General features: G+C 42.0%; 2 protein-coding genes and 2 long non-coding RNA genes across 7 annotated transcripts in view; 3 read left to right on the top strand and 1 right to left on the bottom strand.

The window, feature by feature from the left end:
- DNAJC1 (DnaJ heat shock protein family (Hsp40) member C1) overlaps positions 1-200751 on the top strand; it is a 207926-nt gene extending 7175 nt beyond the window's left edge. Inside the window, exons 2-12 of the mRNA XM_089693746.1 lie at positions 69052-69153; positions 69567-69613; positions 88079-88244; positions 96065-96162; positions 106626-106719; positions 109310-109400; positions 114822-114988; positions 163976-164095; positions 192728-192776; positions 194615-195054; positions 200532-200751. Of these exons, the coding sequence (XP_089549872.1) occupies positions 69052-69153; positions 69567-69613; positions 88079-88244; positions 96065-96162; positions 106626-106719; positions 109310-109400; positions 114822-114988; positions 163976-164095; positions 192728-192776; positions 194615-195054; positions 200532-200600 (1443 nt within the window). The 3' untranslated portion in view covers positions 200601-200751. The remainder of the gene's footprint in view (positions 1-69051; positions 69154-69566; positions 69614-88078; positions 88245-96064; positions 96163-106625; positions 106720-109309; positions 109401-114821; positions 114989-163975; positions 164096-192727; positions 192777-194614; positions 195055-200531) is intronic.
- Positions 200752-254846: 54095 nt separating this feature from the next.
- On the bottom strand, positions 254847-527149 carry MLLT10 (MLLT10 histone lysine methyltransferase DOT1L cofactor). Of its 3 annotated transcripts, none has more exons than XM_089693742.1 (19): positions 526812-527149; positions 495499-495578; positions 491069-491123; positions 457077-457186; positions 434451-434554; positions 432824-432917; positions 398409-398504; positions 386197-386461; positions 378019-378588; positions 349622-349800; positions 314464-314581; positions 296634-296706; positions 277872-278026; positions 267234-267422; positions 266081-266166; positions 264824-265173; positions 260904-261006; positions 260179-260394; positions 254847-259142 (listed from the first exon to the last, which is right to left on the bottom strand). In XM_089693742.1, exons 1-19 carry the CDS (start codon positions 526963-526965, stop codon positions 259098-259100), a joined length of 3042 nt encoding a protein of 1013 aa, XP_089549868.1. In that variant the 5' UTR covers positions 526966-527149; the 3' UTR covers positions 254847-259097. The 3 variants fall into 3 exon arrangements, with proteins under 3 accessions (XP_089549868.1, XP_089549869.1, XP_089549870.1); XM_089693743.1 differs by having other exon boundaries at positions 398409-398501; XM_089693744.1 differs by lacking the exon at positions 495499-495578 and having other exon boundaries at positions 526812-526968.
- LOC149449109 (uncharacterized) lies at positions 329272-330660 on the top strand. The gene is made up of 2 exons (XR_016315455.1): positions 329272-329547; positions 329699-330660. It is a non-coding gene; the product is annotated as an uncharacterized LOC149449109 (long non-coding RNA).
- Positions 527150-548423: 21274 nt separating the features above from the next.
- On the top strand, positions 548424-572591 carry LOC149449107 (uncharacterized). 2 transcript variants are annotated; one of them, XR_016315450.1, is made up of 3 exons: positions 548424-548590; positions 550006-550145; positions 572310-572591. It is a non-coding gene; the product is annotated as an uncharacterized LOC149449107 (long non-coding RNA). The 2 variants fall into 2 exon arrangements; XR_016315451.1 differs by lacking the exon at positions 550006-550145.
- The last annotated feature ends 4125 nt before the right edge of the window (positions 572592-576716 follow it).

Raw genomic sequence — 576716 nt, 5'->3', positions numbered from 1 at the left:
GCAATGGAACGAAAAATAAGTGGAGCTTTGTTCCTTCTGTGATAGGTCGCCGGTCAGTCGATATTCCCTCCAATTGCTCATACATAGTCAGATAATTGCATCGGAAGCAAGTAATTGGGGCATTGATTACATCTGGACACTTTCTAGGTCGTGATGTGTTTAGAGGAATGTGGTTATGAGCCATTCCGGTGTTCTAAGTACTTCTTATTAGATTTTCTCCTGTTTCCGTGCAGCCAGTCTCCAATAATGACATGTTCTATGTAGAACAGGAAAGGAGTCTTTCACAACATAGACACATCCTTGTGCTCAGGCGGGAGAGAGGAGCTTGGTGCTCCATCAGTGCCACTGATGGTGGTTTCTGCTCATTAGCTGGCCACACGTGCTATGGACTGCACAGAAATTGTACAACCAATCCCCAATACCAATTAGATTTACCAAGAACTATGTAGACCACCGGCCTCTGTAAATAATACTGTATATCAATTAAAGTGTTACTAAACCCACAACAGTACAATCAGCCTGTAGATGCAGTAAAGCATGCTTGTTATACTCACTGTGGAACCTAAGGGGTTAATCCTCCGCATTGTGTAAAAAGAATGTTTGATCCTGTCTTCTCTGATTCTCTCCTATCTGCTGATAGAACAGAGCCTTGGGAGCAAGCTGCACATGCTCAGTTTAGTGTGTATTGCTAGAGAGTTTTTTTTTTTCTTGGTAGAGTGCATGTGATTAGCACAGGGTCAATCGGCGCTATCCAGACAGAGGGGCAGGGGTCATGCAGTCTCAAAGGACAGTGACAGGAAAGTCAAAACTCCTCCTACAAGCTTTAAGCAGTGCTCTGCCAGACACTGATAGAAGTCAATGTATAAGTAGGTAATAGAGCGCTGGGAACATATAAGTGAAGCAGCTAGCATAAAAGGTAACCTTGGGACCCAGATAGAAACATAGAAATAAAATATGCAGCGCTTTTAAAATTAAAACATGAACAAGCAGAAAATCAGAACATGAACAGCATAACTGCATGACAAACTCAGTCCATATTGCATGGTGCGATAAAGTGATAGGTGCAATTATCCCAATAATCCATGTTCAGAGAAATTCGTGACTCTTGTGATCTCGTGATTTGTACAAAAAATGCACTAACCAGATAGTGCAATAAATGCGCATGGAGCAATTAAGACCCGCTCCTGGTGCTCTGGACTTGTAATATTAGGAGGATGTCATCTGCAGGTTTGGCCACCAGATGTCATCAATCCAGGTATATTGGTAAGTCATCCACCAGAGAGATCATCAGCGGGGGAGGGGGTGATCATACATCATTCCCAAACAGGCGTAACCTTCAAAAACGGGCTCCCATACAATAGATGAGACCCAGAGAAGCCTCTGATAGTGTAGTATGTCTTTAATAGGTAAAACTTACACCAAGTACAATTGAAGGAAAAAACTTACATCAAAGCAAAGTCTGGCCACCAGGGCGTCAGTCAGGATGGCCTTGTGGTATGGATACAAAGGTCAGGGGCTATAAACTGCTGATGAGAAAAGGTTTTTAGAAGTTTATATTTACTAAAATAATTGCATTTCCATATTGTGTGTACTGTGGGAGACCAGATACAGTGAATGCAGGGTCCGGGGAGACCAGATATAGTGAATGCAGGGTCCGGGGTTTAGTAACACTTTAATATCTGTCCAGGCAGGTTGTTGGTAAATGTAAGGCCCAGTGCACACAATGCTTTTGCCCAGCTCTCCTAAATGCCTTTCCTCCTGGCAGCAGCATTTTGGCAGACATAAATGCTTGACGCGTTTGGGCGCGTTTTCACGTGTCAGGTGGTTTTTCTGTGAAAACGCTGTTGCTCCTGCACATGCTGGCAGTGGGTGTTTGTTTCTGCCTCTAAACTCCTCTACATGCCTATGTGTGCACGGACACATAGGCTAACATAGAGGGACATTTAGGGGCAGGAAAAAAAAACAAGATGCCTCTAAAAGCAGGGTTTTTACTACTCTACACAATTAATGTATGATTAGAATGTAATTTAGGTGGGGCTGGATCATAAATGGCACCAGAAAATAGTCAATGGCTCATAAATGGCACCTCAACATAGCCAGCATCACATCCCTGATGAAGGGGTCCTGCGTGGTTCCGAAACATTGCCTTTCTATCTATGATGTGATTGCTGAATAAAGCTTTGTATTCATTCTGGAGATCCTTGGTGTTCTGGTTTCATGCTGGTGGTAGTTGCAGCACCCACTTACATTTACAGCAGTTTTTTCAGGAACATGTCCCCGAGCTATGAACCTCTGAGTTAAGAACGACTCCTACTTACAAACAGAGGGAGAAACAAGGAGTGAGAGGAAATCTACCCCTAGGAAGGGAAATTCTCTCCTGTAAGAGTTATTATGGGAAAAAGCTGTCTCTACTGAAGGTTTATCACCAATCCTTGTTTCCACAACAATCCAAGATTTTTTAAATCCAATTGTCACAAAGACAGAATATCAAGTGAAATCTTCTGAATGGAAGCACAGACTGCAAAAAACAAAAACATTACAGGGGTGTTAACCCTCCCCTATGCTATCCAAAAAACGTAAAATATTTTTTTTGCCTCGAGCTACACTTAGAGAATGTACCTGTTTCAAGTTACATACAAATTCAACTGAAAGCGGAGTTCCAGTCACACTGTAAATAAAGTAAGTCAGCAGCTACAAAAACTGTAGCTGCTGACTTTTTAAAAAGCAGCCGCTCAACTGTTCCTTGATCCTGAAGTGTCCCCCGCAGCCTGTTTCAACGGCCATCCGGTGTTCACGGCGCCGGCATCTTCAGTGTGGACACCCGGCTGTGACAGCTTGTAGCTTCACATCCATTTGCCCAATGCGCATGTGTGAGTAGCGCTGCTCTTTCTGAATGGTTCCATAGTCTTCTAGAACCTGTCACGAGTCCCACAACACTACGGAGACGGATGGGGGGAGGACAACTTCCGATTTCGATCCGCTAGGCGATCGCAGCAGAAGTGGGAGCGGTTACCTATCAATTTCGGGTACCCAGCCCCTCCCACGCTCCCCAAAGGTGCCTATCCTTAATGGGGAGCAGGGGAACAGTCCTTAATGGGGCGCAGGGGACCAGTCTTTAAAGCGGAACTTCCCATTTTGGGTGGAGCCAGGGGCGGACTGACCATTTGGAAACTCGGGCACTACCCGAGGGCCTGGGGTCAGTAGGGGGCCCCATGAGATGCCCCTGGTACCTTTTTCATAGGCTTTTTTGAGTTTGTGCAAGGACACAGGGGCCCCATGATCCCCTATTGCCCGGGGGCCCCATGAGTTGTCAGTCCGCCCCTGGGTGGAGCTCCACTTTAGGAAACCCCATCATGCTCGTAGCCCGGGGACTGCCTGTAGTCAAATCATGCAATAAAGTGTTTAAAATGATTGCATTGCGAAGACAATCTGATCCCCAAGATTTTCTAGCAAGAAGTCAGCTACCCTTAATCTATTCAGGAGGTCTGCCCAGCACACTTCTGGAAGAACTAATAAATTGCCCTTCTGAATGAGCCCTAAAGAACTATTTTTACTGGAGAACATGTCCTTTTAGAGTTGGTTTATAATCGATGTATTGCACGATCTAGAATTTTTAGCTTGGTTGTAGGACACCAATGGGAGTACGCTTAGACTTCAGGCATGCTTTATAGAGAAGTATTTCTAGATGCATACCTTGGCAGTCCATATATCTTAAAGAGGAGATGTTGACTTTTAATATAAGGACACCTACCTGTCCAGGGATCCAGTGATGTCCTCGTATCTTCTTCATTTGACTTTGGGTCTTCCAGACGGTTTCCTTCTGCTCATGCACAGGACACGATGTGCTTTGTGAATGGTCTGCTGGGGGGAGGAGAAGGGGCCAAACACTGCCGCCGCAATCTGACTCAAGTGGGAGCAGGTACCTGTCAAACCAGGTACCTCCTTCCCCCTTCTCCCCAGAAATGTGGCATTGGAGGGGTGCAAACAAGCGGAACTTCCCCGTATGGGTGAAGTTCTGCTTTAACAGAGGTTTCTAGGATGCGTTTTAACCAGCTGCAGGAGCAGGGGAATGAATATGATGTGATTCCTGCCTAAGTACTGCTGTTGTGGTTGCTAGAAATAGCTAGCTGCTGTTTGCAATTGTATGTATTCATAGCTCTTTATGATCAGATTACTTGTGATTTTTATAAGGTTCTATAAATGAAACGGATACTTTCACATGATAGTCATGCACTGTACAGTTTTTTGCAGGTGCCAGAGTTTGGAATAGAAAAATGGTTATGAAAACATGTTGGTGTGATTAAAAAGTGCCTGATTCATTTTGAGGAGCACCAGTTTATAGTGATTAGAATGTGTGGGTTCCTGCAATGTTCCCTATTCTATTCATCCTTGAGAATGGCGCTCTACAGATTACTCTGCAGAAACTATCCTTTCTGCCTTTGACACAGTGGACCGCCCCCTCCTCAAAATACTTCACTCCTTTGGTCTTCGTGACTGTACTCTTCGATGGTTCTCATCCTCCTTATCCCACCGCACCTTCAGTGCTACTTACAATTCTGCTTCCTCCTATCTTCTTCCTTTCCCTGTCAGGGTTCCCCAAGGTTCTGTTCTTGGACCTCTCCTATTCTCAGTCTACACCTCCTCCCTGGGTTGGTTGATAGCCTCCTATGGCTTCCAATACCATTTCTATGCTGAGGACAGCCAAATCTATCTTTCCACCCCTCAGCTCACTCCATCAGTCTCCTTACATCACTAATCTACTGACTGGATGTCGCACCACTTCCTCAAACTCAATCTATCCAAAACTGAGCTCATAATATTTCCTCCACTACGTGCCCCTTCCCCTGACTTCTCTGTCAAGGTCAGTGGCACAACTATCAATCTGTCCCTGCCTGCCAGGATTCTAGGTGTTATCCTGGACTCTTAACTATCCATTTGACCCTACATCCATTTACTGTCCAAAGCTTGTGGCCTCAACCTGTGCAGCATCTCCAAAATACACCTCTTCCTAACCAGTGACACCACAAAGCTTCTAGTTCACTCCCTGGTTATCTCTCACCTCAACTACTGCAACTCCCTCCTCATTGGCTTATATCAGTTATCCCCCCTTCAGTCCATCATGAATGCTGCTGCCAGACTCATCCACCTTACCATCCGTTCAGTGTCTGCTGCTCCTCTCTGCCAATCCCTCCATTGGCTGCCATTCACACAATGAATTCAATTGAAAATACTAACAATATCTCACAAAGTCATCCACAACTCAGCCCCCTGCTACATCACTAACCTGGTTTCAAAATACCAACCAAATAGTTCTCTTCGTTCTTCCCAAGACCTCCTCCTAGTCTCTAGCTCCCTTGTCACCTCCTCCCATGCTTTCCTCCAGGACTTTTCTCAAGCCACTCCCATCCTATGGAACTCCCTACCGCAATCTGTCCGACTATCTCCTACTTTGTCCATTTTTAGACGTTCCCTGAAAACCCTTCTCTTCAGAGAGGGCTGTCCTGCCCCTACCTAATAACTGTACTTATATTTTCTCCCATCAGCTCATCCCCCACAGTGATTACCTTTTGTATCACTTGACCCTCCTTTTTAGATTGTAAGCTCTAATGAAGAGGGCGCTCTGCTTCCTCCTGTATTGAATTGTTTTGTAACTACTGTATACTGTCTGCCCTCATGTTGTGAAGTGCTGCGTAAACGGTTGGTGCTATATAAATCCTTAATAATAATAACTTTCATTAAGTCTTATGGGTTGTCATGGAGTAGAGGTAGGGCCACAGCACTGGCATTATTCATTGAGCATATTTAACCCCTTCTAGGACACTACCCTCCCATGACGGCACTAGAGGGTTCAAGGACTCCTTGGATTCCAGGAGACTGTAGGGTGCTAATGGAACCAGGTTATTGATGAGCTTGTTTCACAAATTTTTTATTACTTTATTATGTTCTGCACAATCCGTTGTGTTCTTTTGTCTTCTAGTTTTCAACAATATTGCCTATGGACACTTAAGAACAGTGGCGGGCAAGTAATTTCACCAAGAGACCACATGAGAAACTGGGACTGTTATGGAGGGCTGAACTTATCGTATTTTTCACTCCATAAGACGCACCTGACCATAAGACGCGCCTAGGTTTTAGAGGAGAGAAAACTGAAAAAAAATATTCTGAACCAATAGACTGCAGACATAGTACAGGAGATGACCAGAGACTGCGGACACAGTACAGGAGATGACCAAAGACTGCGGACACAGTACAGGAGATGACCAGGGACTGCGGACACAGTACAGGAGATGACCAGAGACTGCGGACACAGTACAGGAGATGACCAGAGACTGCGGACACAGTACAGGAGATGACCAGAGACTGCGGACACAGTACAGGAGATGACCAGAGACTGCGGACACAGTACAGGAGATGACCAGAGACTGCGGACACAGTACAGGAGATGACCAGAGACTGCGGACACAGTACAGGAGATGACCAGAGACTGCGGACACAGTACAGGAGATGACCAGAGACTGCGGACACAGTACAGGAGATGACCAGAGACTGCGGACACAGTACAGGAGATGACCAGAGACTGCGGACACAGTACAGGAGATGACCAGAGACTGCGGACACAGTACAGGAGATGACCAAAGACTGCGGACACAGTACAGGAGATGACCAGAGACTGCGGACACAGTACAGGAGATGACCAGAGACTGCGGACACAGTACAGGAGATGACCAGAGACTGCGGACACAGTACAAGAGATGACCAGAGACTGCGGACACAGTACAGGAGATGACCAGAGACTGCGGACACAGTACAGGAGATGACCAGAGACTGCGGGCACAGTACAGGAGATGACCAGAGACTGCGGGCACAGTACAGGAGATGACCAGAGACTGCGGGCACAGTACAGGAGATGACCAGAGACTGCGGGCACAGTACAGGAGATGACCAGAGACTGCGGGCACAGTACCGGAGATGACAAGAGACTGCGGGCACAGTACCGGAGATGACCAGAGACTGCGGACGTAGTACCGGAGATGACCAGAGACTGCGGACGTAGTACCGGAGATGACCAGAGACTGCGGACGTAGTACAGGAGATGACCAGAGACTGCGGACACAGTACAGGAGATGACCAGAGACTGCGGACACAGTTCAGGGGATGACCAGAGACTGCGGACACAGTACAGGAGATGACCAGAGACTGCGGACACAGTTCAGGGGATGACCAGAGACTGCGAACACAGTTCGGGGGATGACCAGAGACTGCGGACACAGTACAGGAGATGACCAGAGACTGCGGACAAGTACAGGAGATGACCAGAGACTGCGGACACAGTACAGGAGATGACCAGAGACTGCGGACACAGTACAGGAGATGACCAGAGACTGCGGACACAGTACAGGAGATGACCAGAGACTGCGGACACAGTACAGGAGATGACCAGAGACTGCGGACACAGTACAGGAGATGACCAGAGACTGCGGACACAGTACAGGAGATGACCAGAGACTGCGGACACAGTACAGGAGATGACCAGAGACTGCGGACACAGTACAGGAGATGACCAGAGACTGCGGACACAGTACAGGAGATGACCAGAGACTGCGGACACAGTACAGGAGATGACCAGAGACTGCGGACACAGTACAGGAGATGACCAGAGACTGCGGACACAGTACAGGAGATGACCAGAGACTGCGGACACAGTACAGGAGATGACCAGAGACTGCGCATACAGTATAGGGGATGACCAGAGACTGCAGACAGTACAGGAGATGACCAGAGACTGTGGACCTTTGGGGATGGAGGGGGTACCTGAATTTGACAGGTACCCGCTCCCACTTCCGCAGAGTTGTCCTCCCTTTAGTGTGGGCACCCGGCTGTGTCCATCTGTGCCGGGTGCCCACTGCGCATGCGCAAGAAGCGCTGCTCTTTGTGAATGGCCCAGCGTCTTCTGGGACCTGTCATGTGTCCCAGAAGATGCCAGACAATACTCAAACCGCAGTGCTTCTCGCGCATGTGCAGTGGACACCCGGCTGTCACAGCCGGATGCCCACACTAACGATGCCGGTGCGGAAAGACTGCACAGCGCTGGACCGAGGGATAGGTAAGGTCCTGCTGCAGAGAACAGCTGAGCGGCCGGCCCTGTATTCTGACACAGTGGCGGCGGAAATACCGGACCAGCCGCTCCATATTCGCTCTATAAGACGCACTGACATTTTCCCCACTTTTTTTGGGGGAAAAAAGTGCGTCTTATGGAGCGAAAAATACGGTAATTCTGCTCAATATTAATTTTGCATCTGGGAAGGTCCATAAGTAAACATATATAAAACATATACCCGGTGCTAGGAATAATAGGTTCAAAATAGGTAATGAAATATATCCTTTTCAGACGGGCAGTCATGTGGTGATAAAAATGGGTGGCTGAGCAATGGTTTTACCACCGCCCACCCAAACTGTTATATTATAGCTGGAAGGGGCTGTTCACATGCCGCAGCATTTTTATCACGGGTTACAGAATTTGCTGACAGGCTGGATAGGGGCAGCCAAAGGGCCGGACATGGCCCTGGGGCCGCAGATTACTTCAGTTATTAGCAGGCCTATCAACTAGATTATTGGTGAGCGCGTTCCACTTACATTGTCCTGCTAGAGAAGTCAACTGTTTTGCTTTTCCCATGGACTGTAGGGAAGACGGGAATGTTTATTTGTATTCCTGCAAGTGAAAAGCTGTCTGCTTTCCTGGTCTGATGATATATCTGATGACTGGGACCAATGTTCTGGAGGCATTAGCTGGGAGCAACTAATGTGTAGCAGGTGAATGAGGGTTATAGGAGGAACCAACAAAACAACCAGATAATGTAAAGCTATCTGTGGCAGCACTGATAGAGCTCAGATATTTCATCATAGCTGACAAAGACCCAACCACAAAAGGCTAGATTTACATTTAATTTTCTTTGTTCTGTTACTTTTTTTTTTCGGTGGGGGGGTGTTTAACCACTTCAGCGCTTTGACTAAACATAATTTATATAATTTTTGAAACACAAATAGAACTTTCTTTTGGTGGTATTTGAGCACCACTAGTCCAAAATATTTTGAAAAAAAAATATTTTTTTCTTTCTGCTATAAAACATATCTGATAAGAAAAAATTAACAATCAAATTTCATAAATTTTGTCCAAAATGTATTCTGCTACATGTCTTTGGTAAAAAAAAAAAATCCCAATAAGTGTATATTGATTGGTTTGCATGAAAGTTATAGCATCTACAAACTATGGGATATAAAGTGGATTTTTAATACTACTAATGGCGGTGATCAGCGACTTATAATGAGACTGTGATAGTGCAGTGGGCAATCTGACACTGGGGGGGGGGGGAGGAGGACTAACTGACTGCCACTGACATCACCAGCGACACTAATACAGTGATCAGTGATGTCACTGTACTAATCACACTGGCTGGGAAGGGGCTAACATCTAGGGTGATCAAGGGGTTAAATGTATGTCTAACAATGTGTAATGTGTGTTGCTTTTACTAACAGATCTTTTGTTTCTTATTCCTGTTTTGCAGGAATAAGAAACGGTGAGACTGTTTCCTCTGTACAGAGCCATGTGTTGATTGTTAACACAGAGCTCTGGGCTGTGATTAGACACAGCCGATCGGCAGGTCCCAGCCATGAATCATTGGGCGGGACTTGTTGAGAGACATATGCACTATTCCCGAAAGTAGGTTGCGATGTTCCAGTAATGTTACAAAAATAGTGATAAGTAGACTTAATTGAAACAAACCCATATACAGTATCAATACACCTAAAATCAAATTAAAGTCAATTTAAGTCCAAAGAAAAATTCTTGCAGGTGAATTCACAATTATTGATATCCCCGAATAAGATTGATGGTATACTCCAGAAAATCTTCATATACCTCAAAAACAAAAAATTCTCGACATAGTGTATTATCCAAGGTATTATGATATAGTGCCACACGTGTCACATGCAACAAACTAAAGTGCCACAGCAATCGTGAAATGTCAAAACTCCAACAACTCGATTAATGAATCCACTGCACACAATATAAGAAGCACTATATCATAATACCTTGGATAATACACTATGTCGAGAATTTTTTGTTTTTGATGTATATGAAGATTTTCTGGAGTATACCATCAATCTTATTCGGGGATATCAATGATTGTGAAATCACCTGCAAGAATTTTTCTTTGGACTTAAATTGACTTTAATTTGATTGTAGGTGTATTGATACTGTATATGGGTTTGTTTCAATTAAGTCTACTTATCACTATTTTTGTAGCATTTTTGTGTACTTCAGGGGAAGGACTGTTAAGTGATTTGTTTGGGTTGTTGGGAAAGGTAGGTGAGTGCTATTTTGTTTATTGTTTGATGTTCCAGTAAGTCGCTGTGCCTGCATGGGCCACCCATCCGCAGTACATTGTGGGCTGGCAATCCTTAAGCAGTTAAAGCCCATCTTGAGCCAAAGCATCTTTTTTTGTTTTGTTTTAGTTTTAGGGCTCTTTCAAACTTGCTTTGGTCTCTGAAGGGTGATCCTTATTCGGTATAGTATTGCTTCCTCTCTGCCTGCTTTAACCCCTTGAACCTCTCACTGGTTTACTGCAATCACCTTCACTTGAATGGGTTGCACTTGACGGGTGCAAGAAATGGGGGTATAATTCCTGCTGTGGCCGCAAAGCATCACAGCCGTGTCATGTGTACACCCTGAACCCCTGTCTGCAGAGTTTTACCGCCCCTCAACTGCTAGTATGAATGAGTCCTTAGGCTCACTTGGGAAGGGCATAACTACAGACTCAAAATGCAAGCTATGGATTAACAAACAAGCACATGTATGGTGGGCAAACACGAAGGGGTTGGAGAAGAAGAAGGGTGTGAAGAGGAAGTGTGGTTCCCAATAGTATACACAGGTACAGGCAAAAAGGTAAGTCAGCAGTCCTTGGGTGCATGGACATGAAGGGATAGGGCTCGGTAACATTGATCGAGTAGGTAGGATTAGATATGGGGCTACACTCATGGACTACCTACCACTATATGATTCCCTTACTATTGTTGGTCAGGTATGGAGAGATTCTCGTAATCCTCTCTTACCAGAATTTTCGATGATTCAGAGTAGGAGGGCCATGGAGCCCTTTTGCAGAGATCTCATTTCTCTTCCTCTTCCTATGAAACCAGGACAGGAAATGCAGGGGGAGATTGTCAGTGGGGCAGGAAGACATAGGCGGTAATAATAACCTGACAGAAGTTCTACCCCATCCCCAATTTACTGAAAAGCGATGAAGCCCACATGGGTGAAATGCATTAGAGGGGGAGTTCTCCCATAGGTGGAGATTAGGCTGGCTATCCCCGCTTCAGTCGATCCTGAATACGGCTGCCAGACTCATTCACCTTTCCAACCGCTCCACCTCCGCCACCCCCCTCTGCCAATCCCTCCACTGGCTTCCGATTGCGCAACGGATCAAATTCAAAATCCTAACACTGACGTACAAAGCCGTCCACCATACTGCCCCAAACTACATCACCGACCTAATATCCAAGTACCACCCAGCACACACACTCCGCTCCTCACAAGACCTCCTTCTCTCTAGTTCCCTGGTCTCCTCCTCCCATGCCCGCCTCCAGGACTTCTCCAGGGTGTCACCCATCCTCTGGAACTCCTTGCCCCAACCCATCAGATTATCACCTACTCTCCTCTCCTTTAGGCGCATCCTGAAAACCCATCTCTTCAGGGAAGCCTACCCCACCCCCTGCTAACTTGCCGACCTCCTCCACTCTTCCTACCACTCCAACCCCCACAGCCATCTCCTCCTGTACCACTATCCCCTCCCTCCTAGATTGTAAGCTCGAAAGAGCAGGGCCCTCGATCCCCTCATGTTTTGCATTGTATTGGTATTGTTCTGTCACATGTTCTGTCTCCCTTTGTAATGTACAGCGCTGAGCGAACTATTGGCGCTTTATCAATACTGTATAATAATAATAATAATAATAATTAGGCTGCAGCCATTTGATTGAATGCTATCTCAGTATTGTACATCAATAGTGTGCAGAGCTTCGCCATTCTGCGTTGGACCTTCCTGCAAATTTGTTTGGCTTGGCAAGTAGGCAACTCCGGTATTTTTCTAATGGCACATTTTACTTTTATTTTCATTTAATAAACTTTTATTCGTTTTTCAAAAGAGATTTTGTTCCCAGAAAAAAATCAAACACATACTTTGTATGCTCAATCATAGTAGGAAGCACGAAGAACTTAATTTGTACAATGTGAGAAGTTTACTTTTTTACTGAATGTTTGCTTATTTAGGTTTTTTAAATAAAAGACGGAGAATAAAAAGAGAAGTCCACATAGAGTGAGAACAACCTCTCCATCATATACATGAAAGCATATGGAATAATAATCATAGTTTTCTATTGTATAACAAGTCATTTAAAACCGCAGTCCATGACATATGCATTTAGGCCCCGTTCACATATTGCGTATTGGGAACAAGCATTCCCACTTGCGATTTTGTTGTGCGATTTTTCACAACATTCTACATGTGAAGAGGGCAGCCAATTCACTTCAGTGGGCTGCCGTATGTGCGTTTGTCATCCAAAACAAGCTTCTCCTTTTTCGGCCACAAGTTTAGTGCGATATATATATATATATTTAAACTTGCGTTTTGCCTCGATTGCTGTGGGAGTATCTAAAATAAATAAATAATAAAAATAAAGGGCCAGTAGCTTTTCACTCCAGAAACACTCTTTTCTGCCGCTTCTGGATCATCGCAGATTATTTCATCTTCAAGGATGGAAGTGTTACAAACCATGGCCTCCCAAAATACACAATCCTATCATTTTATAGATCAAATGACACCTGAAAATCAGGAGAACATTCACCAAACTCTTCAAAGAGCAATATATAGATCAGCATTGTCAATAACTGAAAATGTATATTGGCAGGAAGCTTCTCTGACATTATTAAAGGGGGTGGGAGGGTTAGCAGTTCTCATGTATAGTTGAAATGTCCCTAACATACACAGTCCTTGTTATGACATTTGTAATGAAAAATCCAATTTTAAAAAGCAAGTTTAGTTTATTTTCTGAATAATCTGTACTTTTATTTCAAGCACAAGTATTTTAGTCACACCAAATCCAACTTTGAAATCGTGCGACTTCACTTGAAATTTCAAAGTCGGATATCAGTGCAACTTGGAAGACATCTGTGCAACTTCATACACAGATGTCTATGCAAGTCGCACCTAAGTAGTGCATGAAGTATTTTCAATGACGGTATGACAGAGTTGGAATCTCATCAATGTGACCTCTTCCATTGCAGACAATAGGGTGCGACTTGTCATGCGATTTGAAAGGATCAAATCACATGACAAGTCGCACCGGTGTGACCGGGGACTAATACTTTTATATGCACTGCATGTCACCTTCACCTATTGTAACAAAATGACTTTCAATTTCTAAAACTACTCCACAATGAATTTTCTTTTCAATTCTTTCCCCAAACTTTCCATTTTTCTATAAAAAAAAAATCACAGAAAAAAAAGTTTTTTTTAATCATGATTTTCAATATTTTCAGTAATTTCACATCTCTATGCGCAACATTTGAAAATTGCACAGCAGAAATTGCGAGCAGGAGCTCTTGTTCCTATTATGCAATATATGCATGGGACCTAAGCCTCCAAACACCCAAAACAGTTAGGAATGCAGAGGATATCAGTCACATCGTGACACTGATCCTGTCACCTACGGAGGATGGGAGGACGGTTCACGCTGTCATAGTTCTGATGTAATGTAGACAAGTTTACTTTTAGCTCACAGTAGATCCCTGTCTGTCTCATGACACCAGCTATATATTTAAAGGGCTCGTTCACACCATGGTGCAGAGATGTCAGTTTTTCTGCACGCATTCTGCAAGGAAACAACAAAATCAATTGTTCTCTATGTGCCCTGTTCACACCACAACACTAGTAGATTTTTTTCTGCGCGCAAATCAATGTGTATAAAACTCATTGAAGCACGCATGAAAACTCTTGTGAATTGATATCTCTGCAAGTGAACGATGCCAAAAAGGTAAAGGCCTGATCATACTGTAGATTCGGTTGCTTCATTTGATCCTCTGGCTCAGTGGCCTTCAAACTGCAGTTCAAGTGCTGGTTGCCTGGGGCACCATTTCTCCCACTGATTTAAGACACTATTCCTCCCACTGACACCAACAATGGGGCATAATTCCTGTTATTTTTATTATTATACAGGATTTATATAGCGCCAACAGTTTATATTATACAATATAAGGGAGACAATACAATTACAATACATTTCAGTACAGAAGGAATGTGAGGGCCCGGCTCCTGGAGCTTACAATCTAAAGGAAGGGGGAAGTGATACAAAAGGTGATAGCTGCGGGGGATGATCTGGTGGAGGTGATTCAAGTACAGTTCTTAGGTGGAGGTGGGGTAGGCTTCCCTGAAGAAGTGAGTTTTCAAAGATTGCCTAAAGGCAGACAGGGTGGAGGCTGACCAGACATGCTATGGTAGGGAGTTCCAGAGGATGGGAGAGGCTCTGGAGAAGTCCTGGAGGCGAGCGTGGGAGGAGGTGATGAGTGAGCTAGAGAGGAGGATATCATGGGAGGAGTGGACTGGGCGATTTGGGCGGTATCTGTGGATGAGGTTGGTGATGTAGCTAGGGGCAATGTTGTGGATGGCTTTGTAAGCTGTGGTTAGTATTTTCAATTTTATACGTTGGGTTAGTGGAAGCCAATGAAGGGATTGGCAGAGAGGGGCAGCAGTCGCTGATCGGTTGGTAAGGTGACAACAACGTGGCACTATTCCTCCCTCTGACACCGATGATGGGGCACTATTCCTCCCACTGACACCTATGATGGGGCACTCTTTCTCCCTCTGACACCTATGATGGGGCACTCTTCTTCCCACTGACACCTATGATGGGGCACTCTTCCTCCCACTGACACCTATGATGGAGCACTCTTCCTCCCACTGACACCTATGATGGAGCACTCTTCCTCCCACTGACACCTATGATGGGGCACTCTTCCTCCCACTGACATCTATGATGGGGCACTCTTCCTCCCACTGACACCTATGATGGGGCACTCTTCCTCCCACTGACATCTATGATGGGGCACTCTTCCTCCCACTGACACCTATGATGGGGCACTCTTCCTCCCACTGACACCTATGATGGGGCACTCTTCCTCCCACTGACACCTATGATGGGGCACTCTTCCTCCCACTGACACCTATGATGGGGCACTCTTCCTCCCACTGACACCTATGATGGGGCACTCTTCCTCCCACTGACACCTATGATGGGGCACTATTCCTCCCACTGACACCTATGATGGGGCACTATTCTTCCCACTGACACCTATGATGGGGCACTATTCCTCCCACTGACACCAATGATGGGGCACTATTCCTCCCACTGACATCAACGATGGGGCACTTTTATTCCCACTGAGACGAATGATGTGGCACTCTTCCTCCCACTTACAGGATCATTTCTACTCCCAAAGGCTACAGCCTGGCCCCCCTAAAGTTTGAAGGATAGTAAACTGGCCCTTTGTTTTGAAAATTGGAGACCTCTGCTCTGGCTGGTGTGAATGGGACCGTAAAGGAAAAATACTATTTAAAAAAAATTCTAAATGTATCGTGTTAAGCAAAAATGTTGGGTAGAATTCAAATTTAAGTTTTCCATTTCAGCGGGGTAATATTTACACTTGTGTGGGCATGTTCACATGGGTATATGTACTGTGTTGGACATCTCTATTCATTTCAATAAACCACTTGCCCTCCAGAGGATTTCCCCCCTTCCTGACCGGGACATTTTTTGCGATATGGCGCTGCATTACTTTAAACTGACAATTGCGTGGTCATGCAACGCTGCACCCAAATGATATTTACGTCCTTTTTTTCCCCACAAATAGAGCTTTCTTTCTGTGGTATTTGATCTCCTCTGTGTTTATTATTTTTTGCGCTGTAAATAAAGAAAAAACAACAATTTTGAAAAAAAAACACAATATTTTTGACTTTTTACTATTAAACATATCCAGTAAAAAAATTTAAAAAATCACATTTCGTCACAAATTTACACCAAAATGTATTCTGCTACGTCTTTGCTAAAAAAAAAAAAAAAAATCCCAATACGTGTCAATTCATTGGTTTATGTGAAAGTTATAACATTTACAAGTGGCGGTATATGTACTGGAATTTATTTATTTTTTGTACTAGTAATCGGGCAATCAGCGACTTATAGTTGGACTGCGGCTGGCATTCTGGCACTGGGGGGAACTGACTTGGTGTCACTGACATCCCCAGTGACACTAACACAGTGATCAGTGCTAATAAAAGCACTGACACTGTACTAATGGCACTAGGCAGGAAGGGGTTAACATATGGGACGATCAAAGGGTTACCTGTGTGCTGTTTCTCTATGGGGGCTGTGTGTGTGCTTTCTACTGTAAGCACACTGCTTTGCATGGCTCTGCTATGCAGAGCCATACAAAGCAGTGAGCAGGAGCTGGCAAAGGATTGATCTGTATTGTTTACGCGTTGGAGATACTTGGCAATCACCAGGTGCTGGCAAGTAATCACCGGCTGGGTCCCGGTGATTGACAGCCAAGGCTGCGAACGGCTGTGCAGGTAGGAAATGCAATATACGTAATTTTGCGCACCCCTGCCACGCTGTAGCAGCATTTCTGCTATAGGGCATAGGGGAAGCGGTTAAACCACCTTCTGACTTGCGTACAAACTCACCTGATCTTCAATGAACGGTAATAACTTTATTAAAAAAATGACAGGTGTGTATTGTGGTCTGTGGACATGCATTCCGAGCATACTTGAAATGAAGGGGCTAGTTTAAAGTGGTACTAAACCCAAAGCCAAAAATGTAATATTTTGCATCTTGTCAATCATTAGATGTGGTGGCGGCATTCATTTTTTTTTTTTAGGTTTTTCCCCCATGTTTTCACGTGGTGATCTGGCCAGTAACGCACCTCCTGTATTAGAGTGCCCCCACTCTGGATGAACGAGCACAGGGGCCACAGCAGACAGCAGCATTGTCACAGGCTAACATGGAGGGGAGTTAACAGGAAGAGAAAATTAAAAGCTCAAAACAGCTCAAATGCCTGTGGAGCAGCTTCTTTGAGCTGCAGTGTGCATGAAGCCGAGTGGGAAATATGTAAATCTGTGTTTCCCAGATTAAAGCAACTTGAAAATACTTTTTTTTTTTTTTTTTTAAATAACAAACATATCTATACTTACCTGCTGTGTGCAATGGCTTTGCATAGAGCTACCTGGATCCTCCTCCTCTCGGGTCACTCGTCGACGCTCCTGGCCCCTCCCTCCTGTCGGGTGACCCCCTCAGCGAGCAGTTTGCTATTCACAGTGTCAGTGTCCATTCACACACAGAGCCGTGGCTCGGCCCCACCCCCTTTCTCTTCTCATTGACTCACTGACTGTGATTGACAGCAGTGGGAACCAATGGCTCCCACTTCTGTTTCAGCCTATGAGGAGAGGGAGTCCCGGGATAGCCGAGACTTCAGTGCACATCGCTGGTTCAAGAGGGGGCTTAGGTGAGTATTAGAGAAGCTGGGGGAGCTGCTGCACAGAGAAGGTTTTTTACCTTCATGCACACAAAACTTGAACCTTTACAACCACTTTAGGTTTTATTGTGTTTACATGCCTTCACGCTAGTATAGCTGCATATGTTTAGGCTCCATGCACACTAGTGTTTGTCAAGTCCAGACACTTTCACCGCCTTCCTGTCCAGGCCAATTTTCAGCTTTCAGCTCTATCACACTTTGACAATTGCACGGTCATGCAACACTGTATCTATATGAATTTTTTAGCATTTTTTTGAGACAGATGAAGCTTTATTTTGGTGGTATTTTTTTTTTTTTTTTTTTGCTATGTAAATGAAAAAGTCCAAAACTTTAGAAAAAAAGTATTTTTCTTATACAATTTTGCAAATAAATAATCTTTCTTCATAAATCTTGGCCAAAATGTACTCCGTTATCTTTTTAGTAAAAAAAAAAAATAACTCAAATTAGTTTATAACCAAACATTATAATTTTTAAACTTTTTTTTTACTTTTTTTTTAATTTTTTTATATTATTATTTGTTTTTGTTTTTGTTTTTTTACATACTGTCACCCTAGCAGTACCATGGTGACACTGTACTACTTGTGGGGGGTGATGAAGATCTTTTTTTTTTTTTTTTACACTTATTGCTTTAACACCCATAAAGCTTGTGTAAGCTTCTAGAAGCTGTTATCAGCAATTTTTTTCTGCTCCTAGAAGTGTCATCCTATATGGCTAGTAGTGTTTTTCAAGCTTCAGTGTTTAGGGACAGAAAGAATATTGATTTTGTAGAGTTTTTGGGAACATTTCTCCAATAGAAAAAATGCTAAACGCTGCTAACATTTTTTTCTTGTTTTTTTTTTTCCTACATGTACTGTAAAAATGCTAACACTCTGCTATTACCAGCATTTTTTTCCAGCGTTTTTGACCTTAAAAAGAATGCTAGTTTGCATGGAGCCTTAGTCCTCATGCACACTGAACATTTTTACAGCGGCTGTATTTGGCTTTTGGCGTTTTGTTCTACAGCCAGTAAACTCCCCAGCATGTTATCCTATGTGTCCATGCACACATACGCATTAATCAGTGTTTTTTTGGCAGGGGCTTGTTTTGGCTGAGATGCACCAAAATTTTGGTGGGCGAAACATTTCGGCCAAAAACACCCCTTTTGGCCGTCGGCCAAAATGAAAAAAAGCATGGATACAGGTGCCGAAAAAACCCTGCCCCTCGTCGCCTGCCGCTGCCGCCACTGGGCGCCGCTCGGTAGTTCTCAGCCTTACCTGAGAAACCATCAAACGATCCCGGCACTGGGCATAGAGATGAGTGCAGGAAAGATGGCCTCCACTCATCTCTATGCCTTTGGAGGACCGGAGAGATGTCACTTCCAGTTCCGGCCATTTTTTTTGTTTAACGTACTAGATCAATGCTTTTTCTTGATCCAATGCTTTACATTGCAGAGGAGAGATATGGGGTCTTATTGACCCCATATCGCTCCATAAAGAGGACCTGTCATTAATTATTTCTATCACAAGGGATGCATGCATTTCTTGTGATAAAAATAAAAGTGATTAAAATTTTTTTTAAAGGGACAGTGCAAAAAAAAGAAAAAAAATTAAATACATTTTTACAAAAAAGGTTTAAAGTGCCCCCATCCCCCTGTTCTCTCACACATAGTGGTGAACGCATACATAGGCCATGCCCACATATGTAAATGGTGTTCAAACCACACATGTGAGGTATCGCCACAAACGTCAGAGCAACCACTAGACCTCCTCTGTAACTTTACACTGCTAACCTGTGGAAATTTTTAAAGCATCACCCATGGAGATCCTTTAAGTACCGCCGTTTCACGCCATTCCACGAACGTGTGCAATTTTAAAGCGTGACATGTTGGGTATCTCTTTACTCACTGTAACATCCTTTTTCATATGTTATAAAACTGTTGGGGTATAAATATTTTTTTTTTTTTTTTTAATCAAAGTGTATTTTTTCCAAAAAATATATATTCATTTTAAAAAACTGCGTATTTCGGTTTTGGTTTTCGGCCAAGTGCATTTAGAATTTTCAGTTTCGGCACCAGAATTTTCATTTCGGTGCACCACTAGTTTCTAGAGCAGTTTTTTAGCAATAAAAATGCTCTAATGCTGTAAAACGCGGCAAACCAGCGTTTTTGGACTTTTTTTTAGCAAAAAAAATTTTTATGGTAAAAAAATCTGTTAAATGTGGCTAAACACTAATGCAAAAACGCTGAAGAACTTGTGTTTTTAACGTGACTTTACACAGCTAATGGTACCAGCGATATTAAAATACCCCGTGTGCATGGAGCCTTAGAGTTACTAGATACACTTTCTGTTTTCTCTAAATGCTTAGCGCAACTGGCTGCAATTAAATGCTGGTAAACGCATTGAGTTGATGAATGATGCCATTATATGCACTCTATACACTGTCATTTAGTAGATTTATTTTTTATTTTTTTTTTAGACATTGTAAACATGGACTTTATTGGCCTATATTCTGTATTGTGTGCTGTAAGTGCTGAACCTATGTTTTGTACTCAAAACTCAAAAACTTTACCTGTCATACACACAATGAGAATATTGGACAAATGATTGCATGCTAGCCTCATATTGAAAATGAATAGGTTACTAAAATTACAAAAATTCTCGTATGACAGACTACAACCTGGGAGGTAATGAATTTTAATGTATTCTTTCATTTTCATGCATGCACCGTACATGGTCACACGACTTTTTACAGATGAATACCTTACTGATTACACAAAAATCGTTCATTCTGTGAAAAAACATTTGTGCTTGTCCCTTTGGATAATTTCGCATGAACTGTTGTGATCGTCTCTTGAAAGCTATGTACTAAGGATCTGATTATCAGACAGTCGCTCTGAAAGCGGTGATTTTTGTCTGATTTTTCTCATCATGTGTACTAGGCATTAGGCCTCGTTCATATGAGCGTACTGTGGTGCCATGCATTTTGGCGGGTGAGAATATGTTCACATTTTCTAGGTGCATTAAGAATGAATGGGAACAGCATGCAACTGCAAGGGGCAGCACATTTTTGTGCGTTGCAGGAAAACATGCGATTTTGCACACGTTGAACCCTCACTTGGTGTGAAAAACAGTAAAAACAGTAATAAGTTGGTTCATGGTTATTTTAATGACAATCACAAAAAACTCGGGCAGGGGGTGAGATGTCTTTAAAAATAGGTAGCTGAGCCACAGTTTTATTGCCCTCCGGCAAGCCACCCAAATTGTAACAATACAGCTGGGAAAAGGTTGCGCACACGCTGTGGTCACATTGCGTTGCTTTGTGGCTGTGGCATTTTTAATTAGGAGCTCAGAGTCTGACATTCTGCAACACCTGTCAGTCTTCCATTGAGTTTCCTGGGGCCGCACCACAACCATGAGCTGCATGCTCGACTCACAGTTGTGGTACAGTCCTGCAATGTAAAGTTTAAAAATAAAAGTTAAAAAAAAAAAAAAACAGGCGTTCAGGAGGCAGCAGTAGCGCCTTCTGAACGCTTGTCTGCTGCGGCTATACTGCCCTCTGAGGATAGTAAGCAGTACTGCAATTCTAAAGGAAACCGAATACAAATGTAAAATTGGCTGACGTCTCTACATTTAAATGTATGATGGGGTAGTGGGGAGCAATATTTGCCCAAACACATCTGACTTCCTGTCTTGTATCCAATCAGAGGAACTTTTTTTTTTTTTTTGCCTAAAATGGCAGTTAACATAAAACACCTGGATGTCCTACAAAGTGATAAATATCTCGTAGATTTTCTGTCCTCGGTACAGGTGCATGCATTTCATACATCGTCTGTTTTAGATTGCTAATCCTTTAAAAATGCCTTTTTTCCCAGAATACTGGCATTTTAAATCCCTTTCCATCTCTCTTCCAAATGACTCCATTAATTCTTCCTCTATAGTGTTTTCTCTTCTCTGTGATCTATCGTTTGCTGATTTCCTCATTCACTCTTATCTAAAGCTTCTCAATCCTTTCAACTGTCCAGATTTCCGCTCCTTTCCAACGGGGCACAGGGGGAGCAGACAGAAGCACATGTGTCCGCTGGCTGCTGCTTTCTATCACCTTGAAGTACATCATGTCAGGGAGATGACTGTACGGGTTGTTTAACCTCCCTAGCGGTCTGATTATGTCAGTATTTCTGTGCTCAAAGGTGTACATTTTTTTTTGCATGGAAATTTTTTTTATTGTAGGCCTGTAATTTTTAGGAATAACTCACTGAAATCTGTCCGAACAAGAGTCTAATAAACATTCCGGGTATGTTAAAATTTGAAACACGAAATCATAAATGATCATATAATAAATAATCATAAAAAATAATAATATAATAAAAATAAATTTAATTCAATAATATAATCAAACCAAAAACACTAAAATTTGAAATATAGCGCCAAGTTCGCACATCACTGAGCAAAGTCGCAAAATCGTTTTCAGTGTCTGATGACGAATTTCCCCACAAATCATTATCACTCAATTCTGCAAGTAGTTCTGATTTACTATCGCTGTTCTCTAGCCGGTCTAAAACCGATTTTGACCTAAAGGGACGCCATGGACATTTCTCAGTTTCCAGGCAGAAAGAACAGTAAAAATGCAGGCAGGGTACAGGACAAAGCACTCGGGACAACATGTATGTGAAATGGTTTGATACAGTAATGTTATATTATGTGATTTTAGTGTATTTAGTGAATGGCACTTTTTAACATTTTTAAATTTCCCGCCGGTTCCGTTCCCCGTGAGTCCCGACGCTCGCAGGGAACGGAACCCGGAAGACGGATGCTGGCATTGGCTGGAGGAGATGTCCGGGGACGCTGCAGGGGAGACATCACGGGAGCGCAGGACAAGGTAAGTGGTCGAGGGATCCCGGAGCAGCGCTGCAAGGTATTCCTGAGTGTAGCTCGGGGTTACCACTTTTGGTACTGAAAGTTTACCCCGAGCTACACTCGGGAATACGACCAGGGATGTTAAAGAATACCTTTCACTAAAGATTATCAAAAATATTTTGAAAATTAAAAAAAAAAACAGTAGCCAGTTCAACGATAAAGTGATGACAAAGGCAACACTTGTTTTACCTTAATACATTCACAGCATTAAAGGGTTAGTCCACATTAGTGTCCTTAGTACATTACTATGCTGCGATATTTTTTTAACCTCTTGACCTCCAGAAGATTTCTCCCTTTATGACCAGGGCAGTTTTTGCTATTTAGCACTGTGCTACTTTAACTGGCAATTGCTCGGTTATGCAACAATGTACACAAATTAAATTTATGTAATTTGTTTCACACAAACAGAGCTTTTTTTTGGTGGTATTTGATCAGCATTGGGTTTCATTTTTTTTTATTATAAAAACTAAAAGAAGACCGAAATTGTTGATAAAAAAAATTTCTACTTTCTGTTCTAAAACATATCCAATAAAAAAAATTTAATTTTTTTTCATAAATTTAGGACAAAATTTCTTCTGCTACATGTCTTTGGGAAGAAAAAAAAATCCCATTAAGTGTATATGAATTTGGCTTGTGTAAAAGTTATAGCGTTTACAAATTATGGTATATATACTGCAATTTACGTAGCTATATATGCTATACTTGGAATAGTGGTGATGAGTGACTTATAGTGTGATTGTGATAGTGTGGTGGGCAATCTGGCACTAACAGACACTGCCTGGGAGGGACACTAACTGACATTGACATTGAGAGTGACACGAATACAGCAATCAGATATAATACTACACACTGTACTAAGGGCACTGGCCATTAAGGGGTTAACATCAAAGGGCAATCAAGAAGTTAACTGTGTGCCTTAACAAGTGTAATGTGTGCTGCTTTTACTTACAGATCTGGCTTTTTTTCTCCCTGCTTTTCAGGGAGGGCTTTTTGAGTATATATGAGGGGTAGCAATAGGACCCAGCAAGGAGAGGTACTTCAATGGTAGCAATATGGCACTGCAAGCGGAAGTAGCCCTCAGGGCAGTAATATGGTAAGGTAAGGAGAAACCATCCACAGAGTAGCCCTCTGGTGCAGCAAGGGGGTATAGTCCACAGAGCAGCAACACGGCACAGCAAAGAGAACAAATCCTCAGGGCAGCAATATGGCACAGCAAGGAGAGAGATTCCAAAGAGTAGCACTCTGGCACAGGAAAGGGAAATAGTCCACAGGGCAGCAATATGGAATGGCAAGGATAAACAGTCCACAGGGCAGCAATATGGAATGGCAAGGATAAACAGTCCATAGGGCAGCAGTATGGCATACCAAGGATAAACAGTCCACAGGGCAGCAAGATGGCATACCAAGGATAAAGAGTCCATAGGGCAGCAAGATGGCATGGCAAGGATAAACAGTCCACAGGGCAGAAAGATGGCATGGCAAGGATAAACAGTCCACAGGGCAGCAATATGACATGGCAAGGATAAACAGTCCACAGGGCAGCAATATGGCATGGCAAGGATAAACAGTCCACAGGGCAACAATATGGCATGGCAAGGATAAACAGTCCACAGGGCTGCAATATGGCATGGCAAGGATAAACAGTCCACAGGGCAGCAATATGGCATACCAAGGATAAACAGTCCACAGGGCAGCAAGATGGCATGGCAAGGATAAACAGTCCACAGGGCAGCAATATGACATGGCAAGGATAAACAGTCCACAGGGCAGCAACATGGCATGGCAAGGATAAACAGTCCACAGGGCAGCAATATGGCATGGCAAGGATAAACAGTCCACAGGGCTGCAATATGGCATGGCAAGGATAAACAGTCCACAGGGCAACAATATGGCATGGCAAGGATAAACAGTCCACAGGGCTGCAATATGGCATACCAAGGATAAACAGTCCACAGGGCAGCAGTATGGCATACCAAGGATAAACAGTCCACAGGGCAGCAGTATGGCATGCCAAGGATAAACAGTCCACAGGGCAGCAGTATGGCATGGCAAGGATAAACAGTCCACAGGGCAGCAGTATGGCATACCAAGGATAAACAGTCCACAGGGCAGCAGTATGGCATGGCAAGGATAAACAGTCCACAGGGCAGCAATATGGCATGGCAAGGATAAACAGTCCACAGGGCAGCAATATGGCATGCCAAGGATAAACAGTCCACAGGGCAGCAGTATGACATGGCAAGGATAAACAGTCCACAGGGCTGCAATATGGCAAAGCAAAGAAGAAAATTTCTCAGGGCAGTAACATGGCACAGCAAGCGGAACTAGTCCACAGGGCAGCAATATGGCACAGCAAGGGGAAATACAGTAAGGTTCAAGGACTCGTGCTGAGGATGTCTAATGGTCCTGGGTAGCTGGTGCAGTCGTCTTAGTGATGGAAGGCTTGTCTAGGATGGTCTGTGGAGGTAGGTCCCTGGGCAGGCACAGGCATACACTGAGTCCAGAGAGAGAGAGGGAGGAGTACTGGGCACCCTGGCCACAAATTCAGAGCAGAAGACACAGATGGAGAGGCGGCAGGACAGTGGGAGGTAGAGAGCAGCTACTGGGGGCCTGACCTTGGTCTTGGGTCTTCATAAGCATTTCCATGCAGCTACATCAGATGCATGGCCGGAGGCGAGCTCTTTGTCTCCAGCGGTGCACAGCGTGGGAAAAATTGGACTTTGTGCCCACCAGACCCTGAAAGGAAAGGAAGTCTGTAGCCGGTATGAGGGAATCCACAGACCAGCGTCAGCAGGATTTATAGTGCCCACACAGGAGGTGCAGAGAGGTGGGAACTGTGTGAGAGGTGCAAGGAGTTGGCTGTTTGTCTCTCCCATATGTATGTGGTATGAGGTGATGCGAGAGCGGATGGGGGCTCTGTGACAACCACCCTAAAAATAAAAAAGTATAAAACTTTTTTAAAAAGTATATTTTGTAGATGGACAAATAATTCTGTATCTCTTTCATTGCAGTAATCTAGTATAACGATAATGTCAGGATTTCATTCTTTTTTTCACTTCACATTTCAGGCCTTGCACTACAAAGCAAAGACCACTTTTTACCACCTTTATACAAAAATATGTAGAATATTTGAAAAAACAGCCTGTGAGCAAAAAAGGTTAATAGAAATAATTCCCTTAGCATCTGAACTGCAGGGGGAGAAATGTCACCACCCTTTCTGGCGCAATCCCCGGTATTGCTGAGTATTTGAAATGTTTAACTTTTAATGTGCTTTAATATTTACCTGTCATGCCGTTGATTTTGATTGTTTATACTCAGCACATTTTCCATCCCTCAACCAAACTGTGTTATTACCATGATTCATCAACCAAAAATAACTCCAAACACATGTAAAAAGAATATATATTTTTTTTCAACCAAAAGTCCCATCCAGTGTTCCTTCCTTTTATAAGTGCTCCTGATCTAATTACTGGTGAGGGAATATACAAGAGCAGAGATATGCACAAGGCCAATCCACAGAATAAGTAAACTAGATGCAGGGAGATCTTTGCACTGTCAATCCTGTTGTACAGCTTCCTCTCCAGCCAGGAGAACTGTACAGTAGTAACACCAAATCTCATTCTAAGTCTGGTGGGATGAGAGGAAGCAGTGCCTTAGATGATCTAACACAGCAGATACACTTCTGTTAGGTCCAAGGCACTGAGAGGAAGCAGTGCCTTAGCAATGAGAGGAAGCAGTGCCTTAGATGATCTAACATAGCAGATACACTTCTGTTAGGTCCAAGGCACAGGAAGCACACTGCTATTTTTATTTATTTATTACAGGTACTTGTACGCAGCACTTTACATACGTATTGTACATTCATATCAGTCCCTGCCCTCAAGGAGTTTACAATCTGAGGTCCCTAATTCACATACTAGGGTCAATTTAGACAGGAGACAATTACCCTACCAGCATATCTTTGGAGTGTGGGAGGAAACCAAAGTAACTGGAGGAAACCTACATAGGCGCTCGGGGAAGGTAGTGCTGTGGTTGGGATTCGAACTGACAACCTTAGTGCTGCCAGGCGGAAGTGCTAACCATTTGGCCACTGGCCAGGTAAATGGTACATTTTATTAGGGCACTGTTTAAGCACAGTTAACATTTCTAACCGTTCCCTATAAGATAGGAAATCTTCACATTTCGAGTTCAGGTTGACTTTCCTTCCATTTCCAGGGAAACATTTCATTCAATTTAGTACCTTGCCCAGCACAATAAATTATAATTGATCTTTTGCTCGAAAATTGATATTAAATGAAGTGTAGAAAGGTGTTTTCATCATGCATGCTGACATCTCTGTTTGTGAAGATGTCTAAATTGAACAGCTATTAAGGACTGTAATATGCATACACTGGTAAGTGCTGACCTTTCTGTTTACTTAAGTAAATGTTAACAAGTGGCGTAATGGTGTAACACTGAAAGATGGATGTGGCCTGATTGGCGTGTGTTATACGCTTTTAGAATTAAAACGTTTACATTTGCATGTCAGGTTTATTTTGCATAATACATCCAACGCTTTGTACAATTTAATGATGACAAGCCTTTGTCCTGTTTTTTTTTAACATGCTGGTTATTTTAGGCACATTCCAGGGTTAATGGCTCTTGAGAATTAGTGTTAATGCACTTCTGGAGGAGATGAGGGGCACTGTCAGTGGCTTCTGGTTATGCTGCAAGGAAATTACAGCTATATATTACACGTGGACTGATATATTTATTTTGTATTAGACAGTTTATGACTGTGACAATTGCAATGCAGATCCCATTCAAAGCAATATTTTATAAGTACAGCAGTATATGGTGCATTTAAAGAGGGCCTCACAGCTAAAACACACATTTTCAAGTGGACTCCCATCCCTCTGTTGAAATGCAGTATAAACCTAAAAAACATCTGTAACGGGGTAAAAATTCGGATTGTATACTTTTATTGCTCCTGGCAGGGATGACATCATTGTCCTTTCGGCAAGATCTAGGGAATGTACAATAGTTCAATTTTTGCTTCTAGCACCGTTCAGCAGCCTCTTATGAAATCTGGAGTGCTCACTGTTACCTGGGATCTCATCGGCACTATTTAAACTAAAGGAAAGTAAAAGCGGTACTAAACTCTGCTTTGTCACTTTTACCTTTACTATAATCTTACCTGTAGGTCAAATGAATATCTTGTAAATGTGCACCGTTTAGGAGATATTCACATGTTGTGCAGGTGGTGATATTACTGGCGCATGCGCACTGTGCTCTGAATTGAGGGCACACTGAGCGTGCTGTCAGTCCAGAGCTCTGTGGCACAGGAGTGACGTCATCGCGGCTTGGCCATTAAAGTGTTGCTAACCCCAGAATCCTGCATTCACTATAGCTGGTCTCCCAGGACCCTGCATTCACTATATCTGGTCTCCCCGGACCCTGCATCCACTATATCTGGTCTCCCCGGACCGTGCATCCACTATATCTGGTCTCCCCGGACCCTGCATCCACTATATCTGGTCTCCCCGGACCCTGCATTCACTATATCTGGTCTCCCCGAACCCTGCATTCACTATATCTGGTCTCCCCGGACCCTGCATCCACTATATCTGGTCTCCCCGGACCCTGCATTCACTATATCTGGTCTCCCCGGACCCTGCATTCACTATATCTGATCTCCCACAGTACACACAATATGGAAATACAATTGTTTTACTAAATATGAACTACTAAATACCTTTTCACATCAGCAGTTAGAGCAGTCTTGTGACTTCTATCAGTGTCCAGCTGAGCACTGGCTAAAGTGTGTAGGAGGAGTTTTCATTTTGCTCTAGGAGAATGCAGAACCCCCAACCTCTGTCTGGACAGGGCTGATTGGACCTGTGCTGATCACATGCGCTCTCCCAAGAAAAAAAAAAACCCTCTCTAGCAATACACACCAAACTGAGCATGTGCAGAGTGACTCCACATGATATGTCTTATCAGGAGATAAGAGGGGGACACTGGAAAAAGGGGTGGATCAGAGAAGTCAGGATCAAACATCTTTTTTACACAATGCAGAGGATTAACCCCTTAGGTGCCACAGTGAGTATAACAAGCATGCTTTACTGCATATACAGACTGATTTTACTGTTGTGGGTTTAGTAACACTTTAAAACAGCTGGAACCTGCGAACCCGGAAGCAATGAAGATGCAAGCCCTAGCAGCACTGATCTGGATCTGTTTTACAGGTAAGTCTGCCATAATGTGCCAGTATGTGATACTAGAACATTATACCATTAAAGTGACAATAAACCTTCTTTTTTATTATTAAAATAATAAACATGTTCTACTTACCTGCTCTGTGTAATGGTTTTGCACCGAGCAGCCCCGATCCTCCTCCTCTTGGTTCTCCCGGCTGGCGCTCCTGGCTCTTCTTCTTCAGCAAATGCCCCCATAGCAAGCCGTTTGCTATGGGGGCACTCGGGCATACCTGAGCCACCCTGTCTATGTCTATTGACACAGACCAGGCCAATGGCACCTGCTGCTTTCAATCTGCCGAGTGCCTTTGTGCACATTGCTGGATTGGATTTGGGCTTATATAAGGGGTGGCTGGGGGGATCCTGAAGTTTTTTTTTTGTTTTTTTTTACCTTAATGCAGAGAATGCATTACGGTATAAATAAATTAAGTCTTTAGAACCACTCTAACTTGCAGGGGAACTGGATTAATATTTTTTTTTTTTTTATTTCAGGATTTAACTACCGCTTTAATTTTATATTATATTTCTTTTTCCATTACAGGTGTTTTTTTATTGTTTATGCTGCATTTCAGCAAGGAAGGGGGGGGGGGAGGTAAGGCACTTAAAAAGCCTACCTTGCATGGAATTTGCTTTAAAGTGGAACTAAGGCCCCACTTTCAAAAGCTGCGAGCAGGCAGGCTCTCTGTTTGCTGCCAGTCTTCTTTAGAATGTACACTAAGCTGCACAAGAGCATTTCAGTTTACAATCCAGCACAGCACTTGTGTACTGGGATGACTGCACTCCTGCGCATGCATAGTAACATCATTCCGCCCCAGTCAGTGAAGATAGAAGCTGCCCGGCACCCAGAAGAATCCAGATAGAAGATCCTGGCAAGAGGCCTTGAAGGAAAGGTAAGTATCCTGAGTATAGCCCGATTCTGGCAGGAGTTACCTCCTACCCCCCCCCCCCCAGCTAATTATTGAGCCATTTTCTCACTTCAATTCCCAAATAATTACCTACATTTGTGGTCTCATAACATGCCTGCGCCCAAGTTTTCTATCTTCCTGAGTGCAGAATAGGATGGTCCTTCTTTGGGTGTCTATGTCCCGGTCTGGTCTTCCTATTAGTCTTGGTTCACACTACTGTGACTTGAAAGTGCGACTTTTCCAGATGACTTCCTGGACTTGAGTACTACTTTGATGCGACTTTGAAGCAACATTCAGGTAATCTTCCTGTAATGGATCCAAATCACATCAATATAGATGAGGATCTGACTTGGAGGCAACTTCCATTAAAGTCTGTGGGCACAAGTCGGATAGAAGTCTCCATGAAGTAGTAGAGGAACCTTTTGGTTGGAGCGACTTCAGTAGTTCTAATTAAGACAGCACTGCATCATTAACTAACTTGGGATTTCACATGTCAGGTGACTTGGAGTCTCACAAGTCGGATCCTAAGTCGCGGCAGCATGAACCGAGCCTTAGAAAAAAGGGAGGCAATTTGGAAAAAGTAATAGTGATCAGGTGGAATGGAAGTACAGGACCACATTTGCCCAGAGATTGGCTTTAAAAAGTCATTATTTTCAAGTGGAGCATGTAAGCCTCAGTACTTTAACTGACTAATTCAGAACAAATATGCAGATATGGTCTTCTGACTTTACTCGACTTTCCTTATCTGCATATTTGTTCTGGGTTAGTGAAAGTATTGAAGACAAAAGTTCATGTGAGACAGCCATCCTTTCTTTTAGGAAACGTTTACTTAACCACTTAGACTAGAGCTATGGAGGATTTAATTCTCTTTCTACTGAGAGATTTAATCACTGGCTGGCTGCACAGGAAAGCTAAAGAAAAGCTACATAGAACATTTTTAGTAGCTCAATCCTGCAAACAATTGCTAGAAGTAGTTTTGAGTGAAGAAGAGAAGAGTTAAAACATATCAGGTTATTTTTTATTTCTGCCTGGGTTCTATTGGGGAGGTTTCCCTTCATTTCCTGTCCAGAGACACACCAGGAACTGAAAGGAAATCTCTACAAAATGAGGGGAAACCTTTCTTAGACAATTGTATTTTTTTTCCCTTCTACATAACCAAAGAAACGTCTGGCTTTGGCTTTTCAAAAAGATAATAAAACATTCTAACTAAGCTGATTTTGAATGATCATTTATAAAAGAAAGATTGTTCAGATGACAATGGCTAGAAAAATGCATCTATAGAGGCTGAATTTTTAGCAGCATTTTATTAGATGAATGTTCTTTTTTTTATGCCTATGCGATATTCAAACAATCTAAAAAAAGGCACACAAGCTACCTCTACCCAGAGGTGTCATTTCATTCCTATCTATGGCAGGTCATCCACTCTTAGCTGAGAGGTTTTAAGGATGCGTTCACCTTTTAGTAACATGTTACCCATATTAACCACTTGCCCTCCAGAGGATTTACATCCCCTTCCTGACCAGACCATACGGCGTTACGTTACGTTAACTGACAACTGCGCGGTCATGCAACACTGTACATAAATGAAATTTATGTAATTTTTTCCCCACAAATAAAGCTTTCTTTCAGTGGTATTTGATTACCTCTTGCGCTAGAAACAAAAAAAGATCGACAATTTTGAAAAAAATATAAATATTTTTGACTTTTTGCTATATAACATATCCAATAAAAAAATGAAAAAAATCTTATTTCCTCATACATGTAGGCCAAAGTGTATTCTGCTACTTGTATTTGTAAATTAATTGGTTTTACATGAAAGTTATAGTGTGTACAAATGGCGGTATATATACTGGAATTTTTATTTTTATTTCTTTTTATACTAGTAATGGCGGCAATCAGTGACTTATAGCGGGACTGCGGCGGGTATTCTGACACTGGGTGGGAACTGACTAACTGCCACTGACATCCCCAGTGACACTAACCCTAGGTTCACATCTGTGGTGCCGCTGCGGATCCAGACAAAAATCCGTGTAGCTGCACCACCCGCAGTTCTAATGGCACGTCACCCGCACTGGAAAACTCAACCGTACTGGGAACTGAGGTTCCTGTGTGGGCTGCGTTTTCCAAAGAAGTGCAGGGACTTCTTCCCTGCGTGTCACGAACACAGGAGTCCATTCAAATGAATGGGCTCTCGTGCCCTTGCAAAACGCGGCCCGCACGGCTGCATAGGTGTGAACCCGGGGTTATACAGTGATCAGTTCTAATAAAAGGCACTGACACTGTATTAATGACACTGGGCAGGCAGAAGTTAACATCTGTGGCAATCATAGGGTTAACTGTGTGCTGTGCATGTTTTACTAAGGAGACATGCTGTTTTGTATCTTTCTGCTGTGCAGAGACATAGAAACAGCATGTCCTTGCTGACATCAGAGAGACCTGTAATGTTTACACACAGGTCTCTCCCTTGTCAGCTTTCCTCGACGATCGCCATGTGCCAGTCTGGAATTGCCGGTTGGGATCCGATGATTGACATCTCTAGCCACCAATAGTGGTGCGGGCAGGACGTGTATATATGATTTTGCGCAGCCTTGTAGCAGTACTTCTGCTATAGGGCGGAGAGCAACTGGATAAGGGTGTAACAGGTAACATGTTACTAAAGAGCACCTGCCCACAACCCCTAACCCCCCATGACTGTGGGATGGGACCCTCTCTCCATACCCTTCTGTCACAACTTAAAAACAGTGTAGCTGTGCAGGGTTCTGCCCACACAGGCATGTCATTCATTAACAGAGTTCTGTGTGAATGAAGAAAACTGCAAATCTCATCTGCCACCATGGCAGACGGCTTGTAGTTCTCAATGAACTGCAAGGGTGCTGGTGGGATCCCTCATAGTTCAATGATTCTTCCTGCTCATCATTAGGGCTAGGATCACACCTGTGCAGTCCTATGGGGCTTGATTTGCACAGGCACAAGAACCCATTCATTTGAATGAGCTGCCATGCCCGGAGACACACAGGAAAGAAGTCCCTGCACTATTTTGGAAATTGCAGCCCGCACTGGAACTGAGGTTTCCGGTACAGTTGCGAATTCCAGTGCGAGCGGCGTGCCATTAGGATTAATGGCACCCACCCGTGGATCCCGCATTTTTTTCTTTGCGGGTGGTTGCGACTGCCAGTATTTGTACGGGTCCCGCACAGATGTGGACCTGACCTAACTGTCTGCCTGTACAGGAGTACTGAGAGTCTGCAAGAAGCTAGACATTGCACCCGTGATCTGCTGATTACAGGTGTAATGCTTTGCAGGCTCCTAAGAAAAAAAAAAATGCACATTTTTTTACCTACAAAAATATGTGCATTTAATATTTTTTTTAAAGTTGAACTTATCCTTTAAAGTATAACTAAAGGCAATTGTTTTAATGTTTGGACAGAGTGGTGAGGAGTTAGAACCCCTTTTTAGGTTTTTATTGCTTACTGTGTCCCAATTAAAGTGGAACTAAACCCTACTATATACCTACACATATATACACACCTCTTAGATTGTAAGCTCCAAGGATCAGGCCCTCTTAACCCTCTTGTATTGAACTGTATTGTTGCTGTATTGTCTCCCGTTATATTGTAAAGCGCTGAGCAAACTGTTGGCGCTATATAAATCCTGTATTATAATAATAATACTATCATTTTCAACCAAGGAAGCTGCCATCTTAACCTCTGTTTGATCTTCAGCTGCCATGATGCTGCACATGTGATCAGTTATGCCACAAGACATTTGATGGTTTGGTTGAAAGCAGAGGAAAATGTCAGTTACATTCCCAGAACATGCTGGGAATGTAACTGTTTTTGGAAACTGTTAAATTGATGGGTTTAGTTCCACTTTAAAGACATTTACTCTCTCTAATAGGTCTGATCACTGCTGCCGTTTGATACCACCAAAGAAAGTAAAGGTAAATCCAAAATTTCCAGTTGCCACCAGACCAGGAATAGAAAGCAATTCTTTCAATGGAAGCACTTATTCCCCTGACAGCTGTCAAAAGGGAATTTCTCTCACATTGGAAAGATATCCCCCACATCCTATTGAGTCCACAGAACAAGAAGTCACGAGAACTCTACCTTAACCGCAAGGCAAACGCTCAGGTTATGGTTGCCGTGCGATTTTTGTTTTTTTTTTTTTGTTTTTTGTTTTTTTTTTATGTTAACTAGTTGCTCCTCTGGGTGGATGCCATATGGCGTCCTTTCAGGAACGAACATTGCGCCTGCCTGCAGGGCTGCACTGCAGCGAGATCTGTCACCGGCCGTTTACCTCGGACACGGCCGATGACAGATCTGTGTACCAGCCCCATTGCCAGTACCATGTGACCTGCTGTGACCAATCACAGCAGGTCACATGACAGTTGTATACAATGAATGGCTTCCTTTCATGCCATCCATTGTATACAAGTGTGTCTAGCTGTGAATGGTCACAGCGATCACATGCGCAAGCTGGGCCAATCACAGCCAAGCTGTGTCATGTGATTAGCCGTGGCCAAATCACAGCTAATCACAAAAAAAAGCCCTGAATGAATTGATTTCATCCAGGTAAATGCTTGCTTATAGCAAAGTAATTCTTTGATATAAGCAAATTGTGTAAAAAAAAAAAAAAAAATACTGATCACTTCCCCAAAGTGGTACAATGTTCCTATGGTAACATTATACTACTTTGGTCATAGTGCAATATAAAAAAAAAAAATCTTAAAAAGAGAGAAAAAAAAATGTATCAAAAATTTTTTTTTTGTACTGTCACCAGTCAGTGTCCCTGATCACCGCCATGCCAGTTATATGATGACGCTGTACTGCACTGGTGACCGTATGTAAAAAGAGAAAATTTGTGAAAATATTTTTTTTAATTTCTTCATTTTCTTAAAAATTATGACAAAAAAATTACAACTTCAAAAAACTCGCCATGCCTCTTATGAAATACGTCGGACTGTTACTTTGCAAAAAGGGGTCATTTGGGGGGTATCTGTATTGTTCTGACATTCTTGGGCCTCAAGAAATTAGATTGGCCGTCAGTACTTCAGGATTGATCAATTTTCAGATATATCCCATAGTTTGTGAACTGTATAAGTTTCTTACAGACTAAATAATAAATACTGATTTGGGTTATTTTCACCAAAGAAATGTAGCAGAATACATCTTGGCCTAAATTTATGAAGAACAATTATTTATTTCCAAACTTTTATAACAGAAAAAAAGAAAACTGTGGGTTTTTTTTCAAAGTTTTTGGTCTTTTATTGTTAATTTGGCAAAAAATAAAAACCCCAGTGGTGAGTAAATACCTCCAAAAGAAAGCTCTAGTTGTGTGAAGAAAATGATAAGATTTTAGATTGGGTACAGTGTTGTATGACCGCGCAGTTGTCATTCAAATTGTGAGAGCGCTGAAACCTGAAAATTGGCCTGGGCAGGAAGGGGGTAAAAGTGCCCGGTATGGAAGTGTTTAAACTACAAAATCCCCCTTGGGATTGGTGGGCTGGGGGGGATCAGATGTTCAGGAGACACCAGGATTGCCTACTGAACACCTACCAACCGAGCTTTTGGCATTTTTTGCCAAAGCTCCTAAACTCCACTCCATAAAAGTCTGTGTGTCCATGTACACAAAGGCTTTTAGCAGAGTTTAAGAGCTGCCGCGTTTAGGTGATTTTAAACCTCCCTCTCTTGAACGCAAAACAATTGCTTTCAGGATTGGAACGTTTTGGGAAAACGCAAAACATGGCAACCGTGGTACCGCATTTTTGCCGCGATTTGCGTTTCGCCGGGGGCTGGCGGTCGGAGTAGGCTCGTGTACATGAAGCTTTAGACTATCTCTGAAACCTCATGTCTTCCGAGAGGCCTATCCTGCCCCCACCCAATAACTGTACATGTATTTTCTCCATCAACCCATCCCCCACAGTTATTACCTTTTGTATCTCTTGACCATCCTTCTTAGATCGTAAGCACTAACGAGCAGGGCCCTCTAATCCCTCGTTTTATTAAATTGTATTGTAATTGTACTGTCTGCTCTCATGTTGTAAAACGCTGCTGCATAAACTGTTGGCGCTATATAAATCCTGTCTAATAATAATGAGGTACTCTATCCCACAAAGTGACATGTGTATTATGCATGCTGATGTTTTTTCTGCTGGTTATGGATCAATCATCCATAGGAAAAGTTATCTGTGCGCCGAATCAACCTCCGGTGCTGTTTGCTGTCCGATGGTAGCCTTCCAGTAGAAGGGGCTGTCACGGATCGCAAGATCGCCGCCACCAACATGTGACGATCCCACGATCGCGACGTCTATTATGTCACGATCACGGCGTCAGATCCCAGACCTTCTCACGAAAACCCGTGACCGAGGGCTAGCCGACCTAAAACCGCGATGTGACGTGCGTAACAATGCCACACCCAGCTGCACCCTGCACACCGATCTTCCAGCTAATGGATACAGATCAACGTGCCAGCAGCCTGGATCGATTGTTACTGGGTCAGGTTACTTAGGCAATTAACCATTCACACTGCCACCACCTCCTTTTTATTCAGACAAAGAGGAAACTCGACGTTCAGCTATAACACTATAATGGTTGATATAATCGACTGCATAACCCGGTCATAATACAGGCCTGTTATACAGAGGGTTAAAACAAACAGTAGCGTCTCTTTAAAGGCAGGGATTCGTAAATTGCAATTAAGAGCTATAGAAACAGTTCAACACTTTCAGAAAGAGGGATTTATTACTAAAAGGGTCAAACAGGTGCAATAAAAATATTTACAGAGAAGATGTAACTAAGATCTATATATATACATATACAGAAAACAGCACATCACAGCACAGCAAAGAGATAACAGGGAGAAGTTAAAGGGTTAAGTTACTTGCCATTAAGCCTTGGATGTAAGCAGATCACGTTTCAGAGAGAAAGGCACAGGTCTCCCCAGGTGGTATATTGATGTTAAAATGGGAGATGTCTTCAACTACTACTCTTAGGCTTGACAGCCTGTTTTAAGGTTTCCCAGCAGGGGGTGGTTCTGAAGTAAAAGACCAATCCCATGTTTAGGGAGGGATCGTCAGGCGGAACCCTAAACTGCAGCCAACATCTTTTATAACTCATATTCTGGTCCATAACCTTCCATCTGCACCAGGGACCTCCCACCCGTGGGTAGATTATTATGCAGACAATTCTGAGGATTGACCAGATATGAATTATGAAGTTGTATGCGACATGGTTAGCGAGATCTATATCTCTGCTTTCCCGTGCGCCCGAGACAAGGCGAGTGACCCATCAAACTGTTCACCTGCTCATCGTCCATCCGATGATATGTCCGGCTTTTATGTATGTCTCTCATATTCCAAGATATGAGACATAGGGGAAAAATGGATCTTTTAAAAATGTTATCTGGTGTGGGCTTCTTGGGAATGCCTTGAACCCCTGGGAAGGCTCCCTTATCTTTTTACAAGGTGTAAAATTACACAGGTTCTTTGGGCAGTGGGGCACCACGTGGCTCCCTGCTGGGTTCTGGCCTGTGACACTTTTAACACACACACATCTGTCACTGTGCCTCTCAGGAAGGGAGGGGGAAGGAGAATGAGGGAATTACATGGCTACTCTTAACAAAATGGCAGACTGAGTCAGTCTCGGGCGTGCATGTTTGCGACAGGGGCGTAGTGCCTACTGATTGCCCTGGAACTCGTCCTGTCCATCCATAACCAGATGTAGAAATGTTTATGGCGCGGGCTACATTCTTACCTTCCTGTCTGATATATTAGCAGCTCTCCTGCTCTTTCTCTCTTCAGAAAACAACAAGTTATTATTATTATACAGGATTTATATAGTGCCAACAGTTTTCTCAGCGCTTTACACTATAACGGGAGACAATACAGCAACAACACAGTTCAATTCAAGAGGGTTAGGAGGGCCTGATCCTGGCAGCTTACAATCTAGGAAATCCTGTAAACATGAATATAATAATTCTTTGTGAACTATATGATCCTGACATTTTCATATATTTCTGGAGTGTATAGTTTTTTTATTTCTTTTTCTTTTTTTTGTTATTGACAGATTAATCTACAATTTATTTAACTCAAAGAAAGGGCAAATCATTCAACCTCGGTGTGTATTTTAGCCGTGTCTCCATTAAATGTAAACAGTGGTGCTGCAGTATTTAGGTAGTTGTGTAATTTATTGGTTCATCTTAACAGCCTGATGCATTAAAGTTCCGGCCTAGCGACGCCCACAGCCTTTTAAATAAGTGCATCATCCCCCCCACCCACCCCCACCTTTTGAATTGGTAGAAGGGCATTTCCTGCCATGTCCTCAAATGAGTGCATCATTCACTTCTGTGGAACACTTGAGAACCATTTCTGACAAATTACTGCAGGCAGAATCCATCAAAGCTAATGTATCCTCCATCTCCAACAATTTTACTGCACAGGCTTCTGTAATTACTATATAGACCCACCTTTGTCACGCTTAACGCCTATCATCTTCCAAATACCAGCTGTTTTTACTTTCGGTCTGGGGAGTCGGGCTTCTGTGTGAGGTGGCTTCTGACTGAAAAATCTCAGATCGTTTATTCAATAAAGCAAAGTACAGCAATGATGGTCAGAGCGCCTACAGAAGAAAATTACATTTCAGCTTAGGAAGGTTTTGTGAGTGAAAGATGAATTCTTGTTCGTTGCTGTAGACTACTGCGCTTTTCTTGCACCGCATGGGGCCTTGGGGCCGGTTCCCGAGGATTCCTGTGCAATTTGAGTGCAGTGGATTTTCAGGCCATTCATTTGAATGGGTTGAAACATACTCCACTGCACCAAAAGTAGTGAATGCACTACTTTAACCGCCTCTCACCCGCCATATAAGGAAATGACGGGCGCAAGGTGGTTCTCTCGTTCCGGGAGGACGCCATATGACGTCCTCCCGCTCTAACCGTGCGCGCGCGCCCCGGGGAGGGGACACAGCGGATCAGCGATCAACGGAAAGAGCCTGCATGGAGGTGCACTGAGCACCTGTGCACTTCCATGTGGGTAAACGCGGCTCTCCATGGGCGTACTCTATAATACAACCTGTGTAAACTAAGTCCTAGAAATTCGTTCAAAAATGATTTCCACCTTGCTCCTTCGAATGTTCTGCAAACGATTTTCGATGTGATCGCACTAATGATTTGAAAATCGAATAAACATTCCTAAAACAAAACTTTGGAATTAAATTCTACTAGTGTGTAGCCAGCTTTAGGCACTGATAGTTGCGTACTATAAAGTGTATGGTAGAGTAAGGTTAGGGATGGGATGGCAACACACATGTACAACTCTTACCACACTTACATTGCACTATGGACGATTCGCTAACGCATTTGCAAAACCTTTCTGGTTTTATGACTATATCAGAAAGTTCAGCATCAAATTCATGAAAGCCGTGAGACCATTTTTTTTCTGTTACCTCCGATGCATGCAATAAATTCTGGTAGTTCTTACATGTAACAGGTTTTTTTTAATTCTGGTGCTACGGCTGCGAGAAAATCATTAGGAAATGCCACCATATTGGTAGTAAGAAAAGTGGATGTAAATAAGACCTCTTTCATGTTGGAGTAACTTGTGTTGCATTTGTAAGAATTGTGTCACTGGTAAATTTTGTCTGAAGCAATGCTGTAATAGATTGATGAATTCACCAGCAGTTACATGAATCTGTCACAAATTATGCCATTTGTTGCATGAATGGGAGACAGATTTCTAATGAGTGTCTATGAATTGTAGGGACTGAATCTAGAGGGAAGAGGTATGAACAGAACTTTGGGTTAGTAGCTGGCATACATGGACCTTTAGGCCCAATTCACATCTATCGACGCTCCCACAGAACGTTTTTTGTGGTTTTTTTTCCTCTTTTTTTGCAGTGTGTTTTGGGAGTGATACCATTCATTTGAATGGGCCGCCTTTCGTTCCAAAAAGCTCCTGTACCTTTTTTATGGAGCTGATTCTAGTTTTGGACTGCATGATTTTGGGAATTTTTCACACAGCAAAATGCCCACTTTTATATAGAATTTGGGGTACCATTAAGAATTAATGGCACCCAAATGCACATTGCTTGTTTTGCCATGATTTTATTGCGATTCCAGTGCGCTGAAATGTGAATGGGGTCTCATGTTTTACTTCTTACACATATTGGATAAGCATTTTGAAGGGTCTAGAATATAATTTTTAATCCTAAAACACCCCATATGGAGCAAAATTAAAGTAGAAATATAGGCAAAACTTTTTTTTTCATTTTGGATAGAGTAAGGGAGAGTTATAACCCCTGCAAGATTTTTTTTCCGCCTTGTGTCCCATTGTGGAGATTTGTCCTCACTTTCTGTTCCATAGCCAAACAGGAAATCCCTGCAAAATAAGGGATTTCCTTGGGACCCCCAGATCACCAGAACTGGTCTCCCCATTGGAAGATTTCCCCTCTAATACTTCTCTGCAGAATAGCCAAAATAGAGGAGAATCTCCCTAACGGGGACAGAGATAGCAATAAAAACTGAAGGGGGTTCTAATTCCTCTCCACTCTATCCAAAACTAAAAAAACGTTTTGCCTTTAGTTATAGTTTCACTTTTATTTTAGACAATTGTTTCATATATTGCATTTGGGTTGCTGTGTACAAGTGTTTCTCAGCTTTACTTTAATACAGGTGTACCTCGGTTTATGTAATTTTCGGTTTACGAATAAAAATCCATTGAAAATAATGGCTCAGTTTACAAATTTTTTCCGCAATACGAACAGATTAATTGGTTTTCAATGCATTTCATGATTTGTGTTTAACTAATTCGCGCCGGCGCCTCCTGGACCTGTAAGAGTTTCAGAAGATGGGAGGCGGGTGGGGTTTTAGGGTCACGTGACCGCCGTGATTCGCCGTCACAGCGGTCACATGATCGGAAAAGGTCCCGATTGAAAGGGGAGATCGGGACCTTTCTGTGAGTCACGGACTTATATACTGGGAGCGCGCAGAGCGCGTGCTCTCAGCACATATGTATTTTCTAATTGCACGCAAATATGCGGCCGCTCAGCGTCAAGGCCCAGACGCAGAGAGGCCGCATATTTGCGTGCGCTCGGCATCAAGGGGTCAGTCATGTCCCTGAACAGTACTATGCCTTTAAAGTGCACTTTACATAGAGTTTTGAACAGATAAGACTTTTTTTTTTTTTTTTACTTTTTTTCTGACCTCCGGAACGGATTAATTGGTTTTCAGTGCATTCCTATGGGAAACCGCGTTTCGGTTTAAGAATTTTTCGCAATACGAAAAGTCCCACAGAACGAATTAAATTCGTAAACCAAGGTACACCTGTTTTTATATTTTACAACAGGGGTACCTACAGACCAGTAGATTGTCTGATATGTAACTATACCATCTTCATCAGACTATTGAAATCATCAACGCCAGTTCTATTAGGTACCATTATGACTTCAAACATGTCAAAAGCCTGATTTTTTTTTTTTGCACACGGATAGCAAAGAACAGCTATCATATTTTTGCTATAAGAGAGGCAAATCACAAATACACAGGCTAGCCACAACTACTTAAAGAAGATCTATGTTCACAGCATGCACTTTAATTATAAAACATCAGCGTTGCAATAACAATACAAACAATAATTATTATTGACAATCTAGTATAAGCTTGAAAAATCTTGTTTCATGTTGAGAGTTTTGCCTGTCTGCTGATCATCTTATTCCACAACTTCCTGGATTCCCTGCATGCTTTGCAGCGTCTCCTCTGCTGTTTACTTTTAATTAATAAGGACTACATATCCCATGGTACCTTGCTGCCTGCAAGCAGTGATTCTGTACTGACTCCGCCTCCTAAAACTCCTCCTCTCAGCACCTCTGTAGATCAGAAGGCGGGCTCTGTGAAATGTGTGACACAGCAATGCCTGTTCACGGGGCATAGTGACTACGTGTCACAGAATTCAAGAAGTAAATGTGTGGGGATCTTCACAAAGTAAGTTTACAAACTTCAAGATCATTCCGAGTAATAGGAGTAGGCAGGAAATATTTGAAATGCAATCTGGAACTGAAGCTTTGAGTTTACATTTTGACCATAGATACTCTTTTTTGCTATTGGTGTGATAAAAAACAAGAAATTAAGGTACAACGTTACGTCATCTGACGCATGAGGTTGGATTTACTAAAACTGGAGAGTGCAAAATGTGGTGCAGCTGTGCATGGGAGCCAATCAGCTTCTAGAGCCAATAAGCTTCTAACTTCAGCTTGTTCAATTAAGGTTTGCCAAAAAAAGCTGGAAGCTGATTGGCTCCCATGCACAGCTGCAGCAGATTTTGCACCATGCAGGTTTAGTAAATCAGCCTCATCAAGGCTGGTTCTGAACTTTGATTTCAGGTTCAATAATGCAAAACCTCCTGTTTCATTATTTTTAATAATACATTTTGTCCCATACCGTCATTTGGTTCCCACACCCCTGTTTAGGAACCCTTGTTTTATAACATCAAATATTTATTGTGTGTGTTAGTGTGTTAAAGGGGTAGCACATTGCAAAAAAAAAAATTTCGAAAAAATCTCCCTGCAAGTTAGGAGCATAATGTGCTAGTATGCATTGCATACTAACACATTATGAAAACAAAGCCCTCCAGCGGATCGCTGTCACAGTCCCCCGAGGCTTCCATTTTCACCCGGTCTTCCATCTAGGTATGGGAGCTGTGGCCATCTGATTGACCGAACAACACAATTCCTGTGATGTCATCGTTTCTGCCGCGGCCTGGCTCTCGCAATGGCGGCATGCGGTCACCGGCACTTCTACAGTAAATATCTCCTAAACTGCGCCTGTTTAGGAGATATTTACAGTACCTACAAGTAAGCCTTATTAAAGGCTTACCTGTAGGTGAAAGGTACAAAATGCAGTTTACTTCCACTTTATTAGAAAATGATAAGAAAAGCACCAAATAAAACCAACCCAAGCTGCAAACCTAACCCAAAAAAGGTGCGTAATGTGAATAAATATAGGAATGTGCTAAATATCTTACAAATAATCACAAAAAAAAGCAAAAAAATTGTATAAGTGAAAAATAAAATTATAGCCACATAATAAAGCATAGTGTCCACATAATCTGTGTAAAGTTCAAACACCGTGCAATAAAAATAAATTCCGAAGTGCGGTATTCAAACAGTAACACCGTGATTCAATCCACCACCAGATGAAATGAATAAACTCACCAGAGCTATATGCTGATCAAATTATAAATCAGCATAAGCGCTCTTGCTCTGGGAGCGATGATCTGTAGAAAATTTCTAAAGTCTGGGAGCAATATTCTGCAGCAAGCCAATCAGCACAGATGAAAACCCTTAAATCATATGGTCATCGTCTCTCCATAGAATGTGGCAAAACCCTTGCTGCACTTCTTTTATGCCTCTGGCCTGTGTTTGAGACAAACTGATTTATAATTGGATCAGCATATAGCTCTGGTGAGTTTATTCATTTTCAACCTTAGTAACATTGTACTACTCTGGGGAGGTGATTTTTTTTTCACACTTTGCAATGCAGGAGCTATGAAGACTATTGCTCTATAATGCTTACTTTGAACTGTCATGAATGGGTTAAGTTCATGACAGTTCAAAATACAGTGATCTGTGATTGGCTCCAGCTGGTCACAGGGTGCTGTGATTGGCCCCATATGCCATGTGAGAGCTGTGGACCAATCATAGCTTTCCAGGAACAGAAGCAAAGCTCAAATCAATTTGATTCATAAAAACTTTGTTGTCATTGTGATACTGTGAAATCACAGCGATCACATGATCACCGGGTTCCGACTACCACCGGACACAGCGGACGTGGGGGGCGCGCACATTTACTTCCTTGAATTCTGTGACCCATAGTCACTATGTCCTGTGAGTAGGCACTGCTGTGTCACACATTTCACAGAACCCGCCTTCTAAACTACAAAGGTGCTGAGAGGAGGAGTTTAAGGAGGCGGAGTCAGTACAGGAATCACTGCTTGAAGGCAGCAAGGTACCATTGGATATGTAGTGCTTAGAAATTGAAAGTGAACAGCAAAGGCGAAGCTGCAAAGCATGCAGGGAATCCTGGAAGTTGTGGAAAGAGAGACGGGAAGAACTCACAACATGAAAGGAGATTTTTCACTTTTAATAAATTGTCATTAATAACTATTGTTTGTATTGTTATTACAATGGTGATATTATGAAAGTGCATGCTGTGAACATAGAATTCCTTTACGTATCACAACTTGATTGAAGTATCTTTTTTTAATGCAGAACTCAAATTCCCAGGTGATGTGTTATAAAAATGTTGCCTTTATTCTGGTTACCCACAGTTTTGTCCTTTATACATTTGGATCCCTTCATTGTTTGTTACGCATAAGCTCACAGCTTGGTTGCCCAGCATCCTTGTGGTATTGAAAGGAGAACTGGTGTGCTGCAGCAAGTCACTCAGCTGACATTCACGGACCCCTCAAGCGGTGTGTGCCAGGGCTCCTGGTTACATGACTTGCATTGACCCTCAATGCAATATTCCTTGGGCTCATGGATATTGCACAGGCTGCACTTCTGCAGTAAATCACACCTCCCAACTTTCTGAGATGACCAAGTGGGACACCTTTTAGTAAAAAATACGTAGGCAAAGGACCAGGGGTGGACTGACAACTCATGGAGCCCCCAGGCTATAGGGGATCATGGGGCCCCTGTGTCCTTGCCCACACTCAAAGCACACCCAAAAAAGCCTATAAAAAGGTACCAGGGGCATTTCATGGGGCCCCCTACTGACCCTGGGCCCTCGGGCAGTGCCCGAGTGCTCCAATGGTCAGTCCGCCCCTGCAAAGGACACACTGCTGCCTGTCCCTCAATTTCAAGGACCACATAGAAAAATTATTTAAATTATTGGTTAAACCCTCAAGTGCTTTCGCTTTATACTTTCCAAAATAACAAATCCAGTAATTTAGTGGTTGGATGAAGGACTAGAGTAGTAGAACACTTTCAGCTGTAAAATAGTATGTATTTTATAGAGGTCCCAACGTCGGACCAAAAAGAGGGACTATTAAGGAGAAAGAAGATAGGGGGATTCAGTCTCGAAAGAGAGAAAGCAGTTCCTAAACAAGAACAGTTAAAGTAGAATTATAGGCAAAACTTTTTTTTCTCATTTTGGATAGAGCAAGAGAGGATTATAACTCATGTAAAGGTTTGGGGGTTTTTTTTGTTTTGTGTTTTTTTCACCATTCATGTCCCATTGTTGAGATTTCCCTTCACTTTCTGTCCCATAGCCAAACAGGAAGTGAAAGGAAAATTTTTGCAAATTAAGGGAATTCCTTGGGGACCCCACAACTAGTGTTCCCATTGGAAGATTTCTCCTCTATTACTTTTATGGGTCAACCCAAAATATGGGATTTTCATTACTTTCACTTTCGATGATAACAGTAAACAGGATAAATAGAGAGTGTGAATCTCCTTAAGACCCCGATTGCACTGGGTGTGACTTGGTATGCGATTTGCATGCCATGCGACTTGCAAATTGCATACCAAGTTGCACCTTATTGTCTGCAATTTTCGGGTATTTACCAAAACATATTCAAGCTATAGTTATATAGTGGATATGGGCTGAAAGTGCACACTCTCAGGTTTAATTTGAGGGTATGTACATCCAAATTGGAGGAAGGGTTTAGGAATTGCAGCTCTTAAGAGTAGCCACCCGCCTTTTTCAAGGGACCAAAAGTAATTGGATAATTGAATATAATGATAAATAAAATGTTATTTTTTAATATTTTGTTGAGAATCCTTTACTGGCAATGACTGCCTGAAGTCTGGAACCCATGGACATTACCAAAGACTGGGCTTCCTCCTTTCTGATGCTTTGCCAGGCTCTAACTGCTGTCTTGAGTTGTTCTTTGTTTGTGGGTCTTTCTGCCTTTAGTTCTGCCTTCAGCAAGTGAAATGCATGCTCAATGGAGTTTATACCAGTGATTGACTTGGCCATTGCAGAATATTCCACTTCTTATCCTTCAAAAGTTCCTGGGTTGCTTTTGCAGTGTGTTTTGGATGATTGTCCATCTGTACTTTGAAGTGCCGTTCAGTCAACTTTGCTGCATTTGGCTGAATCTGGGCTGACAGTATTTCTCTAAACACTGCAGAATTAATCCGGCTGCTTCTGTCTTCTGTCACATCATCAATAAACACCAATGACCCAGTGCCACTGAAAGCCATGCATGCCCATGCCATCACACTGCCTCCACCATGTTTTACAGATGATGTTGTGTTTTTTGGAACATGAGCTGCTCCAAGCCTTCTCCATACTTTCTCCATCCAAAGAATGCTTTTCCAGAACTAGTCTGGCTTTTTTAGATTTAGTTTTGGCAAAGTCTAATATGGATTTTCTATTATTTAGGCTTATGAATGGTTTGCACCTTGTGGTGAACCCCCTGTATTTGCTCTTGTGAAGTCTGCTCTTGATTGTAGACTTTGACAATGATACGCCCACCTCCTGGAGAGTGTCCTTCACTTGTCTGGATGTTGCAAAAAAGTTTTTCTTCACCATAGAGAGGATCCTAAAATCATCCACCACTGCTGTCTTCCGTGGACGTCCATATCTTTTTATGTTGCTGAGCTCACCAGTGCGTTGTTCTTTCCTCAGAATGTACCAAACTGTTGATTTGGCCACTCCTAATGTTGCTGCTATCTCTCTGATGGATTTGTTTAATTTTTGAAGCCTTACAATGGACTGTTTCACTTGCATGGACAGCTCCTTTGAATGCATGATGTAGGTTCACAGCAATAAATTCCAAATGAAAATACCACACTTAGAATCAACTCCAGACCTTTTACCTGCTTAACTGATGAAGAAATAGTGAAGGAGTAGCCCACACCTGGCCATGAAACAGCTTTTGATTCAATTGTTTAATTACTTTTGGTCCCTTGAAAAAGGGGGGTGGCTACACTTTAAGAGCTGTAATTCCTAAACCCTTCTTCCAATTTGGATGTACATACCCTCAAATTAAACCTGAGAGTGCGCACTTTCAGCCCATATCCATTATATAACTTTAGCTTGAATATGTTTTGGTGAATACCCAAAAATTCCGGACAATAAGGTGCGACTTGGTATGCAATTTGCAAGTCGCGTGGCATGCAAATTGCATACTAAGTCGCACCCAGTGCAACCGGGGTCTTTAGGAGCCCGTATCCATTGTAGAACTATAGCTTGAATATGTTTTGGTAAATACCTGAAAAAACTAAAATTGTTCCTATATCCAAATATATATATAGACCTAACAGTGTGTGTGTGTGTGTGTGTATATATATATATATATATATATATATAAAATGTATATATATAATGTATGTATGTTAATTTTCATTGCAAGAAATGTTTGTGCAAATGTTACCCTTTGGTTTCAGAAAGCTGGCAAAAATCCATTTTAAAACATTGTGTGAAGCTGTTCCTGGCCACGTTTTCCAAGTGTTTCTCTTTTACATTTCTCTGGTGGTAATATTATCAGAGCCTCTAGATGGAGCTTCAGCACTTCCAAATCTTGCCTGGGTCCCTGTCTTTTCCATCCAGGGCAGACCATACCCATATCACATTCAAGGCTGCTCGCCTAGTGGTTTTATCGTGTTTTAAAATGTTTACATTTTTTTATTCTTATTTTCCCATCTTGGTAGAGCGAAGATTTTGAAAAACTAAAATACCTTTGAAAAGCAAAACCTTAACAAAGGGAGAATATGAAATACAGTATATTGTAGCTTGGGATGGCTATTTTTTAGAAGTGTAATGTACATGAGATTGAGACAGATCATCCCCCCTTTTTTTTTTTATTATATTTTAAAAACATACTAATGAATATATGTTTAGTAGTTACATGTGTTAATATATCTGAATATTGTAATGGCAAATGTTATTTAGCATTTTTTAGTTTTGAATAATATTATCAGAAAAATGTACCGTACTTTTGTACTCTTGGCACATATTTACAAATACTGAATATATATTTTTTTAATAATGTTAGAATATCTAGTACGGTGTTTTTAACCTGGCAATTATATTATCTTCTGATAAATAATATAAAGATTTCTTGTTCAAATCAAAAATACAATTTATTGATCGGGTGAAAAATGTTTCTTCATTTTGCGCATATTTGCACATTTTCATACAAGTGAGAGAATGCCCAAGAGGTAGGTACTGCTGACCAGTTCTGCCGTAATTCAGAGAGAATCCGTTGCATCGTTCCCTGGCCCCAAAGGAACTTACATTCTAATGTGGCTAACACAGTCAAGCATACAAACAAAGTTTTGGATTATTTGAAGGATCCTGAGCACCTGTTGGAGACATAGACTTGATTGGAATCAAACCCAAACCCAGCTCTGCAAGGCAAGTGTTCCTATCATTGTTCCATCATGTTGCCTCAAGCACCTTTATACGTCCTTCTCTTATTAGGCAAAGCCAGGCAACTACAGATGACTGTTTTGGTGGTAGATTAAAAAGATGGTATTTTTTATAGAGGAGGGGGGGCACAGTTGTTTCTCACAAAATGGAGAAAATTACAGACTGAAGATTGTGAGGTTGATTTACTAAGGGCAAATAGGCTGTTTACTTTGCAAGGGAGGTTGCACTTTGCATGGAAATTTTCCCCAGAGCTTAGTGAATGTGGTGAAATTTCACTTTGCAAAGAATACCCAGACATGTTCAAGGAAAATTAAAAAAGAAAAACATTTTTGCTTGAATATAATTGAATGATAACAACAGAGCTTCACTTTGTACGCTAACTTTGCAGAAAATTCCCATGCAAAGTGCAACTTCCCTGCAAAGTGAATTTCTAATGTCTTTTAGTAAATCAATCCCAGTATTTCTAGCGGGAATTTGGCAGGTGCAATACACACAATCATTTTTAAATATTACTTTGAGCCAATGTCCAGATCTATTTTGTAATGCTAAACTCAGTGTTGACTCCATTTTCTAGACACAAAAAGGGGAGATTTACTAAAACTGGTGCAGATGTGCACAGTAACCAATCAGCTTCCAGGTATTATTGTCAAAGCGTAATTGAAAAAGCTGAAGTTAGAAGCTGATTGGTTGTTATGCATAGCTGCACCAGATTCTGTGTGCACCTTCTTTAGTAAATATCCCCCAGAGCGTTCAGCTTGACCCTAGGTTCACATCTGTGCGGGTGGTGCCCCTGCGGATCCGCACGAAAATCCGTGCAGCTGCACCACCCGCACAGAGAAATGCAGACCCGTGGGTGGGTGCCATTAGTTCTAATGGCACGCTGCCCGCACTGGAAAACGCAACCATACTGGGAACCGAGGTTCCCATGTGGGCTGCGTTTTCCAAAGAAGTGCTGGGACTTCTTCCCTGCGTGTCACGGGGCACAGGAGTCCATTCAAATTAATGGACTCTCGTGTCCGTGAAAAGCGCAGCCGCATATATGTGAACCTGGGGTTATACAAGTTACTGTCTTGGGCAAGAAATTCAAGTCTCCAGGATTTCATCCTCATTCATTGGCTTCACTTCCTAATGAGCTGCTGATCCAAAATGTATATATGGAGCGTATCACGTTGAAACTCTCATCTTTGGGCTCCATGCACACTGGCTTAAAAAAAAAAAACTCTGCTCCCAGCATTTTGCCTGTCGAACCAGCTAATGTTATCCTAGGTGTCCATGCACATTAGGTAGTCTAGAGGCGTTTTGTAAGCTCAGCGTTTAGAGGCAGAAAAAAAGATCCCTTCTGTTTTGTGTTTTTGAGAGCTTTTTTCTGTCAGAAAAAAAAAGCTAAATTATTATTATTATACAGTATTCATAAAGTGCCAATAGTTCACTCAGCGCTGTACATTACAAATGCTGCAAAATGCTTCCTATCGCTAGTACGAAAAAATTTTAAAAGTAGCATTTTTTTTTTCCTGCCAAGAGAACTGGCATTTTTTCAGCCCAGTGTGTATGGAGCCTTATACTTTGGGTCAAGCTAGAGGATGATGGCCTATGAAACTGGAGATTTTACAAAGCACTGTCCATGTATGTCAGTTATAGAATACCAACTAGATGCCAACATTTCTGTTTTTGTTTTTCCCACTGCTGAATTATTATTATTATACAGGATTTATATAGCGCCAACAGTTTGCTCAGCGCTTTACAATATAAAGGGAGACAATACAGCAACAATACAGTTCAATACAAGAGGGATAGGAGGGCCTGACCCTGGGAGCTTACAATCTAAGAGAATTCATAGTAGAAGCAACATGAAATAAAGTAGAAATGAGTTCTTTATGACTTCAGGGTGTTGTACAACAAACTACTATCTTGTTCATAGAACCATTTTCTAATATATGTTTGCTTTATACAGTAGTGTGCTTCTTGTGTTGGCTTGTTAGTTAAACTATTTTTTATTGGTGTCAGTAGGTCACATTTTTTCTTCTATGCCTTGCATTAAAGTATTACTGCATGCTACAGTTTGCATTAACATGAAAATGTGCATAGCATACAAAAGCATGCAGAACAGTGCCTGATAAAGCGTATTTGTGCGATTTTGAAAGAAGGCGCTATATATAAAACATTCTTGGATGTGAACTTATGGCCTATGGTATCCTTGAAAAAGGAAAAGCCGCGATTCAACATATCTCAGAGCATCCACAATGCTTTCAGGCATAGCAAAAAAAACACATGCTGAAAACATAAAAAACATACATATGGAACTGTGTATGTTTTCCTTTCTTGTCTAGTGCATATGTGTTTATGAAGCCATTACAGAAATTGCACCCTTGCTTTGCCGTGTATCTGTTAAACCGCATTAGACAGTGAGGACTATCAATCTCGCCAAAACATATTTGTTTCTGCTGTCATGCGGCTGAAATCTGGGAGCCACTAATAGAGCAGTCTGCATTTTAAGCTATGACTCTGGCCTGACATCGGGGCCTGGAATCAGTCTTTAGAGCCTGCTGGCTGGCAGGCTCAGCATACTGTCTTTCTGCTTCGCTAGTTTTGTTAATATGTTGTTATCATAATTAAGATATGATGTGGAGAAGAGTTATCGGCTATAATCCATAATGTCTTCCTCTTGGAACTGTGCAGAGAGCACACCTCAGTGTCATCACATTATTTATTATACCAATAACAACACATAATAACAGTTGATAACTTAAAAAAAATGCCATCTTTATGAAGTTTATGGTGGTTTATACCAATGAATGTACATATATTATGTTTATGTGGAACACATGTTGGCCTTCACATTAAAAAGTGGTTGGGCATGTGAGGATGATTCAAGCACCAAATGATTGTAGCATCAAAGCTGACCTATACTTACGCCTAACTCCAGCCATTTTTGTTCATTTTGGATATGTGGAGTTCACATTTTGTCAGTTTTTTATTTTTGTCTATGACCCCATTTGGGAGGTTTTCCTTCACTTCCTCTCCCTGTGAGATCCATACAATATATAAGGGTTGAAGGTGTCACTGGGACAAGAAGGTGTAGGCTACAGTAAAACCATTATCAGATGTTCTGACCTTTCCTCCTTGTACCATAAATGCGATTTTTGTTTCATGTGTGTATCCATATTGGAGAATTCCCATCACTGCCTTTCCTGGGACAGGGACACAGATGACAACAAAAGTCTGACCCAAAAGTTTTTACCAGAGTTGGGCTTTAAAAAATATATTTCATGAGGATTAAAAGCTTACCTAATGATCTATTGAGTCATGTATCTCTACTTGCCAAAAGAAACACTGCTCAGTTCTCAAGAACATCAGATCCTTTGCTCTGTTAATATTGCTTGTTTGCTGAATCTCTCCGTGAAGCGCAAATTGTGGGCATACCTGTTGTGCCGCTCATTTGCTTCCACCCCTTTCTCTGTATGTGTTCAATGTATAGAGGAGACCCGATGACATGACACCTCCAATGGTGCTGGATACAGGATAGCACTGTCATTCAGTGCTAATTAATTGTCTCCCACAGAACAACATGGTCAGACAACAGTAGGGGAAGGGGAATGGCAAGCTGTTGACTACTAGCACTGAAACTACCAAACCTATTAAAATGGAACTACAGAAGTTCTACAGTACATCTACTTTGTCCCCTGGTGTATGGTGGGATTTCTTCTTTAAGTTAAGTGCACAGTTGACAGTGTGTTGAGCACAGTCCAGTTTGAATGGAACCCCAAAACATATGCTTTCTGGTGTAGTACATTAAAAGAGAAGTTGTACTTACCTAGGTGGATGCAGCATTGGTTTGATGATGGATCCTGTCCAATGCTGCACCTGTCCCCCACCTCCTTTGTGACTGAGAACTGAGCAATCAAACACTCAGTCTGCAGAGAGACGGTGACCATCAGTTACCAGCTCTCTGCTCTGCCCCTTCAGTGCTAACTGGAGCTCTGGGCTTTGGAGGGGGCAGGAGTGGCTTACTCAGGCTCTCAGTGGCATACTGTGAGGCTGAGCCAGTTGCCGGTCAGGTGTCTTGGTTGGGGTCATTGCAATGCCTGGACTGCCTCTGTGATGTCAGCTGCCGCTGTTGGCTGAAAATGGGTCACAGGAGTGCACAACTAAATGCACTCCTGTAATCCATGGAAGTAGGACCCAAAAAATGTTCTTTTCTTTTCTGCCTTGTGGTGCATTGGCAGCGCATTCAAAATGAATGGGCATTCTTAATGTAATGTAGTAAAACTTGGATCCACTACAGCTGGAAACTAACCTGGCTTCTGGAGTATTGTGAGAATAGATAACATGTTGCCCTTTGCTCAGGTTAGTGGTCAGTGCTTGAGTGAGCCCAATCACCAACACATTGAGGCTGATTTACTAAAGGATGTAAGAGTTTTTACACAATAAAAATTGTAAATATTCACTTTACTTATCCAGTAGTGCATATGAAATAAGTCATTATGTGTTTGCAGGTTTAACTTTCAAGACCTTTCTGACATGGCCAAAGCTTAGCAAAGTTCCAACACAAGTGGACCCTTATCTTTTTTCATGCTACACCCTAAATAGGAGTGTAACTTAAAACATGGTCAGAAGGGTGGAGTTAGTCTAATATATGGCTGCTTGCATGGTTGTCACCCAGGCTTGACTTCAAAGATGTCTCCATTACGTGGGTGGTGGGGGATAAGTAGTTTACAGAAGGAATACTGGATTTTTGTTCTTTCAATTCATCCCTCAGGAAGCGACAAGGACATGGCATTTCTAGCAAGGTCAACAGGCATTTTCTGTACTTGCTGAAAATGTTCTTAGCCTTAAAAATTTAAAAAACTAATACAGGCACCACATTTAGGGACTGGTGGGCTGCAATATATTCCATTTTTGTTCTTGGGTTTAGATATAAATTCATTCTTAGTTATCTGTGTCTGCCTGGGATGTTGGTAATAAGATGTACACACTTTAGCTCCCAGATTTGCCCACCTGCTGCAGCAATTTCAAGGTTGTCCAACTCTCACCTCTGAATTCCCCACATGATATGAAAAGCCAGTAGATGAGTGAGCTCACTAAATTGTGTCTGTAACCTTTATATTTCCCCCTATAAGATGTATACTCCTATTGACTTACCAGGCTTCTGGAGGAAATGGATCGGACACCCCTGGCATCTGAGTGGGCAATAGTTGTGCCATAGTTGAAGGGTTCTTTATAGTTTAGGAATACTGATCTCAGTTGGACTTGGGCCTAGTGCTCCACAACGCTCCCATCAACCCCCCCCCCCGGTTAAAAATTGAGGCCACCCATTATGGCTTTGAACTAATAGTGAGTAGCAGGAGTGGTTGGATCCTATTTTAAATACAGCAATTGAAGTAATTGTTTGCATAACAAGGCTCATTGGCTTTCAGGTCCCTGTTATGCACTACAGTCTGTTTCCTATGTCCTATAAGAGGAACTTTTTTGTGATTTAAAACGAGCCTTACATTATAAATGAAAGATTACAGCTTTTGGCCTGTTTACCTAGGTGCTGGTGATGTTGGCCTTCCAAGAGCAAAAGGTGAAATCGCAGAGGGGTTGATATCCTAACAGCTAATAGGCTGTTCAAATTGCAAGGGAATTTTCCCTTACCTTGGTGAATGTGGTGAGAATTATACGGTGAAAGAATACTCAGTCACATGCAAGGAAAAGAAAAAAAAATATGTATTTTTGCTTGCATATAATTGGTTGACGGATTTCAGCTCACTAAGCCAAGGGAAAATTCCCTTGCAAAAGTGAGCAGGTTATTTGCCTTTATTAAATCAACCCCAGTATATCAAACAATTGCATTGTTTTTTCATAATATAGTATTTTTCTTTAAAAAAAGCTTTCAATTGTAATGGATTAAAAACAACTTTTTGAATTACATTAACATATTAAAACTTGTATAACATTTTGGTAATTTGGTTTAGATCTGCTTTAGTTTTTTTTTTTTTTTTCAACCTTTCAAAAAAATTAAATTTTCTGAACTAAAAATCTATGAAGCAGGCTTCTCGGTAACATTACATAAATATGTAGACTTTGATGTATTTCTTAATATGCGTAACACATTTGCTTTGTGCCAGTATATTAATACCAAGCCGGTTATTAAGGCTAGGCCCACACTTTGCTACCGGTGTGTGTTGCATTTTTTGTGCATTAAGCAGCCCATTGAGTTCCTAAAAACGGACCTACACCTTTTTTGGCTGGGCGCTGTAATGCACATCAGTATGTTTCCACATGTTGTTCTGCAATGCCCATCCGCTGGCAAGGTGCCCATTCTGAATAAATGGCACCACATCATACAAAAGACAAGTAGCGTGGGCTGTAATGTGTAGTGGTAACAACAATAGTGAGCACATTCTTGCAACACAATAGTCTGAACCAGGCCATAAGAGTATGCAAAACATAGAAATGATGGCTCTGAAATAACAGCTCAGCTTTGTAAGGACTCTGAATTGTGTCAATAAAATGATACTAAAGGCAAAATCAAAAATGGTATATTTGATGCAGTCTGTCACTAGCATCACCAAAGCAGTCCCCCAGGTTACTTATTTTCATTTTAACTGTCAGTCCTGTTATTTTTCAGCTTCCGTTAAGGGACCAAGCTCTCCAGCAAAGGTGGACGTTAGAGGGTTGAGGCAAACCATTTAACACTGAAATAGGTGCCTGCTTAAATAAATGCTTTTTCATTTAGTTAAAACGTTTATCCCAAAATAAAAAGAACTGGTTCTGTAATTTCTTGAAAAGTGTTACCTGGAGTTAGGCTTTAATTTGTTAGTTACTTTGTAAAGTCCATCTAAATTCATTAGTGCATCTAAAACTAACCCTCTCCAGACAGTGCTACCATCCAAGGGTGACTACAATGCTCCTCCATAGATAGAGTAGCCACCCAAAGACAGGAAGTGTTACTGGCTGGATCACTCAGTGAAAATAAATGAAAAACTGCCTAAATAAAGAAAACAAATGCAGCCACTATATCCAAGAATTAAAGATCAAAAGCGTAATAGTAAAATGTTACAGTGAGCGCTCTCAGGAAGCAGCTGAACATTCAAGGAAACCAAATAAAACCTTGTGAAATAGTAAAAGAAGTAAAATGCAGCGCTGCCAAATAAAAGGTACCAATAATGCAAGTATACAAACTAATGATGCGAGTATGCAAACAATGTGGTAAAATAAAGATCAATGCTAATATATATAAAAAATGGCACTAAAGTGCAATAAAGTTCTATGAAGGTGCTCTCTGCGTTTCCAGTGCATATGGTAGGAATGCGCACTAACCAGAAGCGTATTTAAAATACGTGGTGTGTAAATAATCCTGAAGATCCCCTTCTTTCTGGTCAGAAAATGGACTGGAGCTGAAGAGAATGAAGAAATACGCTTCTGGTTAGTGCGCATTCCTACCATATGCACTGGAAACGCAGAGAGCACCTTCATAGAACTTTATTGCACTTTAGTGCCATTTTTTATATATATTAGCATTGATCTTTATTTTACCACATTGTTTGCATACTCTCATCATTGGTTTGTATACTTGCATTATTGGTACCTTTTATTTGGCAGCGCTGCGTTTTACTTCTTTTACTATATCCAAGAATTGGTGAGCTGCAATCTATTCAGTGTTTTTTTTTAGATATTTGTTAGACTTTTTTTCTCTCTGTGTCATTAATCAACTTCAAGGGTCTACATGGCATTTGCTTTTTACTATTTCTTCATTAAATACACAGACTGTGCTACATGAGATGGCTATTGGATACAAGCGAAAATTGTGACCACCAAACTGTTAATAGAACTACAGTATTTACATACACATCCTGCTCAAACATAAACGTTCATGTACCGAGTGGATAGATTCAAACCTTCGGTGCTGATCTTGTGTTGGGAAACTACGGATATTAGCCAGCTCAGTTGGCACTTTTATATCTGTAGGAACTCAGCAACATAACCCTAGAAATTTTCTTCTGGAGGCATTGAATCTGGTCAGATTGGTTGATGAATGTATTATATTTATGGGTATCTTTTTTTAAAAGTGCTCCTATTGAAGCCATCATCCTTATTGAAGCCAATGAAGTATTGGGACACCTGATAATAACCTGCTTGATCAAAGTCAGTGACTTATCAAGTAGTGAAAAACAATAAGTATGGTGGTTCTGAAGCTTTTTACCTGTAAAAACAAGTCCGAAAATGTGCTCTACTAAAAATTCTGACTTTGTTTTTTTTTATTTTTTAATTTCTAAACAGTCATCTCTGAGCAAAAGATTTGAGGAAAGGTGATTACAGAATCTTATTGGCTGGTTTTCTGTTAAAACTGATTTGTCAATTCCAGTAACTTCCTACTTCAATATCTTGTCCCAAATTGCTCAGCATACTAACATATAAATATATAGGGCATGCATCACTAAATGGTGGACCACGGTCTGCACCCGGACTGAATGGCAGTCCTATCCGGACCGCGGCTCCGCCACCCTTCAGCCTGGGTGTCCTCTCCTGGCTGATAACCTTGTTCCCTCCCCACCGCCTCAACTTTCATCCCTACATCAGCTGGCAGGCAGAAGGCACGGAATGTCCAGACAGACTGCCAAAGCTCACAAGCCCGGTGACTTGCCGTCAGGATACGGGGCAGTCCCATCAACCAGTCTCCTGCATGCCAACTGGAAAAGCTGGGCAGTCTTGCCCCCCCCCCTCCATCCAGACACATAATGCCCCCCACCCACAGTGTAAGATAGGATTGAAAAGCTTGTAGAAAGGCTATGACTAGAAGGGGAAAATGGGATGGAAGGGAGGGGGCTTCCATGTAAAGGAGACTGGATGTAAAGAAGGTTGTACTGTAAAAGAAACTGGGAAACAAGAAAGGGAAGCCATGAAGGGACTGGTATACAAGAAAGGGGTCCTGTAAAGGGACTAGTATACATTACAAGGGGGGCGTGAAGAGGACTGGGGTGCAAGAAAAGAGGGGTGGCTGTGAAGGGGACTGGAGTGCAAAGATAGGGAGGGAGGCTGTGAAAGGGAACTGGAGTGCGAAGATAGGGAGGGAGGCTGTGAAGGGGACTGGGATACAAGAAAGGGGGGAGGGCTGTGAAGGGGACTGGGGTGCAAAGAAAAGGGGGGCCGTGAAGGAGACTGGGATGCAAATGAAGAGGGGGTCTGTGAAGGTTACTGGGATGCAAGAAAGGAGGGCTGTGAAAGGGACTTGGATGCAAAGGAAAGGGGGGTGGGGCTGTAAAGGGGACTGGTATACCAGAAAGGGGGGGCTGTGAAGGGGACTAGGATACAAAAGGGGGGGCTGTGAAGGACTCTGGGATGCAAGTAAAGGAGAGGGGCTGTGAAGGGGATTAGGATGCAAGAGGGGCTGTAAAGGGGACTGGGATACAAGAAAGGGGGGGCTGTGATGTGAAGGGAGACTGGGGAAACTGAAGAAAAGGAGACATTGTGATCTAAAAGAGGTCTGTATTGTAAATAGGGGCTGTGATGTAAAAGGAGCATTGTAATGGAAAATGGGGTACTGTAATGTAAAGGAGGTCTGTACTGTAAAGAGGGTGCTGTAATTTAAAGGGGGGGCTGTATTGTAAAGGGGAGTGCTGTAAGGGGCTGTATTGTAAAGGGGAGTGCTGTTCTGTAAAGAAGGCACTGTGTTGTAAAAGGGGGGGGGGGGGGTTCTGCAATGTAAAAAGTGGGTGCTGAGATATAAAGGGGAAACTGCAATGTATGGGTGGGGAGGGTCTGTGATATGAAAGATCTGGGTTATAGCACAAATATTAAACTCGGACCCCTGCTGGAAAAAGATTTTACTGACCGGACCTCTGCGAATTTTAATTCCATATTCCTGATATATGGTCTTCAAAGAGAACTTAAATGTCTACATACAAGAGAGTCAACCATGGTAAAGCAAATATAAACTCAAATCACCTAAAAAGTTACTTTACGTTTAAAAGCCAACACCTTTCGGACTATGTTTCATGTTACATCTACTATAACATTTCGGCTCTACCATAAGTCTACAGCCTCCCCCCACTTCTCCCTGCCGGTTCCTGTCTAATTTGAATTCGGTATGGCTGCACATGGCTCCACCCCCTCAGCTGCATCATTAATTTACAGAAAACGGTGAATGAAAAAAAAGGACCCATCTTCCACTGTGGCAAAGGGACTGTATTCCTCCATTGAACACACATCACCACACTTGTAGTCCACTGATAATGTTTTCAGGCTCCATAACTGAAGGTCCATACCTCTGTACAGTCCTGGGCTGGAGGAAGAGTCTGCAGGAGCCAGAGCATTGTACCGCAATCCACTTACTGGGATTGCAATGCTGTTCAGGCTGAAATGCAATTTAAAAAAAAGAAAACATCAATGCGCATCTCTGCCTTTTGCAATACGGGCGCATTTTTATTTTTTTTGCAGAAGGTAACATTCTCCTTTTTAATTAAACCCAGTTCTAAAATACATTTATATGATAGTTTCCTTCTCCATTGTTGGGGCCATAGTCATGTGAGCAGCACATACCTACATAATGCATTGTTCTCACGAGTGCCAAAAGAAGACGCTTGGCAGGAGATTTTTCACATGCCAAGTGCCCTCCAACTACCAGACTTTAAAAGATCTGTACACACTTCCATGTTCACCAGGTATTGATTTCCAGGTTGTTGTGTGCTGACCGAACTGCACTTAGCCATTCGTTTCTGAGAGCAATTGACGTTTGACCCAGCAGAAGCTGAAGAAGGTGTTTTGGATGCTGTTCTCCATCCATTGTCTCGTGTACGAACCCTTAATGTTCAGAGTACCAAGATAAATGTAACGTTCAAGCTGGCCATAGATGGATCAAAGTGTGGCTAGTTCAGAAGGGACCAGACGAATTTCGATCCATCTGTGGGCAGGCTGATTGTACAGATTGTGATCTCTCGATTGACTTCAGTATACCCGGCCTGTTGGATTTTTTTCACCTGATTAGTGCCGCCGGCTATAGCTAGCAACACTGATCATTGTATTCTGATGCTGGGGAACTCTCATGGGAGGTATAGCTCTGCTGGAGGGATTCACCCATCAACACTAAATGTGTTGATTAGGGAATTTAATTGTTTTTTGCCAACCTGCTGGTTGATTGAGAAAAAAACACACCATCTATGGTTTTTTAAATGTGAACCAACGCTTTGGATGTGACCCCCTAATTCACCACAGCTTCTCTACCAAGGGCTATACTAATCGTATCAGCCCTTATATAGCCCTTATGTTGGGGCGTCATCCTACACAGTGATACCTGAAGTGGTTAACCTCCCTGGCGGTATTCCCGAGTGTAGCTCGGGGTAAAGTTTCAGTACCACAAGTGGTAACCCCGAGCTACACTCGGGCTTACTATGCGGCTCTGCTCCGGGATCCTCGATCACTTACCTTGTCCTGCGCTCCCGCGATGTCCCTCCTGCAGTGTCCCCTGCAATGTAATCCGGCAGATGCCGGCATCTGTCATCTGTGTTCCGTCCCCTGAGAGCGTCAGGACATACGGGGGACGGAACGGCGGGAAATTTGAAAATGACAAAAAGTGACATTCACTAAAATCACATAGTAAAACATTGCTGTATCAAACCATTTCACATACATTTTGTCTCGAGTGCTTTGTCCTGTGATCTAGATCAGCTAGAGAACAGCGATAGTAAATCAGAACCACTTGCAGAATTGAGTGATAATGATTTGTGGGGGAAATTCGTCATCAGACACTGAAACTTTGCTCAGTGATGTGCGAACTTGGCGCTATATTTAAAATTTTCAGTGTTTTTGGTTTGATTATATTATTGAATTAAATTTATTATTATATTATTATTTTTTATGATTATTTATTAAATTATAATTTCTGATTTCGTGTTTCAAGTTTTATCATACCCGGGATGTTTACTAGACTCTTGTTCGGACAGATTTCAGTGAGTTATTCCTAAAAATTACAGGCCTACAATAAAAAAAATACATATTTCCATGCAAAAAAAGTACCGCTTTGAGCACAGAAATATGGACATAATCAGACCGCTAGGGAGGTTAATACAGGAGAAGGTGGTGGTGAGAGAGCCTAGAGCCAGATCCGTGTCATCCCTATGCTTGTGATGTGACATGCATTTTTATCCTGGTGCAAGGATAGGCACCTAACAATGTGAGCGGGCATTGTGGAAGTGGTTTTTAATAAATAAAAGGTTTTAAAGATTTCATACTATGGTAGTCTCCCTCCATCTCTCCCTACATGTTGTGTGAGATTTAAAAGGAAAGAGTTCAGCTGGCCCATGAAGGAGAAGGATGATGGTGGTTATCCATGATACTAAGTGTTGTATGACTTACCTCTGATAGGTAGTCATATAAATCTGGTGATTGTTCTGTATTTACGGTGGAGGATTTCAGGAACACTATGGCACTGATTGTTGGAAATGGAGCACTTTTTTGAGCATGGACACTTTAATAAGTTTGAAGGCATTTTGCATTATACTGTGAATAATTGGAAGTACGTGGACACTTTATATGCATAGGGAGACTTTATTGAAGCACAAAGGACACTTTATTCAATCATGTTTAATTTTTATTTGAGTATATGAGCATTGCAGAGAAAATGCTTGCACATGTTTAAACAAAACGCAATAGCACCATATAAAAGAGTATCATCTAGAGGTGAACCGCAATGAAAATTCTGGTTCCGAAACCGAAAATTCAGTATGCACTTGGCTGAAAACCAAAACTGAAATGGACACAGACACTGGAAGTGGGCCGGTGTAGTGATCTGTCATTGGCCGTGTCCTGTGGAGACAACCAGTGACAGATCATGCCAAAGGGTTTTCGCTCGGCCATCATTGTTCAATAGGCCGGGTTGGAAGACGTTAAAAGGTGTCAGGTGCGCAGGCTGTGCATGGGATGTGTGTCAGGTGCGCAGGTGACACCCATCCCATGCATAGTCTGCGCACCTGACATCCATCCCATGCGCAGCCTGCGTACCTGACACCCATCCCATGTGCGGCTTGCGCACCTGACACAGCCTGTGCAACTGAAACCCATCCCATGCACAGCCTGCGCACCTGACACCCATCCCATGCACAGCCTGCGCACTTGACACCCTAACAGTGTCAGGTGCACAGGCTGTGCATTAGATGGGTGTCAGGTGCACAGGCTATGCATGGGATGGGTGTCAGGTGTGCAGGCTGTGCATGGGACAGGTGTCAGGTGCACAGGCTGTGTATGAGATGGGTGTCACGACCCCCTTGACACCCATTTTATGTATAGCCTGCGGCCCCTGAAACCAGTTTCATGCATAGCCTGCTCCCCTCGCCATTCAGCAAACTTAACCTCCCTGGCGGTATTCCCGAGTGTAGCTCGGGGTAAAGTTTCAGCACCACAAGCAGTAACCCCGAGCTACACTCAGGAATACCCTGCAACGCTGCTCCGGGAGCTCTTTTCACTTACCTTGTCCTGGGCTCCCGCGATGTCCCCCCCCCCCCGCAGTGTCCCCAGCAATGTCCTCCGGCCAATGCCAGCATCTGTCTTCCGGGTTCCGTTCCGTTCGATGTCAGGACGTATGGGGATGGAACTGGCGGGAAATTTGAAAATTGTAGAAGTGACATTCACTAAATTCACTAAAATCACATAGTAAAACATTACTGAATCAAACCATTTCACATACATTTTGTCCCGAGTGCTTTGTCCTGTGCCCTGCCTGCTTTTTACTGTTCTTTCTGCCTGGAAACTGAGAAACGTCCATGGAGTCCAAAAAGCGTCCCTTTAGGTCAAAATCCATTTTAGAGAGAACAGCGATTAGTAAATTAGAACTACTGACAGAATTGAGTTATAATGATTCGTGGGGGAAATTGGTCATCAGACACTGAAAACGATTTTGCGACTTTGCTCAGTGATGTGTGAACTTGGCGCTTTATTTTAAATTTCATTGTTTTTGGTTTGATTATATTATTGAATTAAATTTATTATTATTATATTATTTTTAGTGATTATTTATTAAATTATAATTTATGATTTCGTGTTTCAAATTTTAACATACCCGGGATGTTTACTAGACCCTTGTTCGGACAGATTTCAGTGAGTTATTCCTAAGAATTACAGGCCTACGATAAAAAAAAAACCTAAATGTACCGCTTTGAGCACAGAAATATGGACATCAGACCGCTAGGGAGGTTAAAAGCAGCCCAGCTCGGTCCATCAAGCGGCACAGCCACTAACACTGCGCATGCACCCAGGCATCACTGCCCAGCCGTGCCTCCCTCCTATAGGAGGAGGGGTCAGCGCAAACCCACATCTCTCCCCGGTCAGAACGGAGCAGGGTGGATGTAGCGGCGCTCTCTTAATCTCCTCTCCTTTACAGCATTGGCCAAACGACATTTTCGGCACCTTTATTGGTTCATTTTTTTATACCGGCAAAATGCCGATAGGGCTTATTTCGGCTGAAACAATTTTGCAACCGGAATTTCGGTGCATCCCTAGTATCAGCTATGGCCTGCCTAAGTCAGAGCTCAGAGTAAGCAGCAAAATACTCAAACGACATACTGCATATACCAATTGTACAAAATCTTTATTTTACAATTATTATACATTCATGGTTGTGGAGCATGCTGGGCTTTGTAAGAAGAAAGCCCAACACCACCTCTGCACTTGTTGCCTTTTGCAACAAAAAACAGATTGCTTGTCTCTTCTAGCATTGAAGGATCATGCGGACCTTCTCTCCTTTGACCAATTCCACTGATATCCTGTTTTTCACAAGGCTATACAGGTCTAGTCGGATTAAATCTGTAAACCAATTTTCTGAAACCCGCATTCGCCAGCAGCAGCAGATTTGAAATATGAATTTGTAGTATTTCTTATTTGACTGAAAACAAGACTTTAAATAACCTGAAGAGAACACATACATGGATAATGCAAACAAAAACACTAAACTAGTGCACACAGAATCTGGTGCAGCTGTGCATAGTAACCAATCCGCTTCTAAGGCCGGCCATGCATGAGTCGAAATTCGACTGATTTTTCATCCGAAAATCGGACCTAAGAATAATTGGCCGATTTTCGCTCTGTTAGTGGGTCAATGGCATCGGACGATTTTCATGGTTCCTCCCCTTTTTGGTGATTGGGCATGTGGGAAAATTTGTGGCAAACGACCAATTTTCGACTTGATGGTCAAATCATACGATCATTTTTCCGAAAAAAATATGTGCATGAGCCGTGACCTGGAAGGAACAGAAGTTTTGCCTGTTATATGGGGTGAACTTTATGACTTGGTTGGCCGATTTTGGAAATAAATGATGGTACCATCGGATTACCAATTTTCAGACAAAAAATCATTTGGAATTTGAACCATGTATGGCCTGCATTACTTCAGCTTGTTCAATGAAGCTTTGACACTCACACCCTGGTCACATCAAAGCTGATTTTGAAATCGTGCAACTTACAGTGAAGTCGCATGATTTCAAAATCTGGTGACCCGCCGATTTCCTTGTGATTTGCAAGACATCTGACACAGGTAATAGGGTGCGACTTGGCATACGATTTGCAAGTCACCCGACATGCCAAGTCGCACCCGATGTGAACAGGGACTAAAACCTGGATGCAGATTGGTTGCTGTGTAGAGCTCCACAAGATTCTGTGTGCATCTGTTTTAGTAAATCGCCCCTTTTATATCCATGCATGCTCATGCAAACTGAAGTTGAAAACACTTTTTCTCCAGTGTGTGTGTGTTGAGAAGGGGTGGGGGAGGGGGTTAGGTGGATGGCAGTTAGGTGGATGGCAGATGTCAATAGTTGTCATCGTTATTCAGAATCTGTCATTTTGCACAATGTGTTTACATTGGACAAAGTTTTTTTTTTCTTTGTTCGAAAGAGAATTTGAAAAACATTACAAGCCATAAGCACATGTAGCACCGTAATTGTGAGTCGTCGGCGTGCATCTTATAACACACAGTGAAGCAGAGTACTTTCAGCGTAAACGTCCTTGGAAATCACATTCGTATCTTCCTTACCAGTATCCGCCACATTTATATAGATTGCAAAAGGTTTTCATATGTTTGAAAACACTGTGCTTCAAAGAGCAATTGTTGCTCCTATTGTGAATATAATATACAAAAGAGGCGCTGACCTTCTTAAGGCTTCCTGCAAAAAAGAATTTCGGCATGAAATGCATCTTTACAGAAGCTGTTGTTCCTGTTAGTATTTTTTGTTGCCTATGTATATTATATTACTTTTGTTGCTTTGTAACATTTTTAGAAAGTAGCGGAACATCTGTATATCTTTATGTCCTTCCCCATGGTGTTCGCTCCGTAATCCTTTTAACCCCTTCAAAGTCAGAGCTGTCCTGACCTTTCAGAGTTGGATTGTTTTAAGCCATTGATTAAAATGTTATCCTATGAGGAACCGTTATTGTTAAGATTTTTTTTTCAAGAATTTTATTGGTTGTAATCAGGGGCAGACTGACAACTCATGGGGCCCCCTGGGCAATAGGGAATCATGGGGCCCCTGTGTCCTTGCCCAAACTCAAAAAAGCCTATGAAAAAGGTACCAGGGGCATCTCATGGGGCCCCCTACTGACCCCGGGCCCTCGAGCAGTGCCCGAGTTTCCAAATGGTCAGTCCGCCCCTGGTTGTAATGGTGTTTAATTACCTGCTTGCTGTCATATTTAATGGAAAATGGGAAAATAAATCCTCCGTTGACCTCCACTTCCATAATACACCTTATATTGTAGAATTATGTGCTTAATGTTTTTTTTTTTGTACTGCAGTTTTAAACACATTAAAAAAAATTTTTTACTATCTTATATTCTAGTCTTGGCTTATTGTATGCCAAAAATGAAAGACCTATTGTAGCCCTACGTTATGTAAACAATTTTGTAAAGCAAATTTAAAATGGATTAGGGTTGTTTGTGGAGATGAACCGAAAAGTAAATTGTTTTCAATGTATCTTTATTATTATTATTTTGGTATTTTATTTCTTTATTTTTACTTTTTTTGCCAAAGAGCAAAGGAAAGTATTATTATTGTTAATATTATTATTGGCCTTTGTATAGTGCTGACAGTTTACACATCAGTCCCTGCCCTCAAGGAGCTTACAATCTAAGGAAGTAAAGACTACAACAGTTGTGATTGTCATTGTATGTCAGGCTTTGTATCACGTCACGTCATAACAGAAGGGTGTGCCTGGCTTTCAGATGGACAAATCATGTTGTAAATTTTTAGAATGTCATCAGGAAGGGGTTAAACTCCCTTTCTTTGTATGTCATTTGAATTCTTTGCAGCTAGTTGAGTTTTGGAAGTGAGTGTTAGATCTTGGAATATTTTGAGTATTTTGCAGTTGTCTTATGTTCCTTTTTAAACGCTGGTAATTATATTAAATAAAATCAAAGTAAAATACATTGCTGCATGTTGGTGAAATAGTATTGTAGTGACTATGTGCTGGTCAGATCACTATAGCAGGTACCATTGCATGATATGTGGCATGTCTATAGCTGTCCACCTAACAGTGATTGAATATTGAAACTCTAACACCCCTCGAGGGTTAGGGACTGATGTGAATGTACAATATATATATATGTAAAAGCGCTGCGCAAATTGATGGCGCTATATAAGTACCTGTAATAAATACAATAAATAAAGAAGACAGAAATTGGTCACCTGACCAGCACCTCTGTCTGTGTGCATGGTCATCATGCAACTGCATATTTATTTTTTGGAATATTTGTGGTCTAAAAATCAATGAGTCCAGTTTGGGAATGATCCTTTGTCTAGCGTTGTAGTCCGGTGCGAATTTTAGGTATTGTATTGTTTGTGGTCGCAATGGATAGCGAGGCTTGTGTGTCCAATTTAAGTATGTCCATGACATACCTTTCAACATTTGTACGTATATTTATTATAGTCAGAACAAAAAAAAATACTCTTTTTAAAAAAATATTACATATTATTATTGTGTGTTCTGATTTTAAATAAGCAGGTTGAACTGTAAAGATAAACTCGGGCTAAGCAAGTATTGTCTAAAAGCCATGTTTGTGTTCTTACTCGGATCTTGGTGTGTTTTGTGTGTTTCTCCCAGATCTGTGGAGTACTCCAGTAGAAATCTACTCCTGTAATGAAAACGGTTACTGGCCTTGTCTCCACCCCTGCTGTAGTTTTTCTGCAGGCAGCCTGTAGTGGGTGGGGCCTGCTGAGTCTCCCTCCGCCTTCCTTTAGCTCCACCCTCTATAGGCTGTGTGCAGAACAGTGATGATGTCACCACTATTTTAACCATGTAATATCTGGTTTGAAAAGCTATTTAGTACACAGAAAAGTATTATTATTTCAGGTACTTTTATAGCGCTGTCAATTTTACGCAGTGCTTTACATATATATTGTACATTCACATCAGTCCCTAACCTTCAAGGGGTGTACAATCTAAGGTCCCATACATACAAGGGGTGTACAATCTAAGGTCCCATACATACACATACTAGGGCCAGTTTAGACAGAAGCCAATTCACCTAACAGCATGTCTTTGGAGTGTGGGAGGAAACCGGAGTACCCGGAGGAAACCCACACAGGCACAGGGAGAACATGCAAATTCAGGCAGGTGGTGCCGTGGTTGGGATTCGAACCCATGACCCTAGTACTGCCAGGCAGAAGTGCTAACCAGAAAATGGATTTATATGCTTTTAGGCTACGGAGGAGTACATTTAAATGTAATTTTTTGTGCCTGGAGTTCACTTAAAAGTAAGGTTGATTTTCACTTTTACAACCAAATAGGGACAACACCCCTTTTAATGTGCCCATTCATAAAATAACTAGCAAAAAAAAAATCATTGCTGCTTACCTTTTTTGGTTGTTTATAATCCTCCCTAGCGTTCCCTTTTTATGTTACGTTAGGGAGGGAGCTGTGGGGTTTTGTTTACCTTGTGGTTAACCCTACCTGTACTGCGCTCAGAGCTCTAAGCAGTAGTAAACTGACAAAGGGTAAGTCCTCATGCACACTGGATGTTTTTTTTTTACTGACTTTTTTTGTTTTTGGCATTTTTTTCTACAGCCAGTAAACACCCCAGCATGTTATCCTATGTGTCCATGCACACATAGACTGGAATCAACGTTTTTTGGCTGGAAAAAAACAGAACTAGTGGGTTTCTAGAGGAGTTGTTTCAGCTGTAAAAATGCTCTGACACTGTAAAACGCCGCAAACCGAAGTTTTTTTATGTTTTTTTGACCAAAAATTTTTTTTATTTTTTAGTAAAAACCGCAAAATTGGAAAAACGCAGCTAAACGCTAATACAAAAAAGCTGAAAAACTCCTGTTTTTAACGTGACTTTACACAGCTAGCGTTACCAGCGTTTTCAAAATGCCCCGTGTACATGGAGCCTTAAAGAGCTCAAGCCTTGGGTCCATTGTATGTAATGCATTAAAAAGAAAAAAGTCTGTCCCCTCATTGCACTTTGAAATTGTTCAGAATATCTTCCAAGCTGCCTATGCCCTATGTATAACCTTGTTCCAAAGAAACAACCAGAAAGGGGAGAAACATTTTTCAAAATTATTTTAGGGATGCGGTGTGAAAGGGGAACACATAACAACACATAACAAACACATAGTGGGGATTTTCCCAGATTTGACTGCAAAATTGCAATTTAAGCTCCTTTTCGCATTTGAAATGCTCTTGGTTGTATTTGATGAAAGAAGCCCCTTGTTTAAACAGCTCAAAGCCCATCAACAAAGATTCATCCTGGAAATTTCAGTTAGTCAGTGCAGACTTTTGTCAGACAGGGGTTAATTTAATAAAACTGGAGGGTGCAAAACCTGGTGCAGATCTGCATAGAAACCAATCCGCTTCCAGCTTCTTTTTTATCGCAGCTTTATTGAACAAGCTGAAATTAGAAGCTGATTGGCTACCATGCACAGATGCACCAGATTCTGCACTCTCTAGTATTAGTAAATCAGCCCCACAAATAATGCCTCAAAGTAAGCAGATCATTTTGTACTGTGCTCCTTAGCTAACCCACAGTGCTCTGGGAAACCTTTGTCATATATTTATTGTTTATTTGTTAAAAGAATGATATTATTCATAAATAAATATACATAGCACAACAGTTAAAAAAAAAACTTTTATAAACTAGAAAATATAAAATAAAATAGAAAAGTCATTGACTATATAACTTCCTGTAAATGATGTTAATATGTTAACTACTTGAGTGATTATAGAGTTTTAAAAAATGGCTTTTGAATGTTTGTTTTGTTTTTCATTTTTTTTTTTCTTTTGCCTTAATTGTGGAAATTAAAATCTGTGTAATTATGCCTATTATAATAATTTATCTTAATTTGTGGGTTTGTGACTGTAGCTTGTTTTTTGTTTTGTTTTTTATGGTAAACAAACAGTCACAGAAAAGATAGATCACACTCACATTTTAATAAGCATCTCAATTACTCCGTATTTTATTCAACATATTCCATCCTAATATTGCTGCTTAAAAAATATGGTATATAGTAAAGTTTGATTTTTCAAACGATTAGATGCTTCTGTGCTTCTTTGGAAAATTAATGTCATAAATCCTACCTAAAACGTTCCTACACTTCTAGCATCACTGAGACCGATTGAGCTATTAGTCCACAATATTTGGTTGATTTTGCGAGATACAAGAATAGGATATAAATTCTGAATACAATCCTATATTTTAATCCCCTTCTTACCTTGGTGTGGATGTTTCTTGGGCTAAAACACCATGAAGTCCTAGGATGTTTCTAAATCTCATGAAGCTTTTTTAGTTAATATTTCTGAGCGCAAAAGAAAACAAGATCTGCTTTGCAAGGGTCAGGTCCAATATTTGTGGAGAAGTTGGAAAAAAAAAGTGAAATTAGGCTGAATAATTGTTCATTCATGTGGGTCACTCTAGCTTGTTCGCTGGCGTCTCGAATTTCATTGCCTAAGGTTCTGTGCTTGGTTGGCTATCTCTACATCTTAACGAGGCTCTGGGAATTTCAGAGTCTCTACAAAAGTTTGCTTTGTGTTTCCCTCATCCCCCTCCCACTTCTTCTTGTTTTTCAGGATGCTTCATCTGCTGACATCAGGAAAGCCTATCGCAGGCTCTCCTTAATACTTCATCCAGACAAGAACAAGGAGGAAAACGCAGAAACTCAGTTCAGACAAGTAAGTCCTCAATGTATTGTGAAAATTGTGATTGCATTTTTTGATGTTATTTTTATTATTTTTTAATTCTGTCTTTTGATTTTAATTTGTATGTTTTTGGTTTTGGTTTTAATTTTGTACTTGTCCTCTTTTTTTTCTGTTTTGGTTTTCGTCTTTTTTTTTTCTTAAAGTGATATGCTTGTAAATCGTGATTTCAGCTGGCAACCATTGGTTTAGTTAAAGTTGTATCACTATTATCTATTTCTCACTCTGTAGCAGTAATTAGATGGTTGGGACAAGTGATTTAAATTAGAATAAAATAGTACTGTTCTCTTTACATTAGAGATAGCATGAATTGCTGCAATTTCTTTGCATAATTCCACCTTATTTATTTTTAGACTGATCTCTTTTTTTTTTTTTTACCTTTTTTTCAGTTGGTAGCAATATATGAGGTATTAAAAGATGAAGAAAGGAGAGCAAGGTAAGGATGCTCATGTTTCAGAAAAAAAATACATTTCTCTGCTGGTAAATTTTACAATATTTGCTCTTTAAGGGTCCATGTGCGCTTGCTTAAAAAAATGCTGCTCCCAGAGGAGTTTTGCTTGTAGAAGCAACGAATGTTATCCTGTGTCTATATACATTAGAACTTTTAGAGGCATATTTTAAGCTCAGCGTTTAGAGGCAAAAAAACCCCCTTGTGTTTTTTATTTTTGAGAGTGGTTTTCTAGCAGAAAAAAAAACGCTCCTAAATTCTAGTACAAAAAATGCTCAAAATTGAGCATTTTCTTGTGCTAAGAGCACTGGTGTTTTTTCAAGCCATCGTGCATTGACCCTTATCAACCTTATTGAATGCTGGTTTTCAGTTTGAGCTCAATTTTCTCAGTTTAATATATAATTCTATGTATCCTTTTTTTAACTGTTGCTGTGTTTAGGAATTTGCAACAATGTTGCATTTTATAAATACATTTGTATTTCAAAATTTTCATACCTCATCCCCCCTCAAAAAAAAAACTTTGATGCTTATTGTGATCATATATAGATATTGCTTAGAAGTTGAGACTACTTTTTTTTTAAGTTTTAACACATTTTAAAGTTTTTCTTTTTTTACCATATTTAATGTTTTCATTATAAGTGTGATAGGAGATAAAGACAAAAAAATACTATATTTGCCTGCTTGCTTTCAAAATCAGAGCGCGTTGCTTGAAAGATACTGATGCACATTTAGAGGGTGACATGCCTTGCACATGAGCTTTGTGATACGCCACTGCAAATATATCTCTGCATCTGGGGCCGCCACTACTGCAGCAGTCATGTACACCTGCATGGTATAGCCATGGTAATACATACAAGGCTTAGGTCAGCGCACAGAACGCACACACCTGCGTTTTTATTCCTGATGTGATCCTGCTGACCTTGGCTCCCAGTGCCTGCAAATAACCTGAAGATATTTCAGGTTTATACATACATGAATTTGGGTGGTATTGTAGACACCCCCCTCCCCCCCCCCGTAGCGAGAAGGTGTGTCTTTATATAATATGCTGACCATATGCAGGGGGCCCAATAACAATATGTACATATGTTTGGGGTTATTTGAGATAACACGGCAGATATTTTATGGAATTTGGCCAACACTTGATTAAAAAGGCCACATACTATAATAAGTTTGAGAAACACTAGCATTCTGTACACCAAATCATTATTGCCAGAGCTTGCTGTATGGTCAGAGAATGCCTTTATTTGGAGTATTTGCTTCCACACAACACAAGCACAAAGGATGTTGCAGTCCTATTATAATGGGAAACCACGGGGTAGCTGTGGGGGGGGGGTGGGGGCAAGGCTGCTTTATGAATACTGAAGTAAAAGTAGACCTTTTGGCCATAGCAACCAATCATATATTAGCTTTCATTTTTTTAACCTGCACTGAGAAATTTAAACACGGAATCTAGTTGCTAAGGGGATTTATGCTCCAATGCCGCATAATATTAGGCTGCAATGGATAATACATTATTTAAAAATTGCTATAGGCAGAATTAGGTGCATTGCATTACTAGGGGTGCACATGGATGGGCAACAAATCAAATCCTTCATAGACTCTCAGCACTGCATTGAAATCAGCTGTTTGCTAACATTAATTTCTTATTTACTCATCTCAGACACTTCATTAGACACACTTTTTGGCCATGGCTCCTGGCACAAGACCGCTGTACAACCCAAAAGGGAGAACAAGTTGAAGTGTGTGTTTTAAAGGCTGCCAGGCAGCTGATCTTTATCTCCGAGCCGGACCAGTCGGTTACAATGCAGTACAAAGGCAGGTTTCAAACCGGGGCCTCCGTACATTTTTCATTGCTGTAAAGTGCAATTCATCATGCTGCAGGACTGCAGAGCTTACAGAACCCCTTATGCGACTTAACGTCTTTCAAATGTGTTTGCGGTAGATCCATGACTTAAACGGTGAAAAAAAGAAAACTGCTTCCCCTATTCCCATTAGTTTAAGGTATTGTGTAAGTTGGCCCCTATTCATCATTTTGTTTGTCTTTAAGGAAAGGCTTAAATCTTCTGCTAAGTAGTCAGCAGGCATTTCACGGAAGGTTCCTCCTTGGCTGGATATCCGTGAACCGCCATTGGGGAGCTAAAAGTCTCAAGTATACCTTTCCAGTTAGGCATGCTGGAACTTGTAGTCCACAAACAGCCAAAGGTCTGCAAGCAGACTTGTCAATCTTAGGTGAACGCTGAATTAATTTGGGTATCGTTATAAGGTACTACCATTGGTTTTGCTGATGGCTACAGCACTCTTGGGATTTACATATACAGAATGAAATAAATTTATGGTAGGTTAAATGTTTAGCATTCACTTTTAGATGGTAAAATGTTGCACTGTACCGTTAACTGTCAGAAAACGTTTTTAACGCATGTAACATTAGGAGGCAAGCTCTTAACGAACTGTTTGGATCCCATTCATTTTAAGTTTTTAAACTGACACAGCTGTATGCAAGTTGTAGTTAATGGCTCTATAATTGAAGGCTGTATTTGTGCTGTCTGATCAGGATGCACAGTTGGCCAGTGGGGCATAAAGAAATGATATGGCATGACTGCCTATCCTTAAATAAACCTCCTTGTTTTTTAGGGTTGTCTAGGACATGTAGACATCTTCTGTTTTTGAGGGGGTGTGCTAGAAACTACATATTCTTTGTAGTCTGGCACATTTATAGGGCATTTTCAGGATTTTTTTTTAAACTTTGGCAGCTGATTAGGGGGTCCCTTCTTATGGCAACAATGGGGGACCTTCTCCACCACCCAGCTGAGACTGCAATCACACTGCTGGTGTTGGGTTAACTGTTCATTTTATATCTACAGTGCTGCAGGCTTATGGCTATGTTTATAAATCTACCTTCACCAAACATTCACTGCAGGTGTCTTCCTGGGGCATGTTTCTGAAATTAGTGTTTGATTTAACTGCAGTGAATGTCATATTCACTGCTTTAAAAAAAATGCTCCTTGATTTGCAGCATAGTTTCTTAGTGGTTTCACTTATGCCTTGCAGCACTGGTGTCCTTGGTTTGAAATCTGATGAGGACCTTGCATGGAGTTTGCATGTTCTCCCTATGTCCGTGTGGTTTTCCTGGTGTCCTTAGTTTGAAATCTGATGAGGACCTTGCATGGAGTTTGCATGTTCTCCCTATGTCCGTGTGGTTTTCCTCCAGGCACTCTGTTTTTCTCCTACACTCCAAAGACATGCTGATCATTTGACCCTATGATGATATTCTGAGCATGCCCAAGATGGCTGCCTCGCCATCTTCCCCAAGAGAAGATTAAGCATGGTCCCCAGAGAGAAAAGTGCTACAGAAATATAAATGAATTTAAGAAAAATATCACTACAACATGATGGGTCAGATAAAAAGCAATTTCAATTCAAGCATTTTATACACAACAGTATCTTTATACAAATAGCTTTTTTCAAAGTTTAGGTCTGGTCTGCTAGGCTTGTCTAGTTGATGCGTTTTTCTCTGTTTTGAACTTGTTTCTACAGTCCTGTTGTAGCGAAACGCGTTAGAGAGGCGACTGATGGGGCTGGAGCAGAAGCTGAATAAATGTGTGGGCGGAGGGATACTAGAGTGCAGCATTGTTCATATGACATATCTGATTTTCCATTTATGATGGACTGCTATAGCTAGCACCACCAAAGAGGACCTGTACCATTAGAACGTGGAGCAATTCAGTTTACTTCTTGTTTTAGTGGCTGCAGGCTGTTTTCTGGAATCACCCACTGGTTTTTGAATATCCTTGGTGTTGGCTCTGCTCTATTCTTTCTGTCTTACCTTTTCTTCATTGTCTTTAGTAGAATAATTTGAGTTTATTCAAACAATATGTTTCCTGCTGAACAATCAACCCAAAAATACACAGAATTTGTTGTGGTTATGATGCTGCTTCTTGGCATTGCACTTTTTTTAATACACTGTACAATAGAGCAGACAGTACAAAATGTTAACCTGTCTGAATGAACCCTAAGCTCCGGTTCACATCTATGCGGCCGTGTGGGCCGCATTTTACGCAGACACGATAGCCCATTCTTTTGAATGGACCCCCATGACACGCAGAGAAGAAGTCCCTGCACTTCTTCCGAAAACGCAGCCCGCACGGAAACCTCGGTTCCCAGTACGGTTGCATTTTCAAGTGCGGGCGGCGTGTCATTAGAAGTAATGGCACCCGCCCACGGGTCCACATTTCTCTTTGCGGGTGGTGCTGCTGCACGGATTTTTGCGCGGATCCGCAGCAGCAGCACCCGCACAGATGTGAACCTAGCCTTAAGGTTGCCACATGTATCGATCTAATCATACACTTGGTCAATTCAATGCTCCAAAATGATCAAGTTACATAAAGATAGCAAACCAAAGATTCTCCAGTTGATCATTTTAGTAAACTCTTAGTCATTTACGACTGCCTATAAGATGGGCCATGGCAGAACTTTGTCCATCAATTCTGATTGATGAAACAAATATCTGTGGGTTTAAGGGAACCAATCATAATTTAGATCTATTAAATGATGGATTAGTTTACAATTATAACTGATTAACTTTTCATTCAATAGTTTCAGATGATTGCAAAATGTGAAACGATATTGCATGTCTTGCATCACTCAATATTTTATACGATGATAGATTGCTTGTTTGTGATCACAAATTGCCACGTGTATGACAATCTTAGTCAGCTCCCTGTGATGGTTGCAGCAGTGGCAGGGAACTTGTATAACCATTTGGCAGGGTTTTCTATAAGAACAGTGAAAGTCTTTAATTCTCATTCGTGAAAAGGTCATTAAACACCTGTGATGGCCTTACATTCGTCCTTGTGGCTCTAGCTTTTTCATTTTTGCACAGTGAAAGGGATTATGCTTTTCTAAGCCGCTGATATTTCCTTTTTCTACACTTTGTTCTAATATTATGTTTTAGTGCCACAAATTCTGCAACATTCTAAAACTAAAATTGTATAAAAAGCCATAAACTGATGATAAATCTAGTAGCTCATAGCTGTGGATTTGGGTTCTGCACAAATAAAGTCTTTATCCTCTCCAGTATTTAATGTTTTGGCCACTTGATTTTGTAACATCATTTTTATGTTATTCTGGTGGGGGTTTTTTTTTTCTTCCAACGGGCTACTTCATCTACCCGTTCTTGGCTCATTGTACAGCATTTTAAGTTTTTGGCCTTGTGCCTTGATTTTGCTGGAGGCAAGCAGTAATCCCCCATAAACACTTAATCTTTTGGGCCTTTTTGGTAATTGAGATAAAATAAATATATAAATATCGAAGCGCATTCTGCTAGGACTTGGCTAGTTAACCTTTTGTGCAGAGCAGGGATAGATTTATTTGAGACACGATTTCAGGTGAATTTCTGTATGTATCTTGGGTAGGTGGCTTAGCATATCGGGGAATAAACACATCTTCATGTATCATCAGTGGACATTGTTGTCACTATAATATTTTTAATATAGTGTACATAGTATGACAAGACGTATACTTTAAGAAAAGGAGACCATTTATTGTACCTTCATTTAGAAGATCACAAATCATAAATTTAATGAAACCCTTTCAGTGTAATAATTAACATTTTTCATTATTTATTACAGGTACTTATATGGTGCTGTCAATTTACGCAGCACTTTACATATATATTGTACATTCACATCAGTCCCTAACCCTCAAGGGGTGTACAATCTAAGGTCCCTAACTCACATTCATACATACACATATTAGGGCCAATTTAGACAGGAGCCAATTAACCTACCAGTATGTCTTTGGAGTGTTGGAGGAAACCGGAGTACCCGGAGGAAATCCACGCAGGCACAGGGAGAACATGCAAACTCCAGGCAGGTGGTGCCGTGGCTGGTATTCGAACCAATGACCCTAGTACTGCCAGGCAGCAGTACTAACCATTTAGCCACTGTGCTATATAATTGTTTGTATAGTTTTTGTACCTTGACCTTTAGAGCATCAAAGGAATCTAGAAATGGTTGCCTATGATAAGCAAGCAAGGTACAGTTCTTTTGGTGTCTGCCACCAATCCTATTTATTTCCACTTGCAATGAGGCAATGTTCATTACCAAACTTATAGTAACTAATAAAATCTTAAGGTGTATGTAAACGCTCGTCTTGTAAAACAATCCATTCAGTTTAAGCCAATACATTTGTGTATAGATATAATAAAACATCATAAATATCTTTTTTACCCTTTTTTTTGTAAGTGATCACATTCCCTCTGTTCTCAGCTGCATTGATAGTGAAGGAGAACTAGTAGTACACTGAGCTTCCTAGTGATAGGCTGTGCATATCAGAACACATCTGATTATTGGAGGAGAGCACAGAGTTCCCAACACAGCTAGAGAACTGACCACGCTGTGCTCTCATGCCTAGTGTGGTCAGTTTTTAACAGGAAAGCTGGGGAACTGACAGGAACACCAGGGAGTTCACACAAAGGAAACAATACAAAGAGAATAGGATACTTTTTCATACAGGTACATATCAGCACTATAAAATGGTTAGTTTACATTTTCCTTAAGATAGATGTAAACCCTAACTGAATGACATTTGGGATTCTAAAGCGTTCTGTATTACAAAAGATACAATTCCATATTTTGGAATTGCAAACAATTGCCATATTTTTGGATTTAAATAAAGTTCTCACCTTTTTTTTTTCATCCTTTATTGCATCTCGGGACTACCTGATCTCCCGTACCCTCTTTATGGGCACTTTCTATCTACATGTTCTCCAGTGATGGCTGCATGGTATTTTTTAGGGAAGGTTTCCTGAAGGACCATCTGCACACTTTACAGTAGTTGAAATATCTTCCAAACTGGAAACCTGTAGCATAGGATGGCAACACCAGAGAACAAATGAGATACATGGATGAAGAGCTGTCACCTTTTAACAGGAAGGAGGGGCCTGGACATGTGCCTCAGGGCAGGATCACTAAATATTATTTTCCTGAAAACTGCAAATGTATTAATATTGGCTTTTAAACGATATTAACATATTACAGTTTAAATGAGTTTCTAGTAATTGTGTTTGCTTATTTTGTAAGTGAGCTGATGGCTCTCTGGATAGAAGGCTATTAGTGTGCCAATTTCCTATGGATAGAGTTGAGCAACTTAAGATGCAGACTTTTAAAAATAGAACCTTTCATTGTGTTCTCTGACTGGATTAGTTGGGGAGCGTGATGTCTTTGCCCTGCCTCTCCACCTCCTCCAATCAGAGAACACTTTGCAGTCATTCAGAATATAGAAAGGAATAAAAAAGGAGAATGAGATTTTATCAGTGCTCAAGGTCTCAGGAATGACACTAGAAACATCAATATTATTAAAAAAATCACATTTTATTGAGTACAAAATATTCAAAGAAGAAAAACAAAATATGCAATTGTAAATCCTTAAGATTGGGTTTCAGAACTTATCAGACAAGTACCCTTATATGTTACTATATTATCTCCATGCATTATTTACATCCAGTGCAAATATTTGGACTGGTCTCAACGCGTTTCGCAGTTTTTTGCTTCGTCAGGGGAAATATTAAAAATAGTGAGGATATAACATAAGTTGTGGTAGAAACCCCACTGCATATTACACTGGGTCTGGGATAGACACTCTTGAGATCACAGTCCAAACAGACAAGAGTAGTAGGGTGGGTAGCAAAAAGAACCATGGGTTCTACACTAGGTGTACTTCATAAATTATTGGCAATGGGAAAACACTGCAACAAGTTTCTTTCTATGGATATAGTTGTTTACGTTGGTGATGAAGTGCACATTACACCAAACTGCATCTGTGTGAAAATATATTAATTCGAAGATGCAAAGCGTTCTCTGAATGGACCCTGTGCCAACCTCCTGTGTTCACAATGCAGCAGACCAGCCGCTCACTATGGGACCCAGAATCAAGTAGCGATCACTGGAGTAGTGGTGTTTGCTTCATTGATTGCCAGCTAACAGGGGCATTGGCCAGGTGTAGCTATGCAAAATGTACCATGCCTGGAATTCTTCCTTAATATTTAGCAGCGATTTTTATAAACCTTGGCAAAGGAAAGGGTTGCTTTAAAGGGACTATCACTACAGGGTCACTTTTACCCAACAGGGCTTCTTTAAAAATTGAATAACACACCCCTACCAGACAGCACAGCCAGACTGGGGACTCTACTTTTCTCTGCTGTAAATATGCAATACAGCTTGTTTACTTCCTTGCCCTCGGCCCATGATTGGACTGTGAATGAGCAGCAGCACACTTATGAGATCATCTTTCTGTTCTCTCATACAGTCAGCATATTTACTGCCAGACAGGACTGTGGATAAGGGTGTACCACCAGTCCTCCTGTATGGGGCCCAGGCAGCTGGGTGAGTCGGATGTGAGCAGGGAGGGTGGTCAGTATGACAGGGGGGTAATTACTGGAACTGATCCCCTGTACGGCTCTCTCTGCAGCAGCTGAAAGCTGGCTTCTCCTCTCATCCCGCTGGCTTTCAGCTGCTGCAGGGAGAGCCATACAGGGGATCTGTTCCAGTAATTGCCCTGCACTTATAACCCTCCCTGTGCACCATATGTTTCCCCCTGCTGCCCAGTCCCACCTGTGTGCCCCCAACCCCACAGTGCTGCCAGCTTCCCTCCTCTGCTTCCCACCGACAGCTGCAAGTACACAATATGGTCCTTCAGGATGGAGAGTGGGGGGAAGAGTGCAGTAAATATGTCACATTTACCAGCCCCCTCCTTTCCTGAATAAACACAACGAGTGATCTGTACCGATCACCCACTGTGTTCATAACTGAAGCATAGTAGATTGTTTTTTCGGGGGGGGCCCTGTCAGGTTGGCTGTATGGGGCCCCATGGTTTCTAACAGCAGCCCTGCTGCCAGAAAATGTACTCTGCAGAATACCTGTTTAAAGCCTGGTACATGCGGGCCGAATATTGGTCCATTTGTACAGAAGCTGCACAAACATCTGGCTTCTGTATAACTGGCATCATGCGCTCGCAGCCAATGTGTTCTGGCCTGGGGGGGGGCAGTCCCCCTGTCAGAGCACAATAGCTCAGTGGGGAGTTCGCTGTACCGACATCACAAAGTTACTACAGAGACCTCCTCCTAAGAAAAAAAAAATAGCGTAACTCTTATTTTCCTCCATCTCCCAGTCTGGGCGCCTATGCTAAGTGCGTTTGAAAATACATATTAATTTTTAATGAATGCATTACTGTATTAAAGAATGTTACCCCAACATTTCATATTCCATATACTTGTGTGAAAGAGTATCCTGTTCTCTTTGTATTGCTTCCTTTGCGTGAAATACATGGGGATCCTGCCAGTCCCTCTGCATTCCTATTTCAAGCTTACCACGCTAGGCATGAGAGCACATCCATCCCAGTGTGGTCAGTTTTATGGCTGTCCTGGGAGAACAGCCTGTCTATCCTTTAATGGACACACTTCTGCTGACAGCCCTCTCCCCCTCTCCGCACAGCTTGGGATGGTCAGTATGCTGCTGTTTCTCCTTCCCCACCTCTAAGGGTATGTGATCATTTATTTAAAAAATAAAAAAAAAGGGGGTGGGGGGTTATTTTTTATACTATATACACAGAAATGTTTTTTCATTAATTTATATTTTACACTGAATGGCTTGTTTTACTAGGTGAGAGTTCACATATACTTTAATCATTGTTTGTTATTTCAACTTGGAGTAAAATGGTAAAATAGTGCGGCCCATATTTGCAAAGATGCACCCAGCAAGTTCCATTATATCCTATGGGGGATTTCTTTTTCAGGAATTCTGTGCATTCAACTATTTTCTTGCCGGGAAGCCCGATGAACAGCTGGATTAGCATCTTGTTATCATGGAAATAATGGGTTCCTTTCTCCCGCTCTTAGTATTCTGTTAACATTCTTTTAACCTTCTGCATTGCTGTGTATCAAACTGAGCCGTAGATGGGAGACAACTTCCCTACTAAGCTAAATGTACTGTATGGGGTTATAAAGAGAGATTTATAGCAACTTGGTGGCTAAGTGGTTAACACTCCATGCTTTGCAGCACATGGCCCTGGATTAAATTCTCACCAGGGACACTTAATGCATAGAGATATAGTTAGTTAAGTTAAAACAAAAAGGGGGGGGGGGGACAAAACTGACCGGTAACCAAAAAATACAAACATTTGTGTTTTTATTTGTGTATTTCTGCCTGTCTGATACAACACTTTCTTACATCCTCCTATTTATATATCTATTTAGCAGATATTTCTTACCTATTAGCATTTCAAATAAAATATTTAACTCTGTTAACAGAGTTTATAGCAGATCCTTCTCTCTTCCTAGATACATTGTAAAGAAGTCTTTAATATCAACTATTATTATATTTTAGTTTTTGTTACTTTTGGTGTATACTTTTATATATATTTTTACTAAACCTTCCAATAAAACAAGATTCTAAATGCAAGCAAAAAAAGAGAAAAAAATGTTCTAGCATCTTTAATGAAAGCTGTCAGGAATAATTGGGAGGGAAATTGAGCGTGTATTTCATTGATACAGCTCATAGCACATAGGTATACAGTGTGTTTTCTGGTCAATTTGACCCTTTATGTGTTAACACTATCTCTGAAATACTCAACAGCACCGCCTTATTATGACCTAGTTGGCAAACATTGCCTGTCATTTTAAAGTGTACCTGTCACTAACAGACAGTGGCAATGCCTGGACCTATTGGTAGACTGTACCATGATTTAATATATAGGCCATGGCACAGCATATATCAAGAATGACCTTTTTTGGTATCAAATCCTGATTTTCTCATGATTCCATTGCAATGATAGCTGAAGAAAAGGGCAGCACTCCAGTATTCCTTGTTTAGGTTTATTGATTTTGTGCTGAACTGGTCACCTTGTCACTGATTTCATAAAGAACTTTAAAATGTTGCCATTGTACGGTAAAATCTGCACATGACCAATGAAAACAGAATAGGAAATTGTGGTCGTTTCCATCATTTATTACATATACAGTATTTACCTTGTCTATACAGCAGGAACTTGTCACCGCAGAGGTGTGAGATATTCAAGGGCCTCCTGCCATTGTACTAGGTGAATCAATTGATTGTGTTCTTAAAGTGACTGTAAACTCTCACCTTTTAAAACAACCCATTCAGTTTAAAATAGAAATGAAAGGCAAAACATTTGTGTATTGATATAAAAAAAAGAGCTAGGAGAGGAGAAACCGCAAGACACTGATCTTCCCAGTGAGTGGTTGGGGGGGCGGGGGGTCAGGACAAGTCTTTGCATTGGTGGAGAGCACACAGAGTTCCCAGTACAGCTAAATAACTGACCATGCTGTGTTCTTCTGCCTTAGTATGGTTCGTTTTTTAATAGGAAAGCAGAGGGACTGGCCAGAACACCAGGGATTTCACACAAAGGAAGCAATACAAAGAGAACAGGATACTTTTCCATACAAGTACATGGTACAGCAGGAACATATCAGGAATATGAAATGTTGGTTTTACATATTCTTTAAAGTGGAACTTCACTCTCTCAATCAACATGGACTATTTGTAATCCTTATCCTGCTAGCATTCATAAATAGATAGGAAAGTATATCACAGTTCCTTGTTTTAAACATTTTTTTTTTACATATCTTTAATTACCTTCTGGTTTCCATGTCTAGGAAAATTATGTCATCCATCCATGCAGTCTTCAGGAGGGGAGGGAGGGCTCTTAGCTCAGCTTATGCCTGAGCTAAGGGTAGATAGATTCCAGGAAGTAAATGATACATGAATCATCTTCCCCTACTCAAGATGGCCACTGCCAAAAATGCCAGGGGGTGCTTTTCAAAATTATTTCTCAGCAAAATAAAGTATTATTGTTATTATTATACAGGATTTATATTGCGCCAACAGTTTGCTCAGCGCTTTACAAAGTGAAGGTAGCCATTACTGTTACAATACAATTTGGTACAAGAGGAAACAGAGGGCCCTGCTCGTTAGAGCTTACAAGTATGGAGACATGGAGGGATGGGCGAGTTTGCTTTGAATAATAAAAATGAATTAAATAGCATTTTTGGTTTGTGGTTTTCAGGTGCAGTGTAGTTCAGTTGTAACATATTGTTCTAGTTCACACCTGCAACTCAGACGTTCTCCTTTCAAATTTATCATGGAGGAGGCAGCAACATTATTATTATTATTACACAGTATTTATAAAGCGCCAATAGTTCGCTCAGCGCTGTACATTACAGAGGGGGACAGAACATGTGACAGAACAATACCAATACAATGGAAAACATGAGGGGATTGAGGGCCCTGCTCTTTCGAGCTTACAATCTAAAAGCTGTTTTTCTTTTAAACTTTATATATTCAATGTAGCAGCTTCTAAAATTCCATCAAGACAAAGGCTACCAGTAAACTTAATGTCAACTCACAGCTCTCTCTATTATTTTGTTTTAGATTGGAACACTGGATATCTCTCTATTTTTTTTTTTTTTCTTTAAATAAGCCAAAATATTTGGCTTTTTAAAAATGTTTATACTACATTTTGCTCCCATTTTGATTCATAAGATCTTTTTAATATTTTTGTTTTAACTTTATAATTATTAAACAAAAACAGCAAAAATATACAATTCACCCAGAAGCACAATGCAATTTTAAAATCTGACTTGATAGGATAAATGCAATGCATTTTTAAATTCTCCCCCCTTTTTGTGGATTTGTATTGATTTTGTGGACACCAAATAAGATCTCTAAATTGCATTTCTAATTCTAATTGTTATTTTAATAGATATACAGGCAGACAGATAGCTTTATATCGTTGTGTATTAATTTTTAGTGAATTGTCTTTAAGCCATTCTATTATTTTTTGCCGTTTCGTGTGTTTTCTGGATTACTTTCCCTACCTCTGTGCCAAAAGTGGGTTTTAATGGAAGCTATCTTTTTTTTTTAAAAAATGGACAGTTGTATGAGCCATGATGTTCATTGATAGTAAAATCAATGAGGAATTGATTGTAAGGATTAATCTTTGGAGGCTTTTGCTCATTCTTAAGTGTTCTCTTAAAGCATCTAATGCATTAAATGCATACCAAAATAATCCCTGTGCTGCTGGAAAAGAAATAATGATAAAAAGAAAGAAACCCATTTTCTCATATAAAGAGGGCCCTCTTTTAGACAGAACATTTGTTTTTCTTTTCAGTAGCAGTTAATTTTTTTTTTTTTTTTTTACATAAATACATTTACAATTTAAATATATAAATATCAACCTTTTCCCTCTTCTCTCTCTCGTTTTCTCTCCAAATAACACTAGGTATCAATTTAATAATAAGTATGGAAGTAGCAACTGCATTTGTTGGTTTTAAATTGATTTACATGTCAAGACTGGCAGTTTAGCAGCTGTGCTATTATTTCTGGATTGGTCAATTTACTGCAGAAAAACCTACTATGGAGTTGCAGTGACCTGCATTACAATGTAGGCCCTATTTCTGTTACTGTAATTAGGCTTGCCACTAACTCAGAATATTTTTAATTAAAATATTTTGGTCAATGTGTTCCTCCAAATTAGGCCTTTCAGTGCTGATTTTAATTCTTGGCAGAGCGTGACCAGAATCCCCAATGACTGTGGCTCAGTTTAAGGTTAACAGGTTGTATGTGTCTTTAAAAAAATGTTGGTTACCCGCTGTGCCAGGCTAAGTGTGCCCACTTTATTCTCCTTCTGTGTTCTGGGTCTCATTTATATTTCGTTTTTAAAGCACCAGCGTATTCCAGAGATCTTTACAAAGAATATTGATACCTTTTTAATCAAGAACTCCAAGCAACAGGTTTATCAATCAATAAATTGTAAATACATTCTAGGAAATGTTTCAGTTGTGAGGTCTTCTTGATTTAACTTAAACCAAGATTCCTTAAATCCAATGCAAATGCATTTCGAATACTTCTTTTCTAGATTGGACTGTAGCCTCCTGTCACATGAGTCTTTGCTGTCCAGTCCTTCTCTTGTGCTCAGATGTGTCTGGGTGTGCAGCGGGGAACACATTTTAGCGTTTTGTAGGGAAAGTAGTAGATTCAACACTTTCATGTAGCTTCACATAACATCTACAGAAGATGATGGTTACCACCTGGCAGTGTTGGCCGCTTTTTAGTGGTTTAGATATGGTTTAAGTTTAGGCATGGTAACTGGAGCAGATGAGATGCATTCCCTCCATCCTTTCAATATGAGAATGTTCTGTTTGGCTGGAGTGTTTCTTTGATCTCTGAACCTGAGCAAAATTATAGTCTATTGTCCGTGCCTCTGTCATACAACCCAGCAATCTGTAGACAGGTAGAAGCCAGGTGATGTATCAGGTTGTGATTAGACTGTGAGAGGAGACCGGAACAACGGGAGAAAACCCATGTAAACACAGAGAGGCCATACAGATTTATTGCAAATCGTACTAATAATGGATGCAATGCAGAACCCCAGGGTAGAAAGATGGCCATGCTAACTGCTATGACTTCTTGGTTTCCCATTGGAGTTTATTCCTTCACACATACTGTATATTTTCCATTTCGTACACCTGCATTTCTCTATGAGCTTGTGTTTGGAATCAAAATAAACTTGAGTTTTTTCAGTGAAAACTACCTTGTTTACATAAAATAGATAAGTAATTATTTGCTGGCTGCTTCCATCAGATAAGATGGTGGAAGTCTAAAGCCGGTCGTAGATGCTGCGATTTTCTTTCCTGTAACCACTGGTCAGTGTTGATGGGGGGATACCTCCTGCGGAGCTATTGTGTTGTCCCAGCAGGGGTGGGGGGATGAGCCCTCCCCTCCAGAAGAACACAGTGATTATTGCTAGCAGCTATAGCCGTTGGCAATATGAAAAATCTGAAAGGCTGGTTGTGCCCAAGACGTACAACAACTGATCTGGGTACAATCAGCCTGCCCGTGGATGGTTCGATGGTCCCTGTTAAACAGGTCAAGATCCAAACCATCTATGGCTGGCTTTAGGGCCTGTTCACACTATAGAAACGCAGTCCAGATACGTTTCCACATGTGCGGTTTTGATGCAGTGTGTTTTTGATGCATTCCGGTTCATTTTTCCGCCTTCTTTTTTTCTTCAATTTAACTAGGGACATGTCTGTTCCAGTGCATTTTGGTGCGGTCTAGTGCATTCGAGTGCGTTTTTGATGTGCTTTACCGGGTTCCAGTACAGTTGTGTGCAGGAAAAATGCAGCCTGTTGTACTTTTTTTTTCTGCAACTGGAATGCACTGGAACTGCAAGCACTGATGTGAACTATGACACTATAACATTGACAACCATAAAACCTACTTTCTTTGCGTTTTGGGTGCAGAAAAAAGCACACTGAGCTCATGTAGTGTGAACTGGCCCTTAATCTCTGTCTCTGTGGCCTTATTGAACTGAATGTATGGTTGGCATTGCAGATTGAAGTCATGCCACCCACCATGTGTAACCACTGATGCATTGAATTAAATTATGTTCTCGTGTTAAGGCTTTTTCTTTTTTTTTTTGTTTCAACTATAATAGCAACCTGGCAAGCCAAAGAATATAGCCTACTACAGACACTTAAACAGCCCATAGATTACTCGATTTTCTTTCCTTCCGCCACAGCTGTAAGAAAAGAAAATTGCTCGAATTCCCCATCAACACAGTCAGTGTTGATGGGAGAATTCCTCCCGCAGTGTTATTGTTTTGTTGGTGGGGTGCAGGTTCCTGACAGGCAGAACACAATGGTTACTGCTAGTGGCTAGAACCTCTGGCAGTAATCAATTGTCAAATAATCTGACAAGCTGGTTGTACCCAAGTTGATCAATGGATCGACTTGGGAGCAATCAGCCTGCCCATACATGGTTGGAATCTCGGCCAGTCACTGCTGAACCAGCCGAATTTCAATCCTTTTTTGGCCGGCTTTAGTATAAGCAGCTGGTAATGCTGATGGTACTATAGGCTGATGGAAGCAGACTACAGCCTAAAACTGGAAGAACAAGAACTTTTCCTATTAGCCTAAGGGTGCAGGATAACCTTCTTAGTATTTACATCTGGCCAGACATGAGGATGTTGGCCAATTGATACTGCCTGTGATGCTTTTTTTTTTATTTGTGCTAACATCCAAATTTACAGGGCAAGCTTTCGGTGTGTACCCCCTTCTTCAAGGTTCTGCTTGGACCTTGAAGAAGGGGGTACACCAAAAAGCGTATCCTGAAAAATGTTGCTATTAATGCAAATTAAAAAAAAAAGGGAAAATACTCAATTTTTTAAAAAATATTATTCCAAACTGCTAATTTTTTTATTTATTTTTTTTTATGCAGCACTGCTTTTAGGTTTAGTTCTTTTTTTGTTTCTCAAATTTTTGTACCCTATATACTTTGAACATTTTTCATGATTAGATTACAAATGTTTGTCCAATGCTGTCTTTCTGTATACACCAAGGGCAACATATATGCAAATTTACAAGACATACATTTAACAAGATTGAACACATACCCAGTTGTTTTAATGGTGCACTGTGTTCCAAATATGATCTGCTTTGTAAGTTAATAATAGACCATTAGACCGGTGATACTCATTCTGCAATTATTAAAATTTTGCGTAACCTATAAAATTTTGAAGGCATTATTACTCTGTATTGTTTGTAATTTTTTATGTATATGCGGACAGCCAAGTGTAGAAAGATTGTAAATTAATGCTATTTTCAGAAGTGTCATTGTGTTTGTATATGGGAGTGGGCTTATTTTTTCATTAAATAGGGAGCTTCTTTCTCCTTCTCAGTAGGACTGTAAATTGACTGCACTTTATTGTATATGCATAACCGGTATATCTCGACTAGTTTAAAAATCTTAAATGAAATAAATCACAGCCTGTTTCAAATATCATATATATTTAATTTCATTACATAATTAGAAATATGTTTTCTGTCTTCTTTTTGGTGAATAAAATATTTGGGTTTTTTTCAGCCAAGGTCAGTAGATCCAGGGTGGCCGCTTTTGGAGAAAATCAGCTCATAAACTTTTAGGCTGCGTTCACAATGATGCGGTGCAAAATGCGCAGCGATTTCTGTGCAAATTCCGCACCGCATCAGAATCGCACCCCGTTCATGCGAACCGATGCGGGTGTGTATATTAAGTTAACAACACCCCAAAATCGGTCCGCAAAAACGCGGTGTGATGTGCAGAATCGGATCGCATAGGTGTGAATACCCTTGCGATCCGATTCTAGTGCGGACCCAAAAAGGGTCCTGCACCTTTTTGGTTCGGGTGCGGTGCGATTTGAGCCATACATAATGTATGGCTGCAATTGCACCGTACACAAATTGCATGTGATTTGCACAGGAATGCGGTGCGGTTTGGTTCCTGTGCAAATCACATGTGATGTACCGCACCGCATTAGTGTGAACCTAGCCTGAGAGTTTTCAAAGAACACTTTATAAGCTGAATATTTTAATTTCCTATTTGTCTTAAACCTTAATTTTGCAAATATGGTTTACACCAATGATGCTGATTTTGCAGAGCAAGGTGGGATACCACTATCACCATTCACAAAGCCACCCTGACTACTGAGTGGTGGCACATCACTGCCGGATCACATGTTGGCTTCCTTTCAACCATCACTGAGAAGGAGACAGAAGAAGCTTGCGGGGTCATGTGACCGTTAGTTCATTGTCTTGATTTTTTTTTAAATACCCAAACACCATTTTATCCTAAAACAAATGCATAAAGCAGGTGGGCGGGGGAACAAAATACATAGCAATACTGGTTTCTAAATCTGAGGTTTCAGCTTTAAGGCTGCTTTCACACTGCTCCATTGAAAAAAACACATTAAAAAAACGCATGTGTTTTCTGCTGCATTTTTTGGTTGGCATACACCTGTGAAACCTGGACATGTGTCTCAACAAATGCAACCATGGTACGTTTTTGGCTTGTTTGTGACGCTTTTTTTTTAAATTCATTTTAATGGGGATCTGAGTTTTTGCATGCTGCACCAAAGATGTAGCATGCAGGACTTCTCCTATAGCACAGTTGTGTGAAGAGACCCATAGGATTTAAAGGGGAATATTTTTCTTGCTTTTTTCTTGCAAGGTAAAACACAATAAAAATACATCAGCATGAAAAGGACCTACATTCACATGTATATTGTAAACAAAGAAAAATCCTAAAAGGGCATACATTCAGTTTAGACAAAAGAAGCAATATGCCCAAATGCCAAATCTGTTATGCTCTTAACTGTCATTTGTAGTGGCTGTGTGATAACGTCCATCCACATAGAACGGTGTACAATACGCTGCAGCCTTTTTGTATTAGAATTCCTTAATTGGAGGATCTCAATCCCACTGTCATGTTCTGTTAACATTCATAACAACTGACACTTGTTTTTCCTTGTATTTGCCGTTGATTAATCCTCTCCTCTCACCGTGTTATTGATGTTTATTTCCTGGCTGTACACTGAAAGCTGCCAATCGTCTTGCTGTTGTAGGTACGATGATATCCTGGTTAATGGCCTCCCGGATTGGCGACAGCCTGTGTTCTATTACAGGCGGGTGAGGAAGATGAGCAATGCCGAGCTAGCATTGCTCCTGTTCATTATTTTCACAGTGGGCCATTATGCCGTGCTCTGGTCCATCTACCTGGAGAAGCAGCTGGTGAGTATTCATAAGAAATTGGAATTAAAAGAAATCATTATTTCTGGCTGTCACTTGGCATTATTGCATTAAGGTTTTTTTTTTTTTTTCAGAGATGTTTTGCTATGTGCCATTCATTCATTCTAGAAAGCCGTAGTTGGTGACCATGGTAGACGTGTATATTTATGATTTTATACTTTTTACGTTTTAAACCAAGCATCACAGAATGTCATTCAGAGCGACCACTAAAGCACATTAATTCTAAAAAAGATGGCCATAGATGGATAGAATTTTGAACGAAAATTCTTTGAAAAAGTCTTAGGAAAATTTGTACGAAAATTCTTAGAACATTCTCAGAACATACATTTGTTGACTTAAAGATTTTTTTTTTTGCTTTTAACAATTGATTTTGAAATGAATGGACTTTACTGAATGAAAATCACATATACTGGTAAAAAGTCATTCCTTCAAGAAAAATGTTCCATCCTGCTCCTCCAAATTTTCTTGTTACTGTAGTTGAAAACGAACATCAATTTGACCCCACGATTGATTAGAAAACAGACCCTTCTTTTCACAAGAATTTCCGTTCAAAATCCTAACCATCTATGGCAAGTGTTAGAAATAAAGTGTATCTTAAGCCAAAGATTGTTTTGTTTTGGATAGAGTGGGAAATGGTTAGACCCTTCGCAGTTTGTTTTTTTAATTTGTTGTTTTCTGGAGATTCAAGGCCTCTTTGTCCTGTTGACCTGATGTCTTTGGGATTTAAAGTGATATGAAATGTAGGATTTTGCATTTTCACCAGGGGAATAAAAGGGAATCTTCTAACAGGGACTTGTTCCAGTGAAAATTAAGAGACTATTCTCCCTGTTTTGGAAAAATTTCTTTTCTCTTCTCATTGTACCCACAGGACAGGAAGTGGAAGAGAAGTCTTCCCAATGGGACATGGATCGCAAAAGAATTCTGACGTTAACCCTTTCCTACTGTATCCAAAACCAAAAAAAAAAAGTTTTGACTCTAGATATAATTTAGATCACATTCACACATTAGGGGAGATTTACTAAAACTATAGCGCACAGAATCTGATGCAGCTGTGCCTAGTAACCAGTCAGCTTCCAGGTTTTATTGTCAAAGCTTAATTGAACAAACTGAAGTTTGAAGATGATTAGTTACCATGCACAGCTGCACCAGATTCTGTATGCACCACTTTTACTAAATCTCTCCCTTAGCGTGAGCATAGCCAGAAGATTTAGAGGTGTTTATTTTTATATTTAATACAGATTGTGTCAACCATTAATTTTATACTATGTATACTTTTATCCTTGTAAAAATAAAGATTTATATTATATGTGTTGAAGTATATAGATGTGCCTGCAAATTCACATGCATAGTGCCCCCTCCCCCCTTCAATAAAAGATTGTTGCTAAACTATAGAAGAATCGGAGAATCGGTGTATTACAGCTTTTCTATATATCACATGGGAAAACAATATATTCAAACAAGAGCATAGAGCACAGAGACAAAGGGGACACAGTGAGGGAAGTTATCTCTGTTTCAGATACTCGGGTCACCAGTTGTTCAGTGGCCCTTGCAGGGTGGGAGATATATATATATATATATATATATATATAATTTCAGTGAATATACAGTGTGATTTACATTAATAGAAAAAAAACCTTAGCGCAGTCACCCTAAATCCGTGCAATTAAAGACAGAAAAAGTATATACACAAAGATATTTGTAGTTATTATTATTATTATACAGGATTTATATAGCGCCGACAGTTTGCTCAGCGCTTTACATTATGGTGGGAGACAGTACACAAGACAGTACAGTAACAATACAATTCAATAAACGAGGGGTTCGAGGGACCTGCTCCTTGGAGCTTACAATCTAGGAGGGAGGGGATAGTAGTACAGGAGGAAATAGCTGTTGGGGATGGAGTGGTGGGAAGAGCGGAGGAGTTCAGTAATTAGTTGAGGGCGGGGTAGGCTTACCTGAAGAGATGGGTTTTCAGGGTGAGCAGAGTAGGTGATAGTCTGATGGATTGGGGTAGGGAGTTCAAGAGGATGGGGAAGCCCTGGAGAAGTCCTGGAGACGAGCATTGGAGGAGGAGACCAAGGAGCTAGAGTGTAGGAGGTCTTGTGAGGAGCGGAGAGTACATTTTGGGTGGTATTTGGAGACAAGATCAGTGATGTAGTTTGGGTCAGTATTATGAACAGCTTTATAATTATGTATGACTAGTGTGAGTACTGCTCACAGTTTGTGTTCCCACAAAAAAACCACCAGTTGTATAAGTAACTCAGTAACGCGCAGTACAAATACTCCTAGTGATAATCATATGCCGTCCAATGTCACATAAAAACTCAAACAAAATCATAATAAAATGTGTTTGGTGGACATACGTGTAACATATTTGTTTATGTCAAAATATAAAACCTGTGTAGAACATATATGTTTATGTCAGCACAATATATCTGGAACAATCCACGCCAATAACTGATTAAACCATGACAAATTCCAAGTGTCCATATACTTGCATATACTTTCATAAGAAACCTCTATGTCCAATAATCCATCCGTGTGATCAGTTGTATATATACTGCGTGTTATGTTCTTCTTTTATATAGTCACCTTGTGTAGGTAACCATCCACCGACAGTGATATGTTCTCACCTTTTTAATAGACCTCACAACAAGGTCTAATGCGCCTGCCCCTTGTAGTGGGGTCCCCTATACCATAAGAGTGATGGCTTTCTCCAGACCACTGGGGCTTCTCAATCAATCTCCATCCTCTGCAATCCTTTGTGGATTGTTTTCAATATACTTGGTATACAGAAGGAAATATAGTGCTCTCTGCATAAAAAACGCCATGTATTAATTAAAAATAAAATACACTCAACTTTTTAGGTGCACATAGAATACAGGCTTGTGTAGCTGAAACCAACCAACAAAATGGCCGACCGTATACTTCCAGTTTGTGCAGCGTGACGTCACCAGCTTCTCACTATGTGTTACATCATTGTCATGTGACTTCATCATTGGGCAGGCGCATTAGACGACCTTGTGAGGTCTATTAAAAAGGTAAGAACATATCACTGTCGGTGGATGGGTTTTTATGTGACATTGGACGGCACATGATTATTTATCACTAGGAGTATTCATACTGCGTGGCACTGAGTCACTTATACTACTAGTGTGATTTACATGTTTTACTGTAAAAAAAGGAATTGAGGGCTTCACCAGTGGTGATTTACAGCAATCTGAGTTTTAAAATGTAGCAGCTGCCAGGGTTCTGTAGTAGGTTTCAAAATCTGCATTTATTTAAGATAGTAATATCTTTGATTCCTGAAGCCGGTATTAATGCCCCATTATTTCATTTAAGGACATTTCATTTAATGAAAGGCTTGTGATGGTTGCCTGTGTCAGCATTACTCAATATTCCCCACTTACTGCATGCAGTCCCCGAGTTACAAGCATCCAACCTACATACGACTAATATGGAGGCAGCGTGATGTCATGATGGTCCTGGGAGCCGCTGGGTGGCCATCTTGCTGTTCACTTCATGCTGCCATCTACTGTCTGGTGGACCTGTCAGCAATCCCACATCACTGCATATCCATTTAACCCTTCCCTTTGCTATCCAAAACCTAAAAATAAAATTTTAGCTGGAGTTTCATTTAAAAAAATGTACCTGTTCCTACTTGCATACAAATTCAACTTCAGAACAAACCTACAGAACCAATCTTGTTCATAGCCCGGGGACTGCCTGTACTTCATCTAAATTTATTTTGGATACCTTTTCAAATCATACTTTTTATTAGACTCAACATTTTTACACTTGCTCATGTTTCTGGGTAACTTTCCAAAATATGTTGGTTTGGGAAGTTTTTGTATTAATGATAACATAATCTGACGGCCTCGGTAATTTTTTTAATAGGGATGTCACTATTCAAATCTTTTTAGCAGAAGGACAAGCTATAATGGTTTTTGGTTATTTTTTGTTTTCTTTTAATATAAACTGTTTTAATATGTGGATAAACATACGCTTGTGAAAAAATTGTAACATTTTCACAAATTGCAGCTGACCCCTGAGTTCATTTATTTTTTGGGGGAAACTTCAGTGGGTTGTGTCCAGCTGAGGCTAGGTTCACACTATTGGGGCTAGGTGGACCATGTTTGCTTGGGAATGACACCCCATTCATTTGAATGGGCTGCTGTGCCTTTGTTTTGCACAGGAAAAAGGTTCCTGCAGCATTTTGAAAATGCAGCACCTGGGAAATTTCAAGGTGCATTTGCACCATGCGATTTCTCTGTGGTTCCAGAACTTGCAAAGTTTTTAGAGGCGCAGGGCTGCAATTAAGAATGAATGAAAGCCCCGCATGTTTTTAAAGAGCAGCACTTTTTGGCTGTGGGTAGTTGCGGGTGTGGGAACAGCTGCTGTTCCCACAACCACCCACAATAGTGTGAACCAAGTCTTACCCCCGGTTCACATATATGTGGCTGTGCAGGCCGCGTTTTGCACGGGCATGAGAGCCCATTCATTTGAATGGATTCCCGTGCCCGTGACACGCAGGGAAGAAGTCCCTGCACTTCTTTTGAAAACGCAGCCTGCTTGGGAACCTCAGTTCCCAGTATGGTTGTGTGTTCCAGTGTGGGCAGCATGCCATTAGAACTAATGGCATGGATTTTTGTGCGGATCTGCAGCGGCATCACCCACACAGATGTGAACCTAGGGTGAGAATGCCTGCTGTTTGTTTGCATTAAAAGGCTGGCAAGCTGCCGAGTCTCTGCTGGCAGCAAAATAAATGAGGAATAAGCTGAAGTTTCTGTGCCTCTGTTCTGAACTTTGAGGATGAATTTCTCCATAATGTATGCAGCTGCAGAGCTCTTAGGGCTTGTTTTAAAGCTCATTTACTATGTGTAAAAATATGTAAATATTTGAATATCCCTAGCCTGGTCATAGGTTTGTACTAAATCTATCCTTAAAATTTTTAAATTGTTTGTGGAATCCTCCAATGTTTGTGGTAGGTTTATGGATTGGTTTAAGAAGTTACTAAGTTAGAGAGAAACATGAAGAGGAAGGCAAGAAAAAGTGGAAATAAAAGAGAAACAATGACGTGGCAAATTGTATTTGGGTTTAGCTAAGACGCTCTTCCACAAACAATGCCTCAGAGTCACAGGGGCGAATGGCAAAATAAAAAGAAATGAGCTTGATGTTTGTGGATAAAGGAACAAGAAAGCTAGCAGAGGTATCTTCTAATAAGGTATTTTATCACTTGTTTCTCCAGCTGATTGTATTTTTGACTTGACTCTGGCTTCTATGTGTTGTTTGATATTTTTTTCAGTCATTTTTTTAAAAGGGGATCCTATTGTTCTTTGTGACTTTTAGATTAGGTAAGAATCAGCTGAGCCTACAGAATTTCTTCTCAACTCTTTGAATTTTAGGGAGGAGTATCAGGTAGAACACCCCCTTACCCTATATCTAACAGCTTTCCTTCACTTTACAACCATTAACAATTTTTGATTGGAAAATGGTTTTGCTTGGCAAACTAAGCATGGTTTGTTTAAATAGGAAACAAGGTTTTATGGATTGAGGGTGTGAGTTTAAGTCACGTTCCCATGTTCTGAATGCAGAGCACAAGGTCTGACACACTTACCTCTTCTCGTTACAGTGATCTTCACTGTGTGGCTCTTCCTGGAGCCATATGTAGATTGTCTTCAGAAAGTGTCCTCACCGGGTCCTATGTAATTCTGTGCATGTGCACCATGGTCCTGTTTATTTCTTATGGGGTCTTAAGCTGGTCATACACAAAAAGCTTTTTAACCACTTCCAGACCGGACACTTTTACCCCCTTCCTGACCAGGGCAATTTTCAGCTTTTAGCGCTATCACACTTTGAATGACAATTGCGCGGTCATGCAACACTGTACCCAAATGAATTTTTTACCATTTTTTTGAGATAGATAAAGCTTTATTTTGGTGGTATTTATTCACCACTGGGATTTGTATTTTTTTTGCTATGTAAATGAAATGTCCAAAAATTTTGAAAAAAAGTGTTTTTTTTATAAAATTTTGCAAATAAATAATATTTCATCATAAATCTTAGCCAAAATTTATTCCGTTATCTTTTTAGTAAAAAAAAAAAAATCTAAATTAGTTTATAAGCAAAAATTATAATTTTTAAACATTTTTTTTTACATTTTTATTTTATTTTTTTATATTATTTTTTTTTTTTACATACTGTCACCCTAGCAGTACAGTGTCACCATGGTGACACTGTACTACTTGTGAGGGGTGATGAAGATTTTTTTTTTTTTTTTTACACTGATTGCTTTTACACCCATATAGGATGTAAAAGCAATCATTTCTCTTTCTCTCTGTCTGCATTCTTGCACTCATTGAGAAGAACTGAGTGAGCTGTGATTGGTCACAGCTTGTCACATGGTACAAGGCTTTTGTGAATAGCCTTGTACCATGTGACCTCTGTGATCATTCACAGATTTCACACATAGTAAGCAATGATGTCAGAAGTGACATCTTGCTTACTACTTTGCATGTGATCATTGATTGGCCAATCAGTGATCACATGATCGGGAACTCTTACAGAGGTCCCGTCCGACGATCGGAGGACACCAGGGAGCGCGCACAAGCAGGGTGCGGGGAGGCCGTTTATAGACGGCCACCCGACCCTGCAGTGCCACCGTCCGGCCGTTTATATACAACGGCCGGTCGGGAAGTGGTTAAGCAAACATTCATACAAACATACATACCACATACACTGTTAAGCACTCATTTGTTCAAGAAAAAATTTCCATCCTGCTCCTTCAGATTTTCTAGTCACTGCAGTTGTAAATGAACATCAATTTGATCCCACTGAAAATTAGGAAATAAAACAAATGTTCCTAAAACATAAAAATTCAAAAGAAAATGTACTAGTGTATCGCTGTCTTTATTCTCCAATACTGTAAGAAGCTTCCATACGTACAGCTTCTGCATAATTTTTAATTTATTTTTAATTGTTGCTATTACTCAGACCCCCCACTGGCAGTGTTATAGTACCGCCCAACTCATGTCATCGTTAGCATGTGATGTTATGCAAAATGTAAAAATAGGCACGTGGGCAACACAGTGGCTAAGCAGTTAGCACTTCCGCCTGGCAGTACTAGGGTCGTTGGTTCGAATCCGAACCACGATACTACCTGCTTGGAGTTTGCATGTTCTCCCTGTGCCTGAGTAGGTTTCCTCTGGGTACTCTGGTTTCCTTCCACACCCAAAGACATACTGGTAGATTAATTGGCTCCTGTCTAAATTGTCCCTACTATGTGTATGTATGAATGTGAGTTAGGGACCTTAGATTGTAAGCTCCTTGAGAGCAGGGACTAAATGGTTAGCACTTTGGCCTGGCAGTACTAGGGTCCTTGGTTTGAATCCCAACCATGGCACAACCTGCCTGGAGTTTGCATGTTGTGCCTGTGTGGGTTTCCTCCTGGTACTCCAGTTTCCTCCAACACTCCAAAGACATGCTGGTAGGTTAATTGGATCCTGTCTAAATTGTCCCTAGTATGTGTATGTATGAATGTGAGTTAGAGACCTTAGATTGTAAGCTCCTTGAGAGCAGGGACTGATGTGAATGTACAATATATACAGTATGTAAAGTGCTGTGTACATTGACAACACTATACCTGTAATAAATAAAAATAAACGTGGAATTAAAAAGGCAATAATATACTGAATGCTATTATTGCATATTTCAACTGCATACAGTGATTGGAATACAATGTTTTTTGGGATAGTGGTCCTTTAACTCCTGAAGAGATCTTAATTTTATCACTGCTCCTTTAGGATGAGCTTCTTAGCAAAAAGAAGAAGGAGAAGAAAAAGAAAGCAGGGGGCAAAGTTGCAGAAGAAGTGAAATCAAGTCTGTTAGAGAAAAATGAAAGGTAAGATCTGTTGTGACATTTGTTGCACGTGTGGGAAGCAGCACAGAATAGATCATATCATGAGTATTGAAAAAAGGTGGGCTATATCTGCACTATTATCAAGGAATAATCGGAGATCCATCTCTTGGGGTCTGGATTAATGGGGCATTCTAGTTCTTACCTGGCTGTTTTCAAACAATAGAAAAGTGCCAAAATGGCACTATGCATTGTAAGTGATATTAGGAGACATAAAGCTCTAAGGAGATGGGAAAGAAAATTAAATAGTAGTGACCTATTTGTTACATGCAGTTACAATCCACTCACTTCTGTTCCACTGCATGAGCATTTTCAGAGCTAGAACAGTCACGTAGTCACACAGGCTTAGGAAACAGCAGTCCTGATTTATTGTTGGTGTGTGAGAGAGAACACTAATATGTTTCTGCTCTTGAGAATAGAGGCAGAGAGCATTTCTCCTGTCTGTTAGTCTGCCACTATCAGTGCAGTATGCAGAAAACGTGGCTTGTATTGAGAAGGGCTTATGGACCGGTTGTCTGATTGTACCATCTTGTGGCTTCTTAAGCCCTATTCCATAGAATGTATCTTTCTTATAAACCAGTGTTTCTGTATGTAGAGTTGTCCCCAGGAGCAAATGAGGATGTTCTACCCACTCTCCTAAATAAGGGATAAATTAAAACTCCCTCCATATTTAGATCTATGCTAGAAGTTATACACTCCAATACTTTCTGGTTTAAGAAATGATTAAGATATAAGCAGCAAAGTAACAAAAATAATCTTAAAATGACTTTCCATTAAATACTGTAAGAACTCAAAATGTGAGCTGGCTGAAAACAGATTATTAATTCCCTTTGAAGCCGGTATTAAAGTCAACGTTTTAACTTTGCCCTCTATTAGGTTATAATAGGACTTACTTGTAGGTCCCTCCCAAACCAAGTAAAGCCTCTCCATTTAGAAGTTTGACGTTGGCTCTAGCTGATGACGTCACTTGCGTACGCGTATTTCACTCTGCAGTTACGACACACTGTGCCATGATTGCAGAGTGCCTTACCACAATGGTGGCTGCTGTGCAGACTGGCCATTTAAGCTGTTGGAGAGCCCAAACCCAGAAGGAAGACTGGGCGCAGGTGGAAGCACCAGGCGTGGGGACAGCTCAGCGCTGAAGGGCACTGTTTCACAAGTAAATCTGTCATAGCGCTCTAATATGCAGTGCATACTAGCACATTATTGAATCAACCACTTGGGGCTCATTTAAAAAAAAAAAAAGCTGAGTTTTCCACTTTAAAGCAGATCCACCTTCTACTGTAAGCCAGTGTTTATCAACCTTTTTTCAGTCAAGGTACCCTTTAAAATTATGGACAGTTTTGAGGCACCCAATTCTAAAATGTGAAAAACTATTCTAATCGTTTTAAATAACGCAGCAACATCCACACATGTAGGACACCCAACATTAGAGGGAATTTATTCTCCCAAAGCAAATAGATTTTTGCACACTGGTACTGACTAGTATTCCAATGTTTCTCTTCTCCCTCAGTTTTTCTCCATCACTGCGCTAATGTGACTCCAGAACTGATGGAGAAGGGCGGGGGAGGGTGAAACTAGGATGCTGTGCAGGCGGCTGACATCCTCCTTATCAACTGATGATGTCATTGGTTGTCAGGACGCAGGCGGCTAGAAGGTCGTAATGGTGTGCAATGAAAACCTGTGCCTTTGTGTAACTAAAAGGCAGGTTTGTTCCATCCGCTGGCTTGTATGCAAGTATTGGGCAATTTTTAGACATTTTGTCAAGGCACCCCTGAAGAAACCTTAAGGCACCCCAGTTGAGAAAGGCTGCTGTAAACAACATGAGGCAGATCAGTTGTGAATTGTATAGTAGACATTCTACAGTTGTTCCAGGTCAACTTTTCCATCAGTTCCCCAGTATTTCTGTTGAACAGCTTTTCTTAAGCCTGCCATAGACGATGCGATTGTCTTTCCTTCAACCACGGGTTGCAGGAAAGAGAATCGCTCAATTCCCCCATCAACACAGTCAGTGTTGAAGGGGGAATCCCTACCTCCCGCAGAGCCATTGTTCTTCCCGCTGGGAAAAAACAGTGATTACTTTTAGTGGCTAAAATTGTTGCTAGCAATATTTGTATGTAAAACCCGGCAGGCTGGTTGTACCCAAGTCGATCAATTTGGGTACATTCAGCCTTCCCATATATGGCTCTAAGATTAGCTGGTCCCTGCTGAACTGGTCGAGATTTGAACCATCTGTTGCTGGCTTTAGACACCGGACCCTAATGACACTGTCAGAGTAATCCAGTAGTCAGGGGGTGAACGGGATATGCTCCTGAAAAAAGAATAATCTAGAATAATGGAGTGACCTAGGTGTTATCATGTAAGCAGAAGCACCCTTCTGCTTGCATTAAGAAATTAGGTAATACTTGTACATTTGTTTACTGTCTACTTTGTTGCATAAAATTGCACTAATGATTCCCTGTTAGACAGCCACACTTTAGATTCTAAGCATAGGTCCACTTTAACATAACTGTCTGTCTCAGAGTCAAACCTGATCAGGTCAAATTTTTGTTGTGTTCTTTAACCCCCTTATCATCAGCAATGTGTAGAGGAATGTTCCCTTGCACAATGCCCCATCAAGGGAGAATGTCAGTTCCATTTTCACCAATGACAGCAGCTCAGGCACACTAACGATCAGTAGCCAATTAGCGTGATTCCTGGTCATGTGATCACCATATCTGCTACGACATGGTGATCACTTGACTTTGTTTTTATACAGCTTACAGTGTATTACTGTGTACCCGTGTATTTCTTTTTCAGTGAACTAACTGATATTATTAGATATTATTTTCATTAAAAAAAAAGTACACTGTAAAAAACAAAAACAATTTTTTCTTTAAAACATTATGGCCATGTTCACACCATACGAACAGAAAAACGTGGAAAAAACGCACAGATTTCCCATTGCAGAGATATCAGATTTCATGCACATTTTAGTGAGTAGGGCACATAGAGAACAATTGTTTTCTTTGTGCCGTTGAAGTACACGTGCAGAAAAATTTATGTCTGGTGTGAAAAGAGACCCTACAAAAATAAAATATCTTTTTTTGGTTTCTTTACCCTCGAATAAGTTTTTTTTATTTACAAAACAAAAAAATTATTATGGTAGAACAGAGTTTTTGTCATGTTAGCTGCTAACTAAGGCTCCTATACTTTGTCTGGTTATCAATGATCTTTGTTTATGAATGGTTTAATGTCCGAAATTTCTAAGGAATGTTGGCTTTTTTTTTTTTTAAATCTTGAAAAACTATTTTAAGGACTCACTCGTCCTAACAGCTTTCACACAAACCTATGCTGCTGACCAGCTGTAGTATCAAAATCAAAAAACATATTAGGAAAGCTGAGCAAACATGCAGACAGTGTCAAAAAAGAAAAAAAAAGCATGTCATGACCGGTTCAGTGCAGCATTATTCACTGACGTCACCAGAATAGAAAACAGGCAGAAACGCTTCTGATCTCCTCTTTCCATTGATCCAGTTCCTGCCCCTGCTGGGTAAACTATTTAGAAATGCTTTAATTCTCTCTAAAAGTCAATAGGAAAAGTGGTTTTATCTTTCAGGATGTGGAATGCCATTACCCACCATGCTTTACATCTGCCAAAATCCAGGCTGTATGTCTGTTGCATTATATGGTGGAGAGGAATTAAACACAAAAAGCCATCTTAAAGGGAATTGGTCACCAAGGAGAGAACACTCGGTCAGGCAGCAGTTCACTTTACAGACCAAGTAACCAAATCCATTAATGTGCCGCATAATGTAACAGTGTAGTAAAAAAAAAAACATTGTGCAGAATACAAATCCCCCCCAAAGCCCCATACTTCTGATGACTGTATAATCTGTGAAACGTTGCTTGGGCTTCATGCACACGGGGTGTTTTAATAACACTGGTAACGTTAGCTGATAAAGTCACGGCAAAAACGTGAGTTTTTCAGCGTTTTTGCATTATTGTTTAGCTGCATTTTTCGCGTTTGCATTATTTCGAATTTTTTTTTTACTAAAAAAAGTCCAAAACCGCTGGTTTGACACATTTTGCCACGTTTTTCAGCGTTAGAGCATTTTTACAGCTAAAAGCTCCTCTATAAACCCACTAGTTCTATAGGGTTTTTTTCCAGCCAAAAAACGCCCCTGTCAAAAAATGCTAATAACAGTCTGTGTGCATGGACACATATGATATTATGCTGGGGAGTTTACTGGCTGTACAAAAAAACACCAAAAGTCAAAAACAGCCGCTGTAAAAACATCCCGTGTGCATGAATACTAAAGGTTGCTAATTGATTGTTTCTATTGTACCAGTTTTCTGCTTTTATTTGTTTACTGGGATTGTGTACCCTAAACCCATTATTCCTGTGATCCACTCTTTTGAACAAGTCTAATATAGAGGTGCTACTAAAGAATTGTTTCTCCTGTATTATTATTCTCAGGAGGCTTACATGTCTAGGGCAACCACTATATATATACAGTTGTGTTCAAAATAATAGCAGTGTGTTGAAAAAAGTGAATAAAGCTCAAAATCCTTCTAATAGCTTTTATTTCCATACACACAAATGCATTGGGAACACTACACATTCTATTCCAAATCAAAACATGAAGAAAAATATATCAAATTTGTGTTGTTCCTCTACAAAAATTGAAGAAAAGTGAATATTAGACTGTTCAAAAAAATAGCAGTGTTTGTATTCTTCTTTACAAACTCAAACATTCACTATATAAACTGAAAAATGTTTTGAAGATTTTGCTTTCCTTTGAATCACTTAATTAATATTTAGTTGTAGTCGCACTGTTTCTGAGAACTGCTGTACATCTGTGTTGCATGGAGTCACCCAACTTCTGGCACCTGTGAACAGGTATTCCATCCCAGGATGATTGGACTACATTCCACAGTTCTTCTCTATTTCTTGGTTTTGCCTCAGAAACTGCATTTTTGATGTCACCCCACAAGTTTTCTATTGGATTAAGATCCGTGGATTGGGCTGGCCACTCCATGACGTCAATCTTGTTGGTCTGGAACCAAGATGTTGCACGTTTACTGGTGTGTTTGGGGTCGTTGTTTTGTTGGAACACCCATTTCAAGGGCATTTCCTCTTCAGCATAAGGCAGCATGACCTCTTCAGGTATTCTGATGTATTCAAACTGATCCATGATCCCTGGTATGCGATAAATAGGCCCAACACCGTAGTATGAGAAACATCCCCATATCATGATGCTTGCACCACCATGCTTCACTGTCTTCACAGTGTACTGTGGCTTGAATTCAGTGTTTGGGGGTCGTCTGACAAACTGTCTCCGGCCACTAGACCCAAAAAGAACAATCTTACTTTCATCAGTCCACAAAATGTTGCGCCATTTCTCTTTAGGCCAATCAATGTGCTCTTTGGCAAATTGTAACCTCTTCAGCACATGTCTTTTTTTCAACAGTGGGACTTTGCGGGGGCTTCTTGCAGATAGCTTGGCTTCACATAGGCGTCTTCTAATTGTAACAGTACTCACAGGTAACTTTACAGTTTTTTTCATCTTCCTGGAGCTGATTGTTGGCTGAGTCCTTGCCACTTTGGCTATTCTTCTATTCATTTGAATGGTACTTTTTCGCTTTCTTCCACGTCTTTCAGGTTTTGGTTGCCATTTTAAAGCATTTGCGATCATTTTAGCTGAGCAGCCTATCATTTTCTGCACTTCTTTATATGTTTTCACCTCTCCAATCAACTTTTTAATCAAGGTACGCTGTTCTTCTGAACAATGTCTGGAACGACCCATTTTCTTCAGAATTTCAGAGAGAAATGCACTGTAACCAGCATGTACAACATTTGCTGCCTTCCTTCCTTAAATAAGGGCAATAATTGCCACCTGTTTTTCAAAGAATGAATGACCTCACTAATAGAACTCCACACTGCTATTATTTTGAACATGCCCCTTTCAATTAGTGATTCAATGACACAGAATCAGCAGCATGCATGTCATGACTGTTGGGTCTGTTGGATTTCTATTACTCTACTACACCTGCTAGTAAATTATTTGCCATGTAGAAATATAATTTCTACCAAATACAGTGATTGATCAGGTTAGTGATGTCTGACTGCTATTATTTTGAACACAACTGTGTGTGTGTGTGTATATATATATATATATATATATATATATATATATACACGCGCACACACACACAGTGGATATAAAAAGTCTACACACCCCTGTTAAAATGTTTGGTTTCTGTGATGTAAAAAAATGAGACAAAGATAAATCATTTCAGAGCTTTTTCCACCTTTACTGTGGAACCTATAAACAGTGCAACTCAATTGAAAAGCAAACTAAAATATTTTAGGGGGGGAAGTAAACATAAAAAAACTAAAAAACTAAAATAATGTGGTTGCATAGGTGTGCACACCCTCTTATAACTGGGGATGTAGCTGTGTTCAGAAGTAAGCAATCACATTCAAAATCATGTTAAATAGGAGTCAGTACACACCTGCCTTTATTTATAGTGCCTCTGATTAACCCCAAATAAAGTTCAGCTATTCTAGTAGGTCTTTCCTGACATTTCTTAGTCGCATCCTTCAGCAAAAGCCATGGTCCACAGAGAGCTTCCAAAGCATCAGAGGGATCTCATTGTTAAAAGGTTTCAGTCAGGAATGTCCAAGGCATTAGATATACCATGGAACACAGTGAATTCAGTCATCATCAAGTGGAGAAAATATGGCGCAACAGTGACATTACCAAGAACTGGATGTCCCTCCAAAATTGATGAGAAGCCGAAAAGAAAACTGGTCTGTGAGGCTGCCAAGAGGCCTACAGCAACATTAAAGGAGCTGCAGGAATATCTGGCAAGTACTGGCTGTGTGATACATGTAACAACAATCTCCCGTATTCCTCATATGTCTGGGCTATGGGGTAGAGTGGCAAGACGGAAGCCTTGTCTTACAAAGAAAAACATCCAAGCTCAGCTAAAGTTTACAAAAACACATCTAAAGTCTCCCAAAAGCATGTGGGAAAATGTGTTATGGTCTGGTGAAACCAAGGTTGAACTTTTTGGCCATAATTCCAAAAGATATGTTTGGCTCAAAAACAATACTGCACATCACCAAAAGAACACCATACCCACAGTGAAGCATGGTGGTGGCAGCATCATACTTTGGGGCTGTTTTTCTTCAGCTGGAACTGGAGCCTTAGTCAAGGTAGAGGGAATTATGAACAGTTCCAAATACCAGTCAATATTGGCACAAAACCTTCAGGCTTCTGCTAGAAAGCTGAACATGAAGAGGAACTTCATCTTTCAGCATGACAACAACCCACAGCATATATCCAAATCAAGAAAGGAATGACTTCACCAGAAGAAGAATAACGTTTTGGAATGGCGCATCCAGAGCCCAGACCTGAATCTGATTTAAAATCTGTGGGGAGATCTGAAGAGGGCTGTGCACAGCAGATGCCCTCACCACCTGACAGATGTGGAATGTTTTTGCAAGGAAGAGTGGGCAAATATTGCCAAGCCAAGATGTGCTGATAGACTCATATCCAAAAAGACTTTGAGTGCTATAATCAAATCAAAAGGTGCTTCAACAAAGTATTATTATAAGGGTGTGCACACTTATGCAACCATATTATTTTAGTTTTTTATTTTTACTTTCCTGCACCTAAAAGATTTCAGTTTGTTGTTCAACTGAGTTGTACAGTTTATAGGTTACATTAAAGGTGGAAAAAGTTCTGAAATTATTTATCTTTGACTCTTTTTTTTACATCACAGGAACTGACATTTTACCAGGGGTGTGTAGACTTTTTATATCCACTGTATGTATGTATGTGTATATATATATATATATATATATATATATACAGTGGGGATCGAAAGTTTGGGCACCCCAGCTAAAAATTTGTATTAATGTACATAAAGAAGCCAAGGAAAGATGGAAAAATCTCCAAAAGGCATCAAATTACAGATTAGACATTCTTATAATATGTCAACAAAAGTTAGATTTTATTTCCATCATTTACACTTTCAAAATAACAGAAAACAAAAAAATGGCGTCTGCAAAAGTTTGGGCACCCTGCAGAATTTATAGCATGTACTACCCCCTTTGCAAAGCTGAGACCTGCCAGTGTCATGGATTGTTCTCAATCATCGTCTGGGAAGACAGGTGATGTCAATCTCAAAGGTTTTAAATGCCCAGACTCATCTGACCTTGCCCCAACAATCAGCACCATGGGTATTTCTAAGCAGTTGTCTAGAAAACTGAAACTGAAAATAGTTGACGCTCACAAAGCTGGAGAAGGCTATAAGAAGATAGCAAAGCATTTTCAGATGTCAATATCCTCTGTTCGGAATGTAATTAAGAAATGGCAGTCATCAGGAACAGTGGAAGTTAAAGCAAGATCTGGAAGACCAAGAAAAATATCAGACAGAACAGCTCGCAGGATTGTGAGAAAAACAATTCAAAACCCACATTTGACTGCACGATCCCTCCAAAAAGATCTGGCAGACACTGGAGTTGTGGTACACTATTCCACTATAAAGAGATACTTGTACAAATATGGTCTTCATGGAAGAGTCATCAGAAGAAAACCTCTTCTACGTCCTCACTACAAAAATCATCGTTTGAACTTTGCAAATGAACATATAGACAAGCCTGATGCATTTTGGAAACAAGTTCTGTGGACCGATGAGGTTAAAATTGAACTTTTTGGCCGGAATGAGCAAAGGTACGTTTGGAGAAGAAGGGGCACAGAATTTAATGAAAAGAACCTCTGTCCAACTGTTAAGCATGGGGTTGGATCAATCATGCTTTGGGGTTGTGTTGCAGCCAGTGGCACAGGGAACATCTCACAAGTAGAAGGAAAAATGGATTCAATAAAATTTCAGCAAATTTTGGATGGTAACTTGATGCCATCTGTGAAAAAGCTGAAGTTAAAGAGAGGATGGCTTCTACAAATGGATAATGATCCTAAACACACCTCGAAATCCACGGGGGATTACATCAAGAGGCGTAAACTGAAGGTTTTGCCATGGCCTTCACAATCTCCTGACCTCAACATAATTGAAAATCTATGGATAGACCTTAAAAGAGCAGTGCGTGACAGACTGCCCATTCTTCCTTACAAAAGTCTTCCAGTTCTTTGAGATTTCTGGGCTAAGATACCTCAAACAAGAATTGAAAGACTCTTGGCTGGCTACAAGAAGCGTTTACAAGCTGTGATATTTGCCAAAGGGGGCAGTACAAGATATTAACTCTGCAGGGTGCCCAAACTTTTGCAGACGCCATTTTTTTGTTTTCTGTTATTTTGAAAGTGTAAATGATGGAAATAAAATCTAACTTTTGTTGACATATTATAAGAATGTCTAATCTGTAATTTGATGCCTTTTGGAGATTCTTCCATCTTTCCTTGGCTTCTTTATGCACATTAATACAAATTTTTAGCTGGGGTGCCCAAACATTCGATCCCCACTGTGTATATATATATATATATAGTCACTGTTCAATTGCTTGGTAACACAATCTGCTAATTAGCCAATCACATGGCAGCAACTCAATGTGTTTAGGCATCTAGACGTGGTGAAGATGGCTTGCTGAAATTCAAACCGAGCATCGGAATGGGGAAGAAAGGGGATTTAGCTGACTTTGAATGTAGCATGGTTGTTGGTGCCAGACGGGCTGATCTGAGTATTTCAAAAACTGCTGATCTACTGGGATTTTCAAGCGCAACTTTCTCTAGGGTTTACAGAGAATGACCAAAAAAGAGAAAATACCTAGTGAGTGGCAGTTGTGTGGAGGAAAATGCCTTGTTGATGTCAGAGGTCAGAGGAGAATGGGCACATTGGTTGCTGTGACATTCAGATGGTAGGGTCAGAATTTGGCATAAACAACATGAAAACATGGATCCATCCTGCCTTGTATCAATGGTTCAGGCTGGTGGTGGTGTAATGGTGTGGGGGATATTTTCTTGGCACTAGCAAGGTGTACCTAATAAAGTGGCCGGTGAGTGTATGTATACAGTATATACATGCCTAATATACATTATAAGACAAGGTTTGTTCAGCATTCATGCTATCCATGGAACATTCAATATACCCTTTCTTTTTACTGAATAAAGCCATGAGAATGAAAACCCTTGCGGCAGGATATTGTTTGACACATGTACAGAGCTCTAAAGGTCCACCATTCTACAGTCTGTATTTCATTTGTACTACAAAGATACTTGTGATTCCTCTAAGCCAATCTTGGGCCCCTCATTATAAGCTCTAATAATGGATTTACCTAGGAAAAAAATTAAATATTGTGCTTTGGACCTGCTTGCTTTTGTCCAACTGCCTGGTTGTACGTTATTGTATATCTGACCCCAAAAATGGAGTATGTGTATTCTAACATTTCCTTTGCACTACTCTCTGCACTTTGCTGTTTGATGAGCTTGTCACTTCCATTACAGGGTCCTTGAGAAGCCTCAGTGGCGTGATTTACTTCCTTTCAAGCTGGGAATTGGGTTTTATCTGGCGGTCAGATCACTGCCACAGTGCATCCAGGTAAGTACTACATTTCATTTAAAGGAAAATATTTGCTTTGAACCCTATTGAGCTCTATTCAGCATCACTTTTTTTGTTGTCCGAAGGTGACCACACACTGCTAATATTAGACCTTTCTGCTTTTATTAAATAAAGAGTAACTCTACTTTTGAGGAGAAAAAACATTCCCCTCTGGGTGATCTATGTACATTGCAGGGATTTTAAGAAACATTGTTGCAGATTTCTACTTTTTGTTATTCTGAAGAAATAGTGGTTTTTGTCTGTGTCCATGTGCAAAATGAATCCGCATGGGAGTGGTTTTATAATTATCAGTCAGATGCTGCACCTGCAGGGCTGTAATAAGGAAAGCGGAAGGGTCTGCATCCCTTTAGACGTGATTTCCCTTTGGGAGTATCTCACCAAAATTGAGATTTTGTTGAATGGAAAGCCAAAAAATCTGACTTGTTTTTCAGTGCAGACTTCTGAGCCAATCACACAAGCAGGAAATTACATTTCTGGGGGAAGAGGGGCGTTATGTACACCATCCATGTACAGGAGGCCTCCAGGTAGCCATATTGAACTGCATTTTACAGAAAATTACAGCACTGCAGGTTGAATAGTAAAGGTCATCTTTTGTAAACAGTAACTTCACGAAAGTGGAATTACCGTTTAATCTTTTTTTTTACCTTAATGCATTGTCTGCATTAAGGTAAAAAACTTTCTGTGTTCAGGATCCCCCACTTATACTTACCAGGCCCAATCTCAGTCCAGCACTGTGCCTTCACAGGTTAGACTTATAGCAGCGGGAAGCATTGGCTCCCACTGCTGTTAATCAAATCCTTTGACTGGGGGTGGGGCAAAGCCACACTGTCTGTGTCTATGGACACAGGCACCGAGGCTTGGGAGCAAGCTTGCAGGAGTACCCTCCTGGTGGTCGGCTTGAAAAGGCAGCTGGAGCCAGTGCTAGTGAGGGACCAGTAGAGGAGGATTGGGCTGCTCTGTGCAAAACCATTACACAGAGTAGGTAAGTATAACATGTTTGTTATTAAAAAAAAAATAATAATAAAGGTTTAGAATCACTTAAGATTTATCTTTGTTTAATGTAGTTTCAACACTGCGGACAAGAGGGTACTATGTTCCACATATGGTGGAGATGTCATGTGGTGAATAGATTTTGGATCCGTTTATTTAACTTCATTTACTCGGTAACAGGAATTAATCTATGAAGATCCCCTGAAATTGCCTTATTTCATCTATTGCCCACTGATATTCCTAAGAATTCAGTTAAATGAATTCTTTATATTCTGTTGGTGGCAAGAATTACTATAGCTAGATGTTGGAAACAGTCAACAATTCTGCTGGACTGGGTCAAACAGAAACTTAATTGGATTATGATTAATGATAAACTTACTAGTATAATTAACAATAATGCCTCTAAATTTGAGAACACATGGGAACCATGGATTAGGTATCTCTCTGTTATTTAATGGACTTTTGGCTGGCCCTCCTTTCTTTTTTTCTTTCTTTTTTCTTTCTTTTCTTTCTTTCTTTCTTTTCTTTTTCTTTCTTTCTTTCTTTCCTTTCTTTCTTTCTTTTTTTCTTTTTTTCTTTTTCTTTCTTTCTTTCCTTCTTTCCTTCTCTCTTTCTCTCTTTCTCTCTTTCTTTCTTTCTCTCTCTCTCTCTCTCTCTCTCTCTTTTTCATCTTTTCAGATTTATTCTTTACCTTCTTTTTCATTTCTTTCTTTAATTTCCGGTCTCTCTAGCTTTAACTGTTTATATGATAATACCCACACCTTTTGATTGATGGAATAGTTGCTTAAACTCGACCAAACCCTATTGGGGTTTCCAGTTTATTGTTCACTACATTATTGGTCGATATATTATTATGTAACTACACATTCCATGACGTTGATTGGTTTACTACAACTCATCATGTGGGTGGGTTATATTTTCTATATTTCTGTATATTGTTTCTACAGATTTTCAATAAAAATATTGAAATATAATGTAGCTTCAAAAGTTTTTTTTTCAGTATTCTGAAATCTTTTTTACAATAATACCTGGTGGTCCTGCCATGACGGTTCTTGTTCAGGCACTTCTTTTATAGGGTTGGGTCAAACACTCTGTCCCTGTCTTCCATCCATGCCTCTGCATTGTCATATGGGCTTCTGATGGGGACTACAAGTGACTATTTTAACACCCATTCCCAGGCGTAGTCCACTGCTGTCACCCACAGGAAACTCGCCCTGAGAAATGTCATGCAGCCATCACTAGAGTGCTTGTAGACAGGAAGTAGCTGCAGGGAGCCTGCAGGAGGTCAGCAGCACTAAGATGTGGCAAAGGATGAAAAGAGGTGAAAATAAGTATTTTTTATTTTTTTTAATGACAATTATTTGTTACACAGTGATTTAACAATCGAATTACCATTCAGGTAGGGCATATATGTACTTTCAGAGTTACCTGTGGCTGTAAATATAGAGGTGTGTTTCCAGCCCTTATTAGAATGGAGAGCTAAACAAATCCTCCTGACTGCCTAATTACTGCTAACTTCTTTTCAAGGAATTTCTTTTTTATTACTGATTCCTGTATTTTGTTTTATTGGATTGAACAGGATGCCAAACGGTTTTATGCAGAGTACAATGAGAAGAAAATGAAAGAAAAGGAAGAAGCTGAAGCCAAGGCAGAGCTAGAGTCTCAATTAAGTAAGATGAGTCATTTCATGGCTGTGTAGTCCTCTACTCCCATCTGTGCCATTTTCCACATTTTGGTGTTGCATTTTTCACAGTAAATTTAGTTATATGGTCTGGCAAGGCAAATTCCTGTAGAAAATAAGAAAAGAAAAAGGGGCGCACAAGCCTTGTGCATTACCTCAATAAAAATTTTAATCGTACAAAATAGTATATTCAAGTTTTTATTGAGGTAATGCACAAGGCTTGTGCGTTCCTTTTTCTTTTCTTACTTTCTAGTGTCATATTGGGCTAGCCAATTGCCGTATTGGTTCGAATGCTAAGGTTTATGAAGATTTTTCCACATATGCCATATCCGGTCCTTGAGCGCAGGAGATTTTCATTCTTTTCGTAAGGCAAATTTCTATGCAGTTCCTATTGAAAACTATAACAGTTACAATATCTTCAAGCTGCATTCATTGCATTAGAGTGATAGTGTTCAGCTGAAATGCACCACTGAAATAAAATGAATTTACTCTAGAATATGGATGATGTGGCAGGGTGATTTTTTGTCACTTACAGCAAAATTGTTAAAAAAAAAGGTGGGGCATTGCAAAAAGGGGTGGGACTTAATGACCATTCAATGTTTGCAATTTTGCAACAGCTCTCCCAAGATTTCAAATGTGATATTTAAAGCGCCAGTTCACCTTTACATAAAAAAATGTGAAGGTGAACAAATGGCAGACATCCCCCCAAATCCCCCGGCCCCTGCTGCACTTACCTCCAGGGTTGCCAGGCTGTCAGAACCTCTGCAGCTGCTCCAGCGGCTAGGGGATTTGAAATCCTCGCTCTTTCCGTTCAGTGCTTCTGAGATGGACCTGATCAATTCTGATTTGCCAGTGCTGTCACAGTGATAGGTTCCATCCTAAAAGCGCTGCACAGAGAAGGAGAAGAGCAGAGATTTTTAAATCCCCTGAGTGCTGACAGCTTGAAAACCCCAGAGGTAAGTACCGCAGGGACTGCAGGTGGGGTGGGGAGGGGAGGGTGTCCGTTGTTCATCTTTACATTTTTTTCTGTAAAGCTGAACTAACCCTTTCAAGGTAACCCGTGGCAGTCTGATTGGAGCAGTGCTAGGACACTAGTGAACATGAAATGTTATGTGACACTTCTCACTTGTCTATATGTTGGATTGGGCCTTCTATAGTCCAGGTCCTAAAGCTGACTATACACTAGTTGATGTAATAAATGTTTGTACGAATACTTGGTTATACATTTAATAGTTATACATTTAATAATTGCACTACAGTCACTCAAAAATAATTGAAAATTTTATTTGCTTTTAAGACTCGATTTTGGAATGAATGTAATTTCCTGAACCAAAACCACATACGCTGTTAGAAATTCATTTAGTCAAGAAAAACTTTGCATCCTGCTCTTTTGAATTTTCTTGTCACTGTGGTCAAAAACAACAAACATCAATTTAATCCCAGTATAGCCATCTGAAAGAGATATTAAAAGTATTTTTGTTAATGCTTTTCTCAGGTACCCCACCGGAACTCCTGGCCCCTCCCTCCTACCAAGTGCCCCCGAAGCAAGCAGCTTGCTATAGGGGCACCCAAGCAGGCTCGCTCCTGAACCACTGCTCTTGCATGTCCATTCACACACAGAGCCACGGCTCGGCCCTGCCTCCTCTCTCTCCTCATGGCTCCCACTGCTGTCTCAGCCAAATGAGGGGGGAGAGCCAAAGCTCTCATGCAAATTGCTGGACCGTGATGGGGCTCAGATAAGTATTGAGGGGCTGGGAGGAAGGCTGCTGCACACAGAAGGTTTTCTACTTTCATGCATAGAATACATAAAGGTAAAAAACTTTAAGCCTTTACAACCACTGTAAGTCTTGACGCTTTCATACTCTTGCCCTATAGTAAGGTACATTTATCTTGAGCTACTTCTAGAACCCTGTTGTTTCTTATTGCTGGAAAAAATTAGAATATGTCCCAGTTATCAAAATCTAGTACATGTTAAAAGGCTAAAGCAAATATCTGGTATTTTGCTATGAGATGTGCTCTGGAGATGCAGTTTTGGCCATATGTTCCAAAAATGTTCCATACCTTCATAGCAGAACAAAATAAGGAAAGTGGGCACTGATCCAGAATTCAGTTCCACTTTAAAATGTCAATGATATGCAACTGAAATTTCAGGGTTCCAGCTTCCAATGTTTTCCTATTTCAATATTCTTTCACCAGATTTAGGATTTGTGATCAAAGTCTTAACTTGCACTCCTACTTTACAAAATGTGAGTCTGTTGTCCTATTGTATAGATCATTTTTGTGTATGAGTGGCACTATTTACCCGTGTAGACTGTGTCCATATTGGATCTAATGATTTATTTATTTATTTCAGGTACTTATATACTTATATAGTGCCATTAATTTACGCAGCACTTTACATATATATTGTACATTCACATCAGTCCCTAACCCTCAAGGGGCGTACAATCTAAGGTCCTTAACTTTCATTCATACATACTAGGGCCAATTTAGACAGGAGCCAATTTACCTACCAGCATGTCTTTGGAGTGTGGTAGGAAACCGGAGTACCCGGAGGAAACCCACGCAGGCACAGGGAGAACATGCAAACTCCAGGCAGGTGGTTCCATGGTTGGGATTTGAACCAACGATCCTAATACTGCCAGGCGGAAGTGCTAACCATTTAGCCACTGTGCTGCCCCATGATTAAATAAGTCAACTAAGAGGCAAGATAAAATTAAAAATGATGTATCACACCACACAACATTACCATGAATGTAATATATATGAACTAATTTAACCACTTCAATACTGGGCACTTTCACCCCCTTCCTGCCCAGGCCAATTTTCAGCTTTCAGTGCTGTCACAGTTTGAATGGCAATTGTACAGTCATGCAACATTGTACCCAAATTAAATTTTTATCATTATTTTGAGACAGATAGAACTTTCTTTTGGTGGCATTTATTCACCACCTGTGTTTTTTTTATTTTTTGCAAAATAAATGAAAACAGCCTAAAAATTTTCAAAAACATTTTCTGTTATAAAATTTTGCAAATAAGTTATTTTTCTTGTTTATTTATTTTGGGTACTTATATAGTGCCGCCAATTTACGCAGCGCTTTACATATATATTGTACATTCACATCAGTCCCTAACCCTCAAGGGGTGTACAGTCTAAGATCCCTAACTCACATTCATACATATTAGGGTAAATTTAGACAGAAGCCAATAAACCTACCAGCATGTCTTTGGAGTGTGGAAGGAAACCGGAGTACCCGGAGGAAGCCCACGCAGGCACAGGGAGAACATGCAAACTCCAGGCAGGTGGTGCCATGGTTGGGATTCGAACCGATGACCCTAGTACTGCCAGGCGGAAGTGCTAACCATTTAGCCACTGCGCTGCCCGCACAGATGGCTCAGTGGTTAACACTGGTGACTTACAGTGCCAGAATCCTAGCTGATGTGCTCTGATGAGGCTGCACTGATGGGCACTGAGAGGCTGCACTGATGGCCACTGATGAGGCAGCACTGATGGACACTGTGTAATGTGTAATAGAATTGCCAAATACATTGTCTTGCTTTATGAGACAATTTGTTCTTTTGTCCAGAAATTACGTAGTACCCACTGATATAGGAAGATGAGATTTGCACTTTGTAATTAGCTTGTCTTGATGCATTATCCTGTCAACAGTAAAATAGCTGCATATATATTGACTCCACCCAACAAACCAAGCTATCCAAATGCATTTCTCCCCACTATTCTATCTAGTGAGCAAGCCTATTGGGGTGAAACATGTTTAGGGAGTGTTTTGTTGGGTGGAGACTACATGTATGCAGTTGTGTTACTGTTAATAGAATAAAGCACAAAGACAAGCAAATTATAGAGAGCGGCTCTCATTTTCTTACATCTTTTTAAAAACAGATTAAAGTACCAACACAAGTAATTTGATGTGGCAATCTCCCCTGCTGTTCTTTTGAATTCAGCAGGGGGGCTCTCTCGCCACTAGGGTGCTGGAGCGCCTGGCTCAGCCTCTCAGCGTCACGCTGGGAGGCTTAGCCTGATCGCGGTCAGGAATCTAAGTGGATCCCGACATTAAAGTTTCCTGGGCTTGGACCGGCTGTCAGCTGAGAACAGGTCACAGGAGTGCAGAACGAAGTGCACTCCTGTGATCCATAGGGGAAGTATTAGCCATTCTTCTCCTTATTAATGGGGTCATCTCTCCCATGGAGCTATTATGTTCTCCTGGCAGGGGGGCGCAGGGAGCCAAGGATCCAGGCCAGGAGATTGCCACTGGCAATAATTGCATCCTAAAATTCCAACATGTTGGCTAAACCCAAGTGGATTAATGGATCAACTTGGGTACAATCAGTCTGCCCATACATGGTTCAAATCTTGGCCGGTAGCTGATGAACCAGCAAAGATTCGACCCATCTGTGGCCTGCTTAACCCCCTGAAGGTATTCCCAAGTGTAGCTCGGGGTAAAGTTTCAGCACCACAAGCGGTAACCCCCGAGCTACACTCGGGAATACCCTGTAGCGTTGCTCCGGGATCTCTTATTCACTTACCTTGTCCTGCGCTCCCGCGATGTCCCTCCTGCAGTGTCCCCTGCAATGTCCTCCGGCGGATGCCATCATCTGTATTCCGGGTTCCGTTCCCTGCAACGTCAGGAGATACGGGGATGGAACGGCAGGAAATTCAAAAATGTGAAAAAGTGACATTCATTAAATACACTAAAATCACATAGTATAACATTACTGTATCAAAGCATTTCACATACATTTTGTCCCGAATGCTTTGTCCTGTGCCCTGCCTGCATTTTTACCGTTCTTTCTGCCTTGAAACTGATAAAAGTCCATGGCGTCCAAAAAGCGTCCCTTTATGTCAAAATCGGTTTTAGACCGGCTAGAGAACAGCGATAGTAAATCAGAACCACTTGCAGAATTGAGTGATAATGATTTGTGGGGGAAATTCGTCATCAGACACTGAAAACGATTTTGCGACTTTACTCAATGATGTGCGAACTTGGCGCTCTATTTCAAATTTCAGTGTTTTCGGTTTGATTATATTATTGAATTAAATTTATTATTATTATATTATTATTTTGTATGATTATTTATTATATTATAATTTATGATTTTGTGTTTTCAAATTTTAACATACCCGGGATGTTTACTAGACTCTTGTTCGGACAGATTTCAGTGAGTTATTCCTAAAAATTACAGGCCTACAATAAAAAAAATACACATTTCCATGCAAAAAAGTGTACCGCTTTGAGCACAGAAATACTGATAATAATCAGACCACTAGGGAGGCTACGTACTTTAAATATGGGATATTTTTTCATGATATGTTGCTGACTGTTGCATAATTATTTGAGTATAGAAGATTGCACTAAGATTAAAGTATCTGTAACTGACTTTAAATTTCCAGAAGAAAAGAAGCCAAAAGTGAAAAAACCAAAGGCTGAATTTCCTGTCTATTCTGCTTCCGAGTCCAATTTTGTGGCTCACGTGCCCTCCTATGACCAAGGTGTGAGCATTGAAGATATCGAAGATCAAATGGATGACTGGCTGGAAAATCGGAGCCAAAAAAAGAAGGTATGCAACAGTTTTTCAGTACTGTAGTTTTAGTACTAGCTGAAAAGAAAAGACGTGCTTGAGTTAAAAAAAAAACATCCCTTAAAGTTGAAGTCCAGTCCAGCCACCATATACACAGATAATATACATGATTGGGAGCTGTTTAACTGTCAGACTTTTATGTAGAAGCCCTCAGCCTCCAAGAGGTCAAACACTGAATGACCTTAATGCTTAAATGTTTGGATCGTTAATGACACTCAAGCCAAATTCCATGAAAACATGGGACACATGGCTCAATTATGCCTTACCCTCTTCTATCCAACAAGCCTAACACTCCTTTAGCCACCTATTCAGTCTGAACCTGAGCTGGTGGGAGTTTTTCCCCCATTCTCACAGGCTCCCCCTGACCCCCCCTAATTTTATACCCCCCTCATCTGTTGAGCTGCATTGTTCACTAATTACTGACACCTTCCAGTTGTTGCTACCTTTTGTTAGTATTGCTGAGTTTGCACAATTTGGTTAAGTCCGCTGCTTTGGTTTTGGATTTATTGTTTTCTGATGGCTAAGCCCATGTGTGGGCGTAACAGTTGTTATGATTTCCTCTTTTTATAAAATTCTGTAAAAAAGTTTGAATAAGAAAGTGGAGTTTTCCTTCAGGTTGTTCATATACCGTGTTGTCTATACACTGAATAACCCGCACCCTTGCCAAGCGTTTTCTGCTCGAATTTTCTCCTACTGCCTATATTCAGCTTGTGATCTTCAGAGTAGCTGTGACCAGATGACACAAAGTAGGACATGTTTTCTTTCATTCTCAGAGTTTTGCCGGCAGTTGTGATTTTGTGTTTTCAGTTGTGATGTTTGGCTGTAGAATTTAATGAGGCTGAGAGCTGAAATGTGAGATTGTATTTAGGCCTCGCTATCTATCATCAGGACTCGCATTGAACTCATGCAGTTGCTTGCGTTTGACTTCACAGGATGTAAATATTACAGTCTGTTTCCTGCTCGCCATCCCTTTATGCAGGACTGTCCTATCACATTACTCTGTGTGCGTTTAATCTCCTACCTCCGACGTCTTCCTGTTGCCAAACATTTCTCTCAAATACTTAAAACATTAACTGTCGTTTACTGGCTGAAAGGAACTGTAATTGTTTTAGGCAGTTCTCCCTGAATGTAACACCCATTACAGCAGGCAAATTGCTGTCCTCTGATATCCACATGTGTCCTCCATCAGCTGGGGATCTGCAGCGGTTTTTAAAGTGTCAAGCCAAAACTTTTTAACTTTGTAATTTTTTTTTTTTTTTTTTTCGTTTTTGGATAGGGAAGAGGAAGAGTAGAATCCCTTTCAAGTTTTTATTGCTGTCTACCCCGATCAGTCATAACATTATGACCACTGACAGGTAAAGTGAATAACATTGATTATCTCATTACATCTGAAAGTGGGTGGGATATATTAGGCAGCAAGCGAACATATTGTCCCTGAACTTGATGTGTTGAAAGCAATAAAAATGAGCGACTTTATCAAGGGCCAAACTGTAATGGCTAGATGACTTTTCAGAGCAACTGCAAAACTGCAGCTCTTGTGGGATGTTACTGATCTACAGAGGTCAGGACAGACCAAAAGTGGTTGAAGGAATGAAAACAGGTGAACCAGCAACAGGGTCATGGGTGGCCAAGGCTCATTGATGCACATGGGTAATGAAGACTGGCCCATGTAGTCCAATCCATGAAAAAGTTCATGCTGGTTCCAGTAGAAAGGCGTCAGAACACACAGTGCTTCAGTTTGTTGTGCATTGGGCTGCTTAGCTGCAGACCAGTCAGGGTGTCCATGTTGACCTGTGTCCACAGCCAAAAGCACCTGCAATGGGCACATGATCATCAGAAGGTAACTAAGGAGCAATGGAAAAAGTTGACCTGGTCTGATGAACCACATGTTTTCTTTTACATCATGTGGATGGCTGTGTGTGTGTCATTTACAGTGAGTCCATGCCTTGATGGGTCAGGGCTGTTTTGGCAGCAAAAAGAGGACCTACTCCATATTAGGTGGGTGGTTATAATGTTATGGCCGATCGGTGTATAGGTTCCATGTTCCATAGGTGACCATTAATATTATAGTGATTGTAAACCCTCACATACACCCAGTGAAGTGACTGGTCTCAGGTGGTACACAGAAATGAAACAAATCCTCCTACATAGGGTGGACCTGCTTATCCGCAGTCTTTTCTTCTCTACATCTCTAGAAATTGCATGATTTAAACAAGATCCCCCTGATCTGAAATTCAGGGGGAGGAGAGGGGAGATGAAGTTACACTTTGTGAGAGTGCTTTGAGCCCTGATTGGAGGGAAGGGACCCCCCCCCCCCCCCCCCTCACACAGCACATGGGAACAGAACAGAGGCTGTCAACTGCAGGCTGTGTGCTGGAGCTAGCTCCCTCCCCTATCACCTTTTTTCTCATGGTGTCAGGAAAACTTTTCAGATGTGACTCATGCTGAGAGCAGAGAAACTAGGCAGCAGAGAAAAATGACAGTTAGTGCTCTGTATTCAGACAAGTACACACTATTGAAGGATATGCTTTGTTCATATTTCATGTCTAAGGTTTACAACCACTTTAAGTCAGAAAGTGATGGAAAATTCACATTTTAAGGTGAACTTGGCCTTTAAAAAATATGTAGCCTGCCAATACCAACATGTCTTTCTGAAAATACTAGTCATTGGTCTGTAGTGCTGATACAGTGCCTTCAATACTTTTTGAGACACTGACCCAGGACAAGTTCCTACTTTCCATTCTGCATATGTGTTCCATATCACTGATTCAGAACATAGGCTGGGGAATTTTGAACTTTAGTTCTGACATTTACAGACTTTCCTTGCTGCATGTTTGTTCCAGGTTTCGGACTTGCCAAGTAGCCAAGCAAGGATTAGTATGACTGCCCTGGATCATGTACTTTTTGAAGTAAGCATGCATTGACAGCTTCCTCTACACATGCTCACTTTAATAAGTAACTACTAATAAAATAGTCACTCTAATATTTTAGTTACAGTTTAGTATACTATATAAAAACTACAAAAATAATAGCGTTCCTTTAAAGCGTTGCTCAGTGTTTAGTTTATCGTTCAGAGGTATCCTATGAACCCAACAGAAGTAGGTGACGTTCATATACCACACGCTGGGAATCTGTCGTCTGTTTATCAGAATGGTTGTGTCTGATGTAGGAAATACTCTTTAATGATGAAGACTAATTGCCTGTTTAAAAAGGAATGTTTTCTTTTTCTCAAGCAGACATAACAGATTTCCACACCTTCCTATAAACATTGTTTTTCTGCGTGACCTGGTTAAATCTTCAATTAAGATATATACTGAGTATTCTGTAATTATCTGTCATTAGAAGGATTGAGTCTTAAGGCAACTGTAATAAAATAATTGTTTCTTGTTGAAGCCACCACTTCCAAGGAAGAACGTACCTTAGAACATAGATAAATCTGTTAATGCATTTCTGAAATAGTCCTTACTGTACATCTGTGCTCGGTGGTTTTAAGGAGGAACTGAACTCTGGAAGCTGTGCCCCCAAAAAAGACCAACAGAGCTCAAAGCTCTTTACTGATTTTTTACTGACTTACCATGCTTTGATTTGCTATGTGTCTCTATGTGGAGGTGGTTATCTTGGTAGAGAAAGAGCTTTGCTTCCTCATGTCAGAGCCTCCAGCAAGGAGAACAGTGAGCAGCAGAGTAGTGACATCACCAAATCTCCTTCCAAATCTGCAGAGACTTGTTGAGGCTGCATGCACTGGAGTGCCTAGGCACACTCGCATACCAGGAAATACACTGCTATTTTCAGGAGGTATTCCAGACAAAAGTTACATATTTGCAGGGTGTTGCTTAGACCCAATTATATCAAGACGGCAAATCTGCTTTTTAACATTATCTTCTCTTAGAAAATATTTTAATTTGTGTGCAGCTGATGCAAATCTCAACATATCATTTGTGAGGACAGAATTAAAGAATGAGCTCACCATTCATACCATGCTACACCCATATTCACTCGTACTTCATTATTTCTTTTGATTTTAACCTTCAGCTTTGAAATGAATGGACTTTATCAAATGAAAACAACAGACTGCTAGAAATTTGTTTGTAAAATTTTTTTTATCCTGCTCCTTCAGATTTTCTCATCATTATGTTTGAAAACAAACTCCCAATTTTACCCCATGAACAGTTAGGCCTTATTTAGACTAGCGGTTAGGGGGCATTAAAAATGTATGGTTAAGCTGCATTTTTAGCACCCGCCAACCGTTCCCCTGCTTACCCTTAAATTTGAATGACAGTGAACGGGAGTGTTCACATGCTGCGGCCATGGTATGTCACTTCATGCCCACTGCAAATATTTTCTGATATGTGGTGACACCAACTGAACACAACCCATTCAAGATAATGGGGAAAGCCCTGCAACTGCACACAATGGACACAGTTGCGGCACGTTTGTTTGGCAATAATGGGGTTAAAACAAGAGAAGGCGCCATCACATTGCCTCCTCACCATCTGTCAATCAGCAGTTTAGTCTTAGGACTAAATCTAGCCTAAAGCCGGCATAGATGGATAAAATCTCAGCTGGTGCAGCAGGGACTTGCCGAGATTTGATCCATCTATGGGCAGGCTGGTTGTACTGAAGTCAATCCATTGGTCAACTTCAGTACAATCATCCTGTTGGATTTTTTTTTTCATGCAATCATGCTATAGCTGCCAGCAGTGATTGTGTTCTGGAGGCAGAGAAGGTTCCCTGCTGGCAGAACACAATGGTGATGCTCCAGGGATTCCTCCATCAACACTGACTGTGTTAATGGGGAAATCAAGCAATATTCTTTCCTTCCACACGTGGTGGAAGGAAAGAAAATTGCATAATCTATGGGCTGCTTTAGAATTTTCTTTAAAAACCTGAACCAGATTCTGCTAGTGTATGGCCTGCTGTACAGTAAGGTCTATTTCAGAACTGCATTAACAGATTTATCTATGTTCTAAGGTACGTTCTTCTGTTTTATCTTCTCTTTTGTTCCTTCTTGAGACATGTGGTAATAAATGATATAGACTGATCTAAAGTGACGATTAAGGAACAATGTATTTATTGATGTCTGTTAATAGTACAGTTACCTCTGCTGCCTGTAGGCGACAGGTACACTTGTATCTTGATAGTTGGCATTTCCGTAATCAAGGAGAGTTGAGGGACACTTCTGCACTGACATTCACGGTGAGGCTTATGCTAAAACAGTTCTATTATTCCCTTAGGAAAGAGCTTAGTTCCTTAATTGCTTGGATCACTTTAACCATGAGCTCATCTCATTTTGTGGTAGGACAGGTTACCATGCCAATTGCATTTTTTTTTCTTTTCTATTTTCTTATGGCTGATGTCTACTTAATCTTTGTTTGTTGGCTGAAATTTGAGACTCCTTTCACTGTGCATTTGCAGCAGCTGTGCAGAGCAGGGGTAGGTAAGATTGCATGGGCTTCTTCTGACAGCTAAGGACCGTAGACTTAAAATAATTTCCAGGTGCTATGTACTGCTGAGTAGACATATCCAGAACTAGGAATACTGTAGAATGTAGTAGTAACAAAGTCTGCATGTTTCCAGACGAAGTAAAGTAGGCTAGTGTTTTATTTCTGGAAACGTGCTCCGTCATGCTCAACGTCTAGTGTACTCTTGTTATCTACTGCCGATCTGCAGCAGCTGGAAAGCTTTCAAATGCTAGGGATGGAACGAATTATTAGATCACTCATCAACTGTCATAATCAACTGTCACCTTGTGCGGGTTTTTTCTTTTTTTTTCTTTTTTTTTTAAAGCCAAAATTCTTTGAACATGTTTACACCTTTTGTGGATATTGTGTAGAATGGTTAGAACCTGTGTCTGGTTTATAATGTTGTCTGTAAATCCACTAGGGGAATTTCACCTTACTTCCTTTTCAGTGGCAATCTGACAGAGGGATTGATATTAGTAGGACATTTCTTCAATGGAAACATAAAAAGCAACAAAAACATTTTTTTTTTTAATAGAAAATCTTTTCAATGGGGACACAGCAACAAAATCTGGGGTTTTCTGTCTGCATGGAATATTCCCTGATGTAACAATATACAGCTGTGGTTCAAACCTCCCAGAGCTGTAGCACTGCTCAAGATCTGCGCCTCACTGACTGTCTGTGAATGCCCAGGGTGCCGGCTCATAAAGCTTGTCTCTACCTGTATCTCTACAGCACAGTGGCTGAATGATTAGCACTTCTGCCTGGCAGTACTGGGGTCGGTGGTGTGAATCCCAGCCATGGCACCACCTGCCTGGAGTTTGCTTGTTCACCCTGTGCCTGCATGGGTTTCCTCTGGGTTCTCCAGTCTCCTCTCACACTCCAAAGGCATGCTGGTAGGTTAATTGGATCCTGTCTAAATTGGCCCTAATATGTGTATGTATGAATGTAAGTTAGGGACCTTAGATTGTACCCCTCTTGAGGGTTAGGGACTGATGTGAATGTACAATATATATGTAAAGCACTGCGTAAATTGATGGCACTATATAAGTACCTGTAATAAATAATAATCTTTCCTCCAAAGCCCTTTAATCAGCTGTCAATAGTGTAAACGCATCCATAAATTCCCCACCCAGGGACCACCCCCTCCTTAACATGTTTAACCAAAGATACATCCTTGTGATCAATCCTTCTTTGGTAAAACACATTAAAGAGGGGCAGTCCCTGGGTGGGGAAATTATGGTTGACTATTGACAGCAAATAAAGAGCGTTGGAGGGAAGATATCCTGGTGTGCAGCTTCCATTCATTAATATGTCGAATATACAGCCATAGTTTTTTTCTTCATATCTATTATCCTTAAAAAGCCATTCATAAATGCCAGTCAAGGGAACTTTGCCAAGCAGCAATGATATCAGCAATTAGCAGCAGGCAGGTTACATTTTATAAAAAATTTTAAAAAGAGTGCAACAAATTGAAACATAGTATAGCAAGCCAGCACACTTTATGAATCACTCATGGAACCAAAACTGCAAAAATGAAAAAAAAATTCTGTGCAGTGCTAATTAATAAATTTTTCAATAAATAGAGTGAAAGTTCATTTACAGTTTGTGTACACCTCCAATATAAGTATGTGATAAAACTATAAATTCATCCTTTTGATGACATCACTCCCTTGGCTCCACTCTTACACATTTCAACTCTCTTAAGAAATCCCCAGCCAGGGATGCAATTCTTAAAAGTGGAGCGAAGAGAGTGACTTCATCATGTCCACTGGCTTGGCTATGATGAGCGAGCGGCAGCTCTTATACTTCACTAAGGCCATTCTCGAAATCCATGGATACAGGTATTTTTAAAGTTATATGCTGCTACTATTGTTAATAATATGAGTAGACTGGATTCTTGCTTTCTATTAATAAAACATTGTTTTTAAACAAAAAACACTATATCTTGGCTTTATTGTTTTGAGGGACAATTGGAGGAGTTTGGTCTGTTAAAGTAGAACTATAGGCAAAACTTTTTCTTAATTTTAGATCGAGAAAGGGAGGGTTATAACCTCTGTAAAGTTTTTTTTGTCCCATTGGAGAGATTTACCTTCACTTCCTGCTGTCCCATAGCCAAACAGGAAGTGATAGGAAATCCCTATAAATTAAGGTAATCTCTTGGGAACTCCCAGGTCACCAGAACTTGTGTCCCCATTGGAAGATTCCCCCTCTATTACTGGGGACAACCCAAAATTTGGGATTTTCTTTTACTTTCAATGATAATGGTAAACAGGACAAGTATAGAGGGTGCATTTCCCTAACAAGGACACAGACAGCAATAAAAACTGACAGGTGTTCTAATCCACCCCCTCCTTTCTTTAAAACACAAAGAAAAAGTTTAGCCTTTAGTTATACATTAACCTGTGAATGACCTTGGAGTAGGATCTTCCGGGCAAGATCCCAGTTTTCCATTTTGGATGCAGACATGGAGCACTTCCCTATCCTCATCAGAAACTGCTTGTTTTCATCTCTTTTTCTTATCAGAGGTCAGTTCCAAGAGAAGACACAAAATTAGTGCACAAGTGATCAAGAGTGGTCAATCACGCTTTTTTTAAAAGACCTCCAGGGAAATGGAGGGAGGGAATCTTCCTCTGGACACCCAAAAAAGAGAGATTGGTAATCCTCCCAAGCCGATCGCTATATGTGGTGACTCCAGCCAGTCCAGGAAAGTTGTGTAAGACCAGAACTCGTGGCATTAAACCTGTAATAAAAGATTTCTCCACATAGTGTAAAACCCTCAAATAATACAATTTATTGTAGTAAAAGTACACTCACATGATGAAAGACATATATCAGCATGAGTGGGTGGTTTATTAGCTCGCAGGTGTGTTATCACCTTCCCCTGCAGCTTGGAACCAGTGGTGTGGATCCTCTGGGGCTCCGGTTCCTATTTAAAGAACTTGGTGGGGTGTGTGTGCGTGCCCCTGATGATGTCATTTATGATGAAACGCGTAGGGAGGAGCCATGCACATGCTACCACGCATGTGCGACCGGCCGGCTGCCATCCTGGATGCTGGAAGATCGGAACCAGTGGTGTGGATCCTCTGGGGCTCCGGTTCCTATTTAAAGAGCTTGGTGGGGTGTGTGTGCATGCCCCTGATGACGTCATTTATGATGAAATGCATAGGGAGGAGCCATGCACACGCTACCACGCATGTGCGACCGGCCGGCTGCCATCTTGGATGCTGGAAGATCTGATCTTAGTGCTGTTACATGCTGATATATTTGTCTTTCATCATGTGAGTGTACTTTTACTACAATAAATTGTGTTATTTGAGTGTTTTACACTATGTGGAGAAATAGTTTATTACATGTTTAACACCACAAGTTCTGGTCTTATAAAATTTGCTTTGAGTGGCTGGAGTCACCACATATAGGGATCGGCTTGGGAGGATTACCAATCTCTCTTTTGGGTGTCCAGAGGAAGATTCCCTCCATCCTTTTCCCTGGAGGTCTTTTAAAAAAAGTGTGATTGATCACTCTTAATAAGGGGTCACACACTTTCTGGTAAGCCTTGCATGCAAGTGGTTAGTGTCACATTGGCAATCCTCGGAAGTCTTCCTATCTCATCACGGCATTTGGGGACTGTTCTGCTTTGATTTCATCATTTGATATTTCACATGTGAACATTTTGAATCACTTTTGAATTTTATTTTGTTTATAATGTTTAAGCGCTACACTTTGTACACTGTTAAAATATTAATACTATCATATACAGTTGCAAGAAAATGTATGTGAACCCCTTGGGATTACGTGGAGTTTTGCATGAATTGGGCATAAAATGTGCTCAGAACGTCATCTAAGTCATAACAATAGAAGAATACAGTCTGCTGAACATAATACTACACAAACATTAGATGTTGCCATGGTTTATTTGCACATAACATGTAAACATTCACAGTGCAGGGAGGAAAAATTATGTGAACCTTTGGACTTAATACCTGGTTGACCCTCCTTTGGCAGCAATAACCTCAAACAAACGTTTCCTGTAGTTGCAGATCAGACCTGCACAACGATATGGAGTAATTTTGGACCACTCCTCTTCACAAAACTGTTTCAGTGTAGCAATATTCTTGGGATGTCTAGTGTGAATCGCTCTCTTAAGGTCATTCCACAGCATTTCAATCGGGTTGAGGTCAGGACTCTGACTGGGCCACTCCAGAAGGCATATTCTGTGCTGTTGCAGCCATTGTTTTGTTGAATTACTTGTATGCTTTGGGTCATTGTCCTGTTGCATCACCCATCCTCTGCGGAACTTCAGTTGGCGGACAGATGGTCGTACAATTTCCTGCAAAATGTCTTGATAAACTCTGGAATTCATTTTCCCATCAATGACAACAATCCGTCCAGGCCCTGAGGCAGCAAAGCAGCCCCAAATCATGATGTTCCCTCTGCCATGTTTTACAGTGGGGATGAGGTTTTGATGTTGGTGTGCTGTGCCTTTTTTTCTCCACACAGTGTTGTGTGTTCTTCCCAAACAACTCAATCTTGGTTTCATCTGTCCACAGTATATTTTGCCAGTAGTGCTGTGGAACATCCAGGTGCTCTTTTGCAAACTTCAAACGTGCTGCAATATTCTTTTTGGACAGCAATGGCTTCCTCCGTGGTGTCCTCCAATGTACTCCATTCTTGTTTAATGTTTTCCTTATTGTAGATGTGTCAACAAAAATGTTAGCATGTGCCAGCGATTTCTGTAGGTCTTTAGCTGACACTCTGGGATTCTTCTTTATCTCATGCAGCATTCTGTGCTGTGCTCTTGCAGTCATTTTTACAGGACGACCACGCCTAGGGAGAGTAGCAACAGTGCTAAACTTTCTCCATTTGTAGACAGTCTGTCTTACCATGGACACATGAACATCAAGGCTTTTGGAGATACTTTTGTAACCCTTTCCAGCTTCATGCAAGTCAACAATTCTTGATCGTAGGTCTTCTTAGAGCTCTTTTCTGCGAGGCATGGTTCACATCAGACAGTGCTTCTTGAAACCAGTAAACCCAAAACAGGTGTGTTTTTTAAGGGCAGGACAGCTGTCAGCAACACATCCAATATCATCACACTGATTGGAGTCAAGGTTGGCTCACTCCTGACTCCAATTAGCTCTGGGAGAAGTCATTAAGCTAGGGCCTCACATACTTTTTCCTCCCTGCACTGTGAATGTTTACATGTTATGTGCAATTAAACCATGGCAACATCTAATGTTTGTGTAGTATTATGTTCAGCAGACTGTGTTCTTCTATTGTTGTGACTTAGATGACGTTCAGAGCACATTTTATGCCCAATTCATGCAAAACTCCACGTAATCCCAAGGGGTTCACATACTTTTTCTTGCAACTGTAATAGTAATTTCAAAAATCAATTTCAGCATTTTTAAATCTGCAGTCTTCCTTAGAATGATATCTGGTGACCTTAATCAGGGACTCCCTGTTATAGGATAACAATGCTCTGTCTATATCTTGTAATTATTTTCATGCACTCTCATTATACCATGCTGAAACACATTGCACAGACATAGCCCATTGTTGTCACTATCAGGTAACTCACAATGTGAAATAATATGCAACGATTGCATGAACGTAATCAGGAAGTGACTGCAGAGATGCTGCAAGGGGATCCATAGTGCTGATCATGGACAAGGAATGAAAAAAGGTGAAAGTATTTATTAAAAAAACAATTACATGTTTAAAGCACAGCACTTTTACAGACCAAATATCATTCAGTTAATCTGGCCATACACTGTAAGAATTTCATTAAAAAATGATTGTTTTTAAAATGTTCATTCAGTGTTTTAATGATTGATGGGGACAATTCGATTGTTTTTGACCGTAGTGATGAGAAAAATCAAAGGCAAAGAATAGAAAATATTTCTCATTTCTTATCTGAACAAGCGAAGTTCTAACTGTGACATTGGTTTCCATTCAGGAAAAATCACATTTATTATAAAGCGCACATGCTAGTTAAAGTTTAATCGCAAGTAGAAATTTTGTTGTCTGCCACAAACATTTGATCATTTTGCATATGATATGTGGTAGGGTCACAGCATTACACAACTTCTGTGCTTCCCAAAATTGATGGTTAAAATGTGAATCATTGGTGTGCTCATGGACCAGAATTATTAGGGCTTTCTAATGAACTTTGTTATGTCACATGCTCTGATGAACAACAGAACTTTTTTTTTTTTAGAATTTCCATATGAACATTCACATGAAAGGTGTTGAAGGAAGGCTACCTGTGTATGAGTAGCCTAAGGCCCATTTCACATGGGTGGATTCCATTCCAATCAGCAGGTCATCAGTTCATAGATCCCCTGCCGATCGGAGCATCCAGGAGTAAACACACTCATCTGTCTTTTTACACCCGACTATTTCCAATCTGATCTTTCTAAGGAGAAGATGCCGGATCCATTTACTTTTTTTTTTTTTACCAGACCAGATCTGACCCAGAGGTGGGCAGGTGTAAATGCACACAAGTCCATTTACACACGCATGTCTATAGGAATGAATGGACCTTCCGATCTGACTTAAAAACTGACAGGCGGATCTGATTGCAAGTGTGAAAGGGGCCTTAGGGTTTACATCTACTTGAATCACTTTGAAATGCATCTCCAGGTTGGGCACAATCTGACACTTGGGGTAGATATACACTCCATTCACACTTGTGCGAATTGTCATGCAACTTTGGACATCAAAGTCGCATGACAAGTTGTACCACATGTTTTCCAATGATAAGTCCAAGAGGAGAAAACATCGGTCCAGGTCTGTGCAGCAGAATCAGCCCAACACTCCAGACACAGATCTGCTCGCCTCTGGAAACAGCAAAAATGAAAGGAAGTGGCTGCACACTCTGCTAGGATGGGTTGATTTTTTTGGAAATACTCCTAGACAGTTGTCAAAACATTTGGGCACACGGATAAACATACAGTCAGGAGAAAAGTTTACCCATTTCATGCTCCATAGTGCTTATTCATAACCAATTTTCCAATGAAAACCATTCATATATGCGCAGCTTCAAAGCAGTTCATGCACTACTTTTGGTCCGACTTTCATACAACGTAAGGGCCATAGACTTCAATGTTAACCATCAATAGTTGCATGAAAGTCAAACCTGAATGTTTTACATGCAACAGTGGGTCCGACTTGGGACAATAAGTCACATCCAAGTAACGCCCATCCAAAGTTTCATGTTGCACTCCAAAGTCATGCGACTCTGGAGACATACAAGTGTGAATGGAGATTTACTAAAACTAGAGCGCTCAGAATATGGTGCAGCTGTGCATGGTAGCCAATCAGCTTCTAACTTCAGCTTGCTTTGGTAAATAAACCTGAAAGCTGATTTGTTTCTATGCAGACTTGCACCAGATTTTTCAGATGCACCAGACTCTTTATGTTTAGTAAATCAACTCCATGGCATCTGTCCAAGCTGAAGAGCAGTAGCAGGACAGAGCAGAGTGGAGGTGAGTATTGCACAGAGTGTCTTTGAGGGACAGCACCAGAGTGGAGGTGCGCATTGCAGAAAAAACTGCAATTGTTTTGTAGCAATTGGTTGGCTATTCGGGCAGCACAGCGGCTAAATGGTTAACTCTTCCGCCTGGCAGTACTAGGGTCGTCGGTTCAAATCAAAGCCACGGCACCACCTGCTTGGAGTTTGCATGTTCTCCCTGTGCCTGCGTGGGTTTTCTCCGGGTACTCCAGTTTCCTCTCACACTCCAAAGACATGCTGGTAGGTTAATTGGATCCTGTCTAAATTGTCCCTAGTATATGTATATGAATGTGAGTTAGGGACCTTAGGTTGTACCCCCCTTGAGGGTTAGGGACTGATGTGAATGTACAGTATATATGTGTAAAGAGCTGCATAAATTGACAGCGCTATATAAGTACCTGAAATAAATAAATACATTTATTATTTTACTTTTTTATTTATTTATTTAAGTGGAGTTGTTGTTTAAATAATTAGACGGTTGCAGTATTTTTTATATCTCTTTCTGAAATTGAGCATTAAATGACCCCATAGATGCTGCGATCCACAATCACAACATGCCTATGTTTTACAGAGAATACCTTTACCCATTTTTACCTATGGTCCTATAAGCGGTTCTTTACTGCCTCTCATAGCCTTTCATCTGTTTTCTATGCCTTGCAGTGATTTGTAATGTCTAACTTAATTATTTTCATTCCTATAAGATATTTTAAACAAAGGGCCTTTTGCATATCAATCATCTTACTTTAATTTCACGTTGTAGTGACCCCCTCTTGCCTACTTTTCTTTTTCACCATTTCCAAAAGATTAGGTCTTTTGTCAGGCTCACATTACCAAATGTCCCCTTGATCTTCTAGCATTGTCATTACCGTATACAAGCTCTCCTCTGTCTTCCATCAATCATGGTCTGATCATGTCACATTCCTCTATGTCCTTTCTACGCAGCTGCATTTTTTACATTACAGGCTTGCATTTTATTTTCTGTCCGTTGTTTATACAACACATTTGTAGTTTTAAATACACATGGGGCGCTGAAAGAATGGATATTTACATGGAGGACCCGCGGCTCCCAGCCCAAGCTGATGTTTAGGACGAGTTCTGTCATCGGGTCTGCTGATAAAAATGAGCACAGTTCAGACGTCAAGGGGCAATCTTGATGATCTCTTTGAAGCATCTACTGTCGTTATTATGAACATTCTTTGAAATGGAAAACTGCAATCTAGTGTCAGTGTTGGTTCTTATTTTTGGTGATTGCAATAAAGCAGAATTTTTCTTTGCTTGTCCACAGCAGTTTGGTAGTTCTCAATCAGAGCCGTAGGCTACAAAAAGAAAATGCATTTTCCTCCACCAGCAGTGGACAGTTGCAAACAACTGATAAAGAATAGAAGAAATAATGATTATATATAAACAAAACTTTTTTTTTTTTAAGGAATACAAGCAGTAGAGGACACACAAGTATACATAAAAAAGAAAAACTGTAGACATAAACTCAACCATTATTATCCAATTAAAGCTGTAACATGTTCAAGTACATTTATTATTATTATTGTACAGTATTAATATAGTGGCAAAAAGTTTGCTCAGCGCTGTACAATATAGTGGGGGACAGTACATGAGACAATACAGTAACAAAACAATACACAAGGGGTTCGAGGGCCCTGCTCTTTTGAGCTTACAATCTAGGAAATTTAAAAGTAATTTCTTAATATTCTTAAATCTGCAGCTTTCAGTACAAAAAAATTAACCAATTTATAAGATGAAACTAACGTTATATATACTGCCGCAACCCCCCCCCCCCCCCCTTCGCCACTAAGGCACATGGTCGGGGGTGGTAAGCATAGGTTTTTGAACCTTGTTTTTACTGCCCAACCACAGGCAGACATTGTTGCCGAAAGGATCTGTACATATGCCACATCCGCCATAAATTTAATGTGGCTTGCTAAATTTGACAGGCGGCGCTATTACAGTCAGTGCTGATTTCAACATTGTATTTCAATACAAAATCTCCTTTGGGATAAAAAAAAAAGAACACATGTTCAGGACATGGTGAGATTCTCTTTTTAAAGCCTTAGGACTTAGAGGAACACTCCCTCTAAGTCCTAAGGCTCTCTGAAAAGTGTTCCACCACTGATTGCATTCACAGGACAACTATTAGTCGTGCACTCCACAAATCTGGCCTTTATGGAAGAGTGGCAAAAAGAAAGCCATTGTTGAAAGCCATAAAAAGTCTCGTTTGCAGTTTGTGAGAAGCCATGTGGGGGACACAGCAAACGTGGAAGAAGGTGCTGTGGTCAGATGAGACTAAAATTGAACTTTTTGGCCTAAAAGCAAAATGCTTTGTGTGGCGGAAAACTAACACTGCACATCACCCTGAACACACCATCCCCACTGTGAAACATGGTGGCAGCAGCATCATGTTGTGGGGATGCTTTTTTCAGCAGGGACAAGGAAGCTGGTCAGAGTTGATGAGAAGATGGATGGAACCAAATACAGAGCAATCTTAGAAGAAAACCTGTTAGAGTCTGCAAAAGACTTGAGACTGGGGTGGAGGTTCACCTTCCAGCAGGACAACGATCCAAAACATACAGGCAGAGCTACAATGGAATGGTTTAGAGCATATTCATGTGTTAGAATGGCCCAGTCAAAGTCCAGACATAAATCCAATTGAGAATCTGTGGCAAGACTTGAAAATTTGCTGTTCACGGACGCTCTCCATCCAATCTGACAGAGCTTGAGCTATGTTTCAAAAATTTCACTCTCTAGATGTGCAAAGCTGGTAGAGACATCCACAAAAAGACTGTAATTGCAGCGGCGAAAGGTGGTTCTACAAAGTATTGACTCGGGGGGGCTGAATACAAAAAGCACACCACACTTATCACATATTTATTTGTAAAAAAATGTGAAAACCATTTATCATACATGATACAGTAAATGGCCAATCACAGCGGCCTTTTACCACATGATCAGCTGTGTCCAATGACACAGCAGATCACTGGGTAAATAGAGTTGCTGGTTTTTGTCACAGCGTGAGAAAAGTACTGCCGATAACCAGCAATTGTCAGAAGAAGAATTGTCGATAAGCGGCAATTGTCAGAGAAGTGATGGGCACTGATCATCAGTGCCCATCAGTGTCACCTACCTGTACCAATCAGTGCCACCCACCTGTGACCTGCAGTGCTGCCCATCAGTGCCTCCTATCAGTGCTGCCTGTTCATGCCACCGCATCAGTGCCTATCAGTGCTGCCTATCAGTGCAGCCTCATCAACGCACATCAGTGAAAGAGAAAGAGAAAAATTTCCTGTTTGCAAAATTTTATAATAGAAACACAAATTTCTTAATTTGTTTATAGAGCAAAAAATAAAACACCCAGCAGCGATTAAATTCCACCAAAAGAAAGCTCTATTTGTGTGAAAAACAATGATAAAAATGTTATATAGGTACAATGTTGCATGACTGTGAATATCGGCCGATTTTTCGTGCGGACAAACATTTGGCCGATAAACGACCCGTCTGTGGCCTGCATTAGTCATTAGCTCTGCTCGTTCAGATGCCTCCTCAAGTCAGCATGTTCCCTGTCAGCACATGCGCATGCAGTGGAGCCTTGATTGGCAATAAAAGTGCAGGGAATAACTGGCTGATACCAAGACAGATTCAGGTACTTACATTCGTTGTATGTAAAATGGAATGGAATTTTTTCTAACTTACCTAAATAATTGATGTAAATAACAGTCAGCATAATTCTCATGTTATCAACTATTAAGAGTACAATTCAAATTTTATTCAACAAACCTCCTAATGATAACAGTATTTTTGTTAAACATAAAAACTTCCAATGCACTGTTCCAAATTATTACGCACAGTAAGTTTCAAAACACTTTAGAGGTTGTAAATTGAAAATTGTCATTTGTTGTGTTTGCAGCATATTTACTGAAATCAAAAGCTATTTCAATCAAACTTTTAACAACATTTTAACTCTTTAAACATTTTAACAGGTCACGTTACATTGTAACATAGGACCCCTTATTTGATAGCAGCTTCACAAGTCTTGCATCCATTGAACTTGTGAGTTTTTGGACAGTTTCTGCTTGGATTTGTTTGCAAGATGTCAGAATAGCCTCCCAGAGCTTCTGTTTGTATGTAAACTTCCTCCCACCCTCATAGATCTTTTGCTTGAAAGGTTCTCAATAGGATTGAGGTCAGGGGAGGATGGAGGCCACACCATGACTTTCTCTCCTTTTATCCCCATAACAGCCATTGATGCAGAGGTATTCTTTGCAGCATGAGATGATGCATTGTCATGCATGAAGATGATTTTATTACAGAAAGAATAGTTCTTCCTTCTGTACCAGGGAAGAAAGTGGTCAGTCATAAACTCCACATACTTTGCAGAGGTCATCTTTACACCTTTGGGGACCCTAAAGAGGCTGACCAGCTCTGTTCCCATGATTCCGGCCCAAAACATGACTCCACCACCGCCTTGCTGACATCGCAGCCTTGCTGGAACAGGGTGGCCGTCCACCAACCATCCACTACTCCATCCATCTGGACAATCCAGGGTTGCACGGCACTCATCAGTGAACAGGACTGTTTGAAAATTAGTCTTCATGTATTTTTCTGCCCAAAGCAGCCGTTTCTGCTTGTGAGCATTGGTTATTGGTGGTCGAATCAAAGGTTTATGCACAGTTGCAAGACTCTGGAGGACTCTACACCTTGATGTCCGTGGGACTCCAGAGGCACCAGCAGCTTCAAATATCTGTTTGCTGCTATGGAATGGTATTTTAGCAGCTGCTCTCTTGATCCGATGCATGGATCTGGCAGAAATCTTCCTCAATGTGCCTTTATCTGCACGAACCCGTCTGTGCTCTGAATCAGCCACAAATCTCTTAATAGTGCGATGATCACACTTAGGTTTTCGTGAAATATCTAATGTTTTCATACCTCGTCCAAGGCATTGAACTATTTCACTCTTTTCGGCAGCAGAGAGATCCTTTTTCGTCCCCATATTGCTTGAAAATGGCGCTCTGCTTAATAATGTGGAACACCCTCCTTTAGTAGTTTTTCCTTAAATTGGGCTCACCGGCCAATCTAATTATCACAGGTGTCCGAGATTGTTTTCAGTGATCAAAAGAGCCCTGACACACAATGCCATCCATGAGTTACACTGAAAAACAAAATATTTCATCTTTGTGACACTTAAATAGAATTTGCAGAATAATTTGGAACGCGGTGTATATAACTGCAATATGTTTCTTATTTCTCTCTGAAGGGCTAACATTTTAGTCCTGACATTTAACACCCCACATCCATACCTCCAAAAGATTGGTCTGGACAGCTGTGACAACCGGGGCTTGCAGGGTGGAGGGCTGAATGGGGTGGTTATTTATTGTGGCGTTTACCATATTACTATTTAAAATGTATACATTAGCTTTTTTATACGGTCAGGTTGTAACTCTAAGGCTCCAAGCACACTAGCGCAAGGGTTAAAATTTCGAGTCCAGACCTACTAGCCAGTCACAAAACTTATTCTCCACCAGTTGCCCCACCCAACCTTGCCCAGGCCCGCCCCCAACCCCACCCCCGGTCCGCCCCAAACCCCACCCCTGGCCCGTCCCACTTAAAGCTTATGAAATAAAATTTTTCTTTAGAATAAATAGTCCAAAATATAAAATTGTACAAAGTAATGTATATCCCAGCTCCCCTGTACTCCATTATAGTGATATGACATGTTGTATACAGTACTTACTGTCCATCCGAGTCCCCCGCGGCGGTGGAGAGGGTGTCTCCTCTCAGCGGAGGAGAGCGGACCTCTCCTGCACCTGCCCCCTCGGCGGCGGTGCCGCAGAAGCCGGAAACCGGAGGTTGTAAACCGGAACTCAGCTTCACAATAAGGCTTGGAACGCAGGTGCAGTCACTCCATGCTTCATCTGTGTTCGCCACAGAGGAATTTCTCCTCGCATTTGGCGAGTGGGCGAGCGGCTTTTTCAAACCCTGCACTAGAGCTTTTTTAAGCTCCTAGAAGCTGTTAACAGCATTCTTTTTTTCTGCCCCTAGAAGCTAAATAATGTTATCCTATGTGTCCATGCACACTATTTAGGCTATTAGCATTTTTTGAGCTTTTAAAAGCAGAAACAGTTGATTTGTAGATTTTTTGGAGTGTTTTTCCAGCAGAAAAAAACCGCTTAACGCTCCTAAACTCTGCTAAATGCTACTAAAACGCTCCTAACAGCTTTTCTGCTAGTTTTTTTGGGGGGGGGTTTACATGTACTGTAAAAATGCTAATAAAATGCTAACACTCAAACGCTACTAAAAACTTTATTACCAGCATGGTTTTTTCCAGCTTTTTTTTTAGTTTAAAACCCTGCTACTGTGCATAAATCCTTTTTCCTTATTTTCAATGACCGAATTTGCCCAAAGATTGGCCTGAGACATTTTGATGGAAGGTAACCTGATACACAACAGATTAGGTCACTCTGAGTTGATAATTTGACATTATGGGTGGTCTGGTTGGGTGAGTGCCCATATTGTATGTGGAACAAGAGGAACCATTGTACAAAAACTGAAGATGTAGGCAAATACAGCCCTGGTAAGATTACATATTCCATTTCACCCAAGCAAGGAAATCTAAGGATGCTGTCCATAGATTGTAAAGGAAGTGCCAAAACAACGGGCATTTGTAAACAATGTTAACATGCAGCTAAATACGTTAACTTGAGAAATTTAAAATATAACACCAGCATATTTTTCTTAGTTTAGGGAAGAGTTGAGAAGGCTTTGAACTGGGTGGCCAACCAACATCACTGAAGGGCTGCACATAAAATTAAAGTGCTTCTAAACGCTGCACATTTTTACCATAATCCAGCGCTGTACTCATTTGTAGAGGCTCTTTTCTTTCCCCCCCTCTCTTTGCTGACAGAGGCAGCAGTGGGAGCCATTGGCTCCTGCTGCTGTGAATTAACTCCTGTGAACAGAGAGTGGGGGCAGGGCTGAGCAATGCTGTGTGGATCAATAGACACACACAGCCTTGGTTAGTAGTGAGCCTGCAGGTGCACCACCATTCAGGAGCCCAGAGCACTGGCAGGGGACCCAAGAAATGGAGGTTTGGGGCCATTGCCCAGAGCAGGTAAGTATAACATGTTTGTTATTTAAATAAAAAAAGAAATAAGCTTTACAATCACTTTTAAGTAAATATTCATTCGCAGAAACAGCAGGCACACAACAGGATATAGTCAGGGCATGAAACAAGAGCAGTTCAAAGACTGTGGTTATGATACAAGAAATGGTCAGAGACTGTTGATATGATGTAACAGGTGGTCAAAAACTGGGCTGAATACAAATGCACACCACACTTTGCAGATATTTATTTGTAAAAAAAATTGAAAACCATTTATCATTTCCCTTCCACTTCACAATTATGTGCACTTTGTGGTGGTCTGTCACATAAAATCCCAATAAAATACATTTATGTTTTTGGTTGTAACATGACAAAATGTGGAAGATTTCAAGGGGGATGAATACTTTTTCAAGGCACTGTATTTTTTCTCTTTACCATTATCATTGAAAGTAAATGAAAATCCCAAATTTTGGGTAAATCTTCCAATATGGATACTAGTTCTGGTGACCTGGGGGGGCCAAAAAATGTGGACATGATACAGGAGATGATCAGAGACTATGAACGTGATACAAGAGATGTTTAGAGACTACGGGCATGGTACAAGAGACAGCCAGAGACTGCAGATATGATTCAAGAGACAGCCAGAGACTGCAGACATGATTCAAGAGGTAGCCGGAGACTGCAGACATGATTCAAGAGGTAGTTGGAGACTGCAGATATGATTCAAGAGGTAGTCGGAGACTGCAGACATGATTCAAGAGGTAGCCGGAGACTGCAGACATGATTCAAGAGGTAGTCGGAGACTGCAGACATGATTCAAGAGGTAGTCGGAGACTGCAGACATGATTCAAGAGGTAGTCGGAGACTGCAGACATGATTCAAGAGGTAGTCGGAGACTGCAAACATGATTCAAGAGGTAGTCGGAGACTGCAGACATGATTCAAGAGGTAGCCGGAGACTGCAGACATGATTCAAGAGGTAGCCGGAGAGTGCAGACATGATTCAAGAGGTAGCCGGAGACTGCAGACATGTTGCAGAGAATTGTCAGAAACGGAAGACATGATTTAAGAGGTAGCCAGAGAGTGCAGACATGATTCAAGAGGTAGTCGGAGACTGCAGACATGATTCAAGAGGTAGTCGGAGACTGCAGACATGATTCAAGAGGTAGTCGGAGACTGCAGACATGATTCAAGAGGTAGTCGGAGACTGCAGACATGTTGCAGAGAATTGTCAGAAACGGAAGACATGATTTAAGAGGTAGCCAGAGAGTGCAGACATGATTCAAGAGGTAGTCGGAGACTGCAGACATGATTCAAGAGGTAGTCGGAGACTGCAGACATGATTCAAGAGGTAGTCGGAGACTGCAGACATGATTCAAGAGGTAGTTAGAGACTGCAGACATGTTGCAGAGAATTGTCAGAAACGGAAGACATGATACAAGAGATGGTCATAGATTACAGACATGCTGCAGGAGACTGTCAGAGACTGTGAACATGCTATAGGAGTTGTTGGAGAAAGGGAACATGCTTCAAGAGAAAGTAATATATTGGAGACACAATATTTGAGACCTCTAGATATCACTGCTATAACAGGGCAATAGGGAAACACACATTAGTGTCTGCAGGGGCCCTGTGAGCCACATAAAAAATGCCAGAGGACTGAAGGTTGGGCATAGTGAATGTTGGAACAAACCATTTACTTCTGAGGAGTGCCTACAATGGTCAGTGTTTATTTATGTAAATCCTTTATCCCAAAAGAAAAAAAATGTTTGCTGTAGCTGGTTCAAAAGTGTTAACTGAAGTTGGGCGTAAATTTGTGTATCTAAATCTGCTAGTACATCAAACACTCTTCTCTCCCCATATTAACAATGCTGCTTTAGAAGGGTGTCTCTGTTGCTCCTTTATTCAAAGTGTTGGCACTCCTAATACAGGTGTGCTGTAGGCTGAATAACCAGGTGAAAACGGAGGATAAAAAGCCAAAAAAACTAATGCAGCCACCACACTGAAGGATTGGTAAGCTGCAATATATTATATTTTTGGTTTTTGATTTAATACCACTTTAAGTGAACCATCTCTACCAAAGATATTAACTAGCATCACAAGTGAATTGTTGGAGAGTTCCTGTCCTTGTCTTCAGATCAGTTCCTTTGTGTCCCCCACATCATTCATCTGTCAAGTGCCAGATCCTCTACTAGTAACAGAGACACTAATTTGAGTGTGACAGAGAAAGGACTTAAAATTATTTTGAGGCCAGGTTATGAGCATTCCAGTATTTACATAGTCTTCACTACCAGAAAATGAGCTTTCAAACAAACCCTCACAGACCTATGTAGCTGTAGGCACTGCAAAGCAACCCTTATCCCTAGTTCACACTGAATGCGGCTTTGAAATTGCGCTACTTCACTGACACTGGTCAATGCGATTTCACGTGCGGCTTACTTGATATCTGTGCACAGATGTCTATGCACGACGCACATGAAATCGGCAAAACCTTTTTTCAAAATCGGTGTCACACTGCAAAGTTAGAGTCTCACCAATCTGAACTCTTCCATAGGCACAAATAGGGTGCAACTTGTCATGTGATTTGGAACTGTAAACCAGGTGTGAACCAGGGCTTGAAGTTCCTGAAGCGTTGAAGTTGTGCTATTAGCAGTGGCTTAACCTGTTTTCTCTTTCTGGGGGCACCATTTCTGCATTTACATTGGAGACTGGAAGACTGCTAAGTCACTGCTTGGAGGAGGGGCATACTGACCTGCAGGGAGAACAACTTCAGCACTTTTGCTGTAGTCTTGGAGATTGAAATGCTGCACAGTGCCTGCAGCTACTGAGCTCAGTGAGGACTTGTTTTAATAATATGTAAATACATATTTGTCCATAGCCTGGCCATAGATTCATTTTAATTTTGACTTGGAGAGCCATGGAGGTCCTGTATATAGCACTGATATAGATCTGCAATTATTTTCAAGACTATCCTACCCCAAAGTATAACAGATAGTCTAAGAACCATGACAGTGATACTGCCTGTCCTTGTGTCTGATACTTGTATGGTTATTAAGTGTGAGCTGCTAAACAATTCAGATCAAACAAGCTTTGAACAAATCCTTCAAAGTGTGTCCTAAGAATTAAGTGTTGAAATCTGAAGGATTTAGTGGCCTTGAAACTCCTTAAAGGAAACTTTTTGGTTGATGCACACTGTGTGCAGATGTTGCCGGCGTCTCTTGTCTTCACCAGCTGTTGGGCACTGTGGCCTTCAACTACGCAGTTTACTGCTATAAAATGTCAATGTATGTTAATTTGCAACAAGACACACACAAAATAGATCATGTGAAGGTTTGTCAATAATCTTTTTACTATCTATTTTTTTCTTTTCTGTTGCATATTGTGATCAGCTTATTTTAAGTATTTTGATCAATAGGTTGTTTTGCAGCTTTGTTTCTGTTTAGGGTCTGTGCACACTGGCTTAAAAAAGTGCCGGTGCTCTTGGCAGGAAAAAAAATTGAGTGGTTTTTGTAGTAGTGTTTAGTATTGTTTTACTGTTTTTTTTTTTTTGGGGGGGGGGGGGGGGTTTACCAGTTTGCCTCTCAAAAACGGAAAAAAAAGAGGATTTTTTTTTTCAGCCTCTAAATCCTGAGCTTAAAATATGCCTCTAAATGACCTAATGTGCATGGACACATAGGATAACATTAGTCGCTTCTACAAATGCTAAACTAGGAGCAGGGTTTTTTTAAGTCCGTGTAGTTGGACCCTTAGAGTTTTAAATTGTGTGTGTGCATTCATTTATGTGTATTTGTTTCATCCACGGGCTTGGCTGTAGAAATCATAGGAACAGCGTAGTTAATATGCTGGAAAAAAATGCCAGTTAGCTCTGTTAAACCTCCAGACAGTATTTTAGGTAACAATCAAATATACTGACCAAGGTTGACCACAATGCAAAATTCTCTTGGTCAAAAAGTGTAACAATACAATGTGGTTGCATGAGAAAATTGGTAGGCAAAGTAAGAACCATAATATCTTCTAAACATTGTCTATTATCCCTTTACAAGATGCTGGCAGTTCAGTTTTAGTCATCGGTCCTCAGGAAAGATGTTGAAATAGAGCTCAGTGAAGGGCAGCAAGACTATTGAGGGGATGGAGGACTTTAGCAAAGATTGGGGATTGATTACATATATTAGTTATTCACTATGGAGAAGAGGCACTTAAAAGAGAAGTTCAGGATTACAAAAAATAAACATTTATACTCACCTAGATGAATGTAGTATCGGTCCGATGCTGCATCATTCCCCCACCGCCTCTAAGAACAAGAACTGAATGATCAAAGACTACTGATCGCTCAGTCCTCGGTCTTCAGTGAGCAGAGAGTGGTGACTGTCAGTCACCATCTCTCTGCTCTGTCCCTCCAGCGCTCACTGGAGCTCCAGGCTGTGGAAGGGAAGGGAGCAGCTAGTTCAGGCTCTCAGCGGTGCACTGAGTCAGATGCATGTCAAGGCATCTAGGTGAATCCCGACTCAGTAACATCAGCTGAGGGCGGGCTAACTTAAGTGCCCCCAGGAAAAGTAGGGCAAAAAGAGCTTTGGGCATACTTCTTCTTTAAGGGTCCATGCACACTGGGCTTAAAAAAACACCAGTTCCCTTGGCAGAAAAAAAAAAGCTCATATAGAGCGTTTTTGTACATGAGTTTAGGTGTATTTAGGAACTCTCAGTGTTATCAGCCAGGAAAGAAAATAGTTTGATTTCCCCATTAACACTGCTATCATGTTCTACAGGCAGGGACCCTTCCCTGCTGGCAGAACACAATGATCACTGCTAGCGGCTATAGCTGCCAGCAGTAATCACATGCTAAAATTCTGACAGCCTGCCCATAGATGGATCGAATATCGGTCAGTCCGAGATTTGATCCATCTATATCAGGCTTAGGTTGGGGGAAGGGAATCTATTAGTGGGTTTAGAGGGGAGGTGGGGACCAACAGGGAGGTGAGATAGGTGGCAGGTTTTTATTACTGTGTCCCTGTTTGAGAAATTTTCCCTCACTAGGAAAGGGAAGGGAACTTCCTAGGAAAGTAAAGAGCAGTCTCTCCATGGAGGACAGAGATAGTGATGGACACGAATAAGGAAACTGTATAAAACAATACTAAAGCGCTGCATCCCTATTCTACCTTCATTGTTTAATGCTGAGGTGCAACTCTTAAGAATACAAAATAGTTAAATAACAAAAAAAAAAGCATGAGAGAGAAACCGCACAGCCATCTAAGGCAGCTATTAACCTGCATAAACACTACACATACATTAACAAACACCAAGTATCTATTCCTGCACTTTCTTGTATTTCTGTATGTTATAATATTTTGTGACCTTTATATCTTGTAAGATGTTGGCTTTATATAAATGCAGATAATATGTGCGGCAGATGGTTGAAATGCGTTGACACACTATGACGTAATTAAACTTAGGAAGCTTGTGTTTGCAGCTAGGCACACACCTGTGAGTGCAATATTCACTGAAATGGGATTGTGTATATATAGATTTAAAAAAATGATATATACTGTGTATGTGTCTATATATATATATATATATATATATATATATATATATATATATATATATATATATATTACATACGCACACATAAATATAAATAAACATGCTTGTATACAAAAGAAATGATGAATATTTTTAGTTGTCAAGAATGCAAAGGCAATAAATCCAACAGATGGCAATTAAAGTTTGCTGATTTTGAATTTGCTGTTCCAGCCATGTCCCTGCCTTTCACCATGTCCACTCTGTGTGTGTGTTTTTCCTTATAATTGTTGCAGAGACATGATGTGAATTTTTATGCTCTCTGTGCCTGGGCCACGCTGAACTTTTATTTAGTATTCAGCATGGATATTCAGTCTTGGGGTCGAACTTTTTTTTTTTTTTTTTTTTATGATGCAAAATTTGAATGCTGGCAAAGCTACGACAGCTGTCCACTCCCCATGTGGTGTCCTCCATCACGCTGCTCTACAGACGGATCCATTGCCCAATGTTTCAGTAATATTGGACGCACATGTTTCTAAGTGACAAAGCAGTATGCTTATGCATTCATTTGAATTCCAGCTACAGTTGGCTCCCTATTAAAACATTCACAACAGGGCCACCCTAGTGGTCGCAGGGGTAGTCGGATCACAGTGGGCTCTGTTCTGTCTTAAGATAAGAAGTCATCCACTGCTGAGGAAGGGCACCGCCACTAAACCCTTTTCTGTGCACTGGAGGAGATGGGCATATGTTTCAGGACAATGTATGTAACATCAGGGACTCTATTGTGAAATGGTTGGATACAAACTTTTAGCTTACTTGTAGCACTTCTGAGGTTTCTGGTGTTTTATTTAATAAGGTTACTTTTAAAATAACAGAACAAAGTATCTCTTTTTACATCTATTCTGAAATAATCTTACACACATACTGTGTGTTCCTGTGTTGCTATTGCCCCACTGTGGCCCCCATCCTCACTTTAGTGTTTTCCCCCCGCAGTAGTGTCCTCTGTTCCCCCCCCGCACACACACGCATACACACACGGTAGTTTCCTTTGCCCCCAGCCCACAGTAGTGACCTGTGCCCCCCCCCCCCACACTAAAAGCATTGTCCTCTGCCCGTCTACCCCACTGTAGTGCCCTCTGCATCCCCCCTCCACACACACAGCAGTGCCCTCTTTCAGATCTCCCCCCGCCCCACTCCCCCCAATAACATACTGTTCATTCCCACTGTAGTGTTCTCTGCCTCCCCCTCAAAGTAGCGTCCTCTGCACCCCCCCCCCCCATGCACACACAGTAGTTTCCTCTGCCCCCCCCCCACCCAAAACACACACACGGTAGTGTTCTCTGCCCTCCCCCACAGTAGTGCCCTGAGCCCCTCCCCCCAAAGCAGTGTACTCTGCCCCTCTACCCCCACAGTAGTGCCCTCTGTCCTCTGCATTCTGCATCCCCCCCCACACACACACACTAGTGTCCTTTGCCACACGCACACGCAGTAGTTTCATCTGCCCCCCCACCCCAAACACACACACTGTAGTGTTCTCTGCCCCCCTACCCTCACTGTAGTGCCCTCTGTCCCCCCTGCATAGCACTGTCCTCTGCATCCCCCCCCCCCACACACACACACAGTAGTGTCCTCTGCCCTTCTATAGCTGTTTCTTCTGCCTTTCCAGAAGTATTCACAACACACAGCTGTGTGAAGGAAGATCTCTCCTACCTTAGAGCGGAAGGCCGACAGGTAGATCACAATCAGGGCAGTGCTGATGCTCTCCCCCAGCCTCCACCACAAAAACAGTGCAAAACTGTGCTGGATGGAGGGCGGGAGCTGCGAAAGTTAACTTTTCATGTCAAGCTGATTGGTTGCTAGGACCGCCTAGCAGCCAATCACGTGCTGGTTAACTTAAAAAGTTAACTAAAGCAGCTGTTGTGCTCCCTCCCTCCATCCAGCACTGTTTTGCCCCTCGCTATGCTCAAAAAAAGAGAGTGGTGGAGACTGTGGGAGAGCATCGGCACTGCCCTGATCATGATCTACCTGTCGGCTTTCCACTATCAACAGGTAGATCGCGATTGACAGGCTGCTGACCCCAGCTTTATGTAAAGTGCTGTGTAAATTGTCAGTGTTATATAAATACCTGTGATATGTAAATAACATCCATACTTGGTTCTGTCCCTGGGAGCTCTTTCTGAGATTCAGATCAGTTTTTGGCATCACTTGTGGGGTTAGCTTGGCTGTCCTGTTACTTATTAGTTGTTAGGTTTTTGTGGAATCCGCTAATCTCATTACCATGCCTCACCAAACTATAAAGGTACTGGCTCTCAGTCTATGAAAAATTGGGTTATGTATTAACATGGCATTAAGACGGCCAGGCTGGTTGTACTGAAGTTGATACATCAACTTACTTCAGTACAACCAGCCTGATGGGTTTTTTTTTTCGTTCGATCACTGCCAGCAGCCATAGCCACAAGCAGTGATCATTGTATTCTGATGGCTGAGAAACCATCCGCTGTCAGAATACAATAGCCTCACGGGAGGGATTCCCCCATCAACACTAAATATGTTGATGGGTGGTTGAAGTAAAGAAAATTGGTTATTATATGATCTGTCTTACACTTCCAGTCTTGGTGGGATGAATAAATGTTAGTAGAAGGGTCATATGAACTCTACTAACCCTTTGCTGGCCCATGTATATGTATGGGGGACATTTAGCTTCTTGAAACACTGACACTGATTTCAGATACAAATTTTGTGGCCAGTGCAATCATCTGAATAGAAAATAATTCTTGGTCACTGTGATGATCCTATCATATGCAGATGCTCTTCACATGATGATTCCCAACTTCTTTAGTATATAAGCCTAACAATATCAGCTCAATTCACAAAGCTTGAGTGCAAGGATAAGGATTGAGCTTTGTGAATTGAGCCTTGTATGTCCAACTGTCTACCTGTTTGGATAATCTCTCTAATTAATTGGACAATATACTTGCCTTACCTTATAGTGCAGAAGTTGATGTCATCATCCTGTTGATAAGATCCTAGGGCAGGGGTGGGCAAACTGCAGCTCTCCAGGACTACAAGTTCCATCCTGCCTCTGCAAGTCATAGCTGCAACTGTCAGTTTTGTAATGTTGCAATGCCTCATGGGAAATGTAGTTCCACAACAGCTGGAGAGCCGCAGTTTGCCCACCCCTGTCCTAGGGAATGCTGAGTACTCCAAATATCCATTATATAGATCATTTGATGTATTCGATTGTTTTTTTTATGCTCTTGCTGGAATGATTTGAGGGAGACTTACTAAAACTGGTGAACTCAGAATCTGACTCAGCTTCTAACTTCAGCTTGTTTAATTGAAGGATAAGTTCACCTTTTGGACAAAAATAATAAATGCACATTTTTTTGCAGGTAAAAAATGTGCATTTATTATTTTTGACCAAAGGAGCCTGTAAAGCATTGAACTAGCGATCAGTAGATCGCTGATGCCATGCAGACATGTCAGAATATCTGCTTGCCGTACGGGATGTATGAGCAAGTAGATATACTAAGAGGAAGCATCAATAAACTACCATGGCACGCCACAGCGCCGTGGTAGTTCATTGAAAACTACATGCCCACAGCTGCTAAGGCTGCCGGGACTTGTAGGCACTTGGAGCCCCGCACGTCCGCGCTGTTTTAAAATCTGACAGTATGGGGAAACTTAGGGGCAGCACAGTGGCTAAATGGTTAGCACTTTCACCTGGCAGTACTAGGGTCGTTGGTTTGAATCCCAGCCACGGCACCACCTGCCTGGAGTTTGCATGTTCTCCCTGTGCCTGCGTGGGTTTCCTCCGGGTACTCCGGTTTCCTCCCACACTCCAAAGACATGCTGGTAGGTTAATTGGCTCCTGTCTAAATTGGCCCTAGTATGTGTATGTATGAATGTGAGTTAGGGACCTTAGATTGTACACCCCTTGAGGGTTAGGGACTGATGGAAATGTACAATATATATGTAACAGTGCTGCGTAAATTGATGGCGCTATATAAGTACCTGAAATAAATAAACTTCTCCATGTACTTTCTGTCAGAGGGAGCGGGGGGCGCATGTTCCAAAGGTAAACTTATCCTTTACGCTTTGGCAATAAAACCTGGAAGCTGATTGGTTTCTATGTAGAGCTGCACCAGATTTTGCTCTCTTCAATTTGAGTAAATCTCCTCCGTTGAATCCCAAGAAGAAACGGTTCCTTGTGCTGCCAGCTTAACCCACCTTGGTTTAATTACGAAAGGTCTTCAAAAAGTTTCCGAACTGTTATATATATATATATATATATATATATATATATATATAATAGAGTTTTAAAAAGTGCAATAATTTTTTGAAGAACCCTCGTAGTTTGATAGCTTTTGTTGCCCTGTTTTTCAGATAAACCAAGCGGCATTTTAATTGCAGTTATTGCAGCTGTAGATGACAAAAGCAGCTATTAGGTGTAACGAACATTTGAACACAGTACCATTTGGTGTTGGTTAACTTTATTTGTTATTTATTAGATTATTTAGTGTTATTTATTCATGACGTCCCAAATCGACTATTAGTTTTTGGTTGAAGACCTGAAAATCTGTGTCAAAAATTTGCAATATAGGAAATCAGGAAATGGGCAAACACTATTTTAAATCTAAGGTCTTGGAATACAGCCTAAACATTTAGGCCTCGTTCACACAGATGTACCCGAGCGTACACCCACGTGAGGGCCATGTTTTGCTATACATTGAGTATACATGCATGCTGCTACTTTTCACAGTATCCATATTTCATATTAACCATATGCTATGTTGTAGAATCTGTTCATCAGCACTTGTGGGAGGTGTGGAAGGTCATACTAACATCTGAGAGAAGCGATGTAATCGTGTTCTCCCAGGGAGTTTTCTGTAGGAATTACTTTAATTCTTTATAACAAAAATTAAAATGTAAACAGTACAAATTGTGTAAATTTCACTAAAACTACAAAAAGCAGCAAAACACCAAAGAGGATATCCTTTCCAAAGAATGAATCAAGATAATATGTGTTGCGCTAATACATATGTGCAAAATAATTACTAAGTTAAAAATAATGTGAATGCATTACATAACAATATCAATAATACATTCCCAATAAGGTGCAAAAGTATAAGAAAAATTACTAATAAAATGCAAAGATATGAAACAAAGTAACGTTAAAGTGCACTAAATATGAAACTAATAATCCAGTGTATAACCAAGAATAAATAATCCCAGAAAAGTGAATTATATAATAGTCTTTTTGAAAATGTGCAGTCCAAACTCGGTGATCTTCTAATATCACTGGTCTCACCCGATCGGGCTGACCACTCTGTATTAGGGGGTCAGGACATCTGGAAAGCCCGCGTCTTGCCTAGAAGATCACTGAGTTTGGACTGCACATTTTCAAGACTTTTCTGGGATTATTTATTCTTGGTTATACACTGGACTATTAGTTTCCTATTTAGTGCACTTTAATGTTACTCTGTTTCATATCTTTGCGTTTTATTAGTAATTTTTCTTATACTTTTGCACGTAATTGGGAATATATTATTGATATTGTTGAGTTATGTAATGCATTCACATTATTTTTAACTTGGCTATTATTTTGCACATATGTATTAGCGCAACACATATTATCTTGATTATTATGACTTTATTAGTAAGGTTTCTTATACTTTTGCACTTTATTGGGAAGTTATTATTGAAACCTAGAAACAAAAAAAGTGGCCGCAGAGAAAGACCAAGTGGTCCACCGAGTATGCCCCTTTTTTTTTGGGGGGGGGGGTTGTTGATAGATAATAAATTATGTAATGCATTCAGGTTATTTTTAACTTTATTATTAAATTCACTTATGTATCAGCGCAACACATATTATCTTTCTTTAATTATTTGCAAGGAATCAGTTGTGTAATTTGGTAGTTATATTATTATTATACAGGATTTATATAGCGCCAACAGTTTGCTCAGCGCTTTACAATATAACGGGAGACAATACAGCAACAATACAGTTCAATACAAGAGGGTTAGGAGGGCCCTGATCCTGGGAGCTTACAATCTAAGAGGGAGGGGCTAGTGGTACAAAAGGTAATAACTGTGGGGGATGGACTAGTAGGAGGAATAGAAGATTCCGTTATTAGGTGAAGGCGGGATAGGCTTCACTGAATGTCACATTTATTGCTTTACTTTGCAAGTGATCATGCATGCACTATTTTTAATGTGCATTTGCAGAGTGTTTGTGTCAACAAAAAACCTTAGTGCTACTTTAAAGCGGAGTTCCACCTAAAAGTGGAAACTCTGCTTGTTTACCTCCTACCCCCATCCACTGCCATATTTGGCACTTTTTTGGGGGAACGAATACCTGGTTTTGACAGGTACCTGCTCCTACTTCTGGCTCAGTTCACCGCGGTGAAGTGAGCCAGAAGTTTGCCCCACCCCCTTCCTCCAGCAGTCTTCTGGAACACTTCACAGGTCCCAAAAGACTTCCAGGCCAATCAGGCTGCGCAGTGGGTACCCGGCTGTGAAGCCGCAAGCTGTCAGTCTGGTGCCCACAGTTGAGATGCCGGGGAGAGGAGAGGGAGAGAAGGGACGGAGCGGATGAGCACATCGTTAGACCCTGGGACAGGTGAGTGTGTTTGTTAAAAGTCAGCAGCTACAGTTTTTAAAGAAAGTATGGGTTTCTTAAAAAAAAAAAAAAAACTCACCTAGGTGGATGCAGCATCGGTCTGATACAGCATCCATCCCCCGTCAAAGACCACTGATCGCTCAGTTCTCAGTCTTTAGAGAGCCAGTGACTGTCAGTGATCGACTCTCTACTCTGCCCCTCCAGTGCTCACAGGAGTGCTGGACTGTGGAGGAGGCAGGAGCAGTTGGTTCAGGCTGTCAGCGGCTCGCTAAGAGGCTGATCCAGCTGCTAGTCCAGGCATCTGGGAGGATCCCAACTGTAAAGTCAGGATCGAACCAGAGTCTGGACCGGCTGTGTGTCAGCTGACAGCGAGCATTAGGACTTTAGCCCATTGTGAGCTGAAAACAAGTCAGAAGAGCACAGAATGAAGTACGCACCAGTAGAGCAGTACACAGCAACCAACAAACAGGCGACTACAATACCCAGAATGTTGTTCAAATTACACGCATGCGTGGTGACGTCACAAGTTCCAGTTACGCTCTACATGTTTCATCAGATATGACGTCATCAGGAGCACCAAAAAAAGGTTTTGGTGCTGGTGGAAGCTCACTAAAGCTGTAGTTTTGATAGTACAGTTGGAAATGTTTTCATTTGTGTGGAGACAAAGACAACCTCATCAAGAGACTTTCTTCACTCAAAACTTCACTCAAATTCAAAGCTAGAAGTAAAAAATTTTGGCTGGAGATCAACTTTAAGGTGGCCATAGATTCAGTTAGTAGCTTAATGTACATGCAGCATCTCATCATCTATGCGGGGCACTCCTAAACATGAACATTTGCATTAGCTGAAACATCATATCAATCAATGAGAAGGGGAGCAGGGTAGGCAAAGGCTATGAGCATTCTCTTATCACAGGGAGCACAATAGTGAACTGGGCAGGCTTTTCCTCCTGGGAGCGGTTGGCTGGTGGTCTTGTGGGGGATCTCATGAATACGAGGACATCGCCCAATCAACTGCTTTCCATCTCATATTCAAGGCTAGCCTTATGTCCTCTGTTGGCCGTGTATTTGGCAGATTTCCTTAGCAATTTCAGCTTGATTTACCAAAATTGTTGAGATTGCAGGAAAATTTGTATTAGACTTTTTTTTCTTTTGAAGCACAGATCTTGCTATTTTAAATTTTTTTTAGAAAGAAATGTAAAAATTGCAGTATTTTTTTTATTTCTGACTTTAAAGATGTTCAGTATCCCTAGTTTTCAGCATGAGCTTGTTGAACGTGAACCCCGTGGACGTAGTCACGGTATATTTTGGCGGCTGCATGAATTTACATACTTGTAGTGCGAGCAGCCTAACCACCGTGAATACATTTGAGGCTTTTTTTCTCCTTTTTTCAAAATTAAACGAACAAAGCGTCACGTGGGCCACAAAACCGAATGATTGATACAATCCTTCCTGCGATTGGCCATTATTTACTGACTCTTAAGTGGCAGGTTGTATTTATGCTAATTTATCTGCTTCGGGGAGCATTGCTGATAGCAGAACAAAGTGAATAAAAGTAGTTTGCTTTGCAAATGAATGCAAATGGTGCAGCCTTTCGGGAACAGGGGCAGTGCTCTTTGATTATGAGTGAAGCTGCCATTTGGACATGGTGAAAAGAGCACGCTTGAACCATTGATTAGGGGAGATGGTGAGAGAAGTCAGGAAGGGCTGCGTTAAGCTTTGCAGTACGGCGGGCGGGTGTCAGCGTAGTTAGAGCACAGTGGGAGAGTGACAGGGAGGATTAGTGTCAGGGAGCAGCTTTGCTGCAGCTCAGGGGGATGGATGGTCCCTGGGGTCGGTCACCTCTCACTGCTGTTCTCTGCTGATGGCTTGGTAATGAAAGTGTGTGATGCATGTCTGTTCATTATCGGAAAAGGTGATTAGATGAGCTATTTATCCGTAAAGGTTATCTTTTTTTTTTTAATATATAGATTTGCATACCTTTTTTATTTCTTTTTTTTTTTATCTCCCACATGTGAAGCAAAATCGTGCAGTTTGACACCATGTAGAAATCACTTTTACTTTTAATATCTTTGCTGCTGTTGCCAAGGAAATTGGAAAGGAAAAATAAATGGTTTTGGTGTATTCTTGCATATTGAAGTCTCATTCAGACTTATGCAGGCCATAGACGGGTCGAAAACCGCCTTTTTTTTTTTAAATTAAAAAAAAACGAAAAATCGGTCGTTCAATCGGCCGCCGTTACCACCAACGGTAAAAAAATCGGCCGATTTTCGTCCCATCGACGGCCAGCATTTAATTTCTTATGTCCCTTGCAGAGAGCTCCGCTATTATATTTGACATGAACAAGTATTGCAGTTGCAACAATGTATCCATTTCGGATACAGATGTTTTTATTCTGATACAAATAGATACATTGTTTCAACCGCAAGACTTTTCATATACAATATAATAGCAGACTGGAATTCTTCTTTTTCTTCTTCTTCTACTTTTTCTTCTTCTTCTTCTTGTTGCAGGTCACAGCTCATGCGCAGATTTTTTATCGGTAAAACGATCGGCCGATTTGCCCATCATTGCCGGGAAAATCGGCCAATCATCAAAATCAGCTGCAAATTTTCAAACTTGACCAATAAAAAAATGTGCCAAAACCCCGAAAAACGTTCGACCAATTAACCCACTAATGGTGCAATTTTTTTTTTTTTTCGGCCGATTTTTGACCCTTCTATGGCCTGCATTAGTTATACATTTACACTGTCTGCATTCAACATGGTATAAAAGGTAAAATTGTGCAGAGCACCGTCTAAATTTGTGATGAGCAAACCGATACAACCAATCAAACAGAAAGCAAACAAATTATTATTATTATACAGGATTTATATAGCGCTAACAGTTTTCTCAGCGCTTTACAATATAACGGGAGACAATACAGCAACAATACAGTTCAATACAAGAGGGAAAGGAGGGCCCTGCTCCTTGGAGCTTACAATCTAATATGAATTCCATATGTATTTTCTTTTGTTGCATCTAAATGTACTCCATGGAGATTTGTGCAATTTGTGAATTGTGATCGCCTGAATCCTGAATTGCGTGATTCTCCAAATATTAAACGGATTTGAATGGATATGTTAAAGCAGTATTAAACTCAAAACAAATTTTATGCAGCTTACAAACTCTTAGATGTGATGGCTGCATTAGTTTTCTTTTTTTTTTTTTAGCTTTCATTCATCAATTTTCATCTGATGATCCCACTAGTACGTCAGTGGTTTTTCAAAAGAACAAGCTCTCCAGGAGAATGTATCTATTGCAGAGATGAGACAAGCCACCTACCACTGACACAGCGGTCAGCTTTTATTTATTTAAAACCTTTATTCCAAAAGGAAACACATGGTTTGCTGTAACTGTTTATAAAGTGTTGGCTTGAGTTTGGTTAGTGTGTCTAAATCTGCTAGCACGTTAAACACCCCCCTCCTCACAGACTGACAATCCTGCTGTACAAAGGTGCCCCCTGTGCTCCTTCATCCAGAGCTGCAATAAATTACCGTATTTGCCGGCGTATAAGACGACCCCCCTACTTTTCCTGCTAAAATGTAGTGTTTGGGCTATACTCGCCGTATAAGACTACCCCTCTTCCAATGCACACCAGTGGGAGGAATAGTGCCCCATCATTGATGTCAGTGGGAGGAATAGTGCCCCATCATTGGTATCAGTGGGAGGAATAGTGCCCCATCATTGGTATCAGTGGGGGGAATAGGTGCCCCATCATTGGTATCAGTGGCAGGAATAGTGCCCCATCATTGGTATCAGTGGCAGGAATAGTGCCCCATCATTGGTGTCAGTGGGAGGAATGGTGTCCCATCATTGGTGTCAGTGAGGGGTGGAATAGTGCCCCATCATTGGTGTCAGTGGGGGGAGGAATAGTGCCCCATCGTTGGTGTCAGTGGGGGGGGGAATAGTGCCCCATCGTTGGTGTCAGTGGGGGGGAGGAATAGTGCCCCATCGTTGGTGTCAGTGGGAGGAATAGTGCCCCATCGTTGGTATCAGTGGGAGGAATAGTGCCCCATCATTGGTATCAGTGACACCAATGATGGGGCACTATTCCTCCCACTGAGACTTGCTGACCCTGTTCTCGTATGGTGCTGCTGCAGCCAGCATATGTGGTTGCAGCAGCACCTCTACACAGAGCACTTACCTGCTGCTCCGGCACTCAATTTTCGCGGGGCCGCTCGGCTCCGCCCCCTCGCCGGTGATTGGCCGCCTGTGTGCCTTTCCTGAGCTACAGTTCTGGCGGCCAATCACCGGTGAGGAGGCGGAGCCGCGCAGCCGCACGAACATCCAGTGGCCGAACTGAAGGAGACGCCGCGCTTCCTGGACCGGATCGTCGTGGGACTGGATCCAGGTAAGAGACGTCAGCCCCTGCAAACCCCTGTACTTAATGCCGCAGCCCCCCTAACATGTGTACCGGCGTATAAGACGACCCCCGACTTTTGAGAAGATTTTCAAGGGTCAAAAAGTCGTCTTATACGCCGGCAAATACGGTACATTTTTTGGTGTTGGGTTTAAAGTGCTAGAAACTTTTTTTTTTAATTATTTTTGCCTATAGTCAAGCTTATAACAAATCTTACCTGCAGGTAAAATGAATATCTCCTGAACATGCACTGTTTAGGAGATATTCTAGTGAGCGGCAGCCTGTGATGTCACTACATACATGTGCCGTTCCTTCAGAGCTGTGTGCCGTGGCCGAGACTCCCACGCACATGTGCGGGAGTGACATCATCGCGGTTCGGCAAGTCAAGAGACCCGTGATCCTGGAAGGAAGACCGGGTACAAATGTAAACCTCAGCGGTGACAGCGTGCCACTGGAGGGCTTGATTTTCAGGTAAGTCTTTCATAATGCGCTAGTAGCTGATGCATACTAGCACATTATAACATTGCCTTGCAGGGAGATTTTTTTTTTTTTTTTCTGAAGTTTACCACCGCTTTAAGGCAAATCAGAAATGTATCCATCAAATTCATTACAGATGCATGAAAATGCACTAGCAAAAAAAAAAAAAGAAATACACCTTATTTTTCTATTTCCTTCAATGGGCTTGTACTGTACGTGTGTGCAGTCCTAAAACCTGACTCTGCGGCAGAAATCTGTGTGGAGCCGTGATATCTTCACACTGCACCTGATCATTGCCAAGAATTATTTATAATGATTGCGCCCATTTTGACATTAATCCTGCCACTGACAAACTTGTTGAAGATATATTTCATTACATGGTGTACTGTTGCATGCACTCTTTTATTGGGGGGGGGGGGGTTGGTTTAGGCTTTGTAGCTTTTGCAGGGTTTTAAAGTGAATTTATAAAAACATTACAATAAATGTAGGAAGCACCATTGGAAATTAGTGCCGGCTTTTATTCTGGAAATACTAAGATAGGTCCCTGCAGGCATTTCCTCAGACAGAAGGAAGTGAGAGTGATACGTTGGGTGTGACTGCTATAACCACACGATCCGTGCTAGAGTTGGGTTAATAAGGGAATGACTGCTGGGAAAAGCTGTGAGCCAATCGCATGAATGAGAATTAGGCTAGGTTCACACTCATGCAGTGCGGTAAATCGCATGTGATTCGCACTGGAACCGCACCGCATTCCTGTGCAAGTCACATACGAATTGTGTGCGGTGCGATTGGAGTCGTACATTATGTATGGCTCCAATCGCACCACATCCACACCAAACAGGCGCAGGACACTTTTTGGGTCCGCACTAGAATTGGATCGCATGGGTATTCACACATATGCAATCCGATTCTGCACATCGCACCACATTTTGTGGACTGATTTCGGGGTGTTGTTAACTTAACATACACACCTACAGAAATTCGGATGAATAGGGTGCAATTGTGATGCGGTGTGGAATTCGCACAGAAAACGTCAGTGTGAACCCAGGCTGAAAGTGGAAGTTTAGGCAAAGTTTAACCTCTTCACGCAGGCCGCACACAAATGTGTGGCCTCCCGGGGTCTGGGCCTAGATGCCAAGCAGCCACACATTTGCGTTCAATTATAAAAAAAAACGCGCTGAGAGCGCGCGCCCTGCGCACTCCCAGCACGCATGTCCGGTACTCACGGAAAGGTCCCGGTCTTCTCTTTCGATCGGGACCTTTCCTGATCATGTCGTCACAGCGGTCACATGATCCCTAAACCCCGCCGTCCCGCCTCCCGGCTTCTGAAACTCTTAAAGGGCCAGGAGGCGCCGGCGTTAAGGGGTTAACTAAGGCGAAACCTACTCCCAGCCCCATTCTAAGCCTATTCTCTCTAATCCTGTAAACAAAAGATCTGTAAACGTACCTATTCTGAAGCCGCTCCGGCCCAGTCCCGTGATCAGTTGTCAGGGGCAGTTTCTGTGTAGAGGAGTTGCAGCCAACAACAGATGCCCCATAGTAAGTCTATGGGTGACCTCATCTCCCAGACACCTCCAGTCGGCGGCGGCGGCAGCAATCTCTCCTGCAATATCTCTCTCCTAGAAGCTGCCGCTCGGAGAGACCATGTGACTGGAGCGGAGCGGCTGCCATGCAAAGTTAAAGTGTATGTAAACCCAAAACAAAAAATGGTATATATTGTAGCTTACCAGTCCTTGGTCTGGTGGCTGAATTTGAGTTCTTTTCTTTAAGCTACATTTGCTTTATTTTCACTTGGTAATCCTTGAAATAACACTTTTCCTGTCCCTGGGTGGCATTATCACTCCTCCACTGTATCTTTGGAGGGAGCCATGGTTGTCACCCTAGGCTGTGCCCTTAATATGGACTACAAACATGTCAGTATCTCTTTATCTTCATTATGTAGGGGCAGGGCAAACAGTTGTTTACAGAAGACAGCTTGAAAGGTTCTTTGGTGCAGCTCACAGGAAGTGACAAGAACATGGCTTTTCTGGCAAGACCAATCTGTATTGCTAGAAATGTTATTCGCTTGAAAAAAACCCAGAAAACTAATGCAGCCAACACATCTTAAATGACATTTTTGTTCTTGGGTTTATTTATCCTTGAGGCTAGGTTCACGCTGCTACGATCCGATTTTGATCCCACTTTCAGTGCAATTATGTAGTGCAACTTGGATGCTACTTTGAAGTGGTTTGCATATTCTGTGAGGCCAAAATTGTGCTGGAATTGCACCATAGTACATGAACCTTTTCCAAAATTGAGCTGTGCTGAGTTGCTTGATGTGAACAGGCACCATTGAAAACAATTTCCATTGTTATGCAGTTCAGTGCGACATGCAATATGGAGGAGTCTCACAAACCTCAGAGAGTGGATGTCAATTAATTTATTATATATATATTCACACTAATATAGTACATTATTAATGAATTACTGTGCACACAACCTTGGAACAAGTCCACACAAATAACATCAGCATGGAGGACATCTTCCCATACTCTACTTTTCTTAGATATGGAGGTATACCTTAGCAATTCTGATGCAGCAATACTGACAATTAAATTAAAGCTACTATGAACTAATTGAATTTAGCACATGTATTGGTATTTTTAATGAAAACGTCTCTTGGCTTTAATGAATTTGACTCTTGGCTTCCGGCAGCATCCACACCACCATCAATGTATTGAAAATGCCTTATTGAATCACGCCCAAAATATGTTTATAAAATGATGTAAAAAGTAAAAAAAAAAAAAAAGAAGAGCTAGTTGTAGTAAAATTAATTAAAAAGAATTTTACTAAAATTCCTTGACAGCTGCCCTTGGGGCTAAGACTGCTTTACCTCCTGCATGGACCACACAAACCTCAATAGGTATATACTCCAGGCAACTTACAAGACAAAATATTTTCTTTGATTACTCCCCCTCGACCCTGGTTATTAGAGACTACGATTTTCAATGTAGATAAAGAACAACTTCTTCAAGGCCTGGTACAGATCCAAAAGATTTGGAACCTAGCAACTCCTCTTAGCTACTCTTTCATTTCTGCACATCCCCTCTGATAGCACTGTTCAACAAATTTTTATTTTTTGCCAGTTTTGGAAACAAAAGGATCCATTTCTTAATGAATTTCACATTCTGAGTTCAAATATAACAATGAAATTTGTCAATTGGCTCTAGTTTTTCTGTAAACGGAAAGTTTTCTACTATAGGCGTAATGACTACATAATGCACAATAATTATATAGATAGATGTCTTTCCACAAATATAAAGCAAGTGATATTGACTACATAACAAAGCCTAAATGGCATAATATATTGCATAGGATTACCAAGAAAAATTATAGCCATAAGCTAAGTTGAATCATTTTAATACTTAGGATTCTCACTAGTTTTGTCTTCAGTTTGTGTCGGTTTTGCTTCTCTTGGCTTTTCTCTTGTATTCGAGGAAAGGGCTATCTCTTACAACTGCACGTGACTACACGCTTCAGGTTCTTCCTTACTTGACTCAACCACGAAGGATTCTGGTTCTTTAGGAATTGGTAGCCCCTCTCCATGAGGAACTGGACGTATTGCCGATGGAATATTTGGATAGTGCACAGATAACTTTTTCTTCTTATTTAGCCCTTTTACAATTGGAGGCACCATACAAAAGTAACAATTACTAACATGATCTGTTGGCTCTCTCCAAATCATTGGCACAGCGAAAGGCATAGATGCCTTTTTTCCATTCAACCATTGCTCCAGTGCCATCCCACAAGAATTGCAGCATATATGTGGTGCCCAGCTCTTGTCCTGGTCTCCTATCTTGCAGCCAAAATACAAGTTGTAGGCTTTCTTAATCATTCCTGTTATCCTCCTTTTTTGTGAGATAAAAGTTATTTCACCGCAGATATAGCAGAAATTATCTGCTTTATTCACACAAGTTCGAGGCATTACTGAGTAGCCTATATAAGCATAAAACGAAATGTAAAGACGCTGTCGAACTACAATCAGCTACAGATAGTGCAGCTTTTATGCAGTGAAGTGATGGAATTAAAGGCTAATATTGCATCATCTCAGTATACATGCAATTTTCTATTGGTCACCAGTATCAATTGCGCAATATGCAGCTGAAGTTGCATCATAATTTTGAATGGCTTATGTCATTAGATGGTTGAATATATCATGGAAACTAGAGCCAATCAACATTTTTTAGGGTCATTTTCGTTTTCAGCAACCCAAAATTATGTAAGATTAGCTAATTTTATGCCCAAAACTTTTTACCTGTTGAACAGTGTAGTCATTGATTTGCTGGGGTAAATGATGCAGTTGGAAAATTCCACTCTGCTAATGAATGGCTATGTAGCATTCTGGAATGTCTTACTTCCACTTATGCCTTCTATATATAACATTCAATTCCCCAAAATGGTATGTACACTTACAAACAACAAAGAACGAGGGTGCGTATACCTATGGTCCAAAATTCCAAAAGGAGGACTAGTTACCTAAACTTGTTAGGATTTTTTTATTATAGTAAGAATATTGAGTATGTTTGTGCACCCCTGAAATGAAGATGAAGTAACACCACCTTCATATTTCTAAAAAAAAATTGCCAGTAATATATACAAAGAACATTACAAAGAATATAACAGAATATGCAAAAAGGGAATTAAAATTGAAAATGAACGTCAGATTGCAAAAGATAGCAGGACAAACCCCCAAAAAGTATTTAAATATATTAATAGTAAAAAGGTCCGGTCCCAGGATGTAGGCCCTTTACAAAATAATCTAGAGTGGGTGACTGGGGACAAAGAGAAGTCAAATTTATTAAATACCTTTTTCAGCTCTGTGTATACAAAGGAGCATGGGGGAGCTCTTGTCCATAATGGGTATGGTATTGACACAGCTCCAGATGATCCACATTGGCTTACAAAAATATTTAGACAGTATAAAGGTGAATAAAGCACCTGGACCAGATGGCATACACCCACGGGTCCTTAAAGAATTGAGCTCTGTCATTTCAAAGCCATTGTTTCTAATTTTTAGGGACTCTTTAATGACTGGCATAGTACCACTGGATTAGCATAATGCCAATGTGGTGTCAATATTTAAACAGGGGTCAAATGCTTTACCAAGTAATTACAGACCTATTAGTTTAACTTCTATAGTTGGGAAGATACTGGAGAGTTTAATAAAAGACAACATAGATGTGTTCTTGCTGGAAAAAAATATTTTAAGCAACAGACTGCATGGATTAATGAAAGACAGAAGTTGTCAAACAAATCTGATTTCTTTTTATGAGGAGGTGAGCAAAACCTTGGCCAGCAGGGTGGCGGTGGACGTGGTAGACTTGGACAGAGGGGTGGCGGTGGACGTGGTATACTTGGATTTTGCAAAAGCGCTTAACACAGTTCCCCACACATGGCTAATGTGTAAGGTAAAGTCTACAGGCTGGGAAAAATCTGTATGTAAATGGATAGAAAACTGGCTAAAAGATCGTATTCAGAGAGTAGTGGTTAATGATTCATACTCTGAGTGGTCTAGGGTTGTCAGTGGTGTACCCCAAGGTTCAGTGTTGGGACCCTTACTTTTTAATATATTTATAAACGATATAGGGTCTGGGATTATAAATCTCATTTCAGTGTTTGCAGATGACACCAAGCTGTGCAGTGGAATAACGTTCTTACAGGATGTCTCCAACTTACAAGCCGACCTCAATGCACTGTTTAATTGTACAACTATGTGGCAAATGAGGTTTAATGTTGATAAATGTAAGGTTCTGCACTTGGGGGCTAAGAATATGCATGCATCATACATACTAGGGGGAGTACAACTGGGGGAATCAATGGTGGAGAAGGATCTGGGGGTTTTGGTAGATCACAAGCTTAATAATGGCATGCAATGCCAAGCTGCGGTTTATAAAGCAAAATCCTCTCTTGTATTAAAAGAGGTATAGACTCCAGAGAGAGAGATATCATTTCCCCCGGTACAAATCATTAGTAAGACCTCATCTGGAATATGCAGTTCAGTTTTGGGCACCAATTCACAAAAAGAACATTGGGGAACTGGAGAAAGTACAGAGAAAGGCAACCAAACTGATAAGAGGCATGGAGGAGCTCAGCTATGAGGAAAGATTAGAGGAACTGAATGTATTCTCTCTCTCTCTTTTTTTTTTTTTTTTTTTTATTTATTATTGTAAATTTTTATTAAAGGCCAAAGCCCACTTTTCAGAACAAAATTACAATACTTTAGGTGTGAACGTTGCAGTGAAAGAAATCCACAAAACAAATATGAACATAATTAGACAGCATGGTAAACTGTACAATACAAAAACACAAAACGACATAAACTTGCACATTGTTGGGTTACAGGAATTTCTCTTGAATTATCTCTTGAGAAGAGGCGATTAAGGGGGGATATGATCAACATGTATAAATACATCAGTGGTTCATATAGTGAACTCGGTGTAGAGCTATTCACCCTGAGGTCATCAAAAAGGAAAAGGGGGCACACCTTACGAATGGAGGAAAAGAAATGTAATTTTCAAACATGGAAAGGTTTCTTCACAGTAAGAGCTGTGAAAATGTGGAATAGACTCCCTCAAGAGTTGGTTCTGTCCAGCTCAGTAGATTGCTTTAAAAAAGGCCTGGATTCTTTCTTGGATACACAGAATATAACTGGATACTAACATTTATAGGTAAAGTTGATCCAGGGAATATCCGATTGCCTCTTGGGGGATCAAGAAGGAATTTTTTTCCCATGCAGGAGCAAATTGGATCATATTTTGCTGGGTTTTTTGCCTTCCTCTGGATCAACTGTGGGTATAGGATTATAACTTTTTTTTTTTCTTTTTATGGTTGAACTGGATGGACTTTTGTCTTTTTTCAGCCAGACTAACTATGTTACAATGTATACATATTAAGGGGAGCTTGCCATATAGTACCATTCTTTCATATGAATGTACAGTCAAAATGATGTCTCCACAAAGATGTTATACCGAAAGGATGAAGAAAAGTAATAATAAGTCAAATATCCCAGTCTTACCCTTTTAAGGATTATGCAGGCCTAGCAAAACATATAAACCTTTACCACATTGTATGGTGTGTGGCGTGGTTATCGTTTAATAGGGGTAATTTTAGCAACCATTTGCAGTGTTTCCTCTGACTCAAAATTCCCTTTCTAGATATCTAGCAATGTGTGCTGCAGCTAAAAGTGAAGGGTGAAATGGTCTTCTATCATAATGTGGTAAAAAACTACAACCATTTACTAAAGGCTTACATTAACCCAATAAATTACCTATTCAGCAGTTGGCTATTTTCTGGAATGTCTGTTGGAGTTTCAAATTCTTAGGGCTTCATTGAGGCAGTTGATCAGTGACCCTTGCTGACCTACTGCCCACCTGGCATATACGCATTCAGTTTCCACAATATAAATAATGTGAGTTGAAACCCACTCTTTCTACCTCTCCTATTCTTACAATGGGATATTAGGTGTGAACCCGGGACCTGGTAACTAGAGCAGACATTGTCACTTGGTTCAGTCTTCCCCGTTCCCTTGTTCTCCTTTTTTCTTCCTCCTCTTTCTCACCCAGTGCTTTTTCTCTTTGCACTGTTCACTAACCCCTCATTGAACTCCCACACCGAGCTCTTCCCTTCTTACTCCTTTCTTTCTGCTAATTAACAATAGTAAAAAAAAGTCTTTTGGCAGGGAAACTACTCTAAAATAACATTTATTCTACTCAATGGGTCAGCAGGTGACTTCACACTCCGTTCTCCTTATCAGTCTCTCAGTATGATTTTTTTAGTTAATTGTTTGTAATGACCAATGATTGTCTTCATTTCTCGTTTTACTGTATGCTGTGATTATCAGCCTCTGTAATTTTAGTGCCTTAGTCATTTTTCTTTTACATGAAAAATCAATATAAAGAATATAAAAACTGAAATTGTCTTATAATGTTAACAAGTACAAGTGTAATCAGGAATCTGTTGGCCACTACAGAGTTTTCTTAGATATGGTAGTTTAATAATCTAAAGATGGTAATAGACTATACAATCCAATGTTTCCTTTACATAGTTACATAATTACATAGTTGGTAAGGTTGAATAAAGAAACTAGTCTATCCAGTTCAACGTGTGTGTGTAGATATATGTTTTTAAGTCACAAGCATTGCCCATATCCACGAATATTGCGTTCGCTAGGATACCCATCTAAAACTTGTTTAAAAAAAATCTACACTTCCTGCTGATACCACCAACTGTAGGAGGGAGTGCCACATCTTTAGCACTCTAACCGTAAAGAACCCCCCATGCAGTTTACCGCTGCTCGTCCAACCTCATTGAATGGCCGCGTGTCCTCCTAAGCAGCCTGAAACTGAACAGTTTTGTCCATATTCTAGAATCACCATTTAGATATTTGTATATTGCAATCATATCTCCTCTATCATCTCTCCTCTCCAGGGAGAATAAGTTTAATGATTGTAGTTGCCCCTAATAACTGAGGTTCTCTAGCCCCCTTATTAGCTTAGTTGCACTTCTCTGAACTCTCTCCAGCACATCCCTCCTGAGGACTGGTGACCAGAACTGGATGACATACTCAAGGTTTGGATGACCCAGAGTTTTGTAAAGTGGTAGAATATAGTCTTATCTCTTGAGTAAATCCCCCTTTTAATGCATGTTAATAGCTTGCTGGCCTTGTTTGCTGCTGCTTGGCATTGCATGCTGTTGCTGAGTCTGCCATCTAATAAGACCCCAGATTCTTTTCCATCCTCAATACCCCCAGAGGTTCTCCCCCTAGCGAGTAACTTGTATTCAGATTTACCAAATCCTTTAATTTAGACAAGCCCATACCCTGCATAGTTTATGATCGATCTAAAAGGGATCATACATTCAGATTGCATAGCACATGCTCAGTGGTCAGCTTAACATTATAAGTTAGAACAATGACCATGTTCCCTGCACTGTGTGGCCTTGCAGTTCCAACCAAGTCCTATATGCATGGCGTTTATGGATTGTCCCCATGTTTTCTTGGGGTGTCTTAGTGCATTGGTTCTTCTCTCAGGTAAAAAATGGAAGCAATGGATTGTAAGCAGTCACCACTGAATGTAACATTTATATGATTCCCATCTTTCTGGAGGCTGTTTAGCAGCATATTGCTTGCAGAGGCAAGCGCTCATTGGTCCACGGTGGCTATGTAACTACGCTGACCAATGAGAACTTCTTCTTTGTTTTGGACCGTTTTGGAAGAAAGTAGCCTCAAAATCATTTTCATTGTTTGCAGGTAGTAATATTTAAAATTTCTGGACCAGATCTAGATCTACTGGCTGATGTGGGGGTGCAGTAAAAAATGTCAAGGGGGCAGAGGATGGGAGGTCATCAGGGTAGTGTATAGGGGGTAAGAAGGGCAGAGGATAGCATCAGCAGTTTGTAGGGTAGTATATAGGGGTCAGCACGACAGAGGACAGGGGTCAGTGAGGCAGAGGAAAGGGGTGAGTAGTAGATGAGGCACAGTTTAGAGATCAGTAGCAAGTGACACAGATGACAGAATTTGCCTAACAGTAAAGAGGGCTTAAAGGGGGATGATTAAACCGAATCTTTGCCTAGTGGCGGTATACATCGCACACATATACCACATCCTTGTACCCACACAATACTCCTACATACTATGTCCCAAGTGACAATCTCACAGATACACATAAACTACAGAATGAAGCATCATTTTTAAATATTTAAATGTTTCTATCACATATGCTTTTCTGCACACCAAAGGTGATCACTTTGTCTGAGCTTACCTTAAAGAAGAAATTCATTAAAACCAGCAACTGTCGGGACAATGAACACTTTGGTTAGGACTATGTAATGTACAACATAATGTATAGAGTGCAGGGGTCAGGAGTAAGTAGCACACAATACAACATCTAAAGTACAGCATCAGGACGAGACAACCTGTTCACATCAGATTCCCCTTTTACATCAAGAATCCCCATTAGAGTTCCTCCTGAGTCCCTCCTCTACATCAGAGTCCTTCCCCTTTACATCAGGGTATCAAGAGCCCCCCCCCCCCCCCCCAACATCAGTGTCTCCAGAGTCAACCCCCTTACATCAAAGTGCCAAGAGTCACCCCCACGTACACCTCTCTTACATTGGGGTCCCCAGAGTCCCCCCATTATATCAGGGTCTGCTTCTTCCTTACATCAGGGTCCCAAGAGCCCCCCTAGTTACATCAGGGTCCTCAGAGTCACCCCCCTTGCATTAGGATCCCCAGAGTCATCAGAGTCCCTAGAGTCCCCCTTATATTAAGGTCCCCGGGGTTTCTCCCTCTTACCTCTGGGTCCCAAGAGCCCCGTTACATCATTCAGAGAGATGGTCAGGGGGTGATGAAAACGGATGGCTGAGCTACAGTTTCACCATCACCTGGCGTCCAACCTGAAGTCTAAAATCCAACTGGAGGAGGCCATTCACAAGCTGCAGCAAATTTAACGCAGCATGTTGAGTTGACAGGCAGCATTGCTTGTCAAACTTGGCCATTCAAGTCATTAGGGCCACACCGTAACTGTGAGCCAAAACACTTGGCTTGCAGTTGCAGCATATTATCTCCAGTATAAACTGCAGTTTGAAAAAAAAAAAAAAACAAAACAAACAGGATTTAGGAAGGCAAGTTTGCCTCTTGAATTCCTGAACTTGGCTGCTTAGCCACACTCCAAAAAAAACCATCCACCACGGATTGCTTTTCAGAGGACTAGCTAATGTGATCCTAGCCTAATACCAGTCATTGTAACGCCACCCATTTTTCTGTCTTTTTTAACATGGTGGCAATAAGCTGACCTCTATGCTGCACAGGAGTAAGGTTACTTTTACCCTGTTAAATATGGGTGGCATTTACAATGACTGGTATCAAAGGGGGGCACAAGCTATGCCCTACACAGGCAGTTCAAGCAGGTCTAGCAGCTCCCTATCAATTACTGCTGGGACAAAACACCTCGATCCTCCCTCACCTCAGTCATTGGCAGGATCTTCTTTACAGAGCCGATCCATCCTGCAGCAACACAGGAAGCCCGTGGGATGAAGGCTTGATTTTGGTGATGGACAGTGCACCCTGTGTACCCATTGGCTGTGGAGGCAGTGAGAGACAATTCAGCCCGCCTCCTGCTGCCTCCTCAGCCAATGGGTAGCTGAATTCCTCCCATAAGCCCCCTCCCTCTTGACATCACTTGGGATCTCCTGAGTCCCAGCTGGCTAACTTACTATGCAGGCAGCTGGGAGGACATTTATTTTAATATGGGAGATCCGAAATGATGGTAAGTGACAACATTATGTACAGCTCTGCTGTCCCCCACCCCCATCCCCCTGCAGACCTTATGGTATCCCCTTAACAGCAGCCTTGGAGGTAGGAGTGAGGGAGCTGATTGCTTTGGATGAAGGGGGGGGGGGCTCAGCCCACCCCAGCACCCCTCATCCGGCCATGTCCTGGACCATTATACTGGCTAGCGAGGGCAACGAAAGGTGGGAAACATACAAGGTATATGCACCAGGGACAGGAGAGGTGGGGGAAGGTGTTCTCAGTTACTCTCCTTGTTTTTTTTTTCTGTGAAAGATCAAACCAACACTTTTAGTATTTGTTTTTCAAAAAAACACTGTCCTGATAGAGAAAAAAGAAAATGAATGAGAAGTTCAGATATTATAACCAGCCCTCTTTCAGTTAACATTGCGGTAGAATGTGACAACAACACCACTGTTCTTCCTTTGCTCCAGATTCATTAATGAGCCCCATTTGTGCGCTGTGATTATTATTACTACTTTCCTTTTTTTTTTTTTATGCTTGCTACTGTTACTTTTCTTCTAACAATATATTTTTTTTCTTTCAGTCACCTGAATGGACGGAGGAGGACCTCAGCCAGTTGGCGAGAAGTATGGTCAAGTTCCCAGGAGGAACTCCAGGTCGATGGGAAAAGATTGCTCATGAACTGGGTCGATCGGTGACAGATGTGAGTTTGCAGAGATATGAGTTGTACCACAAGTGACAAAACTAAGAGCAGGACCGGGCAGTGTGAGAGGTAGCCAGTGAATGGAACCCGACTCTGTATTTCTTTTCAGAATCCACAATCCTTTTACAGGTCCTGGAAGTGAACCATTAACTAAGTAAGCAAGGAGCAGATGTGGGCAGGTCCCCTGCTCTGCAATTAACAGTTGTAACTGATCAGCTGTACTGGGGATTTGGGCGTTTAGAGGTTTAGACTACTGTAACCTGATCGCAGAAAAACAATGCCATTTATATTGTTGGTTGAAACCCGTTCCAGTCACTTGGGTAGAACTCTCATGTCAGTGCGTTCACTTTCTTGCACAGACATGTTAATTTCTTGCTGTGTGTGTATTTTTTTCTTTTTGATGATCTGAATTCTGCATTGTGTATACACCATAGTGATTAGCTTAGCTGGTTATTTTGATGTAGGTAGAAGCTGTACTTTGAATTCCTCACTCATGCTCCCTTATGGCCAGTTGCTGACTGAGTGGTTCCATGTGCTTTGAAACATTCGATGAGTTGTTCACACGAGGATAGGCTGCCTGTTCATTTATTACTAGGGCACAGCAACAATTTATATAGCCGGTTACATATGTTGCACATTCTGTACATTGGCCACTGTCATTGTATCTGATTATGCTGAAGTTAGGTATGGAAATGTTTAAATCACTAGTATTGGCTAGCTTCTTAGACCTGTGCTGAACAGCTGCCCTCTGCATTTTGAACATAGGAAGTCACCCACTTGGCGCGGACGCCATTCAGAGAACACTTTACATTTTCTCAATGACCGCAAAGCATTCTCTGATTGAACAAGGTGGAGAAGCAGGCTGGTGGCATCAGAATCTCAACCTTGTCCAATCAAATAACAGTTTTCTTTCATTGTGAAATGTTCAGTAAGCAGCAGGGCATACTATCAGCACAGGATTCAGAAGCTAATGGCGATCACTGTAGTAGTGCTAAAAAAACTCCCCATCACTCAAAAAGGCAAACAAGAATCCTTTTGCACTAAACCAAGTATATGAACACATATTAATTAATAAATTAACAATTAATAACTATAAACTAGTGTGATGCATGAAGGTAAAAAAACATGTGCCCAGCAGCTCCCCCAGCCCCCCTAATACTTTCCTGAACCTGATCCAATGATGTGCTTGAGAGCCTCGGCTCTCTGGGGACTCTCTCTTCTCATTGGCTGAGACAGAAGTGGGAGCCAGTGAGCCAATGAGAAGGGGGGGGGGGTGAGGCTGAGCCATGACTGTGTGTGTGAATGGACACGCAAAGCAGAAGTTCCGGAGCGAGCCTACTTGGATGCCCTCATAGAAAGCTGCTTGCTCTGGGGGCATCTGGAAGGAGGAAGGGGCCAGGGGTGATGGTGGGGACCCGAGAAGAGGAGGTCTGGGGCTGCTCTGTGCAAAACCATTGCACAGAGCTGGTAAGTATACCATGTTTTGTTATTTTATTGTCTTTAATATCACTTTAAAATAAGAAGTTTAAAAAATGCTCGACCAAAACTCGGTGTACAACTAAAAATCTTAGTGTACAGCTAACCTAGAAAGAGTACCAGAAACTTAAAAAAATTATACATATAACTAGAATTCTTGACACCAAATTTTCTAAAAGTGTAAATACCAAACAGATTAATTTATATATAAAAAGTGTGAAACTCGTACAAATAATGTACCGAGATAAATTAATTTTCACAAGTGAACAGTCCATCCACCTCAATGTGTAGACGTGTTCCTACTACAGCGATCCCACAGGTATGGCACATACATACTTACATTGGTCCAAGTTGGAACTATGTAAAAACTGCCATAGCTAAACTTCAGCTTAAGACATTTGGGCCTTCTTCCTAAAGACATAGCTTTCACCATCCCACTTTTGGAGTTGAACAGCCCCTGTTTTTAACTTAAAGCCCTTTTCTGGGCAAATATTAACTGTTTGGTTTTGGATAAAGTAGTGGAAGGATTCAAACACGTCCTCAGATTATTTTTGCTATCTAAGTACCATTGGGGAAATTTCCCTTCACTTTACTGTAAGATGCTCCAGTAAGCTGTAGGAAATCTCCCAAAGTATATAGAATTTCCCTTCTTAGACAGTTTTCCTCTGGCGCCTCCATTGAAAGACTTCCTCTCACCATTTGTTTTGGAGACACTTTCCCCAATGGGGACACAGATTGCAATACAAACTTGAGGGTCTGACCTTTCTCCACACTATCCAAAACTAAAAAAAAAATGTTTTACCTGGAGATACACTTTAGTGGGCCTCAGCGCTTCTTACTTGTCAACATATGTGAGGCAAAAAAGTGTCTCTGTTCATGCCGCAGTGATTAGGTTCTCTTTCTTATTGTGGCAGAATTCAATGGAAGATTTTGATTGGTTCCTGTGGTGTGCACAGACTATCATACATTTCTGTTCAGACATGGTTTTTAATATACAGTATGAATGTTTATTGAACCTATCATAAGAGGCTCTATGGAAAGCTGCTGTGTCTGTGCACTCAATATTTTTAAACATATTGTTATAATTCTGTAGATTAAATTGTAGAATTATTGCCATGAAAAGTAAAGAATGCAATCCCTTCTATACGTTGCCATGAACGTTTCAATCTGACTATACATTCAGTGGTGTCACTAAGGTCGGTGTCACTTGGCTCAGTAAAACATGGGGTCACCCCCCTCCACCAATAAGGGTGAGAGGGAGGGGGGGTGAGAACGAAAGAGGGGTGAGAGGTGGTGTGGGGGGGTGAGAGAGGGGGAATCGGGGGGGTAAGAGAGGAGGATGAGAGAGAAAAAGGGGGTGAGGGAGAGAGGTGAGAGAGAGGGAAGGGGGTGGAAAGAGACCTCTCTCACAATCTGTGATCATTCTCTATAAATGCATACTGTCCAGCCTGAACATTCTCCTTTTCTTCTTACCTATGCCTTGCCACTCTCCTTTCAGATTAATTTTCCTTCACTTCTGCCCTCCGTTTTCTTCACTGGCCATTATAGGGAGGAGCCTAGGGGATGCTTCCTTGGCTGTTTAACCTGTGTAAGAGATGGGAAGAGATGATGTGGGTGCTGGAGATCACAACGAGGCAGTACCCGGATGCTGGGCGCTAGCAATGTCTACTGGCACCCCGTTCCCTCCACATTATGATGTCTCTCGGTCCTGGGAGAAGGAGTATGACGGCTGGGCATGGCGAGTGGGGTAGAGGCGGAAGGGAGAGGCACCACTGAAATCTGCAGCACCCCCCTAGATCCAGCAATGAGTCTCTCCTGGGGCCCCCTACTGGCCATATCACTATGGGGGTGCAGATTGCCCCTGATGTCACCCCTTTGACGGGTGTCACCCCTCCTAGATCCAGCAACGAGTCTCTCCTGGGGCCCCCTACTGGCCATATCACTATGGGGGTGCAGATTGCCCCTGATGTCACCCCTCCTAGATCCAGCAACGAGTCTCTCCTGGGGCCCCCTACTGGCCATATCACTATGGGGGTGCAGATTGCCCCTGATGTCACCCCTTTGACGGGTGTCACCCCTCCTAGATCCAGCAACGAGTCTCTCCTGGGGCCCCCTACTGGCCATGTCACTATGGGGGTGCAGATTGCCCCTGATGTCACCCCTTTGACGGGTGCCACCCCTCCTAGATCCAGCAATGAGTCTCTCCTGGGGCCCCCTACTGGCCATATCACTATGGGGGTGCAGACCGCCCCTGGTGTCACCCCTCCTAGATCCAGCAACGAGTCTCTCCTGGGGCCCCCTACTGGCCATATCACTGTGGGGGTGCAGATTGCCCCTGATGTCACCCCTTTGACGGGTGTCACCCCTCCTAGATCCAGCAACGAGTCTCTCCTGGGGCCCCCTACTGGCCATGTCACTATGGGGGTGCAGACCGCCCCTGATGTTACCCCTTTGGCGGGTGTCACCCATGTACGGTCCGCACCCCCATAACGACGCCACTGTATGTAGTCTTTGAACACTCTAATTTAGATTTACCAAAACTGGCTATACACCAGTAGATGTTCAAATGAACGTTCGTATGAATATTCTCTTTGATGACATGACAAACATGGAGTAATACTTCATTTAACATTTGTATTTAACATTCGATTTTGGAAAGAATGAACTTTCCCAAACATAAACCACATACACTGTTAGAAATTATTTTGTTCATGAAGAACATTGCATTCTGCACCTTCAAATTTTATCTTCACTGTGGTAGAAAATGAATGTTGCTTTTGACCCTACTAACCATTATATTTTCAAATTCAATTCTACTAGTCAATAGCCAACATTACTGGATAACTGCTGAGATATCAGGATAAGCCCCCCTGTATTTGGAGCAGTGAAGAACAACTATTGAGCACGAGCGCTCAGGAAGCACAAGCCCTATGAGCAATGAACAAAACTTTTGTTCCAGATACATATACCATAGGCAATAAGGCAATAAACATGTTTTTTATTTTTATTTTAAATTGTACAAAGGCACTTATTTAAAAAAAAACAAAAAAACTACAGACTTTTTATTTTTCCTGGGCAGTTAGTGAATTGAACATCTGACAGGCCGGGGTTAATTAGGTTGTTTCCCTTATTATGAAAGGGAAAAGCAGATTGTCTGTGCTGTAATCACGGCTCCTGCCTGCTGACCTGGTTACCTGTAGCCCCTTCTTCCCATCAGCTAACTCACATCTGTTGCTTGACCCACTTTCTGAGCACGGCCCCTAGCCTCGGGCTTACAGCTTATTCCTGGTCTTCAAGAACAATCCACCTATTTTCCCCCATCTGACTTATGTTTACTAAAAAGAAAAAAGTGGAGACATTGTACCCAATGTACTAACAAGAGAAGTTGTTGTCTAGTCATAACTATTCAGGTCAGGATACTTCCCAGTTGTGCTTATGTGTTCTGCAGATTAGGGGGCTGTTCTAAAAAGCCAAACTTGGTACTACACATGCAGTACAATTCAATAATATTCCTTCTATGAAAAAATGTATTATTATTATCAGAAATTTGACCAATTGTGAAATAATGTATAGATTGACGGATATAGGCTGATAGATATATGTAGATAGATGGAAGTGTATGTATGTGTCTGTGTGTATATATATATATATATATATATATATATATATACATATACAGTTGTGCTCAAAAGTTTGCATACCCTGGCAGAAATCGTGAAATGTTGGCATTTATATTGAAAACATGACTGATCATGCCAAAAACTGTCTTTTATTTAAGGACAGTGATCATATGAAGCCATTTATTATCACATACTGTATTTGTTTGGTTCCCTTTTAGATCATAATGATAACAGAAATCACCCAAATGGCCCCGATCAAAAGTTTACATACCCTGGAATGTTTGGCTTTTTAAATTGCAATTAGTGTTGTGCATACATAGGCAAGGAGTTTGTTAGCTCTCAGGTGGATGCACTGACTAGGCTAGATACTGAGCCATGGGGAGCAGAAAAGAACTATCAAAAGACCAGCATTACAAGGTAATGGAGTTTTATAAAGATGGAAAAAAGCATAAAAAGATATCCAAAGCCTTGAATATTCCAGTCTACTGTTCAATCACTTTTTAAGAAGTGGAAAGTTCTGGGATCTCTTGATACCAAGGCAAGGTCAGGTGGACCAAGAAAGATTGCAGCCACAACTGCCATAAGAATTGCAGGAGACAAAGAAAAACTGACAGATAACCTGAGGATTAAAACAGGCTGCTCTGGAAAAAGATGGTGTGGTTGTTTCAAGGAGCACAATACGATGATACTTGAACAAACATGAGCTGCATGGTCGAGTTGCCAGAAAGAAGCCTTTACTGTGCCAGTGCCACAAAAAAGCCAAGTTACAATATGCCCAACACATTGACATGCCTCGCAGCTTCTGGCACACTGTAATCTGCAGTGACAAGACCCAGATAGAGCTTTATGGTCACAACCATAAGCACTATGGTTGGAGAGGGGTCAACAAGGCCTATAGTGACAAGTATGCCATCCCCACTGTGAAGCATGGTGGTGGCTCACTGATGTTTTTGAGGTGTGTGAGCTCTAAAGGCACAGGGAATCTGGTGAGAATTGATGGCAAGATGGATACAGCATGTTCTCAGAAAATACTGAGCATAACTGTATACTGTATTTATGTATGTATAAATATACAGTTTCATTACTTTCTTTGCGTGGAATTACATTACATTATGTATAAGAAACCATTTGTCTGTGTAAGAAATCACAGTTAAGTCTATTGACATGTACAGTATATTCAGTGTTAATTGATTTAAAATGATTTAATTTTATTACATATTTCAGGACATAAACAGCATTTTAAATATTTAAATATAGTCTCCATTTATTCTGAATATCTAGAAAAATACATTTGATTGTAAAGCTCCTAGCAAAAATTAAAATGAATAGCCCATAAAAGAAAAAATAAGCAATATTCACCTGGAATTTAGAGATTTCTCCAATGATAATATTTTCTGCTGCAAGGCCTGATGACCAAAATCATTCAACCCACTTACTCTGAGCCCAGGTCATCTTGGGTCCACCCAGCCTGTGTCTGGACTGTGCGAGGGAAAATAATATTTTGAAAATAAAAATGTTTTCTTAACCATCTGTTAAAAAAAAAAATCAATGAAACATTCCAGAACTGTGCAAACCACTCTTTCCACCGCCACCTAAAACACACTTTTTAATAAAGTAGATGTTCAGAAGTGATCTAATTGTTGGCCACGTGTTCTTTGGAAATGAAGAAATATGCTGGTATTATTAATATTATTATTGTTATACAGGATTTATATAGCGCCAACAGTTTGCTCATCGCTTTACAATATAACGGGAGACAATACAGCAACAATACAGTTCAATACAAGAGGGACAGGAGGGCCCTGATCCTTGGAGCTTACAATCTAAGAGGTATTAAGGGGTTAACATAGAGTTTGGTAATGGTGTACTAAATACATCACTGATGTACAAGGAGGAGGTAGTGAAGGTGAATCTGCATCTGCTGCCGCCCTTCTGATGATGTTTGATTCATTGCAGCAATCACAAGGTACAGAGATGCTCAGATCTGCTCTGTACATTGTAGCTCTGATGTGAACCGTCTTCTTGCTATTGGACCTCAAATTTGATGGACACCTCACTAAGCAATCGGGAAGGTACAGAAAAATGGAGCAGATTGTCAAGGTTCCATCTTTCTATAATAGAGCACCTTGGGTTTCGGGGCTCCCGGGGTTCCGCAAGCTGCCTGACAGCACAGACAGACATGCATCTTTTACTATCGATTGTTACTGACTGGTTTACTTTAAAGTCTCCCGTTTTCACTGAGTGCTGTTGCTCAAGGGACAGTGATGTACAGAGCAAGATGATTATAATTACATGATCTTACAGTGGCCACACACACTTCACACAGTTACAATGTTTACAGTGCTAATTTATAGCTTTCACCAGATGATTTTTGTAACCACAAAGGTTACTTAAATTGTAAAAATAACAGGAAACACAAACTGTCTGGCATGCAAAACAGGCCATAATGTGATTATTAGCTGCAGGTTTTTTAAATTAAAGGCCACAAATTCTCGGATTTCATACTTGTGAAGCGGTACGGCTCTCTGGCCCGGGAGGATGTAAACCAACTCGGCGTCTCTCTGTGGTTACTAATCTCCTGCATTCAGGTTGCGATAACAGACTGATAGGGGATTTGCTGGCTGCCTGGAAAAGGGCTCAGGTAGGCAGCAAAACAACAGACAGGTGGATAGATTTAAAGCAACTTTCTTAATTACTGCGCTGCCTCGCCATACGAGCAGTGGTGCCCGACTCAGATAAACTGTCCCTCCTGCCGCCAGAGAGAAATAGTAGAAGTTAATTTAAGGGAAAAATAAGCCCTTCTCAGGTTGAACCTTTTAGCGCAAAGAAATAGGATTCTTGCCTCAGGCTCCTTCCAGAAGCTTCAAGCTATGCCATCCATGTTGGGGCTTTAAAGTGACACTAAACTCTGGTTTAAAAAGTATTTTATTCAAGTATGTACTCTTAACTCTAAAAAGTACCTTGTTTTGTTCTTTCTATTGCTCTCAGCCGTGTCCGAATCCCTTTTTTTTTTTCTTTGCTGCTATTATCTGATTTCCTGTTAGAGGGTGGCTACATTCCTTCTCCATGGTACCATTGTATGTAGCCACAGTCTCCTGCTTGCTCCCAAGATGGACTATGGGATGGGTAGTTCAGATAGAGCAATGCACGGGACCACAACTAACATGGACTTCTCAGAGGTTGGGGAGATCATGGAGTGCATTATGAGGAAGCAGAAAGACACAGTAAGGGCTCGTTTTACAATTTTTTAAAAGCACTCTGAATGCCAATCAAAGCCCTTGTCACTAAATAAAATGTTTAGCTTACAGTCCTGTTCACACGTTGTGTTTGCTTTGCTTCACAAATTATACCCCATGTTGCTTTCATGGTGCTGCAAATCCTCTTCAAAGCCTCCATAAAGGTCTATGACAAAGCTCGCTTGCAGCACCTGCAGCTTTCGAGAGGCTTTTATTCAGCTTTAGCGTTGCTTTGTTTTAATGGTATTGCAGGTATGAGATATCCCAGGATGCACTGGGAGACCAACAAGCGAACCAGAAAGACATCATCAGCAGTCACTTCTGGTTCATGTGTGTATATTCTGGAAGTGCCTGGGGAAGACGTTGCATCTGGTGTGCAGTATGGAGCAGCAGGAAGGTCAGCAGGGCCCGGACTGGAGCAGAGCAACTAGTAGATTGCACACATGGGGGTTTATTTACTAAAGCTGGAGAGTCCAAAATCAGACTCCCTTCTGCATAGAAACCAATCAGCTTCTAACCTCAGCTTGTTCAATGAAGCTTTGGCAATGAAACCTGGAAGCTGATTGGTTTCTATGCAGAAGGGAGTCTGATTTTGGACTCTCCAGCTTTAGTAAATAAACCCCCTGGTGTCCAACATGGCAATGCTATAATAGAAGGTGAGCAGGGACTGAAGAAAGAGGACTGAGTGGTGAAGGATCAGCAAAGCTGGCAGACCAGAGCAGAAGAAACTAGCAATGTCAGCTGTGGTGCAAAACATAAGCGCAATATAGCAGGAGGTGAGCAGGGACCAGAGACAGGAGGATCAGCAGAGCTGGGGATTATTGCTGAGTGGGGGATCAGCAGAACTGGGGATTATTGCTGAGTGGGGGATCAGCAGAGCTTGGGGTACTACTGAGGGGGGAATCAGCAGAGCTGGGGGTTACTACTGAGCGAGGGTGCAACAGAGCTGAGGGTTACTACTGAGCAGTCTTTCTGCAAAACGGGGTTACTACTGAGCTGAGCTCAACAGAGCTGGGGGTACTACTAAGAAGGGCATCAGCTGAACAGGGAGTTACTACTGAGCAGGGGATCAGCAAAGCTGGGGGTACTACTGAGTGGGGCATCAACAGAACAGGGGGTACTACTAAGCAGGGGATCTGCTGAACAAGGGTCCTAATAAGGCGGGGATCTGCCGAACAAGGGTAACAATGCTGAACTGGGTACTAAGGAGCTGAGGATCTGCTGAGTGGGGGTACTACTGAGCCTCTTTAAAACAAATAGAAAATCAACACACAGGGCATCTGCCAAGGTTCATTAAAGCTTCAAAAAAGCGAACCATCACAGAAGCATCAAAAACACATTAAAAAAAGTATGTTGAAGCGGTAGGTGCTTTAATTTGTGTTGAACTCAAAGCAAGATTAAATGAGTCCTTAAAATGAATTTCATAGAAAGTAGATTACATGGTCACTAAGTAGTGGATGTGTATGGTTTATTTTTGGAGAATAAAGATAACGTTTAGTGTCAGCCATGTTGGGTTTTATTCATGAAAACCGTTTCTTGCCTGTAGCAACCACTTGCACTCTTCCTTTCAATATCCTGCTTTTTACTGGAATAGGAGAAGCTTGACTGATCACTGACCTTATTTTTCTGTATAAGGCTCCTTCCATTGGGACTGGGGGCTTGTTTTTATCTTACTGTACTGTATCAGTTGGTCTGCGCTATGTGTAACAAATCAGTGCTTTTTATGTATGGAACAAATATTTTTGGCAGCATGGTGGTTCAGTGGTACTTCAGCCTAGTAACATTCCAGGGTTTGGACCTGCAAGTGTGAGATCTGCATGTTCTTTATATCATTGAATAGTTTCCATCAGGTTGTGTGGTATCTTCCTCAGCCATATACTGGCGAATTAATCTACATCACCCCCCCAAACCTCCCCAACACCATTTTAAAAGTGTTTCCAATGATCACTCGTGTCTGCATTGTTTAGTCCTGGTTTATGATGGTTTAAATGGTTCAAGGCCTTCAGAAAACCATTTTTTTTAGCATGGACTGAGATAGGACGAGTGTTGAGTAAGAACATCCTTTCTCATCCAAGGTTCTGTGAAACCCCACGGTTCCTCTAGAAGTCATTATGGGTTCTTTGAGCACTGGGTTGTTTCTGCTCCTAGATAATTAACCATTCGCACCATTGATTACCAATTTAAGGGGGAATTTCTCCACTGACCACCAATGTGAGCAGTTTTCATTGTTGGTGTTTCTTTTCTCGCCATTATTTATATTTGTTTAATTTCATTATTATTATTGAAAATAGTTTTGTTGCCCTGGGTAGCAAATATATGAACTGCGGTGCTTTCCTTATCCTTTTATTAATTCTTATATCTCAACTTACTCTTTGCTAGAGCTGGGCTTGAGCTTATTCGGATGCTTTTATGAACCCACATGACTGACCCCCGCCAGGGAGCTGTCACCTGTAATGCAGTGGCAAAGCCCCCCAAACATTTGAATAACAGTTTAAAATTAAGTTCTCCCAGTGTATTACCAGCTTTAGAGCTGCTTTTTATTGCTGGTTTTTTTGTTGGGGAGAATTTCCCACACTTCCTGCCTCAGAGGCTTGTCCGTAATTAGGAGAAAACCTTCCCAAATTGGGGGAAATCCCTTTTTTGATAGTTGTCACTAGAGATGAGCGAATCGAAGTATCCGAAGTGGAATTCGAGTCGAATATCGGAAAAATTTCGATTCGTGCCGAATCCGAAAAACAGCCTAATTCGGACGCGCGAATCGAAATTTTTCCGAAAATGGCGGCTGACATGTGCGGCGACGGAGCGGGGATGTCGGGGAAGGCGCGCAGACAAGGCGCGCTGCCCCATAATGCATTCCTCAACGACATGTGATCGCATCAGCCAATCAGCAGCCAGCCAGCCAGCACTGTGTAATGGTCGAGGTATATATAGCGGCCATTTTGGAAATCTTCATTTGCCTGCAGTCATTGAACAGAGGCAGACCGCTCTGTACTAGGGACAGGGACAGAGTTAGGGCCACAGAAACGAGAATTGGGGACAGAGAGAAGTTACTTAGGGACAGAGAACCATTACTCAGGGACACAGACTTGTTAATGAGGGCCACAGAATCGTTATTTAGGGACAAAGAAACGCTAGTTAGGGCCACAGAATTCATACTCAGGGACAGACAGAATTTTCACTCAGTGCCAGAGAATTGTTACTTAGGGCCACAGAAACGTTATTAGGGCCACAGAATTTTTACTCAGGGACAGACAGAATTGTTACTGAGTGCCAGAGAATTGTTACTCAGGGACAGACAGAATTGTTACTGAGTGCCAGAGAATTCTTACTCAGGGCCACAGAATTCATTCTCAGGGACAGACAGAATTGTTACTCAGGGACAGACAGAATTGTTACTGAGTGCCAGAGAATTGTTACTCAGGGACAGACAGAATTGTTACTGAGTGCCAGAGAATTGTTACTCAGGGACAGACAGAATTGTTACTGAGTGCCAGAGAATTGTTACTCGCACAGACACAAAATTGTTACTTGCACAGACACAGAATTGTTACTCGCACAGACACAGAATTGTTACTGAGTGCCAGAGAATTGTTACTCAGGGACAGACAGAATTGTTACTGAGTGCCAGAGAATTGTTACTCAGGGACAGACAGAATTGTTACTGAGTGCCAGAGAATTGTTACTCAGGGACAGACAGAATTGTTACTGAGTGCCAGAGAATTGTTACTCAGGGACAGACAGAATTGTTACTGAGTGCCAGAGAATTGTTACTCGCACAGACACAAAATTGTTACTTGCACAGACACAGAATTGTTACTCGCACAGACACAGAATTGTTACTCAGGGCCACAGAATTCATACTCAGGGACAGACAGAATTGTTACTGAGTGCCAGAGAATTGTTACTCAGGGACAGACAGAATTGTTACTGAGTGCCAGAGAATTGTTACTCAGGGACAGACAGAATTGTTACTGAGTGCCAGAGAATTGTTACTCGCACAGACACAAAATTGTTACTTGCACAGACACAGAATTGTTACTCGCACAGACACAGAATTGTTACTCAGGGCCACAGAATTCATACTCAGGGACAGACAGAATTGTTACTGAGTGCCAGAGAATTGTTACTCAGGGACAGACAGAATTGTTACTGAGTGCCAGAGAATTGTTACTCAGGGACAGACAGAATTGTTACTGAGTGCCAGAGAATTGTTACTCGCACAGACACAAAATTGTTACTTGCACAGACACAGAATTGTTACTCGCACAGACACAGAATTGTTACTCAGGGCCACAGAATTCATACTCAGGGACAGACAGAATTGTTACTGAGTGCCAGAGAATTGTTACTCGCACAGACACAAAATTGTTACTTGCACAGACACAGAATTGTTACTCGCACAGACACAGAATTGTTACTGAGTGCCAGAGAATTGTTACTCAGGGACAGACAGAATTGTTACTGAGTGCCAGAGAATTGTTACTCAGGGACAGACAGAATTGTTACTGAGTGCCAGAGAATTGTTACTCAGGGACAGACAGAATTGTTACTGAGTGCCAGAGAATTGTTACTCAGGGACAGACAGAATTGTTACTGAGTGCCAGAGAATTGTTACTCGCACAGACACAAAATTGTTACTTGCACAGACACAGAATTGTTACTCGCACAGACACAGAATTGTTACTCAGGGCCACAGAATTCATACTCAGGGACAGACAGAATTGTTACTGAGTGCCAGAGAATTGTTACTCAGGGACAGACAGAATTGTTACTGAGTGCCAGAGAATTGTTACTCAGGGACAGACAGAATTGTTACTGAGTGCCAGAGAATTGTTACTCGCACAGACACAAAATTGTTACTTGCACAGACACAGAATTGTTACTGAGTGCCAGAGAATTGTTACTCAGGGACAGACAGAATTGTTACTGAGTGCCAGAGAATTGTTACTCAGGGACAGACAGAATTGTTACTGAGTGCCAGAGAATTGTTACTCAGGGACAGACAGAATTGTTACTGAGTGCCAGAGAATTGTTACTCGCACAGACACAAAATTGTTACTTGCACAGACACAGAATTGTTACTCGCACAGACACAGAATTGTTACTCAGGGCCACAGAATTCATACTCAGGGACAGACAGAATTGTTACTGAGTGCCAGAGAATTGTTACTCGCACAGACACAAAATTGTTACTTGCACAGACACAGAATTGTTACTCGCACAGACACAGAATTGTTACTGAGTGCCAGAGAATTGTTACTCAGGGACAGACAGAATTGTTACTGAGTGCCAGAGAATTGTTACTCAGGGACAGACAGAATTGTTACTGAGTGCCAGAGAATTGTTACTCAGGGACAGACAGAATTGTTACTGAGTGCCAGAGAATTGTTACTCAGGGACAGACAGAATTGTTACTGAGTGCCAGAGAATTGTTACTCGCACAGACACAAAATTGTTACTTGCACAGACACAGAATTGTTACTCGCACAGACACAGAATTGTTACTCAGGGCCACAGAATTCATACTCAGGGACAGACAGAATTGTTACTGAGTGCCAGAGAATTGTTACTCAGGGACAGACAGAATTGTTACTGAGTGCCAGAGAATTGTTACTCAGGGACAGACAGAATTGTTACTGAGTGCCAGAGAATTGTTACTCGCACAGACACAAAATTGTTACTTGCACAGACACAGAATTGTTACTGAGTGCCAGAGAATTGTTACTCAGGGACAGACAGAATTGTTACTGAGTGCCAGAGAATTGTTACTCAGGGACAGACAGAATTGTTACTGAGTGCCAGAGAATTGTTACTCAGGGACAGACAGAATTGTTACTGAGTGCCAGAGAATTGTTACTCGCACAGACACAAAATTGTTACTTGCACAGACACAGAATTGTTACTCGCACAGACACAGAATTGTTACTCAGGGCCACAGAATTCATACTCAGGGACAGACAGAATTGTTACTGAGTGCCAGAGAATTGTTACTCAGGGACAGACAGAATTGTTACTGAGTGCCAGAGAATTGTTACTCAGGGACAGACAGAATTGTTACTGAGTGCCAGAGAATTGTTACTCGCACAGACACAAAATTGTTACTTGCACAGACACAGAATTGTTACTCGCACAGACACAGAATTGTTACTGAGTGCCAGAGAATTGTTACTCAGGGACAGACAGAATTGTTACTGAGTGCCAGAGAATTGTTACTCAGGGACAGACAGAATTGTTACTGAGTGCCAGAGAATTGTTACTCAGGGACAGACAGAATTGTTACTGAGTGCCAGAGAATTGTTACTCAGGGACAGACAGAATTGTTACTGAGTGCCAGAGAATTGTTACTCGCACAGACACAAAATTGTTACTTGCACAGACACAGAATTGTTACTCGCACAGACACAGAATTGTTACTCAGGGCCACAGAATTCATACTCAGGGACAGACAGAATTGTTACTGAGTGCCAGAGAATTGTTACTCAGGGACAGACAGAATTGTTACTGAGTGCCAGAGAATTGTTACTCAGGGACAGACAGAATTGTTACTGAGTGCCAGAGAATTGTTACTCGCACAGACACAAAATTGTTACTTGCACAGACACAGAATTGTTACTGAGTGCCAGAGAATTGTTACTCAGGGACAGACAGAATTGTTACTGAGTGCCAGAGAATTGTTACTCAGGGACAGACAGAATTGTTACTGAGTGCCAGAGAATTGTTACTCAGGGACAGACAGAATTGTTACTGAGTGCCAGAGAATTGTTACTCGCACAGACACAAAATTGTTACTTGCACAGACACAGAATTGTTACTCGCACAGACACAGAATTGTTACTCAGGGCCACAGAATTCATACTCAGGGACAGACAGAATTGTTACTGAGTGCCAGAGAATTGTTACTCGCACAGACACAAAATTGTTACTTGCACAGACACAGAATTGTTACTCGCACAGACACAGAATTGTTACTGAGTGCCAGAGAATTGTTACTCAGGGACAGACAGAATTGTTACTGAGTGCCAGAGAATTGTTACTCAGGGACAGACAGAATTGTTACTGAGTGCCAGAGAATTGTTACTCAGGGACAGACAGAATTGTTACTGAGTGCCAGAGAATTGTTACTCAGGGACAGACAGAATTGTTACTGAGTGCCAGAGAATTGTTACTCGCACAGACACAAAATTGTTACTTGCACAGACACAGAATTGTTACTCGCACAGACACAGAATTGTTACTCAGGGCCACAGAATTCATACTCAGGGACAGACAGAATTGTTACTGAGTGCCAGAGAATTGTTACTCAGGGACAGACAGAATTGTTACTGAGTGCCAGAGAATTGTTACTCAGGGACAGACAGAATTGTTACTGAGTGCCAGAGAATTGTTACTCGCACAGACACAAAATTGTTACTTGCACAGACACAGAATTGTTACTGAGTGCCAGAGAATTGTTACTCAGGGACAGACAGAATTGTTACTGAGTGCCAGAGAATTGTTACTCAGGGACAGACAGAATTGTTACTGAGTGCCAGAGAATTGTTACTCAGGGACAGACAGAATTGTTACTGAGTGCCAGAGAATTGTTACTCGCACAGACACAAAATTGTTACTTGCACAGACACAGAATTGTTACTCGCACAGACACAGAATTGTTACTCAGGGCCACAGAATTCATACTCAGGGACAGACAGAATTGTTACTGAGTGCCAGAGAATTGTTACTCAGGGACAGACAGAATTGTTACTGAGTGCCAGAGAATTGTTACTCAGGGACAGACAGAATTGTTACTGAGTGCCAGAGAATTGTTACTCGCACAGACACAAAATTGTTACTTGCACAGACACAGAATTGTTACTCGCACAGACACAGAATTGTTACTCAGGGCCACAGAATTCATACTCAGGGACAGACAGAATTGTTACTGAGTGCCAGAGAATTGTTACTCAGGGACAGACAGAATTGTTACTGAGTGCCAGAGAATTGTTACTCAGGGACAGACAGAATTGTTACTGAGTGCCAGAGAATTGTTACTCGCACAGACACAAAATTGTTACTTGCACAGACACAGAATTGTTACTCGCACAGACACAGAATTGTTACTCGCACAGACACAGAATTGTTACTCAGGGCCACAGAATTCATACTCAGGGACAGACAGAATTGTTACTGAGTGCCAGAGAATTGTTACTCAGGGACACCTAATCGTTGAATTAAATAGTATGTCAGACAACATGCAGAGGAGTGGCAGAGGAGGCAATGTTTTAGGAGCGAGCAGACGTGGCAGCAGAGGAAGGGGTCGAGGCAGCAGTATTCGCAGCCAGAGGCCAGTGCTCCCGGTGTCATCCAGCGGTCGTGTCTCCACCGACAACCCTGCCGTCATTGATTGGTTGGCTCGGTCGTCTTCCTCTTCCCAGGTCACCTCTGACACCTACAGCCAACGGTCGGTGGGTACGTCAGACACAACCGTTAGTTGGCATGGCCCGGGAGCAAGCCCACTGAAATCACGTGTCCTCTACCTGCCCCTGTCCTTTGCTGTTCCCTCACCAAGCGAAGTATCGCATGCTGTGGGCTCAGCCCCACTGTACAGTGAGGAAGAGCTAACAGAGGGCGGTCAGGAACGGGGGGAGACATCGGCCTTTTCAGCAGCCAAGCGAACAAGTACTGGCGAGGAGAGTGGCTCGGTAGCCGGTCTAGAGACAGGTCTGTCTCCTGACCCAGACGCAGCCGAGGGGGCTAGTAGTGAGGCGGAGTCCCTACATGATGATGAGGAGGTTGATCGCACTTGGCAGCCTCGTCGTCATCAGGCAATTTCTTCCGCATCATCAGGAGAAGAGGGTGGCAGCTTGGCAGCGAGCAAAACAGTCGGTGGGTTGCCCAGGAGACAGCAGCAGGGTCGCATCAGTGTCAGTGGAGCCAAACGTCCACGGAGTAGAGCACCAGCTCCACTGCAGCCTACCACCACGGCCAGTAGTGGTGCCGGTGCGCACGGAGGAAGTAGCAGTCAGCCAGTGAAGAGTAGCGGGGGCAAAGTTTCCTACTCGGTGGTGTGGCAATTTTTCCTCAAGCCGCCCGAGGAAGTAAACGTAGCCGTATGTCGACTATGTGGCCAGAAATGCAAGCGTGGCCAGGGGGCCCATGTTGGGACTACAGCGTTGCGTCAGCATATGCAGCGTCACCATTCGGTGGCCTGGGAAAACCGTGATAAACATACGGCGGTTCTGCCTGCCCCAGCCCCCGCTCCATCACCCGCTCCGTTACTTGCTCCGTCACCCGACGTCGTCAATCGCCCTCTATCAGCCAGTCAAGGCTCCAACACCTCTGCTGAGGGGAGTTGTCGCTCGTTGGCATCTTCCGCTCGTTCAGATGCTCCTTCTCCTGCTACTCCTCTTCTCGGATTCCGTCAACAGTCTTTCTTGGAATCCGTATCCAAGAGACAACAGTTTGCGAGCACGCACCCGACGGTGCAAAAGCTGAACGTCCTCCTGTCCAAGTTGCTGGTGCTGCAGTCCCTCCCTTTCCAACTGGTGGACTCAGCACCTTTCCGAGAAATGATGGCTTGTGCCGCGCCGCGGTGGAGAGTGCCAAGCCGTCATTTCTTTGCCCAAAAGGCAGTGCCAGCCCTGCATTCACATGTAGAAGAGATGGTGGGCCAGTCTTTGAGCATGTCGGTCTCTGCCAAAGTGCACGGCAGCGCCGACGTGTGGAGCTGTAACTACGGTCAGGGACAGTACATGTCATTTACGGCCCACTGGGTGAACGTGGTGCCGGCACAGCCGCACCAGCAACTTGGACAGGTCACGACGCTTTTGCCTCCACGTTTGCACGTCCTTGGTCCAGCAAGCATGTCCGCCTCTACCACCTCTTTTTCCGCCGTGTCCTCAGCCGCCACCCCCGTGCCAAGTCCCATTACCCGACCGGCATATCACATGTGCAGGGCGCAACGGTGTCACGCTGTGCTGCACCTGGTATGCCTTGGCGAACGTAGTCACACAGGGGAGGAACTGCTGAGTGTAATGAACAGAGAAATCGACAGATGGCTGTCTCCGCGCAAACTAAAAATCGGAACCATGTTGACTGACAACGGAAAGAACATGGTGTCTGCTCTGCGTCAAGGAAGGTTGTGCCATGCGCCATGCATGGCTCACGTGTTCAATCTGGTTGTCAAGCGGTTCCTAAAATCCACCATCCCACTGCAAGACATCCTTAAAATGTCACGTAAACTGTGCATGCATTTCAGCCATTCCTACACCGCAAAGAACACCCTCATTGAGCTGCAGCGGCAGAACGGAATTCCACAGCATCGCCTGATCTGCGACGTTGCAACAAGGTGGAATTCAACCCTACACATGTTAGACCGCCTTTACGAGCAGCGAAAGGCCATCACCGATTTCCTGATGTTACAAGCGGATAAAGGTACTCCCCTGTGTAACTTAGATGTCAGCCATTGGCAGCTCATGCGTGACACCTGCCGCTTGCTCAGGCCCTTTGAGGAGGCCACGCTATTCGTGAGTCGGCAGGACTATGGGATGAACGACGTCATTCCTCTGTTGCACGTCCTGGAACAAATGCTGTTAACAATGGCTGGTCAGGGTGCGGTAGACGTGGCGCACAGATCTCAACGCCACATGACCCCTGTGGGGGCAGGACAGGAAGAAGAGGAGGAGGTAGAGGAGGACATTTGTGCTCAGGAATTATTGAGTGAAATGGGTGGTTTTTCCACTCAGCGGACAGGAGTGGAGGAGCAGGAGCATCTGGTAGAGGAGGAGGAGGAGGAGACAGAGGACCCAGACGCACCGTGGCAGTATGCTGTGGAGATGGAGGCAGGGAGTCCCTCGCATTCCTTGGCACAAATGGCCCATAGCATGCTCGGTTGCTTGCGTAGCGACAGCCGAATAATAACCATCAGACAGAGGGATGACTTTTGGCTGTCCACCTTGTTGGACCCTCGCTACCGGTCCAAAATGGTGGCCTTTTTCACACCTGCTGAGAGGGAGGCCAAAATTACGTACTATAAAAACCACCTATGTAGTCAGTTGGTCTCTGCCTTTGTGCGCCAACGTCCATCCTCAGACACTGTGGGCCCTGTGCGCTCGCGTTCCGCTGGCATGGCAGCAGGGGAGGGGTGGGGTGGTAGGAGCAGTGGCAGCTCCACCAGCAGTGGCTGCCTCAGTCTGCAGTCGATGATGAGTAGCTTTCTTCACCAGCGCAGTGAGGAAACTACTAACCAGCCGCAGCAGCAGCAGCAGCATCAGGTGGACCTGGAGCAGGAGCTCAAACAACAGGCTTGGGCCTACTTGGACAGCACCCTGCCAACCGAGGTAGACAATCCCCTTGACTACTGGGCAACGAAACTTGACCTTTGGCCCCAACTAGCTGAATTTGCCCTTGAAAGGCTGTCATGCCCGGCCAGTAGCGTGGCATCGGAGCGCGTGTTTAGTGCGGCAGGAGGTATTGTAACTCCGCGGAGGACACGACTGTCCACCCAAAGTGTGGAGAGACTCACGTTTGTGAAAATGAATCAGGCGTGGATTAGTCTGGATTTCAAACCACCAGTTCCTGACACAACTGACTAAATCCGCCATGAATCATGCCTCAAACATGTGCCACTTTCAGGTCTCCTCACACTGCTGGTGTGTTTAATTTTTTGACATAGGGTGCTGGCAGATTACGGGCCTCCTATAGCTGCTGCCAGGCCCCTAATCTGCCATAGGCCCCTATATACCGCCTCCTCATGCTGCTGCTAGGTCCAGAGTCTCTCATGGGTCCCTGTACGGCCTCCCATTGCTGCTGTCTCCATCGCCACACTCTGCTGCCATGTGCCACTTTCAGGTCTCTTCACACTGCTGGTGTGTTTAATTTTTTGACATAGGGTGCTGCAAGATAACGGGCCTCACATAGCTGCTGCCAGGCCCCTAATCTGCCATGGGCCCCTATATACCGCCTCCTCATGCTGCTGCCAAGTCCAGAGTCTCTCATGGGTCCCTGTACGGCCTCCCATTGCTGCTGTCTCCATCGCCACACTCTGCTGCCATGTGCCACTTTCAGGTCTCTTCACACTGCTGGTGTGTTTAATTTTTTGACATAGGGTGCTGCAAGATAACGGGCCTCACATAGCTGCTGCCAGGCCCCTAATCTGCCATGGGCCCCTATATACCGCCTCCTCATGCTGCTGCCAAGTCCAGAGTCTCTCATGGGTCCCTGTACGGCCTCCCATTGCTGCTGTCTCCATCGCCACACTCTGCTGCCATGTGCCACTTTCAGGTCTCTTCACACTGCTGGTGTGTTAAATTTTTTGACATAGGGTGCAGGCAGATTACGGGCCTCACATAGCTGCTGCCAGGCCCCTAATCTGCCATGGGCCCCTATATACCGCCTCCTCATGCTGCTGCCAAGTCTAGAGTCTCTCATGGGTCCCTGTACGGCCTCCCATTGCTGCTGTCTCCATCGCCACACTCTGCTGCCATGTGCCACTTTCAGGTCTCTTCACACTGCTGGTGTGTTAAATTTTTTGACATAGGGTGCAGGCAGATTACGGGCCTCACATAGCTGCTGCCAGGCCCCTAATCTGCCATGGGCCCCTATAAACCGCCTCCTCATGCTGCTGCCAAGTCTAGAGTCTCTCATGGGTCCCTGTACGGCCTCCCATTGCTGCTGTCTCCATCGCCACACTCTGCTGCCATGTGCCACTTTCAGGTCTCTTCACACTGCTGGTGTGTTTAATTTTTTGACATAGGGTGCTGCAAGATAACGGGCCTCACATAGCTGCTGCCAGGCCCCTAATCTGCCATGGGCCCCTATATACCGCCTCCTCATGCTGCTGCCAAGTCCAGAGTCTCTCATGGGTCCCTGTACGGCCTCCCATTGCTGCTGTCTCCATCGCCACACTCTGCTGCCATGTGCCACTTTCAGGTCTCTTCACACTGCTGGTGTGTTAAATTTTTTGACATAGGGTGCAGGCAGATTACGGGCCTCACATAGCTGCTGCCAGGCCCCTAATCTGCCATGGGCCCCTATATACCGCCTCCTCATGCTGCTGCCAAGTCTAGAGTCTCTCATGGGTCCCTGTACGGCCTCCCATTGCTGCTGTCTCCATCGCCACACTCTGCTGCCATGTGCCACTTTCAGGTCTCTTCACACTGCTGGTGTGTTAAATTTTTTGACATAGGGTGCAGGCAGATTACGGGCCTCACATAGCTGCTGCCAGGCCCCTAATCTGCCATGGGCCCCTATATACCGCCTCCTCATGCTGCTGCCAAGTCTAGAGTCTCTCATGGGTCCCTGTACGGCCTCCCATTGCTGCTGTCTCCATCGCCACACTCTGCTGCCATGTGCCACTTTCAGGTCTCTTCACACTGCTGGTGTGTTAAATTTTTTGACATAGGGTGCAGGCAGATTACGGGCCTCACATAGCTGCTGCCAGGCCCCTAATCTGCCATGGGCCCCTATAAACCGCCTCCTCATGCTGCTGCCAAGTCTAGAGTCTCTCATGGGTCCCTGTACGGCCTCCCATTGCTGCTGTCTCCATCGCCACACTCTGCTGCCATGTGCCACTTTCAGGTCTCTTCACACTGCTGGTGTGTTAAATTTTTTGACATAGGGTGCAGGCAGATTACGGGCCTCACATAGCTGCTGCCAGGCCCCTAATCTGCCATGGGCCCCTATAAACCGCCTCCTCATGCTGCTGCCAAGTCTAGAGTCTCTCATGGGTCCCTGTACGGCCTCCCATTGCTGCTGTCTCCATCGCCACACTCTGCTGCCATGTGCCACTTTCAGGTCTCTTCACACTGCTGGTGTGTTTAATTTTTTGACATAGGGTGCTGCAAGATAACGGGCCTCACATAGCTGCTGCCAGGCCCCTAATCTGCCATGGGCCCCTATATACCACCTCCTCATGCTGCTGCCAAGTCCAGAGTCTCTCATGGGTCCCTGTACGGCCTCCCATTGCTGCTGTCTCCATCGCCACACTCTGCTGCCATGTGCCACTTTCAGGTCTCTTCACACTGCTGGTGTGTTAAATTTTTTGACATAGGGTGCAGGCAGATTACGGGCCTCACATAGCTGCTGCCAGGCCCCTAATCTGCCATGGGCCCCTATATACCGCCTCCTCATGCTGCTGCCAAGTCTAGAGTCTGTCATGGGTCCCTGTACGGCCTCCCATTGCTGCTGTCTCCATCGCCACACTCTGCCATGTGCCACTTTCAGGTCTCTTCACACTGCTGGTGTGTTTAATTTTTTGACATAGGGTGCAGGCAGATTACGGGCCTCACATAGCTGCTGCCAGGCCCCTAATCTGCCATGGGCCCCTATACACCGCCTCCTCATGCTGCTGCCAAGTCCAGAGTCTCTCATGGGTCCCTGTACGGCCTCCCATTGCTGCTGTCTCCATCGCCACACTCTGCTGCCATGTGCCACTTTCAGGTCTCTTCACACTGCTGGTGTGTTAAATTTTTTGACATAGGGTGCAGGCAGATTACGGGCCTCACATAGCTGCTGCCAGGCCCCTAATCTGCCATGGGCCCCTATAAACCGCCTCCTCATGCTGCTGCCAAGTCTAGAGTCTCTCATGGGTCCCTGTACGGCCTCCCATTGCTGCTGTCTCCATCGCCACACTCTGCTGCCATGTGCCACTTTCAGGTCTCTTCACACTGCTGGTGTGTTTAATTTTTTGACATAGGGTGCTGCAAGATAACGGGCCTCACATAGCTGCTGCCAGGCCCCTAATCTGCCATGGGCCCCTATATACCACCTCCTCATGCTGCTGCCAAGTCCAGAGTCTCTCATGGGTCCCTGTACGGCCTCCCATTGCTGCTGTCTCCATCGCCACACTCTGCTGCCATGTGCCACTTTCAGGTCTCTTCACACTGCTGGTGTGTTAAATTTTTTGACATAGGGTGCAGGCAGATTACGGGCCTCACATAGCTGCTGCCAGGCCCCTAATCTGCCATGGGCCCCTATATACCGCCTCCTCATGCTGCTGCCAAGTCTAGAGTCTGTCATGGGTCCCTGTACGGCCTCCCATTGCTGCTGTCTCCATCGCCACACTCTGCCATGTGCCACTTTCAGGTCTCTTCACACTGCTGGTGTGTTTAATTTTTTGACATAGGGTGCAGGCAGATTACGGGCCTCACATAGCTGCTGCCAGGCCCCTAATCTGCCATGGGCCCCTATATACCGCCTCCTCATGCTGCTGCCAAGTCCAGAGTCTCTCATGGGTCCCTGTACGGCCTCCCATTGCTGCTGTCTCCATCGCCACACTCTGCTGCCATGTGCCACTTTCAGGTCTCTTCACACTGCTGGTGTGTTAAATTTTTTGACATAGGGTGCAGGCAGATTACGGGCCTCACATAGCTGCTGCCAGGCCCCTAATCTGCCATGGGCCCCTATATACCGCCTCCTCATGCTGCTGCCAAGTCCAGAGTTTCTCATGGGTCCCTGTACGGCCTCCCATTGCTGCTGTCTCCATCGCCACACTCTGCTGCCATGTGCCACTTTCAGGTCTCCTTCACACTGCTGGTGTGTTAAATTTTTTGACATAGGGTGCAGGCAGATTACGGGCCTCACATAGCTGCTGCCAGGCCCCTAATCTGCCATGGGCCCCTATAAACCGCCTCCTCATGCTGCTGCCAAGTCTAGAGTCTCTCATGGGTCCCTGTACGGCCTCCCATTGCTGCTGTCTCCATCGCCACACTCTGCTGCCATGTGCCACTTTCAGGTCTCTTCACACTGCTGGTGTGTTAAATTTTTTGACATAGGGTGCAGGCAGATTACGGGCCTCACATAGCTGCTGCCAGGCCCCTAATCTGCCACGGGCCCCTATATACCGCCTCCTCATGCTGCTGCCAAGTCTAGAGTCTCTCATGGGTCCCTGTACGGCCTCCCATTGCTGCTGTCTCCATCGCCACACTCTGCTGCCATGTGCCACTTTCAGGTCTCTTCACACTGCTGGTGTGTTAAATTTTTTGACATAGGGTGCTGGCAGATTACGGGCCTCCCATTGCTGCTGCCAGACATGTAATCTGCCATGGGCCCCCGTACCGACTCCTCATGCTGTGACGTTGCAACAAGGTGTAATTCAACCCTACATATGTTAGACCGCCTTTACGAACAGCTAAAGGCCATCACAGATTTCCTGATGTTAAAAGCGGATAAAGGTACTCCCTGTGTAACTTAGATGTCAGCCATTGTCAGCTCATGTGTGACACCTGCGCTTGCTCAGGCCCTTTGAGGAGGCCACGCTATTCGTGAGTCGGCAGGACTATGGGATGAATGAGGTCAAATCGGCCATGGGCCCCCGTACCGCCTGTTCACGCTGATGCTGGTCCCACAGTGTGACCTGGGTCCCTGTACGGCCTCCCATTGCTTCCACTCTGCCATGTACCTCTTTGAAATCTCCTCACACTCCTGCGGTTGTCCATTTTGTCATAGGTTGCTGGCAGATTAGCGGCCTTCCATAGGTGCCGCCAGGCCCCATATCGACCATGGGCCCCCGTACCTCCTGGTCACGCTGCTGCTGAGCCCACAGTGTGACCTGGGTCCCTGTACGGCCTCCCATTGCTTCCACTCTGCCATGTGCCACTTTGAAATCTCCTCACACTCCTGCGGTTGTCCATTTTGTCATAGGTTGCTGGCAGATTACAGGCCTTCCATAGGTGCCACCAAGCCCCATATCGGCCATGGGCCCCCGTACCGCCTGGTCACGCTGCTGCTGGGCCCACAGTGTGACCTGGGTCCCTGTACCGCCTCCCATTGCTCCCACTCTGCCATGTGCCACTTTCAGGTCTCCTCACGCTCCTGCTGGTTTCCATTTTGTCATAGGTTGCTGTATGGCCTCCCATTGCTGCTGCCTCCACCGCCACACTGTGGCTCCAAACACTGGTTTTGGCCCCGTGACTGGCCAAAGGAGTGAAGTGTGCAGTGATTCTAAGATCGACGGCACTCATCTGCATGTCATACTGACAGACAGTATTATTTCTCTTCCCCAGCAGACTCCAAGGGCATTTAAATTAAAGGTACAGTGTTCTGCACTAATATTAAGTCTCTCTGAAGCCTAGAAACACCCTTTTTTAAGTTAAATTCACAGCGAATTTATTCGACTCGAATCGAATATTGTCCACGAATTCGCCGAATCAGTCGAATCGAATTTTTCATTTCTTCGCTCATCTCTAGTTGTCACCAGTACAGGTGCCCACCTTGGTTAATGGGACTGAAATTGAGGAGGAATACAGCAATAAAATCTTAATGAAGTCTTTAACCCTTCCCCAAGTAATTTAAAAAAATAACCTTTTGGCTGGAGTTTTACTTTAAAGCTGAACTCCCAGATATGATCTTTATCACATTACTACATTGGTCCAGTGCAGTGTAAGCATGCATATATCACTACTGAGGGGCCGCTGTGGGAGCTTCCAATCACTGTAGTAGTCCTCCAGGTCCTGTGCCGTATGGCTTCCCCTCTTCACACTGACAACAGTGGGTTACTGGCTTGGCAGTGCTGTCATGAATATAAGGTGTTCTCTGAATGGATGGGGTGGAGATTGTGAGATTGTGATTTTACCACCCCTCCTTTCTACCTTGTACAATCAGAGAATGCCTTATTTTCATTGAGAAAAATACAAGGCATTATTTGAACAGCAGCAGTGTTGAGCAAGCAACCCCCTATAGTTAGTGTGCACAGGGGAAGCTGCAAAGGATTAGGAAGCTTGCAGCAATCACTGTAGTAGTATTGACAACTACAGTGATTGTCTGCTTCCCCAGCAGCCCTCCAGGTACTGAACATGTACACTTACATTGGTCCAAGATGGGCCAATGTAAGTATACTATTAGGATCATAATCTTGAGTTCAGCTTTAGGACGTTATTTAGCTAGTGATCCTCCTGAGCCAGGAATTTGTCTGTCCATCTGTGGTCAGGGCATCAGATTATCAGTAACTGGCTCTGATAGGAACAATTCATTTTCTCTTAGAAGGTCTATACAAGTAAATAAAATAATTATGTTGCAGTATATTATGGCCGGGCTCATATGGACAAACAGGCAGAAAACGGACATTTTTCTTCTTTTTATTACAAGGGCAATTACACTAAACCCAGACGTAGTAGACGGGGTATTTATAAAGCAGTGAATGCAATTGTCACCAAACATTCACAAGTAGTGAATTATTGCCAATAAACACATGCACCTGAAAGATTCACCTGCAGATTTGTTAGGTGAATCTCCATTTAAATAAATATTCTTCTCAGCGTTAAAGCAATCAGTACAATTTTCCTGCAATGGGCTGTAAAAAAAAAAAAAAAAAAGAAACTTTCACCCCAAATTCGCACGCTAAAGCACATGCGCGCTGGTGTGCACTGTGAAGGGGCAGTGTGATACATTGTTAGAATGCAGATACATTGTCAGAATGCATCCCACTACTTTTTTTTTTCACTTTATTGAAGTGCAACAAACTGTCACTTCATTCAACTCAATGTAGTGAGGTGCATTGTGCTGTGTATAAATGCAGACATGCTGCAGTTTTCTCAGTGCGACCGGATGGCGTTTTCTATGATTGCGTTGTGTTTGCTCATGTATGTAGATCAACACAGCACATGGTGTGAAGGAGCCCTTGGTTTTATTATAGCCCCTAGTTAATGATATGATTTACTGTTATTCCTTATTACACACACACACGGCGAGGCGTTTGCTACTAACTGTTTTTAACACATCTATTTGTCTTGTGTAGAATCCGGCTGACCCTTGAGCCATCACATCTGCCCACCCTCATTCAGCACCAGCTTGGCGGGCGGCCAGCACCTGTGCTGTTATTGAGATGCAGTTGATTCTAGGACACAGTTAACCGTAAGGGTACATCCGGATGGGCTTGCTGCCCGCGTGTAGGAACACATTGGGGGGGGGGTGTAAGTAGCCTGCTCCCAAGTCTACGAAGCACAAAAAAGGTGTTGGAATATTTCAGCAACTGTTTTTTTTTCTTTTTTTTTTTTGTTAAATAAACGGGACAAGTTGGAGTACTTTTCAAATCACTTCAGGGCCCATTTTAGGCACTACAGTTTAAACGGAAACCTTTATAACTTTATAATGACAGAACTGCGTAGAAATCTGAATAGAGCCTATTAATTTGGTTTCAGTTCCTGAAGCTGGGACAGCTGATGTGATGCAAATGAGCCAATTTAAAGCAGACTCCCCGAATAATTTCTTGTCTGTGCCTGGCCTGCTATAAGATCGTTGGGACTCGGTGGGAGGTCTGGCGTGCATGTGCCCTCATCTCCCAAATGCATCACAATTGGCACAATACATTTTTTTTACTTTTGTTTTCCCATACACAAGTCCTTTTTTCCCCATTTGGGCCTTACTGTTGGCTGATGTTTTTGTAAAATACATTGCTTTCTTATTACGTGGTCCATTCTTAGAGGAATCGCCTGAAAGATAGTTGTATACATACTGCTTTTTCCTGTAGATCTGCTTCTTACTATAGAAATGGAAACAGTGACTGATGAGATTTAAGCTGGCCATAGATGGTTCAAATATTGGCCGGTTTAGCTGGGAGCAGCTGGGATTCAATCCATCTATGAGCAGGCTGATTGCACCCAAGTTGATCCATCGATTGACTTGGGTAAAACCAGCCTGTCAGATTTTTAGCATGCAATTACTGCTGGCTGCTATAGCCACTAGCAGTAATCATTGTGTTCTCCTGGCAGGGATGGCTCTCCACCAGGAAAACACAATAGCTCCTTAGCAGAGATTCCCCCATCAACACTGACTGTGTTGATGGGGGAATCAAGTAATTTTCTTTACTGCAACCCATGGTTACAGAAAATAAAACTGTATAGTCTATGGCCTGCCTTAAGCTGGGCATACATAGCTTGACATTTGGCCTGTTGAATCAACCAAAATTGCAGCCATGGGTGGCACTGTTGATGCCATGTGGCTTGACACACCTTTGAAAAATCAAAGGATCCAGGTGGCAAATTGTTGTCCAAACAGTGACTGCATCCCGCTGTGTGAGTCTACGGAGTGCGGCTCCATAGACACACAGGTTAGGAGCGAGCACTCAGCGTTTGTCCCCATAGCAAATGGCTGGCTATGGGGACACACAAAGAAGAGGAGACAGGGTTGCCGGCGGTAGGCCCGAGAAGAGGAGGATCAGGGCCACTTTATGCAATACTACTGAACAGAGCAGGTGAGTATAACATGTTTGTTATTTTAATAAAAAAAAAAATTCTGCCTTTAGTAACACTTTAAATATTATTTAGACATTGTATTGAGTAAAATTATTGTATGCTAATTGTTTTATTTTATTTTTTTCTATGCAGGTAACAACAAAAGCAAAACAAGCTAAGGATTTTGTTTCTTACAACTCAGGTATATATATTTTATATTGGTAAAAGATTACAGATTAAATCCAGATGTGATAAGGAATATCCTACTGGTAAAATGTGAAGTGCTGGATTATTGTGGAAGTACCATGCTGTGATACTCAGGTACAGATAGAAATTTATAGCAATGACAAACTGTCTACCAAGCCAATGCATTTCTGGGGCTCTAACTTCCCCCCTGTTATCAGGGCTTAGGAGAAAGAAACAATGTTTGCAGACTAAGTTATCAGTGTATCGTATTGTGTTGTAAAAATGTTATGGGTTTGCATAGCATCCATCATCAACTGCTTCTAGCAGGCGGAGAAGGCAGCAGAGTTACTGCCCTCGAAACGCGTTGTCTTTGTGAATAGTTTGTCATTGATAAAAACTTGTATTTAGACTTGAAGATCATAATGTGTTGCTTCATTTCTAAGTTCTCTCATCCCTATCATAACCTAGGCTGATTGCGGTTTGCATAGCATCCATCATCAGCTACTTCTGTTAGCCGAAGCGAAGTTACAGTCCTTGAAACACAGAGTCTTTTTAAATATTTTTGTCGTTGGAATAAACATGTATTTGGACTTGAATATCACAACATGGTGCTTCAATTATAAATTCACTCATGCCTATCACAAACTAAAATGACCGTGGAAATCATTCAGTGGGGACACTTGTTCAACTAACAACTAAGATTCGTTTTTCCCTCACTTCCTGTTGTGTCTCCGAGACTGGAAGTAATTTCTCCCTAATGGGACTTAGTAAATAATGACCTGACAGAGCTTATGATCTTCCTAACAAAAGGTTTTGACTAGAGATATTTATTATGTTTATTTCAGGTACTTGTATAGCGCCGTAAATTTTACACATCACTGTACATATACTGTACATTCACATCAGTCCTTAACCCTCAAGGGGCGAACAATCTAAGGTCCCTAACTTACATTCATACATACACATACTAGGGCCAATTTAGACAAGATACAATTAACCTACCAGCATGTCTTTGCAGTGTAGGTGAAACCGGAGTACCCCGAGGAAACCCATGCAGGCACAGGGAGAACATGCAAACTCCAGGCAGGTAGTGCTGTGGTTGGGATTTGAACCAATGGCCCTAGTACTGCCAGTTGGAAGTGCTAACCATTTAGCCATTGTGCTGTAGAGATACAATTCAGGTGATTTACGTCCATGCAGCTCTATAGTAATTTGATCATTAAAAGAAGACTCCAGTATTACCGAAAAAGATGATTGTGGTTAGGTGAAGGGACAGGTTTTTAGGTACACACCTGCATGGTCCCAGACTTTTCATCCACTTGGGCCTACAGCAATCCAGACAGTTCAGTGGAGCCAGACTTTAGCTGCCCATACACAGCTCGAAATTCGGACAATTCCTGTGATTTGGCACAAATTCAAGCCATGGGTGGCCCTGCTAATATCACCCAGCTGGAAAAATATCAGTTGAGAAATTAAAGGATCCAGGCCAAACAGTCACTCTAGTCCTTGTTCGGGTATTCTATCTCTGCACTAAAATGTTCCCTCCACAGTCCTGTGATCCTCCATTTTTTTCTAAAACTGGTCAAATGTAAAAGGAAGAAATATAAAACAGTTGACATTTACCTCCTTTTCTTGCAATGGGAGAACATCTATTTCTTCTTCTATACATCGCTCCTTTATTAATGAGCTGCTCACCCTAACCTGGACCTAGATGGCAATGAAACACAGGATCTAACCTTTCTTCTCTCTATGTAAGAAGAAGCCCTGTGCAGAATTCAATTTTAAAGGCTATGCTATTGATTATGGAAATCTGTTGTGTTTTTGTACAGTTAATAATGGTGTTATTTTTTACAGGTGCAGTTCGATTAGCTGATCTAAAATGCACGCCGAAGATGAATGTGACATTACCAGACAGCATAATCACACAGCGGGAGGAAGAGGAGCCTGTCGATGAGGAACGGGAATTGTCAGCTGCACACAGTGAAGGCCTTGTGACAGCGACACGAGCTCGCAGGAGGAAGACCACAAAAGCTACAGAGACAGCGATGTCTCCAAAAGAGGAGATGGAGGAAAGGGTCAGGGGCAGGCGGCAGAGAGACTTTGACGTGGAACAGGAGACCGACATGCTGGAGGACAGTGATGAGGAGAGCAGGAAAAAAGAGCGGAGCCGAGTATTAGAAGAGCTATGGACTCAAAACCAGCAGAAGCTTCTGGAGCTGGCACTGCAGCAGTATCCGAAGGGAACAGCAGAGCGCTGGGATAAAATAGCCAAATGTGTGCCTGGTAAATCCAAGGTGAGAACAACAATTATTTCTACTTTTTGGTAGTGGTAGAAAAGATTATTTTTGTCACCGTCGTCCCCCTGCAGATCTCATAGGGAACCAGGTTGGCTCAGATTTTCTTTAGACAACTTGTGGACTCTCTTAGACTATCAGTGGTGTTCCTTGATCACCTGAGAAAAAAGATATTACTTGTATGCTCTGGGACTACTGCCATCTGGAGAAGCCTGGTACAGCTCCTGGGGTGTATACTTGTAAAATGCTTAAAGTACAGTATATCTTATTATTTTTTTAGTTTTGGATAGATTAGGGAAGGGTTAAACCCCTTTCATTTCTTTTTGTCCTCACTGGGAAGAATTTACTTTTCTTTTTGTCCTGAGGACACAAGAAGTGAGGAATTCTTCCCTAAGTCAGGGGAATTTCCCAGTTTCCATTAAAAAAGATGTCCTGATTGGAAGATTTCCACCCATCTCCTGTTTTGGTAACAACCCTGGGGTTTCCCATCATATTCTCTAGTTTCCAGGACAAATAGAGAGAGTAAATCTTAGATACAGAGACAGCAATTAAAATCCTGACAGAGGTTGTAACCCTCCCTCACTCCATCTGATACTTAGAAAATGCTTTAGCTACAATTTAAACCATGTCGGTTAGCAACTTTCAGTTCAGAGGAGCAATGGCTTTTCTCTGGGGTTCATCTAGATCACCACACTTTGCCAGTCAGTCAGCATCCCTATCATCACCTTTAGTCAGTCTCAATTTTTGTGTTCCTCCTAATGTAAGTGTTGTGTGATGGCTTGTTTTTTTTTTATTCCAAGATACTTACTTTCCTTTTTCTTAGCCCAAGTAAAATTATCATTTTAACTCTTCACCTCCACCGCATATAGTCATCTTGCAATCGGCATACACGTAGTGGTGTATATAGGTTTTCTGCTGCCCTAGGCAACACAAAAATCGTCTGCCCCCTTGGACACTGACCAACACCACCCTGACATTGACCAACAACACTTGTGCCCCCCACTCAAGAGAGCTTTCCACTAACCCCCCCGACAATATAAATACACTCATCTTCAAAGCTCCGGACATCCCTGGGAACGAGAGTCAGGCTCTACATACACCATCAAGCAACCCGCAGCCTCTCTTGGATCCCACCTGGTTCACATGTCATACGTATCCCTTCTTTCATCCCTTCTTCTGGGGGGATGTGCTTCCCCCCTGAAAAAATGCCACCCTAGGCAAGTGCCTTGTTTGCCCTGTGGTAAATACGCCCCTGCATACACGTCAATAATTCTTCAAGAGTTCAGAACTGATTGTCAAAACAGTAATAAAAGCTCACACTTATCCAAACAAACGTTTTGGCTGTAGTCACACATTTAGCATATTGGCAGTACTGTCCTGGTCTTTGGTGGATAATCATATTCAGTAAATGAAAGGGATCTCTATATAGATCCAAGCTTTCCATTTATCATGGCATGCAGGTAGGTTATCTGTCAGCAGGTGAGTAACCCTCTCTGTAAACAGAGCCCCTATCCTAGCCACTCTGTGGGTAAAGGAGTAGTGAGTGAAGTACCACTCCGAAATGTGATGCTTTCCTTTATTGTGGGGAGAAACTTCCATCCGTCACTTTACAAATGCGAGTTTGCATTTGTTAACAGAAAACTATCAATATATAATAGAGAGAGAAAGATATTTTATGTTTCTTTATAACAAAATATTTTATAGAGAGGGGAAGTGTTAGAATCCCTACCGGGTTTTACTGTTATCTTGGGCTCCATTATAGAAAGTTCCCCTCGCTTTCTGTTCTGAGGACATTTTACCAAAAAGGGCATAAAGAAAAATCTGCAACAAGGACACCAACATTTATAAAATGTTGACCCGGGTCTTATTATTCCTCTATTTCTCTTTTAAAAAATAAATTTTTGCTACCTATCTGTGTTGCTATTGGAGGGTTTCCTTCACATCCTGCCTGGTGAAATGGTTGTCACCGGGACCAAAAGTGAAATCTAAATTAGCGGTGAGAGCTGATCTCCTTTCCCACTTCAAAATGATAAAAAATGTTTTGGTTACAGATACATTTTTATATTGTATGTCAATAAGTAATTTTTCACTACAGACAGTAAATAGCTCCAAAAATAAAACTGCTGTTTCTGGGAATATGAGACTTTCCCTGGAAGAAGAAATATGTGCCGTCTGCAGAAAAAGAGACTTGGTGAACACGCTCATGGTGGTTGTTCCTTAAAGTCTCATCAAGGGACATAGAGAGAGTAAGAAGAAAACAATATTCATTGGGATATCCTATTGGCATGCCCGAGCCTCATTCTTCATTCTACTGGGCTTCTGGGAATTCCCTGCGCTGTCTCCAGTCTGTGGGTCAGTGATTTCCATCTCCCCAGAGGCTTCGTCATATCAAGTGTCCAGAATGTGGCAGTAGGATGAAAGCTGAGTGTCCAATTTAATACCTCCATGGGTTGAGCGGTGCCCATTAGGAAAGACTGATATTAACATACGTAAAGGATTAATAAGCCAGTATTGTCCGGTGTGCTTGTATTTCCTTCTCATGAACGACTTCAAGTTCATACAGAAAAGCTCTAGACAAGGTTAGAGGAATAATGCAGTGCTGCCGTGTTTCAGCCAATCAGTCTAAAGACTGAACTCCCAAAACTATATATTCTCCTCTGACATCGACAAGGCATTTTTGTCCACACAACTGCAGCTCACTGGATATTTTTTTGTTTTTCGGACCATTCTCTGTAAACCCTAGAGATGGTTGTGCGTGAAAATCCCAGCAGATCAGCAGTTTTTGAAATACTCAGACCAGCCCATCTGGCAACAACAACCATACCACATGCAAAGTCACTTATATCCCCTTTCTTCCCCATTCTGATGGTTGGTTTGAACTTCAGCAAGTCGTCTTCACCACGTCTAGATGCCTAAATGATTTGAGTTTCTGCCATGTGATTGGCTGATTAGCAATTTGTGTTACCAAGCAATTGAACAGATGTACCTAATAAAGTGGATGGTGAGTGTACATACATAACATTATGACCACCCATCTAATATTGAATGTGGCCCCTTTTGCTGCCAAAACAGGTTGTTGAGACATGAAATCAACTAGACAAATTATCACCCTGACTACCATCTTGCCTTCTTTCCATAATGCATCCTGGTGCCATCTCTTCCGAAGGTAAACGACACACACGAACACGACCATCCACATGATGTAAAAAAAACTTGATCCAGAAGCCCATGCCACCTTCTTCCATTGCTCCATGATCCAGTTCTGATGCTCACATGACAATTGTAGGCACTTTTGGATGTGGACATGGGTCAGCATGGGCACCCTGACTGGTCTGCAGCTATTCATCCCCATACACAACGAACTGCGATGCACTGTGTGTTCTGACATTTGTTTATTGGAGTCAACATTAACGTTTTCAGAAATGTGAAAGTATCTCTTCTATTGGATCGGACAGCACGGGCCAGCCTTCACTCCCCATGTGTATCAGTGAGCTTTGGCCACTCATGACCCTGTCGCCAGTTAGCTGGTTTTCCTTCCTTGGACCACTTTTGGTAGGTCCCGACCACTGCAGACCAGGAACATCCCACAAGAGCTGCAGTTTTGGAGTTGCTCTAACCAAGTAGTCTAGCCATCAATATTTGGCCCTTGCCAGAGTCGCTCAGATCGTTACACTTGCCCTTTTTCTTTGCTTTCATCACATCAACTTCAGTGAAAACATGTTCACTTGCCTAATATATCCCACCCACTTATAGATGCCATTCCTTAGGAAAATATGACAGCTATAGAACCAGTTAAACCACATAAAGGAAGCATGTCAGGAAATCTGGCTTTGTTCACTTCTTAAGCTAAGCCACCAGCCTCCTGCAGAGGTGGACAGCAATGACATCCTACTTCCACTCTACAGATTTTCCTTTAAAGCTCAACATGAGGCAAACAGTTGAATCTGCAGATCAAATACATATATGGGAGTTGTTTTACTTAGGATTTGCATGTCTGTCCATCCAGTCCTGAGAGTTTTGCACCGCTTTGCCACACAGCACAGCCCTGTCTGGTGGGGCAGGAGACCTGATTTTTCTCTGCTGCAGTTGAGGAACACTTACAGATTGTGTCCCTCCCCCACACTTTGATTGGACAGTGAAAGCGAAGCAGCAGACTAATGAGCTCTCTCTCATCCCCCTCTCTCTCTCTCTCTCTCTCCTTCTTCCTCCCTCTCCCCTTCGTCCCCTTCTTCCCCCCATCTCTCCCCCCCTCTCTCTCTCTCCCCCCTCCCTCCCTCCCCCTTCTTCCTCCCCCTTCTTCCTCCCCCCATCTCTCTCCTTCTTCCTCTCTCCCCCCTTCTCTCTCCCACCCCTTCTTCTCTCTCTCCCCTTCTTCCTCTCTCTCCCCCCTTCTTCCTCTCTCTCCCCCTTCTTTCTCTCTCCCCTTCTTTCCCCCCCCCCCCTCTCTCTCTCCCAATTCTCTCTCCCACCCCTTCTCTCTCTGTCCCCTTGTTCCTCTCTCTCTCCCACTTCACCCCCTCTCTCTCCCCCCCCTTCTTCCTCTCACCTTCTCTCTCTCTTTCTCTCTCCCCCTTCTTCCTCTCTCCCCCCATTCTTCCTGTCTCTCTCCCCCTTCTTTCTCTCTCTGCCCCCCTTATTCCTATCTCTCCCCCCTCTGTCTCCCCCCCCCTTCTTCCTCTCTCTCCCCCTCCCCCCCCCCCCCTCTCTCTCTTCCTCTCTCTCCCCTTCTCTCTCCCACCCCTTCTTCTCTCTCCCCCCTTCTTCCTCTCTCTCTCTCCCACTTCCCCCCCTTCTTCCTCTCTCTCCCCTTCTCTCTTTCTCTCTCCCCCCTTCTTCATATCTCTCTCTCCTCCTCCTCTTCTTCCTCTCTCTCCCCCTTTCTTCCCCTCTCTCTCCCTTTCTTCTTCTTTCTCCCCTTTCTTCCTCTCTCTCTTTCTCCCCTTCTTCCTCTCTCTCTTTTTCCCCTTCTTCCTCTCTCTCTCCCATCTTCTCCCTCTCTCCCCTCCCCTCTATCTCCCCTCTTCTCCCTCTCTCTTTCTCCCCTTCTTTCTCTCTATCCCCCCCTCTCCCTCTCTCTCTTTCTCCCCTTCTTCCTCTCCCCTCCCTTCTGCCTCTCTCTCCCCCCCCCCCCCTTATTCCTCTCTCTCCCCTTCTTCCCCTCTCTATCTCTCTCCCCCCTTCTTCCCCCCCTCTCTCTCCCCTTCTTCCTCTCTCTCTCCCCCCTTCCTCTCTCTACCTCCCCCCCCCCTTCTTCCTCTCTCTCTCCCCTTCTTCTCTCTCTCCCCCCTTCTTCTCTCTACCTCCCCTCCCTCCCCCTTCTTCCTCTCTCTCTCCCCTTCTTCTCCTATTGATTACAGAGCTGTATATTTATTTTATATCTGCCTGAAGATCAGCTATAAACACATGTGTTGTTTCTAATGATGGCTTTGATAATGTTTGGCTGGCATACATTGACTCTTTTGCTTTTGTCTTTGCAGGAAGACTGTATATGTAGGTATAAGCTGCTAGTGGAGCTCGTGCAAAAGAAGAAACAAGCAAAAAGCTGAGGCTGGGTGGCTTGGAGAACATGGAACTGCTAACAGGACCTCCTCATCCTCTGCAACAGTCATGTGCCTTAGTATTAAATACATAAATTAAAATGGTTGCCAACTAAAATATTTCATGCATATAAGAATTAAAGTATTTTTTATACCGTAATGTGTTTGTTTTGTAATGGGCACGGTTGTGGTCGCCTGTCAAAACCACCATCTTTCCATATGTGTACAGCAAAAGCACTTTGTCCACATGGCTGGTTTGCTAGCTGTTTATCTGTACATTTATCAGCTTTCCAAAAAAATAACAAGAAAGTAAACATCTGTAGCCTGACAGTGAGACACAAGGTAGTAGATATAAAAAACCCAACCTGAATCTCATATAATCTCAACGTAAGTGAAAACTTTTTCAGTTTTGCTTAGAGTACAGAAAAATTAAAATCCCTTTCCAATTTTTTGGGGTGACAACTGTAACATTTTCACATTCAATACCAGTGACAATCCCACCAGGACGGAGAGGTGCAAAATTCAATTAACAGGCCAAAGATTTTTTTAATGCCCGACTCTGGACACAACAAACAATTACCCTTGCACTGCAATGTTTTTTTTTTATTTTTTTTCAACCAGAGTTGGGCTTTAACATTTTGGCCATTTGTTTGTTGTGTATGCAATGTTTGAGCAAGATAAAACCAAAAATGATCCCATGCTACCTACTGTGATGCAATCCTAAATAAAAATCATGTAAAATAAATAATGTGATAACTAAGTGGCTGCATGCATCTACTTGCATTCCTGCAAATTCTAGAAATCTTTAAAAGTATACAGAATGCCTCGCTACTTTCTTGTCCCTGTGCCTGTGTGTTAAATTTCCATTAAACCAGTTAAAAAGTATAAAATTACCAGATCAATAATACATTTGCCATAAGTAAATGGTTCTGTGCATACTCGTATACATAATCATACATGTGACGCCAAACATGCATTAATGAAAAACTTAAAAAGTCCCAATTGTGCATTCAGAAGGCAAGCAGTTCGGTCTCTTATTATAGATAATGGTTCAGTTACGTCCACATGCAGCCATCAGTTAATCTTCTCAATTTGTGCCATTATTTCAGTTTCCACCTCTTCAGTGATTCACCACCATACAAATATTACCCCCCCCCCCCTTCAGCTGTTGGCCTAATGAAAATGTAGGTCTATCAGTGCGCTTCCCCTTTAAGGGTGTCAATTTCCACTACTCTTCAACTGTTGGTTGCTCTGTTGGGGACAATGGGATGGCACAGAGAAAGAAATTACCTCATTGCATTTTCAAATACAATAAAAACATTTATTAAGATCCAAATAAAACACTCACATATTGCTGTGCTCTCTCCTGGTGCACTACAGTAAGATCACCTCTGCATGCACTGCTTTTGGTACTGTATAGGAAACTTCCTCATCCAGCGTCTCCCAGCTCCGCCTTACACGTGTCGTCACAGAGACACTTGACTTCTTCAGGGGTTCAGAGGAATCCCTGAATAAATGACATGACTCCGTGATGACACCCAAGGTAGAGCCGACTGATGCTGGATGCAATCTTGCATGTTTATCCTTCATAAGCCAATAAACATGAACACGAGGCTGCAAAAGTTATGTTTCCTGAATCTTAAAGGATGGTTTATTATTAGGCAGTGTTACTTGTGTATTTTCAAAGCGGCTGCAGGAGGAACATGGAGAGATCAATTCCTCTATATGCAGCTGCTTCTCCTCCTATCCAGCTTCTTTCTGCTGCTCCCCCCTGTGCTCTCTGCCCCCCCTCTCCGGAGCCCCCCCTGTGTTTGCTCACAGTCCTCCCCTGTGCTCTCTCAAAGTTCCCCCCCCCCCTCGTGCTCTCCAGTGCCCCAACTCAGTGCTCTCTGGCACCCCCTCCCTGTGCGTTATGGTGGACCTCCCTGTGTGCTCCATGATGGCCCCCTCCTGAGCTCTTTCTCAGCCCCCCTTATCCCATGCAGCGCTGCCGGCAGGTGGGGGAAACCCAGCATCGGTGCAGGGGATGCTGTCAGGATGGAGAGTGGTGAGGGGGCCAGTGAATATGTACTCTAGTGGCGCCTTCCTTTTTGAATGGAGTCAGTGATTGGTATGTTTACTATACTTCAGTTTGTGAATGAATGAAAGAACTATTCCTGTCCATTCTGTGCAGCTGAGGCTTCAGAGAAGGAGATTGAAGGCTGTGTCCTCAATTTTCTTTCTTTGTCTCAAAAGTAAAACAGAAGAGGTCAGTTTAGATCCCTGATATTTCAACAAAGCACCTCCCCCCATCCCCACAGGGCTCCAAAATGACATTTAAAAAAATAATTACAATATTGCAAATAAAAAATAGTAAACAGAATTTTAAGGAAATACTGTCACCAGTTGTGGAACTACCAGGGTCACAAAGGTCACACTTGCGCCTGACCCTGGTGTTCTGCCACTGGGCTTGGAGGGAAGGACCACAGCCAGGGGTCAAGAGGGGCCCTTCATGGTTTCTTGCACCGGGGCCCTGAAGGTTCTAGTTACGCCACTGGTTCTCTTCATTTTTGGACCTGTAGCAAAAAATTAAACGTATCATCGTGGATGATGGCAAAATAGACATTGCATTTTGATCCAGCAGTGCCTTGTTCCTGTAAACAGATACACACGTAAGCATGGATCTTCAGTTGGTTCAGCAGGGACAATCAATGTATGGGCAGGGAGGTTGTACAGACATTGATCTACTGATTGAATTCACAGAAGCCAGAATCTGGAGTAGCAGTGCATGGCAACCAATCAGCTTCTGTCCTTCCTTTTCAAAGCTTAACTGAACAAGCTGAAGATAGAAGCTGGTTGGTTGCAATGCACATCTACTCCAGATTCTGTCTGCTCTAGTTTTGATAGCCTAGGAAACTCATGTATTCACCACATTTTAGGACTGGTAATCTGCAATGTATTAAATGTTCATACTTTGGTTTAGATATCCTTTAAGAGCAGCAAAGAGCAATCAGGTCTCCTGCTTTACTAGATGGGACTTTTCGGTGTGGCAGTGCTGTTTAAATCTCAAGACTGGATGGGCAGAAATATAAATCCTTTGGCAGATAAAACCGTTCCCATAGATGCATTTCATCTGTGTGTTTAGCTGGTTGCCTGGAATTCAGCTTTAAGTAACTAGAAAGTGGTGGTTTTGGCATTTTGGCAATGTACGCTTGTGTCCCTTTCCTTGTTATAAGACTGTGATGTAATGAATGGAGCATTGATGGCAGATTGTCCAGGTCAGTATGACAGATGCAGCCTACAATCAGGAATATTTGATTTAGCTGGGAGGTTTCAGCTCGGACTGAATGTCACCCCGTGGGTGTCACAGCAGATGAACCTGTGCAAAGAGCTGTGCCCCTCACTGCCTTCATTTCTGCTGGTATATCCAATTTGCAGTTGGTTTTGTGTGTCCGAACGCAGGGGAAAAAAAACCCCACTATTCCTGCTTACATATGTATCCATTATGGTCAATCGCTCCCAGGCAAACTCAGAATGTCGTTACGCTGCAGGCTACTGGAAGCACCGCAATTTATGTCTCAGCAACACAGCCAGGTGATGTCAGCTATCAAAACCAATCACACCAAGACAGCTTACCTAATTAGCATCCTAATTACTGCGCTGAAGGGCGCCGACCGCTGGCAGACAAACAGTTAACGTGCCGCTAATAACCTCATGCCTATGTATTACTAGAGAAGGCATCCCTTCCTTACTGGAAGTGAAGTCTGGATCTTGTATACAAATTGCCAAACTTTATTCTGGGATGACAGCAGAAACTGCTAACTGCTATTTCCTTGTGGCAGTTTCATTACCGAGTCTGTATCCATAGGGACTTCTTTTTGTTTTTTGTGTGGTTTTCGAAGCATCTAGAGCTCTGGCGACATACATTTAACCATTTTGTGGCCTGAAGTATAACCACACGTGATGGGGCCTATTAGTAAAGCCAATTACTTTTATCCTAAAGCACAAATTTGGTTTAGTTTTGGAGTAAAGGGCCAATACCCCTCTGTTTTTATAATTGTCACCTGTCTTCCTAGTGAGGAGATTCATCCTTTGTTTTTGGTCCCCTTTCTGGTGACCATTATCAATGGGACTGAAAGTGATGGGAAAATCCAAAATATTACACTTGTCTTCAGAACAGGAATAGAGGGAAATTCTTCCAATTAAGGACAGTTATCCCGGTAAAACCTAAAAGAGAGAGTAGAGATTTCCTCTTACATCTTGTTGTGTCTCAGGGACAAAGATTGAAGGGAGCTGCGCACCAGTATCTCATTCTTCCAAAAGTTCTTTATTAAGCCATCAGTAGTACCACCGCATCCATGATGTCCCTGCCCAGTGATCACTGTTCCATGAGCCTAAACAGCTTAATTGCAATGTTCCCTTCAGGATGCCTTAGTATTACCAATGGTTTAATATAGAACTTTTGGTTGAATGAGATACTGGTGAGCAGCTTCTTTCTATTGATATCTTTGAATGGCAAGCAGAAGATGGGCTTTTTGAGCTGGCACTCTGGATGTCTGCAGCAAATGTATGAGGAGCAGTTTTGTTTGGAAGATATAAACTAAAATGTTTTAAATTACATTCAAATGTATTAAAGAAAAAACTTTTTTTTTCATTTTGGAAAGGGAGGTGAAGTAATCAAACCCCTGTAAGCCTTTTAAAGCTTCAACCCTTTGGGCAGCACAGTGGCTAAATGGTTAGCACTTCCGCCTGGCAGTATTAGGGTCGTTGGTTCGAATCCCAGCCACAGCACCACCTGCCTGGAGTTGCATGATCTCCCTGTGCCTGTGTGGGTTTCCTCCGGGTACTCCAGTTTCCTCTCACACTCCAAAGACATGCTGGTAGGTTAATTGGATCCTGTCTAAATTGACCTTAGATTGTACACCCCTTGAGGGTTAGGTGTAGTGGATTGTGATAGACAGTCCACATTTTATTAGGTGATCAGTAAAATGACAATTTTATAGTGTCAGAGCCAGCTAGAACCATCCAGCAAGTGTCAGGGTCAGCAATAACCCCCAGCAAGTGTCAGGGCCAAGAAAGTTAACATCCAGCAAAACCCACAGTATGTTTCAGGGCCATCAAAGACAAACCCCCGAAGTACACCAGCATGTCAGCCAGCAACAAGAAACCCCAGGAAATGTCAGGGTCAGCTGTGATAACACCCAGCATAATAACTCTCAGCAAGATTCAGTACAAGTACTAACCCTGCATAATAATAGCCCCACTCTCCTGTGCTGCCAGTGAACCACAAGGCAACCAAAAACAGATATGATTCATTTAACGCAGCACCCCAGGAGCATAGCATGTGCTTTGTGGGACACTCATGAATGGCACTGCCCAGCAATACACATGTTTCATCATGTGAGGTGGAAATGCACATAACTGGAATGCATAAGTGTAACTGGCCCACAATCCTGATGTAACATGACATACGTGACTCCATAGCAACATCCAGGAAGCGAACCTTTCAGTCTCTCTTTCCAGCTCAAGTTTACCTTGAAAATAAACTTTTTGCAAACAAAACAAACTGCTTGTTGCTGACCACTTCCTCTGAAAATGCTAGTTTTCTGTCTGTTACGCTAATCCACTGGCTTTAATACTTTCAGATTCATGACCCAGGACAAGTAGGCAGGAGGTTCTGATGGAAATACAATTAAAAAAGCCATGAGACTATTGGTGAGCCTAACTGCATTGGAAAGCCATGATCAGTGTGCAAACTAGAGCAGAATGGAAATAAATGTGTTGGACATTAAGGCCCCTTGGATGGCCCTGTGCGTGCAATCTTGTTGTTTAAGAACACCCAGGAGGCACAGGTGCCGCGTCCAGTCCCACACCCCATCAATGCTGTAGCAAGTAGTACTCACGTTGAGGGCCATATGCACTAAGGGTAGATGACCAGAGTGCAGGTATTTTGTATTCTGGCATTTACCCCTAAACACATAGCATCCCAAAACATACCCTTCTGATCGACTTTCAATCGCATACAGTTGCAGTGTAATTTAGCCTGCCATACACTTTGACAGGCAGCAGGGTTGGACACTGCACACGTGCCTCCTGGGTGCACTAACATTCCTGGATTGGATGCACAAGAGCTAGATATCCCGTGTGTAAGGGGCCTAAGTGGTTAATGCAAAGGATAACCTTGCCAGAGGGAAAACATGGAGACTACCATTACTGACCTTCTTCTGACAATGTTCTTTGCCTGGTGGAATGCAGGTAATAGCCCCCGCAGCCTGGTACATGGGTCCTGACAATGGTCTTATCTATCTTTGTCAAAGGCCAGCACTTGTTATGGCTGGACTGTGTGCACTTTCTGGCATTTCACAGACCAGTTTACATGGGAAAATGTTAAACCCTAAACTACTGTATGTTGACTTCTCATTGAGCCTTTATAAATCGGGCATTATAAGGTGTGCATAGTCTAGCTTCTTCTTTTGGACTTTTCAGGTTAGAGACTCAGGACCTTTGTCTTTATGGCACAGTTCAGCTTTCTTGCAGAATTACAAACTTCAAGATCTACTGAATGGAGAGGAGACAACATTGGAGGGGAGTTCTGGGGGATGGAAAAGGGACTGACAGGCGAGTAGTTGTAGGTCGTGGATGAGTTGCTAGGCTACAGCCTTTGAAGATCACTTTCATCATCACCTTCGTGAGGACTCTCACTGCTGATGAAAGTCTATAACAAGAGCCTATTTGAAGTCTCAGAATCTGATCGTGTTCATATATAGCAACCCAGGGGGGACATCCTGCGAGACCTGCAAATTGGAATTCAGGTTCCACGTTTAAGACTTCTAACTGTGCAGTGACATTTTTTTTTTATATACTGGCTCAGCTCTGACCACTGACTGGGCTACAAATATCAGGATCCTAATGGTACAAGTATATCTATATGCAACATCAAGGATGCACTATTTTATTTATTTATTTCAGGTACTTATATAGTGCTATCAATTTACGCAGTGCTTTACATATATATTGTACATTCACATCAGTCCCTAACCCTCAAGGGGTGTACAATCTAAGGTCCCTAACTCATTCATACATACACATACTAGGGCCAATTTAGACAATTAACCTACCAGCATGTCTTTGGAGGTGGGAGGAAACTGGAGTACCCGGAGGAAACCCACACAGGCACAACATGCAAACTCCAGGCAGGTGGTGCCATGGTTGGGATTCAAACCAAGGACCCTAGTACTGCCAGGCCAAAGTGCTAACCATTTAGACACTGTGCTGCCCACTATAGCTGCATTACCAAATATACCTCCATTCTGTACAATGGGACAGCACAATACCAGCATATACTATAGGGGGGTATGCAGTGCTGAATCTTCCCCTGAAATTGTTTTTAAAAACTCAGGAAAAAATGAGTTTAGATTCGCTAGAACCAGGCCTCTCGTCGAAAATAAGCTGGGAATTAATAACCCATTAAATGATAAAATAGAACCATTATTCTGCTTCAATCCAGAGATTTCCCCAACAGTAACCCCATTGAGTGTGCTGACCAGCATCATTCAACCTACTTCCTCTGAGCCAGCTTGGCCTATGACTGAACAGTAAAAGGAGAAGCAGCACGGCAGTGAGCTCATTGTTCTCTGTCACCCTGCTTTCTCCACCTATCAGCATGCTTATTGGTGGCACATGAACTGATTGGCTCATTGTACTGCTTCTCCCTCTCTCAGTCTGAAATCTGCTTAACAGGGACAATAGGAGGCTGATACCAGGTCAAATTCAGGTACTTATACTCCTTACATTTAAAAAATGCATTTTAATAATGTATTAATGGATACAGAGCTGCATTAATTTTTCGTCTTTTACAGTGGATATAAAAAATCTACACACCCCTGTTAAAATGTCAGGTTTCTGTGATGTAAAAAAAATGAGACAAAGATAAATAATTTCAGAACTTTTTCCACCTTTAATGTGACCTATAAACTGTACAACTCAATTGAAAAACAAACTTAAATCTTTTAAGGGGGAAGTAAACATAAAAAAACTAAAATAATGTGGTTGCATAAGTGTGCACACCCTTCTATAACTGGGGATGTAGATGTGTTCAGAATTAAGTAATCACATTCAAACTCATGTTAAATCGGAGTCAGTACACACCTGCCTTCATTTAAAGTGCCCCTGATTAACCCTAAATAATGTTCAGTTGTTCTAGTACGTCTTTCCTGACATTTTCTTAGTCACATCCTACAGCAAAAGCCATGGTCCGCAGAGAGCTTCCAAAGCATCAGAGGGATCTCACTGTTAAAAGGTATCAGTCAGGAGAAGGGTACAAAAGAATTTCCAAGGCATTAGATATTATTTATTTATTTCAGGTACTTATATAGCGCCGTCAATTTACGCAGCGCTTTACATATATATATTGTATATTCACATCAGTCCCTAACCCTCAAGGGGCGTACAATCTAGGGTCCCTAACTCACATTCATACATACACATACTAGGGCCAATTTTAGACAGGATCCAATTCACCTACCAGCATGTCTTTGGAGTGTTGGAGGAAACCGGAGTAAACCCACGCAGGCACAGGGAGAACATGCAAACTCCAGGCAGGTGGTGCCATGGCTGGGATTCCAACCAACGACCCTAGTACTGCCAGGCGGAAGTGCTAACCATTTAGCCACTGTGCTGCCATATACCATGGAACACAGTGAAGACAGTCATCATTAAGTGGAGAAAATATGGCGCAACAGTGACATTACCAAGAACTGGACATCCCTCCAAAATTGATGACAAGACAAGAAGAAAACTGGTTTGGGAGGCTGCCAAGAGGCCTACATCAATATTAAAAGAGCTGCAGGAATATCTGTCAAGTACTGGCTGTGTGGTACATGTGACAACAATCTCCCGTATTCTTCATATGTCTGGGCTCTGGGGTAGAGTGGCAGGATGGAAGCCTTTTATTATGAAGAAAAACATCCAAGCCCGGCTAAATTTTGCAAAAACACATCTGAAGTCTCACAAAAGCATGTGGAAAAATGTGTTATGGTCTGATGAAACCAAGGTTGAACTTTTTTGGTCATAATTCCCAAAGATATTTTTGGCGCAAAACAACACTGCACATCACCAAAAGAACACCATACCCACAGTGAAGCATGGTGGTGGCAGCAGCATGCTATGGGGCTGTTTTTCTTCATCTGGAAATGAGGCCTTAGTCAAGATAGAGGGAATTATGAACAGTTCCAAATACCAGTCAATAATGTCACAAAACCTTCAGACTTCTGCTAGAAAGCCGAGCATGAAGAGGAACTTCATCTTTCAGCATGACAACAACCCAAAGCATACATCCAAATCAAAGGAATGGCTTCACCAGAAGAAGATCAAAGTTTTGGAATGACCCAGCCAGAGCCCAGACCTGAATCCGATCGAAAATCTGTGGGGTAATCTGAAGTGGGCTGTGCATAGGAGATGCCCTCACAATCTGACAGATTTGGAGTGTTTTTGCAAGGAAGAGCCGGCAAATATTGCCAAATCAAGATGTGCAATGCTGATAGACTCGTACCCAAAAACTGTGCTGTAATAAAATCAAAAGGTGCTTCAACAAAGTATTCGTTTAAGGGTGTGCACACTTATGTAACCATATTATTTTAGTTTTTTATTTTTACTTCCCTCCACCTACAGTAAAAGATTTCAGTTTGTTGTTCACCTGAGTTGTACAGTTTAAAGGTTACATTAAAGGTGGAAACATTTCTGAAATGATTTATCTTTGTCTCATTTTTGTACATCACAGAAACCTAAAATTTTAACAGGCTTTTATAGACTTTTTATATCCACTGTATATCTGCATAGAGGTCAGCTTTTAAGGAGAAGTACAGCCAAAATTGGTTTGGCTGTACTTCTCCTGTGGATCACAAAAGTGCAATTCATTCTGCACTCCTGTGATCCATTTTCAGCCAAGAGTGAGCTAAAGTCCCCTGTTGGCTGACATCACTCCAGGCTTGGGAAAGATCGTGACCATATGGTCAGGATGCACCCAGGATCCTGAAGCGCAGCCTCTCAGCGATCCACTAAAAGCCTGAGCCAGCCACTCCCGCCCCCTCTCCTTCCACAGCCCAGTGCTTCATAGTGAGTTGATGGTGACTGACAGTGCTCAGAGCGACAGGGAGAACTGAGCGATCAGCAGTGACTGATTGCTCAGTTCTCACCCTTAGAGCCCACAGGAGATAGATGCAGTATCGGTAAGTATACTTTAAGAAAAAAGTTCCCAAATGTGTCTTTTAAAGCCAATCTGCAGTCTACCTTTCATTTCTTGGGGGGTACTGAAGTGTTAAGCCGGCTATAGATAAGTACAAAACTGAACGTTCTGTTGATCAAAAAATGTATCTAGCTCATACGATTGTGCCATCATTTGTTTCTTTTTTCTAAAAAAAAACCCCAAAAAACAGCATGTTGGCTCCGGCACTTTCGATTGTGGCATGATTGTCACAGCTGGCACACTAATGATATGAAAAATAAACGATTCCACGATCAAGGTGAATTTAATACTGTCTATGGCAGGCTTTAGGTTCTGACAAAGGTTCAAAACTCTTCCTCATTTTTCAGAAATGAGTGCTTTGGTGTAAATGTTTGGGAGATTTTCCATCACTCACTGTCCCTAGAACACCTTGTTTCTGAGACAGAAAGTGGGGCAGAACTTAAAAGGGATTTTGGGCACAAGTTGACTTTTAATGGTCTACTTATGTCCAGAGAAGCAAAAACCAGCTAGACTGAAGCATAAACAAAATGGTGCAACGTGCAAAGACTGTTGGATGAGACCTCCCTAGTTTTAATGACAGGTACAGTCATGGCCGAAATTGTTGGCACCCTTGATATTTTTCCTGAAAATCAAGTATTTCACACAAAAAAGGTATTGCATTAACACATGTTTTGCTATACACATGTTTATTCCCTTTGTATGTATTGGAACAAATATAAAACAGAGGCAGAAAAGCAAATATGACATAATGTCACACAAAACCCCAAAAATGGGCTGGACAAAAGTATTGGCACCCTTAACTTAATATTTGGTTGCACACCCTTTGGAAAACATAACTGAAATCAGTCGCTTCCTATAACCATCAATAAGCTTCTGACACCTCTCACCCGGAATTTTGGACCACTCTTCCTTTGCAAACAGCTCCAGGTCTCTCTTATTGGAAGGACACCTTTTCCCAACAGCAATTTTAAGATCTCTCCACAGGTGTTCAATGGGATTTAGATCTGGGCTCATTGCTGGCCACTTCAGAACTCTCCAGCGCTTCTTTGCCATCCATTTCTGAGTGCTTTTTGACGTATGTTTGGGGTCATTGTCCTGCTGGAAGACCCAGGATCTTGGACGCAAACCCAGCTTTCTGACACTGGGCCCTACAGTGCGACCCAAAATCCTTTGGTAATCCTCAGATTTCATGATGCCTTGCACACAGTCAAGGCACCCAGTGCCAGAGGCAGCAAAACAACCCCAAAACATCATTGAACCTCCACCATATTTTACCGTAGGTACTGTGTTTTGTTCTTTGTAGGCCTCATTCCGTTTTCGGTAAACAGTAGAATGATGTGCTTTACCGAAAAGCTCTATCTTGGTCTCATCTGTCCACAAGACGTTTTCCCAGAAGGCTTTTGGCTTACTCAAGTACATTTTGGCAAACTGTAGTCTTGCTTTTTTATGTCTCTGTGTCAGCAGTGGGGTCCTCCTGGGTCTCCTGCCATAGCGTTTCATTTCATTTAAATGTCGACGGATAGTTCGCGCTGACACTGATGCTCCCTGAGCCTGCAGGACAGCTTGAATGTCTTTGGAACATGTTTGGGGCTGCTTATCCACCATCCGGACTATTCTGCGTTGCAATCTTTCATCAATTTTCCTCATCCGTCCACGACCAGGGAGATTAGCTACAGTGCCATGGGTTGCAAACTTCTTGATAATGTTGCGCACTGTGGACAAAGGCAAATCTAGTTCTCTGGAGATGGACTTGTAACCTTGAGATTGTTGATATTTTGCCACAATTTTGGTTCTCAGGTCCTCAGACAGTTCTCGTCTCCTCTTTCTGTTGTCCATGCTTAGTGTGGCACAGACAGACACACAATGCAAAGGTTAAGTGAACGTCTCTCCTTTTTATCTGCTTTCAGGTGTGATTTCTATATTGCCCACACCTGTTACTTGCCCCAGGTGAGTTTACAGGAGCATCACATGCTTGTAACATTCTTATTTATCCGCAGTTGTGAAAGGGTGCCAATACTTTTGTCCAGCCCATTTTTGGAGGTTTGTGTGACATTATGTCGAATTTGCTTTCTTTCCTCCCTTTTTTTGTTTTGTCCCAATACACACAAAGGGAATAAACATGTGTATAGCAAAACATGTGTTAATGCAATACGTTTCGTGAGAAATACATGATTTCCTGGAGAAATATCAAGGGTGCCAACAATTTCGGCCATGACTGTATCTTAGATAAGGTTAACCTCAGTTTGGGAACAAGCACCTCAAGGCATTGTCAGATTGGTGCTTTTGCCACCCTCCCCTTGTCCACTCCACTATAAATTTTATTTCTTATTTATACATAAATATTTTCCAGATTGTTTTTTTTTTTCAGGCCAGTCATGAGATACTGCAGGGTCCTCTTTACCTCTTTTCTGGGCTCGGCAGTCCTCACTCATCCAAAAAACTGGGATGAAGGGTGCTATAATGATGCCACCTCAGTGGGTCCATGATGCCCTGCATTCAAAGTATGTCCTCACTCTTCTGGGTTGAGTGGTTTTGTGGGCAAAAAGATATCACTGCCGGGAAACAACTCTGGATTTTATGTATTGCAGCCTAACCAGCTTTTGATTTTTTTAACACTGGCCGGAAGACCTTTTTAAGAAAAAAAAAATTAGGCTTTAAGCTTGCCATATCGTCTCTTTAAACAGGTGTCTGCACTTCCTGTGTACAAAGGATAGGATACCACAGAACACACCATGATAGCATGAAAAGTATTTACTGCCCTTGTATGAATGCATCATTATGAAACCGTATTTTATATTTAGCTGATGAAGTACACAATTGCCAGATTGCCTGACCCTAAAAGCTGCTTGTATCTTTTTCTTATGCTATGTATATTTTTACTCAGCTATAATCAGTAGCAAGCACCTGCCCATGATGTATTTTTCTGGGCTGAATTAATTAATTGGGTGCTAGAAGTCGCTTCAATATGCCCTTCACCTGCTATAATCATAGATAGAGATAATAGGGGAAAAAAAGAGAGAAATGGCAAAACATAGGGAGAGAGAGAAAACATGTGCTGATGTGTTCCTACTGAAGACTTTCTTCTACAAGCCCATTACAGCAAATAGCAATTATAATATGCCATAAATATGGAACAATATGACATAAACAGGATTATTTTTAAATGTGCCTGCCCTTTTTAGTTTAAGAACAGTACAGGACACAGGGTGTTTAGATTTGACCATGGGTTATATGCTGCTACCTTCAGGTGAATGGACAATGGCAGAAAAGCTGCAGGGATATCCCCTATAGAACCCCTCCCCTCTAAGCAAGTTAGAGCAGGACTTGAGGGGGGAAGAACAATGCCCTGGTTAAGGTGGGTGGAGGAAACCACCCTGAGAAGAAAGGAGGCCTTAGGCTCCAGAACATCACTACCCTTTTGCAGCACTAGGAAAGGCTCTTAACAAGATAAGGCTGCTAAGTCAGAGACCTGCAGCACAGAGGTGATAGCAACGAGTGAGATCAGACAAGGGAATAACCAGGATGGGTTTAAAGGTGGCTTCTGAAGAACTGAAAGAACTTACAGGGTGAAGCACATGGGGAACAAAGTGTGTAACACCATGCACAAGGGCCTTAACTATGAAATATGAGACCAACAGTCTCTAAAACAGAATAGCCAGGGCTGAGATTTGTTCCCTTGATGGTTCTCAAGATCAGATACTGGTCCAGCCCAGACGGTAGAAAGGACAGGACGCGTCCCACCAAGTACTTCCTAATATAAATTTCCTAGCCTTGCACCATGCAAATTATGCATTCTAAGTGTGATGGTAGATTTTGCAAGAAGATTATTTTTTAGCTATTTGAAGCACTGGAGTGACCAACTCCAATAGGCTCATGTCACTCAGCAGCCAGCACCTGAGAAGCGAGATAAGGGACCAGTCCTTGGGACTGAAGTTCTGGATGATGCAGAAGGGTATACAGAGAGTCTGCCAGGCATCAAGTACATCCTCCTGGGCCAGTTTGGTACAATGTTGTATAGGCAAAAAGGCATCGATTAGGTTGAACCATCACATGGAGTCACCAGAGTATCCACTGCGAAGGCCCAAGGGTCTCAGGACCTGGCAACCAATCTGTCCAGTTTATTGTTGAATACAGAAGATCCATGTTTGCATCTCCCACTTTTAGCAAAAGGGCTTGGAATACCTCTGAATGGAGAGACAATTTTTCCAGATCCTGAAGCTGATAACTGATAAAGCTATCTATCTATTGTCCATACTTTGGATGTAGATGGCAGACAGGCTAGAACTAGCAATTCCACCCAAGTGAGAATCAAGTCCACTTCCCTTTGAATGGTGTGCTTTCTGGTGTCTCCATGATGGTTGATGTAGGCCACTGTCATGGCATTGTTTGACTTGATTTTGGTCAAGTGACCCCCAAACTGAGTCCAGCACTGAAGTGACAACTGAATTGCCCTGAGTTCATATGTGAACAGAAAGGAGACCCATCCTAGGTATCTGGTAAAGTATATCCACTAAGACATCATTGCAGAAGTATAAGGCCGCAGGCAAAAGCTCCAGGTGGTGGTGAACATTAGAATCTGTTCAAATGGAGCCAGGGAACCATGCACTTAGTCCAGACAGCAAGACCTTAAATAAGGGCCTCCAACCTCCAACCACCAGCTCTTTGGAAACAAGGTTATCTTCCACAGGAACCGTCAATGTCTTGTTCAGACAAGAAATGGCCAGGTCAACCACAGGGACTGTCCATTTCTGAAAGGAACCCTCATCCTCAATAGTGTATTTATGGTCAAAATACTTTGGAGGGACAAACGTTTTTCAGGGTGAGGCAATTCACCGTACAAGATGGACCTCAAGAGTGAGTGAACCGAAAATGTCTTAGCTAGTTTGTGCATTTTTGAAAAACCCATGCTAGAAACCTTAGGGTGAGCATGCTAAAATTTTTTGCATATCTGGGATTTCAGTAAATTCTGCTTCAGAATCTAATTCTCAGTGTCCTGGTTTTCTCTACATTGCTAGATTTTGTATTGTTCCACTGTAAGGCCATGTACCCAACCTCCACAAAGGTTACCTTGAATGTCTGTGCTTGGTTGACCCAGCAGTGTTGCTGGGGAGAACAGCTTCCTTTTCAGAAGGAACCTGGGTCTCCCGCAGTGCATATCACCCCAAGGTGAACCCCTGGGCACAGTGGCTCTGTGCCCTGGTCAGGCTAGCCCGTGGCAGAAGTGGGTTGCGTCAGGAGGGAAATTGCAGTCCCTTCCAATGCAACCACCTGAGGGGGGAGGTGTAACCAGTGTACACACAGTGAAGGAATCCATATCCATGTTATTCCCTCATTCTTCCCCCCTCCCTCTCTGAAAGGCACAGTGACATATGGCAGCGTGTGTGTTAAAAGTGTCACAGGCCAGAGCCAGCAGGGGGGCTGTGAGCTATCAGACCCCCAAGGGAGCTGGGGCCTGGCTGTCCAAGAACCTGTAAAATGTAACACCTCGTATAAGATAAGGCAAGCTTTCCCAGGAGTTCAAAGAACATTACAAGGAAACACGACCAGATAAGCTTTGTTAAAATCCATTTTTCCCCTATGTCTCATATCTTGGAATATGAGAGACTTACATAAAAACCGGACATATCGTCAGATTGTCTAAGAGGAGACGAACATTTTGGTAGGTCACTCGCCTTGTCTCGAATACATAGGAAAGCTGAAAAGTAGATCTCGTTCAGTGTATAATTTCATAATTCATATCTAATCAATCCTCAGACGTGTCTGCATAATAATCTACCCGTGGGTGGAATGTCACTTATGCAGATGGAAATTTATGGGCCAAAATATGAGTTAAGAGAGATTTTGGCTCTAGTTGAGGTATCCACCCAGACCTCCACGCCCTAAACGGGGTATTGGTCCTTGACTTCAGAGACACCCCCTGCTGGGGAACCACAAAATGGGCTGTCAGGCCTAAGAGAGCTAAGTTGAAGACGTCTCCCATTTTAACATAAGTACCACCTGGGGAGACCCGTGCCCTTTTGCTCTGAAACTTGGATCTGCTAACCCAGGACTTTGGCAAGTACCTTAACCCTTTCACCTCTCTCTGATATCTCTTTGCTGTGCTGTTGGTCTCTGTATATTTATATATATATCTTAGTTACATCTTTTTCTGTAAATATTTTTATTGCACCCGTTTGACCTTTTAGTAATAAATCTTTCCTTCTGAAAGTGTTGAACTGTTTCTACAGCTCTTAGTTGCAATTTACGAATTCCTGCCTCTAAAAGAGATGCTACTGTTTTTGTTTAACCCTCTGTATGACCGGCCTGTGGTGACCATTTTATACAGATGATTATCTCAGCCATTATAGTGTTATAGCTGATGTCGCCGAGTTTCCTCTTTCTCTGTACAAAAAGGAGGTGGTGGCAGTGTGAAGGGTTAATTGCGTAATTAACCTGACCCAGTAACAATCGCAATCAGGCTGCCGGTGCATCGATTGTGGTCCAATTAGCTGGAAAATCGTTGTGCAGGGTGCAGCTGAGTGTGGCATTGTTATGCACGTGACATTGCGGTTTTAGATTGGCTAGTCCTTTGGTCACGACTTTGGTGAGAAGGGCTGGGGTCTGACGCCGTGTTCGTCACATATTGGTGACAGCGATTGTGGGATCATCACATAGTGGTGGCAGCGATCCCGTGTTTGTGACAATGGTGCTTTATAGGGAGTTCCTCACCCCTCTCTAGATAAGTAGAAGAACAAGTGTGCTCTCCCTCCAAAAGAGCAGTGATGTTCCTGGAGGAAGGAAAAGAATCAGACTTAGGAACAGTGCTCAGAACAGAGAGGACTAGAGCCCTTCTGCAAGACACTATAAACCCCCTCCAACCTCAGCATCCAAAAGGGCACTTACACCCTTCACTGCTGCGGAGAGAGAAGAGTGAAGCCTTCTGTACCAGGCACTGTGTGCTGCTGGTTTCCAGGAAATGTTCAAGGATCATTGCGATGTCTGCGAGAGCCGAGAGCAGTGCTGCCAACTGGATGGCCAGGGAGACTGAGGCTGAACAGGTGCAAGGAAAGTCCTGTGCAACAGAGCCTGTGACAGAAGGAGGCCAAAATGGGAGCCAAATTTAAAGCATCAATGCTTCTGCTCCATAGCTGGGACACATTTTTTAAAAGAGTTGCAGCCCACTCTATGCTACAAGCCACCAGGAAATAAGACAGCAGCTCCATGGGGTTTAGGGAAGGGCACTAAGCCCGTAACTTACCAAAGGAAATGTCTACATTAATTAGCTCCATTCCTATTTTGCCCTCCGAAAAAGGGTATACCCTAAATGGAGTCTTCAGGTATAGGGTACCACTGCTGATGGATTGCAGCACTGTATAGCACCCCACAGGTACCTAAACATGGTTCACTACGTGCCAAGGTGAGTACCCATGCCAGATCCAGTGCTTGAGGCAATGTTACAGGTAGGCTATATAATGTCTGGCAGGCTGGGTAAGGGTATGGTCCCCCAACCCGCAGTGGTTATGATACCACCAGGAACTAGAAGTCTTGACAAAAAGAAATGGATTGCAAACGAAAGGTAAGTGGAGAGAAGATGTCATCACCTAAGGACATTAGCAAATAATTTAGGCTTCTTGGGAGTGGGAGGGATTTTATAGGGAATGTCCCCACAGCATTTTTTGCCATTGCTCAATCATCTGAGACAAAACACCACAATAACTTGTTTAAAAGCCCTAGTCAGCACTCCCATTAAAGCAGATACAAAAGTCTTATCACAGAAACACGCCTGACCCATACAACCATCATGTGACCACTCCTACCTTCTATTCAGTGTGCGGTGCAGGAGCTGTGGGCAGAGAGCATGTACCATGTTTCCTTCGCACACATTACTGCAGGCCAATGGACTTCAATTCGCAGTAGCCCTTGCAACACATTCATGAAGACTAAAAGGAAGGGAGCACATAGAACTCCATTCACTAAAGCATATTGCATACAGTTTTTGGGTGAGCTGACACCTTTTTTCTCAAATATCACAAGCGATAATGAAAATGTCAATTCACTATCCCTTTGTGCGGTATTTATCTCAAAAGCAAAAACGTTCTGTGAACACCGCATAAAACGGCATTTGTGAAGTCTATTCACTAAAGATAAGAAATAAATGCATTTGTTAAATAGGTAGTGGCCCAGGCATGCTATATTCAAGGAATGTGAAAAGTTTGCCAATCTGTAGTAGTATCTACCTTTTTGGATCAGTAGTCTCTCAACAGTAATGCATAGAAACCAAAATATGGATAAAAACACAGAAACATTAGGGTTCATTTACTAAAGGCAAATAGATTATGCACTTTGCAAATGAAGTTGCTCCAGAGTGTAGCTTTACTGTACAAAGAATATCAAATTGCATGCAAGGAAAATTTGAAAAAATTTATTTTTGCTTGCAGATGATTGGATGATGGAAGTTAGCAGAGCTTCCCCTCATTTATTAAGCTCTGGAGCAACTGCACTTGCAAAATGCACAGCCTATTTACCTTTAGTAAATCCATCGCATTACATGGATTACATTAAATCAATTTTCTCCTGTCATTTTGTCAAATTTTCAGAGACTTTTTTGTGTATGTATGACCATATACAGTACATCATTTGCTGCAAAAAAACCTCCAAATCACTCCAAACACAATACAATGTACAGTATATGAATATCACAATGGTCGAATCCCTTGTTGGAACATATGTCATGTGTAGTGGGGATACTTTACTGTTTCACAATTATTTATTTTTAAATTTTTTTTAATACTTTACTTACCACAATGTAGTAGTACAGAGATCTCATTACACAGAAAAGGCAACATGGAGAACGAGATCAATGGGTACAACAAGAAGATCGTACAATTCAGTATTAATCATGATGATGTCAACCAGAACCCATGTAGTATGTACAGCTTAGTGATAAAATCTGGGGGAAGGGAGTCAGTAGGAACAGCCATAAGTCCCCTCATAACTGAACTCCTGCGTATCTCTGTACCCTGCTTTTTAATTTAAAAAAACAAATAAGGGGGGGGGGTAAAAAGAACAAAGAAGGAGAGTATAGGGGAGTAATGGCAGGGAAAGAAAAACCTCCTCTCCACTCCTCTGCCCTTCCCAGTCTCGCAGGTATGGTGAGGTGTCCTCAGTAAGGACAGAGCCAGAATTAGCATACCAAGGATGTGTTTTCCCCAGAGTATATGACTGTGTGCCAGTAAAACAACTTTTTTGAGGAATTTTTCTGTTGCCCTTCTCAGTTGTGACCAAATCTTCAAATCAACCCTTTTCAGCCAGACAGAACCAATGGCGCTTGTGTTTGTTTCCCAAAAAGCAGAATGCAACTTTTAGCTGCAGTGATCAACATTGGCAGAATGGATCCTCTGGACATCTTTCCAGAGATATGATGGTGATGCAGTAGGAAGAACACTGAATCCCACGGAAGCACATGATCAGTGAATTTTTGAGTAATGTCACGAACCTCAGTCCAGAAAGGTTAGAGAGAGCAACAAGACCAGAAGAGATGTAGAAACGAACAAGTTTCCACTTCACATCGCCAGCATACTTTGGCACATCCTATGAATCTGGATGGTTGTATAATACCATCTTGTTAATAGCTTGAATCACAAATCTTGATATCTTGAGCTGATAGAGGTTTTGTATGTAAATAGAATTCTCTCTACTTATTTGTCTGAAGTACTGATGCCCAAATCCTGTTCCCATTTGGAGATGTATGGTAATTTAAAATCTTGAGGTGGAGAGAGAAGCAGGCGATAAAGTAGTGAGGTTGCATGTCGCAATGGGGAACTCTGTGCACAGAAGTTCAAATTAAGTAAGTTGGCGACAAAAACGGTTGGCAGGAGGTAATGCATTGAGAAAAGGTTCAAGCTGGAGTTTATGCCAAAAAGAAAGTCCCAAATAAAATGGATCAGCAAAGATCTGCGGTCTGGAAGCTCACAGCATGGCCGAGATAAAATGTTGCACCTGAAATAATCCATTGGTTTTCAAAGCTTGAAATCTAAGGTTGACCAGACCAGGACTGAAGGTGAGGTTCCCTATTATGGGAGAAAGTCTAGTGTTTTTAAAAGCATAGGTACAGATATGCCATGTTTTGCCCACAGTAGGATGGGAGTGCACAGTTTTGGGACTAGTGCAGCACCATGGCAAAGCGTCGAATTCACAATTATTTTTAGAGATATCTTTGACTTTAATTTTCGCAAGATATATGGAAATAGACAAGTATTCTTATAAAGGTGTTTAAAAATTACTTTAAAGTGTTATTAAGACAAAACTTTCTTTTTCATTTTGGAAAGAGTAATGGAGGTTTAGAACCCCTGTCAGTTTTTTTTTTTTTGCCATCTGCGTCCTATTGGGGAGATTTCCTGTCTAGTAGTGTTTCGATATCAACCCAAAATGTGGGAATTTCTTTTTTATTCACTTTCAGTGATAAGGAGAGAAAGTAAAAATAAAGAGGGTCAATCTCCCTAATGGGGGCACAGAGAGCAAAAAAAAAAACAAAACTGACAGGTTCTCTACATCCATTCCAGTGGATATGACACCATGAGATAAATATCACACATTTCGATGAAATAAAGCATGCCTTATTTTAGTTGCATTTTTTAGTGAATTGCAAACATTTTTTTGAAAAATGCTATAAGCTGTTTAACCTTTGATCTTGAAGTGGAAAATACTGTTTAGTGAACAGCTTTCTTTTTACTTCTGGAAAGCACATAGCTACTATATATAGGGCTGATTACTTATCTGATATCAGACATTTTAAATTGCTTAATTGCTAAAGGAGATGGTGTCGTAGATACTGTAACATCTAAAGCAAGCCATAGATGATGCAATTTTCTTTCCTGCAACCATGGGTATTAATGGGATCATCTCTCCCATGGAGTTATTATGTTCTCCTGGTAGGGGGGTGCGGGGAGCCGGGGATCCAGGCCAGGAGATTGCCACTGGCAATAACTGCATCCTAAAATTCCAACATGTTGGCTGAACCCAAGTGGATTAATGGATCAACTTGGGTACAATCAGTCTGCCCATACATGGTTCAAATCTTGGCCGGTAGCTGCTGAACCAGCAAAGAGTCGACCCATCTATGGCCTGCTTAACCTCCCTGGTGGTATTCCTCAGTGTAGCTCGGGGTAAAGTTTCAGCACCACAAACGGTAACCCCCGAGCTACACTCAGGAATACCTTGCAGCGCTGCTCCAGGATCCCTCGATCACTTACCTTGTCCCGCGCTCCCGCGATGTCCCTCCTCCAGAGTCCCCGGCAATGTCCTCCGGCGGATGCTGGCATCTGTCTTCTGGGTTCCGTTCCCTGCGACGTCAGGACGTATGGGGGACAGAACGGCGGGAAATTTGAAAGTTGTAAAAGTGACATTCACTAAATTCACTAAAATCACATAGTAAAACATTACTGTATCAAACCATTTCACATACATTTTGTCCCGAGTGCTTTGTCCTGTGCCCTGCCTGCATTTTTACTGTTCTTTCTGCCTGGAAACTGGGAAAAGTCCATGGCGTCCAAAAAGCGTCTCTTTAAGTCAAAATCGGTTTTAGACCGGCTAGAGAACAGCGATAGTAAATCAGAACCACTTGCAGAATTGAGTGATAATGATTTGTGGGGAAATTCGTCATCAGACACTGAAAACGTTTTTGCAACTTTGCTCAGTGATGTGCGAACTTGGCGCTCTATTTCAAATTTCAGTGTTTTTTGTTTGATTATATTATTGAATTAAATTTATTATTATTATATTATTATTTTTTATGATTATTTATTAAATTATAATTTATGATTTCGTGTTTCAAATTTTATCATACCCGGGATGTTTACTAGACTCTTGTTCGGACAGATTTCAGTGAGTTATTCCTAAAAATTACAGGCCTACAATAAAAAAAAGACATATTTCCATGCAAAAAAATGTACTGCTTTGAGCACAGAAATATGGACATAATCAGACCGCTAGGGAGGTTACGTGGGTTAATTGGTGGAGTTATCTTTGCAAACAGCTAGTACATTTCTGCAATAGATGATTTCAGATAACAGCCTGGCCCTCAGAAAGCCCCCAGCTCTCCATGTTAAGGTCTCATGCACATTGGACATTTTAAAAACATCGGTAGCGTTAGTTGTGTGAAGTCGCGTTAAAAACACCAGCTTTTCCATGTTTATTTAGATTTTTTGCATTAATGTTTAACCACTTTTTTGGCACAAAAAAATGCTCAAAAACCCTGGTTTGCCATGTTTTACTTCATTTACCAGTGTTTTTCCAGCTAAAAAAATCCTTTTGAAAACCACTAGTTCTAGGTTTTTTCCAGCCAAAAACGCTGATTAAAGCCTATGTGCGTATGGACGCATAGGATACCATGCGAGTTTACTGGCTGTAGAAAAAAATGCCAGAAGCTAAAAACAGCTGCTGTAAAAATGCCCATAAAGCCAAAAAGTGAGAGGTGTAAAAATATTTAATCTCTTTGTAAAGCAGAGAAATATTCTTTCTGAAAAAAATCTTAATACCAAATGCTGAGACTGACACTGTAGTTTGTTGGGGGGGGTAGCCACATCAACAAAGTGGTATACTGTAGTAGAGTAGATGTACACTGTACGCATGAAAAGGGGGGGGGCAAGTACTATTTGTATTAGTTACTGTACCTTTCTCACCAAATATAAAAATGCCCCCATTTTGCACCGTATAATAAATGTGATGATTGTTCATTTGCAGAAAAAAAAAAGAAAAAAGGAAAAATTCACTATAAAAGCTTCTGCTTTTTAACAGGGCCGGCTGTGTCTCTGTTACATTTACTATACAGATGTTGATGCCATCAGGCTAAATTATATTCTGTAATCTTGGAAGTGGTAACCTGCCAAAGCTGGTGATTAATAGGGTGAGAGTAATGTTGGGGCAAGGATTGCCAGTCTGCATCATGAAATAAAATATAGTGTACTTTGATGTGCTTCTTTTAAATGCTTTGCACATATGGAAAGGCCAATCGTACTGGTTATTGCAAAATCTTTAATAAAAAGTAAAATCGATGTCCCTGCCACATCATAAACTGCCAGTTTTACTATGCACACAAAAGAATGTTTTACAGAGTGATGATGAACTCGAACATTCCAAAGAGACGTCCTCGAGCTGACGCTCAGTACGCCGCCGTGCATCCTATTCTGTTAAATGTCACCTTCCTAAAGAAAACAATATTTACAGCAGAATTCCAGTTTATACCATATGTTCAGACAATACACACAACATGCCAGAAAAAACAGCAGAATGTTAAGAAAATGAAGCCATGAAGGTGATAGGACAAGAATTACCCACAATTCAGAGACCAAGTTGTTATCTGTCGCCTTGAAGACATCCATGTTCAAAGATTAAGTTTCCTATTCCATTCAAAACTAAACAATAAATACTTTTGTGCCTGAAGTTACAGTAATGTCTCATTATTAGGAAATCCATTGTAGAGTACAGATTCATTCAATGCTTTCTTGGACTACCATGATCTGCCTTTCTTGGGCCTCATGCACACTAAGCTCTTCTGAACACTTTCCTCCTCACAGAAGAAAAGCGGCATTAAAAATGTGCCTAAAGCCATGTTTTTTAAACGCGTTTAGGAGCGTTTAGATGTGTTCAGGTACGTCAAGCATTTGGGCGTTGATTAAATTTATTGTCCAGAAAATGAATGTATTTTGGCCATTGAAATGAATAAATGCTCAAGCACTAAACGCATGTAGCATTTAGGCACATTGGCTGTTTTTTCTGCCCAAATGCTCCTTTCCTGAATGTGATTTTGGTGCATTCAGATTTCAGCCCGTAAATGCCCCTGCCTATAGATGTCTGTAAATGCCTATGTGTGCATGGAGACATAGGCTAACATAGCAGGGCAGAGAATACAAAAGTCCTGTAAAATGGGCATTTGACAACTGCAGTGTGCATGAGGCCTTATGATTTTTGTGGAGTGGGAGGATAATTCTACAAAGTAAAGCTAGACTGATTTTGACCTACCTTGAGTGTGCTATCTGTATCTGAAGTTTCTCAAACGAATCCCTGTGTTCTGTTTTCAGTCCAGAAGTTTACAACCTACCTATTTCATGTACAGTATAGAGCTCACAGGAGAGAGATGAGGCTTTTATCATTTAAAGTGGAATTCCAGGCTCCATTTATAGTTCATTAACTATTTTTCTTGCCTTTTCAGAAAAAGTGAAAAGTTTTAATAACACCCTACACCCTCCCCACCACCCAGTTCCTGTTGTGCTTACCTCCATGGGTGATGAGCTGTCAGTGTTCACACAGCTGGTGTAACAATCTGGGGATTTGAAATCTCCACTCTTCTCCCACTTCTTTCTGCAGGGCTTCTGGGATAGATCAGAGTGATTCTTACTGATCAGCACTGGTACAGAAAATTGTTCTGATCCGTCCTGTAAGCCCTGCAGTAAGAAGGGGGAAAAGAGTAGGGATTTTAAATCCCTGGACCGCTACATTGGCTGTATTGGCACTGACAGCTCATCACCCATGGAGGTACAGCGGGGACCGAGGGTGTGGGGTGTTAACTCACCTTTTAATTTTTTTTTAAAAAGTGAACTTACACTTTAAGACCAGGGGTGGACTGACCATTCGAGCACTCAGGCACTGCCCGAGGGCCCTGGGTCAGTAGGGGGCCCCATGAAATGCCCCTGGTACCTTTTTTTATAGGCTTTTTTGGGTGTGCTTTGAGTGTGGGCAAGGACATAGGGGCCCCATGATCCCCTATTGCTCAGGGGCCCCATGAGTTTTCAGTCTGCTCCTGTTTAAGATCAAACTGGTGCAAGCAAACTAATTCCATTACTAAATAATGTAGCCACTGGTTGTGCTGGAATATGCTGCAGCAGAGATAGCTACACACTGTAGGCAGCGCTGTGTTCTGGCAGCAGTAGACTTCCCTTCTGCCATCATTCAAGGGAAGCCTTGTGTCTTTATCAGTGAATAAAAAGTTTCCTCTGATTGGCCGAGATTGAGAAGCAGGAGGATGATATCACAATTTTGACCTCAACAAATCATGGAAAGTCTTTTATTCATACACGTTAGCCGTACACGATGTCAGGAGTGTGGAGCACTCCTACTCCACCATAGCTGGTGGTTCCAGAATCCTGGTTTTGGTTGTGATACATTCTCCCTGTCTGTCCACCTGCAAGGTGATTGATGTAGCCAGTCTCTGAATGGAGACCAAACCTGATTTAAACCAGCCAAGCCTTCAGTCTCATGCTTGTGATAGCACTGGTTATACGTGCTCAAGCTCCCTGTTTGTCTGTCCTACTCTGCTGTTTGGATTCCCTCGTCGACAATTTTGGATCTGATACTGACTATTCTCTGAACTTTGCTTGCCTTTTGACTACAGATTTGACCCTGACTACTCTGAACCATGCCTGCCTTGTACCTGGACTGTCATTGAACCCCACTGCCTGTCTGCCAACTGCAAGTGCCTGTTTGCTGTGCTCAGTTCGCGCCTGCCCCAGCATGTTAGTCAGGCACTATAGAATTATGTATACGTCCCGGAGGCAACCAAGTACGGGTAGACCTGCTTGCCTTATGGGAAAGGGGGCTGCTATAGGTGAAGAACACAGATGCCAGCTGTAGTGCCTGACCACCTGCATTAGGGGTAAGCATGGCACAGGGTTAATTTCAGTGCTGGCCAGGATGACCAGAAACTCTAAGGGCAAAAAATCTACACTTCTACCATATCTAAACAATTCTCCTTACTGCACAGCCTGCAAAGGGGATCTTTGAATAGTGACAACTAGAGATGAGCGAATCGAAGTATCCGAAGTGGAATTCGAGTCGAATATCGGAAAAATTTCGATTCGTGCCGAATCCGAAAAACAGCCTAATTCGGACGCGCGAATCGAAATTTTTCCGAAAATGGCGGCTGACATGTGCGGCGACGGAGCGGGGATGTCGGGGAAGGCGCGCAGACAAGGCGCGCTGCCCCATAATGCATTCCTCAACGACATGTGATCGCATCAGCCAATCAGCAGCCAGCCAGCCAGCACTGTGTAATGGTCGAGGTATATATAGCGGCCATTTTGGAAATCTTCATTTGCCTGCAGTCATTGAACAGAGGCAGACCGCTCTGTACTAGGGACAGGGACAGAGTTAGGGCCACAGAAACGAGAATTGGGGACAGAGAGAAGTTACTTAGGGACAGAGAACCATTACTCAGGGACACAGACTTGTTAATGAGGGCCACAGAATCGTTATTTAGGGACAAAGAAACGCTAGTTAGGGCCACAGAATTCATACTCAGGGACAGACAGAATTTTCACTCAGTGCCAGAGAATTGTTACTTAGGGCCACAGAAACGTTATTAGGGCCACAGAATTTTTACTCAGGGACAGACAGAATTGTTACTGAGTGCCAGAGAATTGTTACTCAGGGACAGACAGAATTGTTACTGAGTGCCAGAGAATTCTTACTCAGGGCCACAGAATTCATTCTCAGGGACAGACAGAATTGTTACTCAGGGACAGACAGAATTGTTACTGAGTGCCAGAGAATTGTTACTCAGGGACAGACAGAATTGTTACTGAGTGCCAGAGAATTGTTACTCAGGGACAGACAGAATTGTTACTGAGTGCCAGAGAATTGTTACTCGCACAGACACAAAATTGTTACTTGCACAGACACAGAATTGTTACTCGCACAGACACAGAATTGTTACTGAGTGCCAGAGAATTGTTACTCAGGGACAGACAGAATTGTTACTGAGTGCCAGAGAATTGTTACTCAGGGACAGACAGAATTGTTACTGAGTGCCAGAGAATTGTTACTCAGGGACAGACAGAATTGTTACTGAGTGCCAGAGAATTGTTACTCAGGGACAGACAGAATTGTTACTGAGTGCCAGAGAATTGTTACTCGCACAGACACAAAATTGTTACTTGCACAGACACAGAATTGTTACTCGCACAGACACAGAATTGTTACTCAGGGCCACAGAATTCATACTCAGGGACAGACAGAATTGTTACTGAGTGCCAGAGAATTGTTACTCAGGGACAGACAGAATTGTTACTGAGTGCCAGAGAATTGTTACTCAGGGACAGACAGAATTGTTACTGAGTGCCAGAGAATTGTTACTCGCACAGACACAAAATTGTTACTTGCACAGACACAGAATTGTTACTCGCACAGACACAGAATTGTTACTCAGGGCCACAGAATTCATACTCAGGGACAGACAGAATTGTTACTGAGTGCCAGAGAATTGTTACTCAGGGACAGACAGAATTGTTACTGAGTGCCAGAGAATTGTTACTCAGGGACAGACAGAATTGTTACTGAGTGCCAGAGAATTGTTACTCGCACAGACACAAAATTGTTACTTGCACAGACACAGAATTGTTACTCGCACAGACACAGAATTGTTACTCAGGGCCACAGAATTCATACTCAGGGACAGACAGAATTGTTACTGAGTGCCAGAGAATTGTTACTCGCACAGACACAAAATTGTTACTTGCACAGACACAGAATTGTTACTCGCACAGACACAGAATTGTTACTGAGTGCCAGAGAATTGTTACTCAGGGACAGACAGAATTGTTACTGAGTGCCAGAGAATTGTTACTCAGGGACAGACAGAATTGTTACTGAGTGCCAGAGAATTGTTACTCAGGGACAGACAGAATTGTTACTGAGTGCCAGAGAATTGTTACTCAGGGACAGACAGAATTGTTACTGAGTGCCAGAGAATTGTTACTCGCACAGACACAAAATTGTTACTTGCACAGACACAGAATTGTTACTCGCACAGACACAGAATTGTTACTCAGGGCCACAGAATTCATACTCAGGGACAGACAGAATTGTTACTGAGTGCCAGAGAATTGTTACTCAGGGACAGACAGAATTGTTACTGAGTGCCAGAGAATTGTTACTCAGGGACAGACAGAATTGTTACTGAGTGCCAGAGAATTGTTACTCGCACAGACACAAAATTGTTACTTGCACAGACACAGAATTGTTACTGAGTGCCAGAGAATTGTTACTCAGGGACAGACAGAATTGTTACTGAGTGCCAGAGAATTGTTACTCAGGGACAGACAGAATTGTTACTGAGTGCCAGAGAATTGTTACTCAGGGACAGACAGAATTGTTACTGAGTGCCAGAGAATTGTTACTCGCACAGACACAAAATTGTTACTTGCACAGACACAGAATTGTTACTCGCACAGACACAGAATTGTTACTCAGGGCCACAGAATTCATACTCAGGGACAGACAGAATTGTTACTGAGTGCCAGAGAATTGTTACTCGCACAGACACAAAATTGTTACTTGCACAGACACAGAATTGTTACTCGCACAGACACAGAATTGTTACTGAGTGCCAGAGAATTGTTACTCAGGGACAGACAGAATTGTTACTGAGTGCCAGAGAATTGTTACTCAGGGACAGACAGAATTGTTACTGAGTGCCAGAGAATTGTTACTCAGGGACAGACAGAATTGTTACTGAGTGCCAGAGAATTGTTACTCAGGGACAGACAGAATTGTTACTGAGTGCCAGAGAATTGTTACTCGCACAGACACAAAATTGTTACTTGCACAGACACAGAATTGTTACTCGCACAGACACAGAATTGTTACTCAGGGCCACAGAATTCATACTCAGGGACAGACAGAATTGTTACTGAGTGCCAGAGAATTGTTACTCAGGGACAGACAGAATTGTTACTGAGTGCCAGAGAATTGTTACTCAGGGACAGACAGAATTGTTACTGAGTGCCAGAGAATTGTTACTCGCACAGACACAAAATTGTTACTTGCACAGACACAGAATTGTTACTGAGTGCCAGAGAATTGTTACTCAGGGACAGACAGAATTGTTACTGAGTGCCAGAGAATTGTTACTCAGGGACAGACAGAATTGTTACTGAGTGCCAGAGAATTGTTACTCAGGGACAGACAGAATTGTTACTGAGTGCCAGAGAATTGTTACTCGCACAGACACAAAATTGTTACTTGCACAGACACAGAATTGTTACTCGCACAGACACAGAATTGTTACTCAGGGCCACAGAATTCATACTCAGGGACAGACAGAATTGTTACTGAGTGCCAGAGAATTGTTACTCAGGGACAGACAGAATTGTTACTGAGTGCCAGAGAATTGTTACTCAGGGACAGACAGAATTGTTACTGAGTGCCAGAGAATTGTTACTCGCACAGACACAAAATTGTTACTTGCACAGACACAGAATTGTTACTCGCACAGACACAGAATTGTTACTGAGTGCCAGAGAATTGTTACTCAGGGACAGACAGAATTGTTACTGAGTGCCAGAGAATTGTTACTCAGGGACAGACAGAATTGTTACTGAGTGCCAGAGAATTGTTACTCAGGGACAGACAGAATTGTTACTGAGTGCCAGAGAATTGTTACTCAGGGACAGACAGAATTGTTACTGAGTGCCAGAGAATTGTTACTCGCACAGACACAAAATTGTTACTTGCACAGACACAGAATTGTTACTCGCACAGACACAGAATTGTTACTCAGGGCCACAGAATTCATACTCAGGGACAGACAGAATTGTTACTGAGTGCCAGAGAATTGTTACTCAGGGACAGACAGAATTGTTACTGAGTGCCAGAGAATTGTTACTCAGGGACAGACAGAATTGTTACTGAGTGCCAGAGAATTGTTACTCGCACAGACACAAAATTGTTACTTGCACAGACACAGAATTGTTACTGAGTGCCAGAGAATTGTTACTCAGGGACAGACAGAATTGTTACTGAGTGCCAGAGAATTGTTACTCAGGGACAGACAGAATTGTTACTGAGTGCCAGAGAATTGTTACTCAGGGACAGACAGAATTGTTACTGAGTGCCAGAGAATTGTTACTCGCACAGACACAAAATTGTTACTTGCACAGACACAGAATTGTTACTCGCACAGACACAGAATTGTTACTCAGGGCCACAGAATTCATACTCAGGGACAGACAGAATTGTTACTGAGTGCCAGAGAATTGTTACTCGCACAGACACAAAATTGTTACTTGCACAGACACAGAATTGTTACTCGCACAGACACAGAATTGTTACTGAGTGCCAGAGAATTGTTACTCAGGGACAGACAGAATTGTTACTGAGTGCCAGAGAATTGTTACTCAGGGACAGACAGAATTGTTACTGAGTGCCAGAGAATTGTTACTCAGGGACAGACAGAATTGTTACTGAGTGCCAGAGAATTGTTACTCAGGGACAGACAGAATTGTTACTGAGTGCCAGAGAATTGTTACTCGCACAGACACAAAATTGTTACTTGCACAGACACAGAATTGTTACTCGCACAGACACAGAATTGTTACTCAGGGCCACAGAATTCATACTCAGGGACAGACAGAATTGTTACTGAGTGCCAGAGAATTGTTACTCAGGGACAGACAGAATTGTTACTGAGTGCCAGAGAATTGTTACTCAGGGACAGACAGAATTGTTACTGAGTGCCAGAGAATTGTTACTCGCACAGACACAAAATTGTTACTTGCACAGACACAGAATTGTTACTGAGTGCCAGAGAATTGTTACTCAGGGACAGACAGAATTGTTACTGAGTGCCAGAGAATTGTTACTCAGGGACAGACAGAATTGTTACTGAGTGCCAGAGAATTGTTACTCAGGGACAGACAGAATTGTTACTGAGTGCCAGAGAATTGTTACTCGCACAGACACAAAATTGTTACTTGCACAGACACAGAATTGTTACTCGCACAGACACAGAATTGTTACTCAGGGCCACAGAATTCATACTCAGGGACAGACAGAATTGTTACTGAGTGCCAGAGAATTGTTACTCAGGGACAGACAGAATTGTTACTGAGTGCCAGAGAATTGTTACTCAGGGACAGACAGAATTGTTACTGAGTGCCAGAGAATTGTTACTCGCACAGACACAAAATTGTTACTTGCACAGACACAGAATTGTTACTCGCACAGACACAGAATTGTTACTCAGGGCCACAGAATTCATACTCAGGGACAGACAGAATTGTTACTGAGTGCCAGAGAATTGTTACTCAGGGACAGACAGAATTGTTACTGAGTGCCAGAGAATTGTTACTCAGGGACAGACAGAATTGTTACTGAGTGCCAGAGAATTGTTACTCGCACAGACACAAAATTGTTACTTGCACAGACACAGAATTGTTACTCGCACAGACACAGAATTGTTACTCGCACAGACACAGAATTGTTACTCAGGGCCACAGAATTCATACTCAGGGACAGACAGAATTGTTACTGAGTGCCAGAGAATTGTTACTCAGGGACACCTAATCGTTGAATTAAATAGTATGTCAGACAACATGCAGAGGAGTGGCAGAGGAGGCAATGTTTTAGGAGCGAGCAGACGTGGCAGCAGAGGAAGGGGTCGAGGCAGCAGTATTCGCAGCCAGAGGCCAGTGCTCCCGGTGTCATCCAGCGGTCGTGTCTCCACCGACAACCCTGCCGTCATTGATTGGTTGGCTCGGTCGTCTTCCTCTTCCCAGGTCACCTCTGACACCTACAGCCAACGGTCGGTGGGTACGTCAGACACAACCGTTAGTTGGCATGGCCCGGGAGCAAGCCCACTGAAATCACGTGTCCTCTACCTGCCCCTGTCCTTTGCTGTTCCCTCACCAAGCGAAGTATCGCATGCTGTGGGCTCAGCCCCACTGTACAGTGAGGAAGAGCTAACAGAGGGCGGTCAGGAACGGGGGGAGACATCGGCCTTTTCAGCAGCCAAGCGAACAAGTACTGGCAAGGAGAGTGGCTCGGTAGCCGGTCTAGAGACAGGTCTGTCTCCTGACCCAGACGCAGCCGAGGGGGCTAGTAGTGAGGCGGAGACCCTACATGATGATGAGGAGGTTGATCGCACTTGGCAGCCTCGTCGTCATCAGGCAATTTCTTCCGCATCATCAGGAGAAGAGGGTGGCAGCTTGGCAGCGAGCAAAACAGTCGGTGGGTTGCCCAGGAGACAGCAGCAGGGTCGCATCAGTGTCAGTGGAGCCAAACGTCCACGGAGTAGAGCACCAGCTCCACTGCAGCCTACCACCACGGCCAGTAGTGGTGCCGGTGCGCACGGAGGAAGTAGCAGTCAGCCAGTGAAGAGTAGCGGGGGCAAAGTTTCCTACTCGGTGGTGTGGCAATTTTTCCTCAAGCCGCCCGAGGAAGTAAACGTAGCCGTATGTCGACTATGTGGCCAGAAATGCAAGCGTGGCCAGGGGGCCCATGTTGGGACTACAGCGTTGCGTCAGCATATGCAGCGTCACCATTCGGTGGCCTGGGAAAACCGTGATAAACATACGGCGGTTCTGCCTGCCCCAGCCCCCGCTCCATCACCCGCTCCGTTACTTGCTCCGTCACCCGACGTCGTCAATCGCCCTCTATCAGCCAGTCAAGGCTCCAACACCTCTGCTGAGGGGAGTTGTCGCTCGTTGGCATCTTCCGCTCGTTCAGATGCTCCTTCTCCTGCTACTCCTCTTCTCGGATTCCGTCAACAGTCTTTCTTGGAATCCGTATCCAAGAGACAACAGTTTGCGAGCACGCACCCGACGGTGCAAAAGCTGAACGTCCTCCTGTCCAAGTTGCTGGTGCTGCAGTCCCTCCCTTTCCAACTGGTGGACTCAGCACCTTTCCGAGAAATGATGGCTTGTGCCGCGCCGCGGTGGAGAGTGCCAAGCCGTCATTTCTTTGCCCAAAAGGCAGTGCCAGCCCTGCATTCACATGTAGAAGAGATGGTGGGCCAGTCTTTGAGCATGTCGGTCTCTGCCAAAGTGCACGGCAGCGCCGACGTGTGGAGCTGTAACTACGGTCAGGGACAGTACATGTCATTTACGGCCCACTGGGTGAACGTGGTGCCGGCACAGCCGCACCAGCAACTTGGACAGGTCACGACGCTTTTGCCTCCACGTTTGCACGTCCTTGGTCCAGCAAGCATGTCCGCCTCTACCACCTCTTTTTCCGCCGTGTCCTCAGCCGCCACCCCCGTGCCAAGTCCCATTACCCGACCGGCATATCACATGTGCAGGGCGCAACGGTGTCACGCTGTGCTGCACCTGGTATGCCTTGGCGAACGTAGTCACACAGGGGAGGAACTGCTGAGTGTAATGAACAGAGAAATCGACAGATGGCTGTCTCCGCGCAAACTAAAAATCGGAACCATGTTGACTGACAACGGAAAGAACATGGTGTCTGCTCTGCGTCAAGGAAGGTTGTGCCATGCGCCATGCATGGCTCACGTGTTCAATCTGGTTGTCAAGCGGTTCCTAAAATCCACCATCCCACTGCAAGACATCCTTAAAATGTCACGTAAACTGTGCATGCATTTCAGCCATTCCTACACCGCAAAGAACACCCTCATTGAGCTGCAGCGGCAGAACGGAATTCCACAGCATCGCCTGATCTGCGACGTTGCAACAAGGTGGAATTCAACCCTACACATGTTAGACCGCCTTTACGAGCAGCGAAAGGCCATCACCGATTTCCTGATGTTACAAGCGGATAAAGGTACTCCCCTGTGTAACTTAGATGTCAGCCATTGGCAGCTCATGCGTGACACCTGCCGCTTGCTCAGGCCCTTTGAGGAGGCCACGCTATTCGTGAGTCGGCAGGACTATGGGATGAACGACGTCATTCCTCTGTTGCACGTCCTGGAACAAATGCTGTTAACAATGGCTGGTCAGGGTGCGGTAGACGTGGCGCACAGATCTCAACGCCACATGACCCCTGTGGGGGCAGGACAGGAAGAAGAGGAGGAGGTAGAGGAGGACATTTGTGCTCAGGAATTATTGAGTGAAATGGGTGGTTTTTCCACTCAGCGGACAGGAGTGGAGGAGCAGGAGCATCTGGTAGAGGAGGAGGAGGAGGAGACAGAGGACCCAGACGCACCGTGGCAGTATGCTGTGGAGATGGAGGCAGGGAGTCCCTCGCATTCCTTGGCACAAATGGCCCATAGCATGCTCGGTTGCTTGCGTAGCGACAGCCGAATAATAACCATCAGACAGAGGGATGACTTTTGGCTGTCCACCTTGTTGGACCCTCGCTACCGGTCCAAAATGGTGGCCTTTTTCACACCTGCTGAGAGGGAGGCCAAAATTACGTACTATAAAAACCACCTATGTAGTCAGTTGGTCTCTGCCTTTGTGCGCCAACGTCCATCCTCAGACACTGTGGGCCCTGTGCGCTCGCGTTCCGCTGGCATGGCAGCAGGGGAGGGGTGGGGTGGTAGGAGCAGTGGCAGCTCCACCAGCAGTGGCTGCCTCAGTCTGCAGTCGATGATGAGTAGCTTTCTTCACCAGCGCAGTGAGGAAACTACTAACCAGCCGCAGCAGCAGCAGCAGCATCAGGTGGACCTGGAGCAGGAGCTCAAACAACAGGCTTGGGCCTACTTGGACAGCACCCTGCCAACCGAGGTAGACAATCCCCTTGACTACTGGGCAACGAAACTTGACCTTTGGCCCCAACTAGCTGAATTTGCCCTTGAAAGGCTGTCATGCCCGGCCAGTAGCGTGGCATCGGAGCGCGTGTTTAGTGCGGCAGGAGGTATTGTAACTCCGCGGAGGACACGACTGTCCACCCAAAGTGTGGAGAGACTCACGTTTGTGAAAATGAATCAGGCGTGGATTAGTCTGGATTTCAAACCACCAGTTCCTGACACAACTGACTAAATCCGCCATGAATCATGCCTCAAACATGTGCCACTTTCAGGTCTCCTCACACTGCTGGTGTGTTTAATTTTTTGACATAGGGTGCTGGCAGATTACGGGCCTCCTATAGCTGCTGCCAGGCCCCTAATCTGCCATAGGCCCCTATATACCGCCTCCTCATGCTGCTGCTAGGTCCAGAGTCTCTCATGGGTCCCTGTACGGCCTCCCATTGCTGCTGTCTCCATCGCCACACTCTGCTGCCATGTGCCACTTTCAGGTCTCTTCACACTGCTGGTGTGTTTAATTTTTTGACATAGGGTGCTGCAAGATAACGGGCCTCACATAGCTGCTGCCAGGCCCCTAATCTGCCATGGGCCCCTATATACCGCCTCCTCATGCTGCTGCCAAGTCCAGAGTCTCTCATGGGTCCCTGTACGGCCTCCCATTGCTGCTGTCTCCATCGCCACACTCTGCTGCCATGTGCCACTTTCAGGTCTCTTCACACTGCTGGTGTGTTTAATTTTTTGACATAGGGTGCTGCAAGATAACGGGCCTCACATAGCTGCTGCCAGGCCCCTAATCTGCCATGGGCCCCTATATACCGCCTCCTCATGCTGCTGCCAAGTCCAGAGTCTCTCATGGGTCCCTGTACGGCCTCCCATTGCTGCTGTCTCCATCGCCACACTCTGCTGCCATGTGCCACTTTCAGGTCTCTTCACACTGCTGGTGTGTTAAATTTTTTGACATAGGGTGCAGGCAGATTACGGGCCTCACATAGCTGCTGCCAGGCCCCTAATCTGCCATGGGCCCCTATATACCGCCTCCTCATGCTGCTGCCAAGTCTAGAGTCTCTCATGGGTCCCTGTACGGCCTCCCATTGCTGCTGTCTCCATCGCCACACTCTGCTGCCATGTGCCACTTTCAGGTCTCTTCACACTGCTGGTGTGTTAAATTTTTTGACATAGGGTGCAGGCAGATTACGGGCCTCACATAGCTGCTGCCAGGCCCCTAATCTGCCATGGGCCCCTATAAACCGCCTCCTCATGCTGCTGCCAAGTCTAGAGTCTCTCATGGGTCCCTGTACGGCCTCCCATTGCTGCTGTCTCCATCGCCACACTCTGCTGCCATGTGCCACTTTCAGGTCTCTTCACACTGCTGGTGTGTTTAATTTTTTGACATAGGGTGCTGCAAGATAACGGGCCTCACATAGCTGCTGCCAGGCCCCTAATCTGCCATGGGCCCCTATATACCGCCTCCTCATGCTGCTGCCAAGTCCAGAGTCTCTCATGGGTCCCTGTACGGCCTCCCATTGCTGCTGTCTCCATCGCCACACTCTGCTGCCATGTGCCACTTTCAGGTCTCTTCACACTGCTGGTGTGTTAAATTTTTTGACATAGGGTGCAGGCAGATTACGGGCCTCACATAGCTGCTGCCAGGCCCCTAATCTGCCATGGGCCCCTATATACCGCCTCCTCATGCTGCTGCCAAGTCTAGAGTCTCTCATGGGTCCCTGTACGGCCTCCCATTGCTGCTGTCTCCATCGCCACACTCTGCTGCCATGTGCCACTTTCAGGTCTCTTCACACTGCTGGTGTGTTAAATTTTTTGACATAGGGTGCAGGCAGATTACGGGCCTCACATAGCTGCTGCCAGGCCCCTAATCTGCCATGGGCCCCTATATACCGCCTCCTCATGCTGCTGCCAAGTCTAGAGTCTCTCATGGGTCCCTGTACGGCCTCCCATTGCTGCTGTCTCCATCGCCACACTCTGCTGCCATGTGCCACTTTCAGGTCTCTTCACACTGCTGGTGTGTTAAATTTTTTGACATAGGGTGCAGGCAGATTACGGGCCTCACATAGCTGCTGCCAGGCCCCTAATCTGCCATGGGCCCCTATAAACCGCCTCCTCATGCTGCTGCCAAGTCTAGAGTCTCTCATGGGTCCCTGTACGGCCTCCCATTGCTGCTGTCTCCATCGCCACACTCTGCTGCCATGTGCCACTTTCAGGTCTCTTCACACTGCTGGTGTGTTAAATTTTTTGACATAGGGTGCAGGCAGATTACGGGCCTCACATAGCTGCTGCCAGGCCCCTAATCTGCCATGGGCCCCTATAAACCGCCTCCTCATGCTGCTGCCAAGTCTAGAGTCTCTCATGGGTCCCTGTACGGCCTCCCATTGCTGCTGTCTCCATCGCCACACTCTGCTGCCATGTGCCACTTTCAGGTCTCTTCACACTGCTGGTGTGTTTAATTTTTTGACATAGGGTGCTGCAAGATAACGGGCCTCACATAGCTGCTGCCAGGCCCCTAATCTGCCATGGGCCCCTATATACCACCTCCTCATGCTGCTGCCAAGTCCAGAGTCTCTCATGGGTCCCTGTACGGCCTCCCATTGCTGCTGTCTCCATCGCCACACTCTGCTGCCATGTGCCACTTTCAGGTCTCTTCACACTGCTGGTGTGTTAAATTTTTTGACATAGGGTGCAGGCAGATTACGGGCCTCACATAGCTGCTGCCAGGCCCCTAATCTGCCATGGGCCCCTATATACCGCCTCCTCATGCTGCTGCCAAGTCTAGAGTCTGTCATGGGTCCCTGTACGGCCTCCCATTGCTGCTGTCTCCATCGCCACACTCTGCCATGTGCCACTTTCAGGTCTCTTCACACTGCTGGTGTGTTTAATTTTTTGACATAGGGTGCAGGCAGATTACGGGCCTCACATAGCTGCTGCCAGGCCCCTAATCTGCCATGGGCCCCTATACACCGCCTCCTCATGCTGCTGCCAAGTCCAGAGTCTCTCATGGGTCCCTGTACGGCCTCCCATTGCTGCTGTCTCCATCGCCACACTCTGCTGCCATGTGCCACTTTCAGGTCTCTTCACACTGCTGGTGTGTTAAATTTTTTGACATAGGGTGCAGGCAGATTACGGGCCTCACATAGCTGCTGCCAGGCCCCTAATCTGCCATGGGCCCCTATATACCGCCTCCTCATGCTGCTGCCAAGTCTAGAGTCTCTCATGGGTCCCTGTACGGCCTCCCATTGCTGCTGTCTCCATCGCCACACTCTGCTGCCATGTGCCACTTTCAGGTCTCTTCACACTGCTGGTGTGTTAAATTTTTTGACATAGGGTGCAGGCAGATTACGGGCCTCACATAGCTGCTGCCAGGCCCCTAATCTGCCATGGGCCCCTATAAACCGCCTCCTCATGCTGCTGCCAAGTCTAGAGTCTCTCATGGGTCCCTGTACGGCCTCCCATTGCTGCTGTCTCCATCGCCACACTCTGCTGCCATGTGCCACTTTCAGGTCTCTTCACACTGCTGGTGTGTTAAATTTTTTGACATAGGGTGCAGGCAGATTACGGGCCTCACATAGCTGCTGCCAGGCCCCTAATCTGCCATGGGCCCCTATATACCGCCTCCTCATGCTGCTGCCAAGTCTAGAGTCTGTCATGGGTCCCTGTACGGCCTCCCATTGCTGCTGTCTCCATCGCCACACTCTGCCATGTGCCACTTTCAGGTCTCTTCACACTGCTGGTGTGTTTAATTTTTTGACATAGGGTGCAGGCAGATTACGGGCCTCACATAGCTGCTGCCAGGCCCCTAATCTGCCATGGGCCCCTATATACCGCCTCCTCATGCTGCTGCCAAGTCCAGAGTCTCTCATGGGTCCCTGTACGGCCTCCCATTGCTGCTGTCTCCATCGCCACACTCTGCTGCCATGTGCCACTTTCAGGTCTCTTCACACTGCTGGTGTGTTAAATTTTTTGACATAGGGTGCAGGCAGATTACGGGCCTCACATAGCTGCTGCCAGGCCCCTAATCTGCCATGGGCCCCTATATACCGCCTCCTCATGCTGCTGCCAAGTCCAGAGTCTCTCATGGGTCCCTGTACGGCCTCCCATTGCTGCTGTCTCCATCGCCACACTCTGCTGCCATGTGCCACTTTCAGGTCTCCTTCACACTGCTGGTGTGTTAAATTTTTTGACATAGGGTGCAGGCAGATTACGGGCCTCACATAGCTGCTGCCAGGCCCCTAATCTGCCATGGGCCCCTATAAACCGCCTCCTCATGCTGCTGCCAAGTCTAGAGTCTCTCATGGGTCCCTGTACGGCCTCCCATTGCTGCTGTCTCCATCGCCACACTCTGCTGCCATGTGCCACTTTCAGGTCTCTTCACACTGCTGGTGTGTTAAATTTTTTGACATAGGGTGCAGGCAGATTACGGGCCTCACATAGCTGCTGCCAGGCCCCTAATCTGCCATGGGCCCCTATATACCGCCTCCTCATGCTGCTGCCAAGTCTAGAGTCTCTCATGGGTCCCTGTACGGCCTCCCATTGCTGCTGTCTCCATCGCCACACTCTGCTGCCATGTGCCACTTTCAGGTCTCTTCACACTGCTGGTGTGTTAAATTTTTTGACATAGGGTGCTGGCAGATTACGGGCCTCCCATTGCTGCTGCCAGACATGTAATCTGCCATGGGCCCCCGTACCGACTCCTCATGCTGTGACGTTGCAACAAGGTGTAATTCAACCCTACATATGTTAGACCGCCTTTACGAACAGCTAAAGGCCATCACAGATTTCCTGATGTTAAAAGCGGATAAAGGTACTCCCTGTGTAACTTAGATGTCAGCCATTGTCAGCTCATGTGTGACACCTGCGCTTGCTCAGGCCCTTTGAGGAGGCCACGCTATTCGTGAGTCGGCAGGACTATGGGATGAATGAGGTCAAATCGGCCATGGGCCCCCGTACCGCCTGTTCACGCTGATGCTGGTCCCACAGTGTGACCTGGGTCCCTGTACGGCCTCCCATTGCTTCCACTCTGCCATGTACCTCTTTGAAATCTCCTCACACTCCTGCGGTTGTCCATTTTGTCATAGGTTGCTGGCAGATTAGCGGCCTTCCATAGGTGCCGCCAGGCCCCATATCGACCATGGGCCCCCGTACCTCCTGGTCACGCTGCTGCTGAGCCCACAGTGTGACCTGGGTCCCTGTACGGCCTCCCATTGCTTCCACTCTGCCATGTGCCACTTTGAAATCTCCTCACACTCCTGCGGTTGTCCATTTTGTCATAGGTTGCTGGCAGATTACAGGCCTTCCATAGGTGCCACCAAGCCCCATATCGGCCATGGGCCCCCGTACCGCCTGGTCACGCTGCTGCTGGGCCCACAGTGTGACCTGGGTCCCTGTACCGCCTCCCATTGCTCCCACTCTGCCATGTGCCACTTTCAGGTCTCCTCACGCTCCTGCTGGTTTCCATTTTGTCATAGGTTGCTGTATGGCCTCCCATTGCTGCTGCCTCCACCGCCACACTGTGGCTCCAAACACTGGTTTTGGCCCCGTGACTGGCCAAAGGAGTGAAGTGTGCAGTGATTCTAAGATCGACGGCACTCATCTGCATGTCATACTGACAGACAGTATTATTTCTCTTCCCCAGCAGACTCCAAGGGCATTTAAATTAAAGGTACAGTGTTCTGCACTAATATTAAGTCTCTCTGAAGCCTAGAAACACCCTTTTTTAAGTTAAATTCACAGCGAATTTATTCGACTCGAATCGAATATTGTCCACGAATTCGCCGAATCAGTCGAATCGAATTTTTCATTTCTTCGCTCATCTCTAGTGACAACAATTCTGAAGTCTCCTGTATGCCTGATGTCAGCTCTGAAAATGTCTCGGGGGATTCAAGGACAGTGCCAACCATGACCTCTGTAATCTTTAATAATAAAATAGTTACACTATATAGCCAAAAGTATTGGGCCAGCCCTCCAAATCATTGGATTCAGGTGTTCTAATCACCTCCATGGCCACAGGTATGCAGACTGCTTCTACAAACATTTGTGAAAGAATGGGTCGCTCTCAGGAGCTCAGTGAATTCAAGCGTGGTCCCGTGATAGGTTGCCACCTGCGCAATAAGTCCATCCGTGACATTTCCTGGCTACTAAATATTCCACAGTCAACTGTTAGTGGTATTATAACAAAGTGGAAGCAACTGGGAACAACAGCAACTCAGCCACGAAGTGGTAGGCCATGAAAAATGACAGAGAGGGGTCAGTGCATGCTGAAGCGCACAGTGCACAGAAGTCACCAACTGTCTGCAGAGTCAATCGCTAAAGACCTACAAACTTCATGTGGCCTTCAGATTAGCACAACAACAGTGTGTGGAATTGGTTTCCATGGCTGAGCAGCTGCATCTTAGCCTTACATCACCAAGTGCAATGCAAAGTGCTAGACTCTAGAGCATTGGAGACGTGTTCTCTGGAGTGACCAATCACACTTCTCTGTCTGGCAATCCGATGGACATGTCTGGGTTTTGCGGTTGCCAGAACGGTACTTGCCTGACTGCATTGTGCCAAGTGTAAAGTTTGGTGGAGGGATGATTATGGTGCGGGGTTGCTTTTCAAGGGTTGTGCTTTGCCCTTTAGTGCCAGTGAAGGGAACTCTTAAGGACATACCAAGACATTTTGGACAATTTCATGCTCTCAACTTTGTGGAAACAGTTTGGGGATGGCCGCTTCCTGTTCCAACATGACTGCACACCAGTGTACGAAGCAAAGTCCATAAAAACATGGATGAGCGAGTTTGGGGTGAAGGAACTTGACTGGCCTGCACAGAGTCCTGATCTCAACCAGATAGAACACCTTTGGGATGAATTAGAGCAGAGACTGTGAGCCAGGCCTTCTCGTCCGACATCAGTGCCTGACCTCACAAATGTGCTTCTGGAAGAATGGTCAAACATTCCCAGACACCCTCCTAAACCTTGTGGACGGCCTTCCCAGAAGAGCTGAAGCTGTTATAGCTCCAAAGGGCGGGGCCAACTGAATATTGAACCCTACGGACTAAGACTGGGATGCCACTAACCTCTTTGCCGATGCGGGCTAACGTACCTGTACGTCCATTCCCTATTCTATCCAAAACAATAATACAAAATACTTGGCTTTAGATATAGTGTACATTAAAAAGGGGAACTATAAATCCTTCATAAGTAAGCCTACATTGTTACAATGAGCAAATTTTGAACATTCTGCATTTGCTCAATTATGATAAGTTAATTTTTGCTCCATAGATATGTGGTACTCTATCATTGTTTGTTGTAATCTTCATACACCTTGACATCACTCTTATCTAGGGAGGATAATAGAGCAAGATCTGAGAAATTCCAGTCCAACCTTTTTTTCCAGATGGTGCTCTGGCCCCATACATCATCCTAATCAATGGATCCTGTCAAAGCGGAAGATGGATGGGTATCTTTATCTCACCAAGGAAAGGCTCTTGTTTAATAGAGTTACTCAAATGAATTATACAAACTAGGAAGCAAAATATAAAAACAGGTAATTTTCTTTGTGTCACTCTTGGGGAAAACTTCAGTACACTGCAGGATAGACTTTGGGCAAACTGTATTAACCACAGTAGAAAAGGGTTTGTAGTGCAATTATGTTATATGCTCCGGTGATCTCATTTTTGCACACACTTTTTTGGGAAGAAGTTTAATATTATAAAAAAAAAAAAAAAACACACCAAGCTTTCCTGATTTGCATGTGGCATTGTGGTTCTGGAGTGGAAATTAGATGGTTACTTACCTAGCTCTAAATATGTGTAGCTGTTTCTTGTGTGTCTCTTCTTGTTTTCTTTGGGGGGGGGGGGGTGGCGAGGGAGATCTGTCTGATCAGCTGGGAAGATGCAATGAGTACACTCTCAGCTCAGAGACCCCCTACCACCCATGGATGCATATGTGCAGCATACGAAGGTTAAAGCCCACACTGTACCACCACGCATATGTATTACATGGGCAACAAGAGGTTAAAAGTGTATTTCCACCTTTGCAGCTTTTAGGTGTGTTCTGGTGTGTTTTGCAGAGTTCCAGTACAGTTCTGTGCAGAAATGCTGCATGTTCATTTTTTCTGCACGACAACTGACTGCTCCGGTGTGATCTATGCCATTGGAACCCATATAAACTACTGTCCATGCATTTTTGATGCAGAAAAATAAATAATTGGACTGCATGTTGTGTGAATCGGCCCTTACATAGCATAATTACAAACAAATTACAAATTTCTGCTTACCTTTTTACTTGTTCTTTTTTGAAAACTGACATTTTCCCCTTCTATGTAATGTTACAGTGTTACTAAAACCACAACAGTAAAATCAGTCTGTATATGCAGTAAAGCATGCTTGTAATACTCACTGTGGAACCTAAGGGGTTAATCCTCCGTATTGTGTAAAAAGGTTGTTTGGTCTTGTTTTCTCTGACACTCCCCTTCTTCTACTGTCCTCAATCCATCTGCTGATAGAACAGAGCCTTGGGGCAAGCTGCACATGCTCAGTTTGGTGTGTATTTCTAGGGAGTTTTTTTTCTTGGTAGAGTGCATGTGATCAGCACAGGGCCAGTCAGCACTGTCCAGAGAGTCAGGGGTGATGTAGCCCCATAGGACAATCAGGGGTGAATTAAAACTCCTCCTACAAACTTTAACTGGTGCTCTGCTGGACACTGATAGAAGTCACAAGACTGCTCTAACTGCTCATGAGAAAAGGTATTTAGCAGTTTATATTTACTAAAACAATTGCATTTCCATGTTCTGTGTACTGTGAGAGACTGGATATAGTAAATTCAAGGTCCTGAGTGTAGTAACACTTTAAGGAGGGGCTGCGGAGCTATGGTTACCATAATTAACCCTGTCTGTGCTGTGCAGGCAGAGCTCATTATTGTTTGTACACTGATGTGCATGCTGTCTGCTCTAACAAAGGGTCAAATATTTCAAGGCTTGATACATTGTATGGTAATGCACTTTTATACCAATCTGACCTTATAGTTATTTGGAATAATACAAGCTGCATATAGTTTCCTATGTATAAACCTACTCAAAACAAACAACTAGAGGGATGAGAGATATATTTTAAATAATTTTTTTTAGGTATGCTGTGTGTGATTTCATAGATTTGTCAGCAAAGGTAGAGGGGCAGAGCCATATGACATCATCATGTCTGGAAGTTCAGGGTCGGCCATTTTTACATATCATCTCCACTGATGTCTATGCTTAAAGGGGATATATGTTGATGATTTAAAAAGGCGATTTTATCTTGTGCACTGGATGTTTTGCTGCACTTTGTGAGCATTTTATTCTTTTTGGTTATTAAAACTGAATTGTGTGCTAATAGTACACCATGAGAGGCTCTGTATCTTTTCTTTTCTGCTGAATGGGCTGGATCCTGAGTTATATAGTGGATTTGAGACCTGTAAGCAGCAGCAGTGAGAGATGGTGATACAGAGTAGTTAAGTGCATACATGCTGTCTATTTTTTTGAGCACACATGGGAGATTTTGCACTGATAAACACTGGTCAAAAAAATTAAAGGGACGCTTTGAAAACACATGAGATCTCAATGGAGAAAAATATGCTGGATATCTACACTGATGTGGATGGGGTAATGTGTTAGGAACGTAAGGATGCCTCATTGTTTGATGGAAATGAAAATTATCACCTTACAGAGGACTGAATTCAAAGACACCCCAAAAATTAAAGTGAAAAAATGATGTAGCAGGCTAGTCCATTTTGCTGAAATTTCATAGTAGAAACTCAAAATGGTACTCAGTGGTTTGTATGGTCCCCGCGTGCTTGTATGTATGCCTGACAACATCAGAGCATGCTCCTAATGAGAGGACGGACGGTGTTCTGGGGTAATTCCTCCTAGATCTGGACCAAGGCATCACTGAATTTCTGGAACAGTCTGAGGTGCAACCTGGCGGCGTCAGATGGACCGAAACATGATATCCCAAAGGTGTTCTATAGGATTTAGGTCAGGCGAGGGGGGGGGGGGGGATTCAATGGTATCAATTCCTTCCTTCTCCAGGAACTGTCTGCATACTCTCACCACATGAGGCTGAGCAATTGTCCTGCATCAGGAGGAACCCAGGACCCACTGCACCAGTGTAGGTTCTGACAATGGGTCCAAGGATTTCATCCCGATACCTAATGGCAGTCAGTATGCCATTGTCTAGCCTGTAGAGGTCTCTGCGTCCCTCCATGGATATGCCTCCCCAGACCATCACTGACCCACCACCAAAATGGTCATGCTGAACGATGTTACAGGCAGCATAATGTTCTCCATGGCTTCTCCAGACCCTTTCACATCTGTCACATGTGCTCAGGGTGAACCTGCTCTCATCTGTGAAAAGCACAGAGTGCCAGTGGTGGACCTGCCAATTCTGGTGTTCAATAGCAAATGCCAATTGAGCTCTATGATGCCGGGTAGTGAGCACAGGGCCCACTAGAGAATGGTGGGTCCTCAGGCCACCCTCATGAAGTCTGTTTCTGATTGGTCGGATACATTCACACCAGTGGCCTGCTGGAGATCATTTTGTAGGGCTCTGGCAGTGCTCATCCTGTTCCTCCTTGCACAAAGGAGCAGATACCAGTCCTGCTGATGGGTTAAGGACCTTCTATGGCCCTGACCAGCTCTCCTAGAGTAACTGCCTATCTCCTGGAATCTCCTCCATGCTCTGAGACTGAGCTGGGAGACACAGCAAACCTTCTGGCAATGGCACATATTGATGTGCCATCCTGGAGGAGTTGGACTGCCTGTGCAACCTCTGTAGGGTCCTGATATCACCTCATGCTACCAGTAGTGACACTGACCCTAGCCAAATGCAAAACTAGTGAAAAACAGAAAAGATGAAGAGGTAAATAAATGTCAGTGGCCTCCATCTGTAAAACCATTCCTGTTTTGGGGGTTGTCTCATTGTTGCCCATCTAGTGCACCTGATGTTAATTTCATTAACACCAAAGCAGCTGAAACTGATTAACAACCCCCTCTGCTATTTAACTGACCAGATCAATATCCCAGGAGTTCAATTGACTTGATGCTATACTCTGATTAAAAAGTGTTCCTTTAATTTTTTTTGAGCAGTGTATATATGATTGCCAACTCTGATACATTTAAAGGACTGGTGTCTATTAACAATTATTGTTTTTTTATTTTGGTCACGTTGGATGCCATTTATTTGTTTGTTAATTTAATATTGTTCTTGATATATTTGCACAAGTTTGTTTATTGACTGAATTGTTGTTGCACTACACTTTAGGATACTTTAAACAAAGGTGGACTTACACTTTAGTCCTTTTACTACTGCTGACGTAAGGCTCGCATCGGTGCAGCGCAGGATTTTACATTTGTTAAACCAAATGTCAGCTTTAGGTGGAAGTGGTTTGATCACCTGTAATGCTGCCTGATTACTTCCTCACCACATTGAAGGTATGGCCCCCTGCCTGACATGTATTCCAGACTCCGCTTATTCAATTGCCTGTAAAACTGTCTGATCACTTCCACATTTCATCAAAGGTACCAAACTCACCCACCTGGGGCTCAGGCTGGGCATGGTGGGTGTTGCCAGGCAGAGCGGAGGGACACCAGTGAAAAACCATTTGCTGATTTCCCCTCCAGTGAATGAATACTGAAGTGTAGAGTGCTTGATACAGTCTTTGTCCTGTTGGGGAGATTTCCCTTTACTTCCTGTCATAAAGACACAAGAGGAAGTAAAGGGGATTTCACCTTAGTTGTCACTGGTGTCAACATTGAAAGATTTCCCCTTGCCTTTTGTTCTGGTAACAATTTTATCATTTGGATTTCCCATCACTTTTTTTGGTGACAATGGTCACCATGAAAAAAGTGGGCAAATCTCCCCAATGGGTCACAGTAATTGAAACCTGGGTCTAACCGTTCCATGCGCTTTCCAAAACTATGTACTTTAACTGCAACCCATAGGAAGGCACAGATTGAAGCTCTACCACTGAGTATAATAGTGCTGATGTCCCCCTGCTGATTCTTTGCAGTAGAAATGGACCCCAAGCAATGTGTCCAGCGCTACAAGTGCTGATCATCTGAACTTGCTGCTTGTCTGTCATTCAAGTCAAGTGGCTTCAATAATTTCTGAGGACAGAATGGAACATGCATATGGATCAGGAGTTCTGAGTACACTTGCTGCATGCTAGTTCTCCGTGAGTGACAGCCAAACAACTGCTTCTTCTCCAAATGCAAGTTTATGAGTCAGGACTCATTAAAAACAAAGCATCACACACTAGGTCAGTATCTTATTTTAGCAGTTGCTAAGCAGAGACAATATTCATTTAGAGTGCCCTCTATTGTCTGGTCTACAAATTTCTACATTTAATAAAAAATATGGAAGCAATATAAGAAATACGAGTTACCCCAAACATGACCTTATTGCAATACTGCGATATTTGCAACAAATATTTTATATTTTCCCTTTAATATCTACACACAAGGTTAACGTACAGTATGTGCTCATCCTTTGTAATTAAAACCTGAATATATTTTGAGAGGCATGACCAGGATATTAACCTACACAGATGTGTATGCCATGAGCTCTGTATCTGCGGCATCCTGAACTTATCCTGGTACCTGCTTTCACCCACATTCAACCTTACAACATTACCAGAGTGTTATTACCTTACAGGGACCATTATACCTTTGAAGAAAAATGTATGATAGCAAACTCCTTCCAGCCAGAGCATGTGCTCATCATCTCCTGCAGCCATATTGGATCTGTAACACGCTGCCTTCACACTATTGGAGGCCATTCAATCATTTGTTAATACCACTTACTTTGCCAGCTTACTATTTCCGTCTTAACTTTTTTGAGACATGTTGCTGCCATCAATTTCATAATTACCTTTTTTCCTAAAATAGTAAATTTTCTCAGTTTAAACATTTGATGTTTTCTATTGTGAACAAAATATTGGATTATGAGATTTACAAATCATTGCATTGTTTTCATGTAGATTTTACACGGCATCCCAACTTTTTTTGAATTGGGGTTGTATTTACTCTATATACTCTTAAGAAGTGTCCATATTAATTAGTAAATAGCTTGCCTATACTAATGAAACCGTGTATCTGGATCCAAGTGGCAAATTTGTTGTGGTGATCTTCACAATCTGGTGGCAAAAGTATATATTGGTACATGTTTACATTCCCCCTGCCCTACCACTCAGAACACCTTTACACTAAAACTTCTCCCTGCTAAGATTACAGTATTTTCATGGATGAATTTAAGACCATCCCTAATGACCTTTTCAGCTGGGCCCTGGGGGCCTCTTTTATAGGTCTGGAGATGAAAACATTCATTGGCATAGCCTTCCTCTCACATAGATTTGGCATTAGTGAATCAAACTCTTTTCCTTGGTGTCATTGATGTCTGTTATCTACCAGCTGGGCTGTCAGTTACCTTCCCCACTAGGAGTGACTATTCACCCCCCTGAACTAAACACATAGGCTATGTGAATGCCCATTCCAAAATTACTCCATTATTTGGGGAAAATAATTATTTTATCACCTGAAGATTTTGTAAGTTTGCCCACTTACAAAGAAATGAAGGGTCTATAATTTTTATCATAGGTGTATTTTAAATGATAGAGACAGAATATCAACCAAAAACCCAGAAAAAAACACGATACAAATATTATAAATTGAGTTGCAGTTCACTGAGTAAAATAAGTATTTGATCCCAAAGCAAAACATGACTTAGTACTTGGTGGAGGAACCCTTGTTGGGAAGCACAGAGGTGAGATATTTCTTGTAGTTGGTTACCAGGTTTGCACACATCATCACACAGATTTTGGTACACTCTTCTTTACAGATCTTCTCTAAATCCTTAAGGTTTTTTTGGCTGTCGCTTGGCAACTTGAAGTTTCAGCTCCCTCCATACATTTTCTATAGGATTAAGGTCTTGAGACTGGCTAGGTCTCTCCATGACCTTAATGTGCTTTTTCTTGAGCCACTCCTTTGTTGCCTTGGCAGTATGTTTTGGGTCATTGCCATGCTGGAAGACCAATCCACAAACCATCTTCAGTCATCCAAGATTTTACCCTGATGTCCTTTGACAGCTCTTTGGTCTTGCTTATGGTGGGGGGGTTTGAATGGAAGAAAGAGATTCTGTGGACAGGCATCTTTTATACACCTAATGAGGGGGGCATTGTGTATATATACAGTTGTGTTCAAAATAATAGCAGTCAGACATCACTAACCTGATCAATCACTGTTTTTGGTAGAAATGATATTTCTACATGGCAAATAATTTACTAGCAGGTGTAGTGGAGTAATAGAAATCCAACAGACCCAACAGTCATGACATGCATGCTGCTGATTCTGTGTAATTGAATCACTAATTGAAAGGGGCATGTTCAAAATAATAGCAGTGTGGAGTTCTATTAGTGAGGTCATTCATTCTTTGAAAAACAGGTGGCAATTAATTCCCTTATTTAAGGAAGGAAGGCAGCAAATGTTGTACATGCTGGTTACAGTGTATTTCTCTCTGAAATTCTGAGGAAAATGGGTCGTTCCAGACATTTTTCAGAAGAACAGCGTACCTTGATTAAAAAGTTGATTGGAGAGGGAAAAACATATAAAAAAAAAGTGCAGAAAATGATAGGCTGCTCAGCTAAAATGATCACAAATGCTTTAAAATGGCAACCAAAACCTGAAAGATGTGGAAGAAAGTGAAAAACTACCATTCGAATGGATAGAAGAATAGCCAAAATGGCAAGGACTCAGCCAACAATCAGCTCCAGGAAGATCAAAGAAGGTCTAAAGTTCCCTGTGAGTACTGTTACAATTAGAAGACGCCTATGTGAAGCCAAGCTATCTGCAAGAAGCCCCCGCAAAGTCCCACTGTTGAAAAAAAGATGTGCTGAAGAGGTTACAATTTGCCAAAGAGCACGTTGACTGGCCTAAAGAGAAATGGCGCAACATTTTGTGGACTGATGAAAGTAAGATTGTTCTTTTTGGGTCTAGTGGCCGGAGACAGTTTGTCAGACGACCCCCAAACACTGAATTCAAGCCACAGTACACTGTGAAGACAGTGAAGCATGGTTGTGCAAGCATCATGATATGGGGATGTTTCTCATACTACAGTGTTGGGCCTATTTATCCCATACCAGGGATCATGGATCAGTTTGAATACATCAGAATACTTGAAGAGGTCATGCTGCCTTATGCTGAAGAGGAAATGCCCTTGAAATGGGTGTTCCAACAAGACAACGACCCCAAACACACCAGTAAACGTGCAACATCTTGGTTCCAGACCAACAAGATTGACGTTATGGAGTGGCCAGCCCAATACCCGGATCTTAATCCAATAGAAAACTTGTGGGGTGACATCAAAAATGCAATTTCTGAGGCAAAACCAAGAAATAGAGAAGAACTGTGGAATGTAGTCCAATCATCCTGGGCTGGAATACCTGTTCACAGGTGCCAGAAGTTGGTTGACTCCATGCAACACAGATGTACAGCAGATCTCAGAAAGTGCTTATACAACTAAAAATTAATTGATTCAAAGGAAAGCAAAATCTTCAAATATTTTTCAGTTTATATAGTGAATGTTTCAGTTTGTAAAGAAGAATACAAACACTGCTATTTTTTTGAACAGTCTAATATTCACTTTTCTTCAATTTATTTTAGAGGAACAACACAAATTTGATATATTTTTCTTCATGTATTGATTTGGAATAGAATGTGTCGTGTTCCCAATGCATTTGTGTGTATGGAAATAAAAGCTATTAGAAGGATTTTGCACTTTATTCACTTTTTTCAACACACTGCTATTATTTTGAACACAACTGTACAAAGTGCTTGGTGCACGAAACGTGTCAAGAAGCCCTCCAGAACGACGCTTTTTGATGTTTATGGCCAGCAGGAAGGCCACTTACTACTCCATGTGAGTTTCTATCTTTTTATTTGGATTTACTGCAATATAAATAAACATACACTAGGAGAACCCTTTTTGTCCTTGGGCTTGTTCATTGAGAGCCTCATAAGGTGGAGCCATCTGGGAGCAAGAGCCAGTATTTATATGCTATCTGACGAGTCTGAGAGCAGAGTGAGACCCCCCCGAGTGTGAGCCATCATCCCGTGTGTCCACTGCTGAGCCTGATGACCATACAGCCCCAGACCAGACCCTGATGACACCACCATTAAGGATATACATATAAGACGCATAATATATGTACTTCTGCTAAGTGCATCACTTCACCAGATTCTGGCACGGGTATTTAAAGTCACGGAGCACGGATTATCACATCATATGGACAATATTATTATATGTTTTGATCCTTGATTTCTGTTATGGTGGTATAATTCGGTCACCCTTGGATGTGATCCCACTTGCACTTACTGTATATATTTGCGCTCCTGCAGCTAATTACTCATTTCATATTGTTCAGCACTGCATATCCAATCATGTACTATCTTTTGAGGTGTTAAGGATTTACCTTTATATGTCAGCTGCTTCTTTTAGGGATTTATATAACTGTGCTCACATTATTTCCTTTAAATATATCTAATGTAATTGCTAATACCTGTAAAGTAAAAAAGAGCCTTTGATACAGATATTGTCTGAACAAAATGAAAGCTAGTGTCAATCATTTTTGACTCTGCCTACACCATATTCATGCACAGAAAATGCACATTTGATCTTCAATAAAGATTTATACGGAGCTGTAAAACTGTTTTTGATATGTAGAATTTAATTTGAATCTCTCATCTTAAACTGGCTTGTTTTAGTCATGTGGCTGGCACAGCACCAATGAGGGCTGGCCAGACACAGACTCATACTGTAGAGAACATACATCAGCAAAGTAATAGAAACTCCTCCCAATGATCTTTCCCTGCAGATGCCAAAGAACAGGGGAAGACCATGTGACCACACAACAGTGCTTCAGGAAAAAGGTACTTAGAGGATAAAAAAGATATAGTTGCATGATATACAGTATATGGTTTATGTGAATTATTTATGGCCATTAACACTTCTCTGTTTAGTACCACTATAAGAAAACCTAATGCACTTTAATACACTTCAAGAATTACACAATCTCCTCAATTCACCTTTATTTGGATTTCTCCTGGCTCACATGCCCACAGCTGTTACTTCCATAGGCAGCCTAAATCACTTCCAGAGACAAAATTGGAATGCACTTTACGATTCACTAACTTATTCAAACCAACCCGGAGTGTATACAATGTATACTTATTTTTCTGGAGGTAACCTCACTTAAACATGGTTAGGTCCATATATATTTGGACACAGGCACAATTTTAGATTTTTTTCAGGTATATACCAAAACATATTCAAGCTATAGCTATATAATGGATATGGGCTGAAAGTGCGCACTCGCAGGTTTAATTTGAGGCTATGTACATCCAACTTGGAGGAAGGGTTTAGGAATTACAGCTCTTAAGAGTAGCCATCTCCCCTTTTTCAAGGGACCAAAAGTAATTGGACAATTGAATCAAAAGGTGTTTCATGGCCAGGTGTGGGCTACTCCATTATTTCTTCATCAATTAAGCAGGTAAAAGGTCTGGAGATGATTCTAAGTGTAGTATTTACATTTGGAATCTATTGCTGTGTCCCTACATCATGCATTCAAAAGGAGCTGTCCATGCAAGTGAAACAGAGCATTGTAAGGCAGCAACATTAGGAGTGGCCAAATCAACAGTTTGGTACATTCTGAGGAAAGAATGCACTGGTGAGCTCAGCAACATGAAAAGGCATAGACATCCACAGAAGACAACAGTGGTTGCAGGATCCTCTCTATGGTAAATAAAAAACCATTCACAACATCCAGACAAGTGAAGGACACTCTCCAGGAGATGGGCATATCATTGTCAAAGTCTGCAATCAAGAGAAGACTTCACAAGAGCAAATACAGAGGGTTCAACACAAGGTGCAAACCATTCCTAAGCCTGAAGAATAGAAAAGCCAAAAACATCTAAAAAGGGCCAGACCAGTTCTGGAAAAGCATTCTTTGGAAGGATAAAACTAAGATTAATCTGTACCAGAATGACAGGAAGAAACAAAAGTGCAGAGAAGGCTTGGAGCAGCTCATGATCCAAAGCACACGTCACCTGTAAAACATGGTGGAGGCAGGGTAATGGCATGGGCATGCACGGCTTCCAGTGGCACTGGGTCATTGGTGTTTATTGATGATGTGACAGAAGGTAGAAGCAGCCGGATGAATTCTGCAGTGTTTAGAGATATACTGTCAACCCAGATTCAGCCAAATGCAGCAAAGTTGATTGGACGGTGCTTCACAGTACAGAAGGACAATGATCCAAAACACACGGCAAAAGCAACCCAGGAGCTTTTGAAGGAAAAGAAGTGGAATATTCTGCAATGGCCCAGTCAAACACCTGATCTTAACCCAATTGAGCATGCATTTCACTTGCTGAAGGCAAAACTAAAGGCAGAAAGACCTACAAAGAACAACTGAGTACAGCTGCAGTTAGAGCCTGGCAAAGCATCAGAAAGGAGGAAACCCAGTGTTTGGTAATGCCCTCCACACAGATCGACAGCCTCAGCTCTGTTCCTGTGAGCTCTTAGAGGTCCCTCCCGTCACCATTTTTCTCATGGTGTCAGAAAAACTTGTCAGAAGTGACTCATGCTGATAGAGGAATGAAGCAGCAGAGAGAAGTGACAGTGCTCTGGATTGAGACAAGTACACACGATAGAGGGATATCCTTTGTTCATAGTTCATGTCTGAAATTTACAACCACTTTAAGATAAACTTGTTGCTCATCAACCCACTTACTATACCAGAGGCTGTTGTTACGAATTTATCAGGATTTGGGCACCGTGGACAGACATCCCTTCTTTGGCAATGGGCATAACCCTCTGCCCTGGAACTCACCTCTTGTATCATTCTACAGGCAAGGCACACTATAGCCTCATCCATCTAATGATCCACATTACTCTTTTTTTTCGCCCTATGATTTATTGAATGTATTCATTTTGCATCCACTAATTTCTATGTTTTATATGCCTTTCTTTAATACTGTATCCCTAAATGCACTGCTGAATAGCAATGTTAGTTAAATGTAGGTAACATTTTATTGTATATGATTGGTTGTTTTTCCTTATTCTAGGTGCACCCCTATGGCTCCCCTCACATGGGAGTCTTCTGTGAGGCATCAGGTTAACACCTGAACATTTACAGTATTACAAATTTACAGTTTGTATGTAACACACACTATATGCTTAGTAAAAGTCCCCTTTAATTTTTCTATGTTCATTATTTGGAAGCAGAATCCTTTAATATAATGAAAACAAAGGTTCCTTTAACACCTGCAGCCCAAAGTCCTCAGCTATGGGCTTTAGACATTCCATTCCCACTCTATCATCTATTCCCACCCCCTCCACACAAACTGTACACACGTGCAATAGCAAAGCTTCATTCCAGCAGGAAGACCTTCCTGTAGATGATAAGAAATAAAGCACAGGCACAAAGTAAACATCATTGGTGCCAGCTGCAAAAATGAACAACCTTGAAAATATTTAATCTAGCGAAGAAAAAAAGTCATACAACAAATGTCCATGGATACATTATTAAAATTTATTCTCAATGCTTCTGTACATTTGTATCAATACACATGAAATTTTGACATCTAGGCATATTTTAAGCACACACCGATGTGTTTGAAGTAATCATTAACAATACAAAACAGAACCACTTTGCCGCCCATTTTACATAAGAGTGCGTAGAAAATCATTTACCAAGGTTTTAAAACCCCCCTGAAAATATAAAAATAAATTAATTTTTAATTTGATTTTAATCTGCCGATTAGAAATATTACAAATCAAAATATTGTTTCCATATGAATTATTACTTTTTGTTTCTTAAACAATATAAAAAAAAAAAAAGATTTCACAAAAGCTTATGTACAGAATGAGGTAAGGACTGTGGAGGGTTGTGTTCTCTCAGTCAGACGCACAGTGGAGGTCAGATTACATCGGGGTCTGCTTCTCGATTACCATTAATAATGCAAACATTTAACAACGCATCAGAAATCCTTTCACCAATCGCTGCAGCCTTCCGTACAACGCTATAAAGCCAGGCTGCAGGTTTTTAATGACACTATGCAAATTAAAGAAGAAAAACAAAAAAACAAAAAGGAGAACTCCTTTTTTTCTGACAAATATATGACACTGCAAAGCAGAGCGATTGTTAGGTAGAGTATATCATCTCCTGTTTTGTTCCATTATGCCAGTACAGACATTTCAAGTGTCTACTGTGCCTAGTAAAAAATATTTAAAGCCCAAACAGCCAGGAAATGATAGTTTGTAGATCAGCAATGGCATAGGTGTGCAGTTTACCTGTAATGGTATGCTAAAGTATAATATGAGAACTTTGCATTTTTATTGGCCCAGGGGACACTACCCAAATGTTGGGTATATTATATTGGCGTTCATCTCTTTCAGCTGGCTGCCCCATATCTGCTGGTAAGCTCATGTTCTAGGTGGCCCTGAAAATGTGAAAAGGCAGCATGTTCAAGCTCTGGCCTCTTACTGAGGGCACTGCAGTCTTTCCCAAATACATTGAAGGCTGTTTATCACAGAAGTATTTAACAAGAGCTGAGGACAACCCAAATGAGTCTCCTGTAGCTGACTGTAATGGATTATACAAACTGAATTAACTGCAATGCTTCCAAGATAGCAGTAGCAAGTTGATTGTTTGGTGTTTACTTCTTAAGCTGGCTATACACTGTTCCGATTTGAGATTCGAACCAGGTATTGGCAGGCTGAATGTACCAAAGTTGACCAATCAACTTGGGTACAACAGGCCTGTCAGATTTTACATGCAATTATTGCTAGAGGCTATTAGAATGGGTAGCAGTGATCACTGTGTTCTCCCAGCGGGGATGGCTCCCACCGTCCAGGACAACATAATGGTTCCATGGAAGGGATTCCCCCATCAAAACTGACTGTGTTGATGGGGGAATCGAACGATTTTCTGTCCTGCAACCAGAAAATAGCTCCATCTCTGGCTGGCTTTAGAAATATTCCTGAAATTCTGTTTGTTGCTTGTGCAGGTGGATCAGACTACAGTATACTACATATACATCTACTGTAATGAACAGCTGAAATGCTTGCATAGACAAAGCATCTGGTCCATTTACAGTTCCCACATGGGAGCAATGAACAACCTAATACTTCCCAAATGAGCATGATGGACACCTGAGAGGCTGCACAGTTGCTACATTACAGGGGACAAGACAGGTAATGAATGCTATTTATAAAGGAGATGTTTATGCTTCTTACCCCATAATGTTATGCTTGACAGAAAGGTGTAATCAGAGACACGTTATAGGACAGCTTTACCTAAAACATCAGTTGTCTCAATAAAATGTATGAATACAAATTTATAGAAAGGTAAGTAGAGGATTCTTGTAATATATATTGGTAGCTCTGAATAGAAGGTAATGTGTTTAGTTTTAAATGGAGAGCATGCATTTTCTCTGAAGGTTGTACTGAACATGCATTGACATATTTGAAAGTGATGTTTGAATCATTATTCAAAGTCTAATATATCAGATTATTATGGTAGCCCTATGTTTATGAAAAGAATATTGCTGGATTCCATACTCTGTATCACAAAGCTCTGTGGTATAAAACGGACAGTCTGCATACATTCAACATGGCTCCTTTCACTTCTTCAGGTCTGGGGAAAGTAAAAGCTTCAGACGTATCTGGCCAGTGATTAGGCTTGTTCACACACGAGTCAAAACAGGCCACTTGAAGGATTTCTCATGCCATCCAAGGGCTCCCAGATGCACAAATGCCTGGTAAGCCAATTGATTTATGTTGCATTTTGTGAATTAGTCTAAAGCATGGGATATAGCATCTAGTCTTGTTCATTCAGACTGCACACTCTAAAGGGGTTTATTCCTCCTCTGCATCGAGAGCCCCAGATAGCATTCAGAAATGTGGCACTATGGGCTTCCTTAGCTAGTGGATATGCATAAGAGCTGTAAAAAGTACCTGCCATTTGTATATAATGAGAGCACATATTTCATGAGCTGGACCAATACATCAAAGCATCAGCCAATCCATTTCCTTGTAACTTGCAGTAGTTGGGCCCACTGCTAGGCTCAATAAAAGTGCCAGCCTACTTTGGTGATGGGAACAGATACCAAACTGGGTGTATGTGATGCACAAAAAACCAATTGTGGGGACCCTGGAGTGGGTCCAAAGATTCCTGCAGGTTACCGTTTCCTCTGCAATATTTTGCTAGATGCAGTTGGTGGCCAGGCTCCATGCTGATCTCTACATTGCACAGTGGATGAAAACTGAAGTGTCCAACAGATTGGGGCCCTGTGGACCAATCCAAAATCTAGTTGGTAATCTTTAAGAGGCCATGGAACATGTGCTCCCAGTGTCAACAAAAAGAATGTAGAATTTTATAGGGGCATAATCTCACTGGTTCCTGGGGATTGACCAGCCTTCGGCCAGGCAGATACGTCTTCTAAAAGAAGATTTTTTGCACCTTCCCGATGTCAAAGGGAACTTGTATCCTCTAGACCCAAATTTATGCATACTGTACTAATCGGGTTATTGGGTAATTGGCTAACTGAATATAGCATTCTCTTCAACCCTGCTACATATAAGGGTTTTCAGTAACAGCAAGTACCAAGGCCTTCACTAAAATTATAGTGAGAAAAGGAAGCAGTGAGATGTTTCTTCCTTTCTTCTTTTTTAATATATAAAGGGCTTTTCCTCTTTAACTCCAAAAATTACATAAAGTTTATATACATAGTAGACTGTCAGTGTACTAACATGATTGGTCCTACCCATCCCCCTTAACAGCAGCAGGACCTTTGTATTGCTGTCTAAATTTGATTGGCAACCCATTACAACAGGATAGTGATGAAAGGTTTAAATTTCAATCAACAATAAAAACCCATAGCCAACCGTGAAGGTGGTGAAAAGAGCGGACCCGCCATGTTTCCACTCTAGAAACCTAAATCCAGTGATCACTTTAAGTGGAAAACCACTAAGGTGGAAGAGGCCAAAGGAAGCATTTCTCAGTATGACTATTAGTCACCAATATTTGTAAATATTAGGAAACGATTCCTAATTTTTTCAGTGGAAAGTTTAGTACTGAACAGAAAAACAAAAACATGATCGTGGCAATGTAACAAACACAAAAGTGTTGGGATCCAAAAGTTTGCATATAACTCAGTTGTTGAGAAATAAATAACATTGAACCACAGCCGCCATTAGCGGCATCGCAGACAGACCAAGCCACAAGTGCAATGTGACTGCTTATCTGCAGTCTCGCCTCAATCATCAGCAACAGGCACTTTTAATAGAATAAATGGTGATGCCCCATATCAACTCTGCCTTTCCCAGCAGATATGCAACAATAACTGCTGGGGGGAGACATCCGAACAAATTTTTTTCCTTAGAGTAACCAGTGGCAGAAACTGTTTGGATAGGAATTGCACCAACATACCAGCAAGCGCACATCCTGGATTTCACCCATAGTGACAACAGTGTTTTTACCTTTCTCCAAATGAATACAGTCGCATTTCAGTGCAACAAAGCAACAAGAACATTTAAGACGAATAAATATCTAAAGCCCTGGAAGGCTTAGTCAATCCCTTGTGAAACCAGCAGGCCGCACAACAGGCTGATATGTGTTGCGTGTCCATGCGGTGTTGGAGGGATAAGAAGGTCAAGTCATTTTGTCTTCGTTTGCATTGTTTCTTTGCTACATCAAGGAAGACGTCTGTAAGTTCTGAAGTGCCAGGTGGATGTGTAAACCTCTGGTTTTCCCCCACATCAACTCTTATCTTGCATAACTGGTCCTGGTTTATCGCCAAGCCTCTAAGTAGAAAGAGAATAGTTTTAAAGGACAACCACATCATTCGAGATCTCAACGCACCCAATAAAATACGTTCGGTAACTCCATGACCTCTACTTGGATTGTGAACTATACAGATCAGAATCAGAAAACATAGGACTAAGCAACAGCAATAGAATTGCTTTAAACACACACCAAAAAAAAGAAAAGTGTCTCCTACCTGGGGTGAGCAAGTCACAGCCCATGTATTTCAATAGAAATTGGCAAAATCTATTCAAATTAAAGTCTCAGCCACTTTAAAAAATTCCTGCACTACTTTGATGCGACTCTCATGTAACTTGAGTGCCATAGACTGCAATGTAAACTCTTTCAAAGGTGCACAAGAGTTGCATCCTAATGTTATCAATGTGACAGTTGTGCATGAATCAAAGCCAAAATCAACTGTCAAAGTCTTGTCCAAGTCACATCAAAGTTGCAGTGGAAATCGCATGATTTTGGAATCACACAAGTGTTAATGAAGCCTAATTTGTGAATGGGGAAAGAATGAAAGGATCTGCTACAGCTGCAGATCCATTCATTCTGGGTTTTTTGACACTGGGATCTTTTTAACCCTTTCACCGCCCTTCCTCTCCTATACATATGATCTAAGCTCTACATGTGACCTATATATTGCCCCCCTCATCTCTCTTATCCTAAAATCTGCACAGTAACCCCTTCATCTCCATCCTGTCACTGCTAGTGCACCATCACCAAGCTCCGTGTTTTAACCCTTTCCATACCAGCATGTTTCTTCATTTGCTCAAAATAGTAAAAGAAAAATTAGATCACCTTGACATCAAATATCAAAAAAAAAGGGGGTAATTTGGGGGGGGGGGGGTTGTTACTACTGCCCTGCCATTTCTATCTGCTATGCTTTTTTTTTGCTCTTGTTAAAGAGTCTGTTGCACCTAATTCAAAACACCTGCAACAGTTTTGGTTTCAACAGTGATTTGCGTCAAATTCAGGTAGTTCTAATTTACTCCACCTCTATGTTATATGAGGGATGTAATGGAAACTTACTGCCACTTTCTGGACTGTGTTGTCAGTGTGCATGGCTAGAAAGGGGTTGGCGGCGGTGGAATGGAGTGAGGTGGCCTGTGCTCCAGCCAGCAGGTTGTTCAGTGGTAGTTGTGCTGCAGTAGGAAGCTGCAGCTGCTGTAATTCAGTGTGGTGGTGGTGTTGCTGTGGGTGTTGGTGGTGCTGCATTAGTTGATAAAGTAGAGCATGATGCTGTTCCTGGAGGAGAGAAAGAAAAGGAAGTTGATGAAGACATGGAAATAGTATTAGCTGGAGCTCAATACATCTGCCTGCATAAAAAGAAAGGGTTTAAAAAGAAAAGCCTGGAGCAAACAGACTGGAGTTGCTGCTTAGTAAGAAAACATGATTATTTGGGTAGCCTGGCAGCAGCCGACTAATGGTGGTGTATGCTACAGTTCTTTGACTGCAGTCATCCATAATGACAGAGATATGGGGGTAGGTGGAGCTCAAACTACAGAATTACAAAAAACAAACCAATGTCTGGATATATATATATATACACACACACATACACACACGTCTGGGTATATGTACACACACACACACATATATATATATATATATATATATATATACACACATATACATACACACACTGGTATATATGAGCTGTAAGCTTGGTGAAAAATCTTAGATATTTCAAGTGAAAGATAATTCCGATTATGTCTTTCAGTCTCACCCATGGCCCTGTCATGTACATAACTTACAGGAGTGAGCTGCTGAGAACTCAGGAGCTGCTGGAACTGCTGGTGTTGCTGGTGAAGGAGGAGCTGCCTCTGCTGGTCAGAGAGAAGTCCTAATCCTGAGGCACTAGAACAAGAAAAGATACATTCTTCTATTAATTCTGCATCAATTAGATGTGCACCTCCATGGAATAGAGGAGGCGGTAAAGATCAAACCTAACCATGAGTCTACAGACAGCCATAAATGCAAATTAGAGATAGACACAAGCCTTGAAAACTTTGTACTTTTAGAACAATGAACTAATTCTGCTTGAAATGATAGCGTTCGTATGTGGTCAGACACTAAATGGTATCTGACCAAGCAGTTTCAGTGACCAGTCTACGTTAAAGAGGAACAGAACTCCCTACTAATGATGCAGCCAAAGGTTTATTGGAGCTTACATTAGTAAGATCTTCCTAAGAATAGCTACACTCCATGTGTGTGAAAATCATGAGCAATCATGGGTGATCTTACTAGTGTGCTTTCTCTAGCACCCCACCCAATCTTAGACTGCTGTCACACGGATCTGTTGTAAAAAAAAAAAAAAAAAAAAAAAAAAAAAGTTAAAGAAAAATGTGTGACCATGTATTCCTATAGAGCTCTTCAAAATGAGGTGTCACCCATCCTCTGGAACTCCCTGTCCCAACCCATCAGATTAGCACCTACTCTCCTCTCCTTTAGGCGCACCCTGAAAACCCATCTCTTCAGGGAAGCCTACCCCACCCCCTGCTAACCTGCCGACCTCCTCCACTCTTCCTACCACTCCATCCCCCACAGCTATCCCCTCCTGTGCCACCATCCCCTCCCTCCTAGATTGTAAGCTCGAAAGAGCAGGGCCCTCGATCCCCTCATGTTTTGCATTGTATTGGTATTGTTCTGTCACATGTTCTGTCCCCCTTTGTAATGTACAGCGCTGAGCGAATCATTGGTGCTTTATAAATACTGTATAAAAAAATAATAATCTGTTGCAGGTCTAGTGTGTTTTTTTTTATCCTTTTTTAAATCCTTGCTTGCTGCATTTTTGGTGCGTTAAAAAAATCCACCAAAAAAGCACATCCCTATTGAAATCAATGGAAAATGAGGGCAAAAAGCATCAAAATGCACCTGCATTGCGTGTTTGGTGCAGTTTTTGAGTAACATATCGTGTAAAAATGCACCAAAAACATGGTAAAAATGCATATGCATTTTGGCTGTGTTGTTGCTACAGATCATTGTGAAAGCCTAGGCTCAAAAGAGACTTGGTCAAACTATGGAGGGTATCCAAAATGTCACAAAGAGCACAGGATTCACATCTGACGAGTATGGTTAAGGCAAGAGCCCTGAAGAAATGAGTAGTCTGTGCCATCTCCTTGGTTTCTATAAAGAAGGTATAACCTTTGTAACCTGCTCCTCAAGAGTCCTAATAAAAAATCTTTATCTGTTCCAGCTTGCCAAACATTAGGACAGCCACCAAACTGTAAATCAAAAGGCCTTTAGCAGCCATCCTTAGATTAGGCTTACTACTCATCATAATGGTAACTTAACACTCACAAGTCCTGTATTTCATTATTAGGAATCCAATAATGTATTTTTTTCTATATGACCTTTGAAGATAACCCCTCCAGAAAGTTATATTCACCTATATGAGCTCCTTTGCTGACTTCATTTCCTATCTGAACCTTGGCTTCATTGCTCTGATGGAGTAAAGCTTCCAGGTATGGGGAGCATGTGACTTTCCCATGTCATAATGCCTGGGCCTGAGCAGCCAATCAGAGCCAAACATTGCCCCATGGGCAAGAGAAATCTAACCCACTCAGGTAAGCTCAATCATCTTCTAAAACTGTAGCTTAACCGGCGTGGACTCCAGCAACATCAAGACGGCGAAGGAGTGTGGATCAGCGAGTATACTGTGTTGGGTTGGGGAGTGTGGCAGGCTATCAGGATGTATTGTCACTATGCTTTTACTTACAGTGCATCCAGAAAGTACTCACCGTGCTTAACTTTTGCCACATTTTGTTATGTTACAGTCTTATTCCAAAATGGATTAAATTCATTTTTTTCCTCAACGTTCTACAAACAATACCCCATAATGACAACGTGAAAGAAGTTTGTTTTGAAATCTTTTAAAAATAAAAAAATCCACATGTACATAAGCATTCACAGCCTTTGCCATGACACTCAAAATTGAGCTCTGGTGCATCCTGTTCCCACTGATTATCCTTAAGATGTTTCCACAGCTTGAATGGAGTCCACCTGCGGGAAATTCAGTTGATTGGACACGATTAGGAAAGACATAAACCTGTCTATACAAAAAGTCCCAAAGTTAACAGTGCATGTCAGAGCACAAACCAAGCCATGAAGTCCAAGGAATTGTCCGTAGACCTCCAAGACAGGATTGTATCAAGGCACAGATCTGGGGAAGGATACAGGAACATTTCTGCAGCATTGAAGGTCCCAATGAGCACAGTGGCCTCCATCATCTGTAAATGGAAGAAGTTTGGAACCACCAGGAATCATCCTAGAGCAGGGCACCCGGCCAAAATGAGCGATCGAGGAAGAAGGGCCTTAGCCAGGGAGGTAACAAAGCACCCCCAATGGTCACTCTGAAAGAGCTCCAGCGTTTCTCTGCGGAGAGAGGACAACCTTCCAGAAGAACAACCATCTCTGCAGTACTCCACCAATCAGGCCTGTATGGTAGAATGGCCAGATGGAAGCCATTCCTCAGTAAAAGGCAAATGGCAGCCCGCCTGGAGTTTGCCAAAAGGCACCTGAGGGACTCATACCATGAGAAACAAAACTCTCTGGTCTGATGAAACAAAGATTGAACTCTTTGGCTTAAATGGCAAGCGTCATGTCTGGAGGAAACCAGGCACCACTCACCACCTGGCCAATACCATCCCTACAGTGAAGCATGGTGGTGGCAGAATCATTCTGTGGGGATATTTTTCAGTGGCAGGAACTGGGAGACTAGTCAGGATTGAAGGAAAGATGAATGCAGCAATGTACAGAGACATCCTTGATAAAAACCTGTTCCACAGCGCTCTGGACCGTACACTGGGGCGACAGTTCATCTTTCAACAGGACAACGACCCTAAGCACACAGCTCACATAACAAAGGAGTGGCTACGGGCCAACTCTGTGAATGTCCTGGAGTGGCCCAGGCTTGAACCCGATTGAACACCTCTGGAGAGATCTGAAAATGGCTGTGCACCGACGCTCCCCATCCAACTTGATGGAGCTTGAGAGGTACTGCAAAGAAGAATGGGAGAAATTGCCCAAAAATATTTGTGCCAAGCTTGTAGCATCATACTCAACATGATTTGAGGCTGTAATTGGTGCTAAAGGTGCTTCAACAAAGTATTGAGAAAAGGCTGTGAATACTTACAGTATGTACATGTGTTTTTTTTTTAATTTTTAATAAATTGCAAAGATTTCAAAACAAACTTCTTTCACATTGTCATTATGGGGTATTGTTTCTGGATGCACTGTATGTCAGCAGTGTTGAAGGAAGTCCAAAGCAGTGTTTTCTCCAGGAAAGGTAATATATTTATGATTTTCTCATACTGGTATCCATCCCATCAAGACTGATGAAACCTTTACAAGTGAAGTAAAATTAGTTCATTATGAAGACTAACTTCTGTCCTTATATTGAAGACCACACCATAATTTTCTTTCCCTCTAGTTTTTATAACTCCGCACCATAAATTCCTATATCAAAGTAGCAGTTTGCACAGTTATTTGACAGGCCCTGTGGATGTTGTGTTATGAAGATTAAACAAGTGTTCAGAACATATTAAGTTAAAACTTCTACTTTCCATTTAGTCCAGATAAACGCAGTTATAATAAACCACAACAACCAGCAGCCAATAACATCCACCGAGTAAGAAATAGGTAGCCGTTTTATCTCATGTGGTTAAACACTTACCTATTTGTTAGTGTGGAAGAAATAGGATGCGTTACATTAGGTAATATTGTCCCATGAGTAAGGCCAGTGGGTTGGGGCAGTGTAGCTGGGGTCTGGATCACTCCATTCAGAGCCCCGACAATGCCATTAATCGCCAACTGGTTTGCCGGCAATGCTCCAATTATTGCACCCACTCCCGGCACTGTAGGAATAGCTGATGTGACTGTCTGAATGCCACTGGTTAGTGTTCCCATAGTCACACCATTGATTCTTTGGACCCCCTGGACATGCTGGGCTGGACTCTGGCTATCAGGGGGAGGAGTGGAGAGTGATGAAGAGCTGCTGGTGCTGTGACCGCTCGAGGTGAGATCCTGAGAAGAAAATAGACAGAGAGGGGGGGTTTGTTAGGACACTTCACTATTAAAATCTATAGCATTTCACTTCGTTGTTGTGCTGATATTTTAGAGAACTGTAAACCGGTATCAAAACCTTAATGACATTTTTCAATGGGACAGTATTAATTCCGGACACTACAGTACTTACAGCAATGATAGTACAGTAACTTTTCCATGTCTTGTCCCTCCCTCACATCTACGATGGAACAGTGAAAGTAAAAACAGCAAGCTAATGGGCTCATTTCTTTGTCACTTGCTCTCTCCTCCAATGAGCACCTCCCTGTCAACACATGAAAACTGCAGGAAAACTGCAGCAAGGTTGACTGACTCTTTGTGCTGCCTCTCCTTCTCCTAGTCTATGTTCTGTTTTAAAGGGGATTACAAGCAGTTTACACCATTCAGAATCAGGTACCTACATCAGTAAATGACACATAAGTTGCATAAGGGCCAGCAGATTGAACCACAGAGTGCAGCAGGGAGCCAAGCATATGACACTCCTGGACAAGTTGGGTTCTGAAGATTCTTCAGGCAATGGTATCCCTTCAATACTGCAAAGACTGCAGTGCTAAAGTATTAACCATCTTTCTCCAGGGTGCATGTAATACAAAATTATTTTTCCAGTGCAGAGCTGCAATAATGTCAGCCTCAATCTCCAAATGATCTCTATTGAACTGTTGGTGGTACAGTGGATTAGATGCTCCAGGGAGCTGTCCTCTGCAACAATCCCCATTTAAAATGCTTTCAAGAACTTGCAGTTCAGTTACACAGAAACTGTACAAAACACAGCACAGCCATCATTGTCAGTAGTATGAAATCCCCGGTATGCTGGGTTTAATCCTGGTTTAAAAAAAAAAAAAAATTACATTTATTCCCAGCAACATACCTGATGTGTGGCTTGATGGGCATTTTCTGTCTGGAAATTTCCCAGGTGCGGGCTTTTACTGATGCTCAGGGAATCTGTGTTTGATGCTACAAAGAAGTCACAAACATATCATGGAGCAATATGTACAGTTTTATTTATTTATTTTTTTAACTGGGACAATAAAATAAGCCATGAATTCCATTATCTGGATCCACACAAAATTATTTTATCTCATAGCAATGAATATCAAAAAGGTTTAAGATAAATTATAATTTTATTGCAACAACTACTCTAAATACACGATTTTAAATAAAATAAAATAAAGCAACTGGCAGAATGAGCAATGATTAGTGACACATGCTAGAAAATCCCCCCACCCCCAACATCATCATTTTATATTTATTTCTATTACCGTAGCTTGGCCCACTTACACAGGAGATCATCGGGACTCTACACAAGGTAATCAGTGAACACTGCGAGGATCGCCAGCTTTGGCCTTTCAGGAAACTCTTAGCCGTTCAGCTCAAGTGCTTCTTTTGCACATAGACAAGTCAATAACCTTGTGAGGCCATGATGCATACAGGAATACATGATGAAGTCCAAGATATTTACAGTTTTTTGTTTGTTTTTTTTTTTTTTTTTTTTACTCTGTCCAATGAATTGGGCAATTTTGAAGAAATGTATTTCCAAATATATTTCTTGATGAAGTACACAGAATATTTTTCTATGGGTAATGTAAACCAGACATGGCTTTACTTTTCCAGGATTAGAAGATGTGATATTTTAGAGCAAGCTTAAGCATACTGCATTCAACGTATAATGAAGTGACAAACAAAAATGTCAATGAAATCAGAAATCTTATTCCAAAAAAGTTCAAAAAGCCATACAACGGTGGTTTAATAAAGACCCTTTAACGAAAGAAGATTTAGCACAAAATAACCAAGTTCCAGTGGTTGGTAAAGCTTGTAATAATATGGGGTTCTCTAGAGTAAGCATAGATCCATAGACCATCGTTGGACTAAAAGGTATTGAGAAAACGTCACAATTTATAGGACCGATGGGGACAGCAGCAGCGCAGAAAACCAAGACAAACAAAACCATTCCAAAATGTAAATATGAATCTGCAAAGAAGATCCTGAAGGTTAGAAAATGCACATGTCAGAGCTGTCCTTACCGTTCTGTAATGGGTATGGGTGCACATAGGGAGAGGAGTTTGGGTTGGAGGTAATGGATGGGAAAGGGACAGACAGCTGGGCATTGAGGAGCTGAAGACGCTCTTTTTTGGCATTCAGATTTTTGATTTGCTCCTCCAGTCGCCGGTTCTCCACTTGCAATTGGTGAAGGGATTTCAGCATACCTAAAACTGAAAGCAGAAAAAAGAAAAAAAAAAAGGTCATCCAGTTTCTTCCAAGAAAGCAGTTCACATTCTGTGCAGGGACAACCTGTAAATAGGCAAAAAATATTAAACAATTATTAAAGCAGAGCTAAAATTAACTTCCCTTGTTTGGTTAAACATACCAAACATATGTAGAAACCAATTACACATGTGTGATAAGAGCCCCTGGACCCATGAGAATATATTATTCAGAAGCAGGGAAGCCAGCTCCAGTGCAGTCACACAGTGGAAGGGATATCTGCGATCTGGTTCTGACCACCAATAATCGCAGACCAGAGATTTCCTGCTCTTTGATAAGATGGAAGGGAACAATTTTCCCAGGCAAGCTCATGTGGTGTCAATTGAGTAAAATTTTCACTGACAGTCATCACCTCAACGCCAACAACCACCAACTGGTAAAATGAACATAACCTGGGGAATGAATCCAAGGAAATCCCTTTACGTATTACATTTCTGCTATTGATATAATTTGATCTAGAACCTGACAGCTCATACTAGATTACCTTTTACACAGCACTTGTACATTGCAACCTGGTAAAAAAGGATTCCTATGTCAGCCATGTAAATCTGAGTCTGGGCCTCACTAGATATAACCTTGTATTATGGGAATTAAAGCACCTGAAAAAACTTTATACTTTGAAAATCTCTGTGCCTGTTAAAGGCCAAATAGAGCTTGTTGTACAACATGTCTGCTAATGAAATGCTGGTGAACACAAACTCCAGCAAAAAAGGAACTACTTAGTAACTATTATTGAAACATCCAATAATAGCTTCAGGGTAAAGCATGGTTTAAGTTTTTTCAACCTAGCAAGCTGAACAAAAGAAAAAAACCCGAAAGATGCTGTATCCTGCTATGCTATTGGGTGGGCAGGGCGGGGGACCGCCCGCGCCGCGCCCCCCCCCCCCCCCCCACCAGAACAAACAGATCAGAGCTAGCAGCCATTGCTCGTGGACAGGCAGCTGTACACACAAGTCGAAAGTCGGCCGGTTTCTGCAGATATACAGGCCAAGTGTACATGGCCTTAGGCTCACATGAAAGCATGTTGACAAATTTCAAGCATTATAACAACACTTTTTTCACCCCTTCAAAAGAGACGCCGCACACTTTAATTTACTGGGTCGTTAACAAAACCATGTAAAAAAAAAAAAATTAGAACTGCAATTGAGCTAATAACGCATTAGTAGAGTTGAGGTGTAAATAGTAGGGTTGACACTCCTAAATAATAACTTTTTGAATTGAAATAATGCCTTGAAAGATTTACCTTTTGTTTCCATTATTACTGGAAAATAGCAGTGCACTGCCTTTGTCTAGGTATTACTGTACCTTGAGCCTCATAGCTATATACAGTTAGGTCCATATATATTTGGACACAGGCACAATTTTCATACTCTTGGCTCTGTATACCACCAGAATAAATTAAAACGAAACAATCCAAATGAATTTGAAGTGCAGACTTTCAGCTTTAATTCAAGGGGTTCAACATAAATATCAGGTACAAATTTTAGCAACTGCAACCATTTTTATATACAGTCCCTCCATTTTCAGGGGCTCAAATGTAATTGGACAAACGCATATAATCATAAATAAAATGTTCATTTTTAATATTTTGTTGAGAATCTTTTACTGGCAATGACTGCTTGAAGTCTGGAAGCCATGGACATTACCAAAGACTGGGTTTCCTCCTTTCTGATGCTTTGCCAGGCTCTAACTGAAGCGGTCTTCAGTTGTTCTTTGTTTCTACCTTTACTTTTTCCTTCAGCAAGTGAAATGCATACTCAATTGGGTTGAGATCAAGTGATTGCCTCGGCCATTGCAGAATATTCCACATCTTTTCCTTCAAAAGCTCCTGGGTTGCTTTTGCAGTGTGTTTTGGATCATAGTCCATCTGTATTGTAAAGCACCGTCCAATCAACTTTGCTGCATTTGGATGAATCTGGGCTGACAGTATATCTCTAAACACTGCAGAATTCATCCGGCAATGACCCAGTGTCACTGGAAGTCATGCATGCCCATGCCATCACACTGCCTCCATGTTTTACAGATGACGTTGTGTGCTTCGGATCTAGAGCTGTTCCAAGCCTTCCCACACTTTTTTCTTCCCATCATTCTGGTACAGATTAATCTTAGTTTCATCCGTCCAAACAATGCTTTTCCAGAACTGGTCTTGCTTTTTTTAGATGTTTTTTGGCAAAGTCTAATCTGGCTTTTCTATTCTTCAGGTTTATGAATGGTTTGCACCTTGTGGTGAACCCTCTGTATTTACTCTCGTGAAGTGTGCTCTTGATTGTAGACTATGACAATGATACATCCACCTCCTGGAGAGTGTCCTTCACTTGTCTGGATGTTGTGAATGGGTTTTTCTTTACTATAGAGAGGATCCTGTGATCATCCACCACTGTTTTCTTCCATGAATGTCCATGCCTTTTTACTGAGCTCACCAGTGCGTTCTTTCCTCAGAATGTACCAAACTGTTGATTTGGCCACTACTAATGTTGCTGCTATCTCTCTGATGGATTTGTTTTGTTTTTGAAGCCTTACAATGACCTGTTTCACTTGCATGGACAGCTCCCTTTGAACGCATGCATGATGTAGGTTCACAGCAATAGATTCCAAATGCAAATACCACACTTAGAATCAACTCCAGACCTTTTACCTGCTTAAGTGATGAAGAAATAGTGAAGGAGTAGCCCACACCTGGCCATGAAACACCTTTTGATTCAATTGTCCAATTACTTTTGGTTCCTTGAAAAAGGGGGGGTGGTTACTCTTAAGAGCTGTAATTCCTAAACCCTTCCTCCAACTTGGATGTACATACCCTCAAATTAAACCTGAGAGTGTGCACTTTGACTCCATATCCATTATGTAACTATAGCTTGAATATGTTTTGGTAAATACCTAATAAAAAAAAAAATTCTTCCTGTATCCAAATATATATGGACCTAACTGTATTTGCAATGTGAGATCATGTAAGGCATTACTGTCTCTGACGATTAGTCTCAAGATTTGGAGTGAGATTGTGATGTCACTACTGTGCTGCTCACATTCTCTGATGGAAAGTACTGTGTAAGCACATGAAGTTCAATGATCTCCATGCTTCTGCTTCATTCGGTGCATGTATGCCTTTTGGCTCCTCTTATGCTGCTTTCGAATATTCCCCAACAATTAATCAGATCATCAGATCACCAGTCATCTGAGTTGGGGAGCTCTAACAGAATGCAAAGTCCTGCCTCTACCAAGATGGCCATCTCCACACAGAGGAACAATGCACAAGGCATGGTAAGTAGGTAATGGGGAACCACCTGAAGAGAACCCACAGGAAATGTGTTACTAGTTCTCTGTATGCTTTTCTCAGATCAGGTTCTCTTTATAAAAATTATGGCTTTTTATGTGCATTTTTTAGGCTGGGGAAACTCATGCATGCACAAATGTGCCACAAGGATCATTCAGAGCCCACACCCTATGGCATATCTGTGCACAAGCAATATCATTCATGCCTAGGCAAGAAATTCTGAAGTGTTGCTTTGCAGCAGAAATAAAATGACAAAAATTAAACAAATACTTTTCTATCCAAATCTGAGAATAGGAGGGGGGAGAAAGGAAGAGGCAGGGCAACATGATACCTACTTTAGGGCGAAGGTGCATTTAATAAAACAAAGTAAAGCAATCAAAATTACATGCTATAAAAATGCACAGCTTCACTGAAGCCAATTAGAGGTATGATTAATTTCACTTCAAAAATGGTACAATGCAAAAGTGCCATTTAGCCATCAATGTGTACCCAGAGGATCGTTCCTTTTTATGGGGGAAGAGGAATGATTCTGTCACCAGTGGAAAAAAAATGCAAGGGGTGAGGGGGAGGAAAAGGATGGTAGTTGGCTTAGAGGGGAACTGATCTGTGAAGTTTTGCCCAGAAAAGGACAGGCAGAGGACAAATAACTTAGCAGTATTGCCTGTGGTCTCCCTGCAACTGTTCTTTTCTTTGTTATTGACCCTCTCCAAATAACGTCACAGTCACAGAACAAGGCATAGTAAGTCATCTTGGTGGAGGCAGGGCTTTACTTCCTTATGTCAGAGCCTCCAGCAAGGAAAACAGCAGGCAGGACAGTAATGACATCACCAACTTTCACAGGAGATACTATGAGACAGCTATGAGGTTATAATCACAGGAGTGCCTAGGCACACTCACATACCAAGAAGTTTACTGCAATTTTCAAAAACATTTACAGACAAAATTACTTATTTGCATGGTACTGTTTAGGCCCAATAAACCTATCTAAAGGTTTTCTATAAAATACCAAATCTTTACATTTTGAGTTCACTTCCAGTTTAAGAGTGGCCAATCCTTTAGAGGATAGTGAAGTTTCTTAATAAATGTGACAGGAAAAAGGCACATCTATGGGGGGTATATATCCCCCTGAGCTTGGAAAACCTATGGACGCTGTACCGAAAAAAGTAATTGCCTGTAGGTTGGACCACATAATTATCCCTGGGTATAGTCAGGACTATCCTTGTCTTCCCTGAGGTCCTTTATTGTTTCTTACTTCATAGAAACTTGAAAAATTGAAAAGGATTGCTTTCTATAAACCTACAGTGATTTGAAATACAGTCTGACTTCCAAAAATAGACCCCAATATAACTATACCATGTGATGTTTCCCCCTGCTGCTGCCTAAAGGGGGCAAAGCCCATTTATTTCCCAGTTACTCAGTGTGCCCAGCACTACGTAAACAGCCAATATGGCCAGCTGAGCCATTACAATCACCAAAACTGATTCATAGGGAAGAATGTCTAGCAGTTTCTCGTACACCTATGGGAGACGTAGTGCCAGAGTTCCTGAGCTTTCTTCACTTCTGACAGCAGAAATGGGATTATTGACAGGACCCTGGAAACAAAGGCTTTCTTGCTGAATGCTTATTTCCTGCCCGGAAAGCAAAAGATTTGGAATGCTGTGGTATTAAGCATTCTGCTGCTTCAAGCTTGTTGAAAATCATACAGTATACAAGTTCTCTTTGTTTTTGTGACCTCTATTCTGGTAAAGAAACCTCTATCAGGAATGGTCACATCTGGTAATTTCACAAAGACTAAGCTTGACCCTTAGATACAAAGGGGCTCTCAGAGTGACCAAATGAGATGCAGGATGGCCCTGTCGTTCTTATGTTTAAAGGATTATCCCTACGTGAATTTCTTCACAATTACAATTCTGTCAGGATAGTATTCATATCTGAAGATCCACAGTTTTCAAAACAAGCTGCTTCTTCCAGAATATCTATATCAGGACATCTTGGCGTTGAGCAATTTTCAACCTAGTCCCTAGTCTGTACTTATTCTAATGCAGCTTAGCCTCAAAAAAATTCTGTAGGTCAAAATTGAATATTTAGGAACAGCAATATAAATATTTGTTGGTTCACTTTGTTTTGATAATACATAAAAATTGTATTTATTATAAGTACTTATATAGCGCATTCACATATAGAAATACACACACTAGGGCCAATTTAGAAAGGAGCCAATTAAACTACCAGTGTATGTATGTATGTATGCATGCATATACACACTTAAGTCCATATATATTTGGACACAGCCACAATTTTTGTTTTTTCAGGTATTTACCAAAACATATTCAAGCTATAGTTATATAATGGATATGGGCTGAAAGTGCACACTCTCAGGTTTAATTTGAGGGTATGTACATCTAAATTGGAGGAAGGGTCTAGGAATTACAGCTCTTAAGAGTAGTCACCCCCCCCTTTTTCAAGGGACCAAAAGTAATTAGACAATTGAATCAAAGGCTGTTTCATGGCCAGGTGTGGGCTACTCCTTCGTTATTTCTTCATCAATTAAGCAGGTAAAAGGTCTGAAGTTGATTCTAAGTGTGGTATTTGCATTTGGAATCTATTGCTGTGAACCTACATCATGCATTCAAAGGAGCTGTCCAGGCAAGTGAAAAAGGCCATTTTAAGGCTTCAAAAACAAAACAAATCCATTAGAGAGGTAGCAGCAACATTAGGAGTGGCCAAACAGTTTGGTACATTCTGAGGAAAGAAGGCACTGGTGAGCTCAGCAACATAAAAAGGCAAGGATGTCCACAGAAGACAACAGTGGTGGATGATCGCAGGATCCTCTCTACGGTACCCATTCACAACATCCAGACGAGTGAAGGACACTCTCCAGGTGAGCATATAATTGTCAAAGTCTACAATCAAGAGAAGACTTCACAAGAGCAAATACAGAAGGTTCAACACAAGGTGCAAACCATTCATAAGCCTGAAGAATAGAAAAAAGCCAGATTAGATTTTGCCAAAAAAAATCTAAAAAAGGCCAGATCAGTTCTGGAAAATCCTTCCTTGGACAGATGACACTAAGATTAATCTGTACCAGAATGACAGGAAGAAAAAAAGTGTGGAGAAGGCTTGGAACAGCTCATGATTCAAAGCACACAACCTCATCTGTAAAACATGGTGGAGGCAGTGTGATGGCATGGGCATGCATGGCTTCCAGTGGCACTGGGTCATTGGTGTTTATTGATGATATGACAGAAGCAGCCGGATAAATTCTGCAGTGTTTAGACCAGATTCAGCCAAATGCAGCAAAGTTGATTGGACGGCGCTTCACAGTACAGATGGACTATGATTTAAAACACACTGCAAAAGTAACCCAGGAGCTTTTGAAGGAAAAGAAGTGGAATATTCTGCAACGGCCGATGCAATCACTTGATCTCAACCCAATTGAGTATGCATTTCACTTTCTGAAGAAAAACTAAAGGCAGAAACAAAGAACAACTAAAGACAGTTGCAGATAGAGCCTGGCAAAGCATCAGAAAGGAGGAAGCCCAGTCTTTGGTAATGTCCATGGGTTCCAGACTTCAGGCAGTCATTGCCAGTAAAGGATTCTCTACAAAATATTAAAAATGAACATTTTATTTATGATTATAATAATTTGTCCAATTACATTTGAGCCCCTAAAAATGGAGGGACTGTGTATAGAAATGGTTGCAGTTCCTAAAATTTGCACTTTATAATTTATGTTCAACCCTTTGAATTAAAGTTGAACATCTTAACTTCAAATTCATTTGGATTGTTTCATTTTAATTTACTCTGGTAGCATAAAGAGCCAAAAGTATGAAAAATTGTGCCGGTGTCCAAATATATGGACCTAAAAAAAATAAATAAATATATATATATATATATATACACACACACACACACACACACACACACATATATATATCTATCTCGCATCTCTTCAGGGAAGCCTATCTCAGTTAATGTAATTTCTATTACTTGCCCCTCCCTATAGATTGTGAGTTCGCATGACCAGGGCCCTCTTGTATTGATAATTTACTGTATTCTTTTATTTTGTATAGACCTGCACAAACGATTAGCCTATATAAATCCCCTAAAATATATGTATATACACACACACATACGTAAAAATCATTTACATATCAAGTGCTCAGTTCAAGAAGAAAAAGTATTACAAGTTGCCTGTGAAAAAGGGGACATTTAAGCCAGTCTTAGATGGACCGAATCTTGGCTGGTTCAGCAGGGACTGGCTGAGATTCAATCCACTATGGGCAGGCTGATCGTACCATCGATTGACTTGGGTACAACCAAAATGTTGGATTTTTAGCATGCAACTACTGCCAGCGGCTAAAGCAACTAGCAGTAAACATTGTATTCTCCTAGTAGGAATGACACCCCCCCTTTTCCGAACTGTGCTGATGAAGGAATCAAGCAATTTTTGTCCCTGTAAACTGTGGTTAGAGAATAGGGATGGCAGAAGATCATGTAAGAGACTAAGGGACATAGTAGGTAGAGAGTCAAAACAGTGTATTAGCGGGAAATCTGGAAGCAATCAGAAGAAAAAATATAAAGGGAAAGTGGACTTGAATGGGAGGCTGAAGGAGGATTTTGCCATCAGTATGATATACCCTCCAACCACTGACAGACAGCAAGCATATTTATTGCCCCTGGGGTGAACTGGGGTACTACTAGTAAGCATGGATAAATAACTGAAGCCCTTTGTGGGTAAGCTGTATGTAATTTGTACACTGTACTCTGACTGGAGTGTTTCTATATTAAACAAACTGAGAGGTACCGAATCTTGCATGATCTAGGCTTGCCATCACTCACCCCCAATTATGCACCCCTCATCACACTGCTGTGCTTCTTTTGTTAGCAAAGAGTGGGCATATTAAGCCTGGCACTTCAGGCTCTTCAGAACTTGTACAGCTGCTAACTAGAAAATAAAACTTAAATCTAGCCAGTAGTGTGCAAAGGCATGCAATCTAACATTTAATTAGCAGTGAAAGGAGTAGCCTACAGATTGAAACCCCTGATACTGCCAAGACAAAATATGTGATCAGAGGAACCTCTGGATATTAAAGCCTATGATAGGGGTCCAATGACACAGATAATTAAAAGACAAAATGAGAAAATGGGTCATTGGTGTGTATTTCAATTTGTTTCTGGTTAGAGATTTATTTAAGTGTTACTACACCCAGGACCCTTCATTCATTATATCCGGTCTCCCACACTACACAGAACATGCAAATGCAATTATTTTAGTAAATATAAACTGCTAAATACCTTTTCTCATCAGCAGTATATAGCAGTCTTGTGACTTCTATCAGTGTCAGCTGAGCACTGGTTAAATCTTGCAGGAGTAGTTTTCATTCTCCTCTGACTTACTGTCCCATGTGGCTGCATAACCCCTTACCCTGTCTGGATAGTGCTATTTGGCCCTGTGCTGATCCCATGCACTCTCCCAAAGAGGGAAAAAAACTCTCTAGCAATACATACCAAACTGAGCATGTGCAGAGTGATTGGGGACAGTAAAAGAAAGAGGATCAGAGAAGACAGGATCAAACAGCCTTTTCACACAATGCAGAGCATTAACCCCTTAGGTTCCACAGTGAGTATAACAAGCATGCCTTACTGCATATACAGGCTGATTTTACTGTTGTGGGTTTAGTAACACTTTAAAACCGCATTAAACTCCCCAAAAAATACATTATATTGCAGCCTACCAATTCTTAGGTGTGGTGGCAGCATTTATTTTTTCAGGCGTTTTTCCCTTTATTTTCAGTACGTCTGTTATTTTATAATATCCTTTACCAGACAAAGCTGTCCAGCAAAAGTAGCAGTTACAGGGTTGAGACAAACCATTTAACACGGACAAGGGTGCTTATTATGATCCCCTTTTATTCGATGATGTGAAACCTTTATCCCCAAAAAAAGGGGAAAAAACTGTTGCTGTAACTGCTTAAAAAGTGTTAGACTTGTCCAACATATTAAAGCTGAACTAAGGCTATCTAAATCTGCTAGTCTAACACTACCCTCATCTCCATATTGGCAATGCTGCTCTCCAAAGGTGTCTTCATTGCTCTTTCATCCAGAATGGAGACACCGTAAGACAGAAAGTGTAATACTGGCTGGATCACCAGGTAAAAATAAAGGGAAAAGAGCATACATAAACAAAACAAATGCAGTCATCACATTTATGGATTGTAAAGCTGCAATACATAAAATGTTTGTTTAACATGAAACATATAACAATCTGGAATTCATGGCACACGTATATTATTTGAAAATAAAATGATCTAAGCCGAAAACAAATACACTCAGAGCATCAGTCAGCCTGCATTTAAAGCTGAAAAAAATATTGTGTACATACAGGAGCTGAGTGTATTCTTACTGGAATCTTGGTGTCTTGTGTATTTCTTCGAAATTTGTACAGTAATCCAGCAGAAAATAACTCCTGCACTTTGCAGGAGTTTACTGTAACACAGACCAGTCACTGCTGCTTTCTCCTTGCAGGGTGACAGGTCTTGTCTCCACCTTCTCCTGTAGTTTCCTGCAGGCAGCCTGTAGTGGGTGCAGCCTGCTAGGTCCCTCCCATAGCTCTGCTCTCTGCACAGACTATGTACAGTGAAGCTAGGTTCACATATGTGCGGTTGGATCCGCACGAAAATTCGTGCAGCCGCACCACCCGCACAGAGGAATGCGGACCTGCGGGCGGGTGCCATTACTTCTAATGGAAAATGCAACCGCACTGGGAACCGGAGGTTTCCATGTGGGCTGCGTTTTCAAAAGAAGTGCAGGGACTTCTTCCCTGCGTGTCACGGGCCTCCATACAAACGAATGGGCTCTCGTGCCCACGCAAAACACCGCCTGCACGGCCACATATATGTGAACCAGGGGTAAATAATGATGTCCCTGCTACTTTTACAAGGCAATAACTGGGTCCAAAAAGGCATCTGGTGCGTACAAAGTGAACACCCTTTGTGGCTATATAGAGGAATATATTTAAATAAAAGTTTTTTTGTTGGAAGTTCAGCCTTATAAAGACAACAATGTCAGTTGAGGCCCCATAGATTGATTTATTTGATTTCCCAAGTATGCAGATCACACTTACTGTCACTGGTGGTCCCTTGCTCCTGTAAGAACTGCTGTCCTTCACTCCACTGTCTCTCCAGCAGCTGTTCTATACTTGTCACTACTGGAGGAATGCTCTCTCCACTGCCAGTTCCTGACTGTTCATAGCGAGCTGAAAGGCTGTTCAGAGGAGACCTACCATGAGAAGACAAAGATACAAAGAAAATGTATGTTTCAGGCTAACAAATCAGAATGTTCCATCATTGTGGTCGCTTTGTTTTTTGTATGTTTATATAAAAAACACTGCATTAAATTACATTAAAATATCTGTTTTTTAAATACTGAAAAATTCACTTTGTGTGAAAGATTTGGCAGTTATAAATGAGGACTGAAATATCAGATGAAGATTGCTTGTGGAAGAAGGTTTTTCTTATTTTGATGTGCACAGCAAGCGTCCTCTCTGTAATCCACAGAATGGGGCAAAAAGCCTATATTTGGACAAAATTGCTGTAAAGAATGGCTTGCATTCACCTACAATTTGGTACCTGCCAGTTACTAATAGAATCAAATAACCCCGAATTTCACTGGTAATACACTGTTCATTGGTAGATGGTAAGTCACCTGTACTTACAATACATCCACAAACAAAAAGGTGACAGACATTTTATTATTTTTTTTTTTACATCCTCCCTGAAACAATGAGTTCTCTTTCTCTGTAAGACTAAATGACCCTTTAAAGAGGTAACACTAACCCATTTCCACTAGTACATATAAGGCCTCCTGGAAGTGGGTCTTCTTCCATGGGTCCGCATATGTGCACACCTGTGTCTGTGCTGGGGGCACGCTGCACGCTCCCAGCACAGAGACCGAGTTGTCACTGACAGAATCGGATCTCATATTAATGATTAGGAGATGGAAAGACAGGATCACAATCACATGATTGTTGTGATAGCCTACGTCACTGTACAACCCACTCCAGTACTTATTCTTCTTATGAATGGAGAAAAAGATACATTTGCAGGAATTTATCAAAACTGGATCAGCCAGAATCCGCAGCCTCTGTGCACGACAACAAATCAGCTACTAACTTTAGCTTGTTCTGTTAACCTCCCTAGCGGTCTGATTATGTCAGTATTTCTGTGCTCAAAGCGGTACATTGTTTTGCATGGAAATATGTTGTTTGTTTTTTTACTGTAGGCCTGTAATTTTTAGGAATAACTCACTGAAATCTGTCCGAACAAGAGTCTAGTAATCATCCCGGGTATGTTAAAATTTGGAACACAAAATCATAAATTATAATTTAATAATCATAAAAAATAATATAATAACACTAAATTTTATTCAATAATATAATCAAACAAAAAACACTGAAATTAGAAATAGAGCGCCAAGTTCACACATCACTGAGCAAAGTCGTTTTCAGTGTCTGATGACGAATTTCCCCACGGATCATAATCACTCAATTCTGCAAGTGGTTCTAATTTACTATCGCTGTTCTCTAGCCGGTCTAAAACTACTTTTGACCTAAAGGGACGCTTTTTGGACACCATGGACTTTTCTCAGTTTCAAGGCAGAAAGAACAGTAAAAATACAGGCAGGGCACAGGACAAAGCACTCGGGACAAAATGTATGTGAAATGGTTTGATACAGTAATGTTTTACTATGTGATTTTAGTGTTTTTAGTGAATGTCGCTTTTTGACATTTTTAAATTTCCCACCAGTTCCATCCCTGTACGTCCTGACGTCGCAGGGAACGGAACCCGGAAGACAGATGCTAGCATCGGCCGGAGGACATGGCCGGGGACACTGCAGGGGGGACATTGCAGGAGCGCAGGACAAGGTAAGTGCAGAAGGGATCCCGAAGCAACGCTGCAAGGTATTTCCGAGTGTAGCTCGGGGTTACCGCTTGTGGTGCTGAAACTTTACCCCGAGCTACACTTGGGAATACCTCCAGGGAGGTTAAAAGAGAAGTATGGCAAACATTTTTTTTGCAAAAAATCATACTTACCTAGGTGGATGCAACATCGCACCGATGCTGCATCTGTTACCCATTGGCTCTAAGGATAAGGACGATCACATGACCACTGATTGCTCAGTTCTCACCACCACTGTGAGCAGAGAGTGCTGACTGTCAGTCACAGCTGTCTGCTCTGCCCAGGAGCACTGGGCTGTGGGGGTGGGAGCGGTTGGCTTAGGCCAGGGGTCTGCAACCTTTAAGACATAAAGAGCCACTTGGACCCGTTTCCGAGAGGGAAAAAAAGACTGGGAGCCGCAAAACCATTGCAACATTTAAAACAAATCCGACACTGCATATATTGCAAAAAGCGCTCTGGTCATGAAGGGGGTTTAAGGGCCCAGTAAGCAAAGGGTTAATCAGGGCCACAGTGTATCGTCATAATCACAATCATAGCCTTAGGTCAGTGGTGGGCAACCTTTTTTTTCAACTGAGCCAAATCTCGCCAAAACCACGATTGAAATTTATTTTGAGAGCCACATTTTTAAAACTGAAAATACATCCCCCATATAGTAATTCATCCCCCATAGTAATTCATCCCCCATATAGTAATTCATCCCCCATATAGTAATTCATCCCCCATATAGTAATTCATCCTCCATAGTAATTCATCCCCCATATAGTAATTCATCCCCCATATAGTAATTCATCCCCCCTATAGTAATTCATCCCCCACATAGTAATTCATCCCCCATAGTAATTAATCCCCCATATAGTAATTCATCCCCCCTATAGTAATTCATCCCCCCTATAGTAATTCATCCCCCATAGTAATTCATCGCCCATATAGTAATTCATCCCCCAAAGTAATTCATCCCCCATATAGTAATTCATCCCCCCTTTAGTAATTCATCCCCCATATAGTAATTAATTCCCCATATTGTGTCAATTCACTTACCTTTGCTCCGCGCGTTCCTCTCGCCGTGTTCCCGCGCCGTTCCGGTCTTCAGGGCGGACTGTGAGAGGAGAGGAGTTCGTCACGCTGCCCCGCCTACATCCTGACAGCCAATGTTTGCCACGCTCCGCGGGCCGGATTAAAAGGTCCGCCGGGCCGTAGTTTGCCCATTGCTGGACTAGCTGCAGAGTCCTGACTTTTGGGGCGGCCGCCCGAGAGGAGGGAGGGGAGCGGGCGCCCGGCACACAGAAGAGCCGCATTAAAATGTGTAAAGAGCCGCGGCTTGCCGACCACTGAGCTACGGCAACCCTATTGCCTGTCACCTGGTGGGTAGTCTGCTCCGGAGCCGCAGCAAAGGTGAAAAAGAGCCGCATGTGGCTCTGGAGCCGCGGGTTGCCGACACCCGGCTTAGGCTCTCAGAGGCTGAGCCAGGTGCTGCTCCAGACTCTGGGGTTGAACCCGACCATGTGGACGCGATCCTTACCCAGCCTTGACCATTTCTGTAACATCATCTGACAGTGGGCTTTAGCCTGCTGTCAGCTGAAACCGGGTCACAGGAGTGCAGAGCGAACTGCGATCCATAGCAGAAGTACTGCCAGAAGAGCTTTGTCAGTATTTCTTTAAGCTTTGAAAATGAAAGATAGAAGCTGATTGGTTGCCATGCATGGCTGCTCCAGTTTTTATAAAATTCTCCATGCTAGGAAGGAAGACTATAAAAATAAAATAGGTAAAAATTACTAATAATAAATAAAAGGCTAAAAAAGCAAAATGTGCACTATTGTTTCTGTATAATTTCACACTTCGTAAACAGGCTACAAACTACACCAAACAATTGTTAAGCCAGGTATACACAGACTGAAATTTGGCTGGTTCAGCAGGGACAGACCAAATATCGATCTGTAGCTCTCCCTGTTCAACAGAAAATGAATGTTAGAACGGACTCGCTGGAAAACCTTTTTCAAACATCGGTTTGCAGCCAATTGGCTGATCAGTGTATTCTGAGTTCCTGCTCAATTGTGTAGATTGGGGAATCTTTATAAAAAAAAAGTGCATACCAATCTTTACTCCTGTTACTTGACTACCAGAGAAACTGCTATAATTCATACAAAATTAAGACAGTTATAAGAAAACCAGCTTACACAGAAAACAATTTATTATACAAAAATTAAAAAAACTACAGGAATACCTGTTCTCCATAAAAAAAACAAAAAAACAAAAAAAACAAAAACACCTTATATTCCCCATATTTGCCATGCCATACTATGTGGTATCACTAAACGTCAGGAGTAAAAAAAATAAATAAAAATATAATCTTTTCTTACTATTTTGAACCTTAGGAGCCATTCATGAATGTTTACCACCAAATTTACCTAATTTGACCCAATTTATTCTGGAAAAAATTCAGTATAATTTCACCTGGATACACTGTGTTGTTGTAATGATATGAACAGTTTTCCTTAAAAATTATAAAGTTGCAAAACTGGTTTCAGGCATCAGGAGTTTACATTTATCATGAAGGGGTTCAGAAAAAGCTAAAACTGCAGTCCAAACCATGGTACGTAACAAAGGCACATTGGGCAGAGATATTCTACTTCTATTCCGAATTGGTGCTCCCTTCCATAAAGAATGTATTAACAAGGGTGTGATCGAAAAGTAAATACATAAATTAATAGGCAATACTAGTGAGGGAACTCCAGGCAGATTGCTAAATACACAGATACAGTTGAAACGCATGAGATTGCTTTTATGTGCCATATGAATTGCATTTCTGTCCATCCAGTCCTAAGATTTACACAGCACGGCCATATAGCACAGCCCAGTCTGGGGAGGAAGGGGGCTGATTTTTTTTTCTGCTATAGTTAAAGTGACATTAAAGTTTTGTTTTTTTGTTAACAAACATGTCTATACTTACCTGCTCTGTCCAGTGATTTTGCAGAGCAGCCCTCTTCTTTTTGGGTCCCGGCTCCTCCCCCTCATGCCCTGGGGGCACCACTGTGTGCTTTTTCCCGAGCTGCGGCCCTATGCGTCCATAAAGACACAGAGGCCCCCTCCTCATTGGCTCACTGGCTGTGGAAAGGAAGGAGGAAGGAGAGTCCGCAGACAGCAGAGGCTGTCTAGAACATCTGAACATCTCTAGATCGGAGGGGGTCAGGAAAAGATTGGGGGGGGGGGGGGGGGGGGGATGCCCTGCACAAAGGATTTTTACCTTCATGCATAGAATTCAGTAACACTCACAGGTCTTGCCCCTCCCCCAGCCTGTGACAGGCCAGTGTTCTCTCCTATTAGAAATCTCTACAGCATAACGAACTGGCTCTCTGTGCTGCTTCACACCCTTCCAGTCTGAGCTTTGCTGTACAGTAGATTGTAAGAGGCTGATACCAGGTTACATTCTATTACTGCTTGCATTTAAAAAATAAATGTATTGATAGATTGAGAAGTAAAGAGCTGCAATAATATGTCTTTTACCTCCCTGCTTTTCAGGTTTAAAAAATAATTTCAGCTTTTTTCAGTCCATATAAAGCCAGTGAGCCAGATTTCTATCTAAAATAACCGAATGACATAACTACAGTGCATTATCATATAAAAACCAACAGCACCTCCTTTGGGTGCATTCTATATCAAGTATCTCCATAGATGTAACAGTCTTGTACATGCACAATTAGGTCGTCTCCCCTCTGGATGGAGGCGCAATGGAGACACCTTTGGAAGGCAGCACTTAGATGGACTAACAAATTAAGGGCTCATTCACACTTGACTGCTTTTCCAACTCTTGCCAAACGCTTCTATAGCGTTTGACAAGCGCTGGTCCGGCGTTTGCGCTCCGTAAATGCCGCATGCGCGGTTTAGCGGCGGTTGCCAAGCTTTAAAAACGCCCCACAAACGCCTATAATGAAGTTTGAATGGTGCAAACACCCCGCAACCGCACCGCAAACACCAGCAAGGCGTTTGCAGAGCTTCACCATAGACTTGAATAGGAGGCTTCAACTCCTCCTGACTCGACCAGAGGCGTCCGTTTTTCAGTGACGCCATTGCTCCCGTTTGAACAGCACCACATGCTGTAATGTGCAGAATTTTCCCAGGCATTTGGGAAACGGTAAAAACGCTTTCAAATGCCTGTCTGCTGCTTGCTAACAAGGCTAGTGTGAACGAAGAGTAAAGCCAAACTCCAGCTCACACTCTTTAGTCAGTTACAACAGTTTTTTTTCCTTTTGGGATAAAGGTTTTACATAAATAAATAAAACGGACCATTTTAAGCACCCCTTGCAAGAGCTAAACATATACCCAGTGAAGTAACTGGCCTCAGGTGAGACACAGAGATGAAACAAATCCTCCTACATAAATTGTACCTGTTTATCTATAGCCATCTCCCCCCCCCCCCCACATCCATTCAAACTGCAGAATTTACATAGGATCTCCCCACTCTGAAAAGCAGAGTGGGGGGCTGCAATTATACACTGTACAAGAGCTCTGAGAGGTGATTGGAGGGGAGGGACACACCCCCTTCACACAGCAGACAGAAATAGAGTGGATGCTATCAATTAAAGGCTTTGCCCTCCCCTGTCACCCTTTTTCTCTTGGTGTCAAAAACTCATCAAAAGTGACTGATAGAGGCTGATAGAAGGGGAATGAGGCAGCAAATAGAAATGACAATTAGTGCTCTGGATTGAGACGAGTACACACTATGGAGGGATATGCTTTGTTCATATGTCACATAAGAAGGTTTACAACCACTTTAGGTGGTTTGTCTCAAAACTCTAACTGCCACGTCTGCTTAGCAGCTTGGTCCAATAGAGGAAGTTGAAAGAAATACACTTACTGGCTTGATCACCAGGTGAAAATAAATGAAAAAAAAGCCTTAAAAAAAAGAAAATTAATGCAGTCACTATATCAAGGAACTGGTAAGTAGCAATTTTTGTTTTATTACTGCTTTAACATTAACTTGTGTTTGATTGTTTTTAGGATTTGCAGTATAGGCGTCAGAGGATCACATAACCAAAATCAATCCTTGTTTAAGAACAACAAAAAGTCAAGATATGCATCTGATGACAAATATCCTTCAGATGTGATGACATGCTGTTTAATAACGAATATTCCAACAATTACAAAACAGGATCATTCGTCTCATCCAATTTAACATCAAAGATCTGCTTAAATGCAAAGAACATGAAAGAAAAGAAAAGTAAATCTTCTCGAGACACAAACCTTAACTGTGTGAAAGAATGCGGAACGCTGATTGTTTTCCACCACGCAAGGCTAATAATTGTCCAACTCCTGACATTACCATACATGCAAAACACAGCTTCAACATTGGAAACATGGCATGGCGGAGAGCAGGTGTCTCTCGCTGTGCACCACCTAATGGGCGCAGGGACCGGGCCCCATCTCCCGAGCGAGATACAATTTCCCTAAAAAATGTACACGGGATTAAAAAGCTGTGATCAGTCTTTCAACTGTCAGCCGAGCTCCTTCACAGGAGAATCCCCATATTGAAAAACAAATGCAAAGTATTCTCCCTGGGACTGCTAGTCAGTCTGACTTATGATCGCAGGCCGGCTACCAGGAATCTGGGGCCCTCAGATGAATTGCTGGGACCGTGATGGACGAGCACTTCTAAGGAGAGTGAATTCAGATCCACGGGGGAAGAGGCTCGAGTTGCTGAATAGAGAGTACTCTATTTTCACAGTCCTGCCCCCACCTCTTTAACTTATTTATTTGATTAATTACCCTATTGATGGAGAAAACATACACAGTAAGCTTAAAGTGTCCCCCCCACCCCAAATATTCGAACATTAGTACTGCTGTCAGCGAGTCCTCACATGGAGAAAATGTTCCCGTGCCTGAAGAGAAAAGCGTAGATTTATAATAATCAGGAGAATAACTATTCAGATGGAAGAACTTGACAGCAGAAAGTAAATGAGCAGCCCCTGTATGAAGAGTGTTAGGAATCCAAAAAGGGATTCACATAGTGACTGTAGTGGAAACAAATTAATGACATTGTCTAAACGATAGCAATATACATAATAGGAGAGGCCACAGATCATCAGACCTTTATTTATTTCAGGTACTTATATAGCGATGTAAATTTACGCAGCACTTTCCATATATATTGTACATTCACATCAGTCCCTAACCCTCAAGGAGCGTACAATCTCGGAGAACGGATGGTGATAAGGCTCCATGCATACAAGGTGTTTTAATAACGCTGGTAACATTAGCTGTGTAAAGTCATGCTAAAAACGTGACTTTTTCAGCGCTTTTTGTATTAGCGTTTAGCAGAGTTTTGCCGCGTTTGCATTTTTTTTTTAAACTAAATTGGGGGGGGGATAGGTAAAAAAAAAAAAAAAGTCCAAAAACGCTGGTTTGCCATGATTTACCGCGTTTTGTTGCATTTTTCAGCATTCGAGTGTTTTTCCAGCTAAAAACCTTCTCAAGAAATCCACTAGTTCGGTTTTTTTTTTTTCCAGCCAAAGAACGTTGATTACAGTGTATGTGTGTATGGACACATAGGATAACATGCTGGGGAGTTTAACACATCAAAATCCAAACATAGCAGCTGTAAAAACATTTAGTGTGCATTAGGACTACAAATAATCCTCTTCCAATGCATTGTTGCTTCGTCAGGACTCACCAAGATCTTTGTCTGACCAACAGACTAATAGAGCAATGAATGCAGTAAGAAGCTTCTTTCCTTTCTCTACAGGAAGGGTTTGGTGCCCACAGAAGACAGATCCTCTAACAAGCTACAAAATGTTTCATGCTTAAACATGTACCTCTGCAGATTATTATTTCTACTATGGGAAGAGCCTGATCCTTAGGCCTCATGCACACTGGACATTTTGCCATCTCTCCGAAACACCTTTCCTCTTGGCAGCAGCATTTTGGCAGAAAAAAATGCTTGTAAACACATGTAACATGTTTAGATGCATCAACTACTTTGGCATTAATTCGTCAAATGAATAATTTATTCTGCCCATTGAAAAGAATTAAAGCTCAAGTGTTAAATGCGCCTAGCTTTAACACGCGCTTACATGCATCTAGCTTTAACACGCGCTTACATGCATCTAGCTTTAACACGCGCTTACATGCATCTAGCTTTAACACGCGCTTACATGCATCATGTGTTTTTCTGCCAAAACACTGCTGCTCCTGGACGTTATGGCGCTGTTTTTTGGGGGAGTTTTTTTGTGCCTCTAAACACCTGTACATGGACAATTGGGGGAGATTTACTAAAACTGCATGGTGTAAAATCTGGTGCAGCTCTGCATAAAAACATTCCAGGTTTTATTGTCAAAACTTCACTGAAGTTAGAAGCTGATTGGTTACCATGCGCAACTGCACCAGATATTCCACTTTCCAATTTTAGTAAATCAACCCCATAGGCTAATATGGAGGGGCAATTAGAGACAACCCCCCCCCCCCAAAAAAAAAACAAAACAAAAAACTAGGCACCCCTAACAGCCATGTTAAAAACGCCCCGTGTGCACGAGGCCTTAACCAATTGCTGTGAATCAGGAGCACTGCCTGCCACCCCGGCATTGCATTTTCAATAATGCATTGTCAGCATTTCATGAGCATTTCGGACATGTTGCGCAGGCATTCAAGCCACATCAGGTGATCTCCTCCAACACACTTTTTTACAAGGCTAAATTGGGAATAATCACTTTTGACACTTTGGAACTGCACCCTAAACGCCATAGCAAGTTTATGGCACATTTCAATAGAAGCAGATGGGGGTGGTTGCAAAGCATCAATTCCTGCCAAAGGGCTCATTTAGACTAGTGACGGAGGGTGGTAAAACTCCATGGTTGAGTCACATTTATATTGTCCCTCAACCGTTCCCCTTTCAGTTGAAAAGACAATGGCTGAGTTTGTGCACATACTGCAACTTTTCTTCGTGGCAGGAATTATATTGTCGAGTCAATGGTGCTGCTGCAAACACCCCAAAACTTCATACAATGCACATGGTTGCGGCATGCCTCCTCACTGTCCGTCATATGCCCTCTGAAGAGTGATGTGTTCTGATTGCTTTTCAGAGATCATTTGAAAGGCAGCAAAAAAAGTTTAATTCAAAGTCATATTTTACCCCTGGATCTTTCCACATTGTGCTAACATGCCCCTTGTATGAAAGTGTCTGAATACAGAGCTGTGTGTGTTGCACAAATCAGTCAATGATATGCTCTTTTTCTTACTTCTGGTGCATAAAAGAATCAGATCAATATCCAACGTCAATACAGCTCTTTCAGTACCGGTTCACACATATGTGATTTTAACTGCATCTAACCCGCATGACATGCGAGGTAACATTACTTCCTATGGTGCCTGTTCATATATGTCCGATGCACTGGCGGTGCGGATTCAGTGCGGTTTGAAAAAGAGTCCTGTCCGATTTCTGAGCTGTGTGCTTCAGTTCAGGTGTGGATTACAGGCTATTGACTTCTATGGGAACCATTTCTAAACTGCATATGTGTAAACAGGATAATCCTGAGAGCTAATCCTGTCCCGAACCTGATGGAAACCTGACATGAACCGGCGAACAAGTACAATATCAATTAGCTGTGAAACCTGAGCTTCAATCAGCACGAGTGAATCAGCTGTCAGACAAGAACATTGGGCCTAATGTGCTCTTCTAGAGGAAGAACATTGCTAACACTGTCCAGGGGTGGCGGATTTATCCCCGGACGTGTATTTGTTCATGTGATGTCACCCACTGCTGAGTAAGCACACTGCTCATCCTTGCCTTCCATTACCTTTATTGGCTGCACAAGATGGATGCCCCAGACTAAGGCTAAACACTTGCCGCTCCTCAATGGTAGCTTGCCATTAATTGACAAAGTAACAAATTATTTGCTTTAAGCGCTGTTCATTTCATTTAGAGATGTCAATTAAACTGTTAAAAGCTTTACACACCGGTTTTGTTGCCTTTTGAGGGTTTTTTTAATCTGAAAACACAAATTAACCTGTTACAGTCCAGAGCATATTGACAGACTTTACACCGATAATGCTCTTTGTGTTCTTGTGTTCGCTGTAAAGAAGAAAAGGCTCAATGTACACCGATTCCCAATCCCGTCCCACATTTAGAGATCTATCTCTGGAAACACGGTTGTCTCGAAGATAAGCAAACAGCTAAATTATGCAGCCAATGGACAGGTGGTGACATTTACCTTGATCTGGATAGATTTGGTTCAGGACAGGTGACAATCTCACATCTTTGGTAGTTAGCCGATGGCCACAAGGCAACTGGACAGGTTGGAAGACCATACCGGATCCCCTTTATACTCCCTCTGGATAAATGGCACTGGCATGCTTAAGGCGGCCATAGATTTACAATTTTCTTGCCGAATTATCAGCCGATAAAAAAAAAATCGGCCGATATTCGTACCGTTAGTGGGGAAAAATGTTGGCCGTTTTTCTTAATTTTAAGAGATTTTGAAAATCGTCCAAGCTGGAAACGATTTGTTAGATCGGCTGATGTTCGCGGTAATTTATGGTCAAATCGGCCGTTCTGGCTGATTTGACAATAAATTGACTATGAAGAAAAAGAAGAAATAGATTTTGCAGGAGAAGAAGAATTAGAATATCAAGAAGAAGAATAGAAGAAAAGAGGAGAAGATGAAATAGATTTTGCAGAAGAAGACGGAGAAGAAAAAAAGTTGCAACATTGTATCTATTTGTATGCGTTTCAGATACAGATGTTTCTATTCAAGTACAAATAGATACAATGTTGTTTCTCTTCTTCTTCTTCTGCATAATCTATTTCTTCTGTCAAATATAATAGCGGGTCTCTATGCAGGGACACCGCTATTATATTAATTGATGGCCGTAGACGGGACTAAAACCCGCTGACTTTTTTTCTTAATTAGTGGCAACGTCGGCCGTCTGAACGACCGATTTACGACTTTAAAAACAAAAACAAAAAAAACGGCCAATTGTCCCCACGTCTATGGCCTGCTTAACAGACACACTTGCCGGGTCCATAGAGTCATCCCTGCAAATAAATTACTATGCAGGACTCTTGCAGCAGACTGCAGTCTCACTGTGCCAGCATGTCTTAATATCTACTGCTGCCTTTGGGCAGTCTAAATCTATTGTGTGTGTGAATTTCACCACGTCAGGAACTGCTTGTATCTAGACTTTTCTAAGTTGACATGGTTTAATAAAAAATAAAAAAAAATACTAAAAAAGGAATTTATAAAATCTATCAAATTCAATATTTTAACAGTTTTGACAAACTATTTTATTACTAAAGCAGAACTATACCCTCCAATTCTTTACAGCCAAGGAAGCTGCCATTTTAGCCTCTGTTTACTCTGCAATTGCCAAGACGCTGCACATGTGATCAGTTATGACACCAGACATTTTAGTCTGACAGTCTGGTTGAGAGCACAAGCGACTGTGACAAGTTTTCATGGCTTGCCTTAAATGTAAGTGTTTTGGGAAATGGTTGGAGTTCATTCTACTTTACTGAGGCACTTTATTATGACACGATTAGACTGTACCATGTCCCCCATAGTAATCTTTTAAGTCCTTGGTAGCTAGGAGTCTATATCCAGATTTTATAAATATATATATTTATACACTATATTGCAAAAAGTATTGGGACACCCTTCCAAATCATTGGATTCAGGTGTTCCAATCACCTCCATGGCCACAGGTGTATAAAATCAATCACCTAGGCACGCAGACTGCTTTTACAGACATTTGTGTAAGAATTGGTCGCTCTCAGGAGCTCAGTGGATTCAAGCGTGGTACCGTGCTAGGTTGCCACCTGTGTAATAAGTCCATCCGTGAAATTTCCTTGCAACTAAATATTCCACAGTCAACTGTTAGTGGTATTATAACAAAGTGGAAGCAACTGGGAACAACAGCAACTCGGCCACATAAAATGACAGAGCGGGGTCAGTGCATGCTGAAAAGCACAGTGCGCAGAAGTTGCCAAATGACTGCAGGGTCAATAGCTAAAAGACCTCCAAACATTATGCTGCTTTCAGATTAGCACAACAACAGTGTGTAGAGAGCTTCATGGAATGGGTTTCCATGGCCGACCAGCTGCATTTAAGCCTTACATCACCAAGTGCAATGTAAAGCGTTTGATGCAGTGGTGTAAAGCATGCCGCCACTGGACTCTAGAGCAGTGGAGACATGTTCTCTGGAGTGATGAATCACGCTTCTCTGTCTGGCAATATGATGGACGTCTCTGAGTTTGGCGGTTGCCAGGAGAACGATACTTGCCTGATTGCATTGTGCCTAGGGTAAAGTTTGGTGGAGGGGGATTATGGTGTGGGGTTGTTCTTCAGGGGTGGTGCTTGGCCCCTTAGTTCCGGTGAAGGGAACTCTTAAGGCGTCAGCATACTAAGACATTTTGGACAATTTCATGCTCCCAACTTTGTGGGAACAGTTTGAGGATGACACCTCCCTGTTCCAACATGACTACGCTCCAGTGCACAAAGCAAGGTCCATAAAGACATGGATGAGTGATGAATTATACACATGATGGGCGTTCAAGTCAAATCGGGACTTTTGAGTTTATATAATAAAAGAACAAATTCCAAAGAGAAGAAACTGCACTTATTTTTCAACATATTCCCCTGCTGCATTTGTAAATTTATCCCAGCGTTTAACTAATGCCTGGAAAGCTTCGGCATAGAAAGATTTTTCAGCAAGCCTGAACCATCCTAGGACAGCCTGTTTCACTTTGTCATTGTGTTTATCGTTCCCACAAAAAGATTCATCTTTCATAACAGGTTATGTGTCAATTATCCAGGATCAGGTGTTCCAGGTGCTGAATGTTCACAGGAACGACTGCTGTGGGCTGGGAACCACGACTGGAATCATCACTGACGGACGGCCATGTTTCAAACATTTACACCATTCAAATGTCCTACTGCGGCTCGATGTCTCATCATCGTACTGTGCTTGAAGTCTTCTGTAGATATTGGTGGGTTTTAAGCCTTTGTTCACAAGAAGCTTCATCACCACACCCTGTTCCATGCACGCACTAACACTGTTGTCTGCCATATTGATTAACGGTCTCTGGACTGGCCTGCAACATGTGCGCTGCCTATCAGTAATAGGACACACTTGCCATTCACTACTGCGGTACTGGCACGCTAGCATTCCTTTTTATACCTGTGAAATTAAAAGTCCCGGTTTGACTTGAACGCCCCTCGTGTATATGTGTGTGTGCGTACCTTTGTGTGTACACACACGCACACACACATACATACATATACACACACACACCTGAAATAAAATTAAAGGAACACTTTGAAAACAGATCAGATCTCAATGGGGAAAAATATCATGCTAGATATCTATACTGATATGGACTGGGTAATGTCAGGAATGTAAGGACGCTCCACCATTTGATGGAAATTAAAATTATCAACCTACAGAGGAGTGAATTCAAAGACACTCCGAAAATCAAAGTGAAAAAATGATGCAGCAGGCTAGTTGATTTTGCTGAAATTTCATTGCAGCGACTCAAAGTGGTACTCGGTAGTTTGTATGGCCCCCATGTGCTTGTATGCATGCCTGATAACTTCAGGGCATGCTCCTAAAGATACGGATTGTGTCCTGGGGTATTTCCTCCCAGATCTGGACCAGGGCATCACTGAGCTCCTGGACAGTATGAGGTGCAACCTGGCAACATCGGATGGACCGAAACATCATATCCCAGAGGGGTTTTATTGAATTTAGGTCAGGCGAGTGGGGGGGCCATTCAATGGTATCAATTCGTTCATCCTCCAGGAACTGCCTGCATAGTCTTGCCACATAAGGCTGGGTATTGTCGTGCACCAGGAGGAACCCAGGACCCACTGCATCAGCATAGAGTCTGAAAATGGGTCCAAGGATTTCATCCCAAAACCTAATGGCAGTCAGGGTGCCATTGTCTAGCCTGTAAAGGTCTGTGCCTCCCTCCAAGGATATTCCTCCCCAGACCATCACTGACCACCAAAACGGTCATTCTGAACAATGTTACAGGCAGCATAACGTTCTCCATGACTTCTCCAGACCCCTTCATGTCTGTCACATGTGCTCAGGGTGAACCTGCTCTCATCTGTGAAAAGCACAGGGTGCCAGTGGCGGACCTGCCAATTCTGGTGTTCAATGGCAAATGCCAATCGAGCTCCATGGGGCTGGGCAGTGAGCACAGGGCCCACTAGAGGACGTCTGGACCTCAGGCCACCCTCATGAAGTCTGTTTCTGATTGTTTGGTCAGAGACATTCACATCAGTGGCCTGCTGGAGGTCATTTTGTAGGGCTCTGGTAGTGCTCATCCTGTTCCTCCTTGCACAAAGGAGCAGATATCGGTCCTGCTGATAGGTTAAGAAACTTCTACGGCCCTGTCCAGCTCTACTAGAGTAACTGCCTGTCTTCTGGAATCTCCTCCATGCTCTTAAGACTGAGCTGGGAGACACAGCAAACCTGCTGACAATGGCACATATTGATGTGCCATCCTGGAGGCGTTGGACTGCCTGTGCAACCTCTGTAGGGTCCAGGTATCTCCTCATGCAACCAGTAGTGATATTGACCCTAGCTAAATGCAAAATTAGTGAAAAACCATCAGAAAAGATGAAAAGGGAAAACAAATGTCAGTGGCCTCCACCTGTAAAACCATTCCTGTTTTGGGGGTCACCTCATTGTTGCCCATCTAGTGCACCTGTTGTTAATTTCATTAACACCAAAACAGCTGAAACTGACTGATCAGATCAATATCCCAGGAGTTTAATTGACTTGATGCTATATTTTGATGAAAAAAAATGTTCCTTTAATTTTTTTGAGCAGTGTGTTGTGTGTGTGTGTAAGTAAGATTTGAATCAATATCTCAATGAACACAAGAACAATTTCCAAAATTTTGACAACACCATTTTATAGAGCATTTGCTTAGCTCCTTACATGAAAGTAAGGTTAACAATATAACTTAGATTACAAAATCTTCAGTTTTACTCAAATGAGTTGATGCAAAAATTAATACACCTCACATCAAAAACTACTACATCTAGTATTTGTATGATCTCCATGATTTGCAAGGACAGTACCAAGCCTTCTAGGTATAAAATGAACAATTTGGTGACATATTGCAACATCGATCTTTTTCCATTCTTCAAGAATGGCCTCTTTTAGAGCCTGGATGCTGGATGGAGAGTGATGCTCAACTTGTCTCTTCAGAATTCCCCATAGGTGTTCGATTGGGTTCAGATCAGGAGACAGACTTGGCCACTGGATCACTTTCATCCTGTTCTTCTTCAGAAATACAACAGTGACCTTAGATGTGTGTTTTGGATCATTGTCAAACTGGAAAAGTGCATGACAACCAAGGGCACAGAGTGATTGTAACATCTTTTCTGTCAATATAGAGCAGTACATCTGTGAATTCATGATACCATCAATGAAATGCAGCTCCCTGACACCAGCAGCTTTCATGCAGCCCCATAGAACACTGCCACCACCATGTTTCACTGTAGGCACCATGCATTTTTCTTTGCACTCCTCACCTTTGCAACGCCATACAGTTTTGAAGCCATCAGTTCCAAAAACATTTATCTTGGTCTCATCACACCAGAGTACAGAGTCCCAGTAGTCTTCTTTTTCAGCATGGGCCCTGGCAAATTCTAGGCAGGCTTTTTTGTGCGTGGGCTTTAGGAGAGGCTTCCTACGTGTACAACAGTGGTCTCCAAACTGCGGCCCTCTTCTTGCTTTTATCTGGCCCTTGGGGCACTATTTCATCCTCTGATACTAACAATGGGGAATAAACCCCCTACTGACACCAATGCTGGGTCACAATAGATAATATTTCCCCCTACTGACGCCAATTATGGGGCACAATTCTTCCCAATGACACCAATGATGGGGCACAATTTCTGTCAATGACCCCACTGATGGGGCACAATTCCTCTCACTGACACCAACAATGGGGCGTAATTCCTACCACTAACACCAAAGATGGGGCATTTTGTTTTTTCCCCACTGACATCGGGACCTTTTCTACTCCCAATGGCCACAGTCCGGCCCCCCTACAGTCTGAAGGACAGGAAACGGCCCTTTGTCTAGAAAGTTTTGAGACCCCTGGTGTACAACAACATCATGCATGCCATTCCTCTGCAGTGTACACAGTATTGTGTCACAGGAAACAATCACCCCAGTTTGGCTTTCTACTTTAGCTAACTGCAGTGAACTTACATGGTGATTTTCTTCAACCATCTCATCAGAAGATGCTCCTGTCAAGATGTTAACTTTCGTGGACGGCCTGGATGACTCTGTGAGATGGTTTAAGTTCCATCTTTGTTAAATTGTATCACTTTTGCTACAGTATTCTAACTGATAAATAAAGCTTTGCTGATCTTCTTGTAGTCTTTGCCTTTCTTGTATAAAGAAATTGTTTTCTTTCTCAGGCCTTGTGACATTTCTCTTCCATGTGGTACCATTGCTGACAACATGAAATGGGAAGGGGTTTACTTTATTAAGTAACGCCCTTTTACAGTATAATCAACTGTCTGCTGGACACCCATTTAATGAATAATTACACTCACCTGTAGTTGAATTCTTGTTATTTAGGATTTTGTTGTCTAAAATTTAGCTCTGCTCTCTAGATTTAAATTGGGGCGTGTTCATTTTTGCAACATGGTCTTGAGTAAATTTGTTTGGAAAAATAGTTCTTTCTGTGTACAAGTTAACAAATCTTGTTTGCAATCAATGGCCTGCATTTGTGGGAGTATTTTGTAGTATAGTGTCCAATAAAAAAATGTTGATTCTAAAAGGAAAGTAAATGTTTTCCATACCTTACAAAAGCATAAAGTGGTCATAAAGGCTGAAAGTGTTTTGCCTTCATGCATCCTATGCAAGGTAAAAAAACCATCAGAGTGCAGCTACTCTGTGTGTCTTATGGTCACAGTGAGCTGGCTTGGGAGCAAGCAGGCATGAGTGCACCCATAGCAAGAGGCTTGCTATGGCAGCACTCAACAGGGGGAAGCGCTGGCACGGAACAAGAGAAGAAGAGGATTGGAGTTGCTCTGTGTAAAACCATTACACAAAGCAGGTATAACATTTTTTATTTTTTTTTACATTTTTACCCTTAGAAACCAACTGCTACAAAAAACACAAAAAAAAAATCATATGCACTGAGGCCGATTTACCAAAAGAGTTGAGAATGTTCACACAAAGTGTGAAAATTTATTTAAATTATCCAATAGGAAAAGCAAATCCTCAACTCTTAGTAAGTCACCTTCACGATTTCATTTATACCTGACAAATTTTTCTTTTATTTTAGTCCGAACCAAAATATAGAAAATAAGTATAAAATCATTATACTTTGCCTATAATCAGATGGCACAGAAACCTATGACATTTGTGCAATAAGCGCCAGCAGGATCTCAAATATCCCCTTTCTTAATAGTATATGTGAGCTGGTCCCATCACTGTCAGCTTTCTGACAGATAGTAAAAAGAAGAGGTAAAAAACCTAATTAGGCACAAAGAAAGATGATTGAACTTAACTAAATATAAATTCATACAAAAATAAAAGGCGCCAGAGGCACAATGGTATAGGATTTACGACCTATTAAAAGACAACTAATATCAAAACACGGTACGGCAACCAATGGGAACAGCTTTTTCATTGTTTTGAGAGCTGTAAACTAATGAAATGTGACTGGTTTCTATTAGTAATTGCATCACTGCTCTTTGCACTCTTTGTCTTTCTTTTAGCCAACGATTAAATATCATTCGAAAATGAATTCATCCCCCCTCACAGAATCCCAGCAGCCGCTCCCCGCCTTGCACAGACTGTCAGCTTTTCTCGTCTTTATTGTTCCTTGAAATGTCAACAAAATCACTGACCTCCGATGAGAGGTTTGCTCATTTCATAGTGTTTGATGCTGTGGAAAGAATACTCACCGCGGAGATAGGCTTCCTCTAGGGGAGGTTCCCCTCAGAGCCAGACTGCGCCCATTGTCTCCTAGATCTTGGTCTGTTAAGAAACAGGTCATAAGACACAGACAGATTAGTACAAGGTGACTGTTTATATGGCAAGTCCTAACATCAGTATTATCACTCAGGCCTGGATGCGGGAAGGACCACCTTTGTCAGTTAGGGTTTACATCTAGAGTCGGCTGTCCTTTGGTTTATTATCCAATCGCATTTTGTTTTGTATGCACTTCTGCAAGCATTAATATGATGGCCTGTACACATGAAGGCCAGCGGTGCTGCTATCTCATTTTAAGAGCTTTCACGTAGGCCTCAAGATTGTCAAAGATGCCTATGAATGACGCATGATTTGTGGCTGTCTGATGGGTAACATGTGAGATGCACTTCTACTTATAACCTAACTTGGTCAGTCTGGTACCCCCAGAGCATAAAAATAATAAGCATCCCTTATTAATGTGATAGCTTGGAATCCTTCTTCCTTGCATAGGGAAGCCACTAAAAACCAGAGGTCTGCCAGTGCTAAGGTCTGCCACTGTTTTTGATGAGACACCATGGAACAAACATTTATGGCTCAATATAACCTCCCACTCCCAGAATCAGTGACAGCTAAGCAAAGTGTCAGGTGTGTATAGGCTGCACAGTAACACATATCTGCTGGCCTATGGGACCAGATCACTGACATTTGATCTGCTGTGATTGCTAGGCATTTAGAGGTTTCAGAGTGTTCCACATCAAACCCCAGAAACTTAGAATTTCAGATATATATTGTATTCAAACATTAAATAAATTTACTGTCAGGTCAAGTCTCTACATCCACATTTCATAGATCACACTTACCTGCAGAAAGCTTTGTCCTGGTTGTGTTAGACCCAGCTGGTGGGGAGTCTGTGCCCTGAATGACCCAGCAGGACACAACAAAATTCAAGGCTGAACAATCAAGTATTTACCTTCTGTGTAGTTCTAGCTTGCAATAAAATGTACGAGGAAGTGCCAAAAGTGGCCAAGCAAAATTCAGGGCTAGAGCAAGAGCAACTTTTGGGCCTTCAGGAATCAGGCAGACTTTAGGCTAGTGAAGAAAAGTAAAAACAGGGTGCACTCTCTTCGTTCATTACCATGGTGAATCACAAGTTTATTAAAATGCATAAAAGTGCATACTCACAAACCAAAGAAGATCAAAACAGAGACAAAGTCAGTGGTGACAGTCCAAAATGACGGGAGACCCTTGATGAAGTAGGCTGATGCGTTTCGGGAGACGTACTCCCTTCTTCAGAGCTAAAATATAGACCTGCTACTCCTGCATTTATGAGGCACAAAAGGAATAAAGAGAACTGGAACGCACACCCCTCCAAAGGAGATCAAAATAGAGACAGAGTCAGTGGCCACATGTGTATAGACATTGTTTCTTCGTTGTGGCACTTTATTGTTGGGTGGACCATGATTAGCCCAGCCCTATTGGGTTTGTCATGAGGGGTGTGTGTTCCAGTTCTCTTTATTCCTTTTGTGCCTCATATATGCAGGAGTAGCAGGCCTTTATTATAGCTCTGAAGAAGGGAGTACGTCTCCCGAAACGCATCAGCCTACTTCATCAAGGGTCTCCTGTCATTTGGGACCGTCACCACTGACTCTTTGTCTCTGTTTTGATCTCCTTTGGTTTGTGAGTATGCAGTTTTATGCATTTAAATAAACTTGTGATTCACCATGGGCATGTAAGAATAGAGTGCGCCCTGTTTTTGCTTTTCTTCACAAGTACCAAGTTATCCCAAACTTCCAAGGGCCGCACCTCAGTGAATGACAGTCACAGCACCCCTAGTCAACATGAAGATCTGAGAGCTGGTTTCGATTTTTGGATAGACTTTAGGCTAAGCTCTACCATCTTCTATTCCAGTGTCCAATAAGATAACACAAAACTGGCTCCATGGGTGGCCCTGCTGATATCCACCTATAGGATGAAAGAGCTGGATGGAAAATTGTCACCTGAACAGTCTTCATCCAACCAGATGCAGTCACTGTTGAGGTACTCTGACAGCTGTCGGTACAGGCTGTCAGAATACAATAGCAACAGCTGGAGATCTGTCAATTGGCACTGCATAGCAGTAAATGTGTTATGGACGGCTTTAGAGGGCAGTAATGGAGCTAAATTCAAATCACTGCAATCCATTTGGGGAGGGGCACAATATTCTGGCTAATAAAGGCAATTGACAGACAATCTGTGATCTCTGCGCTTTGTTAGGAGCTCAAATTAGATCTCTGTCCGTCAAACCCGCATTTTTTTTTTAAAACTCCCCTATCACTCAGCCAGTCCGGGCTATAAAGTCAGAATCAACCGAGATGTCTAGAGCGGCACCTGACTCAGGCTCTCAGCAAGCTGCTGAGGGCCTGAGCCAGCCGTTCCCTCCACCTCCACAGCCCTGTACTGGGGCACAGCAGAGAGTGGTGACCGACAGTCATGGCTCTCTGCTCAGAGTGGCAGGGAGAACTGAGTGATCTGGAGTATCTGATCGCTCAGTTCTCACCCTCAGAGCCGGCAGGGGACAGATGCAGCATTAGGCAAGTGCAATATAGAAACAAAAACATTCCCAGACTTCTCTTTTGAGACTGCCATGGATGACTTACATTTTGGCTGATTGCTGCTGAATAGGTCAAAATTCAAGCCACTAATGGCCCTGTTGGCACCACTCGGCTCAAGAAAAAGGAGACTTTTCTCAACTTTAGTCAGAGGAGCCGGAAGTAAAATTGGAAGCTGCATCCAAACAGATGCCAATATATACTTCACATTCCAATCAGATGCCAATTAATAATTCCCAGCAACCACTGAGCTGGGGCACCCAATCAGATGCAGTCACTGTTTGGGTATTTTGACAGCTATGGGTGCCAATTGTAAGCAGACAACAGAGAACAAGAACAGTCAAACAGTGAGGAGGGAGAAACCTATTATATTTCTCTCAATCAGTGAGTGGGCTGAACTAAAGAAATCAATATATGTATGGTTAGCTGTACATCTAAAAAGTACTCTAAATATTAAAATAGCCATATGCTTTGCTGGGGAAGGAGTGTGTATATATATATATATATATATATATATATATATATATATTATGTAAACAGTATAAGCTCCTGAATTTAATCTGGTATCAGCTTCTTGTTGTAGTCCCTTGTACAGCAGAGGTCAGACTTGGAACTTTGGATAGAACCAAATAGCTGTGCTGCAGTGCAAATGACATGCTGATAGGAGGAGAGAGCAGAGTGATATAAATGAGCTCATCAGTCTGCTTCTTCTTGCCTCCAGTTTTCCTTTTTTGTGAGATGCCTATAGGTGGTTGGCTCCCAATACAGGCTCTCCCAATAATCTGATTTTTGGTGCAGAGCAGATTATGAAAATGCTATATAAAACAGTTCATAGTTACACTAGCAGTAATTACAAATGTAATTAATTTTTTCCCCTTTTTAAATTTTTTTTTTTTTATTTTAACAAGTCAATATTTTTTAAACGAACACATTACTAAGACAAAAAGATTTATATTTACTTGGAATTTTGCTTTGAATCAAAATCCCAAGTACTGAATTTCTTTGTGTCAGGTAAAAGCATTTTAAATCAACCAGAATACAGCACATACTGTATATGTAATTTTACCAGAAAAATAGTAAATAATGAGATACTCCTTTTGATGAAACAAAGATTAAAAGGTGAAATTTACATTAACATAAATGATTTCTTTTTTCATATGTAGGTGTCTTTTACTCATGCTTTACCCATTTAGAGCAATTCGTCTTGAAATCGAGTGAAATGACCCAATTTTACATAAACTATGTGTTGCCAATTAATAATTCCCAGCTCCCACTGAGCCGGGGACTTTGACATCACAAAGCTTTTTATGCGGCTCACAGCAGGCTGGCTGGAGCGTGTGATCTGGATTTCCTCAATGTAAGCTACATCCGAAAATGTTACAAACAACGGCAAAATGAAATACGCAAAGTACGGGCAGTGTAAACATGACAGAAGCATGGCGATGATGTACTGTCAGGAGTCACTTTACCCCCTGTACAACAGACATGAGTTTACCCACACAGAGATAATATCCAATAATGATGTCCACAAGTGTTTGGCTGCTAAAAGCCTAAAACAGTGTCTAAAGAAAGGTGGCGGGGAGGTATGGGCTATGTAAAATGTTGTGTTCATTGCAGATATACTGTATAACCAATATAAACCTAAAAGAAGATTATTACAACAATCGTGTTATATATATAATATATATATATATATATATATATATATATATATATAAAATATATTTATTTTTTTAACATTATTAATTTTTTACAATTTTATTGAAATTACCGGTTTTCCCTCTTTGAAGTTTCTTTACAGCTGCTGTCATCCTGGCCCTGTCAACTTTTTACATTTTACTGTATTTCATAGGTGACCTGTATAGCAAAACAGCTCTGATATTGTGCCAACCTGACTGTAAGTACCAGTTATGAACAGTGCAGCTCACTCCTGCACCAAGAGAAAAGCAATCTGTGCAGGGAAATCATATAATATATATTTTTTTAAAATAATATTATTTTGTTAAAATTTTCTCTGCCCTTACACTCAGTTCCACACGGACTAGTAAAAATGACAGGCATGAAAGGCTTGAAAAAGGGGATCCTCACTCCAAAACAAGGGGGGTTATTTACCAAAACTGGAGAGGGCAATGCAATACAATGCACATTAAAGCATGATTAGCTTTGCAGTGACATTCATTTTAAATGGCACCCCAACAAACTACTACAGTAGGCAAGCAACATGCAGTTACAACAACACACATAATGGGTTACCTGAACACCCTATAACACAATGAGGGAGATTTACTAAAACTGAAGAGTGCAAAATCTGGTGCATCTCTGCACAGAAACCAATGAGCTTCCAGGTTCTATTGTCAAAGCTTAATTGAATAGTCTGAAGTTAGAAGCTGATTGGCTACTATGTACAGCTGCACCAGTTTTAGTAAATCTCCCCATTGGGTATCCAATGATAACCTCATTTTGCCTTGTAAACATGATGAGAATATCGGACAAATGATTTTTTTTTTTGCATGTTCTTCTCATTTTGAAAATAAATAGGTTACTAAAAAGTTACGAAAATTCTTGTAAGACAGAACACAACTTCAGAAGTGATGTAAGGTATTGTAATTTACGACTGTTTCTGAGCATAAACATTCTCAGTTACTCGATTTTTTACAGACGAATACTGTACCGATTGAATGAAAATCATTAGTTTTGTTATCGTATGGGAAACATTTTTGTGCTTGTCCCTTCAGATAATTTCACATGAACCGCGTTGATTGACTCTCGAAAACTGTGTACTAAACGATCGATTCAAAAGCAGTTTTTTGTCCGATATTCTCACCGTGTGTACTAGGATTAAGGATTAGTCTCTGGTGTTTGACTCTTTGCTGCGTTCACTGGTATACATTGTATGCTTTGTTAGCAGTGCCCAAGAACTATGAAAGACTCCTGATATAGAACACTGCTGTAAACGCACTTTTTGCTAATGGGATTCTATGTTGAACATCATTACCATATGGTTTTGATCTAATATGTACCCTTGTCATAGAATCCTGCGGAGACTTGCTTTGTAAAACTGAAATCAATTTCAGTGCGTTGGCTCATCCTTTACATTTTATGGCAGTCCATGTTCTGAAAAGCAGGAGATAGAGGGGGGAATTCAATAAAGCCGCTTTGCCACTTTTCTGGCGTTAATCCCTCTTGTTAATGTATTGTGCCAAATTCATGAAGTAACTGCAACACTTTTGGTTCGACTTATGCACCATATTGCACCAAGTCAGGTAGTTCTAAAATGCATCACTTTTCTACTGTGAGCCGATGAATGCGGAACATTTAAAATAAATTACCAACAGTTTGCATCTTACGAAAGTGGAGAGGCCAAGTCTCTTTCAGAGTACAGAGAGAGAAACCGGTGTAGACAAATTTTGTGAAAGTGTCTCACATGCATTTTAAAAGTGGTGCAGCATTCACCTAATTCAAGTACAAGTTCTAGATGGGTACATGAATTTGGCACATGATACACAACTTTTGGAAAGCATGACAGACACTTCAGGGGTGTTGAATTCCTATCGCCCAGCGCCCGAGAAATGTAATTCGGGGCATCAGGCAGGTAGTTTTTTTTTTTTTTTTACCTTCAGCACTGCTCACCTGTCAGCTGCCACCGATCGTATCCACACAGTGCCAGCATCCGCACAAAAAGCGCCCCACCACTGTGTGAACCTCCCCTTGTCCACTATCTCCCGGGCTCCACTTTCTCAGCTGGAGTGGAGGGAGGACAGCGGACACATCCACTCCCCTCTCCTTGTCCTGACCCGGAAGTGATGTTATGATGTCATTTCCGGGTCCCCGTTGAAAGAAAAAATGTAATGCGGTGCAATGTACACTGCATTACATTCAGTGCAAGGGAGACATCCAGGTACTTTAAGACTTGGATGTCTCAAAGAGAACCGGTCACCAAAAATCATCACATAGGGGTCATTATTCCCTATGTGACGAAAAAAAAAGAGTAAAAAAAAAAATAAATTTTTTTTTAATTGTAAAAAATGAAAGTTAAACCTAAGCACATAACATCCCCCCCCCCCAAAAAAAAAACATTTGAGGCCCCCCACCCCCACATATACATACGTAGAAACTTAACAGCACATGCTGGGGCACCTACGCATGAAAACGTTGATTGTGAAACACGTTACATATCACCGCGCACGCGATAATTCTAGCACCAGACCTTCTCCGTAACACAAAACTGATGACTTATAAGGGGCTTTAAAAGGATCACCTATAGAAAATTTAGGATACTGAAATTCGTCGCCATTTCACGAGCGCACGCAAATTTAAGGTTTGACAAGTTAGATATCTATTTAATTGATGCAACCTCATCTTTTATATTTTACAAAAAAATAGGGTAATTTATTGCTTTTTTGTGCCCTAAGATCAACCTACATGTATTTTTGCTGAAATTTTGCAGTAATATTATGCGACATAAAAAACTGGAACTACCACTTATTCTCTAGGGTCTGTGCTTTCAAAAAATATATAATGTTTGGGGGTTTTATGTAATATTCAGGCCTAAAATTATTTTTTTAATCTTGTGCAAAAAACGCAAAAACAGCTCTAGCTGTGAAAGGCATAAAGGATAAGCCTGACAGTCCCCTTTCCTGAGGAGCAGCCAATTGGTGCTCATTACACTGCAAGGTCTCTTCCCTCCCTGCTAGTCCCCGGGTGCAGCACTGGAACAGGCAGGGAGGAGAGGAGGATATAAAAATGTTGAATATGTTACACATTTAAGTCGTCATAAAACCTCTTTTGTTTTTAAAACAGTCCTAAAATCACCTCTGATTTAAATACGGTTTTGGTTAAATTTTGTTAGATTTTTACTACTTGTCCCTCATGACATGTAGATTGTCAGGAGGGACAAGTAGATTGAGACAACGATTTAGTCCCTGGACAAGTAGTTTTTCCAAAAATTTCCACACCCCTGCACTTTTGCAACATCTGTCTGCGCCAGTCTTTATGAATTCCAGGGAGACTTTCTAGCCACACTCTTTCCGCTCTCTCTTTTATGTTGATGTGTCTGCAGGCTGTTTATTATTACAATCAGTTAATTTGTTATTAAACCCTAATAAAATAATTGATAGGGTGCTGCAAATTTCAGCACTTATCAGGCTTGCATGTCTGCTTTTCTTTATAAGATTGTGGTTGCTTTTAATGCTTTCTCTCAAAATGCTCTCTTCCCTGGTTTCTGCCGTTGGGTGGCTCCATCCCGTTGCAGGATCCCATTGAGCCACCTTTGCTTGTGCACTCCTGTCTGGCACTGCAGAGGAGTCTCCATATGTCCATATAAACATATAGCCCTGGTCACAAGCCCCTTCTCCATGCTTCTTAAAGCAAGTGACTGGCAGCAGCTGGTGCATGTGCTGACCTCATGCATGCATTGTGCATGTGAAGTACTCAGAAATTCAGTGAAGCAATGCTGTACAATGTGGAGCTAGCAGGAGCATGCTTAATATGTGGACACAATTATGTACTGGGCAATGTTTAAAGTAGAACTAAAGGCAAAAGCTTGTGAACAGACAGGCTACTTATTACAGAAGAGTCATGCAATGTCTTTTATACAATAAAATAAGCCTAGCTGCCTGCTCACAATCTTCTCCGGCATGTAAGACGACCTGTGCATGCGCAGATCAATTTTTATCAGACCACGTGCTTAGATGACTGCCTCCTGTGCATGTGCAGGAGTTACATCATCCCATTCCGGCCAAACAAGATGGCCAAAGACCAGCACCTGGAAGAAGATGTTGGCGCTGGACCACTGGAGACGGGGTAAATATTGTAACTTTAGTTCCACTTTAACAGGTTATTTATTTGTTTCGGTTAAATTAACAGGAGTTTTAATACTACTCTAAAGTGGTTGTAAACCTCAGACATGAGCTATGAACAAAGCATATCCCTCTATAGTGTGTACTTGTCTCAATTAACAGCACTAAGTCATTCCTGTCTGCTGCTTTGTTCGTCTGCTATCAGCATGAATCACTTCTGACAAGTTTTCCTGACACCAAGAGAAAAATGGTGACAGGGGAGGGAGTCAGCCTCAACTCTGTTCCTGTGTGCTGTGTTGAGGGGATGTGTCTCATTCCTCCAATCAGCTCTCAGAGCTCTCCTCACTGAGCTCTGCAGTGTGTAATTTCAGCACTCTGCTCCCTGTTCTCTGAACTCTCAGACAAGCTTTGCAAATTCATTACTTTGAACGGATGTAAACAGGAAAAAACTACAGATAAACAGGTACAACTTATGTAGGAGGACTTGTTTAATCTCTGTGTATCACCTGAGGCCAGTCATTTCACTGGGTACATGTAAGGGCTCGTTCACACCATGGTGCAGAGACATCAGTTTTTCTGCACACGTTCTGCAAGGGCACAATTAAATCAATTGTTCTCTATGTGCTCTGTTCACACTACACCACTAGTATCATGTGCAGAGTTTTTCTGCGCAGGAATCTGCAACGTGTATAAAACTTATTTAAGCAGGCATTAAAACTGATGTCTCTGCAAGTGAAATCTGCACGTCAGTTGCAATCAGTTTTTCTGCATGTATGGTGTGAACAAGGCCGAAGGGTGCAGAGATGTCAGTTTTTCTGCACTTTTTCTGCAAGGGCACAATGAAATCAACTGTTCTCTATGTGCCCTGTTCACACCACAACACTAGATTTTTTTCTGAGTGTATAAAACTCATTGTAGCGCGCATGAAACCTGATGTAAGCTGATGTCTCTGCAAGTGAAATCTGTGCGTCAGTTTTCATCAGTTTTTCTGCACATATGTGTGAACAAGGCTTTGGGGTTTACAACCACTTTTAAAATGACAGTTACAAGAGTTGGGACTAACTGTAACACTGCCACGGTTATTTGGGCAAGTGCAGCAACAAATTGTTTTTTTCAAAGATTTAAACTCTGAAAAAAGTGACCATTGTAAACAGTCTAAACACTTGCACAGAGGGGTGCTTTCCTGCATTTCACATCAAACACAGGTCAGCATTCTCATCTACTTCAATGGTGCAGTGTAGGGGATGGTTTAGAGACAAAGTTTGCCCTGCTTTGCATTTCTTTAGACATGGCAGTTCCTACTGAGATGCATTTACATTACAGTTAAGGCAGGTAAAACACAACTTTTAGCTGCATTATCTGTTTGATCTCAGCATGCAAAAAAGTAGCAGTAACCTGTATATATAGATGCAAAAACTGCATTCTGGTATTGGAAAAAAAAAAGCAGGAAGATGTGAACTACAATTTTTTTAAGTAGAAAATATATGTAAAGGCTAGCATTTTGCTGATCATTTGCACAGGAAATCTTGTTTATATGATCAGTAATATTCTTACTGCTGTGTGCATGTAGCTTTATTGTCTGTCATGAACATTTGTTTGTTTTCCATATGTTATGTGGTCACATCACTTTCCTGCATCCCAAAATCAACTGTTAAGATTCAAACCATTGGCATTTTTAAGGGCTTTCTAAAAACATTAATTGAATAACTGATGGCACTAACGAATGCCCTGAGGAGTGATTTCCAGAACTTCCATATGAATGTTCAAACAAAATTCTACCTGTGTATGGCTAACCTTTACAGAAAAAGAAGGAAAAAAACATATGCACCATGTATCTCTGAAAACTCACTTCTTCAGGGAAGCCTACCCCACCTCCACCTAAGAACTGTACTTGAATCACCTCCACCAGATCATTCCCCCGCAGCTATCACCTTTTGTATCACCTCCCCCTTCCTTTAGATTGTAAGCTCCAGGAGCCGGGCCCTCACATTCCTTCTGTACTGAAATGTATTGTAATTATTATTATTATACAGTATTCATATAGCGCCAACGGTTTGCTCAGTGCTGTAATTGTACTGTCTCCCATTATATTGTAAAGCGCTGTGCAAACTGTTGGCGCTATATAACTCCTGTATAATAATAACTGTAGCTAGGATTCTGGCACTGTAAGTCACCAGTGTTAACCACCGAGCCATCTGAGCGTGCAGCAGAGTGGCTAAATGGTTATCACTTCCACCTGGCAGTACTAGGGTCGTTGGTTCAAATCCCAGCCACAGCACCACCTGCCTGGAGTTTGCATGTTCTCCCTGTGCCTGCGTGGGTTTTCCCCCGGGTACTCCGGTTTCCTCCCACACTCCAAAGACATGCTGGTAGGTTAATTGGATCCTGTCTAAATTGGCCCTAGTATGTGTATGTATGAATGTGAGTTAGGGACTTTAGATTGTACACCCCTTGAGGGTTAGGGAGTGATGTGAATGTACAATATATATGTAAAGCGCTGCGTAAATTGACGGCGCTATATAAGTACCTGTAATAAATAAATCAATATGACTGTTCCCTACTCAGTATATGTTAGGGGCAGTGTGTGTACTACCGTACTCACCGAGAGCCATTTCTGTTCTGAGACCTGGACACAGATATTACTGCATGCATTACACCAATCCCAGCCCCTGGCCACTCACTGTACAGCAAGCTAGGCCTCTATCATGTTCCTGTACAGTGTGCTTACAGTGGAGGAGTGTGCTTCCCATTGGCGGCACTCCTCCCCTCTGCCACTTCTCATTTCTCCAGTGAAAGTAATGAATCACAGCTGTGAACAGCTAATCTGTATGCTTATCACAGCAAATCCCAATGTGTTGCTCTGTTTAACGCTTTCTGCACTGAGGCACAGCACAGGCTGAGGCTGAGGAGCGTCCTGTGTGAGGATATGTACGCAGCAATCCTGCATTACTGTCCACCGCTGAAGGATGACAGAGACTGAAATGCACACAGAGGATGAGAATGAGACACAGGGAGCAGCAATTAAAGGTTCACTCCACCTAAAATCCAGTTTTGCGATACACACTGGGAATGCAGACTAACTGCTCAGGGCTTCATTGTACAATAAACTGGTGATCTGGGAACACCTTTTTCTTGAATGTGTGAAATGTAACAGAGGATTCCTAAACACTTCCATTGAATCCTTGCTGCCCCCACATATAAAAAACCTGATCTATCAAAGTGTCTGTAATTAGCCATTCCTCGGACTCAAAGCCTGTCCTGAAAGTCTGAATCTGGTGACACATCTAGTGGAGAGGGGTTTCAGGAAGTAGACCCACCTGATAGACATGAAAAGAGCTCTGTGTCATCTGGCTTCACTGAATTAAAGGGAGCACTGTCTGAAGCTGGCCAGACACTTTTGTGGGGTTTTTTTATTTCGTTCAAAAAAAAAACAAAAAAAACCACAGGTTCCTCCATCCACACAAACTAGGTAGCTGGAGGATTCCCCATGCCATGAAAATGTATTCATATAGCTTTCAGAATACACTGATCAGCGGCTGCAGCCACTAATCAACAAAACATTTCCAGCAAGACCCAGCAAGTTGATTAATCAACTTTTATCAACTAGTGATGGCTACTCACTGCTTAAAATTCAGTCAGGCCCTGCTGAACCGGACAAATTTTGGCCAGCTTTAGTGGCTGACCCTGTTAGCCCCCTTTGTGTTCTTTCAGACGGGCGACTGGGGGGCAGTTTCAGTGCCATTGGCTGCAGTGCTAGTCTAACAAAAGCTTTCTAACAAGCCAGTTCAGCAAAAGGCAATTGTTAGCTTGACTTCTCAGGAACCAAAACAGCCATAGATGGATCAAAATTTGTACGCTCCTTGCTGAACAAGCCAAATTTCGATCCATCTATGGCCAAGCTTTGGACTAGCTATACATGTATAGGTTTCTTTCTTTATGTTAACAGTTTCCCGAATACCCAAACAATGACTATATCTAATGGGATGCAGTCCCTTTTTGGCTGTCAATTCACCACCTGGCCCCTCAGATTTTTCAAACGAAGTTTGTTGAGTCAGGCAATGGCAACAGGGCCACTCAGAGCTTGAATTTGTTTGTTTTTTTAAACATTTAAGGTTATTTCAAAAAAGCAAAATTAAAACAAGAAGTAAAAAAGGTACCAAAGCAGTACAAAAAAAAAAAAAAAGTAGGGCCTACTTCCTATACATAATGTGCTATAATAAAATTATAAAACCTCACAAATACCTTCATCAGTGCCTTGAATTTGATAAGAAGACAGTCTACCAATCCAGACTTCTGTGCTCTGTTCAGTAATAGCTACAGAGTACCCTAGGCCCAGCCACCGCATAACACTTGCCTTACTGCTGGCAATCTGTTTGGGTATACCAACTATGAATGTTCAGGCCAGCGATCCTCCTTCACTCACTTTAAAAGCTATACGCAGCTTCTTATTATACACTGTTTAAAAAAATTAAAGGAACACTTTGACGACACATCAGATCTCAATGGGGAAAAATCTCATGCTGGATATCTATACGGATATGGACTAAGTAATGTGTTAGGAATGTAAAGATGCCCCATCGTTTGATGGAAATGAAAATGGTCAACCTACAGACACCCCGAAAATCAAGTGAAAAAAATTATGCAGCAGGCGAGTCCATTTTGCTGAAATTTCATTGCAGCAACTCAAAATGGTACTCAGTAGTGTGTATGGCCCCCATGTGCTCCACAATATCGGGATATGCTCCTAATGAGACGACGGTTGGTATCCTGGGGTATTTCCTTCCAGATCTGGACCAGGGCATCACTGAGCTCCTGGACAGCCTGAGGTGCAACCTGGCGGCTTTGGATGGGCCGAAACATGATATCCCAGAGGTGTTCTATTGGATTTAGGTCAGGTGAGCATGGGGGCCATTCAGTGGTATCAATTCCTTCATCCTCCAGGAACTGCCTGCATATTCTCGCCACATGATGCCGGGCATTGCTGTGCACCAGGAGGAACCCAGGACCCACTGCACCAGCATAGGATCTGACAAAGGGTCCAAGGATTTCATCCCAAAACTGAATGGCAGTCAGGGTGCCATTGTCTACCCTGTAGAGGTCTGTGCATCCCTCCATGGATATGGAGGTAAAACAAAAAACAAAAAACTACCTGCCCGGAACGGCATGTTCCAGGCATCAGGTGATATAAATTGAACATCCCTGATGGGCTACTATTCAGGCAGAATTGAGCATTTCTGTCCCCATACACTTCAATGGGAATGCCTGAAAAGCACAACATGAGCTTTTTTTTTTTTTAAAGCTTTTTTTTTAGCTTTCTTTCAAGTGTTTTGTCATGCATTTCCTGCTCAAACTGAGAACTCCATTCTCTTTTTTTTTTAGCAGCACTTCACACCTTTTATTTCAAAAATGCCTGAAAAAATGGCTGACAAATGCTGCAGAAACATGCAATTCTGCTCCAAAAATGCTTTGAAAAAACAAAACAAAAAAAACCACTTGAAAAGCTGCTTGAAAACGTGACGCTTAGGTGTGAATGTAGCCTTCATGCAGCTGATATTTTGTCCTAGCAGTTACCAATTAGTTAGGCCTAATGGCCTAAAAGTACAGAAAGCAACATAAGACAATCTACAACTCTGCATATGTAACATGACTACAGAATAATGTTAGGACAATAACTCATTAAAAATACACTAAAGTTTCCCCTTCAATAAATACAGAATGATGATAATCCTGCTAGTACAATAACAGAACAAGCAAGAGAGTCGGGAATGTTGCCTGTAGCCAGTAACAAAAGCTGCATCCCTAGCCGGCCCCTCTCAAGGTTATCCTCCCTTCATTGTGAGTCGGAGGACCTCTGACCTCTGCCTGGCAAAGACATGAGTGATCCATTCTTGGTACACTGGCAGACCCCCCATCCCCCTCCCACAAACATTAATGGCTAGCAGGACTTGTCAACAAAAAGCCTCAACACACACAAACTTCTCCTGAAGGGACAGAAACAAAGCCACCTCATTTAGTTGGCGCTGGAGGCGGCAGACACGTCTCCAAATATTCAATATGGTGGTGATAAAGCATCTCTACAAAAGTAAAAATCCACAAGACAAAGCACACATCTCCCCACAACTTCTCACACAATGTAAATAAATGGACTTGTATAGTTTTTAAATTTCAGCCCCAGATTAGAAAGACAAACCAGCTGCAGTCTGTAAAGGACACCTACAGGGAATACACTACAATGGATCACACTTCTGTCAAATGGTATTAGTACTGCTACCCCAGAAATACAAAAAAGAAGAGAGAACAGATTAAACACAAGGTGTCCCCATATGCAACAATGATAAGCAGACAAAGGTCATCTTCCATCTAATTTGTTGCGTGTTTGGAAGTTCTCAACATTCACACCATTGATCACTTGGACAAACTTCAAGCAGAAAGAGGTAAATCATCATTTCATTTGGAACTCAAAGGAAGGACCATAGAGGCCATGTGTGTATATTTGTCTATATTACTTGGAATGCTGACTTTATCTACAATGCTATACAGAGATTTAAACCACTAACGTCACCCCCTGACCATGAAGCTGACAATCTAATGGCATTCTTACAAATGTGCAAACACAGCAGCACCAATGGGAAAACTAACCTGCCAGTTTCTGAACTTTCCTTTATTGCTGCTGCATCGATTTGGTTCCTGTGCTCAATCTGTCCAATACTTGGTTAACGCCACCACTACCTCCATTTACATTTCATTGGAAATCCGGGACTACTTGAAAATCTCTACCTTCCCCAAATATGCTGACTACTACGTTTGAGGTCAGTTAAAGCTGTCTTTAAAGTCGAACTAAACTCTCTGAATCATCATTAACCATTTTTAATTCTTATACTGCTACCATTAGTAAATAGACAGGAAGGTATATTACATTGCTCTAAAAAAATTAAAGGAACACTTTGAAAACGCATATCTGATCTCAATGGGGAAAATATCATGCTGGATATCTATACTAATATGAACTGGGAGGGGTATTAGGAACGTTAGGATGCCCCATCATGGAAATGAAAATTATCAATCTACAGAGGACTGAACATAAAGACACCCAAAAAATCAAAGTGACATAATAATGCAGCAGGCTAGTCCATTTTGCTGAAATTTCATTGCAGCAACTCAAAATGGTATTTTGTTTGGTTCCCACGTGCTTGTATGCATGCTTGACGATGTCGGGGTATGCTCCTAATGAGATGACGGATGGTGTCCTGGGATATTTCCTCCCAGATCTGGACCAGGGCATCACTGAGCTCCTGGACAGTGTGAGGTGCAACATGGCGGTGTTGGATGGACCGAAACATGATATCCCAGAGGTGTTCTATTAGATTTAGGTCAGACGAGCATGGAGGCAATTCAATGGTATCAATTCCTTCATCCTACAGGAACTACCTACATACTCTCGCCACATGAGGTTGGGCATTGTCGTGCAACAGGAGAAACCTGGAACCCACTGCACCAGTGTAGGGTCTAACAATGGGTCCAAGGATTTCATCCTGATACCTAATGGCAGTCAGGGTGCCATTGTCTAGCCTGTAGAGGTCTGTGCATCCCTCCATGGATGCCTCCCCAGACCATCACTGACCTACCACCAAAATGGTCATGCTGAACAATGATACAGGCAGAATAACATTCTCCACGGCTTCTCCAGACCCTTTAACATCTGTCACATGTGCTCATGGTGCACCTGCTCTCATCTGTTAAAAGCACATGGCGCCAGTGGTGGACCTGCCAATTCTGGTGTTCAATAGCAAATACCAATCAAGCTCTATGGTGTCGGGCAGTGAGCACAGAGCCCACTAGAGGACATCTGGCCCTCAGGCCACCCTCATGAAGTCTATTTCTGATTGTTTGGTTAGAGACATTCACACCAGCGGAGGTCATTTTGTGGGGCTCTGGCAGTGCTCATCCTGGTCCTCCTTGCACAAAGGAGCAGACACCGGACCTGCTAATGGGTTAAGGACCTTCTACGGCCCTGTCCAGCTCTCCTAGAGTAACTGCCTGTCTCCTGGAATCTCCTATATGCTCTTAAGACTGTGCTGGGAGACACAGCAAACCTTCTGGCAATGGCACATATTGATGTGCCATCCTGGAGGAGTTGGACTGCCTGTGCAACCTCTGTAGGGTCCAGGTATCACCTCATGCTACCAGTAGTGACACCAACCCTAGCCAAATGCAAAACTAGTGAAAAACAGTCAGAAAAGATGAAAAGGGAAAAAAAAAAATGTTAACAACCCCCTCTGCTACTTAACTGACCAGATCAAAGTCCCAGGAGTTTAATTGACTTGATGCTATACTCTGATTAAAAAGTGTTCCTTTAATTTTTTTTGAGCAGTGTATATTTACTTGTTTTAAACTTTTTTTCTTAAATTTCTTCAGTTGCTTCCTAGTTTCTGGCCCTGGCCAAAATTATGTCAAACATTCCATTAGTTTTCATGGGCTTTTTTTTCTTCCTTCATCCAGAGGAGGGACTCTCATCTAAGCACACCCTCCTGCCAGCATTCCTGAGCTAAAGGCAGATGGATTCCAAGAAGTAAATGCTACATGCATCATCTGCCCTTACTCAAGGTGGCCACAGCTAGAAATGCTAAGGGGTTGGGGGGTTCAAAGGGGTTTCTCAACAAAAAAAAGCATGCAGACATGGAGGGATGGACGAGTGTGAATTAAATAGCATTTTAAGTTAGTGGTTAAGTTACTTACCTTTTGCTTTGAATTCCTCCTGAAAAACAGCAGTGGACGATCTGTGTCAAGACACTTTTTGCGTCTTGAGCCTCTTAGCTGTATACCTGAAGTGTAAAAGTCTCTGCTTCCTCTGACTGCTCACTGCATGAAAACAGGTGATGTCACTACTGTACTGCTCACTGTTCTCCTCATTGGACGCTGCATCGGAGGACCTACAGTGCAAGGATCTCCCTGCTATTGCTTTGTCTATTTTGTGCAACTGGGCTTTCTGCACCTTTCCTTCAGCTTCCTGAATATCACCTTACTATTCATTAGATCACCAGGCATCAGCAGGGCAGCTATATGAGGAAAATGAGTAAACAAAGTCCTGCCTAAACTGTTGTAAGTCAGTATTGGAGAAAAGATCCTCTGCAGGGAGCCTATAGGCAATACCGATGACTACTCTTTGACCCTTCATTTGCCCTTTTTGTTCACAGCTTCTATGATACAAGCCCTATAAAATAGTTTAATTTAAGACAGTAAGGTAAAAACAAATCACTGAAAGGAAGTCTACACAAAAGACCAAAATACCATAAAAACACCCCATGCAGTCTCCCTAGCGGGGAATATACCTGAGAAGACAGCATAGCAAAGCCACAATGCAAGCCACCGAGCTGTCGATTAATATTAGTTTAGCAGTTATGATGTCAATTTGAGATCAGAGTAATAATTATAATTACCTGATTGACTGTTTTCAGCTGGCGCTACAAAAGGTCCAGCAGAAGAGGTTGGATTCAGTCTGTTTCCACTGAGAAGAGATGACGTTATGGTCACTAAGGATCCAGGAAGAGATGATACCTGCAAATAAAAAGAAGAAAGGTTTGTCTAACCGTATCACAAACCATTCAGCTGAAAGGAATCATTTCCTAAAATTCAAATTCATGGATTTGCTATCCTGTTCCTGTGTGGTTTATTGCCAATATCAGACACTGTCATTATCTCTATCTCCACTCGGTTTCTGTCCAAATCTGCAGCTGAGTAAACCTAACCATCCAAAGCCAACCTCAGCAAGCTCCTTCATAACGTACAAAGTAATAGATTCCAAAAGGGGGTTTCTGGGCAATTTTCACCAGAGGAAACCTGCAGCAATGGAAAATAATGGAAATGGCCCTGGAGGCTATCTGAGGTTACTGCATCTCAATTAGCATTGTTTGGATTTTAGAATCCAGGGGAGAAAACAAGGCTGAGCTGACCTGAAATACAAAACTACTCACTTCTCATTAAAATGATCCAAATACCCACGTACTATGAGGATTGTTTTACCAAACAGATCCATTTTAGTGCCTATGAATTCAAAATGTTCAAGGACACAGCATGTAACAAAAAAAATGTGAAGAAAGTTGTCCCTAGCACCCAATCAAAAGCAAATTTGAAGGCAAGAGCAATTATGAATGGTGGTGGATAGCACTGAAGAGGTGGATACTGGTGTGAAGCACATTTAATACTGTGGATTCACTTAAGAGGTGCACATGGGCACACTGAGAATATTAAGTGGACAACAATAAGTATGGACAATTTTTGCATTTGAGGTTTTTATTGGATTACAGACTTTTGCATATTGTACTAGAATTATGATATATATTGTCAATATTTACCTTAATTTTTTGTTGGGACTTGACATTACTGGTTTGGGATAAGCTGAACAGACATCTATATTATGTGTGAGCGAACACAGAAGGAATATGTATGTGTACTTTATTTATTTTAATATATTGGTGTTTTATTTTTTTATTTTCTTTTAAGTAGCGCTGCATCCTTTATGCATTTTTCTTTGCATGTAAAGAGGAAGTGGCTAAAAAAGGCAGGAAGGGGTCAGAAGCACTGAAATGTACAAAATGTACAGTGTCACTCTGTTAGGCTTACACAAATTAAAGTCTATGTCTGGGCAAAAAAAAAATTAAAATCCGAAAGCACATGAAGTACATCTCTCCAATACAAGCACAATTGCCCATGTTTTTTGTTTTTTTATTTAATTTTGCTGCATTACAAGTTAGCACCACCAAGTGGGGTCTGGGTACAGTCCTCAATGTAGACACCAAAGGTTACCAATCCAGGAACAGCTAATTAGCCTAGGTAAGTAGACAGCCAGATCTTAATAGAAGTGTCTGAAGAAGAGATATGTTCTAGAGAAGAAGAGGTCCATCATCTAAGGCAGGGATGTCAAACTGGCGGCCATCCAGCTGTTGCCAAACTACATGAGGCATTGCAAGATTGACAGTTGCAAGCATGACTCCCAAAGGCATGATGGGACTTGTAGTTTCGCAACAGCTTGAAGGCCGCCAGTTTGACACCCCTGATCTAAGGGAACAAGCAAAAAAAAAAAAGTTTCATGGACTGGTCGAGGTCATATAAGCATACCCCTGGGGGCACCCTATTAAAGATTTTGCCAGTATCCACCCACCTGAAGGTAGCCAAAAAACAACCCATTGCCTTATGTCCTAGACTGTACAATAGGAGAATGCCAAATTAGGAGCCAGCAGGCGCAGACTGCAACACTGCTCCTCTAGAGATACAGTGTGGTGCGTTATCGTCACCATAATAAGGAAAGTATGTTAGTGGCAGGATCACCAGGTTAATATATGGAAAAAATATTGCACACAAAAAATTTCCAAAAAACAACTATCACCATATCCAAGGACTGGTAATGCTACAATATATTACATTTATGTTCTTGAATTTAAACACACTTTAAGGAGATTCCATCAGAGAGAAGGATCCGATGGGGTTGATTTACTAAAAAGATTTACTAAAACTGGAGCATGCAAAATCTACTGCAGCTGTGCATGGTAGCCAATCAAACTTCAGCTTGTTCAATTAAGCTTTGACAATTAAACCTGGAAGCTGATTGGCTTCCATGCACAAATGCACCAGATTTTGCACTCTAAGCTTTAGTAAGTCAACCCCAATGTCTAGGCTTTGAAAAGGTCACAGCAGTTGAGTGGAATTTTGTATATAAAAGTTACCAGTGAAGTCCTCAGGGTTCACATGATGCCAACCTAAGATTTACCTTGACTGCAGCAACACAAAAACTAAATAGAAATTTTGGCTCAAGATGGCGTTTAATAATATAACACACACCAACTTGTGCTTCAGAATTACTGCCTCTTTAAAAGTCCATAAACCGGAGGAAAACAAGTCACTGCCAGGGAAAAAATAATCTGTGTCAACAGAATTACAGCCAACACGTCCTTCAGGATAATGCACTGCAGAACACATTTAAATGGTTTGAACAGAGGAATACTGGGGTGTAGCCAAAGAACTAGAGTAATTACACAGTATGAAGGATTCCATTCACCCCTAAAGTGCCCTGTCAATGGCAGTACTGAGACACTTGGTGACCATGTGGTTATCCTGCTAATTATTTAATCTTATTAAACCATTTAGAACATAAAAGCAGGTAGACAACAGATGTCTCTCAAGCGATTGGCCTTGTACATCTCAAGCCGGCTGTGTAGGTCAAAGCCTTCAGCTTTAAGATACACCTTTCAATCCGCATGACGACGCACTTCCTGAGCTGCACACCGTCGCTGATGAATTAAATAAATCTGCGTACTATCCGATAACTTCCTCTTTGTGTGTGTAGGGAGCCTGGCTCCGTGTTTCAAACCCCCCCTTCCCTTCTTCCTCAAGGGGAGGGAGGAAGCATAAAAAGAAGGATGTGTTTGACACAATAGGCAGCTCGGCGAATAGGTGCTCTGCCCTGACCCCAAATAAGGAGCCGCATTTTTGGCAGCTTCCCAGCCCTACTTACTGAACGGCTCTTGAAAACTTTGTATTCATTCATGTCGCTAACCATGGCTCTGAAGGCCGGGGCTGGGACTTGTGCCAAACACGTGAAAATGAGCCCTCCAACATACACAGCCAAAAGTCTTGCATAATCCGCTGCAATAAAAAAAAAAAAAATCCTCTTGGCTGCACACACCGATCCCTTTCTAAGAAACATTCCTGTGTCTGTCATAGGGCAAGCTCTATGTCAAGAATAGAAACAACTTGTGCACTACAGTAAAGAAGTCATTCTTAAAAAATTAAACCAGTTCAATTAAGGGCAGCTGGGCTGTGCTCACACTGGAGGGATGACAAAAATATCAGTAATAAATAAGTGCGAGAAACGGCAAGAGGAGGCATAGCAACACTGTACATCGGAAAAAGAGGATTCAAAGTGCACCTGAAATCCTAGGGAAAAGGGAAAAAAAAAAGGTATAAAAAGACTAGTAAGGAAGGAAAGCTTTTCTGTTTTCTGTGCTGTCACCCCCCCCCCCCCCCCATTTCCCAGTTACAAAGGTTTAACCCTTTCACTGCCAGGGCTGTTTTTGCACACGATTAAAAAAATAAACATTTATATTTTCTGAGAGCACACACCCTAAAGAATGAAATAGTGGTAGTTCCAATTCTTTAAGTCACACAATGCCACAAAAGGTTAAGAAAACACAACATTTCAGTAAATACACTAAAGTTAATTTTAAGGCACACAAGCACACTACCAGATGTTATAAAAGATGAGGTTGCACTGAGTAAATAGATACCCAACATGTCAAACCTTAACCTCCCTAGCGGTCGGATTATGTCAGTATTTCTGTGCTCAAAGCGGTACAATTTTTTGCATGGAACTATGTAGTTGTTTTATTGTAGGCTGTAATTTTTAGGAATAACTCACTGAAATCTGTCTGAACAAGAATCTAGTAAACATCCCGGGTATGACAAAATTTGAAACACGAAATCATAAATTATAATTTAATAATCATAAAAAATAATATAGTAATAAATTTAATTCAATAATATAATCAAACCAAAAACACTGAAATTTGAAATATAGCACCAAAATCGCACATCACTGAGCAAAGTCGCAAAATCGTTTTCAGTGTCTGATGACGAATTTCCCCACGAATCATTATCACTCAATTCTGCAAGTAGTTCTAATTTACTATCGCTGTTCTCTAGCCGGTCTAAAACCGCTTTTGACCTAAAAGGGACACTTTTTGGACGCCATGGACGTTTCTCAGTTTCCAGGCAGAAAGAACAGTAAAAATGCAGGCAGGGCGCCGGACAAAGCACTCGGGACAAAATGTATGTGAAATGGTTTGATACAGTAATGTTTTATTATGTGATTTTAGTGTATTTAGTGAATGTCACTTTTTCTCCTTTTTAAATTTCCCGCCAGTTCCGTCCCCGTACGTCCTGACGTCGCAGGGAACGGAACCCGGAAGACAGATGCCGGCATCGGCCGGAGGACATTGCCGGGGACGCTGCAGGGGGGACATCGGGGAAGCGCAGGACAAGGTAAGTGATCGAGGGATCCCAAAGCAATGCTGCAGGGTATTCCTGAGTGTAGCTCGGGGTTACCGCTTGTGGTGCTGAAACTTTACCCCAAACTACACTCGGGAATACCTCCAGGGAGGTTAAACTTGTGTGTACCCGTGAAATGGCGACAAACTTCAATACCCTATTCTTTCTATAGACGATGCAATAGGTTTAGCATTACAAAGGAGGTCTGCTAAAAATATTTCTCTCACTCTGGGGTGTGTGGCAATATGTAACGTGTATTACAATTGACAGTTTTATGTGTTGGCGCCCCCTCGACACACATGTTTACAGTCATATATGGTGGTAATCGGGGGGCTGGGAGTGTGTAAGGAATCCCCCCAACAGCCAGAAGTCACACAATCCCCTTGGCAGCAGAATCCAGTTGCTTCATCAGATTTAAGGGCAGCCAGGAGTGTGTGTAAAACACTCCAGCTGTTGCCGAAGTAAGACATACCTAGGTGGCAGCAAAAGGATTAAAATTACCATTTATTTCAAGCATCTTCCTATAAGATTACTTGTGCATTTAGTGTATTTTATACACATTACTTACCTGTAAAAACCTCCATTGTGCATAAATTCAAATTCTCCGAGACTGTTGCTGGGCTCTTTCATCTTAGCTTTGTCTGCTAGGGCTGCTGACTTCACATCTATCACTCAAGTGACAAGTTATAATATTTCCCTTCCCTACTCCCCCAGCTGCTACATAAAAATTTATGTAGGGTGGTGAAGGGAAGGGAGGAGGAGCTTGGCCAGCATAGACAGAAGACGCTCCAAGAAGAGAGGGCTATGATGTACAAAAAGCGAGGGGCTGTGTTTGGGAATCGACTAGTCAATTTTTCTAGCAAATTCATTGTTGCATTGCAGGTGAATAAAAAAATAATTTATGAGAAAACACTGCAAATAAGCATTTAAGATCACTTATTTTTCTGTACTTTTTTCTGCAGTTGGGGGTGACAGGGTCTCTTTAAGAGCAGGCGCTTTAAACCTAAATAAGCAACGTACCAAATGTCTAACATTGCAACAACTATTTTAATTAGGGCTATATTTATCTAGTTTAAAAAAAAAAAAAATTGGACTTTTAGGGGCAACAAAAAATTTAAAAAAATAAATAAAGCAGAACTACACGACATCTGAGCACCACTAACCACAATGCTATTTAACTTGTTTTTGATATTCAAAGCAAACTCACCTATTCATGTCTCCATGCTTTATTTTGTTGAGCTATCACTTTGAAAAACACCCCCTAGCATTTCTGGCCGTGGCATTCTTGAGTTAAGAACAGATGATTCACGTAGCATTTATTCCCTGGAATCCATCTGTACTTAGCTCAGGCATGCAGATAGGAGGGTGTGCTTAGATGAGAAAGCTCCTCCTCACCTCCTGAAGACTTGGGTTGTATGCTATCATTTGCCTAGGCCTGGAAATCAGAAAGTAACTGAAGAAATATTTAAAAACAAATTATGCCTAAAAGGAGTAAATATGATATATCATCCTATCTATTTACTAATGCTAGCAGCATAAGGATTAGAAATGGTCAATAAAAAATTGAGAAATCGTAAAATTCCGTTTTTTGGGGTTTTTTTGGGTATTGCAACTCTCCTACTTTTACCTTTACAATTAAAAAAGTCTTAATCTGGTCAAGGGCTACAAGAAAACTACAAATAGCCATAGCGGTGCAAGAGTCTGGTATCACTTATGTGGACCTAGACTTTGGCAACTTTTTCTATTTGGTAAGCCAATAAATGGTATCACACTAAATCTAAACTACTTTCATCAATGGCTATCACAGTGCAACACTGGAGCTGTTATCAAAAAAGTCAGTACTCACTTTTCAGTTGCTCTTTTGCCTAGACACAATTTCTGCATATCAACATTACTGTGTGGCTGTGAGGTGGCTACCATATTAGTGAATTTCATCACAAGTGTACATTTTTACTTATTGATTTGTTACATTGAATTGCACGAAGAAATCCCTGTTAGAGAGCAAAAAACTTTAGATTTTGAGTGTATTTTTACTTTGAGATGATGCTTTGAGGCACTGAAGGACACCTGAGCCTGTCACACCTAACATCACAACAGTCTATCTTTAAAGCATTGTTATAGTAATAAACAGAATGTGGAGGAACATGGAGTTAAAGTAGAAATACCGACAAAACCTTTTTCTTCATTTTGGATAGAGTAAGGGAGAATTATAACCCCTGTGAATTTATTTTTTGCCATCTGTGTCCCATTGGGAAGATTCATAGCCAAAACAGGAAGTGACTAGATCTCTGCAAACTAAGGGATTATCTTGGGGCCCCCCAGGTCACCAGAATGAGTATCCCATTGGATAATTTTCCCTCTATTACTTTTCTGAGGACAACCCAAAATGTGGGGTTTATTTTACTTTCAAATTTGATGATAATGGTAAACAGGACAAATAGAGAGAGTGAATTACCCTAACAGAGGCACAGGCTGCAGTAAAATCCTGTTCTAATCCATCTCCACTCTATCAAAAAAAAAAAAAGAAGTTTTTCTTTCAGTTATACTTTATGAGTAAAAGGTGTCATTAAAGTGATACTAAAGGTTATTTTTTTTTTTTAAATATCAAACATGTTATACTTACCTGCTCCGTGCAGTGGTTTTGCACAGTGCAGACTGGATCCTCCGCTTCTCAAGTCCCCTGCCGGAGCTCCTGGCTCCTCCTTTCTGTCAGGTACCCCCAGAACAAGTAGCTTGCTAAAAGAGCACCTGAAAAGGCATGTTCCCAAGCCACTGCTCTGTGTGTCCATTTACAAACAGAGCAGCGGCTTGGCCCCGTCCCCTCTCTCTCATTGGCTGACTGGCTGTGACTGACAGCAGCGGGAGCCAAAGGCTCCCACTTGCTGTCTCAGCCAATAAGGAGGCACAGATCCAGGACAGCCGAGGCTGCTGTGCACATCAGTGGATAGCGATGGGGCTCAGGTAAATATTGAGGGGGCTGGGGGCACTGCTGCACACAGAAGGTTTTTTACCTTTATGCACAGAAACCTTGAGCCTTTACAACCATTTTAAAGTGTTCTTTATACGTGGAATAAAATACACATACCATTTTATTTTTTTCCCATTTGGACAACTGCAGGTAAACCATACAGGAGAACTGATAATTGGGATGGGTAGAGAGATAGTTAAAGTGAGTCACAAGACTTTGCATAGGCCAGTCTTTCTCAACCTTTTTAATACAATGGAACCCTTGAAATAACTTTCCAGTCTGAAGGAATCCCTGCTAACAAACTATATATCTACAGCCCATGGTGCATTAATGTGATGATCACTTGGAAGAATGAGCCTTAGACGTGTGGTCATTGTGAAGAATGAGCCTTACACGTGTGGTCATTGGGAATAATCAGCCTTACACGTGTGGTCATTGAGAAACATCCTCCTACTCTTGTGGCCATTGAGAAACATCCCCCTACTCTTGTGGCCATTGGGAAGCATCCCCCTACTTTTGTGGCCATTGGGAAGCATCCCCTTTCTTTTGTGGCCATTGGGAAGCATCCTCCTACTCTTGTGGCCATTGGGAAGCATCCCCCTACACTTGTAGCCATTGGGAAGCATCTCCCTGCTCTTGTGGTCATTGGGAAGCATCCCCCTGCTCTTGTGGTCACTGGCAAGAATGCCTCTACTCTGGTGGTCACGAGGAAGAATCCCCCTACTCTTGCAGTCACTGGGAAGAATCCCCCTACTCTTGCGGTCACTGGGTAGAATCCCCCTACTCTTGCGGTCACTGGGAAGAATCCCCCTACTCTTGCGGTCACTGGGAAGAATCCCCCTACTCTTGCGGTCACTGGGAAGAATCCCCCTACTCTTGCGGTCACTGGGAAGAATCCCCCTACTCTTGCGGTCACTGGGAAGAATCCCCCTACTCTTGCGGTCACTGGGAATAGTCCCTCTACAAATAGCTAAAGAGATCATTGTTGTCGGTGGCTACTTATCTGACAGACAGAAATTGTGCAAAGAACACCTAGTGACCTATGGAGAAGCCCTAGGGTTCCACAGAACCTCGGCTGAGAAAGGCTGGTATAGGCTGCAAAAAGGCAGACTATGGGGGATGTGTATAGATAGCACACTGCTTCAAATAATGCATTCTGGTTTGTATTTCTATATTTTCTCTAAACAACATGGTTGAATGAGAAAAGGAGTGTATGAAAGGAAACGTGCTAATGGCAGAAATGGATGCCTAATACAGCCCTGCTCCCAAAGGCAGAACCTAGTTACTTTAGACAACACAGACTGTTGGACAAACCTAGCCTCACTTTTATAGGTGAGGCCCAATGTGTTCGTATGTTACAATAACTGATAATTCATTCATGTAAAGGAATGGGTGTACCCTTTGGACAACGACTATGTGCCATCCTGTGCCAAGGTCAGCCTGACTGTGTGTACACTAATTCTGTGTGACTGTTCTGACACGTTCTGGTGAAGGGAATGGTAACGAGCTCCTGCTGTTTGCCACAACCATCACTCTTGTCCGGGGTCACTATTTCTGACTGCAGTGCGATGCTCATCTCAGCTGGGCCTGCAGTAAGACTGTGCCCTTTTCTTGCTGGAGGGAGGTCTCCGAATGCAGGCACTTACATATCGAAGAGCTCTTGCACACCTGTGTCATGCTTGCCAACTTAACAGCTGTGCAGAGAAATCCTTCTGTTTTTGGTCATAAACAATGAACCACTAGGCAAAACAAACCCCCAAAAAACGCAGGACGCAGAAACAAACTCACAGCATATTTTCTAGCGAAGTCCTTGGTGCACCAAGATTCCTTAAGTAAAACTGGCCACATATAGGCCACGTCTTTTGTTACGTTCAGCAAAGACATTTTCATATCTTCATAACTTCAGTATGGGATCAATGAATGGCTGATAGTATAAAAACTAACACCTTTACATGCCTGTTTAAATGAGAGTCAGAATGCCCATTTACAGTCTCCATTGGAAGTATATAAGACAGCGTGACAACACAAGAAAGACACTGGGGGGCAAGGACAGAACATTGTCACCCTATAGCAGGAAGTGCCAGAACAAGGACCTTCTTGGCAGGATTAATATAATGGAACAATATTAAAAATGACACTAACACGGTAAAACCTATTTAAATTATTAAGCCATCCACATTTATTTATATATTTATTTATTACAGGTACTTATATAGTGCCGTCAATTTACGCAGAGCTTTAAATATACTTTGTAAGATCACATCAGTCTCTGCCTTCAAGGTCCCAATCTAAGGTCCCTAACTCACATTCATAAATACACATATTAGGTCCAATTTAGACAGGAGCAAATTAACCTACCAGCATGTCATGGAGTGTGGGAGGAAACCCATGCAGGCACAGGGAGAACATGCAAACTCTGTGCATGTAGTGCCACGCTCCCTGTATTTAAAAAATAAAAACTTGCTAAACACTACTCACCCTCTTCATGGTCCAGCACTCCATGTTCTCCTCCATCCTGTGCTGCTGGTCTATTCCTGGTTGAGTGATGCAGAAAATGTCAAGAATCCACCCCTGAGGGCTGTGTGATCAAAATGGCCTGAGCTTGCAGAGTACAGCACCCACATCATTGTGTGCTCATAGTTTCCTGCAACATTCAGGAGCTGCTCAAAGCTGGAGATCAGAGGAGGAAGAATAGGACTCACCATATAACAACAGGACCAAAGATATCAGGAAATAGGTATGCATAGAGAAAATAGGGGAAAAAATGAATGTCAGGGTGGTGGTAGGAAACTGTCTTTAAAGCTTATGAGTTTAGTTATTGGGTTTCAATCTACTTTAATTACATTATGCTGTTCACATTAACATACATATAGAATAAAGTTTAAAAATGTTTTCCCCTCAAAGAAAGGCAGGTTGATGAAAACGGGCACAACAGAAAAATGGGGCTACTACCTACAGCACCCATTATTCATTATGATGTCATTTTGGGCAGTAGCTCCACTTTTCTTTGTTCCAGGTTGCCCAGTTCCTACTCTCTTAAACTGCTAAACAAGACCCCCATTTAAAAAATAAATAAATAAATAAAGCTTCAACCAAATACAGCATGAACACAGCAGCATCTCCGAGAATGAAGAGGTAATAAATATTTTAAGCTGCGCATTATTAACACCTTTGCATTGTGCCACTAATGGCAGTGCAGGGACTAAATTGGAAGCGGGAGACTCACATCTCACTCACAGTAAAAACAGGCCAGTGCAAGCATTTATTAAAAAAGTGCAATCGTGCTGTCAATACACATTAAGGGCACAGGATCCTGACAGGCTGGAAAATTCCACAGCTGAAGTCGGCTCTCTCCAGCTCCTAACAGGGAACGTTTCACAATGAACAATCCGCCCTGGTACACACGACTTGGAACTATAATGATTCCCACGCCATTCAAGCTTGTTGGCAAATAAACAGATACGCTTGCACTAACTGCCTTAATCATTGGCGTTTCCTAAATAGCAAAATGAAAATGCCATGATTCATTTTAACCATGTTTTTTCCCCCTAAGCAAGATACACATTTTTACCTTTTTATGCATTACAGCATTAATTATGGGAAAGTACAGTATATATAAAACATTTAGGTTAATTTTGGAGAAAAGTGCTAGTAATAAAACTAGGCCTTCCACGCACTAAATGGTCACAATGTCTGTGGCCACCTGACCATCACACCTATAAGAGCTTCCTGGATATCCCATTTTAAAACCATGGGCATTAATATGGTGTTGTCCTCCTGTTTGTTGCTATAAAGCCTTCACTCTTTTGGGAAGGTTTACCAACAAGAATTTGGAATTTGTGTACCATCTGACTTCCTCCACACCAAACACGTCAACCCAGGTCCTTATGAATCTGGCTTTATACACTGGGGCACAGACATGGTAGAACAGAAAATGGCCTTGAATAAACTGTTGCCACAATGTTGGAAGCGCACAATTTTCTAAAATGTTTTGTAGATTTAACAGTAGCCTTCACAATGGGTCGCTGAGGGGAGGAGCAGTGGTCTTCCCTTCTCCTTACCTCCCCTTCACCATTCTCCCCTTCCTTTTACCCTTCTGTCCTCTCCTTCCCTCTCCTCCCCCTTTTTTTTTCTCTTTTTCCCCCTGGCGTTGTTGGTGCAACCTGACAGTCCCGACAGTCGGGACAAGGGGGTGCTGAGGGGAGGACCAGTGGTTTTCCCTTGTTCTTCCCTCCCCTCCACCATTCATCCCTTTCATTTACCCTTCGGTCCTCTCCTTTCCCCTTTCAACCCCCGCTCCCCCCTCCCCGCTTTGTTGGAGCAACCAGACAGCTGTCGGACAATTTTGTTAGTTTATCCACTCACTAGTTTCTGGTTTGTTTAGAAATTAGTTTTAAAAAGTATAGGGGAGGGTTCTTATGACACGCTACAAAATGGGGACTCATGCTAACATATAGAGTTTAAGTAGAGCATACTCGATTACAAGCTCCCTGGTAAACGAGGTAAAATTTGATATGTACTGTACATATCTTGTTTATAAATACGACTATTTAAAAAAAAAAAAAAAAAGTACCGTTCTCTGAATGAGTCATTTTAAGGGGTGCCTACATAATTTTAGCCATAGAGTGTATAGAAGTATTTAGCTTTTTCCCTACAAGGGCTAACCATTTGTAGTTACTAGGTGAGCAAGTACTAACCACCTCACCCCCTCGGTCTCTGCCCGAATCACACACCTACTGAGCGACATATCAGATTGGATGTCGCTCCACTTCCTTAAACTGAATCTCTCCAAAACCGAGTTTCTTGTCTTCCCCCCAGCCCGAACCCCAACCCCCACTGACTTCTCCATCACATCCAACAACGCCAATATCAAACCCGCCCTGCAGGCCAGAGTACTTGGTGTCATTCTGGACTCCAACCTATCCTTCCAGCCCCAAGTCCAATCTTTAACAAACTCGTGCAGACTCCACCTCCGCAACATCGCCAAAATCCGCACATTCCTAACCCCAGAAACCACTAAACAGCTCATCCACTCCCTCATCATATCACGACTCGACTACTGCAACTCCCTCCTCACTGGCCTGCCTCGCCGCTGGCTATCCCCGCTTCAGTCCATCCTGAATACGGCTGCCAGACTCATTCACCTTTCCAACCGCTCCGTTTCTGCCACCCCCCTCTGCCAATCCCTCCACTGGCTTCCGATTGCGCAACGGATCAAATTTAAAATCCTAACACTGACGTACAAAGCCGTCCACCATACTGCCCCGAACTACATCACCGACCTAATATCCAAGTACCACCCAGCACGCACACTCCGCTCCTCACAAGACCTCCTTCTCTCTAGTTCCCTGGTCTCCTCCTCCCATGCCCACCTCCAGGACTTCTCCAGGGTGTCACCCATCCTCTGGAACTCCCTTCCCCAACCCATCAGATTATCACCTACTCTCCTCTCCTTTAGGCGCACCCTGAAAACCCATCTCTTCAGGGAAGCCTACCCCCTGCTAACTTGACCGACCTCCTCCACTCTCCCTACCACTCCATCCTCCACAGCTATCTCCTCCTGTACCACTATCCCATCCCTTCTAGATTGTAAGCTCAAAAGAGCAGGGCCCTCGATCCCCTCATGTCTTGCATTGTATTGGTATTGTTCTGTCACATGTTCTGTCCCCCTTTGTAATGTACAGCGCTGAGTGAACTATTGGCGCAATATAAATACTGTATAATAATAATAATAAGCTCAGCTCAGGTGGTTGCTGAGAAATGTACCTGCATAGTACAATACCAACATGGAGCATCTACGCTTATAGTAAACTAAAATATTTGTCATGATTTTGAACTTTAGCCTGTTCTATTTTATCTACCAAAAGGAGTCCTTGTTAGTATTAACTAGCAGTCCACTGTACATAGTTTTCACTTGCAGATATTTCTCATACTGTAAAGTTTCTGACACTTCTGTATGATTATCCACAGGAAATGGAATCATTAGTTTGCCATCCATGAAAACTGGATATGGTTAATTGTTTTTTAAAGAACACTGACCATTATCAATGATAAAGATCTTTTCAATGGCTTCTTTTTGCAGTGAGCCATTGGTTCCTAAAAATCGGAGAATTCTGGATACAATTCCATCGCACAAAATGTCTATTGCCAGCAACACACATTAAGAACTAAAATCACGGAATCATATGAGGATGTATTTCTACAGCATCTTACAAGTCCAATCAATATAAATGCTAAAAGCCAAGCTAACAGACAGCTTAATTACCCAAAAAACATCCGATCATCATCCTGACCAGAAAACACAATCAACCAATCCTGGACTCTGCAAGAAGGACAAATGCATTCACATATTTTAGGCCCCGTATGTGGTCCGAGAACAGCTGTTTGGCTCAATAAGCCCTGTTTTATGACAAACTATTAGCCTGCAGCCTTTACACATTCTGCTCTGAGGGCTACCACGGGCCTAGAATGGTACCAATAAATACACATTATCATTATGGCAAGTTTACCAAAGTTTGGTTATGTACATTAACATGGGCTTTGACTGCCAGGGATACATAGTCCCCATAGTCCATTCATGAGTATTTTTTGGGATATATTTTCTGCAAAATTGGTTGGCTATTGGAATGCCAACTAGGCATCTGGAACATCATACAGACACTCACACCTGAGATACGTACTACAGAAAAGACTAATGTTAAATGTTTGCATGATATAGCCTACTGTTCCTTTTTAGCAAAATAGTAGAGCTGGGATTTTCTGGTGCTTCCTATAAACATAGTATATTAATGTGCATGTTTATAGGAATGTGGGTAAAAAAAAAAAATGACTGCTTGGCATTCCCTAGCTTTCAAATGCCACTAAATATCCATGTTTTACCTAGAATTTGATAACTACTAGATTTTGCTGAGAACTTCCATATCAAGGTATATGTGTCCCACATACGTTCTTCAGAAAGAGCTATAGAGAATAAGGAAGGTTAATTTTGTCCAACACAGAATATTTTCTTCCAGCAAACCCCCTTTTTTTGCCTTAGCTCCCGACAAGTAGGGCTTTAATACTCAGCGTGTGATGAGAGATGAAACCAAGTGTGAACAACTTTCAAGTCCCATGAGGGGGCTGACTGTTCAAGCTGTCAGGTTCAATTGCATCATTCGACATTATTCAATGCCCCAAACTGCTCTCTAATTGTTAGGGGCTTAACATATTCAGCGCCTTTGTTTAGGCTAATGCCGAAGTGCCCACAAGTCGACTTTCCATAAAGAAGAGGGTGGGATTTCATTGTACTTAAACCATTCTAAACTCTGCACCACCGTAGTCTCTAGTGCCATCCCGGGTCTGAAAAACCGACTTTGAGACTGCTTTAATCAGTTTATATCCTATCAATTCGCCCCTTATTTTATTACTACAGATATAGCAGGAGATTTTGCTACATTAATACAGAGACAGTTCAGTGGCTGAATACAATCACAGAAGAGACTGCTCCCTTTCAGTTCATCCGCTTCAAGTCTTTGTAAGTTTTTTTTTTTTTTTTTGTGTCATGTTTTGTGTTGTCTTTCCCCCCTACCTAATATAAGATGTGACACCTCACAGTAACCATGCAGAAAGCCTTTAGATTTCTCTGAAGATCCGTTGCCCTGCTGACAAACGCTTATTTTTTTCAGTTGAATTCTTTACGCTGTTGATAATGAGATGGGGTCAAGCAGATTATTCACTTCCTGTTCTGTCGCTGCTTTGTGTTACTAAGAGAGAGGAAGTTAAAACCGAAAAAGAAGACGCACAGTAAACAAACCCAGAGCCCACAAAGTTCAACATTTAGATGTCGTGCTTTTCTTTAAGGAATCCTTCTTGTGGCTGATCAGAGGAAAGTTAGACAGTTGATCTTTTTCCTAACCAGGTATTGAAATAGGTTATGGGCTTTTTTATGTGGTATTTCAGATTAGTAAACCAACAAGTAAAGACTCCTTTAATACAGTTTATTATTTCCCACAATGATTTGGAAGCTATTGTATTCTCTATTGTATTCCTAGCTGCTGTATGAGCTACTAGCAACTAGTATTGCAGAGGTTTCGAGTGCAACCTATATCAGGTCATTTTCCCATGGCTTATGTATTTTAAAGACAACTGGTTTTACTATGTATAAATGTGCCTATAAAAGGACCTTTCAACTATTAATCTTCCATCCATCCCATCCTCACTTTGAACACTGCAACATAGTATGGAGGAATCCTTGCTTCCTGTAATCTTCGGTCAGATAGAATACACAGTTCATACTACTCGTACTTCAGTATCACATTCAGAATGCCATTGCACCTAGAAAACACTATGTCATTTTAGATTTACCATCAAGAACTGATGAAAGTAATTTGAAGAGCACAGTTCTAGAGCCTCGTACACACGATGAGAATGATCGTGTTTTTTTTTTTGCATGCTAGCATCATATCTAAAATGAAGCAGTTACTAAAGTTATGAAAATTCTCATACGACAGAACACAACTTTGGATGTAATGTAATGTATTGTATAGTTTTGTAATGTATTCTTTCGTTTCTGAGCATGCAAGGACTTGGTCACTATTTTTTTTGAGCAAATACTTTACTGATTAAATGAAAATCGCTCGTTCTGGTATTTTCGTGCTTGTCCCTTCAGATAATTTTGCATGAACTGTTGTGATCGGCTCTCGAAAGCTGTGTAATAATGATCAGATTACTGGATGATCACTCTGAAAGTGGTATTTTTCGTCCAATTTTCTCATCGTGTGTACTAAGCTTTACTTGATGGAAAATCCTAGAGATGTAAAAAGTACAGATCTATGTATGCATAGAGTACGCAATATACAACTGGGGAAAAGAAAGCATACTGGTTAAAAAAAAATTGTACATTGTATGTGGTACAGTGAAAACCAAAAGTTTAACTCTTCAAATAACCAGATCCTAAAAAAAATAACAGATATTCGTGTGTGTGTACATGTGTGTGTGTGTGTGTGTGTGTGTGTGTTGGAGGAATTATCACTTCTAAACAATGGTTTTATTTCTTTTTCTTTAGACTGGTTTGAAAAGTAAATTTGAATATTTCCAAAGTCAATTTTAAATATATGAAACAATAAAAAAAATCCATTCAATCAATAGTGAAAACAATAGAACTGAATAGAACAAAAAAGTAATTTGGCACCATGAAAAATAGATATTTAATTAAAAAAAAAAAAAAAAGAATTCCCATGGAATAAAAAAAAAGAAGAAAAGCTAACCTTGTGTGCTGCAAGCATAAAAGGTAAGAAATGCAAACACAAAAAATATATCATACTTATCAACCTGCTATAAACGATACCACTGGGATGCATGTTGATTGTAATCTACACACTAAAGAGTACCAGCAGGGTCTTACTAATGGTTTACCGGGATCTGTGCACATTTTAAAGCTCTACTAGTTAAACTCTGACCAACAAAAATAAGAGCAGTAGGCAAACCAGAGGGACACGGAACAGCAATATTACAGCATTGCTATCAAAAACTTGATGTCTTGACAAAAGCAAGCAAATATGTTTACAAACCACAAGATGGCTTGAGGGCGCTAAGCATATGTCTAGATTTCAGCAGAAAGAAATGTGGTTTTCATTTTAAAACTTGTTATAACCATACATTGAAAGATTTTGGGTGGACAAAAGAAGAGAAAACATGTATAAAAATGAAAAGACAACAAAAAAAAAAAAAATCAGCAAAGGAAAGTCCTATTAGCATGGTGACCAACTGCACATGTATAATCAGGGAAAGAGGTGTGTCAGTTAAGAGGTGTGTCAGTTAGTCACTTTCATACATTTTCAAAGCAGCATGAGGCAACTGACAGAATTTCACCCTAATAGCTCCTGGCTGAAAAAAACTGCAACATATAACACGCCAGAGGCAAGTTTCAGGAATAACGAGAGCATATGCCAAACATCGACAAATTACATCTGCAAAGAGGAAGCAAGATGACAAGATTCAACCTCATGAAATAGATTGTTCAGCACAAAGGGTCTCTGCTTAGTGTATTAAGAATGTTTATCCCATATATATATTTACACATTTATGTCCCTATCATTCCACACCACTCAAACAGGACAGAAAAGGGGAAAAGAATACGTTGGCATCAAGAATCTCTACGATGCATTGCGTAAAGGGACACATTATGCACATGGCACTACTTTGGCTTGTTCTGCTTTTCATACCATGGGCATTTTGGAATTTGTCTATGGAAATTTGTACCCATTCAGCCAAAAAAGCATTTGTGAGATCAGGTACTGATGATGGATGAGAATATCTGTCTAGCAATCAGATTTCCAAATTGTCCCAAAGATTGTTCAGTAGGGTTGAGGTCATCGCTCTCTGCAGGCCATTCAAGTTCCTTCGCTACAAACGTATTAAACCATGTCTATATGTACAGGGCACAGTCAAGCTGGAACACGGAAGGGCCTTCTCCAAACTTTTACCACCACACAATTGTTAAACTGTTTTCGTAAGCTGTAGTATTAACAGTATCCTTCAGTGTAAACACCTGAACTCAATTTGGAGGAGTCACCACACACTTTTGGCATTACAGGTAGGTGTGATGGTTAGGTGTCCACAATCATTTGGCCATATACATTCACTGTTCACTTTATTAGGTACACCTCGCTAGTGCCAAGAAAATATCCCCCACACCATTACACCACCACTACCAGCCTGAACAGTTGAAATACTGAGACCAGACCGTCTGGCACCAACAAACATGCCACGGTCAAAGTCACTTAAATCCTCTTTCTTCCCCATTCTGATGCTTGGTTTGAATTTCAGAAAGTTGTCTTCACATCATCTACATCCCTAAATGCATGGAGTTGCTGCCATGTGATTGGCTGATTACCAATTTGTGTTACCAAGGAATTAAACAGGTGTACCTAATAAAGTGGCTGGTGAGTATTATAGTGTCAAATGATTGTTGGTGTCATTAGCATAACCTAAATGAATTTACAGTAGAACCTGGAGCAGTCTATCTCATCCTTTAACGTAGAAGAACCTTTGAAATAACTTTTTGGTCTCAGAAAACTCTATATATAGTTACTATATCTACAGCTCATGATACATTAGTGATATGCTTAGTGGTAAGAAAGCCCTTTACAACTGTGGTCATGGAGTCCTTACATATAGCTAAAAAGATCACTGGTGTTGGTGGTAGCTTATCTGAAAATCAGAAATGGTTTGTTGCAACCTTTGGAGTAACCCTAGTTGATTAAAGCTGACCTAGAGGATCCAAACCATGCCTGCCTATTCTGCAACCTTCTTCAGAAGGAAATTTGGTTCCACGTATACCAATCTGACAGTACAACATTGTATTATGAGCAATAAAGGGTGAATGCCTAACCAAATAATACATTAAACTCTTATCCAATCGGGTAGGCCCTTGCAGTATAAAGTTATTGATAAATCTAAAGTAGATTGTACAGTCTGATTGCGAAGAGCCAGCTTAAAATGTATATACAGTGGATATAAAAAGTCTACACACCCCTGTTAAAATGTCAGTTTCTGTGATGTAAAAAAAAGAGACAAAGATAAATCATTTCAGAACTTTTTCCACTTTTAATGTAACCTACAAACTGTATAACGCAGTTGAACAACAAACTGAAATCTTTTAGGTGGAGGGAAGTAAAAATAAAAAACTAAAATAATATGGTTGCATAAGTGTGCACACCCTTAAATACTTTGTTGAAGTACATCTTTTTGGGTAGGAGTCTATCAGCATATCACATCTTGACTTGGCAATATTTGCCCATTCTTCCGTGCAAAAACACTCCAAATCTGTCAGATTGCGAGGGCATCTCCTGTGCACAGCCCTCTTCAGATCACCCCACCGATTTTCGATCGGTTCCAGGTCTGGGCTCTGGCTGGGCAATTCCAAAACTGTATTCTTCTTCTGGTGAAGCCACTCCTTTGTTGTTTAGATGTATGCTTTGGGTCGTTGGCATGCTGAAAGATAAAGTTCTTCAGCTTTCTAGTGGAAGCCTGAAGGTTTTGTGCCAATATTGACTGGTATTTGAAACTGTTCATAATTCCCTCTACCTTGACTAAGGCCCCAGTTCCAGCTGAAGAAAAACAGCCCCAAAGTATGATGCTGCAACCACCATGCTTCACGGTGGGTATGGTGTTCTTTTGGTGATGTGTAGTGTTTTTGCACCAAACATTTCTTTTGGAATTATGGCCAAAAGGTTCAACCTTGGTTTCATCAGACAACAATACAAATATAGCCGGGCTTGGATGTTTTTCTTTGTAAGAAAAGGCTTCCATCCTGCCACTCTACCCCATAGCCCAGACATATGAAGAATACGAGAGATTGTTGTCACATGTACCACACAGCCAGTACTTGCCAGATATTCCTGCAGCTCCTTTAATGTTGCTGTAGGCCTCTTGGCAGCCTCTCAGACCAGTTTTCTTCTCATCTTTTCATCAATATTGGAGGGACGTCCAGTTCTTGGTAATGTCACTGTTCTCCACTTGATGATGACTGTCTTCACTGTGTTCCATGGTATATCTAATGCCTTGGAAATTCTTTTGAACCCTTCTCCTGGTTGATACCTTTTAGCAATGAGATCCCTCTGATGCTTTGGAAGCTCTCTGCAGACTATTGCTTTTGCTGTAGGATGCAACTAAGAAATTGTCAAGAAAGACCTATTAGAACAACTGAACTTTATTTGGGGTTAATCAGAGGCACGTTAAATGATGACAGGTGTGTACTGTCTCCTATTTAACATAATTTTTAATGTGATTGCTTAATTCTGAACACAGCTACATCCCCAGTTATATGAGGTGTGCACACTTATGCAACCACATTATTTTAGTTTTGTATCTTTACTCCCCCCTCCCCCCCAAAAAAAAAAAAAGATTTCAATTTTTTTCTTAATTGTGTTCTGCAGTCTATAGGTCACATTAAAGGTGGAAAAAGTTCTGAAATGATTTATCTTTGTCTCATTTTTTTACATCACAGAAACCTGACATTTTAACAGGGGTGTGTAGACTTTTTATATCCACTGTAAAACCTATCAATGAATGCCACTTATGTGCTGCCTTTTGGTCTGCTAAATATAGCATCTCTTGGGGGTCCAATTAACCCTCCCAGTTCTCATCTTGGGAATGCTGAATGTTTGGGACATGGGAGCATAGATGGAGAAACTGGGCAGGGTTGACACCACTCAGGAGCAGAGTGCATTTCTGCATTGCAATCCCCAGATTTTTTTTTTGTACTTGCAGAGCCTTTACATGGAAAAACTTGGGGAAATGTGTATGTGCTGCAGAGTAAAAGACATACTACATATGTTACTTTAGTTTTTGCCCTGACATACATGCTAACTGGGACACAATCTACTTTTAGAACAGCTTACTAACAAACAGTTGACTGCACACAAATGTGCTGTCCTCAGGAAGAAATCCATAACATGTTTAAATTTGGAGACCTTCACCAGAAAGAAATCACCACTTGGGTCCCGATTGCCAGGGGCAACAATTGTTGTGGGATATTTATAAACTGCTACAGGCGTGCATTTTCTGTCTACTGCAGAAAAAAAAAAAAAAAGGGATAATTATCAAAAAATGCAGTTAAGCACACTTTGTAAATAATCTGTATTTTGCAGGGGGAAAAAAACCCCATACACACATTTTATGAAACACGCAAGTCTGCTGCCAGCAGGGGTTTACTAATTCCCGTCATGTTTTATTTACAGTTCATAGGAAACGCAGAACAGTTTTTGCTTCATGAATTCAAACTTTTTAAAATGTCTCTATCTCTGTAACCTGAATTTTGGAAAACAGAACATGCTGCAGAGTGCGTCCTGACCAACCCTCGGTGCGGTTAAACTGTTTTTTACATTAGTAACAATGTTGTTCTGGCGAGGAATTAACTGTCAAAAATTAAGGAGCTGACATGCTATTAAACTCATCTCGATGACACGAGGAAGAGCGGGATTTCTGGAGAGCAGACAATGCAGCTGACAGGCAGACTACTTAAAACAAATTTTTAGACCACAGACAGCTTGCGTTCAGCTCAATGTCATTCCATCACTGTGAGACTATTATGGGATGACTCCATAAAGAACCTGGAGCAGATTTATGTAGGGAAGGATTTCACTATTCCTCCAAGGCAAAGCTACAATTAAAAAAAAACACAGGAACAAAAATGTGAACATCGCACTTTAGCCAGACATGACAACAAATACACCAGAGCAAATAATACATAACTTTTCTACCTGTCTGCATATTTACACAATTCTAAAACTGTGCTTTTCCACAACTTGTCCAGCAATTAAGTGAAACAAAAACAAACCAAACTACCATGTTTAAAATACGATATAGAGAAATAAATACTACATCAGTTAATATAATGCAATTAAAGTGGTATTAAACCCCAAAGCAAACATTTTATTGCAGCTTAACAATTCTTAGATGTGGTGGTTGCATTAGTTTTTTTCTAGGATTTCTTTAATTTATTTTCACCTGGTGATCTGGCCCGCAAGTCTGTTTTTCAACAGAACAAGCTCTCCTGCAAATGTGTCAGTTAGTGTGTTGATACAAACCATATACCACTGACAAACGTGCTTAAAACAATGATCAGCTTTTATTTATGTGAAAACTTTATCCCAAAAGGAAAATGGTTGCTGTAACTGCTTGTGTAGCTGAAGTTAGGCTTTAATTTGTTAGAATATCTGAATCTGCTACTACATCTAACACTCCCCTCCCATCCCCCAGACTAACAATACCTCTGTCCAAAGGTGCCCCCTGTGCTCCTTCACTCAGAGTGGGGGGCACACTAATAAAGGAGGTGTGTTACTGGCCAGATCACCAGGTGAAAAGCCTAAAAAAGAAAACCAATGCAACCACCACACCTAAGGATTAATAAACTGCAATATATTACCTTTTGGGTTTAATAACAATTTAAGATAACTCAAGAGAGACGGTTTCCCATTGCATGGCACAGTCATGACTTCAACATTCATGACTTCCATCGTTTTTTTACTTTGTACCAACCTTACCACTTAAATTTTGACCAGTCAGGTCAAAAAATGTATTGATAATTGCGTAGGGTATAGGTGTCTGTAATCTCCCACTTTTGCCGTTACGAAAAGTCCATGGGTCAGCCTGGAATTTCAGGGAGCAAGGCATTCCTGAAATAAACTGGCACTATGACTGCCTGTGCACACATTTCACTGTTCTCTGACATATATGGGTAGCTGAAAGCCCAATTCTAGGCTTTGGTCTCAAACCCTTCCTCAATGAACCCCTCCTGAAGCAACCCCGGCAAAGTTATTTTCCTCTACTTCCTCCAGTGGTGGACAGATCTTTTATGTTGAAGAGAGCAGGACCACGAAATGACAGGGTGCTGCCTTCTGCAGCATTCTTCAGTGAGCCCAGGGCAAGCCTTGACACCCTTGAGTTACAATAAGTGGGATGAACAACACTGGGTGTCATTAAACCCAGAGGAGGAGCAGAACCGCATCACTGGATTGGGTAGCAGAGAGTTTGTTTGGGGACAGTGCTGGAAATCAGGTAAGTATAGTAAACTGGAACTGCTTTCTTATTTTTGGAAAAAGCTGTGAAGTGACTTTTTTTTATGGCCAGGTTGGACTTGAGCTTGAAGAGAAACTTAAACAACCCATTAAAATGTAATTAATTCAAACAAACTTTACAGCTGTTTTTCAGTTTTGTTCGTCTTACAACAAATTTAAAACAAAAGTTGAAGTGTGTGTGGCCAGCAAGTAGTAGCAAATAATGGAAAGGGTGGGGGGGGGGGGGGGGATGGATGAGGCAATTTCAAATTGGCTAACCTAATATTTAGGTATATTTTAGGTCATCCACCAAAATGCCTTAAAATGATATTAAAGCTTCCTTTCTTTAAATCAAAAAAGGCATATTACACTTGCTCTGTGTAATGGTTTGGCACAGAGCAGCCTTGATCTTTGTCTTCTCAGGTCCTGCGCTGGTGTTCCTGGCTCCACCGCACTCGCTTAAAACCTGCTGCTTTCCATGGGGGCACTTGTGTGTGCTCGTTTCCGAGCCTCCCTCTCTGTGTCTCTTGACACAGACAGTGGGGGTTGGCCCCACCCCCCGCTCCTTTGCCACTGGATTTGATTGTCAGGAGCAGGAGCCTATGGTTCCTGCTGCTATCAATCTGCCCAGTGAGGAGGGACAGAGCAGGGAGAGGCACTGCACATCACTGGACTGACTTCAGGCTCAGGTAGTAGAAGGGGGGGGGTGATGGGGGGAGAAGGTTTTTTACCCTAATGCCTACAAAGCATTAAGGTACAAAACTTTGAGGCTTTAGAACCACTTTTAAAGAGGTAAAGTTCAATATAAATCCTTACAAATGGCTTTAGGTTTCCTGGCTCACGTTGTTTTCCTTTAGTAGCCCAAGTTACTGTATCAAATCATATGCTCAGCCGAAAAGATTTTACTGCTATTTGGGGCTCCGTTAAAGGAGAAGTACAGCCAAAGCTCTTTTGGCTGTACTTCTCCTGTGGAATACAGGACTGCAGTTCGTTTTGTACTCCCATGACCCATTTTCAGCTGACAGCCGGCTGAAGCCCGCTGTTGGCTCACGTCAAAACCAGTCCAGGCTGGGGAAAGATTCTGACTTCAAAGTCAGGATCCATCCCAGAGTCTGGAGTGGCACATGGCTCAGCCTCTAAGCAAGCTGCTGAGAGCCCAAGCCGCCCACTCCCTCCCCCTCCACAGCCCAGTGCTCCAGTGAGGGTGTTCGGGGGGATTAGAGCAGAGAGCGGTGACTGACAGTCACCGCTCTCTGCTCAGAGCGGCTGTGAGAACTCGATCGTGCAGTCACAAGTTCTCACACTTACAGCCGACAGGGGACCGATGTTTCATCCACCTAGATAGGTATAATTGGGGAAAAAAATGTCCATACTTCTCTTTTAAAGAGGTTTACCCTCCATTCCTGCCCTACATACATTTCACCAGACAGAAGTAAGGAGAACTCCCTAACAAGAACACAGACCGAAACAAAAAATGTTTTTCTTTAGTAAAATAAAAGGCAGCTGGAGCCCGTGTCAAGCTTTTCCATATCCGTCTGTGTCCCAGTTGTACAGTAGATTATCCCTCACTTCTTGGGTGTATAACAAACGTTACTGTTTTACCAGACATCAAATTTTGTCTGATGCCTGCTGAAATGGCTGGAATTCAAGCTGTGGGTGGTTCTGCAAGCACCATCTGTCTCACAAAATTCATTTTAAAAAATCTAAAAAGCCAGTTAGAAGCGTTGTGCAAACAGTGACTGCATCCTATTAGGTGCAGCCACTGTCCGGGTATTCAGACAGCTGTGGGTGCCGTGGCAACACGAATACAATAGCTAGCAATGTTCAGTGTGGATGGAGGAATTAAATGATTGAATGTACGGTAGTTTTAATGAAAATAAAATCTCTCTAAATGAACCCTATATATCCCATATAGTTTTAATTCCTCCAATTGGCTTACTATACACGTCAGTTACCTTTTTAAATGTCTTTAAATTTTTTTCTTTTTAAAGATCGACTAATGCCAAACTGTACCAAAATACATATACTGACATGTCATTTTTTATTTTTAATGGTTATTTGATGTTTTACTCCTGTTTTGCTGACAAAAAAAGTAATCTCAACTAAATACATTGCAAGAATATCAGCAAACTTTACTGTGGACATGAAGGTAGGCCATTCTAGAGCACCTGCTGAAAGTGAATGTCAAGTTGAAGGGTCTGCTTACCATCAATTGATCAGTCCCAGTGTTTTAATTAAAAAAAAAATCCTGCATCCCTGTGTAGCACCCTTGGCAAGTATCAGTGAAGATGAAAGGCTCACGTAAATAGACAGTGTTTTTATTTTAAGCTCTGTACAGACTTCTTAGAAAAGCAATAAGCCGATTATAAGAACAAGTGGATGAGAATTCTTATAAGTTCTGTCTAGAGTGTACTTTTGCAATGGCTACAAGGTAGTTATTTATTTATTTTTTTTTAGAGGGGACTGAAATTGAAATAGATTTGAAATACAAGTTGGAAAACTGCTTGTGCACAAATCATTTACATTTTTAAATCAAGTTGTCCTTTCTGAATACACAGGTAACGTTTTACATTTTTTCGTATTTTTTCATATTTGTTTCCCTGCAATAGTGCAATTTCTAATTCAAGTTCACATCAGATATGTTCAATATGACTGGTTTGGACTATTCTTCAGCATGTTGCACACTATAAATGTAGTTATGGTACAGAAAGCATTCACTGAAGATTACAAAACAAAAAACTGAGCCAACAAAAACAATGGAGAGACCCATTCAATACAATTTTTTCTCATTTCATAAAGTGCATCCACTATTTAAGGTTAATGTTCTCCTAAATTGAGAATTTGAAGAAAAAAAAAAAAGAAAAAAGGAAAAAAAATAAAGGCTCCAGAACTTGTAGCAGACAATATGGTCTTCATATTCAGCTCTGTCACTATTGTTTTAGGCAGCTAAATTGAGGTCCTGCTACACTCAGTTCAATGAAGAGGTCAATGCATCTGGGTTGCCTGGAGACTGATGGTTGCTACAGCAGCACCAGATAAGCCACACTAAATAAGCTTCAGCTTGGAGGCAAAAAAGCATTTACGGCTGAGAGAGAAACAGAAGATGCAGCTGTCTCAGCATGCTGCGCCGTGCAAGACCGTGCAACTGCCTTCACTGTACTCGGCCTGAATGATGATTTCAATGAGCAGCCAATCTCACTGGGACAAGGGCTAAAATAAGATTGGAAGGATTTTAATTAGACAGAATACAGGATTACTTTAGTACTGGGGCTCCTTTGTTCTTCCTGTTGGGTCACATGTTACCTAAGAATTTCCCCCCTAGCTGCAAATTCCTCTTGATTCTACCCCACCCTCTGACTTCTTCCTGCATGGAAACTGGTGCAGATTTTCAGCTCTTGCTCTTTATACCCGCAAGCTTAGCTTCTTTCCGAATTCCCCATCGGGTTGCAGCCTTCTAATCACTGAAGAGTTAAAGCAACACTTGACAATACCGCTAACATCATTTCTGGGGATACTTTGATGGTTTATCTAATGCAAAATTAACGTAGCATTCCGGAAGCAGCAAGTGAAGCCCTGGTTCACACTGATGCGGTGCGGAATTCGCAGCATTTTCTGTGCAAATTGCACACCGCATTAGAATCGCACCCCGTTCATGCGAACCGCTGCGGGTGTGTATGCTAACAACACCTGAAGCGGTCCGCAAAACGTGGTGTGATGGGCAGAAACGGATTGCATGGGTGTGAATACCCATGCGATCCAATTCTAGTACAGACCCAAAAAAGGGTCCTGCACCTTTTTGGTGTGAGTGCGGTGCAATTAGAGCCATACAAAATGTATGGCTCCAATCGCACCGCACACAAATTGCATGAAATGCGGTGCGGTTCCTGTGCGAATCACTTGCGACATACCGCACCGCAAATATGAACCCAGGCTAAATGTCGGAGGTGATAATTTTATGAAATGGGTAAACACATACTGCCTGACTGACCATATTCTTGATTTATTTTATTTTAGGTACTTATATAGCGCCATCAATTTACGCAGCGCTTTACATATATATATTGTACATTCACATCAGTCCCTAACACTCAAAAAGCATACAATCTGATGACAGTGGAAAAGGTAAAAAAAAAAAAAAAAAAAATGAAAGCCTCATGCTCACAATGAGAATATCAGGTGAATGATCAACCTTTTTTTTTTTTTTGCATGCTAGTCTCATATCGAAAATGAAGAGGTTACTAAAGTTACAAAAAGTCTTGTAAGGCAGAATACAACTTCAGTAGCGATGTAATGTCATGCATTATATTGTATTGAAATGTATTCTTCCCTTTTTGGAGCATGCACGGTCTTGGCCACTACATTTTTTTCACTATACTAATCACACAAAATCGTTCGTTCTATCGTCTTATGAGAACAATTTTTGTGCTTGTCCCTTCGGATACTTTTGCATGAACTGTCATGATCGGCTCCCGAAAGGTGTGTACGAACGATCAGATTATCGGAAGATCTCTTCAACAGCGTTTTGGTTTTTTTTTTTCATCCGATTTTCTCATGTGTACTAGGCTTTTAGCCAGCCATATATGGGTCGAATTCTGAAAGAGTTTTCTTTTGAAAATCTTTTCTAAGAATTTTCGTTCGCATTTCGCACCATTAGTGGGTCACAGAAACGGCTGATTTTTGTGTGACCATGGAATTTGAGTGATTGAGCATGTTGGAAATTTTTTGAAAAACAAACAAATTTCGAATCAATGATGGGAGAATTGTGCTAGAAATATAAAGCTGTGACCTGAGAAGAAATTGAAGGCTTGGTTGGTTGAACTTCGAAATCAATGTTGGCACCGGTTCTAAAGAAAATTCATTTGGAATTCGACCCATGTATGGCCTGCATTAGGCCTCCATTGTAATTCATGCACACGGGACGTTTTGATAACGCTGGTCATGTTAGCTGTGTAAAGTCACCTTAAAAACGCAAGTTTTTTTGCATTAGCATTTTGTGCCGTTTTACCAGATTTTTTTAGCATTCGAGTGTTTTTCCAGCTAAAAAAACTCTTCTAGAAACCCACTAGTCCTGGGGTTTTTTTCCAGCCAAAAAACATTGATTACAGTCTGTGTGCATGGACACATAGGGTACCATGCTGGGGGGTTTACTAGCTGTAGAAAAAAAAAATGTCAAAAGCCAAAAACAGCAGCTGTAAAAACGTCAAGTATGCATAAGGACTTAATCTGAAAATGGTTCTCATACACACCTATGAGTTCAATTCTGAGCACCAAAGATTTGGGATCTAGCTCAAGCTTGTGCATAGAATGGACTAACAGGCTCCTAAATTCAACATGACCTTGTACAGAAATCGTAGGCTCCATGCACACTAGCATTTTTATGTAGGCTTAAAAATGCTGGGAAACCCACTGGATAGGAAAAAAAAAAAAAACCTGCTGTAATAGCGTTTTTAGTAGCATTTCAGTAGCGTTTCAGGAATGTTTAGCGTTTTATTCGAATTTTTACAGTACATGTAGAGGGGGAATAAAAAAGGTATAAAAAAAGCTGTCAGAAGCGTTTAGGACTCTTTTTTTCTACTGGGAAGACCGTTAAACTCTACAAAAATATTTTTTTTCTGCTCCTAGGTGCTGAAGCTCAAAAAATGCTAATAGCCCAAAATAGTGTACATGGACACATAGGATAACACTAGCTTCTAGGAGCAGAAATAAAATATGCTGATAATATAGCTTCTGGGAGCTTAAAAACACAAGTGTGCATGGAGCCTTATGTATTCCCACTCTGCAGTCAAATTTTAGAAATCCCCCACTATAGGTTTGTTGTGTGCATCCACTCACGCATAGCTGGACATAATTTAAAATACATTTACTAGTCATTTCTTTGGAACAAGTTTATACATCTAGTACACACGATGAGAATATCTCTCAAAGTAAAATGGCAAGCAGCATTTTTTAGCTGACATAGGACATGTATGAAGTAGGTGTTATCCCAATTTGGCTGAAGAAGTGAAAACAGCACATATTTTCTGTAACAATCCCCAGCCTCTCCTCCCTAGCCCCCCTAAAACCCATCCTGGTGCACCTGACAGACTTGATCAAAAAGAGGCTCTGTGCAGTCTTGAAAGCACGGAAAGCTGGAGATACCTTACGTAGCCACAGACCATGTGATCTTTGAATCAGCAGGGTAGGAAAGCTCTATGTATTCATCACAAGAAGAGCTCTAATTTTTAAAGCCGGTCATACATGGACTGAAACTTAGCAAGTTCAGAAGAAACTGGACGAAGTTTGATCCATGTATGGGCACGAAGGTTGTACAGAAGTCGGTATGCCAATCAACTTCTGTACAAATGCCCTATTGGATTTTCCCTGCTATAGCCTGCAAACCTGATCAGTGCCTTCTGACTGCAGGGAAGTCTCCCCACTGCCAACATACAGTAGCTCAGGAGGGAGGATTCCCTCATCCACATCGAGTGTGTGGGAGAAAATGAGTCAGTTTTTCCATTCAACCTACTGGTTCCTGACTCCTCTATGGGCTGCATTACTTAAAACAATATTGGGAGTGCTAAGGTTAACATGTATCCTACCGATTCATTTTAATTATATGTTTGCTTCCAGAAGATGCATGAAATGTGTACACTAAGATGAAAGGCTAATTCCACCTCTCTGAGCATGGATCATGCTGCACCCATATTTAAGGTGTAATATGAAACATGGTTAGCGTCTGCAGCCTCCCACTCTCAAACTGACTTCTTCCCTCCCCATCCCTTACAGAAGCCAGTACCGTCAAATGTGAAATTGGCGCAGCTGTGCCTGGCTCCACCAACACAGCCGCATCATTCATTCGCAGGAATCAGTGAATGAAAACACTATGAATCCCACTGCAACTGCGGCAAAGGAACTGTAGTTCCTTTGAAGCACAAATGTAATTACATCACTGCACATGTAGTCCACGGAAACCGTGTATCCAAAAGGTCATTACCTCGGTACAGAGCTACTAATGGCAGTGATCAGCGACTTACAGTGGGACTGTGATAATGTTGCAGGTAATCTGACATTAACTGGCACTAGGTGGGGACTAACTGCCACTGGCATTAATACAGTGATAGTACTATCCACGGTCACTGTACTAATGACACTGGCTGGGAAGGGGTTAATCAAGGGGTCAAATGTGTGCCTAACAATGTGCAACGTTTGTATTATGTGCTGCTTTTCGCTAAATATCTCTGTTTCTTCTCCCTGCTTTGCAGGGAGAAGAAACAGAGACATCGTCGTTCCCTTTGTACAGAACCCTTTGTTGATTGTCAACACAGGGCTCTGGGCTGTGACTGGACACAGCCGATCAGCAGGTCCCGGCCATGAATCATTGGTCGGGAGCTGCTGACCAACTCCCGCTGTGTACAATCACAGTGGGAATCAGCGGGGGCATTTGCGCCCTGTACCTGTAAGAGGCCAGCGACACGGCTGTGCCTATAACATGCGGCCCGTCCGCAGTACATTGCAGGCAGGTGGTTCGCAAGCGGTTAACCACTTCTATACCAGGCACTTTTACCCCCTTCCTGCCCAGGCCAATTTTCAGCTTTCAGTGTTGTCGCACTTTGAATGACAATTGTGCGGTCATACAACACTGTACCCATAAAAAAAAAATTTATAATTTTTTTCACACAAATAGAGCTTTCTTTTGGTGGTATTTAATCACCGGTGAGTTTTTTGTTTGCTAAATAAAAAATAAAAAAAACCTGAAACTTTGGGGGAAAAAATGCATTCTTTGTTTGTTATAAAATTTTGCAAATAAATAAAACTTCTTCATATATTTAGGTCAAAATGTATTCTGCTACATTTCTTTGGTGAAAATACCCCAAATTAGTGTATATTATTTAGTCTGTAGGAAAGTTATAGAGTCCACAAACCATGGTATATGCATCTGACAATTGATCAGTCCTGATGTACTGACGGCCCACCTCATTTCTTGAGGCCCGAAAATGCCAGGATAGTACAAATACTCCCCAAATTAACCATTTTTGGAAAATAGATAGTCCAAGGTATTCAGTAAGAGGCATGGTGAGTTTTTTGGAGGTTAAATTTTTTTGTTACAATTTTTTGGAAGATGTAGAAATTAAAAAAAAAAAAAAAAAGTCCAGTACAGCGTTATTATATAACTGGTGTGGCAGTGATCAGAAACACTGACTGGTGACAGTATGTAAAAAAAAGAAAAGAAAAAAATTTTTTTATTACATTATTTTTTTCTTTTTTTTACTGTTTTTTTTTCAAGATAGTAACATTGAACTACTCTGGGCAAGTGATCAGGAATTTTTTTTCACACATTATGATTGCTAATACCAATGTCTTTCATTGATATTTGCAATCATTGTTACTGAATGAAACTGATTCATTCAGTCTTTTGTTGTGATTAGCTGTTATTGGGCAAAGCTCATCACAGGATACAGATGGGCTGTGATTGGTCCTGCCTGTATCATGTGACTGCTTTGACCAATCACAGCTAACAACACAATTGTATACAATGGATGGCATGACACAAAGCCATCTTTTGTATACAATTGACATGTGATCTGCTGTGATTGGTCACAGTGGTCACATGACACTGGCAACGGGCCGGTGTAGCGATATGTCATCGGCTGTGTCCAACATATCATGTTGCCGCGTGCGCGGCTCCTTTTGACAGGACGTCATATGACTATAGCAGATTGACGGCTGAGCGGGACACTCCTATAGCAGGTGTTAACATGGGTGCTTTTTTTTTTTTGCTGGACTTCAGCTAGCCATACATAGCTAGAATTTTGAATGAAACTTCTTAGGAAAAGAAGGTGCTAGGAAACTTTAAGGATTAGGATGGAAAATTTTTCTTGGACAAATGGTTTTCATTCGATAAGTCCATTCATTTCAAAATCTAATGTTAAAAGAAAAATTAAATCATTCGAAAGACATTTGAATGTTCTGAGAATGTTCGTATGAATCTAAGACTTTTCCTAAGAGAAGGAAAAACAAAATAATGTCATAAGCTTAAATAAATAAATCACAAAACCTGTTTGGGGAAAATGGTGGAATACCACAAACTTAAACCTACAAGATTAGACATTACTTGTTGTCATACCAAACAGTTCCAAAAATCCAAGAAGTACCAGTGCTTGAATATTTGTGCTCCCCATGTAACCTTTTCTATTCTTTAACCTAATCTCTTGCAATAGGACTGTATGTAAACAGCTGTACATGTTTTGTTTGACAAATGACTGAGGCATAATTAGTCTAAATACATACTGCAGAGAACAATGATTAACAGATAAGATTAAAATGAAAAGGACCAGAAGAAAATAGAAGTGTACTAGTGGAAAGATGGTTTGATTTAATCTGAGGCAGCAAATTACAGAGCTGGGCAAATTGTTTATTTTCTTACTAAAACGCAGAAAGGTTCTCAGTGCTGTCACATTCCTCCCAGCACTAATAGAAAAATGCAACTTCCAGAGCTGCTTAAAAAAATTCCAAAATGTAGCCAGGGCAACAGACACTAGAGGGGCTGGGGCATTGGAGGGAGGCTATTCAGGACTATAAAAGGACCACTATTAGGGAAAAATGTGCATTCTGATAACTGTATGCAGTGTATACATGGATTAATAGCATTCAGCATATGAATTCCATTTTCATTTAATGAGTCTTTTATTTATATTTTTCTCCACATGTATATGAGACAAAAAGATAACACTGCCAGGGGTGCTGGAGCAGTTGCAGTTTTTCCCTTTTTAAGACGATTTAAAGCTTATCTAAATCCATGAACACCACATAATATATTGCAGCTTACCAGTCCCTTGATGTGGTGGCTGCATTTGTTTTCTTTCTTCAGGTTTGTATCTTTCACCGGGAATCTGATACATTCTGTCTTAAGGTGACAACGCTCACTCATTGTACTGCATCTATCAAGAAGTAGCTCTGACTACCTAGAACAGATCACCTCCCTCTCTCCAGTGATAACTGATAACATTGCAGCAGACATGGTGGAAGGAAAGAACAGTGCATCATCTATGGCTTGCCTAATTGAAAAAACCCACAAGGCAAGCTGACAACACTGCTGCTAATTGTGAGGCAGTGGCTTGGCATTGCCATCCTGAAACAAACTGCTGTTACGGAAGGATCTTTAGGGTAGTATACTTACATAAACGGTATGCAGTGAGGTGCTGGGCATGTTGAAAAATAGATTTTGAGTTTATATCCCCTTTAGAATACAGTATATGCTCCTAGATTGTAAGCTCAAAAGAGCAGGGCCCTCGATCCCCTCATGTTTTGCATTGTATTGGTATTGTTCTGTCACATGTTCTGTCCCCCTTTGTAATGTACAGCGCTGAGCAAACCACTGGCGCTTTATAAATACTGTATAATAATAATATGTATATTGAAAATACTCAATACTTTCCATTTAAACAATAGTGTGTGTTAAAAGATTATTGTAGCTATATTAAAGTGGGGTTCCAAAAGCAGCTCTTGAATGAATTTGATAAAGCTAGTGTAAGAATTACCATAGCACAAAGCTGTTCACTACAGGCACAGCCTAAACTGCCTGAGCGAAAGAGAAGTACTGTAGGTCCCAGCTGACTGAAGAAGTGTGCAGAATGAAGGTGGGGTGCTATAAATGATGCAACCCCCAAGGTGGGAATTGCATCAGTCGTGTAGTCAAGGTTTGATCACTTATTGGGTTGTGGAGTGTTTTTCTTCCTCACAACCTGCTCATTAGTCTCATTTGTTTACCCATCCCTATACTGTCACAGCATAATACCACAATATGGAGGTAAACCAAATGAATGGTTTAACAAATCAGACAATAATTATCGTAAATATTATTGTCATCAGTGACATAAAGAAGTCTCCAAATGCATTTTTCTGCAGCATAACAACAGACAGCATCTGCTTGCAGACTGTCACTAATGTGTCCATTCACTTGTACAATGAATGATAGAAGACTGCAAGTGGCTGGCTACACATTAACCACAAGTCATCATACTGTGGACACCCAGCGAATACAACAAATAAAAGCACACAATCATGGAAGGTTTCTATAACTGCAGATCTAATAATGAAATCTTTCAATACTGTTTAGGCCCTAGTGCCCATTCACCAATCTGTGATAACGTAGCAAGATGTGTGCACTACAGCACTGTGTACATGTCAGTGTCTTATGGTGCTATTCATCGCAAATACATGTCCAGAAGCCCCTGCATTACAGTACACCATAATGCATTCGAAAAGAAAAAAAAAAAAAATCTGATCTTTAAGTGTACCAATGCTCTGACTATGGACATTAAACTATTTACAGGCAATAAGAAAGAGCTATGAACCAAGCTTTCATTCATTTCTCTAGGTGATTTTACTGTGGTGTAAGTTATTCTCAAATATCTTTAAAGACCAAAACAAAGACACTGACATCCTTTCAGTCTGTTTCTACATTTGCTGCATTGATTTAATGGATGCTCAACACAGGCAAATAGAAAATCACCCCATACAGGTCTGTTGTGGTGTATTGCAAAAAATTACAACATGTCTGCATTTTTATGCAACGGACAATCAGCAGTTACAATGCACAGCTCTGAATGGAGTTTATGCTTTTCCTTTTTAGCTTTGTTGAACTGTAAACATGTCAATGCAACAAGCTTGTCACTGATTTGAAACAAGCATGCAGCCAGTGAAGCAAACCTGCCAACCTGTACACATGCTAATCACTTGGAAGGTGACAAACCCAATTACAGAAGCCACCTAAAGTGCATATCAATAAAGAAGCAAGTTGTCATAGCTATCTAAAGCCAAAACTTTGTTTCCATTGCTGACACTGTCTCATATAATGAGATTAATGCTCTTTTTTTATCTTGCTGGGAATGGTCATCAGACTGGAAAATCAGTGGTACAGTAAAGATTTTAAGTTGTCACCAGGCAAAAAACAAAAAAAAAACCAAACAAAAAAAACAAAACAACCCGCATGATGTGCTAGTAAATATTAATATGCAACATGATATCAAGGTGAATTATGACACTTGCAAACCTTCCAATGCTGCTTACCTGAGTTGTAGTAATGCTGGCAGGAGCAGTAGTTGATGAGGAGGGTAATGGGGACGAGGCTCCTCCCAGCTGTAGATGATTGGCAGTATACTGTGACACATGGGAGCTGGACACTGGGGTGCTGGATCCAGACAAGGCATTGGGAACGGATGCCGCTACATCACTGCTGTTGTAAATGCCTGTGTGAAATGTACGAAATAAACGTTACATCAATTAACTAAGACAGGTGACATCACCATTTACATAGTCTAGAGAGCCATTCGGTGAGGAATTGTACTCAAAACTGAATTCCAGGCAAACCGCTAAATGCAAAGTTGAATTGTTTTACCTGCCAAAGGATTTGTAATATTATTTACCCATTTCTGAGATTTACACACAGTTCTAACATTACAGCACAGCCAGAATGCTGGCCTGATGCATCTCTCTACTGCAGTTAAGCAATACATACTGGTCACCACTCGAGCCCCAGCCTGTAATTAGGCAGTGCAGGGCAAGACTGATTGCTCTCCCAGGTCTCTCCCTCCTCATTGGTTCAGACACAGCAGCAGGAGCCATTGGCTCCCACTGCTGTCAACCACAGCCAGTGAGGAGGGACAGGGGGCAGGGCTGAGTCACACTTTGTGCGTCTTATGGACACACAGAACCAGCTTGGGGGGTGAGTGTGCATGAGTGCCCCCATAGCAAGCAGCTGGCTACAGGGGCAGTCCACAGGGTGGAGGAGCCAGGAGCATCGGCGGGGAACCCAGAAAGTGGATGATTGGGGCTACTCTATGTAAAACCATTGCACAGAGCAGGTTAGTATAACGTTTTTTTCTGTTTTTTTTGTACGTTTAGTTTCACTTTAAGGAAAGTACACTGCTCAAAAAATTAAAGGAAAACTTTGAAAGCGCATCAGATCTCAGTGGGTCATGTGTTAGGAACATAAGGATGCCCTATCGTTTGATTGAAATGAAAATTATCAACCTACAGAGGACTGAATTCAAAGACACCACGAAAATCAAAGTGAAAAAAATATTCAGCAGGCCAGTCCATTATGTTACAGGCAGCATAACGTTCTCCACACCCTTTTACATCTGTCACATGTGCTCAGGGTGAACCTGCTCTCATCTGTGAAAAGCACAGGGCGCCAGTGGTGGACCTGCCAATCCCGGTGTTCAATGGCAAATGCCGATCGAGCTCTATGGTGCTGGGCAGTGAGCACAGGGCCCACTAGAGGATGTAGGGCCCTCAGGCCACCCTCATGAAGTCTGTTTCTGATTGTTTGGTAAGACACATTCACACCAGTGACCTGCTGGAGGTTATTTTGTAGGGCTCTGGCAGTGCTCATCCTGGTCCTCCTTGCACAAAGGAGCAGATATCAGTTCTGCTGATGGGTTAAGGACCTTCTGCGGCCCTGTCCAGCTCTCCTAGAGTGACTGCATGTCTCCTGGAATCTCCTCCATGCTCTTCAGAATGTGCTGGGAGACACAGCAAACCTTCTGGCAATGGCACATATTGATGTGCCATCCTGGAGGAGTTGGACTTCCTATTCAACCTCTGTTGGGTCCAGGTAGCTCCTCATGCTACCAGTAGTGATACTGACCCTAGCAAAATGCAAAACTAGTGAAAAAGAGTCAGAAAAGAAGAGTAGGCAAAAAAAATAAAAAATTACAGTGGCCTCCACCTGTAAAACCATTCCGGTTTTGGGAGTTGTCTCATTGTTGCCCATCTAGTGCACCTGTTGTTAATTTCATTAACACCAAAACAGCTGAAACTGATTAACAACCCCCTCTGCTACTTAACTGACCAGATCAATATCTCAGGAGTATAATTGATCAAAAAGTGTTCCTTAAATTTTTTGAGGAGTGTAGTTAAAATCAATTGAACTGAGCAGGGCCAAACCTGGAATTTTGGGTAAAGGCTAAAACCTGACCAACTGCCCATGTGATGCCACCAGAGAAAAGGTGCGCAAGAGTCTAAAGAGAGTTCCTCTGCCTGAACCTTCTTAGTGTGATCTGCTCAGCTGGATTTCATAGAAGACAGATATTGCTGTCCCCCAAAACAGGCCAATTACTGTGATCAACTACTTTTCTGGTGCAAAGTGGTTGCCATGTTAAGACAGGTTAAACAGTGTTAAAAAAAAAGTTTTGTACTTCCGAAGTGAATAGTTTTTGCTAATATATCCTAGGGTTTACCAGACTCTTGCCCAAGCATCTCTCTGGGCTGTGATATTGGGGCATAATTAGGCCCTGGATCATTTTCCAATCCTCAGACAATACCCAGCATCATTGGTCTCAGATAGACCGGCTCACAATCAAAGTCTCCGGAAATATTTATGGTAAAATAGCCACACTTGTAGCAATTAATTGGGCAAATAAAACATTACCAGAAATATTCAACCCACAGGAATTAATTTAAACATGAGTGACACATTTATTTTTATCTCACTTAAGGCTGATCCCATCTGGGAAATACATAAGGTCCTCTAATTTATCTGCCATGTGCTCAAGCAGGACACTGAAATCAAAAGAGAAGATCACTCAAAAGGGAAAGTGATGGAACGGGTTTTCAGCACTTGAATAAACCCTGTCGGGATGCACAAAACAGATCAATCACGGGACATGGAGAAAGGTAGGAGCTTTTCATGGGGCCTGTGTGAAGCTTGGCACCCATCCGTCTTCTTGGAGCAACACAAAGCAGAGTGTGATGGAAGATGGTGAGGTCGAATGTGCTCTCTTTTCTCCTTCGAAGCCTACTGCACCAAGAGGGTGAAGAGCAGGTCAAAGGGTCTGGATGTGCCCACCAATTCACTCAGTGTTACATTCTGCTACAGTTCTACATTTTTACTAAACATCATGCCGACTATTAATTCACCAAGAACCAATGACAAGGAATTAAAGAGGCCAAGCCTACAATTACTACTGTACTACCGTTTTCCTCAGTCTACTGCTTAGGGTCTGTATATACCCCCAGCATTGGATTGAGCTGCTCAAACAGTCAAAATTAAGGGTCAGGCAAAGCTACATTGTTTTCAGTGCTGCCATTTTATACCAATGCCCTGCATTGGTGTGCTTTGAAGAAAGAAAAAAAAAAAAAAAAAAGGACAAGGAAATCTAAACAAGCATATAAGGTGGAAAATAACTGCATTGTGATGTATGTGTAAAAAAAACCCAAGACAAACCAACTTGCAGTGCAACATATTGTAAAATTGCAAGTGCAGTGCGCTAGCGCAAGTGTTGTGGTGTGAATGAGCCCTTTAGGGCCCATTCCACCAGAAACTGCACGTAACAGAACATTGTTTCTTATACCTATGCATGCATTTGATGCATGTTTTACATGCAGTTGCTGTGTGCTTTTCTATCTGCAATTGACCTGTGAGGTCACTTCCTACTTTCTCTCCTTGGGCTTTTATGTGCACTGTGATGTGCTGCAGTGTATTTGAATGCATTTCTGCACGGAAAAATGCAGCACTGCACTGAACTGCGATGGTGTGAAATATGCCCACAGGATAGCCTGGATTTTGGGCTGTCTATGCAGTTGGAGTGCAGTCCAATGTGCATCAAACTGCATCCCACTGAGTTAGGTTTGAAAGGGCCATAACAGCTCCTCAAAGCGCCCCCTTACAAGTTACTGTAAATGTTCAGAGAACGACTGGTGTGCTTTTGGGTTTAATATTGCTTTCAGGTATATGTGGCAAACATTTATTATATTTCAGCTTAGCATTTCTTAGATGTGGTGGCTTCATACGTTTTTTTTTTTTTTGCTTTTTTTTTTGCTTTCTTTCCTTTATTTTCACTTGGTGATCTGGCCAGTAAGCCTACTGTTTTTCAAAGGAAAAATCTGTCCCGCAGATGTAGCAATTAGGGAGTTGAGACAAACCATTTAATACTGACAGGGGCACTTACAAAGATCAGTTTTTATTCATTTCTGTAAAACCTTTATCCCAAAAGAAATAAAATGGTTGCCATACCTGCTTATAAAGTACCACCTGGAGTGTCTGGCTCAATTTGTTTGTGTATCTAAATCTGCTAGTACATCCAACACCCCTACCCCCAGATTAACAATGCTGCTGTCCAAAGTTGTTTCTGTGCTCCTTCATCCAGACTGCTCTAATACAGGAAGTGGGTTACTGGCCAAATCACCAGGTGAAAACAGAGGGGGAAAAGCCTAAACAAGAAAACTAATGCAGCCACCATATCTAATGATTGTAAGCTGCAATATATTACATTTTCAGTTTTGGGTTTAACACCACTTGAAGGCAGGAAAAGCAAAGTCAAATAAAGTAAAGATTTGCTAATGCTTTGACAAGAAATGTTTAGAAATCAGAAACCAGTGCATTATGTAAATTGACAAGCGTTTTCATGGACATGTAGAGTAAAAGATTTATGTGAATGTGCTGAATAAATAATAACAAACATTCCTGGGTATAAAGATGTCTAAATAGAAATAAAAAAATTGAAAGAGGTTAACGTAGAAAATAAAGGGCCACTGTTAGTAAAGTAGTGGTCATTGATAAAAGTGATTGTAAAGGTTCAGATTTACCTGATGTGGAGAGAGAGAGATCCAGGAGAGCTTCTGCATGAAGGTTAAAAAACCTTCAGCCTTTAGACCCACCTTAATTCAAACAGCATTACCAAAACTAGAACAATTTCTGCCATATGTTACTTCTAAAATGGTAGTATGGGTGTAATAGTGGATTCCACCAAGGATAGCTAGGGTGGCATCTGAAATTTCCACTAAAAAATTTTTCCTTTAACCTAATTAAAGGATAAGTTCACCTTTAGTAACATGTTATACGTTACACCCATATTTAGGGTAAATAAGTAGCCCCCCAATCCTCTGTTGTGACAGTGGGCCGGGGATCTTCTCCCCGCACCTGCTGTCACAATATAAAAAAAAACCATGTGGGAATGCGAGGCTCTACCCACCCAGCCGTGTCATTCACTCACAGAGTTTGGTGAATGGGAGAACTACAACTACTGTCAACCATTGCAGCTGACAGCTTCTAATTCTCAATGAATTACCAGGATGCTTGTCTGCAGGAGCCTTGTATTGCACCCACGATCTGCTGATTGCAGGTGCAGTACTTTACAGGCTATGCTTTAATAAATGCATTTTTTAAATAAATGGTTAGCACTTCCGCCCGGCAGTACTAGGGTTGTTGGTTCGAATCCCAACCACAGCATCACCTGCCTGGAGTTTGCATGTTCTCCCTGTGTCGGTTTCCTCCGAGTACTCCAGTTTCCTTCCACACTCCAAAGACAAGCTGGTAGGTTAACTGGATCCTGTCTAAATTGGCCCTAGTATGTGCATGAATGCGAGTTAGGGACCTTAGATTGTACGCCCCTTGAGGGTTAGGGACTATTGTGTATGTATATTATATATGTAAAAGCACTGCATAAATTGACCGCGCTATACAAGTACCTGAAATAAATACATTTTTTTTTACCTGCAAAAAAGATGTGCATTTATTTTATATATATATTTATTTATTTTTATTAAAAGGTGAACTTATCCTTTAAAGCAGATATTATACTGGCAGCAGTTTCAGAGGCTGAAGAAGGTGACCATCATCTCATAGTGACAGAATTGGATTCAATTGGATTTAGCTGTAAGATAAGCTGCAGTCTGGTACCGATAACTGAGAAGACCCTTTGACAACAACACACACATGAATGTTGCAATTTCTGTCTTGCATCCGGGGCATGTAAGAGGCATTTGGGGGTAGATTATATGCTATCTCTATGGGGCGTACTATATTCTTTATTAAAGTGTTACTAAACCCAGGACCCTGCATTCATTATATCTGGTCTCCCACGTATTTTAGTAAATATAAACTGCTAAACACCTTTTCTGATCAGCAGTATATAGCTGTGACTTATGACTTCTATCAGTGTCCAGCTGAGCACTGGTTAAAATTTGTAGGAGTTTTCACTCACCTCTAACTGTTCTATGATGATGCAATACCCTTGAATCTGTCTTGACAGAGCTGATTGGCCCTGTGCCGATCACATGTACCCTCCCTCCCTCCAAAAAAACCCCTCTCTAGCAATACACACTAAACCGAGTATGTGCTGAGTGCCTCCTAGGGCTCTGTACTATCAGCAGATGGATTGGAGACATCAGAAGAAGGGGAGAATCAGAAAAAACAAGATCAAACAGCTGTTTCATACAATGAAGAGCTCACTGGAATACAGTGAGTATAACAAGCATGCTTTACTGCATATACAGACTGATTTTACTGTTGTGGGTTTAGGAACACTTTAAAGGAACTTCTCTGGATTACATTGTCCAGAAAAAATATTTGGAGTCTGAAACAATTTCCAAGATATTTCTCCCAGTCCTCCTCATCAAGGGTAAGTATAACGTTCCCACACTATATTATAAATCTACCAAATTTGGGTCAGTGCAAAGTAGGCAATATAGGGAAGAGAAACATTTCCCAAGGTCCCTACTCATTAACAGATGTTCCACAGAGTGCCTGTAGAGTAATTTGTTGCCTCATAAGAGGTAAAAGAGGCTTGAGGAACCTACATCTAACCGAGGCCCACACCTGAAGAGTGGTCTTAGTGGATACCGGTAGGGTGGTGTATACTTTTGGGTCTCTGAAAACCAAATTGCTAAGCTTAAAGAAACCCGGGGAGCAGGATTTGAAAAAGAGGGAGAGCTAGACTGCCCTCCTCTATCCTTGACAGACTCTTGACAGATTATAAAATACACCTGTTGATCTCGTGGAAGACCCTTTTAGGCAAACAAAAAGGGGCACTTTCTGAAAATATGTGAATTTGTAGAGAAATACCATTTTATCAGGTTGGACAAGGAAAAGCATTTGGTCTTCAGCTACTGCAGAATGGGAGTAATGTTCAGGGTGAGGTAACTACGCACATCCCATCCACATGGTTTATTAGGTAATCAAGGGGAGTAGGGATCACCAATTCCTTACCACCTGGATCTAAGGGAAATAGAACATATTTAGTTCAGTTGATAACAATGCCCAAGGACACAAAGGTGATAAAAATTTCAAGAATGGCTTGGAGGGAGGGACCTGCATCATGCAAATAGAGCAGGGAATCCTCAGCGTACGGTAGTCGTTCGTCCATTGTCCCTGCAGTACTTTAAGGCCCTGTACTGAAGGGAAAGGCCACAGGATCACCTCCAGGGGATCCAAGGCTAGGGCAAACAGGCTGTATGAAAGTGGGTACCCATGTGTGCAAGGTGAAGGGGCCTGAAATATTGGTATTGGTGCAAACTCTCACCTTGGGTGCTGCATACAGCTTCTGCAGCAAGTAAATGTTGGCTCAAACCCAAATTTGTGCAGTACTGTCCACTCTGCTGCGATAAATGCCCACTTTCAATATTGTGTCTAAATCTTGATGCGCTGATCCAAAGTCCAGCTTGGCCATATCAATTTTCGTAGTTAGAGCAGCCTGTCATCACATCTGAAAGCCCCTGCACACTGGTTTGATCTCCTTTTCCACCTCCACCCCTGCTCTGTCCAAGCAGTCTTGGTGTGCAGAAGTGAAGTTTCTTCCCTTTAGGCAAAGGGAAGTTGAGATCAGGCAATGGTCAAAAACACTGTAGTAATGCACAGGTGTCTGTATATACCGGTAGTTAAACTGTGTGTGTTCGCTTAGAGCGGCCATCTTAGCCCCCCACCCCAAGAAAACTTAAAAAAAAAAAACACTTCTTGTTTTATTTTACTCAGTGTTTGTATAAAAAGTGTGTACTTGTAGATAATTTTATTTATTATTTTCTATCTATCCTGTTTAATATGACACTAAGGCCTCTTTCATACTGTCTAATTGAGTCCATCGGTTTTTCAGGCAGACCTGATTGGACCATCCATAACTCTCTATGGAGCAGCGGGTATCAAGGGACATGTGTCTGCCGACACTCGTCGGCATCCGATCTGATCCTGTACACTAAAAACAAACTGATGGGGATTCCTTTCCCATCCGTCCAGCGGATCTGATGGCATTCGGATGGAATCAGACAGGTGGTCTATTTCCATCCAACCGCCCCATAGGACACAGCAGGCTGCATCTCTGTCTGCTCTGCACGGCAGAGCGGACACGGACCTGTCATCCACGGGATCAATGAAGAGAGGCCCCGCTGATCAGGCAGATCCACTTGACCATATTATTTTATTTTTACTTCCCTCCACCTAAAAGATTTCAGTTTGTTGTTCAACTGAGTTGTACAGTTTATAGAAACCTGACATTTTAACAGGGGTGTGTAGACTTTTTATATCCACTGTAAATACAAAAGTAGCAATATTACTTTGTACTGCTCTCTTTTTGCACAGCAGCAACTAAAATAGATGCTGTATTTACACAGCATTTCTTTGAGGTCAGCAAAGTGAAGGAGGAAGTGGCAGCGGGGAAGAAGGAGAGGGTATACTACATACGTCCTATGTACTGTGACAAAGTTTATTTAGGAGTATGTAACACGCCCAATGTCCAAAACCTTTTAATGTTAAGTGGAGCACTTACAGGTATTCATCACCTCTCCTTGCAATACAGTACTCCCCCTGACAATGTCATAAGCTGCTTTATTTCCCCCAGAATGAAAGAGCCATGGTCCAGGGTCATAGTCTACTGTAAAGTTACAGTAGCTTCAAGCCCAACTCAGGACAGGTGGAAATCCCCCACAATCCAACAGTGGACTGTCCCTCAGTGTCCTCGCATCCAGAGCAGAGCTCATAAACCCAAGAATACTTGGAGGAACATCCAAACCGAGCACTACAGTCCCCATGGTGGAAGCTGAACCAAGGACCCCAGGGCAGTAAATTCAGCATGTTAAACACCGTGCTGCTCATGTGATAGGCAAGCCATAAACATTTCAATAACAACAAGCAAGGCTTCCAATAACAAAAAAAAAAAAAAAATTCTCCAATGCTAAAAGGGAACAATTAAAGGCTTCCAACACCATATCAGATTTCACCATATCTGTAAATAAAAATACCTAAGAAATGCAATCTAGGACAAGGTAACTTCTGCAAGAAATATTCCTCAGCACTCCTTTGCTGGAAGTGATCCGATTTGCAATCATCTCTCAGCAATGTTTGCTCTGCTTTGCATAACAGACAAAAAGGTAATTAAAAAATTGAGGACATCTAATTTACTAAGGCTACCGCCATTTGCATAGTGTCATGCTGGCTTCCCCTTATATCAGTCAAAATTAGATTTCTATAATCTCGTTAAACAAATCAGCTTTTAGAAGCCATTGCCAAAAATTCAAACCACTTAACCAAGCAGCATGGAAGCTGTAGCTTTCTTTGATGCCCTAACTCTTCGTCCATTACAGGCGCCTCCCACAAGTAATTGTGGCCCATCTTCCATTTGACCAAATTCCTCCTGTGTTTATACATTGTGAGTGGTTATTATGTGCTTCAAGAGAAACTCCAGCCAGTATAGAACAACTTCATTTCAAGCAGTTATGACCAGTGCCCACCCATAAGGGTTAAACCACAAGAGAATTTCATCACCCAGTTACTTGAAATGAAGCCACTTATCGACAAAGTCTCAGATGCACAACACTGGAAGCCACAAATTCCAACAAGTGGTTCCATTGCTCAGAAGCTCCATATCCAAAACTTCCATGTAGATTAGTTTAAAATCTTTCCTATTTAATGCAGACCGTTCAATCAGTGCTTACATCAGACTCAACTGAGTTTACAATTATTGGCTTACTTCAACCTTGCACAGCCTCCCGGTTGATTTGTGAGTGTTAATATCAGCTATAAAAAGGTTTATACAACCCATTTAAAATTGTGAGAAAGGAATATGGGGGTCATGATACCATCAGAGGGAGTATGGATATGGGGGTCATGGTACCATCAGAGGGAGTATGGATATGGGGGTCATGGTACCATCAGAGGGAGTATGGATATGTGGGTCATGGTACCATCAGAGGGAGTATGGATATGGGGGTCATGGTACCATCAGAGGGAGTATGGATATGTGGGTCATGGTACCATCAGAGGGAGTATGGATATGGGGGTCATGGTACCATCAGAGGGAGTATGGATATGGGGGTCATGGTACAATCAGAGGGAGTATGGATATGGGAGTCATGGTACCATCAGAGGGAGTATGGATATGGGAGTCATGGTACCATCAGAGGGAGTATGGATATGGGGGTCATGGTACATCAGAGGGAGTATGGATATGGGGTCATGGTACATCAGAGGGAGTATGGATATGCGGGTCATGGTACCATCAGAGGGAGTATGGATATGGGGGTCATGAATACAATCAGAGGGAGTATGGATATGGGGGTCATGGTACCATCAGAGGGAGTATGGATATGGGGGTCATGGTACCATCAGAGGGAGTATGGATATGGGGGTCATGGTACCATCAGAGGGAGTATGGATATGGGGGTCATGGTACCATCAGAGGGAGTATGGATATGGGGGTCATGGTACATCAGAGGGAGTATGGATATGGGGTCATGGTACATCAGAGGGAGTATGGATATGCGGGTCATGGTACCATCAGAGGGAGTATGGATATGGGGGTCATGAATACAATCAGAGGGAGTATGGATATGGGGGTCATGGTACAATCAGAGGGAGTATGGATATGGGGGTCATGGTACATCAGAGGGAGTATGGATATGGGGGGTCAGGGTAACATCAGAGGGAGTATGGATATGGAGGTCATGGTACCATCAGAGGGAGTATGGATATGGGGGTCATGGTACAATCAGAGGGAGTATGGATATGGGGGTCATGGTACAATCAGAGGGAGTATGGATATGGGGGTCATGGTACATCAGAAGGAGTATGGATATGGGGGGTCAGGGTAACATCAGAGGGAGTATGGATATGGAGGTCATGGTACCATCAGAGGGAGTATGGATATGGGGGTCATGGTACATCAGAGGGAGTATGAATATGGGGGTCACAGTATATCAGAGGAAACCACACGTGGGGGCAATGTATATCAGAGGAAACTCTAGATCGAGTGCATGATACGTAAGCGGAAGTTCCGATACAGGGGCATGATATATCATAGGAAGTTTGGAAGAGGGAGAATGGTCCATCAGAAGGAGCTCGGAATCATGGGCAAGGGTACATCAAAGAGTTTGGATGTGGGGCGTGGTACTTCAGAGAGAGGTTGAATGCAGGGGCACAGTACATCAGAGGGAGGTTGAATGCAGGGGCATAGGACATCAGAGAGAGCCTGAATGCAGGGGCATAGTACATCGGAGGGAGCCTGAATGCAGGGGCATAGTAGAGAGGGAGTTCAGATGCAGGGACATGGTACATCATACGGAGCTCCAAATTGGGGGCATGATACATCAAAGTTCCGGTGCAGTGGCATGATACATCATATGAAGTTTGCAGGAGCATAGTACATCACAAGGAGCTGTAAACCAGGGGCAAAGGCACGCCAGAAGGAATTCCGATGCTGAGACATGGTAAATCAGAAGGAGTTCAGATGTGGAGGCACAGTACATGATGGGGAGTTTGGATGCTACACCAGAGGGGAGTTCATATAGAGAGCATGCTATATCAGAGGGAGTTCATATAGAGAGCATGCTATATCAGAGGGAGTTCATATAGAGAGCATGATGTATCAGTGCTTGTGAGGAGGGACTATTCACTGTTCTGCATGTAATGGTTCTCTGTTTGGTTAAAGGATTTCTGACATTAAGAGAACCTGTACGATTAGAAATGTTTGCGCTACAACAGCTATATTGTTTCTTAAAGAGCAGATCAATGCTTGTCATCCTGATCCTGGCATCACTACACACTGAGATACTGACCTGAATCAAGCATGCAGGACCAAAAATATAAATTTTAAGACTTTATTAGCATCATGCCTGATCCATGTCAGTGAATCAATAGGTGGACAAGCAGCCTGCACAGAAAACGAAGCACAGATTTTCAGGGGCCTTCAGAGATGGATTGAAGCGTAGGGAAGCTAGAAGGCGAATATAGGCATCTTGATGTCTGCAATTAAACTCCAGCATTATTTTCTTTAGTTGCAATAAAGTAAATGTGTCATGAGGGAAATACTGGGGTTATCAGTTTGATTGCCCTTTTCTACACTTTCTCCAGTTCCCGGATATCTTTTTTTTGTGAATTGGTGCCCAAAACTGATCTGCATGTTCCAGATGTGATCTTACTAATGATTTGTACAGGGGCAAAATAATATCTCTCCCTGGAGTCTATACCTCTCAACACAAGAGAGGATTTTGCTCGCTTTGGAAAACACAGCATGCTATTATTAAGCTTATGATCTACCAGAACCCCCAGATCCAAACTGATACGAGGCATGAAGGAGCTCAGCTATGAGGAAAAATTAGAGGAACTGAATTTATTCTCTCTTGATAAAAGGAGATTAAGGGGGGATATGATCAATATGTATAATACATCAGTGGTTCATATAGTGAACTCGGTGTAGAGTTATTCACCCTGAGGTCATCACAGAGGACAAGGGGTTACTCTTTACGTCTGGAGGAAAAGAGTTAATCTCCAAAAACGCTTGAGGTGATTGTAGCCGTATTAGTGCATTTGCGACAGGAACAATTGAGTACTGTTTGTGATACTTTTTTTATTTGCACTAACATACAATTTAGAGGACAAGCTTTCGGGGAGTGTCCCCTTCTTCAGGTCTAAGCAGTACTGACAATTGTATGTTCGTGTAAATAAAAAAAGTATCACGGACAGTACTCAATTGTTCCTGTCTCCAAAAACAGAAATGCTTATTCACAGTAAGAGCTGTGAAAATGTGGAATAAACTCTCTCAAGAGCTGGATTTGGTCAGCTCAGTAGATTGTTTAATCTGGAACTAAACTCCCCCTGGGCATTTGTACCTACAGGTCACTTATAATAAAGCTTACCTGTAGGTACAAGGAATATCTCCTAAACATGCACTGTTTAGGAGAGATTCAGTGTCCCTGCAACTGATATCACCAGTGCATGCGCTGTGAAGGAATGGCATACCCGTGCCATTCTTTCAGAGCTCTGTGCTGCAGCCGAGTCTCCCAAATGGGAGTGACATCATTGCGGCTTGGTCAATCAAGCGGCCAGACCCCGCGAACCCGGAAGGAAGACTGGGCGAAGAGGGAAACCCTGTCAGCGGTGACAGCATGCTGCTGGAGGGCTTCGTTCTAAGGCAAGTCATTCATAATGTGCTAATATGCCGTGTACATTATGACATTATTTTAAAGGGGATTTTTTTTTCTTTGGCGGTTTACTACCGCTTTAAAAAAGGCCTGGATTCTTTCCTAAATGCACACAATATAACTGGATACAAATATTTATAGGTAGAGTTGATCCAGGGTATATCAGATTGCCTCTTGGGGGATCAGGAAGGAATTTTGTCCACTGCTGGAGCAAATTGGATCATGCTTTGTTGGGTTTTTTTTTTACCTTCCTCTGGATCAACTGAGTATAAGATTGTTTATATAGGATTGTATAATTTTTTTCCCCTTTTATTGGTAGAACTAGATGCACGTGTCTTTTTTCAACCAGACTAACTATGTAACTATGTACTGGGGTTGCGGATTGCTGACTTTGTGAAAATGCTAGTTGCCGGACAATTGAGGCTTCAAAGCTGTCTCACCAATCTGCAGATTGAATATGTCATTAGCATACTTGTAGGTCAGTGATTTGAAGCACTCAAGCCACAGATTAGCATTTTTTTTTAAAAAAGATAAGTAAGGAGCAGCCTTGGGGTTGATTTATTCAATGCGAATAGGCTGTGCACTTGGAAGTGTACTGAAAGTGCAGTTGATCTAAATCAGAGGGGAACACACAAGGACAATAAAAAAAAACAAAAAACAAAAAAAACAGTATTTTTGCTTGCACATCATTGGATGAAAGAAATCAGCAGAGTGGGAGGAGGGGCCTAAGAATGACGCCGTGAGGAGTAGGAGCTCCAGACATCTGCCACATGTGAGAGCAGATACCTTACCTGATCCCCGGGCCGATGCTGTGTCGGATCCCGCGGGGACCCCGAGTGCGGGTGGTCCTGGTGGCGGCCGATGAGGGTCGTCGGTGGTGATGGGTGTTGACCGGAGAAGCCCTTGGGAGAGTCGTGGGTGGCAGTGGTCGGAGGGGAGTGCTGGACTACCCAGACGCCGAAGGGCTGGGAGCTGAAAGCGGCAGTGCCGGAGGAGAAGGGGACAGTGAGATCGTGCTTGTGACAGACCATGTGACTACCCATGTGACTGACCAGGGGACTATGGCAGCAATTTTGAATGTGGCAATTTGTCCTAAAGGAATAGGAGCAGTGAGACAGCAGCCTTGGGAGACCCTGAAACACTCCAGGCCACTTTGACACACACAGTTCCCCCTATTGATCCACCTAGTCCCTCCTGGAAACTGACTTGGAGACATCGGTTGGGACTAAAAGTTCAGGGGGATTGAACAATCCTATATGGTCACCATGGAAGGTAGTGGTGAGTTGCTGTAGGTAACGGCAGGACATTTCATCCTTTTCTATTCCTGATACAATTGTTGCAATCTAAAATTCACCTGTGCACTGGGGGGTGGGAGAACTATGTGAGGATTACATGAGCCGGGGTGTTTAGGGTTGGCAGAACTGGCTAGATTATTACTAACACCAAAGTAACACAATAGAGGCGGTAAAAACCATCAGAAGAAAGGAAAAGAAGGTCTTTCCTTCTAACGGCAAATCCTTAAACAAAATGAAGAGTAGATCTGTTAAGGGGGGGGAAGCAAAAAAAACCCAATCAAATGCAAATACAGGTAAAATGAGAGTAATAACGGCGCTTTATAAATACTGAATAATAATAATAATAATAACAAGAAAATACATGCATCTGCAGGAGAAAAGCCCAGAGACCAAATCATAGAGAAACAGCATGCAGGAATTAAAAAGTATGATGGAGATCATGCCAGATTGTCATTTGGGATACTGCTGGAAGAGAATCAGACTAAAGAATTTATAAGCCTGAAAAGTGTAAGAGAACAAGGAAGTATGGAACAGCAAGGAGCCATGCCACAAATACCTATAAAAAATGAGATGGCGGAAACGTTCGCTAAAATAGAGATGTCTGAAAAGTGAGATGGGGACTTTACGCAATGATTTGGGTCGGGCACTAACTCGAGTTGAAGAAGTAGAGGGGAGAGTGGAGGCATTCACGCAATTAATCAATAAAATAGAAACACAAATGGAAGTGATGCGTACAGAGAAAGCTATCATTTAAAGCGGAAGATCAGGAGAATTGCAATAGAAGAAATACCTTAAGGATCAGGGGTCTACCAGAAGAAAAAAAACAGGAAGAGGATCTACGGGAGAAATTAAAGAGTTTGTAATCCAATAATGGGAAGATCAGCGACAGAAAAGTTAAAATTGAGAGAGTACATAGGATTAGATGGCCAAAAGGAATACCGGTGGAAAGCCTCAGAGAGAGAATATGGAAAGGATTACGTGACTCTACCAAAATAAAATATGAAACAAACTCATATTTTTGAGGCCATTGCTCCAGAGACACTGGCTAGAACAACTTTGAAACCGTTGTTGGAGCACGAGAGAGGAAAAAAGTTTGATATAACTGGGGCTTTCCAGCATGTTTATTCGGATGGAAAATCGGCAAGGCTGAGGTTCCCAGAAGATCTCAATGACTTCTGCGAGAAATTAGACTTGCAGAAAATAGACCTTGAAGGATGGTCAGAGGGGCTTGGAGAGAGTGGAAGGCAGGGATTAGGAAAATGGCAGCAGGTATCTAAGAAGAAGAAATGGGGGGGGGGGGTGTGGGGGGCTTGGGGGTGAGGGATCCCCCCCCTTTTTTTTCTCTCTCTCTCTTTCTCCTTTCCCCCCGGCTCTCCGCGGCCACATCATGATTCCCTCGCCCCTGGAGGGGCACTGAGATTTTTTGAGCTCAATGAGACTGAGGAGGTGTCAGTGGCCACAATCTAGGAGGAACATAAAGCACATATCGGAGGAATATTGATTTCAATGGGAGCAGAAAAAAAAGAAAGAACAAGGGAAAAAAATAAAGACAGTGATGGAGGAGTTCTACAGGTTAGAACAGTCACACAAAAAGAAGATAGGTATAGACATATATCAGAAGAGAAGTATTAAAAGAGAAGACTTAAAAGATCCTTTGGAACCGGAGTCGAGAAGGATATTCAACAGGGTCTCAAAAGAAAGATATCAGTGGGGGAATAGACCTGGAAAATACCTGATATGGAAACTAAAGGAAAAGAAATCCAAAAACTTTATAGAAAAAAATAAAGATGACAAAGGATAAATGGTGTACGCCACCACTGATATTGCTAATAGGTTCCAAAAATATTATAGCCAGCTATACAATGTGAGCCCCAGAAACCAAAAAGAAACAGAGGAGCAAAAAGAAGAAAAATAGACAGAAATATTTAAATAAAGTGGAGTTGCCAAGAATAGTAGAAGAAAAATTAGAGGCACTAGAGAGACCTATTGCCCTGGAGGAAATCACCTTGACTCTAAAAAATACGGCCAAAGGAAAGAGCCCTGGCCCGGATGGATATACTGTGGGTTATTATAAAAAATGTAGAGATCTCCTAGTCCCTAAAATGTGTGGTTATATGAATGCAATAGGGGAGGGGCTGGAAATGAGGGAGGAGTCATTGCAGGCACATATAACCGTTATACTTAAAGAAGGGAAAGATAGCACACAGTGTGCCAGTTACATGCCCATATCCCTACTGAACATTGACACCAAATTGTAAGCTAAGGTATTGGCAACCAGACTGAAGGAGTTGATGCTGGAGTGGATACACCTGGATCAAGCAGGATTCATTCCGGGAAGAGAAGGTAGGGACAATGGTCTGAGATCATTGCTCCTCCTACAAAGAGTAAAAAGAGAGAAACTGACGACATTATTCCTGTCAATTGATGCCAAAAAGGCTTTTGACAGGGTTAACTTGGGTTTCATGATTGATACGCTAGAGGTCTTAGGAATAGGGCCTAAAATGTTAAAGTGAATAAAAGGGCTTTATAGTGCTCCGCCAGCGGCGGTTAAGGTTAACAGATCCCTCTCCCAGTTCTTTAAAATGAGTAACGGAACCAAACAAGGATGCCAACTTTCTCCTTTATTTGTTTTATCCCTGGAACCTGTGCTGGCGAGGGTAAGACAGTGTGTAGACATAACAGGAATAAAGATAGGGGAAGTGGAGCATAAGGTGGCAGCAAACGCAGATGACATGTTGTTCTATATTGTAAATCCTAAAAAAAGTTGCCTAATTTAATGAGACTATTAAAACAATATGGTGAGCTATCAAATCTGAAAATAAACCCTGCAAACTCAGAGATCTTAAACATCAATATACCAAAAGCTGAGAAGCTGAGTCTACAAAAAGACTTTCCATTTACTTGGAGGGAAAAGGAAATAGGCTACTTGGGAATAAAAGTTACTCCTTCAATAAAAGCCCTGTACCAAGAAAATTCCATTACATTAGTAAACAAAATAAAGGAGGAGCTGGGGAGATTGTCAAAAGGTGGTGCTTCCTGGATAGGTCGCATAAACCTGATAAAGATGGTGACAGTACCAAAAATCCTGTATAAGTTTCACATGCTCCCAGTACATCTACCAGGATCTTTCTTCGGGATAATAAAGAAGATGATACTTAAGTTTATCTGGCAAAATAAGAAACTGAGAATTAGGTATGAGGTACTGTGTAGGGCAAAAGAGAATGAGGTTTTGCAATATTACACTATCTGAGTTTTTTTCTCCCTGGTTGGATGGTGGAGTCTATGCTGGAGGTGAGGATTCCTATAGAGTGGATACCAAAGAGGGTTTAGGATCCCATAAATTCCTAAAAGGCGTTTCATTCACCTTAATCTGGTGAGTACATTTGATGTTGGTTTTCACGGGTGGAAGGTGGAAGTTTCTTTATAATAGAAGAAGAATTTGAAAATTTCTGTTTGCACAAACTATTTTTGAATTTTGTGTTTATTAATTTTGATGGACTTCACTATTTATTTAATTTTTTATATATGTTTGCACTTTGTATATTGATTTGATATAGAGGTCTATGTTTGCGCTGTTTATTTATATATTTTTTACAAAAGAGAATGAGGGTTTGAGTATGCCAAATGTTAAGAAATATTATCAAGCGGTGATATTATCATGAATAGACTGGATATTTAATTCACAAGGGAAAGGTTGGGTGAATATGGAAGGGATCCTGAGTAAGGCAAAGTTAGGGAAGATGGTTTGGGTACCACATAAAACTTTCTTTGTCAGTGGACTAATATTCACATCTAATGTGCGGAATTTAAGTGTTTGGGATAAATTTGTAAGCAAAAGGGATGGAAATATAATTCAGTTATGATTCCCTTGGTGGTAACAGAATATTTCCCCCCAGGGAAGGATAATATTTCTGGAAATGCATTAAAGATCAGAATGCACGTTTGAAAGATATACTGAATAAGGGGAACTTGCACACTTTTTCTGGCTTATAGAAAAAAAAATAATAATAATTATTTTTCACATTAAACGAGTTATGGTATGGCCAATTAGGTCATTTTATTTCAATGCTCCCATAACCACTGAGGATGTCAGAGGATCTGTACCCATTTGAAAAACTGCTGAATGCAACTATAGTTCCAAAACAAAGCACCTCCAGGATTTATAAGATTCTTATGGATATGGAAGGTACGGATCCTCCTGAGTTTTTGGAAAAATGGGAACAGAAGACTGGAACAAAGCTGAATGAGTAATAAAAGAATAAAATATTCAAATTAACACGAGGTGATGAATATGAGCACACAGTTGAAATTAATTAGAAATGTTTGGCTAGGTGGTGTATTACACCGAGTAAGGCACATAAACAACAAATAGATGTTTCACCCTTATGTTGGAGAGGATAAGGAAACAATGGTACATATATGGTGGGACTGTCCGAAAATACAGGATTACTGGAAGGGAATATTACAATATATTCAGGAAATATGTGAGATTACTGTACAGAGAGACCTGTGGACATGTTTATTTTATATATTTCAACCTTTAGTAAAACTACATAAGAACAGGGTACTAGATCATCTAATCCGTGAGGCTAAGAGCTTGATTCCCACATTCTGGCTTGCCCCAGACCCACCAATAATAAATGATTGGGGTAACAGAGTGTAAAATATCTACAGGATGGAGGAGTTGTGTCATATTGAGAAGGAGAGAATAGAAAAATTTAGGAAAATGTGGAGTAGCTGGTTAATTTTCAAAACATCTAAAATATATCTGGAACTGGTGGAACTATACGTGGAAGAGTATCAGAGGGAGTTTTAATGGAATATCTGACAGAGAGAGGGAGATGGGAGGGAAGGGATACAGATATAGATAGATAATCAAGAGAAAGGATAGAAACTAGGATTTCGGTATGGACTGGGGAAAGTGGAATGGGGGAGGGTGGGAGGAAGGGAGTGGGAGGGGATACGATGATGCAAATGGAATTTATGTATTGGTGAAGTTATTTTTATGTGTATTAGATGTGTTTTTTGTATTGGAAAAAATAATATATATAATATATATATAGATATAAAAAGAAAAAAAAAAGAAAGAAATCAGCAGAGCTTCCCCTTGGATCTAAAGCAACTGCACTTGCAGTGCACGTGAAGTGCACAGCCTATTTACCTTTAGTAAATTAACCCCTCTGTGTGTCTCTTGCGACAAGTTTCCTGTAAAGAGTAAGTGCACCTCTGTGTTAAAAATAGAATAGCTCAGCTGTGCTGCTCATACCTGGATCATTTAGTACAAAAATCTCTAAAATTATCATTTCTGCACAGCACATTCCTTCAAGTAAAAAACTGCCAGAGAAGAGAGACAGATGGCAATGTAATCGCTTATGTATAAAGAACCCCAAAGAGGACCTGTACTGAGACAAATATACGCTGCCACTCACTGAGGATTTCCCCTTTCAAAATTCAGTGGAGTGGAAGTGGAGGAAGTTGTACTAATCAAAAGCATCAAAGCATCAATCTCTCTTCAATCAGTGACCCAAAAAAGCATGCAGATCAGGTGTTCTAACAGCATACTCATTCAGATCATCGACAATCTAAAGCTTTACAATCACTTTAATAAAGTGGTTGTAAACCCAAAAACCAAATCAATATAATCCTACAGTTGAAAAGATTTTACCTTTACTATGTATTTGAGCTTAGTTTGGTATCTTGAAGCAATCCCCTTCTCCAGAAATGGCCAACCCCCCTGCTCTTCTAAACAGAATAAATCCGACACAAGGAGAAAAATGGTGTAGCCAGTGGCTCTGAGGCTATTTATTTCAGTATAAGTATCTTTTCTTCCAGTAGGCACCCAAAGAAAATCCAACTACACATGAAGACATCATAGAAACTTCTTGCTGTGTCTTAGTGGAGAACTTAAAGTGTTACTAAACCCAGGACCCCGCATTCACTATATCTGGTCTCCCCGGACCCTGCATTCACTATATCTGATCGCCCACAGTACACACAACATGGAAATGCAATTAAGTTAATATAAACTGCTAAATACCTTTTCTCATCAGCAGTTAAAGCAGTCTTGTGACTCCTATCAGTGTCCAGCTAAGCACTGATTAAAGCTTGTAGGAGGAGTTTTAATTCTGCTCTGATGTCCTATTGGTCCTGTGCTGATCACCTGCACCTTCCCAAAGAAAAAAAAACTAACAATATACACTAAAGTGAGCATGTGCAGCTTGCCCCCAAGGCTCTGTACTATCAGCAGATGGATGGGGACAGTAAAAGAAGGGGAGGATCAGAGATGAAGGGTCAAACAGTCTTTTTACACAATGCGGAAGATTAACCTTTTAGGTTCCACAGTGTGTATAACAAGCATGCTTTACTACATTCTATTGTAAAGCGCTGAGCAAACTGTTGGCGCTATATAAATCCTGTATAATAATATAATATTAATATACAGACTGATTTTACTGTTGTGGGTTTAGTAACGCTTTAAACAAACATCTAACTTCTGTGTCTTTTAATCCCTGCAATAAACTAAGATAGAAGCTTGTATATCCAAAAGATCCAACACCTAAACACAAGCGAAGTAACCTGGTATAAGCAGTACAGTGTAGTGAATGAAAAAATGAATGAAAAAAACCCTCTACATTGGGGATACAAAACACTTTCTCAACTATCGTAAAAAAACAACAATTTAAGGCAAATTCTAGAGGTCAAGGCTCATCAGTTTTTCTACACTTTAAAGAAAAGGGACGTTCTTTTAAGGACAATCAGCTAAAGTTTGGACAGAAGACAACCAGTTTGCAAGAGGCATGAAAGAAGCCATCTACTTCAAATTGGAACAACCTTACCTGAGCTGGGTGGGGGCCTTCAACACCATCCAGCTAACAAAAATAATGCCATTGCAACTACCCCGTTGATTTGAAAATTCATACTTTCAGACACGCAGAAAGCAGAATTAACAACTATGCAGCTATTGTGACTTCAATCATGGGATTCTACAGTATAACTAGAACATTGTACAACTTTCACACCTCCCATCTTGTTAAATCCAGGACACTGAATTCACTAGATCTGGTCTCCCACAGTACACAAAATATGGAAGTCCAATTATTTTAGTAAATATAAAAACTGCTAAATACCTTTTCTCATCAGCAGTTAGAGCAGTCATGTGACTTCTATCAGTGTCCAGCAGAACACATGTTAAAGCTTGTAGGAGGAGTTTTCTGTCTGCTCTAGGTAGATGTAGAACCCCTGACCTCTGTCTGGACAGTGCTGATTGGCCCTGTGCTGATCACAAGCACTCTCTCAAAGAAAAAAAAAACCTCTCTAGCAAAACACACAAAATTGTGCATATGCAGAGTGTCCCCATGTCTTATCAGGAGATATGAGAGAGACACTGGAAGAATGGAAGGATCAGAGAGGTCAGGATCAAACAGCATTTTTACACAATGCAGAGGATTAACCCCTTAGGTTCCACAGTGAGTATAACAAGCATGCTTTACTGCATATACAGACTGATTTCACTGTTGTGGGTTTAGTAACACTAAGTCCCAGGCCCAGGTTCCACATATCCCATTACCTCGGTGGATCACTCCACAGCCTTCCCTGTCTTGAACGCTGCAGAGAATCACATCATTCCTTGCAGCATTCATCTGTGCACTCAGGCAGCGGGTTTGAATGATGAGCCCCTAAGGAATGGGTCCCTGACACCATGGGCTCACAGGAATTGGGAAAGTGGAAGACAGCCAGCGCTGTACCCTGGGAATGGCAAATCAGCAGGAGAAAGCACTGGAGAGAAAGTATTTCAATTAGAAATGTTTTTCTTGTTTTTTGTTTTTTTTTTTAAAAAGTGACTTGGCTGTATTTTTAAAGGCTTAATTTTCCATTTGCAAAAAATGTAGTAACTGCAGCAACACTGATCTCATGAACAAAGTGCATTTATTCATTTTTTGCAACAAAGCCTGCAGAGCAATCCCCTGATCAGTGCATACCGGGTGCAATGCACAAGCTCCTGCAATGTTCCCCTTTAGCTTTAGACCCTGCTGGAGGAAGTGTGTCATTGAAGTACAGAGTGGTGAGAGTGATGAGGAATTGCTGGTATGCTCTGTGTAGACCCTCTGCCGTGGTGGCAGATGGGACATGCTGTCATTCAGTAAAAGTGATCCCAAACCTGGATAATGTGGCCATGCAGGCAGAGCCACATATGGCTTTGCTAAATTCAAATGAAAATAGAATGCGGCTTATACACGCACCCCATGATTCAATTAAAAGGAAGAGGGAGCAGTTTAGGTTTTGGGGATGGTATGTGAACATGCTTCCTGTTACACCCTGAATTCAGGCGTAACAGTCTAAAAAGTGAAGTTCGCTTTTAAAAAGGTTAAGATAGAATGGGGCTTTAATCTCCTAGATCGTAAACTCCAAGGAGCAGGGTCCTCCTATCCCTCTTGTATTGAACTGTATTGTGTCCCTTTATATTGTAAAGTGCTGAGCAAACTGTTGGTGCTATATAAATCCTGTATAATAATAATAATAATAATACAGGAACCTCAGTGCCATAGGGCAAGAGTGCTAACCACTTGGTCACTAGCATATATGTGGTATGAACAAGCATGTTTATGCAACCAATGGCAAAAAGCTAAGCAGCAGGCCTATGAATGCACAAGTAGCCACACTACACAATGTCTACGACCAGAGTTAATGTACTTCCACTACTTAAATTCGCAGCCAGAGCTTCAATTTACACTGATAAACGTCTTGTTTAATTGACCTTGACTCAAGTGACCTCATCCGGCTGTGCAGAAGGCCCTAAAAGCCTTGGTTGTTGCGAGTACCATGCACTTGCCATTAAATAATTATTATTTGTGCCGCTATTGTAGAGCTGAACAAGGCTCTGGATTTTCAGGCGTTGAGAGCTTGCTGGCGTTTTAATCTACAGAGTTCACTCTGAAAGATGGCACCCTTCATCTTTTGCCTTGAAAAGAAGCTGCTCCATGCAGACACAAGGAAGAATGAAATGTCACTCAATAACCAGTGCACAGCTTAAAAGCCCATTTACATCTAGACTTGTGGGTTCTGGTAGGTTCAAGGGAGAAAGTAGTCTTCAGATGTATAGACCTCCTACCTAGCCATTGAATTAATGCAGTTACACTATAGAAGACAGAAGCATGGATATGAAATCTCGGTCAATACAGCATTTGCAGAGTTAAGTGCTCTAATGTCAATTCATGTTCTACCTAAACCAAAACGGTGACTTTATTCTTGCAAGACGTGCGGGACAAGGTAACAAAGGAGGAAGCTGCAGTATTATCAGATGTAAAGCCTGGCTGTAATTTTCATATCCGAAATTAAAAGAAAAGCTGCTCAATCAATCTTCCAGACCTTCTATTAAGCAGCCTCATGGAAGGACTTTTCCTTTTTGAAACAACCTACTCCTCAATTAATCAGAAGCAAGTAATGAGAATTTGTTTGACATTTTTTGCAAGAATTGCATGTATTTAGGCCTGTGCTTTGTCATAAAAAAGGGACCAGGCTTGGGGTAACAGCTCCTATTGGCGTCCATTGTAGGACATTACCTTCTCCTTACATTTGTTCACTTACTGGGTTTTTGGCTTAAAAGGCTCGTCCCACCCCCCATATCGTCTGGAATTCACTCAGGTGAATGACAGGTGCCCTCAGTTCCTCCTGGGATACATGACATGGAATCCTTCATAGTGAGGAGGAGGGGGGCAGGACTAGCGGCACCTACACCCAGAATAGCTGGCAGCTGTCACAGGCAGCATAGCAGTGCCAGACCTATGCAGCGGCTGCAGAGAGGAGGATCCCAACAGCTCAAAGATGGATCCGCTAGCTAGGTGGGTATCCTTACTGTGCAGAAGACATTAAAAAGTAAGCGGGGGGAAAAAAATAATAAGGGGAGGGGGGGCCTGAAGTTCCTTTTTAAAATGATACTAAAGTCAATTTGGAAAAAAAAACAAAAAAAACGTCATCCTTCCATGCTCTGTGTAAGTCTAGGTTCACACCTATGCATTTTCCATTGTGTTTTGCAGAAACGCACGGCAGTCCATTTAACATGGGACAGGTTCACATCTCCGCGTTTTTACACGATGCGTTTTTTGGAAAGGGTCAGGAACTTTTTTTTTTTTTTAAACGCAAAATGTTGTGTTTTTCGTTCAATAGACTTCAATAGAGATGCTACAGAAATGCATGTAGTGCATTTTGGTTGCATTTTGCATTGTAATCTGCCCAGCAAAAAAATGCTAAAAACGCATCAAAAACACATGAGCAAAAATGCAAAACGCACTGAAGAAACAGATCAAACGCAAACTGCTTTAGATGTGAACCTAGCCTAAGGGTTCTGCACAAAGCAGTCCTGATCCTCCTCTTTTTAGGTTCCCCACCGGCTCTCCAGCCGCTCCCCCCTGCCAAGTGCCCCCCATAGCAAGATGCTTGCTCTGTTGGGCACTCGTGTACTCTCAAGCCAGCTGTGTGTGTTCACTGACACACAAAAAGCAGCTCAGCTCAGCCCAGCCCCCCCAAGAGACACATTGCTGGACTGAGATGGGGCCCAGGAAAGTATAAGGGGAGGATGGGGGTGAAGCTGCATGCAGAGGGTTTTTTACATTAATGCATAGAATGCATGAAGGTAGAAAAAAACTTCTGCCTTTAGAACCACTTTAAGCCAGAGGTGAACTCAATATGAAATTCAGAAGCCCAGTCTGTCCAATCCAAAGCCAGCACGTTTTTCTTTTAGAGTAAGCTCCATTGCAACTAGAAAAATCCCCCAAGAGCGGCTTCTGAGCAGCAGCTTTTCAGCAGTGCCTATTCACATGCATGTTTTTTCCCCTAAAGTGGTTTTCATGGAAATCAATGAAAACTCATTAAAATACATGTCAATGCACAATGACGCACATTAGCATGCATTGTTGTGCGTTAACGGGTGCTCCCATCCACTTTCTATTAAATGTATTTTATGTGCTTCGATGATGTTGCCTTGTCTTACGTTTTGATGCATTTCTTTGAATTATATTGGAAAAAACATCAAGCAAAAACACAACCATGTGAGCCAACCTAACCCATAGAAGGTTGCCTTGGCAGGGACACAAGGAAGTTGCATGTAAGAGTGCTGAAGAACAAAACATGGAGGGGAAATATCCCTAAATGGAGTCATTGCTAATGCACAACAGAAACCAGTGCTGTCGCTGTGAAAATTGCAATGGCTTGCTTGAAACTGATAAATGAATAGTTATAATCCCAGCGCAATAGCAGAACAATAATGCTTGCTTGTGCAAATAACTATTGTGTGCAGAATTAAGAGCCGTTTGTGGCCCCCTCAACACATCACAAGGGAGACAGCCTGAGCTGGATTTGGGGATTGGCAAAGTTGTTCATTAGCATATTAGCAGCTCATCTAACTTTAGAAAGTAAGACACAATATATAAAGTGTATAAGTCTATAAAGCAGAGGTAGACATCCTTTTGAGTTTAGTATGCCAAAAAAAGTTTGTAAAAAAAATTAAGAGCGCCCATCATACCTTCCAAATTTAGAACTTGAGAAAGAGGGAGATGAGGACATGCTACACGCACCACAGAAAAATTGGGCATGGTTGAATTATGCTAAAAAAATGGGTGAATCTGAGCCTACTCATGTATACACCAAACATGTAAACATAATTACAGAAGCACAAATAAGAGTCTTACAGACATACAAAAACCTCAACACAAAGGATACATTTTTTTTACAGTTGAAATTCTTTCATTTCAATGCTTTTTGTAACCTTTTTACACCAATTACTGTGAAAAATTTTCAAAAAAATACTGGAAATTAAATTCTTTAAATTTCTACCCTCAAGTAGCCCCTTGGATGGCCTTGATACTGGCTTTGCACAGCTACGTTGAGGGAGCTGAGCTCTGAGGTGAAGGCGTTAAAATTCCCTGGCTGCAGTATTAGCATTAACAGGGGTGTCCAGAACCAGAAGCAGTGTCCACTGGAGCTTGGACTGTAAAAGGTGGGCATGTGCAAGCGAGGAAAAAGTGTGGATGACATCTAGGTTTGGTGCCTATGGAAGGGGGAACCAGCTTGGGACTTTACTACAGTTGGGCGGTCCTCTTCATACACAGCCTCAAGCATCCTCACCTGTCAGTGTGCTTTTGTCAGGGAGGTGGGCGCAAGCAGAAAGGCGCTGGATGTCATCCCTAGCATGCATGCTAGGGGATGCAGACCTCTGGTTTAAAGTATAAATGTACTTCCCCTGACTTCATGTACATTCACTGACTTCATGGCTAAGCCCTGCAGTCTTCCATTACCTGACCAAGACGATGGACTCAGAGGCAGTGGGCACCCTTAAAGGGCAAATCAATGGTAGTTGATAAAACATAGCCACAAAGTCAAATAAAACAGGATCAGAAGGGCTTTCTCAGTAATACAGGTAATACACCTAGTAGTACCTGTTTTTAGATGTGATGCTTACGAATAAATTTAAAAATGAGGACGGCATGGCATGCAATGCCAAGCTACGGTTTCTAAAGCGAGCAAAATCCTCTCTTGTATTAGAAGAAGTATAGACTCCAGAGAGAGATATCATATTACCCCGGTACAAATCATTAGTAAAACCTCATCTGGAATATGCAGTTCAGTTTTGGGCACCAATTCACAAAAAGAACATTGGGGAACTGGAGAAAGTACAGAGAAGGGCAACCAAACTGATAAGAGGCATGGAGGAGCTCAGCTATGAGGAAAGATTAGAGGAACTGAATTTATTCTCTCTTGAGAAGAGGAGATTAAGGGGGATATGATCAACATGTATAAATACATAAGGAGGGATATGATCAACATGTATAAAGACATCAGTGGTTCATATAGTGAACTCGGTGTAGAGTTATTCACCCTGAGGTCATCACAGAGGACAAGGGGGCACTCTTTACGTCTGGAGGAAAAGAAATTTAATCTCCAAAACACGGAAAGGTTTCTTCGCAGTGAGAGCTGTGAAAATGTGGAATAGACTCCCTCAAGAGTTGGTTCTGGCCAGCTCAGTGGATTGCTTTAAAAAAAGGCCCGGATTCTTTCCCAGATACACAGAATATAACTGGATACTAACATTTATAGGTAACGTTGATCCAGGGAATATCTGATTGCCTCTCGGGAGATCAGGAAGGAATTTACTTCCCTGCAGGAGTAAACTTGATCATACTTTGCTGGGTTTTTTTTGTCTTCCTCTGGATCAACTGTGGGTGTAGGATAACTTTTTTTTTTTTTTTTTAATGGTTGAACTGGATGGACTTTTGTCTTTTTTCAGCCAGACTAACTATGTAAGGCCAATGTTAAAGATCAACACCAGGAAAAACATTTCTGTTGCTGGCTACAACAATCATTTAAAGATGCCAGTAATTAGTCTATGCCCCCAGGCCTAAACCTGTTACTATTTTAATTCCCTGCAGCCAGTATCAACAACCCTACTGCATGCTCCCCTAGGTAGGTCCACAGGCTCCCATCACATAATTCTGTAAAACCTCATCCCTTCTATCCACTGTTTCCACATAAAGTTACCATGGACTCAGTCACACGAACGTTCCGATCGGGTCTGCGTGTCCGTTCTTCCGGCAGACATGATCAGACCCTCCATTCTCCTCTATGTAAGCAAACATATGTCCACTTACACCCGCCTACATCCAATCCATCTGCTAAAAACCAAACTGACAGGGATTCATTCCCCTCTGCCTCTGAGGATCGAATGGAACGGTGATTACAGCCAACCACAGAGGACAGTGGGCTGTGTCTGCTCTACATAAGCAAAGTGAACATAGACCCGTCATCCGTCTGCTCAGTGGGTGATCAGTGGACAGATCCCCTGCTAAGCAAGCGGATCGAAGACAGAGTACTGTACAAAAAATATATTTAATCTCTGGATTTATTTTCCTAGTTGCTATATATAGCTATATATATATATACACACATACATACATTTACATAGCTCTAAGAAGGTTATATTACTTTACGTACCTGAACCAACAGGAGATGAGCCCACACTCAGACTCTGCAGGCTGCCATTCCTGAGCAATGTAGGAGACCTCTGAAGGCCAGAACTTGCTGTACTGCCTGCCGCAGAAGCCACAGAGGATGTGGGGGAGGCAGAAGATACAGAGAGGTGGGACGCTGTGTCCTGATTCTTGCTCCCTTTAGGCCGTCCAGGCCCATGCTTACTTTGTTTATTTCCTTTTCGTTTCTTCTCTTTTACCGCATCCTCTTCCATCATGGAGGATTGTACCCGCTTATATCCTGATACAGAGAGTCCGGTATTCATGTAATCCCCAGAAACACCATCAAAGTTTTTGGTCTGGAAAGACATAACTGGATTTGTTGGAAGGCCCATCAGGGAACTGAAAGTGTTTACTGTCCCTTCCTGCAGAGCTGCCTCCCCTTTGGAAGTATCTTTGGTTGACAGCAGCTGCTGAGGATGGTGATAGGTATCAGTTCGCATTTCTGACTCAGAAAAACTCAGAAATTCTTGCGGTGATTGAACCGAACTTCCAGAAGACGATTTAACACTGCCGGGTGTTCCCAAAAAGCTGCCTGTAAAAAAAAAAAAAAAGAAACAGACAAAAAAATTATTGAAAATGTATGTACACGCAGGTAGTAGCCCTTTATCTACCAAAGCGAAGACAGAAGAGACTCCCTACCTAAAAGGAATGTATAGTGGTTCCACATATGTTTTTGTTATTACTGTGATCACAAAAATAAACACACACATACATATTTATTTTTAATAAACTTGGGGTTATAGGAATATATCACATCTAAATACTATGCAGCCTTCCATACAGCCAACACGCTGAGCTCTGGCTGTTTTTTCAAGCCTGTCACTAAGGCTACTTTCACACTGCTCCAAAAGCACTAAAACACACATATGCAATTTTGCCATATTTCCAGTGTGTTTTGCACCTGTGAAAAAAAAGACATGAGACTGGGGGGGACGCACCAAAAACATGTTTTTGATGCGCTTTCCATTCATTTCAATGAGGAGGTGTTTTTTGGTACAGTTTTTTTTTTTAACCACACCAAACACACACCAAAAATGCAGCTTGCAGGACTCTGAAAAATGCAGCTGACTCCCAACAGACCAATGTGAAGCATTCCATAGGATTTAATGTTCATGCGGTTTTTTTTTTCTATCCAAATACGGAAGAAAAATGGATCAGTGTGAAAGCAACCTAAGAGCGAGTCTCCACTGGCAGCAAACAGGGCATTTTATTCCACCCCTGACGTGGCCAGAACCCGCCTTGTACAACCACGACAACGATGGGCACAGTACCTACAGAAATAGAAAAGTGGCCTTTCAAAGCTGTGGCAATAAAAAGCAGCAACGTGGGGCAAGCTTCAACTTTGCATCCCAAGAGTGGTCAAACATGTTCAAAAACCACTTGCAAAAACTTAACAAAAAAAAAAAAAAAAAGGCTGCAGGAAGTGAGCTGTATAGTGCATGTGCACTTCCCTGACGCCAAAATACGCTAGGATTTTATGCTGTACGGGCCAAACCGCCTGTGTTCATGAGGCTTTATACAGGTTTCCAGGACTGTCAGTCACTTGACTCTTTGCCACCAGTTACAGCAATGTATCACAAATTAGCTACTAATAGACAATCAATTTCTTACATAGAAGCCAGCCTGGAACATTTGAGGACGATAGACATGCTCCATATTTAGATTACGTGCTGATGTTTCTCACAGTGAATGTTGGTGAAGTGCAGTATATTAAAAAAAAATAAAAATAAAGTGCTTTCTGCTTCCACTAAGACCCTTTTAATATATACAGGTGACACTCGAAAAATTAGAATATGGTGCAAAAGTTCATTTATTTCAGTAATACAACTTAAAAGGTGAAACTAATAAATGCGATAGACTCATTACATGCAAAGCAAGATAGTTCAAGCCGTGATTTGTCATAATTGTGATGATTATGGCTTACAGCTCATGAAAACCCCAAATCCACAATCTCAGAAAATTAGATTACTACATGCAATCAATAAAACAAGGATTGTACATAGAACAATATCGGACCTCTGAAAATTATAAGCATGCATATGTACTCAGTACTTGGTTTGGGTCCCTTTTGCAGCAATTACTGCCTCAATGCGGCGTGGCATAGATGCTATCAGCCTGTGGCACTGCTGAGGTGTTATGGAAGACCAGGATGCTTCAATAGCGGCCTTCAGCTCTTCTGCATTGTTCGGTCTCATGTCTCTCATCTTTCTCTTGGCAATGCCCCATAGATTCTCTATGGGGTTCAGGTCAGGGGAGTTTGCTGGCCAATCAAGCACAGTAATCCCACGGTCATTGAACCAGGTTTTGGTGCTTTTGGCAGTGTGGGCAGGTGCCAAGTCCTGCTGGAAAATGAAGTCAGCATCCCCATAAAGCTCGTCTGCAGAAGGAAGCATGAAGAGCTCCAAAATCTCCTGGTAGACGGCTGCGTTGACCCTGGACTTAATGAAGCACAGTGGACCAAGACGAGCAGATGACATGGCTCCTCAAATCAACACAGACTGTGAAAACTTCACACTGGACTTCAAGCATCTTGCAGTGTGTGCCTCTCCATTCTTCCTCCATACTCTGGGTCCTTGGTTTCCAAATGAGATGCAAAAGTTGCTCTCATCAGAAAAGAAGACTTTGGACCAATGAGCAACAGACCAGGTCTGTTTTTCTTGAGCCCAGGTAAGACTCTTCTGATGTTGTTTGTTGTTCAGGAGCGGCTTGACAAGAGGAATACAACATTTGAAGCCCATGTCCAGGATCTGTCTGTGTGTGGTGGCTCTTGATGCACTGACTCCAGCCTCAGTCCACACCTTGTGAAAGTCCCCAACACTTTTGAATGGCCTTTTCCTGACAATCCTCTCCAGGCTGCGGTCATCCCTGCTGCTTGTGCACCTTTTTCTTTCACACTTTTCCCTTCCACATAACTTTCTATTAATGTGCTTTGATACAGCACTTTGGGAACATCCAACTTCTTTAGCAATTACCTTTTGAGGCTTTCCCTCCTTATGGAGGGTGTCAATGATGGTTTTCTGCACAACTGTCAGGTCAGCAGTCTTTCCCATGATTGTGATTCCTACTGAACCAGACTGAGAGACCATTTAAAGGCTCAGGAACCCTTTGCAGGTGTTCTGGCTTAATTAGCTGATTAGAGTGGGACACTTTGAGCCGAGAATATTGCACCTTTTCACAATATTCTAATTTTCTTGTGGATTTGGGGTTTTCATGAGCTGTAAGCCATAATCATCACAATTATGACAAATCACGGCTTGAACTATCTTGCTTTGCATGTAATAAGTCTATCTCATATATTAGTTTCATCTTTTAAGTTGCATTACTGAAATAAATTAACTTTTGCACGACATTCTAATTTTTTGAGTTTCACCTGTATATTTTGGAAACCGCCAATGTTTGCCATCATGGAAAATCACATTTTAAAGTTGTATGTCCAGCTCTACAACCCTTTAACACATATGTATGTATCAATATTTATGAGCATATGTAGCAAATAAAATTTGATTTCCCCCCCCCCTTTAAGTGAAGCTTCATTTTATAAATCGTAAGATATGCTATAGAGTTGCAGAGCACAATGACTTCTATAAGTAACAGATGATGGCTGAGCCACAGCAGGCTGCAGGGCTATTCTGAGAAAATGGATCCCAGAGTAATTAATTTTACTTTACAGAAAACTCCTATACCATTACTAAACAGGACTCATGTTGTGAAGCATGAGGTATCTCAGAAGGGGCTTTCGGTTTCCTACAATGTGCATTCATACAGATACGGTACAAGGCATTAAACACTATACATTAGAGTGTTCATATACTTTTCTAACATACAGAATTCACATTTCTCTGCAGCCCAATACATCTAAAAGTGAGAGACTTATTCCACAATAAACAGAATCCTAATTAGGATTGTAATAAGGGAAATATGCAGGCTGCCATTGCTGCTTCCTTGTAGAAATCCTGGTTGCCTGTCCATTGCTAACATTATTACTTTGTTAGTCGATGATGTGAAGAAAGTCTGCAACACATGAGGTGAGAACTCCTGAACTATAAAATTGTTCATATCATTGACACTGAGTGTACTGGATCAGTTGCACAGCCATCAAACAAGCATTTTTAAGAGTAAAGCCTCATATACACAGATCCCCCCCGCTGTGCTATTGTCAGTACAGGGGACCTGCCCCCCGCCAGAACACACCAGTCTGCGCTCTCAGCAATTGGCTGAGCGCGCTGATTGGAAACCCATTGGCAGACCTTCTTCGGGTCAGAAACGACTGCCGTACATACAAGCTAAAATGTCGTCCGGTGTCTGTTGAACCGGTCGATTACCGTCTGATATTTGGCCTTATGTACTGAGCCTAATTGTAAATCAAAATTTCTCTCACTGCAGACCATTCAACTAAAATATAATAAAGCAGATCCTTAAACTGAGATATACACTGATAACACTGATTATCTTGTTACAATGGCACCTGACAGTCAAATGGGATACATTAGGCAGCAAGTGAACATGTTGTCCGTGAAGCTGATTTGTTTCTGAAAGCAGAAAAAATGGGCAAGCCTAAAGACAGCCATCTTGGCCAATTCAGCAGGGACCGTCAAACATTCGAACCATGTATAGGCAGGATGAATTTACCCACATTGATTGATGGATTAACTTGGGTACAATGAGCCTGGCGGATTTTACATGCAATTATTGTTAGTCTCCCGGCAGGGATGGCTCCCCCTACCGTGGTTGCAGGAAAGAATATCGGTCCACCCATGGCCTGCTTAAGGGTTTCAGTGACTTTGACAAGGGTCAAAATTGTAATGGCAAGACGACTGGGTCAGAGCAACTTCAAAACTGCAGCTCTTGTGGGATGTTCCAAGTTTGCAGTGGTCAGGACCTACGAAAGTGGTCCAAGGAAGGAAAACCGGTGAACTGGTGACAGGATCCTGGACAGCCAAGGCTCATTGATGCACATGGAGAGCGCAATAGAAGAGTTACTGTAGCTAAACGTACTGAAAAAGTTAATGCGGGTTCCAATAGAAAGGTGTCAGAACACACTGCATTGCAGTTTGTTGTGCAGGGGCATTGTAGCCACAGATTGATCAGGGTACCCATGCTGACCCGTGTCCAACAACCACATGAGCATCCGAACTGGACCACAGAGCAATGGTCAAGAAAGGTTTGAGGAACACAATGAGTTTGAGGTGTTGACTTGGACTCCAAATTCTCCAGATCTCAATCCAATCAAGCATTTGTGGGATATGCTAGATTAAACAAATCTTATCCATGAAGGCCACACCTTGCAACTTACAGGATCCGCTACTGATGGCTTGATGCCAGATACCACAGCATACCTTCAGAGGTCTAGTGGAGCCTCAACAGTTTATAGTGGGTGGTCATAATGCTATGGCTAATTGATGTATAGTACCAAAGCAGAGCCATCCACTGCCACAAACAGAACCAAAGCAGATCCTTCCACTGGGAATTGCAGAACCAAAGCAGATCCTTCCACTAAGATATATAGTACCAAAGCAAATCCTTTCACTGATATATACAATACCAAAGCAGATCATTCCATGTGGACATACAGTATGAAAACCATAAACAAATTGTAAGCCCATTTACAAAGAGCAGTTAGCTCTGATGAGCACATAATATACAGAACAGTGTTACTCAACTCGACTCAAATGCCTAAGAAGGGGGTTAAAAAAATCCTGACAGGTTTAAACTATAGCCAATACTACCAATGAATAAAAACACACTTTGAACATTTGTATATCCTAAAGAAACCTCTGCTCCAGTTCCTGAATGGTGATGCAGATGGTTTGCTGCTGGATAACATCGATTCGTTTGTAACAGCAAGTTTCCTGCCACTACACTAAGGGCAGGATGATGATGATGCACCTGTAGCGCCTAACATTTTTGGAATCAAAACTCTTGTGTTCTAAATAGTGCAACATCTATGATTACATTTGTGTTTTGCTGGGTATTCTACTCTAAACCTACTGTTAAAAAAAACACACATGCACAACATTGACACAAGTTTTCCAGCCCAATCTGGTCTTTGGCTTCTTCCACACTATTCACATATTGGTAGTAAATATGACAGAGATAGGCCTACTTTACACTGTGAAAAGAGAGGCTTTAAGACAACCGCTATTTTGTCACTTAATTAGCAGCTATGTAGAATGGGTTTCCATTAGCCGATCTGACTGTCACCATCTGTCTTTCTTTTACCCTTTTGTTTTTACAGCTGCTGTTAAGAGCTCATTAGGATTCTATAAGTTCTTCTAATCCTATATAGCGATGGAAGGGATTTCAAGAATTTCTTTTTGTTTCAAAAGAAACTGAATTATGCTGAATGTGACATTTGAAAAGCGGTACAGTGGAGGAGGAATTATAGAGGAGCTGGATCCAGCAGCACGAGCCCCTGCCAAATGATTACAGCCTACTTTATGGATAGGATACCATGGAGGTATTTCACAGGAACAGAACATTTTATACTAAACTTACCATGAGAGAACAATGGGGCTGCCACTGCTGATCCCCTTCTGAAAATATAAGTTGTCTTGCTGTTTCTGGCTTCCATAGTTTGGAGTCATAGACCCACAACAAACATGCAAGCAAATGTGGATAAGACATCTTTATAATAGTTTACAGTCAGAGATTCAAAGTAATGAAGCCAAAGCACTAATAAAACAGCCAGGCAACTAGCAATATTAGTGGTAGAGAACATCAATGACAGCAGTAATTTTATCATACCAGGTTTCCTTTCAAAAGACCTTGTCACTTTGCCATGCTCATCTGCTGCCCTGTTACTCTGTCAGAGCCTTCGTATAATACACAGTGGGGGAAGATTTACTAAAACTGTTGAGACTGTGCATGTCAGCCATTCAGCATCTAACTTCAGCTGATTGGTTTCTATGCAGAGCTGCACCATATTTTGCACTCTCCACTTTTAGTAAATCTCCCCCAGTGCTTCCACCCATGTGACCTCCTCCCATGATGCAGTGCTTAGATCTGAGCAGCTAATCTCTAGGTCCTAATACTGTCATATGATAAGCATTAGGATGTCATCAACCCTGCAACAAAAATTTATATAGGGTTTCGTCTTCCAGTTCCAATGGAGGAACAAAGTGTAGTGAAGAAGAGTATAGGTGGGTCAAGAAATGAACTTTCAAGAGGCTTTTTCACTCTGTCTTGAATGGACAGTCCCTTTGAAGTATCCAGGGAAAGATGGGATTGAAGCCTGGTACACATGAATCAAAATTCTCAGTACATGTACCAAGACTTTCAGAACGTGTGTATAGCTATCTGTTCAACAGAAGACAGTCTAACTACCGGCTTTTGTCGCATGGTCATGCTGAAAAACCAGCATTCAATCAGCACTCGTAGCCACTGCAAGCGCTGATCTGTGTATTCTGATGAGTGAGAGGGGAGTCCCCTCTGTCAGAATACAATAGCGCAGCGGGAGAGATCCCTGCATCATCACTCATGTTGATCCAGGGATCTTTCAGGGTTTTTTTTGTCCAACCTGCTGATTGGAAAAAAAAAAAACAGTACATGTATACTCCACTTTACCAAAAATTTGGACACAAGTAAAGGTCCTATTTAGAGCCTGGACTGTAATCCAGAAAGCTAAGGCAAGCTATTGCAGTCACCAGAAGGTTTTTCTGCATGACTCCATGCCTGAGTATGTGCATTTATTTTCATGTGGAGGAAACTTAACCTACCAACTGTAACACAGAAGCTGTTTAGATAGAACAAGCTTAAGCAGGCCACACACTGAGCAAATTTCAGACGGATCTTGATAAACTAGTTGAAATTTGCTCAGTGGATCACCCTGCTGGCCCAGCTCCATTCGACAAAACGTGACTATTTAATCAACTTTGTCGAAGGATCCTGCTGGATCATTTTACCTGAATAGTGGCTGCATCCAATCAGATGCAGCCACTGTTTGGTTATTCTGACTGCTGTGACAATACATTAGTCCAGCAGGGGGATTCATCCATTTTGTCTGCATAAAAAAATGTAACCGTGTATAGCCAGATTTGAGGTAATAGAAGACCCTTTTATAAGATGACCATTTCGATTTGGCCATTAATAAACAACTTACTTCATTGCCTCTGATGTTATGACACTGTAATTTCCATATTACCTTGTTGGAATGGACTGGTAGCTGCGGCAGATCCTGTAGAATTCCTTGCACCACCAGACTTGCGTCCTCGTTGCATGGAGTTGGGGCTTGCAGTCTTCTTTGTTTTGCTCTCTGACGTGCGTGCTTCCAGTGCATCTTTCACACTTGAGGGATGTGCAGAAACCTCCTGGAAATTTGCATTTGTAAACCGTGCGGTTGTTTCCTCCAAACGCTTTACTGAGCTCGTGACAGAGTTGTTATTGTTGTTGGCGCTGCTGGTATAGGACTGAATGGCGGAGAGAAAAGAATGAATACATTTAAATATGCAAGCAAAAAAACAAAAAAAAGGGATATATGAAATTTAAATTCTTGTACTCATTCCTGTCTCAAGCTATACTGTAATTGATTTACCTTTCAAGGACAGGTCTATCACAAAACAGATATTGCAATTTGTGGTGGATGCTAGAGTTGTACCTCCCTGGGTTGCATAGGAGTTGTGACTGCACAATGCTACACAAATGAAGAAAGTAACATCCGTAACATAAAGCCTTAATGCAGCAAGGTCAAAATGTTTTTGTCAGGTTCTCTTAAAAGTAGCCATGTCAGCCATTTTAGATATATCAAGATTAAGCCCAGCCTCCTTGCTCTTAGTGGAGCTCAATGTACATTCGCAGCATGCCTAAGTACCAGAATGAATGAGCTTCTCTCCCATGTGCATTTGTGGGAGTTATGGCATTCCGGCCCACCCTTCAAGATGGCCGAAGATCGAAAACTTGGAAGAAGACAAGGTGAAGATGTCGGTGCTGGTAAGGGAGCAAAGGGATGCAAGTTTAGTTCCTCTTCAACTTCGAACTGAACAGAGGTCACAGCCCCATTTAAAGCCTAGAAGAGATTCAAGAGGGCTCCACAGGGATCAACTTAGAGCCACATAGATACCTGAAAGAACCACAAGCAGCTACCTTAGAACATTTGAACCAGGTCAAGCTCACTTTAAGGGCATTCTTACTGGTCAAAGCACAGGCAGGTGACCAGGACATAGCCCAGAAGTCAGACTCCTATAACAAAGTGAAAATAATCAGGGAGGGGTACAAAAGAAGGGTTTGTTGGTTAATAAAAGGTAACAGATCACACCCTGTGGTACAGAAACTTCGTTTTAAATGTGTAAAATGGCCGAGAGGTTCGCCATAATCCTACACGGGACTTCACTTTCATTACATGCTACAAAAATAAATAAAACTACCATCAACTATTTCTATATTTAAAACAAGTGAAGCGCACAGACTATTCTACACTGTAGCTGGGATCTGAAATTACCTGAGCAGCACTGTGAAATGCTGAAATCCCTGGCACAGTGCAGCCCAGAACTGTTCAGAAGCCATGAAAATCACTGGTTGTTAGGTTGCCACAGCAACACAAAATGTGGCTCGACGACAAAGAAATATCTTGCTTGACCAATTTAAAATCCACAGGAAATTGGATGCACGGAGTCCTTGATACACACATATGGCTTGTTGTGTAAGTGCTGCAACTAGACAACAGCACAGTCTGACTGCAATATGTTGCTGTCAAAAGGTTCTATATACATACACACATATAATATATGTACATACTACACTGTACATTTTAATGGCACTAGAAGGACAAGTAAAAATGCCATCAAATGCAAAAACAATGACAAAGTCTGTGTAATTCGCAAATTTGTTGCATTACAATTCTTACAATGTAATACGTAAATCACTCAATCCCATGCATTGAATCCTTGTGAATATCTGGATGCAGCAAACAGTGGCAACACGTTGATCCATGTCCTTTAGGAAGCAAGCATTCCTCGTGGCTAGATGGAACCCTATTTATGGAATCAAAGAACAATGCCATAGGGCTGCAGAGGACCACTTTATTGCAAAGTGATCATATTGTAAAACTGGACCATGTACCACTGGCGTGATCGCTTCCTGATCTCGCTCCATCTCCCAACATTGATAGCAGTGTTTCCCAAATCAGGCCTCAGAGACCAACTACAAGTCACATTTTCCAAAACCTTTCACAGCATCACATCTGAGACGGATGAGTCTATGTCTCTTCAATGGCATTAAACTAGTACTATAACTGTACGAGCACCTGGAGGTTAGAATACATGGCCTGTTAGGGATTTTTGGCCAAACACTTTAAAGTGTTACTAAACCCACAACAGTAAAATCAGTCTATATATGCAGTAAAGCATGCTTGTTATACTCACTGTGGAACTTAAGGGGTTAATCCTTTTCACTGTCCAAAAACACTGTTTGATCCTGACTTCTGTTACCCCTCTTATCTCCTGATAAGACATATCATGTGGAGTCACTCTACACATACTCAGTTTGGTGTGTATTGCTAGAGAGGGTTTTTTTTTCTTCAGAGAGAAAGTGATCACCACAGGGCCAATCAGCACTGTCCAGGCAGAGGTCAGGGGTTCTGCATCCTCCTAGAGCAGAATGAAAACTCCTCCAACAAGCTTTAACCAGTGCTCAGCTGGACACTGACAGAAGTCACAAGACTGCTCTAACTGCTGTTGAGAAAATGTATTTAGCAGTTCATATTTACTAAAATAATTGCACTTCCATGTTTTGTGTACTGTGGGAGACCAGATATAGTGAATGCAGGGTCCTGGGACACCAGATATAGTGAACAGAGTCCTGGGTTTAGTAACACTTTAAAAGTAAAAGTAAAGCTGCCCAAACATGGGTTGAATTCCATTACAATTTTCTTTCGAACTCATAACCAAGAATTTTCATTCAAAATTTGCACCATTATTGGGCTGCAGAAACAGGCGATTTTTGTGCGGTCATCAAATTTGAGTGATCGGGCGTATTGGAAATTTTTTGAAAAACTAACGAATTTCTAATCAATGATGGGTGAATCGTGCAAGCAATATAATGAAAAAGGAAATGAGCAGGGGCTGTGACTTGGAAAGAAAAGAAGATTCCCAGCCACGAAAATTATTTTCTGTAGCAACATGAGGTGCAACTGAATGCTTGGAAAAATTCAAAATCAATGGTGGCACCATCAGATTACAAAATGCACAAAATTTCTACCAATGTATTGGCCTGCATAACTCACCCATGTTAAAATATATTACAACCAGCACCTCTAAAGACACATAACAGAATTGTACAGCAACACTTGTGGACCAAGTGATTGCAATCCTAACTTGCAAAACGCACAAAATTTCAGATTTTTCAAAGAAAAGTCTTTCAGAATTCAACCCATGTATGGCCGGCTTAAGAGCCAATAAAAGGGTAACAATACATTTGCTTAACCACCTCAGTTCCAGTATATTAAACCCCTTCAGTGCCATGATAATGTGACTGACAATTATTCAATCATGCAACACAGTACCCAAAATAATTTTATATCAGTTTTGCTATTGATTTCTAGGAGCAGCTCAATGCTGCACTTGTTGCTCCTGGGAAGGGAAATACTCCTGAATTTTATGCTGTATGGCCCCAATCATTCATGTGAACGAGGCCCAAAAGTCCAGAAGCATGTTCTTACTTTTCTTTTCCTTTTCTGGCAAATTTCACTGCATGTCCCTTTTTGCCAATAAATAATCAGATTACATCCTTGCTAACCTTGGCTCTAGATGGATTAAAAGTGAAGCTTCAGCTAAAGAAAAGCAAAATCTGCAAACAGAAAGGTTTTTTTTGTAATTACAGAAGATATATGCTATGGGACATTTATGAAACAACTTTGCAGACACAAGTAGTCACAAATCAAGTTGTGTCTGCTTCAGCAAAGTCTGTGTGACAGGTTTAGAGATCTGTGCATCTGTATTCTTGGGCAGCCAAGTGCAACAATTCGCAAACTTGTGCGATAGATTTAGCACTGAAAATGACTGTAAACTGTAACTGTAAACAGACACACTATTAAGGCAGTCAGGGTCAGGTTTCATACTACATCAGTGCTGCTCTTGAGGGAGAAATACGACCAAAACTGTAACCTTGTTGTAAATCTGTCTCACTGTTGCTGTTTGTGATTGCCTTGCTGTGTTACAGAATTGATAAATGTCCCCCTTCCACAATAAATGCTTTCTTCCTATTTGCAAGATTTGAGCTGCTCAGTGTATGCTCTCAACATGCTTTTTTGGTAGGATTAAGCACGTCTATAGCTGAATGACAGCTACAGCGCAGTTGTCCAGTTTTGGGAGGGTGTCATATGACATCCTCCCAGAACACGCCATCAGCGGTGCTCACTGGGCGCTCTCAGATTGCTGTGTCCTTTGGACGCAGCTGATCACATGACTCAGTAAAAGGCCAATCACAGCAGCCTTTTACCACATGATCAGCTGTGTCCAATCACAGCTGATCACCATGTAAATACACTTGCCAGTTATTGGCAGTACTTTTCTCACGCTCTCACAGCGTGAAGAAAGTACTGCTGATAACCGGCAACTGTCAAAGGAGACATCTACACTGATAATCAGGGCACCGATTATCAGCACAGTCCTAAAAGTGTCCATCAGTGCTGCCCAGTGCCCAACAGTGCTGCCAGTCAGTGTCCTTCAGTGTTGCCAATTAGTGCCCATCATTGCCATCTATTTGTGCCCATCAGTGCTGCATATAAGTGCAGCCTCATCAATGACCACCAATGCCGCCTCATCAGTGCAGCCTATCAGTGCCCATCAGTGCAGCTTCATTAATGCACATCAGTGAAGGACAAAAGTTACCTGTTTGCAAAATGTTATAATAGAAACAAAGATAAACAACTTTTTTTTCCCATGTTTTGGTCTTTTTACATTTATAGTACAAAAAAAAAACAAAACAAAAAAAACAAAAACAGTGGTGATTAAATACCACCAAAACAAAAGCTTTATTTGTGTGAAAAAAAATATACAAATTTCATATGGGTACAGTGTTGCATGACTACGCAATTGTCATTCAAAGTGCGACAGCACTGAAAGCTGAAGATTGGCCAGGGCAGGAAGGAGGTAAATGTATCCAGTAGGCAAGTGGTTAAATAACTCCTTTACACATATGTGGGAGTTAAACCAACCCAGGGAGTCCACTCAAGATGGTCAAAGATGTCAAACCAGTAAGAAATTGGCTAACGAATGTTGCATTGCTGGTGGGGAGTTGCATTGTGCATACTCTAATTACACTTTAAGAGGCACACAACTACAACGAACACATTTTTTTTTTAAAACAGTTTAACAAAAAAACAGGTTTGAATCATATAAACAAAAAATATAAGCACAATAGTTCGTTCACAGGGACACTTCTGCAGGACAGCTTGGACTGCGTGTCAATGTAGAGACATACTATATATAAAGTCACGTGAAAATGAATTCAAATACTGAATGTGATCATTACAGTATCGACCACTCAAAGTTACCATTACACAGTATGTTTCACTATAACAGACCATTCATTTCGGTGTTGTTGGGTTTGGACATTTCTAACATGACCAAAAGAGGAGCCCACCAGCTCAGAGAAGGATGACAGAGCTCTAGAACTAGAGTCTAACTGTAATGTGATTTGAAACATCTGGAAGGGAAATTGCAGAAAATATTCTGTGCTGTAAAGGTGCTGTATATCATTAAGCAATTCAGAGAAATGCTCATCAGTGCAGGCAGGTGCTCTATACAGGCACATATTTTGTGCTCACAAGTTGTTTGAAGTCTACAAACTGAACATTACTATGGCAATCCTGCCACTAGGCGGCGTATTCCTTTTGACCAGTTCATAGAAGAAATCCTGAAAATGAAGCGCTTAAAAAACCCTCCTCGTTATTTCGTGAACCAGAAGGTGTACATCAGCCTTACCAATGTAAGGACACTTGCTAAACTAAGAAATCCCCTAGTATACATTTAACTAGAATGCTAGTGTTACACTGACAACCGCTTGCTACAGAGAGATTGAAAGTGGACCTATAGGCAAAATAAAAATGATATATTGTTAATGACATCATAAACTAGAACAGTTTTTTTCTCTCTCAGATTACCCATTGATGCGGCTGGTAAATCAATATTTTTTTCACTTCCTGCATTAGGGTGGAATTGTACAGTAGTTATCACTATTATTATTATTAATAATGCATTTTAGTACTTAAAGTGTGTTTAAGAAAAAAATGTAATGTAAGGCAATGTACGGTAATATTTATTTTGAGGTTTTTCTACCCAATGGGGAAATATACCCTAGTTTTCCTAAAGACCAATGTCAACTGATGGGTAATCTAAAATGAAACTGTTGTCACCACAACAAGGGGTGATCGGAAATCTTCCAATGGGTACGCACAGTCTGGTGACAGCGGTTGAAGACAGATATTGCCTGGAATTTGTGGACCTCTGACTTCCTATGGCACCATTTGGACAGGATGTGAAATGAAGTTTCCCCAATGAGATGCAACAAAAAATAAAAACTGATAAAAATGTAAAGTATTACTAAAGGTAAATTAAAAAAAAAAAAATATATAAATATTATAACCCCTGCTCTGTGCAATGGTATCGCGCAGAGCAGCCCCAAACTTCCTCTTCTGGGATCCCTTGTCAGCAAACTTGGCTCTTCCTCTTCTTTATGTGCTACCATAGCAAGCAGCTTGCTATGGGGGCACACAGTGCATGCTCGAGCTGTGCCCTGCCCCCAGCTTCCCCTGCACTGCATTTGATTGACAGCAGCAGGAACCAATGGCTTCTGCTGTTGCAGAGTCCCTGTGTGAAGAAGAAGAGAGGAGATAAGAGATGCTGCTGTGTACAGATAAAAAAAAAATGCCTTAAAGTGGTTCTAAAGGAAGGTTTTTTTTTACTTTAACGCATTCTATGCATTTAGGTAAGAAATCTTCTGCATGCACCTCTCCCATGCCAGCCCTTTTACTTACCTAACCCTAGTCTCCATCCAGTGATGTGCACAAGAGCAGAGGCTCTCTCCTCATTGGCTCAGACAAAGCAGCAGTGCCATTGGCTCCACTACTGTCAATCAAATACAGAGGAGGAGGGATCAGGGGGTAGGTAGAAGCCTTGTTTTGTGTGTCTATGGTAGTAAAGGTGCAAGAGGGTTGCACGATGAAAAAATCTGTGCATTTTTTTTCCTTTTTTTTTTTTTTTTTTAAAGAAAGGTGAGCCTTTATAGCAGACTTTCAAACACAATTAGAACATGCCATCATGCTACCTACCCCTCCCTGTAACACATCTGCAGGTTGTTTTTATTTATTTCTTTTTTTCCAGCTGGTTCTCCACTTTCTTATTCCTATCCCTGCCTCAGATGACTAGTTCACCCACATCTTCCTGGAATACATGTCACACACCCAGGATGGTTCAGTGAAGTCTCCCTTCACTTGGAAGATCTCGCACATGGGCATTGAGGAGCCAGTCTAAGATGGTGGCACAGGAACGAAAAAAGCTGTGAAGACTTTGGGTGCAAGACTGCGCTGGACTTCATGGATTGGTAAGTATGTGACAGCAGTCACTGTTCAGGTATTCAAACAGTCACAGTTGTTTCAGCTGTTTGAATGCAATAGATGGTAGTGGAGATTTCTCTAATCGCACTATTTCATTTAGAAAAAGGAATCTATTAGAGTTCACTTGTTCAGGCAACAGGCTGAAGGACAGCAATCTACACGAGTATGGCTAGCCTTACAACACAATTTTGTGCCATGCAATCTCCTTTTAGGGCCTACTTCTTCTGGCATGCACATTAAATGTACTCTCTCAATCAATATGCGGAGGACAGGATATGTCACCCACCTACTGACTGAGAGCAGAGGGGGCCAGAAGACAGGGTTGGGGCTGACATATCTAACATATATACTCATCCTCACACTCTCCAAGAGACAAAAGCTAAAATGAGAAACAAACACCATGCCTGCATATTCTCAGATTTCAGAACATGGTGTTCCCAGAACACCAGGATACAGACAAAGCAGCGCTACAGATATGCCAGGATGAGAAGAGTTGATGGGCAGATACTCTGTGTCTCTTATGTATTTGAAAGGACTTGTGACACAGGTGCACCTAAATAAGAGTAATACTTCTCAAATATTTTATAAGCAAATCAATAAAACAGCAAAACAGCATAAAACAAGGTTACAGATACAGGACTAGCAGACATGGCAATGACCGTAATTTGTACGGATCAATTACCATCATTACATTATAACAGGCTCAATCAATAAAAACATTCAACATGCCTTCCTAATTACACCGAGGTGATAGAGAGTGAGGGAGGGGAACATCACACATACTGGCAGACTAAAGATATTACAGGCGGCTCTTCCCGATTATTTACCAATTATATGCGTCTCATTCCACAAAAGACCACCATTACTTTTATTTCTCCTCATCTATGTAGTAACATGTACATTTGTGTATTGGAGAGACCATATACACAATATATGCATGATATAATTACTACATATGGGCAGCACAGTGGCTAAATGGTTAGCACTTTCGCTTGGCAGTACTAGGGTCGTTGGTTAGAATCCCAACCACGGCACCACCTGCCTGGAGTTTGCATGTTCTCCCTATGCCTGCGTGGGTTTCCTCCGGGTACTCCAGTTTCCTCCCACACTCCAAAGACATGCTGGTAGGTTAATTGGCTCCTGTCTAAATTGGCCCTAGTATGTGTATGTATGAATGTGAGTTAGGGACCTTCGATTGTACACGCCTTGAGGGTTAGGGACTGATGTGAAAATATAATATATATGTAAAGCGCTACTTACTATATAAGTACCTGAAATAAATAAATACACATACATTCATTACCATCCAAAAGCAGTCTAAAGTCCTCTGACATCATGAAGACCACAAGACCAGTGCAGGCACTATAGCCCTGCTTTAGACAGGAAAACGTCAAAAGGGACAGTCTGCTGCTGAAGCTCTATTTGGTTTTGACACACACACAAATACTTACCTGAGTCCTATCTCGATCTCCTATCTCGGTTTGGCTCCTCACAGGACACAGAGGCAGCAGAAGAATCCTCCTGTTGTCAGTCAAATCCTGTGAGAATTGAGTGTGGGGCAGGGCCAAGCTGCACCATGTGTGTCCATGGACGTACACAGCCTGGTTCAGGTGCAAGCCCGCACGTGTGCCGCCAAAGCAAACGGCTTGCTATAGCAGTGCACACAGAAGGGGACCCCAGAAGAAGAGGTTCAGGGCCGCACTTTGAAATATCATTGAACAGAGCAAATAAGTATAAAAAGTATAACATGTTTATTATTTTAGAAAAAAAAAAAATTAACCATTTCAACCTTTTTTAGGAAAAAGATCTTCTGGTGGAGGTGCGCCCTAGCATAGGTATGTGATAGTAATTTTAACATTATTATTATACTGCTTTAGTGGTTTACTCCTGAAATGAAAGAGAAGCCAGAATACAGCAGTAAGATGGCACAAAATGCTACATCTGGGCCTTCTCCTACCATATTTATATACTACAGTATAGCTCAACCTGGGCAGAATAAGTAATGCTCCTCAAAGAACAAGTTTCTTCCTGGTTCAGATAGACAAGGAGGTGCTTCTCACACAGGTTCCCTTATCATTCTTCCTGTTAGAGGCATGGGGTAGTCCCATGTGAGGGAAAAAAACTGGTTCAAAATAGGTCACCTACACTATAAAGACAACAGGTGCACTTCAAAGCTTTCAGCACTACACTTTCAGGGTCAGTGATTTTCTCATACAAGACGTCTAGCAAATCAAAGAGAACATGTCACAATCACAAAATCACTTCAAGTACTTCTACAATCTATTTAGGGTCTCTTTACCTTTAGTGCTGAATATGCATGACTGCATGGTACAGCCTTCACCTGCATGACTGAAACTGTCCCAGAAAACCAAATAGTAACAAAGGAAAGCCATGTATAGAGGAATGTCCTTGTATACACAAGCCAATGTACCATATATAATTCATCTTGGCTTCCTTTCTTCACTCACTCCAAAATTTCATCACAATCTACTGATGACCTCTGCTGCTAAAGGAACATGACTTTTGACCAATGAGAATATTTTGTTTACATCTATTCAAGAGAAATTCCTCGCCGAGGCCCCAAACCTCTAGCCTGTGGTTTTGTTTTTCAGTTGGTGTTTTTGTATGCCCCTTTGTGCCTGCAGATGTTCCAATATCTTGTTCCCTGCAGACACAGGTGTGCAGAATACACTGAAAACCCATAGGAGTTTAATTTCTTCACAAGCCACTTAACATAGCTGACCACCCAGCAAACTGTAAGCCAGGATTAGAACGGGCTTTTGGAAGCGTTACAAAGGAAATAAACCGTTTTGCTGCAAGTTTGATTTTTTTGGATATCCAAAAGTTTCCTCTAACGTTTAGGTAAATTAAAAAAAAAAAACAAAATCAGCATAGGGGATAGTTAATGCGAAGTGTCCCCTGTGCTAGTGCCGGCTGTCCTAACAAAAACCTTCAAGTGGAAGTTCAGGCAAAATGTAACTAAGGCTAAACCTAGTCTATCTAACCCTGTAAAGAAAAGATGTGTATACATACCTAGTCTGAAGTCGCTCTGGTCCAGTCTCATGATCAGCTGTCAGCGTGGCTTCTGTGTAGAGGAGGGCCAGCCGACAACGGATGCCCCAAAGTCTATGGGTGACATCATCTACCAGGCATTTCCAGCTGTTGTCGGCAACCTCCCATGTACACAGAAGCCGCTGCTGGAGACCCAGACTGGAGCGGCTTCAGAATACAGATATTTTCTTTATAGGGTTAGATAGAATGGGCTTAGAATGGAGGTGGGAGCAAGTTTAGCGTTAGTTTTTAACCTAATTTCTGCTTTAAGCCCCTTCACACAAACTTTTCCTCCCACCATAAATTTAATCTTCTGTTGAGGGGGTTAATACGAGTATTGGACATGTCACAAGAAAGAGTACCAACCAAGCCCAACCTTTCCACTATCCTCCTCCATTCATAGAAGCTGTACTATAGCACTCTATGAATAGAGGAGGTGGACCTTTCATTCATCTGCCCGGCTTCTATTCACAGATCACTTTTCATTCAAGGAAGCTATAATACAACTTCTATGAATGGAGTGAATGGAGGAGGGGGGTGGAAATTGCACTTTTACTGAGTGCCTCTGAAAGATCCAGTGCATGTATTAACCACTGTAGCACCAGAAGTTTACAGCTATGGGGGTATTGGGGGGGGGGGGGGCAGAGGACTTCGGATTTCAACTAGGACAGCTAACACCAGCTGAAGGGACTCTTCTTATTAAATGTAAGCACTGTCCCTTGTGTTGACCTTTTTTTGTTTTTTTTTTTTACTCTTTCTGCTGGCATAGATTGTGGCACTTGGCTACAAGGAGTGTCCAGCACACATTCCTAAAGTCCAATACTGGTGATGTCAAGATGTGAGGGGTGGAAAAAAACAAAACAGATTTGCTGGCATGGAGCGCATATTCCAGCCACTGCTCTCAATTACCAGAAGAGGAATCTGGATTGTCACATGAAGAGATCTAGCCAATCCATCCAAAGCATGAAAAAAAAAAAAAATTAGCTGGAATTCGGTTTAGGCTAGGAACCTCCTTGTTCAATTTCCCAACACATGCATAAACACACTGCCCTTTAGCAGATGTGCAGCGCTGATACTGGTAATGACATCCCCACGCATCTGCTAACACGTGTTTTTGTTTGCGCCAAACTACACAATGCTGCAGCTCCATGAGGTTCGGTGCAATACAATTTTGAAAAGGGTCAAGGGATTTTTTTCACTCATAGGACAGCCCATTGAAATGAATGCACTGCCCTACAAACAACATGTGGAAGTCCGTCACACCTGCATGGTGTGAATGGAGCCTTAAGGTTTTACAGTTCATTGCTATGGTAACTTTCACGTGTGCATACTCTTGGTGATATTTATGAGCATTTACCACTGACCTGAGGTACTCATAAGTGGTCAGAAGATGCAACCCATGAATGACTGATGCATTCAGATAAAGAAATGCATAAAGTATTGACAAGTATTTATATCTGAGGCAGGTAATCAGGGCTGCTTGCAACAACAACATCAGCCAAGCGCATGAAATGTGGTTGGCCAGATCAACAATTCTCATCTTATGTTTATGAATACGACAAAATGTTAACTTTAACATTTCAACTGACTACAATTGTTTGTGAAAAAGCAGCACATTCCTAAAAAACCTGCAGGTTGTAATAGGTGAAATCGCACTATAATCCTACTATAGTGCTAGGTACGTAGACGATTTATTCGGAAATGTCACAGACTATGCTTGTCTCATTAGTGTCCTGTAGAGTAGCCCTGCTCACCTTTTCAGTAGTCACAGTCAGAGAAGGGACTAATGATGCCAAAGGCTCCATTTGCTTTCTGGATTTCTGTCTGTGCTTTTCTTTTTCTTTATGCTTCTGAAATAAATAAAAGAAAAAATAAGTCACTTTTACATTAAGCTTTAGAGGAAAAGTTTGCTTTGCCATACTTGAACAATTAGAGCCAAAAGGAATAACTGCACTGAAAGACTCTCATTATTTAGCATATTATGTGACCTTACAAAAAAAAAAAAAAAAAAAAAACACACACACAGATGGCTAATGATCACTTTGCAGTGATTTTATTGGTTTCCAGTGTAAGTCTTGAAATTCTAAACCCCAAAAGGCTTTTCATGCTGTAGTGTATAACTGCCATATAACCTACTCTGTCGAAAAATGATGTAGGCCTTCAGCTCTTTCAAGAACAAACTCGTAGAAATAAATTAAAAATGGTCAAAAAAAGTAAAACGCCCCCTTAATTAAGTTTAGAAATATGTAAAATTTCTATGAACTAAGCAACTCATTCACTCCCTTGTCATATCACGCCTTGACTACTGTAACTCCCTCCTCATTGGCCTACCTCACCGTAGACTATCCCCCCTCCAGTCTATCATGAACGCTGCTGCCAGACTCATCCACCTCACTAACAGTTCCGTATCTGCCTCCCCTCTCTGCCAATCCCTCCACTGGCTCCCAGTAGCCCAACGGATAAAACTCAAAACTCTAACAATGACATATAAAACCATCCACAACACTGCCCCAACTTACATAACTGATCTTATCTCTAAATATCACCCAAACCATACACTCCGCTCCTCGCAAGACCTCTTACTATCTAGCTCCCTCATCTCCTCCTCCCATGCTCGTCTCCAAGACTTCTCCAGGGCGTCACCCATCCTCTGGAACGCCCTACCCCAATCTATCAGATTATCACCTACTCTACTTGCCTTTCCGCGTTCACTGAAAACCTTTCTCTTCAGGGAAGCCTATCCCGCCCTCTGCTAATTCTGGAATCCTCTACTCTTCCAACCACTCCATCCGCCACAGTGACTACCTACTGTACCATTCACACCGCCCTCCTAGATTGTAAGCTCCAAGGAGCAGGGCCCTCAAATCCCTCTTATATCGAACTGTATTGTTACTGTATCGTCTACTGTATAATGTAAAGCGCTGAGCAAACCGTTGGCGCTATATAAATCCTGTATATTAATAACAATGAACTTCATATATTCCAATCATTATCTACCAGCTGCAGTTACAAATTATCAGCTATGAAAACCACTAAACAAAAATGCCTGAAAATTATCCATGTCAACTTCTGCCTTTTATCCAACAACCTTTAAATTTCTGACAACATACATATTGAATGATCATATAAGTATACACGAAGTTACATAGGATGTGAATATTTACAAGTTTACTTATCCTATTTATGTATTAATACACAAATCATAAACTCACTTGTTTTACAACTTTAGTACCAAGAACTGGAATACCATTAACTTGCAAGCAAGTTACAAAATATTTTCTCCCGAATACGATCAACAGTAAATATAGCAAACTATTGTGCATCCAAATAATAGAAGGTGATTATGCAAGGATACGTAGATGCCTATAAGATGAGGCACTGATAAACATGCCCGATTACTCTGGAATATTTGTATTGGGATATACGGATTTTTCTCTGCAGTTCCTCAAATATAATCTTTAAGAATGACCGGGGCATTTTTTGCATTCAGCACTGTGCTACTTTAATTGGCAATTGCACAGTTATGCAACACTACCAAAATTAAATTTATATCAATTTTGTTTCACACAAATATATCATTCTTTTGGAGGTATTTGATCACCACTGGATTTTTTTATTTTATTATATAAACGAAAAAAGACCACAAGTGTTGGGAAAAAAAAAAACAGATACTATTTTCCACTTTCCGTTATAAAACATATCCAATAACAAAAAACAATTGGTTACAAAAAATAAATCCCAATAAGTGTATTGGTTTGTGTGAAAATTATAGCGTTTAGTATATATATTTGAAAATTGATCAGTCCTGATCGCTGATTTCCCTTTTTGGAAAGTAGACAGTCTGGCATATTTAATAAGAAGCATGGCAAGTTTTTTGAAGTACAGCATCACTGAATATTTAAATTCATGGATAGTAGATAGGTGCTGCAGTACCCTTAATTAGTTTTTCTTCCATATTTGAATCTGGAGGAATGCATGTTTGCACTACATCAAGCTAATTTTTATTTACGGTTGTATATTGCTTCCTCTCTTTTCATACACATGCTTGTCCAAAAAGAAAAAATAATTATATATAAAAATATAAAAAACCTGTATATGGATGTCCACACATAAAACACAGACAGACATACGTTTTGTGTGTTGAGATACATTTTAGATTTAAAATGTAGGCAAATCTATGAATTAGATGTGTCTGTAGTATAATTAATTCAACAAAGATAACTAAATAGTTGACCTTATTTAAATTTACAATATAAAACAAAAATTTAATCATCATATAAAGTCTGCTTAACTTTGTAAAAGCGATTCAAATGTGAAAAAAGCTCATAGAAAAAATATAAAGCTTTGCAACAGATGGCCCACTTTGCTTTAACATTAAGAAGAAAAAAAAAAAAAAAAAACACAACAATCTGCCCTATTAAATATCAGCAGCAATTTTGATAGTTAACTGACCCTTTGACTTCTGGATCCCCAGAGGCCTTTCATGAGAATATTAAATGTCCGTTATAACCATAGCTTATTAAAGTTCACAATTGCTTGCCTCCTCTCTAACAGACATGCACTTTTATCAAACCCTAAAATTTGAGTTGCTCTGCAATTATGCTGCCTGAATGAACTTGCAATTATAAAATTGAGAAAAAAAAAAATCAAACAATGAAAAAAAAAAACATTTCTCTGCTGTTGCAAAAAGGCAAACATTAAGAAGAAATTAAAAGGAAAAAAAATTAGCTTACTCCCCCTTACGGAACATAACAAATGTACTTGGCAGTCGGCCTGGATAGCTGTAGTTAGGGATATCAATGGTTACTTTAAAAGTGAAAGGGGATTCTGGGTCAAAAACTTTCAGTTGTGTCATTCTTTCCTCACTGATGTGTTTTGGAAAAATGGAACTGCCTGGTTATCTCACTCTTCAGACCTTGTAGTAGTAAGTGCTAGAGACATGTTTTTTCCATTTGCACATTAGGGCTATGAAAATATATATTATTTAGAAACATTTCTTTATGGTCTCCAGAATGAAAGAGCTAATGCAATAAATAGCTACAGTCCACAGTGAGCAAAAGACACGTCTGATGCCGAAAGGGACATCAGATTGCCAAAGGATGGTGCAGTGACCGAATCCTCCATGAACCCTATGAACCTCAATATTAAAGCAGTATTAAACCCAAAAGCAAACATTATTACATTGCATCTTACAAATTCTTAGACATGATGGCTGCATTAGTTTCCTTTTTTTAAGCTTTCTTTCTTCTATTTTCAACTGGTGATCCAGCCAGTAATTTTTTTTTTTCAAAAGAACAAGTTTTCTCCCAGATGTATCAGTTTACAGGAATGAAGCAAACCATTTAATACTGACAGGGGTGCTTACAATTATCAGCTTTTATGGAAAACCTTTATCCCAAAAGGAAAAAAACAGTTTGCTGTAACGGATTATAAAGTGTGAGCTGGAATTTTGCTTCCATTTGTTAGTGTATTTAAATCTACCACTACATTTAACACTCCCCTCCCTCAAGTAGGACAGTGCTGCTGTCTGCTATGCCCCCTGTGCTCCTTCACTGAGGCACTCTAATACAGGAGGTGTGTTACTGGCCAGATCACCAGGTACAAACAGATGGGAAAAAAAGAAAACTAATACAACCACCACATCTAAATGATTGGTAAACTGCAATATATTACATTCTTTAGGGTTTAATATGGTTTTAGGTTCCAATGCAGCCAAAGTTTTCTAGGTAGTCTGAAAGGGTGATCAGCTTCTTGTCACATGACAACACTCCAGGGCATGTAGACAACGCTGCTGTGGGTTCATGAACAGTGGTGCTGGACCCAGGGAACTCCACTTACATTTTCCAGGACATTCAGACCATGAGTATACCAGTGGGGATGAAAGGCAAAATTTCACCTACAACTGATTCTATTGCATTTCTCCGAAATTTAATCTGAGCAGAAATCTGAATGTTATTCAATCCTTTAGGGATGAGAAATTTTACTCTGGACACAATGAAATGTACTCAAGGTGAACATCACCATCTACTATAAAAGATAAAAGAAAGCCAGTCAGGTACAGAATATAAATAGCAGGATGTCAATTACAACACTTCAGCAGGTATGTTTTATTCACTTACATTGAAAGCCCAACTCCAGGATATTAGCAGCCCCCCTCCATCTCACCACCATCTAACCACTGGTATGGGGGGAAAAAAAAAAAAAAAAACCTATCCAAATACGCATTTTATATAAAGCAGAACTAAAACCACAGATTTAACTTTTCCAAAACCGTTACATTGAAGCCATGCCTTGAATGAGAATATTTACAGTTCCTGGAGTGCTTATGTTAGCACTCAACCAAAATGTCAAGTCATTAAATGGCTGGCATCAGAACTGATCACATGTGCAGTGCCATAGTAAATCAAGCAGAAGCTTAGATGGCAGCTTTCTTGGCTGGAAAGGATGGGAGGGTTTAGTTTGGTTTTATGGGCTTGTTCACACTATGGTGCAGAGATGTCAGTTTTTCTGCAGGCATTCTGCAAGGGCACAACAAAATCAATTGTTCTCTATGTGCCCTGTTCACACCACAACACAAGTATCACATGCAGATTTTTTTCAGCAAAGGAATCTGCAACGTGTATAAAAGTAATTGAAGAGTGCATGAAAACTGATGTCTCTCCAAGTGAAATCTGCCCATCAGTTTTGATCAATTTTTCTGCATATATGGTCTGAATGAGACCTAAAGCAGAACTAAACGCTCCAATCCTTGTCAGCCAATGAAGCTGCCATCTTGGCCTCTGTTTAATCTGCAACTGCCATGTGGCTGCATATGAAATCAGTTATGACACCAGCAATTTAATGGTTTCACAGACTTGGTTAAAAACACAAGCAAATGTGAAAGTTATCATTCCCAGCATGCCAGAAATAGAACTTTTTTTTTTTTTAAACCGTTAAAGTGATGAGTTTAGTTACACTTTAACTTATGGTGATCCCTCTCCCTTCTTCCGTTTACTTCCTGGGGTCCTTCCTCAGATGTCCAAATTACTGCTTGCTTGATGTGTACGCCAGGCCAGGTCCTCTCTCATAGGCTCCAGAGACAGGAGAACTCACAGGGGCAGTGAGGAGACCAGTGCCCAAGAAGATGAAGAGCAGAAAAAAAAGTCTGGTCCTCAGGGCAGAATATTAGCTTTACTCAGAGGAAATTGACTTTGATCCATTACACTACATGGCCTATTACACAGCTTAGGAAGAGGGGGTTGGAATCAAGACTGAGGAATAAGGTAATTGATGCACTGTTTAAATTTAGTTTTTTCCCCCCAGAGTTGGGCTTTAAAATAATATCTGCGATAGACTGGAGTGTACCGTCATATTGTATCCAAACCCAAGAACAAATATGTAATATACTGCAGCCTACTAGTCCTTAGATGGGGTGGCTGCATTCATTTTTTTTCAGGTTTCCCCCCCCCCCTTTAATTTCACCTGGTGGTCCTGCCAGTAACACGCTCCCTGTACCAGGGAAACGATGCTAACTTGCGTATTGTATCCAAGGATGAGAAGCAGTCTAAGGGCTAGTTCACACCACAATCTCACGTTCAGTGTGTGTTTCCACAATCATGTTTACAAGTGTTTTTTAAAGCATCTGTAAAATGTTCAGATGCATTTTTTTTTGTTACCATAAAAATCAGACTGTCAAGGATCCCCTTCAGGTTTATGTACATCCTGGCGCATTTACATTCATTTTTTTGCAAAAAAAAACATGTATGCTTCTTGACTTTTTTTGAAAGCACAGGTGTGATTGGAAAACACAATTTACTGTGCATGCATTCAAAATGTGTTAAAAAAAAAAAAAAAAAAAAAAAACATCTGGTGTGAACAAGCTCTAAGACGAAAAGTGTTTTAGGACTTCACAACCACTCCCACCTTTCGTCTTAACATAAGCAGAGGTGTTTCGTAGGCCACAGAAAGAGTTGGGAACAATGCTAACGGATAACAGTCAACAGAAGCAGAAAGGACAAAGTTATCACCTCACTAGATTTCTGTCAGGATCAACAAGTATTTATTTGCACTTGTAAAAAACTGAAAAAACAAAATACTTTTAGAGGCAAATACAAGAGATCAACATTTACCAAATAAGAGAAGTTAATTGTTGGATTTTACATACAGTTTAAATATTTGGGCACCCTCACAGTTATAACAGAGAACATAGCATGCATCTTACAGGGCAATCTGCTGTGGCCTGCTCAAATTCCATCCTAGGAGATTGTCAGGAAAAGGCAGTTCTTCCTCAGCAGTAATCAGAGCAAGACCATTTGAAAACAGCAGCCCTGGGGCTTTTTCCCCTCCTTACATCACCAAGCCTTTTCAGATAAGCAGGCTACATGATCTTCCCCTTGCACCTTTGGGAATGCCAGTCACAATAGAAGCAGTTTGTATTTTCCTGAGGTTCCACGTGAATGAAGTCGCAGGAAGAAAGGCCAGGAATAATGGATTGCCATCTGCGCAGTATATCAGTTAAGCTGCCACATCTCAAAAGCTCAATAGCATTTAAAACAAAGAGTCAAACATGATCTTGTGGCTCCATGGTCTTAAAAGGGAAGTATAGTGTATTTTCATTAAAAATGTTTTAGTTATTACTGCACTAGTTACATTAAAGTGAATCTTTCCATTTAAAATGAAAAAAATATTTGCATGAACTTGCTGCCATATAAAGAAGGGATACCTCAATACACTGGATAACCTCTACACAAATGCCTAGGACCCCTGAAACCCAAGGTGCTATGACCTACAAATACCAACTTGGCTTCCTGTAACGGTTTCATGTCACCGATTTCTCTGTAAAGCCCCAAATAACCCCCAAAATCTTCAGAACTCTAAAATGTTAATGCTTAACAACCTCTATCGCCAGTGGCTCAGACTACCACCAGCCATCTCATGTACCTACCTACTAGCCCATTACAGGGAAGGGCGGACATCCCTAACAGTATGGCATGTGAGGATTTTGACAGGTTAACTATTTACATTACCAGCCAACTAAGGTTGGGAAAAAACTGACTGAAAGAGTAGCCAATGAGATTACTGAACAAGAAGCCCATGGGCAGGTCTGACTAACAGAGTGAACACAAACATAAACAAATAATTTAAGCAAATCAGAAAAGAACAGATGATGTTATTGTCTCCAGAGAGGTCATGGCCATCAGATCTGAAGGCAATGGTAATTTTTACACTGAGATTTCACAGCTGCTATCTAGCAATAAAAAAACCTAAGGCCTCTTCCACATGGGCAGACTGCCAGCAAATCCGCCTGCTCATCGGTGGTTATCTGTCCGCTGAGCGGGTGAATGCCGGATCTGCGCCTGATCCGCTTATGCAGAGCGGACATGGACACAGCCTGATTTCCTCTACGGTCGGCCGGATGTAAAAAGGACCGCATTTCCATTTATATCCAACTGTCATTTGATCTGATTGACGGATTGGGAACAAATGCCCCATCTGTTTGTTTTTAGCAGATCAGATGCAGGCGGGTGTAAATGGACACATGTCCGTTTACATCCGTCGCTCCATAGAGGGCAATCAGACAGGCGGACCGGATCGGTCTGCCCGTGTAAAAAATAAAGTAATTGCAAGGGTCACTTTAAGAGCTGACAACTAAAAGTCAAATGCATCCAAAGCCACTTTTCAATAATAGCCAGGTATATTTAAAAAAAAAAAAAAAATCACTAACCTTCCACTGGTAATTACTTGGCAATGGCAGTAGGACTTTTAAAAAGTCAAATCAATTTCTACATTATTTCTGCTCTACCACACTGATGCTACATCACATGTAACTGATGCACTTTACAACTGCTCTACTAGGGGATTAGTTTTTGGCCTCCAAGTATTAAAAGTAAAAATGCATGGAAATTATCCTTTTTTACCAGAAATCTATAGATTAAATGGCACATTGTCAAAAACCCTTGTAAAATTACAAATCAATACCATATTCAGAGGCAAAGGACAATCCTGCTTTCATTTTACTTTTCAAATTGATACGGTGTAAAAAAAAATCCTGCAAGGAAAAATACTTTATTGAATATACTAAGTGTAAAAATACACGCTTTTAGGGCCCATTAATGCTTCTTCTGCAGACTATAACCTATCCTCTGCCTGCCGCTTTTTCAAGTGCTCTGTGGTCTGCGCCTTGCCTCCTGGAAAACACGTATTAAGAAGCTAAATGGTGACATTTTAAGTTGCCCCCTATTTTGTGCTATAAATGAAATGTATTTTACTGTACATTTTCGCACTGAGCCTCACAGCTGAGAGCGAGCACGTCTAGGTTCGGATAAAGCTCCTCCGCTGAGCTAACTAAATCAAAGTGGTAGACGACTTGCAAGTCAGCAGGGAGGCAAATTAGTATTTAGTCATGCTCTTTATATTTTTATTAAAAGATTAAAACTCCGTGTGAAACGCATGGCATGCTGCCACCATCGAGGGGCTGGCTGCCAGCACTATTGCAAACACATGCCAACAAGGAATCGATCTAAGCTCAAGCAATGGGTCTGCCATTCACTACACCTCGCTATGGTAAGTTAGATTTATTGCTAAACAATATAATTAATGAGAACAGCCAAGGACTGCGGCACAAGGGGGACAAAAAAAAAAAAAAAGACAGAGGTAATGGGTTTTAAATAAATTGGACTTACAGATTATAAAAATTTCTCCATGTGAATCCCTTTAGTGTGTTTACTGACTGACCTATCAAGCAGGCAGAGACAGGTTTAGCCCAGCTCTGTGGAATGGAGATGAAGATATGGAGGGGCTTCTAATTTAGGGAACGGTTTAATTGCAGGCAATGAGTGGGAGCGACATCCTCATCAGCCCTCCAGACAAGCTCTTCCGCATAATGAATAGGGACCTCTAAACACCTCAAAGCCAGACCAGATGTTCCACGTAATCAATGAACTACCTCTGAGCACATGTTTGTACTTATCTTATCCATGTGTGATTAGCTTGTTATCCTTGCAGCACTGCTCTGCTTGAGAGATTGGTCAAAAAAAGGTTTGGCAGCAAGTCATGCCATGTATTGTCATCCAGGCTGCGCAAAGGTCTGTTTCGCCATGTTACACACAATAGAATCCTCACATTCTATAAGCTTTACATAATGCTGTACATTGCAAAAATGCAGCACAGCATAAGTAAGTGACTGAATGGTACAAAAACCTTCCTATCCACAGGACAACAACTTTTCAGAATGTTTTACAATGATTGCAGAACATCTAAGGTATTTGTTGAAATTAGACATTTTTTTCTAGGGATTTTTTTAATATATATATATATATATATATATATATATATATATATATATATATATATATGTGCTACCATAGAGAGTGGTCTGTAAGATTGGGAGGCAGCTCCTGGGCCAAGTGCTGGACCCTAGGCTAGCACACCTGGGAATATGAATGTGTTTCCATTTTAATAGAAGGCAGAAAAATTGATATGGAATAAGCCAGGAAAAATATGCATTATCTACCAAACACGTATTAAAGTATAACTAAATGCAACATTTTTTTTTTAGTTGTGGCTACAGTGCAGAGGGCTTAGAAAGCTTGTCAGTTTTTATTGCGGTCTGTCTCCCTATCTATTTCTCGTGGTTACCATTATCATTGAAAGTACTAAGAAAACACCAAATTTTGGGTTGTCCCCATAAAAGTAAGAAGGCAAATCTTACAATGGAGACACTAGTTCTGGGGTCCCCAAGGAATTCCCTTCATACGCAGGCATCTCCTCGCACTTCCTGTTTGGCTATAGGACAGGAAGTGAAGGGAAATCTCCGCAATAGGACACAGATGAAAACAATCTGACAGGGGTTATAACCCTTCCTTGCTCTATCTGAATTGAAAAAAAAAAAAATTGTTCTACTTTAAAGCTCAAAAAGAAAATTTATATATATACACATATTTACATACACACACACATACATACATATACACATACATACATATACATACATACTATATTTATTATACAGTACCTTGAAAAAGTATTCATACCCCTTGGAATTTTCCATATTTTGTCATGCTACAACCAAAAACGTAAATGTATTTTATTGGGATTGTATGTGATAGACCAACACAAAGTGGCACATCATTGTGAAGTGGAAGGAAAATGATAAATAGTTTTCAATATTTTTTTACAAATAAATATCAGAAAAGTGTGACGTGTATTTGTATTTAGCCCCCTTTACTCTGATACCCCTAACTAAAATCTAGTGGAACCGTCTGCCATCAGAAGTCACCTAATTAGTAAACAGAGTTTACTTGTGTTAATCTCAGTATAAATACAGCTGTTCTGCGAAGCCCTCAGAGGTTTATTAGAGAACATTAGTGAACAAACAGCATCATGAAGGCCAAGAAACACACCAGACAGGTCAGGGATAAAGTTGTGGAGAAGTTTAAAGCAGGGTTAGAGTATAAAAAAAATATCCCAAGCTTTGAACATCTCACGGAGCACTGTTCAATCCATTATCTTAAAATGGAAGGAGTATGGCACAACTGCAAACCTAGCAAGACATGGCCATCAACCTAAACTGACAGGCTGGGCAAGGACAGCATTAATCAGAGAAGCAGCCAAGAGGCCCATGGTAGCTCTGGAGGAGCTGCAGAGATCCACAGCTCAGGTGGAAGAATCTGTCCACATAACAACTATTAGTCATGCACTCCACAAATCTGGCCTTTATGGAAGAGTGGCAAGAAGAAAGCCATTGTTGGAAGAAAGCCAAAGGAAGTCCCATTTGCAGTTTGTGAGAAGTCATGTGGGGGACACAGCAAACATGTGGAAGAAGGTGCTCTGGTCAGATGAGACCAAAATTTTACTTTTTGGTCTAAAAGCAAAACACTGTGTGGCGGAAAACTAACACTGCACATCACTCTGAACACACCCTCCCCATTTTGAAACATGGTGGTGGCAGCATCATGTTGTTGGGATGCTTTTCTTCAGCAGGGACAGAGAAGGTGGTCAGAGTTGATGGAAGATGTATGGAGCAAAATACAGAGCAATCCTAGGGAAAAAAAAAACTGTTAGCAAGTCTGCAAAAGACTTGAGACTGGGGCGGAGGTTCACCTTCCAGCAGGATAACGATCCTAAACATACAGCCAGAGCTACAATGGAATGGTTTAGATCAAAGTATATTCATGTGTTAGAATGGCCCAGTCAAAGTCCAGACCTAAATCTAATAGAGAATCTGTGGCAAGACTTGAAAATTGCTGTTTCCAGACGCTCTCCATCCAATCTGACAGAGCTTAAGCTATTTTGCAAAGCTGGTAGAGACATCCCCAAAAAGACTTGTAGCTGTAATTGCAGCGAAAGGTGGTTCTACAAATTATTGACTCCGGGGGGCTGAATACAAATGCACTACAGCAGGCAAGCAACAGGCAGTTACAACACCACACATAATGTGTTGCCTGTACCATAACACATTGGGGGTTATTTACTAAATCAGGAGTGTGCAAAATAAGGCGCAGCTCTGCATAGAAACTAATCAGCATCCAGGATTTATTGTCAAAGCTTAATTGAACATTAAATACAAATATGATGAGATAATGGTAAATTTTAAGTGTTGCATTTTCCCCGAATGCTTTTTCATGCCTATATTTTGTACTGTCTCGGTGCTTGACACCTACGTTCACAAGTCCCAAAGACTGGAGTTCCTCCATACAGCTTACATTTTGACATGACAGTACATTTCATAGCTGGAATGTTTTTGAATACAGATACTTACCACACGAGATACCTACATCAAATTTCAATAAGACAAGAGCAAAAGTATAGTTAACACAGGTGTACAGCTTCATCTATAGTATTAACAATGCTAAGGTTGGTGATGTTAACAAGATTCATAAAATGAGAAAAGTATTCAGTACTGACCAGACATTGACCATACTGAGGACAATTATAGTGAAAGATTCGGGTATATTACAGGGTCTTTATTTATACTTAAAGTGGAGTACCACCCTATCAAGCTAAAAATCAATTTCACATCCTTAACAGCTGTCCCTGTATGAAAATAACAAAAATACTTCTGCTTCGCTGCTCTGCTCCCACCTTGAAGCGAAATCATGCGCTTGCGCTCTAAATCACTGGCTACTGGGATGTGATTTAGACATCCTAGGAGGCAGCAGGTGACTACACATATGTCATCCTTGCCTAGGCGAGAATTTGAGAAGTGGGTCTCCACATGTCTAAAAAAAAAAAAAAAAAAGTATTTACAGATAACAAAAAAAAAAAAAGAAAAAGAAAAAACATTTTCCCAGTTGTGTAAAAGAGTAGGTGGAGGAGGCAGATACAAGAAAGTGCTCCTGTTGATAGTAAAAAATAAACCTTTATTGCAGAGCTGGGTAATGGTAGGATCTAGGTAGTACCAGTGAAAAAGGTTACAACTGCCACCAAATTGTTTCCATTTCTTTTCCAGCATGGTAATGGAAGTTCATGCTCCTAACTCTTTAAATAGAATTTTTGGTTACCAGACTGCCCATCTACTACTACTGGTTTGTATTCTTGAACTGTGGGACTATAATCTCATGAAACAAACTCCTCTGTGGTAAAAGACCATTAGAATATAGGTTTCAAAGAGGCATGGTCAGCACAGGAAAATATATGTTTTGACCAAGTAGGGAGTAGTAAACAACAATATTTTCAACAAATGACCCACCAAACATACAGCAACATCGAGATGGATCAACTTTTAAAGGAAAGGAAGTTCTTGCTTCTTAAAGTGTAAACATATAAAAATTATGCTTCTCCCAGAAGACATCATGGCTGGGAGCTTCATAATCAGAAGCACTTACAACTCTCCAGTATAAATCCTTAAAGTTCAAGCACTTTGGACAAGGTTAAACAGATCCCAACTGCCAGAAAGCTGAAATGGACATCCTTTTTAATAAGGACATAGCATTAGGTCACGAAGTCCTGCAAGCAGCTTTCCCTCCAGTTTTTTTTGGCTTCTTACTTATCCTCTCTAGGGGATGTTCTGTTCAATTACCAAGAAACACTTTGAATATCATCAATATACAAAAACAAAAAGGGATTTTTAAGGTGCTCAAAAGGTTCCAAACATTCGGTGTTGTACTAAAATCATACAAAACTTTAATACAATATTATATGAAAAAAAATTACAACACATTGGTAGTTGTAGAGGATTAAAACCAACAAAATGCTCCATGTGGCTTCGAATTCACAATGCAACAATTCGCACTCGACATGTTTCACCAAATTTGTGCTTCTTCTGGAGATTTACAGATAATTGCCATCAATACATACATATTAATCACTACGCATACAAGACATAGGTTCTTATAGGGTTAACCTACTAGGGCAGTTCTTACCAGGTGTATCTTCATTGAAAAGCACAGTAAACAAGCATCCACTCTCTTGTTCCCAGAAGAGTCCAAAATGAGCCAATGGGGTTTGCTGGCAAACCAGCAGACCTGGAAGATGAAACCTTGTGGCAAGCAGAAACCAACAAAGTGCACCACCTCACGAAGGGGGGGAAACATTGGGGGAGCCATTTGGGGAGGGTGCTAATGTGTCCCTTCATGAGGTGGCGCACTTTGTTGGGTCCTGCTTGCCACAAGGTTTCATCTTCCATGCGTGGTTTGCCAGCGAACCCCGTTTGGACTACGCGCTGGTGAGGGCAGAGGTGGATGTTCCAAAATGGCGCCGAAGTGCTTCGGCGCATACGCGTGACGTCACTTCTGGCAAGCATGTGTGGGGTCCATTTTGGCCATTCGCACCTGACCAGTATTAACCGGCAGGGTGGGAGGGATATATAAGTCAGCTGAGGTTGGCTATATGGTTGATGTACTCAGCTCTCTTGAGACCTGCCAGAACTATTTCCCTAAATGATGGTATGTAGTGTTTTAAATTTAATGACTAATAATCTTTTTCTATCTTGTGTGCATATATACATTAATTGTGGTGTTGATTATACTCTTTTTACTTGAATTTAAGGGTTTACAGGAACACAAGATGTTGTCCTTCCCTGTGTTCCTTGGCGTAACTAGTTGGCAATACAAACCCTGGATCATTTGAGGAGAGTGAGTCCGCCTATGAGTTTATTAATTTTTTCTTATCTTTCTGTGGTAGGTGTAGCTAATTTTTTGCCTAATTTAATATATATATGCGTGTTTTTATTTTATTTTATTGTACTTATGTGTTGATATGTTTGTTAGCAGTGAGGTCCGTATTGGTGGGTTGAAGCTTCCTTTTCCTCTTTTGGCTCATTTTGGACTCTCCTGGGAACAAGAGAGTGGATGCTTGTTTGTCGTGCTTTTTCAATGAAGATACACCTGGTAAGAACAGCCCTTGTAGCTTAACCCTATAAGAACCTATATCTAGTAGGCGTAGTGATTAATATTTATATATTGATGACGCATACTATTTTTGTCAATTAAATTTGTTTACGGTTATACTTTTATTTTCTAGTGGCAATTATATGCAATTATCTGTAAATGTCCTGAAGAAGCCAAAAATTTGGTGAAACATGTTGAGTGGGAATTGTTGCATTGGGAATTCTAAACCACATGGAGCGCTTTGTTGGTTTTAAGACTCTACAACTAGCAATGTGATGTCACTTTTTTTATATGATAATACTGTAATAAAGTTTTGTATGATTTTTATTACAACACTAAATGTTTGGAACTTTTAGAGCACCTTAAAAATCCCTTTTTGTTTTTGTATATTGATGGTTATTCGCTATATCGGATGTGGTGCTAACTTACCTCCAGCCCGCCTGTAACAATTTAGAAAGTACTTTGAATATCACATTTTCTGGGAGGTCTAGATATGGCATCTCACTTTTTGCATCTTTCATACTCAGCACAAACACATTTTCCTGATTTTTGCTGGTTGCTAGACTGGACTAACCAATCCCTGAACTATACATTAAAGCTGAACTCTAAGAAGATATAAAATGAATGCAGCTGTGTTTTCGCTAATACATAATTAAAAGTATTTTTTAAAAGCCTTGTACAGTACATGAATTTGGCCCCGTATCAGCCTCATGCAGTCTTGATGTAATATTCATGTGCCAACAAGGGCAATACTGATAGGGGAATAGAGTGGAGTGACAGAGACCAGTTCACCAGTCTGCTGCTTCTCCTTTTACTGTCCAGTCACAGGCTGGGAGAGGGACAAGACCTGTTAGTGTAAATGAACTGCAGCAAAGAAAAATCAGGTTATCTGCCCTGCCTAACAGGACTATGCTGTGTTGCACAGCTGTGGACTACATGGACAGAAGTACAAACCGTTTAGCAGGTAATACAGCTTCTGCTGATTTAGACAAAACTCAAATCAGTGCATGCAATGGTGGCTCCACAAGATGCTGCAAGAGCAAGATCCACTCTGAAACAGAAAACCTAGGGCAGCAGTCATGGTACCAGCTAAACTGGAACATACATAAGGATTAAAATATAAAGCAGCTACATACTCAATAAGTGAATAAATCTGCTGCTGAAAGTGCTTAAAAACTGAGGATTTAAAACCACTTTAAGGTTATCGAGCACACCAGCATTTTCTGACTATATTACCTAAACTTCAATATTTGTAAGTAGAGCTTCATTTTGTGATGGTGTCAGGTACACGTAGATATGTGGACATAAGGCTAGCCACATTATCCTCCTTCTAAATGGTACATTCATCCATATACAACTATACAGAATGGCATGAGGTAGGAGTTTATCATTCAACTATACAGTTCTTTCCTCACCTTACCAAGGATCCCTCATTGTGTGGCTGCAGCCTATGTGATATTTAATCACCGTGTTGCTGGCATATAGTCAATTTTCACACTAATCAGCACTTGCTTCTATTATTACAAACCGTTCGCACTTCATTTCTATCACCCCATAACTTTCACATTCTTCAAAATGACTACTGACAACCCAAAACCAACACACAGTGTAGGTCTGTACCTCTGCCCATTAGCAGTTACTGTCCATGACCAGCATTGCCACACGGTAAGGAGCATTCAGTTAGCAATTCCCGTTAGAACTGCAATATCCACTATGGAGAACAGAAAGAGACTCACATCTACATTCCATTAGCACAGCAGGGGTACAAGAATTCTGAATGAATTTTACAAAATTAAACATAGAATATAATTACAAAGTGAAGAAAGGAAGGTGGGTAATTTGGGAAATCAAAAACTCACACTTTGTACAGTGTCTGCATAATTTCTCCCATAGTGAAATGCAACAGTGCCACTTTTTTCTCAGCTCTAGCTAATTAAAAGGTTTTTTTTTTTTTAAGAGATGGGGGGGGGGGGAGAAAGCGAGAGAGCGTGAGCACCCGCGCATCTTGTTTAGAAAACATTTATTTTTGCTTAAAATATTGAAGTTGAAAATGATTAGGTCTAAAATAAGCCAAACTAATAAATGGGGCTGCTCATTTTAAAGCCCAACTCTAGGATATTAACAACCTTACAACCCTTCCCTCCCATCCCCTCTAACTAACCACTGGTATGGAAAAAAAATCCAATTGCCCACTTTACTTACCTGAAGCCGGAGTCAGTCCTGTGTAATGTAGCCTGTGTAATGTGGACATCACCTATACATGGAGGCAAAATTTCCAGTGTCCGAGTATCTCTCATAGGGTCCGAAGGCAGAAGAACTCACAGAGGTGGTGATGAGGACCACTGCCCAAGATGATGAGTTCAAGAACCAGGCAGGCTAAGCTCACAGCTATTAAGCAATGTAATTCTATCGATACAAGTTTAAAAAAAAAAAATAACTTGAAAGAAAATAGGCGAAACCTATAATTTAAGTATAAGTGTAAGACAGCTTCCTTACCATACTGACAAAATATCTAAATAAGAACATGCAGGTAGCAATATATTTCAAAAGAAAACCCAAAAGTGATACAACCACACCTAGTTACAAGATCAAGTTCTGATACATGTGCTCCAGAAGAAATATATCCCTCCTGTGCCATTCTTTATAAACTTAACACTTACATATCCGCTATTTATCATGTTGATGTTCACTTCTTCCACAGCTGTTCCTGTATTTAAAGTGGTTGTAAAGGCATTCTATGCATGAAGGTAAAAAACCTTCTGCATGCAGTCGTTCACCTCCCCCCCCCCCCACCGCAATACTTAGCTGAGCCCCATCTCTATCCAGTGCTGTGCACAAGAGCAGAGGCTCTCTCAGCTCTCTCCATCCTCATTAACTCAGACACAACAATCACAGCCTGTGAGGAGGGAGCAGGGTCAAGCTGTGCTCTGTGTGTCTTACAGACCTGGCCCAGGAGCGAGCATATACAAGTGCCCCCAGAGCAAGGAGCTTGCTATGAGGTCACTCTGTGGGGGGGGAGGGGTCAGGTGCGCCAGCGGGGGACCCAAAAAGAGGCAGATTAGGACTGCTCTGTGCAACAGCATTGCACAGACCAGGTAAGTATGACATGTTTGTCATTTAAAAAAAATAAAGTCTGCCATTAAAATCACTTTAAGGAATCAGCAAATATTGTGGAGGAATAAAGTAGAAGAGGTAGATATTGCACTTGGTTATTTCCTCAGGTTAAAGCCCAACGCTAGATAGTTTTGAGTAATTCATGTGACAGGTGTATTTTAATAGCCTAAAAGCTCATTTACACCTTTCCAAGCTGTTGTGAACTACCATGCTTGTTACATGCGTTGCTTAAAGGCAACCCATTCACTTAAAAAGGCTGCCAATGCACCATAATAGATATGAACCATTTTTGTAACAAAAGTACACCATAATGCAGATCAGTATGTTACATTGCACTTACTGGGATGCTATTTAAAATGAATGGATCCCCAACACACTGACGTGTAAATGGTAAAATAACACAATGCATAGAAATGAATGTACCCTAAGTATTGGTGTGCTACTGCTTAGCAACATTAAAGTGGTGTACAAGGATGATATAAAAAGGCACCCTTTAATCGAGGTTTAACCACTTCCCGTCCAGCCCATGTATATAAAACAGCCAATCAGTGATCACATGAATAGTAGTAAGCAAGATGTCACTTCTGACATCATTGCTTACTACATGTGAAATCTGAATGATCACAGAGGTCACATGGTACAAGGCTATTCACAACAGCCTTGTACCATGTGACAAGCTGTGACCAATCACAGCTCACACAGTATTTTTCAATGGCTGAAAGAATGCAGTTAATGTGAATGATTGCTTTTACAGCCTTTATGGGTGTAAAAGCAATCAATGTAAAAAAAAAAAAAAAAAAAATCTTTATCACCCCCCACAAGTAGTACAGTATGTTAAAAAAAAAATAATATAAAAAAATAAAATAAAAATGTAAATTATAAATTTTTGGTTATAAAACTAATTTGGGATATTTATTTTTTTTACTAAAAAGATAACTGAATACATTTTGGCCAAGATTTATAAAGATTATTTATTTGCAAAATGTTATAAGTAAAACACTTTTTTAAAAAAAAGTTTTGGACTTTTTCATTTATATAGCAAAAAAAAAAAAAAAAATCCCAGTGGTGAATAAATACCACCAAATAAAGATTTATCTGTCTCAAAAAAATGCTAAAAAATTCATAAGGGTACAGTGTTGCATGACCGCGCAATTGTCATTCATAGTGTGATAGCACTGAAAGCTGAAAATTGGCCTGGACAGGAAGGGGGTAAAAGTGTCCTGACTTGAAGTGGTTAATTAACAAAAAAATATTATAGTGTATATTTATATACAGTTGGCAAAAATAACAAAATCTCTCTTGCTATTGGCCTCCCTAAGGTGTGTAGGATTTAGTTGTGCCGTCTTAGCTGAAAACATATACAATACAATGTATTTGGACTGGCCTACTTGCTGCTTGCCTTAAAGTTCTGCTTTAAATGTTAGGTTTCCAAATGGTTGCCAATATAGTGCATTAAAAATCCATCTAGGGGTGGGCAACTGTGGCCCTCCAACTGTTGTAGAACTACAAGTCCCATGAGGCATTGCAAAACTGACAGTTACAAGCATGACTCCCAAAGGCAGAGGCATGATGGGACTTGTAGTTCCCAACAGCTGGAGGGCCACAGTTGCCACCCCTGGACTAGGGGACACAAAACAGACTTGGTAACAGGGACTCTATTTTTGTACAATTCCCAAGCTATTTCAATCCCAAGACTAGAGAAACTCAAAAGAGGAAGGCTGAAAACCCACCTGCTTGACAAAAAATTGAGATCTCATCTATTGAAGTGATCATTTTTAAAATTATCATTTATACAACTTCATTTTTAAAACTGCTTCAATAATCAGGAAATCTTTTATCACTATAATCATGTATGCTGTCTGAAGCTGCAGATTCTTCATAGAAAACAGCAATTAAAGCCCACGATTGAGGGAAACAGTCTCATCTTCTGATAACAAGCAAAACATTCCTCCAAAAGAGCTGGAATGTTCTCAGCCATTAGCAACAGCTTTGCTTGAGTGTCCTTCAATTATTTATACTGCATGTACAGCAGACCCATCTATGCCCACCCCACACCCATTACCTCACTTCTACTCTAAAAGCAAACCTGTGCTTTGCCCATGCAACCAGTTCACTTTAGAAGAGAAGTAGGTCCAAAGCTTTTTTGGGCATGCGTCGCTTGTGGGTCTCAGGAGTTCACTTACTTTTGCCCACCTGTGACTGTGAGTTAGCTAATAGTGGGCTATTACCCGCCATCAGCTGACAGATCAAGGCCCCTCAGATGCCAGATAGGTGCCGTCCGGGAACCGAAGAATGGCTTCCACGTTTCGAGGGCAAACGTCTTCCTCAGAGCCTGTTGGACAGCACCTATCTGGTGTCTGAGGGTCCACTTGGTTTCACTATTCATAGTACCAAGAGGCTACAACTTGATATGCAATTTTGTTTTCACATATTGTTTGTGAGTATAATTTTATCATTATTTTATTACACCTACCTTGGCATATTGCACTAGGCTGGTGCACTCTGTTTCTTTACAGTTGTTATCTGGACTACCCCAGTTGTTTGAGAGAGCAGCAAGGCCTTACATATCCGCTGGTTTTACCTCTTAACACACACATAGGAGAACGGTCCTGGATCCCCCACACTCAAGCACAGGAGGACTGGACACTTTCTTTGCTTTCTCAGCAAGAACAGCCAGCAGCAGAGTAGTGACCATCACCAATTGTCACTATAAATCTGGAAAGACTAGCAGTCAAAGACAGCACTGACCTTAATCGTACACTGCAGGTATACGGCTATGAGGCTTTAGGTACAGAAGGGCCTAGGCACCCTAACATACAAGGACATTTTTTTTTATTTTAGAAATAATTCGACAAATTGTTACAATTTTTCTAAATGGTCCCTATAACAAGGCAAATTCTCAATTTTGAGTTCAGATCCACATTAAAGAGGGAAGTGCTGTCAAAATGTTATCCTAACTTTCATGTCAAACATACCCGTAGATCCTGCCAGCTTCTATAACAGGAATCCCTTTCCTGTTTCAAGGCAGAAAAAGTATATGCCATTTTTCAATTTGCCACAGTGAGGCTTTATCGCTTGTGTGATGATCGAGCCTCCTTTTGTGGCATTATATTGCTGTAATTCTGCAGGAAGAGGTGCAACACTCCTACATACCTCCATCACATACAGCTCTACCCCTCCCCATGGCTGATATACATAAGGTCCCTCTTTTACATCTTTTCTGTGCAGCAAGGGCCACTAAGTGTTGACATTCAAGAGCAGGAATGATATCAGCAAAAACCAGAGATTCTGATCCCCTCCAACAGCCCCTGACCAGCAGCTTTAGAATAGCAGTCAAGTGACTGCTACTAAATGCTTCAAAAATAGTATTTAATGAGTGTTTTCTTGTGATAGTAATGCAGAAGTATTATTATATAAATAGATGAAACGAATGACTGTTTGGGATAATGCTTTAGGTGAAGAAAATTACAGATGGTTTGATGGCCACTGCTAACTGTAACCAGATAAACTACAGATGAGGTGCTATCAGCATGAACAAGTTCAAACTCGCCAAACATACCAATCCGAATACAATCTCCAGTGGTTGTAAATCCCAGTGAAGTGACTAGCCTGAATGAAAAAGAAGAGCAGGAAGCTGAAGTGACATCAGTGAGGAGAGATCTGAGCGCTGATTGGGAGGGAAGAGACACCCCACCCCTCTGTTGGGTGTCCCTCCCATCACCATTTTTTTCTTGGCGTCAGGAAAACACATCAGGAGGGACTCATGCTTATAGCAGAGGAACGAAGCAGCGGACAGAATTGCACTTAGTACTCTGGGTTGAGACCAATACACACTATAGAGCAGTGGTTCTCAACCTTCCTAATACCGCGACCCTTTAATACAGTTCCTCATGTTGTGGTGACCCCCAGCCATAAATAAATTTTTGTTGCTACTTTATAATTTTGCAGTGGGAGGAGTAGAGCCACATCATTGGTGTCAGTGGGAGTAGTGCCATATCACTGATGTTAGTGGGAGGAATAGTGTCCCATTGTTGGTATCAGTGGGAGGAATAGTGCCCTATCATTGGTGTCAGTGGGAGGAATAGTGCCCCATAGTTGGTGTCAGTGGGGGGGGGGGGGGTGAATAGTGCCCCATTGTTGGTGTCAGTGGGGGGAGGAATAGTGCCCCATCATTGGTGTCAGTGGGAGGGAGGGGAAATAGTGCCCCATCATTGGTGTCAGTGGGAGGAATAGTGCCCCATCATTGGTGTCAGTGGGAGGAATAGTGCCCCATCATTGGTATTAGTGACACCAATGATGGGGCACTATTCCTCGCACTGACACCAATGATACTTACCTTGCCGACCCCTGCTCCAGCCTTGGCTCGCTCCCTCCCTCCCTCTCCCATCTACAGCCAGCATACCTGGCTGCAGCAGCACCATCTGCACAGTACAGACACTTATCGGTCAGCTGTCTTCCTTCTCCGGCCGGTCTCCTCCTCTTCACTCACTCCGGCAGCTCCCTCACTCAATCCTCATTGATCTTTGCGCTGCCGCTTGGCTCCTCCTCTCCAAACACCACCTCCTCGCTGGTGATTGGCCGCCTGTGAGCCTCTCCTGAGCTACATTTCCGGCGGCCAATCACCGGCGAGGAGGCGGAGCTGTTGAGTGATCCTGGGGGTGTGGCTAGATGATAGGGGCGCCCACACATCGCGGTCCAGGGAAATGTGGGCATATCTGCATGTGGGAGGACCCGCCTGGAGACTGATAGAGGAACGGTGTCTTGGTTCCTAAGACCATCGGAAATATGTGTTTTCTGATGGTCGTAGGCGACCCCTGTGAAAGGGTCGTTCGACCCCCAAAGGGGTCGCGAGCCACAGGTTGAGATCCGCTGCTATAGAGGGATATGCTTTGTTCATATTTCATGTCTGAGGTTTACAACCACTTTAATGGACTACACCCAGATCTGAAGGCAGTGCCATGAACTACATTCATTTGGGGAAGCCTGAAGAGATAAGGTATAGCCAAATTGGCAGGTTGGCTACAGTTGCGGAAAACTGTAGCGTACTTTAGAAAACCTGAAAATACAGCTATTGGCTAATAATCACATATTTTAAACTGCTCTGCAAAAAATTTAGCTAGACAGTAAGCTATTTCTATGGGCAATCACCCCAATACTGATCAATGCCGATCTTCTAAAACAGTTCAATACTCTCAGCGGTCAAATTCTAAATGTCCCATGAGATCCAAGAGAGTGGAAGCAGCATGAAGACTTAATAGTATAATGAATATATTAAGAATCTACAACAGTAAGACATTTAGAGTATCTTCATCCGTTATGTATTAAAAATATAATACATTTAAAGTTCTACCTCTATTTGTCAAAACAGAGTTCATTTTCATCCAATCACCTGAAGAAAGTGGTTGGGTCAATCAGCCAATGTAGGTAATGTGGATCTAGAAGCACATGCAGAGAATGAATGAGGAACTATGTCATGCTCACATCACTAGAAATGGCACAGAGAGACACTATCATGGCAAAAGCTGTACTAATGAGCGGTGACAATTATGATGGAAGAGTTGTTCCATGCATCTGAAGGTAGCAGATGAACTTACTTTTTTCTCCTTCTCACGATGTTTATCCTGAGAGTGAGAGGAAGAATCACTTAAACTTTGATCAAATGATCTACTAAAATCCAGTCTGCCTTTTCTCTATAAAAACACAGAGAGTAAAGAAGTAAAAGATGTAAGTACCTACAGAAAGATTTTGGAACCTTAATAAAAACTGAATCTAGGCCCCCAGGCTCTGAAACATATAAAGTTTATATAAGGAAAATGTCACAGCAATTATATTTAGAGCGGGACTGGGAAGGGGCAGTTGACAAGGAAGGTGCACTTGGGGGCAGCACAGAAGAGAAGCAACGTCATGTTGCTTAAGAGAGTTCTATTGCAAGCGCAAACCGATTCATAAATTCATTCTCTGTGGACCTTTTAGTAACTTTTCAAGACTGCAGAACTATACTGCTGACCTGTCATAAAATATAAAGCAACAGCAAAATATTTACAAAAGCAACACCATTCATCATTAAAAAGCCATCCCTAAGCTCCAGTCATGCAACTTTGGCTAGACGGAGATGATGTCTGCTGCAGACAGGAGGAAGACTTTCCTCAGTCTCCTCTACCCCAGTAATCAGACTGCTACAGTCTAAGTTTGTAGCAAGTAACACGGTGAGAGGCTTTGGCACATCTGTATTAGACATGTGGAAACCCAGGAAGAAGATGCTGACCCTGGTTGATGCCTATACAAATATGGTGCCATCCTTCTGGAGAGAGAAGTGGATGAAGGTGTTTTCAGGGTGTGCACAGTGATCTCTGTGAAAGGTAATGGACATCTGAAAGTGCCCTGAACTAAAATGACAAGTGCAGCTCAAGGCTCCACCGGGTCCTCTTGTATAGTAACCGCTCGAAGTGCAGACAAGGACTGAGCATGTCCCTGCTCTGGATGTCTAATGGAAAAGGAAAAAGTCCTCGAAATCGCACATCTCTGCAAAGCCCTGTGGGAAAGTGTGCGACAACATTAGCCTGGGCTACAACCAGGCCCCGTCCCCCAACACATTTTGCTCTGCTCCTGGAGCTTAGTCATAATCACTAAGCTTCTGGGGTGGAGCTCAACGTGTTTGGGGGTGTGGCCTGGCTGGTGCTAAACACCGGTACCTTTTGATATCATCACCATATGGCAGTTTGTAATGTATATTCTGCTGACCCTGAGCTATATCCAGCTTCAATGAGATACGTTTTGATGCGATTACATGGGCTTACTATGGAAGGTGCCTTTTTGGTAAGCTTGTGAAAAACTGCACCAAAGATGCAGCATAAAGGACTTTTCAAAGCACAGCGCACCCGCAATGTGAACAGCTACATAGGATATAAAGGGGAATAGTTTTCCTTTTGTCACCCTGGAAAAGAGTGGCAAAAACACACCAGTGTGAAAGGGGCCTAACAGAAAATGTTCACGGAGTGAATTTTCTGTTCTGTTGTAGAACTATAAAAAACATGATGTGCTAATGAAAGCCACAAGCTAAGAGCAAAGCATTCTCCAAATCACTCTCCAATTACTAAACAACAGTGCCAATTACCTGCCAACGTGACTGCCAAGCACTGCTCTTCAGAGAGAGGCTTCACAGGCAAGACTAATGCAGTCCATACACGAGTCGAATTCCAAACAAATTTTCTTGAGAAAATCAGAATTTTCGTGCGTTTTGTAATCCAATGGTGCCACCATCGATTTCGAAATTCAACCAACCAAGCCTTCAATTTCACCTCATGTTGCTACAGAAAAGAATTTTCGTGGCCAAGAAGTTTCTTTTCTTTCCAGGTCACAGCTCAGGCTAATTTTTTTTTTCATTTAGGATTCTCCCATCATTGAAAATAAAAAACGACAAAACACTCTGTGGACTTAGCATTAGCCGTGAAATCAGACCCTCAGAATAAAAAGTAGATCAGGCAAGGCTACAGAAATACCTTTTTTTTGGATTTTGAAGGTTTCTTTACAGGTTGACTTTTTTGGAGTACAGTTTACAAATGTGGTACCATGTTGAGCACCTATTTACTAGTTCAAAAGTGCAGGGAAAAGCTGCATTTTATTTATTTATTTCAGGTACTTCTATAGCGCCATCAATTTACGCAGCGCTTTACATATATATTGTACATTCACATCAGTCTCTAACCCTCAAGGGGTGTACAATCTAAGGTCCCTAACTCACATTCATACATACACATACTAGGGACAATTTAGACAGGATCCAATTCACCTACCAGCATGTGTTTGGAGTGTGGGAGGAAACCAGAGTACCCGGAGGAAACCCACGCAGGCACAGGGAGAACATGCAAACTCCAGGCAGGTGGTGCCGTGGTTGGGATTCGAACCAACGACCCTAGTACTGCCAGGTGGAAGTGCTAACCATTTAGCCACTGTGCTGCTGAGAAATTGTTTGTATTTCGTGCCCAATGAAATATTGTGAAAAAACAGAAAAATGCTTTTTCCATTTACTGCCCAATCACAGGCTGGGGAGTGACAAGACCTGTAAGTGTTACTTTACTGCAGCAGAGAAAAATCAAGTCTCCTGCCCTGTTAGACTGAGCTATGCATCAGATATGTGTAAATCTCAGAACTAGATATACAGGAATCCATCTGCATGTAAGACCTCGTTCACACAGGAGTTGTGTCCAAGCACACTTGCCGTTTTCTGCCATCCTTCCATTTTAGGGCAGTACATCATTTCAATGGACTGCCTTTGAACAGGGAACACACATGTTGCAGTACCATGCATTTTGGCGGGCGTGAACACACATTCGTTTGCTAGATGCAAAGGGCTGCCTTAAGAATTAATGGCACCTCTGTGTCTGCAAAAGTGCAGCATGTTTTTATGCGGTGAAGGAAAACACACAATTTTACATGCGTTCTCTCACTGCACCTTGTGTGAACAAGCCCTAAAACAACTTGCATGCATGTATTTTACCTGTATGTTTAGTGGATAGCCTGTAGCTCAGAGGTAACATTTCAGCATTTGATAAATGCCAAAGCGGATCAGCAATATGGAAAGGGCAGAGCCAAGAGCTTTACACCACGATCCAGTAATTTCCTACACATTTCCATTACTGCACATACTCTACTAGGTAATGTAGTTCATAATGTTACAATACACGTGTCCCCATTTTTAAGTTAACATCCAATTATACATTCTGAAAGCGACATTTCACATTCTCCAGTGCTAATGCTGTTATATTAGAAAAAGAAATGTATTTGTCTAATTTAATTTTTACTACCATTACACTAGGAAAGATATTCAATTATCATTACATAGCAATGCAGAAAGTCCATCAATTCAGATCCACAGCACTTCATCTTTCCCAAGTTTACTTCAAAATGAGTGCAAAGGAGCTTTTGTCTAAAGTGTTTGACGATCAAGATTACATCGCTGTAAATGGATTATACATTGCAGAATAGGGATGGTTATTCAAACATCTCCCACATCTGTGCAATACAATGTCATGGAATAATGTCGAAGAAACTGTCTCGTGTATTTTTTACACTGGCAGAATATCCAGGGTTCCTTTATCCGAATGAATGTACAGGCAAACATTTGTAAAGTGTATGTTTTTTTTTTAATTTTTGTTTTTTTAAATAAAAGTAATAAAAGTACCCGAATTTGATTTTGTATCAGCCTCCCGTACAGCAGAGTTCCGGATGGGAGCAGTAAAAGCAGTGCAAGGAGCCAATCAATTGTGCTGCTGTGATCATGTGCTGACCCAGAACATGCTGATCGTCGGAGAAAGTAGAATGACAGGGAGATGGGCTCATCAGTGCCCTGCTTCTCTATGTATTGCCCAGTCACAGGCTAAAGGAAGGACAAGACCGGTAAGCGTTAAAGCAGGCCATACACTAAGCAAATTTCATCTACTTCTTAATGACCAGGCCAAAATTCGATCGGTGAGTGGCCCTGTCACCAACACTTTGCCAATTTTGTGATTGAAAAATCAGATTGTCAAGCAAAGAGTGTAATTTCCAATCAGATGCAGGCACTGTTCAGATATTCTAACAGCTGGAAGCAGCAGCTGTGAGAATACAATAAATGCGGTGGATGATTAATGGAATAATCTGTTCGATTTTGTTTGTTCTGCATATAGGCTGAATGAAAAATCTATGGGTGCATGGCCAGCTTTAGGGCTCGTTCACACTTGACTTATTTCTAACTCTTGCCAAACGCCCCGATAGTGTTTGACAGGCGTTAGGCTTTGGGAAGCGTTTTTAACGCTCCTCAAACGCCCTATGCGCATTTTTGAGGCGTTCGATAGGTATTTGACAAGCATTAAAACCACACCACAAACGCCTATAATGAAGTTTAATGGTATTAACGCTCCACAACCGCCTGCCAGGAGTTTGAGAAGCATCACCAGAGACTTGAATGGGAGTCTTCAACTCCTCCTGACTCCACATGAGGCGTCAGTTTTGCCACGACGCAACGCTAACGCTTCAGTGTGAACAGCAGTGTGTGCTGCCATGTGCAGAATTTTCATAGGCGTTTGAGAAGCGCTATAAACGCTTCCCAAATGTCTGTGTGACACCTGCTGACAAAGCTAGTGTGAACGTAGCCTTATAGTACCTAACTGTGGCAGAGAAAAAAAAAAAAAAGAAAAAAGAAGACTTCTGCCCTGCCAAGTAGGGCTATGCTCTGTGTAAGAAAGGTGTTAATTCTCAGGTTGGACAATACATGTATTGTATCTATGGATGTAATCATTTGCCTGGAATTTAGCTTTAGTTCACCTTTACAAAAAAAAAACTGCCTATGCATCAGAAGGAGAGAGTATGTGAATCAGAGGAATAACTCGCTCCTGTGATGGTGGAGGTGAACACTAACAGCTGGGCCTCTCTTAGTAACATACTGGGGAGTATTCTAGCCAGGCTTCATGAGGTCTGTAAATGGCCTACACCAATAGCAAGCGGATTATTCAACTTTAGACAGAGCTGCAGAGTTTGTTTTCATCTACAGATGTCCCTTATCTGCATAGGCATTTTATTGGTAAAGGTGAACTAACCCTTTAAAGTTTAACACCGAACTGCTCTGAGTGAAGGCAGCTGTCCTATATGCTATGCCATTATTGGGGAGAATGACCTGGGGATTCGTTGGCGAATAAAGACGTCAGTCCATCCAGTACAACTGTGTGAGTGTAAGCAGTCATGTCTTTAACACTTCCCATTACCCTGCATATTAGTGTCACAAGTTGGGTCATTTCAATGCTAACCTGAAAGAACACTAAAATAAAAGTGTTTAAATATAAAAAAGAATTGGGTTTTCTCAATTGCAAAGGAAAAATGAATTCAGTATTGAAGAGGTGAAGGTGTGTGATCTAGGGGTGGTGGAAGAAATTCTAAAGGTTTGCAGCTCATTCTCTCCTGCATGCCCCACCTGTCAACACTCATTTTTAAGACAGCACCCCAACTGTAAAAACACTGCAGCCTGGTTTCATCTTCCTGGTCTAGTGGTTTTGTCATAAATCAACATGCAGTCTTTTGGCACATTTGCTGACAGCAAAAATACAGGACATGGTGGCCAATTCTGAAAAACAGCACTGTGGGCCAGCCCCCAATGTAGTGTATTTTCTGGACTCTGAATAGGTGACCTCTGCACACTCAGGCCACCTTGATGGCTCACCATCCAAGCAGAAATTTAAAAAGGTCTTTTGAATATAATTTAGTATTCAGTGAACTGGTCCAAGTAGACTTTAAAAAAAACACAACTTATAAAACTGTTGCTCAGTTTAAATGCCATACCAGTAAACCAATCCAGGCACCCTCACAGTATGGCCAATAAATCATCATTGTGAAAAATCAGTCCCTTCTTGCCTTAAAGCTTAGACGGATTATACATCCAGCATTGAGATCAGCTGCTGCTGCTACAAGGGGAGGGAACGTGTGCTGTGCATTAACCTCCCTGGCGGTATGATTATTTCAGATTTTTGGTGCTGAAAGCGGTACCATTTTTTTGCATGGAAATATGTCGTTTTTTTTATTGTAGGCCTGTAATTTTTAGGAATAACTCACTGAAATCTGTCCGAACAAGAGTCTATTAAACATCCCGGATGGGATAAAATTTGAAACACAAAATCATAAAATTATAATTTAATAAATAATCATAAAAAATAATAATATAATAATAATACATTTAATTCAATAATATAATCAAACCGAAAACACTGAAATTTGAAATAGAGCGCCAAGTTCGTACATTGCTGAGCAAAGTCGCAAAATCTTTTTCAGTGTCTGATGAGAAATTTCCCCACGAATCATTATCACTCAATTCTGCAAGTGGTTCTGATTTACTAATCGTTGTTCTCTAGCTGATCTAAACCCGCTTTTGACCTAAAGGGACACTTTTTGGACGCCATGGACGTTTCTCAGTTTCCAGGCAGAAAGAACAGTCAAAATGCAGGCAGGGCACAGGACAAAGCACTCGGGACAATATGTATGTGAAATGGGTTGAAACAACAATGTTTTACTATGAAAAATTTGTTTTGAAAAATTTTCAAATTTCCCGCCGCCACCCGTACGTCCCGACGTCACAGGGACCGGAACACAGAAGCCAGATGCCCGCATCGGCCGGAGGAGATGGCCGGGGACGCTGCAGGGGACACATCGCGGGAGCGAAGGACAAGGTAAGCTCTGCAGGGACTCCCTATGCAGTGCCGCATGGTAAGCCCAAGTGTAGCTCGGGGTTACCACTTTTGGCACTGACATTTTACCCCGAGCTACACTCAGGAATACCGCCAGGGAGGTTAAAGGGTTTGAATGAGGGAGAGGACATGTTCATGTGATGGCTAGGATGAGCGCGCAACGTATGCTGCATTCTAGCCTCTAGGCAGGACAAGGGGTCTCTCACTATGGTAGTTATTCATACAGGATATGGGAGTACAGTGCAAAGCCTACAGGTATAGTATTTCATTAAAGCACCAGAACGTTCTTTTAAAAGCCCACTTCAACCAGTACTTAGTGCTATTAGCAAGTAAAGTTACCTTCATATATTTTTATAACTCAAAGTGCGATTTACCCGTCAGGATTCTCAATCCCTCCAAAATGCCATAGTGAATACACAACTGAATTATGGAGTTATGGCCTTTTGATGGACTGCCTACAATGTGGAATAAGCAAGTAGGCCATCTTGTGAAGAGCAATGGACATCTTTGTTATGGTGTTGTTTAAGCGTGCAAAGGCACAAACTATGCCTGGAATCTATTAGTTGAATTGCCCAAGTGATACAACAGGCCAGCGCGTGAACCACCAGCATTCATCCAAAACTGAAATACTGTTTTTTCCAGTGTTAGTCCACTTTCAGCATTTGGTTATTCAGTCCCAGTTCACACTATTGCAGTGCTGGAAACCACATGTGATTAAGTCAGGAATCGCAGCGCGTTCCTATTCAAATCACATGCGATTCTTTGCAGTCCGATTTGAGACATTTTGTATGGATAAAATCGCACCGCACCAAAGGAGCAGGCACATTTTTTTCTGCACTGGAATCAGCCGTTTCAGCCAATCACACTGTGTTTTGTGAACCGTTTTTGGGGTGCCGTTAATTTACAGACATCCGCAGTGGCTGGCATGAACTTGGTGCAATTGTGATGTGGTGTAGGAAACGCACAGGAATTGCTGTGAATCCCACATCGCATCAGAGTGAAACGGCACTCAAGGCCAAAATTCAAAAAGGTGCAAGCAATAGCTTCCTAGTGAAAGTGGAAAATATGAACTAAAACCTACCAATAGTGATTTCCAACCAACATCTTCTTCACTGATTTCTGGATGCAAGTCTGCTATAGGATTTTATATAAAAACTCCACAGAGCTGCCAAGAAAAGCAAGTACATTGTGTACACATTCTTTAAATAACTACTAGTTCTCAATATTCCAAAGTGAGGGAATTCCTGGTTGTCACCAGACCTAGTGTCCCCACTGGAAAATGTCCTCTCTATTTCTGTTCTGGGACAATCCAAAATTTTAGATTTTTTTTTACTTTCAATTATAATGTTAAAAAAGAGAAATAGAAAAATAGAGAGAGGGTGAATCTCCCTAACCACCAAATGCAGAACCAAACAAGGTAAAATTCACCTGAATACAATAAATAATTGAAAAGATATGAATGCCAAAGTTGCTATATTGAGTTTAAGACTGAAAGTTTGTTTTGCCTTCTGCATTAAAGAATAAGTTCACCTTTTATAAAAATAAATAATAAATGCACATCTTTTTATAGGTAAAAAAATGTTAAATTTATTTTTTTTTACACTGGAGCCTGTAAAGCATTGCACCCGCGATCAGATCATGGGTGCCATACCAGGCTCCTGCATTCTCTCAGTACACTGGCTGCCTATAGCTTGGGTGGGCAGTTACCTGAGACCAGGAAGAATCAATAAATTACAAGATTGCTCACCAGCACCCTTGCAGTTCATTGAAACTACAAGCTATCAGCCGCAGCGACCAGTACTAGTTGCAGTTCATTCATTCACAAAACTGTGAATGAACGACACAGCGACAGTCACATCACCACCTAAATACGAGTGGAACATGTAACATGTTCCAAATCAGAACTTTGCCTTAAGACTAGGTTCATACCAATGCAGTTTGTGTTTGATCCATTTTTGCAGTGCTTTTTGTGGTTTGTTTGGCATTTTTACACATGCGTTTTTGAAGCATTTTGGTTTTTTACCCCTTCAACTTGTTGCTAGGCAAAATAAAATACAAAAACGCATCAAAAACGCACTACATGCTTTTCTGCAACGTCTCCATTGACGTCTATAGAACTAAAAATGCAACGTTTTGTGCTTAAAAAAAAAGTCCCTGACCCCTTTCCAAAAAATGCACCAGGTGAAAACGAGTAGACGTGAACCTGTCCCATAGGAAGTCGTATTAAATGGACTTCTGTGCATTTCTGCAAAATGCAGCGGAAAACACATAGGTGTGAATCTAGACTTAAGCAGTTAAAATGCAGATTTCAGGGCTGCCGTGTGCCTGTTCCAGGTCACAGTCTTCCTGGAAAGTGCACCAAGGATCAGGCAGACAGCACCACAGCTTGTCAGAAACAGCACGTCATATTTCTATCATCACAGGTTTTCTTTAAAGATATAAAAGAAGTAATGATTCTCAGCTGCACAGAGATGGTAAACAAGCCTAAAATGGTCTGAGAACAAATGATCCTTATTCCATTAATTATTTAATCTGTCAATAAACCAAATGAAAATGTATCCTAGAGCCACAAATGTGCAGCACAGAGATTGTATAAATGTTGAACTGAGTTGTTAAAAAAAGTGTCTCTACATCCGTGTCAGCTACCGTTAGTGAAGTGCATGGTAATAACTACTTACAGAAGGTACAGTACACACATACATAATCATAATAAAAGGGCAAGGAATGCAACACACTTTAAAGTAGTCCTATACTCAAAAAATAATCAACTATTGTGACAATCCTGTACCATTAAAATATAAAAAATATTTTTTCTTCAGGAGAAAAGGACTCTGTCTTGCAGTCAAGTTATGCATGCACCGCTGGCAACCATCTAAACGCCATAAAAAACTTAAAAGGCAGCTGCCACCCTGTCTTGCAGATGATGGGAAGGAAGTGGAGACTTGTTAAAGAGGACTTGGACTGTGAAAGCGGTTTCCCAGAAAGCAAAGGGCAAAGGTCTTGTCTCCAGTATTATGTCCCTGCAGCTGCTCTTTTTCCCCCATTACAGACTTACCACACCTTGTTCTACACTATGTCGCTGTATGGAAGTGGGCATTTTGTCAGAGTTGCCCCCTGATGACTGGTGAAGTAATTTTCAAGAAGCAGCAGGACAGGTGGAGTAACACAGGTCAGCAGAGTACGTGAAGCAAGGTCCTCAGGTATAGCTTCCTCTCCAGCAAGCAGAACAGTGAGCACCACAATAGAAATATCAACAAATCTTACTGCCAAACTTATAGGACTGACAGTCAGAGGCAGCGAGGCTTTAGATGATCTTGCACTGCAGATATACCTCTGTAATGCTGAAAGACCTGGACTGCCTGGGTAGAGGATGTTTATTGCTATATTTCAGGAAGAATTCACGACAAAAAAGGTATACGTTTTAGAGTACTTCTTAGACACAATTAACATTTCTAGCTCCCCCCTTGAAAATAGCAACTCACTTTTTAAGTTCAAGTCTACTTTAAAGATTGTGATGGTGCATGTATACATCTTTTACTGATTTATATTATTAGTTTACATCTAACAATCATTTGCCTTGTTCCTTGCTTAGTCCATCCATATGTCAAACCACCACCCCGGGGGAAGGCTCCATTCACACCTCAGAGTTTTTTTTAGCTTGTAGCTCAAAACTCAAAAGCGCTCAACAAGCAAAAACCCATTGTATTCAATGGCCCTTGTTCACATCTGAGCGTCCTGTTCAGCTTGGAGCTGCACACCTGCCACTCCAAAAAGTACATGAGCTACTTTTTAGGCAGAATTCAGCATTTTGAGTCCCATGGACTTCAAAGGGAACACCTGAAAATGCATTATTTGAGGGTTATTTTCAGGCATTTTTTTTAGCCTATATTACTGATCCCCCCCTCCCTAGTGATTTCCATTGGCTAAAACAAAAAGCCTGAAGCTCCAATACACATATAAAACACCTATAATACATACAAAAAACTCTTGTGAAAAATCCTGAAAATCACTCTGCTCAGGTGTGAAAGCAGCATTAGAGGGGGCACAGGGAGTCCAATCTGCAGGGCTATTGTCAGTATGCTGGAGCAGACGGACTATAAGGCCTCCAGTCTTCCATCAGCAGCAATTCTGATCCACGTCAACATAAAACTTCTGTACTGTAATGGAACACAACCCAACTTGATTTCTTTTTGCCAGAGCTGAATGTAGTCACATACTAAAAAAAAGCCTAAGAATCATCGAAATGCAAAATGAGAATATGTTTAAAAAAAATAGTAGCACTAACATTTATGTATTCATGTGCACAGCAGTGTTCTATACAGAGGTAATTAATTCCTTTTCTAGGATGTTCTTGTACCCTCCTTATGCTATGACTCTCAAACCACAGAGCCCTGAACAGAAGCCATCTACAAGTCCATAAACTTTTGTGGTTCCCATGTGATAGGTTTAAAAAGTGAACTCTGTGCAGCATGTATGTCCACTGCAAACAAACGTACTTATAAAACAAGAGCAGTAACTCCTGCACACACAAGTCCTTACCAGTTTGCTATAGTGGTATTTGCAGTAACCGCAGTACTGGACATTGTCTGCTCCATTTCCTTCCTCTTCACAAAGAAGGCCAGCAAACTGTGCACTGAAACAAGAAGCATGCATCAGGTGTGTACTATGGCTCATTTCCCAGCTGTACTGTTGGTGTGACAGACCTTCAGTTTCTGAATTAAAGAACGGGTCTTTGTTGCTCCTTGGAATTTTGTTTGCCAAATGTCATTCTCCAGGGCACAAAGAAGAAAAAACCTTTATGAGAAACCTAAAATCAAGCTGCCTTTCTCTGCTCAGCTTTTCCTTGACCATTTCCACAGCAGCAAGCTTGAAATAATTCAACTTCACTGTAAATGATGCTGGTCCCCAAACCAGTAAGTGTCTTCAGAGTTGGAGAATGGCAGCTTCCATCTGAGGCTGCTCACACAGGTATTCTGTGTATAATAAATTCTCTCTAGTCAATATGACCCAGATGAAACCTCCAGTCAGCCAACACCTACAATTATCTTCCAACAGCCTTGATTTGACTCACCCTGTTGTCCTGTTGGTTTTTGGTGCCAAGAACCCAGTGCTGGCAGTTGTCTGCAATTCTTTTAGCACTGAAAAATAGTTTAAAGGCAAAAACTACAACCATACATTCCCGGACCCTACCCTAACCCATAGGCTGACCACAAAGCTACATTTACATCATGTGTTGCGTTACTGTGTTTTCATGTGCTAAAGCAGCTTGGAATTGGATGGCAAACACACTAATAAAGAAAATAAATAAATATATGTGTATATAAATAAAAGAAAAAAATTACATAAAAAAGGACAAAAGTTCTCATCTGTGTGTTATGGTATGCTAGAGGGTGCATGCAATCAGGGGTGCTGCCAAGGTGCATTGGGTTGCCATTTAAGTCTGCATAGGGCCTAATACTTAATATTTCCCTCAACAGAGCTCCAAAACACAACCTTTTTACCGAAATTAAACTTTTGTCCCAATACTTGTGAATGTTCCTGAGAGTGTTTAGATGCAAGAACCCCAGCAATTAGCTGAAAGACTGCTGGCTCCCACCGCTAATCGCGGCCACTTGCATGTGACTGCTGATGCAATGATCAAGTACCAGTCGTCTGTGCCCAGGGCTGGTCACTTGCAGGTGACTGTTGCACGGGCGATCACATACAAGGGGCCACAATTAGTGGTGGGAGCTAGTAGCCTTTCATTTCTTTCAATGGGGCTGCCTTCCACAGCTAATTGCCAGTAACTCCTACTGGGGTTCTCGCATCTAAAATGCTTTTAGGTATTATTGCCAAGTACCCTAAAAATTGGTCTTAAAAAAAAGTTCACTCCTCCTACCCACTAGGACCGCGCAGAAGCCCGAAAACTGAACTTGTACTTTAAAACTTGAATCCGACCACACCAGGTTGTGTCACGGCATGGAATGTGAAGGAGATATATCCAAAGGCTACTTCCACTCAAAGTGGAATGTTCGCCCAACCTCCCCACTATTTAAAACAATAAGTTTTGAAATCAAGTTCAGAGGTGTAAATTGCTATAGCTCAACCATCCACAGGTAACTCGTTCCCTCCTCTGAAGACCATATGAGCACACAGTTTATGTAGATAGTAACACCAGACAACTTACCAAGTGACATGAAAGGCTTGTCGACATCCATGTTTATTGCAGGTCATACAAGCCCCAGTAGCAGCTTTGCTCTCTCTCCCTTGTTCATCACAAATATAACAAGTCTAGAAAAAAAAAAAAAATCAGACAAAACTTTAACTATCACAAAATAATTAAAAAACACTGCAAAAAAACCCCATCCTCCCACAACAGGTTCATTAGGGATTGACTGATGCAAGCGCATACTAATGCACACGTGTGTTACAGTGGTTTTGCCATTCATTCACAGAAGTCACAGTTTGTCTCACCTGCTACAACTAGTAAGGTCCATTTAAATCTAAAAAGTGGTATTGAGCCACGCTGAAGAATTAAAAATTGCAATAAAAGTCCAACTCTGGGCAAAACATGAAGCTTCTCCCATACAATTAACAGCAGATTTGGGTTTTAGGGCCCCTTCATATCATATGCGTTGCATTTCATATAGTATGTGGAGGTGCACAATGCATGGGTAGATTTAATAGCACCATGGAGTGAGGCTTTTAAGCGGTATTAAGCCTAAAAACAAACATTTAATATATTGCAGCTTATCAATACTTAAAGGATAAGTTCACCTTTGGGAACGTGTTACATGTTCTACCCGCTTTTAGGGTGGAACATGTAACATGTTCTCATAGCCGCAGACACCACCCACTGCTCCCTCTGACAGATAGTACGGGGAGAAGTTTCTCCGTACTATCTGTAAAATTTGAAAACAGCGCGACCGTGCGGGGCTCTGCCCACACAACCGAATCATTCATTCACGGACTTCCATGAACGAATGAACTGCAAGTCCCGACAGCCTTAGCGGCTGTGGGCTTGTAGTTTTCAATCAGCTACCACAGCGCTGTGGAGTGCCATGGTAGGTCATTGAAGCTTATCTGCTTGCTCACACATCCTGTACGGCAAGCAGATATTCTGACAGGTCTGCAGGAGACCTGCATGGCATCAGTGATCTACTGATCACTAGTGCAATGCTTTCCAGGCTCCTGTAGACAAAAATAATAAATGCACATTTTTTTTTTTTACCTGCGAAAAAATGTGCATTTATTTTTGTCTAAAAAGTGAACTTATCCTTTAAATGTAGTCACTGCATTAAATATACTTAGCCCTTTTTTCTTTATTTTTATCTGGTGATTGAGCCAGTAACACTTCCGGTCTTAAGCCTAGTACACACAATCAGAAAATCGCAGCAAAAATACCACTTTTCAAAGAGATCATACGATAATCTGATTGTTAGTACACAGCTTTCATCCAAAATTATTTGAAAAGACAAGGAAAAAAAATGTTTCTCGTACGATATAAGATTGTACGATTTTCATTTAATCAGTACAGTTTTCCTCCAAAAATATAATACAAATACATTACATCACTTCCGAATTTTCTTTCTGTTGTACAAAAATTATCATGGCTTTAGTAACCTTTTCACTGATGAAACTAGCATGCAAAGAAAAAAAAAAAAAAACTCACATTCATTCGTCCAATATTTTCATCGGGTGTATGGTTTTTTAGAGTGTCTCCACTTTGGATAAAGGAACAATGGAGCCACCCTTGAACAAACACATTGTCAGTCTAGGTAGAGGAGAGTGTTCGATGCACTAGCAGATTCAGATGGACTCGCCTAACAATTTAAAGTGGAACACCAGCTAACCAGTTGTCAGTAGCAAATGGTGTGTCCCAACCCAGTAACTACTACTTTGCTGGATAACTGGGTCTATGTTAAAGGAAGTTGATGAACAACAGACTTGCTAGCAGGATTAGCAGGTGATAATAAAAGGGGGAAAAAACTAATGCAACCATCACATCTAAAATTCAGTAAACTGTATTATATTACATTTTTGTTTGAGGGTTTAATACTATTTAAAGGTGGGTTCACACTAGCCTGTGAGATGGTTGCGGGTGCAGTAATCGCACCACAGCCAAAACGTGCTGCTCTTGCGAAACACATTTTGAATGGCCCCTCCCCCCCCCACGCATCTCAGCCTGATGCATGAGTGCGGGATCCGCAGGGTAACTGTATGTTCAAAAAGACCATGCGGTTTCCCTGCGGCTGCATTTTGAAAAAAAAAACGCATGTACCTTTTTTGTGAGGGACATGCTGCACAGCAGCCCATTCAAATGGACAGGCTGCCATGCTCAAGCAAACAAGGGCCACACGTCCTGCACTGGTGTAAATCATATCTTCAGGTAAACACTGCTCCCTGGAAATACGCCATACTTTCTTTTTAAGATTTAAATAGAACGCAAAAAAAAAAAAAAAGGATAATAAAATAGAAGTTTAGATCCATGAACATAATAATCTCCAAATAATTGTCTGTTTGTAAAGGTGTTGTCAAAATGCAAACTGGGTGATACCTTGAAACCCGGAAGAATCTGTTGTGTGTATCTATCCTACTGTAAGGTGACTGGGATTCTGGGGGAGTCCTTTACTCACCCACAGAAATACTAAAGCTTTATAGTTCAGTGAGGGGAATTTATCAAAAATCAAGCAGCCAGAATCTGCAGCAACTGTGCAAGGCCAATCACCTTATATATTTCAATGTCACAGCTTAAAGTGGAATTGCGGGCTAGAACCAAGCCACTGCCCCACTTCTAACATGTAACTGCTGGTTATATAATCAGCTCCCTGCAGCTGCTTCAGGGGAGAGGAGGGGCAGCAGAAAATGAATGCTAGTAAGCATATGGGCGACGTCACTGCCCAAGCATTGCATTTGTTGTCGGTGATCTCTCCTCTCCCCTGAAGCCAGCCGCTGGTGAGATCATGTGGTCGTTCTTGCCTTGAATTCCACTTTAAGGGCTAGTTTACAGGTGCTTCACCCTCTGAAGAGAGATCTGCAGCAGAATGCTTTTAAAATGGCATTTGGTAGGCAGCAAGGATGCATCAGGTCACTTCCTCACCGCCTATTTTAACCCCTAAAAACTTGCATCACAGTGCCACAACCGTGTGCATTCAGATGAATGGGTCGCATTGTTTTTTAATCAGATCCTTTCCTTTATTGAAAATTGGGTCCATACACATGCATAGTTATTCAAGTACAAACACCAATGTAAAATCACAATAGTATTAGGTAGATTGACAACTGAAATTATCAAGGTGTATACATTTGAGTATGTATGATAAGGTATGAGCATACATCCCAAAATATTTTTGTTAAAAACAGAGATAGAAGAAGAAAAAAAAGAGAAAAACAAACAGCGTAAAACACTCATCAACTAAACTAAACTTTGATAAACAAGCTGTCTCTGCATATCCACTTTCAGTGATTTAAGTAACGGTCGTAAGTCTTTAATACATACACTCGGCATACATATTGATCTAGTGCATATCTAAAGTTGCATGGAATGTAGGATGGAAATTTAGGGTATTTATGATAATAGCTTTTGACTGTCTATGCATATCTGTTCTACAGACAATACGCTATAAAGTATGGTGCAAGGCATTAGCAAGCCAGAAGGGACTCCTCCACTTAGTATTCTGTCTCTGACTAGTTGGAATGGTGCAAACCAGGTGTGCCTAACCACGCATCCCAAATAGTTGTAAATTCCCGCATACATCCCCTATGTTGATAGATGAATTTCTCTCTGATTAAGGTGTCGTTGACAGTTTTAATCCATGCCACATGGGAGGAGGTGCAAGAGATAACCATTTAGGAGCTATGAGTTTCCGCACGATAAACAGCACTCGAAGAACTGCAATGTAAATATACGGAATATAAAATTCCTCATCTAGGGATCCTAATAAGCAAATCTTAGGATCCAGGGGAAGATTGAGGTTCCAAATTCTATTTATCATTTCAACAATGTACATCCAGTATCTTGTTAGTTTAGGGCATTTCCACAGCATGTGGAAAAGAATGCCGTTGTCAATTTCACACCTGGGATACAGGGGAGAGTCCAAATGGGTCGCATTTGGTGCCTGCAGAGTGCAACAGGGGAGATACTTTTGCCTTTGCAGCATGGGGGGGGGGGGGTGTAATAATGCAACTCAACAGCATATTTTTTTTTTTTACCACCCCCAACTGCAAGTGTAAACATGGCATATACTGAACCTAGAAGGAGACAGATTACTGTGCACTGTTCTTAGATTCTGTGTTCTTCAGTTTTGATGAGTTCCTCTTAGGGTATAGTTTGCAGTGATGACCAGTCATGGGCCAGTCATTTTTGCTTATCATATACAAACGTATTGGTCGGCCTGCCTTTACACGCACATGAACTTTAATGGCCTCCCAGTCATAGTCCGTAGGGTTCAATATTGAGTTGGCTCACCCTTTGCAGCTATAACAGCTTCGACTCTTCTGGAAAGGCCATCCACAAGGTTTAGGAGTGTCTATGGGAATGTTTGACCATTCTTCCAGAAGCACATACAGTATGTTTCAGACACTGATGTTGGAACGGATGAGAAGGCCTGGCTCGCAGTCTCCGCTCTAATTCATCCCAAAGGTCTTCAATCAGGTTAAGGTCAGGACTCTGCGCAGGCCAGTCAAGTTCCTCCACCCCAAACTCTCTCATCCATGTCTTTATGGTTCTTGCTTTGAGCATTGGTGTGCAGTCATGCTGGAACAAGAAGGGGCCATCCCCAAACTGTTCCCACAAAGTTGGAGCATGAAATTGTCCAAAATGTCTTGGTATGCTGATGCCTTAAAGAGTTCCCTTCACTGGAACTAAGGGGCCAAGTCCAACCCCTGAAAAACAACCCCACGCCATAATCCCCCCTCCAAACTTTACACTTGGCACAATGCAGTCAGGTAAGTACCATTCTCCTGGCAACCGCCAAACCCAGACATATCCATCGGATTGCTAGACAGAAATGTGATTTGTCACTCCAGAGAACACGTCTCCACGGCTCTAAAGTCCAGTGGCGGCGTGCTGTTTTATGTTGATAGCCGGCCCGGACGGCTGCTAAAAACACCCAAACAGCAGCTGCATCCAAGTGGATGCAGCCACTGTCCACCCCAAAAATTTCCACCATAAATTTTGTTGAAGGGACAGATCCAGCAGGGCCACTCACTGAGCAAATTTTGGCTGGTTCCTAAGGAACTGTTCAAAATTCATACAGGAGTACAACCAGCTTAAAGAGTACACTACCCCACCATTTCATAATCCTGATATCCGCCTGCTATACCATGAACTTGTGTTAAAAAGTATCCTAATCTCTTTGTATGTCTTCCTTTGTGGGAAATTCCTGGTGATCCTGCCAGTCCCCTTCTTTCCTGCATCAAACTGACCACACTAGGTACAGAAGCTCAACTTTCCCAACGTGGCCATATATATATATATATATATATACACACATACATACATACATACATACATATATATATACACATACATATATATATACATACATATATATATATATATACACACACATACACACACACACACACACACACACACACACACACACACACATATATATATATAAATATATATACATACACACACACTTTATTACTACATTTATATAAACATCAAAGGGTATCTGGTAAGTCATGTTTGAATTATGCAATCACATTAGAAGCTCAAAGTGGTCACCATTAGCCTCAAGACACTTTTGTTTTGGCGAATTATTGCATGAACAACATTGACTAGAGTGTCCACAGGAATTGCTCTACAAAAAAGAATGGTCCAATTATACCCCTGGATGACAGTCCACACCAGACATTGAGCCCAAGTAAATTGACTGCTTTGTCCACATGAATGTGAGAATTTTCTGGAGTCCAATAAAACACAATTATGATGGTTTACTGTACCATTCAGTATAAACTGCGATCCATCAGACCACACCATTTTCTGTACAAAGTCATCATCGTCATGTACCATGTGTCAAAGCCTCACAGTACTCCATTCTCCGAATATCATTTTCATTCATGGTGTGTAACAGTCTCGGGATGAAATATTTCCAGTGTGCTCTCCTAGAATATGCTGTATGCTTGATCTGCTAATTCCTGTCTCACATGCACATTGACTTTTGTGGAGATGTTTGATAGACTTTATCGGAGAGCATGTAAACTGTTGCAACACCATAATCGTGGAAGCAGAACTTGTTGCTATGCAAGATCTTTGCTTGAGCACACCACACACAGTACCATCGGTTTCGAACTTGTCACGATTTACGCAATTGTCTGTCGTGTTGGTGGTTCTGTCCCAAACTTACGTTGCCATTGCTGTTACACTTCACATTTTCAAATTTACAATACCACTTCAAAATGGTCTTGCATTGCTCAAAAGTCAAGTGTTCCTCCACCATTTTCGTTGACCCTCTCCTGACGGTCACATGATGACATCATAAATGGTGCAACTACTGACATCTTTAGGGGAAACATAGTACTAAACATTGCTGGCATAATTCAATTTGGGTTTTGAAAAAGGACATAAATAACTGTTGAAGTGTGTATGTTTTTGGATCCATCTGTGTATATTATATACACACACACTTTGCCTTGCATTTCTATTTTAAACTGAATGGCTTGTTTTACAAGGTGAGGATTCATATATAGTTTTACTAATTAAACAACTGACCATGTAGCGGGAATACACACACGTTGAAAAAAACGGTGTAGTTCCCCATTAAAGGGACCTATGTGAATTCACTGTGCAGGACGGAAGATGCTGGGGGAGGTAGGAGGTGAGTAGTGTCTGACTGATAATAAGCTGGAGGGGGAAGGGTATTAAAAGCAATCTAGGAAGCAGCTGGAAGTACCAGGCTCAGAGTTGTAAGAGTAAAAGGAAAAATGGAACTTTGAAAAGAGCAAGCTGGAATTGTCAGACTTTGTAATATCATTGCCACACTTGGAAGAAACGACATATTATATCATCATTAATCGCTAAACGCACAGTATTGTAAGCTCTCAGGCTTATTTATGAAATGTGGGGCACTCTGAGAACTCCATTTTGCTGTTACAAACTCCCATATAGACACATTTACTTCCTCAATAAAATGAACTAAAATACAAAAAAAAAAAAAAAAAAAGGATTATACTACAACTTAATTCTTAGATGTGGTGGCTGCCTTAGTTTTCTTTTTTAAAACTTTTTTCCCTTTTATTTCCTCCTGGTGATCCTGCCAGTAAGTTTGTTTTCCAACTTCCTTTAATAGCCAAGCTGTCCGGCACAAGTGGCACTTAGAGAGTTGAAACAAACCATTTAACACCGACAATAATCAGCTTATATTCATTTGGGTAAAACATTTATGCCAAAAGTGAAAAAGACTGTTGCCATAACTGCTTAAAAATATTTAGCTGGAGTTCAGCTTTGATTTGTTAGGCAAGTCCATCTAAATCTGCTAGTGCAGCTAGCACTACCTTCTCCCCAGACTGACAATGATGTTCCCAAAGAGTGGCTCCGTTGCCTTTTCAGTAGATTGGAGACACCCAAAGGTCCTTTTCACACGAGGTGCTCCAATCAGCAAGGGATATGTGAGCTGATCTCCAGTATATTAGAACAGAGCGGGAGAATGACACACCCGTGTCTGCTCAGTTTCTGCAGAGAGGACACAGACAGATCCAGCTTTGCTCTAGGGGCAACCAGGAGTAAATAAGACTCCGCTGTCCATTTGCACCCGACTACCCTCCGATCCGTCCATCTACACGAAAGAAGGAAGAGTCCTCTTCCTTTTTTTTTGTGGACCCAGAAGCAGGCAGGTGCAAACGGACACAAGTTGCAAGTTCCTCTTGTCCATAGGAATGCACTGGCCTTCTGATCAGGTGCGCCTGAAAAACTGACAGGTCAACTAGATCAGAATGCCTGTGTGAAAGGGGCCTAAAGCCAGCCACAAATGGATCCAAGTTTGTCCAGTTCAGCAGAGACTTGCCGAATTTCAATCCATGTGTGGACGCCCCCACTTGACAGAAGCCAATTGTTAGATCGACTTCTCTTGAATGGGAGTGTTAGAAAATGTTTATTAGCAGCTGCAGCCGCTGATCAGTGTATTCTGTGGGTGAAGGCATATTCACACTAGAGACAGTTTCCTTGTATTGTGCCCGAGCATTATCATCTCCTTTCTCCACTACCCCAAGCTCATATTGTGCCGAATGAACACAGAGCAGCGGCTAAGGAGTGAGCCTGCTCGGGTGCACCTATAGCAAGCTGCTTGCTCTGGGGGCACTAGGCAGAAGGGAGAGTTCAGAAGTGCCAGTGGGGGACCCGAGAAGAGGAGGACTGGGGCGGTTCTGTGCTCAAACCACTGCACAGAGCACCTAAGTATGACATGTTTGTTAAACCAAAAAAAAAAAAATCTACCTTTAACATCACTTTAATTTAGCCAGGACACGGTATATAGAACGAAGCCTGAGCACAGTACAGAGCAATCACTGGTCAAATGTGCTTGGGCTCTGTATGGATGGCCTAGTGCGAGTACACGCAAGAGTTCCATCTGTCCTAGCCCTACATATCAGCAATATGCTGCTGCCAGGCGTTCTACTTCAACAAAACACTGAACATGCAACCTTCCTGCTTTTCCATCATCCAAATCTGCTTAAGAAGGATTGGGACGGTCACAAACTAGACCTGCAGTGATTGGATAGGGGAGAATAAAACAATGAAATATTGTAGCTTTCTGGTCATGTGGAGACAAAACTGCTTACAAGAAATAAATCCAACCAGCCAGTCAAGTGAATCGGCTGGGGAGGAAGTGGCCCGTTCACACCGCTGATTTGGAAGTTAAGTTGTTAGGATGGCTGTGCACCATGCAAAGAGGGCAAAGAGTGCCTCCATTCCCACGGGAAGAGGACACCTCCAACCTTCTAGGAAGCAGGTTTCACTGTCCAGAAAGGCTTTAACCCCTCGGGTGCTGGCAGAGGCAGTCATGCTTAGCAGCGGTCCTCTCCGCAGGTCTATGCCTTCATTGTAGGCCTCGTATACATGCACCATTCCCCTTCTCGAGGCCTCTAGGTCTAGCCTTTTATGAGACAGAAATCACTTGTACTCTCCAAATGTGTGCTGAAGATTTTCCCACGTTTGTTTGGTAAATGGCAATCAACACTGGCATCAGCCTGACCTGAAATGGTGGAATTTAAGAGCTTGATTTCTTATTCAGTGGAATTGTCTTACCTTAACGCTTGCCAAAATACCCTTTTCCCTCTTAAAGTGTACCTAGCACCAGGAATGCCAATAACACACAGGAGCTGCTGAGCCCATTTATAAACATTTCTGTCCTGGAATCATCAATCTTAGTATGGTTATAAAAAGTGACCCTGAGGTTCTAATGGCTGACATGGCAGACTATTTTTTTTTTTTTTTTTTTTACGACAAAAGGAATATAGGGTATATGAATATAAACTTCAAAGCAAAAGCAAAATCCTCAACACTGCCCCCAGCTACATCACCAACGTCATCTGCAGATATTGCCCAAATTGTCCTCTCCGCTCTTCCCAAGATATCTTGCTCTCCAGCTCCCTTGTTACCTCCTCCCATGCTCACCTCCAGGACTTTTCCAAAACCCCTCCAATTCTCTGGAGCTCCCTTCCCCTGTATGTCTGGTCAGCTCCTGCCATGTCCACCTTTTTAAACTAATTTATTCAGGGAAGCCCACCCCACCCTCCACCTAAAAACTCCACCCTCCCTTTAGATTGTAAGCTCCATGAGCAGAGCCCTCCTTGGTTCTTGTGTACTGGGCTTAAAAGGAGAAGTACAGCCAACTTTAGTTTGGCTGTACTTCTCCTGTGGACCCAGCTGACAGCAGGCTCCAGCCAGCGGTGACTGACAGCGGCTCTCTGCTCACAGAGCTTTGGCCTTTGGTCACTCAGTTCTTAGTCTTAGAGCCTGCAGGAGACCGATGCTGCATCCACTAGGGAAGTATGATTTCTAAGAAAAAAAAAAGAAAAACAAACTATACTTCTCTTTTAAGTCACACACTATAAAGGATGGTGCCTACTTACTGCTTGTAGAATATGGCTACAAAGAAAGCTGATTTACCAGAAACCTAGCATGCATTTACCTGATATAAACATAACAGTCACACAAAAACAATCTAATGCCTAGTAATCATGTCCGACATCCCTCTTCATTCCGAATGAAAGTACCTAGAGACCATAGAAGTACAAAGCCTGAATAAGCAGGTGTGTAAAGCAAAAACCAAGCTCAAAAGAACAAATATAGACATACTTTTTTTTTCTTTTTTAATTTTAGTTACTTGTATAATATAAAGGGCTGAAAAACAATGGTTGGCTGTATTTGTCTTCTATTCTTGAAGATGTTGATCTGGAAAACTCTGAACACTTCAATATAATGCAAGTTTTGAGTGACTTGGAAAGTACTAAAACCACAGAATCAGCATGACAGTAAAAGACTAGTATGTTCAGGAGATGTCAGTTATGGCCATGTTTATAATTTCTCACTACAGGTTTCCTTTAAGGGCGCTGACCTGTCCTCCATGCTGAGCTTCTCTTTCTGAATACAGACAGTGTGTGTTCGGGTCCGTGCACCCACTCCTGCAGCTATGTCTGTGCATCCGCTGTGTCTGCATCCACTTCTACACGCTGCCTGCATGCAGCTCTGAGGTGGATGCAGAAAAAACTCAGCAACGGAGACTCAGTATGGACAGTTGTCAGAATCCATTAGAATGGGCCCTACAGTCTATATAACGAAAAAAAAAATATACAGCTTACCAATCCTAAAATGTGGTGGCTGCATTCATTTTCTTGTTTCAAGATTTTCTTCCTTTTTTTCCTCTGGACATCGCAGTAACACAATTCCTGTCCTAGTGTAACAACATTCACTCATTGTACTGCATTCTGTGGAGGAGCAGAACTGTCCCCTAACACAGCAAAGTGTGTTAGAACTACAGAACACCTCCCCTCTCCTTATTTCCATAACAAAGTTTTTTTGGTGTTCTGTGAATCAATAGCCAGCAGAAAGATTCATCTGACCAGATGCTTAGCATAGATGGAGGAATCCATGGATTTTCTCATTCAGCGCACTGGGCTGTACAAAAGAAACCTATATGTGTATGGCCAGCTTAAAGCGGTATTAAATTTCACGAAAAAAAAAAAAAGCCCCCTACAAGGTAATGTCATGATGTGCTAGTATGCATCGCATACTAGCACATTATCTAAAACGTACCTTAACATGAAGCATTCCAGCGGCGCGCTGTCACTGCTGCAGAGGCTTCCATCTTCACTTGGTCTTCCTTCCAAGTTTGCAAGCTCCAGGCGTTTAACAAGCCGGGCCGTGATGACGTCACTCCCACACAAGCGCACGGGAGTCCTGGGCCATGAGATACAGCTCTGAAGGAATGGTGAGTGCATGCGCTGGCCTTAAAAAAGAGAATATCTCTTAAACGATGCACATCTAGGAGATATTCATTTTACCTACAGGAAAGCTGTATTATAACCCTGTAGGTAAAATAAAAAAAAAGTGTTTACCACTTTAAAGCAGAAGTAATAACGAATAAAAAGACATTTCTATGTGTCTTCTGCAATAACAAACACTTAAGCTCCATTTACTTGTGCGACTTTGGGCAAAGTAGCATGACAAATTGCAGCCTATGTATTTTAATGGAAACCATTCATATCTATGTGACTTAAAGTTGCAACAATTTCAAAAAGGTTCCTACACAACCTTAATGTGACTTTCATGCGACTTGAGTGCCATCAACTGCAATGTAAACTCTCAAAAGTCACATCCTAATGTTATCAATGCAACAGTTGTGCAACAAAGTCAACAGCCAAAGTTGCAGCCATCCAAAAGTCACAATGTAAACTGCACGACTTTGGAGGCGCACATGTGTGAATGGAGCCCTACTTGCCTGCTCAGTCTTCTGCTGAATGTGCAACTCAACGTGCATTCCCAGCATGCAGACTGCAGCAAGGGAGAGGATGACAGTGGCCAGCGAGGGATTTAACTGCTATAACACTGGAAGGAAGAGACAAGTATTTCTGGGATTTTAATCCCACTTTAAGACAGGCCAAAAACAGCCTGAATTTCAGCCGATTCCTGTGAATCACAAACTCTGAGCCATGAGTGGCCCTGCAAGCACCACCCAACTTTACAAAAGTTATTGAAAAATCAACTAAGGCAGTCAGGAAATTATATTCTGAACCAGGACTGCGTCCTATCAGATGCGGTCACGGCTTGGCATCACCTTTGTATTCAGGCACCTAAAAGTGTCACAGCTGCCTGAATTCAATAGCCGGCAGTGGAAATTCCACCATCTGCACTGTAAACCTGGCCATTTATGGATCGAAATACAGCTGGTTCATCAGGAACCACCTGAGACTATCTATGGCCAGTCCTGCTGGGACTATCAGAATACCATGACATGGGGAGGGGGTGAATAGTGGGCTGAAAGTGTGGATGGAGGAATTGGGCCACTGTTTTTCGTTCAACCTGCTGACTGAAAAAAAGAAAAAAAAAAACAAAAACACAACAACAACTGGCATGTTTTAACATTGATGGGGGAACTAAATGAAAACTGAATCATATACGGCTACCTTAACTTGATTATCAAGGTTTCTGGCAGGACCAACAAGTTAATTTGTACCTATTGAACAAATGGTATATTGTATGTTTGCTTTATTTCACAGACCAAATGCAAGCAAGAGACCTTTATGGTAACAAAGGAAAGCATGGTGGCTAGCTGGTGCTGACAGCACATTACATTGTTTCACACACAGCACAAGGCCCTAAGGGTTAAAGCCTCCCCCCTATTGTTCTGCCCCCACTCCAAGGTCCCTGGGTTTATTTGTAGGGAGGTGAATTCTTTGTGTCTGATGTCTGTGCCTGTGATTTGGGCAGGTTTATTTGTCAATGACAATCCATGCATTTTCTTGCACACATCAAAGGGGAGAGAAGGCTCTTCCGTGTCTGCAGTCAAGATTCCCTCATTTCCTGTTGCTGTCTGCTCCGGCTTCAGATTAGCGGCAATAAGACTAGAGGGCCGGGAAACAGTGGCTCCGGCATATGGAATTTTAATAAACGGCTTTAGCGCGAGATCTTTCATGCAATAAGCACATATGTGCATGCTCACACAATTACGTGGTGGACGGATCGATAGGAAATGCAAGATTTTTCTTTAGTATGAAAGGGGAAAGGGGAGGATTAAGTGCTGTCTTATTTGTCACAGTCACTCATGGGAACGGTAATCCAGAGCAGACACCGACACAGACATAAATTGATGGGCATCGGGGATAAAATTAAAGCCTTGCTCAAGCTGAAAAATAATACCTTTTCATTATTTACTTTACAGATATCGCTCCACACAAATCATGATAATTTACTGCCTAGACGAGCAGAATCACCAATGTGGCAATGTTAGGCAGAACCTCAAAATGCAGGTAAGGGCCGGGGCAGCGGCACAGAGTCTGAAGGCTCTAGAAAAACAATGTCCTAATCTTGTTATACTCTCACATAGCTTTGCTGTATGGCACCAGAAGATAATGTGACGGGGAAGAAAAATGTGCTGTAACCCAGAACATCCACATTTTACTGTTTTGTAGTCACATTAAAGTGATTGTAAACCCTTACATATATCCATTGAAGTGACTGGCCTCAGGTGATACACAGAGATGAAACAAAATCTCATTCAAAAGTTGTATCTGTTTATCTACAGACTTCTCTTCTTTACATCTGTTCAAAGTCCAGAACGTCACATACAATACCATCTGCTCCGCTCCTCTTCCTGTTGGTGTACCCCAAGGCTCTGTCCTTGGGCCCCTACTCTTCTCTCTGTACACCTCTTCCCTGGGTCAGCTGATAACATCCCATGGCTTCCAATACCACCTCTATGCTGATGACACCCAGATTTCTCTCTCATCTCCTCAACTCACCCCCTCAATCTCCTTACATATCACAAATTTACTGAGTAACATATCCATATGGATGTCACACCACCTCCTCAAACTCAATCTTTCTAAAACTGAGCTTGTAATATTTCCTCCTCCCCGATCACCCCCCCATGATTTTACCATTGAGATCAACGACACAATCACTGGTCCCTCCCCACATGCCAGGGTGCTAGGCGTAATCCTAAACTCTGACTCTCTTTCGGGCCCCACATCCAATCACTGGCTAAATCTTCCCACCTCAACATTTCCAGAATTTTCCCCTTCCTGACTAACGGCACCACAAAACAACTCATCCTCGCCTTGGTTATTTCTTCACTACAGCAACTCCATCCTCACTGGCCTACCCCTACCTTAGTCTATTATGAATGCTGCTGCTAGACTAATACACCTTACTAGCCAACCCGTGACTGCTGCCCCTCTCTGACAATCTCTTCACTAGCTTTCACTAGTCCAACGTACAAGATTAAAAGTACTGACTACAACTTACAAGGCCATCCCCAACATCGCCCCCAGCTATATCACCAACCTCACCTGCAGATATCGCCCAAACCGTCCTCTCCACTCCTCCCAAGACCTCCTGCTCTCCAGTTTTCTTGTTACCTCCTACCACACTCGCCTCCAGGACTTTTCCAGAGCCTCTCCAATCCTCTGGAACTCTATGCCCCAGCATGTCCGGTTAGCTCCTACCCAGACGATCCTTGAAAACTCATTTATTAAGGGAAGCCTACCCCACCTCCAGCAAAGAACTATACTTGAGTCACCCCAATCAGATCATTCCCTGCAGTTATTACCTTTTGTACCACCTCCCCCACCCTTTAGATTGTTAGCTCCATGAGTAGGGCCCTCCATTTCCTTCTGTATCGAACTGAATTGTAATTGTACTGTTCCCCTTATATTGTAATGCACTGTAAACTGTTGGCACTATATAAATCCAGTATAAAAATAATAGTTTATAAAGCATTCTGAGTGGCCAGAAAAATGGGGTGGAGAGCTAAAATTACACACTGCAGAGCTCAGCGAGGAGAGCTCTGACAGCTGATTGGAGGGAAGGGACACACACCTTCTTTCACACAGCTCACAGAAACAGAACGAAGGCAGTCAATCACAGGCTGTGTGCTGGAGCTCCCTCCCCGTCACCTTTTTACTTCCTGGTGTCAGGAAAACTTGTCAGTGACTCATGCAGTTAGAGGGATGGGAAAGCAGACAGAAATGACACTCTGTGCTCTGCATTAAGACAAGTACACACTATAGAGGAATGTGCTTTGTTCATATTTCACGTCTGAGGTTTACAACCACTTTAACTAACAGCCAATTTCTGAGTGGCTGATATGAGTGCACTTCAAAAATCACAATTAAGATTCTGTGCTGCCTTACTGCTCATTCAGATGGGCGCTGAGACCCGTCCTTCATGCTGAGCAGCTTTTTGCTACATGTGCATCCAATTCAGAGCTGCGTACAGGCAACCCACAGAAGTGAATACAGACGCAGCGGCTGCACAGACACAGTTGCAAAAATTTGACATGCAGGCAAGAGTGGGTGCACAGATTCAAACCCAGACACAGTGCATTCAGATCCCTGCACCCATTCCTGCCTGCTGTGTGGGGATGCACTGGATGCCTTCACTGCCATTGTGCTTTTTCTGGGCATCCCGTGTGTTCCTGTACCTTTAAGGAGGGGTGGGCTCCCTTCAGGCATACCTGCCCTTAATCTATCCACTGCTTTATGTGCTCCTATTTAGAGCTAGGACCACAGTATACAGAGGAGTCTTGACCTGGGCACTGCAGCTTATGCACACATTTGTAAACATGTGCAAACAAAACTCTGTTTTCAGGTAAATTGTTAGATGGGGTCAATTCAGTTTTGCATGCTAGCTGGTAAGTGTGCTGCAAAATCTTTTGTTTGTGATGTGGAAAACAGGTCTCAGCACCAGTCTGAATGAGCCTTTACTGAATGAATCCATATAGTGCCGTGATAGGATAGAGACATCAGATACCAGGAAACGATCACAATGAGGTGACATGTTAGCTGCAAGAGGTGGCGACTCTCCTTTCCTACAATACAGGTAGGTAGAAGACTCTAAAGGATTTTTCTGAAGCTTGTAAAATCCCTCCAAACTGTTAGTGATGGTCACAGGGGGTTGTGCTTCTCCTTCAGCTCTACACAATGAAATAATCAAAATAGAAGACAACATGCTCAATAGCTATGAAGCTAGCCATGCATGATTACAATGTTGATAGAAAATCGATCAAACCTTTCAAAAACTATTGGGGATAAATTGACAATCAAATTCTACCACAGTGAGGCGAGAAATCAAAAGGTGAATGTTAGAAAGGTTTCTCATTTCTTATCTAAAAATGAACACAATTATAACAGTGAATGTGGTCCTTGATGTCAAAAAAGTTATTGTCATGTGAATGCGCTAGGAAAACATCTATTGGAGAGTAGAACGTTTGCGGTCATGAACATTTCTTTAAAATGATTATGTAAGTAATCGGACGCAAAGGTTTGTGTAAATGTATATTGCTTATTTATATTAGATTTATAAGTATACACTATTAAATTTCAATATAGCCAGCGCATGCCCTATAACCGTATCAACTATTCATTGATGGGTGACACAACCTGGGTGCATGGAGCAACTGCCAAAACAAAGAACGTAATGAACAATTGTTCCCCTAAATACAAGGGAGAGGTTAATAAAATCCCACACATACACCAACATTACATCACTTCTGTGCATCACAATATCGAACAGTAACATTTCAAAACACTGGCATAGCAATTAGGCAACATTTTCTACAGCTTTAATATGAATATTGTCAAGTCAGTGATGGAATGAGTGAATGTTGACAATTGAATTTTCTGACATATGTATGGTCGATCGATATTCTAATTGTGTATAGCTAGCTGAAGACGGTTGTACAGCGATTTCCTGAACAAATACCAGGTTTTCACCAATCAGAAATGGATCACTAAAGTGAGTCTGTACCAAAAGACAAATGAATTTCTAACACTGAATGTGGTTTTGTTCAGGAAAGTCCATTAACTCCAAAATCGAATGTCAAAGGCAAACAAAATATTTTCAAGTACTTTCAAATGACATTTGGTAAAGCTGGCCATAGATGGAGTGAGTTGCTTGATTCCCCCATCAACACAGTAAATGTTGATAGGGTAATCCCTCCTACAGAGCCATTGTGGTAGAACACAGTGAATATTGTTAGCGGCTATAGCCGATGGCAATAATCACATGTACAATCCAATAGGTTGATAGTTGATGGAACAACTTGGGTACATTCAGCCTGCCCATACATGGTTTGAATCTCGGCTGGTCCCTGCTGAACCAGCGGAGATTCGAACAGTCTATGGCCGACTTAATGCATGGAATGTACAGAGAATTTTCATACGAACATTCATTCAAAAATCTACTAGTGTATGGCCAGATTTCTTTTTAGTACAGATATGTCCCATATGTATAGGGACTTGAGTGATATACTGGCACTTCCAGCAACAGCAGGAACTGGCTTACCCTTCTGTGTACACTAGGATTTGGCAGAAAGGTGCAGGTATTCATTCTCCCTTTAATCAACACATTCATGGCCCATGGCTGTTGAAGAAAGGTAGGGCAGGGATAAGGACATGTATTGAGGGAGGTGACAAATACTTCACATCTGTTTTGTTGTACTCTCTTTCAAGCAAACAAAGCAGGTTGCAAAACCTCCTGATTTCATAAATCTGCCCCATTGAAGTTGAACTAAAAAGGCAGATAATATGCATATTAGAGAGCAGTTTTCCCTGCTGAAGATTTGTATTCCTGTCCAGTCACAGAATGGGGACATGTCCATGGCAGCCTGGGCTCAGCAATGCTGCCCATCCTTTGGCCTGGAAGACCGAGGGCATTGTGTGATGCAAAATAAAAATACTGCATAGTACAGCTCCAGACTAAGGCCTCATGAACACTACGCTCTTCTGAAAGCCTCTCTTCAAAAGTCTTTGTTTATTAAATTAGCCAGAATATTAATTTATTCTGGCCATTGAAATGAATGAATGCTCAAGCACTAAAAGGCACCTAGCGTTTAGGCGTGTTTACAAGCATTTAGGCACAACAGGTTTTTTTTTACTGCCCAAACATTCCTGTCCTGAATGTGATTTTGGTACATTCGGTTTTCTGCTACTAACAGTCCCCGCCTCTAAATGCCTATGAATGCCAATGTGTGCACAGACACATAGGCTAACATAGAATGGTGTTTAGGGGAAAGAAAAACAATTAAAAAAAAATTTCAAACTCCTATAAATGTGGTGTTTGACAGCTACAGTGTGCCTGAAGCCCAAACTGTGAGTATTGCAGCAAAAGCAACGTTTTTCTTGGGCAATTCATTAAAGCAAGTTCTGCTGTAATGATTTGTAAATGAATACAGAGCTGAAATAATTGTCATATGTTACATCTGCACTGGATTTTAGCCTTCAATCTGTCCTTCTGACTCCAGCTGCTATACTTGGCTTTGAGAGGCAGTGGTCTAATGCGGCTTGACAGTGCTGTTGCTCTGCTTACCTCAGCATAACACAGTCTGGCTAAAGCTGGTCATACATGAATCAAAATTCAGCATGTACCAGGAAAATTTCCATCCACTGCTGTTGAACAAAAGTCGATCTACTGATCATCTACTGTTCAACCACCCTGTTGGATAAAAGCTGCTCAATCAGTGCTGCAGGCAGTAGGCTGCAGTGCTGATCTGTGTACTCTGACAGTGGAGGAGTCCCCCATTGTCAGAATACAATAGCGCAGCTGGGATGATTCCCCCATTAATAAAAAAAAAAAATCAACCATGTATGTCCAGCTTAAAGTGTTACTAAACCCACAACAGTAAAATCAGTCTGTATATGCAGTAAAGCATGCTTGTTATACTCACTGTGGAATCGAAGGCGTTAATCCTCCACATTGTGTAAAAAGGATGTGTGACAGGATGAGACTCTGCCAAGGTGAAATTGGTCAGTTAAAGGACAGGGTGTGCACATTGGCTGAGTTCAGGACTACGGAGTATAGTATTGAGTAGAGAAAACTGCTTTTGCAGCTTTCTCCAGGTTTTGGCATTCCTAGAAGGGGCTCCGTAGTTTGGAAATTCCATAGTGACTTGGGCAGGATGGAATCTCCAACCCCGTGTCCTGGTTTTGTGCAGGAACAGCAGGGTGCGTGTCCAGGTGCACACAGGACTTATAATGGAGGATTAGGAATACCTCAGGGCTCCACCCAAGAGAGAGGGGAGGTCTCCTACAGGAGTCAGAGAGGCTTTAGGTGGCAGCCGGAGTATGAAGGTCTGTAAGAGACAGATAACGACCCGAGGAGCTGTGTGCGACCCGAGGAGCTGTGTGCGACCCGAGGAGCTGTGTGCATCTGAGTTAATGGCCTGAGGCTCTCTATGCTATGTGCCCAAAAGAGCTGGTGGTCAGAAGGACCAGTAACTATAGCAGCAGTGCTCTTGAAGAGTAGCCAGGCGGGCTAGTATATTAATTTGCATTGTGTATGTTTTGCTGGAGAAGAACCCCTGCATGGGATACATTGCGTTTTGGACTGTCCTGTTATTCCCTTTTAATAAAAGTGGGCTACCAAGCCCAGGAAAATTCCTGGCTGGTGTGAACTCACATGCAAACGCATTCACCACTGAGCAAACATCCCCAAATATTAGATGTTTGATCCTATCTTCTCCTCCCCTTCTTCCAGAGTCCCCAATCCATCTTGCTGATAGAACAGGGCCTTGGGAGCAAGCTGCACATGTTCAGTTTGGTGTGTATTGCTAGTTTTTTTTTTTTTTCTTGGGAGAGTGCATGTGATCAGCACAAGGCCAATCAGCGCTGTCGAGACAGAGGGACAGGGGTTCTGCAGCCTTATAGGACAATCAGGGGAGAATGAAAATGCCTACAAGCTTTAACTAGTACTCTGCTGGACACTGACCAAAGTCACAAGACTGCTCTCACTGGTGATGAGAAAATGTATTTAGCAGTTTATATTTACTAAAATAATTGCATTTCTATGTTCTGTGTACTATGGAAGACCAGATATAGTGAATGCTGGGTCCTGGGTTTAGTATCATTTTAAGGCTAGTAAAAGGCTATAGATTTAACAGATTCCTCCATCCACACTGGCTATTATATTGAGAAGCCGCAGCACCTGCAGGTCCCTGAATACCCAAACAGTGACCGAATCTGATAGGATGCAGTCACTGTTCAACCAATAATCTTTCACCTGACTCAGTCGATTTTGTAAAGGGCATTGGCTGAAGTTTCAACCGATTCAGGACCTGGGTAATATCTGAGCCATGCTTTTCCCCGGGTTCTCAATGTTAGACTGAGCCTCCGATCAGATAGGTGGTACTGTTAGACTTGCCAATCTGTAAGGTTTCTGAGCAGAGAGAACCCCATTGAAAGGCTTTTCACTTTCTGTCTACAAGTGGAAAAGCTCTTTATTATCAGCCTCTATTGCCATTTTGGCGCATTCCAACCACAACCCACAAGTACTTGGAAGACCCGAAAGAAATACAACCACCAACCAGTCCACACTCCATGACATCCTGCCACTTACAAATTACCTATTCAGGGCTCACAACTGTTTTCTACATTGGAACCGGTTATAATTCCCTAAGAATTTTTCCAGAATGCTATATGTCGTATAAAGTGCAAATCAGCAGTGTGCTTTATGACCTGTGATATTTCTGGACAAGTCAGATTATTTCTCCAAGCATAAAATCAGCACAGCGGTGTAAAACTACATTCAGTTCTGAAACGTTGTGTTATGGAGAGTGAAGCACGCCTAGAACTGCCAACAGCACTCTGCGAGCAGCTCCTTCAGATGTCTGATCTGCAATGTAATTATATTAACACAAACACAAGCAGCACTGGGTCTCCGGCCCCCTGACACTCGCAGCACAGAACTCAAGCCATGGTGTCAATGAAAACTCAACAAGTCTGTAATGTAAAAACCAGACTCCTCAATCCCTCACCTGTCCCATAGGACAGCACAGAGCTGGAAGGCCAGTGACCAGTTAAAGTTATGTAGTATTATATAGACACATGTTTATATTTTATGCTGTATTACTGTTGGATTTCCTGTAAACCTCAACACAGCATGTGTGAAATGTTCATTCATTACACAGAAGAAAATGAGAACTCCAGAATTCAGCAATAGGTATGTGTGCAGTAGCCATGGACCCTGGTCTGCTTTATGTTTTTGGACTGCTGTTTGCAACAGAATGTTTTATAAAGTTTTGGGCTTGTTGTAGGAAATGAAGTTCATCTCTGCATCTTCCTGCTTCTGTGTGATCGTCATAAACTTGCAACTACAGACAATGCAGATCCTAAAGCTAAATCAATTCACCATTAAAGTGTATGCCATGCCAAAATAAAAAAATATACATATATTCTGTCTCTCAGATCCATGCACATTTTACTATGTTTTATCCCTTTAAAGACCCTGCAAGTACAGAAAACAGCTGTTGGTCCTAGCAGAGATGTACTCAGCTCCAAAGTTCCTGTTGCTGTAGGGAAAAAGAAAAAAAAAAAAAATCACAAGAAATGGTGTCAGCCCTGCCCAGCTGTCTTTTGCTGAAATAGAACTACCACCTCCTCCCCACAAGGTAGGAAAAGGGGTGCTGCAATCCAATGGAAGAATGTGAAGGACTAATTAGACAGTTTTACATCAAAACTAAAGAGTACATATAACACCACTGGATTTCAGGCAATTAACAGGTATTTTTTTGCACTTATCGATCAAATCTAATTAAATCGTTTTGAAAGGTTCATTGTTAGAGATAACATACACTTTAATTGAAGCAGACATTTTACCTTAAATGGAACAATCAAAATTTGGCTTATGAAAGAATGTGAATACTCAGTCCTAAATTGTATCTAAAGCTTTTTTTCATTTATTAGAGATTTGTGCTCTCTATTTATCCAGGGGACCACTTACACCATAAAGTTGGCCATAGATTATGCAATATTCTTTCCGTCCACCATGGGTGGAAGGAAAGAAAATAGCTCAATTCCCCTATCAACACAGTGTCGATGGGGGAATCCCTACCACTGCTGTCACTGAGCCTTAGAGAAGGGAGAGCTCCAGGAGAGCCACTGCCCTAATGCAGATCTCTGAATCGAGATCGGGCTCAAGTATTAGGGGGAGCACACAGAAGGATTTTTACCTACATGCAGGTAAAAAAAAACCAAGAAAAAAAAAAAAAACCTTTCAGCCCTTTGAACCACTTTAAAAGCTGTTAAACCCCTTTCACACTAGAGGACCCGATCGGATCAGCCTGTCAATTTGTAGGCTGATCCGATCAGACCCTCTATTGTCCTCTATGGAGTGGAGGGTTCGTTTACACCAGCCTACATCCAATCTGATAAAAATAGACGAATGGGGATCCCATCTAGAGGATGGCAGTCGGGTGTAAACGGACAAACAGACCGACCATAGAGGAAAGCAGGCTGTGTCTGTGTCCGCCATGCATAAGCAGAGCGAACACAGACCAGCAGTCCACCTGCTCAGTGGGGAAAAGCGGACAGATCCCCTGCTGAGTGAGCGGACTCTGCCCCAGTGTGAAAGGAGGCTTAGGGTTACACAGATTCTGTAAGACAGAGTGTGCTATCAGTACATGGGCATCAAGACTCCTTTTCAGACAAGGTAATCTAAATTAAAAGGGGTAAACATAAGAAAAGGTAAACATGTAAGAATATAAAACATTTAGGTATAAATGTTATGGAAATGAAGTTACCCATTTATGAGCAGCATATGGCTGTCAATAGATTTCAATCACAAATGTTTTAACAGGAAAAGGTTTTTTACCTTATTATATCGTTCATGTGGCACTGATTGTAGCACAATAGGCTCCATCGTGGCAACATTTGCAAACTGGACCTCTGGAATATATAGTGCACATACCACGTGAGCCCAACCTGGAAGACAATGAATACAACAATACATCAATACAGTGCTTTTCTGCTTGGTGTTTTTTTTTGTTTTGTTTTAAATAGAAAACGGTAAGACAATACTTCTCAAAAAAGGAACCCACCAAAAAATAATTTAAATAACAGATGCAAGAAATTGGCATGGATTTACTTTTTTTTTTTTTAAAAAAAACACATTTCACAGCATTCTACAGGGAACAAGGAATTATTATGCAGGATTTATATAGCGCCAACGGTTTGCTCAGCGCTTTACAATATAACTGGAGACAATACAGAAACAATACAGTTCAATACAAGAGGGATTTGAGGGCCCTGCTCCTTGAAGCTTACAATCTAGGAGGGAGGGGTGAATGGTACAGTAGGTAGTCACTGTGGGGGATGGAGTGGTTGGAAGAGTAGAGGATTCCAGAATTAGCAGAGGGTGGGATAGGCTTCCCTGAAGAGAAAGGTTTTCAGTGAACGTCGAAAGGCAAGTAGAGTAGGTGATAATCTGATAGATTGGGGTAGGGAGTTCCAAAGGATGGGTGACGCCCTGGAGAGGTCTTGGAGACGAGCATGGGAGGAGGAGATAAGGGAGCTAGAGAGTAAGAGGTCTTGCGAGGAGCGGAGTGTATGGTTTGGGTGATATTTAGAGATAAGATTGGGTATGTAAGTTGGGGCAGTGTTGTGGATGGCTTTATATGTCATTGTCAGAGGTTTGAATTTTATCCGTTGGGCAACTGGGAGCCAGTGGAGAGATTGGCAGAGAGGAGAGGCAGATATGGAACGGTTAGTGAGGTGGATGAGTCTGGCAGCAGCGTTCATGATAGACTGGAGAGGGGATAGTCTACGATGAGGTAGGCCAATGAGGAGGGAGTTACAGTAGTCGAGGCGTGATATAATAAGGGAGTGAATGAGTTGCTTAGTGGTTTCCGGGGTTAGGAACGGTCGTATTTTGGAGATGTCGTGGAGGTGAAGTCTACATGATTTTGTCAGCGATTGGATCTGGGGCTGGAAGGACAGATGGGAGTCTAGGATTACCCCTAGTACCCTGGCGTGAGGGGATGGACTGAGGATGGTGTTAGCGATAGTTATGGTGAAGTCAGTGGGGTAGCGCGGGCAGGGGGGAATACTAGGAGTTCAGTTTTGGAGAGGTTGAGTTTGAGGAAGTGGAGTGCCATCCAGGCCGATATGTCGCTTAGTAGGCTAGCGACACGGGTGGAAACTGAAGGGGTGAGGCGAGGGGTACACAGATATATTTGCGTGTCATCAGCATAGAGATGGTAGTTGAAGCCGTGGGAGTTTATTACGTGACCAAGGGAGGAGGTGTAGATGGAGAAGAGAAGGGGTCCAAGGACAGAACCTTGAGGGACCCCTACAGAGAGAGGGAGTGAGGAGGAGGTGTCAGTGTTATAGGGAACACTGAAGGAGCGCTGCAATAGATAGGAGGTGAACCAGGAGAGAGCAGAGTTGCTGAGGCCGAAAGAGTGTAGTTTTTTGAGGAGAAGGGGATGGTCAACCGTGTCAAAAGCACAGTAGAGGTCAAGTAGTAGGAGTATTGAATAGTGGCCGTTGGTTTTTGCAGTTAGTAGGTCATTAGAGAGCTTTAGTAGGGCAGTTTCGGTGGAGTGTAGGGGGCGAAAGCCAGACTGTAGGGGGTCGTGAAGGTTGTTATCAGTGAGGTGGGAGCTCAGACGACTGTAGACTAAGCGTTCTAGGAGTTTAGAGGTAAATGAGAGCAGGGAGAATCACATCAGTTCTTAGCCCAGGTAAGCTTATCTCCCTATCACAGTCGAAGGGAAAAACACAGGTCAACATGGTCAGAACCCAACTAACCAGAATGTTTTTGATCTGTTGGAGGAAATCCACACTTAGTGAACATACAAATTCCAAACAATCACTGGTGGGAATGAAAGCCAAGCCCCATTACTACATGGCAACAGTGCCAACCACTAATCCATCATGCTGCCCGAATCAAACTACACAACTAAGTAAAAGCTGGTCAGTTTCAGGCCCATAGCAGACTATTGATCCAGTCAAGACAGCAATTCACCAGTAGCAATGAGGTCAATTCAATAAGATAAATACCACATACATTTTTCAGCTAAAATAACATGCGGTATTTATTTCAAAAGTAGTCAATTCACTAAAAAGCATGTGTTATTTACCGAATGCGTTAAATATTTATTTTTTGCAATATTTAGTAGCTAAATATGTTATTTTTGGTGTTTTTCACAATTTTTTTTTCTGCAGGCTAACATTGCACCAGAATACACACAGCAATACTGTGAAACTATGAAAATAAACATTGTAGTGTGCTTTCATTCACAAAAATGATCTCCCTCTGATGAAATGTTACAATTTATTTTCATTTCTGAGCTCAGAGGAGAACATTTTTACATTGATATATTGTATACTTTTCACTTTCTGGCCAGTGCAGAGTTCCTCCTAATTGTTATTTTGTACATTTCTACAATACTGACAGCAAACACCAGGTGAAAAATAATGAATGTGTGTGCTTTTTAATGAAAGAAAAAGTGAGTGCTTTGTTGAACAGCTGCTAGCATTCAGGATGAACCTCTGTCTGTATCCTCAAACAAAATATATACATAATGCAGCGCTAAAAGTGACTGATGTGAGCGCTATATTGCGCTAAAAGTGATCACAGTAAATGATAAAGTGTACCATCAATTAAGGGAGCATAGATTGGTGATTTATACAAGCAACGTGACTTCAATGTATAATAAACTGTAATTATGCCGTAAAATTAATCAATAAATAAAATCTGGAAAGACATCAAATAGTCCAAAATAATCTGTGAGATCCGTGCACGTGAGTTCCGTGATAAGAATCAGTAGTGTGATTGCACTCACCAGAAGCGCAATATTAATGCGCATGTATATACGCATGTATATATATTATTCTCTGAGGTCATCTGGATTCGGCAAGGAATAGGAATCATCTGGCACACAGACAGCATACAAGGCACAACTCCAGACCTCACTCACAGGACCCTCTCAGTATCCAGGAACAGCTCCTCAATACTCCATCACCACCGGATAATAAAACTCAAAAATGGGATGTTTCCACCTTAAGAGGCTCGTTATCAATAAGCCAGGAACAATAAAGTGCTGATAGTGTAGTATTTTATTATATTAAATAGGTATGCAGAAAAGGAAACAAATCCAAAAATCAGCTGTCAGCACTCACTTACAGGAAACACAAAATGGCCGCTGGCCTTCCATGCGGCCTCTGCGGCGTGACAGCAATATGGCAAGGCTCCTCCCTGATGCGTTTCTTGCGCATGCACATTGTTACAGGGATCTGCCTGCCGCTGACATCTTCGCCTTATATGTGTTTTTTAATTAATTGACTTTAATGATTTATCTCATGTTTTTTTGCGGTATTTATCTTACTCTTTTAACAAATGTGTGGTATTTACTTCACATTCGATATTTTACTTTGATTAATTGACTTTTATTATCTAATGCAATATGTCTGAAAAATGAGTCAAGTGACCTTCATATCGCATGCGGTAACCTTACCTCATTCAACTTAGTGAATTGACCCCACAATCTAACAATTGACCCCACAATCTAACAATTGACCCCACAATCTAACAATGGATCACTTAACTGCTTCTAAGGGCTCATGTACACTGCAGCTGATAAACTCACATTTAGGAGCTGTTCAGCGTTTTTTCAGCAGCCCCTGAACTCACCCTAATGTTTTCCTATGTGTCCATGTACACATCGTCGTTTACAGGCAGTTGAGTTTACAGTCCTTTTTTTGAACGCAGAAAACTTGCGTTCAGCAGTAATTTTATCAGCGTTTCAAAAGCAAAACGCTTGTAAACGTTGCTAACCACATTTATAGGCGTTTGAAATTTTTTTTTTTTTTTACTCTTTTATTTCCAGATGATGTCCAGAGCCTTTTTTCATCATGAAAAATGCATGCAAAGCGTTTTCCCGGTACTCAAATGGACCTGGCACACCATACTTTGAGCTTTTTCATAAAAAAAAAAAAAATGTCAAACACTGCTGCAATAATTTCTGCACAGAAATGAGCTGGAACACATCCAAACACCACAAAAAAAACCAAAAAAACAGCTAATCTCAATAAATCCTTCTCGCTCTCTGTCTTTCAACATGTCTGAAATAGTTAATTTTTCACTGTTTTTCAGTGCATTCTGGGCATTTTGGAAGGTCTCCTGAGGTTATCTTTAAAAAACGCTTCTAAACCGTAAATGCTCATAAACTCGGTGTGTAAACATGGCTAGACAGACGTTTTTTTAACCTACGCTTTCCAGCAGTCTGTTTACATCGTTCAGAAGTGTCCCGTGTACATGGGGCCTAAGAAGTAGTTCATGTGCAGACCTAAAAGCCACAGAATCTTCCTCATCAGGAGGAGTAACGCCCTCTACTGAACTTGACTTTAGAAGGAAAACATTGTCACATAGGTGTCCGTTTATGACACACAGAATAGCGGATATTCAGAGGATCACAGCTATTCTCTGGTCATTCACAGTTTATGACACCCAGGAGAATATGTTCAGCCCTTCTCTGGAGATCTGTGTTCTCCCTCCAGATTCTCCAGCCCAGAGCTGGAGAATCAGAGGGACCGAAAACTAAGCAGAGAGAATTTACCTCTGTTTAGTAAACTGATATTTTACTGTAATCTCGTGAGATTATAGTAAAATCAGCCGTTTTCCAGAGTTTGTAGACCGTTCTCCAGCGTTTGGAGACCGTTCTCCCTTCGTTCGGAGAACTGATCTACATATGCTTCATAAACGGCATTCACAGGAGAACTGTGTTCTCTGAGAATGCCGGAGAACTGAGCAGCGATCTATTACTGCTGGTTCATAAACGGACACCTAAGACAGGAAGTGAGGGTAAATCTCTGGTTGAGCCATGATTTTAGCACCTCTTAAGCTGTAAAGGCAGCCAGACAGGGTTGTACACATGTCAGCCATGATGCCTAGCTAGGGCTTTGTCACATGGGCCAAATATTAGGCTGTCTGCTATGGTGTGGTATTCCCATCCAAAACACCCCATTCGCCTGTAACGGGAAAAAAAAAAAAAAAAAAAAGTGCTTAGAATATAGAAGGCAGCACTATCACCTCTTGAATCCCAATCAGCCACATCTGCACCACCCCCTGAAAAGCAATCCCCTGCAGATCACTCTTCAGCAGGTATAAACAAGCCCTAACAGAGCCTAGGATAGCAGAAAAACTATCCACACCATACAAAACTATGAAAAAAAATTTTTGGCTGGACATATATTTTAAGAATACTGTACTACTATCAACATAAAAGGGGGATAGTTACTGAAACTGCATGGTGCAACATCTGGTGCAGCTCTGCATGGAAACTAATCAGCTTCCAGGTGTTATTGTCAAGGCTTAATTGAACAAGTTGAAGCTGGCTCCCATTTTATTAAATCACACCCCTAAACTAATGCAAATTTTTTTTTTATCTTTACATCCATTGCCCATTTCTTACCCACGTAATCACCTAAGGCCTACGAGCCACAAAGCCATTAGTCGCAGAATGTGGTTTCAATTTGCCAATTTCTAAAGCAGCTCACAGCACTTAGCTCTGGCACAGGCAACAGATGAAAATACACGATGTACAAGGACCCATGAAAATCCCTGCGACACCATGCTTCCATTATAATGAATGCCGAGAACAAGTGCTAGTTAAAGCAGGGATGGCAGGATGCTGTTGAACTCGTACTGCCACTTTAAATAAGCTTCAATATGTTGGATTATGAAGAAAATCAGTTTTAAGTCATAATGTGTGTGCTGTGCCTCCCAGAATAGGCTATTGTGGTCATGCCAGAAACGGCAGCAGCAGATTTCTGACTACTTTAATAGCCAACATAATTCCGCACAACTTGACCAGCATCCAACTTCCAGTTCCCGAAGGTAAATGACGCCTTTAGCGGCTAACGCAATAAGTCGATACACTTTTCAGCGATCTGTTAAGACACATGCGGGATTGTCTAGTATAATTCACTTACTGGAAGAGATAAAAAAAAAAAAAATTCCTTTTAGATGAGAAAATAGGATGCCAGCAAAAATTAAAACAATGTGCAAAGTGGACCTGGACCCGACAAACATACATGGTTAAGCTTGTGTGAGCTCAAAGCCTATTATATGCTTTGTGTCGTTTATCCCCGCACAAAAACAGCAAATATGTGACAATACGCAGCAAAGTGTTCCCATTCCCTGAACGGCTTCGTTGGCGTGAGGGCATATATTCGGATAGGAGCGCGATTCCTTATGCATATTTTTAGGTTAAGGAGTTCGCAAACTAGTTCTGAGTAGCAGAAAAAAGGAAAAGGTGTATTACGGCTAGTCCACACCACTTATAGTCCAGTGCGATTTTTTTTTTTTCAGCAAAAATGCATGTACAGTGTTTTCCATGTATTGCAATAGCCATAATTCACACCAGTGCAGTTTCCGTTACAGAAAAAAAAAAAATGTAGAACATGCTGCATTTTTTTCTGCACAGAACATAGCAAGCTGCATCAAAACTGCACCGGAAGGGAATGTGGTGTGAACTGTAAGCAAAAATGGATCCAGAATGCATCCGGAGTGCGTTTTTGTGGTGTTAACTGGCCCGTAAAGGCCATTTTAATATTTATAGTTTTATTGGGGAATATTATGTGAAATTAGGCAACTAATGAATAATAATTTGTATCCTCCATAAATGTAATGCCTATTGAGGGAATGGAAATATTTCAGCAGCAGAGAGCAGGCTTGTAATGGTGTGTGAGGCAGATCAGGTATCCATGCAAAATCAGGGCCATGCTGCATTTTTTTTTTTTTTTTACAGAAGAATTACAGGTATGGAGATTTTGTACAAAGTTACATCATTCCAGCTTGGAGCTATGTACCATATTTTTCGCTCCATAAGACACACTTTTTTCCCCCCAAAAAAGGGAGGGAAATGTCAGTGCGTCTTATGGAGCGAATATAAAGCAGCCGGTCCAGTATTTCAGCCGCCACCATGTCAGAATACCAGGCCGGCCACTCAGTCGTTCTCTGCGGCAGGAACTCACCTGTTCCTCGGTCCAGCGCTGTAGTCTTCCCACGCCGGCTTCTTCCCGCCCCGGCATCTGTGACAGCCGGGTGCCCACTGCGCATGCGCAAGAAGTGCTGCGCTTTTTGAATGGTCCAGTGTCTTCTGGGACACGACAGGTCCCAAAAGACACCGGGCCATTCACAAAGCGCAGCGCTTCTCATGCATGCACAATGGGCACCCACCTGTCAAAGTCGGGTGCCAACAGTATAGGAAGGAGAACTCCGCGGAAGTGGGAGCAGGTACCTGTCAAATTCAGGTACCCGCTCCCCCTCCCTCCCTAAAGGTCCGCAGTGTCTGGTCATGCCCTGTACTGTCTGCAGTCTCTGGTCATCTCCTGTACTGTGTCCGCAGTCTCTGGTCATCTCCTGTATTGTGTCCGCAGTCTCTGGTCATCTCCTGTACTGTGTCCGCAGTCTCTGGTCATCTCCTGTACTGTGTCCGCAGTCTCTGGTCATCTCCTGTACTGTATGCGCAGTCTCTGGTCATCTCCTGTACTGTGTCCGCAGTCTCTGGTCATCCCCTGTACTGTGTTCGCAGTCTCTGGTCATCTCCTGTACTGTGTCCGCAGTCTCTGGTCATCTCCTGTACTGTGTCCGCAGTCTCTGGTCATCCCCTGTACTGTGTCTGCAGTCTCTGGTCATCTCCTGTACTGTGTCCGCAGTCTCTGGTCATCTCCTGTACTGTGTCCGCAGTCTCTGGTCATCTCCTGTACTGTGTCCGCAGTCTCTGGTCATCTCCTGTACTGTGTCCGCAGTCTCTGGTCATCTCCTGTACTGTGTCCGCAGTCTCTGGTCATCTCCTGTACTATGTCTGCAGTCCATTGGTTCAGAACATTTTTTTCTTGTTTTTCTCCTCTAAAACCTAGGCGCGTCTTATTGTCAGGTGCGTCTTATGAAGCGAAAAATACGGTAACTATGTATATGATATACCTTGCCCTTCACTAGCTTCCAGGTCTCATGCTGAGCGGCTGTCCTGCCGCATTCTGAAAACAGGTCGACTGCTCAGTACCATTCAGAGAATGCTTTGCGAGGCGGTGAGAAGGGACAGTGACATCACATTCATGATGTGCCAGTTTTGCAGAGAGTTTATTCTTACATTTATTTCTGTTGCAGGGGATGCTCAAAATTTGACTTGTACCTTAGTGCAAACTTCTGGGAAAGTAGTAAACCAGTCACACAAGCAGGAAATGACATTTCTGGGGGGGCATTCCGTACAGCATCTGTGCACAGAACACCTCCAGGATGCCTTATTGCATTGCATTTTATAGAGAATTACAGAACTGCAGATTGAAAAGGAAAAGTCATTTTTAATAACATTCAATTACAGAATGACTTGTGTTGCAATTGTATATGCTGTATAATTTGTTTTATGTACTGTTTTCTCTTAAAAGTGGATTTACCCTTTAAAAAAAAAAAAAGTAAATAATATTTTGGTGAGATACTCTCAAAGGAAAATCACTTCTAAAGGGATGCAGACCCTGACACTTTCCTCAGAGCCCTGCAAGTGCAACAATTATTTGATATTTATAAATTCACTCCCATACGGATGCACATGGATGAAGACAAACAACAATTTCTTCTTCAGAAAAAAAAAAAAAAAAAAAAAAAAAAAGGTAGGAATCTGCGACAGTTCATTAAAATCCCTGTAATGTATACAGATCACGCAGAGGGGAATATTGTTTTTGCACCCAAAAAGGGAATTACTCTTTAAATTACTTCTCTCACTGCAAAGCACAATATAGATAACACAAATAAAGTGCATAATGAGGAGAAGCAATAAAAAAAAAATGCCACACATTAATAAGAAAACAGTTGGTCGGGGTCTGCTCTGCAAATCAACCATCTCCTAGATTGTAAGCTCCCAGGATCAGGGCCCTCCTTTCCCTCTTGTATTGAACTGTATTGTTGCTGTATTGTCTCCCATTATATTGCAAAGCGCTGAGCAAACTGTTGGCGCTATATAAATCCTGTATAATAATAATAATGACATCATATCTAAGTCCCAATGTAAAATATTGCAGCTTACCAGTCCTTCAATGTGGTGCCTGCATTTTAGTTCAGAACGTTCACTTTTATTTTTACCCCGTAAGGCTGTGAATAGCACACTTCAAGTGCTCATTCAGTCCACTGTATCTATGGAGAAAGCCATGGTTGTCACCCAGGCTGGAATATAAATAGTTTTTTTTCTCCTTAAAGTGGAACTTCACCCAAAAGGGAAAGGTCTGCTTTTCTGCCTCCTCCCCCTTCCTCTCCCACTCCCAACAGTGACAAGGACACAGATCTTCTGACAAGAGTAACAGGTAATTTCTGTACTTACTAAAAATGTTCTTAGCCTGTAAAAAAGAAAATAAATGCAGCCACCCCATCTAAGGACTATAAGGAGCAATATATTACATTTTTGGATTTGGATATCCTATAAGTGTACAAACAGAATTCTGAAAAGCATCAATTCACAAAGCTAACACATCAGTTTAAGGATCCTTAGGCTACGTTCACACTAGCTTTGTCAGCAGGCATCAGATGCATTTGGGAAGCATTTTCAATGTGCTGTTCACACTGAAGCGTTAGCGCTGCGTCAAAACTGACGCCTCATGTCAAGTCAGGAGCAGTTGAAGCCTCCCATTCAAGTCTATGGGGATGCACCTCAAACACCTGACAGGCATTTACGGGGCGTTTGCGGAGCGTTAATACCATTTAACTTCATTATAGGCGTTTGTTGTGCGGTTTTAACGTTTGGCAAATGCCTATCAAATGGCTCAAAAACGTGCATAGGGCGTTTGGGTACTGTTAAAAACACTTTCCAAATGCCTGTCTAACGCCTGTCAAATGCTATAGGGGCCTTGGAAAGAGTTAGAAATAAGTCAAGTGTGAATGAGCCCTTAAAGGCGAAGTTCAACTTCTGCACCTTTACACCCGCAGTTAGGATAGAACATGTACTATGATGCAAATGCCTCCCCCTCTGCCTTCACACCACTTCCTGCCTTGGCAGCGTGTAGAGGTTCCTCTCCTCCTGGACAGCCACATTATTCATTCACCAAGATCTGTGAATGTATTAACTACAAGTCCTGTCTGCCATTGCGGCAGATGGACTTGTAGTTCTCAATAGACTACAAGTGCAATAATCAGCACATCCACAGCCCATTGAATCTTCCTCCAGCTCTCCAAAACAGATCGTACAGTGCTTGAGGAAATGACATTGCTGGCTCCTGTAAAAACAAATAGGATATTGTAGACATCATGCATTTATTTTTTTAATCTTTGTATTCAGGGACCCTTCAGACAAGCAGATGAGTTAGACTGTAGTTGCTAATATGTAATGAAAAGGCTGCAATGCCTGGACACAGCACATCACACAGCACATTTTTGTTTTCTACATTTCATTTAGGCTGCAGTGTGATGCAGTTCAGTGGATTGTGGTGTACCACACTGCATGCCGTACTTTATTTCACTACACCACTGAAATGATCCGACTGTCTTGTACTAGGCAAGGCTGCCCAGCCCTATCCCAATGCATCTGGTGTAAACAGGCTCTAACCCCCCCCCCGGTCATATTAAGCCCGACTTTGAAATTGTGCGACTTCACTTTAAGTCGCACAATTTCAAAGTTGGGTGACATACCGATTTCAGGTGCGATTTGTAAGACATCCGACACAGATATCTATGCAAATCGCACCAAAAGTAGTGTATGTGCTACTTTAGAAATCGGTTTGGCTTCAACCAAGTTGGAACGACACCGATTTGACGGCTGTAATTGCGGACAACAGGGTGCAACTTGGCATACAATTTGCAAGTTTCAGGGCACGCAAATCGCATGCCAAGTCGCACGTTATATGACCGGAATGCAAGGCTCCATGCACACTGGCTTACAAAAATACCAGTGCTCTTGGCAGAGAAAAAAAAAACGCTACTTTTGAGGGGGGTTTTTTTTCTGCCTGAAAAAAATGTACTTGAAAAAGCAAAAACAGAAGGGTTTTTCCCTGCCTCTAAATGCTGAGATCAAAAAACACCTCTATACTACCTAATGTGTGTGAACACCTAGGATAACATTAATTACTTCTACACACAAAACATTAAACTCTTCTAGAAGCAGCGTTTTGTTTTTTAAGCCAGTGTTCATGGAGCCTAAAGCTTCATAAAACTAAGCCTTGTGTTCACAGAGTTGGTCATCACCAGGATCACCACATCTTTTGCAGAATTTTGCTGAAAAGACTAGAAAGTGCGCTGCTGAGAATTCTGCGGGATCAGTATTGATTATGACGTCACCACCTGGGAAATCTGATCATTTTTCCTGGAAAGCAATGCAGCTTTGGTCACACAAATGGACCTGTGCATAGGTGCTCTTAGAGCAGAACTAAACTCTCTTAACCTCCCTGGCGGTATTCCCGAGTGTAGCTCGGGGTAAAGTTTCTGTACCAAAAGCGGTAACCCCGAGCTACACTCGGGCTTACCATGCGGCGCTGCATAGGGAGTCCCTGCAGAGCTTACCTTGTCCTTCGCTCCCGCGATGTGTCCCCTGCAGCGTCCCCGGCCATCTCCTCCGGCTGATGCCGGCATCCGGCTTCTGTGTTCCGGACCCTGTGACGCCGGGACGTACGGGCACCGCCGCCGGCGGGAAATTTGAAAATTTTTAAAAAATGTCATTTTTTTCAAAACAAATTTTACATAGTAAAACATTGCTGTTTCAAACCATTTCACATACATTTTGTCCCGAGTGCTTTGTCCTGTGCCCTGCCTGCATTTTGACTGTTCTTTCTGCCTGGAAACTGAGAAAAATCCATGGCGTCCAAAAAGCGTCCCTTTAGGTCAAAAGCGATTTTAGACCGGCTAGAGAACAGCGATAGTAAATCAGAACCACTTGCAGAATTGAGTGATAATGATTTGTGGGGAAATTCGTCATCAGACACTGAAAACAATTTTGCGACTTTGCTCAGTGATGTGCGAACTTGGCGCAATATTTAAAATTTCAGTGTTTTTGGTTTGATTATATTATTGAATTAAATTTATTATTATTATATAATTTTTTATGATTATTTATTAAATTATAATTTATGATTTTGTGTTTCAAATTTTATCATACCCGGGATGTTTACTAGACTCTTGTCCAGACAGATTTCAGTGAGTTATTCCTAAAAATTACAGCCTACAATAAAAAAAACTACATATTTCCATGCAAAATAATGGTACCGCTTTCAGCACCAAAAATCTGAAATAATCATACCGCCAGGGAGGTTAATCAACATGAACTATTTTTAACCCATCTGCTGCTAGCATTAGTAAATAGACAGAAAGGTATATTATATTTGTTTTAATATTTTTTTTTTTTTTTTTTATGCATTTCTTCAGTTATTTCCTGGTTTTTGGCCTAGGCCAAAGTGATATCATACATCCCTGGAGTCTTCAAGAAGGAAGAAGGGGCTTTCTAAGGTGCACACCATCCTGCGTGCATGCCTAAGCTAAGAGTAGATTGATTCCAGGAAGTTAATGCTACATTAATCATCTTCCCTTATTTAAGATGGCTGCAGCTAGAAATGCTAGAAGGGTGTATTTCAAAGCGATTTCTCAACAAAATAAAGCATGGAGACATAGATGGATGGGTGAGTTTGCTTTGAATACTAAAAATGGATTAAATAGCATTTTTGGTTTGTTCAGTTTATTTATGCTTTAACCAGCTTCATTTTCCACCAACTGAGCATGTGATTTATTTTAGAATGACAATATACATGGTATACCGAGAACAACAGAAAGAATCCAAGTAAAACAACAAAAAAAAATGTGCTGACTCAAAGGACGGCATGTGACTCTCCGCAAGGCCTGCGCTAACCTTGAATGAGGAAACTATGACATGTAAAAACACTGCTGGGCTGTTCCCTGGCCTAACACCAGACAGACACACGTGGTAAATCTTGGTGAAAAGCTGTCACAAAGAATGCAGTTACACAGCATTCCTGATAATCAGCCAGATGGTTCGGATTTCACTAACAACTTTTGTGTTGTAACAATCCTCCCCCACCAGCTTTCAAGCCAGGAGGAAAAAACAGCAGAGGGAGGATCAGGCTCATGGAAAACAAGGAAGGAACTGTCTGACGGATTTACACCAGCTCTGCCAGGTCCCTGTGTCTTCCCCACACCCCATACATCCCGGATAAAAAGGGACCCTCCATATATTAAGAAAAGGAAGTGATCCTTCCACTACACACACACTACACAATCATTAATATAGTGGCAACAAAGGCCTCGTTAAAAAAAATGTTTTTGGGGTCAAATTTAGCTGTTTTTTTTTTTTTTATAAAGTGCCTTTCAGTTGAGCATTTCAACAATCTGTTTTTGACCTGTGATTAGAACATCAAAAAACAGATTGCAATGTATCCCCAAGTACAGTAAACGTTGTTTGTTAGACTGGACACAATAAATTGTACTGATCATACAATAAAGAAGATGTAACAGGCAAACATTTTTACTTTTTTTTTTTAACTAACTAACATGTTATACTTACCTGCTCTGTGCAAGGGTTTGGCACACAGCAGCTCCATTCCTCCTTTTCTTGGGTTCCCTGCCGGCACTCCAGGCTCCTCCCCCCTGCCAAGTGCCCCTATAGCAAGCCACTTGCTATGGGGGCACTCATGCATGCTCACTCCTGAGACCTGCTGTGTGTGTGTCCATAAGACACAAAGCGCGGCTCAGCCCTATCCCCGCTTCCTCCTCACTGGCTGTGACTGACAGCAGCCAATGGCTCCCTCTGCTGTGTCAGAGCCAAAAGAGGGAGAGAACAGGGAGAGCCACTCCTCTCATGCATATCACTAAATAAAGATGGGGCTCAGGTAAATATTTATTTATTTCAGGTACTTATATAGCTCTGTCAATTTACACAGCGCTTTACATATACATATTGAACTTTCACATCAGTCCCTAACCCTCAAGGGGTGTACAATCTAAGGTCCCTAACTTACATTCATACATATACATATTAGGGCCAATTTAGACAGGATCCAATTAGCCTATCAGCATGTCTTTGGAGCGTGGGATGAAACCAGAGCACCCGGAGGAAACCCACGCAAGCACAGGGAGAACATGCAAACTCCATGCAGGAGGCGCCATGGTCGGGAATCGAACCCATGACCCATTTACTGCAAGGCAGACGTGCTAACCACTAAGCCACTGTGCTGCAAAATATTGGGGCGGACTGGGGGGTGGGAGCTGCACACTGAAGGTTTTGTTTACCTTCACGCATAGATTAGAATGCATATAGAAAAACCTTCAGCCTTTCCTTTCCTTCACCAAAAATTACTTGAAGTGCTTGTAAACTGCTCAATTCCCCCATCAATACAGTTTTTGTTGATGGGGGGGAATCCCTCCTGCTACGCTACTGTATACTGACAGCGGGAGGTTTCACCGCATTCAGAACGCAATGATCACTGCTGACGGCAGTAATCATACCAAAAAAAAAAGGCTGGTTGTACTGAAGTTGATTGGTAGATTGACTTCAGTGCAACCAGCCTGCCCATAGATTAAAGTTCACCCTGGTACTCACTGAACAGGCCGAATTTCAATCTGCGTCCAGGTCCAATTTTGCAGACCTGAACAGATGTGAGCATTGTAAACAAATATAATATAAAGAATTCATATCCGTTTACATCCGGCCACCCATAAGGATTAGATGATCTGCTTTTTCTCAATCACAAGATAGTAGAAAAAAAAGAATAGAATCAAAATGTACATGGATCTCTCATATTTGACATCTTTTTTCAGTCTGATCTGATTCATTCCCTGTGGGGGCAGCCATGTGACACCCGAGGCACCAATGTGAAAAGGGCCCAAAGCTGGCCATACACCGTTAGAATTCCACTCAAACGTTTGTAGCAGATTCTAAAAAATAATTTGTCAGAGCATCCAAATTTGCCATCATTGAGTAAATTCAGTATTTTATTGGAAAGTCCTCAAAATGTTATTCAGACCACCTACTTAATTGGAATCCTAGATGTACAACCCCTGGCAAAAATTATGGAATCACTACTCTTGGAAAATGTTAATTCAATTGTCTAATTGTGCAGGGAAAAAAAAAAGAAAAAACAAACAATCACAGACATGCCTCAAAACTATTTTCATTTAACATTCCAACCTTCTGGCTTTAACCGTTTCAATACCGTGCAATTTTACACCTTCCTGCCCAGGCCATTTTTCAGGTTTCAGCGCTCTCACACTTTGAATGACAATTGCGCAGTCATACAACATTGTACCCAAACTAAAATTTTATCATTTTCTTCACACAACTAGAGCTTTCTTTTGGTGGTATTTAATCACCTCCGGGGTTTTTATTTTTTGCTAAATTAACAAAAAAAGACCAAAAATTTTGAAAAAAAAACACATTTTTCTTTGTTTCTGTTATAAAAGTTTACAAATAAATAATTGTTCTTCATAAATTTAGGCCGAGATGTATTCTGCTACATGTCTTTGGTGAAAATAACCCAAATTAGGATGTATTATTTAGTTTGTAGGAAAGTTATAGAGTTCACAAACTATGGTATAGATCTGAATATTGATCAATCCTGAAGTACTGACAGCCAATCTAATTTCTTGAGGTCCAAGAATGTCAGAATAGTACAGATATCCCCAAATGACCCCTTTTTGCTGAGTAGACAGTCGGACGTACTTCATAAGAGGCATGGCGAGTTTTTTGAAGTTGTATTTTTTTGTCATAATTTTTCCGAAAATGAAAAAATGAAAAATATTATTTTCACTATTTTTTTTTTTACATACTGTCACCAGTGCAGTACAGCGTCATCATATAACTGGCATGGCGGTGAACAGGGACACTGACTGGTGACAGTATGAAAAAAAAAAAAAATTATATTTTTTTTTAATTTTTTTTTATTTTTTTATTATATTTAATTTTTTATTACATTTTTTTTTTATTTTTTTTAAGATTTTTTTTCATATTTTACTATGACCAAAATAGTACAATGTTACCATAGTAACATTGTACTACTTTGGGGAAGTGATCAGTATTTTTTTTTTTTTTTTTTTTTACACAATTTGCTTATAGCAAAGAATTACTTTGCTATAAGCAAGCATTTAGCTGAATGAAATCGATTCATTCAGCTTTTTTTTTTTTTTTTTTTTTTGTGCTTAGCTGTGATTTGGTCACAGCTAATCACATGACATGTGCATGTGATTAGCTGTGACCATTCACAGCTAGGCACTAGTATACAATGGATGGCATCATGAATGAAGCCATCCATTGTATACAACTGTCATGTGACCTGCTGTGATTGGTCGCGGCAGGTCACATGGTACCGGCAACGGGAGCCGGTACTCGGATCTGTCATCGGCCGTGTCCGAGGTGCACGGGCGGTGACAGATCCCGCTGCTGCGCCGCTCTGCAATAGCGCAAACGGCGCATGTGCGGGAGCACGCCAAATGGCGTGGACCCGGAAAGCTGCAGCGCTTTTCAAGCCGCCAAACGGCTATTGGCCGGGCGGCTAATGGTTAAGAAACACTTAAAAAAAATAAAAAAACTAGTCAATTGCAACTGTTTTTGCAGATCAAGCAGAGGAAAAAAAAATATGGAATCACTCAATTCTGAGGAAAATCACCAAATACTTTGCAGTTCTAAAACAAACATCTGCATCAGATTTCATCTGCTAATTAGTCTGCAGTTAAAAAAGAGTGCTTGCACACCTGGGTGAGCTGTTGCACCAAGCTGATTGACATGAACTATGGCTCCAACATGAGAGATGTCAGTTGAAACAAAGGAGAGAATTCTAAAACTTCTTCAAGAAGGTAAATCATCACGGAATGTGGCAAAAAATGTTGGTTGTTCCCAGTCAGCTGTGTCTAAAATCTGGACCAAGTACAAACCAAAAGGGAAGGTTGTAAAAGGGAAGCGTACTGGTAGACCAAGGAAGACATCAAAGCATCAAGATAGAAAACAAAGCAATATGCCTTGAAAACAGAAAATACACAACAAAACAAACAAGGAACAAATGGGCAGAAACTGGAGTCAATGTCTGTGACTGAACTGTAAGACATCGCCTAAAGGAAATGGGATTTACAAACGGAAAAGCCAAAACGAAAACCATCATTAACACCTACACAGATATTGTGATATTCCCTGATGAAGAACGAATCTGCATTGGGCAGGGTGATGATGCTGGAACTTTTGTTTAGTGCTGTTCCAATGAAATGCATAAAGACAACTGCCTGAAGAAAACATGCAAATTTCCACAATCATTGATGATATGAGGTTGCATGTCAGGTAAAGGTACAGGGGAGATGACAGTCATTAAATCTTCAATAAATACAAAAGCTTATATTGAGATTTTGGACACTTTTCTTATTCCATCAATTGAAAGGGTGTTTGGTAATGACGACATCATTTTTCAGGATAATGCATCTTGCCATAGGGCAAAAGCTGTGAAAACTTTCCTTCAAGTAAGAGATAGAATGTCAATGGCATGGCCTGCAAATAGTCGGGACCTCAATCCAAAATCTATGGTGGAAATGAAAGAAAATGGTCCATGACAAGACTCCAACCTGCAAAGCTGATCTGGCAACTGCAATAAGAGGAAGTTGGAGCCGGATTGATGAAGAATACTATTTGTCGAGTTAAATCCATGAATCAGAGAATTCATCTGTTATAAAAGCCAGAAGTGGTGCAACAAAGCACTAGTGGTGTACTGTACTGTTTTCATGATTCCATAATATTTTCCTCAGAATTGAGTGATTCCATATTTTTTTCCTCTACTTGAACTGCAAAAGCAGCTGCAACGGACTAGTTTTCTTTATTTATTTATTTATTTATTTTTTAAGTGTTTCTTAAAGCCAAAAGGTTGGAATGTTAAATGAAAATAGTTTTGAGGCATGTCTGTCATTAGTTTTTTTTCTACACAATTAAACAATCAAATGAACATTTTCCAAGAGTGGTGATTCCATACTTTTCACCAGGGGTTGCATTAAACAGATTTATTTAGTGCCTGGAACATGCACATTACAATATGCACGATCTTTCCATATTCACAGAAAGGCCCCTTTCGCACAGAGTGGAATCTGCTTTGCTCAGCGGGGAATCTGTCCGTTGATTCAATGTTGAGCAGAGCAGGCGGATGATAGGTCCGTATCAGCTTAGCTTCTGCTCTATGGGTGGTTGGGTGTTCACGCACCGGCTGTCCGTTTACATACAACTGCCTTCTGATCCAATCAGGGATAGGCAGGTGTAAACGCACACAATTCCATATACATCTGCCACTCCATAGGGGAGAATGGTGGGTCCAATTGGATACACCTTAAAAAAAAACAAAAAAAAAAAAAACAGACAGGTGGACCAGAACGGACCAATCATCTGAAAGCAGCTTTAGATTTTTATGTGAGAAAATATTTCTTTACTGCAACTGCAATGATGAGAAAATTTGAAGGAGCATAAAGAAAATTGCATCATCTATGGCTTGCTTGACAACAGATGACTTTTTAAAGGTTTTAGCAGTTGGAAGAAATCACAAATTCTCTCTGGACTCTCTCTCCTCTGGAGATTCTGAGTGATGCCAGAAGCAAATTCAGCTTACCAGTAGAACTAACTAGCTGTGTGTAGTTTGCTTTTATGCCAACCATACAGTGCAATCTGATCATTCATAAACGAATTTTCATCCAACATTCGATATTCAGTGCATTTCAGGCAATCCCCCTATTACAGTTAATGTGGACCAGACTAACTTTAATCTACAAAGATGAATAGAGTACTGCATGAATAGTTCCAACCCACTAGATTCCTGGCAACAAAGATTTCTGACACTGAAAACACACAGTTCTACTCTACAATACTCATACACTGTGAATACAATCATAAAATAGGTCCGATTCAACTAAAGTGCCAGATTTGTCAGAACACAATCACAGAATAATTAGGATAAAAAGCACACCAAAGGCTCCTAAATGTGATGACAGCCCCATGCTGAAGATATTCCAGTCCCCGCACAGCACAATAACCCAAATTGTTTGACCAATACTCACATATGACCTGACCCGTGACCATTGTAAACAGCAAATGCATTCCCTTTAAGCTGCAGGCCACATGCAGGCAGACCTATATGACCACCGTACATCCTATGCGGCAATGAAAGCCAGATCAGCCACACAGTAAACCGTACCACATGCTTTGGCCAGCGGCACACTATGTGGGCCCTCCAGCACACTGTGCGGCCTAATCACTTCCAGGCTTGTTTCACTAATAAGTAACTAACAATCCAGCCATGTATTCCACATAAGGAGCTGTGTTAGCCACCCTCTGGAGGAATTCATATCTGCCTCCTGAGCTAGGAAGGCATAACAACAACATGGCGTGGATTTTCAGGGTGAAACAGGACCTATCTGTATTAATAAATAATTAATGTTCAATACCATCATCCCCGTTTCAGCGTGTTCAGAAAAAAACTGAAAAAGGTGAACTAAGGTCCTACACCCTCCCCCTGGTCCCCACTGTACTTTCCTCCATGGGTGAAGAGCTGTTAGTACCCACACAGCCAGTACAGCAGTGCGGGGATTTTGAAAACCTTCTCCCCTTCTTTCTGAAGGGCTCCCGGGATGGATCAGATTGATTCTCTGTAGTGGCGGTGACCAATCAGAATGGCTTGGGGATGGGGAATGTGTATGGTGTTAAACCAGACAAACATGGATCAAAATCTGGTCAGTTCAGCAGACTGGGCTGGCTGGTTGTACATCAGTCAATATAACAAATCGACTTCTGTACAACCAGCCTGTAGGGTCTTTCCCAAATGATTAGTGCCGCTGGCTGTTGCCAGCAACACTAATCATTGTATTCTGCCGGCAGGGAAAGCTCCCCACCAGCAGATCACAATAGCACTGCAGGAGGGATTCCCTATCAACACAGTCAGTGGAGGAAAGAAAACTGCATTATCTATGGCCTGCCTTTGTACACCTTTTCATTTTTTCGGAAAAGTGAACACCAAGTATTGAAAGCCAAACTTTTTTTGCTATTCTTATTTGGATACCATGTGAGGGATGAAGGTGTATGAGTGGGGGGTTTATTGCTGCCTCTGCTATGGAGAGTCACCATTTGTCCTGATGGCCACTGTCAATGGGACTGAAAAAAAGAAAAGTGTGAGCTTCCACAGGAAAAGGAACAAAAGTGGGAAATCTTTGTAAGAGGGGCATTCTCTCTTTTTAATAAAAACACACAATCTGGCTTTAAATATAATTGAAACCATTTACCGTCCGAATACATGGCCGGATGGTGTAGCTATGCGTTCAGGAGGCTGTGTTAGAAAAGTCTTTCTTTGTATGTCTTGTGCATGGCCTCTAGCGGGAGTACTAGCATCGCAATGTGAGCACACTTTCTACTGGACAGTGCAACTTACTGAATGAACTTACAGAACCAATGAGAGTGGCTCTGTACCATGTGATCACTGGACCAACTGCAGTTATCACACATGGCTTACACTGGCTGTGGTTAGCAGCATCTTGCACTTTCATTTCACACAGCAATCAGATCACCTTGGGGTGTCTTACTCTGCAAAAGGGATTTTTTTCAGAGGCGTTCGTATTGTCCTGGCATGTTATTTGCCATGCTTTATACCAGAAAGGAGCACTTAAAATAACTTTGGTTTTGTCCATTATAATTTTCTGAATTATTCTAGGCCAGGGTTTCTCAATTGGGGTGCCACAAAGAGCGCTGTACAGACCGATCTGAAAGGGTTCCTCTGTTATCCTTTGTGTACAGAGAGGAGGGAGAGATCACAGCCCGCACCTCTGTCCAGCTCTCTCCTCCTCTATGCGGTTATCTCTGCTCTTGTTGGCAATACTGACCTACCAACTGACGGCATTGGGTGTCCCGTACAGCTTTCAGTTTTGCCAGTAACAGTACATATAACTGTGTGAAATCACACATTTTTCTGCACCACACAAAACTGCACTGTCTTTTGCAGATGCACATGAGTGCCAGAATTAATGGCACCACCATGCATCCACCAATGAAACGTACGTTTGCCCCACTAAAACACATTGTACTGCAGTACCATGAATTTTGGTCAGGCGAGATGTTAAAATCATGCCAGCACCTTTTTTGCGTGAGGAACGTGCAAAAAAAGTACTCGGACACATCTTCTTGTGTGAAAGAGCCCTCAGACTAGCGTGCCCCGGGATTGTGTGCAATTCTAAAGGGTGCCTTGACTGGGAAAAAAAAAAGTTGACATTATTTGAAATGGAGATAAGACATAAGCCAAGGTAAATGTTCATAGACTTCCAAAGCATCCCGACCCAGACTGCCACCATTTTGGGGCAAATAGATCTACCCCGGGACTCCCTATCTGGTTGCAATCAGATCAAACAACGGGTGGTCGAGGGATTACTCTGTCTCAGCTTTTTCCTGCTGAAGAAATCTACTAGAGAGTTTAGTTTCCCCATTAGATGGACTGCCAATAATGATAGAAGATTGTCTTCTGTTCAAAGAAGGATTGCCTCCATTAGGCTGCATTAATGTGACCTCATGCCTCCTTAGCCGCTGATGTAGGGTGCTGCTGAAATATTCTGGATGTGACTGTCTTTTGATCTGGCACTCCTAGCCACAGTTTCACTCCTGCCTCCTCCTCCACATATACTGAAGTCTTAACAGCCCTGCACTGTATGTTATAATGCCAAGTAATGGGCTGCAGACTGGAGCTTCATGGAGAAGAGGGCTGCTCCACAGCTGGCTAAAATCTAGGGTGGTCTTATACAATCCTAGAAAGAGTAAAACTCTTGGAAAAGTATCTATTCCATGCAGAATCTTTTGTATCTAACTACCTTTTTCAAAAGTTTCAGATTTAAGATAATTTAATCCTCAAAAATAGTGAGCACACTCTTTTCCCTCTACTGAGTGAAGAACTACAGATCATACGTCCTGCAAGAGAAACACTTTTCAGGAGCAACCTGAGGGTTGCTGCTTTCTTCTGATTCAGAGTGAGACACCTGACTAAAATTCTTCAGGGGATCGATCGCAACTCTTAAATGGAGTATAAAGAGGTTTTTAGCCCCCTTTTGCCATGGTGGGATGACTGCCCCCAATCTCCTTCATACCTGCAGCTCTCATACAATGGAATTTTGTGGTGAGTGAGAGGTTTTAATGGGAATCCTCTTTTGCCCTTCCCTATATTGAAAAAACAACTTTTTCTTGCATTCTAGTTTCTAAAACCCTTTTTCATAGATGTTGACCAACTCAGTTTTAATTTTGCTTGTCATTTCTTAGGAGCAGGGAACTCCTTTCTTTCCCCTTCTTTGTTCACCAACCTATCCAGGACCTTCTGTAGTTGGGATCTAAGCAATAGACACAGTTTAAAATTTGACACTCCTGCTTCCCACAGGGCTTCTGCTTTCTAGTTTATGGGGTGTTTTATTGCCCCCATGTCTTCAAAAGACTAGTTATTTGGACATTTTAGACAGATAGCAAGGCATTCAATCTGGAACATTTGCTTTTGAATTCTTCTTCTATTTGGAGTCTTCTTTTAAAGATGAACTCCATGTATGGATTTTTTCCCACAGTCACACTAGTCCACCTTGGTCCAATGTAAGGATACATATTGTATACTAGACCAATCCCTATGGAAACATCAAATCATTGTAGTAGCTGTCCAACCATAGAAAACTTTGCATTCCCTGAGAAAAATGCAAGATTTTTTTTCTGAATGGTACCCATGGTAAACAAGTAGCCTCCTGTTGTTACTATGTAGCAGGCAGCTGCTCGACTGCTACAGCGATTCTCTACTTCAATAGGGACAGTATCAAATATGTACAGTATACCTCCAAGCTTGACCAATGTAGCTATGCAAAGAAAATCATGCCTGGAATTCAACTAATGGGAAAGAACACCCATTTTTCTGGGTCAGCCCATTCCACTAAAATTACTTCATTTTTTTTAAAGACTGATGAACTGGAAGCGATTGCCCATCCTTACTCTACAGGTCACTGTATATGCAGTTGTGGACCAACCATGTAGCACTCTTTTCCTTAATTTCCAGGGTATCATGAATAGCCTTCAATAGTTTGTCAGCTTCTGTTCATGGGAAGCAAATATATGAATGAAAAAGGAACTTTGAATGGAGGATGACCACTGAAAGGTATTCACAGACTGTGTTTCATTCATAGAAGTTGTTGTGACAGTGTCTATGAGCGGAGGAGCTAGGCAGAAAGTGCCGGCATAGTTGGGCATTCTTGATGAGAGCCCAGTGACAGCTCCCCATATCCATTAACCCCCACAGCACCATAAGATTAAGGGGGTGGGGACAGAAGCACAAGGGACACCTCACACTGAAGGCAAGTAATGTCCCTTGTGCTTTTGTTTTTTGGGGGTTTTTTTGTTGTTTTTTTTTTGTTTTAGAGGTAAACTTAAGCCAGCCATAGATGGAACTATTTCCTTTCCTGTGACCATGGGTTGTCCATGTTGATTAGGGAATCCCTCCTGCTTAGCTATGGTGTTCTCCCGGCAGGGGTAGCTATCCCCGCCAGGAGAACAGTGATTACTGCTACAGTAGAAGCTATAATAGCTGCTAGCAATAATCGCACGTAAAATCAAACAGGCTGATTGTACCCAAGTTGATCGATTGATCGAACATTCAGCCCGCCTATACATAGTTCGAATCTTGGCCGAGATTTGAACTGCCTGCTGACAGCTTTAGGCTTTACCAAATAGAATGATTTTCACAATGTAAAATCAGACTTTTGCAATCAGTGGTTCTCCAGTTGTTTACGGCAAGTCCCAGAATGCCACCAACCTCTGGCAGGGTTCTCCAAATTCACAGCAGTTGTAGCGCTACAGGCTGCAAAAAGACAGTTAAATCCTACACCTGGCATATACCCAAAAAACACACAGAAAACACTGATATAGCTTAAAGGTACAAGTTGGAACACAGAAATACAGTGCATCTGGCACGTATTATTTCTGAGGCTAATGAAGACAAAATGGTGATACATAATGAACACGATAAAATGGGGATTTTTTATAAACAGCATCTGGCATGCCTCTGCTCCCCTTTCACCTCAGCTCACACTCTGCCAGGAAGGCCTGGAAGAACTTGTGACATGTTACTGGTCCATCCGGCTGCATGGGGATTAGCGCAATAAGAGAAAATGATCCATTAGTGACACGTGAAGGTTCCTGGATGTCTGGAAATTATGTTAGGGGCGTTGTCCTGAATCTAGGCTTTATCAAGAGGATACATTGTTCTCTCATCAGATCTGTGCACTCTTCATAATCCCACACACATACATGGAGATATATTTACACCCCCCAGGAGACAAGAGCTGACTGGTAATATCACACATCTCTCATACACAAGGTGTAAAGGAAGTGATAACACACAGCATAAAGCACTTTTACACAGATGAGACAGGTAAGAGCTGAGCAAACCCCAAAGTAAAAGACAAAATATCTAAAAGTATATTACATTTAAGATTTGGCAGGTAAACTGCTGCCAATGAAGCCTAAGCTCCCACAGCTCATAATGTTGCATACAGGCCATACAGGCCATACAGTGCATTGACTTCTGATTCTAAAAGTGCAGTTGTTTTTGGAGTATCAGCAAAAAGGTTTTCGGCACATAAGATTTCATCACCAATAAAGAATAACAAACATTGTTGGATCTGAAGCCTTGTGAAGACACCCATTTCTTCTGCAGGTTCACATTAAAGCTCAACTGAAGTCTGCCACTTTCCCATCTTTTAGTACCCTAACAAATTTGCCACTAATTTTTGCTTTAAAGCGCAAAGAAAACCCCAACAATTAAATTATCTCCGTGTACAAAGAAGCTGTGCGTTGTCAGTCAAAAACAGGGATCAAAGCAGAACCTAACTCATTCCAGCAACCTTTTCTCTTTTTGTTCCTTCCTCTCCCTCTTACAAAAATGGGGAAAAGATTCATCATTATATGCATAGTGTAGTACCTTTTTGTGCTACAAGGCAGTACCTCCTGCTTTCTGGCCTAGGCTAGGCCCCGCTGCCTCCTGGGATTGTCACATCACACCTAAAGCTAGCCATACATGGATCAAAATTTAGCCAGTTCAGCAGGGAATGGGCAGATTTCGATCCATGTATGGGCAGGCGGATTGTACCAATGTCAGTCCATTATTTGACTTGGGTACAACCAGCCTGTCAGTTTTTTGTTTTTTTTTACATGCAATTACTGCCAGCGTCTATAGCCACTACAATAGTCATTGTATTCTGCTGGCTGGGAAGGCTTCTTCTTCTCCTCCCCTCTTCCCGCAGAAACACCACAATAGTGCTGCGGGAGGCAATTCTTCATTAACACTGACAGATGCTGTAACATGTTTCCTTTCTCTGAAAATTCAGACCAAAGGGGGAAATTTACTAAAACTGGAGCAAAGAGTATCTGTGCATAGCGACTAATCAGCTTCTATTTTCAGCTTGTTCAGTTAAGCTTTGCAAATGAAAGATAGAAGCTGATTGGTTGCCATGAACAACTGCTCCAGATTCTATTTCCTCCAGTTTTAGTAAATTCCCCTCTAAGACTTGCACTGCAAACAAGGTGAAGGGGTATGTCTGCTCAGGTCTGTTAAAACCAAAATTACACTGCATCTGCGCCCCATCAACCAAAAACTCAATTACATTTTTAAATAAAACTCACCCATCCATCATGTCTCCCATGCTTTATATTGCTGGAATATTACTTTGAAAAACACCCCCTAGCATTTTTGGCTGTGGCCATCTTGAGTAAGGGCAGATGATTCACTTAGCATTTACCTCCTGGAATCCATCTACCCTTAACTTAGATGAGAAAACCCCTCCTATCCTACTGAAGACTCTTGGGATGTATGTCATCATTTGCCTAGCTATGGAAGCCAGGAAGTAACTGAAGAAGTTTAAAACAATATAATGTACTTCGTATCTTATTTACTAAAACTAGCAGAATATAGATTAAAAATAGACAATGTTGATTGAGAAAGTGAAGTTCCGCTTTAAATTAATTGGAGCAAATGGGTGCAAATGGGTGTTAATCTGGTGCCTACTAAAACTATGAAACTAAACAAAACTATGAACTATGTGCCTAATAGACTATGAAAATGGAGGTTGTTAGTATATAACCCATCTGACTACCTATATACTTCTGCAACTTCAGTTGGGTTTAATGCATAAACCATTCAATAGCCAAAATCCAAACACTGGTAACACTTTTGTCAAAAATGTAATTCACCAAAACAAACACACTATTCTGTGATAAATTGGAAAAAAAACTGTTCTGCCATTTGGAACACAGAGAGCAGACGTGGCTAGCCATTTACCACTGGATACTGCACTGCTTATTTCACATTATGCCTGCATTTTATTAGTAATTAAATGCAATACGCAGTGAAAAGCCTGTCCGTTCTGTCGAACATTGAAGGTTACCAAGACATGAAAATGAATGGGCATTTGCTTTTTTTCGGGACTATGCTGCGCTTGCTCAGTGGTTCCTCTGGCTGACCTCCACCAGTCTTAGTGATGTGGCGGTTGGCAGTAATAACCAGTTTGCGCTGTGAGGAACCAATCAGATTAAGACTCCCAAAGTGTTGGTTTCACAGCAGATTTTTGGGATAGTTCCTCAGCAATGTTTCATTTAAACAGTCTTCCTTTCAATTTTGTAATGGTGACTGGGTCACTTTAAAAAAGTGGTATGACTACAGTAATTCCAGAACACCACTTTATAAATGGGCTCCTTAGTGTAGAAACTAAGGGATAGCGGTGAAGAAGCCTATCACCACTGCCACGACAGAAGATGCCACTCTTTTGTACCTGGGCTCCCCAAGATTTGATTAATCTTCCATTAAGAAATGTCTAATGGGTTAGAGTGACACCATCATCTGGGCTTGTAATAGCACAGCAGCTAGGTATAAATGGAGACTTTTGGGACATCCAGTCACTGAAATCCCAAGTGAACTAAAGAAATCAGCATCTCATTTGGCCTGCTGGCAACCATACAAAATGAAACTTGGTTTCTGTGTGAAGGTAACCTTCCAATCATCTAAATCTAATTGCCACCTCGGAAATGCCAGATCTTCAAATTCGGCATCCCATTCCCAGCAGATGTGGAAACAAAATACTGCTACAATGACATCATCTCTTGCAGATCAAAGCAAAATTCCCTTGGTCTACAGGTTAAACATTTAATACTGAACAGTTCAATCACTATGTAAATAAGATTCAAAGTATGCTTGGCTGTTTGAGATTACCAGCCATGTCTGTTCTACGTGCTGGACCACATCCAAGACTCTTGAGTCTTAATATGGGACTCTAGTTTTAGTTTCATAGTTAGAGGGGAAAAAATTAAATAACTATATTTCTTTTAACTTATTCACAATGTAAAGTAGACTCAGCAAACATATGTTTAGTTTTAAACACAGAAACAATCTGCACTTCCATCCCTGAGACTGGCCTAGACTAAATTTCTGTACTTTCTGAGCTAAAATTAAATTTGGTACCCTGGTGTGTGCTTGAGGCTATGAATGTCCATTCATCCTGCTGGTATAGATTCCACAAATGTAGCAATAAACTACATCCACTAAGAGGATTTTTCTTCACTTTCTATCCTGGGGGAACAACAGAAAGTGTGAGAAAGTTCCTCCAAAGTGAGTGAAATGCGCTCTTGGGTAGTGATCAATGAAACAAATATACCCATTAGAAGAGGTCGGAAAGATTTTGGATTCTCCCCTCACTTTCAGTTCTGGTGACCATGGTTCCCAGCAAAACTAGACAGCATGCCTCTCCCCAGTGGGGACACAGACATCAATAAAAATCTGACAGGTGTTCCAACCTTTCCCCTCTCCATCCAAAATGGATAAATGTCAATCAGCACCAGGCCACACCCAGTCCTGCCCACTGCTTTCCGTTGCTTAACTACTTCCCTACTGGGCCAATTCTGACGTCTCTCCTTTTTTTATGATTATTACGTATTTCTATTTACACGGTCTCAAATTGTTTTTTTTTATCACTTTTATTGCTGTCACAAGGGATGGACAACATCCCTTGCAGTAGCAAGGGCAGTGACAGGTCCTCTTTACCGAGACATCTGTGTTCTATTGACCCTAGATCTCTCAGCCCTTAAAAGCATCTGTTCGGTTTGATGCTTTCACAAGGCAGTAACCTATTTTTTCAATTCTGGTTTTGCCAGGATGAAAACAAGCATAGTTGTTTCCGGTTTTTTTAGACCACAGAGATGATTGGGTACATACGGTCATCTCTATGGCAAGCTGGTGGTACCCCTCCAGCCCTACATATAAAAGCAATCCAGTGGTTATTTAGCCACTAGGATTGCTTTTACATTAATGAGCATCGCCACAGAAAAAGAAAAAAAAAAAAAAAGATACCAAGATGATGCTTGTAGCTGCAAGCATCATCTTGGTATCACCACTGTAAGTTCAGGATATCAAACAACGTCTTACAGGTGGGAAGGGACCCTCCCATTGTGGGCTGCAGTGTCTGGGACGGGGAGCACATGAAACACATATGATATGGCTAAGTCAGGGGAGGTTAAGATTTTTTTTCCCCATTTACTTTATGAGGCTTCTGCATCACATAGTAACTGAATTTTGGACCGATTTAGCCTGTCAGATTAAAAGAAGAAGACTTTAATATTGAAACATTATTTCACCAAGCCATTTAAAAGCCAACAAAAGCAGTTACAGGCCATCAAAGTTTTACGCAGCGAAAGTGCTTGGTTGGACAACCTATATTTACAGAAGTCTGCTCACACAATGCTAGAGAATTCTGGCAATTTCCCTCTTCCTGTTCACCTGAATCTAGCAAGTTTCACTCACACTGAATTCAATGTTAAGCAAAGGCAGCAAAACTGTAATGATGATTGTCAAACAGTGGGGTGTATCAGGGGAAAAAAAAGAAAAGAAGACCAGCAACAAAGGACGCAAGTCAACCAAAAAGATGTTTAAACTCAGATCCAAACATTAAACAAAACCAAGTTTTTGAATACGATATTCATTACAGCTCAGTCTCTCTTTCAAGTAATTTAGAACCCACTAATGTATCCAATTACCCAAAACTGTGAGAAGCGTCAGCTCACAGCGAACAGAACATGCTGTACAATAAGGGCCCATGTTTAGCTCTGGGTTTTAGACGTGCCTTTCCACACCTGAAGCACATGGAGGGCTCTGCATAATTCCAATGGTGTCGTTTCCGCCTGTGTGCATTATATAAGGTGTGTTTAACAAAAAAAAAAAAAGTGTAAAATCCTACTTACTGCAATTTATGCGATTTTGAGCAAACCATACAGATTCCATGAGGCTGAAAGGTAGCACATGTAATACACAACACACAGTGGGGCAAAAAAGTATTTAGTCAGCCACCAATTGTGCAAGTTCTCCCACTTAAAAAGATGAGAGAGGCCTGTAATTGGCATCATAGGTAGACCTCAACTATGAGAGACAAAATGAGAAAAAAAATCCAGACAATCACATTGGCTGATTTGGAAAGAACTTATTTGCAAATTATGGTGGAAAATAAGTATTTGGTCAATATCAAAAGTTCATCTCAATACTTTTTAGCAATGACAGAGGTCAAACATTTCCTGTAAGTCTTCACAAGGTTGGCACACACTATTGCTGGTAGGTTGGCCCATCCTCCATGCAGATCTCCTCTAGAGCAGTGATGTTTTGGGGCTGTCGCTGGGCAACACAGACTTTCAACTCCCTCCAAAGGTTTTATATGGGGTTAAGATCTGGAGACTGGCTAGCCCACTCCAGGACCTTGAAATGCTTCTTACGAAGCCAATCCTTCATTGCCCGGGCGGTATGTTTGGGATCATTGTCATGTTGGAAGACCCAGCCATGTTTCATCTTCAATGCCCTTGCTGATGGAAGGAGGTTTGCACTCAAAATCTCACGATACATGGCCCCATTCATTCTGTCCTTTACATGGATCAGTCGTCCTGGTCCCTTTGCGGAGAAACAGCCCCAAAGCATAATGTTGCCACCCCCATGCTTCACAGTAGGTATGGTGTTCTTTGGATGCAACTCAGCATTCTCTTTCCTCCAAACACGGTGAGTTGTGTTTCTACCAAACAGTTCTAGTTTGGTTTCATCTGACCATATGACATTCTCCCAATCCTCTTCTGGATAATCCAAATGCTCTCTAGCAAACTTTAGACGGGCCTGGACATGTACTGGCTTAAGCAGGGGGACACGTCTGGCACTGCAGGATCTGAGTCCCTGGCGGCGTAGTGTGTTACTGATGGTAGCCTTTGTTACGTTGGTCCCAGCTCTCTGCAGGTCATTCACTAGGTCCCCCCCGTGTGGTCCTGGGATTTTTGCTCACCGTTCTTGCGATCATTTTGACCCCACGGGGTGAGATCTTGCGTGGAGCCCCAGATCGAGGGAGATTATCAGTGGTCTTGTATGTCTTCCATTTTCTAATTATTGCTCCCACAGTTGATTTGTTCACACCAAGCTGCTTGCCTGTTGCAGATTCAGTCTTCCCAGCCTGGTGAAGGTCTACAATTTTGTTTCTGGTGTCCTTCGACAGCTCTTTCGTCTTCACCATAGTGAAGTTTGGAGTGTGACTGTTTGAGGTTGTGGACAGGTGTCTTTTATACTGATAACAATGCTGATGTGGCCTGCAATGAAATACAGTTTGACATCCCTGTGACAGAGAGCACCTATATTCGTTCTCCATGGTTCTGCTGTATGTGGGAATGTAACCACCCTCTCTTGCTCACTCCAGAGATGGACTATGGACTTTGTAGTGAGCATTGAGCAATGCACACGACTTTAAACTAATGTGGACTGCTCATTCCAAACAAATGGATGTGATGGGAAAAGGAGTGGTTCAGGAGTCCACTGAAGATGTATAAGGAGGCAGAAAAACACAGTAAAACAATTTAATGAAAAATAGATTACAGGACCATTATGGATATGTATAGATTAATTTTGGAGAATATGGAGATTGTGTAGTGTCACTTTATCTAAAGGCTGTTACACACGGGCCAAATATTGGATGGTTCAACAGAAACCGACTGACTTTCAGCCCGTGTGTACAGCAGCCTGTCCAACAGAATGGGCATGCTGGAAAACCAAGGGCTGCGAGCGCTGATCATTGTGTTCTGGGGGGGTTGCTAGTTCACCTGTCAGAACACAATATCGGATGTGTTAGGGCTCGTTCACACTTGGCTGTTTTACCAACGCTTGCCAAACGCCCCTGTAGCATTTGGCAAGCGTTGGTCCAGCGTTTGCAGAGCGTTTTTTAACGCTCCGCAAATGCCGCATGTGCGGTTAAGCAGCGGTTGCTAGGCATTTGCCGAGTGTTAAAAACGCCCCACAAACTCCTATAATGCAGTTTGAATGATGTTACCGCTGGCGTTTGCGGAGCGGCACCATAGACTAGAATAGGAGGCTTCAACGCCTCCTGACTTGACCAGAGGCGTCCATTTTGCCGCGACGGAACACGACGCAAACGCTCCCGTTAGAACAGCACCATGTGCTGTAATGTGCAGAATTGGCAGAGGCGTTTGGGAAGCGGTAAAAACACTTCCCAAATGCCTCTCTGCCGCCTGCACACAACACTAGTGTGAACGTAGCCTTAGTATGGCGATCTGTAATTTTTTTTTCTGTTCCCGCTGGGTCGAACAAAAAAAAAAAAAATTCCAGTGTGTATCAGGTTTTACTGTCTGAAGAGGACTCTAGGCCCTGAGAGAGAAAGTTGAGAGGTCACCCAATATCTGACAGTTGCTATTCTCTGACAGTTACCTGAATTTATGCGAACACATGCAGTTTCCCAAGTTTAAATAACAATATCAGATTTCCCATTCTTTTGGCTACAGAGATCTGTTAAAGTAACACTAAGGCCTCACGTACACTGAACACTTTTCTCTTGGTGGAAGAAAAGCAACATTAACAACATGCCTAAAGCCACGTTTTTCAACTGCGTTTAGGCACATTCAGGCACATCAAGCATTTTGGCATTCATTTCATTGGCCAGAATATTAATTTAGTCTGGCCACTGAAATGAATGAATGCTCAAGTGTTCGACACGCCTAGCATTTAGGCATGTCAGGTATTTTTTCTGCCCAAACGCTCCTCTCCTGAACGCACAAGTGATGTTTTTCATTTCTGCCTCTAAACACCTATGTGTGCAAGAATACATAGGCTAAAACAGAGAGATGTTTAGAGGCAGAAAAGAGAAAATGACATACGCCTCTAACAGCTGCGTTTTAAAGAGCCCAGTGTACATGAGACCTATATCACTATTTTTTATAATTCTAGATACTAAAAAGGTAAGACTTGCATTGTCTGTTTTTACTTCTAATCTTTATGTCTTTTCTCCATTTTCACCTGGTCCCCTGATCTCAATTTATATTTTAAGGGTGGCTCCTTTGCTTCAAGGATCCTATAGAGGCCTGCCGTAGCCCCCTCCACCCCACTTCAACCACACTCACAGAATACATGCAGACACTGCCTACAATGGACATGCACAGGCACCCCAGAAACAATGATGTTGTGACAGGGCAGGCATGCCTGAGAGCATTAGGAATGATGGGAAATGTAGTCCCAAGGAGGGTAAACAACAGTAGACTTGACTACATTCAGAGTGGGCGCTCTCTGACTGGGTGTTCAGGGGAACCACACAGAGAAATATGGAGGCTGTGGCAGATAAAAGACTAAAATAGGTTTACTGGCATTGTTGGAAATAATATAGCAACTGTCCAGCGATTAATATGATTAATAAGTCAAGTGGCTTCCTATTGGGGCATATGGAGAAGAGGCAGAGAGTTACAGTGGTGGACCCAAAAAAAGAGGTTTGGGGCTGCTCGGAGAAATACCCTTGCACAGAGCGGGTACGTATAACAGCTTTAAACACAACACAAGAATGCAATCATCCCCCCAATTGATATTAATTTTATTTTTTTATTTTTAATATACATTTGACCAGCCTAGAAAATAAGCAATTTTGCCCCTGTGCCCCATTCCTCCATAGAAAACCAGCAACGTTTCTGAGGGTTTTCATTGGAGTGCTGGATAATCCGGTCTTAATTCAGTGTAAAAACAAGTTAGGGTCATAATATTGTTTTGTGTTACAACAAACATTCCTGATGAAGGGGTCCTGCAAGACTCCGAAACATTGCCTTGCTGTAACTGATTGTTTATTAAAACTTTTGGACCCATATTGGTGATCCTCGGTGTGCTGGTGACGTTCTCTCTTGCCGATTCTGTCCGGTTCCAGCCGACAGTCGCTGCAGCACCCACTTATACACACAGCCATTTTTAATGCAGGAACGTGTGCGTTTGGATTGTACACTTACAACACACATTATGTCCCACATTAACATGCGTAGCAGTAAGGCAGCTCTATCATTTTAAATGGACTGTCAAAGCACCACAACTTTTCTCCCCAAGTGCACCACTAAGCAGGGGTGGTTCACATTTGTGCCTTGTGGTGCTCAGTTAATGTCACTGTTTAGGTATTCTGACAGCCGCCAATGCTAGCTGTCAGAATACAATAGCAAGAAGGGGGAGATATGTCCAATTACATTGTTTAGCATGGATGGAGGAATCTATTAGATTTCTTTCAATCAGAATGCAGGCTGAATGAAATAAATCTTTTAGTGTATGAAAAAGGGGTAAGCAAAGTTTGACCCTCCATCCGTTTGCAGAACTACAAGGGCTGTGAGACACTACAAGACTCAGACAGCTACAAGCATGGCTCCCAAAGATACAGTATGACGACCACCACAGGTGAAGAGCCAAAAAATGTAATGCATCCCTCCATGGAAACACACAGTGCATATGATAAATCAACTTTTAAAGCAAATAAGGAAAAGCTGCACTTACCCCCATTATCAGTGCGCTTCAGTGCTCCATCTTTATGGGGACACAATTCACATCTCTAGGGGGAAACACAATTATAAACTTAAATAAATGCATTCAGTTTCATTAGGTACAAATACATAAATATTTAAATCACCAATTTCCTATACAGTAGCTGCATTAGGATATAAAAAGTATCTGTTCTGTGCGGACCTCAGGCTCAGAACAGAACTGTCAGGACCAGGTCAAAAAAAAAAAAAGGGAACTGCAAAAAGAAAAAAAGTACAGATCTTCACCAGACCCTGGTTTCCACTTTTTTTCCTACCCCACTAAAGGCTTTCACACCCACCAACTCACAGTGCTGCCACGATAAGGCCTATTAGCAGATAAGCAGGCCTGAAACACACTATACAGTACAGAGTGGCTGGTAATCTGCTGCCATTGATAGTTTTACTCATGCAAGCATCATATCACCCATAAACCCCCAATGCAGACATTTGCCAGCTATAGACAAACAAATATAAAGGGTGAGACTTAGCCCCAATCTAGTACTGTAGGAAGTCTTCCTCATAGCAAGACGCTAGAAACCAATATGGCTGCACTCTGACTACTGCAGAGAAGGCAACAGCAATCAACCCTCCGCCACTGCAACAATATTTTAAAGGACAACTCTACCTTAAGGGCTCATGCACACGGTGTATTGTTTTTACACAGCATCTTGCTTCCTGTACATTGTATGCATGTAACATCTGTGTTAACATTCACATGTGTAAGCGTACACGGACCCTACTAGTCGCAGCCACTGTTCAGGGACTGACATGTAAATATCAACATCACTGCCGCTGACGTTACATATTGTAGATGTTTAGATGTTGGGCTTGAAGAAGTCATTCATGCACCAGTGAGGCAAGTGTAGAATGACCTTGGCTGATTCTGAATGGCTGAAGACGGAGGTCTGCACATGATGTTTAAATGGTGGCCCTAAAGAGTTATTCATGCGGTAGCAGGAAATGGGCAGAATGACCACGAGTCACTCAGAACCAGGTCACTCTGCCCATGTGGTGCTGCCGCATGCGTGACACATTCAGGGCCAGCATGTAAACATCAATAATGAACAAAGGAAAACAGCGGCAGGGGCGGCACAGGCTACACACTGTTGATATTTACAGACCAGCTCTGAGCGGCAGCCAATATAGTCCATGTATGCTGTACATATGTAAACCTTGGCAAAAAAAGTTTATATGTGTACAGCGTAAAATACACTCCATATGTAGGACCATGAACGCAGATTTTCCTCGCTTTGTTTTATGCAGCTAAATGCTGCATATCAAAATAGAGCCTTATACGTGGCCCATAGCATACAATACTGCAGCGTTCAGACTTTTATAAATGATGGATCTGAACACCGCAAACTTTACGCCTGTGTGCACGAGTTCTTAAACCAATATCCTCAACCAGGGCAGCCAAATACCTAACACCTTTATCTGTATTGGTCCATTATGTGTAATGGGTTTCAGCTTTTGCTTCTTGCCATACAGTACTACAGAAACAAGGTAAAGCCATATTTATGTGACCCTGAAGAGTTTTTATTGTTTGAACAGCTGGAGTCTGACCTCAACGCTGCAAACAAATTCTTAACATTTCCAGTAGGATACAATGGATACTTCATAGTCACAGCAAACATTCAATAACTGTGTGAAAACCCCTGAACAGAAGCAGATATTCTTCAAGTCATACACATTCCAGACCAGCGGCATAACTCGTGGTGAAAGTATCTACAATTTTTTTTTTCATTTTGTTAAATACCTTTATTTACAGTTGCCATGGCATTGGCAATGCATAAATAATAGAACTCTGCAGGGAGAGCATACGTGGCATTGGCAGTTTATACACTGCCAAGGTATCGGCAAACAATATCATTCCCCATCTAGAGCTCTGGTGCACACGGGCTTAGGAAATAAGGAGGCAGCCGAAGCACCAGATGCCCTTAGTAGAGATGGCAGCTAAGGACACAAGAGGCACTCAGAAGGTTGGCTGGAATGCAAGGTCACAGTAGCCATCATGGAAAGACTAGTGTTTAATTTATTATTATTTTTTTACAATTAATATTTTAATTGAGTGTATTTGATGATGAGCTAAATGCTACTTCCATCACGTCTTTCCAAGGTGATGTTCACACCATCTCTGTCACCCTGCAGTCTTCTATACCACCTTACTATAGCCTGTATGAGAGTATCCAATAAGAAATGTTCTCATTTTTTTCATGGTGAACTACAGACCCAAGCCAATAATCAAAATTTGGACGGTTTCCTACAGACATAAAGAACACATTAAAAGGACAAATTCCCTTCTACTAGCCCCCCCCCCCCAGCTTACCTACCTAGGCCAACTCAAAATCCCCCACCCTCATACTAACTTCCTCTCCAAGATGGTAAAGGCCTCATCTTGTGTTTACATTCTCAGGCCCAAACTCTTCATTGGCACTGGCTGTAGCTGCACAGTAATTCCTCACAGACCAGATAGGGAGTGTGGGGAAGGTGGGCTAATGGGCTTGAGCTTAAAAGTGAACTTGTATCTCAAAGAATAATTCTACCCTTATCCAAAAAATTAAAGATGAATTTCTAACATCCTCCCAATGCGCCTGGTCCTAGTTGCACTGATTTGTTGTTCTGATAACCTTCCGCCGTGTACATCCTCTAAACTACCAACACTTATAAACTCCATACACAGTCCTAGAAGCCGTGCCGTAGCATTATGCCAGCAACGCTCAGCAGTCATTGGTCAGAGTGGTCACACAATGACACTGACCAATGAGAATTTTTTTCTGTCATAGAAGAACACTGTCCTGGTCAACACCGTCATACAATTCCGCTGACCAATGATTTCTAACCATTGCCGGTATTATGTGGCTACACAGCCTCCGGGGCAGCGTACGGTATTTATAAGTGCACGAATCAGTACACCAGCAGATGTATGCAAGGAAGGGAATGGGCACAGCATATAAGTGTAGCAGTGACCAGAGAAGTGGAGAGGCTGTTAGGAATTCATCTTTAAATTAGGGTGTAAAGGTGAAATTACCCTTTAGGAGCCTATGTAAGCACCATGGAGAAACGCAGGTCTATTAATGTCCACTAAGAATACTTTCGCACTGATCCATAAAACACATATGCATTTTTGCCGCATTTACGGTGCATTTTGTACAGGACACGTGGCTCAAAAACTGCACTAAAAATGCAACGCAGGTGTGTATTTGCCACGATTTTAAATAATTTCGAAGGAGAGGTGTGTTTTTTTACCGCACCAACAATTCAGCAAGCAGGATTTTAAAAAACGCAGTGGACCCGCAACGGATCAGTGTGAAGAGTTCCATAGGATTACATGGTCACACGTTTTTCTTCCACTTTGTTTAATGCAAAAGTGGAAGATAAACAGATCAGTGTGAAAGCAGCCTAAAAGGTAACACCTGCAGCACACTGCAACACCTAAATTGTAACTGGTATCACAATGCACGCACGTTATGTGTCTGCAATACAGCACATGGGAGCTCAGCACGCTGCGCGATGTGTGTTGCCGTGAAGATAAACTTGGGGCAGAAAGAAATTGTATGTTGGGGCCTTTCAAACTGAATAGCCTGCAGTAAGACAGCATGCCACAACTAAGACGCACTGCCGCAAATGCATTACCAAAATGCAGTATAGTGTGAACAAGCGCTTAAAGGTTTGACAGAACAGAGAATGAAATATGGTGTGGTAGCCAACTACTTCTTTACATCAATGTGGCTCTGGGATCAAGTACCACTAGGGTCCACTCTACATGGGCTCTGTATGCTCAGAGTATCAGGTTCTGCTAAAACTTTGTAAAGTAATACTGCTTGGACCATGAAGAAGGGGACATACCCCGAACACTTGTCCTGAAAATTGTATTTTAGTGCAAATAAAAAAAAAAAAGTATCATGGACAGTACTCAATTGTTTCCGCCGCAAGTGCACTGATACAGCTACAATCACCTCAAGCAAGGTTCCCCCATGTATGCTAGTTTTCTCTGACAACTGCAAACTACCGCTACTTGCTTCTTGCCAATGATGTAGTGGCTGTGTGCACCTAATACTACAATGATATGAGAATCAGGCTGTAAGCTGCTCAAAAGGCACAAGCAAGGGCTGTACAAAGTTCTGGCTGTGATGTAGGTGCTACCTAAATACAAGGAACAATTGTCGCTCATTCACACCACAGTGCAATTTCCTGGATTGAGTTAACAGTCCTCCTTCACAATGAATGGATTCTGCTGAGATAACGCATGCAAGGTTTTAGTATATTAGTGTGCACTTTCCCATTTATACTGCATCAAAAAAAGCATCTCAAATGTGTCCAAACCGGTCTGTCTGTTAAACGCGCATAACGCTTCGTCAAAAAAAAAAATGGCGGACCACAACAAAACCCTATCATAAAACTCACCACTCTGGCTGCTCTTTCCTGAGATTCACATTTTCGACAAAACCACGGTCCGGTTGGCACTTGCACGATGCCATAACAAGCTGTGAGACAAACACACAAAGTTAGTATAAAGATGTTAGCACAGAGGACATTGCAATGGAACATCACTGGATCACTCACACACAAGTACTAAGTGAGAGTATTTTAATACAACGCTCTCCTCCACCATTGCAGGTCACATCCTTCCTTCACCTTGTGTCAGCAGAGCTCTCACTTATCCTGCAGTTCTGCAGCTCCTTTCACATCCTGCACTATATTCCAGCTGGCGGATCAGCAGAAATAATCGCTCTGATATTTTTACTGCATGCAATATAAAGCACAGAGCTCCAAACGCAGCTTCCCAGCATGGATGTGTGCTCCAGAGGCTGGATCACCGGCAGCTGTATCCAAATCTTCCCACACAAGAAAGGATACACACAGGATTGCTGTGTGGAGGAGAGGAGGAGCGGCCAGACTATCGCACCTCCCTGTCATTCCTCTGCCTTCATACAACTCGGGCCAGGCACCCAGCACAACAAAGCAGTTGTCTGGCTGCCAGAAGGCAACCCATAATCTCTGTCAGGTAATGTGAATGGGGGGAGGGATGTCTGCTGAGAGCAGCCATAGAGGGATCCCTTAACCCTTCCACCCACTTTGCAGCCAGCTCTCATTTCTACCATTCAGACTGGAGATTTCCACCTTCTGATAAAACAATCCTGAGAAATATTCCTGGCACTCATTGGGGGCTGGATACAGAAACAAGCTTCTGCATGCACAAGCAGCTACAATGAGGCCATAGTCCATCACAGATGCCCACACAGCACTTCCAGCCACTTACAGACGGATTCTGCCCAATGCCTGCTGCACTGGCCAGGACAAGCATTTGGGGCCAACCCTCTCTTCCTAAGGTCCAAGTAGTACAATTTAACCACTTCAGTACCGGGCGCTTTTACCCACTTTCTGCCCGGGCCTAATTTCAGCTTTCAGCGCTTTCTCACTTTCAATTAAAATTGCACAGTCATGCAACACTGTACCCATGTTACATTTTTATCATTTTTGCACACAAATAGAGCTTTCTTTTGGTGGTATTTAATCACCAATGAGGTTTTTTTTTTATTTTTTGTTAAATGATAAAAGGTCGAATATTTTGAAAAAAAATGCCCCTTTCTTAGTCTGTTTTAAAATTTTGCAAATAAATAATCATTTTACATAAATTTAGGCCAAACTGTATTATGCCCAAATAAGGGCATAGGATTTAGTCTGTAGGAAAGTTATAGAATCCACAAACTATGAAAATATATATATATAGATCAATTATAATGTATTGATGGCCCATCTCTTTTCTTAAGGCCCAAAAATGCCAGGACAGTACAAATACCCCCCAAATGACCCCTTTTTGGAAAGTAGACAGTCCCAGATATTTAGTAAGAGGCATGATGAGTTTTTGGTGTTTGTAATTTTTTGTCACACTTTTTTGGAAAATGACATTTTAAACAGTTTTTCTTCACTTTTTTTGTCCTTTTTTTACATACCGTCACTAGTGCACTAATACAGTGTCATCGTATAATTGGTGTTGCAGTGATTAGGGACACTGACTGGTGACAGTATATTATGAGAGATTATATATATATATATATATATATATATATATATATATATATATATATATAATATTTTTTTTTTTCTCCCTTTTTAACATTTTTTTCAACACACTGTGACCAGAGCAATAGTGTTATCACAGTAACATTGTACTACTCTAGGGAAGTGATCAGGATTTTTTTTTTTTTTTCACATTACGATTGCTTATACCAGTGAATTTTACTGTTATAAGCAACCATTTTTACTGAATGAAATTGATTAATTCAGTGTAATAGTGTTTATTATTATGGTTAGCTGGGAAAACAAAAGTGCAGCACCAAAGTGATTAAGAATTGATATAATAATCTTATAATCAAAAACCAGAAAGTGTAAATAATATACATTTGACAACAATAACCCACAAACATGTGACTTTAAAATATGCATGAAAAGTCCCACAAACACATGACCCGTAGTTCCTGACGTCACACCGCCGCGTCCGCTTCTGGGACTGACGACCATCCTAATAAGTGAATGTCCCCACATGGGTAGATTTACACTCTGCTATACCTGTATCTTTGGTGAATGGATTATATGGATGGATAGAGGCTGATTATATGAACATATTACTACACTATATACCTTTTTCTGTTGCTCCAGTATGGTGAGCATTCCTCCTAGGCTTGATATATCGGTGGTGCTAGTGGCCCCCAGGGCGAGCAGAGGACTACAATGCGGATGGATTCCCATACTGTGATGCCCAGTCTGTGCTAAAAATGCAGTCTGCTGCCTTTCTAATGCAGCTTAATAGCTGGTGAGTGTGCAAAGGTGGTGGTTTGGATATATTTGGACTGTTGGATGAATACTACATATGGACGACTGTTGGGGTTATTATTTAACACTATGAAGAGTAACATGTTTGTGGGACTTTTTAAAGTCACGTTTTTGTTGGTTACTTTTGTCACATGTACATTATTTACACTTTCCTTTTTGATTATAAGATTGTTATATCCATTCTTGATCACTTAGGTGCTGCAGTTTTGTGATCACATTTTACATTGGGGTTTGTTTACCAAGCTAAGGATCAGGCCTGGTTAGTAAATGGATAGGAGACTGCCTTACCTTGCTTGCTAGCTGAGTAAATATTCCTTTTTTTTCCCCCTAGCACCGACTATTCCTTTTGAGTTTACATAATTGGCCACAGCTAATTACATGGTACAGATGGGCTGTGATTGGCCCTGTCTGTACCATGTGATCACTGTGACCAACCCCGGAGATCAACAGAATAGTACACAATGGATGGCATGAATGAAAGCCATCCATTGTATACAATGGTTATGTGATCTGCTGTGATTAGTCATAGTGATCACATGGTACCAGCAGTGGCCGGTACACTGATCGGTCATCCGCTGTGCATGATGGACACAGTGGGTGACAGATCGGGCCACAGCACGACCCGTTCCGGAAGATGTCTTATGATGGCCCCAGAGAGCTTGTCCCAAAAATGTAACCATTAATGCAAAAAATTCAATTATCATGGGCTAGACTCAACTATGTTGCTGCAAGTTATTATTATTATTCAGGATTCATATAGCGCCAACAGTTTACACAGCACATTACAATATAAAGGGAGACAGTACAGTTACAATACAAGAGGGTTAGTGCACAAATACGGCTACAATCATGCTACAAGCATGCTGGATCGGACAAAATTCAAGCTGTGAGTTGCCCAGCAATCCTGACAAATTTTGTCTTAATGGACTGAAACAGGTGGAAAATTATCAGCTGAACAGCAACTGCATCCTATCAGGTTCCATGGCTGAAACCATGGAGATTCCGAAACCCCCTCCCCCCCTCAAATTAACAATACAGCATTCTTGGCAAAATGCAGGTTCACATTCAAATACTGGAAATTGCATTGCAGTGATATGCACTGAAAAAATTACCGCATCTCAATGTCACTGCTGTGACTAAGACCAAATTAAATGACATTTGTTAAATTTCAATAAAGTTCTACCAAAAAAAAAAAAATGAAAGTGAAAAAAAATCTTAACAGCATGATGTGTTGTGCCATTTCTCCCAGCACCAACCTTAAAAAAAGCACAAGCACAGCTGGCAATCATTGGCAGCCCAGTTATGTAGTTTTTCAGTCTTGCAATCACTCAACCACCACTGTACAGCCTTCCACAACCAGAGCCCTGCACAACCAGAGCCCTGCACAACCAGAGCCCTGCACAACCAGAGCACTGCACAACCAGAGCACTGCACAACCAGAGCCCTACGTTGTCTCATCAGCTAAGAGATGGTTTCTGCTCAGGTGACATGACATACGTGTTTGCACACTCTGCATGTAACAACTGCTCCTTGTTCTGTCTTATGCTAAACACACATCAGAATATGAATTTTTTTTTTTTTATTAGTTTGCGACAGTCAAGGTACACGTACCTTTTTTTCCCCCACATGTAGTGCACCAGTTACCATGTGTCGAGGTGCCTTGCATCATATATGAGTTAGTAAGATGCACTGGGGTGCCAATTAGAATGAATGACACCTCATCGTACCTACAAAAAAATACAGGTTTTCGTATACTGCACACCAATGTGAATGGATCCTGAGGGTTCATGTCATTAGGTGTTCTAGTCAAGTGTGGAATTTAATATTCAAATGCATGCAGCTGCAATCAAATGGAAAATACAGTGTTTGACCTTTACTGCCTGCAGTTTGAATGCACCTTAAAGTGGTTGTAAACCTCAGACATGAAATATGAACAAAGTATATCCCTATACAGTGTGTGTTTGTCTCAATCCGGAGCACCAGGTGTCATTTCTGTCTGCTGCTTTGTTCCTTTGCTATCAGGCAACTGAGGTGCTGTTTTAATGTTCCCCCTAACCCCCGATTGGGAACCTAAACCGAAAGACATGCAGCTGCTCAGAGTTAAAACCCCCTGTTGTGTGTGGTGGCGGTACTGCCGCTGAACACAACACATTCAAGGTAATAGGGCCACACCACAAATGCATGTAATGCACGTGGTTGCAGCACAGTGGGTTGACCTTTGGAAGGTTAAGACAGACAGCGTAGAGGTGACAAATCGCCCTCCAGCCTCCTGTCAACCACCTTCTGAAAAGCAATGCACCACAGCTGTTCTTCAGAGGGGGGCCAAAGTCTACAAAAGAGAAAAAAATCCATTAAAAAAAAAAACAACATTTAAATGCCTACAGATACAAATGTTCTCTAATCTGTTCACTTGGGAATCTTCATACATTCCTAAAGTTGCCTATTTATTGGATATCACACCTTATCTACAAAGGTCTCTTAAATCTCAAATTAGATACAGAACACACTTTACTTAAAGCAAAACCAAACTGTATCTGAGCACCACAAACCAAAAATCCTATTTAATATTGAAAGTAAACTCCCCCATACAGTAATGTCTCCATGCTTTATTTTGCTGAGAACTATACCCCCTAGCATTTCTGGCCCTGGCCATCTTGAGTAAGGGCAGATGATTCATGTAGCATTTACTTCCTAGAATCCACCTGCCCTTAGCTCAAGCATGCCTTCCTCCACTCCTGAAGATTCCAGGGATGTATGACAGTAATTTGCCTAGGAATGGAAACCAGGAAGTAACTGAAGAAATGTTAAAAAAAAATTAAATTAGTTTAAAACAAGTAAATATGATCTACTTTCCTATCTATATACTAATACTAGCAACATAGGGACTAAAACAGTCAACGTTGACTGAGGGACTGAAGCTCCGCTTTAACTTTCTCTGTATGTAATGCAGTATTTTACAACTTCCAGCACTAATAGAACACTATCACGGTTAGGCCTTATGAGAAAAAACAAACCGGTTTTACACCCCGATCACATCGGGTGCGATTTGGCATGCGGTTTGCATGCCATGCAACTTGCAATTCATATGCCAAGCTGCACCCTATTGTCCGCTATTACAGCGGTCATATCTCTGCGGTTCCGACTTGGTCGTAGCCGCAGCACTTTCTAAAGTAGTACATGCACTACTCTTGCTGCGATTTGCATAGACATCTGTCAGATGTCTTGCAAATTGCAACTGAAATCGGCATGCCCCCCGATTTTGAAATCGTGTGACTTCACAGTAAGTCGCACTATTTCAATGTCGGCTTTGATGTGACCTTAAGGTAGAATGTATAACATGTTCCCATTACCGCTGCCTGATTCCGCCCTATCCCCTCCTTGTGACAGCAGTAGAGGAAGAAGTTCCCTTTACTAGCTGTCACTTTTTAACCTCTTTCCTGAACGTCAGCCCGCATTGATGGCCCGGTGATCGGTGTGTTGCCCAGACACGGAGGATCACATTACAGCTGTGTTCGGGCGATCACGTGATGTTCTACCATGTGACTGGTGTGACCAATCACAGCAGTCACATAGTAAGCATTGAAACTCAAAGTAAAGATCACTTTCTCTCTGCTCTCATTGTGAGAGCAGAGAGAAGCAATCCTACAGTGTGTGAGTGTACAGCAGCCTGTCAGGCTACTTGTACATTCACACACTGCAGTGCCAGCCACCCCAATTTAGTGCCCCATGTGTCCCTAAACACTGCCCCACAAGGCCCATAAGAAATAATGCAGGAAGACCCCATCATATGTCCCAGTGCACACAAAACACCCCCATACATCGTACCAATGTCCTGATCACCACCATACCCCATAGCAGTGTCCTGATCGCCGCCATACCCCATACCAGTGTCCTGTTCGCCGCCATACCCCATACCAGTGTCCTGATCGCCGCCATACCCCATACCAGCGTCCTGATCACTGCCATACCCATACCAGCGTCCTGATATCCGCCATACCCCATACCAGCATCCTGATCACCGCCATACCCCATACCAGCATCCTGATATCCGCCACACCCCATACCAGCATCCTGATCACCGCCATACCCCGTACCAGCATCCTGATATCCGCCACACCCCATACCAGCATCCTGATCACTGCCAGGGTCCTGATCAGGACATAGTATGGGGGTGATCAGGACACTGGTATGGGGTATAGCAGTGATCAGAACGCTGGTATGGGGGTGATCAGGATGCTAGTATGGGGTATGGGGGGGTGATCAGGATGCTGGTATGGGGTATGTCGGTGATCAGGACGCTGGTATGGGGTATGGCGGTGATCAGGATGCTGGTATGGGGTATGGCGGTGATCAGGATGCTGGTATGGGGTATGGCGGTGATCAGGATGCTGGTATGGGGTATGGCGGTGATCAGGATGCTGGTATGGGGTATGGCGGTGATCAGGATGCTGGTATGGGGTATGGTGGTGATCAGGACGCTGGTATGGGGTATGGCGGTGATCAGGACGCTGGTGTGGGGTATGGCGGTGATCAGGACGCTGTTGTGGGGTATGGCGGTGATCAGGACGCTGGTGTGGGGTATGGCAGTGATCAGGACGCTGGTATGGGGTATGGCAGTGATCAGGACGCTGGTATGGGGTATGGCAGTGATCAGGACGCTGGTATGGGGCATGGCGGTGATCAAGATGCTGGTATGGCGGTGATCAAGATGCTGGTATGGTGGTGATCAGGATGCTGGTATGGGGCATGGCAGTGATCAGGACATTAGCACGAGATGGGGCGGTGATCAGGATGCTGCTACAGTGTATATAAAAAGTCTACACACCCCTGTTAAAATGTCAGGTTTCTGTGATGTAAAAAAATGAGACCGAAATAATTTCAGAACTTTTTCCACCTTTAATGTAACCTATAAACTGTACAACGCAGTTGAACAAAAAACTGAAATCTTTTAGGTGGAGGGAAGTAAAAATAAAAAACTAAAATAATATGGTTACAAAAGTGTGCACACCCTTAAACTAGTACTTTGTTGAAGCACCTTTTGATTTTATTACAGCACTCAGTCTTTTGGGTACGAGTCTGTCAGCACATCTTGGCTTGGCAATATTTGCCCACTCTTTCTTGCAAAAACACTCCACATCTGTCATATTGCGAGGACATCTCCTGTGTACAGCCCTCTTCAGATCACCCCACAGATTTTTCGATCGGATTCAGGTCTGGGCTCTGGCTGGGCCATAACAAAACTTTAATCTTCTTCTGATGAAGCCACTCCTTTGTTGATTTGGATGTATACTTTGGGTCGCTGTCATGCTAGGAGATGAAGTTCCTCTTCATGTTAAACTTTCTAGAAGTCTGAAGGTTTTATACAAATATTGACTGATATTTGGAACTGTTCATAATTCCCTCTACCTTAACTAAGGCCCCAGTTCCAGCTGAAGAAAAACAGCCCCAAACCATGATGCTGCCGCCAACATGCTTCACTGTGGGTATGGTGTTCTTTTGGTGATGTGCAGTGTTGTTTTTGCGCCAAACATTTCTTTTGGAATTATGGCCTAAAATTTAACCTTGGTTTCATCAGACAATAACACATTTACTCACATGCTTTTGGGAGACTTCAGACCAGTTTTCTTCTCATTTTTTCATCAATTTTGGAGGGACGTCCAGTTCTTGGTAATGTCACTGTGCCATATTTTCTCCACGTGATGATGACTGTCTTCTCTGTGTTCCATGGTATATCTAATGCATTCTTTTGTACCCTTCTCCTGACTGATACCTCTTAACAATGAGACCCCTCTGATGCTTTGGAAGCGGAGGACCATGGCTTTTGCTGTAGGATGCGACTAAGAAAATGTCAGGAAGGACCTACTAGAACAGCTGAATGTTATTTGGGGTTAATCAGAGGCACTTTAAATGATGGCAGGTGTGTACTGACTCCCATTTAACATAATTAATAATGTGATTGCTTAATTCTGAACACAGCTACCCCCCACAAAAGATATCAGTTTGATGTTCAACTGATTAGTACAGTTTATAGGTCACATTAAAAGGTGCAAAAAAGTTCTGAAATTATTTAGCTTTGTCTCATTTTTTATTACAGAAACCTGCCGTATTAAACAGGGGTGTGTAGAATTTTTATATCCACTGTTGCAGCGTCCTGATCACCGCCATAACTCATGCTAATGTCCTGATCACCAACATACCTGCGTCCAACATAGCGTCCTGATCACTGCCCTATGCCATACCAGTGTCTGGCATTTAGGATCTCAACTAATCAATTTTCAAATATATATCCTATAGGTTGTAGATTCTATAGCTTTCACACAGACTAAATAATATAAACTGTTTTGGGTTACTTTTACCCAAAAAATATAGCAGAATACATTTTGGCCTAAACGTATGAAGAAAAATTATCTATTTGCAAAATTATATAAAACAAAAACTAAACCAAAAAATTTGTTTGTTTTTTTTTTCAAACTTTGTGGTATATTTTCATTTATATAGCAAAAAATGAAAAAGCCCATTGGTGATCAAATAGCACCAAAAGAAAGCTGCATCTGTCTCAAAAATAAATAAATAAATAAAAAAGGATATAAATTTCATATGGGTACAGTGTTGCATGACTGAGTAATTTTCACTCAAAACATGATAGCTGAAAATTGGCGTGGACTGGAAGGGGGTGAAAGTGTCCGGACTTGACCACGTCATTTATCCACAGTGTTCTGTGAATGAATGGACTACAAGTCCCGAGATCCTTAGCGGATGTTGGCTTGTAGTTCCCAATGAACTAACACGGCGCTGTGAGAGCGGTAGTTCATGGAGTCTTCCTGTCAGAAGTATCGGCTTGCCCTACAGGATATATGAGCAAACAAATATACTGACAGTCTGCAGGAGACCTGCATGGCATCAGTTATCTGCTGATCGTTGGTGCAATGCTTTACAGGCTCCTACTACAAAACAATAATTGTAGAAAGGTGAACTTTTACTTTAACACACAAATTCTAACCCCTAAATAACACCAACTTCAGGATGGTAAAAAATTAAATAGATGAACTGTCACATGTTCATTTCACGCAAAAAGTAAAAATTGACAACTTGCTGACACTTATGTTTGTGAACTGAAAATTTTTAGTAGAAACTTAAGAGATAAAGATATTAGTGGCGTTATAAAAATCAATATTAGTGAATCAAGCCTGGCATACAAGGTGGTATTAAAAATCAGCTTGACGATACAACTGAGCCTAAGAAATTACCCATTTCTCCTAAAATAAATTAATGTACACACACAAACACATACTTACTATATTGTCAAAAGTATTGGGCCAGCCCTCCAAATCATTGGATTCAGGTGTTCCAATCACCTCCATGGCCACAGGTGTATAAAATCAAGCCCCTAGGCATGCAGACTGCTTCTACAAACATTTGTGAAAGAATGGGTCGCTACCAGGAGCTCAGTGACTCCAAGCGTGGTACCGTGATAGGTTGTCACCTGTGCAACAACTCCCTCTGTGACATTTCCTTGCTACTAAATATTCCACGGTCAACTGTTGGTGGTATTATAACAAAGTGGAAGCAACTGGAGACAACAGCAACTCAGCCATGAAGTGGTAGGCCTCGTCACATGACAGAGCGGGGTCAGATTTGAATCTGTTATAGCTGCAAAGGGTGGGCCAACTCAAAATTGAACCCTACGGACTAAGGCAGGGATGCCATTAAAGTTCAAGTGCGTGTAAAGGCAGGCGTCCCAATACTATTGGCAATATAGTGTATGTATGTATGTATATTTTATTTATTACAAGTACTTATATAGAGCTGTCAATTTATGTGGCAATTTACATATATATATTGTACATTCACATCAGTCCCTACATTCATACATACACATACTAGGGCCAATTTAGACAAGATCCATTTACTCTACCAGCATGTCTTTGGAGCGTGGGAGGAAACCAGAGTACCCAAAGGAAACCCACACAGGCATAGGGAGAACATGCAAACTCCAGGCAGGTGGTGCCGTGCTTGGGATCTGAAGTACTGCCAAGCGGAAGTGCTAACCATTTAGCCACTGTGCTGCCCCAGTATATTTATTTTTTTAAATATATTTATTTTTTAACCATTATAGCTGCATGTCTACTGTACAATGCAAACAAGAGGTCCTTTATGGCTTTAATCCCAACTTAATCTGGCCATACACTGATCCAATTTTGGTCAGTAGAGCACAGCCTGGCCCAGTTTCAAAAAGTGTGTGGCCGTTCCAGCTCGACAAAAGCCGATTGATCGATTATTGTTGAAGGGTCATGCTGGAAAACCAGCAGTTTATTGGTATGACAATGGAGAGAAGGGGGTCCGACTGTCAGAATACAAATTCTCAGTAGGGGGATTCTTCCATCCACCTAATTTGTGTGGCTGGAGGAATGAGTTTTACTTTTGTTCTTCATTCAGCCTGTCAGTTAAATGAAATAAATAAATCTATCTTTCTTCAGCCAGCTGTAGACAATACTAATTCTGACAGACAAGTCCTGTGATTTTGTGTACGGTAAGCCATCAGGTACATCAAATCACTAAGAAATTCTTTAGCACTGTGAAGAACTTCAGTGACCAACAGACAAAATATAAACAATACACAACCCTCTACACAGTGTACTTGCCCCTATCCAAAGCACTGAGTGTGATTTCTGTTACCTGTCAGTCACTTTTGACAGCTTTTCCAGACAACAAGAGATAAAAAGGTGAGGGAGCTCCAATACACAGCCTGTGATTCATATCCTTAGCTCTGCATGTTTTGTGTACTGTGTAAAGGGGTGTGGGTCACTTCCCTCCAATCAGGGCTCAGAACTCCCCTCACTGAGATATGCACTGTGGGACTTCAGATCCCAGCCCCTTGCTGTCACAGCCAAGAATAAATCCTTTGATTTGTGTGTTTTAAAACAATCTACAGAAGAGATGGCTGCAGATAAACAGGTTCAGCATATGTAGGAGGATTTGTTTAATCTCTGTGTATCATTTGAGGCCAGTCACTTCACTGGGTATATGTAAGGATTTAAAAACACTTTAAGCTGGACATAAGTTTAGATGGTTCAGCAGGGACCAGATGAATTTCAATCCATATGTAGGGCAGCACAGTAGCTAAATGGTTAGCACTTCCGCCTGGCAGTACTAGGGTCATCGGCTCGAATCCCAACCACGGCACCACCTGCCTGGAGTTTGCACGTTCTCCCTGTGCCTGCGTGGGTTTCCTCTGGGTACTCCGGTTTCCTTCCACACTCCAAAGACATGCTGGTAGGTTAATTGGCTCCTGTCTAAATTGTCCCTAGTATGTGTATGTATGAATGTAAGTTGGGGACCTTAGATTGTACACCCCTTGAGGGTTAGGGACTGATGTGAATGTACAATATATATATGTGTAAAGCGCTGCGTAAATGAACGGTGCTATATAAGTACCTGAAATAAATAAATGTGTGGCCGCCCAAGAGAGGACGATAGTTAGATCAGCTTCTGTTAAATGGGAATGTAGAAAACGTCTTGATCAGCAGCTGCAGCCAATTAAAGCAGTAGTAACCACGGCTTACTGAATTGTACCTACAGGTAAGATTATAATACTGTTTACCCATAGGTACAAGGAAGATCTCCCAAACGAGTACCATTTAGGAGATATTCATTACTTACGCAGCCAGTGACATCACTGGCGCATGCACACGGTTTTCTGAAGGAACGGCGCGCGGTCCCTTCAGAGCGCTCTGCTGTGGCCACAGCTCCTGTGTGCATGCGCACGACTGACGTCATCATGGCGCAGCCACTCAAATGGCTGAAGCCTGCAAACCAGGAAGGAAGACCAGGTGCTGAAAGAAGACTGGTCAGCGGCGACACCGCGCCCTTGGAGGGCGCTTTAGGGTGTTTAGAGGCACCAGTGCATATGAATGGCATAGATCACAATGAAAGACGCAAGCTGACAATGCTACCACAGATATGAATCTATGGTTAGTGTGGTCAGCTCTGAACAGAAAATCCTGCAGCATAGAAGAGACTGACAGGATCACCAGGTATTTATTCTGCACTTACATTTACAGCATGAATATTTAAAAAGCTGCAAAATAATAAAACATAATTGAAGAAGAATGCAGATTAGCAGTTGCATGTTTTCGGTGAACATAAGAGAGACAACACCGTTACAGACAGGCCGCCCTGTTTCTCTTTCCATCGGTGCCATGGTGGGGGATATTACCGCTGTCTCAGAGCAGTAATCCAATTTGCTTCTCCGCTGTGGCCCAGTATTCCTAAACATTCTTTGGCTCTAAAAGCGATATCAGTGGGCTCATGACAGAGCCAATTTATGTCTGGGAAGGCCCGATCAGATCGAAGCAAAACTCTGAGTGATAGAAAACCGCACGAATGCTCAGAGGTAACGTCACCCACAGCACAAGCCATAGGCCAATGCTCTGGGAAGACCGGCGTACTGGCAGAGCTGGACTGCTGGAAGTCCAGGGAAAAGTGCCAAAAAACATAGTGAGGCAGCTGGCCAGGTCTTGGCCCACAAGTTGGTCGACACTGTTTATACTCTCAGAAAATATCAGAAGCCGATCTGCAAACAGCGCACAGCTGAACCTACAAAATGATCCATTGCTAATAAAATATTTATTTTTACCATTACAGCTGTCCAACCCGAGTACAATGCACAGTCACCTGTTCCACGGGAATGACAAGTAAAAGATATGACACTAACAATCATGAATATAAGCCAAGGAAGATAAAACAGTGGCTGCTGCCATTCCTCGGGGCCTCATTTATTCAATAGCCCCTGCCTTTAAAGCAAAGCTCCATCCATTATAATGTGAATCATACATATGTATACAGGACAGAGGTTACACAGCCGAGTTTACTATTAACAATCCAGAGGGTGACAATGTCTGCAGGGAATGTTAATCCACAGAGGACATCATCAGCTTTCATTCTGCCGTCTGCCAGTTCCAAGCGTCAACCAAGAAAAGGAGAGAAATCAAACATGTAAATGACAGTTAAAACTGAACTCCGGGGCAGTTGTTCATTATGACCATAACAGTCCCTAGGTATATTTTAACCAAGAAGTGCTTTATTTATTTCTTTACATTTTTAACAACTTTTTCATTTTTGAAAATGTACCCTTATGTAGTCTGTGACGTCATCACGTGCCTTGGGAAGTACAGCTCTGGACAGGTATGTAGATGAAATATCAAGTAAACATCAGCACCACTCCTGCTCACTGCAACAAACTATAATTCCAATAATGCAATAGGAATTGTCGGTATCAGTAGATGTTAATGTAGATGGGACTGGAGTTTATTTTTAAGTTGATCCTATCCTTGCCTGTAGCTGTTAATGGAGATAAATGTGGGTGGGAACGCCAACATTCCCACCCACATTTATGCCCATCAACCAATTAACAATGTCTGACCTTAAAGCTTACTGGCAAAGCAAATATGGTCCAAACACAAGAGCCATGTGATTCTTACTCGAATCTTGAGGTTCTTTGTGTATTTCTTCCAGATCTGTGCAGTAATCCAGTGTGAAACTTGGCCTGTAATAAAGACCAGTCACTGCTGTTCTCTCGCCTTGTGCAGGAGGACTGGTCTTGACTCCACCCCTCCTGAAGTATTCTGCAGGCAACCGGTAATAGGTGGAGCCTGCTGGGTCCTTCCCACAGCTCTGCAGAGGCTATGTACAACACAGGGATGATGTCACTGCTACATTTAGCAGGTAATAACTTTGGTTGTAAACTAATTAGGTGCACACAGGGTGGATAAAAATCAATGATTTTTAAAAACAAAAAAAAAAATATATAAATAAAATCAGATTTTTTTTATTTAAATCTGATTTTTTTTAATAAAATGCTTTTTGGAGGAAAATATATTACCATCCAAAGGTTATTCCATCATGAAATAAAGATTAGTTTTGTAATTATGTAGAATAAGGCTGTATATGTTTAATGTTTTTTGGTAAATAAATTCCATGAATCCATTCACAATGTCATGCTCTTCCAGAGGTTTTTCTAAGATTATTGGGCAGTTTCTCTGCCTACAAGATATTATCACAGATGATTGGTTTACTTTGCAGTTCTCAAAACTGAATTTGACTCAGCGGAGACCACATGCCTCTTCTTCACAGCAAAAATGGTATAACATGAACAGAGTTAAGAAAAAGACCTTAATCCTAACTTCTACAAACCTATGAATACAGAATCAACCCCTTCAGTGCTAAGTTTCAAGAAGTTCAGTGAATAGAATATCAACAATATTTTTCTGATTGTTTGGAGTGGAATAGATCTGCACAAGAAGAAAGTGAAACTAAGTGTGAGGAGGAAGGGGCTGACAGTCCAAGTTTCTTAAAATATATATATTTTGTTTAGCCGAATTAGTTAACAAACATGGATGTTTAAGCAAATAACAGATGCTGGAATGTTATTGTTTCAGTTGAATAAATCTATTTAAATTGTTATTATTACGGGAATGATTATTTTTCTCCTTCCTAAGTACAACAGAAAAGTTGTCCAAATATGAATGATTAACCTATTAAACTGGAGATAAAAAAACTAATATGAAAAGTTGTTACTCTAAAAATCTTCATCTACTTGCATATTAAAGTTATACCAGCAAGAATCAGTCTTTATGTAGAAAACTAGGATTTAAATCAAGCCTTACTGACTAGTGATTTAAATCGTGATTTAAATCGTGATTTAAATCAGTTTGATTTAAATCAAATCCACCCTGGGTGCACACAAAGTGGATTTATATTTTTGTGTCTATTAAATTGTTTATTTAACCTAAAAATGTTTGGGCTCGGAGTTCAACTTTAACCTTGTCTATAGTGGTTAATGAGCATAAACATCGTCAGGTTTTGCCCAATTTTTAACTTTTCCTATTGCTATCAATGGGAATAGATATAGGTGGGTTTCTGGCCAGTCCTACCCTTGCCTGGAGTCAGAGACACCCGGGTTCTCCCTCTGCAGAGACCAGTGAAGTAATATCGCCACCACTGTTACCACTAAACTACTATGGGGAAATTACAAGGCAAGACTGGTCCCCGGAAATTCTGCATTCCAAAAACGGTTTGATCAGTGGTTGCTGCTTTGATTGAAAAAGACCACCATATATGTTTGAGATAGGAACAGACTTCACAAATAAGGATTACAAATTCCTGGCCAGAGTATATCTTTAAAAAACACCGGCCAACATGAAAAGCAGAATAAACATAAATCTTACACTTACAATGTAAACACCTTACAGGAAAAGTTCTGCAGATACTGCAACAGATCTACTATTAACCAGAAAAAAAACATTACTCATTCGCTATATTATGTTGTGTATCTGCGGTTTCTGATAATGGACATTCACTTAATTTTATACATAGCCCTTTGGTGATATCAGGCGCCACACTTCAAGAAAGTTGAGCACCACTGTTGTAGAGATAGTTACATAGTTAGTCTGGCTGAAAAAAGACAAAAAAAAGTCCATCCAGTTCAACCATAGAAGAAGAAAAAAAAAAAGTTATAATCCTATACCCAGTTGGTCCAGAGGAAGGCATAAAACCCAGCAAAGCATGATCCAATTTGCTCCTGCAGGGAAACAAATTCCTTCCTGATCCCCCGAGAGGCAATCGGATATTCCCTGGATCAACTTTACCTATAAATGTCAGTATCCAGTTATATTCTGTGGGACGGAGTTTGCAGCACTGGATGGGTGGAAAGGTAGGAGACACCAGAGAGCGGAGTATACAACTTCTTGTATAACAAGGAACTAACAGAGGCCTCACTTCGAAAGTCAGCCGCCATGTCTTTAATACACACTGGGAAAAATGATTTGAACAGCTATATTTATAGTAACATACGTAAACTACCATAATCCTGTTTCTAGCCAACACAATGTTACAGTTAAATAGAACGACAATACATTAGGAAACAGAAACCAGAACACAGACAGTGAGAATGTATAATTACCATCTGGAAATAATTACATTTTACCAAAATTAAGAAGAACAATAAATGCTGCAAACATTATAAAATCGGCTCAGCATGCTAACACTTTAAAGATGTTCAGGGATAGAAAGGTTAAAATTTAAAAAAAAAAAAAATGTTTTTTTAAGGCAAATCATAGCCAAAGTTCTTTTGCACTTTGTTCTGCACTCCAGTGATCTGTATTCAGCCCGCCGTCGGCTGACGTCACCCAGCCAGTCCAGACTCTGGAGGGTTCCAATTTTAATATTGGGATCCACGAACATGTCTGACTGGCAGCTGGCTCAGCATCTCAGCAAGTGTATGGGAGCACGGACATGCCAGAAAAGAAAAAAGCCTTCCCCAAACAGTTGTCACAAATTTGGAATAGATACTTTTCTACGGCCCAGAATTAAAGTGTTACTAAACCCACAACAGTAAAATCAGTCTGTATATGCAGTAAAGCATGCTTGTTATACTCACTGTGGAACCTAAGGGGTTAATCCTCTGCATTGTATAAAAAGACAGTTTGATCCTTTCTTCTCTGTTCCTCCCCTTTTCAAGCAGCCACCTCTTAACTCCTGATAAAACAGACTGAACCATAGGCATTTGCAAAAGCTCAGTTTGGTGTGTACTGCTAGAGAGGTTTTTTTTTTTTGGGGGGGGTGCATGTGATTTGGCACAGGGCTAATCAGCACTGTCCAGACAGAGGTCAGGGGTTTTGCATCCTCCTAGGGCAGAAAGAAAACTCCTATAAGCTTTAGCTAGTGCTGGGCTGGACACTGATAGAAGTCACAAGATTGCTCTAACTTCTGATGAGAAAATGTATTTAGCAGTTTATATTTACTAAAACAATTGCACTTCCATGTTCTGTGTACTGTGGGAGACCGGATATAGTGGATGCAGGGTCCTGGTAACTCTTTAAGCAGTACCCTTACCTGGAAATACCTGAAGGCAATACATTTGGAGGATAGTCCACATAATTCTGCTCATATAGTGTAAGGCCTCCTTCACACGGACAATTACCTGCAGAAACTGGATTCCAGCGGCAAGAATCAGGTGATACCATGACTGGAATGACAGGCATATGCAAATAGTACCAGCCAATCAGTCTGTTCAAAGCATTGACAGGCTGACAGCAGCAGTTGCTGTATGCATGTAGCCCCACACTAAGAAGTTACCTTCTGGTTAGGGATGGATGCCCAAGCCTGGATGCACATGCCTGCGTCCAGGTTCACATATCCATTTCTATCCTCAGGTAGCCACTTGGTGTGAAGCTGCACATAACAATGTCAGCTGATGTTAGCCTGTCATTACTTTGAACAGGTTGAGTGGCTGCTAATATACATTGTGAACCAATCACAACCATCACAAGTGCAAACACTATGGTGTTTACAAACCTTCAACCCATTCACAATGGAGGAAGCCCCCCTTTCTCAGTTGCAAAAGGGATGAAGGTTTGTAAAGAAAACAGGGAGAAGCATCATGGTAGATCAAAGTATGGGGGGGGGGGTTAAAGGAATGGTGGAACCTTCTTTGTAAGGGCAGCATAATGGGTAGAAGCTACAGCCGCAGTTAGGAGATGTGGATCATCAGAACTATGAGGAAGCATTAGAAGAGGGAGTCTGATTGCCAGGAAACCAGGACAGGAGAGCAGACTGCCTGCCTGAGAACTAGGCTCGGTACACAAACAAACCAGGACTGTAGCTGCATTCACTGGTTTGAGCTGCCAGTTTTCTTTGCAATTGGACTGAAATTGGTATGTCACTTCTGAGTCCATCAAGAATCACACAGGTGCTGATGCTTGTACAGCATACAGAAGGGCAGACAGGCTGAGGGAGATTGACTAAAACTAGTGAACTCAGAATGTGGTGCAGCCGTGCATGGTAGCCAATCAGCTTCTAACTTCAGTTTGTTCAATTAAGATTTGACAATAAAACCTGGACATGGATTGTTTTCTATGCAGATCTGAACCAGATTTTGCACTCTCCAGTTTTAGTAACTAACCCCCACTGTGTTCAGGACTGTGCATCCATCACTGTACTGGAAATAAGTGCTCAGATGTTAGGAACATCTGTACAGATTCTACATCTGTCAGCCTGTCACTGATTTTTAACCGGTTGCTGCTTGCAGCTGTAGAAACACCTGTGCCTGCGGGCTCATAAACATGCACAGCCTTGGACGCAGCCTGTGCGCCATTCTGCATGCTGTATGGGCCTCTACACGCGTGTAAACGAATCCTAAACCACTTTAACAGCCTGTAAGTGTATTGGTATTGGAGGTTATTGCTAGAAAGGAAGGAATATTTGATCCCAATAGTTTATTATACTCACAAAGGTCGTGGCTTACTAGAATTGAAACTGGCATTTATTAAAAAGTTTATTCATGAAAAGGTGATATTATTTATAGAGAATGTATTAATTTTCCTGCCATAGTAAATGGTTTCAGATTGGTACAATTTCTGAACACACTGGAACTCAGAGAAGTGAACTTTGACATACAATTTGAATACTTGATTTATAAAGCTTTAATTTCTTTTATAGTGAACATACGTTTTGGCTACGCTATGATTCTGCTATTGGCATAGATTTGTCACTACAGGCGTACCTCGGTTTACGAACTCCTCGGTTAACGTAATTTTCTGTTTATGAATGAAAATCCATTGAAAATAATGCCTTGATTTAGGAATTGTTTTTGTAATATGAAGTAAGTTTCCCCAAGATGCATTGCGCCTGGGAAGTTTATAGCGCCAGCCCCGTGCCTTTAAAGTGCACTTTATAAAGTGTTTTGAACAGAAAAGTCTTTTTTTTACCTTTTTCTGACCTCTGGAATGGATTAATTGGTTTTCAGTACATTTACGAATTAATTTTTCCCTATGTCCCTGTACAGTATTTATGCCTTTAACCACTAGCCTACAGGGCACTTATACCCCCTTCCTGCCCAGGCCAATTTCCGGCTCTCAGCGCTGTCACACTTTGAATGACAATTGCGCGGTCATACAACACTGTACCGATATGACATTTTTATCATTTTTTTTGTGACAGATAGAGCTTTATTTTGGTGGTATTTAATCACTTCTGGGATTTTTATTTTTTCTTAAACAAACCAAAAACCACAGAAAATTTTGGAAAAAAAATGTTTTTTCTTAGTTTTTGTTATAAAATTTTGTAAATAAGTGATTTTTCTCCTTCACTGATGTGCACTAATGAGGCTGCACTGATGGGCACTGATAGGCGGCACTGATGACACTGATGAGGAAACACTGGTAGGTGGCACTGACGGGCATTGACAGGCATCACTGATGGGCACTGAAAGGCAGCACTGATATATGGCACTGATAGGCAGCACTGACTGGCAGCGCTGATTAGCATTGATAGGTGACACTGATGGGTGACACTGAAAAGCAGCTCAGATGGGCACTGATATGTGGCATTGATGTGCACTGATGTGGCACTGATGGGCACTGGCAGGAGGCACTGATATGTGGCACTGCTGGGGCTACACTGATCATCAGGGCACACTGATCATCAGTGCCCTGATGATCAGTGTACATGTCCCCTCCGCGGAAAGCTGATTACCGTCTCTCCTCTCGAGCTGTCAGCGTGACAGCTTGAGAGGAGAAAAATGCCGATAACCGGCATTTCCCTGTTTACATGTGATCAGTTGTGATTGGACACAGCTGATCACATGACCGAGCCGACATCTTCGGCTCTTTCCATGATCCGCTGTGTCCGAGGGAAACAGCACATCGGCGATCGCCGCGCTGCACGTTCCCTGAGCCGCGCATGCGCAGTGAGAATGGGAGGACGTCATATGACGTCCTCCCAGAACGAGAGAACCACCTTGCGCCCGTCATATTACTATATGGCGGGCGGGAGGTGGTTAAAGTGTACTCCATAAAGAGTTTTGAACCAATAAAAGACTTTTATTTTTACTTTTTTCTGACCTCCGGAACAGATTAATTGGTTCTCAATGCATTCCTATGGGAAACCGCGTTTCGGTTTACAAATTTTTCACAATACGAAACATCACGAAGAATGCATTAAATTCATAAACCGAGGTACGCCTGTATTTGATATAGGGGAGACAGAGAGAGGAAAGGAGTGTGAACAAGTGTTTATTTAAAGTGGTTGTAAAGGCTGAAGGCTTTTTACCTTCATGCATTCGGTTAAAAAAACCTTTTGTGTGCGGCAGCTCCCCCAGCCCCCTCAATACTTACCTGAGCCTCATTACGATCCAATAATGTGAATGACAGCCTCAGTTGTGACAGGACTCTCATTGGCAGAGACAGCAAGCAGGAGCCACTGACAGACCACAGGAACCAGGAGAGCCTGCAGGGGACCCGAGAAGAGGAGGATCCAGGCTGCTCTGTGCAGAACCACTACACACAGTAGGTAAGTATGACATCTTTGTAATTTTACAAAAAAAAATAAAAAATGAACCTTTAGAATCGCTTTAAATTTATTTAGTGTGGAAGAGCTGTTGCCAGTTCTGCCTGCTGCTCTACCACCAGCAAGCATGTTTCAACGTTCTGTCAATGTATGAATTTGTGTTCACATGTACCAGAGCTTTTTGAAACATGCCATACTAGTTTTATTATTATCAGAAATGCCTTTGAAATACCATTTTGACTTCGTTTTATTGCAGCTTTATTCCTGCTTCTTCCCTGCCAGGAGCAGCTCTCAGTCACTTTCTGACAAGGGGCATGTCACTATAGGCATGCCATGTGTAGGCACAGAGTCCTGCCACTCCTTTGGAGAAAAGAAGGAACAATGATGGCAAAGCCAACTTTGGAAGATTCAGAACTTTGGAAGTTTACAGTCCATTGACATGGCATCCTAGAACTCCAAGCAGCAAGCCCAGTTCTGCACACTGCAGATGTCAGTTTGGATCTAATTCTGTGCTTACTATGGTCAGTTTGTAAGAGAAAACAAGGAGAACTGCCAGGATCACCAGGTATTTTACAACAAAGAATGATGAACACACACCCATATGCACTATGTCATAACATTTCTGGGGTATCATACACTTTATCACTGCCCAAGCAGTATCCTGGAAAAAATACCTTTTGTCTGGAATCCCTCCTGAGAAACAGCAGTGACCTTCCTGGTATGTGAGTGTGCCTACAGCCATATACATTAAGGTGTCCTTTTATTAAACAGAGATCAGCGGCGATCCTGAGGATCGTTGCTGATCTCCGATCATTTGTGGTTGAGGAACAGAGATGATCAGCGGAGAACATGCTCTCCGCTGATCATCTCAGCATACAGACTGCCAGTATATGAAGGAGTGATGTCAGCCCTTCACTGGCGATCTGTGTTCTCCCTCCAGATTCTCCAGCTCAGAGCTGGAGAATCAGAGGAGCTGCAATCAAAGCAGCGATAATTTACCGCTACTTAGTAAACGTTGCTTGACTGATCTCTTACTGTAATCTCGCGAGTTTCCAGTGTTTGTAGATTGCGTCTCCCTTCCTTCAGAGAACTGATCTACACCGCTTCATAAAAAGGCATTCACATGAGAACTGTGTTCTCCGAGAATGTCAGAGAACTGAGCAGCGATCATTTACCGCTGCATGATAAAAGGACACCTATATTGCCAAAAGTATAAAAATCATTGGATTCAGGTGTTCCAATCACCTCCATGGCCACAGGTGTATAAAATCAAGCACATAGGCATGCAGACGGCTTCTACAAACATTCGTGAAAGAATGGGTCGCTGTCAGGAGCTCAATGACTCCAAGCGTGGTACCGTGATAGGTTGCCACCTGTATAATAAGTCCATCCGTGACATTTCCTGGCTACTAAATATTCCACGGTCAACTGTTAGTAGTATTAGAACAAAGTGGAAGCAACTGGGAACAACAGCAAGTCAGCCACGAAGTGGTAGGCCACGTAAAATGACAGAGCGGGGTCAGCGCAAGCTGAAGTGCACAGTGCACAGAAACCGCCAACTGTCTGCAGAGTCAATAGCTAAAGACCTCCAAACTTCGTGTGGCCTTCAGAGCACAACAACAGTGCGTAGAGAGCTTCATGAAATAGGTTTCCATGGCCGAGCAGCTGAATCCAAGCCTTATATCACCAAGTACAGTGCAAAGTGTCATCTGCAGTGGTGTAAAGCATGCCGCTACTGGACTCTAGAGCAGTGGAGACGTGTTCTCTGGAGTGACGAATCACGCTTCTCTGTCTGGCAATCCGATGGACGTGTCTGGGCTTGGAGATTGCCAGGAGAACGGTATTTACCTGACTGCATTGTGCCAAGTGTAAAGTTTGTGTCAGGGTCCTGTCCTCAGCAGAAGTTCTGGCATTTCTGCCAATACTCTACATGGCCACAAAAGGACACATCAGCCTCAGTCTGCTGGATGATCTCTAGCTCCCCGTGGTTTGTTCCTGTGGCTTGTGACTTCTTGATTCCGACCCGGCTTGTACTTGGACCTGTTTGCTCTACTGACCCCCCTGATCTGACCTCGGCTTGGCTAAAGGATACTCTCTCTCGCTCCTCCATGTATAACCTCAGCTATCCCACCTAACCACGTCTGTTCTGTTTCCCACCCGGTACCTGACCTTGGCTCGAACTGACTAACCAGCGAACATCCAAATCCCGGAAGGCTTGCATACCACGCACAGGCGCCTCCAGTCTGCAGACCTATCCCCATGCACCAGCTGTGCTCCTGAGTGGACCACCAACCAGCACTCCTACAGGCGACCTGTGCAACTTTGGGCCTGACTCCCGCTGTCCCACTCTCAGGGGAGTCCGGAACTTAGCCGCAAGGGAAGCCCTCTCTCCATTGGCCTCCATCACCAGGTACGTGAGTTTGTTGGAAGGGGGATTATGGCGTGGGGTTGTTTTTCAGGGGTTCAGCTTGGCCCCTTAGTTCCAGTGAAGGGAACTCTTAAGGTGTCAGCACACCAAGACATTTTGGACATTTTCATGCTCCCAACTTTGTGGAAACAGTTTGGGGATGGTCCCTTCCTGTTCCAACATGACTGCGCACCAGTGCACAAAGCAAGGCCCATAAAGACATGGATGAGCGAGTTTGGGGTGGAGGAACTTGACTGGCCTGCACAGAGTCCTGATCTCAACCCGATAGAACACCTTTGGGATGAATTAGAGCGGAGACTGAGAGCCAGGCCTTCTCTTCCGACATCAGTGACTGACCTCACAAATATACTTCTGGAAGAATGGTCAAACCTTCCCATAGACACACTCCTAAACCTTGTGGACAGCCTTCCCAGAAGAGTTGAAGCTGTTATAGCTGCAAAGGGCGAGCCAACTCAATATTGAACCCTATGGACTAAGGCTGAGATGTCATTAAAGTTCATGTGTGTGTAAAGGCAGGCCGACCAATACTTTTGGTAATATAGTGTATCTGTAGTATAAGATCTAAAGCACTGTTGCTTCTGATTTCAGGTGGGATTTAGTGATATCGCCAGTGTGCTGCTCACTGTTTTTCTTGCTGGAGGTTTTGACAAGAGGAAGCAAAGCCCTTCTAGCATGACCACCCCTACACACAGGCAGTGCAGAACAACAAGACAAGGCAAGTCAGTAATGAGGAAATATCATCTGCAGGGAGACCAAAGGCAACACCAGTGACTAGTTCTTTGCCCGCTGCCTTTTTTTTTTTTTTTGAGAGAGGTACATTTCACGAGTTTACTTCCTCTTTTTCCTCTTTATTTACAAACTATTTGCATTTTCTAATGCAGCAGCACAAAACCAGCAAGCTGCCAACATCCCCTATCAAGCACCCACCCAGCCAAGTCACAGGGACACCAAAAACTAAACTCAGTAGTGACACCCAACAAGTGCAAACTCTCAGTCAACCAGTCACCTTGCAGGAAAATACCACATGAAGCCATGCAAAGAGCAACAACAATGTCAAAGCAGCCATAATAGAGAGCAACCAAACAATCAGTGTACTAGTCACATCACACTTCACATGTCGCTGAAGGCAACTCTAAATTACCTGTTAAAATAGAATTGAGAGACGATATATCTGCAGTTTTGTTGCACATTCACCACTGTGTAGGGACCCACAGCTAGCTCATTAAAGTCATTTAGACAAGTACATACAGAGGGAAAATTTGAGTATGGGAGTAAACATGTCGGTTAGCCATGGGCCAATGTTACAAGCCACAACCCACAGGTTTGTAGTATCTAAATAGGCCCAATGGAGGCCACTTGAAGACAGTGCTGCTGGCCACATGAAAAGGAGATTGTGGAAGGTCATAATTTCACATCAATTCATGAGACAACAAACTGATTCCTCGGTGACCTACAGAAGTTCAAACTGGCTGGAGGACTTTCTGTAAAAACACTTAAGAAGCAAGAATTTTAAGGTCTCATTCACATGGGTGTACTAAAGGGTACATCCGTGCAACAGGCTGATTGCTGCATGGGATGTGCAGGTGTTCTATGCATCCGTATGCAGGCAGTCCCATTCATCTCTGTTGGGATGCAGTAGCTGCATGGACACAGCCCCTGCTCACAATCTGAAACCCATGGAGGGAGTTACCAGATCTCTAGTGTGACCCAACACTCGGCAGACACCGACCCTTCACTTGCCTGCCTTGGCCATCAGAGGACCAACTCCTTATGTGCAGCTGGGTGTTCTTTCTGCTCTCTTGGGACTCGCTCACCCTATCATCAGTGACCTCCATTTTCCACATTGGATAACTGCAGGTCAGCGCTATAGCACACAAACAACAATTGTTTTCTATGTGCCCCATTCAAACTGCAACTTTGGTAGGATGTTATGTGGATTGCATGAATATACAGCATGTCTGCAGTGCACTGGATCACACTGCATGTCACCACATGGCAGGACAATGCATCACACTGCTGTGGAGTGACACTTCAAATACAGTTCAGAAAAAAAAAAAAAGTAAGCAGTGCAAAGAGCTGCAACACGCTTCGCACTGCTCCTTGCCAGAGCTGGCACTATCACTAGCCCACACAGTAAGAGACTTTTCCGTGTGGGCCAATGGGAACATACCTTATTGATCCTGTCACTGGCGAGCTGTCATCTGTGATACTAGAGAGGACCCATTCACACCTCTCCAGTGCAGGGCATTACAGGAACACATTATGTGCTGCAGAGCCTTCATTATCAATGGTGTAACCAACACATTAACCCAATGCACCTCCAAAGCACAAAGTACACATGCACTGCAGTTTGCTGTTCTTGCCTGTTGTGTTACATTAATGCAATGCACTAGAACAGACCGGAGGGACTTCAGCCTAAAGCTGACCATACACAGCTCAAACTGTAAGCAAATCCTGTCAATAAGCCAAAATCCAAGCTGTGGGTGGCCCCGCTGACTCAACCATAGACAGTCTTGGGTGTCCTCTGAACTTCCACTTTGATCTTTTTTAAAAGACAAATACCAGGTATGGATAATTGTTACCTTGATTCAGCTTGGTCTATGTATACACCATACCTGGCCGATGCCCCTGTAAACCAGTGCAGTAGACACCGCTAGTCCAGTCATCTCCCCTTGCTTCTGGGTCCTGCTCTGAGCAATGCCCTATCACAGTCTGAGAATGGGGGGGGGGGGGGGGGGTCGGCTGCTTGACATGAGCACCATTAAGAGAATGCTTTGCATTTTCTGAATGAATGCAAAGCATTTGCTGATTGGATGAGGTGCGGTAATGTCATGATCTCCACCTCATCCAATCAGAGAATGTTTTTAATTCATTCAGAAGATGCAAAGCATTCTCTGAATGGCCCCCAAGCTGAGAGGTCACCCTCCAGTGTTCACAGTGCAGTAGACCAGCCACTCATCATGGGACCCAGGAGCTAGCAGTTCACTGGAGTAGCAGTGTGTGCTTGATTGTACAGTGATTTCTAACTTTTAAGGGCGTCGGTGAAATATGGTATATCCAAGATGGATCAATGTTATGATGTATAAAATATCCACACCTTCTTTAAGTCAAATAAACTGTGGTCATTCCCCTCCCCATAGTACACAAACACAGGGGCGGGACGCTGAGGATGTCTGTGCCCTTACACTCACCGGCCACTTTATTAGGTACACCAAGAAAATATCCCCCACAGCATTACACCACCAGCCTGAACCATTGATACGAGGCAGGATGGATCCGTGCTTTCATGTTGTTTGCACCAAATTCTGACCCTACCATCTGAATGTCGCAGCAACCAGTCTGCCCATTCTCCTCGGACAACAAAAATACACTTTCGTCCACAAGCCTGCCGCTCACTGGATATTTTCTCTTTTTCTGACCATTCCCTGTAAACCCTAGAGATGGTTTGTGTGAAAATCCCAGTAGATCAGCAGTTTTGTTAAATACTCAGATCGTCAGGCACCAACAACCACACCACATTCAAAGTTGCTTAATTCCCCTTTCTTCCCCCATTCTGATGCTCAGGTTGAAATTTAGCAATACATCTTCATCATGGCCACATGCCTAAATGCATTGAGTTTCTGCCATGGGATTGGATGACTAGCAATTTGTGTTACCAAACAATTGAACAGGTGTACCTAATAGAGTGGCCGGTGAGTGTATACAGACACATGCCTACATTTAGGCCTCTTGCGGCTTCCCGCACCACATTCCGATCACAATGCCCTTGCGATCTGCTGAGGGGGGTCAGTTAAAAGTTGATGATACCCCAAACGCATTGCGTTTGCCCGCACTGGCTCACAACAAATTGCATGGTAGAAGGGACCATGTGATGGGGTTGCCGTGCATTTCAAAACGTAGTGCATGTACTACTTTTGGTGCGGTGCAATTTCAGCCCATTCAAATGAATGTGCTTGAAATTGCACTGCACTGATCTGCAGATGAATCCCGCAAGAACGCACAGCGCATTCCTGTGCGATTCAGCTTGGGGCATGGTGTGAACAAACCCTTAGCCAAAAATGGACATGAGGACTTTCAGACACGAGTCTGGAGGACTACTCAAAAAGTTCACCTGAGACATGGAAGGAGCTGGGAGGATAAAAATCAGGCCAAGCGGTCACTGCAACCAACCACCTCCAGTCACTGTTCAGGTGCTCTGAAAGTCGGGTGTGTCAGTACTCAATAGCCGCCTGTACAGTGTGCATGGAGGGGACACAATAACATACGTGTGCTGGTGTACACTGCGCAGGGCTGGTGAATGGCAGTTTGATGTATTTCTTTACCTTTTTTTTTCCTTCTATTTATTGTTTACGCCCCATCCACACCTGCGTGACACATCACTAATTTTTAGTGATGTAGCCATTCACTCGAAATGGCTTCCCTACACACACCAAAGCAGCTCAAGGCCTTTTTTGCACTGAGCCAAGCATGTTTTGTCCTGGGACTGCTACCCGCGTTTGGAGTGCCATTAATAAAAAAAATGGAACCACAAGCAGGTTTTGAGTGAGTTTCCTAAAACATGGGCAGAAACATGCGTTTCTGCAACCACTAGTCCCTCTGCACATGTCACTGATTACTACAACTCCCTCCTCACTGGTCTACCATTACACAGGTTATCCCCCCCCCCAGTCTATTATGACCAACCTCATCCGCAGATATCGTCCAAATCGCCCACTCTGCTCCTCCCAAGGCTCTAGCTCCCTTTTCACCTCCTCCCACGCTTGCCTCCAGGACTTCTCCAGAGCCTCTCCCATCTTCTGGAACTCCCTACCCCAGTCAGCCACCACCCTGTCTGCCTTTAGGCAATCTTTGAAAACTCACCTATTCAGGGAAGCCTACCCCACCTCCACCTAAGACCTGTACTTGAGCCACGTCCTTCAGATCATCCCCCGCAGCTATCATCTTTTGTACCACCTCCCCCACCCTTTAGATTGTAAGCTCCCGGAGCCGAGCCCTCCTATTCCTTCTGTACTGAAATGTATTGTAATTGTATTGTCTCCCTTTATATTGTAAAGCGCTGCGCAAACTGTTGGCGCTATATAAATCCTGTATAATAATAATTTTAGGAACACCTAGGTGTGAAGGTTGCCTTAAACTTTATTGTAGGGTCACAACGTGAATCTTCCATTCAATCTGCACATAATTGTGACACGCTGTGGTGACATGAGGTGCGCTACACAAGGCCCCTTTCCCACCTAGTGATTTGAAATGCGCTTTTTTTTCCCCCAGTGCATTTTTCATGACAAGCATAGGGCAGAATATTGATTTCAACAGGCTGCCCTACGTGTGGCAAAGGAGCTTATGGAGCTTTCTGCTGCGTACCAGTTTGTGGGGGGTTTTTAACTGCACTTGTTGCCTTTTTGCGTGCAGCAAGACGCACGTTATCATACCACACTGGGGGTGTCATTGAGGCTCCAATTACATCTGGGCATTTTGTATCATGGAGATTCCGCCTGCGATCCAACAACGCTGCGCAAAAATAAATTGCACTATGCATGTTCGGATGCCATTTATTTTCACCTAAAACGCAGTCCAATTCTGCTGCGACTGTCTCACAATAAATCACGCTGCAATCATGGCAAAAAACATCACGCAAAGCTTGTAGCCCAAAAGACTATCCTGCTCCTTATTTGGTGACAAGCTTCGCGCAATGCGGTTTGCTGTGATCGATTGCTGCAGAAACGCACAGCACTTTTTTAGCCATTGAAAACTGAAAACCACCTGAATGCGCTTGTTGTTTTTGCAGTTTTGGGATTGCGGGCAGATTTGCAGTGATTTTGCCAGCAGTACAAAACGCCCACATGTGAACGGAGCCCATCAACGAACGGCACCACAAGTGTGATACATATTTTTCACACATTCTCAAAACACGCAGATGTGAACGGAGCCTAAGGCCTGGTTCACACCTACGCAGGTTGCGGTTGATGCATTTGCCCGATGCGTTTTTTTTTTAAACACATTTTTAATGCGTTTTCAGAAGGTGTCTTATTTTGCGAGAGAGACCAGTAAAAATGCATAAAAACGCAAGCCCTGTGTTTCCATCAAAGTCTATGGAGCCAAAACGCAACCTGCTGCGGGGGAAGAAAAAAAAAAAAGTTCCTGACCCGTTCCAAAAAACATACTGGTGGAAGACGCACAGGACTTCTCCAGAGCCTCTCCCATCCTCTGGAACTCCCTTCCACAGCAAGTCCGGTCAGCCCCCATCCTGTCTGCCTTTAGGCGATCTTTGAAAACACACTTCTTCAGGGAAGCCTACCCCACCTCCACCTAAGAACTGTACTTGAATCACCTCCATCAGATCATCCCCCGCAGCTATCACCTTTTGTATCACCTCCCCCTTCCTTTAGATTGTAAGCTCCACGAGCCGGGCCCTCACACTCCTTCTGTACTGAAATGTATTGTAAAGTCTCCCTTATATTGTAAAGTGCTGCGCAAACTGTTGGCGCTATATAAATCCTGTATAATAATAATAATAAGTTGTAAACGTGACCCATACGAAACCATGTGAAATGCATAAAACCACAAGCCCTGTGTTTCCATCAAAGTCTATGGAACCAAAACACAACCTGCTGCGGGGAGGAAAAAAAAAAAAGTCCCTAACCCGGTCCAAAAACACACTGGTGGAAAACGCACAGATGTAAACGTGACCCATGTGAAATGGACTGTTGTGAGTTTGTGCCAAACTGAAAACCTCATACATGTGAATAAAACCCAAGACTGCAGGGTCTGCATTTTCACACAATTCACTCCACCTCGGCGCAGCGTTCCGGCATAAGCAGGACACACAGAGAACAAGACTTATCAATGTGTCCGTGCGTTCACCTGCGCAGATTCTGCTGCGAATGAACCCTAATACCCCATTTACACCTACGCTTTCCAGGATTGTGCGGAACAACACTTGTGGCATTCCTAGAGTGCTAGTAAAACACGCATGGCACCGTGTCCGTGCGGGCATTCACCTGCGCAGATTCTGATGTGAATGAACCCTAATGCCCCATTTACACCTGTACTTTCCAGGACTGTGTGGAACAACACTTGTGGCATTCCTAGAGCGCTGGTAAAACATGCATGGCACCGTGTCTGTGCGTTCACCTGCGCAGATTCTGATGTGAATGAACCCTAATACCCCATTTACACCTACGCTTTCCAGGACTGTGTGGAACAACACTTGTGGCATTCCTAGAGCGCTGGTAAAACACGCGTGGCACCGTGTCCATGCGTTCACCTGCGCAGAATCTGATGTGAATGAACCCTAATGCCCCATTTACACTCGTACTTTCCAGGACTGTGTGGAACAACACTTGTGGCATTCCTAGAGCGCTGGTAAAACACACATGGCACTGGCGGTGCCATTAAGGCGGCATTCACACTGAAGTGTTCTAGAAATGTAGGGAGATCCGAGGGATTCAGCAACATGCGGTATAATGTGCAATACACTTCCAGTGTCATTGATTCTTAACGGCGCCCCAAACGCGTGTAGCAGTCCCGTGTCTTGTGCAAAAACACGCAAGGCTCAGCACCAAAAGAAGAAAAAAAAAAAAACCACATGAGCTACTTTGTCACCTTTTAAAAAAGTGATGCGTCGCTTAGATGTGAATGAAGCCTAATTATTAATGTCACCAGACGCGCTTGTCACACGTTAAAATAGTGTGAGGCTCACTGCCCAAAAACAGGGGTATGAGCGTCTCTGCTGTGTGTAGGGCAGCACCATTGCCGCTGCATGAAAACACACATTTTGTCGTGACGTGCGATGTGAATGGGGCCCAATGGGGCCAAGTATACAAAGTCAGAAGGTACTCCGCTCCCTAGGAGGTGCAGTATAAACGTGTACAATCACACTGGCCGAGCATACACATCCCCCTCCCCCGTCAGGAATATCTGCTGACTGTTGTCTGTACGACCAGATCCAGCCTGCCTCTCATGTGTATGGGAGTCTCCATGGTGACCAGCTGACCTTCCACTGGCCAGCGTGCTCCAGCACGCCAGCCCCGCCCCTCGCCAGCACAGCCCCGCCCGTTTGGTCAGCCCGAGCCCGCCCCCTCCTCCTCCGCTCCTCCCCCCTCAGGGTTACCTTGATGCACCGCCACATTGCAGCCATGCCCGTCGCAGTAGACCAGCGGGTTTTCGGCCCAGCCCCTCTCGTCCGAGCACACGCAGCAGCCTCCGATCATCTCCTTCATACTAGTCGTCAGCTCCTCGTCCACTGCCACTTCTCCGGACACCATCTACAGGACAGCCAACACACGCACCGGTTACTCGCCTGCCGCTCCTGAGGCTCGGCTCCCCAGCGCCGGCCCAGCCTGCCCACACCCGCATTACGGGCACCGGAGCCGCCTCATGTCCTCCGGGGGGCTCTGCGCCCGGACAGGCAGCCAGGGCAGGATCACAACGAGGAAAAAGCCCAGGGGGGGAGCAGGGCGCATGCGCGCCGATGACACCAGCGTCAGCTGCTAACCACAGCGCCCCCAGCGGCCGCTTTGCTGGAAATGCAGCCAGCGTTCGTGTACGCAGTTTGACTGTGGGGCACCGAGGGACGGGGCGGGAAGTTTTGAAGTGGGCGTGTGAAGCGTAAAGGAAGAGGGCGGGTTTAGCAGTGACGGCTGGGTTGTTGTTTTCCCGCCCTTGTCCTCAGTTTGGTAGGGGCAGCGCGAGGCACGCATGGTGCACGTGCTGGGAGGGCTGTGTGCGAGGAGAGCTGAAGGAGGACGCCTCAGCAGTGTCGTAAAGGAATCTTCAGCTCAGCACTACTGTGTATAACAAGTCTGACAACCATTACACTTCCTAAATGTTTGCCTGGAAACCATTTTATATATAATGTATTTTCTTTTTAAATAAAAACCCCATACATAAATCCTATTTAAAAACACAGATAAGAAACCGATTAAAAAACAAAAATTCTCAGCTACTCCTTTATCTGGTTACATTACCCCTGGAGGGCCCATATACAGTTAGGTCCATATATATTTGGGCACAGGCACCATTTTAGATATTTTCAGGTATTTATCAAAACATATTCAAGCTATAGTTATATAATGGATATGGGCTGAAAGTGCACACACTCCGGTTTAATTTGAGGCTATGTACATCTAAATTGGAGGAAGGGTTTAGGAATTGCAGCTCTTAAAAGTAGCCATCCCCCTTTTTCAAGGGACCAAAAGTAATTGGACAATTGAATCAAAAGCTCTTTCATGGCCAGGTGTGGGCTACTCCGTTATTTCTGCATCCACGAACTGCCCTATAGCAGATGTACTGCGGCAGGGGTGTGTAAAATCACGCAATCTGCATAGATGTGAACCTAGCCTATAGTGACACTAAACTGGTTAAAAAAGGAAAAAAAAATCTATTCATGTATTTTTAACTAAAAAAAGAACCTTTTATTGCTCTCAACCTCCTCCAAATTAATTTTCTTTGCTGCTGTGATCTGACTTCCTGTTAGAGGGTGGCTACGTTCATTCTCCATGGTCCACTGGATGTAGGAATGTTGCTACCCTCTAAGGCCTCTCAACCTGTGGGTCGTGACCCCTTTGGGGGTCGAACGACCCTTTCACAGGGGTCACCTAAGACCATCGGAAATATATTTCCAATGTGTAAACAGCAGCTACTGTGCAGAAAGCAGCTGCTGTGTTGAAAGCAGCAGTATTGGAGGTAAAAGGACACTTCATGAATTATAATTACTGGGTAAATAATTTTATGGTTGGGGGTCACCACAACATGAGGAACTGTATTAAAGGGTCGTGGCATTAGGAAGGTTGAGAACCACTGGTCTAAGGACTATGGGAGGTGTAGTGTGCATAGAGCACACATACCTTCAACTGGTGTGCACTGCTTGTGCCAAACAAACAGAAGTGGGGGAGAGGTTTGGTAGCTCACAGAAGGTGATACTAGGAGCCAGAAAAACACAGTAAGAAGCAATTTAATGAACAACTGTGTAGAGGGCAATAAAAGTCGGTGTAAAGGCTCAAGGTTTTTTTTACCTTCGTGTCATTGGCTCCCACTACTGTCTATCACTGGCAGTGAACCAAGGAGGAGAGAGAAGGGGCGGGGCTGAGCAGCACCTCTTTGTGTGTGATTTGGCACGCAGAGCAGTGGCTGGGGAGCAAGCCTGCCTGGGTGCCCCTATAGCAAGCTGCTTGCTCTGGGGGCACCCAGTGGGGGAGACCTGAGAAGAGGAAGATCAGGGCTGCTCTGTGTAAAACCACTGCAGAGCAGGTAAACTTGTCATGTTTATTTTGTTTTTTTTCGTTTTTTCAAAGAATTGCCTTTAATATCACTTTTAGCAGAGGATGTGTATGGATTCATTTTTGGAGAATAATGATATTGCTTAGTGCCACTTTAAGGGTCATTTAAAGTAAAACTAAAGACAAAAATTTTTTTTTTGGATAGAATAGGGGAGGGTTATGACACCAGTCAGTCAGGTTTTTTTTTTGGCCATCTGTGTCCCTTAGGGGAGATTTCCTTTCACTTCCTGTCCCATAGACAAAACAAGAAGGCCCCGTTCACTCTTGAGCGGGGTGTGGGAACCCATGTTCTATGCGCGTTTCCTGCACCGCGTTCAAAACACACTGCAAACATGATCTGTAGTGGGTGTCAAAGTTCAGCTAACAACACTCCAATTGCAGGTCACAACGCAAGGTATTTCCAAAAATAGTGCATGCACTGCTTTTGGTGCTTTTTTTTTTTGAGCTGGTGCTGTGAGATTTGAGTCCATTCAAAATGAACAGCCTAAAATCGCAGTGCATTGAACCACATGTGAATCGCACAAGAACATGCAGCTTTTATATTCTTCTGATATGGTGTCCTGGAAGAAAGAAGTGCTTCTCATTGGTCAGCACAGTCACCTGTTCACTCTGACCATTGAGCTCCATTTTTAAAAATAATTCTTACTTGGAGCCTGGGTTCACACTAATGAAGTACGGAATTCGCACCGCATCATAATCGCACCCCGTTTATGTGAACTGCCGTGGGTGTGTATGTTTGGTTAACACCCCAAAATCGGTGTTGTATGGCTCCCATCGCACCGCACAGAATTTGCATGTGATTTACACAGGAATGCGGTGCTGTTCCTGTGCGAATCACATGCGATGTTCCGCACCGTAGAAGAGCAAACCCAGGCTCAAGCTGCTTCTAATGCAGGCCATAGACAGGTCGCAAATCGGCCAATTTTTCGAAAAAAAAAATCTGTCATTCGGTCGGCCGACGTTATCACCAACGGTAAAAAAAATCGGCCGACAAAATCATAAAGTTCACCCCATAACTTCTGTCCCTTGCAGGTCACGGCTCATGAGCGGATTTTTTATCAGTAAAACGATCGTGCGATTTGCACATCATTGCCGGGAAAATCGTCCGCAAATTTTCCAACATAACCGATAAAAAAATGTGCAAAAAAAACCCGAAAAACGGCCGACCAATTACCCCACTAACAGTGAGAAAATCGGCCAATTTTTTTTTCGGCTGAAAAATCGGTCGACTTTCAACCCGTCTATGGCCAGCATTACTCTGGGCTTCCCTCAACTGGGCTGACCTGATGAGAGTGATTACAAATCATTGCCGGTTGGAAGTGCACAAGAATATTTTTTTTTATTCTGAAAATTAATTTTGCCATAAATGATTGTACTGCTAATTCACGTACAACGGGCTGCCAACACATCCTAGCGAGTCCAGAATCTGACATGACCCTTTAATCACACATTTCCATGTGTTTAGGCACACTACTGTGTATTGGGGTGCCATTCAAATTCAATGGCACTGGGTCGCACCAACACGCGACACGGTAATGTATTGTTACCACAACGAAAAAGTGTGATTTGGCTCTGAAAATTTGAAAAAATTGAATCAAAAGTATGTTACTAAAGCTGGGTACACAGCAGGTTTTTTTTTTTCATTTAACCCAACAGAGAGAGATCGCTGTACTAACACAAGCAATGTTAGTGCAGCGATCTCACCTGCTGTGCTATTGTGTTCTGACCCCCCACCGCCAGAACACACTGATCAGAACTTGCAGCCATTGGCTGACAGCTCTGGTCAGAGGCTGGTTTCCCAGCATGTTCCTTCAACAGAAAACGGCTGTGAGATCAGCTTCTGTAGAACAGACAGCCGTACACACAGGCCAAGCTGGACGATTTTGGCCAATTTATGGCCCATGTGTACAAGGCTTCAGACCAGGAGGATCAATCCAGTTGTGAGGAATGCAGAGAGAGAGTTCAGTCAGCTGTCAGGGAAACCTCTACTGTGGGATGTTGGTGTACACCAATGGGAGCTCTTTCCTGTTTTATTTAGTGTTTGTTACCCCCAACACTAGGCACATCCATCCCAGTGTGGTCAGTTTTCTGGCTGTGCTGGGAGGACAGCCTGCGTGTCGTCCAGTGATCAGACTTGTGCTGACATGCCCCACCCCCCACATCTCTTCACTGTGAAGATCAGTGTACTGCAGTTTCTCTGCCTCTTCCTGACACACCCAGGTATTTTTATAATTTTTTTAAATATGTATACACACAGATGTTTTGCCTTGAATTTCTATTTTAAAGTTAATGGGTTGTTTTAACAGGTAAGGGTCCACATATAGTATAAAGTGGGAACAGAATGAAGAAGGTAAGAGCTATAATACATGCATCATGGTTCCCCATTTTCATGATGATGGTGCCTGTTCCCATCTCATCGTGTTTTTCAAAATACAACATGTCTGCTTTTTTGCATGTATATGTTTATTATTATATTATTATTATAGAGTATTAGGAATCCCATAGCAGTCAATGGCAATGCATCACAATGTATATAACATGTTTTGATGGATTGGCAACAGAAATTAACAAGTGGTTTTGTTTGTTTTTTGGGGTTTTTTTAGTTTTGGATAGAGTGGAAGCAGATTAGAACATCTGTCAGTTTTTATTGCTGTCTGTGCCCCTGTTAAGGAGATTCACCCTCTCTATCTATCATGTTTACCTTTATCATTGAAAGTGAAAGTAAAAGAAAACCACAAATTTTGGATTGTCCCCAGGAAAGTAATAGAGGGGAAATCTTCCAATGGGGACACTAGTTCTGGTGACCTGGGGGTCCCCAATTAATTCCCTTAGTTTGCAGTGATTTCCTCTCACTTCCTGTTTGCCTGTGGGACAAGAAGTGAAGGAAAGTCTCCCCAATGGGACACAGATGAAGAAAACATATCTGACGGGTTATAACCCTCCCTTGCGCTATTAAAAATGAAAAGCGAAGTTTTGCCTATAGTTCTACTTTAATGGTTTTTAACTCTATCACTCCAAACTCAAATATTCATTGAAAACACATCAAAATACATGTCATCCTTCCTAAAGGCTCATTCATACCAGTTCAGTTGAGCTACATTGATATGCACAGATCAATGCAGGATCAACTGCAGGCAGGGGTGGACTGACCATTTGGAAACTCAGGCACTGCCCAAGGGCCGAGGGTCATTAGGGGGCCCCATGAGATGCCCCTGGTACCTTTTTCATAGGCTTTTTTGAGTTTGGGTAAGGACACAGGCGCCCCATGATCCCCTAATGCCCGGGGGCCCCATGAGTTGTCAGTCCGCCCCTGACTGCAGGGCACATAGAAAACCATTATAATCTATTTGACCTGTTCACAGTGCTGCCTTGAGGCGGGTTGCAGTGTGTTGCAGACAATCGCAGACATGATGCATTTTTCTGCAGCTCACCTGAAGTCTCTGGCATTCACTGCATATTAGTCAGCTCTCTGATATGGAAATATCCCATTATCTACTGTACGTTGCAATGCTGTGCCAATATCCAAAACATTGAATGGAACAAGAACATGTTCAACTGAATAAAAAAAATAGGGCCCGCTAATGCAAAATAATAAAATCCGACATGCAAGTTTTTTTTTTGTTTTTTTTTATGCTGTAACATGCCTTACTGGCCCCAGAAAAATACCTCTTCACCTGGCCATACACTAACAAAAAATAATATCCGATTCCTCCATCCACTCTATACAGAGCAGGTGGAAAAATCTCCCATTGAGGCTATTGTATTCAGACAGCCAACTCCGGTGGCCGCTGCCAGTGACTGCAGCGGATTGGCTACAGTCACTTTTTGGTCTAGAATTTTTCGATTTCCAGCTTCTTCGATTATCAGGTCAAAGGATTCTGAGTGGTAGTGGGCCGACAAGGCCAGCCACTGCTCGAATTTTGGCCGGTTCATCAGAAAATGAGGTTTGATCAGTGTATGTCCAGCGTTATGTGCTAAAGTGCACGCCACGTGTAGTTTTCCACATTACAGCACAGCTACAGGGGTGTGGACAACTACTTGTCAAAGGGACTAAATCAGGGGCCCATCTACTTGTCCTAAGAAAAAAAAAAATATACGAAGGGCTGATGTTTCTTATTAGGCAGAGGTGCGTTTCAGAATGTCAGGGGCTTTTAAAAACCAAAGGGGCTTTATTTATATAGTGACTTAAACTTTTCATGTTTTTAACATTTCGTTGTTTATCTCCTCTTCACCTCCCTGCCTGTCTCCAGCACTGCACCCGGGGACTAGCCGGGAGGGGAGAGACCTTGCAGTGTGACAAGCACTGATTGGATGCTCATCAGGATAGGGGAGTGTCAGGCTCTCTTAACGCTCAGCAGAAACGCATCTGCCGAGCGAGTAATAGGGCGCCAGACCCGATGAGAAAAAAAGAAAAACTTTATTCCTTCAGCTTACCCTCACACGTGGAAGCACTTGGGTGCTCAGTACTAGCGCCTGCGGAGCAGCCAAATCAAGATTCGGTGTCAGCTCCATTCACACCTGGGAGTGTTGGGATTGCAGCAGAATCACTGTGATTCTGCCTGTGATCGCAAAATGCACTACAATTGCAAAACGCAGATTCAGGTGTCATTTTCCATGGCACCTTAAGTGCAGTTTTGCCATGACTGTCGCGCACTTTACTGCGCAGCAAATTGCATCACGTGAAGCTTGTTGCCCAATAATGAGCAGGGGCTTCTTCTCGGCGACGTGATTTGCCACGCAACATTCGTGGCAAAACCGCACCTCATTTTAGGTGCCACTGAAAATAAGCAATCCCAAAATGCCTAGGTGTGAATGGAGCCCCCCCTGGTTCACACATAGGCGATTCTGGATGCGTTTTCAAATGTACAGATTTGCATGAGAGGCTAGATATTATGTGTTCCTATTGAGGTGGTTCACACAGGTGCGTTCCACACGCATTGCGTTTTGAGTGCTATTACCAAACGGGTCTTGTGCTAGTTTGCAGCAGTGCATACCAGACTCACAAAAGATAGAGTGGCATGCATAGATAAGTGTTCACATAGGATTGCTATTGACAGGCATTTTTGTATTGAAGTCAATGTTGGGCGTTTTTGCATTGAAGTCAATGGGAGGTGTTTTTGCACTGAAGTCAATGGGAGGCGTTTTTGCACTGAAATGAATGGGAGGTGTTTTTGCATTGAAGTCAATGGGAGGGCGTTTTTGCATTGAAATGAATGGGAGGTGTTTTTGCATTGGAGTCAATGGGTTGGAGTTGTGGAGAGAGAGAGATGGATGGCAAAATTGCACTTGAACTGCATTGATATTCACAAGGAAGCATTTGTGATTTTAGCACCCGTATGTGTGAAAGCAGGCTAAAGAGCAAGGCTTAAAAAAAAAACGACTTGCCCAGCACCTGAAACTGCATGTCCTGGGTAACGGGTGATATAATTTGCACATCCCTGAGCTATATTGACTATCCAGTGTAATATAACCTAAAGAGAATTCCCTGAACCCCTCATTATGGCACCCCCAAGTGTATTAATGTGCCAAAGGACCTATGTACTAGGTCATACTGGGAGAGGCCATTATTATGCCTATTTATAAAAATTTGCAGCAATGGAAACTAAGGGCTCATTTACACCAGCAGCCGAGTTATACCGCACAGTGATGGGAGCGCTTCTGATGCATTGTAATAATGCATTGCACCATTTTACTTTTCTTTTCTTTTTTTTGCATTGCATTGCAATACAGTATAATACATCACAACACACTGGGGGGATTTACTAAAACTGGTGCACTCTGAATCTGGTGCAGCTGTGCATGGTAGCCATGCGTTTGGACTGCATTAGGCATGGGTGCCCATCCCAGCCCTGCACATATGGTTTAAGTGGGCCCTAAAATTTGAAAGAATGCCTGTGGTAGGAATATGTATTACTGCATGTGCTGGAGTGAAAACTGGCCTCTGCAATTTTGAAAGCCTGCCTAACTACAGAAGTTGTGTGGGGTTTTTTTAGCTGATGGTATTCACTTCAAAAGCCTGCCATAGATGGTTTATTTTTCTTCATTCAGCCAGTTGGCTGAATGGAAAAAAAGAAAAAATATTTTTCCATCTACCTCCTTTGAGGAATTCCCCATCACCCCCACCAGGACATTGAGTTACTAATGGCAAATAGACTGTGCAGTTGCACTTTGCAAGGGCATTTGCTCCAGAGCTTAGTAAATTAGAGCAATCTCTGCTGACTTCCATCATACAATCAGCAACAGTTCTTTTTTTTTTTTCTCTCCTGGCATGGCATTGGGGAGCTTTACCTGATTTACTAAACTCTAGAGCAACTGCACATGCAAAGTGCATAGTCTATTTGCCTTTAGTAAATCTACCCCACTGCATTGTGACAGTGGGACTCTCTGATGTCAGAATACACTGATCAGCCAATTGGCTGCAGCCCCAGATCAACAAAGGTTTTCCAGCTTGTCTGTTTGGCATAAGTTGCTCTAACCATCAACTTCTGTCAAATGGGGGAGGGCCACAAACAGACTAAAATTTGGTCCATCCATGCTGAATCGGCCAGATCTTAATCTGCCTATGGCCAGCTTAACCCTCCTGTATGCAGTGAATTGGTGAGGTCATGGTTCTGTATGTATGTGAATAGATACTCACTCTGTCCTGTAAACTGTATGGGATTCTAAGGGGATTCCATTGGCCTTCTTTTTCTAGGTCTGTGTGATCCATAGGTGAAAGGAAGTTTTTTGGGGGCCTCCATTTTTTTTCACCAGCCAGCCTAAACAAGAGAGCAAAATCAGTTACTGTGTGAACACTGCAGGAGAATGCCAAACATTTTTTATTGTCAGTGTTGGATGGAGTAGAGAAGTGTAAGGACCCCTGTCTGGTATAGCTGTTTGCCCTGGTGACACCCTATCACATCCTGATGCATAGGGTGTCACCCAGACAGGAAGTAAGGAATCGTTTGTCTAGATCAGGGTTCTCGAAACTTTCTAAACAAAGGGCCACTTTACTGTCCTTCAGACTTTAAGGGGGGTGGACTGTGGCCACTGGGTGTATAAATTGTCCTGGCATCAGTGGGATTAAATAGTGCCCATGGGCGGACTGACCATTTGGAAACTCGGGTACTTCCCGAGGGCCTGGGGTCAGTATGGGGCCCCATGAGATGCCCCTGGTATCTTTTTCATAGGCTTTCTTGAGTTTGGCCAAGGACACAGGGGCCCCATGATCCCCTATTGCCCAGGGGCCCCATGAGTTGTCAGTCCGCCCCTGATAGTGCCTCATCGTTGGAGTCAGTGGCAGGAATAGTGCCCTGTTGGTGGCAGGACTAGTGCCCCATCATTAGGGGACAGTGACAGGAATAGTGCCCAATCATTAGGGGGCAGTGGCAGGAATAGTGCCCCTTTTGTTGGTGTCAGTGAGAGGAATAGTCCCCCATCGTTCACATCAGTGGTAGAAATAGTGCCCCATCAGTGGTGTCAGTGGCAGGAATAGTGCCCCATCGTTAGGAGCAGTGGCAGGAATAGTGCCTCCTTATTGGTGGCAGTAGCAGGAATAGTGCCCCATCGTTGGCATCAGTAGCAGGAGTAGTGCCCCATTGTTGGTGTCAGTAGTAGGAATGGTGCCCCATTGTTGGTGTCAAGGACAGGAATAGTGCCCCATTGTTGTTGTCACTGGCAGGAATAGTACCCCATCGTTGGTGTCAGTGTCAGGAATAGTACCCCATCGTTGCTGTCAGTGGCAGGAATAGTACCCCTTCGTTGGTGTCAGTGGCAGGAATAGTGCTCCATTGTTGATGTCAGTGCCAGCAATTATGCCCAGTTGTGGGGTTAGGAATAGTGTCTCATATCAGTGGGAGGAAGAGTACCCCAAGGGCCAGATAATGGCAAGGAAAGCGCTGCAGCTGGCCCACAGGCTGCAGTTTGGAGACCACCAGTCTAGATAGCAATAAATATCTGACAGAGGTTCAATTGTGACCAGGGACAAGAAATGGAAATGTCAGCTGAACAGAGATATACAGCAATAAAACCTGCCAGAGGTCTAGTCATTTTGCACTCTGTCCATTAGTACAAAACACTGTAGCTTCAGTTGGGATTTTACCAAAAAAGTTATACATTTCAGGAGTTGGGGGTGGTATTTTACTTCATTACTTTTTTAGTTAATCAGCCTTAATGTGTATTACAAACGTCCATTTTTTTTAATATATTTTTTTTAATTATTTACCCAAAATTTAGTCTCACTAGTAGGTGGATTGAACCTTTATAATTTTGGATGGAAATGAGAAGTGAGGAGAACTTCAACACTGAGTTGTCCCCAGTACAAGAGGAAGGGGAAATCTGCCAATGAGGACACCTGTTCAAGGGACAACTACTTAAGAGGGGTCCTAGAGTGTGGTGGCTTTTAAAGGGGTGCAGCTGCACAGCACTGGATTCACTGGTTGCGTGAGTAGCCCCACCCAGTGGACCAGGCAAGAAGGGGTTAAAATAAAAATTAACCAGGGGGGGGGGGGGTTGGATTGGGGTGGTGAAGTTCCTCTTTAAGTGATTTGGTGTATATGGCACAAGGAATCCTTTTATTGACTATATGGCCCATTCACACCTATACAACACACTTCTGTGCGACTTGGAAAAATGAGGCAAGTGCTTCTTTTGGTGTGTTTTTGGCTCACAGACTTTAATGGATCACATCAAAAATGCATGAAAATTCAGACATCCTATTCTTGCATTTCTGGGTTACAGCAACACATGTTAGATGCATTGTATCTCCATTCCTTTCGAAACACTGTTTCTATGTTGCATACATTGCAATGCTGTGTTACAAAAAAGGGCTACTTCCAATTTTCAGCATGTAAGGGCATGTTGGCAGTCAATTCATTTCACTAGCCTGCCTAACGCAACGCATGTCAACACATGTGCATTAACACAACAATATAAAGAGACCCCCGAGCAACTAAATTCCAGCTGATTTTTTTTCAAAAATACAAATAAAGTCCAGCACCTCATATATCAGTGTCCTTTGTTCTAGTACTCCTCCTTCTATAAAGAGAATGTAGAAACACCTTCATCTAACTCTAATATGACATTGTGGACTCCAATGTTCCAGGATTTATACACAGCAGGGACTGGGACTAGTATAGAGCAGTGAAGGGTTAACTGCCCCCCTCCCTTCCATCCTCTCTGGATCTGCCCACTTCCAGCAGCAATCTTAAAAGGAGAAGCCGACTGCTGAGTGCTGGATGAGCGAGTCATACAAGAACTGCCTTGTCTCCAGCATGAGGACCAGCCTGGAAATCCTCCATAATGACAGTGGCGTATAGGGACTACTGGGGCTCCACATCCCTCCTGCAGTCAATCCTGAGCGCTGTACACATTTGGATAAATATAATCAATGATTGTTCTATGGAGGAGTCCTCTGTAACAATAGTGTAGAGGAACCCCTTGTGCCCTTAATATGGAGAAATCCCTTGTACCTATAGTAAGGAGGAGTCCAGTGCTAGATGTGCATTTTGTAACAAATCGATTTTCAGATGAAAATTTGATTTTTGGAGATTTGGTTGTATCTGAATCTTAGAATGGACATAGTAACGAAACTGAAAAAAGTTTTAACAAAATTAAAAAATGCATTTTGTTTTTAATTTGTTTCTCTTATATGAAGTCACATGATGCGATAGTAGTTAGGGCCCATAGGGAAATTAATTAAATTTTCAAATTTGTTAGATAATTCGGATTCGAGTAAATTTGTGATTAAAATTGAATTTGTAATTGTCACAATCAGTCAGTTCAGTTCCACAGTATAATGCAATTTTGAAGTTTGAAAAAGTCAGGGCCGCTGAATTTTGCACTATTGTTTTCCATTGCATCTGTAAATATTGAATTCTTGTGAATAGTTTTGATATATGAATATCGAATCCACCCGAAGTATATAGCAATCTTCTGAAAAACTGCAAAATTGTTTGAATCCACCCAGACCAACGATATACGAAATGAATCAGTTTAACATAACGAATATGGCGAAACGAAATTCTTCAGTGAACGAATGCATCAGTAATGAAGCGAAAATTTCCAGCGTGCACGTCTTTCCAGTGTACCCATAGTATGGAAGAGCCTCCTGTACTTATAGTATGGAGAAGTCATCTATACCTATAGAATGGCAGAGTCCCCTGTACTTATAGTATGGAGGAGTCCCCTGTACCCATACTATGAAGGAATCTTCTGTACCCATAATATGGAGGTGTCCCCTGTACTCATACTATGGAGGAGTCCCATGTACCTATTGTCTGGAGGAGTATCCTGTACCCATAGTATGGAGGAGTCCTCTGTACCCATGGTATGGAGGAGCTCCCTGTATCTGCACTATGGAGGAGTCCCATGTACCTATTGTCTGGAGGAGTATCCTGTACCCATAGTATGGAGGAGTCCTCTGTACCCATGGTATGGAGGAGCTCCCTGTATCTACACTATGGAGGAGTCCCATGTACCTATTGTCTGGAGGAGTATCCTGTACCCATAGTATGGAGGAGTCCTCTGTACCCATGGTATGGAGGAGCTCCCTGTATCTACACTATGGAGGAGTCCCATGTACCTATACTACACATGAGTCTCCAGCGCTGCTGCTGCTGCTAAAATACAGGAAAGCCACGCAGGTCCTGTGACCATTGTTGGAAGATGACTCCATGCTCAGCACACAACTTTCTCACATGATGAATGGAGCTCACAGTCCAGTGCTTTGAATTAGTGCAATCTGAAGGGTTCTGTACCAAATAACATCAATTTAACGCAATGATCCTCGCTTCAAAGAGCTTGGCTCAACTGAAGTGTATGCATGAGGCCACAGATGTTGTGAATCCAACACAGAATGCCTTCTCATTGAGCCAAGGAACTAACGAGATAGAGAGATTTCCCCCTATATCTTCTTGGCTCATGAACACGGTGTAGGATACACTGCTTTCAGATCCGTACTGCATAAGGCTTAGGGCTTTTTCACACCACTGACTATGTTATACCATGGCCACTGGCGTGCACTTTGAATTGGCGCTGATTTGTCATAATCGGTGCATCACACTGTTAACTTTTCTCTATTTTTTTCCCCACCTTATTGAATATTTATCTTTTTACTCTTTACAGCAGGTTGTGATTCAGTGTGCTGCATCACAATACACAGCACTGAAAAAAAGTTGTGCATATACCATTTTTTTTGCAGTACACACCAATGCAATGCAGAGATGTGAACTGAACTGAAGTCAAATGGGGAGATTTACTAAAACTGGAGCACACAGAATCTGGTGAAGCTATGCATAGTAACCAATCGGCTTCTTCAGCTTGTTCAATTATACTTTGACAATAAAACCTGGAAGCTGATTGGTTACTCTGCACAGCTGGACCAGATTCTGGGTGCACCAGTTTTAGTAAATCTCCCCCTTAGTACTTAAGGCAATTTGGCTAGTCTGTGCATTGGACAGAGCTGCCCAGCTTATTGTGAATGGGCCATTGGATCTGAATGCAGCAGTATTATATGCTATGTGCTCATTGACACAGCTGCGTTTTGATCCGTAGCATTTAGCATGGTCCCTATTTTATGCAGTACACATGTAAATGTTTGTGGGAATGCACTGCTGTAGATGAGGCATATAGAGAGAGAGAGGGAGCACCCTCCATCATCCTGTTATAGCATCCTTGTCCTTTATACACAGCTCCACATTAAACTGACTTTCTTAAGTACAATAAATTGCTGGTCAGATGGGAAAACCAATTTAGCCGAACAGTTTGTTCTGTGGTAAAATGTACAAAGCCATGGTACTAGTCCTCGGTGATGTCATAGAAGGACATTTTAGAGTGCATTCAGTGAATGGTGCCCATTGTTGGGACTGTCCATGTTTACAGATCAGCAAAGTCACAGGAGCCCCAGCTGGTGTAGAGCTACAAATCCCAGCAGACACCAAAGGTTGTAGTTTTATCGAAAACTGGAATTGATCTGGACCTACAATCACATTTAAGTCATTTGTAACAAATTGTGAAAGACAAGTAACAAGCACTATGAAGGCAGCCTTGAGTTTAGGGACCATCACTTTTATTTCATGTTGCCTGGTATAAGTGTCCTCTCTCTCTAGCTGTCCAAGAATTAAATTAATGACCCACTTGGCATATTTATTAAACTAATTATAAATATATATATATGTATATATAGATATATATATATATATATTAGTATTATTGCATTACAGGTCAGTTAATGGAGATGGGCTATACTTGCATTGTCTGTTGCATTAGTAACAATTTTAAGCCATAAAATAAGTAATTGGCTGAATTCACTAAAACACTTTATTTTCAAAATGACTTATTTTCAGCTGTGTCCAATTAAATTTGAAAATTACAGTCACATGGCTAAAATAAAGTTCCTTATAGTCGTGTTGTAGCATAGTGAATGGGGCCTCATCAGTGTGTTTTCTATAAAGCACAGAGCCATAGGATGTAGATAATGTCAGTTCAGACTCCGCACTCTGATCGCATGGTGCTATGATTGCTTGCTAATTAATTTAATAGACAGCATGCATGGTTTCATATTTTTGCCACTGAGCGGAAAGGTAGGGAGCACTCTTATTTTTAACAAGTGAACAGCAGATGAAAGACCCCTAGCCAGCCGTAATACATGATACCCCTCTGGAAGGAAAAAAAAAACACACAGATTTTATAATCCCTGAATGGACTTTTAAGTAATGTGAGTGCATAATCCTGGAGAGATTTTAAAAAGTCACTTTACAATTTTATATTTTAAATTTACACTTTTATCAGCAACATTTTTATTGTCTCTCCAGGACATTTTATACATGTATATTTTTAACTACCCCCACTTTTAATATAGCTGGCTTGCAATCTGGTTGGTTTGCATCGTGTAATGCTATCCCTTTGCTGCAAAAATCAAGTCAGGCCTCAACAGCCCTAAATAATTCTCCAAATGCATGCATATTATACACCAAGGAATTTGTTTCATCATTTTTTTAAGGACGTTTTTTTTTCAGTCACAGACAGCTCACGTTATTTCTTTATATAGATAGGAGGCATTATTGATATTTAATTTTATTTATATATATATATATATATATATATATATATATATATATATATATTACACTGGATTTATATAGCGCCAATAGGTTTCACAGTGCTTTATGAAATAAATTCAGCAACAATACCATTCAATACAAGAGGGTTAGGAGGGATATATGTGTATATATATATATATATATAATTTTTATTTATTTTTTAATTGCAGAGACTGATTTTTTCAAATGATGGTAAAAGTGATTATTTAAATGACACTTACTACAGTAGAAAAATTGACCCATCTCTAAGAGGTGAAAATGTCATGTAGAAGTGAAAAAAAAAGTCAAGCGCGTTGTTGAAGGTAGGCTGTAGTATTTAGTGGCTTGAACTAATTTAACTGGAGATTCCACTGTGACATTTAGGAGCAGGAAATTTATTTTTTTTGGGTTAAAAAGTCATATATGTTCTGGAGTTAGATCCACTGCAGATGTTCCTCTGAACACATTTGCTCAGGCTGGAGGCCAGTGCACAGCTCTTTATACATCACAAGACAAACACAGCTAAATGGTAGCTGTTAGTTTTTTTTCCATTCTTAATGAGTATTGGAAATGTGTTTGTCTGTATTTGATTCTTAATTCTCCAGGCTCCTCCCAGGGAATATGTTGGGAATATCTCTGGCGATTTCCCTTGAAGAAAGAATAGCATTGAGGGAACCCCTTCCATAGAGAGGGCTTGCTCATGCTGAGCCTTTGGGGAAAAATCCTTGTATTGCCAAGACCCTAATGTGCTTGTTTTCCACTTGATGCACATGGAAAAAAATCATTAGGAAAACGGCATAGATTTTTTTTTTCATGGACAGGGCCTTCAATGGGTAATATGGTTACATATTTTATCCTTTATTACAATGTAACAAGGCAGTTCTGCACATTTAGTTAATGTGACCATTGTAAAAATAAATCTCAGCAATTTCAGCATCATATGGTCAGAGAGTCCCTAATACACATCTATTTATACAGTTAATGCACACATTCTAAATGTAAATACACATTTAATTGCCAGCAGGATGGGAAGGACATGTAACTGGATGTTACAAGATTATGTAGCTTGGTGTTCCTTTTTCTGAATTCACAAACAATTCTTCTACAAACATAACAACTCAAATGTGATTTTTTTTTTTCAATTGTGTTTTTTTTTCAGTTTCTAGCTCACAAACCCAATTTACAAACCAACTCCAGTGAATGCATTTAAGGTCTTTGTGTTTGTTTAAATAGGAGGGGGGTCAGCAGCATTTCCAGGAGCCTCCTGTCCCAACCTAACAAATGGATTTTTTTATATAGAATTTTGGCTTGCATCCAGCAGATTATTTCTACACATGTTCCACTACTATAGATAAGTGATATGACTACTATGGAATAAAAAAATGTTAATAGCCAGATGAATGAGTTTTTAAATGCACCACCTTCCCGCATCCTGCAGCAAAAAGCTGCAAAAATACATTGCACATTCATTCCTATATTTACCTATGGAAAATGTATCTCAAATATGTTTTCTCTCTGGAGTCATATATATTTAAAGGCATCGATGTCTGGAAAGAATGAGAATATAAAGCTGGAGAGACAATGCTGATCCTATTATTGTATTTACAGTACCACCATGGACATAGTTAAGCTGATTTGCTAAAAGAGTGAAGATTCAATTAAATTATTCAATCATGTGAAAAGCAAATTCTTGTTTATTTATTGCATTTTTTTGTGTGAACATTTGCAATTCATTCAGTAAATCAGCCTCGTGTTTTCTCTCTCTCTCTCTCCTTTTCTTTTAATTTATTATCTCTTTCTCTTTTATTCTCTCCCTCTCTTTTAATTTCACTTTTTTTTCTTTCTTTCTCTTCTTTTTTGCTTTTTATTCTCTCTCTTATATTCTTTTGCTCTCTTTTTTTTAAATTTCTTTCTTTCTCCTTTTTATATATTTTTTTCTCTCTCTTTCTTTTAATCTACCCCCCCCCCCCTTATTTATTTCTTCTCTCTCCCTCCCTTATACTATTTCTTTTTTATTCTGTTTTTATTTTCTTTCTTTCTTTCTTTTCTCATTTTAATATCCTTTCTCTTTCTTTTTTATACTCTTTTTATTCTCTTTATCTCTCTCTTATATTCTCTCTCTTTCTTTTTATTCTCTCTATTTTTTATTCCCTTTCTCTTTTCTTTTTCTCTTTTTTTTATTCTCTTCCTCTTTCTCTGTTTTAATCTTATTCTCATTCTCTCTCTCTTTCCTTTTCTCTATATTATTCTCATTCTCTCCCTCTCATGTACATAAATATATTTTTCTTTGTCTTAGAGTACACAGTCTATAGATTTACATAAACAGCAGTTTACTAGCAACAAAAATCAAAGGCATCCTGGTTTAACTAGTTACAATTTGGAAATGCAGATCTGACAGGCCATTGCAAATTTATCTTCAGTATCCAGCAATACCGACCAGTTGCAACAAGTCAAAACATCCCAGCCAAGTGAAAAGCTCTCCTTCTCGCCAGACCATTTCAATGATGTGAATATTGCTGCAGCGAGGGAAACACAGGCTGCCACTCTTCTGACACCAGGGGACAAATCATAATACAAATATATAGAAAAAATTTGCATATTTGAACTGCAGATAAACGGTCATAAAAGTAGTTTACTAATACCTCTTCCCCAAAAAGAGATATATAACAGGTAACTAGAAATGCAGCTAAATCTATGCAATCAGCAGACAGAATAAAACCCTTCTGCTTCCAAACCAAATTAGGTCAGCTGAAATGTATAACCAATATAAGATATAAAACAATACTGTTATGAGATAAAGGTCATTCCCTTTATACCACACACCTCCTGAAATATGTTCATCGTATCGTGTTTCTGCAACCTGGTTTTTACATTAACCCTTAGTAACACATAAGTGGCCAATGCAAATTCCTGAATCTATTGTCAGGGGCTGTGTGAGCACCATGGAGGGCCCGAGCACTCATCCAGCTGGGGCCAGCCACTGGCTCCCACTAGAAGAAAGAAGCTTTCTATTGACAACGGTTATTGTGAAATGAGGGAAAAAAGGAAGCAAGGCTTCAAAACACACACCACCATTCTTCTGCTTCCTAGAAGAAACCATCCAGTACTGCAACATCTACGAGTCATAGAAGAATAGAGGAAAAGCAGCAGATAGAAGTCTAGATCTAGCCAGAGGAAATGTCTGCTATTCATAGAAAACACTGCATGAGTTCATCACCAGCTACAATTCAATGCCTACCTGGACCCTGGGATTATCCTTTCTCCTCTGTGTGCATTGTTTCATACATGCATTTATAATACTGTGGTTTCATCTAGGGCATGTATGTTTCATCAACATTTGAGATTTAGTTTAGGTAACAGTGGCTTTTGGGTGGTTAATATTGCAGGCTTGTTTCTTATATAGTGCGTGTAATAATTAAAATATTCTCTCCTAGACCTAGAGGAAAACATGAACACACAAAAACAGAAGGAAAATGATCTAATGTGTGGCATTGCTGTAAAATGTTACTGTGTTGCTGTAAAACTGTTACTGAAATATCATAACCTATGGATGCCTAGTGTTGCAGACTTAGTAGTTCTTGTAGAATATGTGTGAATATATATATATATATATATATATATATATAAAATGGTTGCACCACATCATTACTGTTAATCGGCAAGTATAATAACTGACACTTGCGCTCAAGTACTCATCGATACAGATTACCAATACCTTTGCAGTGTGATTTGAGCCCATACAAAATGAATGGCTGAAATTGCACCACACCTGCAAAACCACATGTGATTCAGACAATAATCACACCACTACTTGAGTTGAAGTAGAGTGATTTCAGTTCAAATCGTTTATTTCGTATGGACTCAAATTACACCACAAAGGTATCGGAGCAACTCGTACTCCAGCAAATGCTTAGTATCGGCACTGATAGTGGTATATATATATATATAAAATCACTCACACTTTCTACAACAGAGAGCCATACTCTTCTTCCTCTCTTTTTCCCTTCCTCTTTCCCCCCCCCCCTCTTATTCCCACCCCCTCTTTCTGCCTCTCCCCTTCTCCTTCCCCCCTTTTTCACCCCCCTTCTTTATTCCCACCCCTATCTCTCCCCCATCTTCCCCCCCCTTTATAACACCCCTCTTACCCTCGCCTCCTCTTTATCCATCTCCTTCTCCCCCCCTCTTCTCGCCCCCCCCCCTCCTCACTATCGCTCTCCCTCTCACTCCCCCTCTCTCTTTCTTACCCCCTCTCTTTATCTCTCACCCTATTTCTCTCACTCCCCCCCCCTTTCTCTCTCCCTGTCCCTCTCTTTCTGTCCACCTTCCATTTTTTTTCTCCCCCTCTCTCTTTTATCTCATATATTAAGCTTCCAAGGGTCAACATTTCTATATTTTATATGTATGTGTTAGTATTTCATTTCCCACCCAACACAATCACCCAAAAAGAAAAAAAGATATTTGGCTATGTAACCTAATGAATGTACTTTTTCTGTAAACTGGTAAATTATTGCTGAAATACTGATGCCATGCTATACCCTTACCTGTGTGCTTGTATTCACTTACATAACAGTGATGCTGCTTATGATATAATGTATAAGGCCACAGCAAAATGCCTCAATAATAATTTATTCAATTATTTCAAGCAGTGGATAAAAAAAAAAAAATTCTCATTGCCAAAGAAAAGATCTCTATACAGTGACATCCTTCAGATATTCTACCAGATATGTCCAGAGTCCAGACATCAGTTTTTTCCATAGTTCACACAACAGGCTGGCAGGTCCTGTAATATGAGAGCTTCCCCGGAATACACTGAGCAGCAGAAGTACAGGACAGTGAGTTTTATGGGGTGATAATTAAAGTGTGCCTATTCATAATATGTAAACACATTGGATGATGTCTTTCAATTAAAATGTATATTACTGCAGGATGTGCTTAAAGTTGAACTGCACTGCATCTGAGTACTACATACCAAAATGCTATATCATTTATTTTTAAAATTCAAAACAAACTTCTCCATCCATCCATGTCTCCGTGCTGAGAAATCATTTTGAAAAACACCTCCTGGCATTTCTGGCAGTGGCCATCTTGAGTAAGGGCAGATGATTCATGTAGCAGTTACTTCCTGGAATCCATCTGTCCTTAGCTCAGGCATTGACTGAGCTGTGAACCTTCCCTCCCCTCCTGAAGACTCCTGGGATTTCTGATATCATTTGCCTAGGAATGGAAATCAGGAAGTAAATGAAGGAATGCAAAAACATATGATATAATTTCCTATATATTTACTAATGCTAGCAGCATTAGAATTAGGAATAGTCAATGTTGATTGAGAGAAGTTCACAATAATAAGAATTAGAAATAGTCAATGCTGATTGAGAGAAGTTCTCAATCATAAGAATTAGAAATAGTCAATGTTGATTGAGAGAAGTTCACAATAATAAGAATTAGAAATAGTCAATGTTGATTGAGAGAAGTTCTCAATAATAAGAATTAGAAATAGTCAATGCTGATTGAGAGAAGTTCACAATAATAAGAATTAGAAATAGTCAATGTTGATTGAGAGAAGTTCTCAATCATAAGAATTAGAAATAGTCAATGCTGATTGAGAGAAGTTCTCAATCATAAGAATTATAAATAGTCAATGTTGATTGAGAGAAGTTCCGCAGTTCTGGAGTTCTGCTTTAAGTAAGGTAAGTATTTATTATAACATTGTTATATTAGTATTTTGATTAGTAGTAGTACTAATCAAACTATTTGTAATAGTAGTAGTTATGTTAATATTATTGTTGTTATTATTATTATATTTATTAGTAGTAGTAGTAGTAATCATCATATTATTGTTATTATTATTATTATGAATAATAATAATATTGTTGTAAGTATTAGTAATCATATTATTATTAGTAATAGTAGCAGTTACATGATTATTATTGTATTGTTTATTATAAGATCCCAGCATTGTTATGCTCTGTACTTGTACAGCCTGAGTTCTGTACTTTGTACTGTGGAATTTGTGACAATATTAATCAAATATAATGATAATACATATATTTTTGGTTGGATTTGTTTAATCATACAGTTGTAATTTTATATTATTCAGATGAAATAAAAATTATTATAATCAGCAAACCCAGCTTCCCCTGACCTCTTCACATGTAGGGCAACTTGGAGTAGATGGATCTCGTTGGAGAGTAGTCTATGTAAAATGTTCTCCTTTCCTATTTCTCCTTCCTACCCTGTCTTTTTTCTGTGCTTGAAAACAGCCAAGATCGGTCAGGAACAATGGCAGTGCCCCGAGGAGAAGTAGGCCAGTACAAACTTGCTGCATTTCCTGGCTTTATAACCCAGCCCCCCTCTTCAGACCTCCCTCAGCTGCTTTTAAATGCTCTCTCCAAACTGATCTGCAAGTCTGAGGAACCTGTGAAAGATCCATGATTCAGACTGCACCTTCTACCCGGTCATTGGCCCCTTCTCACGCATTGATAGAACTGTACTCAGGAGATGCATTGTCAGCTGCCTGCTCCTCTACAGGTTCATGGTATGCCCGGATCCATAAGGTATTCCTTTGGTCATGTCATTGACTATTAGAGGAAATCTGTAATCATATCATTGAATTTAAAGATTCATTTAGGTATTTATTTCTGTTAGAGTCTCAGCTGCGGAGGTTCACCCTTCTGTGCTTGTGCTGTACCATTGTCCACTGACTCTGATGGGGCATCCAGCATTTTTAGATTTGTCCTGACATGTCCTTTAAAAACCGCACTGCAAACGAGGTAAAATACAAATGTTGTTGCAGCAGATCAGTGTGAAAGTTTCCTTATAGAGATTTCTGTGAGCCTACAACAGAACTATATCCATTGATTTAACAGATTAAAAAACCAGTTACATTAGCCAGGAATGCTAATTGTCCCATTTTCTTGTGCTCTCAACCAACAGAGGCTAAGATGGCAGCTTCCTTGGCTGAACAGAATAGAAGGGTTTACTTCCACTTTAAGCTGGCCATGCACGGTTCAAATTCTAAAGTGGTTGTAAAAGCTCAAGGTTTTTTACCTTCATGTATTCTGCACATGAAGGTAAAAAACCTGTGTGCAGCGCCCCCCCACATTTCCTTCTCCAATCCTTACCTGAGCCCCCTCCAATCCAATGAAGTTCCTGACTGCCTCTGCTCTCTGGGGACTCTTCCTCCTCATTGGCTGAGACAGCAGCGGGAACCCATTGGTTCCCACTGCTGTCAATTACAGCCAGTGAGCCAATGAGGAGAGAGTGGGGGTCGGGGCTGATCCGCGGCTCTATTAGTCTCATGCATGCATAGAGCAGGGGCTCAGGGACGAGCATGCAGCGGTGCCCCCAGGGTGAATGGCTTTCCTTGGGGGCACTGCTCAAGAGGGAGGAGCCAGGTGCGCCGGCAAGAACCCAAAAAGTAAAGGCCCTGGGCAGAGCAGGTAAGTATACATGTTTGTTAAATAAAAAACCCGAAGCTTTAGTGTAACTGATTCCTGTGAACAGGGCAGAATTCAAGCTGCGGCTGACCCTGGCAACACCACCAAGCTCAACAAACTTTGAGAAATCGAAGACGTCAGGCAGAAAAAAGTTGGCTGACCAGCAACTGCATCCTTTTAACTGCAGTCACTGTTTAGGTATTCTGACAGCTACAGGTGCCGGTGAGCAAAGGCTAGGATGGCTGCTGTGTAGAAAGCTGCAAGTTTGCAATTGAAATGCTGGAAGTAGAGCGAAAGATATACTATCAGTGATCAGTGAAAGTGTAAATAGTAGGTAATAGGCAGTGATCCAGGATGTGGCATGCACTTCCTGAGATTTAATTATTTATAACCCATTTTTTCCAGGAGTTTTTCTTCAAAATGGAATTAAAGTTTAAAAAAGAAAAGTTTGCAAGTCTCTTCTACCAAAAAAATTGTTTTCCCTGTTTTCCTTTTTTTTTTGTGTGTGTACACTCTCCTCACCCTTCTGTAAGTGGGAGCCAGGTGCTGGTGTATTGTAACTCCAGGTTGTGTGGGAATTGCTTCATCAGTGGCCATCCAATAACTGATGGAAAAAGACTCTGATCTAGAAGAACCACAGTCAATTCAGAGCTGGAGGAGGGCAAACTGGGAGGTAAGTTGGCCTTAATGTTAAAGTATGCGCTACATACTCTAGCCAATCAGCTTGTTCAATTAAGCTTTAGCAATAAAACCTGGAAGCTGATTGGTTTCTATGCAGAAGTGCACGAGATTGTGAGTGAACCAGCTTTAGTAAATAAACCCCTTAGGGCTTATGTACACGGGGCTTTTGAAAAAGTTTTCTGAACGCTGGAAACTGACTGCTAGAAAACGTAGATTAAAAACGTCAGTTTAGCCGCGTTTACCGACCGCGTTTATGTACGTTTGCGTTTAGAAACATTTTTAAAAGATAACCTAAGTAGACCCTCCCAAATGCCCAGAATGCACTGAAAAATAGTAAATAATTAACTATTTTAAACATTTTGTGAGAAAAAGAGAGCGCAGAAGCAGAGAGAGCACTACTTTCTGATGGGTGTTGCAACTGTAGCAAAAGTGGCTCGTGAAACATGTTTGGCACTGTGGGAGGAGCTACATAGTGCTCTAATGCCTGTAATGCCTCCAGATGCATTCTGAAGTGCACACAATACTTTTTGCTGTGTCTTGATGTGTTCCAGTTCTGTGCAGAAATAATGCAGCCCGTTCTACCGTTTTTTCCTGCACGCGAAACCTGGAACTGACTGCACTGGTGTCCTAGGTCCATTTGAATTCATGGAAAACGCTGTGCATGTATTTTTGATGAAGAAAAAAGGCTCTGGAGAGTATCTGGATATGAACCAGCCCAAAACGCATATAAACGCAAACGCGCATAAACACATTTACAAGCGTTTACACACAGTTACAAGCATGTGGCGTTTGAAACGCCAGTAAACTCTACTCCTGAACACGATTTTTGTGCTTTCAAAAAAATGTCTGTAACCTCAACTTCCTGTAAACTACTGTAAACGATTATGTGTACATGGACACATAGGAAAACATACAGGAGAGTTCAGGGGCTGCTGAAAAAAACACACAACTGCTCCGAAACATCAGTTTAGCAGCTGCAGTGTACATGAGCCCTTAGTGTCAGATTGTCCGCAGCACTATCACAGTCCCACTATAAGGGTTCATGTACACGGGATGTTTGGAAAACTCTTCTGAAGGATGGAAAATGTAGGTTAAAAATGTCTGATTAGCCACATTTGCATATCGTTTAAGTGCATTTGTGAGCATTTGTAATTTAGAAGCGTTTTTGGAACAGATAAAAAAATGCTTCTAAATGTAAATGCTTATAAACGCTGTTAGCTGCATTTACACGTGTTTGGTGTTTGAAACGCTGATAAAATCTACACCTGAACGCAAGTTTTGTGCGTTCAAGAAAAGGACTGTAAACCCAACTGCCTGTAAACGACTATGTGTACATGGACACATAGGAAAACATTAGGGAGAGTTCATGGGGCTGCTAAAAAAAAACAAAGCTGAGTTTATCAGCTACATGAACCCTAAATTGCTGATCACCATCATTACTAGTATAAAAAAAATAAATAAACAAAAATTCCAGTATATATGCCATTGTTTGTAGCTCTGGAGCTCAAGTAGGTAATCATGAGAACTGAAAAGTTTTTTTGATAATACACAAAGCAGTGATAAGACCCCCTTGACATGCTTCACACCACAACATCTAATCACCAGACCTAGGATTAAGTGCTATGGCACAATACACATCAAGACAGTCTGATCACTGCTTTGTACATTAATAAATAAACTTTCCGGTTTTCTTTATGACCTCATGGACTTGGTCTCTATAAGTGCCTTGTAAAAACCAGTGAAGCAAGGCTGAGGAGTGGGAGGAGAGCACTTTCTCAATAAAAGTCACTGATCAGCTCCTTTAAAGTGTGTAAAGCCAAAACTTCTTTATTGTTTTGGATAGAATGAGAAAAGGTTAGGACCCATGTTATTTTTTTTATTGTATGTGTTTGATGTGGCGCATCAGAGAGATTTCTTTTCACTTCCTGTCCCATAGATACATTAGGACATAGTTACATAATTACATAGTTAGTCTGGCTGGAAAAAAAACAAAAGTTCATCCAGTTCAACCATTAAAAAAAACTTTATATTCCTAAAGCCACAGTTGGTCCAGAGGAAGGCAAAAAACCCAGCAAAGCATGATCCAATTTGCTCCTGCAAGGAAAAAAATTCCTTCTTGATCCCCCGAGAGGCAATCGGATATTCCCTGGATCAACTTTACCTATAAATGTTAGTATCCAGTTATATTCTGTGTATCTAAGAATCCAGGCCTTTTTTAAAGCAATCCACTGAGCTGGCCAGAACCAACTCTTGAGGGAGTCTATTCCACATTTTCACAGCTCTCACTGTGAAGAAACCTTTCCGTGTTTGGAGATTACATTTCTTTTCCTCCAGATGTAAAGAGTGCCCCCTTGTCCTCTGTGATGACCTCAGGGTGAATAACTCTACACCGAGTTCACTATATGAACCACTGATGTATTTATACATGGAGATCATATCCCCCTTATGTGTTATACATGGAGATCATATCCCCCCTTATGTATTATACATGGAGATCACATCCCCCCTTATGTATTATACATTGAGATCACATCCCCCCTTATGTATTATACATGGAGATCATATCCTCCCTTATGTATTATACATGGTGATCATATCCCCCCTTATGTATTATACATGGAGATCATATCCCCCCTTATGTATTATACATGGAGATCATGTCCCCCCTTATGTATTATACATGGTGATCATATCCCCCCTTATGTATTATACATGGAGATCATATCCCCCCTTAATCTCCTCTTCTCAAGAGAGAATAAATTCAGTTCCTCTAATCTTTCCTCATAGCTGATCTCCTCCATGCCTCTTATCAGTTTGGTTCCCCTTCTCTGTACTTTCTCCAGTTCCCCAATATTCTTTTTCTGAATTGGTGCCCAAAACTGAGCTGCATATTCCCGATGAGGTCTTACTAATGATTTGTACCGGGGTAATATGATATCTCTCTCTCTCTGGAGTCTATACCTCTTTTAATACAAGAGAGGATTTTGCTCGCTTTAGAAACCGCAGCTTGGCGTTGCATGCCATTATTAAGCTTGTGATCTACCAGAACTCCCAGATCCTTCTCCACCATTGACATAAGAGGAAATCTCTGTTAAACAGGTATACGAATACCCAGTTAGACAGCTGTCAACAGAACAGGTTTACCCATTGAAAGATTTTCCCTTACTTCCTGTTCCTGTGACAACAGAACAATTTTGGATTGCACATCATTTTCTGTACAAGAGACAACATAGCAATAGTGAAGGTGAATCCCTCCATCTGGTACACAGACAGCTATAAAATCCTACATTCATCAATCTGTCCTGCACTATTGCCCACAGCCAAAGAAGATGGATGCACTGCCAATGGTGGTGTGTGCAAATCCAACATCAGAAATAGCCAGGACTCATTCAACAATTTGCATTAAAAACAGAGGTTCTCATTGCACAAATTTGTAAATATACTGTATGTTGAAGCCATGCTGCCCCATCAAAGCCCCTCTGTGAATTGTGGTCCCTAAAGCTGGGTACACATGGATCGTGTTTTTTTTTCGCTCAACCTGTGGGCTGTGAATCTGTGAACCAGATTCCTGCATCCACACAAGCAAGGTGGATGCATGAATGCAATATAATATGACCGCAGGGCGTCACACTGATCAGTGCCAATTGGCTGCAGCTGCAGATCAAATGAAAAGTTTCCAGCAAGTCAATCTGACAAGAACTGATCTAACAATCAGCTTTTGTCGAGCAGGGAGAGCTACACACAGATCGAAATTCAACCAGTCCCTGCTGAGCTGGCCGAATTTCGATCCATGTTTACCCAGTTTAAGTCAAATGTACCATTTGTGCACTTACACAGAAATAAATAAATTGAAGACTGGTATGCCTACAGGTAGCCCATGGCTCCTTAAAGCGGTAATAAACCCAAAACTAAAAATGTATTATATTTCCGCTTACCAATGATTGGATGTGGTGGATACATAAGCTTTCTTTTCTTTGGCTTTTTCCACCCCTCTGGAGGAATGAGCCAGGATACAGCAGATAGCAGCATTGTCATTCTGGGGGGATGGGAGTGTTACTGTAAATGTATTGGCAGATTTGAATACAAATAGCAAATTGAAGCCAAACAACTCACATTTTGTAATCAGAGCACACATTTTTTTTTTCTTTTGGGTAAAAGTTTTACTAAATAATAGCTGGATGTTTTCATCACCCCTGCTAGCGGCAATTTGATGGTCTCATACATGTAAGTTGATACATTCTGTTGGACAGCTTCAGCTGCTGAATCACTATATGAAAATAGAAGAAAGAAAGAAAAAAAAAACAAAAAACAAAACTAATGCAGTCATCACATTTAAGAAGTTTTAGTTTATTAGTATGCTGCAATATAATAAATATTTGCTTTTCGGTTTAATACGGCTTTATAAATCTTCAGTTGCCATTGTGCTCTGCTGGGCTTCTGGTGTGTTGTAGTACCTTTACATTTACACTTGTGCGTTGATCTGTGTTTTAGCACCCTTGTAAAATGCAGATCAACGCATAGTCACATAAAAACTATTGTTTTTATATGTCCAGGTCACACTACAACGCTGTGTTGACCTGCGTTGCATTTAAGAAGCAATAGGCTACTTACAAGTACACCTGTCTTCAATGTATTTATTGCTGTGTATGTCCCAGATTGTGAGATCTGGTAAGTCAGGGCCTGTTCACACCTGAGCAATTTGTCCTGCTTCGCCCATCATGCTATAACGCACAGCAAGAGAAGTCTCATTATTGTCTATGAGGACCATTCACACTTATGCAACAAACTTCTGTGCAGCTTGGAAAAAGACATAGGATGCGCAGGTGTTCAGTGCATCTGCATGCAAGCAGTCCTATTCATGTCAGTTGGGATGTGTCAGCAAGGTAACTTTAAGTTATAGCTGGGGGGAACTGCACTTTAGTCCTCTGGTACTTCGCCCTTCTCTAGAGACTTGAAAGAGTTTCTAGAAGCCAGTGGGTAGGGGTGAGGAGGGGCTGATATGCATATTTATGAGAGTCTGGCCAATCCCAGGCAGGAGGCCTGGTAGTGTGGCTGGATCAGCCCAACCCCAAAATGTCAGTAAAAACACACAAAAGTTAATTTTAATATTTAATTGCAGGTATCCTCAAACATGCCACATCCCTATATTTAAGTACACAGCAGACTATTTTTTTTCCTTTTGGTGGGATTTTAAACACATATATACCATAACAAATCAAAAAAGTATGTTTTTTTTTAAAAGAACATCATATTAGCATACAAAAAATCGTTTTGGTTTTTTTTTTTAAATACTTTTTAAAAACTATTTTTTGTAAGCTCTCTTAAAAATATATACTTTTTTGATTTGTTATGATACATATGCCTTTAAAATTCCATCAAAAGGGAAAAAAATAGTATTTTGTACAAAAGTGAATTTTAGGGAAAACAAACGCAATAAATTACCTAATTTTTGGTAAAATATAAAAGACGAGGTTGTGCCGAGATAGATACCCAACATGCCAAACCTTAAATTTGTGTGTGCCTATGAAATGGCGACAAACTTCAGTACCCTATATTTTCTATAGACGACACTTCAAAAGCCCCTATAGGTCATCAGTTTAGCAATACGGAGCAGGTCTTGTGCTAGAATTATTGCTCTCACTCCGGCATGCATGGCGATATCTAACATGTATTGTAATCAACGTTGCATGTCTCCTTTGGCCTCCATTCAATGTATTGCAATGCAGACAGCATTACAGTACATTGCTTCTCGGTTGTGCTAGCCAAGAAAGTGGCAGCAATGACCCAGAAGTTACATCACACGTGTTGCCTTCCAGGTCACAGAAAGAAGGGGAGGACAACGGATGAACGCTCCTCTCCCCTCCAACCGCTAGCACCCGCCATGGCGCTCCCCAGGCCCGGAGAGGTGCAAGATTAGCCCAGATACATGGCGCACACATGAGCGGCGGTACCGGGGGCTGTGGAAGCGATCAGGCAGCAGCACAGCTGCCCAACTGCTTCCACCTGACAGGCAGGAGTCTGCCTGTCAGTTATATACATGATCCAGGTAGCAGCAGCCACCAGATTATTATTATTATACAGGATTTATATAGTGCCAACAGTTTGCTCAGCTCTTTACAAAATGAAGGTAGACATTACAGTTACAACACAACTTGGTACAAGTGTAAGCCGTGTACCGGGGTGGGCTCCCCAGGATACAGTGAAGTCACGAACGAAGAAAGCAACCCCAACACCAGCTTTTGCCACAACAGAATTTTACTTAGATGTGGCAAATAAACACGACCACAAATGCTGGAAACATACAAGAAATTTACATACACCCAGCCCAAAGGCTGAGACCCTTGTGCTGCACAGCACGGCGTCTCCTGATGGATGAAGGTAGAAAGTGAAGTAATTTACCTACTGGCGGGCACAACTAAGCTGCCACACCTTACCCGTTATTACCCTAAGATAGCAGGAATCAGTGTATGGGTGTATGGTATGGGCTAGCCTGCGGTGCAGCACAACAGCTTACAATCTTACACAAATCTACAGTATTCCCTCTCCCATAACTGGTCCTGTAGCACGTGCCTGAGTATACCTTCTGAGCAAAATGCCAGTCTGGCTTGAGTTTGTAGGATTTTATCAGCTCTCCAATGTGAAATGTTACTTTAAGTTGTGGAGTCCTTCCAATAATCAGTAACAACACTTGTGGCCTGACACAAACACAGACCCTAACTAACTAACTATAGGCCTGGACTCAGTCTCAAGGCGCCAACACTGAAATGAGGTGCATGCATGATCTTACCGACCCGGGTCTGCTTTTCATCCACTGGTGACTCTGAACAGAACAAATGTCTCTCCAACAAGCATGCGGTCTCGCCGTATATGTTGTTTAGTTCCTCTGCTCTCATCAGCATTCCTGGCAGCAATCTCATCAGCATTCCTGGCAGCAATCTCATCAGCTTCACTTAGCTGCAGCTCTGGTTACGGAGGGATGCTTTCACACCTGGATGTCATCAGATTCTCAGCTCACACGGCCCCTGCATTCACCATCCTCTAAACATGGCTGCTCTCTCTCCTCTTCCTGTTCCCTCAACTCTGTGTGAAAACTCCACCTCTTCATGAATATAGAAATATCTATGCAGTCTGAGGCTGTGTTAGAAAAACAGTGACATCGTGTGGCTAAACTGCAGAATGTCAGTCAAAACATTTAATTTACTCCACACAAGCAGTATTCAAACAATGAGAGCTGTTTCCCCATCTCACACAAGAGGAAACAGAGGGCCCTGCTCGTTAGAGCTTACAATCTAAGTCCTCATGCACACGGGACGTTTTTACATCGGCTGTTTTTGGCTTTTGACGTTTTTTTCTACAGCCAGTAAACCCCCCAGCATGTTATCCTATGTGTCCATCAAAAAATCTATATTTTTTGTCAGGGGTGTTTGTTGGCTGGAAAAAAAACCCAGGACTAGTGGGCTTCTAGAGGAGTTTTTTAGCTGTAAAAATGCTCTAACTCTGAAAAACGCAGTAATACACAGTAAATCGTGGCAAATTGCAGCAAACCAGCGTTTTGGACTTTTTTTGACCAAAAAAAAAAAATATTATTTTTTGGTCAAAAAAACCTCTTAAAAAACTCAAATGCAAAAAAAGCGTCAAAAAGCTGCTAAAAGCTAATACAAAAACGCTGAAAAACTCAAGTTTTTAACGTGACTTTACACAACTAACATTACCAGCGTTATTAAACGCCCCGTGTGAATGGAGCCTAAGATTGTATATAAAACCCCCTGCTGTCAGCTCCATATGACTTATGGACCTGGCAGCAAATGGGTTAAACCTACAGGAATAGGACAGTGTGAGTACCTCTGCACCCCTGGGCCTACAAGGGAGAGGGCAGTCAGGTGTCATACCCAACTATTTCTCCCTGAGACAGTATCTTGATGTGTCCTGGAATCCCTTGCCCAGGGTCACTTTTCATGACAGCCGGGTGGATGAGGATTTTCATCCGGGGTCTGAAGAGGTTCATTTAAGGGAACTGAGTGCTCATAGTAAAGACTGTGTGCTGATCCATCAAGACACAAAAAGCCACTCAAAAGGGAGTAGAAAGTCCAGGATCCTTTTTTGTGCTTTTTGCTGTTTTTTATGTACATCAGAAGCTCGTCCTCCAAAATAGTTTTAGTTTGCTGGGCATCCCATATACCCCTAGACCCCATCGAATCTGTTTAACCTCCTTGGCGGTATTCCCGAGTGTAGCTCGGGGTAAAGTTTCAGTATCAAAAGCGGTAACCCCAAGCTACACTCGGGCTTACCATGTGGCGCTGCATAGGGAGTCCCTGCAGAGCTTACCTTGTCCTTCACTCCTGCAATGTGTCCCCTGCAGCATCCCCCGCCATCTCCTCCGGCTGATGCCGGCATACGGCTTCTGTGTTCCGGTCCCTGTGACGTCGGGACGTACGGGTGCCGCCGACGGCGGGAAATTTGATCATTTTAAAAAAATGTCATTTTTTTCAAAACAAATTTTACATAGTAAAACATTGCTGTTTCAAACCATTTCACATACATTTTGTCCCTAGTGCTTTGTCCTGTGCCCTGCCTGCATTTTGACTGTTCTTTCTTCCTGGAAACGTAGAAAAATCCATGGCGTCCAAAAAGCGTCCCTTTAGGTCAAAAGCGGGTTTAGATCAGCTAGAGAACAGCGATAGTAAATCAGAACCACTTGCAGAATTGAGTGATAATGATTCGTGGGGGAAATTCGTCATCAGACACTGAAAACAATTTTGCGACTTTGCTCAGTGATGTGCGAATTTGGCGCTATATTTCAAATTTCAGTGTTTTTGGTTTGATTATATTATTGAATTAAATGTATTATTATTATATTATTATTTTTTATGATTATTTATTAAATTATAATTTATGATTTTGTGTTTCAAATTTTATCATACCCGGGATGTTTACTAGACTCTTGTTCGGACAGATTTCAGTGAGTTATTCCTAAATATTACAGCCTACAATAAAAAACTACATATTTCCATGCAAAAAAATGGTACCGCTTTCAGCACCAAAAATCTGAAATAATCATACCGCCAGGGAGGTTAACCCCCCAAAAAACAACAAAACCAAACCCTTGGACTGATTACTGACTTTGGATGCAACAGAGTGAAAAGTGTGTGTGGCCTGGCTGTGCAGGAAGATAGGGGGACCCAGAACCAGCGGCTCGCAAGAGCGTAGCACTACACACATGTTATAGTGAATAATGTATGAAGTTAGATCTCTTGACAAGCATTATTAGCACAATCTATATATGGATGCAAACTATATATGGATTACTGTCTATGAACATTCCTTCCTGTCTTTTAGATTAGAGGTTTTCCTGTATGCATGTACATGTTTAATATTAAACCTAAACCCTAATCCTCCAAAATTCTGGCCTTGTCCATCCAACTACACCCACAAACAAACTACAATTACTTATGATTACATTTTAATCCCAGGGCAGATTTAATAGATCACAAAGAATAATTGAATTCAGTTTTAATATAGCTACATAAATACGTCTTTATATGAACTTCCTCCAACCCATTGCTCAGCGGCACAGTAAGCCGGTCAGGGTCTACTGCATTGCACAATACTTTTAACACAAAGAACTTAGAGAATAAAGTGGGAAAATGACAAAAGTTCTCGTAAGACAGAATGCAACTTCTCGTGATTATTTTGTATTGTATTGGTTTGTTTCTAAGTACGCACGGTCTTGGTATTGATTAAACAAAAATAGTTTGTTCTGTTATCATACGAAAAAAGTGTTCTTACTTGTTGTCCCTTCGGATGATTTCACAGGAATTGTCATGATCGGCTCACGAAAGCTGTGTACTGACGATCAGAATATTAGACAATCACTCTGAATGTAGTATGCTTAACCCCTAGACGCCGAGCGCACACAAATATGCGGCCTCTCGGCATCTGGGCCTTGACGCAGAGCGGCCGCATATTTGCGTACCATTTGAAAATACATATGTGCTGAGAGCGCACACCCTACGTGCTCCCACCACATATGTATTATGTCTGTGACTCACGGAAAGGTCCCGATCTCCCCTTGCCATCAGGACCTTTTCCAATAATGTGACAGCGAATCACGGCGCCCCGCCTCCCAGCTTCTGAAACCTCTTAAAGGGCCGAGAGGCGCCGGCGCAAAGGGGTTAAAGTATTAAAAATCTTTTGGCAATTAAAATTGTTCATACATATGCTTCAGCGGTGTACTAACCTGGTGGTGGAGTTTAACCACTTCTTTATCGCGCTATAGTTGAATGATGGCTACAGCTTGGTCGTCCAGTTCTGGAAGGGCATCATATGACGTCCTCCCAGAACACCCCCCCACCCGCACGCCCCCAGGCACTATCAGTAATTTCGTTGTCACAGCATGAGGAAAGTACTGCCAATAACCCGCAACTGTCAAAGGAGACATCTGCACTGATAATCAGTTGCCCAACAGTGCTGCCCATCAGTGTCGCCAGTCAGTGCCACCAGTCAGTTTTGCCAGTCAGTGCTCTTCAGTGCTGCCTATTAGTGCACATCAGTGGCACCTATCAGTGGCCATCAGTGCAGCCTCATCAGTGCCTCCTCATCAAATCCCATCAATACCGCCTAATCAGTGCTGCCTCATCAGTACAGCCAATCAGTGCCCATCAGTGCTGCCTATCAGTGCAACCTCATCAACACACATCAATGAAGGAGAAAAATTACCCGTTTGCAAAATTTTATAACAGAAACAAAGAAAAACTTTTTTTTTTCAAAATTGTCGGACTTTTTTCTTTTATAGTGCAAAAAATAAAATACCTAGTGGTGATTAAATATCACCAAAAGAAAGCTCTATGTGTGTGAAAAGAATTATAAAAAAATTCATATTGGTACAGTGTTGCATGACTGCGTAATTGTCATTCAAAGTGCAACAGCACTGAAAGCTGAAAATTGGCCTGGGCAGAAAGGAGGTAAAATTGCCCAGTAGGCGAGTGAAAACCTTTCCCTAAAGAACGATACTGCCTGACTTTTTATTCTTAACCCAATGACAAATTAAAACTAACCTTATCGCCTAGATCACATTTTGCAACTGTGTCATGTGTTAGTAACACTGTACATTTATTTGTAACTACTTTGTGTATCCAGGTCAGTGGTCTCCAAACTGTGGCCCGGGGGTTGGATGTGGCCCTTTGCTTACTTTTATCCGGCCCTTCAGGCACTATACCTTCCACTGATACAAGGCTCTATTCCACCCACTGACACCAATGAAGGGGAACTATTCCACCCTCTGACACCAACGATGGGGCACTATTCCACCCACTGACACCAATGATGAGGCACTATTCCTTCCACTAACACCAATGGTAGGGCACCATTCCTTCCACTAACACCAATGGTAGGGCACTATTCTTTCCACTGACACCAATGGTAGGGCACTATTCCTTCCACTGACACCAGTGGTAGGGCACTATTCCTTCCGCTGACACCAATGGTAGGGCACTATTCCTTCCACTGACACCAATGGTAGGGCACTATTCCTTCCGCTGACACAAATGATGAGGCACTATTCTCTCAACTGACACTAATGAAGACGCACTGTTCCTCCCCCTAATACTAAAGATGGAACACTGTTTATTCCTACTAATGCCAGGATGTTTTCTCCTCCCACTTGCCACAGTCTGGCCCCCCTAAAGTCTGAATGACAATAAACTGGCCCTTTGTTTAGAAAGTTTGGAGACCCCCGATCCAGGTGAATAAAACTTTTTTTCAGGACAAATTGGACCTTCATTAGGTGGTAAATGTTAAAGTAACTGGAAACCTCAGACATGAAATATGAACAAATCATATCCCTTAATAGTGTGTACTTGTCTCAATTAAAATCACTATAGAGGTTATTTACTAAAAATGGAGAGTGCAAAATCTGATGCAGCTCAGCCTAGAAAACAATCAACTTCCAGGTTTTACTGTCAAAACTTAAATGAACAAGCTGAAGTTGGAAGCTGATTGGCTACCATGCACAGCTGCCCAAGATTCTGAGTGCTACATAATTAGATCTCCCCCTATGTCTAATTTCTGTCTGCTGCCTTGTTCTCTGCTATCAACATGTTTCACTTCTGACAAGTTTTCCTGACACCAAGAGAAAAACGGTGACGGGGAGGGAGCCCCAGCAGATTGACAGCCTCAGCTCTGTTCCTGTGTGCTGTGTGGAGGGGGCCATGTCTCTTCCCTCCAATCAGCTCTTAGAGCTCTCCTCACTGAGCTTTGCAGTGTCTGACTTCAGCTCTCCACCCCTTTTTTCCTGAACTCTCAGACAAGCTTGATAAATTCTGGACTTTGAATGGATGTAGAAGAGAGAAGACTGTTGATAAACAAGTACAACATATGTAGGAGGACTTGTTTCATCACCGTGTATCACCTGAGGCCAGTCACTTCACTGGGTGTATGTGAGGGTTTACAATCACTTTAACCACTTGCCCTCCTGAGGATTTACCCCCCTGCATGACCATTTTTTGCGATACAGCGCTGCATTACTTTAACTGGCAATTGCGCGGTCATGCAACACTGCACCCTGTTTAAATTTGCGCTATAAGCAAAAAAAGACTAACAATTTTGAGAAAAAAACAATATTTTGGACTTTTTGCTAGTAAACATGTATAGCAAAAAAATTTAAAAAATCAAATTTCATCATAAATTTAGGCCAAAATGTATTCTGCTCCATGTCTTTGCTAAAAAAAAATCCCAATATGTGTAAATTAAGTGGTTTATGTGAAAGTTATAGCGTTTACAAATGGTGGTATAGATACTGGGATTTTTTTTTCTACTAGTATTGATGGCAATCAGCGACTTTTAGTGGGACTGCGGCAGACATTTTGACACTGGGGGAACTAACTTGGTGTCACTGACATCCCAGTCACACCAATACAGTGATCAGTGCTAAAAAAAAAGCACTGACAATGTACTAATGGCACTGAGCAAGAAGGGGTTAATGTGAGGGGCGATCAAAGGGTTAACTGTGTGCTTGGAGTGTTTAACTAAGGGGCGGGGGGTGTGGTCTTCACTGTAACCACACTGATCGGGATGGCTGTGCTGTGCTGTGCACAGCCATCCTGAGCAATGTGCTCGAGCTGACAGGGAGGAAGATTGTTTGTAAACAAAACAATCTTCCTCCCCGTAGGAGATTCTCGCTAACCACCGGGCGCCGGTGGGTAATTACCAGCCAGGACCCTGTGATTGACATCCGCGGCTGCGAACAATGGCGTGGGTAGGGCGCGCCTGGAGATGCAAAATCACGTATATATACGTGATTCTGTGCACAGGTGCCGCCATGTAGCAGTATATCTGTTACAGGACGGTCCTTAAGCGGTTTTAATGGGCACAGGAGACACTGTGAGAGGGGGACTTAGGAGACACTGTGGGAGGGGGGACACAGGAAACACTGTGGGAGGGGCTTAGGAGAGACTGTGGGATGGGGAACACAGGAAACACTGTGGGAGGGGCTTAGGAGAGACTGTGGGAGGGGGGACACAGGAAACACTGTGGGAGGGGCTTAGGAGAGACTGTGGGAGGGGGGACACAGGAAACACTGTGGGAGGGGGGACACAGGAAACACTGTGGGGGGCTTAGGAAACACCGTGGGAGGGGGGACACAGGAAACACTGTGGGGGGGGGGCTTAGGGGAGACTGTGGGAGGGGGGACACAGAAAACACTGTGGGAGGGGGGCTTAGGAGACACGGTGGGAGGGGGACACAGGAGACACTGTGGGAGGGGGACACAGCAGACACTGTGGGAGGGGGGACACAGGAAACACTGTGGGAGGGGGGACACAGGAAACACTGTAGGAGGGGGGCTTAGGAGACACTGTGGGAGGGGGACACAGGAGACTCTGTGGGAGGGGGGACACAGGAAACACTGTGGGAGGAGGGACACAGGAAACACGGTGGGAGGGGGGCTTAGGAGACACGGTGGGAGGGGGACACAGGAGACTCTGTGGGAGGGGAAACACAGGAAACACTGTGGGAGGGGGACTTAGGAGACACCGTGGGAGGGGGGACACAGGAATCACTGTGGGAGGGGGGAAACAGGAAACACTGTGGAAGGAGAGACTTAGGAGACACTGTGTGTGTGGGGGGAATTAGAAGACACTGTGAGAGGGGGGGACTTAGGAGACACTGTTGGGGGGAACTTAGGAGACACTATGGGAGGGGGGACTTAGGAGACACTGTGTGAAGGGGGGGGACTTAGGAGACAGTGTGGGAGGGGGGGGGACTTAGGAGACACTGTGGGAGGGGGGGACTTAGGAGACACTGTGGGGGGGACTTAGGAGACACTATGGGAGGGGGGGACTCAGGAGACACTGTGGGAGGGGGAGGACGTAGGAGATACTGTAGGAGGGGAGGACTTAGGAGACACTGTGGGAGGGGAGGCTTTGGAGACACTGTGGAAGGGGGGACACAAGAGACACTGTGGGAGGGAGGATACATGAACTCTCCCAACAAAAAAAGAAAATAAACTCTCTATCAATACACAACAAACTGAGCATGTGCAGCATGCCCCCAAGGCTCTGTACTATTAACAGATGGATTGGGGACTGTGGAAGATAGGGAGGAACAGAGACCATGGAATCATACATTCTTTTTACACCAATGCGGAGGATTGACCCCTTAGATTCCGCAGCATAACAAGCATGCTTTACTGCATATACAGATTGATTTTACTGTTGTGGGTTTAGTAACACTTTAAAGTAGGACTATAGGCAAAACTTGTTTTTTTTTAAATTTGGATAGGGTAAGGGAGGGTTATAACCCGTCTGTTTTTTTTTTTGCCATGTGTATCCTCATTGGATTACTTTTCTGGGGACAGCCCCAAAATTGGGATTTTCTTTTACTTTCACTTTCAATGATAATGGTAAGCAGGACAAATAAAGAGGGTGTATCTAATGGGGGCACAGACAGCAATAAAAACCTGACAGGTGTTCTTTTTTTTTTTTCTTTCTTTTTTTTTTTCATTAAATATTTATTGATTTTTTTATAGCAATAACAAAACACTTTCATCTCATTCATAATAAATATACATGATTATTTCTTATTACTTTTCTTTTTCCCTCTTAAAACATTACCCCCTACCCCCCCCCCAGGCCCCCCACTCTGCATTCTTTACTACCTCTTATCTAAAGCAAGAGTACCCTACCCATCCACCCACTCTATGTCATCCTACATTTCACTTTTTCACGTTTACTGCATAGTTTTCCCATTTTTCCCATTTTGCGTAATATACCTCCATCTTATCTTCCTGCATATAATATAGCTTCTCCATCTTACTAATCCAGTTCACTCTTTCTATCCATTCCTCCTCCTTCGGTATTTCTGTTTTCCTCCAATACTTAGGGATCAGACTTTTTGCAGCGTTCATATAATACCCTAAACCTAATTTCTTGTATTTACTAACTGATAGCTAAAACCTGACAGGTGTACTAATCCACCTCCACTCTATCCAAAATTTTAAAAAAAGGTTTTTCCTTTGGTAAATGATCCATATTTAGATTTCTATGCATTACTGTTGATCCAAAAAGGCAGAAACTATTCAAAATTGCCTATTATATTTTTATATTTCTTAGGTACCGCATGCCTGGACCACTACTTCATTACCGCATGCATTTAATTATTTATTTCCTTCTGTAAGTTATTGAGTTTAATGCCTTTTCATGCGATATTTACCGAGCATGTTAAGCAGTTTGCGGTAAATCCTGCAAAACGGTATAGTGAATTGACAGTTTGAGGATCGCATGTGACATTTGGGCAAAATGTGTCAAGTCACGTAAATACTGCAAGTGATCTGATTTAGCAAATTGAGCTCAGTGTGGTTAGGAAATATTTTCATTGGAATATTTCAGTCTTTCTTTATATGTGTATGAAAAGTGCTCTTTGAATATGGCCAGCATTGTGTGAAGGCAACCGTTTGCGCTGGGCCTCGTGTCACAAGAGATGATTCCAGAAATGACAGAAGTCATGGAACACAGAAGAACCAAAAGAAATGTAAACATCATAGTAAGGATAAAATTGTGGGCTTGTGTACATGTGAAATCTATATGTAACAAGGGGCTTGACAAATTTGCTTTGAATCTAGGAGCCAGCTAAAAAAGTTAGGAGCCAGGTTTTTTTTTACTTTAGCGTGGGTTGTCAGCGTCCGGGACTTCATGTGATGCTACTTGCAATCACGGCAAAACCGCACCACGTTTTAGGCACTGAAAATAATGGCATCTGAATCTGTGTTTTGCAATCACAGCGATTCTGCTGCAATCCCAAAATGCAAAATCAGGTGTGATTGGAACCTCCCTGGTTCACACATATGTGATTCTGGAGTCATTTTAAAACTCACAGATTCGCATAACAGGCTAGATATTTTGTGTTCCTATTGAGGTCGTTCACACAGATGCGTTCCACACTCATTGTGTTTATTGTGCCATTATGAAACGGGTCCTGTTCGAGTTAGTGGTGGTGCATTCCAGATTCGCAAGTGATAGAGTAGAGTGGCATGCAGAGATGCGTGTTCACATAGGATTACTTTTGACTGGAGTTTTGCATTGAAGTCTATGGGAGGTGTTTTCACACTGAAGTCTATGGTAGGGGTTTTCGCATTGAAGTTAATGGTAGGGGATTTTGCATTGAAGTCTATGGGAAGTGTTTTCCCATTGAAGTCTTTGGGAGGTGTTTTCCCATTGAAGTCTATGGGAGGCATTTTCCCATAGATGTCTATAGGAGGCGTTTTCCCATAGCGAGTTCCCATAGAAGACTATGGGCGTTGAGTTCCCATAGAAGTCTGTGAGGCGCGACTTCCCATAGAAGTCTATAAGGCACGATTTCCCATAGAAGTCTGTGGAGCGCGAATTCCCATAGAAGTCTATGGGGCACGACTTCCCATAGAAGTCTATAGGGTGCAACTTCCCATAGAAGTTTATGGGGCACAACTTCCCATAGAAGTCTATGGGGCTCGACTTCCCATAGATGTCTATGGGGCGTGACTTCCCATAGAAGTCTACGGGAGGCAGTGTGTGTGAACCCTGGTGCCAGGACACGAATTCTAGTCGCCATTGTGACCTGGCACCTGGGATTTGTTGAGCATCAGCTGATGTAACATCTATTAAAGGCATGCTAAAACACTCTAATGTAATTCAAAAAGTAATTTTCAGTATTTTTAAATCTGAAGCTTTTATAAAAAGAAATCTTGTGATCCTGCCATGAAGGTCCTAATTCTCAATTGGGGGACAGCACTGTCTCTTTCTCCTAATTTGCCCGTGTTGTCACCCCTCTGAAGGAAACTACAAGTGATCATTTTAACACACATTAGATAGCCATTGTTCAGTGTTGTTGCCATCAGGGAACCTTGACTGAGAGTATGTGGGGACAGCAAATGGCTGCAAGAGTTCAGCAGTGTTGGGATGCAATGATGTAAAACAAGTATAAAAGTAAAAAATAGCAATTTGTTTGTGATACATGTATACTAAATGGGTTTATATCTACCCTAAGGGTCCAGTGTTTTGCTTTTTAATTGCTAATATTTCTCATATTGCTAATATATTGGCAGGTTTATGGACAATGCTATTATTAGTCTGATAATAAAAACAACACATTAAGGCCTAAGGATGGAAAAATATTATGCCCTACTCATTCCCATTAACTGACCTACACTGATAACATTGGGTGGAATATAAACACCAGGACTCTAAATTCCTACTGAATCATCCAAAATTTGTTTTATGGGTGGCACCATTTTATGGTACCCATTGTTGGTACAACCCAACCTTACTGGAGTATTCTGACAGCTGCAGGTGCCAGATGTCAGAATACAATAATCCGCGCTGCAGATTAATCCATCCATGCGCTATAGCATGGATGTGGGAATCTACTAATCTCCCTTGTGCAGCCTGCAGGGCGGAACTAAAAAAATATTAAGGTGTGTGACCAACTTTACAAAAACAAAAAAAGGCAAACATTGAAGTCTATAGCAATTAAATGTGTGAAAGAAAAAATTCTGTTTAAACAAACATAGTAATTGTGTGAACAACTATAAATACACAATAAAATGTGCAAAGTGATTCATATAAGTGTTATTATATACGTTCCATGTGAGGAACGATACAGTACTCAAAGTCCGTGAATGACAATTTGTGAAAAAAAAACATGCGTTACATACAATATCAATAATGTTGATCTTCTTTTTCCAACAAATCACCAGCGTGAACAGGAACACCACCACACGTCTAAAATGGAGGCTTACCAGATAAGAGGACTCCTTATTATAGGGGGTCTTATAAGTCTCTATATAGATGGAACTCTGTCTGGACCGTAACCAGGACCCAGATTCCACTTAGGTCAGTAAGCCACTCCCATAGCGGTATCAGGGCAATATCACGTAGAATAAAACATGCCCCTCATAGTGCAGTCTAATGTGCCTTTATTGCGCAAATAAAATCCTACTTACAAACAAGGAATATCAGCATTCAAATACAGCTTCCAAGATAGCGGACAGCGTGACAGCAAATGAAAAAAAAAAATAATATAGCATAAACAATTGCGTCACAAGTCATATTGTAATTGAATGTTATTAAAAATGACCTTTCCTTTTCAATCTGCAGTGCTGTAATGTTCTGTAAAATTTAATATGGCTACCTGGAGGTGTTCTGTACAACGAATGTGTACAGAACATCCCCCCAGAAACACCATTTCCTGCTTGTGTGATTGGCTTACTGATTTTCCCAGAAGTCTGCACTAAGATACAAGTGGTGAGATACTCCCAAAAGGAAATCACGTCTAAAGGGATGCAGACCCTGCCACTTTCCCATTAGAGCCCTGCAGGTGTAGCAGCTGACTCCATATTTATAAAACCACTCCTATTAGGGCTCATGTACACTGCAGCTGATAAACTCACGTTCAGGAGATTTTCTGCGTTTTTTTCAGCAGCCTCTGAACTCTCCCTACCGTTTTCCTATGTGTCCATGTACACATAGTCTTTTACATGAAATCAAAAAACCTTTTTTGTGCCAGTCAATGTTTGTAATTCAAAATAAAGTCCACAAAAAGTACTCTTCCGTGTCCAACTTGCACCTCCACATAAATCCAGATAAAGTGTGTACCTCAAACAAATGAAAAAACTACATAGTGCATTACCTTCAATAACAATATATATGTAAAGTGCTGCGTAAATTGACGGCGCTATATAAGTACCTAAAATAAATAAAAAACAGCTGGTATTTACTTTAACCAAACAATAAGTATATACTTAACACAAATATGTGCAAAAATAGAAACAAGATTCAAATTGTGAAATCCCTCCGTGTACACCATAAATAAATAAATAAATGTGAACAATCAGTGTACACTCATAAACGCCACTGGAGGACATCCCATCAGACGAAACGTGTGTTGGGCGGAGTTTAGTGGTGACGTCTTTACGCCCGCCTGGTGTCCTGGCAGTGCTGTGTGTTATGCTTCTATTCCTTCTCTGTTTATTTTTTTATCTTTGATACCACACTACATGGGCTTCCTTTTCTTTTTATGAGGATGAGGAGACATAAGAGGCTTGCCTAAAAGTGGAACCCCACCTGTATTTGCTGGAGTGAGAGTCCAGGGTGTACTCTACAAAGGCTTGTTATTACTTTGAGAGGGTAATTGTATGCATTTCAGCTATAGAAGTGTTCACGGAGAGTGCGGTATTTATTTATTTATTTTATTTTATTTATTTATTCATTTATTTATTAATTTCCTTTTGTTTATTTCATTTTTATTTATTTATTAATTTGGTTATGAGTGTACACTGATTGTTCACATTTAAACTTGCGTTCAGGAGTAGATTTTATCAGCATTTCACACACCAAGCGCTTGTAAACGCGTGTAAATGCGGTTAACCACGTTTATAAGTGTTTGCGTTTATTAGCATATTTTAGCTGTTCCATATCAAGATGCTGTCCAGAGCTTTTTTTCATCAACAGAAATGCATGCAAAGTGTTTTCCATGTATTCAAATGGACCCGGTACACCAGCGCAGTCAGTTCCAGGTTTTGCGTGAAGGAAAAAATGGTAGAACGTGCTGCATTATGCTGATGATGGGATCCATAGTGAATACAACCAGGTAATCTCAACACATACTGCTCTCTCTGCTTCTGCTCTCTCTATTTCTCTCAAAATATCTGAAATAGTTAATTTTTTTACTATTTTCAGTGCATTCTGGGCATTTTGGAAGGTCTCCTGAGGTTATCTTAAAAAAACACTTCTAAAGGCAAATGCTCATAAACACACACAAACGTGGAACACGGCTAAACAGACTTTTTTTAACCTTTGTTTTCCGGCAGTCAGTTTCCATCGTTCAGAAGTGTTTTCCAAACATCCCGTGTACATGGAGCCTTAGATTCACTTTCCACATGGACACAGACAAACAAACAGTTATTTCTTCAGAATAACAAAATGTAGGACTGCGCAACAGAGTTTGTTAAAATCCTTGCAATGTACATAGATCTCCCAGAGGGGAATGTTTTTTTCTCAACAAAAGTGGAGTTAACCTATAAAGAAGTTCTGTGAATGAAACATAATTCTCTCTAAGGGCCCATCACTGTTGCATTGCGGTAACACACGTTACATTTATTGTAGCTTTGAGGTGCCATTTATTTTGAATGGCACCTCCACGCATTATAATGCATGCATTAAAAATTCTACAATACATCCAGTTTTCAGGACGATTTGGTGCATTGGCAGTCTATTATTTGACATTTTTAATTTCTTAGCAGAATGCAAGTTAATGCATTACATAATGTACGTTAATGCACTGCAAAAATGTAAATTGGACCTTCAAATGGGTTGAGAACCCTCATGCAATAAATCTGGTGAATACGTTTAATTATCCAATCATGTGAAAAACAAATTCCTGTTTCAGCCTGCACGTGATTGGATAATTGAAGTTACAATTAAAGTGAATATTCACTCAATTTACTATGTGAAGCTTCTCAACGCCTTTAGTAAATCAGCCTCACTATCTGATTTATTTGGATATTGTACCCTGGAGTATTGAAAGAGAACACTGGGATCTAGTGGTGAAGAATCTTGAAATTTCAGAAAACTCTAAAGCAGAATGTACGGTGAAAATACTACTGTGAATCTGCAGGTGATCCATATGATACACTGGAGTTCCTATGAACATTTTTGTTTGTATAGCTCATGTGTATTATTATTTTTTTTAACATTGTCACACATGTGTGTATTTAATATATTAACCACTTGCCCTCCAGAGGATTTACCCCCCTTTCTGACCAGGCCTTTTTTTTGCATTACGGCGCTGCATTACTTTAACTGAGAATTGCACGGTCATGCAACGTCGCACCCAGATGAAATTTACGTCCTTTTCATCCCACGAATAGTGCTTTCTTTCGCTGGTATTTGATTGCCTGTAGGTTTTCATTTTTTGCGCTATAAGCAAAAAAAGACCGACAATTTTGAGAAAAAAAAAATATTTTGGACTTTTTGCTGTTAAACATGTCCAGTAAAAAAATTTTCAAAATCAAATTTCGTCATAGTGATGTAGCTGGGGGCAAACTTGTGGATGACTTTGTAGGTTGTTGTTAGTATTTTGAATTTTATTCATTGGTTGGAGAGATCGGCAGAGAGGGATAGCAGACACTGAACAGCTGATAAGGTAGATGAGTCTGGCAGCAGTATTCATGATAGCATGATGGAAGGATAGCAAAGGTAGGCCAATGAGGAGGGAGTTACAAACCCTTCCTATACTGGGGATGGAGCTCTGTATGTTTTGGGGGCGATTGTTATTCCCCATGCTAGTTAGAATGTTAGTTTTGTGCCCCACATTTAAGAATCTGTTTGATTATGCATACATAGTGGTTGATGAGTTTATCTATGGCCTAAGACTCCTAAATGTCTGCCCTGCCCACTGGGGTCTGCTCCTGTTTTGGGGTTTGTGCTTCTGCTGTCCTCTACCACCCCCCTACACCCCCCCCCCCATTCCCCTTGTGAGATCCTGTAGTGCATAGCGCCATTTCATATATGTATTCACAGCATGATGCATTCATTTTTGTGAATAAAATTTGTTTGTAATGTTATGTACTCTTATAGGAATATAATCATATATCTAATATTCGAATGTATGTTTTTTCTTCGCTTGGTAGTACCCTGACCTCCTGAAGAAGCTCATATTTGTGAAACGCGTTGAAAGACATGGCCTCCCACCCTACATTATCTTCAATCTGTACTTGTGAGGACATCATCTCAAACAAGACGTTCTTACATCATGTTATTTATATCATGAAGTGTGCTACTTATATATACTGATGGAGAGATACATGCAGGGTATCTCTTGTAATACATGTGGATAGACAAATGTTTTTATGCGCTGTACTCGGGAGTGTGTTGGATTATTAAAGATTACATAATAAATTTGCTTTTATTTAGTTCTTGTCTGTAATTTTCCTTTGAAGTATTTTACACCTCTAAAGTCCCATACTTTTCTCTATAGTTGTATATATTGTAACCTTTTTGGGGGTGCATATTTTACCCACCAACAAAATTTTTTATATAAAAAAGGAGTTACAAATGGTTAAGGTGAGAGATAACAGGGAATGATTTGAAAGATTTACTAAAACTATGTAATATGAGGACCTACTTAGTCTAACCAATTAATCTGTATCCATTCAAGTAGGCTCTTGCACTATATAGTTGTTGGTAGATCCAAAGAAGATTGTACAATCAAACTAATGTGTACAATGAGCTTTAAACAACTTTCAGTTCAGCCAGTGGGGACAATTCACTAAAGGTTTGCATGCTTTATGTCGATCACGTGACCACATATTGCATGCGATACTGAAAATGTCAATTCACTATTGCTAGCATGCAGTATTTAACTCAAATAGCAAAAATGCTTGGTAAATACCACATAAAAAACCTTAAAGTCACTTCATATAAGAAATTAAATAGGTAAATGCATGCGGTAATTAACCACTTGAGCTCCAGAGGATTTACCCCCCTTAATGACCAGGCCTCTTTTTGCTACTCGGCGCTGCACTAATTCAACTGATAATTGCGCAGTCATGCAATGCTGCAATAATATTATAAATTTAGGCCAAAATGTATTCTGCTACATGTTTTTGGTAAAAAAAAATCCCAATGAGTGTATATTGATTGCTTTGTGTGAAAGTTACAGCGTTTACAAACTATGGTATAGATACTGCAATTTACGCCATTTTTCTGCTATACAGCACTGCGCTAGTTTAACGGACAATTGCGCGGTCATGCAATACGGTACATAAATGAAGTTTACATCCTTTTTTTCCCCACAAATTGAGCTTTCTTTCGGTGGTATTTGATCGCCTGTGCGGTTTTTATTTTTTGCGCTATAAAAAAAAGGCTGACAATTTTGAGGAAAAAAAACAATATTTTGGACTTTTTGCTATAAAACATATCCAGTAAAAAAAAAATGCAAAAATCAAATTTAGTCATAAATTTCTGCCAAAATGCATTCTGCGACATGTCTTTGCTAAAAAAAAACCCAATACGTGTAAATTAATTGGTTTACGTGAAAGTTATAGCGTTTACAAATGGCGGGAAAGATACTGGGATTTTTAGGTTTTTTTTCATACTAATAATGGCGGCGATCAGCGAATTATGGCGGCGATCAGGGACTTATGGCAGCGACCAGCGACTTATGGCGGGACTGCGGCACTGCGGCGGACATTCTGACATTGGAGGGTACTGACTTGGGGTCACTGACATCCCCAAAAACATTAATACAGTGATCAGTGCAAAAAAAAAAAAACTGACACTGTACTAATGGCAATGGGGAGGAAGGGGTTAACTTTATTTTGCAGGGAAGGGTTATAGGAGTGAGGGGAGTGTTTTACTAGGGGGCGGGGGTGTGTACTGGACGGGACAAGGCTGATCGCGAAAGAGAAACTGTTCTTTCTCGATCAGCTCATCCTCCAGCTGACAGGGAAGTGACAGACAGCACAGCTACTGCAACTGTGCTGTCTGTCACTGTTTGCCGCCAATCGCTGGAACATAGCCGCTAACGAGCGGCTGTGACCCGGCGACTGACATCTGTGGCGGTGATCCGCGGGAGAAATAGGGCGGCGCGCCTCGCGCGCGCCCCCTATTTGTTTACAAAACACACGTCTTAAAACATGGTTTTGCCTGCGAGTGCCGCCCTGCCGCCGTATATGTACAGTGGCTGGGCGGCATGCGGTTAAGTAGTGGTCGAGGCATGCGGTATGTACTGGTTGTTAAGGAGCGAGCGGCCGCCGGCATCCTTAACAACCAGTAACTGTCATGGCTGTTAAAGAGTGGACGGCCACCGCATCCTTAACAACTGATGAGTCAGCTAATGACTTGTTGCATTACCAAATGTTTTCACTAAAATACCACTTGACTTAATAAAATAACTAATGCAGTGTTTTAGTAGCGATTTTTAGTGAATGCAAACATTATTTTTTTAAAAACGCTATGCGTTATCTTACCGCATACTCAATGGAAGATTTGCCTACATCACCTGTTCCTTTGACAACCATATTTTTTTCTATTTGTTTGGGTTTTCTATCACTTTCTGTGTTGGAGATAATGGTCCTCAGGACATATGCATACTCTTAACTGTTACATTCGATATGTATTAATTAAGTATTAATAAGAAGTAATCTTATGTTTTAAAAGTATTATATATATATATATGTGTGTTTATTTATTTTTTATTTCACTCATCGCTAAATAAGAAACCTCAATATACTGGGCTGGAATATACTCCACTCCTGCAGTACAGTTTAATAAAACAGCGATGGGCTATCACTATTGACAGGATCTATCTCCTGTAATTCTACAAAATTCACAGCTGACAACCAATGAATTAACTGCACTGTAGATTGAGAACTCTGCTATCTGACAGTCACTATGACAGGCAGTATTATTAGGAAACTGTTGTGTATTTTCAGCAATTACACATCTTGACTTACTCTTGTAACCTTTACGTGACTATAATTGTTGCCATGAGTTTTATATTTTCACTTGCTGATCCATATCTTCATTATTGAAATTCATATACAAATTTGCAAAGGTACCCCCTAGTTTTGATCAATGACGTTATTAGTTTCCCAGCTTAAAGTGGACCTAAGCTTATAAAATTTGATTTGTTATATTATAGAAACACCCAGAAATTTTAATCATTCCTTAGCAGTACCCTGAAAGATTTATATTTTGTCCTAAATTCCCCCTGAAAATAGCAATGTACTTCCTTCAGCCTCATAGCTGTATATCTGCAGCGTGAGATCTAAGGCACTGTTGTCTCTGACTGCTAGATTGACTTCAGTACAACCAGCATGCCCATACATGGATTGAAATTCAGTCAGTTCCGACTGAACTAGCTAAATTTTGATCCATTTATGGCTGGCTAAAGGGTGGCTCCCCAATCTATGGAGGGTCTACGGAGACACCCCTGGAACGCAGCACTGTCTGGAGAGAATAATGTTAGATGGACTAGTAGATTTAGATAGACTTTACATAAGTGACTAACAAATTAAAGAGTATCTGAGGCTATCACTTTTTAAACAGATACAAAAACCGTTTCGACTAAATAAACAGGTTTTAACTAAATAAAAAAGCTGTCAGTTGTAAGCACCCCTATCCCAACCCTTTGACTGCCACTTCTGCTTCAAAACTTGGTCTGTTAAAGGAAGCTGAATAAACATATGCAAGATCAACAGGTAAAAAAAAAAAAAAATTACAGGGAAGACTTGGAAAAATAAAGACTGCTAAGTGGCAGATTGAATAATATGTCAGTTTTATTTTGCCTTTAGTGACACTTTAACCAATTGCCGACCTGCCACAGTACATATACTGCAGCAGGTTGGCTCGTACAGACACCATAACGTACCTGAACATTGCGGCTTCCTTCCAAGTCCAGAGAGCACCTGTAAACTTGAGTTGTCATTAGCTGCAGCACAACCCGATCAGTGGGTCCAGGCCAATGATTTATGACCGGGACCTGCTCATCGGCTTAGCGAATGACAGAAGAGAACCTTGTGTTGGTAAACAACATACGGCTCTCAACAGACAACAGAGATGTGTCGTTTTTTTCTCCCTGCAATGCAGGGAGTAAAAATGTGCACATTGCTTAGTAAAACCTGCACACATTACAAATAGAAAACATTATTAGGCACACAGTTAACCCCTTGATTGCCCTTAAATGTTAACTCCTTCCCAGCCAGTGTCATTAGTACACTGACATTGTATGTTATCAGCACTGATCACTGTATTAGTGGCACTGGTGACGTCAGTGTCATTTAGTCAGTGTCCCCCCAGCGTTAGTTAATGTCAGATTGTCCACTGCACTATCACAGTCCCACTATAAGTCGCTGATCATCACTATAACTAGTATATAATAAATAATCCAGTATCTATAATATAGTTTGTAGACACTATAACTTTCATACAAACCAATTAATATACACTTATTGGGATTTTTTATACCAAAAGCATGTAGCAGAATACATTTTTGCCTACATTTATGAAGAAATTAGGTTTTTGTACTGGATATG

This window comes from Staurois parvus, unplaced genomic scaffold (assembly GCF_062004578.1).
Source record: "Staurois parvus isolate SC_StPar_1 unplaced genomic scaffold, SC_StPar_1.0 ptg000636l, whole genome shotgun sequence".
In the NCBI taxonomy this organism is placed as follows: Eukaryota; Metazoa; Chordata; class Amphibia; order Anura; family Ranidae; genus Staurois; species Staurois parvus.
The sequence above is the reverse complement of the archived record's forward strand: the minus strand, read 5'-3'. Positions and strand labels throughout refer to the sequence as shown.

Coding starts and splice junctions, on each gene's coding strand:
- MLLT10 (XM_089693742.1), bottom strand. CDS start 526,965: ATGGTGTCCGGAGAAGTGGCAGTGGACGAGGAGCTGACGACTAGTATG. Junction 296,707..314,463: donor AGCTGAAAACAGTCAATCAG/GTAATTATAATT, acceptor GTTTCTTAACAG/ACCAAGATCTAGGAGACAAT. Junction 259,143..260,178: donor ACACAGTCCAGAAAGTGGCA/GTAAGTTTCCAT, acceptor CTTTCTACTTAG/AGGCTTGGCGATAAACCAGG.